This window comes from Dipodomys spectabilis, unplaced genomic scaffold (assembly GCF_019054845.1).
Source record: "Dipodomys spectabilis isolate Male_0828 unplaced genomic scaffold, ASM1905484v1 ptg000115l, whole genome shotgun sequence".
Classification (NCBI taxonomy): domain Eukaryota; kingdom Metazoa; phylum Chordata; class Mammalia; order Rodentia; family Heteromyidae; genus Dipodomys; species Dipodomys spectabilis.
The window spans coordinates 1,319,237-1,834,362 of record NW_024870792.1 but is presented as its reverse complement, the minus strand read 5'-3'; the positions used below and the strand labels follow the sequence as shown (position 1 = coordinate 1,834,362).

The 515,126-nt window shown below is 40.0% G+C and overlaps 4 protein-coding genes and 2 non-coding genes across 10 annotated transcripts; all 6 read right to left on the bottom strand.

The window, feature by feature from the left end:
• Positions 1-11,339: 11,339 nt before the first annotated feature.
• Positions 11,340-49,145, bottom strand: Gtf3c3 (general transcription factor IIIC subunit 3). Of its 4 annotated transcripts, none has more exons than XM_042688340.1 (18): positions 48,965-49,145; positions 46,170-46,279; positions 44,264-44,451; positions 43,221-43,344; positions 40,570-40,761; positions 39,947-40,112; positions 38,097-38,244; positions 36,352-36,424; positions 33,060-33,163; positions 31,295-31,466; positions 28,483-28,685; positions 27,861-27,962; positions 27,109-27,244; positions 25,430-25,667; positions 24,684-24,874; positions 22,153-22,277; positions 21,612-21,764; positions 11,340-12,722 (listed from the first exon to the last, which is right to left on the bottom strand). In XM_042688340.1, the coding sequence occupies exons 1-18, from the start codon at positions 49,069-49,071 to the stop codon at positions 12,600-12,602; spliced, it is 2,655 nt and encodes an 884-aa protein (XP_042544274.1). In that variant the 5' UTR covers positions 49,072-49,145; the 3' UTR covers positions 11,340-12,599. The 4 variants fall into 4 exon arrangements, with proteins under 4 accessions (XP_042544274.1, XP_042544276.1, XP_042544275.1 ...); XM_042688342.1 differs by having other exon boundaries at positions 46,170-46,272; positions 48,970-49,145; XM_042688341.1 differs by having other exon boundaries at positions 46,170-46,282; positions 48,971-49,145.
• A 7,728-nt stretch (positions 49,146-56,873) lies between these two features.
• CUNH2orf66 (chromosome unknown C2orf66 homolog) lies at positions 56,874-58,170 on the bottom strand. Its single transcript, XM_042688251.1, is given in 4 exon segments — positions 56,874-56,936; positions 56,938-56,989; positions 56,991-57,025; positions 58,048-58,170. Coding segments are annotated over 4 exon segments (273 nt in total).
• Positions 58,171-71,031: 12,861 nt separating this feature from the next.
• Pgap1 (post-GPI attachment to proteins inositol deacylase 1) lies at positions 71,032-152,597 on the bottom strand. The gene is made up of 27 exons (XM_042688328.1): positions 152,352-152,597; positions 145,030-145,183; positions 143,117-143,292; positions 131,835-132,006; positions 128,820-128,977; positions 123,239-123,291; positions 122,109-122,175; positions 116,904-117,009; positions 115,976-116,031; positions 112,877-112,960; positions 105,104-105,150; positions 104,653-104,704; positions 103,796-103,873; positions 99,870-99,945; positions 97,688-97,761; positions 97,533-97,584; positions 96,784-96,850; positions 96,053-96,161; positions 94,630-94,668; positions 90,791-90,884; positions 85,441-85,531; positions 84,131-84,328; positions 78,307-78,442; positions 77,658-77,708; positions 76,701-76,888; positions 73,566-73,670; positions 71,032-71,728 (listed from the first exon to the last, which is right to left on the bottom strand). The coding sequence occupies exons 1-27, from the start codon at positions 152,496-152,498 to the stop codon at positions 71,590-71,592; spliced, it is 2,769 nt and encodes a 922-aa protein (XP_042544262.1). The 5' UTR covers positions 152,499-152,597; the 3' UTR covers positions 71,032-71,589.
• On the bottom strand, positions 112,028-112,130 carry LOC122115075. The gene has a single exon (XR_006148690.1). It is a non-coding gene; the product is annotated as a U6 spliceosomal RNA (small nuclear RNA).
• Positions 152,598-206,418: 53,821 nt separating the features above from the next.
• On the bottom strand, positions 206,419-503,603 carry Ankrd44 (ankyrin repeat domain 44). Of its 2 annotated transcripts, none has more exons than XM_042688237.1 (28): positions 503,380-503,603; positions 387,590-387,673; positions 351,730-351,808; positions 342,750-342,820; positions 334,199-334,399; positions 333,704-333,791; positions 331,857-331,999; positions 330,574-330,786; positions 322,617-322,695; positions 315,460-315,574; positions 305,748-305,830; positions 304,300-304,363; positions 302,292-302,360; positions 298,986-299,126; positions 296,274-296,354; positions 293,021-293,132; positions 243,701-243,772; positions 233,340-233,541; positions 229,231-229,318; positions 227,645-227,762; positions 224,075-224,291; positions 221,768-221,855; positions 220,748-220,831; positions 217,876-218,021; positions 217,299-217,381; positions 215,054-215,136; positions 213,522-213,613; positions 206,419-210,640 (listed from the first exon to the last, which is right to left on the bottom strand). In XM_042688237.1, exons 1-28 carry the CDS (start codon positions 503,404-503,406, stop codon positions 210,393-210,395), a joined length of 3,171 nt encoding a protein of 1,056 aa, XP_042544171.1. In that variant the 5' UTR covers positions 503,407-503,603; the 3' UTR covers positions 206,419-210,392. The 2 variants fall into 2 exon arrangements, with proteins under 2 accessions (XP_042544171.1, XP_042544172.1); XM_042688238.1 differs by having other exon boundaries at positions 206,419-209,309; positions 503,380-503,602.
• Positions 393,856-393,962, bottom strand: LOC122115072. The gene has a single exon (XR_006148689.1). It is a non-coding gene; the product is annotated as a U6 spliceosomal RNA (small nuclear RNA).
• Positions 503,604-515,126: the final 11,523 nt, after the last annotated feature.

Sequence of the window (515,126 nt, the reverse complement as noted above, 5' to 3'; positions counted from 1 at the left end):
CACTTCTGGTTTTCTGGTGGTTAATTGGCGATAAGAGTCTCACAGACTTTCCTGCCCAAGCTGGCTTTGAACCATGATCTTCAAATCTCAGCCTCCTGAGTAGCTAGGATTATAGGCATGAGCCACTGGCACCCGGACTCAGCTTCATTTTTTATTTCAGGTATTTTTTTGATGGATTAGGCACTGGCTTAATTAGCATGTCCAAGTAATGATAGTTTCTGATGACACTATTAGGACCAAAAATAAGCAATTATGATTTTTTAAGAAATATCAAATGTAAGACACTCAGTATTTGAAGAGCCAACCATAGTATCTGACATAGAAAGGCAAAACTGAATGTTATTGCCTGCTGTATAGGAAGGGAGAACTCTGATGGTCAGACCTAGGAGTCTATTAGCAGAGAATTCAATAGCAAGAGGACTTCAGAGGCTTATGTGGGTGGCATCTGTAGCAGAATCACATGGCAACACTGCCATTCATTGGTTAGCATTCAGAGGCATGTGTAGTGAAGGGCATAAACTTGTTTGTCTGAGCCCAGAAATAAAGGGCTGCCATAAGTTGGTAGCTTTAAAACATGTCCTATATGGGCTAGGCAGGAGGCTCAGTGGTAGAGCGCTTGCCTTGCATGCAGGATGCCCTGTGTTCAATTCCTCAGTACCACATAAGTGGTACTGTGGCTGAAGTAGTAGAGCGCTAGCCTTGAGCTGAAGAGCTGAGGGACAGCGCCCAGGCCCAGAGTTCAGACCCCATGACCGACAAAAAGAAAAAATAAAAAAAGAGTGCTAGCCTTGAGCATGAAAGCTCAGAGGCACACACATACAAATCCAAACAGAACCCAGACCCCTGCAAATAATAGCTTTTTTTATGGTTCACTGAAGAAAGATGAATCACTTAGAGCTTATTATACACAAATTTACACAATGGTAAGAAAATGACCAGAGGAGTTGGGAGATCACACAAAGTTCTTAACCCAACTCCATGAAGCACCAACATAGTTTACATGGGCGCCTGAGAATTGTCCACCTGCCTGCATGGGGGCACAGAAGAAAGGGGGAAACCTATGGACAGCTCCCCCACGGGCCAAGTCTTCTTTTGGGCAGCTGAGCTAGTAGTTGGGAAAGAGAGCTGGATACAGAGCAAAGCAAAATCAAAAGGAGCCCCTGCACCTCTGCACTGGCTGGTCCTTACTGGTCCTGTAGCCGTGGCTACTCACTCTGCCCCCAGATCTCATGCATATTTGCCAGATCACCTCTCACTCAGCACAGGAGGAAAGCGAGTCTAGGAAACACGACAGCTCTTCAAGCTGTTCAGTCACACACCAAATGCAACTCTGGAGGCTGAGAGTGGTCTCAGAATTCTATGATGAAATGTTCCAGAATTTGAAGAGAAAATCAGAAATCAGAAGCCACAGTTATGGAGAGATTAAAAGCATGTCTTGAAACTATAACTTGTTTAAAAATTGAGACTAGGAAACTTAAAAGTGACCCGCTCAAAGACTAACACTTTGAGAACTTGCTAAACTGAAAATCAGGAGGGGGATTTTACTGGAGAAATGGACTTAAGGCAAGTGCTACTGTGTTTCTTAAAGGAACTGAAGTTCTCAACCACGGATTTCTCAGCTATGGAATTAAAGTATTCAGAATATTCAAACAATGTTCATGGGAAATCTATGTGTATGATATTGTAAGTGAACCGACATTGGTTGCTATGGTGGTCTTGCTTTCTTAAACTTTTACTGTTACTTGAAAACCAATCCATTTGAGGGAAACTCCATGGTGTTAAGCACATTTTTTAAAAGATTTTTTTTGTTGGAGTATATAGCTTATTTTGTTTTTGGCAGGGAATAAAATTGATCAAGTATAACTGGTAGAGTTAGTGATGGTTAGTGTGTGTATGTAATTTTTTCAATTTCTTATCAGTTCCCATTCAACCTTGTTTGTAGGTGACATGGTACCAGTAAATACTCAACACATATAATTTATGAATCCAAAGAAAAGATAAAACAAAATCCATAAACAGTCATCATTAGAAAATGGCCTATGGTAAAGGCAGGATTAATAGTTAATAGATTTATAGAATAGATTAATAGAACCCTTCTTTCTTCTCCTGAGGAAAAGCCCAAGGGTTCGGCTTCTCCAAACATTATTTACCAGACAACCCACTAGGATGCGGTGTCAGCTGTGTTACCAGTAGAAATGCCCCTTAGCGAGTGAACTAATTATTCCCTTAAACCTGTACTGCTACTGGAGGACCAGAAGTCAGCATGCGGACTGCAAAAAAGACCCTTTCTGATGCCACAATACACGCTGCTCTTATGTACTGGAATTCCTGCCCCAAACACAGCAAGGTTGAGGCCAGGTGAGTTGTGCTGGTTGTATGAGTCCTGCTGACCTGAGACCACTGTGTCAATGAACACGGCAGACATTGTGGTAGTGTTGCAAAGCAGTGGCCATTATTCAGCCAAGTTCACTGAGGGAGCGGACTCTCAGTCAGCCTGTAAACAACCACATGAGTTTCTACCTCATCGTATCTTTCAGTATAATATTCTGTATTAATATACATGTATTATATATTATATACATGTATATAAAGAGGAAATCTAGATGTGCACCAAGAAATACCTGAGATGCCTAAAGTTGGTGTTTGCCTCAAACTCTTCATTCTCCTGCTTCAGCCTCTTCAATTGCTGGGAATACAGGCACATACTACATCTGGAAGATTACTAAATTCTTGACTCCTCTTTGCAGACACAGAATGAGATTTCTGGCCTCATTAAGAAATTAGCTTCCTTTTTTCTTTCTTGTGATTGTTTCTAACATATTTATAAGATGATTTCTTTGTTGCTTTGTATGTCCCTCCCCCATGGTATAACCCCTGCTTTCACTGTATTTGGTGTTGGTATAACTTGTGGAGGGGAAGGGAAAAAACAAATCGTTTAAATAGGGATACAGGTGGACCCATTGCAACAATAAGATGTACAAGTCTTTATGTCGAAAAACAAACTTTACAACTTTGGCTGGAGGCAGGGGAGGGGGAGGGGGAAGGAGGAGGATGAAGGGATGGGAAGGGAAAACAAAGCAGGAGGCAACAATGCTTGATAAGAAATGTACTCATTATCTTGCCCATGTAATTGTAACCTCTCTGTACGGTATTTTCACAATAAAAAAAAAGTGAAAGAAAGAAATTAGACTCCTTTTTGTGTAAGGCAAATGTAGAGGCCCATCTAACTATTCTTCTTTCGTGTGTGTGGTCCTGGAGCTTAAACTCAGAGGCTGGGCACTGTCCCTGAGCTCTTTTGCTCAAGGCTAGCACTCTACCACTTTGAGCCACAGCACCACTGCTGGTTTTCTGGTGGTTAATTGAAGGTAAGAGTCTCCCCTGCTTTCCTGCCCAGGCTGGCTTTGCACCACTATCCTCAGATTTCAGCCACCTGAATAGCTAGGATTGCAGGCATGAGCCACCATTGCCTAGCCCATCTAAGTCTTCTTAGAATATCCTTCAAGAAGGGCCTTGTAAATCCTTCAGATGTTGCCTCTAAGTCTCACAAAAGTCTGTCCATATTTCTTTAGAAGCCTCTTCTTCCACCAGCAACTATTTTCAGCTTCTAGAACCTGAGGTTTCCGCTTTCCAATAGTCCCATTTAACCCTTCTTTCTAGATGTAGTTGGTGTTGCTTTGCTTTCTAATGGGATTTTACTAAGAATTGCAGACAATTTTCTAGGATCTTCCTTACTTTTTAAACACAAGTCAAATTTTAAAACATTTTAATTAATATATGCTACTTGTTAAAAAATAATTCACACCAGCACCAGTGGCTCACCCATAATCCTAGCTCCTCAGGAGGCTGAGATCTGAGGATCGCAGTTCAAAACCAGCCCAGGCAAAAAAGTCCATGAGAATCTTATCTCCAAAAAAACTACTCAGAAAAAGCCAAAAGTAGCACTGTGACTCAAGTGGTAGAGTGTTAGCCTTGAGCACAAAGAGGTTCAAGGACAGCGTCCACGCCTTGAGTTCAAGCCCCAAGACAAGCCAAAAAACTTAATAATAATTCAAGCTGGAAGCTGGTGGCTCATGCCTGTAATCCTATCCACTCAGGAGACAGATCTGAGGATCACAGTTTGAAGCCAACCTGGGCAGGAAAGGCCATAAGACTCCAATTAGTTACGCAAAAGTTTGGAAGCAAAGCTATGACTCAAATGGTAGAGTGTTAGGCTTGAGCCAAAAAGCTAGGGACAGCTCCTAGGCCTTGAGTTCAAGCCCCAAGACAGAGTGTACACACGTTTGCATGTGCACATGCACACACGCACACGCGTGCGTGCGCACACACACACACACACACACACACACACACACCTCACAGACTTTCTTGTTCAGGGCTGACTTTCTTTTTTTTTTTTTTTTTTGGGTCCGGTCGTGGGGCCTGAACTCTGGGCCTGGGTGCTGTCCCTCAGCTCTTCAGCTCAAGGTTAGCACTCTACCACTTGAGCCACAGCACCACTTCTGGCTTTTTTCTTTTTTCTTATGTGGTGCTGAGGAATCGAACCCAGGACCTCAAGCATGCAAGGCAAGTGCTCTACCACTGAGCCACCTTCCCAGCCCCCAGGGCTGGCTTTCAAACTGCCATTCTCCAATCTTAGCTTCCTGGGTAGCTAGGATTATAGGCGTGAGCCACTAGGGCTGGCAAGCACCATGCTGTGCAGCTGCCAGATCACCTGTGTTCAGGCTTCTCTTCTGTTCTACAATGGTTTCTGTGCCAATATTCACCACTGTATCTGTACCCCCTTTCCACTCCTGGTGTCCTTCCCCTGGGCTCAGCACTAACATATTCTTTCACGGGTTTTTTTGTTCTGATAGAGTTTCTGGAGATCTCTCAGTCTCTCTCCAATATTAAGCTCAGTGCCTTCCCTCAGCCACCCACTCCGTGGGAAGCCCGCGGCTCCAGTTCTTCTCTACTGAAAAGCAGAAAGGGCTGCTTGCTTTTCATCTGCCATCTTGGCTCACAATTCAACTTTATTTCAAAGTTTTATCCTGGGCATAATGAAAAAATTTAAAACATAGATTTGTACATGTTCCAATAGCAAAATAGATCAAGCGAAAAGACAAATGGCAAGATGTGATACCACATCAAGTAAGGAATGTCCACCTTCAATAAGAAAAGCAGAAGCCAATTAACACACACACACACACACACACACACACACACACACACACACAATAACCTCATAATTTTGGCTACTGACACAGGTATTATTGGTTCTCTTCTTTCTTCTCTAGAAAAGCTAACTATGGCCCTACAAATTCTATATATTCTTAGAAGGAAAGTTTAAGCCTCTTCTTATACAAACCAAGACCCACACATCTGTATATATTAGCAGAGCTCATTAATATTAATGAGCTCTTACAGCAGGACTCCAATGTCTATCTCTTTTCTTTACTTGCCAAAGAGACCCTCTAGGAAGAAATGGAAAAGGGAAGAGTAAAGAAAGTAAAGTGCATGCAACTCAAAACAACATTGAGATTCCACCTCATCCCAGTTAGAATGGCTATAATCAAAAAAAATCTGGGGGGTGGGAAGGTGGCTCAGTGGTAGAGCACTTGCCTTGTATGCATGAGGCCCTGGGTTTGATTCCTCAGCACCACATAAGCAGAAAAAAACTGGGAGTGGTGCTGTGACTCAAGTGGTAGAGTGTTAGCCTTGAGCTGAAGAGCTGAGGGACAGTGCCCAGGTCCAGAGTTCAGGCCCCATGTCTGCTGGTGTGTATGTGGCCAAAAGGGAACCTTACTGCATTGTTGATGGGAGTGTAAACTTGTTCAACCACCTTGGAAAGTAGTATGGAGGTCACTCAAAAGACTCCACATAGAGCTCCTCTATGACCCAGCAATCCCACTTTTGGGCATTTACCCAAATGATCACAAACAAGAGCATACTAAAGCTTCTAGCATAACTATATTTATCACAGCATTATTCACCATGGAACCAACCCAGATGCCCCTCAGTAGATGAATGGATCAAGAAAATGTGATATCTATATCTATATATATGAATTCTCTTCCTCCATCAGAAAGAATGGCACCACTCCATTTTTTAGGAAATGGAAAGACTTGGAAAAAGAATATAAGTCAAGTAGGCCAGGCCCAAAGAAACATAGGTCCTATGATTTCCCTTATTTGCAATAACTAGTATACTCTAGGATAATCTTACCAGACAGGTAGAAAAGGTCAAAAACTATGTACTTATGATCATATAAGATGATTCTAAGAGAAATGAACCCCACAATAGGGAAACAAGAGTATTTTTCTTTGTCACTGTTGTTTTTAATGTACTGTATGATTTTTAAATTTCTTTTGCATGTTCTTCCCCCATGGTATAACCCCTGTTGTTACTGTATTTGATTCTGGTGCCCTGCATCTTGTATATACATTTTTCTAATTTGGGGAGGGGAAGAGAACTAACAAAATGCTGAAACAAGGATACAGATTGACCCATTTTAACGATGAGACATACAGACATGTTGAAAATGAATTTTACAACTTGGTGGGGGGAGGAGTTGGGGAGGGAAGGGTGGTAGGGGAAAAACAAAAGAGGGGGTAACAATGCTCGATAGGAAATGGACTCATTACCTTACTCATGTAACTGTAACCCCTCTGTATAGTACCTTTACAATTAAAAATTTTTTAGAAAGGATTTAAAGTGTGTATGGGCAGGGGGAGTGGAGAACCAATCCTATCATTTAATGATGTGGAACCTAGCGTATTTTTAAACTTTAATAATCTCCTGCAAATACTGTCAATGTGAGTTGTTCTTCTCTCATTCTGAAACTGGCTGTAATCTACAACCTGAAGATAATGGTTTCCAACCTTTTTTGTTGTTTTGTTTTGTTTTGTTTTGTTTCTGTCAGTCGTGGGGCTTGAACTCTGGGCTTGTGCTCTGTCGCTGCGCTCTTCAGCTCAAGGCGAGCGCTCTACCATTTGAGCCACAGCCCCTCTTCCAGTTTTCTGGTGGTTTATTGGAGATAAGAGTCTCACAGACTTTCCTGCCTGTGCTGGCTTTGAACTGCTATCCTCAGATCTCAGCCTCCTGAGTAGCTAGGATTACAGGCATGAGCCACGGGCGCCCAGCTCCAACCTTTTTCATGTTAAGTCACAACTAGCACTATTTTTAGGGCCCATGGGTACAGCACATGCTGCTCTGGGATTTGCTGGCCTCCACAAGGCCTGACAGGTATTGCCAGCTGCTCACAGCACAAAGCCTTTGGCCCTTTGGGACATTCCATGAGCCATGCTCTCTCTAGTGGTCAGCTTCCCCTCCTCCTTTGATCACGAGACAAACCAGCGCCTGAAGTGGAGAAAATGCAGTATCACACCTCACACACAATACAAACTTCTATGTTTCTCTTTACAAACTAGACAGAATTCTGTAAGCCCTGCTATTAGAAGATATTTCAATTGTCTGAGGCGTGTTTAAATAACATGCATTTTGTTGCATTCCAGACCCTCTTCACCAAGAAACAACTATACAGAGTAGCTTTTAAAGAGGAGCGTATCTGACATGTCTGGAACTAAATCAGCTGTTGACTCTCCCGTGCCCTTTTTCAAGGCACTGCAGACCACAGCACCAGAGGTATGTGCCATTTCCTCTCTCCTCTACACTTTGCTGAAATCCCTTTTTTGGCCACAGGCACCTGTCTTTACTATAATGTCTGTGCTCATTCTGACACAAACTTGTTTCCTTTCAGTCTGTAAGCAGAATAAAGATGGTATGTGATCTGTAAAGCCACGATGAGACTTTTCATTTGTGATGTGATCACCTTGACATCTGCCTGGCCTTTCTTCCTCCTTCCCTTTCTTTCTTTCTTTCCTTCCTTCTTCCTTTTTTCTTTCCTTTCCTTTTCTTCTTTTTCTTCCTTTCTTCCTTCTTTCCCTCTTCTTTTTTTTTTTTCTTTTTGGTCAAGGTGTAAAAATGGGCAGCAGGAAATATGACTTAAGGTTCTAGATTTTTTTCCCCATGCTTGTGAGCAGTGCAAATAAACAAAGCTTTTTCGGTATGGTTGCTCACATATAGAAAGGGAAGACTAGCATTTTTTTTCTATCAGAATAAAAAGCTTAAAGTTTTTCATTTGTATCAAGACAATGAAATATTGAAGTACAAGTTGTAAATTTATAGAAATACTGCCATCTGCTGAATGTGAAAAAATCCCTGCTGGAGTATTTTCTTCCTACTAAAACAAGTAATCCAATATCTGAAATTATAAATGAAATAGAAGAGATGGATAGCAACCTGAGATTATTCATCTCTCTACTTTTCCATTCTATCTTTTTAAATTATCTCTGTTTCCTTATTGAATCCATTTTGGCATTCATAAGGCTCTCATTCTTTATTTTTAATTTTTATTTTTTAGCTGTACTGGGGATTGAACTTGGGATCTTGAGCTTGTTAGGTAAGCATTCTATTACTTGGGTCACCTACACCTTTACTGCTTCTGCTTTTAGTTTATTTCCAAATAAGGTCTTGCTCTTTAGCCCAGGCCACTTTCTAACCATGTTCCTCTTCTAGTTCTGGATAGCTGGGATTACAGGCATATACATCCTATGCTTAACTTATTTTGGAGATCAGGTCTTGCTGGCCTTGAATCCTATCTTTGCTTCCAAAAGGCTATAATTACAAATATATATATGTATAATTTTTAAATTCATTCCTTTTTATAACATATACAATCTCATTTCTACTTCCTTATTAGTTCTGTAGCTTTTCAGTTCTTCCCAGCCCCATACATTTGCTTTTATGCAGCTTTCATTCGGAATCTTTCCTCAGGCATACCATCATGAACGACTCATTCTTGCTGATAGCCAAGTGTCAACAAGTTGCTGAGACTCAGGGGCAAGGCGTGCCACCTGGCAGGCTTCCTGAGCCAGGACTGGCAGTTTCAGTCCTCAGAGTGTCCACCGATCCCCTCCTTACAGGATACCAATGTGATGCCAATATTCTGGAGCAGCTGGGGTATGTCACTGTGGTGCGGAGACTTTCCCTTAGTCCTCTGCTCTCAGAATAACACGCTGGGCTTCATTCATGCCTGGTATCTCCGAGTGAAGAAGCCTGGGCCAGTGGCTCAGGAAATGAGGGAGTGGTGTTCCTGGCCCAGAGCATAAATGCTAACTTGTTCTGGGTACACAGGGTGACCTGGAGGGCCCTCCGAGTTCTTAACTGACTGTCCTCTCCTCCATATTGAAGGCTTAAGTGTACAAACTTGCACTCATGCCTCGACCTCTGAGCCGAGGTCATGCTCTCATCAGTGGTGCTCTAGCCCCCGATGCACAAGGCCAGGATGGACTCACCGCGCCCATCCTCATGCATCCATCCTTCCCAAAGCATCTTTCTCTAGCTTCCCCATCCAGCTGGATGGTTGCAGCTCAACTTTCTATTTTCAGGTATTATCTACAATATGCCTCCTGTGCTCCTTCAGAACCCAAATGGCATGTAAGGTTAGGCAAGAATCTGTTAGAGGGAAGGACTGGGTATGGTAGCACATGCCAGTAATGTCAGTCACATAGAAGGCATAGGTAGGAGGGTGGCAGTCTGAGGTTGACACTGGACAAAAATGTTTAGATCCTATCTGAAAAGTAACTAAAGCAGTAAGGCTAAGAACATAGCTCAGGTGGCAGAACACCTCTTTGTTAAGTACAAGACCCAGTTACATCAAACAAACAAAAAACATTGGGTGGTGGGGGGAGGGAGGAGTTTTCTTGGAGAATCAGATCAAGAATTTGTATGAGTAACCAAGGTGTGGCTGAGCAGAATACTTGACTATGTGTCTTAATCCACAGCAACTCACAAAATTCATACATAGGGGCACATATCTGTAATTGCAGTTACTTAGGAGGCAAAAATCGAGGTTTGTGGTTTGAGGCAAGCCTAGACCAGTAAACCAAGTGTGGCACTATACAGGAGAAAGAGGTAGGAAAATCATGGTCCCAAGCTAGCTCCAGGCCATGAGCTACCAGAGATCAACTTTCAATCTGTCCAGTACCCTTCTCAAGCAAAGGAATATGGACATGCAAATTCATTTGTAGTTCTCCCTTAGCCTATCCTCACGGATTTGGTATCCCTTCCCCCTTTCCACTGCTTTTTTATCTCGTTCAGTTTGAATACTGGCAGCATCCCACATCAATTGCCATTTGGATATTGACTGTGAGGCACAACTGTTGCAACCAACCTTGAAGTAGGTGGTCCTGCGTGAAGGGGCATGGACAGAAGACAATGGCTCTCCTCTTCCTGTTTTTGCTTCATGACTATCATGCATGACCAGATTCCTCTGCTAGGCACTGGTGCCATGATGCATGATTACTGGAGTGCACCACCACAGCTGGCTCATACTCAATTTAGCTGGCATAAGCATGCTCCTCTAGAAAAATCGCCAAGCAAGGACTAGCTTGTCTAGCGACCCTAACCATGGCATTTAGCCTAAGTTTAAAGTGGGAATAACAGCCACACCATCTCCCTTGCAAGTGACTGTCAGAAAGCTAGAAATAAGATAGCCCACGTACCAACAATGTACTAAGCCCTGGGTGAAGTAGGGAGCACTCAGCACACGGGAGCTGGCTTCTTTATTGTTATTATAAAGGTGATGTACAGAGGCATTACAGTTACTAAATCAGGTAAAGAGTACATTTCTCCCCTTCTTTTGCTCTCTCCCAACAGGACGTGTGTTCTTAAACGTTAAACTCTCAAAACCAATCTTTTTTCTTAGAAAATCCTTAGACTTGTTTCCTCCAAATCAGTTCAGCAGCTACTGTATATATACCTGGCTCTCAGCTTGTGTAGCTAAAACCAATGCAGGTGAAAAGTAAAAGATGAAATCAATTGTTTCCCCACCACATAGCCATTTGAAATGATCACTAGGCCAGGTGCCGATGGCTCATGGCTGTAATCCTACCTACTTAGGAGGCTTGAGATCTGAGGATCATGGTTCAAAGCCAGCCCGGGCAGGAAAGCCCGTGAGACTCATCTCCAATAAACCACCAGAAAAAACAGAAGTGGTGCTGTGGCTCAAGTGGGAGAGTGCTTGCTAACCTTGAGCTCAAGAGCTGAGGGACAGCGCTCATGCCAGAGTTCAAGCCCCATGACCGACCAAAAAAAAAAGATATGATCACTACGAGTTCAGCTGACGTCAGCGCCCCACTTTCTAGATCTACCAGCTCAGTGTAGGGAGTGTAGTTTGAAGGAAACTCTGAATAGAGACAGCTCAGACCCACAGGATCCCAATATAGAATCTAACCCACTACTCCACTCAGCTTTCTCACCACCTGCTGATGCAAGACATAATTGTATGAACACATGATGTCTCCATTACAAAAATAGAATTTATTCAATTACATGTACACACATACAGAGTACATGATACACTCATTTATTACATATAAGCCCTGTTCTCCATACAAAGTCAGGTACAGAGTATAAGCAGTTGTGAGTCTCACAACCTAAGTCTCAAGCTTGTTTTCTTTTCACAACTGGACTTCACATTACAGTGTTTATTTCCCCCTAAAAAACCCACTAAGCCATGCTAGAATATCAGCATGTATCTTTACCTTAGATTCCAAAACATACACTGAGGTAAGAAAAAGGTCTTTTAACTTAAAAAAAATCATTAATATTTTATTATTTTGTGTATACATCAACTTTACAAACCTTTCCTATATTCTTAGTGATATGAAATGCAAATGTGACATGTTACAGGATGCAGTCTATTCTATTTCTGGCTGGGGAGCTGCACATATAAAGCTTTTACTTGCCATGGACCAGGATGGTTTGAATTAAGCCCAGGGCTAAGTCTCTAGTCAGTCTACATAACAAGACACAAGTAGGTGAAAAGTGAAAGTTCACATCAATCTTTGCCTGCCCACTGTTTAACAATTTTAAATGATTCTTTCAGGTACTGATCTATATTAATATCTTAACATCACAGAGTCCAGTTTTCTCTTTCCTTCAATGAGCAATCTCTTTTTCCATGTATTAGAAAAAGCACCTCATGTAATAGTAACAGGGTCTAAGGAATGGGTCAATGATGCTGCATGCTGGAAGACAGCAAGCGCTCCTTTCAGATGAACATAAAGACTTGGGTTTAGTGGAGATCCTCTCAGTTGTCAGTGATGAACTCCGTCCAGGCCGCAGGACATGACCACCTCTGCCTTACGACCCCACTCCCAGCACCTCCTCAATGTACCTGGTATATAGTTGTTTAATATGAAGTATTAACTAAAGGAAAAATTAGTTAAGTTCAACTCCAAGCTGGATAAGAGACTAATACCATCCATTTCAGTACTAGGGATAGATAGTTACGGAAAACAAGAAATATACAATTTCTTCGGGAACAATAATCTTTCACATGTATCAGAAGTGTTTGGTTTGGTTTGGTTTTCACAGGCTGACAACTGAACCCCACACTAGTCCAGTGCTCTGTCACTGAGCCACATCCCCAGCCCACAGCTGTAGCTTTCAGGGTAAGGGGCAGAGGGCAAAGCTGAAATACACCAGAATACTAGTTTATTCCCACTGGGAGGTTAAGAACAATAAACCCTTAGGTGGATCCGCACACAGCAGCTGCTTCACACAGAACAATAGGTGTAGAGGAGCTTCTGGGCCATGGCAGTGTTCCCGCTGCCCTGATAAATGAGGGACAGGTTGTAGGCGATCTCTCTTCGTAAGTCTATCTGGTCAACTTCTATACCCTGGAAGGAAAAAAAATGTATTTTTATATTTCCAACTGCCAACCAAGACAATTTTATGGCAAACAGTTTTGTTTTGCTTTTAGTGGTCTTAGGGCTTGAACTCAGGGCTTGGGTGCTGTCCCTGAGCTTCTTTGTGCTCAAGGCTAGCGCTCTACCATTGGAGCCACAGCATCACTTCCAGCTTTTTCTGAGTAGTTTATTGGAGATAAAAGTCTCAGACTTTCTTACCCCGGCTGGCTTTTAAATGAAATCCTCAACTCAGCCTCCTGAGTAGTTAGAATTACAGGTGTGAGCTGCCAAGTTTTAAAATTTGTATAAAATATGTAAATTTTCACATATATATAATAATTATGCCTTGGACAAATGCTTTTACAGTTAATCATTATACTAAAGAGTTTAACCAAATACTTTAAATGTCTAACCAGTAAGTCACAGAAAAAAGTTATTGCTAGTAAACTGTGGCATAATAAACTTCAGCTGCTAAGGATTTGAGTTAAAAAATACAGAGGAGTAACATCATCTTGGGAAAGGTCCTCCTATACATAACAGCAGTGTTTCAAACTACATGAGGGCTTGATATGCCCCAAATCCCAACATCAGGGAGGCGGAGGCAGGAAGAATCAAGTTCCAGGGCCAGCCTGGACAACACAGCAAGACCTTTCAAACAAAACACTAAGAATTCTATTTTACAGAATCACCTCTATTTTAGAACAAAAATTAAAGACTGTTAAAGTAAGCAGTTACAGTTCAGAATGAAGGGACCAGAAGATGCTGTCAGGTACTGAGAGGCTAGGACTGCAGGCAAGCATGCTGCTCTTTCCCTATTGGAAGGCCCTAGGGCTTCAGGTTAACTCCCTCTCGGCCAGACTGTTTTTTGTTGTTTGTTTTTGTCAGTCATGGGGCTTGAACTCTGGGCCTGGGAGCTGTCCCTCAGCTCTTCAGTTCAAGGCTAGCGCTCTACCACTTGAGCTATAACGCCACTTCAGTTTTCTGGTGGTTTACTGGAGATAAGAGTTTCACGGACTCTCATGCCTGGGCTGGCTTTGAACCGCGATTCTCAGATCTCAGCCTCCTGAGTAGCTAGGATTACAGGGGTGAGCCACCGGCGCCCCGCTTGGCCAGACAGTTTTTGCACTCAGCTCCACCCCAAGCATTCTGGTTTTGGAGTTCCAGCACTGATTTGCAATGCTGGGGAGCACAAGGATTGGGAGGTGCAAGGTAACTGACATTCTCAGAATGCACGATCTGACCAGCAGAGGTGAGGGTGGGCAGGAGAACACCTGATGTTGCGCAAGGCTGTTGCCCAGGAGCATCTGGCAGGGGCTTGAAGGAATTAGTGGATGAAGGAATTACAGGTGGGTATCATGACTCTTCCTCCTTTCAAATACCGCTGATTCCCTTTTTTGCTTTTTTTTTTGGTCCAGTCGTGGGGCCTGAATTCTGGGCCTGGGCGCTGTCCCTCAGCTCTTCAGCTCAAGGCTAGCGCTCTATCCCTTGAGCCACAGCAACACTTCTGGCTTTTTTCTTTTTTCTTATGTGGTGCTGAGGAATCGAACCCAGGGCCTCAGGCATGCAAGGCAAGCGCTCTACCACTGAGCCACCTTCCCAGCCCCTCCTTTTTGTTTTGTTTTACAAAGGAAACAGTTTTCTCTTTAGCTATCTATTGTTTGCAGAGAATTGCGTAAAATATACTTTATACACAAAAATCTTTATGAAAGGATACAATCGGAAATGTCAGCTTTGGCTGTTACATATATTTAAGGGTTTACATGGAAGTCTGGTTTTAGGGATTCTGTGTTTCATAGGGAGTTACAGGATCAATCTATCACTTCTTAGCAGGTCCTGGAACTTCCAGATATTACATGAACAGATAAAGTCTGCAGCTGGTCTTGGTTTGGCATCCCAGCCAATTGGCTTTTAAAAGCCCAATGGAAATTCCTTGTCAGATCTCAAACACAAAATATTTCAAAGGACCCTACAGGGTTATCCTGGATAGACCTCTGCACATACTAACAAGATCTATACCTAGTTTGCAAACAAACTGACCTTACTGTGACATTGGTAAAGAAGGATGACTGTAGAGAGAAAAGTTATGCTTCAGGAACAAACCATAAGATGCACTCATTATCATTCACTGTGAGTTTTCATGAGATATCGTAGATGGGACTAATTCTGAATTCCAGAATTCTCCAATACCTGGTAAGTTTTAGCTTGGTTCCTAAAGTGTTGTATAAACTTCAAGGAACAACTTTTGCGCCTGATGTATGTACAACGGAGTTCACCAGGGCACCTTTGCCACCACCAGAGGCACTCAGGCTGCAAATCAGGACAGTAAGTGTGGCCTCCACTAGTAAACACTGGAACAAGATGCACAGTTCTAGCAAGACTCGTTTGTCTTTCATTTGGCAGCATGATGTTGTAGTTAGAAGTTAACTGTCAGTTGGTAACACAGTTATATTTTCCGTCATATTCAAACACATCCATAGACCCAGACAAACCTCTCAGTCTACCCAATGGCTAAATTTTAAAAATACCCCTAATGCGATTCTTTGTTCAAACTGCACTAATAATCCCTCTCTCTGACCCATTCCTGGGATGCTTAATGAAGAAATTGCCACCTACAGTCGGAACAGGGAAGAATTTGAACAATATGAACACTTCTAACAGTGCACAGACAAATTTATCAGGACATGGTGGCTGTGTTTTAATGATTACTCAAAGAGTCAACTACAGGTGTGGCTCTTAGATCTATTTGATTTTAGCTTGTCTGGCTGATAGGAGTGGTATTCTTAGCTCCTTTGGCTAAGGAACTATTCCTTGATAATTATTATCATCCCAGATAATCATGGTTGTCTTTGTGGTACAACGTAACCACTCAAGAAATCCTATGCAGCCATCTGTTGATGTCACATGGCTTTCTCTGGATGGAACAGCAAATCTCAAAAGAAATGTATGATTTGGGGCTGGGAAGGCAGCTCAGTGGTAGAGTGCTTGCCTTGCATGCATGCGGCCCTGGGTTCGATTCCTCAGCACCACATAAACAAAAAGAAAAAAAGCCAAAGTGGTGCTGTGGCTCAAGTGGTAGGGTGCTTGCCTTGAGCTGAAGAGCTGAGGGACAGCGCCCAGGCCCAGAGTTCAAGACCACGGCTGACCCAAAAAAAAAAAAAAAAGCAACTATAAAGGAAAACACCAATATGAAGCACTCCATTAAAAGGGGAAGTACCTGAAAAGGCAGGTAAAGGTATGATGAGAAATCATAGTAACTGGTTTCAGCATAGCAAGAAAAGATGTTTTGAAGAAGGCAGACAGTTCCCTGAGCTACCCCTCCACCAACTTCAAACCACATAGCAGGAAGAAGGAACGAAGCTGCGGCGTTAGAACAACCCAGTGTCTGGCAGAGCCCTACACCACAGTCTATGGGTGGGGGTCACACGGCCTCTTGATGTATGTGAGCCTGGTATCAAGGGACTTCCTTTACCTCTCCCTTCCAACCTTGTACTACCCAGTATGAAGAAAGGCTCCATATGCTGAGAGTGAGAAGACAGGGAGCTATGCACAGTACTTTTCCTTCTGTCTCAATAGGAAGCTGGTAAAATTGCCACTTGGAAGATGCCACTTGGTAGCCCCTATCTCCAGGCTAGTGCTCATGACAGAGCCTCTGGTGCTGTGGTGAAATGAAGCTGGATTCTGGCCAGGGTCATCTCTGGCTGGCTGCAGTACTCTCAGGACATGGAACACCCCGGGAGCAGGCAGGCCAAAGCAATATGTAGACGAGTTCTTCCTTTGCACTACACTGGTTTCTGCAAGCTGTGGGCCCTGGGTATGATGCAGGGTTTCAGCACTGGTGAAGGAGGATCTACCCCTTTGCATCTCCAACCCTATATAGCGTATCATGAAATGAGCTACCTGTGCAGCTGAAAGAGGAAGACTGAGGTGGGTGCAAAGTTATAGCTTAGAAGCCTAAAATGGCTCCTCCAAAGTGAAGCTTAGTCCTAGCAGAATTCCAAGGTTCCTGGACAAGAACCCCTGGTAACAGGACAAGATATGGGAACGCACACTAGCCTTGGGCAGAGTCTGTGGGAACAGACAACTGTTTTTGGCACTTCCTGAACAATGTATGGCAAAAATCAAACAACAAAAGATGCAAATAGAAAAGAAAAAAAGAAAAAGCAATGAAGAATGAAGAAACAATAAAAGTTTGGGATAATATTAAAACTAGAAATATCTAGGTTATTGTGGCTCAAGATGGACTTAAGAATGCTAAACATATAGAAAGCTTATTCAAAGAAAAATAATTTTTTAAAAAACCTGCCCAATGGGGCTGGGAAGGTGGCTCAGTGGTAGAGTGCTTGCCTTGCATGCCTGAGGCCCTGGGTTCCATTCCTCAGCACCACATAAGCAAAAAGAAAAAAGCCGGCAGTGGCACTGTGGCTCAAGTGGTAGAGCGCTAGCCTTGAGCTGAAGAGCTAAGGGACAGTGCCCAGGCCCAGAGTTCAGGCCCCACGATCAGACCCCAAAAAAAAAACAAAAAACAAAACCTGCCCAAATCTATGGCAGAATACAAATAATTATCTCAGCACAGAATGATCAAAGCCCACCAGATCCTGCTCAACCAAGTCTACCCCCAGGGAAACAGAAGCTGTCAAAGAGAAATTTCAACGTAGCAAAAGGAAAGAAATGATACCTGAGGGAGTTCAGACATAACTGTCAGCAGACTTCTCATCAGAAATCTCACAGGCCAGCAGGGGAAAAGGTAAGCTACTCAAAAAACTGAAGGGAAAAAAAAAATCTCCCAAACCAGAACACATTACTCAAGAAAGATATCCTGGGGTTCTGGGGTAAGGTGGCAGACTAGATGCTTCTTCTGTGAGACTCTGTAAATGAGAGGAGTCCAGGTAACCTAGGGGAGACTGTATTCCAAGCAGAGAAAGAGGAAGAACAGTGACAGTCAAGAAAAAAGTGACCTTGTTTATGATCATTTGGGTAAATGCCCGAAAGTGGGATTGCTGGGTCATAGGGGAGCTCTATGTGGAGCCTTCTGAGGAATCTCCATACTACTTTCCAAAGTGGTTGAACAAGTTTACACTCCCACCAACAATGCAATAGGGTTCCCTTCTGTCCACATCCCCTCCAGCATCTGTTGTTATTAGAGTTCTTGATTCTAGCCATTCTAACTGGGGTGAGGTGGTATCTCAGTGTTGTTTTGATTTGCATCTTTTATGACTAGGGAGGTTGAGCATTTCTTCATGTGTCTATTGGCCATCCTTTTTCCTCTTCAGAGAAGTTTCTCTTTAAGTCTTTAGCCCACTTATTGAGCAGCTGTTTCTTTGAAGATTTGTTGTTGGGGGATTTAATTTTTTGAGTTCCAAGTATATTTTAAATATGAGACCACACTAAAGCTACCAGCACAGGGGCTGGGAAGGTGGCTCAGTGATAGAGCACTTGCCTTGCAATGCATGAGGCCCTGGGTTCGATTCCTCAGCACCACATAAGCAAAAAGAAAAAAGCCAGAAGTGGCGCTGTGGCTCAAGTGGTAGAGCGCTAGCCTTGAGCTGAAGAGCTGAGGGACAGTGCCCAGTCCCAGAGTTCAGGCCCCAGGACCGGACCCCACCCCCCCAAAAAAAATAATAAGAAGAAATGTACTCATTATCTTGCCCATGTAATTGTAACCTCTCTGTATGGTATTTACACAATAAAACGAACTTATGAATAAAATAAAATAAAATAAAAACACACAGAAACAGGAAAGCAACACAGAGCAAAGTGGGAAGCAGTACACACTCTGACACTGCCTCTCCAGGGGAGGAAAGCTAGAAGCACAAACCAGAAGGTAATGTCAGCAGCTTTGGTGACAACAGGCTGATAGTCCCACTCACACATGAAACCACAGTCCCTGCAAACTCTTACTGTATGGCAGCTATTACTGGAAAATAAATCGCTTACATTAAACCCACAAGCGCGCTACAGCTGGGGGCTACCAGAGGGCCCTGTCTGACTCTGAGCCACTCTGGAGACCTGAAAATGAGCACAATCCCAAGTCACAAAGCCTGAGGATGCGTGCCACAGGGCCAGGGTGGAAGAGTCCCGAGAGGCAGTGTGTGAAGGGGAGGGTTAGTGCAGAGCCACCAAGGGAAGCTCCAGCTGCAGAGGGCACAGTGGTTGTGGTGGGTGACCAGGAGCAAGCCCCAAGGCCGCTAGGTTACTATGAGACTGAGATCTAAGAGCCCATGAGTAGTGGATGGCTTGAATTTGTGTGTCCCTCTGTGAGGCATAAAGGACTGAGAGTTCTAGGGTGGAGGGTTCAAGTCTGTAGCCTCCTTCCTGAACTCATCAAACATCTAAAACTTGAGGATGCATACAGCAAGCTTCATTACTATCACAAAAATTACTACTGTACACATGAGTACTATTCACCAAAAACTAGATCTTTAGGGTAAGAGGAGTGTTGTACTGGGATTTCACTCAAGGGCCTGTGTTTTCTTTTCTTTTTTTTTTTATTGTGAAAATACTGTACAGAGGGGTTACAATTACATGGGCAAGATAATGAGTACATTTCTTATCAAAGGACCTGTGTTTTCCAGGCAGCTGGCTCTACAGCTAAGGCACACCTCAGCCCTTTTTGGCGCTATTTATTTTTGAGACAAGAGTTTTACATGCACTGCCCAGGAATTCAGCTAGACCACAGTGTATCTATTCTAGGCTTCCTGTCATCCTTCAGCCAGGATGACAAACACCCACCATGAAACCTTGCTGTGGGCTGAAAAGGGGGGGAGGGGTGTCTCAAACTTTTCTGGACTAGGAGAAAGGATTCTGAATGCCTTTGCTATACAGAAATAATGAATGTTTAAGGAGACAGATATGTTTACTCTGATCTGAACACTATGCAGTATAATTTCATACCAATACATCACATGGTACTACATCATTTTGTGTTAAAAATTTTTAGATATCACAATCATCAAACTTAACAAAATGAATTATACCAATGTTCCCACCAGGCTCCTAGCTATTCAGGAGACTGAGATCTTGCCAGCTCAGGCAGACAGATCTGAGAAGTTTTTTTTTTAAGTTTTTTAAAAAAATTATTATTGTTGTTGTTAAATAGTTTTATAAAGGGTTTACAATTCTGTCAGTCAGGTTATGAGTACAGTGCTTCTTGTCAATATCACCCTTTCCTTCATTCTCCCTCAATTTCTCCGTCCCCTGAGAAACTCTTATCCCAAAGTAACCAGCAAAAACTAAAAGTGGAGATGTGGATCAAGACGTAGTGTATTAGATTTAAGCTAAAAAGCCAAGAGTGTGAAGCTCTGAGTTCAAGCCACAGTTCTGGTGTGTACACACACATACAAACATACACAAACACATACACACAAAATAGATCATTGTTTCCAATCTTCCCCAACAGAGAATTTTAGAGTCAAAAGAGAGAAAAAAACAAAACACCTAAAACAAATGAAAATGCTACTTATAAAAAAAGTTTGCAGAGCAATACATAAAGCTATTTATAAATTTAAAGCACAGAAGTAAATTTATTAGCATAACTACAGAAGTATATGTCTAATTTGCTTAAAGACCAAAAATATCAACCAAGGATAATAATATGGGGCACTATTATCACAGCTATGGAGGAAGCATAATGGCTGTGTCTGCTGGCTCAGTTATTATCCCAGTAAGGTGAGGAAGAACAAACAGGAGGATCACAGTCCAGGCCAGCCTGGGACTAAAGCAAGATCCTATCTTGAAAATAACCAATGCAAAAAAGGGTTGGGACTGCTGGGCACCGGTGGCTCCTGCCTGTAATCCTAGCTACTCAGGAGGCTTCGATCTGAGGATTGAGGTTCAAAACCATCCCAGGCAGGAAAGCCCATGAAACTCTTATCTCCAATAAACACTCAGAAAACCAGAAGTGGCACTGCGGCTCAAGTGGCAGAGCGCTAGTCTTGTGCTGAAGAACTGAAGGACAGCGCTCAGGCCCAGAGTTCAAGCCCCATAACCGACCAAAAAAAAAAAAAGGGTTGGGATGGATTCAAGTGATAAGAGAACCTGTTGAGCAAGCCCAAGGCCCTGCCTGAATTTACACTCCAGCGCTGCCCCCCCCAATATATGTGTGTGCATATGCGTGTGTATGTATTTACTTAAAGACTAACAATGAAGACAGTCATGTTTTTCTTCAAGAATTAAAGAAAATGGACTTTAAATAAAGATTATCATAGTAGTGGTAATGCTTTATCTTAAAATAAGAACCCACATTAATACTAGTCTTTTGACTTCACAAATAATTATGACAGCTTAAATATACTTAAATTGGAAATGAAGTGTGGCCACAATGCTCAGTACTCAGGCTTTGTGTCTATCAGTACCTATCTGAAAAGCACAGGAACACTTAGGATAACTGAAAGAGGATCATTCTTGTAAATTATACATACTCGCCTAGTTGCTGAAGACCTCATAAGAGATCAGGACATCAAAGATCTCCCTATTGCTGAACATAATCAAAAAACACTTAAGTTTTTCCGAGTTCTCACTAGATAGCACATCCTACTGCCTCAGTCTCCTAAGTGCTAGAATTGTAGGACTATGCCACCACATCTGCACCAAAAAACACACAAATAACTTATTTAACTTACTCCATTAGCTAGCTGCATTTGTTTTTGTTTTTTTTTTGTTGGTCATGGGGCCTGAACTCTGGGCCTGGGTGCTGTCCCTCAGCTCTTCAGCTCAAGGCTAGCACTCTACTATTAGAGTCACAGCACCACTTCTGGCTTTTTCTGCTTATGTGGTGTTGGGGAATCAAACCCAGGGCCTCATGCATGAGAGGCAAGCACTCTACCACTGAGCCACCTTCCCAGCCTGCATTTGTTTAAAGATGAAGTAAAAATTGTACAATACCTCAAGCACAAGTGGAGGGAGCTCCAGGGCCTTTTGGTAATAGTGGATGGCAAGATGTGTCAACCCTAGCTGGTGGAGGGCTCGGCCCAAATTGTAGAAGGATTCCTGGCAAGGCCCACGTATAGTGAGGTATCGATTAAGGAAGGAAAAACCCTACCAAACAGAAAAAGAAATATGTATATTTTATACTACCATATAAATTATAATATATAATATATAACAAATGTATACACATAATTACATCTTCTCAAAACCTAATTTAAATTACATAGATCTTTAGAACATAGGACAGCTAGACTTCAGGACTACAGAGCATTAGGGAGCCTACACGAAAATTCCCACAGAACTTGCCTCCCCTGCTCCCTACTGCCCTGCTGCAGAAAGTCAAGCATGAGCTAAGCTCTATGCTGAATTCCATGAGTGCTGAACATATTCCAGCGCATATTCCAAGCAGGTATTACTTTTGAAACCAATTTTAAAAGCATTAAATATATTCACTTTTAAAGGACAAAAAATACAATGAGAAATCCAAGTGAATTACCTGCACAATAAGAGCATGTCTCTTTAACACATACTTCTGGGATGCCATGTGAATGAAGGTCAGGCCCACACAGAGGTTGTAGAGAGGTTCATTAGGATGGGTGCGGAAGGCTTGCACATACTGACCTGGAAAATGAGCAGACTAGTCAGAGGGTGTGACAAAAGCAGGTCCTTATGCATTTAGGGCCAAGCATTACTAGTTTTAAATATCTTAATTTTAATTTAACAAATTAAAATTAAATTCCATCTTAATTTTAACTTTAAAGCAAATGCTATCAGATGTTCTCATAAATATATTTTGATCATAAAGATTAATATCAGTAACTAAAAGTAACTTTAGCTTTCTTTTACACACAACAAGACCTATCTATGTGATCATAACCTATTTTCTTAAGATAGTTTACAAGCAATGAGAGAATGTGTCTTTTGGCAATTTTTTCTTTTCAAGTGCTGAGGAACAAACCCAGGACATGCTAGGCACGTACTCTACCACTGAGCTATGTTCCCAGTCCTTGGTTTTTAGAAATAGGATCTAAGTAGTTCAAGTTTGCCTTAAACCCATGACTTACTTTCCAGCCTCTACCTCCTGAGTGCTAGGATTTCAAATGTGTGCCACCATGCCTGGATTTGGTGAATACTTTTGCAAAATTAACTGATCTTAAGATTATGACGTGAAAAAAGGAAAAGCAGTTTTTGTGTTTTAGACCAGGGTGGGTAATGTTTTCATAAATACAGCAACTAACTTGCTTTCCCTTAGAAAAATTAAATGTACCTAACAATTTAGGGCTTTATGAATTCTACATGTTCCATGAAAATTACTTCATATTAAAAGCCAATCAAATGAGAGTCATCAATGAATTAAACCAGTAAGTAGGAGAGCTAAAAATAAAATAGCTCATTAATTCCTGAGTACAAGAGCTAAGCCAAGATAAATGAACATACCCCACCAAATAAGGTAGGAGAATATAAGCAAATTTTTCACATAAAAGAATAATTTTTTAAAAATCTATTTCAAAAGCAATGGTATACGAAAGGGTTCCTTTAGAAGCAGAGATGGTAGATTGCCATTTGGATTTTTCCATTTTTACCTTGTGTAAAAGTTTCAATCTAGAAACTTTAAAAAAAAATCTTGCTTTTATATTTTCAAAATATTAAACTAGCAAAAACATCAGCCACATAGACAAAAACAGAAAAGTATTAAAATTCAAAATCACAGGTAATTCGGAAGTGAACTAGCTTTCAGGTAGCCGAAGACACAGGCCTAATTCTCAGTTTAAACATTTAGTTAGGTATTCTTGTTCTGATTATGTCAGAACTCTCTCACTGCAAATGATTAATGTACTTCCTTTAATTAGAATTGTACTTATTATATAAGTAAACTTTGATATCAAAACCTAACTCCTAGGCTGGGAAGGTGGCTCAGTGCCACATGAATGAGGCCCTGGGTTCGATTCCTCAGCACCACATAAGCAAAAAGAAAAAAGCCAGAAGTGGCGCTGTGGCTCAAGTGGTAGAGCGCTAGCCTTGAGCTGAAGAGCTGAGGGACAGCGCCCAGGCCCAGAGTTCAGGCACCACGACTGGACTCCCCAAAAAAACAAAAAACAAAAAAACAAAAAAACCTGACTCTAAAGGAACAATTCTCAGTAAACTGAATCCTTTTGTACTACAACAAAGAACAATCTGGTGGCAAAATGTCCACAATTAATAAAAACATATTTTACAAACAAACAAGGCTGGGGCTGGGAAGGTGGCTCAGTGGTAGAGCGCTTGCCTTGCATGCATGAGGCCCTGGATTCGATTCCTCAGCACCACATAAGCAAAAAGAAAAAAAAAGCCAGAAGTGGTGCTGTGGCTCAAGTGGTAGAGCGCTAGCCTTGAGCTGAAGAGCTGAAGGACAGCGTCCAGGCCCAAAGTTCAGGCCCCACGACCGGACCCAAAAAACAAACAAACAAACAAGGCTAAGCAGGACAACTGTTGACCTTTAAAATGAATTATAAAATCTACTTCCACTTTTAAAATCAAACTTTAATAACAAATATTAACATTACATTATTGCTAGTACTTAGAACCACCTACTATATGAATATCATTGTTTTAAACCCTGTATTAACTTACTTTTCACAATGGCCTATAAGAAGGGCCCAATTATTATCTCATCTTAGAAATAAAAGAACTGAGCAGAAGCCAGGTGCCAGTGGCTCACTCCTATAATCCTAGCTACACAGGAGGCTGAGATCTGAGGATCATGGTTCAAAACCAGCCAGGGCAGGAAAGTCTGTGAGACTCTTATCTGCAATTAACCACCAGAAAACTGGAAGTGGAGCTGTGACTCAAGTGGTAGAGCACTAGCCTTGAGCTGAAGAGCTCAGGGACCAGTGCCCAAAGCCCAGAGTTCAAGACCCATGACCAATTTAAAAAAATTAAAAAAAGAACTGAGCAGAGGGAAATAGAATAATTTGCCATCTAGAGGCAGCCTACTGAGTTAAGACTTATTACAGTATGCTTGGCAAGGATAGGTATCAGGGCACTTACCAAGTGCATGCTTAAAGCTACCAGATACAAATGCATTGTGCCCATTTAAAACACACAGGGCATGATTGTCTGGGTATTTCAGCATTAGACGGAGACAGAAGCGGTGATGTCGTACATCTTGGGAGTGCATGGTAACTTGATTGAAAATATTCCATAGCTGGGCTTTATTGACATTTTCCATCACCATTATCCTACAATTGAAGAAAGTTGGTGGGGAGGAAATAAGATAATAGAACTCCCTGATTTCCAAGAGCATGCCTTCAGTGCTGTCCTTCCACACTGAAACGCACCTCCTCAACAAGGAAAAGCACACTGCTTCAATTTACTTTTGCAAATCCTTTACACAAGATAACATTTCCCAGAAAATGCTGCTTAAGTCAATATTTCTACATTATTCCTCTGATGTTTAACCAAACTCAGAAACCCAAAATGAGAATCGTGTTAGAAATTGTTTTAAAGACTTAACCCTCATTATAATACTATATGTCTCCCTTTCATATATGGGAGACTGAGGCATGAGAAGTTGAATGACCAATCCGTAAGTTTCAGGTTTGGGGTGTGAACCCTGGCGATGTAGCTCTCAAAGCATGCTCTCAAAAACTATCACAAGAATCATAAATGAACTGAACCAGAATAACAGGAGAGCTACAAATGAAAGAGCTTTTAATTCTTGAATATGAGAGGCTAAGCCAAAGTAAATACACATACTCTAGTAAAAGAATCAAATTACATTATTAGAAAGTCACCTGATATAGTTGTATGCCTTTCTGAAATTTCTGTCCAGAATTGCAGCAGACAGACCAAAATATTCTAGTTCTTTGCGTTTTTGTCTGTCATCATAAAATGAATAATACTCCAATGATGAATCTACAAGTAACTCAGCTTCTTCATACCGAGACAGGTCACACAAAGTGTATATGGCCTTCAAAAGAAGGTTCCACCAGTCATCTTTTGGCAAGACACTTGTGAGTACAGCAAATATTGCTAAAATGAGATCAACAGAAACCAGTTAGGACACTATATTTTCAGAAATAGCAGTATTAGAAAGAAAAACTCACATGACCAATTATAACATAAATTTAATAAAATGACCCTAAGGGCTTGAATTCCTGCTCTCTGCTCTCCTGAGGAAAACAAAAGTAGGGCAGTGGTCTGATTGCACTCTTTCAATAGGATCCCCTTCTGCTCTGGCTGCTGGACAATCTTCAAGCCTAGTTAATTCTCTCTGACAAATGTGCCTCCCCCTACTCTGATCAGTTAAAGAGGATTCTGTATAAATAAAATATTCAAATGCTGGCTTCAACAATTACTTCAAATATGTTTTTTAAATTCAGTATTCTTGATCTTTGTCTAATCTCTCTCTATATATAATATATACTTAGGAAACATGACCTAAAATATATGTGACAGAGGTAGAAGCTATTGAGATTAAACCCAGAATGAATGGAGAAATGGCAGTACTCTAGCTAACAGTCAGGTCCTCTGTTCTTCCTAAAACTCCAGCTCCTGTAACGGTGATTTAATAAACATTTGTTGAATTGAATTAATTGACAATGAAGTCATTTTCCACTAGATTAATATGTCCAGTTTATAACCAAATCATTACCAAAGTGCTTTCTCTAAGGAATAACCTCACCCAAACATACTGGACACTTTTTCCAGCTAAAAGTAGACTCTGTTAAAGTCCTACAAGACTGGGTCACAGCAATTTATTTTCAGAGTTTCTATGACTATTACTACCATTTTTCAAAAGTTAACTTGATAGAAAATGGAATACATATAATTGAAGTGATTCAAAATACTCTGTACTGTGTCATCTAATCAAAAACTTCTTAAAATACATTTTCTGCTTCAAGGGTCAAAATTAAGATTTAGTGTACGATTTCAATGAAAGATCCAGACAGATGTTTTCCTTTTAATTTTTGAAACTATTTAGGTTTATCTGGGTGCTGGTGGCACATTTCTGTAATCTTAGGTATTCAAGAAGCTAAGATCTAAAGGTCCCCCATTCGAAGCCAGCAGGAAAGAACAAGAGGCTCTTATCCCCAGTTAACCACCAAAGAAAGCCAGAAGTAGAGCTGTGGCTCAAGTGGTACAGTGATAGCCTTGAGCACGAAAGCTCAGGGACAGCACTAGGCCCCAAGTTCAAGCCTCAGGACTAGCACCAAAAAAAACAAAACAAAATAAAAAATTAGCCTTTTATCATCAAGTAAGTTAATTATACTGATTTAGATTAGAAAGTTATTTTATTTGAAAATTTTCAATTAGATTACTGTCTGATGTTACTTCATAAGTTTTCAGTTTAGCAAAGTTTTATAAAATAAAGCAACTTATTATCCTGCCCATGTAATTGTAACCCCTCTGTACAGTATGTTCTCAATTAAATTAAATTAAAAAAAAAAAGAAAAAAAATAAAGCAACTTACCTTTTGCATCATAATTTGCTGTCTCTTGGTCATTGTTGTCTGATATTTTGTCTCGTGATACTTTAATAAGGTAAAGATGCCTCTCTCCTGATTTGGAGCTGGAAATCAGACAAACCTGGGCTCTATTCATAGCTACCTGAAACAATAGTGATAATTACAGAGATATTTTAATCAATAAATATAAATAATGAACTATAAGTACCACAAAAAAACTCCTTTAATAAGATAAAAGAGGTCAGCTTATACAAAAAAATTAAAAATAGAATAAGCTGCTTTTTTCTTACCAAGAAAATTTTGGGTCACATTATTCAGCTTACAAAGAAAAATGAAGGTAATTCACATAAACTTTATAGTACCTTACAACATATATTACACATATACATTTAAGGTTGAGGGTGTTGCCTCCTTATAAAAAAGCCAAGTTTTTCAAAAGGATATCAGATTTGGAAAACATTTTTACAAAATGAGTAATCTTGGCATACAGAACTGACTTACAGAGCCAATAACGAGTAATATTGTAGTTCTTACATCTGTAAAATATTTTGAAATATTTGATGTCATTTACTTTACAGTTGTTTATATTAGCATATACAACCTTCCAGCTATATATCACTAATTTCTAAGTCTTTCACCTTTACCTGACTTTCCTTTAGCTTAATAGAGTAAAATAATTACAGAGTAGTATAATCCGTTAAAAAAAAAAGCCAAATAATGAAGGGACAAGGCTGACAGAGAGAGAGATCGTTACTCACTTTTAGAAGCATGGCTAGCATGGTCAGCAAGGTATCCATGTAACCGTACATTTTGCCTTGTGAAAACAAGAGAGTAGAACGATGAAGCAGTAACTTCAGTTCCTAAATAAACACAGAACAATGAGTATGACAAGTTCCTTTGCAATACCTGTTTATCTTCATAGGAGAGTTGTGTCTTTCTTTTATGGTTTTTTTTTTTTTTTTTTTTTTACAATAACTAAGATCCAGTATTTTAGAAGTTATTTAAAAGTGACTGACACTTAAGACTGAAAACTATTTTTCAAAAATATTGAGTTTAGGGCTGGGAAGGTGGCTCAGTGGTAGAGCGCTTGCCTTGCATGCATGAGGCCCTGGGTTCAATTCCTCAGTACCACATAAGCAAAAAAGAAAAAAGCCGGAAGTGGCGCTGTGGCTCAAGTGGTAGAGCGTTAACCTTGAGCTGAAGAGCTGAGGGACAGTGCCCAGGCCCAGGGTTCAGGCCCTACAACCAGACCCCCCCGCCCCCCCCAAAAAAAATTGAGTTTAATACACTAAAATAATACCTTAGTTAACACCTGTAACTTCTCTGAGAACATTCTAAAATACAATGAACCAAGAAGAAATATTTATGTTAGAAGCCCACCTGCTGTGCAGCATTGGCATCCTGCGCTAGAGTATCAGGATCATACATTGGTTCCAGAGCTTCCAGAGCTTTCTCAGGACGGCCCAGCTGCTGCTGAAGGGTAGAAAGTGAAATTCTTGCGTCCAAATGGAGTGGGGCCAGATCAACCACTTTGCCGTAGCTTTCAGCAGCTCGTTCCATATAGCCTAAGGCCTTTAAGCACTCTACAGTGATGGGAAAAGTGAGCATTAAATTACAGCTTTGTAAACTGGCCAAAATAATTTTTCTATTTAACTTATTGTTTTGTTTTTGCAACATGGCCTATGCTATAAAGTTAAGGTGACCTTAATATTTTGATCTTCCTGTCTCCTAAGTGCTGAGATTAGACATATGTCATCACAACTGGCTGTATTTTTCCATTTATATATACATATATGCACATATACATGTATATATATACATATAATGGCAATAATATTTCAAAATAATGAATGTATATACTTAATACTTCAAAACAACTTCTTTTCTGATCTCTCTTGATGGATCATCCAATTGGCCTGCAAATTCAAACTGTTTAAAGCATATAATTAGAGTATACAATTTAGTGTTTTGCTTTGTTCACTTAGCACTGTATTTGGCATTTTCAATAAGATAATAATCAAGTTGGTTATTTACCTATACTGACATAAAAGTTGGTTCCAAATTTTTACTCTAGTTATTCTACATTTAAAGCTGAAGTTTGTAACTGGCAGATCAATGTAATCCAGTATTTTTTAGGACACAGTGGTTTAAAAAAAAAAAAAAAAAGATTACTTGGCTACACTTAAAAAAATTTTTTTTTAATTTTTTTTTTGGGCATGTGTGTATGTGTGTGTGGGGGGAGGGGTGGTAATGAAACTTGAACTTAGCCTGTTTTTTCCACTCACGGCTGGCTCTACTACCTGAGCCATGCCTCTTCTTCTAGCTTTTTGCTAGCTAATTGGAGGTAAGAGTTTCTCAAAACTATTAATCCTAGGACCTTAGCCTAATGAGTAAATGGTATTATAGGCATGAGCCAACAAGTGACAGGCTTAAAATTATGGTATCTATAAAATGTTTGATAAACTTGACTTTGACACGTCCCCCTATTTCCATAGTGCACACAGCCCAGGCTGAGCAGCAGACCTTTCAACAGGATTCTCTGGCTGTCACCTCTTCCTCAGTCCACTCGTTTTTCCTACCTGCCAGGCTCCCAAGTTTTGAGACCCCCTTCCTCAATATAATCTACCTCCCTGTACCCTTTTCAATTCCCCTTTTTATTTCATCAAGTTCTTCAAAGTAAGACTACTAGACTCTATTCTTCAAACTATCAATCAATCACTACATCTCATCATGAATCCTTGTAACCTTTTCTTTTTTCGATCCTAATATAACATACTAATCTAGGCCCTCTCTTCATCCCTTTACCACCTCAATGATCTCCTAAAACAGTATTTCCTCCAATTGTTTTTATACCTCTTCTGACCATCTTTATGTAAAAATCTTGAAAATAAATTAGCATACTAATATAAATGGATCTGACAATGAGATTTTTTTTCCATGTTTTAGTTTCACAGGTATTTCATTTTATGTTGTGCTATAAACACCAAATTCCTCTTATGATCTTTCTTGATTTTTAGATGAGTCTGAGGTTTGACTTCACCTCATCTAGTCATCTGGGTTCAAATGTAAATGACAGAATAGTGAACATAACTAAACAAGATCATAAAGCATCTGGTATTAGTAAGTTGGAAGCAGTTTCAGTATCAACCTTACACAGGCAGTAACTCACACTCTGTTCCTGCCTTCAAAATTCTAATTCTACAAAGATAGCTTTTTATGACAGTATTGTATTTCAACTCATGTACACTCATCTAAACAGAAAAGTATTATTTCAATCAAGTGCTCTCTTTCCTTCTTCCTCTGTGAGCTATGGCCCTGAAGTATCAATCAGTTGTCTAGTTATAAAGAATTTTCTCTCATGTGGTATTCAAGGGTTATTAGAACTTTCAAACATCATGTGATATCTTAAACCAAACCTATTGTTTTTCTTTTTTGTTTTCATGTATTTATTTCTCTAGGAGATTTAGTACTCAAAATGAATGCTTTTCAGTTTACTGTGAACTTAGGCACAGTAAAATAAAATGACTAATAATAATCTAATCTTGAGCATGTGTGGCTCAAAGGGCAATGAAAATTACATTAAGTATTTTTTCTCAAAATAACATACTAAAATCTGTAAGTCTATTTGAAAAATCAAATTTAGTCCCAACTCTGATAATATATTACTAGAAACCAACATGTATAGTAAATCCAGGTCTGAAACAGGCATTGCTGGGTGGTAGTGCTTCATACCTGTAATCCTAGCTATTCAGGAGGTTGAGAATTGAAGATCAAAGCCAGGCCAGAAAAGTCTAAGACTCTGATCTCTAAGTAACCAGCAAAAAGCCAGAAGTGGAGCTATGGTTCAAGCAATAGAGTGCTAGCTAGCCTTCAATGAAAAAGCTCAGCATAATGTCCAGGCTCAGAGTTCAAGCACTCAAATCAATACCAAAAAAAAAAAAAAAAAAGACAGGCATTTATAGGAAATGTCCTTCGACTCACTGTTACCATTAAGCACATTATCATTACCAACAGCATGAATGTAATCACTCCATACTCTATCAAGACAATTTAAAACAGTGTCCTTAAAAAAAAACTGCCTGAAATCAGAACGAATCTAATGTTTTATATTGTCATCTTGGAAAGTTCTTTTTTTATGTGATTAAAACTTTTCCCTCAAACACCCTACCCTCCCCCCTAGAAAAAGTATTACCTGCATGCCGAAGCCAGACTACTGCTAGGTTGTATCTTTCAGAGCAAACTAGTGCACTGAGGAGGGGGAGTGCAGAATTATATTCACCAACATCCAGAAATGCTTCAGCAACATCAAGGTAAAGATCCCCCATATCTTCAGGATTCTGTTCCACCAGTGTTGTCAAAAGTGGCTAGACCCCAAATAAAAGACTAAAGTCAAACATTCATTACAAATGTGTATATCTAATTCTTTTTAACTTTCCTCAATAGTGGGAACTGAATCCAGAGCTTTGTTCTGCTATTTAACAAGCTATACTCTTAGTCTAACAGCTCTCACTTGAAATTATGTATCAATCACATCAGGTAAGCTGAAAAGGAGCAAGGCCTAATAAAAATAGCTTAAGAGATAATTTTCTATTTATTTCCAGATCTCAATTTAAAAGAACTCACACTTCCATCATTCACTCATCATCTGTTGAAAAAGCAGGTACTGGGCTGGGAAGGTGGCTCAGTGGTACAGCGCTTGCCTTGCATGCATGAGGCCCTGGGTTCGATTCCTCAGCACCACATAAGCAAAAAGAAAAAAAAGCTGGAAGTGGCGCTGTGGCTCAAGTGGTAGAGCGCTAGCCTTGAGCTGAAGAGCTGAGGGACAGCGCCCAGGCCCAGAGTTCAGGCCCCACAACCGGACCCAAAAAAGAAAAAAAGAAAAAGCAGGTACTGTAGAACCACGACCACTGCACTGCAGTGTCCTTCTCCATCAAGCCAATCATGTCTCCACTTCAGGGAGAGTGGGGGAGCTGGTATTTAGTAAAGCTCTTCCCTCACACAGTGTCATGGTTTACTTACTGCCTTATTTCTTTCAGTTCTTAATCAAATGTCACTTTTTTAGGGTATCTCTTTCCTAACTTCCCTATTAAAAACCAGCTTTCTCCCACCCCTGATAGTCTGTCTTTCTTGTTTTTCTCCAAAATACTCATCATTTAACAATATCCTATGCTGTAGAAATTTTTACTATTTGATGTCATTAAAACAAAGATATATGAAGTAGAGGTTTGTGTATATTACCCTGTACCTAATCCTAAGGTCAACAATGTAAATGCCTAGTACTATTTTTTCTTTCTTTTTTTCCCAGAGGTGGAATCATGCTAAATAGTCAACATTGACCTGAAACTCACTACGTAGCCCAGGCTAGCCTCTAACTTATGATCCTCTTAACTCCAACTTCCACGTGCTGTGATTATAGGCATGCGTATGGGGCCCAATACATTTTTTTTGGGGGGGGGGGGTCTGGTCGTGGTACCTGAACTCTGGGCCTGGGCGCTGTCCCTCAGCTCTTCAGCTCACTTCCGGGTTTTTTCTTTTTGTTTATGTGGTGCTGAGGAATCGAACCCAGGGCCTCAGGCATGCAAGGCAAGCGCTCTACCACTGAGACAACTTCCCAGCCCCCTCAATACATGTTTTATGTTCAGTGAAATATTTGCTTTAAAGGCGGCAAAAGAGAACAGGTGTAACAATTATTATTAGTTGTCTACAGGAACAATCTTAGTTCCTGATAGTTTTCATTTAAAAAAATATAAATTATAAGCCTAATTCTAAAACACTGTTAGCTTTTATTAGGTATTCACACAAAAGAAATTTGATGCTTATTATAACCCTCAGTTATTTAGGAATGTGAAAATTTACTGTCAATTTACATTTTTTTGTCATCTGGAGAAAAGACTGTGGATTTGATCTGAATTATCTTAATATTACTTCCATTACATGTAGAACTTAATGTTACTTACATTAAGTGGTTCAAGGATGTTGAGATGTACAAGGCAGACCATCAACTTGACCGTGATATCTATTGGAACACCATCAGGTATTGTGCAGGTAACACACTCTACAGCTGCAGAATCATCAAGTGGACAGGAAGACCCTATGAGCATGTTTCAACTGTGGGGCCAATATGGCAAGCTATCTTCCTTCTACAAACACATCACTCGAAACACTCAGTTCTAATTATAACTGCCATTCAATTCTACTACTAGATCCTTTGGCCTGAAGTCTGTACTTCATTTGCACTTAGACCTCCTGCTCCTTTCCTAAGGTCTTATGTACTTGCCCAAAAACATAAACTCCCATGCCTCCAATCAAAACTACAGAAAACTAAAAGACAAAAATGTCTACTATGTATGAAATATTTTTCTTCTTGAATTCAAAAGGCTCTTTTTAGTTTTTACAAAGACTAGGAAAAGAGGTAAAGAACACTGTTGTTTTCTAAAACTTCATTGCAGCAAGACAAGTTTTAAAACCCTAGTAGATTGAAAGACTTTGATACACATTTAAAGTATATTTTGTACAGTCAATTCCAATTATGTTCCTATGTTTGCATTTCAGCTAATCCTAAAGCACAGGACTACTGGTGACGTATCAAAAGCAGAATGAAATATTAAAATGCCTTAAAAATTAGTTTTATCTGTTTTACAGAGCTTGTCACCAATTGTAGTACTTCACAAAGTTACCAAGTCAGAGGAGGACATAGCCAATTAAGACTGATTTATTAGTGAACACCAAAATAACTGGTAACCAAAATTCAGCTTACATACATATTCTGCTAAGTGTGAAAGTAGAATTACCTAACATGGAAATTTACTTACCCTAGGCCATGAAATCCACTAGGACAAGGACCAGGTCTGTTTAACTCAAGCGCTATCTAGTATACTTCTGTAGATAGTAGTTATAGTAGTTATAGCTGCCTTTCTGAACAAGGACTACAATGTAGTCATTTAAATGAGCATCTGCTTACATTATATATGGGTTCTATTTCTAAATGCTAGCATGTGTGTCCCCTTGAAATTCTTACATTGAACCCTACCCAAATGGTATAATGTGATGGTATTAGGAGATGGGATCTTTGGGAGGTGACTGGGGCCTGAGGACCTAAAGCAGTATGGCCCTTTCTGCCAGGTAAAGTCATAGCAAGACAGAGCCAAGCAAGAAGAAAGGGGCCCTGGTAGATACCAAAATCTCTGTTGCCTTCATCTTGGACTTCCTAGTCCCCAGAACTGAATATATTTCTGCCATTTTTAGTAACACTAGATCTAAAGTATTTCAAATAGCCAAATGCACTAAAGACGTATAAATGAAAAGCCTTGCTTTTTAGATCAAATCATAAAGGTCAATTTTCAGAAAAGGGAAAGTTCAGCTCTACCCTAATTACACAGAAAGAGCATTTCATAAACTACAGGGCACTGCTACTCAAGTTGGAGTCTAAGAACCATGCCAATCCAAACTCATCACTAGGCAGCTAAGTACATAGCTTCAGAGCTAGTATTTAGATGTTATTACTTTGCCAACGTTAAGGTATATGTATAATCACACAGCTTATATATCATGAACTAACATTTAATCTCACCTTTAGAAAACCTGTCAGGCACCTCTAATTCTAGGACTCAGAGACTGAAGGAAGAGAATCAAGAGTTCAAGGTTAGCCTAGGATACATAAGTTGCTATCTTAATAAACTTGTCTTGGTGTCACTGAGTTTATTCTCCTGAACTCCCACTAGGTGTTTCACATTTAGAAGAATTAAGAAACTTGACCCTCGACAGCAATACTTAATCACCAACGGACATTCTCACTTTCAAAAATGCGTATGGGAAACAACCTTTGTAAATATTTCAATCTCCAATCTTCTACACATCTTCTTCTTTAGTTATTTTAGCCAGATGCCAGTGGCTCACACCTGTAATTCTAGCTACTCAGGAGGCTGAGATCTGAGGATCACAATACAAAGCCAGCCCAGGCAGTAAAGTCTGTGAGACTCTTATCTTCAATTAACCACCAAAAAGAAAGAAGTACTGCTGCAACTCCAGCCTTGAGCGCAAAAGCTAAGAGACAGCATCCAGGCCCTGGATTTGAGTTCTAATACTAGCGCATGCACACATACCACACACACATACACACACATACTTTACTGGAGAATGATCTCAGGTCTCAGACATGCCAGGCAAAGAATCCAGCACGAGCTACACCTCTAGCCCTTTATTTTTTTGAGACAGGATTTTGCTATCTAGCCCAAGTTGTGCTGCAACTCATGATCCTTCTGCCTCTACTTCCTGAATACTGGGATTATCAAAGTGCAGTATTAAGTAGAATTTTTAATAGTAGACCATCTTGGGGAAGGCATGATGGTATGTGCCTTTAACCCTAGCTACTAGGGAGGCAGAATTAGAAGGATTGAGTTCCAAAGCTAACTCACACAAAACCATGAGACTCTATCTGAAAGACTAAAAGCAAACAAGGATGAGCAAATGGCTCAAGTGTTAAAGAGAACTTGCTTAGCAAGCCAAAGCCTTGTCTCCAATCAAGTATCAAACATACACACAATAGTACAGCATTTTAAGTCCCTTTAAGTCTTTTTTGAAAAGACAATTGATATAGGTATAAAATAATTTTTTATTGTTGTTATAATTGTTATTGGTGCCAGAACAGGGACTTAAATTCAGAGTCCATCACTCTGCTTGCTTATTCATGGCTGATGCTCGACCACTTGAGCTACACCTCCAGTTATCTAGAGATAACACTCTCAAAGGCATTTGTATTCTGGCTGGCTTTGAACCACAATTCTCTGATCTCAGTCTCCTAAGTTAGCTAGAAGTGAGACACTGGCACCTAGCAATCTGAAAGTTTTGATAAGCTGATAATAACTTATTATTTTTCCTATACAAATTAATGAAAAAGACTTATTGGTCAGGAGAAACAGCAAGTTCAAACAGATATACTAAGAAATAAAAGAAACACAAAACATTTTTTTTTTTTTTTTTTTTTTTTTTTTTGGGTCCAGTCGTGGGGCCTGAACTCTGGGCCTGGGCGCTGTCCTTTAGCTCTTCAGCTCAAGGCTAGCGCTCTACCACTTGAGCTACAGCGCCATTTCCGGCTTTTTTCTTTTTGCATATGTGGTGCTGAGGAATTGAACCCAGGGCCTCATGCATGCAAGGCAAGCGCTCTACCACTGAGCCACCTTCCCAGCCCCACAAAACATTTTTTAAAACTTAGTAAACCAATACAAGAAAAATACCAAAAGAAACTACAACCTTCATTCTCTTCTGAGGTGCTTTCTTCTGACATTTTTTTTTCTAGTGCTATTCCAGAAAAATCTGTAATAACCTAAAAAAATAGGAAAGAAAGATTTAGGAATTTTTTCATAAAGCAAATATTTGTACAATTAATTCAAGTAATACCTATAATCAAGTAATACTTATAAAAATGGAGTATAGCCGGGTGCCAGTGGCTCACGCCTGTAATCCTAGCTACTCAGGAAGCTAAGATCTGAGGATCGTGGATCAAAGCCAGTCTGGGCAGTTAAGTCCATGAGACTCTTATCTCCAATAAAAGTCTCTACTATCCTTTCATGCAATTGTTCCTAACATATTTATAAGATGACGTCTTTGTTGCTTTGTATGTCCCTCCCCCATGGTATAACCCCTGCTTTCACTGTATTTGATATTGGTATAATTTGTGGAGGGGAAGGGAAAAAAACAAATCGTTTAACTAGGGATACAGGTGGACCCATTGCAACAATGAGATGTACAAGTTGTTATGTCAAAAAACGAACTTTACAACTTTGTTGGGGGGTGAGGGGAGGACCGGGTGGGGGGAGGCGGGAGTATGGGAAGGGATGGGAAGGGGAAATAAAGGGGAAACAAAGAGATGGCAACAATACTTGATAAGAAATGTACTCGTTATCTTGCCCATGTAATTGTAACTCCTCTGTACGGTATTCTCACAATAAAAAATAAATAAATTACAAAAAAAACTACTACTAGAAAACCGGAAGTGGTGCTGTGGCTCAAGCAGTAGAGCGCTAGCCTTGAGCTGAAGAGCGCAGGGACAGTGTCCAGGCCCAGAGTTCAAGCTCCACAACCGACAAAAAAAAAAAAAAAAATGGAGTATAAAAAGAACAGTAGAGCCGGGCACTGTTGGCTCACGCCTGTAATCCTAGCTACTCAGGAGGCTGAGATCTGAGGATTGTGGCTCAAAGCCAGCCCGGACAGGAAAGTCCATGAGACTCTTACCTCCCAATAAACCACTAGAAAACCAGAAGTGGTGCTGTGGCTCAAGTGGTAGAACGCTCTCGCCTTGAACTGAAGAGCGCAGGGACAGCACCCAAGCCCAGAATTCAAGCCCCACAACCAATAAAAAAAAAACAAAAACAGTAGGTCTTTTTAAAATAAGAAATCCTCACTGATAAACATTTTATATCACATTAATATTAAAGATAAAAAATAACCTAATTTCCCCCCAAGGAACCATGAGAATTTAGTCAAGGGCATCACTCCTCTGTTGGGTCTTGCTACCATGAAGCGTAGACACACTGGCACCCATGGTAATGGCAATATTCTCTATCATTTGATAACTCCATTTCATGTTTCATACACAATTACAACAGAATCGAGAAATCTATTATGAATGTGTAATCCTTAAGAATATAATTTAAAGCATAATTAAAACAAGAAATTTGCTGGGTGCTGGTGGCTCATGCCTGTAATCCTAACTACTCAGGAGGCTGAGATCTGAGGATCACCATCCAAAGCCAGCCCGGGCAGAAAACTCCATGAGACTCTGATCTCCAATAAACCACTCAGAAAATCGGAAGTGGTGCTTTGGCTCAAGTGGTAGAGCACTAGCCTTGAGCTGAAGAGCTGAGGGACAGCACCCAGGCCCAGAATTCAAGCCCCATGACCAACAAAAAAAAAGAGAGAAATTGCCAATTTTTAAGCATTTCTGGAACACAAAGTATGTTCAAAAATCTAAGAGAAAAACACATAAACATTCCTACCTCCAAAGCTTTGTCAAACTGCTTATTAGAAATATATAGTTCAGCTGCTATGTTAACATCTTCCATGGAGACTAGGCCCTGGTGCTTTGAGAAAGCTTCTTCAATGATGTTAATAGCTGAAGTACTGTCATTGGCTTCATAGTAACTCCTAAAAGAGTGAGTGGATGAATACTTAATTCCTTAAGCCATCTAACAATTAACTATTTTCATTTTCTGAAAACTGAGAGAAAAAAATTTTTTTTAAAAATCACGATAAGTACTTTGGCTTTCTGGGCAGCACTATGATGGCTGAAAAAGAAAACATTTAGTAAAGGTGGTAAAAGGGGGCCACGAGGACAGTGGTCAACTCATTTGCTAAGAAGGCTTTATATGAAGTGAAAGCACATGCTACATGTACTGTAAGGAATCAGTGCTGAGGGTATGGCCAGTGGTTAAGTGCTTGCCAATGGATTTTGCTCTAATTAATAACCACTAGCCTCAAGGGGGCTCACTGTATCTATCCGACTACTTCTCAGATTTGAACCTGCATGTAAAATCAACTATGTATCTGTAAAAGGACACATTCAGATCCAATAGAGTTGGACTCAGATCTTGCATTTCCGACAACTCCTGAGTAGTGTAAATGCTGCCAGTTTGTGAGCTAGTAAGGTTCTAGACAGTAATCTCACAACTTCTCTCTTCAGACCTCTTTATTCTCATGTCGTTTGTATATTATCAAGAGAATCTGATCAAATGTCCCACACACTCCCAACATGTCTACATGCTGACCAGCATGGCCGTCAGTATACATGTGTACTGGTCTTCTCCATCAGTATATATAAGTCCAACTGCCTCTGGATCCCATTCCTTCTAATCTTCTCAAGGATATTGCTTAAGAAATTGTCCCTTCTCTCATAAAACTTCAGTATGTCTCCCAATTTCTATTATTACCTTCTAAACATAAATAGAACTTTTCCCAGCTTAAAAATCTTACCTCTACACCTCATTCCTCTATTCCACTGGAAATTCCTCCAATGAGTTGCCCATCCCTCACAGTTTCCAGTGCCTCGCCTCCATTCTTTTTAACCTAATCCAATCATCTTTGCCTCTTGCCAAAACAACTCTCATCATCAGTTCTCAATGTTTATGTAGTGACCTCTTTGCTACACTGCACATGGATGATTATCTCACTTCCTGGAGTACCTTCTTCCACAAAATTCTGTAACAGCATGTTCTCTGAGTCTCTTCTTCTTTCACTGGCCACTTTCTTTTAATTTCCCTACTGTTTCTTCCTCTTCTCCCTGACTTCTAAGCACCGCAGTACTACCTCAGGGTTCACACCTTAAAACTCTATGCCTTTACCCATCCACAATCTGACTACTTCTCACTGCCTCCTGCTGTTGGTATTCTAGCCCAATTTACTATTTTCACTATGACATACTATTTCCCACTGGTCTCCTAACACTCTTTAATCTAGAACCAAAACAATAGGCAGAACTGATAACATTTAAGTCAGATTAGGTCATTTTTCTATTCAAAACACTCCAGTTGCTTCCAAACATACTCAAAGTAAAAGACAAAGTCCTCATAATAATCCACAGGGCCAACTTAAAAGAACATGTTCCAATTTTTAGCTTCTGAGCAATAGAAATGTAACGTTTTATGTAAAAATTTCTAAGGAATCACAGTTGACTTAAAAACAGAAAAGTACTAAGGAGAAAAACACCTCATCACCTAGGCAAAATATAAAATATAGAAGGCAAAACACTTCCAACCTCAATAAAACATATACTCTATTTCAAATACATGCTTTGATTTACAAAATACAATGACTGAAAAAAATATATATATATGTATAACCCCAAACTTACTTTGCCATGTCTCTAGCCAATTGCATAAAACGTTCTCCATCAGATGGAGACAAGAGATTTAAAATTCGCCTGTAACCATCCATTGCCATCTTATGATCACCCATCTGCTCATAAAGGCTTGATCGTTCCCACAGAAAACGGACATTAGTAGGTTCATATTTAAGAGCTAGAAAGAAAGAATAAAAATTACATTATCAAAACAAAGGTGCATGGTAACTAGAGGTGACTCATCATCATCTCAGATACAACTTTAATTCTCCGAGGCAAAGAAGGAAATTATTCTGGAATAAATTTATCTTCACAATAACTCTTGACTAGTTTTAAGACCAAACAGACCCTGAGTCTCCAAAGCAATCATCTTGATTTGGTCACTCCAGTCTGATGTTAACTCTCAGGTAACAGCTTTACCTTGCGTGGAAATTTAAAGCATTGTTCATCTACTATCTTTGTGCTGCATTAACTCACATTATAAAGTTGCTGATAAACAGGGACCTCAGATACCCCAAGTACCAAGTTTATTACCCCAAAATACATTTCAGCTAGCATTACAACCCAGAAGAGCAAGTGCAATAACCCATATACTATGAAACATATACTCAAAGTGAGAAAAATATTTCAATTACCTTTTGTATAGCAAAAAATAGCCTGCTTAATATTGTCTTGTTCCAGAGACATTTCTGCCAGTCTAACCCACTCTTCTGTGTCACTGGGATTTAAGTGGGCAGCAATCAACTCAAACTGCAATGATTTCTCCATGTCACCTTGATCCTCATATATCATGGCAAGAGTAGAGAATGGCTCATAAGCCAGAGGAGCTAAAATAAATGAAAGAAAATAAAAATGAATTCCACCACTAAGAGATTTAAAGTGATGTCAATCCCATGATTCAAACTGTGGATCAGTTTTCTAATATTTAAACTCTTTAACTCACTCTATCAGAATTATACAAACTATTTTCATGGAACTTATAATAAATATTAGATTATATGTGTTCTACTTAAGTTTCTTATACTTTTAGGTTGTTATTTAGACAAGGTCTTGCTATAATGCTTGGGCTGGCTTCAAACATGCTATGTAGCTCAAACTTCTAGTCCTCCTGGCTCAGCCTAAGAACTGGGATAACATAGTTGTTATTTTTAGCATTATTTTGTAGCTTTTTTGGGGGGGGGGGGGGGTGTCCAGTCGTGGGGCCTGAACTCTGGGCCTGGGCGCTGTCCCTTAGCTCTTCAGCTCAAGGCTAGTACTCTACAACTTGAGCCACAGTGCCACTTCCAGCTTTTTTCTTTTTTTGCTTATGTGGTGCTGAGGAATCCAACCCAGGGCCTCATGCATGCAAGGCAAGCACTCTACCACTGAGCCACCTTCCCAGCCCCTGTAGCATTTTTTAAAGCATTATGCTTCTTTTAACAACATATAATTTCATGAAACCTCTAAATTCTAATCTTCCTTTTAAAAAAATCTCTTCACTAAGGTTAACCTGGTTTACTAACTTGGCAAGTTTACCCCAATACACATCAGCCACATCAGTGGGATTGAGTTCTGATGATCCAACTCACACAACTGAAAGTATGGGTTAAAGGATGCCTTAGCAACACCTAAACTCAGGATAGCAAACTGAGTACTTAATTTGCATTTCTGAAATACTGACAACAAAATTCAGAGATTACTAAAAATCAAAGTCAAAGATCAGTTCTAAAAAGATTATAAACTGAAATGAGAAACAGGAAGCAAAATACCCTGAAGAAAAAAGTTCAGTTAATCCTATTCTGATAGAATAACTTAAAAAAAAAAAAAAGCAGAACAAGGAGTGGTGGTTCACACCTGAAATCCCAGCACTCAGGGACCAGCGGCTACCCTGGGCCATATAGCAAAACCATGAGAAAAATAATTTTTTTAAAAAAGGAGGAAGAAAGGAGAAAAAACAGTGGTCACAAATTACCCTAATGAATAATCCAAGAATTAAAATAAGACTTCTAAAAGTACTCTAGTCTAATTAAATACCAAAATATAGAAAGGTAAATTTAAAGTTTTCTGTATTATAATTACCCTAGCCACGCTACAGAGTGTCAAACCGACAATGATCAGGAAACAATGTGATTTAATCAAAAAACAATTTTCAGAGATGTTCATCAATATGTCAAAGACGGGTCCTTTAATCAAGAGATAAAATGACAAATTTAACAGTATTTTAACACTGCCAAATCTGGAAAATGAAAGGAATAAAAGAGCACTCCTCAAGTGATTTTAACATAACATGGTCTCCATTTTTTTTTAAACAGATATGGTTTTACTTTTTATTTTTTATTTTTGTTGGTCATGGGGCTTGAACTCTGGGCCTGGGTGCTGTCTCTGAGCTCTTCAGCTCAAGGAGAGCACTCTACCACTTCATGCTCTCCATTTTAACAAACATACCAAGGCTGAGGGTGTAACCCAGACTCAAATCCCTGCACCACAATAAATAAAAAATATATTTAGGGCTGGGAAGGTGGCTCAGTGGTAGAGCGCTTGCCTTACATGAATTTAGGCCCTGGGTTTGATTCCTCAGCACCACATAAGCAAAAAGAAAAAAGCTGGAAGTGGTGCTGTGGCTCAAGTGGTAGAGCACTAGCCTTGAGCTGAAGAGCTGAGGGACAGTGCCCAGGCCCAGAGTTCAGGCCCCACGACCGGACCCAAAAAAAAAAAATATATATATATATATATATATACACACACACACATAAATAAGAAATAAAAAACATTTAACAAGCCAGGTACTGGTGGCTCACTCCTGTAAACATAGCTAATCAGGAAGTTAGAATGTCGGGATGCTGATTCAAAATCAGCACTGACAGAAGAGTCCATGCGACTCTATCACTAATTAATCAGCAAAAAGCCTGAAGTAGAACTGTGGCTCAAATTGTAAAGAGCCAGCCTTGAGTGAAAAAACCAAGTGAGAGCATGAAGCCCTGAGTTTAAGCCCCAGCACCACTGCCAAAAAATAAACTGATTAATTAAATTAACAGTACAAAAATCTAAAATCCCTAAAATGAAAAGAAACAGAAACTAAGAGCAGGTAAAAGTGTAATAAATATTGATGGTATTTCCCTGAGTCATAGCCTGTGGTTCTCACTTGTTTGGTAATAACTCCTATTGAATGTGAAAAGAAGGTAACTGTTACCAGAAGCAATTACCTCCAACTTCTGAATATATTTTGCAAATAATGCAATGAAGAGCTCCCTCAATAGAGTTACTGAGTAATAAATGCTATTATCAATAGAATCCCCACAGAAAACACCTTGTCTTATGATTTCCATGCACATCAATATTGCCTCTTCACGTTCTCCTCGAGCAAAGCGAATATTGGCTTCTCCCATGAGACCTCTCAGAGCTCTGGGAAGTTTACTCCGAGGTCTTTTCTCCTGTGTATAAAAAAGATATGGAGCTATGCTAAAATACAGTAGTACAAGCTTAAACTTCAATTCCAACTATATTCATATCGGAAATAATGTAACTGAAATTTCCCTCTCAACCTTAAATCTTCTAAACCCAGAACTAAGTACTAAAGTGACAATTGTGATTCTTTAACATTAAAGTATAATTGTAAGGCGAATAAAAAGTAAAAGTCCAATGCAGAAAAGAACAGGTGATCATATGATATTCTACAGAGAAAGGAGCATCTAAGAAGGTAAAAACAAAACTCACTCCTTTGGAGAAAGTTCAAAACACAGTAAAATATATAAGCAAAGCAAAATTCCAATGGTAAGCAATTGCTAAATGACTGATTAAGAGAATGAATTGACTTACATGCTAGGAATCTTGTATGAGATGCTCTACTAAAGAAACTTCTTTCAAATTTACGAACTCAGAATGAACTTGGTTAAAAAAATACTTTACTATGGACTTTTCTTTTTTTGGTTGGTCATGGTACTTGAACTCAGAACCTGGGCGCTGTCCCTGAACTTTTTTGCTCAAGGTGAGCTATCTACCACTTTGAGCCACAGCTCCATTCCCAGTCTGCTGGAGGTTAACTGGAGGTAAGAAAGCGTCTCATGGACTTTCATGCCCTGGCTGAGTTTAAACCAGTGATCCTTAGATCTTAGTATCCTGAGTAGGTAGGATTACAGGCATGATTACAGCACCTGGCTAACCTTTCAATAGAAAAACTACAATACATACTGACACATGAATAACTATGGTTCTTGTAAAAACTGAAAAAAACATCAAGGAGTGTGTTCCCTTTCTTTCTTTGTACTATTTTCCCAGTACAACTTAAAGCTTCCTTTTCAATGACGATGTCACCTTACACTGTTCATAAACACCAAAAAAGGAACAATTTACTTTCATCATTTTCTTGGTCTCACGATTGAGAACCATCTCCAGTACAAAGACATCCCCAGCAGTGGGCTGCTCTGGTGTTTCCTCCTCTTCCTCCTCTTCTTCCTCTTCCTCCTCATCATCTTCAGTCTCTCCAAGCATGGAAGCAAAGACCTTATGAACAGACTTACTCACGCCATCTGATGTTTCTCCTAAGGAAGACATGTTGAGGTTGAAAAAAATCTTCAGAATACTCAGTAGTCAAAAGAAAACAGCACTCTAGTTTCCCAAATATCAAACAACATCATCCAGCTTTAAAGTGAAATTCAGTAAATGAACTCTCCCCCAAAAATACAAAGAGAAACTGTCAAAAGCCCCATTTTTTATGACTCTACAAGAATGGCTGGATCATCCTTTAGGCCTCATTCAGACATATAGGCAAAACTATTGAGGTAACAGAAGTACAAAAGCTCAAATACAGTACCCAAGCCCCGAGTTCAAGTTCCAAGACTTACACTCATTCTCTCTCTCGCCCTCCCTCTCTCTCTCTCTCTCACACACACACACACACAAAACCCTATCTGCATAATGTGTACAAAAGGAGCTCAAGAACAAGAATTTGGAAGTGGTATTAAAGCAATGTCCAGGAGAAAAAAGGAAACGTCCTGGAGACCATATATTCCTATTAAGTTTTGTCAAAGCTCCCTCAAAACTGACCCCTTTGTCTGTTCCATATACATACTCACACTCACCAAGAGTCCTGGCAACAATGTGACAATTTTTTTAAGGAAAAAAAATGTGACAATTCTTTCCTAGGATATATGCAGCCTTGTATCTCTTTAAATATGATAGGATTATTCTGGCAGAGGTAGCCGGTTCTTAAGTACTTAACTGCTCATGGTGAGAAGTGGACTCAACTACACAGATAAGGAAGGATGTACTGGCTGTTAGAACAACTTCGGCCCCTTTTCCTACCACACTAGTCTGGAAAACTAAGAAACTGTAGCCTCAATTCTCTTTCCTCTTTTTTCCTTCTTTCCTACATGGTTTAGGCAGGTAGGCATAAAGCTTGTTTTCTTCCAAAGGCTTCTGTAGTCTTGTAATAAAGGCTTACTACTACCAACCAAAACTAGCCTAGTTCAGCTCTCTGATCAGGCCCTACACACAAATCTACATCCTAGCTGACAGTTCAGCATCTTAGGTAAAACTTGGCAAGGGCAAATGGATACCATGAGCTACTATCAGCATTCTCATCATTAGAAAAGTTTATCAATCACTGGAAATGAATAAATTTGCATATAGGTTGATAAAGTAGGCTTTAGTCTGAATGCACTAACCAAACCTAGTATCTGGACATGAAAAATGAAGGAAGGACTGAATCCTAAACCAAGGCAGCATGTCGTATGTCTACACAGTATGTACGTGTATCTGATCAGCCTTCTGGTATGACAAGGGTAGAAGGAAGTTAGTTTGTAAAGAAGTATAATTGGGGAGAGGTTAGTGTGGAAGTATTCTGTAATTGAGAGGGCTAATTTAAAACATCATAACACCAAATTACCCCCAGTTCAAAAAAAAAAAGTTCTGGGTAGAAGGAAGTTAGTTTGTATAGAAATATAATTTGGGAAAGGATAGTCTGGAAGTATTCTGTAACTGAGAGGGCTAATTTAAAACATCATAACACCAAATTACCCCCGTTTAAAAAGTTCCCCAGATGAGTATATCTATTTGAAATACTGTTCTACCAATGAAATTTGCCAAAATAACCATTATTATATATAATGGCTGAAAATATTTGAGCAGCTACTATATATCAAACACTATTCTTCTGATAAACCATAACACAGTATCAGGGCAATGAAAAAGAAAATGTTTTCACTAAATTACTCAGATACTCAACATTTAACTTGCGTAGCAAATGATCTTAACATACCTTCATTGCCATCTTTGTCCTGGGATTTGGTAGAGCTGATCCCTGACGATGATGGAACTTCAGAATCATCTGGATTCTCTTCAGCTGATAATTTTCCTTTTTCCTGAAGATTTGAATTGAAAATTAGTTAACTGATCCCAAAAACTAGTGATTGACTCTTTCCAGTTGAGAATAGAACCTGTGCCTAATTTCTACTAATAAAACAAGTCTCCACACATACATAATATGTCAAATCTAAATTTCACAATGAATATCTGGCAATATTTCTGCAACTGCCATACATTTTCTAGTACTTAGATCTTATCTTTTGGTCTAAATAAGTCATGTGTTTAAAAACAAAAAAGGATCATGATGACTTTTCTAAATCTAACACTTTTAAAAGACATGACAGGGGGGCTGGGAAGGTGGCTCAGTGGTAGAGCACTTGTCTTGCATGCATGAGGCCCTGGGTTCGATTCCTCAGTACCACATAAGCAAAAAGAAAAAAGCTGGAAGTGGTGCTGTGGCTCAAATGGTAGAGCGCTAGCCTTGAGCTGAAGAGCTGAGGGACAGCGTCCAGGCCCAGAGTTCAGGCCCCACAACTGGACCCCCCCCCCCAAAAAAAAAGACATGACAGGCACTTAATAGTCAAAATAAGAAATCATCAGTTAACTTCAAGAAGTTCGATTATGTTGTTCGATTATGTTTATTTTCCCATGGACTTCAGAAAAGTAAGATGTGTGGATAGTCCATTTTTTCCCTTTTCTTGATAAACATGAAAAATAAGGCATAAAGTACAGTCATGATAGTGCATGCTCTTAATCCTAGCTACTCCCAGAGGTTTAGATCCAGAGGACAGCAGCTCAAGGTCAGCTCTGGCAAAAGTTCACAACAGAAAAAGACCCCATCTCAACAGAAAAAGCTACTGTGTAATGGCATGGCCTATGTTCCCTGCTATTGAGGGAAGCATAGCTAGGATCTCAAAAATAACCAAAGCCAGCTGGGAATGTGGCTTAGTGGTGTAGTGCTTGCCAACCATGCATGAAACCTTGGGTTCGATCCCTCAGTACCACATAAACAGTAAAGGCCGGAAGTGGCACTGCAGCTCAACTGGTGAAGTGTTAGCCTTGAGCAAAAGCAGCTCAGGCCAGGCCAGGTCAGCCCTGAGATCAAGCCCCAGGACTGGCAAAATAATAATAACCAAAGCCAAAAGGGGTGAGGGTATGACTCAAACGGTGAGAGTCTGGAAGCCCTGAATGCAAACTCCAGCACTGCCAAAATAATAGTAATAATAGTAATAATGAAAAAAGATATAATTAAAAATACTCTTCTCATCAGACAAGTACATTCACATTTTTTGGAGGAGGAGGGTCCGGTCGTGGGGCTTGAACTCTGGGCCTGGGAGCTGTCCCTCAACTCTTCAGCTCAAGGCTAGCCCTCTACCACTTGAGCCACAGCGCTACTTCCGGCTTTTTTCTTTTTGCTTATGTGGTGCTAAGGAATCGAACCCAGGGCCTCATGAATGCAAGTCAGCGCTCTACCACTGAGCCACCTTCCCAGCCCCTACATTCACATTTTTTTGTGTGAAGATTCCATCACATCAATAGAAGGCTCCGCGGCTATTACAGGAGCTGGGGGTTCAGGTTGCAGCTATGCAGCTCTCAGTGGTAGCTCTGGGATGGGAGTGGGAGGAGCTCAACCCTTCCGTTTAGAAATGGAAAAACTGGAGAAACTACCAGGCTTTGGTGGCTCACGCCTGTAATCCTAGCTACTCAGGAGGCTGAGATCTGAGGATAGTGGTTCAAAGCCAGCCGGGGCAGGAAAGTCGTGAGACTCTTATTAACCACCAGAAAACCGGAAGTGATGCTGTAGCTCAAGTGGGAGAGCACTAGCTGTGAGCAAAAAGTTCAGGGACAGCACTGAGCTCCTGAGTTCCTAGCTGTGAGCAAAAAGTTCAGGGACAGCACTGAGCTCCTGAGTTCAAGCCCCAGAACTGGCAAATAAATAAATCAGTGTAGAGTAAAATGTAATTCAACTGACGTGTTTCTACATAGCGTGGTTCTCACATCGGTGTACTCAGTTAATGAAAATCCAAAATTTGCTTGGGGAATGATGAGCAAAAAAGATCAGAGACAGCGCTCAGGCTCTCAGTTCAAGCCCCAGGACCGGCACAAAAGAAAGAAAAAAAAAAAGGAAGAAAGGAAAAGAAGAGAAACGGAGCCCTGATGAAGAGAGGCGAGTAGCCGGCCCACGGTTACAAAGCGCTTAATGTCGAAGCTAGGATTTGAACTAGTGAGACTCCTGCGCTCCGTTAAAGCCGCAGCCGCCCGGCCTAAGAGCCTGGGGGAGGAGCGGGCGCCAAGACCCGAGACTTCGGCGGGGAAAACGTCTGCGGGGGAGCCACGGCGGGGGGGGGGGTGGGGGGGGGGGGGGGGGGGCGAGAAGTGCCGGGTTTCCGAGCGCGAGGGGGGAAGCTGCGGGCCCCGCCGTCCCGCCCCCCCCCGCCCCGCCTCCCCGCCCGTCCCGTCCCCCCCCCCCCGCCCCCGCCTCCCCCCCCCGTCCCGTCCCCCCCCCCGCCCGCCCCGTCCCCCCCCGCCCCGCCTCCCCCCCGCCCCGCCCCGTCCCCCCCCCCGCCCGTCCCGTCCCCGCCCGTCCCGCCTCCCGCCCGTCCCCCCCCCGCCCCGGCCCCCCCTGCCCGTCCCGTCCCCCCCGCCCCGCCTCCCCCCCCTCCCCCCCCGCCCCTCCCGCCTCCCCCATCCACCCCCCCCCCCCCCGTGGGGCCGCACGCCCAAGGGCGCCCCGGCCGGGCCTAGCGTCTCACTTTCTTCTCCCGGGTCTTCCTCTCTTCCCTCCGCCTCTCGAACTCTTCAAAGGAGATTTTCCCTTCCAGGTAGTCGATGAGTTCTGGACTGAACCCCGACATAGCTGCAGACTCGGCTCAGGCGGCCCCGAGACAGAGAAGCAAAGGGCAGCAGCCACGACTTGAACTGGCGTACCCGGAACGCTAAGAAGACGGACGGAGGGACAGACCTGACGTCCGCCTGGAAACACGCCCGACCGGCTCTGCGGTCGCCGCGCTCGGGTTCCGGGCGCCTTTTGCGCCCGGGCCTTCGGGGGCGGGGCGGGCCCAGACGCTCTCCAGGCCTGCCTCCCTCGGCTCCCCATCCACCTTCATAAAGCAGGTGGGAAGTGTGCGTCAAGACGTATGGGCTGGAGGTGTAGCACACCTCCATTTTTAAAAAGAATCAAGCAGTTGGAGTCAGACATTGTTACCCACCTAGGCCATCTTGGGCGTATTGCATACTTCTCTCAAGACAATCCTTAGAAGTGGACCTTACTTCTAACACTACAATCCTGTGTAGGATAAAAACTAAAATTATTTTGTTTTATTTTCGGTTTAAGCACCAACTCTACCACTGATCTACGACCACACTCCTAACAACCAGGATTTGAAATCTACTCTCTGACTTTAAAGCCATGATAGTATTAATTATGATGATGCAGTTTTCCCTCAGTGGAACTATTTTCAAGTCCTACACACTTCTCTGGGTTGCATGTTTTTGCTTGTCCTATTCTAGAAACACTAACAATAAACATATTGAGAACAGCTTTAGTTGTTCTATGCCAGCTTGGAAATTTGTACTCAAACACATCTGTGGGGTGAACAAATGCAGCAGTAGTACTTAACTTGTGGGTGGAGATGGGAGGGAAAAAACTGGGAGAGAGTGAACAAAGTGGTGACATTGTCCAAAAAGAAATGTATTCTTGATCTGATTTATATAACTGTGACTCCTCTGTACATAACCTTTATAATAACAATTAAAATTAATTAGCTAAAACCACATTTTAAAATCATATTATATAGAAATGTAAGTGCCTTTGGAATCTGGATCTGGGGAATTGAGTTAATACTCAGCAGAAGTTAGAGACAAATTATAGAGAGGTTATCATTTGGCCATCTTTATGATATTCCAGGTGACTTAACCCAAGAATGGCCAAATGAGGAGCTATGACCTTCAAAAGCAGCACTGCCAGATGAAATAAAAATATCCCACAGCTAGGAGTCATTCTTTTCTCAAGAGAAAGGAGCTTCGGAAGCTTACCTGGTATGTGTTATGGCATTCTATAGAAAACACTCATAGGAATTGTCTCCTGAGGTTTCTAGGCAATTAGGGAAACTATATCTAAGAAGTCAAGATTTCTGCAGCCCTAACTCTCACAAAGAAAAGAAAAGAATCAAAATTAGGAAGGATGGTTACCTGGAAAGAAGAAAATATCTCTAAGACCCAAATGGCTTAGTTTGTTTTATTGTTGACTGTCTGGCATATGAGAATAACAAGTCTGGAGATACAGATTCATGTTAAGAAAATGAGAGTAATGAATGAGGGTAGAAGAGGAGTTGATCTGATCAGGAATAGCTTCATGACATGAAAATATTTTTGAGTAGTTAAAAGTGTAGCAGAAGGCGGGCACTGATGGTTCATGGCTGTAATCCTAGCTAACTCAAGAGGCTGAGATCTGAGGATCATGGTTCAAAGCCAGCCTGGGAGGAAAGTCTGTGAAATTCTTATCTCCAATAAACCATGGGGAAAAATGGAAGTGGGACTGTGGTTCAAGTGGTAGAGCGCTCACTTTGAGCTGAAGAGCGCAGGGACAACGCCCAAACCCAGAGTTCAAGCCCCACAACACACAAAAAAAAAAGTGTAACAGAATATCTTAAAAATTTTAATCTTCTTGTTTTCCTTTTTTCTTCACTTCCTGGTAGTGATTTGTCCCTTGATAAGTCAGAGGTATCCACATTACCTTGAGATGAAACCAAATTGTTAAAGCAGTCTTAAAAATAGCAAGAAGAAACATTTTGGTCTTTCAGACTGATTTTTGAGAACAAAAATGGCAAATCTGAAGGAAGCAGAACACGGAACGCAGGTCATAACAACAGTATTAAAGAACATGCACAAAGAAAAGAAATTATTCTATTCTTTCTCCTTGCCTAAAGGAGGGAACCTGGAGAAGTTATGGTACTTTGCTTTCCTGTAGGCTTTTGTCTTTACTGAAAAAGTTAGTGGCAGCTGTCTCCTGGACTTTATCATTATAGACCAAACATCCTTGAAAGTGAAGGTATTGTCTCCTTCCAGGAGCAGATTTGTTTTTTGACCAGTATAATAAAAATAATGTTTCCTTCCAGGGCATGTTTGTTAAGAGTCCTATTATAAGACTGGGGTCTCTGTGTTTGCAGTTCCTCAACTTTGGCACAAACACATTTGTTTCCCCAGCAGAGCCTTGAACCCACACTCACATGCCTCTTCCATACCTAGGGAATAAGGAGAACCCACACAAAATAAAAAACCCATGATGCCTTCTGCACCTGACACAAAAAATCAATCGTCTCTGACTCAGCAGTCTCATTCTTTGCCAGGATCAATAGAATGCAGAAAACTAGTTAATAGCTTGAAGGTAGGCTAGAACCTCACACTCTTAACACTTCTTGAGAACACTGGGTCTAGGGCAGAGAACAAAAGGCTATGATCTGGGAATGGGGTCCTCGTTGGAGAGGAACAGAGTCAGTCTAAAAGGCATCCAAGGTCCTGAACGGAAAGGTTCCACAAGCCCCCTGACAGCCTGCAAGATGTGCTGATTTTTTTCTATTCAAAGAACACTACAATCCTTTTGTTTTCTTAGCTATACTGTTCTCCTCACGGGTTTAGGAATGTGTGCAGAGAGGATTTGAAATGTCAGAATGATGGGGTAGATCAGGACATTACTAACACGGTGTCTAAGAAGTGAGTATCACATAGTCACATATGTTGACCATAAACGCCTTCAACTTCCAATGGCAGCATTGCTATAATGCCATTCACAATGAGCAACCATGACGAATATGCAGGTGCATGGCCCTGTCCTAAGATTCTGCAAGCCTGCAATATCCCATTGCCTCTCTGAACTGATGAGCATTCCATTTGTGAAAATCTTGACACCAGAAAAGGAGTGGTGACTAGACAGGGAAAACCAGTTGTTAGTCCTTGAATGGAAGTCTGCAATGATAAGGCACTCCTTATGACTCTGACATAAATTTGAATAACCTATGCTTTTATGATTGTCAGTAATTACTTTAAAATGGTGTGAGAATATATCAACTAAAAGCAGCTTCTCCTATCATGTGAAGGATGGAAGATTAGCACATATCTACTTCATTTTGCCAAGTGTTTACTGAATACTTGCTGCATGCTACATTTCTCTCAGTGCTGGGGAAGTAAAGGTGAATTACACAAGGTCTTGCTTACAAAGATCTCACAACCTCCAGGAAAAGCAGACACATATACAAAAACTCACTATCACAGAATGTACTAAACCAGACACAAAATTTGTTCTTGCATAAATATTTTATTGTTGAGATTCCATATCAATAATCCACAAAAAAAGACTCAGTAAACTACTTTGAAATGCAGGCTAGTCACATTAGGACACTGGCAGTTGTGTTCAGTGCCATCTTCCCTTTGCTTGAATCACAGAAACGATTTCAATATTTCCATGATGTGGAAAAAGTAGCTATGTCAAATAAACATGCAAATCAGAAAATTTCATCATGAGTAATGGTATGGGGAAGAGAATGGCTGGAAAAAGTAGATAATTCTCCACTTTCTTTTTATTCTTGAGGAGAGTGTGTTGAGGACTGAGGTCTGGGGCGTGGCTGGGATATTTAGCATAGACCATGTCCAACTCTGAGCATCATAGACTGAGAGTATCTCCCAAGAGACCTTGACAGCTCCAAGAATCCTATTCTGTGCTTTGTTTCAATTCCGTTGTGGATATTTACCACCCTCATTTGTATGAAATGAACACAATGAAGTTTCTCAATAGCATATAATAAAAAGTAAGAATACATAGTGGTGTATGGTTATAGAATGAAAAGGCTCTTCAAAATCAGGCCAACCTCTCCAAAATATATGCATACATATGTCTCAAAGTTTTGGCAATTTATATATCAATACAGAAATGTAGAATTAAATCATTACAAATTGGCAAACACAGAATACACACACACACACACACACACACACACACACACACACACACACACACACACACACAAGTTTAGCCTTAACCATGGTGGAGTTTTTCTACTGAGAAGCTTCTGCTACAGTTCAAAATGGCCAGACACCTGGAAGAAAAGAAAGCAACTGTTACAATGAAATAGGAAAGAGAGTCTACCTATGATCAAAGCTAAGACCACCAAGTCTGATTTCAAACTCAGAGATGTTAAGGACGTAACTATGTAATTATGAAAACTAACTCCAAATCAGACTTCTGCTTCTTTCCAAATCAAATACCTCAAATATTATAGTATTGTATACTAGATACCTTCTCAGTGTCCTGCCCTTAACCATTAGCCCAACTCTGCTCACACAAAAGTATTTGTCTGACACCTCCTAGGAAGTAGAAATTAGAAGAGATGATTTATAGGTGGACAAACTGATGCTGACAAGTAACTTATTTGCTTTACACTAAGGGATTGTGAGATTAGTTCTTTATTTAGCATCGGATAACCAAGGGCCTGAAAGTAAAAATAATCATGGGGAACCATTAACACCAAATAATCATGGGGAACCATTAACACCATTATGTCGATTCCATCTATCTTTTCATGTTAAGTCACTATTCAACTTCATACTCCACTTGGTAAGTCACATCTTTATTTTAGAATAGTAATTACTTATAAATCATTCGTAGTTAAGAGAACTACTAATGAAAACTAGCTCACAAGTGTAATAATGTACAGCGCATGCTTTATCACAATTCATCTGTCTAATGGTGGGAGAATAAAAGATTCCAATTGTGATTTATCTCTTTTTGTTACTCAAACAAACAGCAGAAGCACTAGAATCATAACATGTTTGCTTGGAATACCCCCATAAACCTACTTTAAAAAATAGTATATACTAGCTGGGTGCTATTCAGGTGGCTGAGATCTGAGGATCTAAGTTTGAAGCCAACCCAGAGAGAAGGCTATTAACCAGTATTAACCAGAAGAGGTGTGGCTCAAGTGGTAGTGTGCCAGACATATGCTTTTTAGCCAAGTGAGAGTGTGAGGTTCTGAGTTCAAGCCCTATACTGTCATAAGTAAGTAAGTAAACAAATAAATTTGGTAAGAATTATAAAATAATCATAAAGTTCACACTTTAACATATATATGCATTTTTACTTTTTCTCTAAGCAAGGAGAATTCAAGTTTGAATATATTATATATATATATATGTATATATATAATATTATATATATATATAAACATACAGTACTTTCTAAAAGAATCACTCCTTTGTGGATATTGTATTCTTTATAGCCAAAAGGGAGTGAAAAGGAGAGAAAAAACAAATATGAAAGGACTAGGACTATAGAATTCCAACCATGTGACACTTGGAAAATAAGAGTCACTAAAATGATTTATGTGGCCCAGAGGCTCTGTGGAAGTGAGCAGCAACAAGGGGACTTGGGGGCGATGAAATTGTTTCATGCATACTGTACAGATGGGTGCATACATTATGCATTTGACAAATGCACAGAACTGCATTACTTGTGTTAGGCAAGCATGAACTCTACGAGGTAAACTATGAACTTTTAATATTCATGTATCCATACGGACTCATCATTTATAACAACTGTACCAAGATAATAAAGATGGTAATAATAAATTGGAAAACTGAAGGGGTGAAAGGGTGGGATACATGGACTTTCTTCGTACTGTATTCTTCTCAAGTTTTTTCATACTATAACTTCTTTGAAAAATACAATTTATTTATTTTATTTATTTTTGCCAGTCCTGGGGCTTGAAGTCAGGGCTTGGGCACAGTCCCCTGAGCTCCTTTTGCTCAAGGCTAGCATTCTACTACTTGAGCCACAGTACCACTTCTGGCTTTTTCTGTTTATGTGGTACTGAAGAATCAAACCCAGGGCTTCATGGTGCAAGGCAAGCACTCTACCACTAAGCCACATTATCCAGCTCTATTATTTTATTTTGCTTTGTGCCAGTTCTGGGACTTGAACTCAAGGCGCTGGACACTGTCCTAAGTTTTTTGAAGTTCTTGTTCTTTATTTCCACAGTTCCATTTACAGCTTTTTGATGGTTAAGTAGATATAAGCATCTCAAGGACTTTCCAGCCAGGGGCTGGCTTTGAATCTTGATCCTCAGATCTCAGCCTCAGGCATGAGCCACAAGCATCTAGCAATAAAATGTATTTAAAATACACGTGCAATCAGTGAAAAGAAAAAAGATACATTCTTTTAACTTTTATTCCCTATTTAATCCAATTGTTTCAGTTGTTGAAATTCATATTTAATTTTGGATATAGGTGAGAGTATACACTAGTTCATTAATTTAATAATTGTATTGAGAGTGACAATTTTACCATTTTAATATACTTCCTCTAGAAAATATGCTTTAAAAATCATAACTAGCATTTCTTTTTAAAAAGTTATCTATAAGGCCAGGCTCTGATGGCTCATACCTGTAATCAAAGCTACTTAGGAGGCTGAGATCTGAGAATCTTGGTTCAAAGCCAGCCTGTGCAGGAAAGTTCTATGAGACTCTAATCTTTAATTAGCCACCAGAAAGCCAAAATTGGATGTGTGGCTGAAGCAGTAGAGCCCTAGCCTTAAGAAAAAAAATGTAAATAAAAAATAAAAAAGCTCAAGGACAGCACTCAGGCCCTGAGTTTAAGCCCCAGCACAGACCAATGAAAAACCAAAATTATCTTTAAGTAGTTGTACAAAGGGGTTTTCAATTCAACAAATGAGTATATAAGTACAATATAATGTGATAAATGTCAATCCTCCATCAGCCCTGTCTTTCCCAACCCTACCCACACTCATTTTGTTGGTTCCATGTTCACATATGTACATCAAATACAATGACTTTTCTTCCACTTTTCCTTTCCCCATTTGTCTACTTCCCCTTGACTTTTCCTCAACCCCCCAAAATGTGTTTCAGCTTCCTGATATTCATTTTGTTAAGCTGTTAATCTTTTGTTTAGAGGACTTATACCATTGGTATCCTCCCCTGAGGTATACCATACTTTAGTTGATTTGTTTATGTATATATTCTTATGACCCTGCAATATTCACACATGGTTATAATTTAGATCTAACTCCACATATGAGAGAAAAAAATGAACCTTTTGATTCTCTGAAATCATAATTTCTTTAAAAAACAAACAAAACAACAACAATAGACATGTTAGGCACCTGTAATTCTAGCCTCTCAGGATGTTGATCTGAGGATTATGATTCAAAGCCAGTTTGGACAGGAAAGTCTGTGAGACTCTTATCTCCACTAAACTACCAAAAAAGCAAGAGGTGAAGCTGTGGCTACAAGTGGTAGAGCACTAGCCATGAGCACAAAAGCTCAGAGACAGCCCTGAGTTCAAGCAGGGACTGGCACACACCACAGCACACACCACACACACACACACACACACACACACACACACACACACACACACACACGACTATAAAATATCTGACCCAAAGCCATGTATTTAACAATAATGCATATAATGAGAAATAAACATCCATTTCTATAATGAAACAAAACCATTTCCCAAAGAAAAACTTCCAGATCCAGTGTTTATTGGAATATCCAACTACTTAACAGTTGTACATTTGGACAGATCCTGGGGTTAAAGTAGCAGCTTTTACCTGATCTCAGAGGAAACTTTCAGCCTTCAAGGGTGTTTAGGGAAAGAGATTTTTCTGCTCTTCATAATCTGCAAATGCAGCAGCAATACGCTCTGATTGGGAAGGACAGGGGCCTGGGATTCTCACTCATGGAGAAAATATTTGGAAACTTCTCTGCCCTTAAAATATGCCTGAAGGCTTCTGAAAAACTAAAGAGAGAAAGAAAATAGTCAACATCATGTAGAAAATGAAACCTCAAAATATTCAAAGTTGAATGTTTTCCCCTTCTCTTTTCCTTCTAGAATTGAATTTAAGTCTGGTCTAGGTAGCTTATAGTTGAAATTTTTTTTTTAAAAAGGAAAAAAGAGAAAAGTACAAGCTTTTTTTCCTCCCCCACCTCCGTCCTTACCTTCTTCTTTCTGATATTTAAACCCTCAAAAAGACAGATGATCCATCACTCTTGGTGAAAATCAAGAGTGGATATCCATTATTCAACAACACTGTAGGCACAGAATTCAGGGTAAAGCATCTCTGAATACTCAAGCCAGAGAAGTAGCTAAATGCCATAGTGATCAGATCGGGTCTCCTTTGATGAAGGGTTTGTCCCCGTCCCTGCCTGCTGCAGTGGTTTCTTTTCAGAGAAGAGCTTTCCAGATTCATTTTAGGAAATGAACACAAAGAAGCTGTGCACAGAGCATAGCTCAGTTTGTTTTTTAATCTTACAGTTATGTTTGTATTTGTATGCTTATTGTATTTGTTATATGTTCTAAAGATTTGGACTGATTTATTTTCTATTTTTTAAGAAACTGCATGGTGAAAATAAACAGTAATGATGCAGGATCAACTTTCAATTTCTTGCAATTGGGTTTGTAAACAAGGTTATCTCGTTGAACAAATAGAAATTCCTCAGTTTCATTCTGTCTCTGTCTCTCTGTCTCTCTGTGTCTTTCTCCCATCAACTGCCTGTCTCTCATACTAGAGATAAATCTCAAGGCCTCACACACATTTGGCAAGTGTTTACCACTGTGTTATATCCCCTAGTAATTACCATTGATTCTGTAAAGTATTAGAAATACCATAAAGTTCTCTCTCTCTCTCTCTCTCCTCTCTTTCTCTCTTCTCTCTCTTGGGTCCTGTTCTATTGGGAATCCTCTCCACCATGCTCTAGAATACAGAACCTATACTTACAGTTCCCCCTGCACCCACCTATATGCCCCAGCTGTGTTCTTACCAGTTCTCTGTTCCTGGGGTTGCTGAGTGGCTTCCATTTGTCTTCATTTCTCAGTGTGGCTCCATGCACATGGCTAGTAAACACCAGGGCAGCACACAGCAGCAGGAGGTGCACATTGGCCATGATTCAAGGAAGCTGAATAAAAGGAGAGACCAGAGGACTGACAATGGTCATTAAGAGACATCGTCAGAGAAGAGAAAGAGGAAACACGTGTAAAGTCAGACAAGAAAGAGAAATCATGTATCAGGTTACAAATTTTACAACCATCTTCTTTCCAGATTCACTGAGGCTCTCCAAATTCAACTGGTTAGCTTGAGGCATTTCGTTTTTATGATGATGAGAAGATGATAGTGAGGAGCAAAGAAATTCTGAATATGACCTAGAAAATTTGGGGTATGTCTTTTTATCCATGAAAAAATGCACACTTTATTATCTCCAAAGAAAGTGCAAATTTTAAAACAAAACCAGAAAAATCAAAGCCTTCCATTAACAGTCTTTACAGTCTTTTAAAAGAGAAAAATAAAAAGTGGGAGAAAGAAAGACTTCAGATATCCTAAAGTGAGAAATGTACACACACACACACACACACACACACACCCTGAGTCAATCAAACAGACAGACATCCCAACCCAATGCAGATAGGGACAGTCTTCATCCCTAAGCCAAAAGAGAGACAGAAACCCAAAGCGCAGACAGTAAGGCTTACCAGGAGCTGGGTTTTGGCTGGCCCTTGTAGGTCAGCCTGCCTACGGTCTGCAGGAAGATTTGCAGGTACTTATACCAGGGGATGGGCTGCAGGTGGGAGTCACTGACGTGAGCAGAGGGAGTTCAGAAATAATGATTCCATTTCCTTTCATGGCACCAAGACCCTTGTGTTAGGTGCTGAGGCTTCTACAGGGGTAAACTAGGTATCTTGTAAGTGCAGCAGCCACTTCTGAACCACTGGGCATTGTGTGTGTGTGTGCGTGTGCGTGTGTACATGTCTTTAAATAAAACCCACAAGACATTTCCACATAACAAAGTGGCTTTTTCCTTTTTCACATGTAAGAAAAGTTTTGTACAGAGCAGCTGGGACTATGATGATGATTAGCCCACCTAATAGAATGTTCTTCTGGAGATATGAGTTTTCAAAATGACAGCATTATTTTTTGAACAGGTAATTCTATTGCAAGAGATAAAAAATTGCTTTTCAAAAAAACTTCCATGTTATATTTCTTCTGAGAATCTCTAGAAGCTTTCCAAGTTTGAAACAGTGACACAGTTTACCACAATATCCCATTGAGAAGCAGCAATAAGATATCATGGGCTTCATGGAAAAAAAGAATTGCTATGCCTACAGTATCCCTGTGCTGAATAAATGCCATCTGCAGAAAATGGTAGGGTTGAGAAATTGGACTTGATTAGTTGTATAGTTGCTTTGGTTCCAATGATTCAGAACAAAATTCAGGACAAGCTCCTTGAAGAGAGGGTTGGTAATGGGGGCTAGAAATAGAATGTCTGCTTATGGTATCAGACTTGCTGTCTTGAACTTGGACAAGTGATTCCAACCTTCATTACTTCATTTCCTTTGATTATACACACACCATCTCCTCTCCTCTCCTCTCCCCTATCTTTTCTCTTCTCCATGTATATTTACACTGTATTCCAATAATTTTTTCTTTTCTTTTTCAACTGAGGCTTAAGTAGCTGAGGCTGGTTTCAAATTGATGATCTCCTGCCTCAGCCTCCCACATACTGGAATACTGGATTTATAGATGTGTGTGTGTGTGTGTGTGTGTGTGTGTGTGTGTGTGTGTGTTTTACTGAAATGAACTTTTTTTTTTCTTTTGGTTGGTCGTGGGGCTTGAACTCTGGGCCTGGGCGCTGTCCCTCAGCTCTTCAGCTCAAGGCCAGCGCTCTGCCACTTGAGCTACAGCGCCACTTCCGGTTTTCTGGTGGTTTATTGGAGATAGGAGTCTCACGGTCTCTCCTGCCCGGACTGGCTTTGAACCGCGATCCTCAGATCTCAGCCTCCTGAGTAGCTAGGATTACAGGCGTGAGCCACCAGCGCCCGGCTGAAATGAACTTTTTTACAAGAAATCTTTGACTAACTGCTTATTAGGCGCCAGGTGTTGAACTAAGCTTTGAGGACAAATTAGAAAGATGATAAATGAGCCTTTTCCCTCACTGATCAAAGAGTAATGGCGCACAAACTTTAATTGAATCACTTAACATACATTACACAGATACAAATGATCTTTTCTATTAAGAGAAAGTGGAGAATGAGTTACGTGATTCAGAAATGGAGCCTGACACACTAAAGCAACTGCAAATCAGTTTGTGTTCAGGAGATGATGAGACCAAGGAGCCTGAGGAGAGTTGGGTTGCAGAGGTGGTCAGTTGATGATCCTTCTACGCAAGCAATGCTATATGATTAAAATATCTGAAAGGATCTAAATGGGCTGATTGGATTGGCATTTAAAAAAAATCCTCTGGCTGCAGTTCGTGAGATCTCCTAGCAGCGACGGGGAGTGTGCAACTGGATAAGCAGAGCTGAAGCTCCCAGGAGAGGTCTGAGAAGGAAACAGAAATAGGAAAGAGAGTTGTCGATGTAGAAATGGACCAGCATGCTTAGTCAAGTTCAGGAAAACCATGGGGGTGGGGGTGGGGGTGGGGAAAGAGGCACCTAGGACTTGAGCTTTGAGACCATTGAACATGTAACAGCCCTATCAGGGAGTCTACAAAAGAGAATCTAAGGGTGTGTGTGGGGGGGAATCAGGATAAGACGGGAGAGGAGAAGAATGACTCAGGAAGGGACAAAGTTAGATAAAAGTGGAACTGGAAAGGGCTGTGGGACATCAGGGCTGTGTTGGCAGAGGGTCAGACAAGAAAGGAGTGGAGAGAGAGGAAGAATAGGGAATAAGAGCTCTTGAAAAAGAACCAGAGAGGGAAGAGGAGTCAAGGAACAGTATGATTGTTTTTCTCAACTTTTAAAGACAGGGCCTTCATATGTAATAAAGACTGGCCTCTCCCCGCCTCAGCCTCCCAAGTTTAGGATTATCATTGTTTCACACGCAACAGACTAGAGATTAGAGATGGGGGTATGAACTAGAGCCACTGGGTTCAGTGAAGAAAAAATACCGAGTCTCATTACAGCACTCCTGTCCAACCTCAGGACTTGATGTCAAAGTATCTCTTAATATTCACACCCCCCCCCCCCATTTTTGCCAGTTCTGGGGCTTGAACTCAGGACTTAGGTGCTGTCCCAGAGTCTCTTTGTGCTCAAGGCTAGCATTTGGTAGTTACAGTGCTACTTTCAGCTTTTTCTGAGTAGGTTATTGGAGATCAGAGTCTCACAGACTTTCCTGCCTGGGCTGGCTTTGAACCAAGATCCTCAGGTTTCAGCCTCCCGAGTAGCTAGGATTACAGGTGTGAGCCACCAGATTCCAGCTGTATTAAATTTTTAATGAGATTATAGCAAAATATCTGCACTGTACTCTTTAGACAATGTTCCTCTCACCAGTGCTGAGAATGTATTTTTTAAAATAGAAAAACCAGATTTTCATTGGCCTGTAATTTCTAGTTTAAATTTCACTTAATAGTATAAAAGTACACCCTACTTCTTCTTCCTTTTTTAATTTGTGCATGTGATTCGATTAAGGATCCGCAATGGGGAGATTATCTTGATGGTCTGTATGTTCCTCAAAGCAACCAGTGTGATCCCGTCCTTACAAAAGAGATTCCACAGACACACTGAAGGGATTGGGGTATGAAAACAGAGAAGAGACCCGAGGATGCTGGCTTGGAGGACTAGTGATGCAGCCACAAGCCAGGGAGTGCTGGCAGAGGATGGAAGTGGGAAATGGAGAGGCACAAATTCTTCCCTGGAGTCTCCAGAGGTGACAAGGCCCTGCCCTTGCTTTTGGCTCAGTGAGACTGATTTTGGGAACACTTCTTTTGTTGTTTTAACAGATCCACCCAATTTTTGATATTTTTTATTATAACCAAAGGCAAAGAACATGGATGTGAAGATGTCTTGATTTTCATGAGGGAGGCGCATGACTCACCTGCTTTACAACTTCCACTGAATATACATATCACAGGGAGATCCAAATTCTCTATTCTTGAGAAGGTAGACTTTCTGTCATTCAACTTATAGAATCATGGATTTAGACTGAAATGTCTCTCCTGAAACTTAGTATAAGTATAGGCTTATATATGGTTTCACCAATAAATCTTTATTTTTGTGCCAGTCCCAGGGCTTGACCTCAGGTCAGGGTCTGGGTGCTGTCCCTGAGCATTTTTGCGTAACGTCGCACTCCACCACTTGAGACACAGATCTACTTCTGGCTTTTTAGTGGGTAATGGGAGCTGAGTGTCAAGGACTTTCTTCTCTGCATTGGCTTCAAACCATTATCCTCAGATCTCAGCCTGCTTCGTGGCTAGAATTACAGGTGTGAGCCACCAACGACTGGGTTTTTAAAAGAAATTTTTTGTCTCTTTGATATAAAAGGAGTGAGAAAAGGGTCCATTTCAGAGTACTAAATGAGGTAAGACCTTACCCACGAGTCATATAATTTTGTAATAGACCACATATTTTAATTCATTAACAAAGTTATTTAAGTATTTGGGAAAATCATCATTCTTTAAAATTGAATACTGGATTTCCAAGTATATAGTTTATATGATAAAGAGAGTAGTTTCAGAGAAGGAAAAAATGAGGACAATTGAGAGGGGTATTTCTTTGGATATTTTGGGGCAGAATTGAGCAGATGATTCTTAGTGCTACTCATCAATTGTGAGTGCTGAAATAGAACCAGTGAGTTTTATCTTAAGGAAAAAAAATCAACACAATATAAAACCAAAATTCATGTTTCCCGAAAGATAGTGATTAGCTTCTAGCATTCTGGAAGTACATTAAATATGTAAAATTTTAATCCACTTGTTTAAAACAAAACAGACTCAATAGCAAGTGCTTATAATTCCCCTTCAAAAGTGTACTCTGTAAGTCTAACTCTAGAGAACTCCACAAGAAATCTCAGTAACAAATCTTCCATTATTAACATGTACCCACATGTCATTGCAGGTACTAGGTTTTCCGTGAAAAAAAAAATTCAGCTGTTTCCAAGCACTGGTGACTCACACCTGTAATCCTTGCAATTTGGTAGGCTGAGGTTGGCAGAATCGCGGTTCATGGCTACTAACCCAGAGACCCCTTTCCCAACCAGTATTAGGCCCAGTGGCACATGCCTGTCATCTAATATAGGAGGCTGAAATAAAGAGAATCGAGGCTTCAAATTTTAAAGAGTCAGCCCAGGAGTAAGGCTCAAAAGTGGTAGAGTGCTTGCCAGGGCCTTGAGTTCCCAGCACTTCCTCCCTCACCTCAAAAACAAAACCCACTACTCACAAACTCGCTCAATTCTTACTGAATTGGATAAAGAGGAAAAGCAAGTCTTTGAGAATGTGAATTATTCATGAAGCATCCACAGAAATGTGGAAAGTTAGAAAACAGAGTTAGAAAATCCAGATTTCATCTTGCTTCCAATTTTCACCTATGATATATTATGTCTTGTGTTTTATAGTCATCTGTTTTCTGAAATGCTAGTCTAGACCAACCCAGGCAGGAAAATTTGTGAGACTCTTACCTCCAACTAACCACCAGAAAACTGGAAGCTCAAAGTGGTAGAGTGCTAGCCTTGAGCAAAAAGAGCTCAGGGACAGTGCTCAGGCAAGTTCAAGCCCTATGACAAAGAGAAAGATACCTCGAGAGGGTTTGTTTGTTTTGTTTTGGAGACCGTATCACAGAGAATATACAGACTGGGAAGCACTCTGTATCACATGTGCTTATTCACCAAGTTTATTTTTTGAACATTCAGAACACCAAATTATGACAAATTAAAAAACAACAACAAAGCACCAAAAACTGATACATATAAATACCTGAGCGGAGACTGAAGGCAAATATTCATCTATTAAACCTACATCATAATGCTGAAACAGGTAAAAATAGTCACAACACTACTAAGTACAGTAAGTAGCACTTTTTCTGAATTACAACCAGTCAGATGTAACAATGTTAATTATACCATACCAAAAATACACACAAAATGACACATCAGTGTATTAGTCCACCATACATTGTAAAAAGCACTGGAGATCATGCATGCTTTAATGGAAAGATCTGCAAAGTAGTAAGCATCTTACTGTTAGGAATGGTCACTATGCACTGTATTTTCTGGATAAGAATAAATTATTTTGCAAGTAATTATATGCTGAGTTTATGTCAGCACTGACAGTTTATCCAGTGTAACTTAGTTTTAAAATACAGTAAGAAAATTGATACAGTGGATAGCTACATGTTTTATTCTAGTGTATACCCTTGCCCAAGCCCCTTTCTTGTCAATTTGACCAGGCTTTAACATGTTATTTTTGCTGTTGAGGGGAGGTAGTGGAAGTAAAATAAGAGGAAAAAAAGAGTACACTTTGGGTACACAGAATGTGGTCATCTTTTACCATAGAACTTGATTGCCCTGTAGGTGGAATATTTGAATTTTTATAAAAGTTACACAGTTAAAATAAGCACAGTAAAAATGAAACATTTTACATTAAAAAAGCAGAGCCAATTTAAAAATAATAGTTAAGAAAGAAAAAGAAATGGGAATAAACCAGGGGGAAAATGCTAAAAATATATTACATGAGTCTTTTAATTTCTACAAAGGTCATTATTTGATACACACAAATGCAAGACTCGATAAACTGAGGAAAAATGAGCACAGGTCAAAGATGTCATATTTTGAACAGATTACTCATTAGAAAGAAAAAAATATTTTAAAGATTGGTTTTCCAATGTGCAGTACCTTTAGAACAGAAGTGCCATGACCTTCTCTTTTTTTCCCCCTTTTTATGACCCTCTCTTAAAACAACTTTTCTCTCTAGAAACCTGAACAAAACTTATTTGCGTGTATCTATGTCGCCTAAGTGAATCTCAGCTTGAAAGATCTCTGGAAATTCAGGGAGGCCTCCAAAGCAGGAAATCTGCAAATACTAAGGGGAGGGCTGGTTGGCTTGTGTTGTAAATCCTTATTTCACCAACCTCAAAGAGAAGGGTTTCAGATCAATTTGAGAAGGCCACTCATAATCAAATATATAGTTATAAAACTTCAGGGCATCCCTTTCTCATTTTAAGGCACCATCTGTTTTATCCCAAATGAGTTTAAGTTCAAGGTCACAGTGGCAGTATGTATTCAGTTTTGGTCTGGTTTCTCATGAAGATGTTGCTACATCTACTGTTATTCCTAAATTGAAGAATCACTTCAAAGCAACAGATTTTTCAATTCCTATTTTTTAAAATAATGTAAATGCCCAGTACATCTTCCTAACTTATACATTCCCACCCCATGGCTTGAGCCCCTCCCACATCCACCCAATGGGAAGAAAAGGCTTACTTTTACCAGTAGTCCAACAATGGAGAAAGAAAGATTATATTAAATATGGGCATCTCCTACTTAGGCTAAAATTATTCAGCACAGAGAACAAACTCATTCCTAAGGACAGCTCTGGTACATCATCTTAAAAAATTTTTTTTACTATTATTACCTATAATGTCCATCAGATGATTTGATAAACTGTCACTAAATCAATAGTTCAATATTTGGCTTTCTGGGTTAACCCTTAACTTTGAATACTACTCACACAAAAACCTATCAAACATTACTGGGCAGAGAACAGTAAATAAACAATGAGAAAAACCAATAATTAGATTAAGATTTCTTTCTGGAGGAATTTTAAGCAGTTTAAATGGATAAAAAGATTTCTGAATCTATTATATACTACTTTTCTCCCATGAGTGTAATACTAATGTGAGGACTTTAACATCTTGACTACTAGTTAGTATTTTCTTATAAGATACACATTAGTTCTAAAATGTACTATATTAGGTTGTAGTTAACTTCCCCCTGTGAAAAGTGTCTATATAGAGACTGAACAGAAATATATATTTTAAAAAGGCCAAAGTTAAAAAAAGTCCAAAGTATCAATTACATTACTGAGACACCTGTACCAAAAATGGCCTGTTCAACAAAACTAATTTTTCACATCATAAATACAAAGCAACATTATCTGACATGGTAACTTTAATTAACTAACTGACTTAATTACTGACTGAACTAATTTTTATCCAATGACATCTGGAAACATTCAAGAAATCAGACCAAACACAACATACTGTGCTGTAATTCTGAATATTTTCAAAGAAAATACAGAATATAAGTTTTCATGATATACATATTTATTATAAGTTCTAGATGAAAAATACTGAAGATGATTTTTGTTTTAATCCCAATACACTAAGAAAAATTCATTGGCACAAATATCCAGAGGTATTTTACAATTTCATTTAGCTTTGGTGGCAAAGTATGTTTTGCTAACCATATGAATAGTTGTGTGTTTCCAATGCAGAGTCTTATACTGAAAAGAGCACAAATGTTTTTTTTTTCCTAGAAAAGGGATGTAAAAACTCCCATATGAAATGCAACAAATACATCATGAAATACAAAATTTGGCTATCATTTAGGCCTTTGAACAGGTAATAGCTATATGTTTTGTTTATAAACTTTCTTTTACTAGTAATGTACTACTATATAAATACTAAAAATCAAAGTAACATTAAAAGATAGCATACGAATTTTACAAAAACAGTTACTTTGGACTCTAAGATTAGAATTCAAATACATATACAAATTACACTAATCAAGACACACTAACAGTTTTTCATAAATGTTGTCATTTACTGAACAGAATGATTACACAATGATACTGATTCATATGTCAAGTCCTATACAAAGTCATCAGAAATTAACTGGTTTCAACAGCAAAATGTGCCAAACACTTTCAGGAAATACTGTACTTGATTTAAGATTATTAATCATAAATAACCTAATCACATAGCTTAGAATTTCATCTAATTTGTGAGGATTGCCAGTTCTGATGGATTGTTAGGTTGATCCTATTAATGGAATGACAGCTTGTGTGCTCAATTCCCAAATGTATTGTGTTCTCAAAATTTGTATGGTTCAATCTTTACTTACCATATCATTTACTTTAAAAAGTAAAAGTATTTCCAGCATAAATTGGTCTGCCTATCTGACCTTTCTTACCTATTGTTATAAAAAGTCAAGAATGTGAATAGGTTCAGAGCATTCTTATTTCCTTAGGCACTAAAACTTGTTAAAGAATGCATGAATAATGTACATAAGTAAGTTTACTTAAAATGTTTCCTCAAAAAAGACTGGGATAATACTTCAGTTTCCAAATATTTTCCAATTTGTAAAGGCATCTTCTGTACTAATAATTACTTAGTAAGGAAGCATTCCTGGCAATCTAATTTCCCAATATAAAGACACTTTTATTGCTTCCTTTACGATGATGAGTTTCAAGCTGTACAAATTGATTTCCCTCTTAATAAACTTCACAACAAGGTATTTTGCTTCCTATGATACATAACTTCAAAAATCCCACATAGAGAAAGCAAAGAGTGATGAAAAATAATCAACAAATGCCTAGTCACAGAAAGTCCCTATGAATTTCTGGACTTTTTCCTAAGTGATTTAAAAACTTATTCCTAAAATTTCAGGTGCAACTCTCAAAAATTTTGCACTGAATAAACAATAATGCAAGACATTACATGTATGCCTAAGATGAATAGATAAACCAACTGATATTCCTGGAGATTCTGGAATCGACTGCCTTACTTTACCTCGGAGTATTTGTGTTTGCCTTATTGTTCCAAGAGCTTTCAGGAACGAAAAGTCTAATAATCTAATATTCTAATAATAATCTAATAGTCTAATAATCTAATGCCTATAATCTAAGCTACTTGAAAGGCTGAGTCGGAGGATTGCTAGTTCCAGACTAGCTTGGGCAAAGTTAGTAAGAATTTATCTCAAAAACAAAAGGGCTGGTAGGTAAACTCAAGGGGCAGGGCATTTGTCCAGCAAGCATTAGGTCCGGAGTCAATTCCCAAAACATACATACACATACATATACCTACAGACATATACACATACCACCTGCACATACTAATGTATTTTTAATCAAATTATCAGTTCTAAATTATAGCCATAGTAACTATGGAAGGGGCATTAGAAATACTGACAATATTCGCTGTTTTCTGTTTATCCTGTATCTGTGTAGTTATCAACACAGAAGTTACTCTACAAGCACAAAGTTTATTGAAGATTTCAACAATTCCTAAAAACCAGGTCCCAATAGAACTCAGATTTTTTTTTTTTTTTTTGTCGGTCATGGGGCCTGAACTCTGGGCTTTGGGCACTGTCCCTCAGCTCTTCAGCTCAAGGTGAGCACTCTACCACAGCATCACTTCCGGCTTTTTTTCTGCTTATGTGGTGCTGAGGAATCGAACCCAGGGCCTCATGCATGTGAGGCAAACACTACCACTGAGCCACTTTCCCAGCCCCTAGAATTCAGAAATTTGCTGAATTAAAAATTAGGTAATATCTAACTGCCAATTCACTTTTAAAAACATCACTAGGGCTTTGCTGCTTTTCCACCATTAAATAAGTCACATGCATAATAGAAAGTAACTCATTTTCAGGTGAAAGTTCTTTTCTTTTGGAGATAGTGGGAATTGAAGCCAGGGCCTTGTGCTTGCTAGGCAAGTATTCTACTACTTGAAATATGGTCCTACTCCTTCTGCTTTGTTTATTTTTCAAATAGGCTCTCATGATCTTGCCCAGTCTAGCCTTCCTCCACTTCTCAAGTAGTGGGATTTACAGGAGTGCCCATGCTCAGAAAGCATTTCCTTTTCTTAAGTGAAAGAAATGTCAATTTTGTAATCTTCAGTAACAGCTTCTTCCTTACTCTTAGTAGTCATTTATATTTGAAATGCTTGTTGAAGATCCTGTCAGAATGTCAATATAGATGTGTACAAACATATGTATTATAGATATATGTATATATCCATGTATATGTGTGTTGTGCATGTATATATTAAATGGCTAAAAACACAACCCACTATTGTTTATAAAATGTTTAATTAAAATCTGCTTTTTAGTCCTTAGGATGAAATATTATGGTGGTTAAGTTCTCACACACAAAAAAACTTTAGTAAAAATTAGTGTGCTAGTCTGCTGCTTTAGAAGCAAATATACCACCCATGAAAAAAAATCAAGCTTGTTATTTTATTCATGATCAATACAGACTAAATAAGGAGACTTTAGGTCTCACAAATGTAATAATAATGACTGCTGATAGATTAGTGGTTTTCAAGTTCTTTCCGTATATGGACCTAAGGTCAAATTCAGAAAAAATTAACTCAACATTTAATTTATAAGTTGAGACAGCAGTATAATATCAGTGGTAAGATGAAAGATTGCATATATATATGTATATATAACATGTAAATATACACACATATACATACAAAACCAAATATAATCATGTGTGCCTAGTTATGCCATGAGACAAGTGTATAATCTTAATAAATCCTCTTTCCTCTCAGATACTGAACACACAGTATTGTGTGGCTTATTTCTTGTGCTGCTGTTCTAGAATAAAAAAGAGCTTGGAATGTCTGCCAAGTCTAGTATGAAGATATGTGAAAATAGGAACACTGAAGAATAAAGCAAAAAAACTGGAAAATATGACAATGGATTCATACAAACTTTACTGGTGACTTTCCTCAGCTAATGCTGGAACAGCAAGGACCTGAGGAGGAGCTAAGAAGGAAAATTAGGTAATTCTTCAAGTGAGTACAGTAGGACTAACTCTCTATTAGGCAGTACGTAGGTGAGAGGCTGTGGTGGAATCCAGAGACACATGAAATACCCCCCCCTGGGCATAATAAGGACACACAAGCAACTAAGGAATCACCGAAACATAAGAACTTTACTTGAGCATCTAAATGAAGGGTTTTATAAACTAGCTGAATGCAGAGTATTGTACTCTTCTACTGTGCTCCATTACCTTCTTCCTAATCTTCTGTAGCTAAGAATGAACTGAAGTTGAAATAAAATAGAAACTTACTGTTAAACAATAATCTTATAAGTCACCTGGGTAAATTAAGATCTCACTGTTAAACCTAAGACTGAACACTGGGTGCTGAGATGTTAGGATCATGGTTCAGTCCAGGTAGGAAAATCCACACAAAGCTGGAAGCTTTTGAGCTGTGGCTCAAGCTTTGAGCTGTGGCTCAAGGAGTAGAGGACTAGCCTGGTGCAACAAACTCAGGGACATTGGTCAAGCCTTGAGTTCAAGTCCCAGGACCAGCACACACACACAAAACAAAAACAAAAACAACCTAGCATTAAACTAAACAAAAAAAAAAAGACTGAAGTGCCCAATTAATTCAGATGTATTGTTTATATTTATGGGATGATAGTTGTTTCCTGTTGATGTCCTACTATTAGTATAGTTTTATACATTATGTGTGACAGCACACTTGATTATGTTGATTTTTATATAGATAAAAATGGCACAAATGTGTAAGTTTTTCCAACCACTGGAATTCCCATATTTAAACAATCTATCATCACCTGAGGCACTTTTGGCAACCATGGGGCAATATGTTAAATCACATGGCAGGAAGTGAACAAATGAATTGCCCTAATGCCAGTAAGCACTTGTGAGATTGTTTATTCCTTAAAATTAACAATAGATCTCTTTAATAGTCTCCAGATATTTTCTAAGAACACATAATAGAATTCATGTTTGAAATTGGAAAGTATATTTCATTGTTTTCAGTGTCAATCAAGTTTCCACCCATTAACCTTTTTTTTTTTTGGGGGGGGGGGGGTCTGGTCGTGAGGCCTGAACTCTGGGCCTGGGCACTGTCCCTCAGCTCTTCAGCTCAAGGCTAGCGCTCTACCACTTGAGCCACAGCACCACTTCCGGCTTTTTTTCTTTTTGCTTATGTGGTGCTGGGGAATCGAACCCAAGGCCTCATGCATGCAAGGCAAGTGCTCTACCACTGAGCCACCTTCCCAGAAATCTTACTAGTAAGATTTCTCCTTATAATTCAAGGCTCTATTTCCATAGAATAAGATCTACCACTGTTCATCATGGCTGCCAAAACCTGACCAAAAGCTGCCTATGGCTATTTCACTTTTGAGAAACCAAACAGTGTTGAATTCCATCAATCTTTTTAAGACTTGTTTTTCTGGAAAATAGGAAATGTAAAACAATCAATTTTTCAGGAGAAAATTGGATCAAACAAAAATGCTTTGCATGAGATAACAAATAATGCTGTGTCTACCAAGTCTCCAGGAGATCCCTGGCGGATGAATCAGACTACTTGATATGCACAGGAGTCCTCAAGGACAGTGGCCACCATATTTGTTCAACAATTTTTTTCAAAATTGACTAGTATAGAACAAAACAAAACCATGCTCCAGCTACTTTCCTGTAGCATTACAAAACTAATTTCCTATTTTCAGTACTTGTAAAAATAGACTTGTCTTCTCCAAAGGACCTTGCTGTCCATGTTGGTGGATCTGTGATTTACTGGCCTAAAGCATAAATCATCTTTGTCATTCCTTAAGTTCAACCTTACATAAAGTTGCATAATGCATGCAGTAAAAGAGGAATGAAGACAAAGCATGGAACCCTGTATAAGTGTGCTGAGCCAAAAGCAATCACCCCAACAGCCAGAGGAAGTGGGAACTGGGAGGCAGTCTTCAACAATTTACTGTGAAGAGATAGAGAAATATACAATTATTATGGAAACTCGATTGTGAGCTAATATGAGACATGTCAATAAATTATATGATTTTTGTAAAGATTCTAGCCTGATTCTAGTTGATTTGAAAGGAACTGTTATACAGTGAAAAATAAGATGTATTTGTTTAGAAAAGGGAAAAACATTTCTATCTACAAGACAGCTATATAATTTGTTCTTTCAAGTTTACTAATCGAAAAATAATTCTTGGACTTTCAATCTACAATTCAACCTAAAAATTTATCCTAACACAAACGAATGTTTGCTAAGACATAGCTACAGAAATGTTTATTTTAATCTGACTTATTAAACCAACCAAACAAAAAACTTCCTAAATTTAGTAAGTTAAGACACATTTTTATTTAAAGAAGACTACTTTAGGCAGTGTGCTAGTGGCTCAAGCCTATAATCCTAGCTACTCAGGAAGCTGAGATCTGAGGATCATGTTTTAAAATTAGCCTAAAAACAAAACAGAATTAGAGCTGTGGCTCAAGTGGGAGAGTACAAGCCTTGAGCAAAAAACCTCAGGGACAGCATGCAGGCCCTAAGTTCAAGCCTAGGACTGGCACAAACAAACAAAAAAGAAAGAAAGAAGGAAAACTACTTTAAACAAAACCTGGCACTGTTTTACACTGAAAATAGAGACACTGGGGGGTAAGGGACATTAAAAAACTGCCTGATAACAGATAGCTATTAAATGACAAGGCCAAGACTTAAACTCAGGTCTCTTTCATTCTAGAATGGTTACAAGTATTTTCAAGAATCAATCCAAAAAGGCTCTAGATCAAATAATCAGTAAACATATTAGGGAGTTTCTTAAACATTTACAAAAGTAGACTAAAACCCTCAAGTACCAATTATTCAGCTTCAAAAATTACTAAATTAAGACCAGTCTTATTTTACCTATATCTCTTTTTATTCTTTTTTTCCCCCTCTTCTTACTGGGGTTTTAACCCAGGGCCTCTTTCTTGCTAGTCAGGCATTCTACTGCGTAAGCCAAGTCCCTAGCTATTCTGTTATTTTTCCAATCAGGTCTTACATTGTTCCCAGGACTGTACTACACTGCAATCCTATTTATACCTCCTCTGTAGCTGAGATGACATAGATCACCACATCAGCTTATTGGTTAAGATGGGGTCTTGCTAACTTTTTGTCTGGGCAGGTCTCAGACTAGTTGGAATCATTATTTTATACATCCCCCTCGCCAGCCCTGTGCTGGTAGAGTGTTTTAATTTAAGATCCATAAGCAACTGTCACTCAATCTACACCCCCCCTCCCCAAGCTTCTTGGCTAGCATTATGCTGATTAATTGGAGTTGGAGTCTTGCAGATTTTTCTGACGAAGCTGGCCTCCTTCTCAGCCTCCTAAATATCTAGGCTAACAGCTAGAATCTAAAATCACATCATTTAAAAGTCATAACAAGGAAGTGCTGGTGGCTCACACCTGTAATCCTACCTACTCAGGAGGCTGAGCTTTGAGTTCAAAGCCAGCCTGGGCAGGAAAGTCCATGACACTCTTAACCACCAGAAAACCGGAAGTGGTGCTGTGGCTCAAGTGGTAGAGCACTGGGCTTGAGCTGAAAAGGGTTCAACTGACAGAGTGCTTACCTAGCAAGTACAAACCCAGTACTGTCCAAAAAACAAAAACAAACAAAAAACCATCCCAGAAAAAAAGCATAACATATTTGCATGTAAGTCACGTGACATTACTTTTAGAAATGGCCAATTTAAATGCAAATAAAGTATGTTTCAGAAACAAAACAGTGATAGAAGCAAATGTAAGAAAAGGAAAGAGCAAACTATTATACCTTGACTTTATTGAAACTGTGTAAGTATTCCCAAGAATCGCCATAGTTGGAATAAGGATAAATGCCAAAGGTTTACATGGATCAGGGCTAAGTTTAAAATAATATCTGAAATAAAAAGGAAAAACACACATAAATCAACAAGGCAGAACTATGCATTTTAAATGATCACAGTCAATCAAATTCAATAATTTTCCCACATACTCCCATTAACAATATGGATACAAGAGAGCTCTGAACAATTCATTAGATCATCCTGTACTCAAGTTTTATATGAAGGATTATATTTAGAAACCACTAAAGAATATTAGAAAGGATACTTAGTTTGGTAATACTTCCTTCATAGGTATAAACATAAGCTGCAGACATATATTATTCTCAGCTTCCCACAAAACTTTCTCTAAATTATAGGACATAAAGGAAGTATTACCAAAAAAAAAAAGAAAGAGAAAGAATTCTTAGAGAAAGAATTCTTAAGACTTAAAGCCATCTAATCAGATAATGAATAAGATTAGAAATCACACCAAAAGTAACTAGACAAACTATATAAACGTATATAAAAACATACTCTGTGTGTGTGTGTGTGTGTGTGTGTGTGTGTGTGTGTGTGTGTGTGTGTGTGTGTGTGTGTGTGTGTGTGTGTATGTGTGTATCTTGAACTCAGGGCCTGTGGAAGGCTAGCACTCTTACCACTTGTGCCCCAGCTCCACTTCTAGATTTTTTTCCCCTGGTCCTGGGGTTTAAACTTGAGTTGAACATTTCCCTGAGCTCCTTTTGCTCTAGGCAATTTCTGTGATTAATTGGAGATAAGAGTCCCACAGACTTTCCAGCCCAGACTAGCTTTGAACTGTAATCTTCAGTTCTCAGCCTTCTAAGTAGCTAGCATTATAGGCTTGAGCCACCAGCACTCAACCTGAATAATATACTTTTGAATGATTAATTGATCATTGAAGAAATTGTAGAGGTGTATTAAAAAATTCCTAGAATTATGGGCTGGAAATAAGGCTCACACGGTACAGAACCAGCAGCAAACCAAGTGAGTACATGTCCTGAGTTCAAGCCCTGATACTGGGAAAAAATAAAATAAAAATGCTAGAATTTGACACGAAAATACAACAATCTAGAATATACACAACAGAGGCAGTTGTAAAAGGGAAGTCCATAGCTATGATCGACTACAAGAGATCTCAAAACACCCACTGATGAACCTGAAGACTTCAGAAAAACAAGAACAAGCCAAACTCAAATTTTGAGTAGAAAGAAAGTAAAGAGGATGGGACTAAAAGAACAATACAAAATGATCACAAACAAGGCCACACTAAAGCTACCAGCACAACTATGTCCATTGCAGCATTATACCATAGCTAAGACATGGAACCAATCCAGATGCCTCTCAATAGACAATGTATTAAGAAAATGTGGTATATATACAGTGGAATTCTATGCTTCCATCATCCTCTCATTGTAAGGAAATGGAAAGACTTGGAAAAAAATCGTATTAAATGAAGTAAGCCAGACTCAAAGAAACGTATGTTCCATGTTTTTCCTCATTTGTAATGATCAGTATATGTCTAGGATAGTCCTAGCAGAGGATCACAATAGCTCAATAGCTATGTACCTATGACCTTATAAAATGATGCTAATCAAAATGAACACCAAGAAATGGAAACAAGAAGTTTGTTTTTTAATGTATTGTGTGAAGTTATTTCTTTTTTCATTCTTTCCCTGCTTTGGTTTATCCCCTGCTGTCACTGTTTTTGATTTTGGCACCCTGTGTTTTGTATATATGTTTATCTGATTTGGAGAAGGGAAGAGGAGTAACAAAATGGTGAGAAAAAGGACAAAGGGTAAACCAGTGCAATAGTGATACTCACAAGACACTGTTGGAAATGAACTTAACAACTTGGTGGGGAGGGCAAGGGGGAGAAAGCCAAAGGAGGGGGTACCACTGTTCAACAATAAATGTACTCACTACTTTACTTATGTAACTGTAACCACTCTGTACATCACCTTTACAATAAAATTAAATTAAAAAAGAAAAATACATAAAAATGAACAAAACAAAGCATTCTTTGTTTTGACAAGCAAAGTAATCAAGAGTGAGAAGACCCAAATTTGAGCCAAATAAGGGGATATTACAACTGATCCCAATGACATTCAGAGGACTACGGGGAGCATTCTGAAAACTTAAATTCAAATATATTGGAAGACCTAAAAGAAGAGATAAATATCTAGACATACATAACCTAGAAAAAGTGAATCAAGAGAATATAAATAACCTAGACTTAGACTGAAGTAGTACATAGGAATCTGTGGTATATTTACAGAATGGAGAACTTTTCAGTCAAAAAGAATAAAGTGATGGCATTTGAGGGAAAATGGATAGAATGGGACATCATCATATTAAGTCAGATAAACTGGAAGCAGAAAGATAAATATTTCATGTTTTTCTTAAATGTAGAATCTGGATTAAGCAACAAAAACAAAAGAATGGAAAAAGGAGATTATTTGAGAAAAAGAAAGGACCATTGTGTGTGGGGGAGGGAGGGCAGGGCAAGAGAGGGTAATAAGGAATGAATATGGTTGAAGTATGTTTATATCTGAAAATCTCATAATGAAATCCATCGTTTTTTAAATTCAATATATGCTAATAAATTTTTTCTAGCCAGGTGCTGGTGGCTCTGGTGGCTCATGCCTGCAATCATAACTACTTAGGAGGCTGAGATTTGAGGATGGTAGTTTGAAGCCACCTTGGGTAGAAAAGTCTGTAAGACTCTTATCTCCAATTAACCACCCAAAAGCCACAACTGGAGCTGTGGTTCAAGTGATAGAGTGCTAGCCTTGAGCATAAAAGCTCAGGGATAGTACCCAGGCCCTGAGTTCAAGACTCAGGACCAACCGCCAATTCCCCAAACAATCTAAACCAAAAGAGCACAAATCACTTGTTGGTCTATTTTAGTGGGAAGTTTATTCTTTTAGTGAATGAGGAAATGTGAATGTACTGAAAACAAATCACAGGTAACATAAAGCTTCCTGTTCTTGAGTAATTTTCATGGATCATTAGAAACCTAGCAAGTATCTACTTATAATGTTTATTGTCTGAATCATGTAAATAATACTTATAAAAACACAACACACCTAAGGTTCTTTAACCAATAAATTAAAGATGGCATGCTGAGCAGTACGATCCAGGTTAACAAATTAATCACTGTACTGTGCATGCGAAGACTATCTTCAGCATCATTAGCAGATAAACGAAGATGGTGTACTGAAGAGTCTTTATGGTGATTGGATTTTTTTTCACTTCTTCTAGAGTGTTTGGGATTCTATAAAATAAAGCAAATATGTCAAGCTACGAAATGAACAAAGTCTAAGATACATTTTGTTTAGATCATACTCAATTACCTGACAGCTAAATAAGTACATTTTTCATTATCAAAATTAAATACTCAAATTATCCTTTTTACAAGTACTTGAACATGGTTATACTTATAACACTTTTATTCTTTTTTGTTTAGTTTGAGATGGGGTCTTAGTATGCCAGACTTGTCTCAAAACTCCTGGGTCAAAGCAATCCTCCTGTCTTGGCCTCTTGTGTGTTACAATGCATAGCTAGTTCTTTGACTTGTGATTTTAATGTTGAGAATAGATCTTCAAAGTAGTTACTCAAAACAAAATTCAAAATAGATTATTTTGTAATAATAACAAGAATGACATAGGTGTGGGCCAGGAATTGGTGGATCATGCCTATAATCCTACTTACTCAAGAGGCTGAGATTTGAGGATCATGGTTTAAAGCCAGCCTGGGCAGAAAAATCTGAGACTATCTCCAGTTAACCACCAGAAAATCAGAAGTGAAGCTGTGGCTCAAAATGGTAGTGCTAAACGAGTAAAAACTCATGGACAGTGCCCAGGCTGAGTTCAAGCCCCAGAAGTGACAAAAAAGAATGACACAGGCAGAAAACAAATTGAAATATTTAAATTAATAATAACCTTTTTAGCAATATAAAATCCTAATATTCCTAAAAACCAACTCATTTTTTCCTCATGTTCCTTCATACCAAAGCTATGTAGAATTTTGAAAGTAAAACTTACCATAGGCTGGTTATTTCTTAAAGTTGTTAGGCTGGCTTGCAGATGAACAATCTAGAAAAATAAATGAATTTAATTTCATGTGCCCTTTGAAATAAAACATATTAGCCTTTTGTAAAAACACAGTCAAATTTATTTTCTGTAAAAAAGTAAAAATAATTATCAAATGTTCTTTCAACTGTCCATAAAACTAATATGCGGAGTTTGCTATTGTGTAATATCCTGGGTTCCTGAATTTTACTACAAAGCATTAATCTTCTTGAAAATGTTGTTTATTTTTGTGCTATCTCACCATGACTGGTAATATCAACACAACTTTTTTTTTCTCTTTGCCATGTTTCTAAAGATGTGAATAAAACTGCTGTAATAAAATGTTGAAAAGCTGACATTTGCAAGAGCAAGAAGCAAAACTAAGAAATCTCTTTTTTAGCCTCTCCCTTCCCCAAAAAAAACCCCAATTAACAAAAAACAATCTAACTTACATTAATAATTTTGGCTCTATTCTTAAGTGTATAAGATTTAAATGACCAAGACGTTTTACAAAACCTTTACATTTTAATCTATTATATAACAGAAGATGATACTATAGTAGTATTTAAAACTTAACAAGGCACACAGAGCATTCCATTCTGGCTTTAGTGATTTGACATACCTTAAACACATAGTAAAGATAAGAAAGAAGTATGGCAAGTGCTCCACAAGTTGTCCAACTAACTATAATCAAAATAACTGTCAAAAAGGGGAAGTCTGGTGATATCACCTTGATATCTTTAGGAAGTTCAGAGGGTCTGAAATAAGAAGAACAAAGTTTGAAACATTTATTAACAGAGTCACAAATAAGAACACAGTCACATTCAAAATGCAGGTGCATTAAGAATATTGTGTAGCCAGGCACTGGTATCTCACACCTGTAGTTCTCAGTGTAATCACTTCTCTGTAATCAGTATCTCACTTAAATCTGAAGATTGCAGATCAAAGCCAGACCACGTAAGAAAGTCTGTGAGACTCCTCTCCAAGTAAGCACCACAACACCACAAGTGGAGCTGTGGCTCAAGTGGTACAGCACTGGTCTTGAGCACAAAATTCAGAGGCAGCTGCCAGGCCTTGAGTTTAAACTCTGGGGACTGGCACCCGCATACAAAGAATATTGTAAAAAGGTAGGTGCTGGTGACTCACACCTGTAATCTAGCTATTCAGAAGGCTGAGATTTAGAGGATCATCACCTCAAGCCAACCCAGGTAGAAAAAGTTCAAAAGATTCCATCTTAATTTGGCCAGCAAAAAGTTAAGCTGGAGGTATGGTTCAAGTGGTAGAGCACCAGCTGTGAGGAAGAAAAGCAAGAACAAGGCCCTGTGAGCAAGAAAAAAAAGGGGGGTGGTAACATTACCTGCAGGTTTCATATATATAATATATATAGAAAACATATATGACCTTGCGATTGTTTCTAACATATTCATAAGGTAATTTCTTTGTTGCTTTGTATGTCCCTCCCCCACAGTATAACCCCTGCTTAGACCGCATTTGATGTTGGTATAATTTGTGGAGGGGAAGGGCAAAAACATATGGTCTTAATTGCAAAAATGAGAGGTACAATGAGAGGTACAAGCCGTTATGTCAAAAAAAACAAACTTTACAACTTTGGCGGGGGGAGGGGGGATAGGTTGGGGTGGTGGGGGTGGGGTGGGAGATGGTAAGGGATGGGAAGGGGAAACAAAGGAGAGGCAACAATGCTTGATAAGAAATGTACTCGTTACCTTGCCCATGTAATTGTAGCCCCTCTGTATGGTATTTTCACAATAAAAAAAAAAGAAAAAAAAAAAGAAAACATACATGAAATGATGATCTTGATCCTACCTCAATTTGTCAATATAGACATGCAAAATATATCCAAATCCAAAACAACTGTTATCCTAAGCATTTCAGGAATGGGAAATTGAATTTAAAGCATGTCATCAGCTTTTCCTGTCTATTAATGTTAAGTAATGTAGGGTCAACAATAAGGTATTTAAAAATAAAAGACAGGCAATCATATATTTCATTTTAAAATCTGTAACACATTGACACCTCCTCTTCCATTCAGATATTCTATGGCTGATACTTATACTAAGGAAAAAAATGCTGCCACAGATGATCATTAGTTATAGATCCTATACCATATATCTCCAATCTTGATGAGAAGAACAAATTTCCATTGTTTGAAGCCTGTGATCACTCAAATGCCTGAAGTCGTTACTGTTAGAAATCTGTTAGAAAATTGCAGAGGAAGATGGTGGAGGAGAAGCTGGGGGCTAAACAAGCTCTCGCATAGAAACCAGTTTTAGTGCTCTAGTGAAAAGACCAAGGCTAGAGAGTCACACCAAGTGTGCCATCATAGTACAGAGAGTTTGGTCAAAGAGGGATAATTCAGGCAGCTTGGTTAAGGAGACAGATTCGAGCACTCGCCAGTGTCTATGGCAGCAGTGGTGGTTGCTGCCGCAGCCACCATATCAACAGAGAGAGAACGAGCCCAGGACAAAGGCACCAGAGGCATTCTGCTCACTACCAGCAAGAACAGAAAGGAGTGGAAATCTTCATCCTGCTGACCACAGACAGTCACAGACCATGGATGGCCCGGAAACCAAGGGAAAGGTGTAAGTACCACACAAGACATCCTCATTCCTTTTCACGGAGCAGTGGAGGGAAGGTAGCTGAATTCTCCAAGGCCTTCAAAGCAGAACTCACACCAACACTCCTCCAACTCTTCAATGAAATTCAAAGTTCACTACCAAACTCTTCCTATGAAGCCATCATAAACCTCATCCCAAAACCAGGCAGGGACTCATCAAAGAAAGGGAATTATAGACACATTTCTTTGATGAACATTGATGCAAACCTCAACAAAATTTTGGCCAATCAACTTCAATAACTCACCCAAAAAAATCATACACCACGATCAAACAGGATTCATTTCAGGGATACAAAACTGGTTCATATATGGAAATCAATTAATATAATTCATCACAACAACAAGAGCAAAGATAAAAACCACATGATTATCGCAATAGATGCAGAAAAAGCATTTGACAATATCCAACACCTTTTATGATAAAAGCTCTGGAAAAACTAGGAATCCATGGAATATTCCCCAATATAATAAAGACTGTGTATGACAAACCTACGGCCAGCATTATACTTAATGGGGAAAAACTAAAGCCATTTCCTCTCAACTCAGGAATGAGATGAGGATATCCACTCTCTCTACTTCTCTTCAATTTAGTATTAGGATGCCTAGCTACAGCAATAAGACAGCAAACATAAAGAGGATCCAAATAGGGAAAGGTGAAGTAAAACTCTCCCTCTTTGCAGATGACATGATCTTGTATTTAAAGAACGCCATGGACTCCACTTAGCTCTACCGAGCTGATCTGAAAGTTTGGCAAAGTAGCAGGGTATAAAATTAACCCTCAAAAATCAATGGCTTTTCTATATGCCAATAATGAGAAAAGTGTGGCTGAAATCAGGAAAGCAACTCATTTTTGTAATAGCCCCACAAAAAATAAAATACCTAAGAGTTTATGTAAGTAAAGAAGTGAGGAGGGCTGGGAAGGTGGCTCAGTGGTAGAGCACTTGCCTTGAATGCCTGAGGCTCTGGGTTCGATTCCTCAGCACCACATAACCAAAAAGAAAAATGCCGGAAGTGGCACTGTGGTTCAAGTGGTAGAGCGCTAGCCTTGAGCTGAAGAGCTGAGGGACAGCGCCCAGGCCCAGAGTTCAGGCCCCACGACCGGACCCCCCCCACCAAAAAAAAAAAGAAGTGAAGGACCTCTATGATGAAAACTTTAAAAACCTGAAAAAGGAAATTAAAGCAGAACTTAGGAGGTGAAAAGCCTCCTATGCTCCTGGATTGGGAGGATTAACAGCATGAAAATGGCAATACTGCCAAAGGCTATCTACAAATTCAAAACCATACCTATCAATATCCCAACCTCATTCTTCAATGAAATAGAAGAAGCCATTCAAAAATTCATATGGAACAATAAAAGACCCCGAATAGCAAAAACGCTCCTCAACGGAAAGAACACTGCTGGAGGAATATCAATACCAAATTTCAAACTCTACTACAAAGCCATAGTAATCACTGGCACAAGAATAGACCTAAGGACCAATGGAATAGAACTGAAGACCCAGAAATGAACCCACAGACCTATAGACACCTAATCTTCGATAAGGGAGCTAAAAAAATATAGAATGGAAAAAAGACAGCCTCTTCAGTAAATGGTGCTGGAAAAATTGGTTAAACATCTGTAGAAAATTAAAGCTAGATCCTTATATACAACCCGGCACTAGAACCAACTCCAAATGGATCAAAGACTCAAGAGTCAAAGCAGACACCCTGAAAACATTACAGGAAGGAATAGGAGAAACCCTAGGTCTCCTTGGCATAGGCTGAAATTTTCTTTTTTCTTTTTTCTTTTTTTTGGGTCGGTTCATGGGGCCTGAACTCTGGGCCTGGGCACTGTCCCTCAGCTCTTCAGCTCAAGGCTAGTGCTCTACCACTTGAGCCACAGCGCCCCTTCCAGCTTTTTGCTTTTTGCTTATGTGGTGCTGAGGAATTGAACCCAGGGCCTCAGGCATGCAAGGCAAGCGCTCTACCACTGAGCCACCTTCCCAGCGCGGCTGAAATTTTCTTAATAAAGACCCAGAGACACAACAAATCAAAGAAAGGTTGGACAAATGGGATTTCATGAAACTGCAGAGCTTCTGCATGGCAAAGGACATAGCTAGCAAGATCAACAGAAAGTCCACAGATTGGGAGAAGATCTTCACTAGCCATACAATGGACAAGGGTCTCATATCTAAATATACTTAGAACTCAAAGAATTAAATTCCCCAACAACAAATCCTCAAAGAAACAATTGCCCGATTAATAAGTGGGCTAAAGATTTAAAGAGAGACTTCTCTGAAGAGGAAATAAGAAAGGCCAATAGACACATGAAGAAATGCTCAACTTCTCTAGCCATAAAAGAAATGCAGATCAAAACAACATTGAGATTCTACCTCATCCCAGTTAGAATGGCTATAATCAAGAACTCTAATAACAACAGATGCTGGAGGGTATGTGGCCAAAAGGGAACGCTACTGCATTGCTGTTCCCCTATGACCAGCAATCCCACTTTTGGGCATTTACTCAAATGATCACAAACAAGACTATACTAAAGCTACCAGCACAACTATGTTTATTGCAGCATTATTTACCATAGCCAAGACATGGAACCAACCCTCAGTAGACAAATGGATCAAGAAAATGTGGCATATATATATAAAATGGAATTCTATGCTTCCATCAGAAAGAATGACACCACCCCATTTATTAGGAAATGCAAAGACTTGGAAATAATTATATTAAGTGAAGTAAGTCAGGCCCAAAGAAACATAGGTCCCATGGTTTCTCCTATCTGCAATGATTAGTATATGTCTAGGACAAGCAGAAAAGGTCAAAATCTATGTATATGTGACCATATAAGGTGATACTAAGTGAAATGAACCCCAAGATAGTTTTTTATGTTTGTTTGTTGTTTCTTTTTGTTATTTTTTGTTGTGTTCTTAGGATCTGCTATTTTACTTAAATCTTCTATTTTTTTTTCACTATTATTTAGCTCTTTCTTCCACTTTTCAGTTTCCCAGTTTTAATTTTTTTCTTTCTTTTTTTCCTCTCCTTCCTCTTCATTTCTCTCCACTTTGTACTACTACTCCGTCAGAGCTAACCTGTTTAGTTCTATACATAAAGGAAGGCCTTTCTATGTATGTAAACATAATAATTACAGGAATTATCTTTGATTAATCAACTTTCCAATACTCTTTCAATAAAAAATCCTTTTCTAATATCAGCAATTCTCCCAAATATACATACATACATACATACATACATATATATATATATATATATATATATAAAATTTATTTTCTTAGCTATTCCTAAGCTATTTCTAAGCTATTCCTCACATAATCTTTCTTCAAGTTCTTTTCTACTTCTTATAGTCTGAACCAAGGTCTCTATTCTCTTCCTTTCCAATTCTCTCCTGGTCTCTCTTCCTTACTCCCTTCCTCATTCCTTCCAGTGCTGAGGATCAAACCTAAGGCCTTGTACATGCCCTCTTGTCACTAGGCATACACTCTTATCACTAAGCCATATATCCTCAGCCCTATTTTTTTTTAATGTGGTACTATTAGGACTTGAATTCAATGCCTTAAATTCTCACTTGGCTTTTTTGCTCATGGCTTGACTTCTACCACGTGAGCCACATCTCCACTTCCTGCATTTTTCTGGTTATTTGGAGATAAGAATCTTGAGGATTTGTTTGCCCGGCTAGCTCCAAATCTCAATTCTCAGATCTCAGCCTCCAGAGTAGCTAGGATTATAGGTTAAGCCACTAGTACCCAGCTAATTTTTAAAATTAAAAGCTGTAAGAAAGCTTATAGTCATTCCTATTACCTACCTTCTCAAAGCTAGCCATAATGAAGAAAGGAGTCTCACAGATGCAGAAGAGACCAGTCCACTCCAGTAAGCAGTACATGTTCCAAATAGAAAGAGAATCAAAGACACAAGGGGGAAGCACATACTCTGACTGGTTAAAACAATAGCATCAAGTTCTGGTAATAATAATGTGTCCCATAATTCCTTAAACCATTTATACCTGTGGACAAAAGGAAAGAGAATGAAACAAATACACACACACACACACAAATCCAACAACTGACATTTAAGGATTTAATATTCACTGGAATAAATACCTTAGAGAGCTACCATATTCAGTTTATTATTTATACTGCAAAACAAATCTTGATATTTTGAAGGAAACAAGCCATTTTTCTTCCAAGTAAGCCTACTGATCTTGAAGTATGAGTTCTGAGTCTTGACACAACTTTACTCTTAATGGTTCTTGCATAAACTAATACATTCTTTTTTTCAAGTTACAAAAGTCAACAGCTAGTTTCAATGACAGAATAAAAGATCTAAGTAATAGTCTTAACCAAAATATATAAAATGTGAATAAATTTAGGAAAGCATATTAATCAGGCTTGTGGGGGAATGGGAGGAGAGATCGATCTAAAATACTCCTTGTAGGGCTGGGAAGGTGGCTCAGTGGTAGAGCGCTTGCCTTGCATGCATGAGGCCCTGGGTTCGAATCCTCAGCACCACATAAGCAAAAAGAAAAAAAGCCAGAAGTGGCGCTGTGGCTCAAGTGGTAGAGCGCTAGCCTTGAGCTGAAGAGCTGAGGGACAGCGCCCAGGCCCAGAGTTCAGGCCCCACTACTGGACCCCAAAAATAAATAAATAAATAAATAAAAATAAAATACTCCTTGTATAGTATTAAAAGAAAGTGGTCAGAGAAACTATTTTATGAATACTTTATAGTCATCTGTTTGCCAATCTGAGATACTCTAGTGATATGTATGTGTATCCATTCACAAACACTAAAGTCTTTGTACATTTATAGCCTAAGTTAGATAAATTTATATATTTAAGTTTAGTAATAACTTTTGAAATAATAGTATTCTTAAAACAAATATTGATGTACTTACTAAACCTTTTCCTAAAAGAAAAATGTCATTTTATGGAACAAGTCAATTGTCAAACTGATATGAAAATTTATGGTATATGGAATCAAGCATAATGTTTTATTTGCTTTGTTTTATTGACAGTACTAGAGTCTGACAAGACTAGAGTCTTGTACTTGCTACTACTTGCTCAAATATAATGTTTTATGTGCAAGATAAATTAAATTACTATGACATATAAAACTTACCCCAATAAAAATTTAATCATAATTACAAAAGGATCAACTTTGTATGGTTTGGCTTCTTTATCCAATATAGTAGCATATTCTAAGCAATAACCTGGTAATTTAAAAATATGCAAGAGAATTCACAGTTATTAAGTATGAGATATATTTTATCTTGTATTGCAAGAGTCAACATACACATATTAAGAACCACAATATTAAGAACCACATTTTAAGTCAGAAAATACTAAGGCCTTTACTACCATCACCAGATACTATTCTCTAAGAATTAAAGTTACTGTAATTCAGTGTTTTTATAGGGCAGCACATATTTAGTCATTTGTGAAGCAAGTGCAGAGAGTTAAAGCTAAGTTTCATCTGTTTTCACAAATCTCCACAAATGACTCTTAAAAATAGCTTTGTTTAAATACAATTCTCATGCCACATAATTCACCCATTTAAAGTCTATACAATTCATTAGTTTATAGTATATTCACTGTTGTGTGTCCATCACCACAATCAATTACAACATTTTCATCACCTCCAAGCAAACTTTGTTTCCCTTAACAGCCGTACTCTAATCTACCCATTCTTAGAAAACACCAACCTACTTTCTAACACTACAGATATGCCGTCTGAGCATTTCATATAGAAGGGAGTCATAGAATGCATAGCTTTTACTGAGCATGTTCCAAGATTTATCCATGTTGTATTAGTACCTCATCTCTTTCTTTTTTAAAGTATACTGGGGATTAAACCCAGGCCTCAAGCATGGTAGGCAAGGGCTTGCCACTGAGCCATATCCACATTGTCTGCACGTATTACACTTCATTGATCTATTCAGTAACTGATGGACATTTGATTATTTCCACTTTTTGGCTTTTATGAATAACATTCACGAACATTTGTGTAAAGCTTCCACACAACTGCATGTTTTAATTTCTCTTGAGTCTATTCTTAAGAACAGAAATGATAAGTTGTTTTGTAGCTCTTTGAGGAACTTGTCAGACTGTTTTCCAAGGAGTTATACAAATTTACACTCCTACTAGTTACTCTATGAAGGCTTCAATTTCTCTATATCCTTATTAATACTTGTTAATATTTTTTTACATTCTAGTGGATATGATCCATGAGTGATTTTTTTGGCAGTACTGGGGATTGAACTCAGGGCCTCATGCTTGCTATACTGTCACTGTACTATTGAGTCAGCCTTCTGCCATTTTTTGCATTGGTTATTGGTTGAGATAGGGTCTCATTTTTTCCCTAGGCCCACACCTGCGCTGAGGTCTGCTTATTTTCATAGCTAGGATGACAGTTGGCATATCACATGCCAAGATTCTTCAGTTGAGATGAAGTCTTGTGAACTTTTTTGTTTTTTGCTTTTGACTGGTTAAAACTACAATCATCTCAATCCCAGCATCTCACACTGCTGGGATAATAGGCATAGGCCAGCTCGCCTCTCTATTAGTTGAGAAAGGGTACCCTGTATATATTTGGCTGGCCTTGAACTGCAAACTCCTAATCTCAGCTCCCCAAGTAGACTGGTGACCAGCTCACAAATGAGTTCTGACTTGTATTTTGGTGCAGAATTACCTCATAACATAATGAGACATAATGAGACAGAATCCCATATTTCAAATTATTTAAAATATTTAGTATCAAATATTTAAATCTTTATAGATATCCAATAAATTCTGTATGTATATACAATAAATTCTGTATGCATCAAGTGTGTTAAAATAAAAAAGCATGGAGTATCTCTTTTCAGAACATAATAGACATATTTAAGTGGTATATATTAAATTGCCTAAATTGCCAGAATAATTTTTCTTTCTTTCTTTCTCTCCTTCCTTCCTTCCTTCTTTCTTTTTCTTTCTTTCTCTTTTTCTTCCTTTCTTTCTCTTTTGTCAGTCGTGGGGCTTCTGGGCCTGGGCACTGTCCCTCAGCTCTTCAGCTCAAGGCTAGTGCTCTACCACTTGAGCTACAGTGCCACTTCCGGCTTTTTCTATGTATGTAGTGCTGAGGAATCGAACCCAGGGCCTCATGCATGCAAGGCAAGGACTCTACCACTGAGCCACCTTCCCAGCCCCAGAATAATTTCTTAATTAAAAGTTAGGTCTTGGGCAGACTACACTAAATGTTACTTTTCTCTCCCTAGAATAAAGTTTAACATGTAAAAATGAACAGCAAAACTGACTCGAATTTATATAAAATGCTGAAGTATAAAAGTTGAAGGATTTGGCAAGATGGAAATGGCAGAGGGTATATGTGGACTGCTTCTATTTATTTTTGCCTCACTCTTTTTTTTCCATCTCTGGCCTCGTTGCTTATTCCCTTTGCCCAGTAAAATAAAATTTACACTCTTAGGAAACTGTTTTTTTTAAAAAATATACTATAGGAAAGATTTGATCATGGTACTATAAATTTTATAGCTCTCGGCATAAACCTTTTCTACCTTGGACTTTGCTCTGACTCTGGAAGATTCAGTTTTATGAAATGGGTTTCTGCTTAGATGTAATGAATGGATGTTACTAATAGATAAGAAAGTAAGAAGAAATAAAGCTAGAGTATGTATTTCTCCACCTTTCTCCTCCAGAGTGGCAGTAACACCCAAAGCTGTAACTCCAATAATACTGCCCATTACTATAGCTCTCTAGGTTTGCTTTTTTTTTTTTTTTTTTTTTTTACTCTGGCACTCAGAACTGCTATATGGATGCTGTTAATTTAGCAGAAATTTATCATCTCTTGTTGACTGTTTTCTCTGAACCTGGCACATACCTTTTAAATGGCCCCTTCAATTGAAACTTCAATTATTTCCTGAGTATTAGTGACTGGCTCATTTTAGCTACCTGGGATACTGAGATTGGAAAGCTCAGGGTTCAAGGCCAGCTTGGGAAACAAAGGTGTATGAGATCCCTTTTTAGTGGAGTGATGGTTGAGGTGGCATACGCTTGTTATTCTAGCTACAACAGAAAGCTTAACATAGGTGGGTCACCCTCTGGAGGCCCTAACAGGCAGAAGGCCAGAAGACTAATATTACCAAGAAAAAGAATCTCGTTTATTGTATTTATTGTATTTAGACTTAATACTCAGAACTTATACAGTCTATATCACGTGCCTATTATGTGCTTTATACTATGTTAGGCACCAAAAAAGAATGGTGAACCAGGGAACTTCAATAAGGTTATATATGTTAGAAGATTTTTAGAATAGAAAGAATAAACTTCAGACACCAGCATATAAAATGGATAAAATAAATATAGAATTTTCTAGGGGATGTCTTTAAATCTTAAGGATTCCAAACCCCTGAGAACTTCTGTTCTTAGTCATGAATCTTCTGGTTTCTTCAGTCACATATAAGATAAAAAAAAAACCCTTCTGCATTGTTGGTGGGAGTGTAAACTTGTTCAACCACTTTGGAAAGTAGTATGGAGGTTCCTCAAAAGACTCCACATAGAGCTCCCCTATGACTCAGCAATCCCATTTTGGGGCATTTACCTGAATGATCAAAAACAAGACCATGCTAAAGCTACCAGCACAACTATGTTTATTGCAGTACTATTTACCATAGCTAAGATATGGAACCAACCCAGATGTCCCTCAGTAGATGAATGGATCAAGAAAATGTGATATATATATACACAATGGAATTCTATGCCTCCAGCAGAAAGAATGACATTGTCTCATTTGTTAGGAAATGGAAAGACTTGGAAAAAATTATATTAAGTGAAATAAGCCAGGCCCAAAGAAACATAGTTCCCAGGATTTCCCTTATTTGCAATAACTAGTATATGTTTGAGACAAGAGGAAATGGTCAGATAAGTTGATGTTAGGCGAAATGAACCCCAAGATAAGGACTTAAATGGTTTTTCTTGCTTGCTATTGTTTCTAATATATTTATAAGATGATTTCTTTGATGCTTTATATGTCCTTCCCCCACAGTATAACCCCTATTTTCACTGTATTTGATGTTGGTATAATTTGGGAAGGGGAGGGGAAAAAACACATTGTGGACCCATTGCAACAATGAGATGTACAAGACATTATGTGGAAAAACGAACTTTACAACTTGGGCACAGTGTGAGGGGCGGGGGGGCGGGGAGGGGGGGTTAGGAAGATATGGTAAGGGGAAACAAAGGAGGAGGTAACAATGCTTGATAAGAAATGGACTCATTACCTTGCTCATGTAATTGTAATCCCTCTGTACGGTATTTTCACAATAAAAAAATATATAAAGTAATTATAAAGTATTGACCTATAGAAATAAGGATGAAAGACGGAAATGGGAAAGGGTGGAAGTTGTAGGTAGAGGAAAGAGAAGAGAGGGTGGGAAGGAAGGAAACAAAGCAGGATAACAGGGAAGGAGCTTGGAGAGTGGATGCCTACTAGTGGCCATCACTCAAATATTCAATCTTGAACTCTTGGCTGTTGCTGTAGTTATAGTGGTAGCAGGAGTGGAGTGGGGTGAGAGGATGAGAATCTAAATTTAGTTAAGTCTATAGCTCTAATGATCAATTTATAAAGAACAGATCTGATAGAAGAACATGTTTAACTTTACCATGGGATGTAATCAGCAAAAGCCAAAACGAGAAACATGAAAGTACAAAACAATTATTCACAAGAAATATCAAGGGGGGAAAGACTGCGTTTGGAACCAATAGCTCAAAGAACTTAAGACTGTTAATAAAGGTGCCAATAGCTTAAAGAACTTAAGACTGTTAATAAAGGTGCCCAGAGCTCTATTTTTAAGGCTTCATTTCTTTAAACTCAAAATATTTTTCCTATTAAAAATGGCACAAATAAAGCCAGGTGCCGGTTGCTCATGCCTGTAACCCTTGCTACTCAGGAAGCTGAGATCTGAGGATCCCAGTTCAAAGCCAGCTCAGGCAGGAAAGTCCGTGAGTTTCTTATCTCCACTTAAACTGCCAAAAAAGCTGGAAGTAGAGCTATGGCTCAAGTGGTAGAGTGCTATCCTTGACCAAAAAGAAGCTCAGGGATAGGCCCAGGCCCTGAATTAAAGCCCCAGGACTGGCACACATACAAAAAAAATGCACTGGTTAAAAAGAAAAGAGATAGATTAAGAGAATGTTAGTCATTTTTGGGTCTCAGAACCATAGACAGTGGTCTTTGGATTAGCTGTGCCATGCTGGTTTCAGTGAGTGGTAATAATGTAAAGAAAACGAAGATATGAAAAAGACTGGTCCTAAAACCACTATTATTTTGGCATTTCCAAGGACAGCAGTAGTGGCTACTACTAATAATTCCTTTATGGTGTCTCATTAAACATAATTTATTTAAATGTACACATAATGCTTATCATTGTTCTACTTTAAATCTCATAGCAAAAATAATGTAAAAATTATAAACACTTTACCTGTTGAGAAAAGAGAGTATAACTGTCCTCCATAAGCAAGAAGAATACTAGATATAACATAAGCAGGAAGAGCTCCACCATGAAATCTAACTACCTAGAAAACAGGTAAATTAATGGGCAACTTCTGAGTACTAATATTAATGAAATAAATATACTTTGACACAAAATGAAAACATATTCTTCACTTTGCACCTTTCCTGAAGTGGTCACAAAGACATCTCCAGTAATGAGTAATAAAAACTCTAAAAAAATTATTAATATACAGCATTGCCAGAAACATGTAAATTTTCAGAGATATAACTGAGTAGAAAATGCAATATAACTGCTTATTAAAGCTTGTTTAGTAATCATTTACTAAGTTTCAGGAATGATATTAAACATTTTATATGCTTTATCTCATGTAATCCCCCCCCAAAAAATTCTTTGAGGTAGCTCTTATCTCTAAATACAGGTGAAAAAGTTCAGGTATAGAGAGCCCCAGTATCTTGCATAATTACAAATGTTAACAGGTAAGTTATTAACAGGTAAATCACTTACCTTCTCTATTTGTTTGTCAGTAAAATGTGTTCAATAACAGCACTTTTCGTTAGTTAAAAGATTAAATATACTCATTAGGAAAACCATATAATATTAAAGGTGACACGTTAGCTATCTTCAAACCTTAGATGTAATCCTTCCCTAAAGTGGAACCCAGGTGAAACTGGAATTTAAACTGCTTGAATTTATAATCAGTATGCTAGAGTGCCTGAAGTTACTTTACCAGTTCATCCAATCTGCACAAAACAAATAGCAAAATGTTTTATGTACTTTTTTCCTTTTATTGAGGAATATTAGTTGCACAAAATACTAGGTTTCATGGCATTTTCATATATGTATATTCAGCACTTCTTTTACTGTTCAGTTTTAAAAGAAAGTTAATCTTAAAAGACTTTTTTTCTGGCCAGCACTAGTGGCTCAACCTGTAATACTACCTCCTTAGGAGGCTAAGATCTGAAGATTGTGGTTCAAAGCCAGCTGAAGTAGGAAAGTTTTGTGAGACTCTTATCTCCAATTAACTACCTCCTTCACAAAAAAAAAAAAAAAAAAAAAAAAATCCCAAACAAACTAGAAGTAGAACTGTGGCTCAAGTGGAAGACTACCAGCCTTGAACAAAAAAGATCAGGGACAGCACCGGGTTGGGGGGGGGGGGGGTCCTGAGTTCAAGCCCCAGGCACGGCACATACATACAAGACAAACAGACTCTCTTGGTAAGCTGATGAAATCTATACAAGTACAAGCTTTCACAAAATACAGTGTAATTTTTTTAAAGTTTAGTCTCCCCCAAATTCTTCCATGGATTCCCTGCTTAAAAGATATTAGAAAATTTCAAAAAGCATATAGCCCATTCTTGTGACTTATAATTTTCAGCTTTGGATAACAGGAGGGGAAAATTTGAGTGAAAGGGAAAATGTTGTTTTTCTACCTATTGATACAAAGATAATTACCTGCTGATGACATAATAGGCAATGTATAATGCAGTATAGAGTATGGATGGAAAGCTAGGCATGGTGGCCACTTGGGAGGCTGAAACAGAAAGATCATTTGAGTCTAAAAGTGGGGAGACCAAAGACTCTTTCTCTTAGCATGGTCCGGGTTCATACTCCTGGGTTATATTCAAGTTTTGTTTCTCACTAGCTCTAAGCCTTAGGCAAGTTATTTCACCCATCTTTATCTCTATGTCCACCAGTACAATCACCAGTACAGCATTGAGTGTTACTCAGGGTCATAACATGCACACGGGTACTTAAGGTATCACTAAATTAGATTTGAATTAGATGTCAACATCGAAAAGTTAAAAGATTTCACCTAAAAAGATCCAGATTTCAATTTCTCTTAAGAGCTAAAGATCAAGCAACACTGAGCTTTCTACATTTATATAATCTACTACTACTCATAAAATTATTGTTATTATTATTATTATTTTTGTTGGTTGTGGGGCTTGAACTCTGGGCCTGGGCACTGTCCCTCAGCTCTACAGCTCAAGGAGAGTGCTCTACCACTTGAGCCACAGTGCCACTTCCTCATAAAATTCTTTTGAGAAAATAATTTGTGTGTGTGTTGGTCATGGGGTTTAAACTCTGGGCCTGGGTAATGTCCCTGAGCTCTTCAGTTCAAGGCAAGCTCACTACCACTTGAGCCACAGCATCACTTCTTGCTTTCTGGTGGTTAATTGGAGATAGAATTTCATGGACTTTCCTGCTTGGGCTGGCTTTGAACCTCAATCCTCAATCTCAGCCTCCTGAGTAGCTAGTATTACAGGCATGAGGCACCGATGCCCAGCTTGGTATACTTTTTGTCTTCTCTACCGATAAGAGTATCTAAAGAACATGTGAATGTATTTTCACCTTTCTTCTATCAGAAAAAAACACCAATTGTATAAAAATAATCTATTCAAAGGCTAAAGAGTCTTCTAAGTATTTCCTCCTTATTCCTCTTCTCTCTGTAACTATGTGAGCAACACTCAAAATGTGTATTGCTTTTTTAAAAGTGACTAAGCTATATTATACATCTTTACTATAGCACTCATCCAAAAATTTTAGAAGAACTTAGTTACAAGTTCTTTGACATTTTAAAAAGTTTCATTTCTGGTCCTCTTATATTAGTACGTTCTGACTAAAAATACTTTGAATCTAAACAAAAGTATTTTATGTCCTATTTGGTGTGTAAGTTCTGCCTAACTGTAGTATACTAAAGGTACCTGCCTCTTCTTGTAGAATGAATTCTTCCACATTATTATAACAGATAATTTTCTTAGTGATGGTTTCTTTAACATTTTAGAAAATTTTAAGTATGTATGATGTTACTTAACTTAAACTAACATTTAATCTCCCAGCATAATTTAGCACAAAATTTTCAATAACTCAGAATTTTGTTAGGCTCACAAATTTAATAACTGATATCCAGTTTTACCAGGTTGTTCAGAGTCAAATGAGATAATGCATATAAAAATGTTCTAAGTCAAATTTTGCTTTGTATTTTATTGTAATTATAGTGTGGCAAAGTAAAAAAAAAAACTACAATGCTGAGCTCACAAAATATAACACATCAAAAAGGTACAATAAGAATTTTAAAACTATGTTTCCTAATAAATATTATTTATGTCCAAATATTCTGGAAATTCTTATGATGCTGAATAATATTTCAGTTCTACTACTTCACAAATTATTTTTGGAATAATATGTGCAAATTAATTTCAACACATTTCTTATTTATTTTTTGGAGATAAGGGTCTTTTTCAGTCAGGCCTTAAACTTTTGTTTTAAGTGATCATCTTGACTTCAGCCTCTCAAAAGCTGGGTTTACAGATACAAGACATGTGAATCTAGCTCACAATTATCCACAATAAAATTTATTTTTACCTTGTACTAATTGAGCATGTACATTATAAAAAGCTTTTTGAAGATGTTCAATTATATAACAGAACATACACATTTCGCTGTACCAACAATTATAATGTATTATGAGAAATACAAAAGCCTTAGTATGACATTTATTTAGGCAAGCTCTTTAGTTTGAGAATTAGTAGGGGCTTTCATTTTTAGAATCCAAAATGAAAGCTTCATTTTAAAGCAAGAATTGGCTAACTATGACCTGTGGGCCAAGAATGGCTGTTCAGTTTTACTAAAGTGCAAGAATAATAAGGAAAAAAAGAGATCGAAGAAATAAGCAGCCATAGCAGTAACAAAAGCTAAGAAGACTGGTCTGCTAAATTGTAGATTTACAGAAAAAGACTGCAACCTCTTTTCATTATCTACTCACAAGACAATAAATAATCAACCAGCTAGAAATCTCTCTCTTACCTGTCCGAGTATTTGTGAGAAGGAAGTCTTAATTGTCACCTAGTTAAAAACAATTATTAAAAAAAGTTACTTTCCCTAATTCATATTTGATTAAACTAAGTACACATTTGTAAATACATTTTAAAATGATTTTAAAGAATCTTCTAAAGTACCACTTAAGTATCTTGATACCATTGTCTCAAGTATAGTCTTAATCATTCATACTTTCCAGTATTCTAATTCTTATTATTATCTTTAAGCAGTTGTCCAAAAGAATGGTCATTTAACAAAACAGTTTATGAATATAATGCATCTTAATCAATGTCTCCACTTTCAACATTCTCACTTATCCCTCCTCGATCCACCCTTTCCCTCACTCTTAATTGTGTAGGCTATACACTGGATTCTTGACTGCATTCTCCTCCTCTCCTCTTCATTCATCTATCCTTTTCCCTTGACCCCACCTCACCCCTTTCAAGTACCCACTAATACTATGATATGTACTTTACAAAAGTATTTAAGTAACTAGAGTATATAATAAACAGGTCATACTGGCTATAGGAATTTAAGAAAAAATAATATTTTAAAAATAAGTTGATCTAGCTGGGTACCAGTGGCTCATGCCTATAAACCTAGCTACTCAGGAGTCTGAGATCTGAGGATCACAGTGCAAAGCCAGCATGGGCAGGCCATGAGACTCTCACGTAACCACCAACAAACATGAAGTGGCACTGTGGCTCAAGTGGCAGAGTGCTCACCTTAAGCTGAAGAGCTCAGGGACCTCACTCAGAGCCAAAACTGACAAAAAAACAAACAAAAGTTGATCTTTAATTAATTATCTCTACCATTTGGGGTTCCTTGGGGGATATTAGAAAGTATGGGGAAAGGAGATAACGTGACTATTTTCAAGAGAGATTTCTTGAAAATATACACTGTGGTAAAACATGGACATTTTAAAAGCAAGAAGTACTTGGGGCCAAATTGGTAGTCTAATTCTCACCATTACTTTAATATTGAAATATGAAGGTGCAATTTTAAAAATATATAGGCCTACAAAGCCCTTTATAATTAGCAATAGATTACAAGATATTAGAGCATTAATGATATCCATGAGCTATGAATTAATTCATACTGTAAATCCAACTGAAACTTAATTGAAGGAACAGAGTCTATTACTTTGACAATCTCAATCCTAGTTTACCCTTAAAAAATTAGTTCTATTAAAAAATCAACTATTTAAAATTTAACACAGGTAAACAGAAATGAGATATTTCACATAAGCTTAATGTAATATCATTGAATTGAAATCTATTTAAAATATTTTAAATGTTTATTTCTTATATTTATTGGCTTCCATGTCACCATTATCTACTGTTAATATAAAGAAATTTCTACTTTATTTTGTAACTGACTCATACTTAAAGGTTATGAAAATATGAGTTACCTCATACTGACAGTCTGATGATGTGTACATTTTTAATAATGCCACATGGCTGTCATTTTCTGGTTGAGCAATATGAAGTTTCACAGAAATTTCCGTGGTGGATGGAACCCTGAAGAGATCACGTAAATATCAATTCTCCAATACAAAATGCCAGTAGCTATCCAAGACTAAGTCAATGCTCAACACAATACAGTGAAATAGAGTAGAGGAAGGCAGGCGGATAGACATCTTATTATGGATCTCCATGTTTTCAGTCATATCACAATTATTTCAATGTTCCCTCTTAGGACTTAAGACATGGGGGAGAGAGTAGAAAAGGGTTCATGTTTCCTGTAAGTAGGGCTTAAGTTCTATATCATTTCATACCATATGTTATCTTTTTTTTTTTTGGGTCCGGTTGTGGGGCCTGAACTCTGGGCCTGGGCGCTGTCCCTCAGCTCTTCAGCTCAAGGCTAGCACTCTACCACTTGAGCCACAGCGCCACTTCCGGCTTTTTTCTTTTTGCGTATGTGGTGCTGGGAATCGAACCCAGGGCCTCAGGCATGCAAGGCAAGCGCTCTACCACTGAGCTACCTTCCCAGCCCACCATATGTTATCTTAAATTATAGACATGATGATAAAGGAAATATTTTAGTAAAGTTAAAATATTTTAGTAAAAGTTATTTAAATAAATTAAGCAGGCTATCTACTTTTTTCAAAAACACCAAAGTTAAATTCTCTCATGAGCTTACTGTGCAATGGTAAGTGAATCTTCGTAAGACCAGGGAATATGAAGTTTGTAGATACTAGTAATTTCCTCTGTTAAAATACAAAAAATGAAGCATTACTCATCATGTTATATAACTTTTACAGAAGCTACTATAATATCTAACTAATGACACAATTGTCCAATTTTATGAAACATAAACAGCAATGATTATATCACATAAGAAATGATGAAGAATTTATTAAGACCTATAGAAGCTATTTGGGTATATTAAACAGATGAATCTGAATTAATTCTCTATGAAAACAAAGATATATAGTACTTTTAAAAGTAGATGTTTAAATGCAAACAGATTAAGATACATTCTATTAAGGGTGTGTATAGCTAGACACTGGTAGCTAATGCCTGTAATCCTACTCAGGAGGATGAGATCTGAGGACTGTGGTTCAAAGCCAGCCCAGGCAGGAATGTCCTTGAGACTCTTATCTCCAATTAACCACCAGAAAACCAGAAGTGGAGCTATGGCTCAAGTGGCAGAATGCTAGCCTTGAACTCAGGAACAAAGCCCAGGCCCAGAGTTCAAGCCCAATGACAGGTAAAAGCAAAAAGAAAGTGTCTATGTTCTATAGTTCCCTTGGAAATACAAACATTTTTCCTATTATCACATATTTTATATGCTTCATATAAAATATATACAAGAAAAATAAGAAAGGGAAAGTATTACCGAAAATTAGAAACCCACTGACTGATTCTTCAAATGACAATACTACTTACCTTTGACTCCGGAGCACCTGCTTACCACATTGATTTTAAAAGCTTGGTATATCTAATAGGGGTTTGACCACAAAAAACAAAAACAAAAAAATTTTACTTGCTTAGTGAAACAGTAAACAAAATCAAATCCTTCCTGTTACAGTCAGGATAGTTACCTGCCCAAAGTTCAGAAGCTCTACATTGTAGTACAGGCCACTTGTATTTAATATCACTTTCCTTGAAGATAATCCTATTGAAATGAAATAAAAGTACTATATTATTTAGACTATCAAATGATTTTTTTTTTTTTTTTTTTTTTTTTTTGTCGATCATGGGGCTTGAACTCTGGGCTTGAGTGCTGTCCCTGCGCTCTTCAGCTCAAGGTGAGCGCTCTTGAGCTATAACGCCACTTCCGGTTTTCTAGTGGTTTACTGGAGATAGGAGTCTCACAGTCTCTCCTGCCCGGGCTGGCTTTGAACCGCGATCCCCAGATCTCAGCCTCCTGAGTAGCTAGGATTACAGGCTTGAGCCACCGGCGCCTGACTCAAATGATTTTTTAAACATTTGATTCAATAACAAAACAATGCCAATAATTTTGAAATTAAAAAATTTAAGTACTTATGTATAATTTCAGAACGATATGTTTTGTTTGTGTGTGTTTCATTTACAAGCTTTTTGTTAATTCTGTACTATTACATTATTACCTATCAAGGGCTGGGAAGGTGGCTCATGCTTGCCTTGCATGCATGAGGCCCTGGGTTCGATTCCTCAGCACCACATAAACAAAAAGAAAAAAGCCAGAAGTGGTGCTGTGGTTCAAGTGGTAGAGCGCTAGCCTTGAGCTGAAGAGCTGAGGGACAGCACCCAGGCCCAGAATTCAGGCCCCATGACTGGACCCAAAAAAAAAAAAAAATAAACGTTATTACCTATCAAGTAATACAGATTCCCTTCATGGATATGGACACACATACACACACACACGCGCACACACACACACACACACATGCACACACGCACGCACACACGCACACACACTCTATATGTAAAGCATGAAGCATATCGAAAGGGCATAGGAGCCAATCTAAAAAGTGCTCCTAATACCCAAAGCTGTAACAACTTAAGCAAACGATATATAATGACAGTACTAGCTTATAACCCAATGAATAAAAATATATCTATAAGTCTATAGTGACATTAAAATAAGAGGAAGAGAAAAGACAACTTCATATCACAGGAGAATTTCAATAAATGCAAAATGTCACAGTAATATTTGCTGAAGATTAGATGAACTAATGGATGATAAAATTAGTGGGTTATGTTAAACAAAAACAGGATATTTACCTATTTTCAAAGTATCTCTACAAAGTTACTAACTTTATAGTAGAGAATCCAGCAAGCATCATCTTAATTAATCAAGAAGTCAAGATTAAAATCACTAGTAATTAGATATATTCACATCATTTTTGCTGATATATGAAATGTACATCATTTCTGTAGTAGTCTTGGCAAGGAAGTACAACCTCAGTCTAATAGTAAGAAAGTATTAGACAAACCCAAATGGAGGGATGGTCTACAGAATTACTGACCAGCACTCTTCCAAGGTTTTAAAATGATGAAAGACTGAAAAGCCTGAGAAATGGTTACATATTACAGCTGTAATAATATGAAGTACAGCTGTTACAACAAATAAAATGAGGAGAAGGAATCAGTGAAAATCTGATAAAAACAAATAGTCTGGTATTTGTGAGGTTAATTGTACCACACCAATGCTAACTTACTGTTAAAAGCCAAGGATAGTGGTGTATCCCTAACATTCAAATAATTCAAGTACTTGGGATGGTGAGGCAGGAGAGTGGTGAGTTCAACACCTGCCAAAGCTACACAGCAACATCTTGTCTCAAAGGAAAAGAAAGTATTGTGTGTATGGAGGAGACCAGCATCCAAGAAAGATGAGTGAAGGATACAAAGGAACTCTATTCTTTTCTGTAAGTTTAAAATTTCTTCAAAATAAAGCTTATAGGAAGACTTAAATTCAAACATTCATGAGTCAGATCACAATTTAACTTATAATGAAAATTTTATAGTAAGGGCAAGTATTAGTATAAATTTCACAACATAATATACACGTATACACTTGATTACTGAAAATATGATTGTGAAAAAACTCCTTTTAAAATTCACTTTTCAGAGAATGATTGCTGGCTCAGAGTTAAATGAGAATAGAATACTGAATCACATCATAGGGTATTTTAAGAACTATACTTGAAAAAAGACTGCTTCATTGCAAGTAACCGGCAAAATAAATCAGCACTCAGTTAAAAATAAAAGTTATTTTTAAGTCCCAAACCAAGTACTTACCAAAGGAAAAAAGATGAGTTACAGGAAGTTGTATGGATCTTGTCTCTTTTTTAAAGAATTCACAGTCTACAACAAACTGAAATACAAAATATTGATTTATTAAAAAATAGAATAAAACAGTAAAAGATCTTGATGTCTAAGTGGAAAAAATATATATACAGTCTTAGCTTTGGTATTAATTATTGATCATACTGTAATTCTACATTAGTTAGGCAGCAAGAAATCCTCATGGATTTGCTACACTGAGAAAACTTGCTTATAAGTTTAACTTAAATTAATTGAAATTATTAGTGTCATTCCTATAATAATTTCACAACACTTTCTTATAGTTTTATGTGTTTGTAGAAGGACATTTAAAGCACTAAGATTCAAGGATAACTCAAAATTAGGTCTGTAGATAACCAATCTGTAAATATTTTTATAGTCAACAAGAGAATGTAATGCTACTTTTTTTAATCCTACATTTGTTAAGTAACTAGTCTAAAAAGATTTTAAAAGGAATGCAAAGACTTACTGTTACTCATCTACAAATGGCTAATGTTAACTATGTGAGATTATTTCAAGCCAATGTTATTATAGAAAATAGAATAAAAGGTTTATATATGTGAAGAAAAATAAGTGACATTGCACCACTACAATTTCTGTAGTGGTATTTCTTTTTAAATAACATTTCTTAAAATCTTTAAGAAACTTTTTTCACAACTACCTGCAAGAATTGTTTCTGTAAAGCTATAAAGATAAAAAAAACCACAATGTAATCAAACTAATTTGATCAAGAGAAGCTGATATAAAAAAAAAAAAAAGGAAGAAAGAAGAACCTAAGGAATGATTCAAGTGACAGAGTGCCTACCCAGCAAACATGAACTCCTAGGTTCAAATGCAAATGCCCAGAAAACAAAGAATTCTGCTGCCCCCAGAAAGGGGAAAGTTGGTGATGCTATCTTTAGTTTCTGGCAACTAAACCTTGGATGTCTTGATACAGTGTTAGATACTCTTTTGCCTCTTGGGTAGATTTTCAAAAAAGTAAAGAACAGAGAAGGAAAAGTATAATAAACAAAACAGGAAAAGCTTGCTAAGGGCCTTTGTTTACATTCACTTCTTTTACAAGTCAAAGAAAGGGCCGAATGCTGAAGGCTCATATCTGTAGCACTAGCTACTTAGGAGGCTGAGATCTGAGGAGAGTGGCTGGAAACCAGCCAGGCGGGAAAGTCTGTGAGACTCCTCTCCAATTAACTGCCAAAACACTGAAAGTGGAGCCTATGGCTCAAGCAGTAGACTGCCACCCTTGAGCAAAAAAGCTCAGGGATTATTCCAGACCCTGAGGACCAGTTTTTATTTTTTTTAAAGGCATAGAATTAGATATTTTTTCATTAAAGAAAACAGCTATTAAAAGGCCAGAGAAATCATTTATTAAACAGAATTATTCATCAGCTTTTTACAAAGTAATTTTGGGTAAGTTATGAGTCAGGAAGTTTTTTAAAGCAATTTCCATTGTGCAGGTATTTGAAGTAACAAGATTTTTATTATTGCCTTAAAAATTTGGCTGTGCCACTAGCTTTATATAATGGAGTAAGTTTTTATTCAAAAAAGAAAGAATTTCTTGGTTTGGTTCTAAAACATACAAGGTTAAGTAAATTCCTAGTGAGTTTTTTTGTTTTGGTCAGTTGTAGGGCTTGAACTCAGAGCCTGGGCATTGTCTCTGAGCTCTTTTGCTCAGACATTTGAGCCACAACTCAACTTCTGGTTTTTTGGTGGTTAATTGGAGATAAGAGTCTCATGGACTTTCCTTCCCTGGGCTGGCTTTGAACTGTGATTTTCAGATCTCAGCCTCCTCAGTAGCTAGGATTACAGGTGTGAGCCATCAGCGCCAGGCTTTCCTAGGGAGTTTTATTTTTATTTTCTGTCAATCAAAACACTGAAGGTAAATCTATATTTTTAAATTATAGTTTTATACTCCAAGCAGTTATACAAAGGAGTTACCATTCAACCAGTTTGTAAGTACAATGCACCTTAATTGATGTGACCCCTTTCATCATCCTACCCCATAAATCCACATTTTGTATTTCTAAAATGAATATATGCAACTTTCTGGTGATGGACTATAACATAATCATGCAAAAATTATGAAAGATCTAAGTTCATTCTGAGATAGTGTTGTGTAAATGTAAAGACAGCAATGTTGTTTTCCAAAGAACAGTGAGCTATTACACATTTATTAGGCTGCTAAGTCTATTGGTAGAAATACTCAATTTAACTTCTTGGAATAACCAGAGAAGTCCTTTTCAAATTTGGGAAAGATGTTAGATTCATTCAAAACCAACTTACCTGACAGAAAAACCCTTAAAGAGAGCTTTTAGCATTGAAGATGCTGAATTACCTCTCACTTGAGCTAAGCAAAACAAAACAATGAATCCATTATAAGGTACTTAAGAGATTCAGTCTTTGAGATGACTGCAAATTACATCCCCCCTTTCCTTTTTCTAATTTCTTTTAATTTTTTTCTAATTATTTTGGCCCACAAACCTTATCAATTTTCTCATTCAAGTAACTTCCTCAAGCTTTTATGTAATGGTCACTAAAGATGGAGGATACAAAGTAAAACAGAACTTATCTGGTGGTCATTACTCTCAAAGAGTTCACAGTATGGTGATGGTAATAAAAACATGAGCCAATAAAGTATAATAGATGTAACAAATTTCTCAAAAAGTTATAAACCAAGTGACATGGTATTGAGTAAAAGGTTATTGGAGGAGTACGGAAAAGGAACAGAAGGATTATTAGGTCTGATCTTGAAGAATATTACCTGGGTTAAATGGAGAAATATAGCACAGAGGGTTTTTTAAATTCTACCTTGTGTCCTCCCCCCAAAAAATACTCTTAAAATCTTTTCTTTTTCTACACCCATTTCCCAGGACAAGCCCTCATAACCCCTGATGAAGTACCTAGTCTTTTTCTTTCTTTTTGCCTCTTATCTCTTTTTGTTAGTGCATATTAATTATACAAAATTAGCCTTTCTATTTCTATCCACTCTATACCACTAATAGTTTTTTTTCAAAATAAACGATGCAGATCCATTATTGCTTTGGTGAAAAATTTTCTAGCTTCCTTCTGCTTCCTGAATTCTATAAAGTCCTGAATTTTCTAATCAAGGCTTTTCTCCAGCATTGTTCTCTATATGGTGACTATCTTTTCAAAATTACTTACTGTTTTCCAAATACATAACATTCTTTCACACAGTTCTAGTTTTGCTTTCACTGTTCCTTTATCTTGAAATGCTAGTCCCTTTCAACCTCTTGCAATGTTATTACTACTGACTTTCTGGAATGGACCTTGAACAACTAAGAAAGTGAATTTTGAATTCTATTTCGTTTTAACTAAGTTATCTTTAAATAGCCATACATGCTAGTGATTTTGACAGTACTGTTCTGGAATGTTCAACTTACTATAAAAATCTTAACTATTCTTAAAGGCCATGTAAAATATCACCTTACTATAAAGCCAACCTTGATTCCTTCAACCAAAGATATAATTCCCTCTTGTACTGTTCATGCACTTGCTATAGTCTGGCTTTTTAAATACATATTTATGTTTTTGTTTTTTCCATTCTCCCCTTTTTCAACAGGATGACATGTAACACTATCTACTACTATACTTCTCTGCAAAATTATACAAAAAAGTACATAAGTAACAGATTCTAAAAGATTGCTAGAAAACTGGAACCAGTTCTCACTTAGACGTGAGAGACTTGGGTTTATTGTGCTTAGTTCAAGTTGGAGTAAATCATCCCAATGATTTAACAGTCATAGGTGGATCACCTATGACCTTGTTTGAGATTAAGCCCTATACAGAAAAACTAATCAAAAATCATCTTAAAATTTATTGAGTATCCCCAAAACACTATAATAAAAACCTTAACTCATGGTTACCTTACTTCCATGAATAGAAGGCACATAAACAACAAGGTGAGACAGAGATGGATAATCTTGAAGCCTTAGCATCAGAAACTAAAAAAAAGATTAAAAAGCAGCTTTTATTAGTGTAGAGATTAAGTCATGTTAAAAATAAATATTACTAATAAATATCTAGTGTTCAGTTCACCATTCACAAAAAAAACAAACATTTTATCCTGCTCAAGCCTAGTTTGCTAGTTCCATTCTCTGACACCAAAAAAAAACCCCTCAAAACAAAAACCTTATTTCAATTTTATGTCAGCTATATTTCAAAATGCCCAAATGCTTAATAACTATTGTTAAATATGCACTGCCAAAAATATTCTTTAAAATATTTCTTTGTGTAAGTTAAATGACATTTAACATACATTTAATTATGTTATATTATTTCCACATTTGTTGCCTTTCTTTGTTAATCTGGTTATTTGTTAAGATGATATTACAGTATACTGATGTCTTTCTGAGACTCCCATTTCCCTGCAACTCCTTACTTCAAAAATGAATTCTGAGTACTATATGTTATAATTTGAAGTGACTGGTCATGTCAACATACTGTCAAATTTATTTTTAAAAAGTCTACTCAACCCTTCTGGTATAGTGCCACAACAGAGATTCAGAAAGTTATTAATTTATAGTTTTTTTAAATCTCTGCAAGTAAGAATATGTATGTACCAACTGCAAGTCATTCCTTGTCACATGTATTTCTAAAGAAAAGATATGTAAAATGTAGGCTAGCAAATCAAATTTGATAAATTAATATAATGTCACATCTAAAATACCTATGGGCCCAATTAATTCCCATCTAAATATGAAAATTCAAAAGTTTAAGTTACCTTAATTGTTGGCAACAGTTCAGCTTTCCATGATAAGTCAACCCCTTGTCGGCTATGAAATAAGCATGATAACATATTAGGGGACAATTATGTTGAAGTATTGTAAAGTAAGCTTCAGAGGAAAAATAATTTACAGACTTGGAATTTATAGTAAACAGAGTTTAAGAACTCTAATATACTCAGTTCACATAGTGCCTTTGGCAAACAAAAACAAAACCTCTGACAATCAACTAGTTCTATGTTTACAAAAATCACTGGTGTATTCAGTGTTTTCCATTTCAATATTTACAAAAGTCAACAGTATATCATTTCTTTAGTTTTCACTTAAAAATCAATACTGTAATAGGGCAATAATACGCATGGAAGAATATAGGAAGTTACTCTCAAGTGCCACTTCTAAGTACTGTTTAAGAAGACTGAATAACGGAAACCCCTGGTTCAAAAGACTTACCACATGGAAGTGCTGTTTATGCAGCCAAAAATCCAACTATTTGTATCCTGTTGATTAATAAAAAATATTGTAGTAAGCATCCATGTAAAATAAGTGTCCACAGCCCATTCCTGATATCTAGGCTAGGATGAGAAGGAGCAAGGCAAACATAAAGCAGTTTGTGACTGGGTCACAGACAGGCAAAGCAGTCAGTGTAGGGTCAGCATGGGTGTGTGGGTAACTATTAACCCAATGCAGCAGTGACAGCGACAGCATAGTACCTAATAAACTGTTTCCACTGTTCAATCAAAATTTTTGGATACATTCCTTAGTTATTTCATAGTTACCTACATTGTAGTATGAGCACCTGGACACATTTTTTTTTACAATGAGAAATGCAGAGTTAGGCAATGAAAAACAATGTAAAGTGAACAAGCTTATTTTTAAAAAAGGTTAACCTAAGTGCAGTTCTTTTACCTTCCCACTTGTATTGCCACTACCAGCACAGATGCATCTACACTGAAGCACAACTCAAAAGGCTCAAGATTGGAGCAGGCTTAGAATGCGATAGAGATGACTGTGATGGCTCCTTGGGTGCTGCCTGGTAAGCCTTGCCCACAGCCCTTTTTTGTTTTGATTAACTTTTCAGATAGGATCTTTTGCCCTTAGCCTCCTCTATAATCTGGTTACCTTGCCTGTACCAAGTAGCAGGCATTACAGGTGGGAACTACCACACACCCAGCTAGCTTTTTGAGAGAGGATCTTGAGAATATTTGCCTAGGCTAGCTTCAACCTTCCATCCTATCATTGTCTCCCAAGTAGAAAGGATTATAGCCATTATATTTTCACAACACCCTATCTTTAGCTTGGGTTAATTTAAATCAATGTCATCTAAAACTTTTACTTCAAAATTTACAGAAGCAAGAACAATGTCCCAATATCTGAGTGCTAAGTCTAACTATGGACATCCTGTCAGGATAAGAAGTCCTGGAGACAGACATGTAATTGTCCTTAAAACGACACACACACACAACAACGGAGAAATCCATCTTTTTCATTTATCTAATGTTTATAAAGCCCATGTTAGGGCTGAACAACTGTAGTAACCCCTCAGGGAAAATAGTGAGTCAGTAAGAACAGTCTGTAGCCTTACGAGGCTTAAATAAAAATGTAAGACATTTCTCAAGAATAAAAATTAAAGATATTTTCCAAGAAGACAGCTGATAGGAAACAAACAAAAGTGTTATTTCTTTGCTTTTCACTACCGGCAAAAGACTTGTATGATTCTTGTATTGATGTCCTGTGCTTTCCTAAATAATAATATAACATTATAAAGAGAAGCAACAGAACAGATCTATAGCTAGGCATGGTAGCTCATGTCTGTAATCCCTGATTACTCTGGGAGGCTCAGACAGAACTGAGAATCTGAGGCTAGCCTCAGATTGTGGATCCTTTCTTTAGAAGAAACAAAAATATAGATCTACATAGCTTCCTTCCTCCACCAGTTTAACAATCTAAAGATTCAATCCGCTTTTGTAATGTTCCCCCACCATGTTGTTTTTTGTTTTCCTCTAGGGCTGAAGACCAAAGTCAGGGCTTTGTACTTGTCAGACAAGTGCTCTGCCACTGAACTAAATCCCCAGCCTCTTCCTCTTCCTCCTCCTCCTTCCTCTTCCTTTCTCTTTTTCTTCTTCATCTTCCTCTTCCTCCTTCTTTCTCCTCTCCTCCTCCTCCTTCTTCTTCATCGTGTGTGTATTTGTGTGTGTGTGTGTGTGTGTGTGTGTGTGTGTAAGAGAGACAGAGAGTCAGAGAGAAAGACAGAGAGACAGAGAAAGAAAAACAGAGAGAGAGGTGTATGTGTACTAGAGCTTGAACTCAGGGCCTAGGTGCTATCTTTGAATTTTGTTGCTCAAAATTGGAGCCACAGCTCCAATTCCTGCCTTTTTGGTAATTAATTGGAGATAGAGTCTCACAGGCTTTCCTGACTGGCTGGCTTCTAACTACAATCCTCAGATCACAGCCTCTAGAGCAGCTAGCTAAGATCCCAATGTAAGCCACTGGTGCTTGGCTATGATGTTTTTTTCTTCAGCTACTAATGGAATTAATCTCCAAAAGTAGATCTCATAAAAGTTAGAAATATTCCACACAACTGATTTCAGGGAACTCTAACATATATCAATTGATGTATACCAATATATCAATTGATATAACTTCTGTGTCAAAAGAAAAATCTCTAATTCAAAAAACACTCTTAACTAATTCAAGTACTCAAAGTCTTAGAATTTAATGAGAAACATGGTTAATGAGAAGCCAGTTGTGGTGGCTCTTATCTATAATTCTAACACTATGGGAGGCTTTAAGTAGAAGTATTACAAATTTGGGGCCAGCACGTAACATAGGAAGGCCCTGTCTGAAAAAAATAAAATGAGATGTCTCATAATTACTGATTCCCAATGTATATAAGAAAGAAAATGATACCAATCAAATAATGTTAGAGTTCTAAGATTCTGTTTACAGTCCAAGGACCAATGAAACAGAAGACCCAGCAATAAACCCACAGACCTACAGCCATCTAATATTTGATGAGGAAGCCAAAAACATAGGGTAGAGAAAAGACAGTCTCTTCAACATATGGTGTTATTAAAACTGGACAGCCACATACAGAAAACTGAAACTGCCACCATGTAATAATATCAATTCAAAATGAATCAAATACCTCAATGTGAGACCTGAAACTCTGAAACTATTACAGGAAGAAGTAGGAGAAACATTAAAACTCAGCACAAGAAGAAATTTTCCGAATAAAATTCCAAGGGTTCAGCAAATCAAAGATAGAATTGACAAGGGACTGCAAGAAACTAAGATCTTCACCAGCCATACACCAGACAATGTCCCAATATCCCAAATATACAAAGAGCTCAAGAAACAAAACTCTTGAAGAATCAACATCCCAATTAATATATGGGCAAATAAGCTAAATAGGCTTCTCAGAGGTAAAAAATGGCTGGCACATGAAGAAATGCTCAATATCTCTGGGTCATAAAGAAAATGCAAATCAAAAGAGCACTGAGATTCCATCTTACCCTAGTGAGAATGGCCATCATCAAGAATACAGAAAACAAACAAAAAACAACAGATGAATATGAGGGAAAAGGAACCCCTAATACATTTTTGGTGAAAATGTAAACTCGTACAACCATTCTGGAAAGCAAGTTAGAAATTTCTCGAAAAAACTAAACATAGGACTACCCTATTTTCCAGCAATACCACCACTGGACATTTATCTTAAAGATTACAACCAGGACACAGTAAAGCTCTTCAGCTCAAGGCTAGCACTCTACCACTTGAGCCACAGCGCCACTTCCAGCTTTTTTCTTCTTGCTTATGTGGTGCTGAGGAATCAAACCCAGGGCCTCATGCATGCAAGGCAAGCGCTCTACCACTGAGCCACCTTCCCAGCCCTCTCCCTGAGCTTTTTAACTCAAGGCTAGCACTCCACCAACTGAACCAAAGCTCCACTTCTAGCTTTTTGATGGTTAATTGGAGATGAGATGTCTGGGCTGGCTTCAAACTGTTGCTCCTCAGAGTTCAGCCTCCTGAATAGATAGGATTTCAGGTATAAGCCACTAGCATCTGTCTACAAAATGGAATTTTACTCATTCATTAGGAAGAATGATATCACACCATTTGCAAAGACATTAATGGACCTGGAAAAAATTATGTTAAGTGAAGAGAGGGCCAGAGAAACAATAGACACATCTTTCTTTCTTTCTTTCCTTCCTTCCTTCTTTCTGTTGGTCGTGGGGCTTGAACTCTGGGCCTGGGTGCTGTCCCTGTGCTCTTCAGCCTAAGGCGAGTGCTCTACCTCTTGAGCCACAGTGCCACTTCCCATTTTCTAGTGGTTTATTGGAGATCAGAGTCTCACGGACTTTTCTGCCCATGCTGGCTTTGAGCCAAGATCCTCAGATCTCAGCCTCCTGAGTAGGATTACAGGCGTGAGCCACCAGCATCCAGCACATGTTTTCTTTCATATGTAGAAGCTAGATCTAATTTATAAGTATACAAGATAACACATTACCAGTTTGTATGAAAGCAAACACAAATGTATTAATCAAAGTGTGGTATATACAGGGGAGAATTCAAATGATCTAATTCCTTACAAAAAAAACTTTAAAATAATTAAATGAGAGACTGGAAACTTTATAATGAATGAATCATGCTGCTACTGCCTAAACCTTCTGATAATTCTTTATGTCATTAATGTGATTTTATGTACCTATTGACAAGACACAGGAGTACACAGTTCTACTTATAAATATTCCATTTACATGCCAGATGCTAGTGAATGGCACATGCCTATAATCCTAGCTACTCAGGAAGCTGAGATCTGACAACTACAGTTCAAAAACAGCCTGGGGAGGAAAGTCCATAAGACTCTGATCTCCAATCAATCACCAAAAGACTAGAAGTGGGGCTGGGAAGGTGGCTCAGTGGTAGAGCGCTTGCCTTGCATGCCTGAGGCCCTGGGTTCGATTCCTCAGCATCACATAAGCAAAAAGAAAAAAGCCGGAAGTGGCGTTGTGGCTCAAGTGGTAGAGCGCTAGCCTTGAGCTGAAGAGCTGAGGGACAGCGCCCAGCGCCCAGGCCCAGAGCTCAGGCCCCACGACCAGATCCCCCCCCCCCAAAAAAAAAAGACTGGAAGTGGAGCTATGACTCAATGTAGAATGTTAGCCTTGAGCAAAAAAGGTAGGGGCAATGTCCAGGTCCTGAGTTCAATTCCCAGGACTAACATACACACACAGACCCACAGACCCAGAGCCCCCAACACACACACACACATCCCACTAACAAAAAAGTTCATTCAAATCTAATTGAGAATCTAGACTTAACTACCAGCTTACAGAAAACATAGGTGATAAAGATACATATTAAAAGATACAAGCCTGGCACCGGTGGCTCATGCCTGTAATCCTAGCTACTCAGGAGCCTGAGACCAGAGGATTGCAGTTCAAAGCCAGCCTGGGCAAGAAAGTCCGTGAGACTCTTATCTCCAATAAACTACCAGAAAGTGGCACTTTGGCTCAGTGGTAGGGCACTAGTGCTGAGCTGAAGAGCTGAGGGATAGCGTCAAGGCCCAGAGTTCAAACACCATGACCACCACCAACAACAGAAAAGACACCACAAGACTAAGCATGTTCAGAAACTCAAGCTTATAATTCTAGATACTTGGGAGGCAGAGTCAGATGACTGAAGTTTGAAGTCAGCTTGGACATGAAAAATACCTGAAATTCTATCTCAACCAGTGCCTTGGCATGGTGGCACATCCCTGTTACCTTGTTATTGGGGTAAGCACAGTGCCTGGGTGCAGTGGCATACATCTGTCAGCTCCAGCTATGTGGGGGAGCATAAGTAAAGCAGGACCGTACCTCAAAAATAACCAATGCAAAAAGGAGCTAGAGGTCTGGCTCAAGTGGTGGAGAGCCTGTTAGCAAGCACAAGTACTCCCCTGACCCTTCAAAAGAATTAATACTCACACTTGACTAAATTCAGAGTATAATTCTGTGGAATATATAATCCATTTTCTTGAGTGGCTTACAAAAAACTATTACTATAAGAGACCTAAAAATCCATAAAAAAATAAAGATAATGCATACATTTTGTTTAGATCTTGACTCAAATAATTTAACATAAAATTTAGAGGAGCTAAGGAAAATTAGCTTTGGTTAATTAAATCTAATGAACTGGCTATCAATGACATAAAGTAATTACACTTTATCTGTTAGATGAAATAATGTTAACATCATATATAAAATCTGTATCTGATTTAAAAACACTGAATTATTTATGAGTGAAATAATAAAGTGCCTTGAGTTTACTTTAAAAATGTTTTAGACCAAAAATGTGTGAAGAATAAATGAACAATAGTAGACTGTTGATAATTATTAAAATTGGGTATTCATCTCTGTACTTTCACTCTACTTTTACAATTTAAATTTGAAAACTTTTTTTCAATCAGTCCTGGGGCTTGAACTCAGGGCCTGGGCACAGTCTCTGAGCTTCTTTTGCTCAGGGCCAGCACTCTACCACTTGAGCCACAGTGCCACTTCCAGCTTTTTCTGTTTATGTGGGACTGAAGAATCAAACCCAGGGCTTCATGCATGGCAGGCAAGCACTCTGCCACTAAGCCACATTCTCATCCAGAAAACATTTTTTTTTTTTAAATTCACCACATTACTTAATGGTTCACTATTACTCACAGACATCAATACACAAAAGGGAATCTTGCATCAGCCAAATGGATAATTAATACTTTGGCAAATGTTTTTCTCAATATAACCCATAACTTGATTATTAATATTAAGTAAATGTGGATATTTAAAACCACCACTTTCACGGTCAGATTCTCCTTGTAATTTCATTAAAAGATAGTATTCTTTGGCACTATAACTGAAGTGACTGACTACTATCTTATATACTATGTATCAGATGGCAATATCTACCAGCCAAGTGCTATGCTAGATCTGGCTTCTAAAAGATATAAACAAACTGGGCTTGGTGGTGTATATCTATAATTCCAGTTACTCAGGAGGCTGAGGGAAGAGGATCTCAAGTTCATAAAGGCCAACATAGCAAAACCTGATCTCAAAAAAATAAATAGTACGAAAAAATCACAAAAAAACTAATAAAATAGAGAAGGAATTAAGTTATGAAAGATGCAAATAAAGTGAAGAATCCTGAAACATAAACCAAACAATAAGATGCATAACAGAGGAAAAATAACCACAATTGCAGAGGAAAAAATCCTTAAGGTAAGCAATGATAGCAAATTATGAAACTATTAATTAGTCATTTCTAGTACAAACACAAAGTGTGCTATAGCATCTAACATGTTGGGCTGGGAAGGTAGCTCAGTGGTAGAGCGCTTGCCTAGCACCTAACATGTTAAAAAAGATGGAACATTTCACAAATCTATATGTCATTCTTCACAAGAGCAATGCCAATTTCCTCTGAATCATTCCCACTTTAGTATATATGCATCCAATAGTTTTTCAAACAGTATCTATCACAGTGGTTGTTAAAAAGAAACATAAATCATTACTTTGATATTGTATGTCCAGATTGTATTGTACAGTGACTCTCCTGTCTTCAAGAATATTTGGTATCAGCCAAGCTCCAGTGGCTCATGCCTAATCCTAGCTACTTAAGAAGCTGAGATCTGAGGAACTCAGTTCAAAGACAGGCTGGGTAGGAAAGTTTGTGAGATTCTTATTGCGAATTAACTATCAAAAAGCCAAAAGTAGAGCTATGGCTCATGTACTGGAGTGCAAAGCTCAGGGATAGCATTACAGGCCCTCAATGCAGGCTCTAGGACAAGTATAGGGAGAAAAAAAGAATACTGGGTATCAAAAATACCTCAAATTCTAGTATGCAAGCTAGTGAAAATCAGAATTCATTTTACAAAATCCTATGAAAGAACTTCACTTAAGTATGCTTATTCTTTAAAATATAAGGAGCTTCAGAATTAAGGAGATTTTTAAGTTCAATCCCTTTATCCTGAATATAGTGAAACTAAAACAAATGTGAAAATCAAAATTAGAAATAAAGGTATTATACTCTCAGTTACAGAAAAATTTCTGGGATTAATACTTTCCTACCAATACATGGGTATAAACATATTCTATTAGTTTAATTTAATAGTAACAGTTAATAGCTAGGTCAATTAGATACTAGTTGAAAATTCAAAATTTGAATAACAATCTTTCAAACTTACATAAAATATAGCAATTATCTTACCAGCATGGTGCTCTGACAGTAGACATGAGTGTAGATTTTTCTATGATTTGCAAGAGGAAATGTAAAGTATATCTTATCAGATTCCTAAAAGAGAAAGAGAACACTCAATACTGTATTCAATACTTAGCACCATGTAAGGAGTACATAATTTCATCACTCAAAATGTATAGAGAAAGATCTAGAGACATGTTCTGAAATGGTGCCTGCCTTGCACCTGCAAGGCTTTGAGTTCAACCCAAAGAAAAAAATTATATAAATCAAATGATTACTTATCCTATTCTTAGTGTTATTAAAAACCCATGTTTTAAGAATGGAGGGAAAAGGATACATAAGATAAAGAGATGATATCTAAATTCTGCAGTCCTGAAATTATTTTGGAACTATTAATAGTAATACAAAATTGTTTTGTGATATTTGACCTTTCAGTTTCAATAACATATTCTGTCTACTGAAAAACCCTAGAAATGCCAACCCAGTAACCACAAACATCTCTCGTGCCAGATTTGGTTCTGCTATACCACTTCCCAAACAAAAGAAATAGTTCCAGCACCTAATAAGCATGATGGCTCATGCCTATAATCCTAGCTACCTACTATGGAAGTGGTGGCTGGAAAGACTGCAGTTTGAGGTCAGCAGGAACAGTTTGTGAGATAACATTTCAGTCAATAGTTGGATGTAGTGGTTGCGCTAGTCTGGTCTGGGCTAATGCAATACCCTATCTTCAAAATAACTAAAGCAAAAAGGACTGTGAATGTGGCTTAAGTGATGAGTACCTGCCTTGCAACCACAAGACCCTTAGTTCAATCCTCAGTACAATTAAACAAGAGAGAGAGAGAGAGAGAGAGAACTAGGTCTTAAAGAAATAGTTAATCTATCCTCTAAAGCATTAAATGTACAAAATGAGCTGACATACTGTCATTTTGGACAGTAAGAAAATTATTAAGAAAAACAAAGAATCAGAGCCAAACTTGAAGAGGCTGTTGATGGTCAAACAATTTTAGTACCAATGGGATGAAATGCAAATATATTTAAGTACATGAGTTCATAATAACAATGGGAGGAACCCCCTAAGAATCATTCACAGTGGATGTTAATGAACCAACCCACTATTTTGATAACCAATAAATGTAAGGTAAAACTGAAAACCCCAAGCAATCATTCATTTCCTTTATGATTTCTCCAACTTTTGCCAAATTTAGTAGATGACAGGAAATTTTTCCTATGTAGTTTCCCAGTTAATAACTGAAGGAATAATAAGCTAGTATCAGTTTTGCATCCTCCTAAATAAATTAATAGTTCAGATACTCCCCATTAATAGTACTAGCATCACAAAAAGAGACTGTCAAGCAAAAACAAAATCTAAAGAAAACCCTGGTTCTTATTAAGTATCTAGATCCACCTATTAAATCATAGGATAGGTTGAATGGTCACAGGAATGCAGTCAGCAAAATCAAGGTGTATAATAGGAAGGCAATGAAACAGAATGGGGGAGTGGTACAAATGCAGGAAGAAAGGGTGAGCAAATGCAGTCATTATAACTGATCTACATTAAGTAAAAACTGAATCATATGGGAAGGGGAATAATGGAGAACAATCAATGGAAGGAGTGACACTGATCAAGATGCATTGTATTAATACTCTGACTTATGGAACTGAAACTGTACAACTACTAAATAAGTAAATAATGATAATATAAAATTCTATCACACAAGCCGGGTACCAGTGGCTCATGTCTGTAATCCTAGCTACTCAGGAGGCTAAGATCTAAGGATCGAAGTTCAAAGCCAGCCCAGGCAAGCAAAGTCTGTGAGACTTTTATCTTCAATTAACCAACAGAAAACTGGAAGTCATGCTGTGACTCAAGTGGTAGAGTACTAGCCTTGAGCTGAAGAGCTGAGGGACAGTGCCCAGGCCCAAAGTTCAAGCCCCATAACTGACCAAAACAAAAACAAAAACATTAAAAACAATTCTATAACACAAATCAATGTAGTTTTGTCAACAAGTAAGTTTCAAGGAAAAATAAAGGCAGAAAAAGTATTAAAGAGGACAAGAAACTTATCAATCAATCAATAATAATATTTAAGCCTTTCTAACAAGCAAATGAAAAACAAAAAGAAATAAATTATTGATAAAATTAATTTGGGGAGGGGAAAGAAAATAACAAAATGCTGAAATAAGGATACAGGTTGACCCATTATAACAATGAGATGTACAAGATACTGTTGAAAACGAACTTTACAACTGTTGAAAATGAACTTTACAACTTCAGGGTTTGGAGGGGGGGAAGGATTTGGGAAAGTGGAAGGAAAGGGATGGTAGGGGAAAAACAAAGGAGGGAGTAACAATGCTCCATAGGAAATGTACTCATTACCTTACTCATGTAATTGCAACCCATCTGTACAGTATCTTTACAATAAAAAATATATATTAAAAAGGCCAAAAAAACCAAATGAATAGGCATTTACTATTAAGGAATTATTAAATTATGGAAAAATAATGTGAGTATCTTTTTATAGTATTTATCAAAGGATAATTACTATCATAAATACTATAAAATTATAAATTTATTAGAAATAAATTAAAAATTATAATTTTATAATATTTAAATATATAATTTTCTGTTGATAGATACTATAGTATTTATAGCATTTATTGTTCAGTTTTTCTAGTTTATCAATAATTTATTTTTCTTTTTCATTTGCTTGTTGAAATACTATAGTATTTAAATACCATAACCAAGTATTAATGGCTCATACCTGTAATCCTAGCTACTTAGGAAGAAGGGATTATGATAGTCAAAGCACAAGGCCAGCAAAGGTATAAACTTAAAAGCCATGTCATTCAGTCTCTCAATCAGTAGCTAGATGCAGTGGTGTACCTATCATCCAAGCCACTTGGGATATATAAATTGCCTAATCACTGTTCTGGCTGGTTCAGGCCATATTGGTAAAATAACAAAGGCAAAAAGGGGTGAAGTGCCTGCCTATCAAGTGTAAGACTCTTGAGATCAACCCCCAGTACTACCCAAAGAAAAAAACGATAAATACAGTAATAGTATTGAATTTAAAAACCAAAACAAAACATTGATGGAATACTTACATTGTAAGCCACATAGGTCCATCTGGACACTTTTACTGGAACCCACATAGATGTCCCTTAAAGTAAAGAAAATTATTTTATTTACCTGGTTTTGTTTTCATATTAGGTAATTGTTTTAGAATTTGATGAAATCTTTGTTACTAAAAAAGCAGTGGTTTTTTTCAATTGGATGTTATAAATAAAAAATTGCTAGCCAGGCACTGGTGATTTATGCCTGTAATCCTAACTGCTGAGGAGGATCATGGTTTGAAGTCAGTCTAGTTAGAAAACGTACATCAGACTCTTATTTCCAATTAACCAGGGGGAAAAAAGTCCAAAGTGAAGCTGTGATTCAAATGGTAGAGTACCAGCCCTGGACAAAAAAGCTAAGAGGACAGCACCCAGACCCTGAATTCAAGCCCCAGTACTAGCACACATACAAAAGAACATACCCACTAGCATTAGGTATCGAAGTATTATAAATCTACTTTGCTTCTTTAACTCTAAGAAATTACTAGTAGAAATAAACATTATACTTCCCAAGACATTTAATTAACATATAATAAGTATTATATTGAAAAACAAAAGTTATCAGCAAAAGATAAGCTCATAATCCAAAAGAAGATTGAGAAAATAATGGCACTAAGAAACTGAAAAGTATTACCCACAACACAATTCCAATTTTCTGACAGAAAAATGGGGACATTTAACTCTAAAAGCTGTCTAGTTACAGTACAAATTCCTATCAGCATCTTACAACTTGCTTTTTATTAATGATTAATATAGTTCCTTATCAAACCAAGAACCACATCTGCACTATGATAGGTAAATTAGAAAACTACAAGGATAATACTTCAAGTGCCAAAGCTTCAAGACTTTCTGCTAATAACAAGCTTAGCTAAAACAATAATGAATAACTGTTTAAAATTAAAATATTATCGCTACCAACCTGTCAAGTCAGAAATTATTGCTGGATTTTCCTCAAAATGTTTTGCTGGGTGTCTTATAAAGTGATGATTCAAAACAGACAATTTCTTCTTGGAATTCTGAGTTATCTAGAAGAATGATGGCATATTCTGCATCATTTGACATCATGATAGTTCAATTATTCAATAATGTTTCAAGTAATAATGACAAATTCAACATTTATTCTGAGCCAGGCACTTTTTATAAACCCTTAGCATGTCAATGGCTCTAATCATAACAAGAACTCTGCATTTTAACTTTGAAGAAACTAAGGCAGAGAGAAATTAAGGTATATAGCTATTAAAAAGAGTTGGAATTGGCTCTAGATATCCATCCTTTTAATCATTGTGCAATAATATGTCTCAAGTAACAGGAATAAAACATTATAAAGATGTATAAAATTAGTCAGGCATGATAACACATACCTGTCACCCAATCACTTGGGTGGCGTAGGCAGAAAACAATGAGTTCAAGGCCAGCCTACTAAATAAATATATAGAAAAAACCAAGGGCTAGGGATACAGCTAAATAGGAGAGCCCTTGTCTAGCATGTGTAAGGCTCCAGGTTCAGTCCCTCTCAGCATAAAAAAGACAGAGTCAAAGGAAACTTAAGAGATATTATGAACTAGCGACGGGGGAAAAAAAAGGCTTTAGTAAAATTAATCTTAAGTACAAATTTAAAAGGAAAATATCTATCTGAAATACTCCTGTTCTTAACTGATTGGTAAAATTTTTCTCTTTCTTCTTTCTTTTATCCTAACAATAGAAAGCTGACAACTTATCAGCTCTTTCCTTTAATTAAAAAAAAAAACTGTACTAAGATATAAAATTCACTTGTATTCAATCACTATTCAACCCTTTTTTTTCAGCCCATCATTTGCTTGAGCATTTCTAACTTGTCACATTATAAGACAGAACATTGTGATCTGAGCAACTCTTACCAGGAGAATGCTCTACCTTAGTCAGAGTAACTCAAGAACTCCTTGTTAATTTGGTATCTTAGACTAGAGGATGATTCTTCAGAAACTCTGAGACACTATTATGTCCCCTAATGAAACATTTCTCCTGCAGATTAAGCAATTTTAAGCACATCAACTCTTTTATGGAATTTTTTAGAAGTATTTCCTTCACTATCTTGATTTCCTCCTCTGAATAAACTCAAGGTTACTGATGTTCTCCTTAAAATATGGAATATGAAACAGGATATAGTTTTCTATATCTGTGTAACTGGAGTATAGGATGGGTCTTTTCTTGCCTTTGCATCATCTATTAAACTAAATAAGGTTTAAGTTATAGTTGTCCTGTACATATATGTACATGTTCTGCTCTCCTCCAGACTACATGCTTCAGAATAAGGAATTATAGCTTCATTTTAAACTTTTCTGGTATTCAGTCCACTAAACACAGAGTATCCATGGAGGATTGGCTCTACGACTTCCTCATCAGACACCACAATATGCAGATGTTCAAGTCTCTTGGACAAAATGGAGTAGCATCTGTATATAACCCATCCATGTACATCCCTCCATATACTTTAGTCTCTCTATTACTTACACATTACTTATTACATTACTTAGTGTAATGTAAAGATTACATAAATAATTGGTATACTGTTAGGTTTAGAGAACAATGAAAAGTTTTGTGTAGACAAAATTTTCCCCAAAATTTCTTCAATCTGTGTTTGGTTGAATCTGTGCCTGTGGTATCTATCCATGGACGCAAATACTACCTATAGTTAAACAGAACTGTGTAAGCTGTTTGTTTTACTGCTTGGGGCAGAGGTACAACTATATATGGCCCAAGGATGCTGAAATTATGTGGTCTGGCTGGGCCAATGCAAGTTTTGTTTACAGCAAAAAAATTTCAGTACTAGCTAAGGTCAAACACTCTAAATGGCTCTTGTGAGAAAAAGGTTTCCTGCCCTGTATTAACAGACTATCAGAACATGAGTATAACAGCATTCTGAACATTCACACATAGAGAATAAAGGAGGATGTTTTTAGGAGAGGCTCACAATGGCTCAATAGCTATGTGCATATGATCATATAAATGATGCTTATGGAAATAAACTCCAAGAAATGGAAACAAGAGGATTTTTTTTATTGTACTGTGTGCAATTGTGTCTCCCCTCCTCCTTTTTTTTCCTTTGGTTTTAATGTATTCTTTGTCATGTATATAAGTTTACCAGATTTGGGGGAAGGGGTAAGCACAGAAATGGCTGGATAAAGGGTGAACCAATTCAGAAGTGATACTAGACACTATGTTGGAAATGAACTATACAACTTGGGGAGCGAGGTCAGGAGGAGGAAAACTGGGAAAAAATGAGGGAGGGGGCAACACTATTCAAAAAGAAACGTACTCATTAGCTGACTTATGTAACTATAACCCCTCTGTACATCATCTTTACAATAAAATTTAAATTAAAAAGACATTAAACAGCTCTAGTTAAGTTTGCTCAACAGAACTTAGGTTTATAATGTTTCATAAACAGTATTTTATTTTGAGTACTTTCAGTGTAGCTACTAAAAACTCCATATTTGCATTTAAAAATTTCTATAAAGTAGCCAGGTGCCAGTGGCTTACACCTATAATCCTAGCTACTCAGGAGGCAAGATATGATTATTCCAGTTCAAAGCCCAGAAGACAAAACTGAGACTCATTTCCAATTAACTAGCAAAAAGCTGGAAGTGAAGGTGTGGTTTAAATGGTAGAGCACCAGCCTTGAGTAGAAAAAAACTAAGCAAACCTACAGGCCAAGTTCACAGTGCTCTATTGGTACAAAAATAAAATACCTATAAAGTATTAAGACCTGTATGCATTAAGAATCTGTATGCATCAAAATTTGCCAGGCATTAGTGGCTCACACCTATAATCCTAGCTACTCAGAAGGCTAAGATCTGAGGATCATGGTTCAAAGCCAGCCTGGACAGGAAAGTCCATGAGACTCTAATCTCCAAAAAACCACCAGAAAACCAGAAGTGGTGCTATGGCTCAAGTGGTAGAGTGCTAGCGCCTTGAGCTGAAGAGCTGAGGGACAGTTCCCAGGCCCAGAGCTCAAGACTATTTACCTATCTATATTCATTAAGAATAAAAATTTATTATGTACTAGTATTAAAGTTTTCTCATCTGTGGAGTTACTCCAAAAACATGGTTTGGTTTAGTTTTTTGCATAATTTTTAAAAGAATATATATTTCTATCTGAGGTACTCCGGTTTAGTTTTTCCTAATTTACCAAATGTTAACCTCAATACCAACTGTTCTTACACTTTTTAATCAATTTTATTATTATATCTAGTTGTACTCAATCTTAAGAAACAAAAACAAAAAAAATCTGCAACTTTATACTTTATTTTCCAAAAGGAGAAACCAGAGTATAGTTCTCAAAACATATTTCTAATAGTAATATTCTGCAAGATGACCCAAGGCAGACTGTTTAAGAAAAAAAAATGGTAATTGTTTCCTAATTCACAGGGGAAAAAAAAGTAAATAAGAATTCCGCTGCTGAAATAGTTGGTGCCTGTCACTGTCTGCTAGCAGGCAAGAAAGCGAAGAGTAACATGATGTTCTGTAAACAGGATGATTTCTATTTGTACTATTAATTGAGCTCTTCTAGTTTGAAGAATGTATCCTGTGAAATCTCATCAAGAAAAAAATAAACTTGCAAAACTACACAATTTAAGGACTTGATGTATATATTTTGATCATATCAGAAAGCCAAAAACATGTTTTAAAAACATGGTTCAAAAGTATCTAATAAATTAGATTAAGATTTTTGTGATATATTACTAAGAAAAAAATACCATAAAGTAGTTTCTAATAAGTATTTCTCTTAAGTTAAAAGTAAAAGCTAGAAGAATGCTGGATGCTGATAACTAATGCCTATAATCCTAGCTACTCAGGAAGCTGAGATCTGAAGATTGCAGTTCAAAGTCAGCTCAGGCAAGTAAGTTCATGAGACTCTTATCTCCAACAAACTACCTCCCCCCACAAAAAAAGCCAGAATTCAGAGCTCTGACTTAAGTGGTAGAACCCTAGCCTTCAGCAAAAGAAGCTCAGGAATAGCACCCAGCCCCTGAGTTCAAGGCTAGGATCAGCCAGAAAAAAAGTAATAATAATAATAGTTTTTTTTAAAGCTAGAACAACATGTTTCAAACTTTTAAACAGTATGAGAACTGAGGTAAGGGGCTTGGGAAGGTGGCTCAGTGGTACAGTGCTTGCCTTGCATGCATGAGGCCCTGGGTTCGATACCTCAGCACCACATAAGCAGAAAAAGCTGGAAGTGGTGCTATGGCTCAAGTGGTAGAGCGCTAGCCTTGAGCTGAAGAGCTGAGGGACAGTGCCCAGGCCCAGAGTTCAAGCTCCACAACCGCCAAAAAAAAAAAAAAAAAAAAGAACTGAGTTAAGATTCAATGTAATCTTTCACATTTCCATGACAGTCTATGAATTATAACAGTGGTCAAAGTGTTATGAGAAAAAAATAAAGATCTTCATTTCAGAGCTAATTAAAATTGAAATAAGATAGAGGCTTCTATCTATATCAAAGTAACAAAATGTATTCAATCTATCATTGCTTTAAGAAAAACTTTCACTTTGGTGAACATAGGTGGGTCCTCCTAGCTACTTGGGAGGATGAGAACAGGACCATAGTTCAAGGCCAGCTCAGGTAAAAATTTTCCAGAACCCTTATCAAACCATAGCTGGACAAGATGGCATATGTCTGTCATCTCAAGCTGAATGGGAGGCTAAGAGCGAAAGGACTGAGGTTCCAAGCCAGCCAGAGCAAAGAAGTCCACATAGGGAAGTTGGACGTGGTGGTTATGTGCCTGTCATTCCAGTAAGGACAAGAAGCCAAACGAAGGTAGGTATATCTTGGCTCAGACATGTGCCTAGGGAGGAAATGAGACCCTACAGCAAACATTACCTGTGAAAAAAGGGCTGGGGAGAGACTCAAATGACCGAAAAAAGAGAAGTTGGAAGTTATCAAGGGAGAGGGATTCTTGAATGCCCATTATAAACATGAATTGGTGGATACAAGAACTGTGAGTACATATTTAGCTGGAACTGATGGAAGATTCTAGTTTGTTTGAAGACTTTTTTTTTTATAAATTCTCAAAAAGCTAATAAATTTATGGAAGCATGAAAAAAAAGCTTTCAATTGCTAAAACAATTTTAATTAAAAAATACATACTTGTTTAGTATCAGCATCAATAAGGTCAAAGAATGCTCGAACTGTAGTCAATTGCAGTTGTTTACACCTAAAGAATAAAGTATTGCAAAAGAAACTTTATTGAAACACCTGCTTTTGATCCCAGTATGCAAAATTATATTATTTTAGTGAAACATGAGTTTCTTTCAATGTTATGAAATAAATAGTAACTATCATTCTTAGTAACCATATGAAATAAAGCAAATTAAATCTTTCTGGATGATTGACAGTAGAAATGTCCTTCTGTCATCTCTGAGCCTGTCCCATTTGTATATGCTGCACTGTGTAGTTCTTACAAACACGACTGCTTGCACAGCCAGAGAAAGGTCAAAAGAAAATCTTTAGTCTGAAACACATGGAGGTAGACACTAAGTCTATACTTTTTTACCCACATTTAATCTCTTACACTCTACCTATATTAAGAATAAACCTAATTCATAGTTGATTCTCATGCACTGCTGCTCAGGTCAGTCATGGCTGTATTAAGTACATCTGTGTAATAATAATTGGCTAGGTTCCCAAAAAGTCCCACAAGGAGTACAATTGACTCTACCCAACTTTGACACAATAAAATTTTAGTATTTGATGCTAGCTTCATTTGGGATGATACAACTGTTTTTTTGTTTTTTGTTTTTTTGGGGTTTTTTTGGCGGTCATGGGGCTTGAACTCTGGGCCTGAGCACGTCCTTCAGCTCTTCAGCTCAAAGCCAGAGCTCTACCACTTGAGCTACAACGCCATTTCCGGTTTTCTGGTGGTTTAGCAGAGATAAGAGTTTCATGGACTTTCCTGTCCGGGCTGGCTTTGAACCACAATCCTCAGATCTCAGCCTCCTGAGTAGCTAGGATTACAGGCATGAGCCACTGGCGCCCAGCACAAGTAGTTTTTTTAAGAGAGGATGTTATAGATTGTCAAGGGATATAGACTGCCAATGGAATCTTGGCTATCTATAAAAAAAAGAACCAAATATACACTTCTAAGCCCTTATATTAATCTTTTTCCCATAGACATATTCATTAATGAATCAAGTACTAAGAAAGCTAATAAATAAGTAGATGCACTGATAAGAAAAAAAGGACCATGACAAATTGCCAAAAAAGTTACATTAACTTACCACACAATGGAGAGATGATCTGTTGAGACCCAAGTTTTAGGCACTGCTGAACTCTAAAAGGAAAGAGAAAAAATTAAACTCAAGTACATTTATTACTCTTTGAAAGTTCATAAAATTCTTATAAGTGAATATTTAGAAACGCATAGCATTAGTTTGCTATCTTATGATATGTAGGTATTTCAAAATGATATATTAAGTTAAAATGATAGTCTTACAAAAATGTAACCTACACATAAGCTAGAATATGCCAGTAATCCACACAGAAGGCTTTCCAAGAAAGGCATATTACCGTTCAAACTGGTATCTTTTCATACCACCTAATGACTTTTCTGTAAATAGCTTTTTACATAGAATTTAATTTTGTTCTTCATGACATCTTTCTGCACCAGCAAAGATATATGAGCTGTCATTATCAGAACTGTCAATGCAGAATAAAAACACAGAAGACTAACAGCAAGGATGCAAGAAAAATCAGAGGTCTAAAATGCCTTTTTTGTTGTTGTTGTTGTTGGTCATAGGGCTTGAACTCTGGGCCTGAGAGTTGTCCCTCAGCTCTTCAGCTCAAGGCGAGTGCTCTACCACTTGAGCTACAGTGTCACTTCTGGTTTTCTGGTGGTTTATTGGAGATAAGAGTTTCACAGACTTTCCTGCCCGGGCTGGCTTTGAACCACAATCCTCAGATCTCAGCCTCCTGAGTAGCAAGGATTACAGGCGTGAGCCATTGGTGCCCGGCTTAAAATGTCTCTTTAATAGAAGAACAAAAACAGTATGTATAAGTCCAAGGAATCATTGCCATTCTTGTACTCTGTAAAAAAATATCTCTAGGTTCTAGTTTTCTTACTTAAATTTAAAATCACTTGATAGATTGAGAAGTTACTGCTGATGGTTTACTAAAATAATCAGATAGAAACCAGGCACTGGTGGTACACACTTAAAATCCTGGCTATTCAAGAGGCTAAAATCTGAGAATCTCAGTTCAAATCCAACCTGGGCAGACAAGTCTGAGAAACTCTTTTCTCCAAATAACCAGTAAGAAACCAGAATTAGAGTCATGGATCAAGGGGTAGAACGTCAGCCTTCAGCAAAAAAGCCAAGCTAGAATGCAAGGCCCTGAGTTCAAGCCCAATATTGGGGGGAAAAAAATCAGAATTACCATGGTTCTAAGATTATGTTACATTTTTAGTAGAATATCCACTCTTATAAAACTGTATTTACCATTATAAAAACATAGAATTAGTTGATTTTCCTCAAGTTAAGGAAAAGCAACATGCATACACATGTGTACATGCATGCACACACACGTACACATACAAGGTAGTAATTGGTTATGTCAATTGTGATGAAAAATGTGACATGTTTACCAAAATGCATTCTATTTTTTATTTTTGAATACTGAGAGTTGAACTTGTGGCATCAAGCTTGCAAGGAAGGTATCTACCACCAAACTACATCCTAAGCCCTTTGAGCTTTAAGGATATGGGCTTATACAGTTTATGCCCAGATTGGCCTAGACCACAATCCTCACATGCATCCTATTTAGCTTAGGATGGCAGGCATGCATCACCACAGCCAACTACTGGTTGAAACAAGGTCTCACAAACTTTTTGCCTAGACTGGCCTCCAAATGCTATACTTCCAAATCTCTGCCTACCAAGTAGCTAGGATTACAGGCATTAGCTACTACATCTAGCTCATTCTTCTTTTTAACACAAATGTCATGCCTACCACTCTTGACCTCTCTTGTTTAAAGGAGTAACTATTTTCTCTAATGATATGTAAGTAGACATGATGTATACCACTTCTAGGCCCAAGGCCTTTGCCTAAGTTCTTTCTTTCTCCTAATGGGTTGAACTGGTAATGACTAAAGTGACCTTTAAGTAAAGCATTCAACATACCATGCCTGCTATAAGCCTGAGTCCCTGAATAGAGGAAACTATCCACTAACCTGAGTAACCCTTCTCCTAGGAAAATAAACTTCACTTGTATTGAAATGCCATTACCTGTGTCGAAGTATATTACAGAAGTTTAGGTAGATTACTCTAATACAATTATGGTCTCCATCTCTGATTTTTAAATTCATATGGAATACTAAAAGACCCCCAAATAGCAAAAATAGAAAAGCAGAAAGAACAGTACTGGAGGAATATCAATACCAAACTTCAAACTCTTTTCTTTTTCTTAAATGAGTTATATGGGCTCACTTAAGAAAAGATGACAAAGCATGGTGACTCACATCTGTAACTGTACCTTCTTGGGCATTGTACATAAGATGATTACAGTCCAAGGCTAGCCCTGGGCAAAAATTGGAGACCCTACCTAAAGAAAAAAGGACTGGGGACTCAAATAGTATAAGCAAAGGCCCTAAGGACAACCTCCAGAACTGCCAAAATAAATAAAAGTAAGCACATATGTAGACACACAAAAGGTTGTAGCTTATTTGGGGGCTAAACACACACACACACACACACACACACACACACACACACACACACACACACACACACAAGCTAGGATATATAATAGGCTTTGAGAAGGTTGTGTAGAATATTTTCCTGAGAAATGCAGAAATCCAAATTAGATGGATTCGACAATGGATTAGAGAAATGGATTAAAGAATGGATTAGAAAGGCAGGCTCCAGTGGCTCACACCTGATAATCCTAGCTACTCAGGAGGCTGAGATCTGAGGATAGTGGTTCAAAGTCGCCTGGGCAAGGAAAGTTCGTGAGACTCTTAACTTCAATTAACCACCAGAAAACCAGAAGTGGTGCTATGGCTCAAGTGGTAGAGTACTCGCCTTGAACTGAAGAGCTCAGGAACAGCACCCAGGCCCAGAGTTCAAGCCCCCCCAACCAAAAAAAAAAAAAAAGAATGGATTAGAGAAAACATACAACTGAGTGTGTGGAGATTAAAAAATGGCCAAAGTTCTCTAAAAGTTAGTTTCAGGACTAGTATCAAATATGGAAAATATGGCCTATACAATTGTCTATGTTTACTACAGAGTTGACAGTTTTTTGAAGACTTCCAGCAAATATCCAAAATATTCACAACCAAATACAATATTAATAATACTAATAATGAGCTATGAGAAATTTACCAATTTAGTAATGAAGCTATTCTGATTATATCCTAACTTTTCCATATAGAAGAAAAATGGTGGGCAATAGCAGAACGGCACCATCGTTTTGTTCTCTGTATGGTACACACTGAATGAATGCACAGTAGTTTTGAAAAATAGAAAAAGAATGAGCAAAGGATGATCTATGAACAGGAACAGCTACACAACAGTGACTTTCTAACACTGTTTCTTCAAAAGCAAGATCATAATCTAGATTTTTCTCTTCAGAATTAGCTATATAGAAATAAGTGCATTTGTTGGTGGGAGTGTAAACTACTTGTTCAACTACTTTGGAAAGTAGTATTGAGGTTCCTCAAAAGATTCCACATAGAGCTCCCCTATGATCCATCAATCCCTCTTTGGGGCATTTACCCAAACAATCACAAACAAGGACATACTAAGGCTACCAACACAACTATGTTTATCACAGCATTATTTACCATAGCTAAGATATGGAACCAACCCAGATGCCCCTCAGTAGATGAACAGATCAAGAAAATGTGGTATATATACACAATGGAATTCTATGCCTCCATCAGAAAGAATGACATTGCCCCATTTGTTAGGAAATGGAAAAACTTAGAAAAAATTATATTAAGTGAAGTAAGCCAGACCCAAAACATAGGTCCCATGGTTTCCCTTATTTGCAATAACTAGTACATGTCTAGGACAAGCAGAAAAGGTCAAAAGCTGTATGTACATATGACCATATAAGATGATGTTAAGCAAATGAACCCCAAAGAGTGGTACACAAATATCTTTTTTTTTCTTGCTATTGTTTCTGATGTATTTATTTATTTTTGGGTCCGGTTGTGGGGCCTGGGCACTGTCCCTCAGCTCTTCAGCTCAAGGCTAGCACTCTACCACTTGAGCCATAGTGCCACTTCCAGCTTTTTTCTTTTTGCTTATGTGGTGCTGGGGAATTGAACCCAGGGTCTCAGGCATGCAAGGCAAGCGCTCTACCACTGAGCCACCTTCCCAGCCCTCTAACTTATTTATAATGTACCATGTGATTTTTTTTTTGTTGTTTCTTTGTATGTTCCTCCCCCATGGTATAACCTGTTTTCACTGTATTTGATGTTGGTGTCCTGAATCTTGTATATACACTTCTCTAATTCGGGGAGGGGAATGGAAAAAACAAAATGCTTAAATAAGGATACAGACTGACCCATTGTAACAATGAGATGTACAAAACACTATGTTGAAAAAGAACTTTACAACTTCGGTGGGGTGGGAGGGGGGGTAGTTATGGAGGTAGGAGGGAAGGGATGGTAGGGGAAAAACAGAGGAGGAGGCAACAATGCTTGATAGAAAATGTACTCATTACCTTGCTCATGTAACTGTAACCCCTCTGTACAGTATTCTTACAATACAAAAAAAAAAAGAATTAAGTACATATGGAGTAAAAAATTAGGATCTTAGCTGAAGGTTTTCAAGTATACAAGAAAAGTTTGTTTCTGATAGCACTATAGTTTGAACTCAGGGCCTCAAGCTTGTTAGGCAGGTGATTTGCCACTTTAGCCACATCGCCAGCCCTTTGCTGCTTTAGTTATTTTTCAGATAAGGTCTGACATTTTGCCTAAGGCTAGACTCAGGTTTCCATCCTCATACTTATGGCCTCCTGCATAGCTAGGATTTCAGATATAAAGTTAGGTATAAAAGAAAGCTTGAGCTCACTTTACACAGGCTATTAATCCTAGTTAAATATCAAACACTCAAGGCTAACATTCAGGATTATGTATTCTGTTTTGACATTTCCTCTATTATATATAGAATAACAATGAGATATAACTATATCCCCTTGTGCTGTGCCTCAGTTCATATATTAGTGTGTATGTGTGTGTGTGCGTGTGTGTGAGAGAGAGAGAGAGGGAGAGAGGGAGACAGGGAAGGAGGGAGGGAGGGAGGGAGGGAGGGAGGGTCTTGGGGCTTGAACTCAGGGCCTCGATGCTATTCCTAAGCTTTTTTTGTTCCAGGCTAATAGTCTACAACTTGAGCAATAGCTACACTTCTGGCTTTTTGGTGATTAACTGGAGTTAAGAGTCTTACAAACTTTCTACCCTGGCTGGCTTCAAACCAAGATCCTTAAATCTCAGCCTCTCCAGTAGCTAGGATTACAGGCATAAGCCACTGGCACCTGTCCATATTTTCTTATAGTTACAACTCTAATCAACAGACTCTCATTTTAGACAAGAGATAATTACTTCTCATAGCAGTCATTTTCAGTGATTCTAATAGCCTTGTCAAGTATCTAACACCCTTGTTAAGTATCTATAACTCTGCCCTCCCTATAAACTCATATTCATTCACTCATTCATTTTCTCTCACACATGTGATGGATGCAAATGTAGCACCAACCTATACCATAAATTCAGCAGTCACTTCTATGTAGCTACACATTATTTCTCATCATGCACCAGTGTGTTAACTATATTACCATTTCAGTAGAATTTAAAAATAATTACCACAACAGATAAGGCACTGGTTTGATGGCTTAATTTTGGTAGGAAAGTCAGTCCTGAACGAACTTGGTAATCCCGGAATCCTCCAGCTACAGAAAGCGTTGTCAGGTTTATGTGCCGAGCATTTAGAATCCAGTAATTGTTCACAGTCAGATAAAAATCTGGTAGAGAATAAAAAGACAGATACTGAAACTTAATAGCCCTTATCTGCAACCATGCCTATAACACTAATATTTAGCTGAATTTTTGCTTAAACTAGCTGGCCTATGAACAATGTGTTATTCACATTTCCTCATTTTGAGAAAAATCATGAGATTTATACATATCCCTACTTCCCCCACTAAGTTCAGGTACAAATACTGAGTTGCTAAGGCATCAATAAACAAGAAAAGGTATATCCAAATTTTACCAATTTTTATAAGTGAATACACAAACATGTCTCTACATTCCACATGGATGATGCTTTAATAGTTTACCATGGAAAGAAAACCCTAAAATTCTTCTAATGAATTTATTTTGCTAAAGAATTATAGAAATTTGTGGTGTTTGTTTCATAGTTTATGCATATGTTAAACCCATCAAACCATATGTTTTAAATATGTACAATTAAGTGGCTTTTTAAAAAAAAGAGCTGAACACTTCTCCTAATGTCTTTGCATATGAGAGCTTAGTAACTTTACCATGGCCATCACCACACAGTACTTAAGTTCTTACAATGCAATCAATCAGGACAGTATCAGATCTATGTTGCTGTAGAAAATGTCACAGTTAACTTCCTACTCATCAAGTGCAAGTAATTCAAAGGGAAGAATCTACAGACATTTTTTACTTCAACTATGGAAAGTGAGAAATTTTTACTGTTTAAGATTACTAAATTGAGACCAGGATAAAGGAGCTCCCATTATTTCTCTTTCTGATCACCAAACTTTGCGTGTGCATGCGTGTGTGCATATGTATGTATACACACTTGAATCCCCCAGTACTATTGGGACTGAACTCAGGGCCTGGGCATTGTCCCTTAACTTCTTCACTAAGGCTGACAGTTGAGCTCCATTCCCAGCTTTTTTGGTGGTTAATTGAAAATAAGAGTCTCATCAGGGCTGGGAATGTGGCTTAGTGGTAGAGTGCTTGCCTAGCAAGCATGAAGCCCTGGGTTAAATTCCTCAGTACTACATTAACAGAAAAAGCCAGAAGTTGCACTGTGGCTCAAATGGTAGAGTGCTAGCCTTGAGCAAAAGACGCTCAGGAGCAGTTCCTAGGCCCTGAGGTCAAGCCCCAGGACTGGGAAAAAATAAAAGAATCTCATGAACTTTGCTACCCCAGCTTACTTCAAACCATGATCTTCAGATTTCATCTTCCTAAATAACTAGGAGTACAGGTGTGAGCCACCTAGCAAACTTAATGTATTTTTATTGTGGCATTAGATCCCACTCAGGTCCTCAAATATTTGGTATTATAAGATCTGCTCACTAAAGAGCTCAACAAAATTTCCACTTAGTATAATCAGGGAATCCACTTCTATAAATCAAATAATCTGTCTCTCACAAACCTTTGCTCATTTCTTTTAAATTCTTTATCTGACTTTATACAGGAAGAAATAAAAATGAAAGAGAAAAACAAGGAGGCTCACTATATATATTGAGGAAAAGTTTTCTGTCCCTAAGAATCACTTTTAGCCTGAGCCCTTTAGAGTTGGACCATCACTATCCTTCAGAATAGTAAAACCTCAATAATGAAATCACTTTTCAAAGAATCGTTTTAAATGGAGTTTGAGTAATTCTATCTTAACCTACAAGGCTTATCTACATATACCATATAAAATGCATGAGAGGAAGGTGGTCAACAAATATTTTGACTATTAGCCTTTGACTTTTTTCTAATTCTAAAGCCATTTATGAATACTAAAAGTAGTCATTTTAATTTTAATTTTTTAATCCTTTACTTTTGTTAGCAAAAGATTTCTACAGGGTAAGTTTAAATTGTGGTAACAGAAAAAGCTGACTTCATATCAGTACCATAGTACCAAACATGTCCGGAAAATAAATGATTCCTTGGCGACGTTCAGGTAGGCACTTGATAAAACTATTTTGGTAACAGTCATTAGGGGACATTTCTATCAAATAAAATTTTCAATAAAATTAAGATAATACAAATTTTGTGGGTAAAAAGTTGTAGGACAAAGAATCTTTTCTAAATGTGTTTTACTCATATGACTACAAGCAGCAATACAGATAAGACTTCAAAAAGAAGTTGAGAGAGTAGGCATTTAATGCTATCTATCTATCTATTTAGACAGGGTTTTGCTAGGTAACCCAGGCACTGACCTCAAACTCCCAAAGACCTCGCTCAACATTTAACTCTCATTTTGTGACAATATCATTATCTGATTAGATGACACCAATTACAAACTACTACAACCTATTCAAAACTCCCTGAAACAGGACATTATTCAGTTTTATTTTCTATTTTTACATTACTCAGTTTTATTTTCTATTTTTACAGTAATGTACTTCAATTAAAAAGCAGTATAGTATACAAAGGCTAAGAGCACAACCAGCAGCAAGTCTGCCCGGGCCTAATAAATACTGGCTTCTTTACTTTTTGGCCACATGGCTGGGCAAGAACTTTATCTTGGCGGTGTCTCTATCTATAAGCATGAGAGTAATAACGTTCCCTAACTCAAGTGGACTACAGTCCTTTGTATAATACCCAAAATATAGTAAGAACTGAATGAACACCAGTTATTCTACTTCACTCTATCATTCCCAAGGATAACTAAATTTTACTACCTAGTAATTATAAGACACTTGTCAACCATGTTAAGAAGCTATGGAAAGAGAAAACTAACAAGGTTTCCAACTAGGAGTAAGGTGAAAGACATTAAGGATGGTCTAAATTGTGTTGATTTTCAACTGAAGTGTTCCACACACAATGTAAGTGTATTAGGAAAGTGTAAAATTTGTTTGTTTAATCCTGAAAAGCAGAGAGGTCAGTTAGTGTCTATGTTACAGTACTCACCTGTAATAAAACGATCCAATGGCATCACAGGAGCAACATGAGGTGTGGCTTGTGTAATAAGCAGATTTATGAGATCCTGTTTAAAATTTTTCAGTGTAAGCAATGCTCTTGCAACAAGGCCACCCATAGAATGACCAATTATTGCCACACTTTTTGGAGCAAATTCTTGACCCTGTTTTAAAAAAAATCATGGCATGATTAAATTTTATTGTCATAATAAAAATACAAAATACTTCTATTTGTGTTAACAGCTATATAATATAAAAATGATATGAACACCTATCATAAGATACAGAAGTAGATATAGTTCTGATCAGTGTATAAGTAATGTTTTATATACTGACATTTTAAGAGTTATATTCTGGTTTAGAAAATTGTGTTTATTGTTATGGTGTATGTTGCTAAGGGATATATATTTGGCGTACTTCCAAATATTAGATTTTTACAAGATATTACAAAACAGATCATTTGTTTAATACTGATAATATATAAAAATTAAAAACAATAATAGTTGTCATAGAAAGAATATTACCTTACTAGACTGGTATTTCCTAACAAATTATTTCTCTACAATACATTTGGGTTTAAAAATAAGTCTGCATTACATTTTTTACACTGACTATATAATTTTTTCGGTGTTACCTTAAAAAAAATTTGTTTCTATCTCTAACCTGAGTCCCCCAACACTGGTCCTTCACACATGCCTTTTCTTCCGTTACTTATCAGAAGAGTTAAGACAGTAGGCCTAAGACTGCTATCTTTAGAGGGGACTGAATACAAGGTAGGCTCTAACCTTATATTTAATGTTTCCCACTATTTCCTAAAAGACTGGCTCACTCTTTCTAAACAATGGAAATCATATGGTTTATGGTAAATACCTATTATCCTTCAGGTTAGAATTTTCGTATCTGCTAGGCAGAGAATAGACACATAAAAACCTTGGACAACAAGGTTTGTTTCGTTTTGTTAACCAGGGTTTCTTGCATGCAATATGCTAAGTGTCACAATTTGCTGGCATATATTTAAGTGTTTAATGTAACTCCTCCGTGAGAGGACTTTTGGAAGCCTGTACCGGGTTTCCTCTAGATTTCATCCTGTATACCTTCTTGCCTTTTGCTAATTTTGCTTTGTATCCTTGCACTATAATAAACAGTAACCATCAATAGAATTGTATGCTGAATCCAGTGAATCCTCCTAACAAATTGTCACACTTGGTCTTGGGGATCCCAAACAGAGTTAATCTTAGCAAAATCTAAGCTCCATATTTATTCTCTGAAACATATCCCCTTTGGCCTTTTCAAAAGTACAAGACTGGCAGTTCTTATTTCTTTTTGCATCACTGCTTCTCCTCTACTAGATCACTTCTATTAGTGTACAAACACAGTTATTCTTACTTTGAAAAAGCAACACCATTTTCCCCTTAATGATACTTCTAATTTTGTCAGTAATATTCAATATTTACTATCTCTAATTTGCCAACATCTAAAGTCCTTAAATTCAATCAAATCAGGCTTTCACCTCAACACTCCACCAAAATGGCTCTTACTTTATGCTTCCAAAGAATCTAATAGCCAATCTTTTTTCTTTTTTGCCAGTCCTGTAGCATGAACTCAGCCTGAGTGCTGTCCCTGAGCTCCTTCTTAACTAAAGGCTGGTGCCTTTAAGCTACAGCTCTACTTCCAGCTTTTTCTATGATTAACTGGAGATAAGTGTCTCACAGACTTTCTAACTTTGAACTGTGATCCTCAGATCTCAGCCTCCCAAGTAGAACTTAATAGTCAATTCTTAATTCTCATCTTATTGGACCTATCATCAGTATTTCAGACAAATCTCTTTTTTCCTTGTTGAAATACTTTGTGTTTCACTTGATGAAACTATCCTGGTTCTCCTGTTAATGCACTGGCTGCTCCCTTTATGTTTTTTTTGTGTGTGTCAATTATGGGATTCGAACTCAGGGCCAGGGCTCTGTCCCTGAGCTTTCTGTTTGCTTAAGGTAGTGCTCTACCACTTTGAGCCACAGCGCCACTCCTTTTTGTTTTGTTGATTTCTTCTCATATTCCTCTACCTCTCAAAAATGAATGACCTAGACCTCAATCCTTTTAATTTTTTTTTATGCCAATCTTAGGACTTGAACTTAGGGCCTGGGCCCTGTCACTGACCTTTTTTTGCTCAAGATTAGCACTCTACCACTTGAGCCACAGCTCCACTTGTAGCTTTTTTGGTATTGGAGTACAAGTCTCATGGACTTCTTACCCAGGCTGGCTTCAAACTGCAATCCTCAGATTCAACCTCCTGAGTAGCTAAGATTACAGGTGTGAGCCACTGGCACCTGACCTTTAATCTCTTTTCTACGAATATTAATTCTATTGGTGATTTCTTCTACTCATCTAGCTCTAAACACATCTGTTCACTGTCAATCTCCAAGTAATTATCTCCAAACTATATCTCTTCTCTTGAACTCTAGCCTTGAACTACAATTATACAACTGCTGTACTTGGAATAACTTGTGCATCTCAAACCGAACCTGTCTTAAACTGAACTTAGTTTCCTCTAAATCTGTTCTTCTTGGTCTTTCCCATTTCATCAATGACAAATAAATTTCTTCAACTGTTTGGCAAAAAACGACATTATCCTCAATTCTTTTTCTTCTAGAAAAACCTTCTATCTGATATGCCAGCCAATGTTTGCCTCGCCCTTTAACATATATATCTGACATTCTTCACAACTGCTATCAACTTGACTTAAATCATCATTATACCTTGCCTGAATTATTGCAATAGCCTCCTAACTAGTTTCTCTGCCTCTACCCTTATATCCCTTCAGTATATGCTCAAAAGTAAGTAGAATATGTTACAACTTAAGAGCATATCATTCCTCTACACAAAACCTCTTAGGGCTTCATATTCCAGGTGAAAGGCAACATTTTAAGTTGCCTATATATCTGTACAATTTACCTCCTCCCACAATCTGCTCCAGCTCACACAATCTGCTCAAGCTATTCATTTCCTTGTCTTTCCTAAAATACAACATACATATGTGTGCCTGACTGTTTATGCTTCCTCTCTGCAGGTTTTTCCTCTCTAGACATTTAAACAGGTCATTCCCTAAAGTACTTGGTATGTATTAAATTGTCCTGTTTCTCAAGAAGTCTTCCCTGGGCACCCTTATTTTCAGCTGTAATCTTCTGTCCTTGACTGCTTATGTCCTTGTCCTATTAATTTTCTTTCTGGCATATATACTATAGAAGAATGGATATGTCAGTTTTATTATCTGCCCCACCTATTAGAACAGAAGCCACACAAAAGGTTGGACTTTGGTTTTATTCACTGCTATATTTATTTACAGAATCCTGTAATAATGCCATACCTAGATCTTATCGACTCAATGAGATTCTGTTGTACTCTCTTATTGTACTTGCTTGTAACAGAAATTTTGCTTTATAAATATCCCAATTTCTAAAAAAGCATATTAGTCCTATTATAAATTTAATATGTAATCATCAGAAAAATTCTGAAGTAAAACAAAAAAGACAAAACTACCTAACACAGCCGGACGCCGGTGGCTCATGCCTGTAATCCTAGCTACTGAGGAGGCTGAGATCTGAGGATCATGGTTCAAAGCCAGCCCGGGCAAGGAATGTCCATGAGACTTTTATCTCCAATAAACCACTAGAAAACCGGAAGTGGCACTGTGGCTCACGCGGCAGAGCACTTGCCTTGAGCTGAAGAGCACAGGGACAGCGCCCAGGCCCAAAGTTCAAGGCCCACGAACGACCAAAAACAACAACAACAACAAAAAACCTACCTAATACACAATTAAATGCTTTTGATTGCTAACTGTGAAATTATAAAAAAAAGTCTTATTTTTTGATCATTTTATTTATTTCATCTAACACAATATCGGATATTAAAGATCTTGTACCAAAAATGCCTGCTTTCTCAGCATAATACTCATAATCACTCATAACAGAAGGGACCTTCTATTACTAATATACTGTTTGTGTTTGTTTTTATTGTACTGCAACATAAATGTGTCCTAAATGTAGGCAAATGATTTTCTAAGTCTATAGAAATAATCTTACATTGAATTAACTCCTGAATATTAAATCAACGTTTTAGCTTAGGATAAACTCTATGATGCATTGTATTTTCAATATGTTGCTGGATTTACATTCTAATTTCAGTTGAGGATTTTATATTTAAGTTCACATTCCAGTTTCTTTTCAAACAACACATTGTCTGATTTTGATATTCTCATTTGCTGGCACTTATATAAGATGTTATTACATTTTCTTTGTTTCTATTTTTTTCCTTATCTCCTCTTTATGATATGTTACACTAGATTTGAAGACATGAATCTTGTGTTTCCTCTTCCTCTAAAAGGATTTTTTTGTCAGATGGATATTACTCCTTTTTAAATGTCTGCTTAAATTTACTACTGTGAGTCATTTAGTCATGGGTTTTTTCTATGGTAAAATTTTTTATTAGAAATACAAAAACTTTTAGGAAGATATAAAGCTATTCAGATTTTGTTTCTTATGTCAGTTTTGTATTGTTTCAAGGAATTTCTGTATTTCATCTGAGTTGTCAAATTTACTGGTATAAAGTGAATCATAGTATTCCTTTATCATCCTTTCATATATGTAACTCTGTAGTAATGCTCCCTCTTTCCTTCTTGATACTGCTTATGTCAATTTTTTTTTATCAGTTTTGCAAGTATTTTTAAAGAATCAGCTATTGGTGTAAGTTATTTTTTCTATAATTAATTTTCTATTTCAGCAGTTTCCATTCTCATTCTGTTTTCTTCTTTCTTTGTGAAATTTTTCTTTCCTTCTCTAGTTTCTAAAGCTGGGACCTCAAATTATTAATTTCAAATACCGTTTTGTTGTTGTTGTTGTTTTGTTTGGATATACTAGGGTCTGAACTCAGCCACACCTCTTTATTTTGGCTACAGTTGTTTTTCAGGTAGGATATCCTATTCTTTGCCAAGATAGGCCTCCTGCGTAGCTGGAGTGACAGGCACACGATACCATGTCCAGCCCATTATTGCTTTTTTGTTCGTTTTTTTTTTTTTTGGGGGGGTGGGGTGGTGCAAATACGTAAGCTGGTAGTCAGGGATTCATACTTGGCTTTCTTGCTCACAGATGGAGCTCTACAACTTGAGCTACATCTCCAGACTGGCATTTTGCCTGTTAATTGGAAACATAGTCTCATGGGCTAGCTTTAAACTGGTATCTTCTAGTCTGAGCTTTCTGAGAAGCCAGGATTACAGGTGTGAACCATTGGAGCCCAGATTGTTCTTGTTCATATAGGAATCTCACTAAGCTTTTGCCGGAGCTGGCTGCAAACTACAACCCAGTTTCTACCTTTTCAGCAACTAGAGTTACAGGCATAAGTCACTGGGCCAGACCTAAACCCAATCTAAGCATTCAAGACTATGTTTCTTCTAACAACTACTTATTCTTATAAATTCTAACATTGTATTTCCATTTTAATTCAACTGAAAATATTTTCAACTTTCACCTGTGATTTTTTTTTAACCTTTGGGATAATCCATATGGCTGTGGATTTTTCTGATGTCTCCTTATTGATTTCTAAGTTAACTCTGCTATTTTCAGAAAATACTCTTTGTATGGTTTCAATACTTTGAAATTTACTAAGACTTGGTGCACTTACACAATGTTTGTACACTTGTTGGGTATAGTGTTCTATAAATGCCAGTAAAGTTAGCCTGATTAGTGTTGCTTAAATCTTCTATAGCCTTACTGATTTCCTCTATTTCATCAATTATTGATGAAAGAGTACTAAAATCTCTAATACTAATTGTAGATTTACCTATTTTTTCATATAGTTCTATTAGCTTTTGTATTTTGCATTTGGAAGCTCTTATTACATACTCAGAGCTGGTGTCCTCTCTTGATTGAACATGTGTGTGGGGGTATGAGGGTTTAGGGGGAGAAGAAGAGGAGAAAAGGAAAGAAGGAAAGAGGGAGAATGTGTCCTGGGGCTTGAACTCAGGGCCTGGGCAATGTTCCTGAGCTTTTTTGCTCAATGCTAATACTCTACCACTTGAGCCACAGCTCTACTTCCAGCTTTTTAGTGGTTAATTGAAGATTAGAATCTCATAGACTTTCCAGCCTAGGCTAGTTTTGAACGGCCATCCTCAGATGTCAGACTCCTGAGTAGCTAGATTACAGTGAAGCACTGGCATCCAGCTTAAACAGATTCTTAAGTGTACTGTGTAGTTCTGTTTTCTACAAGCACTATCTTATACAGCACATAACTCTGGAAGTTATTCACCTTGCACAACTGACACTTTATAATCATTAAACATTAATTTGCAATTCATTTTCCCCATCCCAGACCCCTTGTAACCATCATTATATTTTCTTTGTATTAGTTTGACTACGTTAGATGTTCCATGGAAGTAAAGGAATGTAACATCTGTCCTGGTTTATGTTACTTAGCATAATATCCTTAATGTTCATCTATGCTGTATATTATACAATTTTCTCTTTTTCCAGAGCCAAATATTTCACTGTATTTATGTAGCATGTTTTTTAGGGGCATTTAGGATACTTCTCAACATGCTGGCTTTTACAAATAATGCTACATTGCTAATGTCTTCAAGATCTCCATTCCAATTCTTTTACATGAATATCCAGAAGTGAAACTGCTAGATCATATGGTAGGTTCTATTTTTAATTTTTTTCAGTCATCTCCACACTGTTTTCCATTGGTACTTACCACTTTGTATTCCAACAGTGTACCAAGTTTCTAATTTCTCTACATCCTTACCAATGTTTGTTTGCTGAACCATCCTAACAGATGTAAGGTGACAAACCTCAATGATTTTGGTTTACACTGCCTTGATTTTTTTTTATTCTGTTTTTCATATACCTATTAGCTGTCTATATATCTTCTCTGGAGAAATACGTATTCAAGAGTTTAGCCTAAAGTCCTGGGAGTATGGTTCAAGTGGTATAGCCCCCAGTTCACTGCTAGTCTACAGAAATACAACTAGTTCTAGATGTTCTAGGATTTTTTTATCTTGCAATTTATTGAATTCATCTACTAGCTCTAACACAGTTAGTTTTGATTGTTTTTGAGGATTATTTTTATTTTATGCTAGGATTACAAGCATGAACCACTGGTATTGGGCTTTCTTGTTATTGTTATTATTTTTGTTTTGTTTTGTCTCCTAAATACAATACTGAGTCATCTGCAAGGACAGACAGCTTTTCCTTCTCTTTTCTGGTTTGGATGTCTCCTATTTCTTATTCTAGTCTAATTGCTCTTGCTAGGACTACTATAGTATGTTGATTAGAAGTTGCAAGAGTAGGGATCTTTGTTTCTAGAGAAAAAGCTTTCAAATTTTTACAACTGAGTATGATGTCATAAGGAGTAATTCTAAAGTTCCATTATGTTTCTTCCATTTGTTATTTAGCAACCTCCTTTTTTGAATCATAATATATAACCTTATTAACATACCGTTAATTAATATTATACCCCTTCACAAAAGTAGGTTTAAGTTAATAACTCTGCTTAATCTTATTCACATCACTTTGTTTTTTACTATTATGTCAAATACTTTTCTTTTTTTGTAATTTTTTTATTGTAAAAATGCTGTACAGAGGGGTTAGTTACATGAGTTAATAAGTACATTTCCTATTGAGCATTGTTGTCTCCTTTGTTTTCTCCCAACCATCCCTTCCTCCCACCTCCACAACTAACACTCCTCCCTTCCCAAGCCGAAAAGTTCATTTTCAACATAGTGTCTTGTACATCTCATTGTTACAATAGGTCAACCTGTATCCTTATTTAAGGATTTTTCTTTTAATTAGGCCATAAACCTTATAATTCACATCAGTGGTAGAATATTTGCCTAGCAGGTACAAGGACCAGGGTTTAAGTTGAGCACCACAACTTAAACCTTTGTTTAAATCTTTGTTATAAAGAATTGCTTCTTAGCTGGGAGCTGGTGGCTCACATCTGTAATCCTAGCTACTTAGGAGGCTGGGATTTGAGAATCATGGTTTGAAACCAGCCAGGGCAGGAAGAGTACACGAGACTCTTATCTTTTTAATTAACTATCAAAAAGGCAGAATTGTAACTGTGGCTCAAGTGGTAGAGCACTAGCCTTGAGCAAAAGGCTCACTACTGCCTAGGCCCTGAGTTCAAGCCCCTTGACCAGCAAAAAAAAGAAGGAAGGAAGGAAGGAAGGAAGGAAGGAAGGAAGGAAGGAAGGAAGGAAGGAAGGAAGGAAGGAAGGAAGTCAGGCAGGCAGGCAGGCAGGCAGGCAGGCAGGAGAAAGAATGACTTTGCTTCTATTTCCAATGAAGAAGAAAACCTAAAAAGAAAAAATAGCCATTTCCACTGGTGTAAAAATGTTAACTACAGGGCAGACCTAATTTAAATTTTACTAGTTTTTACATTCATGAACTTTTTCTCAAATTTATTCTTATTCTATCTTAAGTTTCTTCTGAGTTCTTCAGTCTTTGTTGTTTTTGGATTCTGACTTTTGAAGAGCACAGGCCAGTAGCTTTGTTTTTTGCAGTGTGCCTCTAACTTGGGTTTGTTTTCTCATGATTAAAAGGAAGTTCTATGCTTTTGGCAATGATGCCACAGAATAGCTGGAGCATCCTTCTCAATGTACCATGTCAAGAAGGCTCAGGGTAACAGTGTGTGTTATTAGCAGTAATGCTGACTTTGGTTAGGATTATCATCTGCCAGGTATCTCCACTGTAAAATTGTTCACCTTTGCAGTTGATAAGTATATTTTCAAACTTTCACTCACTAATTTTAACATCCACTGGTGAGTTCTATCTGTACCAATTACTATGCTATTCCCTCTCAGAGTAATTTTGTATTTTCCTATTTCATTATGGTAGTAACAAAATTACCAGTATGTACTTCTCTGACAAAGTCTTTATTTTGTCCCTCTCTGAAGGACATTTTCCTGTATATACAATATTAGATTAAGAGGTAAATCTTACCTCCAGGATCTTTAAGATGTTATTCTATTGATTTTGGCTTCATTATTTCAAGTGATAAATCATTTGTTAATTTTTATCACCCTCTCTGTAAATGAAGATTTAATCTAGGTGCTTTTAAGATTTTTTTTTTTTACCTTAGATTTATTACCTTAGCAAGTAGACTATATTACACCAAGGTTGATTCCTTATGTTTATTCTGCTTGATATTCAGTGACTTCTTGGGTCTATAGTTTAAAACTTGGGGAGGGGAAAGAGGCTTTAATTCGTTGATCACTTTTTCCTTCCAAATTTCTTCTCTCTTCTTATGAGGTTCCAATTATACACGCGAAACTCTTCGAACTGTTCCACAGATTTCTGAGTCTCTGATCTTTTCACCTTTTAATCACCTGTGCTTCAGACTCAAGAAGCACAGGTTGTTTTTGGTTTGTTGTCCTATATTCAAATCCAATTATTTCTCCAATGATGTTTGTTCCTGCTGAAGTCTAGCTTATGAATTTTTTATTTTTGATATGTACTGTCTTAATTCTATATTTTCTTTTTGGTTTGTTGTTTCTATGTCTCTGCTGAGATGCCCCATCTACTTTCATCTTATGTGTAACATAACTTTGTGTGACATGTTTGAAGTCTATATGTAAGCCCTGTTCAGGTGGGTTCTAGAGTAGCTATTACTTTAGAGCTATGGGGCTTCAATTGAATGCCTACTGTTTTTAGATAGGTTCTTCCTCTCTAGCTAATCAGAATGTCTGTTTCCTAGAACCACCTAGACTCTGAGTTCTCAGTTCAGCTTATATATAACTCCCCAACAGCTATTTTCCCTCAGGCTTGTACAAAGGTATTTAAAGGAAAAAGATAGTTCACTCTAGTTGTATTTCATCCCTGATACTGTTAGGAAAGTAATATCACAGAATGATTTTTGTATTCACTAGTTTTATTTGTTGTTTGCTTTTTGAGTTTGGGTCTTGTTATACAGTCTAGGCTAGCTTCATGATGCCTCTGTTTCCACCTTCCAAGTGTATTACTGATATGTACCACTGTGTGTAGCTGTTTGTTCTTTTAGATTTCTCTACAGAAAACATATTCCCATGTTTTTGGTTTTTTGTACTAATTCTAAGGCTTGATCTGGGCACTGTCCCTGAATGTTTTTGCTCAAGGTTAAGGTTCTACCACTTGAGCCACAGCTCCACTTCCATCTTTTTGGTGGGTAATTAGAGATAAGAGTCTCATGGACTGTCCTGCCCAGGCTGGCTTTGAACCAAGATCCTTAGACCCTTAGATCTTAGCCTACTGAATTGAGCCATTGCTACTCGGCTCCCACGTGCTTTTTCTACCTGAGGTGAACATACTCTACCACTCATTCTTGGTATGTCACACTGCCTTTTAGGTTCTCACTCTATGTGTATCCAGTACAACATTCAAAGACTGAAATAATGGAAACTTTTAGAACTCTTTTCTTTGCTTCTTTCCCTTCATTCTCATAACTCTGCTCCCCAAAAAACACTTCAGTAGTCCCAAACTACAGTTCTCTACCTTCTTCAGTTCAGCAATATCAACATGCTCTATCAATCTTCACCTACTTGCCTATGGTATAGAAAACGCTGCCTGAGAAAAGACAAGGGCAAACATGGAGCTCACTCTTTTCAGAGAAGCAGGATCATTCCTGGCTGTTTAGTTTTGATAAACCTGTTTAGTTTTTATAAACCTCAGATGCTGGGGCTGGGAAGGTGGCTCAGTGGTAGAGTGCTTGCCTTGCATGCATGAGGCCTTGGGTTTGATTCCTCAGCACCACATAAGCAGATAAAGCTGGAAGGGGGGCTGAGGCTCAAGTGGTAGAGTGCTAGGCTACAACTGAAGAGCTCAGTGACAGCGCCCAGGCCGAGTTCAGGCCCCACGACCAACAAAAAAAAAAACACTCAGATGCTCTGAGCAACTGTTTTATAATTGTTTATCTATGCAGGTAGCTTCTACTACCACTTAATTAGTCATGGCTAGAAGCAGAAATTTTCACTAATGGTTTTTAGGAACTGCATTATATAATTTATTTTTTTTTTTGCATTATATAATTTATATGTATATATAATTTATATGTAAAGATTTTAAAAAATTATTTCCTGAAATTCACAAGGAAGGTTTCTTGTACACACAATTTAAATTATGACACCATCAGAGTTCAAGACAACAAACTAAGAAACAAAAACTCCAAACTTTCAACTTTCAATATAAAGAAATTTACGATTTTAAATACAGTAAGTTTCTAGATGATGTGGACAGACTGTACCATTGACTTTACCTTGTAGAGTTTGAGAATTGTCTTAATGCATTCATGCACAAACTTAGTCTGCTTCTGAAGACTTCCACCATACAACGCCACCAATTCTTCGTTGAAGTTCACACTAAAGAAGTCAAAGTGGTACTTGAAGTCAATGTCTTCTGCTTTCCTAAGTGCAATAGAACCAATAGAACGAACTGCAGAGGAAAAAAGAGTAAAGACAATAGCAAATATTGTAAAGTTTCATTCATTTTTGCTTCAAAGTCTCTTAATAAATAATTTTGTGGTAGAGTACTTGACTAGAATGTCACAGTCTTGGGTTCAACCCCTAGCACTGTGATCAAGCAATCAATCCATCAATAAATCAATCCATGAATAAAAGCAACTTATTCCAGGGTGACACCTATTAATACAACCAATTTAGAACAAATGAACTTAGCAAATGTCTAACTTATACACAGTATGCATGCCCTATATAAATTAAATAAAAAGTGAACAGGTCATTCTTTACTTGCTTTCCTTCAATAGAGAAATAGTAATAGCTAAAACAGGAAGAATTCCTTGAAGAATAAGAAACAGGAATTTTGCCACACTTACAGAGGATTTTAAGAATGAGAACTTTCTACTTGGTTTAGACACTTATTCATGGTTTGTCTCTTTCCCTTACATATGACATCCAATCCATCTATCTTCTTCCAAATACATTCCCAGGGGAGGCTTCTCACCACTTCCATCACATTCTTTCTAATCTAAGCCCCATTATGTCTTGCCTGAGCTTCTATAACAGTTTTCTAACTGATCTCTCTGCCTCAATTCTTTTTGTTTTGTTGCCTTTAACAAAACTGATTATGAATTGATTACATTTAAGTGGCATAAAAATCAACAGTAAACATTTTAGCAAACAAAACACCTCTGGTTTGCCATCCCATTTTTAGCAACATGCTATTCGTATTATAATTCATACTATACAACTCACCAGGTAACACACGCAACTCAATGGTTTTTAGTACATTAACCCCCTCTATGAGGATTGTACAACTATCTCTGCATTCTAATAGTCATTCTTAGTTACCTCAAAAACAAAACCCTCTGCCCCAGAACAGTCACTTCTAATTCCCCAATTCCTCAAATTCTTTTATATGCTCTAATACACATCTATATGAACTTATCTATTCTCAACATTTCATATAAATGAACCAATTACATAATGTATAAGACCATACTATACAATTATTCGATGTTTCATGGTGTTTCAAAGTTCATGAATGCTGTAGCATACATCAGCAACTCATTCTTACCTTTCAGTTTTTACAATCTAAATAATGCTAGTGTAAACATATGTATGGCAAATTTTTGTGTGAATGTTTATTTTCACCTTTTCTTGGGTGGATACCCAGAAGTAGAATTATTAGATTAGATGATAGTACTATATTTATATACTGAAGAACTACCAAACTGTTTTCCAAATGGCTAAACCATGTACATTCGCACCAGCAATGTATAGAGGCTCCAATTTCTCCACACCTTTCCTAGTACTTGTTGTTAACTATCTGGGTTTTTTGCTTTTTTTTTTTCTTATTATAGCTCTCTTAGCAGGTATAGGATGGTATCTCATTTTGATTTGCATGTGTTCATACTAATAACATTATCTTTCTTGCTTCTAATCTTGCCCTTTAATAGCACAATCTCTTCACAGCAGAGCCAGAATGATCTCTTCTTAAAAGTAAATCATAGCTACAAAGCTGATTAAAACTTTGAATCTGAAATTTATCAGACACACACTTTCTCTTAGAGGAAGTGTCATATATTTGAGTCTCTCAGTACTTAACAGGGAGTATATACTTCACTAGCTTCCTTTGATTCAGTGAGTATGCATAGGATTCTAAGTGTTTAATTGAATTTTATAGCTTTAAATTTTCACTTCTAATACTTACCTTGCTTGTAACTTCCAGCATTACCAGGAAGAAAAAGAACTGGAATTCCTGTCAAAGGGAGAATTTTGTGTTCTTCAGCATAGGATCCTTCTCCATAAAGATATAACTCATATGCTGGATAGCGTTTTGCCAGTTTCTTTGGAAGTTCTATTTTCTATAGCACAAACAGTAAATAAAGTAGGTACATTTTAATCAGTTTTATCAAAACAATTCAGCCTCACTGTATGCAATTCTAAAATAAACAACTTTTAAGTAGTACATTATAAAAAATGATCTAGATACATTAATGTTACAATGAAATCTACCTTATACAATTAATGTATGCTAAAAATAAGAAATTATTGTTAATAATAAAGCCACACTTAAAGCACAAAACAAGTTCTACTTACAGGTTATTCATAAATGAAATTATTCTTGAATTATGTAATTTTTGAACCACATTGTCTTCAGTTAAGCATTAAATGAGTGCACCTCCAATTCTACCACATGTAAATTATTCACGATAGCCCCCAACAAGGATAACTAATATATGTCAGCAAGTTACATATTAATATAATTGGAAATGCACTTAATCTAAAATCAGTATCAATTATACATCATTTAAATAAGGATAAAAGCTTTCCACTATTAAATCAATTTTTTGCCATTTTAAACTGCTACGTAATGTCTTTCTTTTCACTCAGGCCCAACTACATATTCCAACTGTTGCATCTTTAAAGAAAAGGAAGTTTGTTTTCTAATGCAGCTTTCTGAACTCTCAAGTTAATATGCTTCTTATGACATGCTCAATAGAAAAATCTGAACCTCATATCCATGACCTGTTCAAGACTTATACACTATTTTTACACTGAACATTCCAGTGAATTAACATGTTTCAGTTTTCGTGGATGAGCAAGCCTTAGTCTACAACTCAAGTATTGAGCAAAAATTACCTTGTAGTTTACACATATTTTTGTAAATGTAACAAAAATCAGGCCTTAATGTCAAAGACTGAGTCTCACTGTGTAGCTGGGCTGGTCTTGATCTCATGATCTTCCTGCCTCAGCCTCCCAAGTGTTGAGACTACAGATACGTATGACTGCCTTAAAAAAAAAACCCTCCCTTTTTTAAAGGATAGTAAACATTAAAAATAAAATGAATTGAATTGGATAAAAAATTGAAATAGAAGCCGGGCATCGGTGGCTCACACCTGTATTCCTAACTACTCAGGAAGCTGAGATCTGAGGAGCTGAGGATCGTGGTTCAAAGCCAGCCCAGACAGGAAAGTCCACGAAACTCTTTAGCTCCAATAAACCACTAGAAACCCAGAAGTGGTGCTGTAGTTCAAGTGGTAGAGTGCTAGCCTTGAGCTGCAGAGCTGAGGGGACAGGTCCAGGCCCAGAGTTCAAGCCCCATGACCGACCAAAAAAAAACAAAAAAATTGAAATAACAACAAATTAATGATCTGTTTAATGTGCTTGATGAAAAAAAAAGTTATTGTATAAACTTCAAAAACATTAAATGGTATTAAAGCTTGATGAGAAACCTCACTATTTAAAAAACAAAATTCTGATCTGTGCATATTCTTGAACATTCCTTTGAGAACATTACGACAAATAACCTTTGCCAATTTTACCTCAGACATTTCTTTTTTTTTTTTTGGTCCAGTCGTGGAGCCTGAACTCTGGGCCTGGGCACTGTCCCTCAGCTCTTCAGCTCAAGGCTAGCACTCTACCACTTGAGCCACAGCACCACTTCTGGCTTTTTTCTTTTTGCTTATATGGTGCTGAGGAATCGAACCCAGGGCCTCAGGCATGCAAGACAAGCGCTCTACCACTGAGCCACCTTCCCAGCCCCTACCTCAGACATTTCTATCCAGACAGAATAGCATCCTTGGCTATCTTCTCAAAGACTCAAAATACATAAATACTAACTTTACTACTTGCTTTATTAGTTCCTATCTTGATTATGCACACTATACTACTGAAAATGAAAATAGTTCATTTTTTTTTTACTTTTTGGATACAAATAAAACAAAAAGAAAATATAAGAACAATGCAATCATTTTTTAACTACTCTCAGTTAAGTATACAAATTTGAAATAATAGTACATACATACTAGATCATTATTCTTTTTAGTACACTAGCTAAACAAACTTTGAGCGTGGTTGAAAATTAATGCAGAGGCTGAATGTGGCTTAGTGGTAGAGTGCTTGCCTAGCATGCATGAAGCTCTAGATTCGATTCCTCAGTACCACTTACAAAGAAAAAGCTGGAAGTGGCTCTCTGGCTCAAGTGGTAGAGTGTTAGTCTTGAGCAAAAGAAGCTCAGGGACAGTGCCTAGGCCCTGAGCTCAACCCCCAGGAATGACAAAAGAAAAGAAAGAAAAAGAAAATTAACTCAGAAGAAGAGGAAATTATATATACAGAAAGAGAGAAAGATTTAAATTCCTGAGAAAAGGAAGCAAAACAATATGTCTGACATATTTCATGACAGTCTATAATAAAAGTAATTTGTGAGAAAGAACATTTAAAACATATAAATGTATCCTTATTTTTTAAAGAATACAGATGGAAAACTATAGGAATAAAAAGAGTACAAGCAAGAGAGGAGAGAGAAAAGTTAAGTGGTGGAAGTTATAAGCAAATGGCAAAATTGCATTTCTGAGTTCAAATTAGGAATGAGTGGCAGGAAGATACAAAAAAGGTAACTGGACAGATTGATATAAAATATGTGCACATGCACAGAGGGTGAGGAGGAGGAGGAAACAAGTCATGGGATTCAAAAAGGAAACACAGAATCTTAATTCCCAATATAAAATAGTTATTTTTATGTATTATTTAACATAATAACAAGACCTTTAATAAAGATCAATTACCTTTACCTTAAATATCATCTCTATGATAATATCCTGCCCCTGATTTGTGTTCTTCCTTGATTGTCTTTCTTAAATCTAACCTAAATATCTAGCAAAAGACAACTCCCAAGTGCTAGAAAAAATGCTAGTTTAAGGAAGTGTGAATCTTATTTTATGATATACATTTTTTAGTTGTGAACGAAAACTACAATTGATCACCATATTTAACTAGAAAGAAAAAAATTATGAAAATAAGTGCAGATAATTTAAAAGTTTTTACAAAGGGCTCTCAGTCTATTATTCATGCTAGCCCTACGAATAGTTCTAGGAACTCCAGTTTGATTTTAAAAGGAAGGAAAGAAATTTTACTAGTGGCCATGACTGTAATCCTAGCTACTCAGAAGGTTGATATCTAAGGATTGCATTTCAAAGCCAGCCAGGGCAGGAAAATGTGTGATTCTCATATTTCCAATCTACCATCAAAAAACCAGAAGTGGAGCTGTGGCTCAAGTGGTAGAGGTCTAGCCTTGAACAAAAAAGCCAAAGGACAGCACCCTCCCTGCAGGTGCACACACGGGGGGGGGGGGGGGGGGGGGGGGGGGGGGGGGGGAGAACAATTGAAATTTTTCAAGTAATAAAGCCTTGAGAGAGGAGATCAGTAATTATTAATTACTTTTAATTTAATCAGTAATTATTTTACCCACTTTATCATTTACAAATACTATATTTTAAAATGTATTTTGAGAAACCACGAGCATAATACAGGGGTGAGATTGATTGGAATATATCACTGCCTGAAATTACATGTGGAAAGGTTGTAAAATTAGTAAGCTAGCAAAATACGTATCTTTGATATATTCTAAATATTCAGAATAATAAGACACTAACAATCTCTTCTGCATTGGGGCTTTTAGTTATCCAGTTCCAATATTATTATCATCATCAATTTGTGTCTGCTTCTAGAAATATTTTACATCTACACGAGCAAATATGTTTTTAATTATTTTCTCTTGTAAATAGAAATACACTACAAATACTGCTAATGCAATGTGTCTTGGCACATTCCTACCCTCACATATACGATAATGCCTGCAATTTTATTTCTGCAGCTTTCAAATTATACATGCTGGATGGCCAAATTCAACAAATCTTCTGTAAAGGCTTTGAATCCCCAAGACGAATGAATGCTCTCTCTCCCATGAAGAGCTTGTTGATATTGTCTTACACTGAAATCATAACCTTCACATTATATAATGTTACTATACCTCCATTCACAAGGATTCATTTATCACCAATTCCAAGTTTGAACTCCAGATATTCCTGGCACAGGGTAGTAATTCAATAAATGACTTGTGCTAAATAAATATCACATTTAGTAACAAAGCATGATTCAGACATTCAGTATCACTATTTACTTTCAGATAACCATTAGTTCCCACATATGAAAAGAGCTAAATCACTATATGAGCAAAAGTAACATAGATGTTCCTCCTCAGATTCGACAATTTACTTAAAACCATTGACTGCCAAATAAGTTTTGCCTTGCTGTCTGAAGATGGCAAGAAACTTTAAAGATTAGTATTTTTCTCAGTAGACTCAAGACTTATGAAATGACCAGTTAACTTTGAGTAGTGAAGTGACTAATAAAATCATAGGTAGATGATGAATAGAAATAATTTTAAGGGTATTTCTTTTTTTCTTTTTGGATGGTAGTGAGGTTTGAATTCAAGGCTTTTTACACTTGCTAGACAGGGGCTCTACCACTTGAGACATGCCTCCAGTCCTAGACAGTTTTAAATTCAACATTCCTACTTCTAAAGAATTTAAATTCCCTGTACATTTTTATTCAAAGAAAAAGAAGAAGAAATGATATGTGTTTCAACTACCTCTCCATTTCTCCTGCAGGCTGGCTCAAGATGCAAATAGTATTATATTAAGTGAAGTAAGCCAGGCCCAAAGAAACGTAGGTCCCATGGTTTCCCTTATTTGTAATATCTAGTATATGTATGAGTCAAGCGGAAAAGGTCAGATAATGTGATGTCAGGAAAATGAACCCTTAGATGTGTATTTTAATGTTTTTTTTCTTTCATGCATGTGTTTCTAACACATTTATAAGATTATCTCTTTGTTGCTTTGTATGTCCCTCCTCCACAGTATAACCCCTGCTTTCACTATATTTGATGTCAGTATAACTTGTGGAGGAGATGGGGAAAAACCAGTTGTTTAAGGATACAGGTGGACCTGTTGCAACAATGAGAAGTACAAGTTGTCATGTCCAAAACGAGCTTTACAACGTTGGTGGGGGGGGGGGGGGGGGGGGAGAAGGATTGGGATTAGGGGGGGAGGGGGGAGGCTGGGAAGGGATGTGAAGGATAAACAAAGGAGGAGGCTGCAATGCTTGGTAAGAAATGTACGCATTATCCTGCCCATGTAACTGTAACTCCTCTGTACAGTATGTTCACAAATAAAATTAAATTAAATTTAAAAAAAAAAAAATAACTGGTGTGGGGCTGGGAAGGTGGCTCAGTGGTAGAGCGCTTGCCTTGCATGCATGAGGCCCTGGGTTCAATTCCTCAGCATCACATAAGCAAAAAGAAAAAAGCCGGAAGTGGCACTGAGGCTCAAATGGGTAGAGCGCTAGCCTTGAGCTGAAGAGCTGAGGGACAGCACCCAGGCCCAGAGTTCAGGCTCCACAATTGGACCCCCCAAAAAAACAAAAACAAAACGTGTATAAAATACTGTAGTGAATTAACATTACATCATAAAAATAAAACCTGCTAAAAATGAGTACGGAAAAACTTCTGTCACTATAATTACTGTACTAACAAATTAACAGAAGTGTAAAACCCTCCAAAGGCGATTTGAATGAAAATAACTAAATACATACTATGCAAAATACAGCTCTTTTGTACAAGCAACACTAATTCTATCTTTCCAGTCAATTCATGAGGCAGGAAATGCATCTGTGACTTCCATATGCTTTGTTCCCAACACTAAGGAAAGCAATTTCTACTACTGAATATTAAAATAGCTTCAATAATTGTGGGCAACCTAAAAATGAATGAGAGCTAGTACTGAATTGCTCCAAAGAGATTTTATTTTCACCAAATCATGCAATACACCAAACTAAAATGTGTTACTTCCATCTATTGGGAGTTTCCTAATAATGAAAGGGGATTATAATAAGCTCTATTTCTAGTTTTTAAAGACCATGCATTTATCTATTAAATTAACTCTGATAAACATAAACCAGAACAAGGCAATTTGCTTAAAAATGAACAAAAAAAACTGTAATGTTAAAATTTTCTCCATCAACAGCATATGAAATCCAATGTTCCCACGTCCCTATAACCACTGGGGGCGGGTGGGGGGGCGGAAGGTGAGGATTTCAAAAGGAATGAAATCTGCATTTTCTAAAAATGTATCCACAGATAAGGATACTCTTCAGCAATTTAAACCTTACACGGTTTCTAAGTGTAAATAATAGCACAAACAGATTCCCTCCGGAATGACCTGTACCCAGGAAGCAATGCTGATTTCCATCCTTGACTCTAAAGAAACATGTGCGCTGCCGTTTAAACAGTATACAAAAGATACCCTTGGCCAGCAGGTATCATCTGCACGTGCATTTTATAGAAGTTGTTGTAATAGGCAATCCGTCAATGAGCGGTCCATTTAGAAATAAAAGAATCGCCCCAGCGATATTTCCTTGGACAGTTGTGTCATCGGCTACCATCTCTTTTTACAGCTAGACATGAATGAAATTCTAGATTCTACCGCGCCAAACTGATGAAGCAATTAATTGAAAACATTCTAAGTGGATGGGAGAAGGGCGAGGAGGCCCGGTTCGTTTCAAACTGCCAGCACCGGAGTCCACAAAGTAGCCTCCACGAACGGATTGCAAATCCCGGAGGCCACGGGTCCAACCCGACCCAGCACCTACGGAACAGGTGGGTCCACCAAGCCTCTCCAGAGAAGAAAACTCCCAGGTCTTCGGCTTCGTTCCCCCTCGGGTCCGCCCTTCACCCCGACACCCACAGGGGAAGCCCCAAGCCTGTCCAACAGCTCGGGTCCCATCCCCGAAAGACGAAATCCGACGAGCAAATCCCCGGGCGCCAAGGGAAGAATCTGGACGCGGGGAGGGTCCGGGCACCTGTTAGGATGCGAGGGCGGGGAGGACGGGATCCACCACGCGGAGGAGCGTGCGGACGGCCTCCCCGGGGGTGACCGGCGCTCGGGTCCCCGGCCCGTCGGTGTCCGGGATCGGGCGCCCGGGCGCGGCGAGGACCGGGGCGGCCCGGGGCGGGCTGTCACTCGGGGAAGCCGGGACACCAAGCCCGGGAGAAGGGGGGGACACCCTGGGGCTCTGCGGTCTCCGGGCCGGGGGAAGCAGGCGAGGCGGGCCGAGGGGTGCGGAGAGCCCGGCGGGGGCGGGCCCCGCACCGGCGACCCTGGTCTCGGGCGCCCGGCGAGGGAGGAGCCGTACCTGGTACTCGGGGTACTCAAACATGTAGCTCATACTGCACTTGTTCTCCTCGAAGCCGAAGAAGACATCCCACAGCCCCAGGGTGGCCAGAAAGATCATGAAGACATAAAAGGCCAGGTTCCCGAGGTTGACTGAATGAAGAAACATGGTGGTGGTGGTGACGGTGCTGCCGCCGCCGCCGCCGTAGCCGCCGCCGCCGCCGCCAGGAGCGCGGGGCCCCGGAGCCCAGACACCGCGCGAGCAGAAGCCGCCACCCGCCCGCGCCCCAGCTGAGCCGAGCCCAGAGCAGCGCGCGCCTGCGCAGAAGCCGCCAACCCGCGACACCGCTGCTCAGTGCGCCTGCGCACAGCCCGCCCGCCGCGGCTCCCGAGGGAGGAGGGAAGGAGGCCCCGGGAAGATGGGGAGGGCGGGGTCGGCCGCGAGAGAACGAATCTGAAGATAGGGAAAAGCGCGGAGGGTCGGGCTGGAGGATCGAGAGGAAACGGGAGTGGGCGAGGAGAGGGAAAAGGAGGAGGGAAAGGAGGGAGGCCAACTGGAGGGAAAGCAGGCGGGGGGGGGGCGGGGAGGGGAGCCCCGGAGGCCGGAGGGGGAAGGGCGGAAGGGGGCGGGGGAGAGACGGTCTTCGAATTAACCCGGGCGGGCGCGGGAGCCCCGCGTCTGCCGGCGACTGTGAGCGAGCCTGGCACGGTCGGGTCCCGAACGCTGCGCCGGCGCCGCACGAACACCTTTCCCCGCAACAGTTGAAGAAAAGCCCCCGCGCTCAATTTTGGAACACCCCCCCCCCCCCGCAATCTCAGGGCACAGTCGCCGCTCAGGACCAGTTAGCGGGGAGGAATACTTGGCCCCATCCCTGACCCCCGACTTCGGCCCTTGTAGATAACAGCGCTTTAAAGCACCTGATCATTAAAAGAAGAAGCAGGAGCAGCCCCACGCTGCTGAACGCCCGAACCCCAGAGGCCTATTCTTTTAGAAAGCATGAACAGAAAAGCCCACAGCACTGGCCAACAGGTATCTGCGTGATCAGGCCGACGCTGCCCAGGGCTCCCCAAATCCCCCGCCTCCTGGGGGAACTGGCTCCACAGGAACGCCAGAAAGGTAGTTCTGCCCCCGCTCCTACTCCTTAAGGGTATGTCCCAAGTGCATTCATTCATTTTGAAGAATTTGGTTTGCTTTTGCACATAGGGTTTAAAAAAAAAAAAAAAGAGCTCAGAACTGTTCATAAGCTCTGTGTAGCAGCTTTCAAAACACTGGAATGTTACCAGGAGAAACATACACCCCTCTGTGTGTATGTGTGTGTGTGTGTGTGTGTGTGTGTGTGTGTGAGAGAGAGAGAGAGAGAGAGAGAGATTGACTGTAGAATTCTTAGAATGGTTCTTAACACAGATTCGATTTCATTTGGACTGATTTTCTCATATACTTTGTATGCAGAGGAAGTTTGACTATGATACATAAAATCAATTTTAAAACTGAAAGGAAGCGTTATTGTTTATCTTGAACAGCATCCTGACATCCTCAGTAAGAAACTAGGAAGGAGAGGAAAAAGTGTTCCTTCTCCCAATATAGAAACATTGGTAAGTCTAATCCAATACAGCCAGCTACTAGATGTGGAATATTGATGGAGAAAAAAAAAAGAGGGAAATGAAGAATCGGGTTCTTTTTATATGGAGATAAATTTGGTAGGCCCAAGGATAAATTTGAAAGACCAAGATAACAGATGGGAGAGCTGTGGATAACATTAACCAGTGTAACTGTTAAGTAAAATGTATTTGAGACGCACTGTGCCTGTTCTTGATGTGGTGGTGAATTCACTTGGGAATGTTATGTCTTTCTAGTCTGTTGATGGTGATAGATGGTTGTAGAATTACAACATAACTGGATTATCATGAAGAACCTGTTTTGATAGGAGCACAATGTTTAGAGATAAATGTGATAAAGAGGAATGTATAACAGAGTTCTAACATTGTTGAGCCCACAAAAGAGAGAGTTCCTGGAGTGTGGGTAGAATTACCAGTTAGTGCAAAAGATCATGAATCATGTGGGAAAAGACTTAAGTTATACATTAAGTGGGGAGGAGGAATCCACTGAGCCTGTATGAGTAGTAGTAACATTACAAACTGAACATAGCATATCATAGGCAATACAGTGATGAATAACAAAGGATTGATTCCACAGTCCATCAACCTATCCTCATCACAAGGCTTCATTTGTTTATGAAGAAGGGTTTTGCTATATCGCAGGCTGGCCTCAAATTTGTTCTTGAACTGAGAATCTCCCTACCTTAGCCTTCCTGCGGCTGGGATTACACATGGGCACCATGTTTGGCTCTTATCACAGTGCTTCTTAAACTTTGGAAATTCTGTTTACAAGCTTTTGATTCATTAGTTCTGGGATCCAAGAACTATAGAAATGAGGGTCTTAGATTCTACATATGTCAGTGATCCCAATGATGCTGGTCAATGGACTACATTTTGAGTAGCCAGGATCTATTCTACCTGATAACTGCTACTTTGAACACTGAACTTGAACATGGCAGAGCTTTCTCTTCTTGTGGCTTATGAACTGTGGAAGCCTATTGCCAGTACTCAAGCTCCCTGAATTTATTTCCTCTTTTCTTTTAGGTTATTAGTACATAACCTTATCCTCATATTTACAGAGATTGTTTTGATTTTTAGGTAGAGGCAAGCCCACCAGAGGACAGGACAAGAGACCTGGGTCTCAGGGCGTTTCAGTTTCTCATTCTCTACTTCATCATCTCCTCCCTAATTCAGTTAATATCTCTTAACGTGATTGGTAAGTAATCTTAATGGTATTTTGCTGTCCTCTGAGGACATTGTGAAGCAAACTCCTCTAATTGTGTTATTCTATTCCCCCCCCTCTCTTTCTTTGGGAAATTAGTTCTATAAAGTTAAGATTTCTATTCATTTTTTCCACTGTATGCTCTTTCCCCAAAGCATATAAACAGGCCCAGGTCTTAATAATTTTTTAAGAAAGCCTTCCTTCTATTACCTTCTAATACCAGAGTTAAATAATGATATGTGTAAACTCCAATTTCTTACCTCCCACTCCAGATTCAGCAGACTGTAACTTTTTCTCCTCCCCACCCGACTCCAATGAAACTCTTCTTGCAAAAGTAACCACTGATCTAATTAGCAAATCCAGTTCACACTTCCTAGTCTCCAGATCTTCTCAATCTTCCCATTTCTTCTTCAAAATTCTGCCCTCCATTGTTTTTCCTAGCACCTTTCTCAATGGGTTTTGGGATTCTCCAATTCTATCCTATGTAACATTCTTTTTTCCTTTTTTTCCTTAAAGCTATTAACCTATAGGTTTTTTCCTTTTAATTCTCAGCCATTTCTTTTTTCCAACATAAAACTCTTCAGTGGTTCCTCCTGACTCCAGTCAGGGTTCTCTTGGTTGAAAGAAACATAAAATAACTTAAATTTAAAAGGGTTTTTCTTTTTCTAGAGGAAAACATAAGGCCAGACTTAATTTATAATGTTACTCACACATTTTTTTTCATCTTCTAATTTATGCATAATGTTTTTTGACATAAAGAGACCTCAGGATTCTAAAATAAACTGACAAGTCAGGACATATGTGGATTTCAGAAAGTACACAGCTTCCTGATGGTCACTTCCAACTCCAAATACAACTTTTATTTTTTAGCTAATTGTGACATCACATCTCCTCTCTTTATCAGTTTAGTTCAGCAACCTGTATTGGGAAAGTGGTGGTAGGGTCTCTCAAAGATGTACAGGATCCTTTTCAACCAAGATTCACATATGAAATACTATTAACAGGGATATAGTGTACATGGAACTGGAAAAATAAGTTAGAGAGAAAAAAAGGTAGACAATGGAGATTGGTATTTTTCTTTTTGGTCAGGCATGGGCCTTGTTAGGAAAATGGAGAATGGAAAGGCAATAGATGGGACACAAATCTCAGCAGGCTATGACTGTTTATTGCCAATGAGAGGCACAGACCTTCCCGCAGGTGAGGTTGTGCAGGGGCTGGATTTGGGGTCAGGCTTATATAGGTCTTTTTGTTGATGGTGGTGGTGGTCGTGGGGCCTGAACTCTGGGTCTGGGCACTGTCCCTCAGCTCTTCAGCTCAAGGCTAGTGCCCCACCACTTGAGCCACAGTGCCATGTCTCACTTTTTCTGCTTATGTGGTGCTGAGGAATTGAACCCAGGGCCTCATGCATGTGAGGCAAGCATTCTACTGCTGAGCCAACTTCCCAGCCCTTATATGGATCTTAACAACGAAGCGGAAAATAGAAAATAGGTTATGTTCTTTTGGGAGCAAAGGTACCCTTGGCCAGGCCCAGAATAAAATGCTTACCCTGGATGAGAGGACTTTCAGCTAAACCAAGGTTGGAGTGACTTACTTGTCTGTGGACAAGCACATGAGTACGCACCTTGTGTTTTGCTTGGCCTGGGGGTATAGGGCCTGAGTCAATCCTTCAGGCCTAAGCTAGGGCCTAGGAATTGTCCCTGAGTTCTTTTACTCAAAGCCAGCACTCTACCACTTTGAGCTATAGAGCCACTTCCAGTTTCCTGGTGGTTAATTGAGGATAACAGTCTCACAGACTTTCCTGCCTGAGGTTGGTTTGGAATTACTGTCCTGAGATCTCAGCTTCCTGAGTAGCTAGGATTACAGGTATGAGCCATGAGTGCCCAGCCAGAAATTAATTTTTAAGTAATAAATGATTGAAAATTCCAAAATAGGAAATATTCAGAGTTGACTGTCGTGTACTGAACATAATATGGTCTCTGATCAAGGCCATCAGTAAGATGTGGATTTGTGTGTGTGTGTGTGTGTGTGTGTGTGTGCTTTTTGCTGGTTAACTGGAGATAAGAGTTTCATGGACCTTCCTGCCTGGGCTAGCTTCAGCTGGGATCCTCAGGTCTCAGTCTGCCCAATGGAAGATATGGATTTAATCAAGGTGAAAGTATATGAGGAGAGGAGCTTATGTTACTCTGTTATTAAAAAAAAAACAGCATATTTGGGTAACCAATGAAAAATAGTTTGGTCAAGCAATATGGAAAGATTTCCAGATACACTGTTAAGAGGAAACAGGGTACAGACGAATACATATATATCCTGTCTTTTGGGTCTTCCTGTGTAACACAGAGAGAAATACTGAAAAGATATGTTAAATTAAATATTTCAGGATATAGAGAGAGAATGGGGTGAAGGAAGCAGAACAATAGTTCTTATAGATTTTTTTTAAAAGTTGACTTAATAACATAATAACTAGTCAAAAAATAAAATAATTTAAAATCAATTCTGTAATCTAGAAACTGGAACAATGAATAATATAACTATATGAAATTAATAACTGAGCTATACTCCCTAAAAAACCTAGTTCATCTCAAATGATTTTAGAATATAGCACATTGTACATTATTGAGATACATTCCAAAGGAAAAAGAAACTACAAATAACTTTTAAAGTTTATTATAAATGATAAAATTACCTTGTTATGGTGACTCATATCTGAACTATATTTAGAGCTCAAAAAATTACCCCCCCCCAAAAAAACAAACCCTCAAAGAAACAACAACCCAATTAATAAATGGGCCAAAGACTTAAGAGAGACTTCTCAGAAGAAGTAAGAATGGGCAATAGACATATAAAGAAATGTTTGCTATCTCTGGCCATAAAAGAAATGCAAATTAAGTCAGGCACCGGTGGCTCATGCCTGCAATCCTCTCTACTCTTGAGGCTGATCTGAGGATTGCAGTTCAGACCCAGCACGAACAGGAAAGTTGTCAGACTCTTATCGTCAATAAACCACGAGAAAACTGGAAGTGGTGCTGTGGTTCAAGTGGTAGAGCACTCATCTTGAGCTGAAGAGCTGTGGGGCAGTGCCCAGGCCCAGAGTTCAAGCCCCGTGACCCACCAAAAAAAGAAAAAGAAAAAGAAATGCAAATCAAAACAACACTGAGATTCTACCTCACCGCAGTTAGTATGGCCATTATCAAGAAAACTAACAATAACAGATGCTGGCAGAGATGTGACCAAAAGGGAACGCCTCAACAGACAAAACATAGTTTCCCTATGACCTAGCAACTCTACTCCTGGGCATTTATCCAGTTAACCACAAACAAGAACACACTAAAGCTACCAGCACAACAGTGTTTATTGCAGCATTATTCGCCATACTCAAGATATGGAAACAACCCAGATACCCCCAGAGGGTGAATGGATCAAGAAAATGTGGTATAAATACACAATAGAATTCTATGCTTCCATCAGAAAAAAAAATGATAATTTCCCCATTCGTAAGGAAAATGGAAAGACTTGGAAAAAATATATAAGCAAAGTAAACCAGACTCCTAAAAACATAGGTTCACCATTTCCCTCATTTGTAGTCATTAAAATGTGCCTATAAATCTATAAGTGAACACAATGGATGGTAAAAGACAAAAAATACACTTGGACATGACAAATAGGACTCTAAGCATTCACATAGTGAGAAAAGGAGGATATTCTTAGGAGAGGATCACAAAGGCTCAATAGCTATGTGCATAGGATCATATAAAATGATGTTTACTGAAGCAAACTCCAAGAAATGGAAACAAGAGGGTTTTTCTGTTATTTTGCTTTCTGTTTTTGTTTTTGTGGGTTTTTTTCTCCTTCATTGATGTTTTTGATTTCTGAACCTTTTGTCTTTCATGTAAGTTTGTCTGTCTGAGGTAGGGTAAGGGGGAACACAGAAATGGTGGGACAAAGGGTGAAAAAATGCAGCAGTGATACTAGACACTATATTGAAAATGAACTATACAACTTATGGGGGGGGCGTTGAGAGGGGAAAAAACTGGGAGAAAACAAGATAAAAGGTGACACTGTTCAAAAAGAAATGTACTTATTACCTGACTTATGTAATTGTAACCCTTTGTATGTTACAAAACAAATAAAGAAATAAAATAATGACCTTGTTGCTTGGGAGTTGTTCTTTTTATATTATAAGATAAAACAAAAAGTACTTATGAGAAACTGTTGCTGAGATTTAAGATTTTTTTTTGGGGGGGGGGTCTGGTCATGGGCCCTGAACTCTGGGCCTGGGCGCTGTCCCTCAGCTCTTCAGCTCAAGGCTAGCGTTCTACCACGTGAGCTACAGCTCCACTTCCGGCTTTTTTCTTTTTGCTTATGTGGTGTTGAGGAATCGAACCCAGGGCCTCAGGCATGCAAGGCAAATGCTCTACCACTGAGCCACCTTCCCAGCCCTTAAGATTTTTTTAACTTAAGAGAATAAAGATAATCCAAAGAAATAACAAAAGATGATAAACCTACATTTCTTGTAGGTAGCAGTCTAAGAAATACAAAGTACTAACTCAAAAGGATGGTAGGAAGAAAAAATTATAAATATTTAAAGTTAAAACAATAAAAAAGAAAATAAAAAACTGATTTATTTTCAAAAGTTATATCTGTTTTTATATGTTCTGTTTCATGCTTTTATCAGACCCCAAATTGATATAATGTAACAAACTTAAAATATGTTAATGTTGTATTTTCAGTAAGGGTAGAACAGTAATAGCCTCTGCAGAGATAACTCTACAAATAGAAAAATATGGGACAAAGCAAAAGACATCTGTAGGGCTATTGACCAAATAGATCATTGTTAAAACAGAAAAAGCAATATTCAGAAGTGATTTCACATTCCCAGCCCTGCTGACTAGAAGAATTGCAGTGCCAAATAAAGAAATAAGAACAGGAAGATGAGAGAAAAGGCTATTTTGGTGAAAAGGTATTTTCTGTGTAGAGATAATTTTAGTTGGATATTTTCAGGAGGCAATCAAAGAATATAAAGCCTAACCATGAATAGATCTCAGAATCTAAAAACAAGCTTTGTAGAAACATCCTAATGGAAGACTTAAAGCTTAGAATTCATTTAATATCAAGTGAGAATTTAAATGTAGGCCAACATCTTAAACCCTATATATATATCTCCAAACTACATTCATTGTATGCTGCCAGTACTGCTGCTTGCGTGCTATCCCTCAGGCTGGTGTTCTGCCATCTGAGTCACAGCTTCACTCCAGGTTTTTGCTAGTTAATTGGAGATAATAGTCTTGTGGACTTTCCTGCCTGGGCTGACTTTGAACCTCTATCCTCAAATTCATCCTCCTGCCTAGCTAGGGTTACAGGTGTAAGCCACAGGCACTGAGGAAGCTAAGTTTTGCGTATTTGTGTTTAATCATCACAGGCTACAAAGATTTAACACTTGTTCATTTCTGTGTGAAACTTAAAGAAGTTCCTCTTTTTATAAAGTTAAGAAGTGTAATAAAAGAAAAAACTAGGGCTGGGAAGGTGGCTCAGTGGTAGAGCGCTTGCCTTGCATGCCTGAGGCCCTGGGTTCGATTCCTCAGCACCACATAAGCAAAAAGAAAAAAGCCGGAAGTGACACTGTGGCTCAAGTGGTAGAGTGCTAGCCTTGAGCTGAAGAGCTGAGGGACAGTGCCCAGGCCCAGAGTTCAGGCCCCACGATCGGACCCTCCCCCCCCAAAAAAGAAAAGAAAAAACGGACTTTCTAGGTGTTTAAAAGAGGTACATAAAGATGTGGAGAAATAAGTTTCATTCATCTAATTCTTTGAGAGTACTAACTGGTACTCCTTGTCTAAATTTTAAATTCTAAAAGAGAAGCCATTTCAGTAATTTTATTTTAACTGATGTGGTAGCAGATGCCTCTAACCATAGCCCCTGGGAGACTGGGACATGAGGATCTCAAGGGGAAGGCCATGTCTATTTTAATTGAGTAGTGAAGAGAGGAAAGAAGGCAACTTAAGCTGCATACATACAGATATATTCATACATACACATATACAAGAAAATGAAAGCTATAAGGAAAGTCTATCTACCCTCCTCTTTTATTCTCGATCTTTTTCAAACTCATCTGTAAGAAGATAATAATACACTAAAGTACACTGGAGTAGATTCACAGGAGCTAGTGATGGGCAACCTTCAATAAACAGGATAAGGAGAACATATATTTCTTTTAGAAACCCAAGAAAGAAGATAATACTGTACTGGAGAGTTAGGTGAGGATGCTGTTATGGAATGATCTTAATCTTGGTGTTAGGAATAAAGTCCAGGAAGTGGCGCTGTAGCTCAAGTGGTAGAGCGCTCGCCTTGAGCTGAAGAGCTGAGGGACAGCGCCCAGGCCCAGAGTTCAAGCCCCACGACCGACAAAAAAAAAAAAAAAAAAAAAAAGGAATAAAGTCCACAGGAAATAAGAAGGGTGGCAATCAATACTCAAAGAGAGTGTGCAAGCTTGGGAACTACGAGATGATCAACAGTGAGTCCTTGTCAGCAATGTGCATGTGGCATCTCCTAGTTTCCTAGGTCTTCTCAGCTAACGTAGATCTCTTGCTTTGCTGAACCTCTCTCAAGAAATAAAAAATGAAAATAGAGGTTAGGTATGTATGTATACATGCATACAAACATATACAAACCATGTAATTGCCCATTTGTTCCAAACTCTGTAATAGGGACTAGAGAAGAGATGAATAAGACAATATAGTCATCATCAAAGACTGATGGCCTAACAGTAGATACAAAATATAACTACAGTGTGGCAAGTATTTAATAGGCCTCATTCACATCTGATGACGACTACTGAAGTACAAAGAGTAAATATTTAACTGTTTAGAGACAATGAGATTCCAGAAAAGACTAAATCATGTACACAATGTTATAATCAGGACTCAAGAAGTGCCTATTGAATTACTTACTAGGTGAATAAGTTAATAGATGAATAGATAGCTATGGTTGGAAGAAGAGGTGAAGAGGTGAATTTCCCACAGCTCAAGGTACTAAGAGTTTTTTTTTTTTAAATCAGATTGCACATACTGTTTGCCTCTGAAGCTTTATGAAAAGCAACAGATTCATAGTTCCTGCCAAACTTAAATATGGCTATTAAGAAACATGTTCTTAAACTGTTTCTTACAGATGAGTTCTTCAGCTTTGGGTAAAACTGAAATATAAGTAAATCGAAAACTCAATGGAGGTATAAGGAATACAGTTCTGCCATCCAAGTGTGATTTGGGCAAAGTGTCTTTATTTCTCTAGTCCTTGATTTTCTCCTATGTAAAATGAAGGTATTTGACAAATTATTTCTTAAAAAAATTTTGTGTCAAGGTAATGTACAGAGGTGTTACAGTTACATAAGTAAGTTAATGAGTACATTTCTTGTCAAACATTGTTACCCCCCCATCATTTTTTCTCCCATTTTGCCTCTCCCCTAGCTCTTCCCCCCCTCAAAGTTGTAAAGTTCATTTCCAGCATATTGTCTTGTGAGTATCATTGTTGCATTGGTTCCCACTTTGTCCTTTGTCTCACTATTTTGTCATTCCTCTTCCGAACTTCCCCAAATGAGATAAAAATATATGCAAGACACAGGGTACTAAAATCAAAAGAAATGACAACGGGATAAAACGGGAGGGGGGGGGGTGAGGAAGGGAGACTAAAGGAAAAAAAAAAAAAAAACTTCACACAGTACATTAAAAACAACAGTGGGGTGCCGGTGGCTCACGCCTATAATCCTAGCTACTCAGGAGACTGAGATTTGAGGATCATGGTTCAAAGCCAGCCAGGGCAGGAAAGTCCGTGAGACTCTTATCTCAAAATTAACCACTAGAAAACCGGAAGTGGCACTGTGGCTCAGTGGTAGAGTGCTAGCCTTGAGCTGAAGAGCTGAGGGACAGCACCCAAGCCCAGAGTTCAAGCCCCACGACCAACAAAACAAAAACAAAGAAAAACCTCATGTTTCCATATCTTGGAGCTCATTTCACTTAGCATGATCTCGTATGGTAATATGTACATATATATTGAGCTTTTGTGATCCTCTGCCAGGACAATCCTAGACATATATTAATTATTTCAAATGAAGGAAACCATGGAGCCTATGTTTCTTTGGGTCTGGATTACTTAATAGGATTTTTTTCCAAGTCTCCATTTCCTTACAAATGGGGTGATGTCATTCTTTCTGATGGAAGCATAGAATTCCATTTTAGATAGATAGATAGATCGATAGCTATCACATATTCTTGATCCATTCATCTACTGGGGGGTATCTGGACAAATGATTTCTGAAAGTTTTTAACTTACGTCTTAAATGAATTAAAGCTTTTAAAACAATGCAAACTTACACAAGATGAGAATAGACCAGAGTATAATCAGTTAACAATGACCAGTCAACTGAAATACTTAGTAGATTGGTCAAATATCAATTTTTCAGAAAAGCTCTTAGGGTAAGCTTCCTTTGGTTTTTAAAAAATTTTTATTTATGGGAGGCAACAACTATCTTCTCAACACAAGGTAGCCACCATTGTATCAACTAGATTTGATGGACAAGAAAAATAAAAATCTTCATGTTTGGTATGAAAATCTAGTTATCGCTTATAATTAATTTTATTAAATTATACTAGTCTTAATGTTCTATTATAGGTTTTAAAGTCAGTTTTATTTCTTTCTTTTCTTAAAAACATAGACAACAGATTGGTTCTTAAAAACTAATATACATCACACTCAAATTATTTAGCTTTCTCAGATTTGTTAGTTATGTTTCCTAATGCCTTATATTTAATAGGCATTCAACAAATATTTGTCTTCAATTTATTTGAAATTAAGTCAGGTTCTGTAGTTGCAATCATAAAACCTTGCCTTTTCCTTGATGCTTCAAAGCTTTAAAAGAAAACAAGAAAATATAATGCCACCAACTCTGTGGCTGTTTCCTTGGAAACAGAGTAGATCATCAAGAACAAAATAAGGATTTTCAACCTGATTACCCTTTTTCACCAGTTCAGTTTCCAATGCTGCAAAATGAAAGGCAATATAAACTTAGCCTTGCAGTCCAGAATTTAATTCTGTTTGAGCTATTATTCACAATTAAAATTAGGTCCCCCAAAATGTAATTTCTTGGGTTATGTGTTAGTCTGCTTGTAAAGAAAGCTAAACTCTTTCATAAAGATGAAAAAATACCTTGTGAATATAAAGCACTGTGAACATTTACTCAATAACCTAATATATTTTAGTCTCTCAGCTCTGAAATGTATTCATTATTGACTCATATTTTATGCTTCTTGGGAATAATATAAGAAAATAATGGGACTTGTAATGAAACAAATAAAGACTTTTGGCAAGAAGTGTTTTATTTTAAAAGATAAGAAGAACAGATTAAATAGATTATAAAAAAAGAAGGGAGTCAGGGGGAAAAGTATTGGATTCCCAAGCAAATACCACTTTATAGCATTATTCTTTGTTCTATAAATTCGTACCCATTATAAATCAAATTATGATCCTAAAAATAATGGCTATAGTTCACTAAGTAGATAACACAAGCTTGGGTTAGCATGATGTTACTGGGGGTTGTGTATGTTAGCAATGCAGTACTCCTCTAAATTTTTAAGTTAAAGTCAGGTCCCTTTGGGAATGAAGAGCAAATGGAAATTTGTTTTAATGGAGGTTCAATATAAGAGAATTTTTAGAGAATCTTAATTTCAGATAAAGAATAATGAAATTCAGATAATAGCTCTAATGAAAAAGAATGATTAATGCAATCATTCATTGTGGTTTTCCTTATATCTGTTTTCTGCTAATGTATCTGTTTCCTCCAAGGAACTTGATCTTTTCAAAGATTTGGGCTTATGAAGATCTTGGTCATTTGTTTACAAAAATACCTATGCCCAACCAAGGACCTTGTCTCAACTATATTTTTGATCAATCTTTAAAATTATTTATCTAATACTTCAATTAAATGTTTTAGCTATACTTTGGGGCCTCTTGATAATGAAATACAAAATGTGTAGCATCCAAGCACATTTTAAATAGCAATAGACAACCAAGGTAGATTATATGCTACAAGACAACATTCAATACTTAAGGTTTTGGGGAAAATACTTGGAGAAAAAAATATGAATTTGGAAAATGAGCTTAGTTCACATAAAAGACTTTATGGTAAAAGAGAATATCAGTGACATATGGTTGTGTTAAAAGAGGATACCAACAAAATGTGAAGCAAATATGTTCTTGTCTTGAGAATGGTACCGCACATCAGATGGTGGGTTTGGAGTAAACCACATGCTCATATATTTAAACAAAGCATGAGACTTGAGGCCTATAAAATAATAGTGAAATGTCTGAACACATCTATATAGCTATGTATTTGAGGTGCGTATATTAAACCTGGGGGTCAGCAACTTTTCTTTAAAAAACACATAAAGGAATGACATTGTCCAAAAAAAGAGGTGTCATTATCCAAAGAGACATGTACTCTTTACATGACTTATGTAACTTTAACCCCTCTGTATATAACCTTTAAAATAACAAAATAAAAATAAATAGCTAAATAATAAATATTTTTAGTCTTATGGGCCATGAAATTTCTGTTAACTGCTAATCAGTTCTGTCATTGTGGTATTGAAGAAGATACAGACAACAGGTAAATGAATGACTATGGCTTTGCTCTAGGGAAATTTATTTATAGACACAGTGGCTCTCACCTATAATCCTAGCTACTCAGAAGGCAGAGATCTGAGGATCATGGTCCAAAGCCAGCCCGGGCAGGAAAGTCTGTGAGACTCTTATCTCTAATAAACCACTAGAAAACCAGAAGTGGCGCTGTGGCTCAAGCGGTAGAGCACTTCCCTTGAGTTGAAGAGCTGAGGGATAGTACCCAAGCCCAGAGTTCAAGCCCCATGACCGACAAAAGAAAAAAGAAGAAGGAAAAAAAAGAAACATGCAAGGGCAATGGCTTGCTGATTCCTGAAATGAAAAATAACTAATTCAATTCTCCAGATTTAATATTCTTTTTTTTTACTTTGGCTGGTCGTGGGGCCTGGACTCTGGGCCTGGGGTCTGTCCCTCAACTCTTCAGCTCAAGGCTAGGGCTCTACCACTTGAACCACAGTGCCACTTCCCGCTTTTTTTTGCTTATGTGGTGCTGAAGAATGGAACCCAGGGCCTCATGCATGCAAGGCAAGCGCTCTACCACTGAGCCACCTTCCCAGCCCTCCAGATTTAATATTCTTTATTTGTAAATGTTTACATTAGGATTTTCTCATTTTCTAAACTCATTAGATATTAGTTAGGAAATGCGATCAGTGGTGAGATTAGCGAGAAATTTAGACTTTCAAACTTTAGCTCCATATGTTTAAATTTAATCAAAGTACTATTTAATATTATGGTACATCTGTGAAGTATTGTGACACTACTTGATGTATTATGACTAGCTTTATTAATAGATCCACTCTAAATAACCATCTAATATAGTTTATGAAGCATATTTGAACACATATAGAAATTCACTTTAAGGCAATAGAAATGCCTTAAATTTATTAATCTTCATATGTCTTGGAGATCTAGGGCATTTTTAATGGGCGTTTTTAAAACAATGTCAAAAAGTTAAGCCTACACAGAATTCTATGTGTGCATTCCTAACATATTAAGTGTCTCCTCTATAAAATTCTTAATGTAAATTTTTCCTGATCCTGTTGTATTTTTTAAAAAACAGGTTATGCAACATATGTTCTCCCTGGTATGCAGAAGTTAGACCTAAAATGCAACGGGACATGACAAAATACACAAAATTCTAGATGCTCATATACAGAGAGAAAAACACAAAGGTGTGATGCCCAAGCGCCTCTCATTTGTATGTAAAATAATACACATACTGAAACAAATTCCAAAGATATGGAAACAAAGGACTTTTTCTTAAATTATTTTTTTCTCTATCTGATGATTCTGTATTCTTTACCTTGTATATGGTGTATTCACATGCACATCTGTGGGAAGGCAACAGGGAGGGGAGAGCAAAGGTTCAGAGGAAAAAGGGTGAAAACGTGTAGCAGTAGAGTGCACTGGACATTGATGAAAGTGAACTATGCAACTCGGGAGTGGAAATGGGAGGGAGGGAATGGGAGAGAATGAGGGAACAGATGACACTATGCAAAAGGAAATGCTTTTACTACCTGATGTATATAAATGTAACCCCTGCTTAGAGGTAACCATCTCTAAGACAACAATAAAGTAATCAGAAAAAAAAAACAGGGTTATGGCACACAAATGGAGGGACAAAAGTAAACAAATGCAGCAGTGGTACTCACTAGACACTGTTGAAAATGAACTATACAACTTGTGGGGAGGAATGGGAGGGAAAGACTGGGAGAAAACAAAGATTTCTAAAGATTGTTGTAGTTGTCTTGCTTTCACTGATAAATTAGCTTTGTGTGTGTGTGTGTGTGTGTGTGTGTGTGTGTGTGTGTGTGTGTGTGAGAGAGAGAGAGAGAGAGAGAGAGAGAGAGAGAGATTATGCTTGTCCTAACGCTTGAACTTAGGGACTAGGTGTTATCCCTGAGCTTTTTTGCTCAAAGTTAGCACTATACCACCTGAGCTCTACTTCTGATTTTTTTGTTAAAGGTTAATTGGAGATGGGAGTCTCACAAACTTTCCTGCTCAGGTTGGATTCATGCCATAATCCTCAGCCTTTGAGTAGCTAGAATATAAATGTATAAGCCACTGGCCCTTGCTTAATTAGCTTTTAAGGACAAATGACTTATGACCTAGTAAGAAGCAGTGGGAGTTTCTAAGGAATTCAAATTCCAAAACAAATTTTTCTCCACTCGTTGTTGTATAATGTAAGACCTGGTTCTGTTTTTTTGTTTTATTCATCTCAGATTCATTATTTTTATGACTTAGAAAGTATTTAGTTCTTTGACCTTCAATTTCCTATAAAGTGAAAATAATAACTCTATTTTGGGATTATTAGAAAGACTGTCGCTATCTGTGTAAAATACTAGATACTTAATAGACACTCAAAAAACATAATCGTCATTATTATTATTACTATGAACTTCATAGCTCTTGCCTACTTAAAAAAAACTAGTACATGTCCTATTAAAGATTTTTTAAAAAGACGTTTTAGTACCAAAGGGAAAGAAAAAGGAAAGTTTATTTAACACAAAGATCATCATCTTCTGTCAAAAGAAATTAGTTTGGGGGGCTGGGAAGGTGGCTCAGTGGTAGAGCACTTGCCTTGCATGCATGAGGCCCTGGGTTCGATTCCTCAGCACCACATAAGCAGAAAAAGCCAGAATTGGCACTGTGGCTCAAGTGGTAGAGCGCTAACCTTGAGCTGAAGAGCTGAGGGACAGCGCCCAGGCCCAGAATTCAGGTCCCATGACCAAAAAATAATAATAATAATAAATTAAAAAAATAAATTAGTTTGGTGTATTGCACAAAATTGACATTCAGAAATTTTAACTTAATGAAAGAAGATGAGAAGCCTGAAAGGAGAGAGTACAAGGTGAGCAGCTTTCTTTATGGTACAACAGAGAGTTACTGAGATTTTTTTTTCCCCTTAGAGAATAGGAAATTCCTCCAAGTGAAGCCCATTTCAGTGAAGGACTCTTCCCCCATCATACTTATCAGCTGTCCTGCAAGTTTCAGACTGGAAGTTCTTCCTACAACTAGCTGTGTGATGCTCTTCCCCTTGCTATTGCAAGGCCTGTTACAGAAACCACAGCTACTGCTGTGTTTATCAGTTTCCCTGTTCCATCCTTGCCTGCTGCCAAAGTTCCATTTCAAAGCCTCTGAGATATGAACCACGTGGGAGATTCTAGGTTCATATTGCTGGAGGTTGCAGAAGGCAATGGTGTATAGCAGGTCTCGACACAAAGTCCCTGGGGATGCTGTACTTAAAGCCTATCATTTACATTATATAAGTTCCAAGAACTCCCTTCTGGGAGATATTGATCGATTTATCACTATTTGGTTCTTTGCAAAGACACTTAACCAGCAGAAAGTCTGTTTGGGAGAGGTTAGCTTGATTTTCAATCTGTTATTTCTCTTCCTGTATGTGGATGGGTCACCTAGTACAGGCTTTAGGCAAACAGACATATATAGGCATCCAGGTCTGCTTAGTCTAGCCTAACAATCCCATCTCCAGTTCTCTTCCCTGATCCTAATACATACTGGAATGAAAGTGGATCCTTCTCACCCTCACCCCACCCCCCACACCACCCCCAACCATGTGACTGGCATGGAGAAGGATCCCAACAAACAGTGAAAGCAATCCTAAAATCTAAGAGCCGGAGACCATAGTCAAGTGAGTGACAAGTTGCCATAATTCAGTCAACAAAAGCAGAGTAAGGAGCAGTTCAAAGTCAACAACCTGAGACACTAAGTTTGAGCAGAAGGAAGAGAACTGGAGCCTAAGGAACAAAAATAAAGAAGATGGCTGTGGAATGACAAGCTCAAGGGAACTGAAACTGTGCTAACAGTTTAGTTGGCATTGTTCCACAGTAGACCGTTCCACTGTGGACAAGAACCACTTCTCTTGAAGGCCCTTGATAGGTTCCGGTGGGCCCACCTGTTACTCTTTATTTCTCCCTCTCCATCTTGAAGATTGGCAATGCTCATGAGTTGATAAGCTGCCTAATGTATAAAAGTAGTTAATGACCCTCAGATATCTCTATATCAGATATCTTAGTGTCTATAGCAGATATCTCTATATCTAGTGCTACTCACACAACAATCAGGAGGTAAAAGCAAAGTAATATCCACTGACAGGAAAATCGATAAACAAAATGTATGTACATTTTTGAGAGGCTAGCGAATACTTCCAAATAAAGCATTACCCCCCCCCCCCACACACACACACAAACACATACAAAGAGAATATAAGAGAGAGGGGAAAAAACACTTTACACTTCACAAAGGAAGGAATACCTGACACTTCTACAACATGCTCAAACCTTGAACCATGTGAAATAAGGGAAATAAGCCAGAAAGGACAACTAATATCGGACTGCACCTGCAAGAGGTAGCTAGAGTTGTACTTGTAAGTAGAAAGGAGAATGTGGTTGCCAGGGACTGAGAGGAGAGGGGAATGGAGAGTTATTGTTTAATGAGAACAATGTTTCAGTTTTGCAAGATGAGAACAGTCACATGGATTATGGTAACAGCAAATTTATGTAATGCCATTGAGCTGTCTGCTAAAACGCTAATAAATATTTTTAATATTGATATTTTACCACATTTTTTAAAGCTAGGTGATGGCCTTGGGAAATGATCACTTTGTCTAGTAGTGAGTAACTGATTATCCATGCATTGGACACAAATCCTGTTCTCAACGTATTTCCAGTGAGAAATCCAATGATTCTTGTTTTCAAGGAGAAAATGCACATTAAAAAGATATTCTAAGAATTTTTAGCAATTGCTTTTAATGGAAGTGCTTTCTTTTTGACACTGCCAAGAAACAGCCAATTTCTTTTCTGCCAAAATGACACTTTGTGAGGAGTAATTAACAACCAATCTGACTGTGAGAATGTGGAGGAGGGGAAAAGATATGAGTGTGTCACACGTAGGCTTAAGGTGAACTCAAGGCAAAATCCAGCCACAGAGAGTAAAATAGGGGACATGGGTAGAAAGTGGAATGAGGAATAAAAGAACCATGTAAAAGCAAAGGCAGATTAAGAAAATGAAGCAATGGCTCTGTGCAGCAGAAGTCTGTAAGCTCCAACAGTAAGCATAGCAAGCAGAACTGTAAAACTTAACAATAGCCTATCAGCAGAACAGCTCAATGGAAAGGACACTGTTAAGCAAAAACACTAGACAAACCTCTTCACACACACACCTCTAGGCAAAACAAATCTAAAGAGATAAGAAAAGCTGAGGTATGGACTTTAGCCATCTCTAACCTATAGGCTATGCTATCCCTTTGTAGAAGATCAGAGGTCTAACCTTATTTTCTCTTTAGAACAAGTCTTCATCAGAATCTCCCAGAAGCTGTTTGTTTATTTTTTTTTAATGTGAGAATACCTTACAGAGGAGTTACAATACTTGGGCAAGATAACGAGTACATTTCTTATCAAGCATTGTTGCCTCCTCCTTTGTTTCCCCTTCCCATCCCTTCCCAAACTCTTCCCCCTCCCCCCACCCGATCCTCCCCCTAACCCCCACCAAAGTTGAAAAGTTCGTTTTCCCACATAATGACTTGTATATCTCATTGTTGCAATGGGTCCACCTGTATCCCTAGTTAAACGATTTGTTTTTGCCCTTCCCCTCCACAAATTATACCAACATCAAATACAGTGAAAGCAGGGGTTATACTGTGGGGGAGGGACATACAAAGCAACAAAGAAATCATCTTATAAATATGTTAGAGACAATCACATGAAAGAAAAAAAAAACATTTGAATACTTATCTTGGGGTTCATTCCCCTAATATCAACTTATTTGACCTTTTCTGCTTGTCTCAGACATATACTAGTTATTGCAAATAAGGGAAACCATGGGACCTATGTTTCTTTGGGCCTGGCTTACTTCACTTAATATAATCTTTTCCAAGTCTTTCCATTTCCTAACAAATGGGGCAATGTCATTCTTTCTGATGGAGGCATAGAATTCCATTGTGTGTGTGTGTGTGTGTGTGTGTGTGTATATATAAAATTTTTTGATCCATTCATCTACTGAGGGGCATCTGGGTTGGTTCAATATCTTAACTATGGTAAATAATGCTGCAATAAACATAGTCATGCTGGAAGCTTTAGTGTGGTCTTGTTTGTAAACATTTGGGTAAATGCCCAAAAGTGGGATTGCTGGGTCATAGGGAAGCTCTATGTGGAGTCTTTTGAGGAACCTCCATACTGCTTTCATTTCAGGGATGCAAAGCTGGTTCAATATATGCAAATCAATTAACATGATTCATCACATCAACAAGAGCAAGGATAAGAACCACATGGTTGTCTCAATAGATGCAGAAAAAGCATTTGACAAGATCCAACACCTCTTTATGATGAAGGTTCTGGAAAAATTAGGAATCCATGGAAAATTCCTCAATACAATAAAAGCTGTATATGACAAACCTACAGCAGCATTATACTTAATGGTGAAAAACTAAAGCCATTTCCTCTAAACTCAGGAACGAGACAAGGATGCCCACTCTCTCCACTGTTGGTTTATTTTTAAGTTTTTAGAAGTACTAGGCCCTTGTGCTTGCTAGGTAAGCTCTCATCACTTGAGCCACACCTCAAGCCCATCTGGAGGCTTTTTTTTTCTTTTCCCTTTTTGAATTGTTATTATAAAGGTGATAGGGATTACAGAGGGGTTACAGTTACATAAGTCAGATAAAGAGTATGGTTTTTTTTTTTTGGACAATGTCAGCCTTCCCCTTGGTCTCTCTCAGGTTTTCCCTCCCATCCCTCCCCACAAGTTGTATAGTTCAACTTCAACATAGTGTCTAATGAGTACCACTTGGAGGATTTTAAAAATAGAGATAGCAGCTGGGTGCCGGTAGATCACTCTTGTAATCCTAGCTACCCAGGTGGCTGAGATCTGAGGATCAAGGTTCAAAGCCAGCCCGGGCAGGAAAGTCTGTGAGACTCTTATCTTCAATAAAATACTAGAAAACTGGAAGTGGCTTTGTGGCTCAAATGGTAGAGTACTCGCCTTGAGTTGAAGAGCACAGGGACAGCAAACCCCATGACTGACCAAAAAAAAACAACAAAAAAAAAACAAACTGAAGACAGCATGGCCAAATCCACAGGCCACTGTACTAGGTCTTGGGGAAGGCTGAACTTATGTATTTCCAAGTTTCCAAGTGATGCTGAGGCCAATGGTTTGAAGATTACACTATAAAAATCCTGATCTGGAACTAAAGAGGTATAGGGTATTAGTGACTGGCTATATAAATTTAGATTGTTTTACAGGTGCTTAAAACAATACTGAAATTATTTAAATTCAGATATATATAATCTGCGATCTGGTCTGTTAATTACGTGGTTTAGAGACAGGCAGAACTTGGAAAGATCATCTATCAGAATGTCTTCGGTCAAGTTAATTAACCTTTTTAGATCCTATTTTCTTCATTTATGAATTCGGTGTAATAAAGCTCAGACCCAGTGGGGTTGTTGAGAAGATTGAATGATTGATGCATATACAAGGATTTAGCAAAGAGGGGAATACATACCGCAGCACATGGCATGCATGCATGGCAGGCACCTCTTTTTGGACCCAGCATCCATCTCTGCTGTCTTTATGCCAGCCCCAATTCCTTGTCCACTATTATACAGAGCCTTTCAGAATCCGAATCTTAGGAACAAAGCCAAGATATCAGCCTGCTATTTTCATCACCCCAATTTACCATGGAAACCACTTTGTCCTGTGGCAGGTAAATTATGCACAAATGTGTAGAATATATATTGCCTTATGGAAATGGTTAATCCATGAGTATTCCCTGCAGTGGTTACTAGAGAGGGAGAAAGAGCACTGGAAGCTCCCAGAAAGCATTAATTAATGTGCAATTGCAGTATAATGCAGCGTCTTATATTCATAGCACCATGTAAGAAGTGTTACAAGGGAAGCAAAGGGTTTCTGTCCTTTAATTTGATGAAAAGCTGGAACTAGCTGATAGGACAGAAGGCAATTTCTTATTATCTAAAACTCAAGAAAGATAATTTGAGAAGAGACCAATATTTCAATAAAACTGAAATGACCAGTTTCAGTTCTGTTCTCTTGGAGATGTACTTATAGTTGAGAACTGACTGCATTAATGATTTTTTTCCCCTAAACATATCACAAGGGAATACTCTGGGCCATGTCTTTAAGACTAGTGTGCATGCTGAAACCTTGCTAAGGAAGACAAATCTCTCTTTCTCTGTCTCTCTGTCTCTCTCTCTCTGTGTCTCTCTCTCAATTTGGCAGTAATAAGGTTTTGAACTCAAGGCCTAATGCTTGCTAGGTAGGTGCTCCACCACTTTCACTCCACTGACATTTTTTGCTTAGTTATTTTTCAGATAGGATCTCTCCAGTGATAGCCTCAGATTCACATCCTCCTGTCTAATGCCTCTCCTATAGCTTAGACGTACCACCATACCCAGCTTGTTATTTCAGATGTAACCTCATTAACTTTTTGTCTGAGTTGGCCTGGAATGTGATCCTCCTTTTCTCTGACTCCTGAGTAGCTGAAATTACAAGTGTGAGCTACCATGCCTGGCCTAGTTTAATCTCTTAAGACGACAAGATCTGACATGCTTCCATTTTGTAAGTATAATTCCCAAAGACCCAGAGACACCCAAATGAGATATGTACTCTCAAGGATTGAGTTTTTTGGTTTTTGTTCTTTTTCAATGTTTCTTTTTGGTTCAGTCTTTTGAATAGTGGATTCATGTAGCAGATGCCTTTGGTTACAGTCATTCTTGCCTTCTTTGTGAATTTCTTTTCCACACAGTAAAGTTTTTTAGAGGAGACACAGTTCTAGCTCTGTGAAGAGCAGAGCAGGGGCCATATTTCCTAGCAGTTGATGGCTTGGGACAAGGGCTTATGACACAATTCTGGATGATTGAAATGAGGGGAAACCTGATGGAGTATATATGGAAAACATTTCAGCACTCTCAAAAGAACCACATAAGAAGGAAGCAGCTTCTTTTCTTTTTCTTTCTTTTCTTTCTGTCCTTTACTTTGATGGTGGTACTGAGATTCAAACTCTGGGTCTCGAATTGGCTAGGCAGGTGTTCAACCACTTATTTTTTCAACATTTATTCAATGTCTTTGTAATCTTATTATCTAAAGACATACACAGTGGTTACTTGGCAAGGACAGGTTTCCTTCAAAGCCTTAGACTGTTGTGCTTTAGCTCAGGATCACATGGTATTACACTGGGTGGATTCGAGAGCACCTACCACCTGTGATAGGGGCTCCTGCATGGTAATGCACTTGGCCTCATCAAGACTTAATCAAACTCTAATTCAGTGGTGGGGTGTGGCAGGGTGGCAGCAGGTCTGTAGGTTACCTGTGGCCTGGCCATGTGGGAGTGGGGCACTGGACTCCCAGGGCTCATCAGTCTGTATTCTGAATGATGATGACAATGCCTTGGCCACCTCCAATGCAAGCTGATCCAACTATGTACTACCTACCACAGTGTCTTTTTTTTTTTTTAATTTAATTTAATTTTATTTGTGAACATACTGTACAGAGGAGTTACAGTTACATGGGCAGGATAATGCGTACATTTCTTACCAAGCATTGCAGCCTCCTCCTTTGTTTACCCTTCACATCCCTTTCCAGCCTCCCCCTTCCCCCCCAATCCCAATCCTTCTCCTTCCCCCCCCTTCCCCCCCCTCCCCCCCCCCCTCCCCGCACCAACGTTGTAAAGCTCATTTTGGACATGACAACTTGTACTTCTCATTGTTGCAACAGGTCCACCTGTATCCTTAAACAACTGGTTTTTCCCCATCTCCTCCACAAGTTATACTGACATCAAATATAGTGAAAGCAGGGGTTATACTGTGGGGGAGGAACATACAAAGCAACAAAGAGATAATCTTATAAATGTGTTAGAAACACATGCATGAAAGAAAAAAACATTAAAATACACATCTAAGGGTTCATTTTCCTGACATCACATTATCTGACCTTTTCCGCTTGACTCATACATATACTAGATATTACAAATAAGGGAAACCATGGGACCTACGTTTCTTTGGGCCTGGCTTACTTCACTTAATATAATTTTTTCCAAGTTTTTCCATTTCCTAACAAATGGGGCAATGTCATTCTTTCTGATGGAGGCATAGAATTCCATTGTGTATATATACCACATTTTCTTGATCCATTCATCTACTGAGGGGCATCTGGGTTGGTTCCATATCTTAGCTATGGTAAATAATGCTGCAATAAACATAGTTGTGCTGGTAGATTTAGTGTGGTCTTGTTTGTAAACATTTGGGTAAATGCCCAAAAGTGGGATTGCTGGGTCATAGGGGAGCTCTATGTGAAGTCTTTTGAGGAACCTCCATACTGCTTTCCAAAGTGGTTGAACAAGTTTACATTCCCACCAACAATGAAGTAAGGTTCCTTTCTGTCCACATCCCCTCCAGCATCTGTTGTTGTTAGAGTTCTTGATTTTTGCTGTTCTAACTGGAGTGAGGTGATATCTCAATGTTGTTTTGATTTGCATTTCTTTTATGGCTAGGGATGTTGAACATTTCTTCATGTGTCTATTGGCCGTCCTTCTTTCTTCTTCAGAGAAGTTTCTCTTTAAGTCTTTCGCCCACTTATTTATTGGGCAGTTGTTTCTTTGAGGATTTGTTGTTGGGGGATTTAATTTTTGAGTTCCAAGTATATTTTAGATATGAGACCCTTGTCTGTTGTATGGCTAGTGAAGATCTTCTCCCAATCCGTGGGCTTTCTATTGATCTTGCTAGCTATGTCATTTGCCCTGCAGAAGCTCTGCAACTTTATGCAATCCCATTTGTCCAACCTTTCTTTGATTTGTTGTGTTTCCGGGTCTCTATTCAGAAAATTTCGGCCTGAGCCAAGGAGACCTAGGGTTTCTCCTATTCCATCCTGTAATGTTTTCAGAGTGTCTGCTTTGACTTCAAGGTCTTTGATCCATTTGGAGTTGATTCTGGTGCAGGGTGATATATAAGGATCTAGCTTTAGTTTTCTACATGTAGTTAACCAGTTTTGCCAGCACCATTTACTGAAGAGGTTGTCTTTCTTCCATTCTATTGTTTTAGCTCCCTTATCGAAGATTAGATGGCTATAGGTCTGTAGGTTCATTTCTGGGTTTTCAATTCTATTCCATTGGTCCTGAGGTCTGTTCTTATGCCAATACCAAGCTGTTTTGATTACTATGGCTTTATAGTAGAGTTTGAAGTTTGGTATTGATATTCCTCTACCACAGTGTCTTAAAATTCCTAAACCAAGTGTGCAGTAATGCTTCATTCCAATCCTCCCAGCGGGTGACCAAAGTCAACAGCTCTACCATTCACATTGTCAACTACTTATTTTTCTGTGGACTTTGTATTTATGTCTGCCTGTGAACTGGGTGAAGGGCAGCCACCTTACAACAAAGAGGAAATACCCTAAAAGACGGACAGAAGGACATAAAAATCCTAAAACCTTAAGAGTGCCTTTGAGAGGCCAAATTCAGTGATCCTAAGGGCATTTTCATTCAGGACTCTTAAAATTAAAAAAATTCTGTAATCTAACCTATTTCCAATTTGATTTTCTATCACAGACAACTTTATCCTAAGAGTCTTCTATATGAAACTAATCCTTGCAGAGGATGAAGCACTGATTTCTTAATAATTAAGATCATAAAGACATGGTAAATCTTTAGAGGCTGATGACAGTGACAGCATCAGGAGTGTTTGCATATGCTACAGCCTCAGATTGTGTACTTTCAAAATGTGTGGCTTATTATCTGCATGTAATATCTCAGAGATGAGATATGTGCAATCAAAGTTGGAAATTAACAAAAAAAAGAAAACCAGGAAAACTCCATTTGGAAATCTGAAACAATTTAATCCACAGATTGAAGAAGAAAACACAACAAAGTTAAATAATTTCTTTAGACTTGAATAATGGAAATAACCTTATAAATGTAGCTGAAGTGTTAACTGGGAGGTAAACTCGTTGTATTAAGACTCGTTGTATTAACTTGTTACATAAGAAAACTAGGGCTTGATATAATTAACCTAAGTTAGGGGGAAAAAGGAATAATAAAGTATACAAATAGTGGAAAGAAATTAAAGAAATTAAAAATATACATACAACGGGAGAAGTCAACAAATAAAAGTTGGTTCCTTGAATTGACTAATTGTACAAACCTCAAACAACTTAAATATATATTTCTATGTATTTATATCATATGATATATATATATATATATATATATATATCAGTAACTTTCCAGACATCAGGAGAGAAGGAAAGTGAATCCTAAGTGATTAGATGAGTAGAGTTCAACCTAGTACCCTGAGGGTTTCCAGATGAAAGTGCAGGATGGAAGATCAAGGCAGGTTCCACAGGGAGGAAAATCCAGATGGAGCCCAACAGATTCTTCAGCTTGGTGAATTGCTTCTCTCTGGAAATGCAGAGCTGGGAATACAGTGAAACCAAGGAAGCCAGAGTCTGCAGGATACAGCACAGGGCAAGGAGCTGTGCAGAGAACCTGGATGTCTGCACATCCAGGTGTGAAGAAACTACTGGAGGGCAGAAAAAAGAGCATCTGAAAGCATTAAAGGTATCAATGCCTCAAGTTCACAAGGGGGAGGAATCGTGCCTATGCCCACCAGCCTGTCTAGAAAACTCATCATCATCTAGAAAGAGTACTCTGAAGGGAATAGAGAAAACTTTTGGAGACAACAGATACAGATATATTCATTCACTGTGTTCATTGTGGCAATGGCTACATGTAAATATGTATGTTAAAACTTCTAAAGGTGTACAATTTAAGTATGTGCAGTTTATCATCTGACAAAAATACATAGTTTAATAAAGCTGTTAAAAACTTTAAAAAGTAGTAAATCCCAAAAAACTTTAGGAGAAGAAAATTTGGATCTAGAACATAAATGTAAAATCACAATATACCCTCCAAAATTTCTTTTTTTCAATTGTGAAAATACCATACAGAGGGGATACAATTACATGAGCAAGGTAATGAGTGCATTTCTTATCAAGCATTGTTGCCTCCTCCTTTGTTTCCCCTTCCCATCCCTTCTCATCTCCCCACCCCCAATATTTCTCCAATATTTCTTATGACCAATATTATACCTTAATTTTGAGAATATATGAAATAGATGAATTATTAGCAAATTTTCACTTAAAAAATTCTCAAAAGCTAGGCATGAATGTCTCATGGCCTATAATTCTAGCTATTCAGAAAGCTGAGATCTAAGGACTGTGGTTCCAGGCTAGTCCAGGCAAAAAGTCTGAGACTTTTATTTCCAATTAAACAGCAAAAAGCTGGAAGTGGAGCTGTGGCTCAAGTGGCAGAGTGCTAACCTTGAGCACAAAAGCTCAAGGACCAAGCCCAGCTCTGAGTTCAAGCCCCAGGACTGGCATTACGTGCGTGCATGCGTCTCCCACACACACACAATTAAGATGAAAGGAGTTAGCCCATCTCTGCTGAAAATTAAAGTCGAATTTAAAAGCTATTCCAAATTAATTTAACCAAAGAAGTGAAGGAGCTCTATGATGAAAACTTTAAAAACCTGAAAAAAGAAATCAAAACAGAACTTGGAAAGTGGCAAAAACTCCCATGCTCCTGGATTAGAAAGATCAACATTGTGAAAATGGCAATACTTCCCAAAGTTATCTACAAATTCAATGCAATACCTATCAATATTCCAACCTCATTCTTCAATGAAATAGAAGAAGCCATCCAAAAATTCATATGGAACAATAAAAGACCCTGAATAGCAAAAACGATCTTCAACAGAAAAACAGTGCTGGAGGAATACCAATACCAAACTTCAAACTCTACTACAAAGCTATAGTAATCAAAACAGCTTGGTACTGGCACAAGAACAGACCTCAGGACCAATGGAATAGAATTGAAAACCCAGAAATGAACCTACAGACCTATAGCCATCTAATCTTCGATAAGGGAACTTAAAAAATAGAATGGAAGAAAGACAGCCTCTTCAGTAAATGGTGCTGGCAATATTGGTTAACTACTTGTAGAAAACTAAAGCTAGATCCTTATATATCACCCTTACCAGAATCAACTCCAAATGGATCAAAGACTAGGAGTCAAAGCAGACACTGAAAACATTACAGGATGGAATAGGAGAAATCCTAGGTCTCCTTGGCTCAGGCCGAAAATTTCTTAATAGAGACCCAGAAACACAACAAATCAAAGAAAGGTTGGACAAATGGGATTGCATGAAATTGCAGAGCTTCTGCATGGCAAAGGACATAGCTAGCAAGATCAATAGAAAGCCCACGGATTGGGAGAAGATCTTCACTGGCCATACAACACACAAGGGTCTCATATCTAAAATATACCTGGAACTCAAAAAATTAAATCCTCCAACAACAAATCTTCAAAGAAACAACTGCCCAATAAATAAGTGGGCTAAAGACTTAAAGAGAAACTTCTCTGAAGAGGAAAGAAGGATGGCCAATAGACATATGAAGAAATGCTCAACCTCCCTAGCCATAAAAGAAATGCAAATCAAAACAACATTGAGATACCACCTCACCCCAGTTAGAATGGCTAGAATCAAGAACTCTAATAACAAAGATGCTGGAGGGGATGTGGACAGAAGGAAACCTTACTGCATTGTTGGTGGGAGTGTAAACTTGTTCAACCACTTTGGAAAGCAGTATGGAAGTTCCTCAAAAGACTCCACATAGAGCTCTCCTATGACCCAGTAATCCCACTTTTGGGCATTTACCCAAATGTTCACAAACAAGACCACAGTGAAGCTACCAGCACAACTATGTTTATTGCAGCATTATTTACCATAGCTAAGATATGGAACCAACCCAAATGCCCCTCAGTAGCTGAATGGATAAAGAAAATGTGGTATATATCCACAATGGAATTCTATGCCTCCATCAGAAAGAATGACATTGCCCCATTTGTTAGGAAATGGAAAGACTTGGAAAAGATTATATTAAGCGAAGTAAGCCAGCCCCAAAGAAACATAGGTCCCATGGTTTCCCTTATTTGCAATAACTAGTATATGTCTGAGTCAAGCAGAAAAAGTCAGATAAGTTGATGTTAGGGAAATGAACCCTAAAATATGTATTCAAATGTTTTTTTTCTTTCATGCGATTGTTTCTAACACATTTATAAGATGATTTCTTCGTTGCTTTGTATGTCCCTCCCTCACAGTATAACCCCTGCTTTCACTGTATTTGATGTTGGTATAATTTGTGGAGGGGAAGGACAAAAACAAATCGTATAACTAGGGATACAGGTGGACCCATTGCAACAATGAGATTTACAAGTCATTATGTTGAAAACGAACTTTACAACTTTGGTGGGGGGGAGGGGAGAGGAGGACTGGGTGGGAGTGCAGGAGGAGGATGGGAAGGGATAGGAAGGGGAAACAAAGGAGGAGGCTGCAATGCTTGGTAAGAAATGTACTCATTATCTTGCTCATGTAATTGTAACCCCTCTGTACAGTATTTTCACAATAAAAAATAAAAGCTATTCCAAAAGAATAACACTATTCTCAGACAAACTTCTCAGACATATTTTAGCAAATATTCAAGTGCAATAAATAGAAGACACAGCATAACAAGGTTAGAGTAAATCATCCTGTTTAGTACCAGTAGCATTGTAAATTCAACAATTAAGAGAAAAAGACACAAATTTATCAGAATAGTACACATCTGTAATACAAGCACTCAGGAGCCTAAAGCAGGAGGATCATAATTTTGTTCAAGACCAGCATGGGTTACAAAGAAAGTTCAAGTCCAGCCTCAGCTATATTATGAGACTCCCAACTCTGAAAGAGAAAAAGAGAAAGCACAAACTAACCATAATGGAAGAGCTGTCACGATGCATAGATTAAATAGATTAGATAGTAATAAAGATAAAGAATATTTAAGGAGCCAAATTTCAATCCTTATGCAAATATTTGTTCAGAACAGTCACACTGTTCAGACTCCATAGCTCTTTTTATGAGATTAAAATATCTTAAGAAATCCAATACCAAAAGGAAAAAACTCAATCTCATCCGCAAACATATAAGCAAAAATGTTCAACATTTAGTCTGCCAATGTATTAAAGCATATTATTACCAGTTAGGGTATTTTGCTCCCAGACATGTAAGCATGATTTAACAATAATCATATATTAAATTGCTACCTTAATAGATTACAGGTAATTGTATAGCTAGATATAGAACATTTTAAAAATAAAATGCAGTATCCTAGCCCAAAATTTTTCAGCAGACGATGACTATAAAGAACTTGCTCAATCTGACATAAAGCCTTTACAAAATTTATAGTGTATCATATACCTAATGGTAAAATGCTGAAAGCATTTCCTTTAAGGTCAAGAGTAAAACTGATATTCATTTTCATGACTTTATTATAGTCTTCATTGTATGACAAGGATACTTTCTATTGGAACTACTCAATACTGAACCAGAATCCTAGCAGATATGATAAGATTAAGAAAGAAAAAACAAAAAGAAATGAGGGAAGAAAAAAAAACAAATCTTGCACCTGGAATTTGCAGACAATGCATTTTCCTGTGCAGAACCCAAAAGAACCCCAGATAAACTGCTCAATTTAATAATACCATAAAGTTGCTTGGTTCAAGTTTCAACATATAAAAAGTAAATTACATTTACAAATAACAATAGAAAAATAATTTTAAAATTACTCTTTACCATAGCACTAGACAATCAACATTGGCAACTGATATGTATGTATATGTACTGATATGTATGCCCCTTATTGGAAATTTTTACTGAAAAATCTAAATAAAATGGAATGATAACATATAGTGCTTATGAACAAAAAGTCTTAATTTCACAGAAGAGAAAATACAAGTGGAATATGTTTCTTTTTCTCTCCTAATTTGTGAGAGGACTAGGGTTTGAAATCACACTCTATCACTTGAGCCACACTTCCATTCCCTTTTGATTGGTTCATTTTTGGGATAGGATCTCATTTTCTGTCCAGGCTGATCCTGATTACATTTCTTGTGTTTATGTTTCTTATGTAATTGCAATGTGTGTATTACCCACTTAGTTTTTTCTGTTGAGATGGAGGGAGGGGTGCCTCACCCCCCCCCATACCCTCCCCTCAGATGGCCTGGAATTAGAATCCTCAGAATCAGAATCTCAACCTCCCAAATAGCTGAGCTGACAGGAGTGGGCCATCCAGCTCTTGATTGAGACCAAGGTCTCCCAAACTTTTTGACTGTGTCAGCCTTGAACCATAATCCTCTTAATCTAGTAGCTAGGATTATAAGTATGAACCACTGGTGCCCAGTTCTTTTTTTTTTTTCTTCCCTTCCCTTCTCCTTTCCCCTTCTTCTTCCTTCCCTTTTGTTCTTTTCCATTTCTTCCCTTCCCTTCTCCTCCTGTGTGTGTGTGTGTGTGTGCGCGCGAGTGCGTGCCAATACCACAGTTTGAATGCAGGGTCTTGAACTCTCAGCTCACCATTGGCACTCTAGCGTTTGAGTTGTACCTCCAGTTGTTTTTTGTTTGTGTGTTTTGTTTGTTTGTTTTCTGTCTAACTGGAGATAGACTCTTGAGGCTTTGTCTTCCATGGTTAGCTTTGAATTGCAATCCTCAGATCTCAGCCTCCTGAATAGTTAGGATTATAGGGTGAGCCACCAGTGGCTGGTCCTTTCTTTTTTGAAACAGCCTCAATAAGTTGCCAAGATGGCCCTCAAACTTATGATGTCCTGCTTCAGCCTCCTATGTGCTGAGATTATAAGCATGCAATCCCAGTTCAAATGTTTAAAACACTGGAACTTTTGAGGAACCCAGGAAATAGACTAGAGTAGTGATTAAGTACTGTGAAACCACTGCCATATCTACAACAATTAAGAACTCAGGCAATGCCAAACATTGGCAATTATGTGGAACAATGGGAACTATCATATGGCTTCAGTGGGAATAGAAATTGATAGAATGGCCTTGTGGCACCCGTAAGTGTTAAACACATACACAGACCATAACCCAGTATTTCCACTCCTGTGGATGCAAGCTCTGCACATGTACAACCAGGAGACCTATCCAACTACATTCAGTAGCATTGTTAATAATCCCTCCCAACAGAAACATATAGAAAAACAAAACCAAACCCACAAACCCATCGTAGTCCATCAGGGCTACGATGATTAAAGGGTAATACATTTATGCATTATACTGAAGGGAAAAGAGAATGAACTAGTATTAAATGTCTCACCTTAGAGATACAGACATATACTAATATTTCAATGAGAAGTAATAGAACAAGCAACACCAAATTCTGGATGGGGTTACACCGCGAAGGTAGAAAAGTATTGACACACAAGGGGTGTCCCACATTGATTATGTGGGCTGGGAAGGTGGCTCAGTGGTAGAGTGCTTGCCTTGCATGCATGAGGCCCTGGGTTTGATTCCTCAGCACCACATAAGTAGAAAAAGCTGGAAGTGGTACTATGGCTCAAGTGGTAGAGTGCTAGCCTTGAACTGAAGAGTTCAGGGACAGCGCTCAGGCCCAGAGTTCAGGCCCCATGACTGACCAAAAAAACCCCACAAAACATTGATTATGCTTATATTCTTAAGCTAGGTAATAGGTACATAATTGCTCATTTTATTATTCTTTTTATTTTATTGTCTTTAAGTTGCTGTATAGAGGGGTTTCAATTAATCATATGTCTATGAGTACAAAGCATCTTAATGAATGTCACCCTTTTTATAATTCTTCTCCATCTCTCCCAACCCTGCCCATTACTATTCATTTTAAATCAGACATTTATATTAAAGGTACTTTTCTGTAGAAATGATGCATTTCTCAAAAAAATATCTTTTTTTTTTTTGGTTGGTCATGGGGCTTGAACTTTGGGCCTGGGCGCTGTCCCTCAGCATTTCAGCTCAAGGCTAGCACTCTATCACTTGAGCACAGTGCCACTTCTGGTTTTCTGGTAGTTTATTGGAAATAAATGTCTCACGGACTTTCCTGCCTGGGCTGGCTTTGAACTGTGATCCTCAAATCTCAGCCTTCTGAGTAGCTAGGATTACAGGAATGAGCCACAGGCACCCGGCTCTCAAAAAATATCTTTTTAAAGAAAAAAAACCCAAACCAGATAAGTTATTGAGCTACATCAGCAGAAACGATTGGTATAAGAGCATCATTCTGTAAAAGAACTCACATCTATGAACTGGGAAACTGTCACTTTTATCTATGAATGGCTAAAGCTTTAGTTTGGGTTCTCTTGAACATAAGTGCATGATGATGCAGGAGGAGGAAGTATATTTTCTCACTGACCACAGGAAGCAGGGTTTCAAGTCAGGGAAGCAGAAAGACTGATCTGGAGGAGGAAACCCCCACCCCAACAAATTGTGTGTTCTTGAGGGCTTTGCTAAAGGGAGTATGAGCTCACCTCTGTCAGGACCTCTGAGTGAGCAGTATAAACGCCTCTCAAATAGTGAGGAAGAGCAGAATACCCTGTACTCATTGACATGGCCCACAATGGTTGAGCTGCTAAGGGGTATTAACTTACCTACCCCTGCGGGTCACATGAGCACTTGGGAGAGACTCAAGGGTTCCAAAGAAACCCAGAAACACAAAAGATATTATGCATACAGTGGCGCAAGAAGCAGATCCTGCCAGCACACATGGGACCATCTACCACATGAACCTCTCAGTGAGACCAAAGGTAGTTAAAGGCATACCCATGTATTGGCAATAATCAATATATCAGAGCCAATTATCACATTTGTAAAGAGTATTTGCAACACAGAGGCTGGCAGTTTTAAAATTCACTTGTGGAATGGTGGGTATGTAGTGCAATAGGTTGGGTTCTTGCCTAAAGCCCTAGGTTCTGTTCCTAGTACCTTCAGAATAATTTGTATAAATTCTCTTTCTTGGAGATGCAAGTAGCAATGTTCCATTATCTAACAGAAGTTATTGTTTCTGCTCATGCTTTACCTTCTCAGGCTGTATATCTTGCAGGAACCTTCTCTGACAGCCCCTGGACAGATGAGATGTCATACTTTCATATCTCCAGGATTCCCTGTACACTTCTCTGCCACCATACCTATTATCTGTGCAATACTCATTAACAGTGTATTGTCTATTATCCTACCAGACTCTATTTTAGTCATCTTGAGCATAGGATGTAGCCTGTTTGGCACATGGGAATTAAGTAAAATTTGTTAAATGGCTGACTGAAGGAGTAGTGAAGGAACAAATGAATATGAAAATAAGATTGTATCTAAAGCCAGGAAATAATAGGAAGAGACAAAACTAGGGAGAGATGAAAGAATAAGGCACAGGAAACTCAGTCTGCTATTAGATTTACCTTAATATTTTCTCATATCATCAATATGCCTTCAATATATCTTTTCCTTTACTATTGTGTGTATATGTGTGTGTGTGTGTGTGTGTGTGTGTGTGTGTGCTGTCTGTCTATCTGTCTGTCTGTCTATCCTGGCGCTTGAACTCCAGGCCTAGGGTCTATCTCTCAATTTTTTTGCTTTACCACTTGGAGCCACAGAGCTATTTCTGGCTTTTTGGTAGTTAATTGGAGATAAAAATTCTCACAGACTTTCTTGCTCAGGTTGGCTTTTTGGTAGTTAATTGTAGATAAAAATTCTCACAGACTTTCTTTTTCAGTTTGATCTCAACCTCCTGAGTAGCTAGGATTGTAAGCATGAGCCATCAATTCCCAGTATTCCTTTGCTAATTTTTTAAGGCATCACTGAAGAAAGGCATAGCGGGCATTGCCTACTAGAGAAAATACATACTATCCCTATTCTTCTTGATTGGTATGCTTGGGCTGTATCAATATAGTATAGAGTGATATGTCATTTTGATTATGGATAAAGTAGCTATGGAAAATGAAGCTATATCTGTAACATTGAACCCCCAAATCAGTCTACGCCCCAGCCCATTGCATACTTCTGAGGCTCAGTCTTGATAGCTTTTGTCTCTAAAATGGCTATGATTATCAGCTTGAGCCATAGAATCTCATCTTAGTTTTATTTTTAAAGATTACTGTAGTATGAATATCTCACATAGAGGAATATATAGATGGTGATACCAGTTACTAGTAATGAGAGTAAAGGAAGAGCAGTTAAGTTTGGAAGGAAAGCTATTTAATTCAGCTTTAGACACAGAATAAATAGTAATTGGAAATATAGAAAAGGATGAAGTCATATAAAATGAACATAACATATAAAATTATAGAATCATGGGCACATTCACTCTGCAGCATATTATCTTGAATTTTACATTAAAATAAGTTGAGCTTCTATGTTTCTTTTGCTTTCCATTTGCTTGTCATAAAGATTCCTGATTAGTTTATCGTGACCATAATTCAATGGAATGTTAATTTTAATTTGTCATTATCAGATACTAAAAGAATTTCAGAATTAAGCCATTTTAAAAACTCTACTGGGCTGGGAATGTGGCTTAGTGGTAGAGTGCTTGCCTAGCATGCATGAAACCCTGGGTATCATATAAACAGAATAAGCTTAAAGTGGCACTGTGGTTCAAGTGGTAGAGTGCTAGCCTTGAGCAAAAGAAGCTCAGGCACAGTGCCAGCCCCTGAATTCAAACTCTAGAACCAGCAAAACAAAAACAAAAACAAAAACTGTATCTGGAAACAGGGATGGAGGCAGGGCTCAGTGGTAGAGCCACAGGCCAGCAAAGCCTGAGACCTTGAGTTCAAATTCCCATACTGCCCAAACCAAATAAAAAAATACTTTGTCTGGAAATGGATACTAAGAAGAATTACCTTCTAGGATGGTTCATTATGATGGTAAAGCACACTTCTGGGTGTGCCTGTGAGGATGTTTCCAGAGATAGCTCAATATTTCAATAGACAAAGTGCTGAAACAGTGGAAGGTAGGGACTCGTTGGAGGAAATGGGCTACTGGGGGTGTAACTTAGAAGAGTATTTCTTGGCCGTGGGCCCATTCCATTACTAGGCCCGTTACTCCTCTCTGCTTCCTGGATGTCACGGAGTGAGCAGCTTTCCTTTGCTGAGCTCCATCTGCCATGACATTTGTACTCTGCCATAGGCTTAACAGCAGTGGAACCAGGTATCCAGGGACAGAAGCCTCTGAAACCAAGCCCAAATTTAAAAACGTATTAGCATACCTTTGATGTTTGTGAGAGAGAAAAAATTCCTCTATGACTGGTTTTTTCGGAAGATTTATGGTGATTGAATAGGTTGTATGTTTATTAAGGTAAAGGAGTTCCAAATTAAGTCAGGTTAAGATCTCGGCACCACAACAAGTCAAGCAATGAGGGAATAACTTGATATAAGGAGCTGAAGTTTTTGTTATTTTTGTTAGTTAAGGCTTCAAATTGACTGCTTGTGTGGAGGTTACAAGCAGCTTCTCTAGCAAATTAGCATCCTAGGGAGAGCCAGGTACTTTAAAATTTTCAAATTAGGAGACGTTAAAGGTTATATACGCTTAGCTGCCAAATTCACTGTCTGACCTTAAAAAACAAGCAGAATGTACTTTCTTTCTTCTCTTTAGCCAAGAGCTCATCTGGAAATAAAATGTAAATGCAAACATGAAGTTGTGGGATAAATTGGGTCTGAGAACTGGAAGGAAGCTTATTAGTTGTAGTTGGGCAACCCTGAGGATATTGCATTGTCTTTATCTCTAAGCACTTAAAGCCCTAAGTACTCCCACATTTGCCTTCAGCATTAACCAATCCACAGAGAGGACAAAAACTTCCAGGAAATCATATTGTATCTATAGAACCTTTGTCTTTCAACAATACTATATTTAACAAACAGGAGTTATAAATTCCTATTGCCTGTAGAAAAAGCTAACAAAGGCCACAATGGATCTAGTTCAATTTATAAAAGGCGTTATTCCTAAACTCATTGATAAGTTGATAGATAGATGACAGATGCTAGAGAGATAGATGACAGACAGATAGATGACAGACAGATAGATGAAATAGACAGAGAGATAGATAGATAGATAGATAGATAGATAGATAGATAGATAGATAGATAGACAGACAGCTTGAAGCCCACCAAGTTATGAAGGTATTCTACTAATTATGATTCAGAAAACATTCTAAACCAATTATTACCTACTTTTTTTCTTTTTCTTTTTCTTTTTTGTTGGTCATAGGGCTTGAACTCTGGGCCTGGGCCCTGACCCTCAGTGCTTCAGCTCAAGGTGAGTGCTCTACCACTTGAGCCACAGAGCCACTTCTGGTTTTCTGGTGGTTTATTGGAGATAAGAGTGTCACGGACTTTCCTGCCTGGGCTGGCTTTGAATGGAGATCCTCAGATCTCAGCTTCCTGAGTAGCTAGGATTACAGGCATGAGCCACCAGAACCAGGCTTATCACCTACTTTTTGCCTGTAGGAACAAACCTTGAGCTATGCATAAATTACAATAGATTCATTGTCTTTGAATAAGGAACATTTTTTTCCTCCAAAATATGATCCAGGTTCTTTATGGAAGAATTTGTGCTTCCCAGATCCACAAAGCAATCTCTCAACTTCCATCACTACACAGTCATTCACCCATCCAATTAACATGTGCTGAGCACCTATTACCTATTACAAAAAGGGATACAGTAAAGTCCTACAGACACTTCTGTCCTGGCCCTTCAAGGACATCCACAGACAGAAATTTCCCATGTCTGCTGTAGTTCTCATTTGTCAGAACTCATTGCTGGCAAGTGGTTGGAAGAAAAAAAAATTTTTTTTTTACCAGTACTCTGCTGAAAATTCCCACTAATGAAACACTTAACTAAGAAAATGCTAAATATTTTGTGACCTCCTGAGCCAGAACAGTGCTGGATACCATACTGACTTGGGGAAAATAGCCTACCTCAATTCTATGCTATACTTTGACATATGGGACCCCAAAATATTATATACATATAAAATCTGTAACTCTAGGGAGCACATCATCCTCATACCCCCTATATTCTTCCCCAATCCCATTACCAAAATAAATCATGCAGAGAAAAGATATATTGGTATTGGTGATAGTATTTGTATGACCATAAACAAATGAAAAGGCTGGATTCTAGATAAAATGATCTATGACATTTTAAGTAGCATTCTTCAGAAACTTGGTCTGCATGTAACATGAAAGCACTGAAAGACTGCTCAGAGCTGTATGGGATAAGAAGATAGCAGTAGTTTAGTGAACTCTGTCCTTCAGCAGGATGATGTATCAGGATGTTGATGTAGATTGCTTTAATTATTGGAGGTAAATATAAACAACAGAGAACCTGAAGGCTTTCAGAGGTGGGTGTGGTGCTGAATCAAAAGTGGCAACTGAATCCTATGGAAATTAAGAATTTGGTATGGTGACCTCCAGAAGACCCCAGCCCAAGCATAAAATGTGTTCAGGAAAATAATTGAATCCTATAAGATGGAGAAATCATGTTTTCAGGGAGAACATGGAAGAACATCCAAAGACAAACAAATCAAAACAGAAACAAACAACCAAAATAGACAACAGACCAACTGAAAGTTGTTACTGAGGGGATTGCTCTGGTAAATTAACTGATAAATTAACATAAAACAACTAAACACAAGTAGGTAAGAATCCATTTTTGCAGACTTTACAATCTGATGCAAAAAGTTGCTTCTCTGCTTTGCAGAACAATCCAACACAAGGTTATGTTATGATGTGTGTGATGTGATGCTGTGTTGTCTGTGTCTATTTATGACTAGAATGTAAATGAAGTGGCTTAAATTTGGAAATTTCTGATATTTTTCATAATTTTGTTCCTTCCATCATTTAAATTACCTCAAAGGAAATATATCTATTACCATGAAGGTTTTCTAAAACATAAGAATAGTAATACTTTCAGGCAGTGACTTGAAATAGTAGCAATTGATTATTGTTTTTCCTTTAAAATGTTTATTGAAAAAGTAATATGCAACAGGGGACAGTGGCTCATGCCTAGCTAGGATGCTAGCTACTCAGGAGGGTGAAATCTGAGGACTGTGGTTTGAAGCCAGTCCAGGGAGACAAATAAATCTGAAGAGTCTTATCTCCAAATAACCAGCAAAAAAGCTGGAATTGGAAGTGTGCTCAAGTGGTAGAGGGAAAAATGTCATGGGACCTGGTACACACCGAAAAGTAATATGTATTTGTTACAAACAACTCTTAAATACAGTAGTGAATACTTAAAAGAATATTTTTTCACTCTCACCTCAACCTCCCCTCAGATTAGCTCTGTTGAATTTGTTATAATTCTTTCTTGTCTTCCCCTTGTCTTCTCCTTTCTAGAATATGGATTCATATGAGATAAGCTGTCCTACAAATTTGCTTTATCACTAAATAATTTAAATTGCACGTCTTTTCATGTCAGTAAACAAAGTACTAAATCATTTTTTAAAATCCTGTATCATAGCCTCCTATATTGATGTAACATTATTTATTTATCCAATCCCTTATTGATGGACATTTGGGTTATTTCCAATATTTGATTATTAGACACAGAATTACAATTAACATCTTATGCATTTATATGTATGAATTATGATGTATTTTAGGAGATAAACCCATGAACATTTAATTGCCTAGCCAGATGTTATATGCTTTTATAATTTTATAATTTCAGTAAGTATTCCCTAATAACTTCCAAAACGTTTGCAACAATTACATCACACCAATAATGACGAAGAGTTCCTGTGTCCCTCTATGTTCCTCAGGCTTTGTATCATGCAGTGATTAAGTTAGCAGACGTGTCGTGTCTCTTGTTTCAAAAAGACATGGAGATCAAAGTTTTAGGCTCTATCTTGAGACAACTTTCCATGTTTGCAGACGTCTGAGCCAGCCCTACACTCACGATCAGTTTACAGGAAGGGCACGAACTGACAGGAAGGGCACCAAGTATTTACAAACAGTGTCACTACCTACCACATGTATAGATCTATAGATTAAGAAAAGAGAGCTAGAGATAGGAAACAATTCACTAAAAGAAATGATAATCACTCGGTAATGAGAATATTTATAATTTCCCATATGCTGCTCAATAATTTTCCAATTTTATTTAAAAACTTGTATCACACTTACTTTCTGCTTCTCTTATTTACCTATGTAATACATTAATATATTCTGTAAATAACTGAAACACAGTAGAAGTGAAATATCCCTTGATATTGATTACCACATTCTAATCCCAATCCTTGCCCCTATCCACAGAAGTAATCACTCATTACAATCTGGTGCATATCCTTAATATGCATTTATAAACACGAATATGAATATACATGAATGTCTCTTATGAGAGAAAAAGTAAGCAGCAGCACAAAAATTCATCAATATGCTTATATTTAAATAAACCACTTTTTTTTTATAGAGGATGCATAATTCATACATGCCAGTTCAGCGTCCTTAACAGCTACCTTCCAGTCACAACTATCTCTCCAGCATCCATGCTGCCTACTTCTCTGCATTTTCTTCTGGGAGTGTTTGTAGCTTTCTGACTATCTCATTTGTCCTCAATTGTTTTTAGTGCTTTGAAGTTTCACATCACATCATCATTAATCTGGCTCTCTGAGTCTGTCTAGGGAAAGGGCCTCAATACCTCCACTTTATTTAAGCACTAGCTCTTAGTCAGCACTACCTACTCATGATCCATGTTAGTATCCTAGTGGCTGACTCATGGGAAAAGGTATGTGTTAATGTGTGTTCCACTTGAGTGAAATGACCATGAGTTAATGATTTTGAGCCTTAGCCTGCTTTACTTGAGGAAACCTCAGGATAATGGCTCTCCTCAGAGGGTATAGGAGTGTGTGTAGTTTTTTGGTTTTTTTTTGAGTGTGTGTAGTTTTAAAAAGATGTAGTCAATAGTAACATTTTAATTTAGAAAACAGTAAATAAACTCTATTGAAGAGAAATTGTAGTAAAAAACAGATGACATTGGAGGTGGGGTATGCAGGAAATTTCTGTGATTAGCAATTTTTCTATATCTGAAACTATTCTAACATTAAAGATTTATTTTTAGAAGTTAGGACTTGCTACATTTTATTGAGCAGTGAGCATTTTTAGAAGTCACAGAGATTCCAATACAGTCTCTGTCTCTGAGATTCTGTATAGGAAAACTAAATAGCCTATTTGCTGATACTGCATAGACTAAAAATTTTAAAACCATCAGACAAGTAAGCTGAACTAAAATACATGGCAAATCTCACCACTGTGAGCTAGCAAAGGAAAGGAACTCAGATTCAGATGATGGATTTCTACAATTTATATCCACTGACTTTTAAATGAGGCACAAAATTTTGCTTGTATTAAAACCTAATACCGAATAGCTAAAATAAAAAAGATTGGGCCAGGCACTGGTGGTTCATGCCTGTAATCTTAGGTACTCAGGAGACTGAGATCTGAGGATTGTAATTTGAAGCCAGTCTGGGCAAGGCAGTTTTTGATACTCTTTTTGTTGTTGTTGTTGCTGTTGGTGGGACTTGAATTGGGGCCTGGGAGTTGTCCCTTAGCTCTTCAGCTCAAGGCTAGCACTCAACCACTTGAGCCACAGTGCCACTTCCAGTTTTCTGAGTGGTTTATTGGAGATAAGAGTCTCATAGACTTTCCTGCCTGGGCTGGCTTTGAACCGTGATCTTCAGATCTCAGTCTCCTGAGTAGCTATGATTACAGGTGTGAGCCACCAGCGCCCCGCTTTTTAAATTTTTTTAAATTTCTTTTGTCTGTTGTGGCACCTAAACTCTGGGCCTGGGCTTTGTCCCTCAGATCTTCAGCTCAAGGCTAGTGCTCTACCACTTGAGCCCCAGCACCACTTCCAGCTTTTTCTGCTTATGTGGTGATGAGGAATCAAACCCAGGGCCTCATGCACGCAAGGCAAGCACTCTACCACTGACCACCTTCCCAGCCCTCTTTGAGACTCATCTCCAATTAGCCACTAAAAATCCAAAAGTGGAGCTGTGGCTCAAGTGGTGGAGCACTTTATGCTCAGGTGGCCTTGAGCATAAAAGCTCAGGAACAGAGCCCAAGCCCTAAATTCAAGCCCTAAAACTGGCACAAAATTTTTTAAAAGAAATAAATATGTTTGGAAAAGGGAGAAAACAGCATTTTCCAAAATTCATTTTACAGAATAGGTGTCATGTGGAAAACAGTTTTATGTTCAAACAAAATGGTGTTTCTTACTTTCAGGATTTGGCAGAAGCTTTGGCTACTAAATGATTATGGTGAATTAACAAAGGGAGACCTTTTTCTGCAGCTATGAAAAATGTTTGTAATCTGTGAGACAAATTTGGCTATGGAGTCCTTAAAATATGATTAGTGCAACTTCAAGAAATTTTCGTAAATTTAAATAACTGCATGTGGCTACTGGCTACCCTATCTGATAAAGCAGAATTTGAGAATTCCAAAGGCCAGATAGTGACAGAACACAGTTTGAGACGCTATAAGATATAAAAGAGCAGCTGCTTGCAAACTTTTTGGTCTAATAAAAGATACTTACAGGGCTGGGAATGTGGCTCTGTGGTACAGTGCTTGCCTTGCGTGCATGAAGCCCTGGGTTCGATTCCTCAGCACCACATAAGCAGAAAAAGCCGAAAGTGGCGCTGTGGCTCAAGTGGTAGAGTGCTAGCCTTGAGCTGAAGAGCTGAGGGACAGTGCCCAGGCCCAGAGTTCAGGCCCCATGACCCACCAAAAAAAAAAAAAGATACTTACAAAAACCCAATAAGGGCCACATTCTGGTGGATCATGTGCGTAATTCTAGCTACTATGGAGGCTGAGACTGGAGAATCATGGTTTGAAATTCACTGGGGCAGAAAAGCTCACAAGACTCATCTTCAACTAATTAACAAAAAGCCATGACTCAAAAGGCATGACTCAAGTGGTAGAGCACCGGCTGTGAGCAACACAGCTAAGCAAGAGTGTGAAACCTTGAGTTCAAGGCCTGGTGCTGACAAAAAAAAAAAAAAGTAAAGAAAAAAAAAAACAATCGAGAGAGAAAAGAATGAAGAAAAATTCATTGAGGACTACAGAGTTCTTGTTTACAGCTGAACATGGTAGCAACCTAAGAAAGAGGTAGAGATCAACAAGATTGTGGCGTGAGCCATCTCTGACAAAAAGTACACAAAACAACATCTCAACCGGTGGTAGTGGGGCCTCATTCCATTTACCAAGGCAAGCACAAATAGGATATCATAGTCCAGATCAGTCTGAGGTGAAACTTTATTCAGAAAACAATAAAAATGAAAAGAAAAAGAGCATTGATCCAAGTGTAAAGTCCTGAGTTAAATCCCCAGTACCACCAAAAATAAAAGTTTCCATGTTGGTGGGATATACTCACTGATATTTGTGACATTAGAAATTAACACTGATTTTTTAAAATACTTCTTATTAAAAACACTGTCAGTTGTTTCCTTTCAGGATCTCATTTTTTTTCTATAAAATGTCTGACAAATACTTCTGTCTAGATAACTACAACTTCAGATGTAATTTCAAGTAAAAATGGCGCTCTATAAAAGCAGAGAATTCAACTAGCAGCTCCTATGACCACATGGATGCCCACACCACTGTTCTTCGAGGGCTGAAGTTTCACAAGATCAATGATTCTTACTGAGTCTTTTTTCCTCTGTGTGACAGTATAGATTACAGTGACAGCCAGCACAGTTCCAAGTTCCAGCAAGTGCACTGACTTTTAGCTTAGTTTTCCTCACTATAAAACTTCTTTGCCACCATGTGTGAGAAAGGCAGTTTTCGAATTGTTATGAAAATAATTTTCAGCCTTGTGATACTTTAGAAAGAGTCCCTGGGACCTTGAGAGTACATAGCCCACATTTTAATATAGAAAAAAAATATGAGGGTAAGAGGGAAGGAACTGAGGGGAGAAAAATCTAAGAATCTGGATCTTAACTGAACTGGATTAGAACACAGGTGAGAATTAAAACTTTTTGTCACAGAATCAGAGGGCAAGAATTCTAAACAGAATCCATCTTTATAAGTAACTGCAACAAATAAAATGGAGTTCCAATTATTCTTTCCTCTGAAATCTGTCATTAATTATTCATTTAAGAGCAACTTAATAGTACAAATACTAGCTAATATGGAGTATTCAGAGCTATTTTCTTTCATTTTTTATTTTCTCCACTTTAAAAAATTATTTTTATGATAAAGGTGATATACAGATGAAGCGAGGATGCTGAGTCTAACTGGCACCATCTTGGCCACATGGTGGATAGGGAATTGGGTTAACTGGTGCCATCTTGTCTTCATGATGGAAGAAGATGAAGTTCTACCTCCCAGGTAATGGGGCATGTTTTAATTCCAAGAGGCAGGGATTGGGACTAGTATGGTAGGTTACTCGACCTGTCAGTCCTGTGCCTTGAACTTGGGAGGCTCTTGAGTTTCCTGTGACCCTGCTCCCTGTCTCTGACACTATTTAGGCACAGACCAGAATGGGTGCCATTACACAATGCCACCTGTCTCCTTCCTGTCTTGTGTTCCCTGGTTCATGGTGTCCCATTTCAGCTCTCCATTGGAGTTTATTTTGTTTGTTGTTTTTCTGATCTTTCTTTTCTCTCCTGTTCCCATGGCTCAGTTTTCTAACAGTGTTAAGTGTACTTGAGGGGCAATAGTTCTTTGTGACAGGAGTCCAACTGCATTCACCAGCTTTCCAAGAAAGACTCCTGATTCAACCTCTCAAAATATGGCTTCTCTGTTTCTCATGATCTAGTTACCATACCACACAGAGGGGTTACAGTTACACAAACCAGGTAATGTGTATTTTCTTTAGAGATGAAGTAGACTGAAAAAGAGAAATAGAAAATGCCCTTTCTTACAGTATTCATCTGAAAAATGTGTCTACTTCAGGACACAGTCTAATTCCTTTCTACACTCATTGTTTGCGATCCCTGACTTCTTTCTGTCTTATAATTTGGGACAAGGTTTACTTTTCCTTCCTCCATCATTGGACCTCATTTTATCAGGCATGTTCCTTTGTCTCCACCATTCCTGGTTTCGCCTCTCTCTTTCAGTATAAACTTTGGGATTCACATTTTGAGAGATTCCCCACCCCTCCCCCCCAGGCTTACTATACATTTTTTAAGGTAGTTTTTGCCATCCTAAATTTAGTGTGCTGCAGTTTAAAGTCCATTTATTTCCTCACTTAGAGGAAGGACCATTCCCCTTAATAAGGAAGAAATTCTTGATATAGTGGAGGACCATCAGTGATGCCATCATCCTTTCACCAAAATTATTCTCTGCATCTGCCTATGCCTGATCTACTGCTGATGCTATGGAGCTCGACAGTTGCTCTACTGATGAACAGATCTAATCTAAGAAGTAAAAACACATCAGTTCTAGAATGATATGAGAATTACAGAGTCAAAGCTCTGTATTTTATACTGGAAGAAAGCTTTAAACTGTTTAAGTTCATGACCTTTTAATATTCCTAACAAGATGTGTTCTGTCACTTTAAATGTACCTGTGTGTGGGGTGTTGGTTTTTCATTTTTTTACTGTTCCTCTTTAGTGATGGAGCTCTGAGTTGGTTCAGCTGCATAGCATTAAACTAGCAATAGGTAGAATGACTAATTTACCCCCCAATTCTTATTTGCTTTATTGTAAAAGCAATGAACAATAAACATTCAGAATAAAAATTGCCCACAGTTCTGTTACTTGATTAAATAAGCACTTTAGGTCTGCTACATTCTACTTCTTATCTATAGATATAATTGATTTATCCTGTTTTGTCATATTAGTCAATTTTACTCCACATTTTATGTATTTTATGTAATATTATGTCATGTGCATTTTACCATTTAACTACCAACTTAATAATCCTTATGCCTTCCTCCTGAACTTCTTAGAAAGTAAGTCTTGCCAGATCTATCCATGATCATACAACATATAGATATATAGAAATACATGGATTTTAATTGATGTTTTAAATATTGTAATAATAGACATTTCACTGAAACTTGCTTTTTAATCCATACATAATATTTCATAACCACATTATTTTTATTAGTGGCACACTTTTCCATAGCAGGAATATTCTACAATGTTATTTAAATTATCTCTAGTTTTTTCTACTGCCAAAAAATACAATGAACATTTTGGCACACATGTCTACTTTTCTGAAGGACTAAATATTTAACTTATATACTGATACTTAACTTTGTTGGAAAGTGTACTGGCTAGCAATAATACCCTTAAGCCCAGGCCTAAGAAAAGAAAATTGCTCTGGCCTGTACAACTGTATCATTTCTCAGGCAAAGATGCTATGAGCCAAACAAGTGTACTAAATTACAATCTGTGATTCTCTTTCTAAATTATTGTGACACCCAAGTTGTAAAATTCTCAAATTAATGTCCTGAGCACACCTGTAAGTCCTACATGAGTTAATTCTCCAGGTTCATCCCCTTGAGAGCAGCCTGTGCCAGTACTGCAAACATCCCTAGGCCTTGGAGAAGCCAGAGGGTGCATGGGATGTAGACAGAGCTTGGTCATTCAAACTCTTCCCTCTGAAGGATAAAGCTAGGGGAGGAAGAAAATGGGAGTGAGTCTTGAACCAGAGTTACAGTGAGAGACTATATTTCTAGGTTAGCATGCATACTCCTAAACTTATTCCAGGAGGACAATGCTATACTCATACCAAAGATACAAACCTCAAAAAAGAATAATACGGGGAGGGGGCATAGTTGTGGAGGTGGGAGGGAAGGGATGGTAGGGGGAAAACAAAGGAGGAGGCAACAACGCTCAATAGGAAATGTACTCATTACCTTGCTCATGTAACTGTAACCCCTCTGTACAGCATTTTACAATAAAAAACGTACAAAAAGGAATAATACCTCTTATGCATAGACTAACAAAAATTCACACAGGAAAATCAAAATACATGTCCACACAAAAATCTGTAGGCAAAAGTTCGCAGCAGCATTACTGATAACAGTTCAAAAAAGCCTAACCAATGCAGATGTCCACAACTCACATGGTTAAACTCGTCTATATGAGTTAAACTCACAGGGACATAGCTATACAAATAAAAATGAAGTACTGATACAGGCTCAAACATGTACGGACTCGAAAACATAATGCAAAGGAAACAGGTCACCAAAAAACATGCTTTCTATTACTTTACTCAAATTCATACAGACTGAGTAAGAAGTGTTTAATCACCACTAAATAATTAATGGTTAGAGAGGATGAGAAGAGAGAGAGTAGGGAATGACTGCTAATAGGTACAAGATCTAAGGTGATAAGAATTTTCTAAAGTCAGTGGTGGTGATGGCTATATATATTTGGCTGTGTGGTGGCCTGGGGTTGGAATTCTGGGCCTGGGCGCTGCCTCTCAGCTCTTCAGCTCAAGGCGAGCGCTCTACCACTTGAGCTACAGCGCCACTTCCTGTTTTCTAGTGGTTTATTGGAGATAAAAGTCTAACAGACTTTCCTGCCTGGGCTGGCTTTGAACTGCTGTCCTCAGATCTCAGCCTTCTGAGTAGCTAGGATTACAGGCGTGTGCCACCAGCGCCCAGCTTGATTACATGATTTTTTTTTTTGTCTTTTCTTTTTTGGTACTGGGGATCGAACCCAGGACGTTGCACTTGCTAGGCAAGCGCTTTGCCACTGAGCTACATCCCAGCCCTGATTACATAATTTTTAAAAACCACTAAGAACCATTGAATTGTACATTTAAAAAAGGTCAATTTTTTTTAAAATACTGTGTCAATGATACCTCAATAAAGCCAGTACCTTTTCAAAGAAGGGACTACTTGTTTTGGCCATGGGGTATAGTTGAGCAACTATCTGTTGTAGACCATTTATTTTAGCCAGCTAATACTGAATCATTGTTTCAGAGCCTCAGCTTGCAAAGAGAAAAGGTTTGTTTTGACTCATAGTTTTGGAAGTTCCCAGCTGTGATGGAGTGCTTTGGATTGAGGTAGAGCTTGCTGTGGAGCAAACTTCAGGGCTTGGACCGAAGAAAGAGGAAGGACCTGGCCTCTCAAGATCCCTTCAAGGACACGCCCCCAACGTCAGAAAGAATTCCCGCTAGGCCCTGCCTCTTAAAGATTTTTCCACCTATGGGTAGTGTCATCGAATGAGGTCCAAGCTTGGACTATAATTTTGACATCCATTATTTCCTGACACAGAAGAAAAGCCATGCGATATTGTTAATTTAAAGACAACAAAAACAACAACAAAAAAAGGAAGATGAAAAAGGCAACAGAAGTGTAGAAAAGAGCACCAATCAGTTCACTATCCTCGATTTTCATAGCACAGTCAAGATCACGTATTTGACTAGGTTTGGCTGTGTAGTCTTGGCAGTAATGGTAATCTTGGTACTTCAAGCGCTCTTTCAGGGTACCAAGTACTCCAACTGGAACACAGCTAGAGTCATTTACTAGAGTGATTTTTATTTGGGGTGCAGAAGTTCTGGCTACAGGGAACATCTTCACAAGATTGTTCCCCGCTCAGCATCATCCAGCTCACTCTCAAATTGCAAAGCTGGCAGCAAGGAAAATGAGATGATTAATATAGCCTCGAAAAGACGGCCTTATCTCGAGGAGGTCCAGCTAGCACCCTCAAAAGCTTTCCGTAGCTAAAATACATGGTGGGAAATTAATTGGTTTTCTCCTCAGTTTCTCAGGTCAGCAGTGACATCACAAAGCAAACTTCCAGAGAGTGCCAACTTGTGCTTTATCAGCAATTTTGACACCCAGGCAAAAGCAAAATGGGTCCAGCAGTCTCATCAATATTGACAGGCTAATGGGTAGCCCCCTTGTCAATAGCTTAATAGGTAACAATTCCGCTAATAAATTGTTTTATAGATTTTAATAAAATAGCCTGAAGAAGAATATAAAATAAAAATAAGGCATTAGAAATAACGGCAGTCTAGGGATAAAGGTGGACCCATTGCAACAATGAGATGTACAAGTCGTTATGTCGAAAAACGAACTTTACAACTTTGGTGGGGGGGGGCGGATCCGGTGGGGGAAGGTGGAGGTAGTATGGGAAGGGATGGGAAGGGGAAGCAAAGAGGAGGCAACAGTGCTTGATAAGAATGTACTGGTTATCTTGCTCGGGTAATTGTAACTCCTCTGTATGGTATTCTCACAATAAAAAAAGAAAGACAGAAAGAATGGCAGTAGTTCTGGTAAAAAAAAAAAAAAAAGAATTCATAAAGGAATTATAAACTCCAGTTAGCTTTCTATTTTTTTAGGTATCAACAAGGCTTTTCAAGAAAAGTTAATATTTTAAAGAAAATCTAGTTTTCACTTAAAGAGCAATACAGAATCTTAGTGATCATAGTTTTTTATTCTCCATGGAAGGCCCACTGGGAAGTATTCAATTTTTCATTATGATCTCTAAGAAATTTGTCTGTTCTTCACAAGCCTTTTGTTCATTCCACAGCTCTTAGCCATCTGTTTTTTTTTTTTTTTTTTTCCTGGAGAGCCTGATAAACACCTTTAGATTAAGCCATATGGTCATAAAACATGCTATTGTGTCAAAGTCAAGGTTGTCTCTATTTTTTTTTCTTTTGAATAGAACTGCACTTTATCATTAGAATTTTTTAGAAGTCCTGGAACTTAAACTCAGGGCATGACCCTTAGTAGGTAGCTGCTCTACCACTTGAGCCACTTTGCTAGTCTTCTCAGTGGGTTGATTAATTAATTAATTTCAGATAGGGTTGAGTTTTATGTCTGAGCTGGCTTGGACCACAATCCTGCTATCTGTGCTTCCCTTTGTCTCTGGGATGACAGGTGCACACCACTGTGCCCAGCCACTCTAATTCCTTGATTGGGATGAAAACAACATGCCACTGCATCGAGCCATTGATGAAGTCTTGTGAACCCTTGTCTGTGGACTGGTAGGGATCTTGCCAACAGGTAGGATTACAGGTTTGAACCATTGTGTACCACCAGTCTTATTTTTTCTAAGAGCTTTATCCTGAAACCAAACTTAAGTTTGACAGTAAGCCAGGCCTGAGTATTTTTGAAAGGTTAAAGTTTGAGGCAGTGACCACCACGTGTGTGGTAATTAAAACACCTGGTTGATTGTGTGCCTATATAAGACCTGCAAATCCTTAGCTCGGGGCTTTCCTCCTGGGCTCTGCTGTGTCAGAGTGTAGGACGAGGCCCGAGCTGCAGCCCGTTTAAATAAAACAGCTGTAGAGTCTGACTCTCAGTGGTCTTCTTGCGGGGGGGGGGGGGGGGGGGGGTCCTGCGACCTTGGCATTACATTTTTACTGGTAGTAAAATGTCTGAATAATTCAACCTCTAAAGAGGTCACATTTTCTCATTCATTTTCCTTGGATTCTATGACAAATGGCTTTTGAGCCATTTATTATATTGACCGCCCCAGGTTTTTATTTCATTTCTATTTCTTCTTCCTCCAGTTGTCCTCAGCCACCCACTCCATGGTTATATCTTGGTGGTGCTAGGCTCAGACCTGTGCCACTTCTGAAACCTTCGTGTATCACATCCAGCTCACCAACATTGCTGCCACACTCAACAGTTCTTTTAAAAGAAATTGTTATTGTAAAGGTACAGAGGGGTTACAGTTACATAAGTCAGGTAATGAATACATTTCATTTTGGACAATGTCAGCCCTCCCCTCATTCTCTCCCAGGTTTTTCCTCCTGACTCCCCTGCACGAGTTGTAAAGTTCATTTTCAGCACAGTGTCTAGTGAGTATCACTGCTGCACCTGTTCACCCTCTGTCCCACCATTTCTGTGCCCCCTTACTATCCCCCAAACACATAAACTTACATACTAGACAAAAGGTACAGAAAACAAAAATAGGAGCCACCAAACCTAGACTTCCTTTTTCCTTTTTTTTTTTTTTTGGTCAATTGTTGGCTTGAACTTGGCCTGGGCACTGTCCCTGAGCTCTTTTGCTCAAGGCTAGTGCTCTACCACTTGAGCTACAGTGCCACTTCTGGTTTTCTAGTGGTTAATTGGAGATAAGACTTCCCTGTCCAGGCTAGCTTTTAACTGTGATCTTCAGATCTCAGCCTCCTGAGTAGCTAGGCCTACAGGCCTAAGCTACCAGCACCCAGGTCAGTTTTCCTTTTGCCGTCTCCCCTCCCCTTCCCTTCTCAATCTACTATCTTTTTGGCTTGTTGTCCATACTCCTCTGATATGTTATGCTCTTACAAAAGTCAGTAATAAATTCTATATTGCAAATTCACTGGTCAGGTTCTGTCCTATTTTATTTGATATGCCATAATTAATTGAAACAAAAAGATACAATAGACACTCTTACCGTGACACCCTTTCCTTCCCTATTCTTTATAGAGGTGGCAACTTTTGGCAGTTAAGATCTGAGCTTTAGTGATTATAGTTCTTAGGAAACTCATCTGTAAGAAATATAAGCCAGGCACAGTGGCTCACATCTATAATCTTAGCAACCATTGAGGAAAATACTGGGTGGATCACGGGCTAACCTGGGGGGAACTTAGCAAGACCCCTGTCTCATCCAATAGCTGGGCATGATGGCACATACCTGTTATCCAGCTATGTGGGAAGTATAAACCGGAAGATGGTGGCTCAGCTCTGTCTGGGCAAAAACACAAGACACCATTCCCAAAATAGCTAAGGCAAAAAGGCCTAGAGTCAAGACTCAGGTGGTAGAGCCCCTGCCTAACAAGTGTATGGTTTTGAGTTCAACCTTCAGTACCATCAAGACAAACAAATAAAAGAATACGAATGATTTCTCAAATTTTCTAGGTACTTTAGTGAATATAAACATATGCAAGCTTTTTGAGCTCTAAGTGTGCTCAAACATCTTTACTTTTGAAAATGGAAAAAAAAAACTTCCAGAATTTCATTACATTGTCACTTAAAGGTAGACACTAGTATCCTAAAGATTGTGTCAACTTGTGCCTAGAGAAGCATGCGAGGTGGCGCAGTGTAGCTAGACCTTGCTATGTGACTGTGGGCCAAATGCCCCCATTTTTGTGAGCCAGGACTTCCCCACCTGAAAAGTAGAGGTAATCCTACTTGCCCAAGCAAGGAATATACATGTGTGCATCCGAATTTGTGTGCTTAATAATACAGGGATTCAATATTTGCATTGAATCCCTGCAGCTTTCCCCCGTTTACTCACCTGCAGGTGATCGATCCAATCGATCCTGGGAAAAGAGTGGGCCACCCGGGCTTCACATTGCCTTCCCGATGCATAGTATAGTGTGTTCATGCACTTCCTTGTGGAAATAAAGAAACATGACCTTGTTTACAGGTAATAAGCTGATGAAGTGCTTCAGAAACAAAAGGACAGTGAGCAGATGAGCAGAGGGGCGGGGAGAACATTGTGAGGGGCATGTGGGACGGCTCGTTACTGGACTGGCACATTTGTTGTTGCTGGGTCTCAGAACAGAAAGTGCAGGTCCCTAGTTACTGTGCCAACCACAAATGCCTATATCTCCTATCACCACCTGGAGTTCTTAAGAACTAGTGAATGGCACAGGTACGGTCATCTGCTGTTTTCTGTTTTACAGCAAATGTACCTTCAGCCTAAACTTTGCTAGATAATTCATGCAGCACTTTTACCCACGATGCTTATGTTAATAGCTTTGTAGCTTCATGTTTTTGTGCCTTGCAAGCTAATTCTGGAACACATTAAGTGTGTTAAATGAGGGATGAGCATATGGGATCTAAACCTACTGAATGGAATGACAGAGAGGGATCTTTTTGGTTGGGTTTGGAAACAAAGGGCCACATCATTGCACAGCAACATAATTACTAAAGTAGAGGCCATTATTCCATTTTCACTTGTTCATGAGGGCACAAGTAAAATTAAAAGGATTTCTGTCTTCCTTAGCTATTACCAGGAAGAAGGTATTCTAGCATGATGCTACCCACTACTAGGATGGTGATAGATCAGTGTGGTAAGCAGTTCCCCAAATGACTCTCAGTTATTCTCACCTCCTGGTATTCATGGCCTTAGGAATAAACTGCGTCTCCTAACTTGCTTCTAATGAATAGAATATGGAGAAAATGGTGGAATGGCACTTCAATGACTCCTCCAAAACTTACTTTTGTCTAGCTCTTTTTCTAGCTTTCCCCCACCCTTGTTGTTTTCTTGCGCTGCTACTGGGGCTTGAACTTGGGGCTTGGGTACTGTTCCTGGGCTTTTTTGATCAAGGCTAGCACTTTACTACTTGAGCCCACAAGTCCAGTTCTAGCTTCTTGCTAGAGGTAAGTGTCTTACAGACTTTCCTCTCTGGACCGGCTTTGAACTGAGATCCTCAGCCTCCTAAGTAGTCACTGGCTTGTGGCTTTTTTATTTTCATTTTTGGGGTCAAGGAGGAATACTGGGATTGAACTTAAAATCTTATGCATATTAGACAAGTATTCTCCTTAAGCCACAGTGCCCAGACTTCTCTCTGGCTTTTCTTAGAATGCTTGCTATCTCAACATAAGTTGTCTCAAGAGAGAAATGCCCATTTGGAAAGGACAGCCAACATTCATTAAAGAAATGACGCACTTATTCCAACAACCCATGAAGAATCCTTTCAGTCTAGCCTTGTGGGCAGACCTAGCAACGCATCAACCCCTGATTACAGCCTGTAATAGACCATGTAGCAGATCCAGATAGACCTTGATGAACTCACAGCACTAGGATGTAGTTAACTATTTGTTGTTTTAAGTCACGAAGGTTAGGAGTCATTTGTTATTCAGCAACAGACAAAACAAAAACACTCTGCCTGCTCTAAGTTGGTAAATACTTGTGATATGATTCATGATGTATAGGTTTTTTGTTTGTTTGTTTTGTTGGTCATGGGACCTGAACTCTGGGCCTGTGCGCTGTCCCTCAGCTCTTCAGCTCAAGGTGAACACTCTACCACTTGAGCCACAGCACCACTTCCAGCTTTTTCTGCTTATGTGGTTCTGAGGAATCGAACGCAGGGCCTCGTGCATGCAAGGCAAGCACTCTACCACTGAGCCACCTTCCCAGCCCCTATGACGTATAGTTTTTAAGACCAAATAGTATTTGGATTTAAATAAAAAACTGAGGCAGAGCTGAGCACCAAACATTCCTGAACATCTCTAACAGAATAGACAAAACATGTGGCAGAGAACACAGAAGAGAAATTGTAGATAGTAACAAAGATGGAGATCAGAATTGCATGGATATCTTTAAGATACATGCAGAGAGGTAGGCTCTGTCATTGCTATGGAGCAGCTAAAGAGTAGCAGTGATGGCGATGGAGACAAACTACTGGTTTCACAATTTTGAAGACCCACTTTGCTTCCTCTTTCCTTACATTTACAAACCATAACCTGTAGCATTTCCCTTTTCCCTTACCTTCAAAGAGACTTAGTGAAAACTCAAATTTAGCTATAGCTACTGTGACAAATTTCATAGTTCTTATATTTGTTAGTACTCTTTTCCCCATCCTAACTTTCCTGCTTGGTTTTTATTATATGTCTTGTTGCCAGCCAGCTGAAATTCTTCATGGAAAATGTCAGAGGCATAAGTAAGTAGACACAACATAGATACTTGAAATTTTCTCTCATATTATGATAGTACAAAGAGAAATAACAATAAAATGGAGTTAGATGCACCTCTATCTTGATTATTTTCAAGATGTAATTTGGTTAAGGGGAGGACAAATATTTAAATTAGCATAATTTGGAAACCACATACATTGGATAAAGAAAACACCAATTGCGACAATATTTGTACCATTTTTATTTGTAAAAATAACCATCTGAATGCATTTCCAAAGTATATTACAGTTAAGTACTTCATTACATTATTAGAGCATTCAGTAGTTGCAAAAGTATTAAACTGTGCTTGAGACGATTCAGACTGGTTCAAAGTCATTCACTGAACTAAAAGCCGTTTTCCTCATTTTTACAGTCATGACATTTCCTGGAGTCATTTAACTCCAATTTACATAAGAAAACATTTCAGACAAAAATCCCATTGAAATAGCAAACAATATTTTATGCTGGTACAAAGATGTTATACAAAATAAAACACTGGCACCAAATTCGTATCATCGTGCTTTGCAAAGATATATTGCACATGCTAAAGCAGAAAGTCTGTAGACGAAACTACCAAACAAAAGATACTTGCATGGAACCCTTAAATCACTGTGTAAGAAACACATAGGATTACATTTTATACACACACTCAGATTGTCACTATCTTAAAACGCTTTTCCCCTATAATACTGACCTATGGTTTACAGTTTTGTAAGAAGAAAGCATTTTAGCACTGCAAAATCAAACATCATTCCTATAGAAAACTTCAGCATTTTCATTTTCAAAGCAGAAAAAAATGGGGAAATAGGAAACAAACACTTTGTACAAAGGAAGGTTGAAATGAAAACTTACTGGTATTATATTGCTCTGATAACACTCAAATGAGAACAATTTCACAGAACAGTTTCAGAATATACAAATATAAAAGGCACTCTAACTTCATGTTACAAGACCAAAATTGTTTTAAAAAGATGAGTTCTTCAAGAAACCAAAGAAAGAGAAAAGCAAATTAAGTTGCTCAACAATACGAAGAATAACTAGTGCAGCAAGCCCACTAGATGTTCTTCTCCTAACTCAATACTAAAATAAGACAAAATACTAAAATAAGCAGCTGTTCACTGCCTAAAGTACCAAAACATACTCTGGTGCCCTTTTAGTAATGATAAATAGAAATCCCCTGAGCTATTTACTGTAGAATCAATCATAGCAGATTTTAGGCAATTTCGAGATAGGAATGTATTTAGCAAAGGTAGGCAGACACTGGCAAATAGATAATAAAACATGATCATCATGGCTATGGATAAAACAAGAGTCTAAACATAACACATTAAGGTAAAGCACTCATCAACTAGGACTTGATTCAAAATGCATTTTCTGATTTTTCCCTTCTCAGAAAGTTAGGTTGCAAACATAATTTTATTTCTAAGTGATTTAATTGAAATACACAGAAATTTTGTTTTAAAGTTATTTCTTTAAAGAAAAAAAAGGTCTTGTTGGAAGAGAGAAACCAAATGAGGGGAGAGATTGACTGAATGACCAGTTCATTGTAAGCATTGTGTTCCTTTGTCCTTCTATTAAAATGAGTGAGGAAGAGTCCAAGTGCAGCTCTGTGGATAAAATGTCTCATGATAGTTCACTGCTTTGCTGAACCATCCTTCTATTCTCAGTCATTCTATAGGAAAAAATGTTAATGCTGCCTTACCATTAATGCAAGCATTTCCTTTCTTGCTTTAAATGCCAACTGAGCAAGATTTCCATTCACTTCTAGAAAATGACAGCTCAGTGTAGCATGTTTCCTCAACACTGAAGTGCCTATATTCAGTGTTTTGATGACAAAGGCATTATTGCTTATTAACAATTTATCTACTTAAAAAATCCATCTTCTCTGAACAAAAAGAATGGAAGATGGAAGAAAACATAACACCAAGAGTTTAAAAAATAATGGTGGTGGTGGTGGAGGAAATTTTTATAAAATTATAATTCTATTTTCCTTATAAGACCTTTGAATATGTTCTCATGTTGAAGTTGAACATACACGATGAGTTTTAATTGCACCTAGGCCATTAAAAGAATATGATTAAAGTCTTTTGCAGCTGATGGAAAAAATAATACATTATCCATATGTATACAGATGTGATGGACAGTTTTAAAAAAAATGATCTCACACAGACACTATAAAATAGAAATGTGCAGGGTGAAGATGTAAGCTATTATAAAATGTTGAAAAGGCCTGCCTTTGTGCAACATCTTTCTTCCCTGTCTCTTCCTCAATTGGAAAATATCATTTGGGCTGGTGATTTTTAACCCTCTCTTGGCACAGTGTCCTAGCTGACATCATTTCCCATTTCTTTTTAAGATTTTCAGTGTATTTAGGGTAATTTGTTTTTTATTTTCCTTTGGGCCACCTTGATGTACATGATACACCTCACATTTCAGTTTTCATCTTGCATAAGAAGGGCAATATCTTATAAGCTGGGGCTGAGCAATGAATGAACCTGAGGGCTGGCCGGAAACATTAGTAGTGGAAATGCTGGATTAGTCCCCAGTGCTGTTGTCTAACCAAGGGTCAAGGGTAATTTTCCACTTTTTTTTTATATTCCAAATAAGTACACAGCAATTAAAACAGAGAAGTAACAGTAAATGTTTCCTTGGCATTTGTTTCATTTCAAATAAATATAAACACATTCACCTCAGAAGTATACAGACATTTTCTCTAGTTTGGCAAGAAAATAAACTGTGGTCAACACATCATCAATTACAAATGTTAAACCATCAACTAGAAATCTGTGTCATAAGAAATATAAAATACAATAAAGACTGGTACACAAAAAGATTACATTTTTTTTTTAAAACTCCATAGAAAAGCTACTACAGTTCTCACTCGCATTTTGAAAGAAAAAAATTTAAATCTTCCATTTGAGTCTGAAGTATTGGTCCTCATGGATAGCTGGTTGAGGGACTACGTACATATTTATATACACACCAACGTGTGTCTGTGCATAATTTTTAAAGTCTCATTCTTCTTTTTGTACAGCTGTTCCAAGTGTAGAACGGGGTCCATTCAACCTAGAAGCTTTGGCAGAGGGAGTAGACACAGTAGTCACTATGTTGATTTCATCATCAAGCAACTGGCAATTGGATTTCATTTCCATATCTCCCATTTCTACTTCCTGCATCCACTTCCTTGGTTCCCGTTGATAATCACCCTTTCACTCACTTGACAAGGACTTGACTCCTTGACTGAGAAGCTCACTTAATATTTTACTAATTCATTGACAATGCTGACGATTCTGATGTCTTCAAAAAAGTTTTTTGATTTAAAGAACAAATTATCTGAGGGCTGTTTCACATGAAATTGGCATGTTGTCTCAATGCTTTGGTGCAAAATAATTTCATGCCTGGAATGTTAGTGGCTAGATTTGGGTTCAATCACCTGGGTGAAAAATTTGTCCCAGGCTTATTAATGGGAAGCACTGGTGCCATATTTGTTTTAACTAAAATAAAGCACATTCAGTTTTTCCATTCATTAGGCCATCTGAACAAACATCCTCAGAAGGAAATTGAGGACATTTAAGTTCTTACTACAGAGAGGACAGAAATAGTTTGGATTCCCTTTTTTTAAAAAAGAAAACAAAAGAAAAGAAATATTATTATAGGCATTTTTAGCTCTGAAGATGAACACCTTTACCTCTGGCTTCTAGTAAGGGAGTAAACATTAAAGGAGAAGCGGTTTCCTGTCCATCCCAGCCCTCCCCTCCCAGGGGACATGAATGTCACATTGATGGCCTTCTAAGAACTAAACTGCTAAGTATGTAGGGGGATGGGGAGGGGTCTCTATAGTGAACAGTTGCCGGTCTGTTGTATTACCCCCAGAGAAAAATAACATAATACTTTGAAATTCTTTGCTTAGAATGAGAGGTAGTCTTTCAGAGAAGTACCTTAGATTTAAGGAAAACGAGAAACAAAACAAAATCAGGACACATTCGTGTGAGCATTTCACACTACAGCCAGCCTAGCTCGCCTCCCTTCGGTTGATGCTTTCTCTATTGGCTGTGGTCTCCAAATACTGGGGACACAGCATAAACTTGGAGTTCAAGCTTCTTTCTTTCCCTTCCTCCAGCATAGATGATCAAGAAAAAGCTTCTACAGTCCAAAGTCAGAATGTTTCAGAATCAGAATCATTTTCATTGTACCCGTCCTCGGAGCCTACGTTGTTACTGCACAGGCTAACCATGCTACCTAGGTTGGAGAGGGTCGTCCTGCTCAAATTGTCTTTTTTAAAACAAACGAAGTTGACAGCCGTCATTGTACTGGGAGGAGAAAAAGGCATCATGGTAGCCAAAATGAGAGCCAGGCAGTCAGCCACGTCTTTGCTAGGAGCACAAGCGAGGGCCGGGGTATGACCTGGGCATAAATGCAGACAAAGCAGTGGTTAGTCCTAGGGGTCCAGAGCGCCACGAGCATTCCACAGTACATCTCCTACAACCTCGGAGTGGAGATGTATGTTGAGTTAGAATTCATGCCAGGTGCAAGGAGTTACTTCTCACAAGTCATGCTAGGGGGTGAGGCTGGAAGGGTTCCTCTAATGGATAGAAACATGAGGTGGTAGGGGTGGGACACAATTCCACAAAAACTAGTGACACGACAACCAGGAAGACATTTCCAGCAGAGAGCACGCACACACCATGAGCTCCAGGCCTGGCCTGAGGAGGACTCTCATTCTGAGAACAATGACTTAACACGGCAGGTAACTGCGTGTCAGGTTAGTGAAAATACTGGAAATTAGAGGACTGTCAAGACGACTGATGTGGTCTTGCCACTTCAGTGGAACTGTAGATCAATTAACTGGTTTTAGAAAACTGGAATGATTTGAAGAGATTAGACATTGGAGAGTGTTCGTTTGTGATTAGCCCTACTGTGGGATAAGGTAAAATGGACTGGAGTACAGAGTAATCATGTATGGAGATGTAACAACAATCATTGATAGAAGCCATCAAAGACTTATTACCACTTAAAAAACTTTAACAGAATTTACAAAAAAAAAAAAAAAATTCACTACCTCACTAACCAAAGGCCCAAATTTGAGCTGTAACAGCGGCAGCAAATGACTGTGCTGGCCATAATAAGAACGGTGTCATTCTCTATCAGCTAAACTTTGAGTCTACTCCAGATGAGAAAGCTGCCTGACCATATCACATGGGTGCTTTGGAGAGGTTAATTCTATGATTGCATTGCTACCCTTGTCCAACCTCTGTCCTGTTGGCCCACTCTGTAGGCTAAATTTCCCCCTACACTAGTATAGTCTCTCAGCCAGCCATTCAGAGGAACTGGCTTCATACAACTTCCTCACTCAACCTTTAAGAAATCATGCCTCTCTCTAAGGTGGGAACACAAACAAGAATGGACACATACGTTAACATCTCATTCCAGGAAGGATCATGGTGTAGAAGGGAATTATTATTTTAATGCTGCACAAAATTGCTCCCAAATGTCCTACGTCCTGAGGAAGCAAGGAAGCAGCTAAGCTCCTAGAAAGGCAGCACTCCTAGAGAGGCAGTCTATCGACCCAAGGCTCTTGATCCTAAAGGCTAACTAAACCTCAGGGGCAGCAGATTTATTTACATTAGAAAAAGGCAAAACTCATTTATTCTGGTCTTCTTGGTCATTTTGGAGGAAAATTGTGGGCTGAAGCATATATAAGTGATCAGAGGGTAAGGAAAAGGGGAGGGAGAACCAAGGGATGGAGTCACAAAACTTTGGTGCTTCCTAGATGAGTAGGGTTGGGAATAGAGCAGGGTACATGCTAGGATAAATAGGATGGCAAACCCAAAACTAATATGTCAGCTAATATGTCAGCATGGCTGCTTACTTCTGAGAAATAGGCATGGGCTGCTAAATCCAATACCTGTAATAAGCAGTTAATTGAGTTACATTAATACATTAGAATACTTTAATTAGACCATGATAATGCCACATTTAAAAATTACATAATTTATAAGTATCCAAAAGTTCCTCTTTGGCTCTCAAGGGTAAGAGGCATGGAGCTTAGAATGGGTGTTCAGTTTTATTCTAGTACTCGTTAGTTTCCAAAATTTTATAGGACAGAGTAGAAAGCTTCTGACAAGAATTATCTAATTTAGAGGGGCTGGGAAGGTGGCTCATTGGTAGAGCGCTTGCCTTGCATGCATGAGTCCCTGGGTTCAATTCCTCAGCACCACATAAGCAAAAAGAAAAAATAATTATCTAATTTAGAAAAGAAATGTTATATAGATCAGAAGAAGCTTACAAGTCTAGACCTAATTAAAATTTATTACTTCCTGGGCTCTGATGGCTCATGCCTGTAATCCTAGCAATTCAGGAGGCTGAGATCTAAGGATCATAGTTCAAAGTCACTCTAGGCAGGAAAGAATATGAGACTCTTTTCTCCAATTAACCAGCAAAAAGCCAGAAGTGAAGCTGTGGCTCAAATGATAACAAGGATGCTTGAGGGAAAATGACGTGGTTTGAGTTCAAGCCCCAGCTCTGGCATGAAATTGTTTTGTTTTTTTTTTACTTTTGTTCTCCTAATTTCCAGATTAGGAAAATGAGTTCTGATGTTCACTTTAAAAATATAAAAGGTGCTAGGTACTGGGGGCTCATGCCTGTATTCCTGGCTACTCAGGAGGCTATAATTTGAGGATGGCTGTTCAAAGCCAGCCTGTGTAGGAAAGTCTTTGAGATTCTAATTATCCAGCAAAAAGATGAAAGTGGAGCTGTGGTTCAAGTGGTAGAGTACTAGCTTTGAGCAAAAAGGCTCAGGGACAATGCTCATACCCTGAGTTCAAGTGCCAGAAATGGCACACACATAAACAAACAAACAAATAAATAGAGTTTGATCTCAGAATGAATTGAAATAGTCAAAGAACTAGAGTTTTTTTTAGCCTGTTAGCATGCACTAATGACATATGTAATCTCTAACTCTTTAGCATTTGCAGTTAGAACCCTAAATGCCAAGTTGAAAGGTTTTGACTTTGCCTTAAACATGTTAACTACAGAGCTGAGGAGTTAGAGGTCAGTTGCTGATGTTACATGCAAAATGGATAGCACTGGTGGGCTACAGGTAGACAATGTGTTTTACAGAAATCAGACAGGACATGTTTTCCTTTGTTGAATTCTTATACACATGATACCTCCAAGGGGGAGAATTTTTCCTTCCTTTTTAAGCGCCTACCCTTCTCTCATTCCCCTGGCTTCAACTAGCATATGAGAAGTAGCTGCAGCAATTTTTAATTTCTTTTCCACTTACCATTTTCATCTATAGCAAGAACACAGGCTCCTTTGGCCAACAGCTCCTCAACTACGACCTTCAAGCCATTGCGCGCAGCAACATGAAGGGGTCTAGGAAAGAAAAAGGACACCAAACATCAGTTATGCCATATATTTATGTAAGTGTTGTGTTTGGACCTGGAATGTTCCCAAAGGTCCACATGTTAAAGGATTGGTCCCAAACTTGGAGCTAATGAAAGATAGCAGCATCTTTATAAGGGGCGATTTTAGGTTATTAATAGTGTGACCTTGATGGAATTGTGGGCCTCCATCTTTTTCTTTTCTCTGTCCTGGTCATGGAGAACAGCTGTGCACTGGCATATGCTCTCCACCTTGACTGGCCAACCATTATGAACTGAAACCTCTAACTGTAAGCAAAGCAAATCTTTTCTCTTCCTAAGTTGATTATGCCAGGCATTCAATATAGTAATAGAAAGCTATATAAGTATAACATTTTGGTCAGATGATATCACCAAAAGAAAAAAGTTCTTAACAGTCTGCAAATTATGCATATCTTTTACTTTTTAATAGGCTATATGTTAAATGGGTGATACTGATCAAGATGCATTAGAAGTTAATTTGTTGAATTGAAACCTCTTTGTACAACAATTTAAAGATGGTGGTGATAATAATAATAGTATAAAGATATGGGTACAGCTGATCTTTTCCAGGTATTAACAACCCAACTACTCTTACATATTCAGCCCAGATTTCTGGGTCAGTGTTGCAAACAATCTAAAATAAGCTCAAAGAAACCCATATGAATCTAAGCTTTGGTGTGTTTTGTGGTTCTTTACTGCCTAATTTCCACTTCAACATTCAAGTCACTGTTTCATGCAGTTCATCAAGATGACTGGTAAATAATGTACAGTCCCCCAAATATCCTTATTATTAATCACATACAGAGGTTTTATTGGATTTTTATAGGCTAATGTATAACTCATTACAGTGTGTTAAATAAATTGTTTAGGAATGTTAAATGAAAGAATATTCTAATATTCCTTTGCCTTTAAAACAAGTGTCTATGTAATTTCCCAAAATGGAAAGTGAAGCAGCTTTTAGATTTTTCACACTGAGGGTTACAGTGAATGATATTAATGTATAATTAAAATAAATAGGTTAGAGACTCTTCGGAAACCTGATTTACAAAACTGTTGTTTCCCTGTCCGAATATATAATGCTGATACATACTACAAATAGTTTCCCCAAATATGTCAGTTCACAATGCCATAAGATTTTTCACACAGCTCACTAGATTGATAATGCTGCCACAGAAATATCAGCAGAGGAAAACAAAGACCTTACAAAATCTGTGAAGGCATATCACAACAAGGATCCCTACTGAAACTGCCTTGCTAGTCAACACTTGCAGGTGTGTGATGTGGAGAAGCCAGGTCTGCATCTGTAGCCACAAGTTCCCAGGAACAAGGCTGGCACATGGCAGGTTCTTCACATTTGCTGAATAAATGACAGGGACTTGTATACAAGTCAAACGGTAGCCGTTATACTTACGTCTGCAGTGCATTGTTTTTTGCATTAATAAGGCTCTCATCTTGTATCTTGTCAAGTATTAACAAGGCACATTTTTCATGACCCTAATAAAGAAAAACAATAAGGAATATGAAGCAGAGACAAAGACAAGTTCGTGAAATTTTTTTTCGGTAGGCCTTAAATGGAAAATACATTTCTTCTGCCTAAAAAATATTCTACAGGGCTATTTTCTGAGCAACTTTTTTTTTCCCTAAAAAGTAAATGGGCCCCAGATACTCTAAGATTCTAAATAAGGTCTATTAGGACTTAGTTAACATTTGTCTGTTCTAAAATATTCATAGTTAATATTAATATTCCAAGATAATTTTTGGAATTAATGTCCAGAGAGCTAAAGCAGATGCTAGTTTAGCTAGGTCAGCTGGTAGATAGCAGAATTAGATGCTCCTTTAAAGCCTTCAACATTACTTAGTAAATATGCATCAAATTTCTCCTCCTTCAATTACCACTTCAGAGATCCGTTTAGCCTCACAAATCTCACCACACTGTGGGTCATCATTTATGACCATATGTTTCTGGAGAGCTTCTTCCGTTACTCAGCTAGGGAAAGGTATTTTTGGATCTTATCATAATAGATGGTTCATAATTTTTAATAAATCAATTGTCAAGTCAGAAATCCTTTAAAAACTTCAAGCTTAGTGCCTCTTTAGACAACCATGGATTCCAAAGCCTTTGCTAATATGATCCATAGACCTGCATAGTCAGCAGCACCACTTGGGACTTAGAAATGTTGACTCTTCTGGGCTGCATAGTGAGACTTTGTTTCCAAAAACAGAAAGAAGAAGCTTAAAAAGCAAAATTCAGGAGGCTGAGATCTGAGGATCAAGATTTGAAACTAGCCTGGGGAAGGAAAGTCCGTGAGACTCTCATTTCCAATAAACTACTCAAAGAAGGCCAGAAGTGGCACTGTGGTTCACGTGGTAGAGTGCGAGCCTTGAGCAGAGGCAGCTCAGGGACAGTGCCCAGGCTCTGAGTTCAAGTGTCAGGACTGGCAAAAAAAATTTCTTTTTAAAAAGTTGAATCTTACGTTCCACCCAATCCTACTATTATAGAACTATTATTTTTAACTAATTAATTAATTAATGTTAATTAAAATTCTGAAATACTGTTATTAGGTAGCCCAGGCTAGTCTTAAATTCACAACCCTCCTGCCTCTGCCACCTAAGTGTTAGGATTTCAGATTATCTGCCGTCATACTTAGCCAGATTCTATAGTTTAACAAAGTAAGACATTCACTAACATACTAAATAAACTCCATGAGACTGGGCATGTTTTGTGGTTTCCATGGGCTTCCCAGAGTATGAAGTGAGAAAATACAACCAATAAAGGAAAAGTCTGAGACTTAAACACTACTTTAGCCATGCTAAAATAAACGTCCATCACTGCTGTCAACTCGCATTGTGCTGTAATGCCTTTTGTAGTAAAATTACGCATATATACATACATGTACGTGTGAGTGTGTGAACAAAACACTAACAATAACAAAAAAGGAAAATCTCATATTCTTTGCACTTAACTACGCATAAGGAGCTGAGAATATGGCTCAGTGCTTCTTGTCTGTACAACACTTGGGATTTTAGCTCCATCAATGGGGGAAAAGAAGAGTCAAAGATTATGATGTAAACCTGAATCCTAGCATTCAGGAACTCAAGGCAGGACTATCTCAAGTTCAAAGTCAGACAATCTATATAGTTAGATCCTGTATCAAAACAATGTCCTATGGAGGGCCCAGGTAAAGTGGTAGCAAGGCCCTGGTTTCAGTCCCAGGAGGAAAGGATGCATAAGGATACATTTATTTGCTTCACAGAGTATTTGGGGCCATGTTATTACAATGTCTTTAGGTGGAACAAAGGAAAGCAAGCAGAACTGCTTAGAAGGCATGTAACTGAGGTCCTAACCTGTTATATGGTACCAAATGTAATGCCACAACCAGGGAGACAGATGCAGTGGCACCAATAGAATAGGTGGAATGTGGCAAAACTGCAAGTGGCAAAGACCATGAAAATCATGTTCTTCTCACTCCCTGTGCTGGACCTGGGGTTCTGCCCTTTCTAACCCCTCCCCCCGTATTCCACTCACACTGACAACATCCCTGCAGATGTACACCTTATTCAAGAGCCATGCTAAATGCTTCCCAGATAGATAGAACTTCAGTGGGATTATTGTTATTACAATACTAACTAATGATGCTTAAATTTCATTTACATACTTTGCTACTAGCCAAATGTAATGGTGTATTCAAGTCTTTATCCTTTATAGTCAGATCAGCCTGGGCACTATTCACCAAGATATCTGTAGAAAAAAAGAATAAATAAATTAACCAATTTAGACTAAATGCTAATGATATGTGTGGTAAAGTTGCAACAGAAAAACAAAAAGAATATTTAAATTACACAGCTTATCTTTATTTTTCAGATCTGAGGACTGAATTCAGATTACATATTATTTAATGCTGTTGAAAGAGGAAGAGAGCCAGGTAGTGCCCTATGCGTTCTACTCAAATTGGAAGCTGATAGTTTTAATTATCTTTAGTGTTTTATTATTTTCAGTTATAATGTCTCTGCTGTATTTGGTTTCTAACATTGAGGCACTTCACTGTGTGCCTACACTGACAAGGTCGAAGCACCTTACAGGAAGCAGAAACCTCTGAGCAAATGGAGTCAGGTGGCTTCAGCGAAACTGACAATGGCTCTTTGTCAAGTGTGTTTAGTAGAAGATCATCTATTTCTCAGTTTTCCTTTGGTTTGGATAGGCGGAAATGCAAAGTCCACAGGGCAAGTACTTACCCACAGCACCTGCCTGTCCGTTCTCAGCGGCCATCATCAGCGCCGTCTTTCCTGAATTATCCACTGCGTTCACTTGGGCATTGTGTCTCAAAAGAAGCTGCAAGCATTCTACATGATCCCCAAAAGCTGCCGCATGAAGGGGTGTCCTAAAGATGTCAAACAAATGTTTTTCATTTAGCTTCCTTTAAACTTATTCTCTGTTTAGTAACTGCCAGGACACAGAAACATGGAGTTACCTAAGGCTTTACAGTAGACAGAGATAATGATCAAGATCCCACTTATGTGAGTGGCCCCCTCAGATTTGGGGGGTGTATGTCCAGACATTAGCATCTTTAATGACCCTTTAATCGTGAAATCTAGTGACGTCATTCATCTTTCAGATAGATTCTTCCAAAAGTGAGCCTTAAATTGTGGAGGTAGTTGATTAAATAAAAAAAATTAAGGCCTATGTTATCTAACATGGATGGTTAATGACTTTGGGAGGATAATTTGATATTATTAAAGTTAAAGCTTCTAATCAAGTAATATCAGCACTAGGACTTTAAGTTTCTCTCTCTCTCTTTCCCTTTCTTTCTTACTTTCTTGTCAGTATTGAGGTCTAAACTTGGGGCCTTGTATTTGTTCAGTAAGCACTCTACCCTCAACCACATGCTCAGTCCTCCATTCTTAGGATTTATTTTCCACAGAAAATAAATGTGTGGCCATGTGTGCATATTCATTCATATGTAAGAATGCTCATTGTGCTGCTTCTTTGAGATAGTAAAATATTGAAAAAATGTTCTTCAATAGAAGACAGGCTAAGGAAAATCTAGTAAATTCAGTCAATGAAATAACATACAACTTTAAAAAGAATATGGTAAAATGTGTATCTTGGCACAGGAACACCTCCAATATGTACTAAAAGCAGTGCTCTGATTTATATAAAAAGAATATATGCACACAAAGGATATGTATAGAAAATATTTAGGAGTCTATAAAAATATTTAGGAGAATAAAAAAAACCTTTTAAGGAAGAGGTTTGGGATTCTAGGTTAAGAGGGAAAACTTTTTAATTGCATATTTTTTGTAATATGTAACTTTATTTGAACTCAGGGCCTGGGCACAGTCTCTAAGCCTCTTTGTGCTCAAATCTAGAGCTCTACCACTTGAGCCACAAAGCCACTTCTGGTTTCTAAGTGGCTTATTGGAGATATCAGAGACTTTCCTGCTCAGGCTGCCTTTGAATCATGATCTTCAGATTTCAGCCTCCTGAGTAATTAGGATTATAGCCATAAGCCATCGGTGCCCAGCTTTGTAATATGTAATTTTAAAAACTCAATTAAGAAACACATGTTTAGAAATCCCACGGATTGGGAGAAGATCTTCACTAGCCATACAACAGACAAGGGTCTCATATCTAAAATATACCTGGAACTCAAAATATTAAATCCCCCAACAACAAATCTTCAAAGAAACAACTGCCCAATAAATAAGTGAGCTAAAGACTTAAAGAGAAACTTCTCTAAAGAGGAAAGAAGAATGGCCAATAGACACACAAAGAAATGCTCAACCTCTCTAGCCATAAAAGAAATGCAAATCAAAACAACATTGAGATACCACTTCACCCCAGTTAGAATGGCTATAATCAAGAATTTTAATAACAACAGATGCTGGAGGGGATGTAGCCAGAAGGGGACCTTAGTGCATTGTTGGTGGGAGTGTAAACTTGTTCAACCACTTTGGAAAGCAGTATGGAGGTTCCTCAAAAGACTCCACATAGAGCTCTCCTATGACCCAGCAATCCCACTTTTGGGCATTTACCCAAATGATCACAAACAAGACCACACTAAAGCTACCAGCATGACCATGTTTATTGCAGCATTATTTACCATAGCTAAGATATGGAACTAACCCAGATGCTCCTCAGTAGATGAATGGATCAAGAAAATGTGGTGTATATATATACAATGGAATTTTATGCCTCCATCAGGAAGAATGACATTTCCCCATTTGTTAGGAAATAGAAAGACTTGGAAAAAATTATATTAAGTGAAGTAAGCCAGGCCCAAAGAAACATAGGTCCCATGGTTTCCCTTACTTGCAATAACTAGTATATGTCTGAGTCAAGCAGAAACGGTCAGATAAGGTAATGTTAGTGGAATGAAACCCAAGATAAGTATTCAAAAATTTTTTTTCTTTTCATGCAATTATTTCTATCGTATTTATATGAGGATTTCTTCGTTGCTTTGTATGTCCCTCCCCCACAGTATAACCCATACTTTCACTGTATTTGATGTTGGTATAATTTGTGGAGGGGAAGGGAAAAAAACAAATCGTTTAAATAGGGATACAAGTGCACCCATTGCAAACTGAGATGTACAAGTCGTTATGTCGAAAAAACGAACTTAACAACTTTGGTGGGGGAGTGAGGGGAGGATGGGTTGGGGGGAGGGGAGAAGTATGGGAAGGAATGGGAAGGGGAAACAAGGAGGAGGCAACAATGCTTGATAAGAGATGTACTTGTTGTCTTGCCCATGTAATTGTAACCCCTCTGTACAGTTTTCTCACAATAAATAAATAAATAGAAACAGATGTCTGTCTAGGTGTGGTGATTTATGCCTTTAATTCCAACATTCAGGAGGTAGAGGCAGGAAGATGGCGACTTCAAGGCTAGCTTAGGCTACAAAGTAAGTCTTGTCTCAAGAAGACAAAGACTGAGGATGTGGCCCGGTGATTCAGGACTTGCCCCACACCTATGAAGCCTTGGGTTTAATCCTTAGAACCATTAAAATATCAAACACAAACAATTTTTTTAAAAAGTTTGCTGCTCTGTGACTGCAAAGCAAGGATTAGGACTCATCGAGACAAATCGTGCCATTTTAGGATCACTTACCTGCCTTTGTCATCTCGACAACTGACAATATTGGAATCTATGGCCCCCAGCAGCAATGATGCACAATTCTCATGGTCATTTATTCTGAAATGAAAATGGATTTTAATGGAAATAAATTATATAGTCCTTCGTATCCCATCTTCCTATGCACTGTATGTATAACAATATATATGTGCCAAACATACTGTCTAACATTACACATATTGTTACACTGTATGCGAAATGATCTGATGCCAGTATTTGTGGAAGTGTTTGAACCTTATAACCCTTAGCTTCTCTTTTCAACCTCTTTACTCAGGTAGAAGCTCATTGCAGATTAGTTAATGAGACTGTGTCAGGCATTTAAAATAACCCAGATCCTTTGTCACCTACACTTCATTGCTTGAGTTATTATATTCCTTCAATATGTTTATAATCAATGAAACAAGTGTCATGTGACAATGTGAACAACCAAGCATCTTTAGATCTTGGTTCCCAGGCTGACCACAGAAGTCTCACTTAAAGTCACTGTACCCTCTGAATAATAACTCAAACTATGAGAAGGAAAATAAATTATATTTGCAAAAGATAAAAATGTTTAGCACATACAAACAGTGGAGAATTACATGCAAAGTCTTTCTGGTAGAAAAATGCTTAACCATGCATAGGCCTCTAGTTGTTAAGCTTGACTTAATTTTAGGATTTGGAAGACAGATGTAAGCAACCACTGAGGCATAGTTCTGACCATGAGGAATGTGCCCTGAGGCCTAGCCCTTCATGCAACTTCTTAAGGTGGTTCTGAGTCACCTTGGGATGGCAGCACCCTACCACAAGCTCCTGGAGATTCATTAACATTGGGGTCCACACCTTACAACCACCCTATTTGTCCTTAGCAGCAAAATGGAATATTTTAATCTTATCTACAATCACTTTTTCCTTCCCTAAAAGGCAATCTTTCTACATGTAGCTTAACACCTGTCCCCTTGACCCCCCCCCCCGCCCCCCCCCCCCCGCCCCCGCCCCTGACTTATTTCTACTTACATTGCACAGTGCAGTGGAGTGAAGGGATTACCCATAAATTTTCGAAAACATTTCTGCTCCAAAAGTACCTCTAGACAGTTTTCATTACCTGTAAGGAATCAAATGAACTTAGGGCATTTCCAAGAAAGAATCTTTGTTCAGCACAGTTGGGGACTTTTGTATTTTTTTTCCCACTTAAGTATTAAATTCTAGTTTAGGAACTGTCCCCGATTGCCTTGAGTGTTCATTTTCCATGGAAGAAAATTAACAACCCGGCTCACAGGTGTTCTACGGCAAAATGAAGAAATGAAATAGTGAAGGCCATATGATCCGGTGCAGATAAGGAAGACAGCTCTGCAAGCTCACTGAATTCGGTGTTACCCTCCACCCTTGACAGATGCCTAACATGCACATGCCTCCATTTGACCATATTTATAAATAGGAGTTTGACCTTTCACCCTCATGAATATGTTAATATGTTCCACCCTCTAGCCCAGGGGAGAGGATGTGATTAGTAGAATGCACTCTTTGATGAGGAGGGCCCGTTAAAAGGCTCTGAGCAGATTACTATGGAAATGTTGTTAGGGGAAGATGGTACACAGCATCTAATGAGTATTTTTTAATAAGTAGATGAATAAATGTGATAAGCTTTTTATTTTTAGCACTTATTTAGCTATTTGATTTAGTTATTTTTCAGACAGAGTATGTCACATTTGCCAAGGGCCACTGATCACTATTCTCCTCATACAACTACCCTCCTACCTTCACCTTCTATGTAGCTAGGATTATAGGTGAGAACCACCATGCTCAGCTTGTTGTTTGAAATCAGGTCTCTAACATTCTTGTGCCAAATGGCCTCTAACCACAAGCCTCCTCTGTCCACTTCCCCCATAGCTAGAATTACAGGCACGGGCCCATCATATTTTCTTTGTCCATTCATCAGCTGATAAACACCTAGGCTGGTTCCATAGTTTACTGTTGTGATTGTGCTAACTTGTGAGAACATTCTGCAAAAAAGGAGAATATTTTGAAATAGAATTTTAAGTAAGCATGAAAACATTGAAAATTCTAGAATGATATTTGTTATATTAGTTAAACATTCTAGGGCTAGTGTGGTGGTGCATCCTAATTGCTTGTAAGATAGAGAGAGGACTGTGGTTTGTGGACAGCCAGGGAATAAAGTTAATCAATAGTTGAGTGTGGTGGTGATGCCTGTCACCTAGCTATAATGAAGGTTAAAACCAGGAGGATCATGGTTCTAGGCCAGCCTGAGCAAAGTTTATGAGACACATCTGTGGGAGAAGGATTATGGTTCCGTCTGACCTGGGCAAAAAGTAAAACTCCGTCTCAACTATTAACCCAAACAAAAAGAGCTAAAGGCATGGCTCAAGTGGTAGAATACTTGCCTAGAAAGGGAAAATCTCTAAATTCAAACCCAGTGCCACCATGGAAAATATCAACAATAAAACAAGCTAAGAACAGTGGTGCTTGTAGTTCCAGATACTTAAGAGACTGAGGTTGGAGGATCTCAATTTGAGGCCAGCCCTGGGCAAAGGCACAGGCCCTATGTGAAAACAAATGAAAGCAAAAAGGGGATGGAGGTACGGCTCAAGTGGTAAGAGAGCTTGCCTGCCTAGCAGGCTCACAGTTCTGAGTCCAAGCCTTAATACCAGCAACAACAAGAAGCAGATACACATTCATGCGTAGTTATTGATAGTATCAGAGGAAAAATTGCGAAAGATACCACAGTACATCAGGAAATGGTTTTGGCAATGAAACTTAATTTTACTGTAGACACTTCTGAATTTTCCATTTGGTACAATTAGCATGTGTTTCTTTTTTTATTCATGTCAGGGAAATTAAAATTTTAAATTTCCAAAATAACAAGTGCAATAAGTGTGGAATATAAAACAAAGAAAAATACCATGTTTCTCTTAGTATTCATTGTGACAGGTTATTCCATATCACATTTCATTATTACATTTCATTTCATTTTTTGCTTTGAGCTATATTATTTTAATTCTTTGTGAAGCTCCTAGTTTTCTTACATAGTCCAGAAACTAATGAAAAGTTGAATCCGTCAGTTCTAATTAGGAGTTATATCTTCCTGAGCAACAAAAGGAGGCAAGTGAACTTCTGCCCAACTAAGACATATGGCAGCTACAGGATAGGGACAGAGGGGGAAATCGTTCCAACCAACCAATCAAACAAAAACGACCAAGCCTCTAGGGTGCAGAAAGAGGAAGCCACAGTTCATAACACTGAGCTATTTCACACTGGTCCTGGGGCTGGATGTCTATGGAATCAGTGGAATTGCAAGCAACTCACCATTGTAACAAGCCCAGTGCAGCGGTGTGTAGCCTTGGTTGTCTTTGAAACAACAGTCCTCCTCAGAAAGAGCCATCTGAAGCAGCTCACTCAGCCATGTGGCGTGGCCCCTTGCAGCTGCGTAGTGCAAGGGCGTTCTCCCTCGGGAATCTTTGCAGAGAATGGACACTTCTTGTTCCAGCAGCATTTGCACACACTCTTCATGTCCTGTCATAATCTGATGAATTGCAATGAAAATATAACACAAACATCAGAAGGGCAGAGGAAGATTCAGGGAGCCAAACAGTCAGGTGACACTGGGCTCAGAGCAAGAGGGCCTACATCTGGCCTTAAGGAAAGCAGATTGTCTTAGTACAGAGGTAGGAGGCAGGAAAACCCATCAAACTTCATGCCAGAAAAGTCTATGGACAGCAGAACATTTTACAAACACCTCTTGAGTTTCCAAACCTAATCACAAAAGATACCATGACTAAAGTACAGACTTTAGAATAAGAAAGATGCACTAAATCCTGGCTCCCACCCTCTGGAAGAGGTGATTACATTGCTTCTCTCTGCCTCACTTAATCTGCTTATAAATAGGAATAAGAATAGTGTTCACACAGGCTTCGGTTAGGGCTAAGAAGATAATACAGCTGGGTGACATGGTGGGGATTCATTCTGAGAACTGCTCTGTCAGGCTATTTTGCTGCTTTGTAATCAACACAGAACATATGCACACAAGCCAGAAAGAAAAGCCTACTGTACACCTATGCTATCTACCTGCCTGGCATGTCGTTGAGCTGAATACTATAACATTATAACATAGAGGGTATTTTTACATTGACAGAAGGGTCCAGTAAAAACATTAAATGATAGGAATTACCTAGCTCAACTATTGTCTTAGGAGACTACCATTGTGTGTGTGTGTGTGTGTGTGTGTGTACTCTGTCATGGAGGCAGGGAGGCTTTGTGCTGCATGACTTTAAAGGAAAAGGCTCCTGGTGTGTTGTATAACCCACAAGAAATAAGAACTGTGATGATGACACTAACCAAGAAAGTTCTTTCCATTTAAGGTATTCCCACTGTCCACAAATATGATTTCTGATTTTGTTCATTTGGCTGCTATGGAATCCTTTGAAAAGCAATTTATCAGCTGTATACAAAGAATTGTTCACTTTGGTATCAGATGTAACAAAGAATGATTAGATCTATGAAATTCTTAGCAGGGGATCACAATAGCCCAATAGCTAAGTGCATAAGACAATATATAATGAAGCATATCAAAATGAACCCCAAAAATTGGAAACAAGAGGTTCTTAATATGTCCTGTATACAGGTATTTGTATTTTTTCTTTCTGTTTTAGTTTTTTGTACCCTTTGTCTTGTGTAGAAGCTTATCTGGTTCGTGGAAGGGATAAGGAATCACAAAAACAGCAGGACAAAGGATGAACTAATACAACAATGATATTCACTAGGCACAAGGTTGGAAATGAACTTTACAACTTGGAGGGAAGGGGAAAGGGGAGAGATAAACAGGAGGAAATGAGGAAGGGGGTAACAGTGTTTAAAAAGAAATGTATTCATTTCCTTACTTATGTAACTGTAGCCCCTCCCCCATTCATCACCTTTACAATAAGGTTTAAAAAATAAATAAAACAGTGGAAAGAAAAGAACAATTAGAAATACATTGACTGCTGAAAAGCAGGTTATCAAGGGAAGAACACAAGCACACAATGGAATATAAAAAATAACGATGTATTTGAAGGAAACAAGCACCAAAACCAAGAGGTACCCCACAGAAAAGAAGAAAATTTTCACTAGCTATTCAACAGACAGAAGATTAATAGCAGAATATCCAAAGAACTCAAAAACATTAAACAGCAAGAGAACAAATAATTCAATTAACCAATGGTCAAACAAACACAGTGTTCTGAAGTCCAAATGGCTAGCAGATACCTGAAGAAATGTTCCACATCATTAGACATCAAGGAAATGCAAATCAAAACTTCAGTATGATTCCATTTCACCTCAGTCAGAATAGAATCACTGAGAAATCATTAGAATCATTGAGAAAACAAACGACGTTGGTGAGGATTTAGGGAAAAAGGCCTCTCATCCACTGCTAGAGGGAATGTAACAAGTGCAGCATGATGGAAATCAGCATGGAGATTCTTCAAAAACCTAAATGTAGATTACCCTTATGATCTATCTTATCACCGTTAGGCATATATTTGAAAAATTGTAAATCAATACACAAGAGAGACCTGCCCATCCATGTTTATTGCAGTGCTGTTCACAAGGGCCAGTGTGGAAGCAGCCTAGTTGCCCAACAACAGTTAGATGGATAGAGAAAATACGGCATATATACAGCACCACTTGGAGCAATATTTAATCATATTTAATCATGAAAAAGAATGAAATTATGTCATTGGCAGGAAAATGAATGAAACAGAAGAACATTATGTTAAGTGAGATACCTCAAGCTCAAAAAGGCAAACACTTCCTGTTTCCATTCATATGTGAGATCCATATCTAAATGACAATGCTGGGGCTGGGAAGGTGGCTCAGTGGTAGAGCGCCTGCCTTGCACGCATGAGGCCCTGGGTTCGATTCCTCAGCATCACATAAAGAAAAAAGCCGGAAGTGGTGCTGTGCCTCAAGTGGTAGAGCGCTAGCCTTGAGCTGAAGAGCTGAGGGACAGCGCCCAGGCCCAGAGTTCAGGCCCCATGACCGGACCCAAAAATAAATAAATAAATAAATAAATGACGACGATGATGACGATGATGATGACGATGATGATGATGATGATAATGATGATTGATGATGATGGATGATGGAATATGAGATACTCCAGTGGGAGATCAATGAAAGGGGAAAGGGAAAAGGAGAAGGTACTGAGGAGTGAAGAGAATCAAAGTTCATTTTACACACACACACACACACAAACACACACATACATCTGAATACAGCACAATGAAGACAGTGTAAGACAGCATATCTTCATTATGAAGGTAGCATAATAAATACCACCAAAAACTAGCAAAGGGGGGAAACTTGTTCAAAGTCCATTGTATGTATCTATAGAGTTATCACAACAAACCCTCCCCTTGTGCTGTCAGTGTATCCTGAGACAAATATGACAGATTCCAAATAGCTTTTTCTGTATTCTCTCTTATCAAAGAATAAGACAAATCTACATAAGAGAAGAAAAAGAATTGGAAATAGGTATACTCCCCCAAATGGTTATCTCCAGGATATAGGATTAGTAGTGATTGTGATTTTCTTCCTCTGTGATATAAAAAAACAACACTTTGCAAATTACCTATGATGTACATGTATTTTGTAATCAGAAAGAAGAAGCAAGCCCACCGATAGGTGTTCATGCATTTATTATCACAGTCTGTCATGAAGTCGTAAGAACAGGGACTAACAGTGCTTTCATTACTGTACCTTTGTACAAGATTTTGTCATTTCTTTTTGGCTGGCTGAGGTTAATTGGTTATATTATGCAGTGAGTTTTTTTCTTAAAATTTTGTATAGGGAATAAAAAGAGGAAACAAGCTTGATGAAAGCTATGAAAGGCATACGTACCCCTCTGTGTAAAGCTGTACATCCCATAATGTCAACAGCATCTACGTTTGCTTCCTTTTCAAGTAACAAGGAGACAGCATCAATGTGTCCATATGCTACTGCAAGCATTAGCGGGGTTCTAGGGAGAGAAAAACAGGCTTTCAAATGAGGTAGAAATACTTACAGTGGGAGAATACCTCTCTGTTGTTCTTGACAATAGCTAGTGCTTTCTTTGTCCTCAGTTTTCTATCTGCTCTGTACAATGATCAATCTCTTGCTGCTCTAACACCACAAGGAATGGAGGAAGAGGAATGATCCATAGGGTGGGGCTGGTGGAAATCCCATCTCCAACTATTCCTAACCCCTCATTATTGGAACCATGTGGCATCCAGTAAGTATCAGCTGGGTAGACTGTATGGGTATGAGGAAAACCCTCTTCTTTTTTGGTGTATTTTCCTTATTTACAAATTTGGGGTTTCAGTTACATAGTCAGATAAAGAGTACATTTGTTTTTGAACCACGTCACCTTCCCCTTCCCTCACTCTCTCCCAGTTTTTCCCTCCCAGCCCCACCCACAAGCTGTATAGTTCATTTTCAACATAGGGTCTAGTAAGTACCAATGCTACATTTGTTTACTATTTATCCCTCCATTTCTGTGCCCTCTCCTCACAAAAACAGATAAATGAACAAAGAAGACAAAAGGAAAAGAAAGCAAAAACAGCAACAAAGAGAAAAACCTCTTGCTTCCATTTCTTGGCGTTCATCTCAATTAGTATTATTTTATATGATCAGATGCAAAGAAACAGCAATCCAAGCTGGGCATTGGTGGCACACGCCTGTAATCCTAGCTACTCAGGAGGCTGAGATCTGAGGATCACGGTTCAAAGCCAGGGCAGGAAAGTCTGTGAAACTCTTATCTCCAATAAGCCACCAGAAAACTGGAAGTGTAGCTCAAGGGGTAGAGAGCTAGCCTTGAGCTGAAGAGCTGAGGGACAACGCCAGGCCTAGAGTTCAAGCCCCACAACTGACAAAAAAAGAAAAAAAAGAAAAAAGAAAAACACAATTTTTCATTCTTCATTCCTCATTCTTCATTGTCTTAAAGAAAAGCCTGATAGGTCTAGAGGAAAGAACAGAGTGCTGAATCCTAGAAGTGAGGTTCTAGCCCACATACCTGGGACTAGGTAAAACCAGAGTTTTAGCTATCTGAATTTCCTATTTGGAAAAGAGAACAGGGCGGGAAATAAACCGCGAGAAAATTCTTGGAAGAACAGAATGAGGAAGGATAAAAATGTCAATAGGATAATGTCTAGAGGTCTGTCTTTTTGTCATTATTAATTTAATGAAATGGGATGTAGCAGCCTCAAGAGATTAAAGATGGGAAGAAAGAGGAGAAAGACGGGAAACACAGCCACGACCATCATGCACACTCTCCTGGTGTTTTTTTCTGGATATAGGCTCTGGCACAGAGCACTGTTTTTCTAGAACCTTCACCTATAAATTTCACCCAACCTAGAATTCCGCCATCAGCCCTCCTAGCTGTTCAATAAACCAACCAATTCCCTCTTGTGACTAAAATATCAACTCAAGGCCAAGTGTAGGCCACTTACTGTCCTTTGGCATCTTTGACATCAACTACTTCCGGGTTGTCTGCGATTTCCAGTAATAGCCGCAAACACAAGGTGTGACCATTAATAACTAGAAAAGGAAAAAAAATGATAGACATCCTTTTAACAGACAAATACTACAGAAATCCCTCTAGAGTGAAATTTATTTGGACTTCAAGTCAGTGGTCTGCCACCAATGCTAACAGATGACCCCTGTATTTCCAATTCCTGATGGCCTGAGGAATATCCTGGCCCAGTGTTCATCTCTCAGCTCCTTTATTCCTACCAGGAATTTGTGAGCTTCATCTCCCTTTTCTGCTTCCCCTGCAGAGGAAGTTTCCCTTAAATTTGGTGTCCTTTCTTATCTCCTTATGTAGGACTGACAGGCCTCCTCCCTTGTCAGTTCTCCTATTGTTCCTCCAAGCGTTGCTTCTCTATAAGCATCCTCTGACAAGCCTGACTCCAGACCTTTTTAAAAATAAGAAAAAAAAAGCAGGAGGAGGAGAAAGGAGAAGGGAGAGGAGATGGGAACAGTAGCAGGACAGGAGGAAGGTGGAGGGGAAGAGAGGAGATGAGGAAGGAGCGGAAAAGGAGGAAGAACAGAATAGATGCCTTCTCTTCCTGGAGTCACCTTACATTCTACAGTAGACAGTCCAGCAGCCGTTCTCATTGATTAGTGGTGGCTTAAAGCAAAACACTAAGCTGGAAAGGCGTACATGTGCTCCTGCTCAGGGGTGATTGATTGGTACTCTCAGGAGACTCAACAATGGGTCCCTGTGGGGTCCGAGTGTCCCTTAAACCACAGCCCACAGTGTCACAAGCACACTGCAGGCTTCAGGAGACATTCCTTCTGCTTTCCTCCTTGCCTCACTCCTTCCTCTCTATATCATCCCCTCCTCTAACTCAAGTGCCTTCTAAGCCCCTTCCTAGGGCTGCTGGCCCTCATCCAATCCATCCTCCCCAACCCCACCCCGCTGCAGCAGACCAAAGAGTGGGCAGGAAATGCAATGCAACCTCAATGTCAGGCTGGCCTTACATTCTGGGAGAGAATGTGCACCTGGCAAGATGCTCCTTTCCTAGGTGGCAGTGGAGCATGGCCTGCTGGGAAGGAGCCCCTCTGGGATGGAACCCCCCCTGGAGTAAGGCTCTTTCTTCCAGTTACTGAGCAAAAGAAAAGAGAAAGAGGAGGAGGAGGAAGAGAAGGAAGAGTTGAAGGAGAAAGAGGAAGAGGAGGGGGAAGAAGAAGAAGAGGAGAAAGAGAGAAGGAAGAAGCCACCTAAATGTGGCTTTCTACTCAGAGAGTAAACTGAGAAGAAATACGTTTAAAATTCCGAACATGACCTACTCTCCTGTCTAAACAATAAGAACACAATAAAATACATCGAATTTCCCTGGTGATGAATGTGGAGGGAAAAAGGAAAGATGTAGCTGTGTTAGGCTGACAAAGGCTCTCTTCAAAGCTGTGTTTTACAGTCCTTTTTATAGCTTGCCAGTCATGAAAGAATGCTAATTTAACATCAACAGTTTTCAGGGACAATGCCTATTAGAATTAGCTCATATTTATCGATACCACCCAATGAACAACAGGAATAATGCCCACACTACGTAAACTATTCCATTCACCATCCATTTATGTATGTTGAGAAGAAATTTGGCAGACTGGAGTTACAGGTAATATATTATGGTTGCTGTGTTTCTGTCATATTTTTAAATTTATGCAAACATCTGTTACCATCGTTGCAATGTCTAAAAGGAAATGATCACGGAAGGACTGACCACTAAATATCACAGCCATGGGTTCATGGAGGGAAGGGAAACACATTTTTTTGACTAGCTCTTCTTTCTGTAGCAATGTAATATTTTTTAAGTGCTCATACTTAATGGTTCCATTTTTAATCGAATGTAAGAAAATAGCACCTAATTTCCTATTATTACTCTGTATGTCAGATGGAAAACAATATCTATAGTTATGATTTTATACCTGTGTTTTCACACAAGCTTACTGAACTCAACCCATAGCTCTGAGGAAAATTTAAATCTTCTTGCTCACCTTCTCACACACTAGATTTTTCCCCTCAACTGCCTGCTAGCAGAAAGATGACAATATCCTTAGCTGTGTTCTGTCAGACCCAGCTTTCTTTATCTCAGCTTCTCCTTGGCTATGAGTGACAGTCATTTTTTTCCATGTTGCTCAAAACCCATTGTAACTGTCACCGCATTTATCTGTGCCAAATCTCCAGTATCCATCCTGGCTGCTTTTCACAATATTTCAAGGAACTGAAATAAAGAAATTGGCCTCTCAAGGGAGCTGCAAAAGATTCTGAGTATACAGATCCTAAGTCACCTCTGCATCCCAGACATTTTCTAAGAGTCAAATGACAGCCTGTGTCATTAAGGGAAACCCTAACAGAGTGAATCCTCTTGACCACTAGGGGGTGGCCTTGGACCATACCTACTTCACAGTGGCAAATGTGTGATTGTTCGCCATTGCTTACTGTTTCCAAGGATGGGCTTCTTCAACCAATACAGGCTTTGTAATCATCAGGAATTACATGGTAGCATAAAAGGGTTGCTTGCCTTAATAATTGGCAATTAATTTAGACTGGATAATACCACCAGCCAAAGAAGCAAAAAAGACTGCGATGGAAAATAATTTATAATTTGACCACATGAACTATTGCTGCTAAAGCTTTTCTTTCCAGCTACTATCATTTCAGGTAATTATGCAAGAGCCAGGCCTTTTCAATCTCTATAATTGGCTTAGACAGTAAGGGACATAAATGGAGTATAGAAAAATTTCCCAAATAATGAGTCATAAGGTCTTTTAGAAAACATCTTCACTCCTATAGTTCCTCAGTACAACCATATTTCACTGGGTAAGATCGTTATTTCTCCTTATAAGGTTCTATCTATTACCCTCATCAATGGCTGATATTACTGGATTTCCTGAGCTCAAAGGTATTTATAGCTTAGCCAAGCCAAAAACTCTTTTACATGACCTTTATTTCTACGTATACGCCTGGATGTGTTTTGTTGGTTACAAGTTTTCATGTATATTGGAAAGGGAAATCCCAGAAAACTACTTACTTTTTGGTTTATACATGTAATCCTTTTTGGGGGGGGGTGCAGGAGGGGAGCTAGTCATAGGGCTTGAACTCAGGGCTTGTGCAGTCCCTGAGCTCTTTGGCTCAAGGCTAGCACTCTACTACTTTGAGCCAGAGCTCCAGTTCCGGTTTTCTGGTAGGTAATTGGAGATCAAAAGTCTCATGGGCTTTTCTGCCCAGTCAGGTTTTGAACAGTAATCCTCAGATCTCAGCCTCCTGATTAGCTACGATTACAGGTGTGAGCCACTAGTGGTCTCTATTTATACCTCTGAGGTATCAAGAACCAAAACAAAAGCTAAGAATCAAACTTAGGCTGGTGTACTGATGGGCTTCTGTATATGAAATGTCCCTAAGATACAGTATTAGCAGGTGCTAAATGCTGTGATTTGTGTGTGTGTGTGTGTGTGTGTGTGTGTGTGTGTGTGTGTGTCTGTCTGTCTGTCTGTCTGTCTGTCTCTGTCTCTCTCTTTATGGCTCTTGTCATCTGAGTGTTTCATGGGCAGTGACTTCCTTCAGCTTTTTTCTTTTTTCTTTTTTTTGGCTTGTCTTAAAATGCCAGAAGCAAAGAAAATAACTTTCTTTTAAGACTCTTGTGTAACTACAGAGTCTCTGGTTTTTTGTGGGGGTGGGGAGGGGAGGCTGGGGTTAAAGGAAAGCTGGTCTGGGAGGGAGGGGGATGATGGAAATACTAACATTAGAGAAAATGCTCTGTGCTTTTGACGTGATTCATTCTATGTGACATATTCTGGACATTATACTTTCTCTGTTGTTTGGGAAGCTTATAGTAGGGAGCCTTTGGCCAAAGCTTCCAATTAGGAAGAAGACCAGAAGCTGACTAGCCAGAAACCATCAACCATATCAAAACATGTTAGAAGTGTGCAGCTACGTCTGATGTAGAAAGAAAACTGGTATTTTAAAGACTAGGGTTAGGGAGATGCTGCTATTCTTTTATTTGTACTCAGGAGTGAGCTATAGAACTTGGGTGATAAAAGCTGGAGTTAGGCCTACCTGAGGCATGAAGCGGCGTTCTTTTGGTGACGTTGTCTTTCACAAAGATGGATGCACCCTGGTTTATCAGGGCTTCTACACACTCCGTGTGTCCCTTGAAGGCAGCCAGATCCAGAGCGGTGCGGCCTTTCTCATCCCTGATGTCCAGGTCGACCAGAGACTGCAGAAGGACCTCCAAGGCCTGATGGTGCCCATTGTAGGCCTGCAGAGAATAAAACAATGGCCCAAATGCTCGCTACCACCCCAAACAGTACAGTGAGAACTATGGGTAGAGACCATGGCACGTAGTACGCTGGAAAGAGTGCATTGATGTATTTTTATATGAATATCTATCAACCTAATAATCCAATAGAGGGAAAATAGCTGCATGTATTAGTATATTCTTTTTTATAATATTTTTTATTGTAAAAATAGTATGGTCTTATATCTTTTATTTCAGTCCTAAGCCTATCGATGGACAAAATAAGAATATTTTTTCTTAGTCTTTTTTTTTGGGGAGGGCGGGGGCGGGTCCAGTCATGGGGCCTGAACTCTGGGCCTGGGCGCTGTCCCTCAGCTCTTCAGCTCAAGACTAGCACTCTACCACTTGAGCCACAGTGCCACTTCCGGCTTTTTTCTTACGTGGTGCTGAGGAATCAAACCCAGGGCCTCGAGCATGCAAGGCAAGTGCTCTACCACTGAGCCACCTTCCCAGCCCTTTCTTGCTCTTTTCTGTGTGTTTGTGTCTGCCAGTCCTGGGGCTTGACTCAGGGCCTGGGCACTGTCCCTGAGCTTCTTTTGTGCAAAACTAGCACTCTACCACTTAAGAGCCACAATGCTATTTCTAGCTCTTTCTGTTTATGTGGTATTGAACCCAGGGTTTAACACATGCTAAGTAAGCATTTTACCACCAAGCCACATTCCCAGACCCTTTCTTAGTCTTTTCTATTAGTAAAGTTGAAGAAGAGCATGACTGCGAGAATCACGGTCTATGGGATGCAGCAAGGCAAGGTGACCTTCCCTTACCGCACAAGGCTCGACACCTTTCTAACCGCGTCATCTTAGGGTTTGTTCCCCCACCCCTGCTTTTGCTTTCTTGTTTTTGTGCTGATACTTGGGGCCTGGTGCCCTTGCTTGGCTTTTTCACTCAAGGCTGGCACTCTACCACTTGAGCCCAAATTCATGTTTGGCGCACTTTATTTTTCCTAAGTAATTGGAGATTGCGCTTTTCTGCCAGAGCTGGCTTCAAACCTAGATGCTTGGATCTCAGCCTCCTGAGTGGCTGAGATTACAGGCATGAAGACCAGTGCCTGGCTCTTTATTGGTATTATAAAGGTGATATACAGAGAGGTGACGGTTACATACATCAGATAATAAGTACATTTCTTTTTGGACAATGTCACCAATCCCTCCCCCGCTCTCTCCTAGTTTTCCCCTTCCATCCCCACCCACAAGTTACATAGTTCATGTTCAACATAATGTCCTGACTATTTACCCTTTGTCCTTCCATTTCTGTACTTCCCCTTCCACTCTAGGAGAGCTTCTTAATTGTGCTACGTGTTTGTTTCTCCATACATAAAGCAAGAGCAACAAAAACTGTCTCCCTAAGTTGCTGTGACCATAAAGGGATAAATTTCACAGGCTTTGCATAGTATCTTGTATGCAGCAGGTGCTTTTTCTTCCTACTTTATTCCATAGATGTTAATGAAAACACAGAAATAATTATTTATACTCACACATATAATGTACTAGTATCAAGTTCAGATCTATTAGGAAGGCCTAGCTTCTGTCAAGGTTGAGGTTTCCTACTATTAAAAAGCAAGATAAATAGCCTGAAAGGTAATTTTTGTTCTAACTATAAGTAAAAAAATGTATGCATTTGGTCTTTCCTTCTAGTCAGGTAAAGAGCACTGAAAATGGGGAGAAAGGGGGTAAGGTTCTCTGGGGCGGGGGGGGAATGGTTTGGGGAAGGAGGAAAGAAAGAGGAAAATCTGGTCCCTCCCCAGTGTCCCCAGCAGTCAAATACCCCTTTTGGTCACCTGCACTTTTTAATTTTTTTTTTAACTGCAGCCATTACTTAACACACAATTTATTTGGAGGAAAAAAATAGACTTAGCCCAAAGGATTAATTTCCTTAATATAATCGAGCTCTTAGAAACCATTTTAAAAGCTAAGAAAACATGCAAAAAGCACAAAAAGGCAGCTCACATAAAAAGAAATGTAAAAGGCCAGTAGACATGAAAAAAAAAGTCTATGTAAAATTTAACAGGACTGTTTTTTCCATCTACCTTGGCCATGATTGAAGAGTTTGGTCATATGCTGTGTTAGTGAAGACTGTGAAAACAGCAATCTTTTACTCTGTTGGTAGGAATATAGATTGGTATGACTTTTATGGAGGTTGATCTGACAGAATCCATAAGATTTCTTTATAAAAGAGAAATGAAGTCGCAGGCTATATTTACCATGGCCTCATTCATATAAAAAGAGAATGCATGCATATCTATATATGTATATATATATTCACACATGGCTCTAGATCCATAGAAACATTTTACAAGGATATAAAAGAAACTAGTAGTAATGATTAAATTTAGATCTAGGAGGTAGGTAATATGCAAACAGACTTATTTCACTTTATCTTTAAAAACGCTTTTAATGATTTTTGTTATAAAAATAATAAAAACTCGATTTTAAAAGTCATATGGTAGAATTTTTAAAGTCTTAATATCATGATTGTTGTCACTATCATAGTTACTTTTACATAATAAACAGGTACTACTACATGAAGGAAAATATAATAATGAAGAATAATATAATATAACTCATATGGTAACAAATCTCAGATTTCTATTCCAGTCTCAAGTTCTCTTTTTATTCTAAATTTGTACATCCAATGGTCTCGTCGTGTTTCCACTTGAATGTCTAGTAGCAGGGGAAACTGAATTCTTCATTTCCTTCCTTGAACTTGCTCTAACTATAGCCTACATTTCAGTAAAATACAACTTTATTCTAATTGCTCAGGCCCCAAACTTTGAAGTTGGCTTCATCTTCCCAACTCCTCATCCTCTCAGCTCTTAATCCCGAAGTTGGGAACAAGGGTTGGAAGTGCAGGCCCCAGCCTGGGATGCCTGCTGAGAGGAAGTCTCATCTTTGCTAACTCACACAAAGGTGCCCTCGGTTCTCAGGCATTGCAAGAAAACCACGACCCAGATTCCCGTTCTAACTGCCAGCGAGGTAGCCCGTGTGGCACTCCCAAGGCATCGCCATCTTTACTTCCCTGACAATCTGTAGCAAAGCAACCCACTTCTCATTCCACACCACCCTGTCTCGCCAGGATGACAGCAGAAGCTGCCCTTTCTGCTCTTGTCCCCTGTAATGCACTATTCATCCAACTTCCCAATGAAATCTTTCTTTTGGATTCCACCTCGCTCCTTGCTTAAGACTTCGCCTATAACTTCTAGCTTTGTTGGTGACTATACCCCACCAAGTTCCCATGACCCAGCAGGTTCTCAGGATCAGGCGGCCCTCTGAGCTCATCCTCAGAGCACCCTCGCCACAGTGCTGGCCACACTGGCCCTCCCTCTAGGCTTAACATGAACTTCTTCTGGGAAGGTGCACCTGGGCTTTCTGCTTCCTCTGCCTGGGAATCCCTGCCTCAGTCACATGGCTCTCCTGGTTCTTCTCAAATTCCACTTCTCAGAAAGGCTTCCCAGAGCAGCCTATGTAAATGAGCCCTCCAGACCGCACTCCACTTAGCCAGCTTTATTTTGTCATTATAGTTATCCCCCTCCCTCCCCCCCCCCCATCATCTATCTCTCTGGAAATTTGTTTATCATCTGTGACTGAAGGGACTGGATGGGGGCTGTTCACTGCTGTATCCTTTCATTGTACTTGAATAAATATGACTATTACCATCTATGAATAATAGTGGTAGAGATGTGTCATAAATAGCAACTATTTGTTGAGGGCTTTATACGCTGTATACCGTAGCTCTCATTTGTACCAACTGATTGTTTCCATTTGTACTTCACCTGCCACATATTTGGTATTGAGTTAGCTCTTTAAGTCTGTTCCCATTCTATAACATTATCAATATGTAAGGAATTTAGAAAGACTAGGTACCAAATATCAACCACAATACTTGTGTAGCTTTAGTATCATATAGATAAAAATTCTAAGAACCAGCCAGGCATGGGTGGCTCACGCCTGTAATCCTAGATACTCAGGAGGCTGAGATCTGAGGATTGTGGCTCAAAACCAGTCTGGGCAGGAAAGTCTATGGGACTCTTATCTCCAATTAACTACCAGAAAACCGGAAGTGGCGCTGTGGCTCAAGTGGTATAGTGCTCACCTTGAGCTGAAGAGCTCAAGGACAGCACTTAGGCCCAGAGTTCAAGCCCCCCAACCAACAAAAAAAGAAAAAGAAAAGAAAAGAAAAGAGAAGAAAAAAAATTCTAAGAATGGACATTCTAGATCTTACGTGGCTTATTCCTTCAGTCATTTCAGACATTTGTGTGCCATTTTATATTCAGTTTCCTACATTCCTATACATCAGGTTTCCTTAATCGTTAAATTTAAAGTTTTTATTTACAAAATCTTATGGTGATTATTTATTGTCTATCTATTTGGCTTACTTTATACTGTCAGGAGAGACCTCCATTTTGAAAACCTACATTGTTACAGAAGCATATCTTTAATAATGTCTTTGGGCAAAAGAGCCTTACAGTTAATTTATATTTGCACACCAAGGTGCAATCCACAGAGAGGGCCTCAAAAAAAAAATGAGAGGAGTGCTATTAAAAACTTCTAGTATGTGGAAGGTGGGGGAGGGAAGGGATAGTGGGACCACCACAAGGGAAGGGGTAACAATGCTCAACAAGAAATGTCCTCATTGCCATACTCATGTAACTGTAACCCCTCTATACAACAAGAAATGTCCTCATTGCCTTACCCATGTAACTGTAACCCCTCTATACAACAAGAAATGTCCTCATTGCCTTATTCATGTAACTGTAACCCTGCTGTACAGCATCTTAACAATAAAATTTTAAAAAATGAAAGCAAAAACAAATCCTACTTCTAGTAAGACAGTGCCTTTGCCTGTGCACAGTGTATAGGGTATGCTCTTTAATTTACTCCATTTTTTAAAGGCAGAGATGCATTGTTATTGCAGCTAAAACAATTCTTATAAAATTTCTGAAATTACTGTAATGTTTTCTACATGGTACATAAATTGTTTACCAATTATTTTGTTTGAATTATGATTTTCCCCTCTCTTCCTAACCTCTCTTGAAAAAACAAGTGGGTTTCTGCTAATGAATTGAGCAGACATCTAATATTTTATATGCCTTTTACACTGTGTAATTTAATATTTGGTACTTGGCCATTTGTTTTATTATGTAATTGATAAAAATAGGGATGTATTTTAATGTTAGTTCAACTATGTTTTTTATACTCTCTGGGACTGTGTGGTTAGAGTTCTGTAGGAGGAATAATTTGTCTCTGTTTGCCAGCTTGTAAAAACCTAGTGCAAGAGCATAAACATCTAAACAAGCGATGAAATGCATATACTATCTAGAAAGAGAGATTAGAGAGACGCAGAGAGAGACAGAAAAAAGAGTCAGAGTCAGAGACAGAAAAACAGAGTGACAGAGACACAGAGAGAGAAGATAACATAATAAATTCCCATCCATTCTTCACCCAGTTTCAGTCATTATCAACTCTGGCCACCACCAGATCTCATGTAAAAGGGTGTAGAAATACAAGCATCCATGTCCGGGTGCAAATAAATCTATTGTACTTGACCATCAGCTTAAACCTGCTGCTTATTTTGAAAACTGACTTTGCATAACACTTCTCACTTTACTGATTCAACTAATATAGAATGCATAACTTGGTAGAAGTGTGGCTCAAGTGGTAGAGCACCAGCCTTGAGAGCAAAATCCAAGTGAGTGTGAGGTCCTGAGTTCAAGGCCCAGTACTGGTATAAAAAGAAAAGAGGAAGGAAGAAGGGAGGGAAGCAGGGACAGAAGGACGGGAGGGAGGGAGGGGGGGATGGAGGAAGGGAAGAAGGAAGGAAGGAAGGAAGGAAGGAAGGAAGGAAGGAAGGAAGGAAGGAAGGAAGGAAGGAAGGAAGGAAGGAAGGAAAGGAGACACAGAGGCAGGGAGGGAGGGAATAAGAGAACTCATGTCTTCACACCAAAGGTTTATGGGCCCGTATAGATAGATAGTAGGTTCTAGATGCTATTTGCAAATGCTAAAATGACGAGGAAACAAACATTTGAGTTTCTGCTAATTTGATGGAATTGGCAGTTTATAATGCATGCACATATACAAAGCTCAAATGGCTACCCCATTTAGGTTTAATAAAGAGAAGACACAGGAGAAAAAGGAGAAATAAGCAAAAAGAAAAGCAACAGGAAGGAGGCAGCATTGTCCTGGCCAGCCTAACAAAGCCACTTAAGACCTTACCCCATGAATTAGACCCTTATGTGTTTCCCTTACTCCTTACAACAAAAATGAAATCCACTACCCCATGTTAAAGAGACTTAATAGAATAAAGAGGACTAATTAAAATAAAATGAAGCCAGCCCTACTACTTAGGATAGCTTTAAAATTCTAGCCTCTACTTTCTCTAGAATAAGCACCCCCAAATACTATTAAAGATAGATTGGTTGAGGCCAATCACCAGTGATTCATGTCTATAATTCTAGCTACTCAGGAGGCTGAGATCTGAGGATTGCTGTTGGAAGCCATTCTGGGCAGGAAAGTCTTTAAGACTCTTATTTCCAATTAACCAGCACACACACACACACACACACACACACACACACACACACACACACACACACACACACACATCCAAATATCAAATGTACCTGTACTTTGTTTCTTTACTCTTGTTTGTGGCTGTTAAATTTCACCTTGAATAAAGGCTTCAATGAAAACATCGAACTTATAAATCATTTTTAAGGACTACTTCATTAAAAAAAAATCTCACTAGGTAACTGAATCTTTTAAGATAGGAACTAAGGGCAATGAGAGGAAAAAACTGGGACCTTAACAGAATTCACTGAAACTAAGGGTTCATTTAGAACTTTCAACAGCTGGACCCTTTCGTTTGCATAACCTTGTTTCATCATTTTAATTTTTTCAAGTGGACGAAATGTTTGTGAAATCCAGTGGGCTGACAACTACGGAGACTTGACTCATTCAGCCAGTAAACGGTGACGCAAGGCAGGCCAGGTTGAGGGAGTCAAGGGTTAGGGGCATCTTGTTCTGTTCTCCTGTTTCCACCCAAGCGATTATGGGTTTTTATCAACGTAATTGCTACATAGACCTCCGGAGAGGGCGATGGGCAGACTTGTAGGGCTCTTAACATATACAGGTGTTAGTGCTTAGAGGGAAAGAACAAGATAATTTTAGATCAACATTGCCATCATCTTCTCCAGCCTTTGTTTTGGCTCTGGTGCTTTGGTGATTTAGCACAGAAGTTGAAGGGATCCCACTAAATAACAAGTTGAAGGGATCCCACTAAATAACAAAAGCCCTAGCAGGTTATTTTTCTCCTCAAATCTGTCCAAGTGATGTCCTGTTGTGCTCAGAGTAAAAGTAAAGTCCTTACAATTGGACCGACCACGAGGCCTTATGAGATCTGTGGCAGTGGTCCCCTGACTCTAGACTCCTCCTACACTATGTTAGCCCTCTCTCACCAGCCTGATGGCCCTCACCCGCCTGCCACAACCAGTGGCCTCTTTGCTTTTCTGTGGACATGTCAAGCACAGTCTTACTCACTACTGCCCGGAACTTTCTTTCACATAACAACATGAGACACTCAAGATCTCTGTTCAAAAGTGAGATTCTACACCACATACGATTGCCCCTGTGTGCCATCTGACTCTCCTGCTTGTGGATCCTTTTCTCTCGCAGCACTGATTACCAGCTATTTCTTGTGCTGTGCACTTGCCTAATAGCTCTCCTAGATGGAAAATTCTACAATTCTACAAAGGCTGAGTTTTCATTACTGTAACATTTCTGATCCCCAAAGAGGGCTTGGCACTATTCATAGACAATGTATTAGAATGAAACAGTGCTATTCATGTTAATAAGGTGAGGAGAAGCTGGCCAATGGCACATAGCTGCCTGCAGGTGCAGTTCTAATTGCTTCACATGCATTAGAATCCTTAACTAATTCACTTCCTCTTAATTTAATCATGTCCAGGTAAGTTACTAAGGAGAACATGAGAGCAGCGGAACTACCAAAGCCCACTCTTTTCCAGTGATATCATCACTCTCTCTTAATGTAACTGGAGACCTGTAGTGTTTAGGAGAGCGCATGGTGAACATTCAACATTTTTTTTTTTTTGGTCAATTGTGGGCTTGAATTTAGGGGCCTAGGCGCTGTCTCTGAGTTTTCTGGCTCAAGGCTAGGGCTCTACCACTTTGAGCCACAGTGTCATTTCTGGTTTTCTGCTGGTTAATTGAAAATAAGAGTCTCACGTATTTTCCTGCTTGCGCTGGCCTTGAACCACAATCCTTAGATCTCAGCCTTCTGAGTAGCTAGGATTACAGGTGGGAGCCACTGGCACCCAGCCACATAATTTTTTTTTTATTAATGAGTGAGAGCTGGGTGCTGGTGGTTCATGAGGATCTTGAGGATCACAATTCAGAGCCAGCTTGGGCAAGAAAGTCTATGAGACTCTTATCTCCCATTAATCACCAAAAAGGTAGACGTAGAGCTGTGGCTCAAGTGGTAGAGCACCAGTTTTGAGCAGAAAAAAAGCTAAGAGAGAGTATCCTGGCCCCAAGTTCAAGCCCCAGCATGCACACACACACACACACACACACACACACACACACGCACGCACGCACACACACACGCACGCACACGCATGCACGCACGCACACAAAGAATAAGAGATGGCAGACATTTTGGAAGCCAAGAAGCCCTGTTCTTAGATCAGTAGCTGTGCAATAATTCTATTTTCAAAGAGCTTGGGAATTCTGTCTGAGCTAACCCTCTACATAGGTCTCTGAAGGGGTAGCCAGGGCCATGTTTGGGAGTGCTCAGCCTTGGGGAAACTTCTCCAATCACAGCAGGAGGCTGGGCAAGGATTCTGAAGAGAAATCTTCAGGGAAACTTCTATTGCAAGCCAAAGGTACAAAGGTTTTTTTATACACAGATAATCCATTATCTACCTACTTTTTCCACTCCAACAGCATCCATCCTGACTGATTTCACTGTACTCAAAATGTATGTGTGTATACATACATGTGCATGTGCATGGAGTGTTGGCCGGGGGATGTGTGAGTGGGTGTCAGCGTTGTGGAGGTGAGGATGAGTGGGCACAGGCAGTGGAGGGAGGGCTCTATGCAGCAGCAGCACTTCCGGTTATTCCCAATAGTTCTGCAGTGGCCTTGTCTGTCTTGATCTTGCCTGAATGCCCGTACATGCCAGTAATAATAGACTCTTCGGTCTAAACACTCAACCTCAACTTTTCATCAGAGCAATTGCTTGAAGCTGTGCTTTTGTGTAAGTGAACCACCTTACCAATGGCTCATGTAGATCCAGACCCTTTCCATTCTTCCCCAAATCCTATTCCTGGGTTTCACTAAGCAAAGAATTCAAACCTCCCACAATTCAGCAGTGGGGGCAGGTGAGCTGGCTTTGGATGGGTAAAGCTGCCAGGCACAAGGGCCTTCAAAACAGCTGCTGATCTGTGCCCACCAGTCAGTGGGAAAACCTTGTTAGGAATGTCCCAGCCTGGTCCTCCATAAAGAGTCTGGAGATAAGCCCTTCCTTTACTGGGATGTGCAGATGGAAATTCTTCCTCTCCCTCCCACATGTCACCCACGGTGGAGTCCTGACCTCCTCTCAGACCCTGATGTCAATTCCAGGAGTCTACACATACTCATTTTACTCTCATGAGCTTGTCCTTAAATCCCTTGACAGGTTTTCAGAGTGGTATCTGAAAACACGACACTTGATTAGCCATAGGTTTAAATTTCACCTCATTGTTGTCTGGAATCTAATCTCTTAAATAAATGTTTTCTTTACATGTTAAAGATGATCAAATTTATAATGGTAACTTACTAAGTGCACTGTGATAAAGAGTTTATGTTCGTTATACCTTTCCCTTTGCTTTCATTTTGCAGATGGGGAATGAAGGCGCAGGACAGGGTAGATAGATGTATCTAAGCTCACAGCTGGCAAAGCTGGGACTGGAGAAAGGGATCACCTCTCTCTCAGGCTACAGAGACCTTGTGCAACATCAGTGTCTCCAGTCACGACATAACTTGGCTTACAGCTCAGCGTAGTCTAGGTTTAGGAGTGTTTAGGTTCTTTCTCTAACAGCCACAGCTGTCTGCAAAATCTCACTTACAGCTAAATGGAGTGGACTTTTGGTAGCGCCGGAATCAGATTCTTCAAAACCAGTGTTGGTTCTTTCCAAAAGCTGTGGAGATAGAAAAAGAAAGTACAGTTGTAAATCCAATTTTGCAAAAGGAATTAAACTTTCTGGACACTAAATGAGAAAGGAGGCTTCAGAAACTTAAGAATTAGATAGCTCATCAGTAATATAAGAAATCACAGGGCTGGGAAGGTGGCTCAGTGGTAGAGTGCTTGCCTCACATGCATGAGGCTCTGGGTTCAATTTCTCAGCACCACATAAGCAGAAAAAGCCGGAAGTGGTGCTGTGGCTTAAGTGGCAGAGCACTAGCCTTGAGCTGAAGAGCTGAGGCCCAGAGTTCAGGCCCCATGACTGGCAAAAAAAAAAGAAAAGAAAAGAAAAAAAGAGAAATCACATACAGCTTATCTCAACCAAACATGCTTATTGAATATTTAAACTTCTAGATCATCTTGATACTTGCTCCTTTTTATGGTCAGTCATGGGGCCTGAACTCTGGGCCTGAGCATTGTCCTTCAGCTCTTCAGCTCAAGGCTAGCTCTCTATAACTTGAGCCACAACACCACTTCTGGCTTTTTCTGTTTATGTGGTGCTGAGGAATCGAACCCAGGGCCTCATACATTCAAGGCAAGCACTCTGCCACTGAGCCACCTTCCCAGCCCTGACACTTGCTATTTTTAAAATAGGGTGAGCTGGTAGCTCATGCCTGTAATCCTAGCTACTCAGGATGCTAAAATCTGAGGATCACAGTTCAAAACCAGTCCAATGAGAGTATTATATGCAGTTAACTACCAAAAAGCCAGAAGTGGAGCTATGGCTTAAGTGGTAGAGTGCCAACCTTGAGCAAAAAAAGGTCAGAAGGGAGCACCTTGGCCCTGAGCTCTAAGTATAAAGCCCATTTTTTAAAAGCTATATCTGTTTCTGTTTAAAATAGATAGCATAGTATCTGTTTCCTACAGATGAAGCCAGGATGATTCAAAGAGTGGTGTAGATTTTATAGAAGCTGTCCTAATAAGAATGATGAATGGGAATGGAAAATTACTCAAAACCCTGAAAAACAAAACTTCCTAAAATAGAATTCAGCCATTTTCTTCTTAAAAGTCTCTCCAAACTTATCAAGTGAACAATACTTTTTAAAGTCATATGTGCCAAGTGTCAGTGGCTCCCACCTTTTATTCTAGTTATTCAGAAGCCTGAGATCTGAGGATCAAGGTTCAAAGCTAACCTGAGCAGACAAAATCCAAGAGACTCTTATCTACAAATAATCAGCAAAAACCTGGAATTGGAGATGTGGTTCAAGTGGCAAAGAGCTAGCTATGAGTGGAAAGTAAAAACCAAAACCAAATGAAAGCATAAGGTCCTGAGTTTAAGCCCCAGTACCAGTACAGTCTCTCTCTCCCTCCCTCTCCCTCTCCCTCTCCCTCTCTCTCTCTCTCTCTCTCACACACACACACACACAGTCATGTATGGAATAACCCTATTTCAACACAAAAGCCTGTATTGACACAATGATACATGAACAGAAAGGCATAGAAATACTGTAACTCCTTTGTACATCACCTTTATAATCACAATAAAAAAGTAACTTAAAAAAGAAATACATACCCTAAAATATTTACCACAATAACCTAAAAGTTGAATTATAGGTTATTGTATTTCTAATTTAGAAAAAAGCTTTTAATCTTCTCTTTTTTTGAGAACAATACATTTTCTAAATGATATTTCATTTTACTGTAAAGGTGATGTACAGAGGGATTGCCATTAAGATAATGAGTACATTTCTTATCAAACAGTGATACCTCCTCCCCTCATTTTCTCCCACTTTTACTCCTCCCTGAGTTGTAAAGTTTATTTCCAATACAGTGTCTTGTGAGTATTACTGTAGCATTGGCTCACCTTTTGTCTTTTGTCTCACAATTTTGTTATTTTCCTTTCCTTCCCCAAATCAGAAAATTTACATACAAGGTAGAGGGTACCAAAATCATAAGAAATAACAACAAGGGATAAACCAAAGGAAAAAATATTATAGAAAAAAGAAATAACTTCACACAGTACATTTAAAAAAACCCTTGTTGGGGCTGGGAAGGTGGCTCAGTGGTAGAGCACTTGCCTTGCACGCTCGAGGCCCTGGGTTTGATTCCTCAGCACCACATAAGCAAAAAGAAAAAAGCCGGAAGTGGCGCTGTGGCTCAAGTGGTAGAGTGCTAGCCTTGAGCTGAAGATCTGAGGGACAGCGCCCAGACCCAGAGTTCAGGCCCCACGACTGGACCCAAAAAAAGAACAACAAAAAACCCTTGTTTCCATATCTTGTAGTTCATTTCGATTAGTATCATTTTATATGGTCATATGTATATAGCTATTGAGCGATTGTGATCCTCTGCTAGGACTATCCTAGACAGTACCACATAAACAGAAAAGGCCAGAAATGGTGCTGTCGCTCAAGTGGTAGAGTGCTAGCTTTGAGCAAAAGAAGATCAAGTGTTCTGGCCCTGAGTTCAAGCCCTATGACTGCCCCCCTAAATATATATATATATATATATATATATATATATATATATATATATATATATATATATATATATATATATATATATATATATATATATATATATATACACACACATACACACACATACACACACATACACACACATACACACACATATATATAGAGAGAGAGAGAGAGAGAGAGAAAGATCAAAAGATTAAACCTCCCAATTACAAATCTTCAAAGAAACAGCCACCCCATTAATAAGTGGGCAAGTGGGTTAAAGAATTAAAAAGAGAAGAAATAAGAATGGCCAATAGACACATAAAGAAGTGTGCAACATCTCTGGCCATAAAAGAAATGCAAATCAAAACTACATTGAGATTCTACCTCACTCCAGTTAGAATGGTCATTATCAAGAAAACAAATAATCTCTTTAATCTATTAAATGACATCTATTGGTCCTCACAGGTACAGAATTCATCTCCAGCCCATTCATGTGGAACCAAATGCTATGGTGTTAGGAGACTCTGGTAAATCAATTGACAGTACAAAAATTAATAGCCACAACTTGTAAATAATGGCACTGTAAGTATGAAATGTCTTATGCTTGATCATTATTAGTAGTCGAATTTGGAACTTAAGCCATCTAGGAAATGTTATAATAATGAAAGCAAATTCAATTTTAACTTCAAAGTCACTAACTTTAAAATCCATGGCTTACCTAGTTGATGTACAATGCTTGCTAAGGCTAGTGAACATCTGTGCTTTGCTTTGTTTTGCAGCATTGTCACCACGAGACTTCCTGGAATTGAGCGTGTACCAATTCCAAATCCTGTCCTGGAATGAACTTTTAATCAGGGGAACACAGAATCATGTTCCCACTATCACAAACACAATGAGCAGGGCAAGAGGGCAATGTACTGTGAATTGACACAAGTTAGGCACGTTCCTATAATGTTTGTTATGGAATAAAATTTTTTCTACACACACAGTTCAGTTATTCTATCAGCATGGAATGTTGATTTCGCAAAATCTTCTGTCACCTAAGAGCAGGACCCTGAGTTGGGCACCAGAACTCAGTTGTGTCACTGACACGATAGTGCTCAGAGGCTAGCAGGGAGCCCGTACAAGTTAATAGATCATTAGAGCAATGAGGCAGGACCTGGGATAGGAAGGGCAAGATGCCATAGAAGCATGCCACGGGGGCCTGGCACTGACACCAGGTAGCAAACAAGGGTCAGAGAAATCTCCTTTCCTCTGTCAAGTACTATCTAACCTGAAACCTGGATGGCAGGCATCATCAGGCAAAGAGAAAGTAATAATACTTCAGGCAAGAGGAAGAGCACATGAGCATAACAAATCTGAAAAACATTAGTAAGTTTAATAAGACTAGAGTAAGGTATGAGGAGCAATGAAGCTAGAAATGTAAGCGGAATGTACACTAGGCATAGAATGACCATGAATCTATGATGTTTTTGAGGGCTATCTTAGATAAGAGCTGTTCACCTGGGTATCAAAGCAGGGCAGCTAGTCAGTCATTGTTGTGACTGAAGCAAGGAAGAGGCATAATGATGATCCTTGGACTTTATAAATACATCATTCTATACAGTCACTGAATGCAATATACATATGTGAAAATGGAACTGTGTAATGAGGATATGGGTGGGGTTGGGAAAGATAAGGGAGGATAGAAGGAGTGACATCGATCAAGATGCATTGTACTTATAAGTTGAGTTGAAACTCCTTTGAACAACTACTTAAAGACAATTTTTAAAAAGCTAAAGAAATAAATATACCATTCTGGTTGCAATGTGAATTGGGCGTGGGGACTGTGACTCTAGAAGAAGGGAAAACAGGGTATTTCAACCATGGGATTTCTTTTTCTTCTTTTTCTTTTTTTTGGGCTGGTTCATGGGGCCTGAACTCTGGGCCTGGGCGCTGTCCCTCAGTTCTTCAGCTCAAGGCTAGTGCTCTACCACTTGAGCCACAGCGCCACTTCTGGCTTTTTTCTTTTCGCTTATGTGGTGCTGAGGAATCAAACCCAGGGCCTCAGGCATGCAAGGCAAGCGCTCTACCACTGAGCCACCTCCCCAGCCCAACCATGGGATTTCTAAATCATGAATTCATAAGTCAGTGAAAAACTGATGGTGGCTAGAACTGCAGAAGATGCAAAGGAAAGGAAGAAAGTGGGTATATTCAAGAATTCCATTCAATCTTTTACTAATTCATTCAATCATTATTTTTTAAGCATTGTACTAGTCCCTGAGATTACAGCAGTAATATGGTTGCAATCTATAAAGTGAACTGTACATAAACCATTGGTTAACCATTGGAGAATGGTGGGGGAAGATTACAGTCAGGGACGACATGAGGTTTTCTAGCTTTGGTAATAACACAGCAGATGGTCACACTTTCCTAAGGAAATGCAACAAGAAGAACAAAGGCCAGGGGAAGGAAAGTGCATTGAATTTTGGTCTGGGACCCTCAAGGAGAGATGTCTGGTGCACAGGTGCTAACTGAAAGGGAGATTCAGGTTAAATTAAGGATTTGGAGATAATCAGAAATAGCTAATACATGAAGTCCCCACTTACATGAAATTATCAGGAACATACATAATAAAAGAAGTGCAGGTGACTTAGGATTTAACCCCTAGGAGCCCCAGCATTTAAGGTTTGGAGGAGGGTAAGAATCTGCAAAGGGAATTGAGTGGAAAGAGAAGCAGGAGAAAACCAAGTGGACAAGATAATGATGATGGTGGTGGTGATGGTTTTCACTGATAGCAGGCAAGAACTCCACTAAGCCAAGAACTCTACTAAGAACTTTACATGGATAGGTTCAATCATGCTTCAAGTAATCTATTAAATAACTTTTTCAGGTTCACCCAGCCAGTAAATGACAGATCACATAATAGAACCCATTTTTTAAATGTTATGTACTTATTTATTTTTTTGTTTTTGTTTTTTGTTTAGGTTTTTTTAGTTTTTATTGTGAAAATACCATACAGAGGGGTTAATATTACATGGAAAAATTTTACATTTATCAAGCATTGTTGCCTCCTCCCTTTGTTTCCCCTTCCCTTCCCTTCCCATCTTCCCTCCCTTCCTCCACCTCCCCCCGCCAAAGTTTTAAAGTTAATTTTTCGTCATAACAACTTGTATATCTCATTGTTGCAATGAGTCCACCTGTATCCCTATTTAAACGATTTGTTTTTCCCCTTCTCCTCCAGACATTATAACACCATCAAACACAATGAAAGCAGGGGTTATACCATGGGGGAGGGACATACAAAACGACAAAGAAACCATCTTATAAATATGTTAGAAACAATCACAAGAAAGAAAAAGCATTTGAATCCTTATCTTGGGGTTCATTTTACCTAACGTCAACTTATCTGACCATTTCTGCTTGTCTCAGACATATACTAGTTATTGCAAATAAGGGAAAACATGGGACCTATGTTTCTTTGGGCCTGGCTTACTTCACTTAATATAATTTTTTCCAAGTCTTTCCATTTCTTAACAAATGGGGTTATGTCATTCTTTCTGATGGAGGCATAGGATTCCATTGGGTATATATACCACATTTTCTTGATCCATTCATCTACTGAAGGGCATCTGGGTTAGTTCCATATCTTAGCTATGGTAAATAATGCTGCAATAAACATAGTTGTCCTGGTAGCTTTAGTATGGTCTTGTTTGTGATCGTTTGGGTAAATGCCCCAAAAAAGTGGGATTGCTGGGTCATAGGTGGGCTCTATGTGAAGTCTTTTGAGGAACCTCCATACTGCTTTTCAAAGTGGTTGAACAAGTTTACACTCTCACCAACAATGCAGTAAGGTTCCCTTCTGTCCACATGCCCTCCAGCATCTGTTGTTATTAGAGTTCTTGATTATAGCCATTCTAACTAGGGTGAGGTGGTATCTCAATGTTGTTTTGATTTGCATTTCTTTTATGGCTAGAGAGATTGAGCATTTCTTCATGTGTCTATGATCCTTATATATCACTCTGCACCAGAATCAACTCCAAATGGATCAAAGACTAGGAGTCAAAGCAGACACTCTGAAAACATTACAGGATGGAATAGGAGAAACCCTAGGTCTCCTTGACACAGGCTGAAATTCTCTTAATAGAGACCCAGAAACACAACAAATCAAAGAAAGCTTGGACAAATGGGATTGCATGAAATTGCAGAGCTTCTGCATGGCAAAGGACATAGCTAGCAAGATCAATAGAAAGCCCACAGATTGGGAGAAGATCTTCACTAGCCACACAACAGACAAGGGTCTCATATCTAAAATATACCTGGAACTCAAAAAATTAAATCCCCCAACAACAAATCCTCAAAGAAACAACTGCCCAATAAATAAGTGGGGAGAAACTTCTCTGAAGAGGGAAGAAGAATGGCCATTGTACTTATTTATTTTGAGATAGGGTCTCTCTATATAACCTACGTTAGCCTGGAGCTTGAATGTAGCCAAGTCTGGGCTCAAATCATAATTCTGTCCCAAGTTATTGAGTGTTGGGATTATAGGTGTGGACTACCATGCTCAGCAAAACCTACATTCTTCCAAGCAGCTGAGAAGCTTACAATGACAATGCAAGCTGGGTACTAGTGGCTCACACCTGTAATCCTAGCTACTCAGGAGGCTGAGATCTGAAGATTGTAGTTTAAAGCTAACCTGTGGAAGAAAAGTCTGTGAGACTCGTATTTCCAACTAATCACCAAAAAACCCAGTGGAGCTAAGGTCCAAGTGGTAGAATGCTAGCCATGAGCAAAAAGGCTCAGAGATGGGCATGTGTGCTCACAGAAGTGCACACGCATGCGCGCGCGCGTGCACACACACACACACACACACACACACACACAGACGATGCTGAATAAAGGAGAGAAAAAATATTTTGCAAGTCATTCAAAACTGGCATTTACAATTTGAATAAATTTCTCTCATTGAAGATTTGGTCCTAAATATATTCAAAGCACAAGGTAAAAATCTCAGCTCTGCAGAAACTCCTCCCTAGAGGCAGATGGGGGCCAGAGAGAGTGGAGAACTCATGCCAGGACTCACAGTACAAACTTATCATTCAGCCTGTGGCTCACAGTATGCATGCAGAACGACATCCTCTACAGAGGTCAGCCTCTGCCTCCCTGGCAAAAGCAGAAATCGAATGGTTCCTTTAAAACATAGTTACAGCTAAGAACATGTGCCAAAGAAGCAGTGCTGCAAAATGCAATGAGTGCTTCAAGAGAGCGTAGAGCTATAAATCAGAGGCTATGATCTTACACATCGAATATAAAATAAATTCGTTTAACTTTCCCTTAAGTACGTATGCTTCATTAATATACCTTCAGGCTCATCATCAACATTTATGCAGTTCAGTCCCCTCTGAACCATGCTCATAAATTCAATGTGTAATATATCCAATATGTACATATCTAATAGGTCGCCACAGAGGTTTTTTTTTTGTTTTTTGTTTTTTTTTTTTTGGTCCGGTCATGGGGCCTGAACTCTGGGCCTGGGCGCTGTCCCTCAGCTCTTCAGCTCAAGGCTAGCGCTCTACCACTTGAGCCACAGCACCACTTCCGGCTTTTTTTTTTCATTTTGCTTATGTGGTGCTGAGGAATCGAACCCAGGGCCTCAGGCATGCAAGGCAAGCGCTCTACCACTGAGCCATCTTCCCAGCCCCGACCACAGAGTTTTATTGAAATGATGAAGTCTACACTCAATCTAAGTCTTGACTCAGTCTTCTGTCAAAAATATCCATTACAATGGCTATCTTAACAAAACCTTTTCCTTGCCCATTTAGTCTTACTCTTCATTGTTGGGCCCTAAAATTGCTTCTTTCCTCAAGTGATCAACCAATTATGAAGTTTCTTCACAGACAGAAATACTGTGTGGGGCTGGGAAGGTGGCTCAGTGGTAAAGCGCTTGCCTTGCATGCCTGAGGCCCTGGGTTCGATTCCTCAGCACCACATAAAGAAAAAAGAAAAAAGCCGGAAGTGGTGCTGTGGCTCAAGTGGTAGAGCGCTAGCCTTGAGCTGAAGAGCTGAGGGACAGCACCCAGGCCCAGAGTTCAGGCCCCACGACTGGACCCCCCCCCAAAAAAAAAGAAAAAAAAAGAAATACTGTGTGGTCCCACTTATTCCTTCCTAGCTTCCTCGTACCAGCTTGAATTTGGGTGTCTTGGAGTGGAAAAAAATTAGAAGATTCGGGATTAAAGTAATTTTCCACTCCCACTGACAAGAGAAGATGAATGTCACATGGTGGGTAGGGGTAAAGAAGAAGGACAAAGTCCAAGCAAACTGAATTTTCAACCACTTGATTTGTAAGTCGGTTCACAGGGGTGGTGGTAGGTGGCCATGATGTTTAAAATAGATGTCCCCCCCCACCCACATCCTGTAGAGATGGGGTTTTGCTGTGTTATCCAGGCTGGTTAGGAGTTTGGGCTCAGGCAATCCTACCTCAGCCTCCCAAAGCGCTGGGACTCCCACACTCAGACTTCAATTAATTTTTTTTTTTTAACCTGAGATAATTGTTTGTGAGATTATAAAAATTTCAAGGACATTTTCCAAATTTGAAGGCATTTCTGCAGGATTGGAGGGCTCGCCCAGAGAACAGATCAAGGTCTTGGGTGCAAAGGCAGTAAATGGGACAGGCTGAAATTTTTTACGAAGTCAATCTGTGCTAGAAGAATCAAGACCCAATATGAACTCAGCTGGCTTCCTGCTGGGTTAACAAGATACCAATCCTATTACCAAAATTTGTGAGAGCACACATAAATGTTATCCTTGAACTAGCAACACAAGTTCTATAAATACCATAAATTATGACTGGTTATATGAAAACAAGGCAGGGAAATATTTAGGGGTCCCAAGAGACCTCAAAGCTCAAAGCAGTTTTAAAATGTGAACTATGCTATTTCAGAAAACAGAGTGTAAATGTGGCTCAGACCGTGAAAACAGAAAGTGTCGCTGGTAGGTCTGTAAGGTAAGCTCTCTCTGGTTGTTTCTGATTAGACTCTATGGCAAGTGTTCACAGGAGAAATGGGAAGAGCTAGAAAACCAGCAGAAATCATGCCCTGGGACCATGATAAGGATGCTCTGAGGAGAAGTCTGGGAGTAGATTTTGTGATCTTTTAGCATTGAGAACTGAGAGGACATTCATGAGCCTTCAAGTCTGTGAAGGTCTGGAACCGGGCCAAGGCCACCACTAAAAAGTTGCACCTATATCAAAAATTTTATTTCACATTCCACTTGTCTGTGCTTACAAATAAAATGCTAGCCAGGCACTAATGGCTCATACCTGTAATCCTAGCTACTCAGGAAGCTGAGATCTGAGAACCCCGGTTTGAAGCCAGCCCTGGCAGACAAATCTGTGAGACTCTTACCTCTAGTTAGCCAGCAAAATGCTGGAAGCAGAGGTATGGCTCAAGTGGTACCAACCTTGAGTACAAAGCTAAGCAAGAGTCTGGGGCCCTGAGTTGAAGCACATACACACAAAGAAAGAATGAAAAAAGAATGAAAGGGTATTCAGGCAACTTCAGGCTTACTCAGTCTTGGCTGGGTCCTGGTCCTGAATCCATCCACAGTAGAGGCTGGGTCTGCAGAACTTTTAAACCACCCTGGCTGTATCCATACCCTTTTGTCCAAAGATTTCAGGAGACCAGGTGCCTGTGGCTTATACCTGTAATCCTAGCTACTCTGGAGTGGAATCTGAAGACCACAGGTCAAAGCCACTTGGACAGGAAAGTCCATGAGACTTTCGTCTTCAATTAACCACCAGAAAACTGGAAGTGGTGCTGTGGCTCAAAGTAGTAGAGTGCTAGCTTTGAGCGAAGAATTTTGGGGACAGCACCCAGGCCCTTGTTCAATCCCTACCAGTAACTTAAATAAAAAAGATTTCAGAGCTTTGTTGGAGCTCTGGATGCCCCACAGACCTTTGAGTATCAGAACTGATAGGATGTGCCAGGCCCTGAGACACAAATGGACCTGGGCCTTTCTGCATAAGCACAGACACTCTAACATGAGTCCCAAGGACACCAGCCTCTGCATGATGGCACACAGGTAACACAAATGACCATCTTCCCTCAGGACTGTGCTCATGCCCCTTCACAGCTAGTAGAAGAAACTATGTTGCCAGAAATTGTTACTAACAATTACTAATAGTCAGTGATTCTAGAACCCTATGAATCTATCCCACTTCATTATCTCATTTCATAAGAGCCATTCACCTTCTCCATTTGTGTATGTCAAGGTCTGTACAACGTGATGAGGTGATCATATAAATTAAAAAGCATGCTACTAGAAGCCTACTTAAATGAACTTTCCATTTCGTCTTGGGAGCTGATTTTGATGACTCTGCTTATCTCCTCCCTCTAGTGTGTATACAAGGGTTAATTTGGGATCTCTTGTATCTTCCTCTTAATTTTGCCCTTAATATATTGTCTTATAAGGCCACAACAATCAACCAATCATCCAAACAAATGCATCTTATCTTGTATAGGAAATGACTTTAAAGCCAAAAAAAATGCTCTAGTGACTTACAAAATGACTTTGTAAGTCACTGTGTCATTTTACTGATACCAGATGATGGTGTCCTAACTTATTAGGAAGTGACTCTCTGATCTTCTAAATGTCAGTGATCATAAAGAAGTAATGAAGATTAATACCAAATTAAATTTTAATGTGATTGATGAATTGATATTTTGAAGATGAGATACCACTAAAATAATTTCAAACAAGTTTTCTGGATTTTTTTAAAAATCCAAGCAAGGTCATATACTATGTTTCTGAAAAAACAAGATAATGTGATTCTCTCCATTTTGCTCTAGGTACTCCAGGTGAGAAAGAGTATTAAGAATAACTCTTAAGAGCCAGGCACCAGTCCCTCACACCTGTAATCCTACCTACTCAAAAGGCTGAGATCTAAGAATCATGGTTCAAGGCCAGCTAGAGCAGGAAAGTCCATGAGATGCTTTCATATAATTAGCCAATATAACTAATGACAAATAGGTCACTATCATCCAGGAGACATAATGTGGTTATTAAAAACAAAAGGACTGACCCAAGAATGGAAGAATCCAAAATATAGAGTATTAAGGTTTTAATCAACCTGAAGGAGCTGCAAAGAATCAATGCAGAAGCCACTTCAGATGTGAAAAAATAACAATAAAATCTTCCTTTACTATTTTGGAGGCACTACAGAAGCTAAATGGTTTAACTGGTATAAAAGTTTTCAAATTCAATTTTCCTAAGCAAAAGTAAAACATAACATTTTGAAAACTGTGCTAAACAGAGTCAGAAGGCCTAATTTGTCATAATGAAGAAATATTCTCTTCGGTGCCATATTTTCCTATAACTAGTTGCATTCTTTTGCATGTGAGCCAAAAGCCAAAGGAATGTCTTGGAGACAGGACAGAAAAGAGAGAGTGCAGGAAGGGAGCCAGAGTCTCTGAAGCAGCACCAAAGGGCCTACAGCTACCAGCACCTCCCCCAAACACCAATGTTAGAAAGAAAATGAGTGCCCTGGTTGGTAATAATAACCCAACATTCTCAGTGCACCTTCCATACATCTATTTAGAATATGATAACAGGCACTGAAAGTCCATTTGGGTCTGACAAGAGTTGTTGCAAACAAAACACACTGGCTAGTCCCTTGACACTCACAGTAAGGAAACTAAGCTAAACCATGTGTACTTGCTCCTGAATTCTGTAGTGTTTCAAAGTTAAGTCACCCTTCCATATGAGCAGGTAAGGTGCTGTTGCATTCCATCTATGGAAGAGGTTCCTAGTTTCCTTGTGCTCTCTTCTTTCCTTTGGATTTCTATGTTGCACATGTGTATGAAGAGGCAGGAGAGAGAGGAAAAAAAGCAAATGTTGGTACTAATCAGTCATTATCATACATAATTTGAGTTTAGGATGCAAAACAGTGAGAGGGGTAAAATCTCAAGAGGTACTTGATAAATTCACCATTATCTGTGTGTGTGTGTGTGTGTGTGTGTGTGTGTGTGTGTGCGGGGCTTGAACTCAAGGCCTGGGCACTGTCTCTGAGCTTTTTCCTCAAGACTAGCCCTCTATCATTTGATCCACAGCTCTACTTTTGTTTTTTTGTTGGTTAATTGGAGATAAGAATCTCAAGGATGTTCCTGCCCAGGCTGGCTTTAAATCACAATCCTCAGATCTCCTGAGTAGCTAGGATTACAAGCATGAGCCACTGGGGCCTGGCTAAATTCACCATTCTTGCTGGGTTTTAAAATTGTTATAAAGGTAATGTACAGAGGAGTTACATAAGTCAGGTAACAAGTACATTTCTTTTTGGATAATGCCACCCCTCCCTTCCCTTGTTCTCTCCCAGTTTTTCCCTCCCCTCCCCACCCACAAGTTGTATACATTTTCAACACAGTGCCCTAGTGAGCACTACCACTGCATCTGTTCACCCTTTGTCACTCCATTTCTGTGCCCCTCTTACCCCCCAAAGACAGATAAATGAACAAACAAGAAAAAATAAAACAACAACAACAACAAAGAAAAACCTCTTGTTTCCATTTCCTGGAGTTCATTTCAATAAATAGTATTTTATATGACCAGAAGAACCTATGTGCATTGCACCTTTGTGTTCCTCCTCTACAAGTATCCTCCTTTGGTCTTACGGTGTGTGTGAATGTCTAGCATCCATAATTTATACTGTTCTGGTGTATTTTAAATCTACCTTCTGCATATGAGAGAAAATATGTAGTATTTGTCTCTCTGTGCTTGGCTTACCTCACTGAACATGGTTTGTTCTAGATGCATCCATATTTCTGAAATGACATAATATTATTCTTTCCAATGGCTGTGTAAAATTCCATTGTATATAGGTACCACATTGTATAGATACCACTCATCTATTGTAGGGCATCTGGGCTGTTTCTACAACTTGGCTCTTGAGAATAGTGCAGCAATGAACACGGATGTGCAAGTGTCTTTATAAATTCACTATTCTTAAGGAAAAAATTGTTTTATGTTTGGTGGTCTTGGGGATTGAACCCAGGGCCTTCTATAAGCATACACATATCACTGATCCATACTTCCAGGCTCTGAAACTTGTGTATAGGCAATGAGGATAGTTCCAGGTTCTTTCAAAAGCATTAATTTACAGGTATACCCAAGAATTAATTTTTATAGTATAAAGTTAAAGGACTCATTCTCTATGAAATTCCAAGTTAATTAGTAAGTTTGTTTCCACCAGAGATACAAATTATTTCTGTCTGATAGAAAATTCCAGAGGTTAAAGCTTATTCTCTTTTAGGACATTAATGAGTTCTGTATCTAACCTAGCAATCTTATTCTATTACTGTGTTAAAGTGCCTATAAAGGCTCTGTTCCTCAAATGGTCCTTGAAAAAGCTTTATCATCTTATTAGTACCTTCATTATTTAATGAGATTTTTAAAAATCTTTAATATCGTGTTCCCTCATTCTTTGTATGTGAGTCATGGTTTCAATTTTTCAAAAAGTATAATATGACTCCTCTAATCATCCTGAATTTTCATATAAGCCCTCAAAGAATTACATCCTTCAGAAATGCCTGTAACAATCTCCTCTCAATGTCCTACAATAAGCTCTTTCTTTCTTCCTTTCTTTCTTTCTTTCTTTCTTTCTTTTCTTGTTCTTTTTTTTTTTTGGTGGTCATGAGGCATGAACTCAGGATCTGGATGCTGTCTCTGAGCTCTCTGCTCAAGGCTAATGATCTACCACTTTGAGCCACAATTCCATTTTCTGGTGGTTAATTGGATATGAGTCTATGGACTTTCCTGCCTGGGCTGGCTTTGAACTAGGATCCTTAGATCTCAGCCTCCTGAGTAGCTAGGATTACAGGTTGAGCCAACAGCACCTGGCTTCACCTTTGTTTTTAATAGTTTAGAAGTAATTAGGTTCTAGCTGGGTGTTGGTAGTTCATGCCTGTAATCCTAGCTACTCAAGAGGCTACTCTGAGGATCGTGGTTCAAAGCCAGCCCAGGTAGGAAAGTCTGTGAGACTCTTACCTCCAATAAGCCACCAGAAAAACCAGAAGTGGCACTGTGGCTCAAGTGGTAGAGTGCTAGCCTTGAGATGAAGAGCTGAGGGACAGTGCCCAGGTCCAGAGTTCAAGCCCATGACTGACAAAAAAAAAAAAAAGTAGGTTCTTAGCTCCATGTACTTGATCTTTGTTTTATTAGGTAATATATAATATGGACTTTCTGTGCTTGAATTCTGGATTTAGGCCTATCCTTGAGTTTTATTTTCTCAAGGCTAAAATTCTACCACTTGAGCCACAGTGCCACTTCTGGCATTTTCTGAGTAGTTTATTGGAGATAAAAGTCTCATGAACTTTACTGCCTAGGCTGACTTTGAACCATAATCTTCAGATTTCAGTCTCCTAAGTAGCTAGGATTATAGGCGTCAGCCACCAGTGCCCAGCACCTACAACAAACTCTTCACATGGGAATGTGAAGAGCACTGAAAAAGGTGTCTCTTTCTCCTTCTGGAAGGTGTCTCTCTCCCCTTCTGGAAGGAGCTTCTGGACCACAGACAGAGCAGATGTGGCTATGCTGTTCCAAGATTAGAAAATCAATCAATCTCAGTAGGTTTCCCATAAACTATTCTTAGACTCTGACACTGAGAATCATGGTTCCACTCCCATCTGAGAAGAACCACTTTATCCCAAGGACCATGGTTATGCCCAGGAACCTTTCATGTGGACTACCCTCTCTTGTTTCCTTTGGTAAAAGGGCTTTGGCTACAGCATCTACACTGTGCATCTTCAACCCATCTGAAGGTGAGTAGTCAAGTACTTATTGTGTACCCACATTGCCTCTCTTCCCATTCTACCTATTTATCTGGTAGGAGCTCCAGTAGGAGCTCACCAGGTGCCATCTTGTCCCTTGCTGGCCTCCTTCCTACTTAGAAATCTTGGCAGGAATGCCAGGACTTCGCCTCTGCCAGTCATATTTAGGTCTTAAATCATGCAGCCCAACCAGCAGACTTCTCTTTCCAAATCCATCTTACCCCTCCTCAAAACTAAATTTCACTGTCAAAGAAAATGAAACATATAATAAAGATAAGATTACCAACAACAGAAAACAAGAGTACACTAATTGAACTTAAGCCATACAAGATAATTTAAAGAATTGTGTCTTCAAAGCTTATAAAATTTCATTTCAAGCCAGGTGCCCGTGGCTCACACCTGTAATCCTAGCTGAGATCTGAGGATCACTGTTCAAAGACAGCCCAGGGAAGGAAAGTCCGTGAGACTCTTATCTCCTAGTGGCACTGCGGCTCAACTGGTAGAGCACTTGCCTTGAGCTGAAGAGATGAGGGACAGTGCCCAGGCCTAGAGTTTAAGCTCCATGACCAAAAAAAAAAAAATCATTTCATCAAATCAGGTTGTATTCTATAAGGTAACTATTCCGCCTACCTATTTTATGAACACAGTAATAAGGAAAAAAAAATATATATATATATATATATATATGGAGAGAGAGAGAGAGAGAGAGAGAGAGAGAGAGATTTCTTTTAGATTTTGAAAAGGTAAATACACAAATCATCTGGCACCGGTGGCTCACATTGTAATCCTAGCTACTGAGGAGACTGAGATCTGAGGATTGTGGTTTGAAGCTAACCCAGGTAAGAAAGTCCAGGAGACTCTCATCTCCAATTAACCATCAAAAAAGCTGTGACTCAAGTGGTAGAGCACTAGCCTTGAGCAAAAAATCTTAGGAACAGAGCCCAAGCCCTGAGTTCAAGCCCCAGGACAGACAGACAGACAGACAGCCCGACAGACACACACACACATACACACACGCACACACACACATACACATACAAAGATAAATACACAAGTCATAACACAAGTCCATCTTTTTTTAAAGTAAAGAAACGATGCTCCAAAGATACTTGTGTGTGTGTCTGTGTGTGCATGCCTACACATGGATGCATATGAGTGGATTTAAACACGGGTTTATTCTATAGGTCTTCTTACTATGGGCCTGTCTAGTGCTAGAGCCTCCGCTTAATTGAAGGAGGCACTGGGAGCCAGTTTGCAGGCTTCCAATTTGGCAAATCTACTGGATTCTAAGAGGTGTTAGACCGTATCATAGCCTAGAGACCCATGCTGTCTAGTCCTTTGGCTATTGTTAAAAGAGAAATGTCTTTCCCTCTTTTCCAGTGTAGCCAGTTTTCTTGGGAAAAGAGAAGAACACTATTTCAAAGGCTCCTCACATTTTATCCTGTGCAGTGCCATCGTCCTAATCTACACCCCACAAGTCCTATCAAAAGCAAGCTCAGCTGAAAGCTGCCCCCAATCCTGTCTAGCCCCCTCTCCAACCCACCAGACTCCTGGGGATGAAAGTGCACCCTGCTTCCTATACTCCCCACCCCTTAATACAATATAGAATTTGCCATTGCAAATGCAGAAAATCCTTGGAAAACATACGAATTTTAAGGATTTTTATAATCAGGTCTCAGCTAGGAACTTCTCAGTAACTTTCAGCAATTCCCAAAGTAGATTGTGTTCAGCTGATGGCAGAATGAAGCATCTTAAGTAAGCAGAGTCCATGACATAAAATGCATCATAGTTTATGAATTTCAGCACAAGGATACACAGGGAACCATTCTACTCCTGATATTCAGAGGCTCACGCACCAATTGGGGGTTGTCTCTACCTCCTCTTCCATCTGTTGTTTGTCTTTTGTTTCTGGCTGTTAATTAGCTCTTTGAACAGAAGGTGTGAAGGGAGGTGTACATTTAATTTAGCATAGTGTATGCGCCTGCAGACAGTGCCAGTAAATGGTTTGCAAGATGAAACTATACACTAAAATGAAGGTTTAGATTGACCTAGGGCTCTATTCTACCTCATGCCAATTCATGAAAAGAAAACCTAAAGCCAGTGTGGCACCATCATTCCGCAGTTATCCACGCGTATAGTTGCTGTAGCCCAACTACCTGTCAAAACAACTTTAACACAATTTTGATAAGGTTTTATTAAAAAGGTCTTGCTTGCCTGGCAGTATGAGGCCTTGGGTTTGATTCCCTAGTACCACATAAACAAAAGCTTACTAAAATTAATTTTGTTTTTATTTTTGTAAATGTGGGACATCATTCCAAATTCCAAACTTTAATAACAGGGATGTTTAGGATGTGAGGGAGACAATGCTCCCCTTGGTTTGCTTTGCCATAGCACTCAGTCTAATCAAAACTGCACCCTGTTCTTCACTCAAAGGCCACACACAGCCCTTGTCATAGATTCTTAAGCTAGGGTAAGGGTTAGGGAGGACACATCTGGAACTAACTGCTACTTCCGATCACCAAATCCCTAAAGGTGATCACTGAAAGTTACATAAGCATGATTGAGGTACAAAAATCCAGTGCCAAAGATTAAAGTACTTGTGATTCGTATGTGATTTCGTGTTTTCAATCAAGAAAGCAATCTAAAAAGTTGAGGCCTCCTTCTGTCATCACGATAGAAATAGGTTTTCAGTTTCACTTTAATACCAAATTATTGTGACTTTTTTTAATACCAAATTATTATTGACTGAGTATTTGATTAACATGGTACATGCTAAACTGCATACCTACTCACATAGCTTCTAAATTGCATATTCCAGTTTTAAAACCTGGTGCATATTAAATGTTTTCCTCAGGATGGTGCCTTGCATAGATCAAGTTTCAAGAAAGTAACATTGAAGTGGACTCTGAGATGGGGCCCAAGCTGGTATGATTCCATTTCGAGCTTTGCCTTTGTTTTAGGGATTTTAGACTTGATGGGCCTAGTTCCCAGAATGAAAAGAAATGCATCTTGTCCCCCTTCCCTTAACAATGTAACCCACCCTTAATTGTTGAGTTAAAGAATGACCCATAAAACAGATAGGTTGTAATCTGGCTCTAACTGGTGACACCATTTGCTTACAGTAAACGCTGCCTTTTGCACATGCTTATGGTAAACTCCACCTTTTACCCACTAAAAGATAGACCTTGCCTTACCCACTAAATTTGCATGCCATTTTAAACCAAGGTGATAGGCTGGTTTAAACAGCCATTACAGACGAACTGTAACCTCATTGGCCACCTGTGTGTGGTCTAGTATGACTATACAGTCCTTTGTGTGTGTTATGATCCCACTGGTCACCTGAGTGTGACAGGGCTCCACCTAATGGATTTGAAACCAAAGAATGGGGGCCGCTCCGGGTCCCAGTATCGTCGGTCAGTGTAGGAACCTTCTCAATAAAGTTGCTTCTTTGTTAACAGCTTTGTTGCAGTGGGTTCTGTCACTCTGGACGACCAGGTGGGCTTGCCTGCCTGAGTAAGGGTCTTCCTATTACAGTTCTACTAACACCAAAGGAAAGAAAGAGACTTTACCCAAACTTTACCTAGTACAGGAAAGCCCACCATTGATATAGAAATACTTTATACACACAAATTCTGAAGTAGGCTATGAAAAAAGCCATATTTTTTTTAAAAAAAGAAGTTTCATGCCTAAGCAAAAAAAAAAAATTAAATCTAGTTTAATTTCAGTAGTTATTCATTATAAGAGCTTTGAACGAAGTTTCCAAGTCTGTGCTTAGGGAGGGTGCTGAAAACTATTAAAATTAAATATTAATCACAGCGCTTATTAAAATGCCAAAATAATTATCAAAGGTTCCGAAGATTTCATAGTTGCACAGCTGACTCATTCTTTCCCTTCCTTCCTTTCTCTTCCTTTCTTTTTCTCTTTTTCATTTGCTTTAACTTTTCTTCCTCTTTTCACTTAGGCAAGGGGAGTGAGAGTGTACAGGCGTGTCTTCTCACAGCCATTTCTCTACTCTGGGGACCTCATCCTTTTGTCATTTTCCCAGGGGTTGTTAATTCTGTCTTCACCTTTTTTTTTCCTCCCTGGATTGCAGCAAGGCCCTTGAACTATTGTGCAATGTTCTCCCTGACAATTATGAAGTCGGTTTATCACGATCTAAACTGCTTCAAGACAGTTTATTTTTAAAGAGCCAACAGTTAACAATGTAGATTTTAAATCCTCCTCCTTAAATCTCACCTGCAGTCTCACCTGTTGTGCTGTGTTTATTCCCACACCTGGATTCAAACTCCCTCCCCTCCCCCCAAACACAGGCAGCCTAAAAGCACCCTTAGTAGCAGGAAGGGAAAAAGCAAGAATCTGGCAGCTCAGAGTCCATAAATCTTCCTTTGTCTAAAGACAGGTTTAGAAGTTTATTCTTCTAAGTACCTTGCGCTGCTCCGATGTGTTTCATTCTCCTTTAAAATGAACTTGTGAAAAAAAATTTTTTAAAGGGTCTCATATCTAAAATATACTTAGAACTCAAAAAATTAAATCCCTCAACAACAGATCCTCAAAAAAAAAAAAAACCTGCCCAATTAATAAGTGGACCAAAGACTTAAAGAGAAACTTCTCTGAAGAGGAAATAAGAATGGCCAATAGACACATGAAGAAATGCTCAACTTCTCTGGCCATAAAAGAAATGCAAATCAAAACAACATTGAGATTCCACCTCACCTCACCCCAGTTAGAATGGCTATAATCAAGAAATCTAATAATAACAGATGCTGGAGGGGATGTGACCAAAAGGGAGTTGGTGGGAGTGTAAACTTGTTCAACCACTTTAGAAAGCAGTATGGAGGTTCCTCAAAAGACTACACATAGAGCTCCCCTATGACCTAGCAATCCTACTTCTGGGCATTTACCCAAAGGATCACAAACAAGGTCATACTAAAGCTAACAGCATAACTATGTTTATTGCAGCATTATTCACCATAGCTAAGATATGGAACCAACCCAGATGTCCCTCAATAGACAAATGGATCAAGAAAATGTGGTATTATATATACAATGGAATTTTATGCCTCCATCAAAAAGAATGATACCACCCCATTTGTTAGGAAATGGAAAGACTTGGAAAAATTATATTAAGTGAAGTAAGCCAGGCCCAAAGAAACATAGGTCCCATGGTTTAGATACTAGATATTTGCAATATCTAGTATATGTCTAGGACAAGTGGAAAAGGTCAAAAGCTATGTATATGACCATATAAGATGATGCTAAGCCTAATGAACCCCAAGATAGGGACACAAGTGGTTTTATCTTTCTTGCTTCTGTTTTTAATGTATTTATAATGTACCATGAGTTTTTTTTTGTTTCTTTTGTATGTTCTTCCCCCATGGTATAACCCGTTTTCACTATATTTGATTCCAGTGGCCTGAATCTTGTATATACATTTTTCTAATTTGGGGAGGGGAAGGGAAATAACAAAATGCTGAGATAAGGATACAGGTAGTAACAATGAGATATACAAGACACTATGTTAAAAATGAACCTTACAACTTGGGCGGGGGGGGGGGGGGTCTAAAGCAGGAGTTGTGGAGGTGGGGAAGAAAGGGATGGTAGGGGAAAACAAAGGAGGGGGTAACAATGCTCGATAGGAAATGTACTCATTATCTTACTTATGTAACTATAACCCTTCTGTACAGCATTTTTACAATAAAAATATATACAAAGAAAGAACAAAATTTTAAAAATGAACTTGTGCATTTTGACAAACTTTTTCTTTCTTATTGGCTGTGTGTGTGTGTGTGTGTGTGTGTGTGTGTGTGTATGTGTGTGTGTGTGTGTACGCATGCACTAAGACTTGAACTCCAGGCCTCACACTCATTTGGATTTCTTGCTCACAGCTGGCACTCTACCACTTGAGCCATGCCTCCAGCCCAGCTTTCTACTGGCTAATTGAGGATAAGAGTCTCATCTGCCTTTGAACCTCAATTCTCAGATCCAGCCTCCTAAGTAGCTAGTACAGTATTACAGGCATGAGCTCTCAAGTCCTGGCTCTCATTGGCTTTTTAAGCATAACATTTCAATAAAATATACTCAGTAAGGGATGTGTTATTTAAGAAAAAGACTTGTTTATCAACAAGTCTATAAAATATAATAAGAAAAAAATCTTATGATTTATAATCTGTAATGGCAGCCGCTGAAATAACCAGCTAGTATTTTAGTGTAAGCCTATTGGTCAAACAGCCCAGAAACACACATAAATTACAATATGTGCATAATAATTTTCTTTTGTGCTTAGTATGGAGAGATTATTTCTTCCTGGTCTGAATTATTCTTTTGCAGTGTCACTTTCTTGATGACATATGATATCCAATAAATCAGCACAGTAATATGTCTGTAATTTTCACTTTCTCCCTTGGAGTAGAACTTCTATATGGTCTCTGCCTTGTTGTTGTTCTCCTTGGTATTAACAGCTACAAATATTTGTGCAACTGAATCTTTATGAATATTCATGATGATTTTCCTGACGATAAATTGCAAGAAGTAGAATACCAAGGCTTTTGATTTCTAATTGGCAAATCCTTTCTAGTAACTTACATAAAATTTTTAGGATACCTTGGAGTATGGTGCCTGTAAATATGCTTTGCTGAATCTTTCGTTCATCATTTTTCAACATTATTCAGCCCGATCTCTAAGTTAATATTTTGGCGATTCATCAAAGCAGTCATTCTCCAAGGAGCTGGTTACCAAACTCTCAAAGAGAAAGGCAACTGTTTCTCCTTCATTAAAAACAGCTTGGTGGTTATTTCCCACTGTTCTTTTATGCTGAGCCAGAGTCTGTATCTGTGTCTCAATTCTTTGCCTAGTAGACAGCCTGTTTTCTGAAATGCATCTTATCATCTTACTACGTTTCAAATATTCACTGTGCTCATCCTTAATATATAAAGGGAAATATAAATTGACTCATGTGTGGACTATAATAAAGCTTCATCTTTCTCACTAATTGAATGAAAGTGAATTTCCACTTTGAAAAAGAAATGAACAAGAAGCTGGCCTTAGAAAAGCATTCAAATCGAACTAGGAACAACTGTTTCATAAAATTGCTCTAACCCCAAGATATGGCCAGAAGAGGTTTTTTGGGTTTTTTTGTTTGTTTGTTTTTTGGGGCCTGAACTCTGGGCCTGGATGCTGTCCCTCAGCTCTTTAGCTCAAGGCTAGCACTTTACCACTTGAGCCACAGCATCACTTCCAGCTTTTTTTTTTTTTGCTTATGTGGTGCTGAGGAATTGAACCCAGGGCCTCATGCATGCAAGGCAAGCGCTCTACCACTGAGCCACCTTCCCAGCCCCTTTTTTTTGTTTCTTTTGTATGTTCTTCCCCCTATGATATATCCCCTGTTGTCACTTTATTTGATTTTGGTACCCTGCATCTTGTATATACATTTATCTAATTTGAGGAGGGAAAGGTGAATAACAAAATGCTGAAACAAGGACACAGGATGACCCATTGCAACAATGATACTCACAAGACACTATGTTGGAAACGAACTTAACAACTTCTGGTAGAAAAGGTGGAGGAGGGAAGGGATAGAAGAAGAAAAACAAAGGAGGGAGTAACAATGTTTGACAGCAAATGTGTTTATTACCTTATAGCATCAGTACAATAAAATAATTTTTAATTGCTCTAACCACATATCTCTCCATTTGGTAAATAAAGTTCTTTGAGTTGCTACTTTAAGGCAGCATCCCATAAATGTTAGTGGACAGAAGATGCCATACATCTGACTGCTTGAATTTTAGAATTGAACCTTAACTATTCTTGGAATATGCTCAGATTGGGCTCAGAATGATGACTTACATGATTAAATAGCCTGTTCATTTTACGAAGAACAAGAATAAATTCAGGAAGAAAGATTTTCTCATATGATAGGACCAGTGCTACCATGTTTCTGCTAATTACAGAGGTATTTAACATGCTTCATAGGAATGTAGAGAAGGACTTGAAGCCTTTTCTGAAAGCATCCCTAAGGATGGGGAAAGAGAGGGCGATTTCAGTGAATTAACAAATGTCAGTGACTATAACAACTGTCAGTGAATATAACAAATGTCTTCTGGAACTCAAAGTATCTGACACTAAAAGAAACAGTAACAACCACCAAAATCCACCAGAGATCTACAATTCCTTTACTGAAGTGTTTTTATACTATTCCTCTAAGATCTTAAATATAAAACCTGGTGTGGTAGATTGCATCTATAATCCCAGCACTTGGGAGGTTCACGTAGGAGGATTAAAAGTTTGAGGTCAGCCTGGGTTACATAGTGAGAATCTGCATCAGGCTGAAAGACAAAGAGCAAAGAGACAGAGATGGAGAGATAGAGAGAATGGAGAGAGACATAGAGACAAAAGAAAAAAAGAATTTAAATCTTAATCCTTACCTTTAGCTGTATGAATGGTTTATACAGGTTCAAAATTTTATTTCACATTGTTTTGCTAAATAAATCTATTCTATTTGATTGTTAAAATGTTTTCCTCTTCTAATGATTGTGTATGACAATAATTTATGTGCAGAGTGCTTTTCTATAACTTTTCCAATTACAGGGCACCATTGTTGAGAATAACTGCAGACTTCTAAATACATGCATGGTAATTAGAAACCGTTGTTTTACCTTCCAATCATGTCACATAACTAGACACTAATAGTTTTGAGTTATGCTGTTGAATATGTTGTTTATTTAACTTTCACATTTTCACATAAAATGAGCCACCTATTTTCAGGCTTTATGCATTCCTTAGAATAACTTGTTGGTGGTTTGAATCTCTACCTTAAGAATTTGACACTGAAGTTGACCTGTAATCCTAGCTGACATCTGAAGATTAAAGTTCGAAGCCAAGCCCAGACAGGAAAGAAAAAAATACACCCAGAATTTAATTAAACATAGACTTAGCCTATGATCCAGAATTAGCCTATGATGCCATTCCTGGACATTTATCCAAACCAGGATACAGTAAAGCAACCAGCACAACCGTAGACAAAGTATGGAATCAGCTTAGGTGCCCCTCAATGGACAAATGGATCAAGAAAATGTGATATATATATATATATATATATATATATATATATATATATACACACACACACATATATATATACACACATATAGATATAGGTATCTGTATATACATATATAGATATATATACATACATGGATATATGTATAAATATACATGTATACACAGTGGAATGTTACTCATCCATTAGAATGATGTTGTACCATTTGTAAAGAAAGACCTGGAAAGAATTATGTTAAGTGAAGGAAGTCAGGCCCAGAGAGACAAGGGATGTATGTTCTCTCTCATATGTAAAGCTGGATTTAGCTTATCAACTTTAAGTAAATATGTTGGGTGGTATGCAAGTGCATACAGATGTATTAACTGAAATGTAGGAGACTCTAGGGAGACCTCAAATAGTGCAATACCTTAGAAAGACAAAATCAAATTCAGCAAACTAGAACACCAGGAAGCAGGTAATCAAAAGGGGTGGGTTGGGGTCAAGGGGAAAGGGGTAGATGATGAAGAGGGTGAGAATGCAGTCGAGAATCCAATGCATATCCTACACAATTAAGAAGAGCATAACAGAAAACATTTTTTAAGTTGGATGATCAACATGCATATCAAGCTGGGCACTGGTGGCTCACACCTATAATCCTAGCTACTCAGGAGGCTGAGATCTGAGGATCACTGTTCAAAGCCAGACGGGGCAGGAAAGTCCGTGAGACTCTTTTTTAGGGGGGGAGGGGGGGCAGTTTTGGTCCAGTTATGGGCCTGAACTCTGGGCCTGGGCTCTGTCCCTCAGCCCTTCAGCTAAAGGCTAGCGCTCTACAACTTGAGCCACAGAGCCACTTCCAGCTTTTTTTTTTCCTGTTTATGTGGTGCTGAGGAATCGAACCCAGGGCCTCATGCATGCAAGGCAAGCACTCTACCACTGAGCCACCTTCCCAGCCCCCCGCCCCGCCACCCGTGAGACTCTTATCTCCAATAAATCACTAGAAAACCAGAAGTGGTGCTGTGGCTCCAGTGGTAAGAGTGCTCACTTGCCTTGAGCTGAAAAGCTGAGGGACTGGTCTCAGGCCCAGAATGCAAGCCCCAGGACTGACAAACAAACAAACATGCATATCAACAGCCATCTGAACATGTTTAGACTATGTTCTCTTTTCATTGTTCCCTACACAATACAGTACAGCAACTATTTATGTAGCCTTTGTGTGGTAGGTTTTTTTTTTTTTTTTTTTTTTAAATTTTATTTTATTTTATTTGAGAACATACTGTACAGAGGGGTTACAATTACATGGGCAGGATAATGCATACATTTCTTACCAAGCATTGCAGCCTCCTCCTTTGTTTACCCTTCACCTCCCTTCCCGGCCTCCCCCCTCCCTCCCAACCAATCGTACCCCCCCTCCCCCCCCCCACCGACATTGTAAAGCTGGTTTTGACATGACATTTTGTACTTCTCATTGTTGCAACAGGTCCACCTGAATCCTTAAACGACTTGTTTGTCCCCATCTCCTCCACATGTTATACTGACATCAAATATAGTGAAAGCGGGGGTTACACTGTGGGGGAGGGACATACAAAGCAACAAGGAAATAATCTTATAAATGCGTTAGAAACACATGCATGAAAGAAACAAAAACATTAAAATACATATTTGAGGTTTTGTTTTCCTAACATCACATTATCTGACTTTTTCCGCTTGACTCATACCTATACTAGATATTGCAAATAAGGGAAACCATGGGACCTATGTTTCTTTGGGCCTGGCTTACTTCACTTAATATAATTTTTTCCAAGCCTTTCCATTTCCTAACAAATGGGGAAATGTCATTCTTTCGTGTGGTAGGTTTTATAAGTGATCTAGAGATGATTTAAGGTACAGAGGAGGATTGTGGAGGTTATAAGCCAATTCTATGCCATTTTATATAAGGGACTTGCATGTGTAAAATTCTAGTACGGAAGGTTCAAGAATCACACATACACTGTAAGATTGTACTAAACCAGTGGTCTAGGACTCTAACCACCCACCCCAAACCATTCTGCTTGTCCACATTCGAAACATCCTATGTTGCAATTGAATACTCTCGCCCCAATCATAACATTTGTTTTGGATCAATTAAATTGTACCAGAAATTCCTTCTGTTGGTGAGATGCCAAGTTGGTTTTTGCAAAGTTCTTACCTACAGAGAAATTAAGTAAAGCTTGGTTATTCTCGGCTATGCTTGAGGCCCAGGAAAGCACAAAACTTCTAGAAGCAGAGCAGAGCCCCTGGGATGAACTTGTCCACATATGGCATTGTTCAAATGCTTCCTTTTCTGTCTTTAAAGTGCTAATGATTCCCAGTCAGACCCGAGTCTTAAAGGGGAACCTGTACCACATCCAGCTAGGAAACCAGCTTGCTTACACCAGAATATATAGGCCAACAGTGATTCTCCACATGTGCCCTCTGAATTATTAATACTAACTCATTTGAAGAGGTGAATGAGTCCTAGCCCATCTCATCAGTAAATATACTCTTCTTTATTTTACTGCTACCACTAAGGTAGGAACAATATTCTTTAGCTTCTCAATCAAGACAAGTGACTCTCAGGAAATACCTGGTATTGTCTGGATACGTGTGTGTGTGTGTGTGTGTGTGTGTGTGTGTGTGTGTGTGTGTGTTTGTGTGTGTTTGTGAGTGTATGAGAGGGAGGGGGGAGAGAAAGAGAAAGAGAGAGAGGGAGAGTGAAAGAGAGAGAGGGAGAGAGAGAGAGAGGGAGAGAGAGAGAGAGAGAGAGAGAGAGAGAGAGAGAGGGAGGGAGAGGGAGAGAGAGTGTGTGTGTCCTGGGCTTAAACTCAGGGCTCAGACTCTGTCCTTGAGCTTTTTCCTCAAGGTTAGTGCTCCACACTTGAACACTTGAGCCACAGCTCCACTTTTGGCTTTAAAAAAAAAATAATTAACTGGAAAGAAGAGTTTCATGGACTCTCTTTGGGCTGCCTTGGAACTATGATCCTCAGATCTCAGCCTCCTAAGTAGCTAGACTACAGCTTGAGCCACCAGCATCCAACTGGTGACATTTTTGATAGTCCATATTTGTGGGAGAAGGAGTTGGGTTGCTACTAGAATCAAGTGAGTCAAGAATCAAGGATATTACTGGGCATCCTACAATGCCCACACAACAGGGAATTATCCTCTCCAAGATGTTAATAGTGTCAATTTTGGGAAAGCCTTCTTTAAGAAAGTAAGATAAGAGTTAATTTAATTTCTCTTTGAATCTTTAGTAAGGATTACCACCCAGGCAATAAGGAGCTCTGAGTCAGAGCTTCTTAACAAGACAAATTACTAAGCAGAATCCTATGATGAGGTGCTCCAATGTACTCTTCATGAAAAAATAAGCACAAATCCATCAGTACATAGCCCAGGTTCTATCAGAAAAGCATAGTCATCAGCTTGATAGTGTTTAACTCTGGTGACAAATACATCCTTTGCATTTAATTGAACTGCTCGAAAATGTGTGAGTTGAATAAAGAATAAGGCAAACATTAGGGTTAACCAACCTCCCTAAATGGCATCAAGTATAACCCTTTTGATCCATTTCTCATTTTAGGAAGTGATGGGCATGGGCACTGGGGTACAATGAATAGTATCGACACTGTGACACACGAGAGAAAAAAAAAAAACTCCAGCCATTTTCAGATTTTCATCACCTTACCCATATTTACAGATGCAGGCTGCACTTTTAGCAGATGCTCAGAGAAAAGAGCTTTATCAGTTCTCAGCATCTAATTACTTATTTTAGAGAAAATTAGGCAAGATTCCAAGCCCACAGAAGACTCATGTTCTGTTGGGAATTATTAATTACAAGCAGACTTAAGAAGCATTAAGTTGTTTTGGTGAACATGCCAGGGTGAATCTAGGCCTGCCAAACAGTATGAGAAGTAGAGATTTGGGAGAAGGTGAGTTTCCCGGCTCAGCTGGTAAAAAGGGGATTAAAACCAGATGGCCCCAATTTGTCTCTTTTAGCCAAGATCCAAGCAAAATATTTCTTGTCCTGAAGTTTAAATTAAATTGATGCCTGACTGCCTTACTCCTAATGATCTCAACAAATTCCTCTTTGAAAATGACTTCCTGCTTCATGGCTGTGTGTGTGTTTTTTTTAAGGCACTTGAGATAATTAAAGCAAACTCTGGCACACAAACATCCACCCACACATGTGCATACACATGAGGGAAAAGACTAGAAGAAAATAAATCAAGATGTAAAAGGTAGTTCTCTCTGGGTGGTAAGTTCTGAGGGGATTTCAAGTTTATATTTTTCTTTTTATATTTTTATGATGATTCCAAAATCTCTGCAATTAAGGCCATCTTATTTTAGAATCAAAAGTAACATAGAATAGGACAATTATTTTATATCTTTTTTTCTATCTTATTCTCCAACTGCAATGCAGTTCCATGTGTACTGTTTATCTATGAAATATTGGCATGGCCATGTGTGCTGAATAAGGATAAATAACTAGTTAGAGACTAGTCAGCTCCAAATCTCACCCAGTAGTATATGGCCAGCTGTGTAACATGTTATGCATGCATAAGATGTCAATGTGTTGTGTGATATATTTGGATACAAAAAGACCTGAACCACAAAAAGGATTAGAAACAGTGTAATTTCCATGTTTGAAATTATATGCAATAGATCCATCCAAACTGATGTTAGCTTATCTAAAGTACAATATATTCCCATAATGTGTGAAATAACAAAGTCTTATCTAAAGCTCATGATCAACAGGATTGAAACAGTTTTCCTTTATGATATTAAAAAACTCAAACAACTGAACTTTGGCACATCAAAGGAAACTCTTGACAGCTCCACCTCCACAGAAAACCTCATTCACCATTCATGCTCCAAAGAATAACCATACCAAACATTCTCAGCCATCACCACTGGAAAAAAACAAGTTCTCTTAAAATGAAATGTTATGCAGTTATGCAAAACATAACAAAATGACTATGTAAGTACAAAATACAGACCATTCCTGTGTCCCTCCCCTCAGGAGGCCATCTGGGATATAAGCCAGGAAACGTGAAATTTATTGTGCTCACAGTAGTCCCAAAGGTCAGAAAGCTGCTTCCAGTTTCAAAATGTTAGTGTGGAATTACTATTTGATTTACAACACTTCCTGATGGCATGTTTGTTTGTTTTTTCCTTTTTTCTTCTTTTTTTCACCAGCACTGGGATTTGAATTTAGAGCACTGTGCTTGCTAGGTAGGTACTCTACTCTTTGAGCAACACTGCCAGTCCTTTTTGCTTTGTTCGTTGAATAGGATCTTTCTAGGCCAGCCTGGACTATTCTTCTTATATATGCATCCTGTGTAGTGTGGGCCACCATGTCCAGTTTTTTTATTGATTGGGAATGGGTTTTGCTGTTAGTTCAGGCTGGCGTCAAACCACAATCCTTTCAAGTTCAGTACAACCACTGTGATGAGCTCCCAAAACTCTTTTAAAATATTACTGCTAGGGCCTCTGGTTAAAACATGTCTTACATGGCCTTTAGATGGATACCACGATGGTGAGAGATTAGAAAATATGGGAGAGATACCAGCCCAAAGTAAACTGAGGAAAGAGGCAAATCTCCATGCTCTTACACTGGCCATTAACTGCTTAGGTCTCCTACATGACATAAACTCATGTCTCCAATTGCTTGTTCTTTCAAGCAGATGAGCCATCTCTGAGCTGAGACTTCTATTGGATTTGGAGCTATTGTCTGTTTTGTTTTAATTCAATAAATTGTGGCAATTTACTATGGTAACAATAGAAAACTAGATAACTATTAAAGTTGAGCACCTTTTCCTATGGGTATGAATACTTGGAAATCCTCTTTTGTGGAGTTCCTCTACAAGTCTTTTGTCCATTTTTTTCTATTGGGTTATCTATCTTTTCCCTGTAATTTTCTAAGATTTCATCATCTATTCAATAAGACCTTCTTTATATATTTTGGGACATGGATATGTCCTGTGTGTGTGTGTGTGTGTGTGTGTGTGTGTGTGTGTGTGTGTGTGTGTGTGTGTGTGTGTGTGTGTGTGTGTGTGTGTGCGCGTGTGTGTGTGTGTGTGTGTTGTACTCTAAAGTTTGCCTTAGTGTTTGCTGAATGATTTTTAATAAAGAAAAGAACTGACATTAACGTGATTCAATATATATCTTTTATTTCCTTTTAAAGTTCATTATTTGGCATCTTATTTAAGAAATCCATTTCCATTGAGACATGAACGTGATCTCCAATGGTTCTCCTGAAAATTTATTGTATCTTTCACAGATAGATCTGCAATCCATCTTGAGTTGAGTTTTGTATATGGTAAAAGAATACTCATACTTTTTTCTGTATGACTAGCTAACTAAGCTGGCACCATTTACTGAAAAGTAACTCTCCCAATCAACCCCTATGCCACATTTATCATTAGTCAGGATACCAGAAATGGGTAGATTTATTCTTCAACTCCCTGTTCTATTCTCTTAGTCCATCTACTACTACTTCAACACCATATTTTTGTCATTACTATAAACTTTATATTGGATCTTCACTATCTGGAAGTCCCCAGGCTTTCCAAAATTGCCTTGTATGTTCTTCGACTTTTTTGCTTCCATGTAAAATTAGAAGTCAGATTTTAATCTGCATACATATGAAGAAGCCTTACTGGACTTGTGATGAATCTATTAATCAGTTTGGGGGAGAATTATTATGTTTACAGTATTAAGTTTTTAACTCATTTTAAATAAAATGTTTTTCCATTTAGTGAAGCAGAGTTTAATTTTTCTCCATGATGTATTATTTTATGTCAAAGGCAAATAGCACTTTTTAGGCTCCTGAAAATTTTATTTTTTTTGTAACTGTTACCTTTTCAAAATGTTATTTTTATTTCATATTGTAGAGATTCAGAGAAGTAACTTCCTTTTAAAGTATTACTCTTGTGTGTGGTTAGCGTGAAGGCATTTTCTCAATGATTCTTGGTAGTTTTAATGAAAGGAACATTTATTATGTTTTAGATGATAATACAAATGATAATTTTTTTGGGGGGTCCGGTTGTGGGGCTTGAACTCTGGGCCTGGGCGCTGTCCCTCAGCTCTTCAGCTCAAGGCTAGTGCTCTACCACTTGAGCCACAGCGCCACTTCCAGCTTTTTTCTTTTTGCTTATGTGGTACTGAGGAGTCAAACTCAGGGCCTCAGGCATGCAAGGCAAGTGCTCTACCACTGAGCCACCTTCCCAGCCCCAATGATAATATTTTTATACACGGATGGTTTAGGGCAATACTTGTACTTTGTGTATATTGACCTTACACTCTTAGGAACTCGTTGTGAATTGAGTTTTGTGTGCTACATGACTGACATTGAAGAAAAAGTTCATTTTTCACTACCTGCATTATTCAATTAGCCTACCATCTACTTGAATGTCTGTAGTTCATTATATCCTCAGTTTCTTCCCAGATAGAATAGCACTTGCATGGGATGCAGGGCATGGGCATTACTGGAGAGCCTTTCTGTCTACCACATTCTTATTTCTTTTTCTTCCCTTATTGCACCAGCTAGGATCTCTAGTCCAACACTGAATAGAAGGCGGCATAGTACATCTATCTGTCTCATTCCCACTGTAAGGAAGAAAATCTTGCAATATTTCACTGGTAAGTATTATGCTTGCCATGGGTAGTTTGCTGATAATCTTTATCTGATTAGTGAAGTTTCTTTTTTTAATTGTGAAAATACATACAGAGGGGTTACAATCTCATGAGCAAGGTAATGAGTCCATTTCTTATCAAGCATTGTTGCCTTCTCCTTCATTTCTCCTACCATCCCTGCCCTCCCATCTCCCCCTGTCCCCGCCAAAGTTTCTTTCTACTCTTGTTTTGCTAAGTTTTTTTGGTATCACAAACAGATGTTGAGCTTGACATTAATTAAAATTCTTACCTGTTTTTTCTTTTTTTTTTCTTCCTATGTGACAAATTACCTTCATTAATTTATGTAAATGCTAAATTACCCTTGCATTCCCACAATATCTTTCCTTGGCTGTTATCTATTTTTCCCATACATTGTACTTCCCAATATTTTAATGGAATCTTTCAATCTTGCGCAATATAAAAAAGATAGAGAATATGTTTTTTTAAAAATAGTCTTCTAGAATTTGTCCACACTGATGCTATCACATCCTTTTTCTTTTTTTTTTGGGTCCGGTCATGGGGTCTGAACTCTGGGCCTGGGCGCTGTCCCTCAGCTCTTCAGCTCAAGGCTAGCGCTCTACCACTTGAGCCACAGCACCACTTCCAGCTTTTTTCTTTTTGCTTATGTGGTGCTGAGGAATCGAACCCAGGGCCTCACGCATGCAAGGCAAGCGCTCTACCACTGAGCCACCTTCCCAGCCCACATCCTTTTTCTTCTATCTAAGTTTTTGATGTGAGTTTTTTCATTTTCATTTTTTTTAAACAGGAACACTTCTAGAGCTTGGATGAAGGCAAAGAGTTACAGAAATTGAATAAAGGATTCAGAGAAGTATTCTGTCTAGAAGACTGAATATTTTTAGCTTTTTTTTTTTTTTATTGACTTGTTGTTCTATGTTCTGTGACTTAAAGCTTTTTAAACAGAGAAAGAATATCATACAAGTTACAGGGCCAGGCACTGGTGGCTCATGCATGTAATCCTAGCTGAGATCAGAGGATCATGGTCAGGGCTAGCCCAGGCAGGAAAGTCTGAGAGACTCTTATCTCTAATTAGCCACCAGAAAAACGGAAGTGGTGTTGTGGTTCAAAGTGGTAGAGCACCAGCCTTAAGCAAAAGAGCCCAGGGATAGCAACTCAGGCTCCAAGTTCAAGCCAACAACTGACAGCAAAAGAAAGAAAAGAAATGAAAAGAAAAGAAATGAAAAGAAAGAAAGAAAGAGAGGAGGGGGGGAGGAAGGAAGGAAGGAAGGAAGGAAGGAAGGAAGGAAGGAAGGAAGGAAGAAAGAAAGGAAGTGAGGGTAATTTTAACAGAAACTCAGAAACTTAGATGTAGTATTATCTAGCTTAAAGTCCATATAAGTTTGAGGCTTACTCACCAAAGTTAGTATCTAAGATAAAAGGCAGCAGTTCAGCTGGATTGAACACTATTTAGAATGGCCATTATCCACACATTTATTAATAAACACACTGATTTAAGCACCTGGAAACAGCAAAGTTCTTGCTTATACGAAGTGACAGATGCACTGGAATGGTGAAATGTAGTTAGCCCTGTAAAATATTCAGGGTTATGGGTGCTACATTTGATTAGGTCCACTTGCTGAGGACATACACTTCTCTTTGTGTATTACCAGGGAACAGCACTACTGCTTCATGTTTTCATGGTGAGTTTTGAAAGCAAGCTTCAAGTTAAAAGTGACCAGTAATTAGGGACCTGTGACTTGTGCTTGTAATTGTAGACATTCAGGAGGCTGAGATCTTTGAATCGCAGTTATTAGCCAACTCAGGCAGGAAAATTCGTGAGATTCCTATCTCCAATTAAACACAAAAGAAAAAGATGCAAGTGGAGCTGTGGCTCAAGTGGTAGATCGATTGACTTGAGCAAAAAAGCTCAGGGACAGTACCCAGGCCCTGAGTTCAAACATCAGTACTACCACAATATGTGTGTGTCTGTATATATGTATATGTACATGTATATCAAGTTACCGCTTTCAATCAACAATAATTATCATCTATGATGTCCTAACATATTATTATTGTGTTAACTTACTTGCTGTCTGAGCTCATGGTGAAATTTATTTTATCATGTAAGTGAAATGAGGCAAGTAACATTTTATTTGAGGCTTAGGGATGGTTGGAAAGGGATACAGAAGCTGAGGGACATTATGATTTTTAAAACCGTGAAAGGGATAATAGATTTAAATATAAAATTATCCACTTGAAAAAATTTTGAAATGTGCAGCAGAAAAAAGACTCCTGCTTCAGAAAGATATTTTGGTTTGCCTTCTCTTAGTCTCTATAAAAATCTATGCACATCAAGATAAATGTCCTTTTGGACACCGTTTTCTAATGTTAGATTATAGCACAAATTTTCTATAGTAAGCACCAATTAGCATTTGGTTAATTCTAGCTAGCCTGAGTCAATAAATAAAAAGAACATTTCTATGAATCAAATGAAGGCTAATCTTGTTGGACATCTGACACACTACTAAAGACCACAAAAACTCCCTCTGGTTAAAGAACATTGAAAGAATCAGTACTGCTTCAAGCAAGTAAGGAAAGCTGTTATTATTTTGAGTAAAATTAAAGCAGATGGGGGAGACTTGACACACATGTCTTCAGATCTCTGCCTACCTCAGACGTAATCTTTTATGAATGGCTGATCCCAGATGGTGACTGATTCAGCAGTACAATGTTAGATTCAACATCCATTTTTTTTCTACTCCAACACACTGTCAGTTACAACTTTTCTATTTAGTAGTGATGCCAATATCAAGACGAGAGAAACTATCAGAAATACAGGTTCTTTGATATCCTGAAAATGAGAAACTGATTAATTTAGCCAACAGAGTTCATTTCCACTTTCATGGTAGAGTTTACAACCTCACACATGACAACACCAGAAATCTGAGAAGAGCATAGCAAATACTGTAGGCTGAGTGAATGTCTTGTTAACCACTAAACCCAGAGTGGGGTGTGCCTTTCCTGGGCTTGCACGGCATGTCAACTGTACTGCTCCTTTCATAGCATGTTTAATTTGGGGTAGTGATCAGAGTAATAGGTACATGCAGAATACTGATTGGGCAGCAACAATACTTTATCATCGTTATGTAAGTAACCATGATTTTTGGTGATTCCCATTATTTCATTGTACACTTCCAAATAGACCAGTTTCTTCACCCTTTTAGATGTTTTCAGATACAGTGGAAAGTCCAGGTGATGAGGGAATCAATTAAGATACATTTGGTGTCTCTTACTTGGGAGGCAGAGATTGGGTGAATTGCAGTTCAAAGCCAACTAGCTGGTAAAAAGTTAGTGTGAACTCCATCTGAACAAAATAAGCTACATGTGGTGATATATACCTGTAATCTTAGCTATAAGGAGGCATAGGTGCAAAATTACTGCCAGAGGCCAGTTCCAGGCAAAAATGCAAGGTCCTATCAAAGAAATAACTAAAGCAAAAAGGGCTTGTGGTATGACTCAAGTGGTAGAGCTCTTACCTAAAAAGTATAAGGCTCTGAGTTCAAAATCCCTAATAAGTAAAAAATAAAAAAGAATATATTCCATGACTATCTACAAGCATCTACTCCACATATGGGGCACAGCCTTGGCACTGGGGCACTGCCATGAATGAGCAGTGATGGAACAGAATCTTTACTGGACATCTACTACTAAAAAAGGCAAACAGGATAAACAAGAAGAGAAGAAGGAAACAGCAAGTGCCCTGGCCCGAAGAAGTGCGTAGAATACATGAAGATGTCCAAAGTTTTCAGAGGGAACTGGAACAGAATCCCAGAAGAATAGCAGGGGGAAGAGCCAAACAAATAATGTAGAGTTGGCATTGAAGTTCCATATTACCCTATGGTTAACTAGCAAATGTGGGAGATATTGAACATATATATATATACACCTCATGCATGTTTACTTCCTAAACTCTTATTTTAATCTTGAAAGTCATGTCCTTGCCTGATTGTGTCAGCCATGGGTTCTAGCACATTCCCCTATATTCTATTCTATATCTCTGAAAGTAGTGACCATAAAGGCAGAGAAACAATAGAAGCCACTGACTTGACGCTGTCCTAATGGCCTGGAAGGTCAATTTCCAAGGAGTCTAGGAAATTAGCAGCAGTGAGAAGAGAGTCTCTGCCCTGTGGACAGGACAGGCTGCCTGGAGGCAGAGGGTATTCCAAATAGTTTGACGTGGGTTCTTACATAGGAGAGGGTATGTTAGGTTACCAGAGCTAGGTCTCATTGGTCTCTTTGGTTTCTCACTTCCTTTTATTTTAAGTCCACATCAAGAAGAACATTTCTGATCAAGGAAAGCACTACTTGAACATTTTAATTTAATAATTATTTGTTACATTGTTTTATTCAGCCTATAAGTACTTTGGAGAACCTAAAAAGGGAGTAAATTTTAAGCTTCCACTGTTATGTAGTAACTATTGTTAAACTTGAAAGTGAGATTGTAAAAGTTTCATGTATATATGTTTGCTTTACAATACAAATCTATAATTTCCAGAATATTTCTAACTGTGACTCTCTTCCTTACTTATATTTTCATCCCAGAAATGCAAAAATATGCAACTTGTTATCACAGAGTGGTGATCATGGTCTGTGTAGCAAGCATCATGGGTGGTGTGTACAAGAGATGACTACTTTTACTGTTATTCTAATTGCTACAATCTATGGAGTGCTTCTACTCTAGCAGGGATTGAATATAAAACTTGCAATTAATACAGCAACCCAAGTACTGTCGTTCTAACATGTTTCATATGTTTACTATTGTTTGTAGTACCAATATCCCAGAAAGACTACTACAAATATGATAAGCTCATAGTTCACATTTGAGTTTGTTAACTAGGCAGGCATCTGTCCTATTATATGTCTATAATTTCTTCTGAAAATGTCTCAATGGGCTACAACTCAGTGGTAAAGTATTGAGAATGTGCAAGGACCTGAGTTTCATTCTAGTACCACAAATCAGAAACGTTTCAAATACGATTTCTTATGGAACAATATATATGTTTAATATATATTATGCTATTAAAATATTACACAGTTATTAATAAAAGTGACTACAGACGCAAAAGAAAGAAGAACATTTCTGAGCATAATTTAGCTGATAAAATTGGGTCTTTTATTGGAGAATGACTATAGCTGTCATAGATAAACAGGGACCTCCTGGTGTCCACATTTCATGGTAAGTTCATAAAGAATGTTCTTGCCTGCCAGACTCTTAGGCCTGATAAGTAAGACTAACAAAGTTCATAAATTTGAAAATCTGAAGGGTCGACTCTGATCCCCATCTCACTAACGGCTGGTAAGCATGTGGGAGAGCCTCAAGTTGGCCAGTACATGGGAAATCTGGGCTAATCAAATGCAATCATGACAATAATATTCCTCCACTAAGAAACAAAAATATTTCAAGACAGAATGACACCAAGAACACACGGTTTGTCTAAAATGATTTTTGGAATTATTTCTTACTATAGTTTGTTTGTACCACTATGAGGAATTTGGGGACAAAAGAATATTGTTAATCCATCCAGTAGACAGACTTATTTATCCATATGTACCACAGCACTGATCACAATAGGCCAGTTATGGAACTGCCTTAGATGCTAATCCAGAGACAGTAGATAAATCTACTGTATCCATGTAACACGAATATAGTCAGTCATAAAGAAGAATGAAAATTTGCCATTTGCAGGAATGGATAGAATCAAAGATTATGTGTGTCATTCACCCACCTTTCCCCATGTCTGTGGTGGTACTGAGGAGGGAAATTATGGTCTCCTACTCTCTCTCACTTGGCTTTAAGGATGAAGAAACAACTCCATTTCTCATTTTTTTGTGGTTTAATTGGAGATTAAGAGTTTGACAGACTTCTCTGCTTAGGCTGGCTTCCAACTGTGATCCTCAGATCTCAGCCTCCTGGGTAACTAGGATTAAGGCATGAGACACTAGTGTCTAGCTAGAGACCATTATATTAAATAACTAAAGCCAGACCCAGAAAGACAACAATGTATATTTTGCTCTCATATGCAGAATCTACATCTAAAGGAAAAGGAAGGAGTATGAACATGAACCGAACACTGTTTTAGTTGGAAGCTGTGGGGGGTGAGAAGGGGATGTGGTGAGAATGTGACTGATATGATTAAAGGTAACATCATGAAAAGGTTATAGTAAAACTAGCTTCAAATTACAAGAAAGATTGTTTTAAAGGTAGAGGTAGGGGAGATAAGAAAGGGTCATAGAGGGGTGAATATGATCTAAGTATATTATATGCATGAAAATGCTCAGATTGTATAAAAACATTAGTAATAATACAAAAATAAAGATTGTTATAAGCTAAAAACATCTTTCTGGAATTTAAACAATGCATCTTTACAAAAAATACCATATGCTTTGAAAACTATATATTTTATCTAGGAAAAAAGCGTTATGACATTGTAACCCTAAAAAGCACCCTAAATTGCCTTCATATTTATTATTATGTTATTCTTTTATATCTATCACATGAGCAAATAAATCTGAATTGTTGCTGAGGGATTTGGTTTTCCCCAATATTTCTCCAGCAGTCACAGAGGGCCGGACCTCGACTTTGCTTTGGAATCTTAGGCTCTCTGTTCTTTACATTCCCAAACCCAGAAGCACAGGTATGTATGTGAGCTTGCATTCTAATGAAGAAATGGTTTGGATCTCTACATTTTCTCTAGTTGAGTGAAGGTCAGGAAAGGATCCTGGTGGAGACTGGTCTGCACTTTCCAAGCGAGATTTCAGCAAGATTCTGCTAAGGATGAGACCTGTGGAGACCTTTTGCTGCAAAGCCACCCCTCTCCCTGGATAGAGTCAGTGTGGGCAGCTGTTACCACAGGACAGTATGACAAGTGGACAGCCACTGTGACAGAGATGCTGAACAGAGATTCCAGGAGGAGAATTAGTCTAGAGAAAGGCACTTTTGCAAAAGTATGTGTAGAAGTCCAGTAGTTTAGCATTGCAGAGTTCCAAGAGAGTGGTATATTTGAGATCAATAGCTGGGCTGTTTTTCCCCTAGAAAGTGAGTTCAACTCTTTGTAATTTAGCTACTACTTTACAGTAATAATTAAGTGAGATGATGGCTCAGCCCAGCATACTTGACAATAAATGTGTAGCACTGTGGCTTTATTAAAAATAAGCCAGCCTGGGCAGGAATACCCATGAGACTTATCTCCAATTAACCACCAGAAAACCAGAAATGGCACTATGGCTCAGGTGGTAGAGCTCTAGCCTTGAGCTAGAAGAGCTGAAGAACTGAGGGACAGCACCCAGGCCCAGAGTTCAAGCCCATGACAGACCAAAAAAAAGTGTGTGCCAGGGAAGTGCCCAACCAAACCCCACAGGGCCACTGGTACCCCTCTGTACACACAGTACAGCCAGAGAGAGACCTGACGGAGTTCTACTGGCCTGCCAGTGCCCTTCTGTGCACAGTGCCATCAGCGAAGGTACCCACCTGGCAACTCACACTGAGGCATACACAGGCCAAGGCAGCTCCCACTGCCTACAAAAGCAGTGATAAGGATGGATAAAATTGTGTGCCAGGCCCATAACCCTGCCCTGGGCACAGCTGGTGGCAAGAGATCTAGTCTAGACCAGCAAAGAGGATCTGGCCTCTACTTTGCTATGGACTAACCTGTTTGCAGCCCCAAACAAGCAGAAGGGCTGAGCATTTCTGCACCAGCTCCTGTAACTAACATTCCCCCCCCCATGCCCCCCCCCAACCCTGTCCTCCCAGCCTTGAGCTGCCAGGAGAAGGGCTACAGAACACAAAAGACAGCAAAGATAGAAAGACTCCAATTCAACTAAACCAATCTATGAACAGCCCTCCAGATGGGAAGTCCTGGACATATGGAACATATGTTTCATTTTTTGTTTATGTATTTGTTCCTTTTATTGTTGGTTGTTTTGCTTTTCTCTATCACCTCTCTTCAACAGTGTAGGGGTAGTTAAGTGTATGAATATCAGCACTTGGCTTAGGTCATTTAGAGTTGGCCATACTAGGTTTTAGGGATCAAAACGCACTGCTTCTCAATTTCATTTACTTCACTGGAGTTGATCTCATGGTTTCCCTTCTTTTTCTCATCTATACACTTATTCCTTGTCCTTTTTTTCTTTCTCCTCTTTCCACTATAAAATAGTATTTCCTTTCCCCACTTTTGTCTCTCCATCCTTCTCTTGCCCTAGGACCCAAACCCTTTCAACTTTCATCACACCCCATCACAACTGAACTCAGAGGCAAAAGATTGCAACAGTTATGAACAATCAAGACAACATGCCACTCTCGAACACTAACAAGAACACAAGGGAGGATTTTAGTGAGAGTAAAGAAGAGAAGATAAATAGAAGAATCATTAAAACAATGGTGAAAGAATTGGCCAACAAAACAAAAGAACAGGTCTTCAAACAGCTAGAAGAGTATCAACAGAAAATGGAGAAACGGCAAGATGAAATGATGAACAAAATGCAGGACCAGTAATAGAAAATATGAAAACATCAGTGAAGGAAATGAGAAATGATATTAATAAGGAGATATACATCATGAAAATTTAAATAAAGGACATAAGAAATGACTTTAACAAAGAGCTTGGAACCATGAAGAATTCTCTCTCCTTATTATAAACCACACCAGAAAGCATAGACAAAAGAATAAAAGTGGAAAACAGGGTATCAGGAGTTGAAGATAAAGGAAAAGAATTATTTTTAAAAAATCAGCTGGGCATCAGTGGCTCACACCTGTAATCCTAGCTACTCAGGAGATCTGAGGATCGCGGTTCACAGAAAAGTTCATGATACTCTTAGCTCCAATTAACCACCAGAAAACCCGAAGTGGCACTGTGGCTCAAGCAGTAGAGTGCTAGCCTTGAGCAGAAGAGCTCAAAAAGGACAGCACCCAGGCCCAGAGTTCAAGTCCCACAACCAACATTTAAAAAAAAAAAAAAGGCATGAAAAAACTTATCAGAACATACCGAAGGGACATTCAAGAATTAGTGGATTTGGCTGAAAGATCAAATTTATGTATAATGACAAAGGCATACAGAATTCTTAACAGGCAGGAAAATCGAAGAAGAAACTTCATTAAAATGATTATTTATTTATTTATTGTCGGTCATGGGGCTTGAACTCTGGGCCCAGGTGCTGTTCCTCAGCTTTTTAGCTCAAGGCGAGTGCTCTGCCACTTGAGCCACAGCGCCACTATAAAATGTAAAGAAAATTAGAATAACTGCAGAATTCTCAGCACAAACTCTGGATGCAAGGAAAACCTGAAATGGTATATAATTCAAGCTCTGAATGACAATTGCCATTCTAAACTAGTACATCCAGCGAAGCTATCATTCACAATTGATGGAGAAATGAAAACTCTCCACGATAAACAAAATCTAATGGAATTCAATAACATTGAAGCAGCACTACAAAGGATATTAAAGGGCAGCATGCTATCTGAAGAAGACAATCTAAATCAAAGAAACAGCATGAATAAAAATCACTAGAGGATTAGTTTAGTTAAACAAGAAGAGGAAAGAAGCAAACAACAAAATGGCACCGTAATGCTCCACAGTAATGCTCAACATCAACAGACTCAATTCTCCAATTAAAAGACAAAGAGAAGACAAAAAACACGTCTCACTGTCAAAGACAAACACAAATTCTGAATGAAGCAATGGAAAAAGATCTTTCAAGCAAACGCATTCTGCAAGAGGACAGGAGTAGTCATAGTGTTATTTGATAAAATAGACTTCACATTAAAATCTGTAAGAAGAGACAGAGAAGAGCACTACATATTAATGAAGGGAATGATCCATGAAAAAGAAATTACGGTGTTCAATATATATGCAGCAAATAGTGGAGCCCTGTATACATTAAACAGAAACTAATAAACTAACAATAACAAGAAACTTAATATCCCACTCTCACCAAAGGACAGGTCACCCTAACAAATGATCAGCAAAGAAGCCTCTGAATTAAATGACACATACACACAGAGTATTTCACCCAACAACCACATAACACGTACTCTTCTCAGCAGCCCATGGAACCTTCTCCAAAACAGATCATGTCCTAGGACATTCAACAATATAAAAAAATTGATGTAACTCCCCATATCCTACCTCATCACAATGGAATTAAGTGAGAACTCAACAGCAAAAGATACTACATGGACACTTAAAAAATATATTCTTGTGTGTAGGGTGTAGGTTTTATAAAACTAGATTCAATTCTCTTGGTTACAGATATTATGGAATTTTTTTAAAATTATATCTTGTTTAGGTGTTCTATCCTTTGTTGAGAGAAAGGTATAGTCAGCAACTCTAATAGTGGATTTTTCTATTTCTCCTTTCAGTTTTTGCCTCACACATAACAGCTCTGTTGTTTGAGGATTTCCCATTGAGAAAAGTTCTAATCTTTCCTGGAATCCCTTCCTAAGCTGGGCTGCCTTCTTACCTTGCTCGGGAGAAAAAGAAAGCAAGAAAGCAAGAAGGAAGGAAGGAAGGAAGGAAGGAAGGAAGGAAGGAAGGAAGGAAGGAAGGAAGGAAGGAAGGGAGGGAGGAAGGGAGGGAGGGAAGAAGGGAGGGATGGGAGGGAGGGAGGGAGGGTAGGAGAGAGATATATAGATAGATAGAGAGAAAGAGAAAGAGGAAGGGAGAGAGGGAGGGAGAAAGAAGGGGAGGGAGGGAGAGAAAGAAGGAAGGAAAGAAGGAAGGAAGGAAGGAAGGAAGGAAGGAAGGAAGGAAGGAAGGAAGGAAGGAAGGAAGGAAGGAAAGAAGGAAGGAGAAAGAAGGAGGGAGAGAGAGAAAGGAAGGAAAGAAAAAAAAAGGAAAGGAGGGAGGATGAAGGGAAAGAAAAAGAAGGCAATTTAGCCCTTAGGCTGACACTTACACCTTCTCTTTAAGAAACCTTCCTTTTCTTCTATGTCATGGAATCTTTAGAAGCTGCCCTATCAGAATCAGTAATTCAGTCCTGTCATGTTCACTTCCATTTGGAGGATATCGCAGGAGGGAATACACATGTGTGTAACTTTTAATTTGGTGAGTATATTTATACCAGTTTGCGATATCAGTACAGGCTTCTAGATCTTCAGGAAGAAAAAGAGTGAAGAGGAGATTGCAACAAAATGAACTGAGGCTGGGAAGTAGCCAAATCTCAAGAAATGCAGAATATATATATATATATATATATATATATATATATATGTATGTATGTATGTATGTATATGTATATGAATTCTATGCCTCCATCAGAAAGAATGACATCACCCCATTTGTTAGAAAGTGAAAAGACTTGGAAAAAATTATTTTAAGTAAGCCAGGCCAAAGAAACATAGGTCCCATGGTTTCCCTTATCTGCAATAACTAGTGTATGTCTAGGACAAGCAGAAAAGGTCAAAAGCTATGTACATATGACCAGATAACCTGATTCTAAGTGAAATGAACCCCAAGATAGAGACACAAGGGGTTTTATCTTTGTTGCTGTTCTTCTTAATGTACTTGTAATGTACTATGTGATTTTTTTTTTGTTCCTTTGTGTGTTCTTCCCCCATGGTATAACCCCTGTTGTCACTGTATTTGATTCTGGTGTCCTGCATCTTGTATACACATTTTTCTAATTTGGGGAGGGGAAGGGAAATAACAAAATGCTGAAATAAGGATACAGGATGACCCATTGTAACAATGAGATGTATAAGACAGTATGTTGAAGATGAACTTTGCAACTTTGGGGAGGAGGGAGGAGTTGAGGAGGTGGGGAGGAAAGGGATGGTAGAGGGAAAACAAAGGAGAGGGTAACAATGCTCCATAGGAAATGGACTCATTACCTTGCTCATGTAACTGTAACCTCTCTGTACAGTATCTTTTTTTGGGGGGGGGGGTCCGGTCGTGGGGCCTGAACTCTGGGCCTGGGCTCTGTCCCTCAGCTCTTCAGCTCAAGGCTAGCGCTCTACCACTTGAGCCACAGTACCACTTCCTGCTTTTTTCCTTTTTGCTTATGTGGTGCTGGGGAATTGAACCCAGGGCCTCATGCATGCAAGGCAAGTGCTCTACCACTGAGCCACCTTCCCAGCCCATCCCTACAATATTTTTACAATAAAAATATATTTAAAAAAGAAATTCAGTCCATAGAAATGTAAATTTTTATCTTTTATGAGACACCTTTCAAACAAACTGGACAGTGACCACAATGGTTATGAAATTAGCACTTACATTTTATCAGCAAGTCAAACTTAATTAGTCACCAATGTGTGTCATTTGTTCAATATTTTGGGATACCTAATATATGCTTATGAAGTAGACACTAACATTCACTTATATTTAAAGGATAATAGCTTGTTTTTCACTACAGTTGGATGTTAATCTTCCTCACACAAAGACTATCAGTGTGTCACTTTGTACTGAGCCAGTGAGTCATGAATATTATCAAATAATAGCTGTATTCTCTTTTCCCCTACACAAGGCCCAATTTCTTTATGAGGCTCTTTCTTTCCTGCTACTTCAGATAAAATCTTCTATAAAGAATGATAAAAAGCTTTCAGGGCATTTTAGTAGCAAACAAAACTTCATGTCAGTAATTAGTATGTCTACTCCAGGACACTAACCACAAACCCTGAGCACTGTTAGGCAGTGCCTCTCCCCACTTTCCTCTATGGCTGCAGTGAAGAAGGGGAAGAGGATGGCTAGAATTCTCTTCTCCTGTTCCCCTCAGTGGCTGGCTCTGCCTTCCTCAGAATCACAGGGGACAGAGAAGAGGAGGATGAACAGACAGGGGGAGCAAAGATCTTACTGATTGGCAACCTCAACAATGATAACCCAAGTGGGCCAGACGTTTAGATTCAATCTCCCCCTCTGTCTCTCTGTCTCTGTCTTTCTCTCTTTCTCCATCGCTGCCCCCATGCTGAGGACAGTTCTCCACCAACCCCTATCACTGAAGTCTCTCCTTGCACTTGCCTCTACTTGAACAAGTACTCCCCTCTTACATCCCCTCTCTGTCTTAGGAACTCTGGAGTTCTCACACTGATAGGCAGCCCTTTTGAGTAGGAGAACCCTGTACCAGCTCTAGCTCTTGGCTCACAATTGGATGTTGGAAAACATTTACTTTGATCCCTCATTACTGTGTATTTTAACTACATCCTGTTGGAGTGTGCTTTGATCAATTGCCAGATTCATCTATGGTAAAGCTGCTGTTATTTTTCTATCATAATGCAAAAATAAGTGGAACATTTATCATATTATGCATACCACTGTTGTGAATAAAGATTGACATTCAACTTCTGAGTCAAGCTTATTTTTAAAGAAGTGAGAAGGTTGTCAATAGCATCAAAATATCTATGTGTACCTCCTTCCTCTCCTCCTAATTAACATTCCTCATGAGATTTTTGTCTTTCCTTCCACTCACCACACATTAGAAGTTGGCCTGCTAGACCAACTTCTAAGCCACATGCATTGCCCCCTCCCCCCCCAGTTCATCTCCACACCCCCACCCCAAGACCATCTCTTAGCAGTACCTCTGAGTGCTACTAACAAGACTTGTTTGAAATGTGGGTTCAAGTTTGCTGAATGTTTATCTATTTATCCTCTGATGATCACTTACTAGCTTAAAAACAACAACACACACAAAAAAATTTTTTCTTATATCCAGCTTCCTTAGTATTCACAAGCTTAATTAAACATCAGCAGTATAAGTAGTTACATCCTAACATCCAGACACATGACAGGAATTAATAACTTCCTACAGCCTGTGACAGACACAATAAACAACTCAAAACATGGAGCAGTTTGTTTGAAAGCAGCATAATTTGAGTAGTTTTACAAGTATAGTTGCTTCCAGAGAGAGAATCCCAGAAACTCCTAGAACAACTAAGCAGAGATATTTGTCACTCCCACTTACTTTCACAGTTGAAGTTCAAGTTCACAGGAGAAGGTCCAGATTCCAAGGGAGTTAGCCTGGCAAAATCTTGGACTGAATTTAATCTGATGCCTCCAATTTTCAAACAACCTCTCTACATTTCTGTCGGCAATTCATGTAATTGTATTGGCACACACATTTTTCCACTTCAAAAACAACAAAGCCACAGACAAATATTTAATACTGTCAAAGGAAAATAGTACGCTGATCGCCATGCAAAAATTCCAAATAGGGGCATGAGTCCCTGATTTTTTTTTTGGAGTCAGTTCGAATGAATTCCAGATACAGGCTTGGAGCTCTCCTGTGCCAATCCCCTTCCTCCACTCAACCATACATATTATTCAGACACAGGGTACTTTATTAGCCAAGACTCTTTTTAATGTGCTTTAATATATTGAGCTCAATTGAATATGACTGATCATAGCTCTCTGCACATATTGCTAGGCAGATTTCTGGAGTGTACACAGGACTCACTCTGATCAAAAGCAGCTGAGAACACTGGCCTATATTGGTCTGCTTGGAAGCATTCTCAGCCTTGCTTAATCTATCAAGGCTAAAGGGTTCATACCACTTTCTAGGAGTTTTTGAGTTTTGTTTTGTTTTTTTGTTTTTTTTGCCCATGGAGCTAATTCAATGTTAGCCTGAATAAGGCGAGTTAACTGAAACAATTTCTGTTTGTTTTTTTTTGATTACCACAAAATAGACTGAACATAATAGAGTATGGTTTATAAATTCTAAGCTTATGATAACAATCAGAAGCCACAAAGCATGAATTCTAAGCAAATACAGACTAAGTTAAATGTCACAGTCAAATTTACATCAAATTTAATGATACGTATTTAATGATATGCATAATCACAATAATGGCTCAACTACATGGGAAAAAATAATGAAAACAAATATTATCAACTTCACAAATTGACTGGCTCTAAGAACCAGGGAATCCTCTTCAATCTTACAGCAGCTCCCTAAAGACAAAGCCCTACGTACTAATTGTTATTCTATTTCTTCTAAAGCTAGAAGCATAGGCTGGGAATGTACACTGAAGAAGGTCTCAATGGGGCTGGGAAGGTGGCTCAGGGGTAGAGCGCTTGCCTCGCATGCATATGGCCTTGGGCTCGATTCCTCAGTACCACATAAGCAGAAAAAAGCCAGAAGTGGCGCTGTGGCTCGAGTGGTAGGGCGCTAGCCTTGAGCTGAAGAGCTGAGGGATGGTGCCCAGGCCCAAACTTCATTCTCCATGACCAAAACAAAAAAAAGTCTCACTGCACAACACATTCTCAGAAGCTCAAGCAGGATGACCAGAGCTACCAAGAAAGCCAATGGGCTAAGGCAGTGTGAAAGAATCTGAGAAACCTACCACTGGTGCTTAGTAGTCCATTGGGTTGTTTCCGTAACACCTAATGCCCAAAGACTTGGGAATTTTAAGGATTATGAAAGCATTGGCTTCCTATAGAAGAATGGAATATGAATTAGAAAAATGCCCCTCACTCTCCCAAACCTCACACCTTCATTTAATATTTGTTTCACTGACAGGTCTTATCCTCTCTCTCCTCCTTCTTGAATCTCCACTTGGAGATTCCAAAAGCCATTTGGAATTGGGTGAGCCAGCAGTGGGGATGAGATACCCACAAGCATCTGACTCTGTGGCTCCAGACCCGGGAGAGGGAGAGCTCTGTGTTTTGTTTTATTGGAAGGATGTGAGTGTAAGGACGTTTACAGCCTGCTATTGCAAACCGAACCCACAAGGAATTCCAAAATAGGAATGCATAGACTTTTTAATCCAACTACAATCGTTCAGGAAAATGAGAGAAGGATTGTTATCCCATCTGGGTTATAAATGGCTCATGGAAGTTCTTTCCTAAAAGCAAATAAGGGGCATTCTATATTTTATATGAATAATCTGGTCTCTTCAGCTGAGAGTACAAGTAAAGACCATTTAATACTTCTCTCACCTACATTTGAATATTTTCTAATTTCCATGATTAAGTGTCTCTGTAAATTACATAGGAGAGAGGAAAAGAAAGGGAGGGAAGGAAAGCTAAGAAAAGCAAAGGAAAAGAACAATCCACAAAGTATTATACACAGTTCCCATTTCAAATAAGGAAATCTTCACCATTCAAAAGAACTCCAGGAAAGAAAGACTTCTTCAAGAAAGATGAAACAGGTACAATTCACCAACAAATCAAAACCTACTAGAATAATCATCTTTTTATTTCCAAACTGGGAACACATGTTCTGAAGATTTTCTCACATGTACAGTTAAAAGGACATAGTAAGCAGAGCCAACTAAGCCAGCAGCAGAAATCAGGTGAAGCACAAGGTGAGAGTGTTTCTACCCAGGTACGAACACCAGCACTTCACTTTCTTTCTAACTCATCCTTTCTCAACACACTGGGCAGTTGATACAGTACTAGCCATGCCCCCCAATACAGCTCTGAATAACATGGAAAAGTCAGACTCCTTTGAAAGGGAACACACGGAAGGTGAGCCAGGAGAGGTGTCACCTGTCACTGAACCACACACAGTAGGCAGGGACACCCAGGTAGCCTGATAAGGCTGAACAAAGGGTGGTGCTTAGGAGTCAGCAAATGGAGGCTTGCAGGCAGCATGTACCCATAAACCGGTACTCTTTCCCCAGCTGCCCTAGTGTTTCCAAAACAGAAGATCACTCATATCCAGTCAAATGGCTTCTCCTGACACTGTAGAGGTCCATGCCTGGACATGCAATCCCAACTGGTCTTCAGTAATAGGGTCACCTAGCTGTGTCTCACTTTCTATTTGCCAGTCTCCATCTCCCCCTAATGCTTTATATCTGAACTAACTTCATCCTTAACTTCACATTGCAGGTCCCTGGAGGTAACCACAACTTGATCTCATCAGTGACACCAACAGAAGAACTTCAGATTCCAAACCCCATTACAGGAATTTTTGGTGGTTTGGAAATTCCAGTAAATTCTGCTGTTGTATTCTGGTCAACTTTTTTTTCTCCTCTATCATATAGGACTAACCATGACAAATTCATCTGCCTAGTATTTATATGTCATTTTACAATGCTATAATTGAATATTAGGATAGTAAGTTTTCAAATACACAGTGAACTTAGTTGCTACATCCCAATTATCTTTAAAATACAAACTATGTCTCTATACAGATCTGATATTCCTGCCCCAGTGAATGTGGAAAAGAGTCTCCATTGTCAGTCAGGTGTGAGACATGAATGAAAAAGTGATACCTTATAAAATATGAATACCCTGGTATGTGATACCAAGAATTCAATGGATGACCAAATTAGGCAGTGAGGGCATATTTAAGACTAGCACTGTGTTAGAAAACCAAAACAAGACAAACCAACTCACCAGTTCCAGACATTGCCTGTGGCCGTAGGCAGCAGCATAGTGGATACTATTGTAGCCTTCTTTGTCCTGGATGGATGGATTGGCATCATTCTGAAGCAGGAACTCTAAACATCTGTAAGCATAAAGATGGTGTGTTGTTTTAGAAAGCATCTCTGGACCCAAAGGGATAATTAGTATAAATCTCCCTATCATGAAAATTCTACACAGCAAGTTGTAATCTTAAGTGTTTCTTTAGTCTAGTGCAATGAAGCTTTATGTACTAGAAGATATTTATATGCATGTATGTACATATATGTACACACATATGCACACATGCACACCAACACAAACACACATACTCAGTTTCTGTAGCTATCCTAGTATTAAGAAAATGCTTTAAGAGCAAGGGGGTAGGGCTGGGAAGGTGGCTCAGTGGTAGAGCACTTGCCTTGCATGCATGAGGCCCTGGGTTCGATTCCTCAGCACCACATAAGCAAAAAGAAAAAAGCCGGAAGTGGCGCTGTGGCTCAAGTGGTAGAGTGCTAGCCTTGAGCTGAAGAGCTGAGGGACAGAGCCCAGGCCCAGAGTTCAGGCCCCATGACTGGACCCTCCCCCCCCCCAAAAAAAAAGAGCAAGAGGGTAATTAAGTGGTTATTCCTTTTCTTCCCAAAATACAGAATGTATCTATCATCAAGATTACTGAATAATTAGATTTTGATCTCCTAGTTCAATAGATGAAATCTGAAATATTATGAAGTGGTCAGGCATTGAAACTTAGCACACCCAGAAGAATAGGGATTATTTTGGAAATTTTTATTGGGGTTAAATAAAATCTTCAAATAGAGTAAGAATAAAAGAACCTGATAATAGTCTGAATAACAAAAAGATTAAAGGAATAAGTGAACACTATAAAATATAAAGAAGGGGGGTTGGGGGGAGGGAAATGGGAGAAAAATGAGGGGGTAACAAGTTCAACAAGAAATGTGCTCACTACCTTACATATGTAACTAACCCCTCTGTACATCACCTCGACAATAAAATTAAATTAAAAAATATATAAAGAAGTAATTCAGTAACTACATATGAAGAAAGAAGCTTATCATGAGGAATACACACTAGAACAAAATAACTTGAATAGTCTTCACTGACATAGACTAGAAGGAGCCTAGCTCCACTTTGCTGAGGAGTCGTAGGTCTAGGGCCCCAAACTTCTGGACACAGGTCCCCAGGGATGCAAGGCCTATTGCAAAAAGTCCAACTATGCTGGGAGAGGCAGGAACAACTCAAAAGGGGCAACATTCCATAGTTTTAGTATTATTTCTGTGACAGAGGAACACACATGCCCTTTACAAGGCCACAGATTCAATTTCACTCTCAAATCAATACTTCAAGATTTTGAATATAAGTCAGTATTTAGAGATTTTAAATACATTAAGTCCTTCCAATGGAAACTTTCAAAGGTCACTCAGAAACTTCTAAATGACCTTTGCCCTCCTTTTGGCATAAGGTAAATAAATCACACATACTTTAATTTCTAGAAAACTGATTAAAAAAAAAAAAGACCAAAAAAATTAAACCAGTACCTAAGTGTCTTATTTATTCATAAAATGCTCCATAATAAATCAAATTTTTATTAGAGTCTTGCTACCATGCTATTTTTGGTTATTTGAACCTTATAAGGAAGTACTCTGTCATTCTGGTAATTAAAAGTCCATGGACAGGATCCAAGGTATGACTCATTGTAAACCAACTTGCTCTTTAAATAAAGTCATTCAATAGGAACAGCATTTTAGTGCCCACATAAGCCTCAGCTTTTGAATGGATTGTATTCTAAGAATCAGTTGATACAGAAATTGTAATTTGGGAAACATTTGGAATTGCTCCTAAAAACTTATTTAACCCAGATTATTAACTCAATTATATAAACAATAATTTGGATAGTCTCCATATGGTTTTTCCAAAGAAAATATGAATTCCAGGTTTTAATTGGAAATGCTGCTTATCTTTTCTCCTCCCAGGGCCCCACTAGCAATTTTGGCACCTAACATGCAAAATCAACAGAAGCATATTAGGTCAGGATGTATTTGGATGAGATGGAAGGCCTGGCCTTCCTTCATATGGAGGAGCTCTTAGGCTGCTGGTTCACAGCCCGTCTCTTCCATCCCTGCCCCATCTACTCCATCACTGTAAGTGAGGGCAGGGCTGGCCCAGGACAAGCATGCGATCCATGCACTTGGGAAAAATGGGTACTTTCTGTGGTGGAGTGAAATTCTATGATTTTTATTATTTTTAAATTGGGAGCATTAGGGTAACACCACGGTCATTCTGCTGAATTCACAGGTGGTGTCTCCTGCCTCTGCTCACCAAATGGTTATGCTCTGTAACCTGTACCAGGACACATTCTCTAATTCCCTGGACACAGTGGGGTAAGCAAGCATATCCGGTTGGGGCGTTGAGAAGACCCCACAGAAGACACCAGCATTCAGGTCACAGACAATAGTTCCTCTGGCATCCAGAGAAGAGAATAAACAAATTAGAGCACATGATCCTGAAAACTTGTACAGGATTAGATATCCCTTGGGTCCCAAAGGGTACAACACAAAGTGTGAGCACCAGTTCATTTGTTTATTCAACAGTTACTGCAGACTGGCTCCACACCAGTCACTGCACCAAAACTGTGACTGAACTGTCAGAGAAGGAAGCCCTAAAGCTCATGTGTGTCCAAGCCCTCGGGTGACAGTTGGCATGCAGCTCCCACCACAGCAGTGGTGTGGGATGAAGTGGTCAGGGCAGATGTGTACAGGGGGCTGTTTGTAAGTTGATGGTGCTGGAGAGGGAGGTTATGGGACAAGTTACAACTGGGAAAAGATGACACTGTCACCACAACCTCAAGACTTTCATTTACAGCCTCTGTAAATAGTTGTCCTCGGGTCACAAAGCCTAAGTAAGGCCTGAGAGGAGACTCAATATGTCCCCAGAGGCCTATTATGCATAGCAGAGTGAGAAATGATATTTAAGACCTGAAACTGCTGACCAGTCACAGCAATAGTCAAAACAAGCTTAGTTTAGAAAAAACACCCTTTGTAAAAGCAGCATAGCTGAAGGGTATACTAAAAGAACAGTTTCTTCTCCATTAAAGGCAAGCCCATAACACTCCTTCAAGATCCCAATGAAGCCCCAAAATAGACAGGCAGGCCTGGCAATCCAGAGACAAAGTATCAGAAATGGCACCTTGTTTTGTGTTTTGTTTTGTTTTTAAAGCTCAGAAACTTACAAAGCGGCTTCCTTTTCCTTCATCTCCCTGGCTCTTTCAAGTTCTTCAGAATTTTCATGGCCATTTCCTAAGATAGTCTTACTTCTCGGCATAAAAGATAGAAAGAAAATCACAATTAGCTTTTAAAATGGCACAGTTGTTAATAGTTTTCATACAATTGTATCTCGGTGGCTTTTGACCCCAATCTCAAAGGAATAAGCACCCCTGATTTTCAAGTGGATTCTCTCCAAAAAATCTAATTTCTCCTAAAGGATCCAACTGAGAACATGACTTTCCTAAAACTTCTGCCTAGGTGTCAGTGATGAAGACAACCACTGAGTTACCTACCCTTCCAGAAACAGCCTACAACTCTACCGGTAAACAGGAGGCATGTATCTCAAATGTTTCTAACTCCTACCAAATTCTTTGCTGTCTCCTTGCCAGTTCAGCATTTCATTTACACAGGAAGAGCGGGATCCTGATCTCCTCTCATCAGACAGAACAAACTGTCTTGTAGGATTATAGCTCTTAACAGATGAAGTATACTTCTTTTTCATCTCCTCGCCAGCAACTCTAACTCTTCTCCAAGTGAGTAGCATAGCATCTGGTATACACCAGGTGCCCCATAAATGTTAGCTGAATTAATAACCTGCATATGGATAGGAATCTGAGTGCCTGGATTTCTTATTACTATACAGTAAATATAACATTTATATAAAAATACAAGGATGAAGGACATTTTTATACTCATATGTTTTCCAAACTATGGACCATAACCCATTACTGTATTATGAAAGTTTCATAGGGTGCAGCCAGCTGATTTTGAAGTCAACTGAAATAGAAAAGATCGGATTCATCACATACAATAAATGCAAATATGTTTTTTGAATCTTTTATTTCTGCCTTACATACATAGAAGTGTGAATGTGTGCACTGAGTCAGGACGTAAGCTGTGTTTCTACTGTGAATATAAGATTCACTTGCTTGGGTGGGGGGTGGAGGGGGAGGCTGGGAAGGGATGTGAAGAGTAAACAAAGGAGGAGGCTGCAATGCTTGATAAGAAATGTACGCATTAACCTGCCCATGTAATTGTAACCCTTCTGTACAGTGTGTTCACAAAAAATAAAAATAAATAAAAAATAAAAATAAAAAAAAGAAGAAAAAGAAAAAAAAAAGATTCACTTGCTGTGGATCAGCATTTAAATGTTTGAAGGAGGTCAGATAAGTTGATGTTAGGTGAAATGAACCCCCAAGATAAGGACGCAAATGGTTTTTCTTTCTTGCTATTGTTTCTAATATATTTATAAGATGATTTCTTTATTGCTTTGTATGTCCCTCCCTCATGGTATAACTCTGTTTTTGCTGTATTTGATGTTGGTATAATTTGGGGAGGGGAAGGGACAAAACAAATTGTTTAAATAAGGATACAGGTGGACCCATTGAAACAATGAGATGTACAAGACGTTATGTTGAAAACCGAACTTTACAACTTTGGTGCAGGGAGGGAGGCAGGGGGAGTGGAGAGTTGGAGAGGGGGGAGCTGGGAAGGGATGGGAAGGGGAAACAAAGGAGGAGGCAACAATGCTTGATAAGAAATGTACTCAAGGGCTGGGAAGGTGGCTCAGAGGTAGAGCGCTTGCCTTGCATGCATGAGGCCCGGGTTTGATTCCTCAGCACCACATAAGCAAAAAAAAAAAAAAAAAAGCAAGAAGTGGTGCTGTGGCTCAAGTGGTAGAGCGCTAGCCATGAGCTGAAGAGCTGAGGGACAGTACCCAGGCCCAGAGTTCAGGCCCCATGACCGGACCCAAAAACAAAACAAAACAAAGAAATGTACTCATTACCTTGCTCATGTAATTGTAACTCCTCTGTATGGTATTTTCACAATAAAAAAAATGTTTGAAGGAACTCGGGGTATAGCTCAGTGGTATAGCCCATGCTTGGCTTAATTATATTTGTAAATAAAATAAGATGTATGCTAACCATTGTTCTATAAAAGAACCCATTAGCATTGACCTAGAATCAATTGAAAAGCATAGGACAGCAAATAATTCAATTCTTCAAATAGGATCATCAAAAAGGAATCCTATGAGGAGCATCTGCCTTTAGTCTTTGAAAAAACTTACACAAATCATGGAGTGGATCCTCCCCGCCCCCCTTTTCTTCTTGAACTGGTCTACTAATTTCTGCTTTCCATTCCTACCCATCTAGAATTCAAATATGTCTAAGTAACCAATATTCTCTCTTCCTGCTGCCCAAAGAGCATTTATACCCAGATTTCTATCATCCTGAGTCTGCATTGCAGGTTGCTGGGGTCATGCTCAGTGGATGATTTTGATGCATAAAATAAACCAGTGTAAGCCTTCTAGACAATGGAGCATTTAGGTGCTGCTGACGAAAACTATGGTATATGTCAAATAAATTACATCAGATTTTAAATGTCCTGAAAAAACCCAGGCTTGACAGCTCCACTTGGCATTTAACCCAAGCAAAGAAGAGAAGGAATTGTGCAGTGACATGTAATAATCAAACATTAAGAGCAGAGTTGGGGGGTGGGCAGGAGAGGAAAAAGAGCAGAATGGGAAAACACAAGTTACAGACAAAGCAAATCTAAGTCCTCTGGGTCTGAATGAAACAGATTCTTCATTGTCAGTTTCCAGGAGGCAGAATGAGACACAGCAGACCCTCTCTGTTCCCAGTCCTAACCCAAATAAGCATGAGCAAAGTGGATGTTACCTTCTGTCTATGTCTGATGCAGCAGCATAGTGTAGTGCTGTCCGCCCCCAGTCATCTGTTTCATTAACGTTGGCTCCTGTGGTCACTAATGTCTCAATACAATGGAAATGACAATTTGCAGCTGCATAATGCAAAGGAGTCCTGAAAAACAAGCAGCCATTTATTACTTCCGTCTGGAAAATACCATCATCAACCCAAACCCTGGTGGTGAGATGCCTGGGGCTGTGGAAAGCTCTTTTGTTTTGGCAGTGTGAAGCCAAGGAACCACTTTCTCTTGACTATAGAAAGTCAAAATGGTGGCTTCAGGTAAACCCAGCCAGGGTGGATCTAGCCTTTCTATCCTAAGTGCTTATTCAAGTTCAGTGTCTATATTATTGTTTTTTGATACCATATTAAGATCACCCCTATTTAAGAACCATCAAGACAAGCCCCATGAGCTGAGGGTATGACCCAAATGGTAGAATACCTGTCTAGCAAGTACAAAGTCCTGAGCTCAAGCCTTAGGAACACACACACACACACACACACACACACACACACACACACACACACACACACACGTACAAAGTCCTGAGCTCAAGCCTTAGGAACACACACACACACACACACACACACACACACACACACACACACACACACACACACACACACACACCCCATACCCATTAAGCCCACATCTAGGGGCTGTTAGGATAGAGGAAGGGAGTCAAAAGGAGAAAAAGAGTGGGGATTAGGGGAGACTATGCCCACGTGGATGAAATGTTACAATGAAACCCACCATTCTGTGTAATTATTATTCACTAATAAAAATGTTTTTTAAAAAGCAACAAATTTTTCCTAGGCTATAGTGAAGCTTCTATTTAATTTCTAGTTGGTATGAATGAAGAACTGAATTTTCTTTTTTTCTTTTTTTTGGGGGGTGGGTGTCTGGTCGTGAGGCCTGAACTCTGGGCCTGGGCACTGTCCCTCAGCTCTTCAGCTCAAGGCTAGCGCTCTACCACTTGAGCCACAGCGCCACTTCCGGCTTTTTTTCTTTTTGCTTATGTGGTGCTGAGGAATCAAACCCAGGGCCTCAGGCATGCAAGGCAAGCGCTCTACCACTGAGCCACTTCCCAGCCCAAGAACTGAATTTTCTTTTTTTTTTTTGGGGGGGGGGTCTGGTCATGGGGCCTGAACTCTGGGCCTGGGCGCTGTCCCTCAGCTCTTCAGCTCAAGGCTAGCACTCTACCACTTGAGCCACAGCGCCACTTCCGGCTTTTTTCTTTTTGCTTATGTGGTGCTGAGGAATCGAACCCAGGGCCTCAGGGATGCAAGGCAAGCGCTCTACCACTGAGCCACTTCCCAGCCCAAGAACTGAATTTTCTAAAGTACAATTTCCACATAGGACAGTCTTGTTTTAAAGCCTTCAGTCTTCTCCACTGACAAAGGCTTGCTGTCTTAGCCTGGAATTGAAAACCTTCCCTTCATTTTGTTTATAGAGTGTCTCTCTCCCCTGTGTACATTATGTGCCAACTAGTGTATCCACACGGAATAACGTAAGAGTTCATGTTCCTACTTCCATCCATCTCTGCTCATGTGGGTTTTTTGAACAACCTGTCCCCATAACAACTCCGTTCATCATTCATGTCCCAGAAGATAGTTGTCATTTCAGGAATGCTTAGCTACTGAGCTTCCCTGGTACTTACATTACATATTGCCTCAATTTTAGCTCTCAGCACATTCTCCACAGAACTAGAAGCTCCTCGTGGGCAGGGGTGTAGGTTCAGGGGAAGAATTATTCATAGAATCAGGTTCTAGTTTGCAAACTAGACCAAACTGTGTCCTCTATCTGGCCTTGGCTTCCTCATTCTTATTTTAACAGAAATCTGAAGGTCTGAAATTCTAAATCACTTCCTAAGTGATTTAGTTCTTCTGGGCTCAGATTTCTTATCTATTGAAACAGATAATAGGCTCAGTGCTGGTAGCTCACACCTGTAATCCAAGCTACTTGGGAAGCTGAGATCTGAGGATAGCAGTTTGAAACCAGACTGGGCAGGAAAGTCTGTGAGACTCTTAATCTCCATTTAACTACTAAAAAAAGCCAGAAGTGAAGCACAAAATCTCAACAAGAGTACCCAGGCTGAGTTCAACCCCCAGGATAGGCTCAAAAAACAAAAACAAACAAACAAAAAAGACCAGATAATAGGCAGTTTTGTATATCTCATAGAGTTACTATGAGAAAACTAGGAAATAATATCCAGTGAACATAAGCATCTTGTAGAATGCTTGTCTAGTATGGGCAAGGTCCTGGGTTCTATTCCTAGTAAGGCAAAAGGGGAGGGGAAGGTATGGAGAGGAGAGAAGAGGAGAAGAAAGAAGAAGAGAGGAGAGGAGAGGAGAGGAGGAAGGAAATGCTCAGGATACTCACAGCTAGGTGAAGAGAAAGACAAGAAAACAGAGTCCACAAAGACATAGTGACATGAGCTGGTGCTAGGGAAGCAGACAGGGTACTCCCATCAGAATGGCAAGAATGTACGAAGGTGTCATGTGACATGATCTGGAAGGATAGGAGGATCTGTCTTAGGTAGATTGGCAAGAAATGAGATCTGAGGCAACTCCAAAGAGCAGAGCTAGGGTTCCAGTGGACAGGAGGTATAGAGAGATGCTACAGGAGGAGAAGGAAAACATATATAATATATTCATATATGCTGCTTATTGACTAACATGTTTTCTAAGAAAGAGATGATTTCTTCCTTGTGCAAACACAAACCTAGATTTATATTATATATAATATATATTTTATATGATGTAATATATAATACTATATAATAATATATTATAGTTATATGTTATTGTATTTAAATTACAAACAGACACATAATGTACCTGGCTAGCATATTATGGCACAGTTCAGCAATACACAGATCTATTTGTTTCTGGTGCTTTGGTTTTTTGCATTTAATATTTCCAATATGTCTAAGGTCTTTTCCCAAGATGAAAGGGCTAATACAGAAAACAAAATCTCTGGATTTTATGACTAAATTCTGGGTTTGGATGGCTCAATTGTTCTATCTGCTATAAACATAATTTTCTAAATGATATTCATGAAAAAGGAGAGAGACAATCAGCCTCTCCAAGCAGACACTGGGAAAAAGGGGCTTCCCTTCTGGCATGTGTTGGCCCTGGCAGCATTCCTTCCAAGAAGAGATTTCCTCTGGAGGATGGAATCTCCCACCATCCCCCTGCTGACCATCTCAAAAGCACAATTTCTCAATCGACTACTCCTCACTCCTCCATTTGTGCACTCAAGGTGCCCTGATTACTTACCGCCCGCATTTGTCCTTTTTACGGAAATCTGCTCCACTGCTCTGCAAGAGTTTTATACATTCCACATTACTAGAAAGACAGGGAAAATATCATTAAGATGTTAACACTTAATCGTTGTTCTATCTTCAGAAAGAGCTGTATTCCACAGGGATTATAATAAGATGAAAGGGTAGCCCCAGGTTTAAAATTCTACTAGCAAGAAGTAACACGAACAAATCTCAGTAATGCCATTTTGTATGGATCTAAAGTTCCTTTTCCAAAGCTAATAAATCAACAAGTTAAAGTGCTTTGTGGAACCTTTTCAATTCCATGATCATGTAATGATCATTACATGATAATACCTTCCAGTGATAGCCTCATCAGTTATCCTAAAATTCTTTTCAACACCATCAAGAGCTTATGAAACAACCACTTCAACCTATAATAACGTTATGTCACCTTTAAACAATGCGCCAGAGTGGATGAGCTCTGCCTTTTATCACAGCAGAATAAATTTCCCATGATAACCATTTTCGCCTAAATATTCCTTAATGGAAAATAAAACATCTGCATTTCCCTTGCCTTGTGATCAAGGCAAATAAATGAGCAGTGGCAACCCTGGAAATAATGTAATGGTGTACAGTGATCTACCAAAGCTCCTTTGTCATTTAGAGGAGCTATAAATCACACTTAGTAGAGTAAAAAGGTCCTATTGAAATGAATTATCCTGTTGAAGTGCATTGTTGCTAAATATTAATTCTAGTAAGAATTTCCAATTGGAATCCAAAATGGGTTGCCACTTTTCTGGATATTTCTGATTTTTTTTAATACAGGAATAAAAAGAGATAATCATCCATGGCTACATTCATGGTTTTCTAAACTTGGGATGTTAAGAAGTGACCTGGAATATATTGTTTTATTATAATTTAAGTAAGTAAAGTGATCTCATCAATGATAAGCCTGAGCAGAGCTCTCCATACCCCACATCTATCCTTTACAGCCATCTTTCTCAGAAAACCAGCTACTTCAGTTGTAAAATATAAGAACTTTTAAAAGGAAGTGAGTGTTGGTATAGCATACCAATTAATTCAGCCCATACAGCTCTTCCTGAATGATGGCAAAGGATTAAAGGCAGAGGCAGACCAAGGTATGTGGCTCATAACTCACTCCATTTAGGGGCTAAGATGGAAGCAAGGGCCTCTTCCTTCCATAAAATACAATTATGAGCTTAAAACTAGGTATAAAACTAAATTAAATTCAATGTATATAAGGACCCAGAAGCTTGTCTCTGATAAACAGCTAGTATGTTTGATAAGATAGAGATGACAGATGGAGAAACACTACTATACAGACTAGGAAATGAAAAAAACAGCACCTTAGCAATATATGGTCATCTAAAAGACGCTATGTTTGGTCAATGTACGGTCATATATTAATATATTGATCAGAGGCTTAATTAACCACTGATATGAAAAATAGCTAATATTCTTTTTATAACACCCAAATAAATGTGAAGAAATCACTTCTTGCCTTTCCCCCTCCTTTTTACTTTTTTTTAACCTTTGTTCATATTCAATCCTTACAAGGATTTAAAAATCAGCTTCAAAATAAGGACAAAATGAGGACATAAAAGAGATAAACTTAGAAACAAATTTCAAAAAAAATTGTTTTGATAGAGGCGATACCAAACAGATATATAGCCTTCAGTCTGGAAATCTGAAGAAAGTAGCACAGAGGTGGAGGAGGGGGGAGAACGAGGAGAAGGAGGAGGAGCAGGAGGAGGAGGGAAGAAAGAAGAAAATAATAATAAAAAAATCTTTGTTTGCTATATGAAATGAGCTAATAACTCCTATTTAGTATAACAAAATGCAAGTCATCTGGAAATGCAACTTGTGATAACTGATATTTGGTAGAAATTATTTTTACCCAATTTACTAAGAAAATTGCCTTTGGTTCACAGACAACTTAAGTCAATGAAGATATATTAAGTAATTAAGCCATGAAATAACTAAAATTGCTAAATACTCACCCTCCTGCAGCAGCAGCATGAAGGCACGTTCTTCCAAATTTATCTGGGGTGTCTATTTCAAAGCCTGCAGACAGCACGTGCTCATTACTAAACAAGGATACTATGCTATACTTTTGTCCTAGTCAAACCACAAGAAACATCGCAGAGACAGAAAAAATCAGTTAGTAGGAAAACCAGAAAGCAAGCAATTGTAGTCAGAAAGAGGTTGTCATGGAAACGAATGGTAACTGCTCAAGCTTGGCGATTTTCTAGGAAGCACCGTGAAGTCAAGAGGATTTATTTTCACATTCAGCCCTGGGTGAACCATAGCCCCATTTTTCAATCCCAGGATAGAAATTTATGAAGCCAATTTGAGATAAGTAGGGCAATAGATAGGCAGACAGAACACATGAAGAAAATACAGAAGGCCAAGGACTGATCCTAGCAAGCAGGAATAGGTTTTGTTTTTTTTTTAAATGTATTCCAATCTTTCAGATTTGGGAAAACAGGCTTTCATGCAGGGATTATTTTTAAACATGCCAAAAGCAGTGACAGTGGAATCAACCACAGGGAAAGTACTTAAAAGGGGAAAGGTGCCTCTGGGTTATCTGATGAATTAATTCATCAACAATCTTTGCCTGGCAGACCTCTACCACTTTTGGAAGCCAGGAAACTCCTTAAAGTATGAAGATTGGCAGAGGTAGTGATAAGAAAGATTAGCAAATCTCTAAGTCAGAAATAATGTCTTGGTTCCAAATAGCTTCGCATTACAAATATAAAAATTGAGTTAGAGGAGAGTTAGCCTGAGTGAATTTTCAGTGCCCAGCAACTTGGAAGGTAACATAATAATTTCTACCACTACAACATAGGCAATTTGGCCTCTTGTTGAAAAAATGTTAAGAATCATTTTGAACATCAAAGAGGTTTGTTTGTTTGTTTTGCCAATCATGGGGCTTTAACCCAGGGCCTGAGCACTGTCCCTGAGCTCATCTTGCTGAAAGCTAGTGCTCTACCACTTTAAGCCACAGACATTTCCTGTTTTCTGGTGGTTAACTGGAGATAAAGGTCTTACAGATTTCTTGCCTGGGCTAGCTTGAACCTCAATCCTCAGATCTCAGCCTCTTGAGTGGCTAGGATTATAGACATGAGCTACCAGTGCCCTGGCTCAAAGATATTTTTTGTTTTTAATAATGTAAACTTCCTATCTGCTCTGCCCATGTAGGCTTCTCTTTTATCCTGGATTATCATCGAAATTTAACAAAAATTCAGACAGGACTCTCACTTCAGACAGGAATACTGACATCCCAACAGCTTCAATTCTAGGGAGTTGTCACATGCACTTTGAAAACACTTCCCTTCACCAAGGCAGGTAATGACATGAATGAAGCACAGGCAGCCACTCACTGGGACCAGACACCTGACTCATGGACAGCACACACTAAGACTAGTCTGGGCATTGATGTACTTACCTGATGAGAGCAACTTTCTGCAGCAGTCAGAGTGAGCGTTTAGGGCAGCTAAATGTAAGGGGAACATGCTATGGATTCCACACCTGAGGAGGAAAAAAAAAAGAGCAGCTCACAGCAACAGATCCCAAGATACATGTGCAGAAGGACAATTGTCTTTCAAGAAGTTCTCAGATGAAAATGTTCATTAAGGACCCATGGCCGGGCTAGGAATATGGCTTAGTAGTAGAGTGCTCGCCTAGAATGCATGAAGCCCTGGGTTTGAATCCTCAGTACCACATACACAGACAAAGCTGGAAATGGTGCTGTGGCTCAAGTGGTAGAGTGCTTGCCTTGAGCACAGAGAGGCTCAAGGACAGTGCTCAGGACACATGGCAGAGATAACCTTATAAAGCTCCAATTCAATAAATATTTATGTGCCAGGCACCAGTGTCTCACACCTATAATCCTACCCTATTTAAGAGGCTGAGAGCTGAGGACTGGGGTTGGAAGCGAGCCTGGGTAGAAAAGTCTATGAGACTCTTTTTTTTTATTTTTTTATTGTGAAAATACCATACAGAGGGATTACAATTACACCGGCAAGATAGTGAGTGCATTTCTTATCAAGTATTGTTGCTTCCTCCTTTGCTTCCCCTCCCCTCCCTTTCCCTTTACACCCTCCCCCCCACTCTGTGAGACTCTTATCTCCAATTAATCACCAAGAAGTTGGGGAGCTGTGGCTCAAGTGCTAAGAATACTAGCCTTGTGCACAAAAGCTCAAGGACAACACTCTAGCCCTGAGTTCAAGCCCCAGGACTGGAGAAAAAAAATCAATATGCAATCAATATGCAGTTACTTTCTACCTTAAAATAGGATCTAAAATTCTGGATCAAACCACAACAAAAGCTAGGCACTGATGACTCATGCCTGTAATCTTAGCTATCCAAGAGGCTGAGATCTGAGTTTCACAGTTAGAAGCCATCCCAGTTAGGAAAGTCCCTGAGACTTTTATGTCCAATTAACCAGCAGAAAGCTGGAAGTAGAATTATGGCTCAAGTGGTAGAGTGCCAATCTTGAGTAAAAATGCTAAGTGAGAATATGAGGCCCTATCGTTCAAGCCTCAGGGCAAGCAAAAGAAGAGGAGGAGGAGGAGGAGGAGGAGGAGGAGGAGGAGGAGGAGGAGGAGGAGGAGGAGGAGGAGGAGGAGGAGGAGGAGGAAGAGGAGGAGGAGGAAAGGAAGGGAGGGAGAGAGGGCAGAAGGAAGGAAGGGAGGGAGGGAGCGAGGGAGGGAGGGAGGGAGGGAGGAAGGTAGGTTCGATCTATGTCAATAGGAATGTATATTTTTAAGAAAATATGTTTCATGGGGAATGGTATCATTGCCTTACTTGTATAACTGTAACCCTTCTGTTAATCACCTTTACAATACATTTTTTTAAAAAGAAAGAAAATGCATTTCATACAAAGGGTTTAAAAAGTTGATTTCCTTCATTTCTCTCAGCTTAGTGACTGTATGTGACATTCGTTTGTTCACTCACTCCTCTGTTCAACACTTCCACATCAGATGGTATGCTACGTGACATAGATAACAAAGCTGAGCATGACCAACTCTCTCAGAAAAGCGGCCTGTTTTATTCCTTGATTTGAACAAACAAATACTTACTGACCTATTATGTGCCACACTGTATCATTCAAAATAAACTTTTCCCTTAATTTATGACAGGAGGAATTTAAGAAAGGACTGGTTAGACTGACCTCTGTTCTAACACAGGCTTCAGGGTAATCCCTCCAGGGAGAGACAAGCATCTCACAAGGGCATTTCCTGCCTTTAATATTAATTCAATCCTCCTCCTCTCCCATAGCTATGTGCAGAATTTTAGCTCCTAACAAACATCATCATTAGGTAGTTCCTATGTTTTCGCAGGTTATTTATGTTTGGAACCATTTCTCAAAAAGATCTCATTTTAATCAAATAATGCACTTCAGATTTTCAACCTTCCTTATACAACACAAGCAAGTAAGGGACTCCATCTATTTCCATCCTGCGGCATTAATTACCAAAGTTTCTTCTCTAACGCGCAGTGACCTGTTTTTAGAGATTTTATGCTTCATGAAGAAACACAAATCATTTGTATTTGCTAAGCTTTAGTTACATGAATTTGATTTCCCATCTCTAAAGTTATCATTTACTATTCATATGAATGTGTGAAGGTATATTCATGTTCGCAAATATCTCATGGGATTTGGTGTTTAGTCCAATCTGAGTCTCTCAGTAATTAACCCTACTATCTCTCTCCATGCTAACATCTCTCTATTTGCTGGTGTTTTTGTTCTATCTCCCCTCTGCAGGTCTGGCTTTCCCTATATGGAGATCTCCCGCCCATGGTATGTAATAGCTGGCATCCATCAAGAGATGCAATTTGCCAGTCTTCCAGGCAGTGTCATGTGGAGGAGAACTGCTTGTAATTGCCTCTCTCATCACTTACCAAAAAAAAATTCCGAAAAGAAATTGCATCACTGTGACCTTAGTGTTCATAAAGAGGAGGGAATTGGGGGGTGGGAGTGAGGATTCTCTATGCTATTATTTGTCTCGTTCCCTCTTGAGTATAATGGAAGCATACTAATTTTTTTTTAATGTATAATATGTGGTAAAAAGCTCCTTACTAACTGAACTAATGGGATTTTACCTAGTCATTTTGTTTGTTTGAGGGAGTTAAAGCAAACATTCATGATTATAGGCCTCTGTGCTTTTGGCAAGAAAGAAATGGATAGAGTATTTTCTTAGGATAGTTTTAAGTATCTGAAAGGACAAACCTGAAATCAGGAACTACATTTCTTTGAACTTGCTTCATTCTTTAAATATATATGTACACGTATATACGTATGTATATACATATGAATAATACATCTTATGAGGATATATGAAATATATTTATATAATGCAATATAAACAACATCAAAGCCTAGAAGAAACCAACTGGTAAAACAAAAAGTACAAATGATAGAATAACAATGAATTACATTCATTCACATGAATAATACATTCATTCCATAAACTTCATTACCAATACTTCTAATTGACCTTGCTACTTAACTCTCTTGTCCTGAGGCAATTCATCACACTCTACATTAACTAATTGTTTCATTTTTTACTGCTACTAATAAAAGAGAAGATACACAAAATTAATTTGCAATGCATAGAAAAAAATCTGCTTGATGCATATTTTTTGCATATTTAATAGAAAGTTGCAACCTCAATAAAGATTGTGAAAAAGTATTAATGTAGACTCCAGTACTACTGAGATTTGACTAGGATCCTATGGTTTAAACAGTCAAGATGCACATAAGATTGGAAAGAAAAGATGTACAGAATTCAGACTCTCTGAATCATGTCAAAAAGGATTTACTCATGTAGTTATAAGATTGCTTATAAAAGAAGGCTTTTAGGTTAGAAAACTCTAGGATTAGAACTGGACTGCCAGGTAAGAAGCATCACTCTGACTTCATCAGGTTATATCAAGGAACATCAAGAATCAAGACATGAAATAAGCCTAAAGTTAACAATGCATAAGTTACAGGAAAGGGGAGGCCAATTCCTGTTAAATAGCTGCATCTATTTGACAAGTCATAAAATTAATGGAACCCATTTGTATTTAGCTTTTTCTAATTTAGTTGTGAGCTGGCATGATATACCTAGCTATTTCAGAATAAATGAGGTCTAAAGACTGTCCTTGTGGAGAGCTACCAGAGGTGAAGAAAGGGCTTTTGCATCATTAGAATATGGGCTCTTTTTCAGCTTTCCTCTTGGCATCATAGGACATGGCTGCCCCTTCTTACATCCTGTCTTTTCTAGAACACTCCCCTCAGGTCATGAGGTAAAGAACACATTGACCAAGATAATAGGGTCAATACTAGTTGTTCTGCTTGCTAACTATTTGATCCTTGGACATGCATAATGATTCACTCAACAGGAAAATAAAGGTAACTAGAGTGTCTGTATTATAGAGAGATAGTAAAGACTTGGGATAGTGCATAAAAAAGTGCTTTAAAAGAGCATCTAGCACATGATAAGCCCCACCACTGACATCATTAACTTATTTGATAACTGGTGGTCTGAGTTGTGAAGCTATAGGGAAATTTGGCTTCCATTCAACTAGGTATGTGATTGCTTAAAAGCTGCAAATTAATTGTGATCTTGTGATCAGCTATCATTTCTGCCTTAAACATTCTCCATCTTTCTAATCCTTTACAATACTTAGTTTTCAATTCTCCCAAGGAAGTAGGACTTGTTTTCTTTTTCCTACAGAGTAGAGAAGACAGCACATTTTCTAAATTTGGGGTGGAATAGCTTTATAATTCTTACCTGAACTCTGCCTAGACTTTTTAAAAAATCATATTTTTCAGACTCAAAGAAACGCAGGTTGCATGGTTTCCCTCATTTATGGCAAGTAGAATGTGCCTATAAACCTACAAGTAAACACACTGGACGGTTAAATAACAAATACACTAAGAGGACAAATTACACAGGTCTCCAGGCATTCACACAGAGTGAGGCCAAAGGAGAATATTATTAGGAGCAGGTCACATAGTTACAATAGCTATGTGTACCTGATCATATAAAATAATATTTATCAAAATGAACCCCAAGAAATGGAAACAAGAGGGATTTTTTTCTTTTCCTTTTGTCTTATTTGTTCATTTATCTGTCTTGGGGAGAGTAAGGGAAAGGCACAGAAATGGTGGAACAAAGGGTGAACAAATGTAGCAGTGATACTCACTGTTGAAAATGAACTATACAACTTGTGGGTGGGGATGGGAAGGAAAATCTATGAGAGAGTGAGGGAAGGGATGACATTGTTCAAAAAGAAATGTATTCTTTAGCTGACTTGTATAACTGTAACCCCTCTGTACATCACCTTTTCAACAACAATAAAAATCATATTTGTTATGAATTTTGCATTGTCATTCTACATACCTATTTGCCCTTCAGATACAAGCCTTTGAGTTTATCTGACAGCCATCAGACCTGGCTCTTGCTAAGTACAGCCTGCAGGTGTATTCAGTGGTTCCTTTTGAATAAATCCAAACCCTAACATGCCTAGAAAAGCCCCTTCTGGATGCAGCCATGGCCCAGCCTATGGGTATCCTAGAACCTCAGTGAACTTCTTCCCTTTTTTCCCAAGAGTCAAGCTCTGACCTGCCTTCCGGCTTTTGCATATGCTGGTCATAACCTGAAGAACAGAAAACCCAAGGGCTTTGGCACATGAATACTGTGTGAAGGAAGCTTCTGACTTACAGTTTAGAGAAGCAAAGGGAATAACAAGAAATATTTTAACCAAGGGCTGACAAAATATTCAAATAAATTTATAAGAAAATAATGATAACACTTTCTTTACAGAAAGCTTTTGAACAGCCATATTGAGTTTCTGCTATCATTTAGATACGAATGTCCTCAAAATGTCTGTGTGTTAAAGGCTTGGTCATGGGCATTTTTGGGAGATAGTGGAACCTTTAGCAAGTAGAACCTACTAGAAGGAAGTTAGAGTATGGAGGGGATGCCCTTAGAGGGACGCTAGCCCATCCTTCCTCTCTCTCTCTCTCTCTTTCTGGGCCACCATGAGATACTCAGTCCCCTTTACTACATATCCCCACCATATTGTATTATGACACCACACACCCCACATAACAAAGTCAAGTGACCACTAGATCTGTGAGCCAAATAAATATTCCAGACTAATGAGCTGATTTATCTCTTGCATTTGTCACAGTACAAACAGCTGAAAATAGTTGTTTTCCTAATTTCTTGGCTATACTGAAAATTGAATTCGGAGCCTTAGCCATACCCCCAGCCCTATTTTCATAAATTCTATTCATTTCCTCGTTTAGGAAATGAATAATGAAATGAATAATAAGTTGTCCTACATAAACCTATAAGAAACCCAGAGATTTTGAGAGATATTCAGAAAATTTAACCTTCTCTAATTCTTTTCGCCTTCATTTGGATATTTTTCCCTAAGGTGCTTTCTGTTTGCCCATATATACAGAATCAAAGACAGGCACTGACAAGCACTGCCTTCATGGACCGCTGTTGCCGAGTAGCATTGCTAAGCTCGTCACCAGATACATGACAGAAGAAAGCAGAGATGGCTTCGTAAGACCGGGACAATGCTTCTTTCCCTGAAGAGAAAGCATAGCTACTTGAAAAACATGTCACTCCCAAGTGCTTCTGCTACATGGGGCACTGGCTGAAACTGCAAGCAAAGTAACTACAAAGAAATAAACCTGCCAGGCGCCGGTGGCTCTTGCCTGTCATCCTAGCTACTCAGGAGGCTGAGATCTGAGGATCACAGTTCAAAGCTAGCCCAGGCAGGAAAGACCATGAGACTCTTATCTCCAATAAACTACTAGAAAACCAGAAGTGGCGCTGTGGCTCAATCAGTAGAGCACTCGCCTTGAGCTGAAGAACACAGGGATAGCGCCCAAGCCCAGAGTTCAAGTCCCACGACCAACAAAAAAAAAAGGAAAGAAAAAAGAAAAGAAAAAGAAATAAACCTGCCATGTGCTGTGGCTCACACCTATAATCCTAGCTACTCAGGAGGCTGAGATCTAAGAATCACAATTCTAAACTAGCCCAAGCAGGGAAGGCTGTGAAACTCTTTCTTATCTATAATTAGCCACCTAAAAATTGGAAGTGGATGGGCTGGGAAGTTGGCTCAGTGGTAGAGTATTTGCCTCGCATGCATGAGGCCCTGGGTTCAATTCCTCAGCACCACATAAGCAGAAAAAGCCAGAAGTGGTGCTGTGGCTCAAGTGGTAGAGTGTTTGCCTTGAGCTGAAGAGCTGAGGGACAGCGCCCAGGCCCAGAGTTCAGCCCCCACGGCTGACAAAAAGAAAAAAATTAGAAGTGGAACTGTGGTAGAGTGGTAGAGTGCTAGCCTTGAGTAAAAAACAAAACAAAACAGGGCTGGGAAGGTGGCTCAGTGGTAGAGAGCTTGCCTTGCATGCCTGAGGCCCTGGGTTTGATTCCTCAGCACCACATAAGCAAAAAGAAAAAGCCAGAAGTGGCACTGTGGCTCAAGTGGTAGAGCGCTAGCCTTGAGCTGAAGAGCTCAGGGACAGTGCCCAGGCCCAGAGTTCAGGCTCTATGACCGGACCCAAAAACAAAACAAAACAGAACAAAAACTCAGGGACAGCTCCTAGAGGCCCTTAGTTCAAGCCCCATGACTTAAAAGAAATCAATAAACCTATACCTAAAATAAATAAACTTGCACTTATTGAATCAAGTGTCTTTTAAGGGAAATTAAGGTAAGTATTTCATCCAGTTCATTTTATACCTAAAATGGATTCAAGTCTGGAAGAATATTAGAAAGTAATGGTTTTTCTTAAACTCCTCAATTAGCAAGAGTCAAAAGAACAATACTATTAAGTATTAAACTAAACTAAATAGTATTAAGCAATACTATTTAGTATTGAAATTGGTTTGTAGATATTTTTCTTCTAATGAACACTGGTCTGGCTGAGAATATCAGAACCTGGGAGGCCAAATGGAGCACTCTTATCACAAAGTGAGCTGTCTCTTTTAATTCCTGACAATCTAACACCCCCCCCCCCAAAAAAAAAAGCCTTGGTTCTCAGTGGATTCCTTTTTTTCTCACCTCATCAGCATTTCCCTCTTCTGTGGGCCTTTAGCCCAAAATCTCATCTTTCCTTCTTGGTACATTTGCAGGTTAACTGCCAATTGTGTGCAGCCTGGATGGCCTCCAGTATTTTGGGATGGCTACCAGAGCCCTTTTCTCTTACACACAAATGGGAGATTTAATCACAACTTACCCTATACCCACTTATAATTCTTTTATGCTTCCGAATGCCTCAGAATGGACTCGAATTCCTTGGCAGGGTATTTGAGGTCCTTTGAGATGCATCTCTTCCTGTCTTTCCACCTCATTTCTCCCGCCTCACACACACCAGATCACCAGCTTTAGAAATTTGCTTTCAACACTTTCACATTTGTGTCTTTATAAAGGTTGTTCTTTCTTCACAGAAGGACCTTCTGTTCTTCCCTCACTCTTTCAACCTCACAGTTCTGCCTGCTAGATAAACTCATATATCTTTCATTTTGCTGGAATGCCATCTCTTTTGGGGAATTCAGAGAATTAGTGTCTCCCCAATTCTGTTCACATAGTCTGCTCTAAAGCCCCACTGTAACAAACCTGATAATACTTCCATCATTTGCTCTTGCTTGATTTCTAGGTGGGGAGTCCAGGAGGTGATTAGAACCCAGTTTAGCTTCAAGTTGGGCTAGTGAAGGTAAACATTATCACAAAGTTGCTACTGTTCCATATAATTGCCTTCAGACCAGGACACCAGCCCCTTCCGTGATTCTCATTTAAAATGCAAACCTACTATTGCTGCCCCGGGCCATTTAAGTCTTGATTTATTCTCAAGCAAGATTTTCAAATGCTGTTTTATAACATTTGAGAAATAAACAGAATTCCTAATATACCTTGCCCTCATATTTTCCTTCTAAAAACTCAGTTATGGTTACAGTCTCTGTGATCAAAATTGAACTTCACTCAATCATTTAAAGCTCTCTTTAATTTGGGTTCCACTAAATATTATTAAGTAATAAATTACTACTTAACATTTATTGAAAGCTTACTGTGTGCCAGGCACTGTTCAAAGAGCTTTTAACAGGGATTATCTTCTTAATAACCTTAGCTGATGTGCTTATGTAACTCATATGCCAGAAAGCTACGTTACTAATGAAGTTATTTAAGCTTTATAACAAACCTATAGACTGGTACGCCCATTTTTCAAATAAGGAAAACAAAGCAGAGGGTTGAGTAACAGGGTCAAAGTTCCATGGATTAGAAATAAGGTAGGCTGGACTAGATCCTAGAGAGAATCTGGAACACCACATAGCAGCTTGAGCATAGCAAAGCATCAGCATGTACTGTCTGCTCCATAGAGCTGCCTTCCTCTCCCAGGGAGTGGATGCTACCCTCTGCTCTGTTAGAGGGTTTCTCATCCTCCCCAGCCAACCTAAAACATCTCCTTGAAGACTTTCTAGAAAACGTTTACTACTTTAGAGCTTTCTCCTTCAGATCTACCCTCTATGGTATATATACCAAACATCATTGCCATCCAAATTCGGTTTCATTTTGGACTTTGTAATACAGTACTTTTAGTGGCTCTTGACTTTGGTAGACTTGGGCTCCAAACAAAATTATAAGCTCCCTGAAGAGACCAATCTGGTCCTTTCTACTGGAGTCCCCCAACGACCCAAGTCGTTGCTTTATATATTTTTACTATATAAGGTCACTTATGAAATCGAGTTCCCCCTTCCTTACGTTACAGATCGACTCAATTGTGCCCTGTAATTGCATCTTGAAAACTGAACCAGAACTCTGAACTAATTCTCAATGTGTCAAACTGTCTATGCTGTTTATCTAACGTAGTCCATTGAGAACAGAACACTAGAAATGAGATTCAATTCTCCTTAATTAAAACCACTGGAATAGACCTCATTCTACTACAGGTGAAAAATACAATTGGTTCTTCCATGTATCTGTCCTTAGTGGTCACCTAATTGAGTTCAAATTTAATGTGTGCTTATTATTAATGATGCAGATCTACTGCAACTTGAACAAATGGGAACCCTCTTACGGCATGGCTGAGTGCCTTTGGCAACGTTCCCATGCGTGGAAGTCCCATCACCGGACTTTTTGCAGTCACCTACTTGGCTGTGTCAGCTCCACTGGTTATTAAGGTGTTAATCAAAAGTTCATGGCCGTATCTTGCAGCCACATGGAGAGGTGTGTTGCCATCCTTATCCACACAGTCGATTTCACCACCTGAAAGAGATATTTGAATACAGGATAACGCAAGGGCCCAAGGCGATTCAGGTACGATGCTCTATGCCCATTGCTGATGTTGACGAAATGATGATTTCTTTTCTACTCCAATGTGCATTTCTGCTCTGAAGTGTAAGAATGTTTTTTGTTTTGTTTTTTTTTTGGGGGGGGGGGTCCGGTCGTGGGGCCTGAACTCTGGGCCTGGGCGCTGTCCCTCAGCTCTTCAGCTCAAGGCTAGGACTCTACCACTTGAGCCACAGCGCCACTTCTGGCTTTTTTCTTATGTGGTGCTGAGGAATCGAACCCAGGGCCTCGAGCATGTAAGAATGTTTTTAAGGGGGCATGTCACCTTCTGAAGCAGAAGTAGCATTACAGGGGCTGGGAAGGTGGCTCAGTGGTAGAGTGCTTGCTTTGCATCCATGAGGCCCTGGGTTCGATTCCTCAGCACCACATAAGCAAAAAGAAAAAAGCCAGAAGTGGCGCTGTGGCTCAAGTGGTAGAGCGCTAGCCTTGAGCTGAAGAACTGAGGGACAGCGCCCAGGCCCAGAGTTCAGGCCCCATGACTGGACCCCCCCCCAAAAAAAAGAGGTAGCATTATAGTTTATTATCTGCAGAGAGAGAAATGCTTTTGAAAAATCGTTCTATATCATCTTATTTGAGGATCTAAAATCACACAACATACATCCTGTTCTAAACGAACAATATAACCAAATTCCATAAATGTAACACTTACAACATTTAATTTTAATTTTAAAAAATAAATAGGGCTGAGAAGACGGCTCCGTGGTAGAGTGCTTGCCTTGCATGCATGAGGCCCTTGGTTTGATTCCTCAGCACCACATAAACAGAAAAAGCTGGAAGTGGTGCTGTGGCTCAAGTAGTAGAGCTCTAGCCTTGAACTGAAGAGCTGAGGGACAGCACCCAGTCCCCGAGTTCAGGTCCCAAGACCGACAAAAAAAAATAATAATTTTGTAAATCTCATGCTAAACTTTAACAATCAAAGGGGCTACAAGTTTAAGAAAATATTCCATGTAGCTTATCCAGCTTAAATATAGATGGGTCAACGAAAGCAAGATGTTGGTGGCTGATACTTGTAATCCTTGCTACTCAGGAGACAGATCTGACAATTGACATTGGAAGCCAGCCCGGGCAGATAAATCTGAGAGAATCTTATTTCCAAATAACTAGCAAAAAGCCAGAAGCGGAGCTATGGCTCAAATAATAGAGCACTAGTATTGAGCATAACAGCTCCAGGATAGTTTCTAGGCCCCAAGTTCAAACCCCAGGATCAGCACCAAAACAAAACAACAAAGCAAAAAAGAACATAGAGTTAGTGAGCATGAATCTGCTACAAAGTGAAATAATTACCAAAAGTTGTGTGGGCCTGTGGAGGGAGTAAGAGTGCAAAAAAAATCACAATCAGTGCACAGATTTAAGAAGCTTCACTCTGCTGCCAACCCTTCTACGTGTAGAGCTTATTGTGAAAATCAATCTGCTGCCAATAAGTTTACACATGTGGAGCTATTTACAAAATGGTAATCCCTTCTTGTCTTTGACCATGACAGAGAAACAGAAGCAGCAACTTGGATCCAAATACTGATTTCCCCTCAGATCATTGTTCCTATATTTATTTTTTAAATGAGTTGTTCAAAAAGAACAATAATAAAAAGTAATACTTGCATACCTATCCAGATATATACAAAATTAATAATTATATATCTAGACAGAAAGACACACAGAGAAATAGAGAGAATAGAAAAATTCAGAACTTTATGGGCTTGGAATATGGCTTAGTGGTAGAGTGCTTGCCTAGTATACAAGAAGCCCTGGTTTGATTCCTGAGTACCATATAAACAGAAAAAGCCAGAAGTGGCACTGTGGCTCAAGTGGTAGAGTGCTAGCCTTGAGCAAAAGAAGTTCAGGGACAGTGCCTACGCTCTGAGTTCAAACCCCAGGACTGGCAAAATTAATAATAATAATAATTTAAAAAAAGAAAAATCCAGAACTTTTATCAGACTGTCAATGAGAAATTCTGGGGCTAGGATTATGGTGACACATTACAGGACCATGGAAGGTCCATAATGATTTTATTTCCAGTAAGCATGTCCAAGTTTTACAATCAGAAAAATAATAAAGTTAGCTACTGTCATCTGCTAGAAACTAGGGAGACATTCACTGCACTCTAGTTTTAGATACATGCAATTTAGATCAACTTATTTTTGTGATTTTACAGTATTTTGGAGGACAGGTGGCTACGTATTCTCACAGATGTCTCAGAGAGATCCAGGATGGACATGTCTGTCTAAGGATTGCCACACTTTTCTGTCTGCAAGGGTTAGCCACAGAACTGATCTGGGGAGATGGGAAGGAGGATCCCTAGACTTCAGAGAAGGCTTTGCCCTGAACAGGATCCCAGCCAAGACTACCAAACCTTCCTGAAGAAATACAAGGGCTTTCAGGTTTACCTGCCTCAAAAGGCCAAAAAAGCGAGTAGAGGAAAAGAAGAGTAAAAATATCAGGAAAAAAATATGAGTAGATATTTTCTTATTTTTGTTGCTGCATTTCATAAGTCAACTCCAACCCATAGATAGATAGAGAAAATTATCATCTACCTATGCATTTATTGTCCTTTACAATATTTTTCAGGAAACTATCATTTAATGGAAAATAAAAGAAAGACAGTGTATGTGTTCTGAAAATGTTTTCTAGTAAACTAAGATTTCTACATGACTGAATTTCTATTTTATCGGCAATATAGAAACCTTTCACTTTCACCTGAAAATCTTCAAGACTTGCCTGAAATGTAAATTAAATGTCTGTATTATTCATCTGGAGGTTGCAAGTTAATGTCAGTAATTGGTCATTAATAATTAGTGAGCTACACAGCATTTGTAAGTTGAAAAGTATTCAAAGCATGTCCAAAGGGACAGTTAATCAACTTTACGCATTCATCCGACATTAGTTTTTTATTGCACAAAAGATAACGGTCATCTATCTTACTCAGTTGCTTCAGGATTGTGAGACCAAAAACATCCAAAGGTTCACATTTAGACTAACCTAGCATTGGACTTCTTTGGTACAAGATCTATTTATTTATAAAGCTTCCATAGCGTCATTTTTGAACTTTTCTAACTTGCTGAATAGCATCTAAGGCACCTGTCTCCTACCAAGGACGGGGTCAAATGTCTCCAGACAATGGACCAAATCTTCTTCCAGTTCCCTTTTCTCTCTTGCTGTGACAAGGCAGCTTCGGATAAACAAAATGATTTGAGCACAAGTACATTTTGATTACTAACTATAGAAAAAAACACATTTTTTACATTTTTTTAATTTTGTGTGCCAGTCCTGGGGTTGAACTCAGGGCTCTGTCCCTGACCTTTTGCTCATGGCTAGTGCTCAACCACTTGAGCCACAGCTTCACTTCTGGCTTTTTTGGTAGTTTAGTAGAGATAAGAGCCTCACAGACTTGTGAGGATTACAGATGTGAGCTATCCGTGCCTGGCAGTAATGTTTTTTAAATGACCTAAAGTTGGACGATTCTGGAAAAAACAGTTATTATGGAGAACAAATCACTCTAACTGAAGAGTTGTCTGGGATCAGAGATATGCTGTAAAAAGCAATTTAATGAGAGAACAAATAAACATAACAAGCATTCCTCAGCACCATGGTCAGTGGTTAGGGGAGCAGAGAGGTATTCCTTCATGGGGGTGCCCTCCAACTTGGGGAGGTCACAATGGCTCCTATGTGTGTGTTGTGACTCACAAGGAAAATGACACCAGGCCCTGGGGTATGAGCCTCTGGGAAGAAGGGTTTCGCCCCTCCCTCCCCCAGACTAACAGGTGGGGGAAGAAAAAATATGAATTTCCTCGTCTGTTCATGTGTATTTAAAAAATGTCCAATAATATCGAAGAACTCACAGTTCTCACATGTATAGTGAATGCAAACAATTATCATCAGGAAGAAGAAAATACCCAGAAGAGGGGAGAATACAGTCAAGAATCTCATGTATGTCCTACAAAATTAAGAAGAGTGAGAGAAGGGGTGAGTAGGAGAGGGAGGATAGAGAATATTGAAAGAGGAGACACTGATCAAGATATATTGTATTCATAAGCTGCTTTGATAAACGGCAACTCCTTTGTGAAACTAAGATAACACAAATAGAATAAAATTAAATAAAAACGAAGAAAATACCCAATTGTTCTTGTATAGGGATAATTCAATTTCAAATAGAAGTGTCTTTTCGAGAAGAGTTCAACTTAAAAACCAGTTGCCTGGCTGGAAAGGTGGCTTAGTGGTAGAGTACCTGCCTTGCATGCATGAAGCCCTGAGTTTGATTCCTCAGGACCACATAAGCAGAAAAAGCCAGAAGTGGTGCTGTGGCTCAAGTGGTAGAGTGCTAGTCTTGAGCAAGAAAGAAGCTCAGGGACAGTGCGTAGGCCCTGAGTTCAAGCCCCAAGACTGGCAATAAAATAATAATGATTAAAAAAAATCAGTTGTGGTGGGCGCTGGTGGCTCACACCTGTAATCCTACCTACTCAGGAGGCTGAGATCTGAGGATCACAGTTCAAAGCCAGCCCAGGCAGGAAAGGCTGTGAGACTCTTTTCTCCAATAAACCACTAAAAAACCAGAAGTGGTACTGTGGCTCAAGCGGTAGAGTGCTCGCCTTGAGCTGAAGAGGGCCCAAGGACAGCACCCAAGCCCAGAGTTCAAGCCCCACAACCAACCAAAACAACAACAAAAACAGTTGCCATCCTTGTTCTTCCAGAAAACATGTATATAAGTGTAGGAGTTCAATCCCTGATGTTAGACTATCTGTATTCCAGTCCGTTTCTCAACCTACTAGTCATGCATTCTGACACCAATGATGAACTTGCTGTCTTACTTTTCCCATTTTTGAAATGGAAATGATAATAATAATAACAATATAATACTCCTCTCTCACAGGGAAGTTGAGCCTGGCACAGAGGGAACACTCAGGCAATGCTAGCTTTTTGTTTTGTTTGGGGGGTCTGGTTGTGGGGCTTGAACTCTGGGCCTGGGCACTGTCCCTCAGCTCATCAGCTCAAGGCTAGCACTCTACCACTTGAGCCACAGTACCACTTCCAGCTTTTCTCTTTTTGCTTATGTGGTGCTGAGGAATCGAACCCAGGGCCTCATACATGCAAGGCAAGTGCTCTACCACTGAGCCACCTTCCCAGCCCCAATGCTAGCTTTAACATTACCCATACTAGTCTATGTATTGTAGCCGCTATATCCCCATCTGTGTAGGCCTGGGATTCTACCCAGCATACAAGCAAGATGCCAAACCAGACAAAAATGAGATAATCTCAGAACCAAAGATCCTTTGAACCCAGAGAATATGAGAAGGGACCTATTCTGGGTTTAGCCCCAACCCTCAAGTCCAGCAAGACTGTCCAAGTCTTACAGCCCAATAATGATTCATAGGGAAGTCAAAACACCCAGAAACTTCCCAGGTCTACCGTAAGCCTACACACATGGCAGAGCAGAGCTGGGACATGGTCTTGACCCAAGGGCAAGGCTTTGATCATATGGGGATTGGCCAGTAGAAAGTAATATTTATAAGGTGAGAAATTATTTTTCTCTCCCACTTTGCCCCTCCTGCTTGAGATTTTTTAATAAGGAATAATAGTTTTATATCCATTTATTATTTAACTAAGGCTACTGATTACATTCACATGAAATTTCTTTAAATTTTTATTTTGCTTTTGAAGAGACAGATATTGTTTCTGAAAAACAGTTGAGAAATGCAATGGAAAAAGAAAAGTAAGAGGGAAATCAAAAGAGAAAGTCTGCAGTTGCATTTCCCCTTGGCAAAATAAACCAAAAGTGATCCTCTCAGTAAAATGAACGTCAAAGACATGACCCAGATTCCAAATTAGAAATAATAGGTATTGGGCAGTTCATTTCCATTTTACTTTCCTTAGCTTGCTGGAGCCTTTTTTTCTCCTACAAATTCACTGAAATGCTTATATATTTCCTCTACTTTTCCATAGATATTTTGCTTTCTAAGCATAATTTCAGTGGCAGATTTCCCATCCAGATGCCAAATGACTTTTCAGTTTTATGTCTTGAGCTCTTAAGACATAACTCAGCATTGATAACAACCCCAAGTATATGTCACCCAAAATTCTTATAAAGAAGGAAAAAAATACAGCTCCAAGAATAGTGACTAGTATCAGAAATGAGGGTTAACTAAAACCAGCTTGGGAACAGCCAGAATGACCTGGAATATGAGCTGAAGATCCGAACTAGACATGGTATTTGTTGTTGTTGCTATTGTTGCTGTTAAAATATCTGTTATTTTCTATTCAAGATACATTAGACCCATACATTTATATGTTGAATCAATAATTAAAAAGTCAAATTAAAAATTGAGAAATATTTACAAAGATATTCAATTGTGTTCTCAAAGTCAACCCAGCACAGATGCTGGCTAAAATCCTCCATCAGAGACAGCCCATGAAAGTCCAAGCAACCCTCTGTTGTAAGCCTGGAAAATTACTGTGCTATGTGACTCTTGGGTCTCTGGTGAGCCTGTGATTTTATTATTCTTTCTATCATATCCTTACCTGCCTTTCCTCTGAGTAATCTCCTTTTCCTACCTTTGGTCTTTTCCTGCCATTACTGGTCTTAGGGAACTATGGTGAATTCTAGAATCTAAGAATAATCTCAATTTGCTATTAGGAAATATATGCTGCTTATCTTTATTAGGTTTTGGAGCTAAAAGGTAAGATAGAAAGATGGTATATCATTTCAGTTTCAAAACAGCTCCCGTGTTCTCTGCCTGGCTGGGAACTGGCTGTGAACCAGTGCCTTTCTGCTCTCCCTTCACTACTGAGAAGAATGCTGGAATATGTCTGATAATGAGCTTCCAGCCAAAGGTGTCAAAGGACTGTGTCGACCCATGCTTATCAAAAAAAACTAAACCAGAGAGCATCAAGGTTCATATTCAGGTGACTGGAGATGACCCCAGTCAGACCAAAAAACTGCAAATAACCACACTACAGAAGCATCTCTTACCATTCTGAATGAGGGTTTGTGACCGTGTGAACCTTCCATGGACAGCTGTCATGTGCAGTGGACTTTTGCCATCTTTACTCTGAAAATAAGGATAGAGTTGCTCATGAGATGGTAATATCAATCTGTAATATCACATATGTATGGATATAATCAACAGTTACAAAGATAATTTGGAGATAAAGGTAAAATGTGTAACTTCTCAAGTTATTTTATATAACACTATTTTCAAGAAGCTTAGAGAGCAAACTCCCCCCACCAAAAAAAAAGTTATTTCCTGTCTTAAAATGTACTGGCAACTTTTAAAAAGACAAGTGATATGTAATTTATATAGTCCTGTCTGCCTGGCCATTGTCCACTAACCTGCTATTACTCCTGGCAGCTCTTGAAACTGACCTGAAACGTTACACTATTCCCTAGGTCCCAGCTCCATAGAGAATACCCTAAAAGAGAATCTCTTCCTTCACCTAATTTTCTAGAAATCATAGGATTAAGGTGTGAAACTGCTCAGAAAATTGCCATTTTTGATAATCAGCTAGAAATGTGTATTCAATTTATACATCTTTTATTATTCATGATACAAATTAAGGAACTTCTCAACAGGGATTAAGCCAAAACATGGAAAATGTACAAAACCTATCATTAGAAGACCAAATGAGAATTTTAGCTGGGTGTCATTAGCTTACACATGTAAACCTAGCCCAGGAGGTTGAGATCTGAAGGTCACAATTCAAAAGCCAGCCCAGGCAGGAAGGCCATGAAACTCTTATTATCTCCAATTAACTAGCATAAAGTCAGAAGTGGAGCTGTGGTTCAAGCGACAGAGCACTAGCCTTGTGGGGAAAAGCTAAGGGTCAGCACCCAGGCCCTGGAGTTCAAGCCCAGCACTGGAATAAAAGAAGAAATAGGTGGAGAAGAGGAAAGGAAGAAGGGAGGGAGGGAGAAAGGAGGATAGGAAGGAAGGTGAGAGAAAGCAGAGAAAGAGAGAAAGAGGGGGGGGAAGGAGGGAGGGAGGAAGGGAGGGAAGGAGGGAGGAAGGGAGAGAATTGAAGTTTGATCTTTCCCTGGGGTAGCAATAAGCAATATGTGATGTGAAACACTCCAGAGGTATGGAAGAGCAGCAGCAGCTGGCTTGCACCATGGATGAACAGCTGATGCTCTACCTGAGGCATGCTGTTTGGTAGGTTAGGTGCGGTAAATGTATTTCAGTCCCATCAGGATGGATGTACTGAGATGGAGGACCGAATCTCACCATAAGTCAAGAAGCATCCTTTTTAAACTCTTTACACATAATTCTAACAAAGGAGTTTCCATTTTAAAAAGTAGCTTATGAATACAATGTCTTTCCTCATTCTTACTCATCCTCCCCTACGGACCTGTCTCTCACTCCTCTTTAATGTTGTAGGATATACATTGGATTCATGACTGTGTTCTCCTACTCTTGTTCGTTCATCTATCCCTTTCCTCTGGAGCCCACCCCACCCCTTTCAAGTACCCACTTTCTTTGGCTGAACTTTGATGTTGCCTTTCTAAGGAATTATACTATTTGAACTCTCCCTTGAATCTACCCTATTCAGCTAATACATTTATATACACTTGCATTCCACCGAACGTATTCACTTAGGAATTTGTACACTAAATCTAGCTGCCATATATAAAGGAAAACATGAATCCTTATTTTCATTCAAGTGCTTTTATTTATTTATTTACTTTTTTGGTGCTTGTCCTGGGGTACGAACTCAAGGCCTGGGTGCTGTTCCTGAGCTGCTGTGCTTTGAGGCACAGCTCCTCCATTTCCTAATAATTGGAGATAATAGTCTTACTTTCCTGCCCAGGCTGGCTTCAAACCCAATCCTCAGATTTCAGCCTCCTGAGTACCTATGATTATAGGTATAAGCTATCAACACCCAGTTATCAAGTATACTTTTTAAATGCAATCCACCTTTATTTTTTCTAAACTGGAAATGTTTAGACTTAAAGAAATGTTCCTCTGATATTAAAATATGAAGTTTCAAAAGTCTATGTTAAATTTTTGTGATTTAATCTACATATCTAAGTTTTAAAATGACTACTGTAAGCCTGGCACTGGTGGCTAACCCCAGTAATCCTAAGTACTCAGGAGGCTGAGATCTAAGGATCATGGTTCAATGTCAGCCCTGGCAGGAAAGTCTGTGTGACTCTTATCTCTAATTAACTACCAAAAAGCCAAAAGTGGAGCTGTGGCTCAAGTGGTAGAATACTAGCATTGAGCAACAAAAGCTCAGGAATAGCACCCAGACCCTGAGTTCAAGCCCCAGAACTGGCACACAAAAGAAAATGACTATTGTAAAAAAAATAATCCACACTGGAAAACAATCACTGAAGTAAATATCTTTTAGTAGACCAAAGTCTATCCATTCCAAGAGTTCTTGTTCAAAAAATGGAGACTGAAGAAGTGGTGCTGTAGCTCAAGTGTAGAGTGCTCGCCTTGAGCTGAAGAGCTGAGGGACAGCGCTCAGGCCCAGAGTTCAAGACCCCCATGACCGACCCCCCCCCCCCAAAATGGAGACTGAATTGGAAGTTGGACAAAAAAAAATTTCCTTTCTAACTTGCACACTACATTCAAGTTTAAAAGCCACTATTTTAGACTGTAGACTAAATAGCTTATAGTAAAACCACACATTATATCCTGTAAATCTGTCTCTTCCTTAGGAAAGAGGAAAGTAGTTACACTAAGTCTGTGCCAATAGAAGGTAATCAGAAAGTACTACATCTCGACCAAAAAAAAATGTAACATTATAGTTTAAGTATATAAGGGGCATAATAGGAGCTATTTAATATGGTTAAGGACTTGAATCTGAAATTATTGAGAAAGGAGAATGACAGTAACCTTGATGCTTTATTGAAGATATCGTTTTTTAGAAGAAAAGGAGAAGTAATTAAGAGGTCCCTTAAAGCTATCGAACTCCAGAGTCTGGTCCTGGATGTTAGGACTAGACACAGTTCAAATGACTGAAAAGCCAGTTTTAAATAAAAATAGATTTCTTTAAAAAAAATATTTTTTTTTAATTAAAACAAATAATGACAAACCAAAATTGTAAGGGAAGAAAAGGCAAAAATTTCAGAGTTGATATTAACTGTCTCTAGGTGGTGCTATTTCTTTAAATTTTGTTCCAGTATTTTCTCTTCAATTTAATATGAAAGTACAAGTAATTATCATTTGATTAAATATATATAAGGTGTTTAGAAATATATTCATATTTAATTAAGCACTTTCCTGCGCCTGGAAAAGGTTATAAAAGTTTTTCCTAAGGATTATCAACTATCTAAATTGCAAAAGGAGAGCCAAGGCAGAACTAACTGACTTCCACAGAGCACAGCTTGCAAAGCCAGTCCCATTTCAGGACAGCAAACACCACACCTCGCTTCTCCCTGGGAGTGTTTGGGCCTCTGGGTAAAGGGAAAGAAATGACCACAGTTAGTAAGATGTAAAAGTCAGCTATAGTGTCAATGTGATACTTCAGATCTATCCTTCCAAATCTTTCCTGGATTCATCTACTAAATGAGTCGAGGCTGTAAATTGTTGTTGTCTCTGTCTTACCCAGCACAACTACGAGCAGTGTGCTTTCTTGAACTTCAAATGCTTGCAAAAAATAGGGTTGATAAGCATATCTGAATCTGCAGTGTTGTCTGTCATGGGGAAGATAAAGGATATGTTCTTCCTATTTTCAAAGTATAAATGAATTCCAATGAATTGTGAGGTTTTGTGGGTTTTGCGGGGGCGGGGAGGGGGGTTGTTTTGTTTTGTCAGTACTGGAGCTTAAACTCAGGGTAGGCACTGTCCCTTAGCCTTTTCACTCAAGTCTGGTACTCTAACCACTCCAGCCACAGCTCCACTTCTGGCTTTTTGGTACTTATTTGCAGATAAGAGTCTCAAGGTCATTTCTGCCTGGGTTAGCTTCAAACCATCATCCTTAGATCTCAGACTTCTGAGGAGCTAGGATTATAGGCATGAGCTATTGGTGCCAACTTCAATGGATTGTTTCATAAAGTATCTTTGTTATTGTATCCGAAATTAACAATACCAAGTCAAAATATAGCCATGGTCAATCTAAGTTGAAAGAAAGAAAGAAAGAAAGAAAGAAAGAAAGGAAGAAAGAAAGAAAGAAAGAAAGAAAGAAAGAAGGAAAGAAAGAAGGAAAGAAAGACTGTAAAATGCACTCAGAACACTTCTCCCTCCTCCTCTTTCCATCTATCTTGTAATTGCTCCTGAAGACATCCTTCCAGCTTATTATGGGAAGAGAGGCAATGTGGGTGGGTACTGGCTGCATTTCAAGATGCTATTTCCTTAAAACTTTGGAAAAATCTAAACAAATACAAATTGTCTTGCCTCTGCAAACATTTTCAAAACCCAGTGAGCAATGTGGTACAGAGAGATAACAAGTTTAATTAGAAAGCTACCTCCTGAGTCACACAGGACGGCTCCACAGGAATGAAGGAAATCAGAGCATGTAGAGAAGATGGAGATAGAGGATGAAAGTGAGTTTTGATTCAGAACACAAGTCTCTGGTTTTAAAAGGGCATCTCTTAGATGCTATTTATAATTAATGGTCTATAGTAATATTAAATAATATTAAATACTAAAAATAAGTAAATATGCTTTCAGGTCTATTTATACAGTTGAAGTTTCTTATCCAATCTAATTGGCCACTGGTCAGTGAAAGGGGCAGAGGTAAGTAGGTATGGCCTTCTAGATTCAGACAACACTATCAGTTACCGAAAAAGAGGCTGACAAAGACAGCCCCTTTAGCCTCAGGAATTTGCCTTCCTTTGACAGTGTCAGAGGATGTCCTATGCATGCAGACAGATGTCCACAATCCTGGAGATGGCCACCTGGGTGCTTCCTGACCTCCTGCCACCATGCTCTTCTTTTTGGGACCTTGGCTGGGATTCCTTTAGAAGATGAGGAAATCCCTGAAACTCATCCACTCTACACTTGTGTTTCTGGCTGCCTTGTCCCTTATGAAGATACCACACTCTCTTCAGTTCCTTCTTCTCATTTTTCCTACCCCTTTCTCTCACTCTTCTTCCTCTTCTTGATCCTGAAAGCATAGGGTCCCCCTCCCCTTTCCTCCCACCTATTATGCCCTCTCTTCTTGGGTGACAGCATAACTTCCAATTTCAACTGATACCCTTACGGGAATGCAACAACCTCAAATTTTTACTTCTATTCTCAAATGCTCTTCTATACTAGAAGATATTTTCGTTACTAGGTCCTCAGACTGACTAATGGCTCAAAACTTGTTCCTCAAACTCTACATTCATTGGTTTCGCCTCCTAAGCCTATCCTCTCTTGACACCGCTCTTAGAGATGATTACCAATTGTACTCATTTGCCAAGTGCTTACTCTGTGGCAGACACTGCTGTGTAACTGTTTAATCCTCCCAACACTGTTTTCTAATTTTATAGATGAAAAAATGAGACATATCCCCAAAATATGAGACACACAAAGATGTTCTTATCATTAAGATTTTGAATTAGGTATTCAAAATCTAAGCGAGGATTGGAATACAAGCAGCCAAAACCCCAGAAGTGATCACTTAACCTTTAGTTAACTTCAGTATATCACTTCTCTATTCACCTATAACTCCCCTATCCTGCAGCTAGTTGTGCCAAGGCCTACTTGTTGTCTGCAAAGCCTCTCCCACCCATGGGCTCTTCTCCATTCCTCCAGCCTCATGACCTCTGAGTTAGACCAGTTTTATTGATGTTCCCTCATCCCGAAGTCATCCCCTCTGTATACCCACTACACTTGGATTTTTCTCATCTCTAAAATCAAAGTAGCTTGTTACGTTCTTCTAACTGGAAATAGTACATGCTCATCATGTTGCAAACAGAAGATAAAAATAGAGACTAAAATCAGAAATCATGACATCCTCTCTCCACAGTGGTAAGTGATATTTATACATTGATATGTTGTCCAGGTATTTGCCCCTCTGTGCACATACTCAGACATATAATTTTTTTAATATTAAAAAATGGAATCATATTTATTGATTATATTTTCTGTAATCATACTGGGTTTTACTCTTTTTATACTTTCCAGAACTAAAAATAAAAATATATTTTGGTATTAGTGTATATTTTTCAAATTATTAGTGATGCTGGATATTTTTATGGATTTCTAGTCTCTCTGTTATGATACGCTTTTTTCTAAATTTTGTAGTAAATTACCAGACTTTTTCTTGATTTGTATGAGCTCCTTATATTTTAAGTGTGTTTAATTTTTTCCTATATATTGCAGAGAAATTTCCCTGGGATTGTCCTCTCAATTTTGTTTAAGTTCAGAGCTCTATGGACATTTTTTCTATCTTGTTTTCTTTACCATAAAAAGTTTTAAAATTTTATGTAATAACATATGCCTTTTTTTCTTTGTGTTTCCTGCCTTTGGCATTCTATTATCTGATTACTGTTTATGATGCTCTGGTTTGACAATATGACTCTCCAATGATGAGTGACCCCACTGACTATGAAAGCCCAAACTCTTCCACTAAAGTAAGTCATCTTCCTTGTTTGTGCCACATTTCAGCTTATTTCTGGCTTATTTCCTTTTATCCATTTTGTACTCTACTTAATCACTATAAATTGTTATTCTAGAAAGTATGATTTAACATGTAAAAAGGGGGGTCTGGGAATGTGTTTTAGTGGTAGAGTGCTTACCCAGCACGCATGAAACCTTGAGTTCCATTCAATACCACATAAACAGAAAAAGCCGGAAATGGCACTGTGGCTCAAGTGGTAGAGTGCTAGCCTTGAGTAAAAGAAGCTCAGAAACAGTGCCCAGACCCTGAGTTCAAGCCCCAGGACTGGCAAAAAAAAAAAAAGTAAAAAAAAAATAAAAGAACATTAGATACAGAAGGTCGTTTTAAAAGATTGGTGTGATAGTCTTAAAATTCAACCTTATAAATCATCCAAATCAGAAACAGATTGCTCAAGACTTTTGCTGTAGCGTCTCTGTGTAGTTAGGGAAATGGAAGCTAACGCAGAAGCTGAGTTCAAGGTCTCCTGGTGCAAGCTGCAATGGATATTCAACCATGCGACATTCAAAAGGAACCCAGATGATAATGATGTTGCATGTGTGGATCTCCTTAGTCAAGGAAAGCGAACTACTTACCTACTCACCTAAGGTAATGTTCACCCACAGCTTATCCTATCCACAGCTCCTACCTCCTTTGCTTATGCCATTCTCTATCTGAACACCTTCTCTCAAATTATCTCTATGCCTCCTCTTCGCAACTGATAATCTTTTCAGCTCAAACCCAACCTTCCTTTTCTGATTTCCAGACAAGAAGCCAGCCAACACTTGCTTCTACTTTGCAACACATCATTACTTTTGGGGGGGGGGGGGATACTCATCACGTTCTCTGCTGCCCCATGATTATCTGAGCATACATTATCCCCTTACCACACTGCACCTTCCCTGAGGACCAAGACATACCTCATCTTGGTGTATTTCTCCATATCAAGAGAGGGCTCTGTGCAGTCCTTAGTAAATGTGGTGGAGAAAAGAATGATCTTCAGGATGAAATCAATATACATCATTGAAGCTGCTATCTGCAGCTCACTTCAGGAAAGTATTTGGGGGCAATGCCAGAGTGGGGAACAGGTCTGTACTCATCAGACCTCCCTTCAAATTCTCTGCAGTTCTTCCCAGGCAGCTCAACACAGACTATTTGAATCTGGGCTGAGCCTATATCCTTGAGACACAGTGTTTGTCTTGGAGCGTTCACTAAGCTACCAAGGATACATGGCTGGAAACTCAGTGCTTTCCAGATGGTACCATCACAGCTGGAGAAGCATCCTGATCCAGGACAAGATGCGTTTAACAACTCATTAAAACATGACATAATTTATAGTGATTAGTTTGTTCAAACTGAGGCTGGTTTGAAGCTATCTGACACAGGGAGAGTAAGTGTCATACCTGAATGTTAACATCTGCCCCGTTGTTTACTAACAATTCCAGACACAGAGCACCGTGAGTAGAGGCAGCAGCAAAATGCAAAGGGGTGAAGCCGTTGTTGTTGGGCTGGTTCACATTAGCACCGTAGTCGATTAGCTCATTAACCACAGCATCCTGTCCATTGTAGCAGGCAATGTGAAGTGCTGTATTTCCATAGACATTGATTTCATCAATCTGCAAATGAGTCCAATGTAAGGCAATTAAATTCACTGGCACTACTTTATTCCACTTTCCACACACACACACACACACACACAAAAGAAAAACAACTAAAAAAACCCTAATGGCTTTGGTGAGAGCACAGACATATCCATCCATCAGCACAATTACTCCAAGCTTAAGCTCACCCCAGCAGGATACGCTGAAAGCTCTTGTCTCCCTGAGGTAAAGAGTGGCCAAACTGAATGCAACAAAAAGTGATCTAAGAAGAGCCATAATCCTTTTGTGAGAGCTATTCTCTTCTCTGGCTAGAAAAAAAGGATAAAGGGTAAAAGGCTAGCTCTGGTTTTCAGAAGAGATGAGGATAAGGGAAGCAGGAAGAGAGTTCCAAACTCAAGAACTGGGCACTGCAAACATAAAAAGAAAAGGGTAGGGGTAGCGGGACTGATGGCTGTGGATCCTGTACATAGTCAGCCTCACAACCCGCTCTGCATTTGCTGTGGAGTTGGATACCGCACCAGGCCATATTCTAGTGGCTTTGCCTGATTTGGGTTTAGTCCATGGTGCCCAATTATTGTCCATGATCGGTGCCAGGTATCACTATCCTAGTCTCAGTATGGTCACTTGGTTTTTCCTCCCTCCAGAGAAAGAACATTCCAGAGCTCACCATTGCCCCTGCCATGCTAGATGAAGAAGCACAGAACAGGTCAATTCCTCGAGCTCAACATCAGAGGTGTCAGCTGTGTGTCTCTGGCTAGCCATTCATTCATTCATTCATTCATTCATCCTGCCTGTAAGCCACCATTTGCAAAACTAGATTCTGAAGGTGGGATGAGGAATCCTAGCTAGTCTTAAAAAAAAAATGACAGATTAGTATATATGATGTAGACTATGTGTTGATGTATTTATCTACGTAGACACAGAAGGTCTGTTTTTGATTTCCTTACTCTATGGCCCTTTATGACCACATAAACTCCAAAGGAGTTTATTCTCCAAGGGAATAACATTGCAGAAGAATGAAGTTTCAGAAAAACAGAGACCTACAAACCTAAAGGCTACCCAGGGATATGTTAACAGTGGCTCACCTCTACCCCCAGATTCAGGAGATGTTTAACAATATTGAGCTGTCCATTAGAGGCCGCAGCATGCAGGGGGGTATAACCCTTCTTATCCTTACAGGTAACTTCTGCACCATGGTTAATGAGCAATGCTACAACATCCAGGTGGCCTTGACAAACAAAGCAGCAGAAAATACCATTAACCTTCACAGAACATTTGGCAATTCATTGCACCCAAAATATCATTATTAGCTTTTATCACTTTCTCCCTCTCTCTCTTTTTCCCTCCCCCTCTCCCCCGCCTCTCTCAACATCCACTGGCTCCCATCCTCAGGACACCATGAGGTATCTCATGCACTTAGGCCAATTTGACTGTCTATATTATTTTTTTTGATACTGGTATTTGCAAAGTTTAAGCTTCTTAAAGGGGGTAGGGGTGTGTACTAGGGTTTGAACTTTGGACCTAAATGTTTTTGTCTCTATAATTTGTTTTTTTTTTTGCTCAAGCTTAGCACTCTACCACTTGAGCCACAACTCCACTCCTAACTTTTTTTTTGGGGGGGGGGCGGTTAACTGGAGATAAGAGTCTTACAGACTTTTCTGCCTGAGTTGGCCTTGAACCATGATCCTCAGATTGCAGCCTCCTAAGTAGCAGGATTACAGGCACAAACCACCAGCATGCAGATTCTCAAGCTTTTTTAAGTCCACTGACTCATTCAATCCTATCCATGATCACATAATTTACTTCAACTTTGCCCCCCCCACACACACGCTTTCAACCCTCCCACTGGTACATGTAATGATAATGTTCAAAATGATGGTAAAAGGCATGCAGGCTCATTGAAGTCATGAAGGCAAAAATTTGTTAAATGGACACCAAAAATCACCCATAATCACCATCCCTACAGATAAGCAATTAATGTTGAAGTATACAATATTTTTTCATACTTGTTTCTATTGCACAAATTTTTAATAAAAATTAATATCGTATTATTTATACAGTTCTATAGTCCATTTTTCTTTGGCATATCCTAGAGGTTTTCTATGCTAATAAACACCCATGGACCCTAGAATCCACCAAAATATTGTCCCATGGATGGGCATTCACGCTGTTTACAATTTGGTACTTTAGCATTTATCTTCCTTTCTACTTGCAGGATGTCCCTCAGTTAGAAACACAATGGAAGGATCTTAGTCCTCATTTCCCATAAGTCTACACTGAGAATAAACTTTGTGAGGTCTACCATTTGTCAGAGGTCTTTTACCAACAAACGTGAAAAGGAAAAAACAGCTATGTAATGTCTTCCTTCTCCTCCCCTGGCGGAGTAGCACAGAGCAGTGCAGAATGGAGTGGAGCCCTCAGAAGTGACACTGCCTGGCCCCTCGCTGAAGATCTCTACTGACTCCAATCACAGCCACCTAGGAAACAGCCAGGGGGAGGGAGAGGCTCCTCTTTTCCTTCCTTTCTGTTTCTTTCAAAAACACTTATACATAAGAAGACAAATGGCCCTGGTGTCCTGGCTTTGCTAGCCTGTCTTCTTGCTTTTCTAAGCACCTTATTTTGCTGCCATAACAAGTTAAAATAAGCACAGTGCGTGCAACTTTCCAATCTAGACTGAAGCACACTCAGAGAGATCCCGGCTGTGACTCATCCTCCTCGTCCTCCTCCTCTTTATGGGATAAATAAGTCTCTGGACAAATCTCTACCCAACTACAGCCTCCTATGTGTGCCAGTAAAATAGGCTGAATCCTCACTCAACTGGAACCCAAGCCTGAAGTCAGACTTGGCCTGAAAGAAAACTTAAGAGAATTTCAGTCTTTTTTATTTAATTATCCTCTTGTGTGAGGGAGAATGATCTACATGGAATCCTTACCCATATATGCTGCCCAATGGAGGGCGCGGCGGTCCTTCTTGTCGAATGCATTGATGTTTGCTCCTTTGGCCAAGAGTAAATTAACCATCTGAAAGATAATCAACAATGAAATCAAGCATTCGACTCTGTGATGGTGACGGCTCCTCACTGCCTCCAAGTGATCTGAGCCAAATTCACGTCAAGCTTAAAAGTGGATCCGAGGTCTGGAGTTTTAAACAACAGTAAGAAGGTGCTGTCGCCACAGATCCCATGGCATCTGTCACACAAAAACATTGAAATGGCAACCTACTTTTTCAACTCATTTATCCATTCATTCAATGCACATAATCATCCAAGTGACAATTAGGATTATGCCCACATTATATCATATGTGACAATCTGTGTCTAAATATTATCTGTACATTTTCTAAAAGTCTCGGCAATAAGATCAGAGCCCACTTGTGGCTATGAGGGTCTGCCTGAAGCACCCCAGTTTCCACTAATGGGAACACTCACCTCGATATGGCCATTGAGAGCGGCGTGGTGCAAGGCTGTGCGCCCCCCTCGGTCGGAGACATTGACGCTGCTGAGCAGTGGGATGATCACTTCTGCACATTTGACAGCCTTATTGGCAGCTGCCACGTGGAGGGGCGTCTGCCAGTTCTTGTCTCTCGCGTTGACATCTGCTGAGTGCTTAATCAATACTTGTACTGCCTCCTACAACAAAAGCAGAGTTTGTAGGGGCGTCACGGACACATGATCAGAAAATACTGATGCTTCCCTAGAACAAGTCCTGTTCTCCCCGACTTGATGGAGACAAGCAAGTTAAGACATGACAGACCTCAAAAGAATGGCTCGGAGTAAGTCATACTTATTTCACCTTGCTTTGTCAAGCCGAGAACCCTGGCAAATAAACCTTCCTAAGGATAACAGATTCTTCGGCCAAATGAGAGCACTCATGTGCACATATCCAGGTAAAAGATCTCTGGGAATTAAAAAAAAAAAAGCCCACCATAGATCATTTAAATTTATAAACATGCCTGCCAGACATTTTTCTTGGATCAATGTGCTGATCTTTGATTCTCTCTGACAGCATGCAACAGTCTTCTGTGATCAGTAAGCAGTCAAGGGATATCATGTATCTGTCTCACACTGAAACTATGAAATGGCCATCTTTTCCCAACATTTTCCATTAGAATGAGTAACCGACCACTGTTGAGTTCCTTTCCCTGTATTGAACCTCTTGTTTTTTATTTTCTCTGTACTGACCCTGCTCACCAGCCTCACTACTTATAGCTGTCAACCCTAGCTGTTTAAGGAATCGCCTGGGGGCCTCTTCACAATCCAAAGGCCTGGACCCTCTGAGAGATTTTTGGATTTGGGCATTTCTGTAAACCTCCTTTTCATACAGCCAAGTGGATATATGGCTCCTTTCAGCTATGGGTTGCCTGTCTCTACTTCTAGAGACTTCCTGGGACTAATTAGTGGGGTCCTTTAGAAGCATCTTTCCAATGTGGGATCAATAAATCAGTACTTCATGGACTAAGGAGTTGACCTGGCCACATCACAGCACTGACTGTCCAATCACCTTTATCATACAAATATGTCCTAGATAGTAGACGATTAGAACCCAGAAAAATTATTATTTCTATCAGAGACACAAATGATGAAATAAAAGGAATATCTCATGAATCAGAATCATAGAATAATTACTTTGAGCACAAGGAAATCATACAGTTTAAATGAACAGTGTGATAATTGAAGGTTACTACATTTATATGAGGTAAATGAAAGATATTAAACTGGTAGAAACCAAGGAAGTACTCAAGTCACCAGCAGAAAAATATATTCCTTGAGCCCATTTTAGACAGAAATGTATCCAGGCACTACTAATGCTCACCTGTGTGTACAACACACTGCTAAAACTATGGAAAATTGAGAGAAACACTAGCTGAGCTCCTAGCCTAAAAACTATTGGATTGAACAAAAACAAGCAAAAGAAGAGCTGAGTCATAATATGAGCTATAAGTCATGATAGGAAAAAGTCATGGTTACAAAAAGAAAAAAATATCAACTCTGATGTTATACATTATGAATATGCATTATGAAGTTTGTTTAGATAATTGTAATGTAGGAAAAGAATACTGGCACCTCAATGTGTATTTCTTTTCTTTAAAAAGGAAAGCATTTCAGCTAGCATTTCCCTTCCAGGTCAACACTGTACCTGCATTTACACAGAGCATTCTCCCTTGCCTACAGTCTGACAAAAGATGCCTTCAGTTAAGAGCAAAATCTCCATGATACTGAGAGAGTCAGACTTGGCCTCTCCATTCATTAACTTTGAGGGTACCAAAAATCTACTTACAGGTTCTAATGTGTACCTTTTATACTCAGGTACCAGTGTCTCATGCCTATAATCCTAGCCATTCAGAAGGCTGAGATTTGAAGATCACAATTCAAAGCCAGCCTGGGCAGGAAAGTCTATGAGACGCTTATTGCCAAAATGCCAGAAGTGGAGCTGTGACTCAAGTGGTAGAGCAGTAGCCTTGAGCAAAGATCAGGGACAGTGCCCAGACTCTGAGTTCAAGTCCCAAGTTAGCACAAAAAGGAAAAAAAAAAGTGTACCTATAAGTGAAAAGAATGCTAGAATAGACAAAAGCCATGCAAGAATTTGCCCAAAGATTAGCAATAACACTAATAGAATGTAAGCGTCGCAATGGAAAAATCACAGAGGTGGGGCTTCTTACTAATCTTACTGTGTGCTTCTATTACTGATGTAACAAAGTAAAAGTAATGACACACGGTAAGTCTTCAATAAACATGGTGACATAAATACGTTGCTGTTGTGGTCAGCAAAGTCTGTAACAATCCACAAGTATGAACAGATTACTGGGGCATGCGCTGACTCCCGAGGCTATACTCAGTCATCATTTGGGGCCTTTCTCTCATAGTGACTATAACAATTTCATGTGCTATAAGAATTATATAAATTGGTGCTCAATTTGTTCAGTTAAAGGGATTATTCCTTCAACAGTCCCCAAGATCAAACTAAACTCACCCTGTATCATCATTATGTATGTTAAATATAATATTAATATAATATATATTATGTGTAACTATTATTAAAGTACAATTGCTCTAACAACTAGTGGTAGAAAGGTAGCTCACTAGAAACTTGAGGATATAAGAAAATTCTAAAGGAATTGTACATGAAGAGCTGACTTTAAATATCAGGAAAGGCAGACACAAGAAGGTATTTCCAATTTTCAGTCTCAGGTCTCATAATATAGTTTATCAACCACATGAATCAAAATCACTCCTTCTTTTCTTCCTGCCATTCTTCCTTCCTCCCTTCCTTCTCTTTTTTCTTCTTTCTTTCACAGGAGGGCAGTACTTGGGTTTGAACTCAGGGTCTCAATCTTATTAGGCAGAGACTCTACCACTGAGCCACACCTCAACCCTTTTTTGCACTGTTTTTTTTGTTTGTTTGTTTGTTTTTTTTGAGACCGGGTCTCACTTCCTGTCTAGGCACATGCTTGGACTGAGATCACCTGTGTTTCACTTCATATCATAGTTTGGATAATAGGCATGCACTACCACACCGAGCTTCTTCTGTTGAGATGGAGTCTAATGAAAGTTTTTGCCCATGCTTTTTGCCCATGTAGAACTCTGATCCTCCCAATTCCCGCACACCCCTCTCCCCCACACCAGCTAGGATGATAGGTGTGTGCTACTGTACCCAGCTACTGGTTGAGAAGAGCTTTTATGAGTGTACACAAACTGGCCTTCAACTGCAATCTTCCTACTCTCAGGCTCCTAAGTAGCTAGGATTACAGATGTGAGCCACTAGTGTCTGATAAAAATCTTTTTAAGATACAGATTTCTGGGCCCAAGCACATGCTCCATTAGAATCATTAGGAAGAGTTCTAGAACAGGTTTCTTTGTTTGTTTGGTTGGTAGGGGGTGGGTAGGGTGGTTGTGCTGGTCCTGGGACTTAAACTTGGAGCCTGGATGCTGTTCTTGAGCTTTTTGCTCAAGGTTAGTGTTCTACCACTTGAGCTACAGTTCCACTTCAGCTTTTTGGTGGTTAATTGGAGACAAGAGTCTCATGAACTTCCCTACATAGTCTGGCCATGATCCTCAGATTTCAACCTGCTGAGTAGCTAGGATTATTAGGTGTAAGCCACTTATCCTGGCTTGGAACAAGGTCCCTTAACAAGCATCCCAGATGACTTAAATGTACACTAAGTCTGAGTATCACCCATCTGTGTAAGAACTAATAGACCCCCATACTCAATGTAAATATCATTCAATAATTATGAAGATGTCAAGAAAGCAGTATCTTTCTTGTCTTCTAAATCATTTTTCTAATCCTCCTGCCTAGTTGCATTTAGCCCACAGTAATGGCAACATTTTTTAGAAAACAGAAGAAAATTGAAGACATAAAATACTTATCCTCTTTGCCTGGGACTCTCCTCTGCAGAAGGTAAAATGAGATACATTTTATTGATTTTACCAGCATCCAGAAAGCACTTACAAGATCCAAGGTAACCAGGCAGCCTGGTGGTGCAGCAAATGGGCCCTGGTCCCCCTTTTGCCCCTTACTGGCTGTGACACCTTTGGTTCCATCCTTAACATCTGTGAGATCATGTTCCCCACTATCAGTAATACTAGTCCCAAATGGTGGCATGGAGGGAAAAATGGAAATGCTCCTTAACTCTCTATCTAGTACACAGTAAATGCTTCATAAATGCTTAGAAAAACAGTACTTTCATAAAGACAATATCACAGTCCTACTCCCCCAAAGGTGGGATATCGTTTTAACTATTGAGGGGGGAGGGGAGTGTGTCTGAACTCAAGCCTGTTTTCCCCAGGTTATTTTTAGAATAAAGTTGTCCTTCCCACTTAGGCACGTGGCTGAGCCACAATCTTCCTACTGTAAGCTTCCTAATCATTGTTGGAATCGCAGGTCCATGTTACCATGTCCGGCTTCCTTTTGTGGAGATAGGAGCTCACAGGCTTTTCTACCTAGGCCAGCCTGACACCAAAATCCTCCTAATTTCAGCCTGCCATATACCTTGGAATGACAAGCGTGCCGCATTGCATCCAGCTATTGGTTGTGAAGGGGTCTTAAACCACAATCCTATTGTTCCTAGCCTCCAAAGTCGCTAGGATTACAGTAGATCCCCCAGTACCCAGCTCATTTTTAACTTGTGAAATCAAGATAGCCTCTAGGTTGAGGAAATGAAATGTTTAGTAATTCAGACTTTGGAGCTACTTTCAATCTGTCATGGCAGAGTATGTGTGAAAGGCCAGCCATGTTTCTTTTCCTATCTGTGTGACAGTACTCAGAGTGTCCCACTCTTCTTAGCTCTAATGCCCAAGTCTCATGTTCTACCACTTGAGCCACCATTCCACTTCTGGCTTTTTGCTGGTTATTTGGAGGTAGGAGTCTCTCAGATTTATCTGCCTAGGCTGGCTTTGAACCTCAATGATCAGACCTCAGCGCCCTGAGTTACTAAGATCACAGGCATAAGCCACTGGTGCCCAGCTGCTAGCAGCTTTTGCCCATGCGCCACAATGGGCCTGCATGTCTGCCCCTAACTCCATGTCCTCAGAGGCCATCCTTTGGAACCCTGAGGGTTCCACAGCACAGCTAACAAAGACTTTTGTCTGGTAAGCTTCAACTGTATGTGTTAAGCTCCAGGAAGAATGTGTTCAGTTTCTCTCAGTTCACCCCTTACCCTATAGTTGCCTTTTTTCCAAGAATGAGAAGCAAAAAAAGGAAGAAGAGTAAGTTGAACAGGGAAGCAGTATGAAGCAGTTCACCACAACACTGTAGAGAATTCTCCCTGGCAGCCCCAATCTCATTTGCCTATGTCAACTAGCATTGCAAAATACATTTCCCTAGTAGTTCAGTAAAAGTTTCATTTCTTCACAGCCTTGTGAACAGTCCAGAGACAAAGAGGATGAGGCCAGTAGAGTCTTTAAAAGAAGATAAGGAGACAATGCTGTTTGGTCCCAAATTATTTGCAATCTAAAAAGAAAAAACAAAACCCAAAAACTCCAGATATGCCAGGCTTGGGAGACAAGGAGGCTTTGGTGGGAAGACAGGTCTGTCAATCTAAGCAGACAGACGTGGCAGCTCCCATGCTGAAACCAGATGACCCCTTTAGCAAATGCTAATAGCCAAATACCAATCCAAACCTTCTCTGTCCTTCCCCCTCAAGCTGACTTCCCTCTCTTCCATCAGTCAGGGAATCATAAGACCAGGCAACAGGACCAAATTCAAATGAAGCAGGAATCTGAATACAGGGCTTCTGAAGGCCGGTGGATGAGCCTGAGTCCAGATGTCTCCTTCATGGTCAACTCTTAACAACAAACACAGACTATGTTTTCCATAAGAAACTGTCCAACTTGCTGTGCTAGCTATTCATATGAAATCATTCCCCCTCATGGTTTCATATCTGCTCATGAGTATTTGCAACTCGGGGTTTGTTTGCGTTTAATTGCTTCCTGGCAAAAGGAATCTGAGATTTTTTTCTTCTCCCAGAAAACCTGCAAAGAGAGCTGGCTATTTGGAGAAAGAAGAGATTATATTTCTCAGACATGAACATCAACTCATCCTTGAGCTGACTGGGTTCAAATGCACTAATGTTATGTTAAAAAGGGTGAACAGAAACATGGATGTTTTGAGGAGTGAAGCTTTTGGAGCTAGCTGATCAGCAGCGATGGAAACTGCTTGGCAAAATCACCTAGTACTGAAGTGATCTGCTGCTACCGTCTTTCCCCTTGGGACAGAGATCACAATTTTTATTTATTTATTTATTTAGGTTGAGGGGCCTGAACTCTGGGCCTGGACACTGTCCCTCAGCCCTTCAGCTCAAGGCTAGCACTCTACCACTTGAGCCACAGCGCCATTTCCAGCTTTTTCTGCTTATGTGGTGCTGAGGAATCGAACCCAGGGCTTCATGCATGCAAGGCAAGCCTGAGCCACCTTCCCAGCCCGAGATCACAAATTTTACTTTCTAATTTTATCAGAAAGCATGGTGTCTGGTATATAGAAGATGTATAGTATATTGTTTTTAACTGAGAAAACACCTGTGTTCCTCAGTATCTGAGCAAGGCAGTTTGGGATTGTTTACATCCTTCATTAAATGTGGCTATTTGGAAAGTGAATACAATCAACCACTTTTTTTTTTTCTTTTTTTTTTAATTTTATTTTATTTTATTTGAGAACATACTGTACAGAGGGGTTACAATTACATGGGCAGGATAATGCATACATTTCTTACCAAGCATTGCAGCCTCCTCCTTTGTTTACCCTTCACCTCCCTTCCCACCCTCCCCCCTCCCCCCCCACCCAATCATACCCCCCTCCCCCCCCCCACCGACATTGTAAAGCTGGTTTTGACATGACATTTTGTACTTCTCATTGTTGCAACAGGTCCACCTGAATCCTTAAACGACTTGTTTGTCCCCGTCTCCTCCACATGTTATACTGACATCAAATATAGTGAAAGCGGGGGTTCAACCACTTTTTAAAAACCATTCAAGTCACACAGACAGCAAGGAAGACAATGAGCACTATACTGTGACCTACGAAGGCTATACATATTTTTTAATTTCCAGATAGCTAGTTACCAAAGAGGAAAAGCTGGCACTGATGCCAACCATGGGCACTTGCAACACCAGTGCATTCATCCCTCTGTCCCCCAGGTGTAGCTGCAGAGTACCACCTTCTCCAGAAGCACAGAGACAACTTGAATTGGCAAACCTCCCATGAAGGGTCCTCAGCCAATGCCCAGTAGCTACAAAATGAGAACCGTCTATGCCTGGTAGGTGGTGAGTATCTCCTCTGACCAGGCTACCAGGCTGATGTCACCAGAGTTTCCTCACATCCCTACTCCTATCCCCACAGTGCTCTTCTCTTCCCATCTTTTATTCTCCAGCTGAACCAGTTGATCCATTTCCTATAGTTCCCATGATTCTCTTCCCTGTCCCCAAGCTCTAGACATAAACAGGTTGTGATCATATATTTGTCATCTTCACTCAAGTTTCCAGCATTCAGTAAAAAGCAATTTCTTGAAGATCAGATTCACTTTAGTTCTAGAACATACTAGGCTTGAGATAAATCAAGAAACACAGACCCCTGCCCTCGTGGAATTTACATTTCAGTGACATGTTTGCCAGACTTGGTGTGCTGAGAGCCAACTAGCTCCCAGGCCTCCTGCTCCCCTGCTCTCCTTCTCAGTCAACAATATCACCCTTCACCCACTAGCTTTGCTAACTCAACCTCCAAGATGCCAAATGTGTCAGATATATCTCTAGCTTTCAAATCATTGGCTCCTCTCTGTGCTTCATTCCAGCCTTCTTCATCTCTTCTGATCTCTAATGGACACCCATACAACCCACTTTCTCCAGTCACCACATGAGTCTTTTAGAAATAAGGATCTGAGGCTATCACTCCATGTCATGATCTTTGCCCTCTGCACACTGCTTACAGAATACAAGGCCCTCTGCCACCTGTCCATGCCATAGTCTCTGACTTGCCTTCTGCTACTCTTCACTAATCCACTCAATCTACCTGAGTCATCATCATTCACTTCCACACCTCTTGTCCTCAGTTAGGTTATCTCCCTTCCTTCCCCTGGCCTGCTGAATCCCAGTGCATCCTTTAAGGACCAGCTCCACTGACACCTCTTCTGGGGAGAAGTCCCCTGCAAGAATTCCTCCAGCAAGCAGGAACCTATTTCCTCCTCCAATTTATTCAATTCTGACATTATACTGATCTGCTTCCTCTTCTACCTCCTGCCTTGGAACAAGAACTCACTGAAGCTCAAGCTGCCAGCTGTCCAGCTCCAACTCCCTCAGACATCTCAAACCCCTCTCCGCTGCCTCAGACCCTTGTCCCTGACACATCTGACATGCAGAAGATGAGCAAATACACAGCTGTCCTCACCCTCCTGCATTCAAAGCCTTTTGCTCACCAGTGAGGATCCCAAATGCAATGGAAAGAATTCCTTTTTTCTAGGGATAGTAGACACTAAAGAAAGAAGTCACTCACCTCACTTCTGGAAGCAACAGCCCGGTGGAGTGGTGTCAGCCACATGTTGTCCTTGGCATTTACACGAGCTCCTGGAACCAAATCACACAAGTTAGAGGTGCAAAGCAGTCAAGAGACTTTCTGCTACTGTTTGGGCAAAGGCTGTATCTTGTTCCCATTTGCCAGATATAACCAGTAGTTTTGTTTTCATTTTAGTTTCTTTTCTTATCAGTCATGTCCTAACAAGATTTTATCTGGGCTAAGGAGACCAGAATAAAGCCGTTTTATTTTAAAGTCCCAATTATTTCCCTAGAGCTAATCCAATGTTTTGATAGAAATAAATCATTTTAACAAGGCATTGATGGCTCACACCTATAATCCTAGTTACTCAAAAGGCTGAGATCTAAGGATGGAAGTTCAAATCCAGCCCCAGGAAGGAAAGTTTATGAGACTCTTATCTCCAATTAATCACAAAAAAAAAAAAAAAAAAAAAACCGGAAACAGAGCTGTGACCCAAAGTGTTAGAGCACTGGCCTTGGGCAAAAGAAGCTCAGGGACAGTGCCCAAGCCCTGAGTTCAAGCCCCAGGACCAGCACATGGATAGGAGGAAGGGAGGAAAAAGAAAGAGAAAGAAAGGAAGAGAGGGGGGAGGGAGGCAGGGAGAAAAGCCAGGAAGGAAGGAAGGAAGGAAGGAAGGAAGGAAGGAAGGAAGGAAGGGAGGGAGGGAGAGAGGGAGGGAGGGAGGGAGGAAGCTGTCTTCTATGAAGCTGTTGGACATGAAGCTTGTGTGGCTTACTTGCAGTCCTCTTGCTCTGGAGTGGGCAGACAGGCCCAAGTGTGAACCAAAGCCAGTTTACTCAGGAACTGAACAACCAGTTCACACTGAGATGAGCCTCATGCTCAATTCTCTGAAGTCACACCACCATCACTTAACAGAAGCTGCCTGTGAATGGATTCAGGGGAAACACATAGGACATGCTCATAAATAGCCATGAGAATGAGCCTACCAAGTCTATCTGAATACAGAAAGCCCTCAGTAAGAGCTTCCTCTCTTGTGGTTCCAAGTTCAGTCTACTGGACAGAGATGGAATGTTTTATACAGTTTATATAAAAGAAGAGGAGGAAATCACTGAATAATGATATCTTTGTGGAGGCTTTAAGATGAATTCATTTTAGACTTAAGACAGTGAAACAAGAAGCGCATAAGGATGAAGAGTGAAGACATGGATTAAAGAAATGAGAAAGTAGGGCCAGGGAGAGGAAGGACAGGGGAAGTGCCTTGAGGCCAAGAGCTAAGAAAGTAAGTCAAGTGGAGGCAGAGGCTGACTAATCGATCTCCAGGAGGCCATGGCTGACAGTGGAAAAATAGAAAGCTTTAAAAAGGTAGCAAGAGATTTCCATGGGTAAAAGTGGCCTAGAAGTTTAGTGCAAGGTACTAACAAAATGAAATAAACCATAAGTTTGTTTATTTTTACTGAAGAGCAAATACTATTAGAAGCATTAAGTGTAGAAAACAAGAAGATAATACCTAAAACAGAAAAAAAAAACAAAAAAACAGCCCCTTTTTGTCTGATTTCGTTGGCTGGACACAGCACCAGGCACACTTTTTTTTTTTTTTTAATACTCCTTAGAGCTCAACATTATTGTAACGCGCTCAGCAGTTTGAAAGCTACCAATGAATTGTTGCTTAGCTTATCAAGACTAAAATAATCTGAGTGCTAATTCCACTAACTCCAGCTTGCTTAACAGGGTTCCAACAAGCCTGGTGCTGATAGCTCAGCACTATAATCCTAGTTACTTAGGAGACTGACATCTCAGGATTGTGGTTTGAAGCCAGCCTGGGCAGTGTGATTCCTATCTCCAATTAGCCACCAAAAATGCAGAAGAGAAGTAGTGGCTAGAGTGGTAGAGTGCCAGCCTTGAGCAAACAAGCTAAGGAACAGAGCCCAGGCCCTAAATTCAAATGTCAGTATTGGCACAATAAATACATATGTATATGTATACATATGTATTTACATACCAGCCCCTTTCTATTTGTGTCTCAATTTACAGGGAGCAAAACGCATGGTACTTGCTCCACTGAGCAAGGGAACATGAGTACAGAGGTTCTAGAAAACAAAATTCCCACTCCCTAAAACTAATTTTAGATTTCTTCTCTTATGTCTCATATCCAATAGAAGGGGCAGTTGCTACAAAGCCAGCTTTTCTGGTTTAGAAAATTAGATAATTCTCGGGGCTGGGAAGTTGGCTCAGTGGTAGAGTGCTTGCCTTGCATGCCTAAGGCCCTGGGTTCGATTTCTCAGCTCCACATAAGCAAAAAGAATAAAAGCCGGAAGTGGCGCTGTGGCTCAAGTGGTAGAGCGCTAGCCTTGAGCTGAAGAGCTGAGGGACAGCGCCCAGGCCCAGAGTTCAGGCCCCACGACCGGACCCCCCAAAAAAAAAAAAAAAAAAAAAAAAGAAAATTAGGTAATTCTCAAAAGTAGAAGTACAAATGATCAATCAATATATGAAGAATTTGACCTCTTTAACTATAAAAGAAATCCAAATTAAAACCATACTGATCCCAGTATGTTACTAGTTTTATACATTTAAAACATTGCATAAAGCTGGGTGCCAATGGATCTTCAGGCTGAGATCTGAGGATCACAGTTTGGAGCCAGCCTGGGCAGAAAAGTCCATAAGACTTCTCCAATAAACCACTCAGAAAAAAATAGAAGTGGTGCTGTAACTGAAGTGGTAGAGTGCTAGCCTTAAGCACAAAGAGGCTCAGAGACAGTGCCCAGGCCCTGAGGTCAAGTCCAGGACCAGAAAAAAAAAAAAAACTAGATAATATTTTGTTATATATTGCCATGTACATGTTTTCACACAAATTACTTTATATTGTCCTCACACTGAATTTTCTTGTTCTACCTAACAATACTGTATACTTTCTACCCAGTTAGCACTTGCAGAATGTGTTATTCCTTTTCATTGCTTACCTGTGTTACAATACAAACACACCACATCTTTAGACATTTCCTCTGTTGATGAACATTTTAATTATTTCTGATAAACCCTTATCCAAACAAGGTTCAAATCATGGCATTATAAATCATGGGTAATATATACCTTTGATTTTAATAATTATTTTCAATTCTCCAAAGTGTGCCAATTTATATATTCATAATGTGCAAGATTGCTTAATTTCCCCACATATTCATCAACACTTGATATTACCAGTCACTTAAAATATGACAAATCTGAATTGATAATATTGTATTATACACTTTAAAAATCTATTAAAAGAATAGGTAGATTTTTTTAAAAGAATAGGTAGATTTCATGCTGTTTTCCCTCATTTAGGAAACAAGCAAACAAACAAAACCTACACAGGTACCCAAAGAATTCTGGGGAGTATAGATATATCTATTACTTCAATTGTAGTATTTCATGAGTGTGTGTGTGTGTGTGTGTGTGTGTGTGTGTGTGTGTGTGTGTGTGTGTATGCATAGATATATGTCCAAATTTATCATACTATATTATATAATATATATATATATATATATATTCTTTGAAATTCATTGTCTATCAACAAGACCTTAATGAAGATGTTTTAAAATAATTACTGCACATCTGATTAGGGAAAAAATGATGTCTAACTTTTTGTGTTTTTCTGTCTAATAATAATAAAGTTGGGCATCCTCTAATATCTTGTTATTGTCTGCTTTAAATTCATGTTCTGAGAATGACTTCTTTCATATTCTTCGCCTATGTCTCCCATTTTTCTATTATTTTAAAATTTGTACTCACAAACTTGTAGTGTTATTACTATCATCATCTATATAGTTTGAAAATGTTGACTTTTATGTCAATCCAAATGTGGCTTTTAATATTAAAATGTTTTAAGTTCTAGAACTAGGAGCCCATGCGTGCTGGGCCTTTCGAGTAACATGCTAGGAGGTGAAGTGGCAGCCTTGTTCAGGTGCAGCCTCAAGTCCCTGGAGAAACTGAAAGATATGTGATTAGAAATCCAGCAAATGGCTCCTTCCAAGCCCAACTATGCCCTCCACGCTGCCACCCTCCTCCTCTAGAAGGATGAATAGGCAGCTGCCAGCAAAGCCTCCTCTCCCTACCCCAGAAATCATGATGACAAAAGCAGAGTCATTTGAGCAATTTCATGACTGGCATCCACTGTTGCCTGCCCTCCCCATCCTCTTCCTCTGAACACTTCAGAGAAGTCTTATTTATCTCTCACAGGGAGACATCAGATGGCTTGGGCTCTGAATTGAATATTTATAACTGATTTTTCCAAAAGAAGCTCCATGTTATTTACCTGACTGTCAGGCACCATTGTGCACAGAAGGACACAGACTGCACGTCTAATGATTTAAAGGAAAATGCTTTTTACCCAAGAACATTTTAAAGCTTATTTGTGAAAATCATCACTAGGCCAATACTGCTTCCTCGGAAACAAAGGCCCAGCTAAAAGTGATCAGGCGCAAACCCTAATGACAAATGAAGTAAGTCCTCTCTTCATCTTATCCCTACTACATCTTAATTTCATTCCCAAGAGATCAGGAGTGAAAGGAACTCTGGCATCTTCTCCAAAGGTAAAATTCCTAGTTTCTTAGTTTTGTCATCAAAGAAAAAAAATACAGTGAAAATAAAAGAAGTGTAAAAAACAATAATGTTTAAAAAGTACTGTAATCAAAGTGGTAGAATGACAGGACAGCCCTATAGGGCAGAGAAAATAGTCAATTCTGAAGGCTGCTTTATCCAAAGTTTGCTGTTTAATTGTTGGAATAAATAAAATGAAGACAGATCATGTGAAATACAACTATAATAGAATAAAATCAATCAAACTATTGATTTTTCTCAAGGGTATTGGAGCAGCACCCTCTCCTTCCAAGCAATGTACTTGTACATGACATCACGTATATAGCAATTGTTCCACACAGTTTGGAGTTGCTCTTAAAGCCAGTTCACACATCTGCCAGAAATGCTTATTACTTTATAATAGCACCACATTGGCGGATCCAAACCACCCTTGCCTTCTTTAATCACCCCTCTTGCATCACATTGAAAAATATCAAAGCCATCCATAAAGAATGAATATGAATCTTGTTATGCATAAGGGGATCAAAGGAAGACTGTACCACAAGCTCTTCAGGCAACAGGCATTTTAAGTGAAAAGCATTATTTTGAAGAAAAATTACACTGATGCTTGTTTGTTGGCATAAATCCTAATAATTCCTTTTATTCAGTGGTTACACCTCACAAACACCCACAGGAGAACATTTTTCTCCTTCAATGCAGGACTCAATGAACCTTGCTTATCCCTGAACTTCTGTGGGCTCTGCTTCTAGTATCTCAATCCTTGCCTCAACTCTCAGCTACTGATAGATTCTCATTGACCCCATTGGCCTCAGCCCTAACTCAGCCAGTTTCCAAAGAAGAGCTAGAATCAGGGGAGAAGTCAAGTCAGAGTTTGGATGCACAGAGATAACCTGTAAGGTTAAAATTTACCCTTAAGACCTTGTGTCCTTTTATCTGCTAAGAGGTATTTAGTGGTCCCTCCATCTGACTAATAGGAGAACATATCAGTAAGGAATTTCACCACGCCTTGAGGTAACACAATAGAAAATACAGCTGCAGTGCCTTGTTCTGGCAAGGCTAAATTATTTTCCAGCAGGGAAAGCATTAGCGATTCATTTATCATTCATCCAGAAAACAGTGTTGTTGGATTCCTTAAAGGGTGTTCAAATTCGAAAGCACTATGTTCTTGCAATGGTATTTCTTTAGGGCTATAAAATATTTTTTAAAAACTTCACAGAAAATAAAAGCTATACGAATTCCAAAAGCTGGCCTTGGGTTCCACAGCTGGATAATATTGCTAGAACATTCCCAACACTCTTCTATGCTCTAAGGCATTCCCTATTTGTTGGGGCCAGGTGACAAGGAGGAAAAGAAAATTCCATAGTGAGTTGAACCAAAATTATACTAAGAGATTAACAGCTCTGTAACTCTAAGACCAAACAGGTGTACAAGATCAAGATCTATGCAATAGCATCATAGAAGGGAAACAGGCTCTGTTGGGGTGGGGATTGGGAGCAATGGGAGATACTAGTAGAGGGGGTTGGGCTAGCAAGGGGAATTAATGAGGATGGATATGGTCCAAGTAGTTGTTTGAATGTATGAAAACAGAAAAATGAAACCTGTTGAAATTGTTTTAGGAAGAGGAAAAAGAGATAGGGAGAATAATGGAGCAAGTGAGAGTATATTGAATATATTGTATAAATGGTATGGAAATGTCACAATTTTTTAAACCCCACATAAATTATCTATACTAATATTTTAATATGAATATTATGCATTGGTAGTATTTGGTGTCATCAAAGTAAACAATGGGCAAAATACAGAAACAGGACAAGCAGAAGGAGACATCCATTCACACTTTTTAAAAGTACATAAATCTCCCTTAAAGCAAAGATTAAGAATCAGGTAATGCACTGTTTCCTCTTTCTTGCATAAAGGCTCTTCCTTGTTTTCCTGATTGGTTTGTTTGTTTGTTTGTTTGTTTAAAAAGATGTATGCAATAGTTTTTCTTGGTTTTCCTGAATCAGCCACAGTTAGAAGAGCCTGGTAGACACTACACTCATGTGGAGGTGATGTGAAATCAAGTTCCTCATGCCATCATAGATCTCACGTAAAGTCAACTTCATGATACAGAGTTACAGCCCTCCCTTTCAGAAACAGAAACAACCACACAAAATTTGGCTCTAGGACACAATTTTAACCATGCATATTCATGACACAAGCATTGCTCAGAGCTCTTCTAATACAAGTCAAACATCCCTTATTCAAAATGCTGAAGCCAGAAGTATTTCAGAGTTTGGATTTTTCCTTTCTTTCTTCTTTTGTTTTTGAAATTTTGAATAGCTAGGTACATTTAATAAGATATTGTAGATATAATCAAGCCTACTCAAGAAATTCATTTATGTTTCATACATACATTGCACACTTAGCTTGAAGATAATTTTACACAAATTTTTTTTGTTTGGTTAGTCATGGGGCTTGAACTCTAGGCCTGGGTGCTGTCTCTCAGCTCTTCAGCTCAAGGCAAGCACTCTACCACTTCTGGTTTTCTGGTGGTTTATTGGAGATCAGAGTTTCATGGACTTTCCTGCCTGGGCTGTCTTTGAACTGAGATCCTCAGATCTCAGCCTCCTGAGTAGCAAGGATTATAGGTGTGAGCCACCACACAATATTTTTATTGCACCTTTTTATTTTGACTGTGAGCCAGCATATGAGGTCAAGTGCGTAATTTTCTACATGCAACATCATGTGGGCACTCAAACTGTTTTGGATTTGGGAGCATTTCAGATCCTTTTCAGATAAGGGATGCTCAGCCTGAACAATATTTACGTGACAGTATGGTCAGTTGGGACCATAAGGTGTCTAATCACAAAATTCTTTATTTTACACCTCCATTGACTCTGCCTACCATTTTCTGTGGGTCAAATTTCAGTGGCCGGGGCAACTGGCCAGATGTGCACCAACACCAAATAATAGATGTTTGTTTGTAACTCAGTCCTGGAACCTCTTTAGATGTGTCACAAAGCTTATTCTCAAGCGCACAAGGAATGCCAAAAAAAAAAAATTCTAACCTTAGCTTTCCATGCAATGTTTAAGAGCATGGAACATACATTTCCTGGAGAAACTCACCTTAACGACTGGACAACGACCAAACTAAGATATACCACTCTGCTCATGTATGACAGTGCAATCCCTTTTCCACACTGTCCTCAACTGCACAAATACACATATCAGCTCTTACCTAGCACTGCTTACTTTGGAATTCTTCAGTTTCCCTTTACTACCACAAACAAAGCCCAGATTTTACTATAGGCCTTTAGCCCACAGAGGAATTTCTTCCAGATTTTAATCTTCCCCCAAACAAAAACCAGGAGAAAGACAGACAGTTTGTCTATATTTATTACCCTCAAAATAACACTTGTTCACATGCTCCGGGTCATTGCAGGGATTTGTCTACAAACACTGAAGGGAAAAACCTGTTTGGTGAGAGGTACTACACATTAGCATTTTAAAATCCATTGTACGGGCTGGGAATATAGCTTAGTGGTAGAGTCTTGTCTAGCATGCATGAAGCCCTGGGTTCAATTCCACAGTACCACATAAACAGGAAAAGCCACAAGTGACACTGTGACTCAAGTGTTACCCTTGAGCAAAAGTAGTTCAGGGACAGTGACCAAGCCCTGAGTTCAAGCCCCAGGACTGGCCCAAAAATATCCATTGTTATGTTTCAAACATATAGGATAGAAACAAGAATATCACAAAGACTAGTATGTGCAGACCAGATTGAACAGGTGCATCAATATTTACTCAACTTACAGAGTTGTAGTCATCCTTTTTATGCCCTCCTTTGAAGACATTTCTCACTCAACTTGCTCACTCAGAGGGAAGCTCTATTTGGAAACTGATATGGTCCCTTCCCTTCCCTGTCTTCCTACTTTCATGACACAGAGTGGGTCAGTCTTGTACCCACAAGCAAACATGGTGCTGTTTTATAACATACATTGAGTATACACACTCAATGAACAAACTCTTACAACACAACTATAGTGTGATATACACAGTATCTACTTACAGTGTACACAAATTACATGGAGTACATATACAATGTGTCTGAGTAGACAATAAACCAGTTTTCTTTTGTTGCCTTTGTAGTACATATATTTTTTTTAAATCAAAACATATCCAAATGTACTGACTTTGTCTAAAATATTGGGCCTGATTAGATATACAGGAATCAGACTTCCAACCAGACTTTACTGGAATAGTTATAACAATTACTGCCTTTCACTTATAAATAAAATTGCCCAATGAATAAACTTCCATAAGCACAATACAAAAATGTTTCTGGGGCTTAATGTAGTCAATCTAATAAAGTGGTCGTTTAAACTTTTACCTGCAGTTGTGTTTTCAGCACAGTGGTTATTACCTGACAGAATGAGGAGTTCAATGATCTCTGCGTCTCCCAGAAATGCAGCCACATGAAGGGGAGTTCGTTTCTCTGAATCCTGAAACAAACAATGTCAAAGATTACCCAGCAGGCCAGTTGGCAGATAGAGGTGTCCTTTGTAGGCATAATTAGTGCATGTTACACACTCCAAGGTTAATGCTTGTGGAATGAGCTTGAAGACCAAAACACCTATTCAGAGGACTCTTGGTTATACTTTTCTCTAAGCACACCTGTCACCTGTACAAAGTTTTCCATTTTCTGAGGCTGTGTTTGGTTTTGCCTGCCTACTCTTTTCACTGAAGCCCAGGTCAGGTACTAGATAGACCATCCTGCACGGGATGATGAATTTCAATTTATTTCTAAACCTTTAGTTTGTTTTAAAAAAAGAAAAGTTTCTTGGGTGCTGGTGACTCATGCCTATAATCCCAGCTTGTCTGGAGACAGATCTGAGAAGTCAGATTAAAAGCCAGCCTGAACAGGAAAACAGGAAAGTCCATGAGACTCTTATCACCAATGAGCTGCCAAAAAACAAAGCCTGAAGTGGAGCTGTGGCTCAAGTGATAGAGCAGTAGCCTTTGGTAAAAAAAAACTAAGGGACAGTACCCAGGCCCTGAACTCAAGCCCCAATACTGGCATATACACAAAAGTTTCTCATACTTCTCTAACTTATCTTGATTTATTTTCTTTCTAAGGCAACAGAGTAGAATTAATTGCTTACAAGAACATTAGACAGGAGTACAGCTCTTTTTCCCTTCCTATCTTCATCAACTATTACCTAGACCTCTGCTCATTCACATAGTGCATACTGAATGCCTGCTCCGCGCCAGGAGTCTAGTTCTGGTGACAAAGGGAGTACCAGTGGGAATAAATGACATGTGAGATCACTTCAGATGGTGACAAAATTTAAGACAAAATGGGATGAAGTGATTGTGAGGAGAATAGGCTATTCACTTGAGATAGGAGTGACCCATGGACTTTCTTTATTGGGAGTCGGTCCTTTCTCAGGATGTTGATATTTACCCTGAGATCTAAGGCAGATCTGTGATCTGCTTTATAGATGAGAAGACTGTGGCTCAGATAGATTAAGGAATTTCCTCAAGACACCACAGGGATCTAGTACAGCTATGGGAGACCTTGACTGTCACACTCCAGCCTAAGTCCTTGGCCAAGCACTTAACATATGCTGAGAGGCAGCATGACAACACACAGGGGAAAGTATCACTTCCCCACGTATAAAGTATCGGTGATCTTATCTATCTTAGAGAACCAATAATAGAGTATTTAGGGTATGCAGTATTCATGCCTAGCAAGCCCTCCATGACTGTCATCAGCAAGACAGGTGATGCTGTCTTCCCCCTTCCTGACTGAAACTTTCTCTAGATAAAGATCAGTTTAATCCATTATCCTCATGGAAGCAGCATAGCAGTGGTTCTGCATATATTGGCTGAGCAGGCTAGTCCACACAAATGGCATCCTCCATAACCTAACTATCCACCATCCCATGACAATGGTAAACAAATGTTGTATGCTCTGTGGTTTCTCCTACACCCAGCATGCATTTTAGTTTCAAGATGCTTGGGTTCACTGTTGATTTGAATCAGCATTCCTATTCTCACTTTGTGTGTATGTGTGCTGGTCCTGGAGCTTGAATTCAGATTCTGGGCACTGTCCCTAAACTTTTTTTGCTCAAGGCTAGTGCTGTACCACTTGAGCCACAGCTCTATTTCTGGCTTTTTAGTACTTAATTGAAGATAAGATTCTCATGGAGTTTCCTGCCAGGGCTGGCTTCCAACTGAGATCCTCAGATATCAGCCTAAGTAGCTAGGATTATAAGTGTGAGCCACCTGCTGGCCAGCCGGTTTGGCCCTATTTTCACTTAATTAGCCTGAGGCTAGTACTCTTACTTCTCACAGCGCATGTCCTCTTCTTTTCCTCTGTCTCTTTCACACTATTGCTTGTAGGCATTTTGTGACTCACTATTACTAAAGCAGATGGCAGGCAGGGAATACAACAAGAATTGGTCTTCAAGCCAGCCATTTGTTAGAAGACTTGGTAAATGGTTTTATGAAGGGATGAACTAACTAACAGTAAGTAGATAAAAAGAGGAGTTTGAATTAGCTAGAAACTTATATTGTCTATGTATATTATAAGTAATTACTCTGGATAAATGGAAACAGAACAGTCATGCACTATAAAATAATGGATTGCCTGGAGAATTCAGTCAGATATATAACCAAGATGAATTCTAATAGCTCCATCATTCTTTGATTCAATGTTTGAAAATATATTTGCTAACTTGAGAAGCAGGTATATTAACTTACATAATAATCTACACAAATTATTGAGACCAGACTTAAACACGAATATTTTTTCTACTTAATCTACTGGTATCTCCTACAGTTTTCATTTTAACTTCATATTTTCTTTGAGTTTTTACTGTAGTTAATTTTTTTTTTTTTTACTCTTGGGTTTGAGGATAAGAGTTATGTAATTACATGCTCTTCTTTGAATTGAATTAGATCCAGAGTTTGGTTCAGCAAATTCAACCTTGTCCAAGCGATTTAAACAAGGTCTCCTCCAGCCCAAACTATGACTTCATTTGACCTGAAGCAAAGGCAATGATGTTTGAAAACCTGCCCTCAAATTAAAAGCCAAAAAATTTTCAACATCTCTCCCTGCCTTGCAAATTTGATTGGGCTGTCATTATATGACTAGTTTTGCTGATTCTATATCCTTTCTATGACACAGCTTGTTCAAACAAAAGTTCCTATAATATTAAAAGGGTGTGTTCTGTGAGATCACATAGTAAAAATTCTTGATATGAATGAATCCGGGCTTTGCTGCTAACATGCATTTGAAACTTTCTGGTTGCCTCTTGGACAATGATGCCAATTGACACTCCCCTTAAGAGACATGGCAAAATAGACAACCTCCCTAGCCATAAAAGAAATGCAAATCAAAACAACATTGAGATACCACCTCACCCCAGTTAGAATGGCAAAAATCAAGAACTCTAATAACAGATGCTGGAGAGGATGTGGACAGAAGGGAACCTTACTTCATTGTTGATGGGAGTGTAAACTTGTTCAACCACTTTGGAAAGCAGTATGGAGGTTCCTCAAAAGACTTCACATAGAGCTCCCCTATGACCCAGCAATCCCACTTTTGGGCATTTACCCAAATGTTTACAAACAAGACCACACTAAAACTACCAGCACAACTATGTTTATTGCAGCATTATTTACCATAGCTAAGATATGGAACCAACCCAGATGCCCCTCAGTAGATGAATGGATCAAGAAAATGTGGTATATATACACAATGGAATTCTATGCCTCCATCAGAAAGAATGACATTGCCCCATTTGTTAGGAAATGGAAAGGCTTAGAAAAAATTATATTAAGTGAAGTAAGCCAGGCCCAAAGAAACATAGGTCCCATGGTTTCCCTTATTTGCAATATCTAGTATATGTGTGAGTCAAGCGGACAAGGTCAGATAATGTGATGTTAGGAAAATGAACCCTTAGATATGCATTTAAATGTTTTTTTTCTTTCATGCATTTGTTTCTAACGCATTTATAAGATTATTTCTTTGTTGCTCTGTATGTCCTTCCCCCACAGTATAACCCCTGCTTTCACTATATTTGATATCGGTATAAGTTGTGGAGGGGAAGGGGAAAAACAAGTTGTTTAAGGATACAAGTGGACCCGTTCCAACAACGAGAAGTACAAGTTGTCATATCGAAAACGAACTTTACAACTTTGGTGGTGGGGGAGGAGAGGCTGGGAAGGGATGTGAAGGGTAAACAAAGGAGGAAGCTGCAATGCTTGATAAGAAATGTACTCATTATCTTGCCCATGTAATTGTAACCCCTCTGTACAGTATGTTCACAATAAAAATAAATAAATAAAAAGAGACATGGCAAATGAGTAATGGCAGAGGTGATCTGTATTACAGTAGAAACTATTCAGTTCACTGAAGCAGTGGGTTATGAAAAATCAATCATAAGTACCCTTCAGACCTTAACCCAAACTAACGATGTATTTCTACTATTGACGGAGAGTTGCTCATACCTACTTGCTAGTTAAGAACCCCAAAGATGGATAAGGATCAGGAGCTGAAGAATAAATGACAGAGTAACAATAATACCCTGTTTAATAAGTTCAAATTAGCCAGAAGGTTGTGATACATCTGCTGCCCAAGTAGAAGGCCACTCTATTTACCATAAGCAATGGGGGTAGGACATGCAATGACAAAAGGAGGAGTAAGGAGATGGTTCTGAAGAAAAGAGAATGATGGTAATAAAGCAAAGAATAATGAGTTCTAGGGCAATGTGAACCCTAGAGTGTCTAGAAAAAGAAACAAACCTAACATAATTATAAGGTACTTTTATTTTAGTTTATTTTTTCCAAAATGCCTTTTCATCCATTCTACTACTTAATCATAAAACAGCCCCACCAGGGATACACACATTATACAACAGTATTCTTAGGTCTCATTATCTTCATTTAGAAAAGGAGTTTCATCCCAGCAAAGCATTGAGCATCTAATTCTTAAGCATCAATTTGCTTACCCTAGACATCAAATTGATGATTAAGAATATATTTCCCAAGATAGTAATAGACTCAGATAGAGATTAGGCAAAGTCATTAAAACTACTTAAGACATGAAAGGCAAAGCCTAAGTGAAGGAAACATACTTTTATTAAAAAACAAACAAACAAAATTGCCAAGTATGGTGGACACACCTGTAGTTCCAGAATACAAGAGGATGGAGGACTGAGTCCAAGAGTTCAAGGCCAGCCTAGGAAATGTAGTGAGACCCCATGCAACATAAAAAAGAGGTAGGAGAATATATACAAAGGAAGGGATGCTGGGGGTAGTGCTAGCACAACTAGCAAATTATATTATAAATCACCTAACTGTGGCCTAAAAAGGATAAAAACTAGAAGAAGTCAAAAGAAAGAAGGAACAAATAAGTATGGTAACTTAGTGGTATGTTTTATAACTACTCGTTCAGCCATGTTTTCTAGCTATAGACATTTACCTAGAAGCTATACTATGCCAGATACACCATGTAGATATTAGAGATGTATAGCTGTAATCATCCAGTTTTGATACCAATTGCCAAATTTAAGATACTGCAGCAAAAATAATAACAGGGAAGTAGAAAATAGTTACATTTATGATGTCAAGTGACTTGTGAAAATTATCAAGTATAATAAATGTCTTAGTAAATTCTTTGCCAGATTCATCTAATTATGGACTTCCAGGACAGAAAGTCTCAACAGACTTAATTAATTAATTAGTTAATTAATTAATCTCTCTTGAACTGGGAAATAAATGTATTTTGCTCATGACTCCATACAGTTCCTATTGGCTCCAGCTCACCTGAGAACCTTGGCAAACCTGGATCAGACTTCCAAGTCAGTCACAGAACATGGCCTACGTCTTACAGGATGACTTGGGGTAGTTCCTGGATGGAAATTAGAATCTCAGGCTAGAATTCACAGATTGAAGTGAAACAGATTCAACATGAGAAGGATGTTAGGTTTTCTAATTGGGACCAGGCCAGGCCCAGCATAACATTCAGACAAAATGGCTGGGCTTAAACATTCAAGCCATTTGCATCTATTCCCACCTTTTATCCAGGTGGTTTCTTGTGATTGACCATTATGTGGATTTTAGAACACCCACAGATACAAGAAGAAAATAACACAAATGCAATCACAGTAAGACTAACGCACCAGAACTGATCCATGAGCATAATTTCAAATGATTGTTCTGTATTACAAAAAAAGTCCTTTTTCCATTACCTCCTACCTCCAATTCCAGAAAGCCCTTTTCACACAGGTTCAAACACATGAGAAGAGAGATGATCCAGGTTCCTACAGGAAATAGAAAGCTAAGCCCTCTCTTTCTATGAATAGCCAAAGATACACATAGCCAGCTGGGGAGAGCAACATTTGCAGTACACTGTAGGGAGATCAGGCAGAGGAAGTTTCTGAGTCAACTGTTTACCAAAGAAGAAGCAGATGAAAGCAAATAGGGAACTTTAAGTATTCCTACAGAAAGTGAGTTTGACATGGACTGAAAGGCTGTTCTGGCGCTAAAAATACTGTGTAGACAGACAGGCACACCCAAGTGTCTGTTCTGAAAATTAAGAATTGCTTTATCACATACTTTGGAAATTCTCAGCTAGAAGTGCATGTTCTACTTTGTCTTCTAAATATCCATCATACAACAACCACTCTCCTCTATATGAATAGCTTACATACCAAGGCAGACTGATGTAGCAATATTAGGAGAATAAGCTCATGAACTACAGAAGTTAATTTCCCATCTTCCATCCACAGTCCCCTTCAACTCAAAGCACCTAAAGAACAACTGACAAGTCAGGCTTCTGGAGCTTCGTGCACAATTAAACAGAGATCACCAGACAAGTAGATGTCTGAAGAAACTGAACACAAACTGGAATCCTGGGAACTGTCTCAAATTACATGAGAAGAAGAGCCAAAGCCACTGACCGAAGTGACACAGACTCAACATGAGAAGAATGTTGGGTCTTAAGGTGAGGAATTGGAAAGGAAAGGGAAAGGAAAGAAAATAAATGTTATGCTTCTTTGCAAAAATCTCTGTATTTGCCTTCCATTTTTAACACCTCATAAAATACTTAGAAGTAATTCTGTGTCAAACTTACATGTGTCCACCAGCAAAACTCAACATGTTCACATTTTTCTATGTCTGCTTTTAAAACTGCCTTCAGGGTTAAAGGGCTATGGTCCAACAATGCAAACAGTTCAGAAAATAAAGATGAAAGAGAAAGTGTGTGTGTGTGTGTGTGTGTGTGTGTGTGTGTGTGTGTGTGAATGTGTGTGTGTGTGTGTGTGAGAGAGAGAGAGAGAGAGAGGCAAAGAGAGAGAGATACTGACAGACAAACACACATGGACAGACAGAGATAAAAACAGTCAAGATGAATTGATTTCAGATCTTCACAGTTACACACAGTGTCCCAGTTCCTATCTCTGTATGGTTTCTGAGCATAAGTAGAGGGAGTTTCTCTAGAGCAGATACAAAGAAAAGGCAATACTTGATGCTACAGTTTATATATGTATTCTATTTTATTAGGTATTGCCAAGTAGCTTTTAGAAAGTTTTACTAATTTCTATTCCCACCAGTCAACTATTAGCTCCTTTTCTCAATGCCCTTGCCAATATTTGATGTGCTATGCTTCATTCCTTTGTCAATATGATGTGTTCAACATGGTACATTCTGGTTTCTTCGGCTGCAAGCTGTGTGGGCATAGCTTCAACCCATTACTGAATTCGGTTATTCTTTCTTTTCTTGTGATACGTGGAGTTCTTTGTATTGCTTAATTCAGCTTTCAATGCAAACTCAAGCAGTGTTTGCCTAGACATACCAAGATGGATCAATGCCTTCCTCAAGACACTGTCTGAGAAAACTTCAGATTTATAATCTTGTTCATCCTTTGTGTATACAGGAGTTCAAGGCTAGCTTGGGCAATATAGTGAGACCTCATCTCAACTACACAGAAAGAAAAAAGAAAGAGCTGGCATTTCCTTGGCTGCGGTCTTCACTCTACATGGGTAACAACAAACCTGCCCCCTCAAGTTTCACCATGCTATTTCTACCCATTACCTAGTTAGCATTTCAACCCATCCATCTGCATGAGAAACAATAGCACAATTTTCTCTATCTAAAAAAATCTCATAATAAGTTTAACCTTCAAAATTAAATCTAGCTCTTTATTTTTTGATATTCATAAAAAATGTGGGGTTTTTTTACTGCATTTTGTCTTTTTTATTTTATTTTACTGTTAAGATGCTGTACAGAGGGGTTACAATTACATGAGTAAGGCAATGAGGACATTTCTTGTTGTACAGAGGGGTTACAGTTACATGAGTAAGGCAATGAGGACATTTCTTGTTGTACAGAGGGGTTACAGTTACATGAGTAAGGCAATGAGGACATTTCTTGTCCAGCATTGTTAGCCCCTCCTTTGTTGTTCTCCCATATCCCTTCCCTCCCCCCCTCCCTCCCCCCCTCTGCCCGTGAAGTTGTAAAGTTCATTTCCAATATACTGTCATTGTTGCAATGGGTCAGCATTTTGTGTCCTTGTTTCAGCATTTTGTTATTCCCCTTCCCCTCCCCAAATTAGACAAATGTATCTAAAAGATGAAGGACACCAAAGTCAAGTACAGTGACCACTAGGGGTATACCATAGGGGGAAGAACATACAAAGGAAACAAAAAAATCACATAGTACATTTGAAACAACAACAACAAAGAAAGACCTCTTGTGTCAATATCTTGGGGTTCATTTCACTTATCAATCTAGCTCTTTTTTTTTAATTTAATTTTTTTTTGTGAACATACTGTACAGAGGGGTTACAATTACATGGGCAGGATAATGCGTACATTTCTTATCAAGCATTGCAGCCTCCTCCTTTGTTTACCCTTCACATCCCTTCCCTACCTCCCCCCCCCCCCACCAACGTTGTAAAGCTCATTTTCGACATGACAGCTTGTACTTCTCATTGTTGCAACAGGTCCACCTGTATCCTTAAACGACTTGTTTTTCCCCATCTCCTCCACAAGTTATACTGACATCAAATATAGTGAAAGCAGGGGTTATACTGTGGGGGAGGGACATACAAAGCAACAAAGAGATAATCTTATAAATGCATTATAAACAAATGCATGAAAGAAAAAAGCATTAAAATACATATCTAAGGGTTTATTTTCCTAACATCACATTATCTGACCTTGTCCGCTTGACTCACACATATACTAGATATTGCAAATAAGGGAAACCATGGGACCTATGTTTCTTTGGGCCTGGCTTACTTCACTTAATATAATTTTTTCCAATTTTTTCCATTTCCTAACAAATGGGGCAGTGTCATTCTTTCTGATAGAGGCATAGAATTCCATTGTGTATATATACCACATTTTCTTGATCCATTCATCTACTGAGGGGCATCTGGGTTGGTTCCATATCTTAGCTATGGTAAATAATGCTGCAATAAACATAGTTGTGCTGGTAGCTCAATCTAGCTCTTTAAACTAAACACAAACCCTTTATCTCCTGTTTCTCTGAGGACTGCCCAAAATATTACACATCAGTGGCTCTACATCCCTATTTCTCTTCTTTCTCCTTCTACCTCAGTAACTCAGCACAGAGAGATCTGGTTGAAAACTGAGCAGCTGGGAGCTTCCCTGGGAGTTTGAATGTTGTCCCCCTTTTCTCCTCCCCTAATCTGAGACCTGTGAAGCAGGTTTCCTCAAGCTATATCATCTTCAGTATTTCTGACAATAAGAGAATTTTATACCCCAAAACACATAATCAACAAAGGCCCCTCCTTAGTCACTTAGAGGTAAATCTAAGACAGACTTGTAAAAGTCTTTGGATAGATAACCCAGGGGCTAATTTCTCTAACACCAAACATGAAAGCACATAAGTATGCCCTTTCTAAACTGAGAGAAGAGGACAGAAAGCCAAATGAACACACATTGGTTCCTATATAGAGCTTTCTGCTTAGTGAGGTTGACTGCAAAACGGCTGATTATGGGTGGTCCTAGAACTGGGATTGTCTCACAACCCAGTTCTTGGAAATAAAGGAGAGACATCTCTTCACCTCAAGGGCAATCTCAATAAACTATGCCTCCTTGAGAACAAGCATCAGGAAAACGATCACTAGAAATGCATGTGACCTTCATGAAATTGGACTTCTGAGGTCATTTCCCTAACCCAACCTCAATAGGCTAAGAGCTCCTTAGATTCTTCTCATGACAATTTGGCTTCTAAGAAGACTTCTAGAAGAATAGAGAAGGCAAGCAGAAGTCCTTCCCTTATAAAATCTCAACCCCAAAGATGACACAGAGAAGTAACAATCCATGAGAGTACTAAGCATTATATATATTTTTTCTGACTGGCTTTGCTTGCAAGTATTATCTTTTTTCTATTGAACTTACACATTCGTGGAAATGGTTTAAATGTATTTTGTTCTATATACCAAATGAATTGTGAAAGTGATCTGCATATTATAGTATGTAAAATCGAATAGATTTTTCCATTGGATTATAAAATAATGACTAGAAAACAGGTTCCTAGAGATGAGGTTCCTGGGCCATTAGCTCTTGATGGCTCTAGAATTGAGGTCTCCAAGGTCCCTTTCTAGGCACCCTGACCTCAAGCTGTTCAGATGCAGGCCCATCTCTCTGGCACATTAATGTCCACTTCCTCTAGATAGGGACATTGGTCAGCTCACACTCTGCAGGAGTCTGATGGCTTGAATAGCTATTCCTCCATCAGCCATCAGCTACATACTAGCCTCACAGTCATTGCTGTGCTTCATTCATGCTCAGTCACCATTAGTAAGCCAGCTAGGTAAATGCCTTAGACCACAGAATGTACTCTTATGTGGCATTTACCTCTCCACAATCTTCAACTTAATATTCATCTTAGATCACACTCCCAAGAGGATATACTTATATTTTAAGCACAACTATTCTGATATTATTTCCCTTCCCACCTTAGAAATGACAAGAGGTTGGACTTCATTTTCTGGATGTCAGAAGACCACACCTACAAAGCCCTATGACCTTTGAACTACTTCCTAGGTAAAGCCTTCTGCTGTAAAACCTTCTGTGCATCTTTACTCTGCCAAGATGACTGGCAGTGGTGCCTGTTGTCTAAAAGGCAAGTTTCAGATGGATGGTATGATGTTTTCAGACATGGCACAAAATGGCTCCCTGGAGAAGCAGGGACATTTGTCATAAAGACAGTGTTTATCTTAAAACAGAGTTCTTGGCTTGGAGTCTTGGAGTCTCTTAGAAGAGTCTATTTGCACTAAGTCTGAGTATCATTTTGTCTGAAACTTTTCTGGCCTCCACCATACTATTCCTACTCTATACTATAGGCTTCTGTGAAGAGACCATCACAACAGCCTGCTTGCCCTGGCTTCTTCTGCCTCCCCCCACTTGAGTTGGGATGCAGACAGGTGGGGTCTAATTATTCATGTCTGAATCAAAGTAGTACCACATCTGGTATACAGCCCACACTCAATAGATGTCTTGGAGCAATTTCAAAGTTGTATGACTTGACTTGTTCTCTCTTAAAGTTTGTACCCCAAAAAGAAGACGATCTGCCTATATGAGGGTGCCTTCAGGTTCTGTGTTGAGACAGAGAATTGTCATGGACAGGATCTGGATCCAGTGAGCACTATGTTTGCTCATGGCTACTAGCCTCCCCTAAACTTAACTGAAGGGAGGCAGCCCCTTCAGCCCCTCATAAATGGTGGGGGTAGGGAGGGGAAGAAGCTGGCCTTGCTTCCAATCTCAACCCTTCAGCCTTTCTATCAATCATAGGCATGATTTACACCTTACTTTACCCAGGGAGGAAAACAGGATTGCTCAGAAGATGTTAACAGGAAGTCACAAGGATCGCTGCTCATCAGTGATGCTCACCAGCACTATACTATGAGGACATCCAGCTGTGCACTTCCAGTTTCTATCACAGCTCACCTACAGTAGTGAGACCTAGAAGGTGCCATGAATGTGACATAAAGGGTGTCTAAAAAATGCCAGTTCCTAGGAAGCCAGTGGCTAGTCAAACCAGGACACTGAGATCTTTAGAAATGTGGACCATGTATGTCATCCTTGTCTGGCCCCCAACATGTGCATGAAATGATTCAAGGCTCCCTCTGAAATGAAGCTACTTGTGTGAAATATGCCCAGTCATGAGAAACATGGATACTGGAACAGAGTCATTGAAATTAGAAAGAGCCATTGGAGATGGGAAGGGGAAACAAAGAAGGAGGCTACAATGCTTGATAAGAAATGTACTCATTATCTTGCCCATGTAATTGTAACCCCTCTGTACAGTATTTTCACAATAAAAAAAAGAAAGAAAGAGCCATTGGTAACATTTATTATTAGGCCAGAGAAGGCCCGGAATAAGGATAAGGAGAACTCTGCTTCTTACAGGACAGGGATGAAGAGAGTGGCATCAGGGAGCAGTTCCACTCATGTTGAAGGAAGAATAATAAGAAAGGAAGCAGGATCACAGGCAATCCTTCAAGAATTTCCCAGGATGAATTTCCCAAAGTGGCTGAGGTGTGCTGGGAGAACCCCAGATCTGCCATGTTGTCATTATAGGCAAGACCCTGAATTCATAGGAAATTGAGTTCAGAGGATGAGAAGCTACTGCACTTCCTACCAGGCTGAGCAGGACTTTCCATATTCCTTGGGTCACAGGAAACCTGGTCTTAGACACGGCCTGCTGTCTGGATAGCATGCTATGTCTGGATCACAGGTTCCTGTGGTGATTGACTACTACTCTTGGCCTCTCTCCTATAGGTAGCACAGGTCAATGGTGTGGACTGAAGAGGAAAGGGGGGGACAGCTGTTGTGTTCCTGGAGTTCCCAGGAACTGATGTTGGGCCCTTTGAGGGATGTTCTCTGAGGGATGGTCCATAGTTCTGTCTGGCAGGTTAGGCACTTCCCCCAGCTGGAGTGAAGTGCTGAGAAAAGCCCTTCCCTCCATAGCCCTGATTCCTTAGTGAGGAAAAAAGAAGCAAGGGAGGGCTCTGTGTCCACACTGAGAGAGAAGCATGCTGGGTGAGGGAGCCCTCCACGCCCTGCTGAGGGACCACAGGATCATAGCACCTGCAACTGCTTCTCTGCCAGCCCCACGACCCTGGCTTTCCCATCATCATGCCTGTCTTAGTAACTATTTTAATGACCCCTAAGTTGTCTTACTTATTTGTGTGTGTGTGTGTGTGTGTGTGCGCATGTGTGTATGAATACAGGGCATCACACTGTCATTTGGCTTTTTCACTCTCTATGCTGGAGCGCTATCACATGAGCCATAGTTCCACTTCCAGCTTTTTTCTGGTTAACCAGAGATGGTCTCTCAGATTTGTCTACTGAGTAGCTAGAATTATAGGCATGAGCCACCAGAACCCAGATGTCTTACTTACTTTGAAGCCCAGTCCTAAACTTCCTCCCAGCCTTCCTCTGAGTTCCCTGCACTTGATTTGCACTTCATTTATTCTGCCTTGTTTTTTAGCCACCTTCTGGGAATGGCCGTACACCCTAATAGGCTCTGGAAGTTTCAAAGGTTCAAATTCAAACTCCAACCCTGATGTACAGTCATAGGACCCTGGACCTTACCGAGCACTGTTCTCATTGGTAAAATGAAAATAACAATATGATCTCGCTCTTAGGAAGTTGTGAGATGAAATAACACTCATAAAGATTTTGCATGGTTCCTCCCATGTGGTTAAGAATCCACCAATGTGGCCCATTAGGACTAAGCCATGTTCCTACTCTCTCCAGAACATGCCCCATCTGGGAGGCTGATGGAAACAGGGAGAAGAAACAGGGTTCAGCCAGAGAAGGGGAAGGATGAGGAGGACATCTCATCCTAGTCTCAACTAATTTCCAGCCTAATCAAGATGGGAGGAGGGAAAACACATGCAGATGCCAGCCAAACATTCTCCGTGATAGGGCCCGTGACTGGAGATGCACATGATCAGAGAACAAACTGGAAAGAAGCCAGTCACTGTGGGAGGGGGTGTCACCTGACAAGGGAGCTGACTGGACAAGTCTCTCATCTTATTGAACAAAAAGCTAATCGCTGCCAGAGCCACTTGTAATTACTGGGGTGACAGAAAGGTAATGAGTACCAACCACAGTGAAAAGAGTCACATGAGGCTGCTCTGGTTTCCTGCAGTGAGCCTGTGTAAGCTGCTAGGCCTGGAGACTGGTACACAAGAGGTCCAAGCAAGAGGCCTTCTGAACACTAGATGCTCAGAAAATGCTGTTCTGTGTCTACAAGATGATAAAGAAACTCATCAGATGTCGGCATTTTCCAGGGAACAAACACCATAAAATATAATTTGTGGGGAGAATTATTGGTAAAATGCATTCTTGGCACATATAGTGTGAGGAACCATTCACCCTAAAACATAAGCAATAAAAGAAATTTATTTATGTGTCAGCTTTTAAATCTGGGCTTCTTTATAGAAACTACACTTAAAAACAACAGTGACAGCCAGGTGCTGGTGGCTCACGCCTGTAATCCTAGCTACTCAGGAGGCTGACATCTGAGGATCATGGTTCGAAGACAGTCTGTGCAGGAAAGTCTTCGTGAGACTCTTATCTCCAATTAACTACCACTTTGGGGCTCTGGCTCAAAGTGGTAGAGTACTAGCCTTGAGAAAAAGAGCCCAGGCCCTGAGTTCAAGCCCCATGACCAAAATAATCATAATAATAATAGCGATGATACAGATGATTTATTCATTTGCTTAATTACCTGTTTATTTTGTAGTACTAAGGTTTGAATTCAGGGCCTTGAACTTGTTAGGCTGGTGCTCTATCACTTGAGCCATACCACCAGCCCAGGTTTCACCTGGCTGATTAGAGATGGAGTCTAGCAAACGTTTCTTCCTAGGCGAGCTCTGAATGCTGTTCTTCAGATCTCAGCTATTAGAGTAGCTAGGATTATAGGTATGATGACTTGATGTACAAAATGAACCCAAGGATTTTCCAATCCATTTTATCAAGAGGGGATAAGGGAGACACGTATATAAGTAAGAGCAACAAACATACATTTGTAAGTTCAAAAATCCTCCTTTACTCTTCAGCTTTTGTTCGCCATCATGGTTACTGTCCCTTCCAGAGCTTCCCATCGTGTCTTCTCACAAGACTTTCAGAATCAAGCAGTTTCTGGCCAAGAAACAAAAGCAAAATTGCCCCATTCCCCAGTGGATTCGGATGAAAACTGGTAACAAAATCAGGTACAACTCCAAGAGAAGACACTGGAGGAGAACCAAGCTGGTCTGTAAGGAATTGCTTCAGATGCCCACCTATTTATGCTCTACCATGAACCAGTCAAGTGAAACGTCAATACTGCCTGGACTGACAGTTGGGCATTTTTTAAATTGATTTTTCTTTGGTTGTTTTAATAATGGGCACAGTAATAAACATGTAATAAACATTACATTTGAAAAAAAAATCCTCCTTTAATCAAAACCAGGACTCAAAAATTGAACATCAAATCTGCCCACAGATCCTCTATTTGGCTGACATAGAGGTTTTCTAAGCCTAAATTGAATGCTGTTAATTCTATTACTGGGGTCCTCAAAAGCACCCCACACACACCCTGCATACACATCTTTCCTAGCACCTTTCTACACTGGCACTGCTTCCTGGACTTTTGAAATTTTATAGTTGGCAAGCTGGAAAGGTACTTTTCCTCTTAATAAAAATAACCTTGCACTGTATTTGATGTTGGTATAATTTGTGGAGAGGAAGGCAAACAACAAATTGTTTAAATAGGGATACAGGTGGACCCATTGCAACAATGAGATATACAAGTCGTTATGTTGAAAAACGAACTTTACAATTTTGGCGGGGAGAGGGGGGTAGGGGGGGTGGGGAGGGGTGGGGGAGGAGATGGGAAAGGATGGGAAGAGGAATCAAAAGAGGAGGCTACAATGCTTGATAAGAAATGTACTCATTATCTTGCCCATGTAATTGTAACCCCTCTGTATGGTATTTTCAAAAAACAAAACAGCTTGCTATACTTTAGTGCAAAAGCAGAGCAATCTGAACCCCATGCACTGAAATCCAAAGAGGTTCTGAGGCAGAGTGCCATGCCTTAAGTATCATGGGCAGCTTTTGATGTAAAGCATTGGGATGGGTTCCAGGGATACGAGATGAATGAGTAGGAATCCCTGTTCTAAGGGCTTAAGATACTTTGTTAGACTGGGCAAGAGTTATTTGGCTCATGACTCTGTGGCTGGAATAAAAAAAGAAAAGCCTCATGCCACTATCTGGCTCCCTCACAAATGATAGAGAAGTAGAAAGAGGATCAGATACTATAGAAGTAGCCAAACACGTAGGATGTGCTCTCTTCGTATCTGTTCCCTCTTGTGAGAACGAATTGAGTCATAGGACACCTAAGCATTAATCCACTCATGAGGGCAGAACTCCCATGACCTAACCATCTTTCAGCAGGCCCCACCTCTTAAAGGTCCTACCACCTCATCACCAGCCATCTGGGAATCAAACTTACAACATGCAAACTGTTGGGAGACAAACCACACCTAAACCAGGGCAGACACTGAAATGCCAGAGGCATCAAATGGCAAGTGAGGGGCATTAAAAAGAGGCTGCTGCAAATGAGAATCTGTCCAGAAAGTTAAAGTTTGCTGATTGTAGACAACAAATCAGTTCTTTAGAAAGAACCATCCTTAGAATAGAGAAGAATTATTAGCACTGATTGGGCTTTCTATATGTACTGCAGTCTGCTCCTAAGCATTTTGTTTGGATTATGCTCAGACCGGTTAGGAACTATGACATATATACATCTTATACAGAAAACAAAGAAAACAGAGGCACAGAAAGGTTAATGACCAAGTTTACACTCTGCCTGCTGGAAGCCAGGCAGGCTGACCCCCAAGTTCACAGTCTTAGCCACTGTTCTACGCTGCATCCCATAATAACTCACTATGTGGTGATCTAGACCTCTTGAATCCTTTATGAACCTAAATTTTTTTTCTTTTTAGTTCAAGGCTTAGCAAGCCAATTCTTGCATAATATTTTCTTTTTATCCTAAAGGAGATTACTTTCATCTGAGAACTAGAGTATAACATGGTTAAATGACACTCCCAGTTTTCAAGCTGGTGAAATTAATAATGTGGCCTTTTCCATTTATAAGTCAGTCCCTGGTGAGCTTAAATAGTGTGAACTAATAGCCCAAACTATGATGAGAAAACGTTTCCCTTGGCAATATGTGTGCACAATAATGTTTTAAAAGCAGTAGCTACAAGGTGCAAATGTAAGAGCATGACATGTACCTTTGGACAGTGTCAACTACATAGCAAAAAACAAAAGGCACACAAAAATAAACTTTTTATCATACATAAATTCAGTCATTCATAAAATTCATAGGCTATTGTATTATATTTCATACTCAATAAAGATGCATGCAAATATGATTTTAAAATATTTTAAGAGATTAGCGTGCACATTCTATTCTACCAATTTACCATCTTGTAATCTTCCTATTGTGTCTACTCTCTCCATTCTGGAATCTACCACCTGAACTCACAGAGCGTATCTAACTCAGACGAGGATCTTCTAATCATTGAAGACCTCCCAAGCCTGCAGGAAGAATAATTTCTTAGATTGTTTGCAACTCTGAAAATAGAACAATGAAATCTGTGGAAATTGTTTGGGGAAAGGGCAAAGAGGGAGTGAGATTGATTGGAATATACTGTATACATGTATGAAAATGTAACAATGAAATCCCCCACCCCCTCCTAAAAAGAATAATTTCTACACTGAAAGGAAATGCTGCGTTGTTACTTTGTGAGTAAAGTCCTCCAGAATGCATTTGAGAGCAGAAGTCTCTCTTTAGAAAACCTGTGACCAGGTAATGTTGTTGCAGGTCCTAGCTTACACACACATCCTCCAATTATCTGATAAGCATGGACTATGCTTGGTTGCTCCACCTGTCAGGGCTGGGCAAGTGAAAGAGATTGGAAAAATACTAGTTAACCATGCAACTGGCTCACAGGCAAAGTGAGAGGATAATCTCCATCATCTTGTTTAATGCAAAATGGCAAGCTCTTCCCCTGTAACTAGGTCTTTTCCCCTAAGATCCCATCTTCGCAGAGGCAACATGCTGAGCACAGTAATCCCTTCTCCTCCAGCCCTCAATTAAGCTAACTATGAATTTGGCTACTTGTCCTACATAATTCCCAGAGAGCTAAGATCTTTACAATGATGGCTTATTTTTAGATCCCTGAGCTGTCAAGTCAGAAGTTCAACTACAAAGGTGCTCATATCTATAACACTAGCTACTCAGTAGGTGGAGACGGGCAGACTAAAGTCCAAGGCTGGCCTGGGAAAAGGACAAGGCTGTATCTGAAAATTAATTCAGAAGAAGGAGGAGAAAGAAGAGTAAGTTATTCAAGTATACAATGGCTGCCCTGCAGAGAGGAAAAACCAGACACAGAAGAGGCCACGTGTAGGTGTTTCGGCTGAAACACCTCCAGATGTTTCCAGCTGCCATCTGCTGAGTCACACAAACAAGCCAGTCCAGTTGAAACAGCAGATCCTACTATACCCTGTCTGAACTCTTACCCTGCCCAAGCTGTAATCATAATGGAATAGCTGTTCTATGCCTCTACATTTTGAGGTGGTTTGTTACACAGCAATAGTAACATTTTCTGAGAATCTAAAGTGCCCTCTGACTTATCACAAAAACATGTTATGCTTAGCATTCAATGGCCTTATTTATACTCTAATGCAAGGCAGTCACTGACTAATGCACAATATCTAAGGAACTCTACCAACAAGAGTATTTATTAAATTCCATCACCATTTCTATCAAACAGCCAAGTACTATAATTACAGAATAGTGATGACAATGGTCACTTCACTCTTAAAAGCAAGGTTGGCTCTGTCTCTTCTCTCAGAAATGAGTTGGCTCACAGGATCATTGAATTATTTCTCCTCCTGCTGCCTTTCCATTTCCTCTCTATTGCTCAGCCAGAAGCCGTGCTTAGCATGCCTCTCTTCCTCGCCTTTCACATTTAATCCATCATCAAATCCCCCGTGATCTTCCTTCATGAGTTCCCGCCTAGCAATCTGTGTCTTCCTGTCCCCTAGCAGATATTCAAAAACCCACTGTGGGTGATACCTCTTCCCCAGGGCTCATGAGTACATACTAGCCTAACCACTTCTACTCTCTCCCAGCCTCCTTCCTTCTGATGATCTCCCCAAAGGACTCATAGCTTCTCTTCTTCCCATCACGATCCTTCCTTCACAGGGCACCCAGGGACTTGCTAAAATATTCAGTAGAATATCTGCATTGACATGAAACTTGATTCTTCACTCAGCTCAGTTGGCCCAGCCCTTCCTCATCTCCAACTTTCTTCCCACCCTACTTCCCCTCCCCTGACCTTTACTTTTCTCCTGCCACAGTGACCTTCCTCCAGTCCTCCAAATTACCAACCCTCCTCCTCTCATTCTCCAGGAACTTTGCTCATGTCTTTATCTACCCTGAAACATTTCCCCAATTGTTCATGGCTCCCAGAAGTGCATAGCCAGTCTCAGCTTGAACATCCCTGCCACCTCAGAGAGATCTTTCCTGAGTACCTTCAGTTAGTGTCATAGCAGTCTTCTCAACTTATTAGTCCCAACTGATCTACTTCCTTTGCCTGTTTACTGCCTGTTTCTCCACTACTCTATAGGCTCCTGAAGCCAGAACTCAGATCTATATTCAACACCACTGCATGTCAGCCTCTCTCCTGGAGCCTGGCATGTAGCAGGCTCCATCATATGTGTTGGATGAGTACATGGTATCTTCTACCCAACTACAGAGTATTTGTTTTATTTCTGGTTAACGATGTGCCACAAGGTCTCAAAGTGGGATTCCCATCAACAGAACATGTTTGAAATGCAGATTCCCAAGACTTCCCTGTGCCTACCCTATTAGAAACTCAGTGAGGGGCAGGGGGCTTATGAAGGTCAGAAATCCATGTTTTAAGAAGCTTCCCAAGATTCCGATGCACACTCAAGTTCAAGAAGCAACTGCCAGAGACAGTTTATACCACTATGTCCCAACGTTTAGTTCACTGGTTTTGAGAGATGGTCCAAGGTGTTGAGCCAAAATTTTTGAAAACGTAAGAAAAATGGTATTAAAGATCAAGTGCTGTGGAGAAACACCGTGTCCAAGAGAGTTAAATTGATTTCTTTATGGGCAGGAGTCTCTCAGGGCCTCTCATATGGCCATGTGGCTTATAAATTATTAAAACATGAATAAAATTTGTGAAAGAGCTTTCCAAAATTTGTTTGGCCACAAAATCCCTATTTTCCCCCTTCTAAACCCTTGTCAGACTTGTTCTGAATTCAGAAACACACCGTGGAAAGTGCTGTCAAAACGTGTTCTTGTGTACAGGAAACCTTCCCTCCACCACTCCAATTCATCATTCCTGCAGCAGTGGTAACAATGCAAGCCACTGGCTGCATCTGCCTTTAGCTTGTGTCCCTTTGTCTCTTTTAACTCCTTAGAAATGAAAATAAGTGCAAATATTCAGCATATACATATATAGAGAGAGAGATAGCTTTTTACTGACTCTTAAATCACTCACACATACAAAAGAAATCTGATATTTGTCAAAGCCTAAAATGTGTACAGAGGCAAATACAGAGAGACAAGCAACTGGGGGCAGTCTCAAGTTGAACTGGAAGAGAAGCAGCATTTGTCCTGTAATGGTGTGGGCAGCTGTGTGATTCCCTACTCAATTCCTCTAATGAGCATCAAGAACCAGCTTCCCTGGGCTCTGGGAGAGCCTTGGTTGGCTTCCCCAGTTTAATGGGGTGGGTGGAGATTCCCTGAATGATGGAGAGACACACTGTGTAAGTGACTGAAAAATTACCGGCCCCAGCAGACAATCAGCAACCTTGAGAAGGCTGAGCCAGCTTGGAAAGAGGAAGCTAAAATATTCATGTCCAACATCCAGTGTTTACTTAATCAAGGCTAATGATTAGCTTTTTAATGAAATTTTACAAGCTTGGTTGAATACAAAAAAACATTTGCTTCTCCAAAAACAAATAGGTCTGTTTACATTGTAACCAGCCATCTGGCACCTAGAGGACCCAACCCTCCGGAGGGCAGAGGCGGATCTGAACAGCACCTTCTCACCTTTCTGTGGAGATGAAGGTGATTTAAGAGTAGCCAGACGTGGATTCCAGCAAGTTTGGAATAATAATGCCACAGCCTCTGACATAAATTTCGGGCAGCTGTGCTAAGCAATAGAGACCCCCATGACAAGGTTGCTCACGGAGTTCATGAGATTCCATGTCTTCTTGGGAGGGCTTTCAGGTGGCAGCTAACTGGAGCTACTTTTGCATTTCAGCAGGCTGTTCACTTAGGTCAAATCCAACAGAATAAAACAAAAGGTGCTAGTAGCTCACACCTATAATCCTAGTTACTCAAGAGGCTAAGTTCTGAGGATTGTGGTTTGACCTGGGAGCCCAGGCAGGAAAGTCTGTAAGATTCTTATTTCCAATGAACCATCAAAAAGCCAAGCTGGGTGCTGGTGGCTCATGCCTGTCATCCTAGCTACTACTCGGAAGGTTGAGATCTGAGGATCTCAGTTCAAAGCCAGCCCAGGTAGAAAAGCCCGTGAGATTCTTATCTCCAATAAACCACTTAGAAAACCGGAAGTGGCACTGTGGCTCAAGTGGTAGAGCACTCGCCTTGAGATGAAGAGCTGAGGGACAGTGCCCAGGCCCAGAGTTCAAGCCCCATGACCGACCCACACACACACAAAAAAAGCCAAAAATACAGCTGTGGTTGAATGTCAGCCTTGAACAGAAAAAAAAAGGGAAGGGACAGATGTGCGCACGCACGCATGTGAACACACACACACACACACAAGATTCAATATGACAGTGAAGGATGATTAGGTAGGACATAGATAGACCTTTAGGAAAATGCAGCTATAATTACATGTAGTGGCAAATACATGTAATTATACATCTGTCAAGATCTGTAGATTGTTCACCATCCAAGAAAGAACCCTAAGTTCAACCATGCATTTGGGGTGATATTGGAAGTTCACTGATTACAACCAATATACCACAGTGAATGGGGGAGAAAATGTTGAAATTGTACATGTGGTACATTCAGTACATGGTCTTTTTTTTCTACTTTTTGTTCAACTTTTGCTGTGTGAATCAAAAATGCTCTCAAGTTGAATGGATAAAGAAAATGTGGTATACACACACACACAATGGAATTCTACTCATGCATTAGAAAGAATGACATTGTACTTACCACTTGTAAGGAAATGGAAAGACTTAGAAAAAAATTATATTAAGCAAAATAAGCCAGACCCAGAGAAACATAGGTTGCATGGTTTCCTTCATTTGTGGTAGCTAGAATGTGGCTACAAGTAAACACACTGCATGGTAAGCAAGTAGTTACAAATGAGTTAATTGGAGTGTAACAGAATCTATAAAGAGCTCAAAACCTATAATTCCTTAAAAAAAAAAGAGACTAAATCAATATCCAACAAAATAAGTATCCAGAAATGGGTACTTGCGAGAGAGGAGGGTGGGTCAAGAGGAGAGGAGTAGAAGAACGAAGGGGAAGAAGGAATGCAGGCAAGAATTCATTGTCTAGACCCCAGAATTGAGAATATAAAGGAAGGGCAGGGTCAAAGAGGGGGGATTAACATGTTGAAGGGAAAACACAGATAGAGGTGCATTGTACACATAAACTGCTTTGTTAAATGGCAAAAAAATTCCATGCATACCTAACATTAAGATAATGAAGGCAAGGGGTAGGTTGGAGGGGTGGGTGAGAAGGCTGAAAGGGACATTGATCAAGATGCACTGTATTCATAAACTCTTTGGTGAATAGCAACTCCTTTGTACAACTACTTAAACATAATAAAAATATTCAAAAAATAAAACGCTCTCAAAATCAAGTCTGTTTTAAGAAAAAAAATCAATCAAATGTATTAGTTGTATTTAATAGGAGGTTGAGAAAACATCAATTGCTCAGAATAGAAATCGTTATCCAACCAGGCACCAGCGGCCTCACGCTTGTAATCCTAACTACTCAAGAGGCTGAAATCTGAGCATCATGGTTTGAAGCCAGAAGTTTTAAGAAGAACATGAACTGTGGCTCAAGCACAGAGCAGTAGCCTTGAGCAAAATAAAGCTCAGGGACAGTGCCCAGGTCCTGAGTCCAAGTCCCAGAACAAAACAAGACCAAAAACCACTATCGCTATCTATCATTACCATTACTGTTACTAACATTCTCACATTTTCACATTGTATTCTCTGCAGCTTGAAGAAAGTACTGATAAAGATGCTGCGTGTGCTTATGCATCTGCAGACACTTGCCCCCTGACCTCCCCGAGCACTGCCTGAATGTATTCCCTGAGGGCTGCAAAAATGCTGGCCTCACAGAGAATGCGTTGATGGGTCATTCCAACTTCCATCACAGCACCGATTTCCTTTGTCATCTTGCTTTATATGTCTGTTGTACCCAACTATGATCCAAAGGGCAGGAGCCCTGTCCAGCTCATCACAGAGTAATGTTCAACAGGAACATGACAGTGCTCAATTAATGTTGCTGACAATTAAGCAGATCATGTAACAATCACACGTATTTTAAACACAGTTTCTAAGTATGCTAATAGATCCAAGGAAAAATACTAATCAAAATCAAACTTATTAACTTGTCTGAGAATAACCTGCTTTTAAATTGTTGCGTGGCTATCGTCTGACTTAACTTTTTTTTTTTTTTTTTTTTTGAGATCCGGTCGTGGGGCCTGAACTTTGGGCCTGGGCGCTGTCCCTCAGCTCTTTAGCTCAAGGCTAGCGCTCTACCACTTGAGCCACAGCGCCACTTCTGGCTTTTTTCTTTTTGCTTATGTGGTGCTAAGGAATCGAACTCAGGGCCTCCGACATACAAGGCAAGCGCTCTACCACTGAGCCACCTTCCCAGCCCTGACTTAACTTTAAGAGCAAAATATTCAGCCCCAAGATGGATTTCTATAAGTAAAACATAAAATAGAGTTATTGATGTTATCTCTCCAGGGAAGTTTCACATTTAGCTAAAGACTACTGAGTCATTTAAAACTATGGGTGATAAAATCTTCCTTAACATTTTCAGTTATACCTATAATTATCTACAAAACACTTTCTAAATAATACATTTTCCTCTAGTAATAATTTTTTAAGTAGAAAGCTCAAGAAGAGGATATTTGGGTGTGTTCTGAAGATAAACCAGTAAAATCAGATGTCTCCACCATTGCGAATCTTATTGGAAGTCAGTTTTGAATACTACACTGGGAAAACTTAATATATTTGTTCTCTCGTTTCATTTGCTTGGGGAAAAAAATATCTATCATGTCTTTCTAATATAGGAGAACAATACAATAAAACACGTCAGTTATTTCTGAGGAAATTCTACTTTTTAAAGTACCAAGAATAAAATCACAATTCCTTGAAAAAGGACTGAACGCATTCAATGAAAAAGAAATTTTATAACTAAATGTATTTAATGGTTCTGAGTAAGAACTCACTCTCTAAAACTACCATTTACAATGACTTTTAAGACAAAATGATTTTTATTTTATGAACATCGCTATATGGTTCCAACTCATTTTAAGTGCACAATTCGATAAATTTTCAAATGTATTATTTGTGGTAAAATGCATATAACATAAAACTTTCCATCTTAATCACTTTTCTAACCCATTTTTTTTTTTTTAGAACTGGTACCATTCTTACCATAGGTCAGGCTTGAAGCCCCAGAAACAAACATGATAGAGCTGTGATTAAAATGTTTTATCAAGGAGCTGGGAAGGTGGCTCAGTAGTAGAGTGCTTGCCTTGCATGCCTGAGGCCCTGGGTTCGATTCCTCAGCACCACATAAGCAAAAAGAAAAAAGCTAGAAGTGGCGCTGTGGCTCAAGTGGTAGAGCACTAGCCTTGAGCTGAAGAGCTGAAGGACAGCACCCAGGCCCAGAGTTCAAGCCCCACAACCAGACCCCCCAAAAAAATGTTTTATCAAGAATGAATCATAAAGCCAAGCACAGGTGGCTCATGCCTATAATCTTAGCTACTCATGAAGCTGAGATCTGAGTATCTCAGTTCAAAGCCAACTCTGGCAGAAGAATCTTTCAGACTCCATTTTCAATTAACCAGCAAAATGCTAGCATACGTAGCCAAGTTGTAGAGTGCCAGCCATGGAAAGCAAGATGAACAAGAATGCAAGGCCCTTAGTTCAAGTCCTGGCACCAATTCCCCAAATAAATAAAAAGAAAATAAGGAAAGAAAAAGATAAAAGGAAAATAAGAACCATTGGGCACCGGTGACTTGACTGCAATCCTACTACTCAAGAGGCTGAGATCTGAACAATGCAATTCAAAGGCAACCCCAGGCAGGAAGTCTATGTGACTCTTATCACCAATTAACCACTCAAAAAACTAGAAGTTGCCGGGCACTGGTGGCTCATGCCTGTAATCCTAGCTACTCAGGAGGCTGAGATCTGAGGATCACAGTTCAAAGCCAGCTGGGGCAGGAAAGTCCTTGAGACTCTGATTTCCAATTAATCACCAGAAAACCAGAAGTGGTGCTGTGGCTCAAGTAGTAGAGTGCTAGTCTTGAACTGAAGAGCTGAGGGACAGCACCCAGGCCCAGAGTTCAAGCCCCACGACTGACACAAAATAAAAAGAAGAAATTACTTTTGAAAAAGAAATGATTATAATCAAAGAAATTATCAAAAATTATAAAAAGGAAAAAAGATAAATTGATAACTAGATACATAGATATAGATTTTGAGGAGGGGTGTTAATTCTGGGACAAAAGAAGCTCAAGGATAGAGTCCAAGCTCTGAGTTCAGGCCCTAGGACCCTCAACACACACACACACACACACACACACACACACACACACACACACACACACACACACACACACACACACACACACACACACACACACACACACACACACACACAGATTAGGAGACAGGATATAAAATGCTTTTCAAGTGGAATATCCAGAGCAGGTTACTGCATAGCCCATTTTGTTAGGGGTCCTGGAGATATTAGAGCCAAGAATGCCCAACCATTACATCTATGCTTGCTAAAGGACTAGCTTGCCTACCCACCTGCTTTATCTGTCTGTCTATCTGTCTGTCTATCTATCCATCACCTATCTACCTATCTACCTACCTACCTACTTACCTATTTTTGCTTCCCTCTCCCCCCCCCCCAAAAAAACTGCCTGTTCAAACACTGACAGTCCTCTGGTTGAAAGGCACAAGGTAAGGAGATGAAGAGTCAATCCAGCAAGTGTATTTTAAACAGGAGAGAAGGCAGGAAAACAAAGCAGGTGAGGACACAAGATCTAAGTCAGTCTGAAGCTCTGAGGACTAGACAGAGTGAGCTGAATGGAGCGACAGTCACATGACATCTGTACCACAGCGCACCATTTATCATAGACTGCAGTGTCACCCTCCCCTCCCCTCTCCCTCCCCCTCCAAAGGGAGATGGCATCTTAGTGATGCTTTGTGCAAAGTGGGAAAAGGTCACAACTATGTTATTCCCGCAAAATCTTTTTTAAAATCTTTTAGATAACATAAATCAACTAAGAAAATATATAAGACAGAACAGGACTGTTAACTCTAGTGCTATGTCTGCAACAAGTACTTAATAAATACTTGGTGCAGGGAGGAATGTCCATGAGGTTGCATTGTGACCCCATTACAAAATGCTGCTGCTGCTGTTTTTTAATTCAGAGCAACTCCTAAGCACAAAAGGCTATCACATACCCTACTGACGGCAGACTACTGATTTGCCCCAACATTTTTTTTTCTCTCATCATAAAAGCCCTAATTTTTAACTGAGCACATGATATGGCTCTGGAGATAATATCTAAAAGATATCTGGAGAATTTTACTTGATTTTTTACTCTAATCTAAATGAGTAATTCTTTTCTTATTATTTCAGATATGAAATGTGGCTCAGATCATAACATTAAAAAGACATTCGATTTTGTGATCCATACACATTTACAGTAAAGGGACACCTACTCTCCCACCTCCCCGCAAAGGGGAAGGCATGATAGTAGGAGAAAAGCACTGTCCTGTCATGGCAGCAGCTCCTACACCACTACGTAGGCCCCAGCTCGTGTGAGGAGGTTTCTCTATGATAAAATACAGGGACACCCATGCCTGGCGCTACGAGCGTCAAGCCCTGAGCCCTTGAAATAGGGTCTTACTCAAATAGTGAGCACTCTATAAGTCAGATCCTGATGCCAAATGTGAACTGCCATAGCTGGTTTGTTGACTTGTATGTGTGTTTACATACAAGTTTGTTTTCCTCATTTATAAGCATAATACATAGTCAATGTGAAGCATTTTATTTTTTTTCAGGGTGCAGTTTTTTTGTTTTGGGGGAGGTTTTGTATGTATTTTTATTATAAAAATGCTGTACAGAGAGGTTATAGTTACATGAGCGAGGTAATGAGTACATTTCCTATTATGCATTGTTACCACCTCCTTTGTTTTCCCCCTACCATCCCTTCCCTCCCACCTCCACAACTACCCCCTCCAACCGAAGCTGTAAAGTCGGTTTTCAACATAATGTTTTGTACATCTCATTGTTACAATGAATCAACCTGTATCCTTATGTAAGCATTTTATTTTTTCCCTTCCTCTCCCTGAATCAGAGAAGTGTATATACAAGATGCAGGGCACCGACATCAGATATAGTGAAAATACTATGGGGGAGGAACATACAAAGAAACAAAAAAAAATCACATGGTACATTATAAATACATTAGAAACAATAGCAAGAAAGAAAAAAGATATTTGTGAAGCAGTTTAATAACACAAAGAAATAATGAAAAAGAAAAATCTCACTACCCAGTCAACTATAATTATTCTTTTGGAAAATATTTTTTTATTTAAACTTCTTCACATACACACACACACACACACACACACACACACACACACACACACGTATATAGATGCTAAGGCTGTTTCACTTAAAATGAGTGGCCGGGTGCTGGTGGCTCATGCCTGTAATCCTAGCTAATCAGGAGGCTGAGATCTGAGGATCGTAGTTCAAAGACAGCTCGGGCAGGAAAAGTCCATGAGACTCTTATCTCTGATAAATCACTCAGAAAACTGAAGTGGCGCTATGGCTCAAGTCGTAGAGTGCAAGCCTTGAGCTGAAGAGCTGAGGGACAGTGCCCAGGCCCAGAGTTCAAGCCCCGAGACCAACCAAAAAAAGAAAAAAATACTCTGAGTGAAGATCTTGCCTTTCAGAAAACATATGTAATAAGGACAAATTAACACAAAAGACTACTTTTAAAAAGCAGCATGAAATAACCAAAATAAATTATTGCAATATATTTAAGAAATTACTTACTGGCTACTTCTAATTCCTTAACATGATAAACCACTCATCATCTTCTATTCAGATTGGTCAGTGACCTCCCTCAGGTAAACCCAACCTAGAGAACAAAGACTCATAATGAGTGAGATCAGATTTTTGTCTTTGTCCATCAAGTGGGTTAAGAACGACCATGAGGGTCTGGGAAGGTGGCTCAGTGGTAGAGCGCTTGCCTTGCATGCATGAGGCCCTGGGTTCGATTCCCCAGCACCACATAAGCAAAAAGAAAAAAGCCAGAAGTGGCGCTGTGGCTCAAGTGGTAGAGCGCTAGCCTTGAGCTGAAGAGCTGAGGGACAGTGCCCAGGCCCAGAGTTCAGGCCCCATGACCAGACCCAAAAATAAATAAATAAATAAAATATTAAGCTATTTACAAAGTAAACTATTTCATTATTATATGTTTTCTTTTGTTATAATAATGTCTATGAGTTGCACAATACTGTGATGTAGTAATGGTGTTGTATTTGCAATGCTTCTGAAATTCCCAGACACCATCTGGCCGTGAAGAGGATGCAAATCCTATCCCACTAGATTTCCCATCTTGAAGGCTGGCTCTCGTGCTGGGGAAACAAAGCTTCACACTGCTGAGCACCCTCCACAGGATCATGATGCTAACTACACCTCCTTCATGCATTTTAAAGGACCATGAAGGAATACCTTCTTGAAGTCTGGAGTTCCTGAATTGTTCTACAGGACACACGCCACAGCTTTTTAACCACAGCTCCACATCTCTGGAAGTCCATTCAGGAAAGGGATATGGGACAATACTGCCAGGCACAGGCTAAGAGACCTGCACCTATCCTGAGGGTCAAGGCTCCATTCTCAGAACAGTGGTGAGACCACTAGCTTCCCCCTATCCCTTCCCACCCTGAGCCGGCCAAGAACATGGTCCAGCACTTGAAGAACACCTGCTCCTCAGCTTCAGGACTTCATCATTCACATTCCAGTGTAAGTAAACAGAGAGGCCTTCACTGAAGAATGCATGCTGCTCTCATCCTGAGTCAGCAAAAGGCAAACTACAGGCTGGAATTGGCCCACGGATATGTTTCCTTTGGCCTGAACATGGTTGGACTTTTTTTTTGGAACCAACATTTAACGATTTTAAGATTTCCTGTATTTTTGGGCCACATCACACATGTATTCCTACAAGGCACGGACAGAGCTGTGACTAATGAGTCCCATCATTGAAGGAACCAAGTTTGCTGCCCCTGCCTGCAGCTCCCTCAAGCTCTGCAGTTTCTGAGTTAGTCTGACTTTAGAAGGATCCCAAAATTCTAAGCTGATAAAATATCTTAGCCTTTCATTTCTGTATCATATTCTTTATGAGAAAAGAAAAAAAAAAGTCCTGGTGCCCATGGCTCACACCTATAATTCTAGATACTCAGGAAGCTAAGGTCTGAGGACTGAGGTTCAAAGCTAGCTCAGGCAGACAAATCCAATAGATTCTTCTCTCAAAGTAATCTGTAAAAAATGACAGAAGTGGTACAGCATCACCCAGTGAGTGAAAAAAAAGCTAAGCAAGAGCATGAGGCTTTGAGTTCAAGTTGAAGAACAATAAGAAATAAGAGGAGGAGGAGAAGGAGGAAGAAGAGGAGGAAGAGGAGAAGGAGGATGGCGGCGACGACAATGACAAAGAATATATAGGTGAGAAAATATATCATTTCTTTAAGTTGAATCAGTTCTCATGGGTGGATTTTAAAAATACATTCTATTTTTTTTTTTTTTTTTTTTTTGGTCGGTCATGGGCCTTGAACTCTACGCCTGAGCGCTGTCCCTCAGCTCTTCAGCTCAAGGTTAGCGCTCTACCACTTGAGCTACAGCACCACTTCTGGTTTTCTGGTGGTTTATTGGAGATAGGAGTCTCACGGTCTCTCCTGCCCGGGCTGGCTTTGAACCGCGATCCTCAGATCTCAGCCTCCTCAGTAGCTAGGATTACAGGCATGAGCCACTGGCGCCGGCTATTCTATTTTTTTAAGAAACAATACAAAACTCTAACAACACACACTCAAATTACAATCTTACTATTGTTAATTTATCTTGTTTCTATGAAAATTTACCTCTTTGTACAAAATCAGTTTCTTGTTTTTTTTCAGTTGGATCTGAAGACTAACAGGCTAATTACTGAGGTCAAGCAGCCCAGCTTTAATGGCATTCTCCCTGTTTTAGTTTTAGTTCTTTGCTGACATAAGCTTAGCTTTCACCTCAAGATTTATCTCCCTGTGTTCACACATTGTCCTCCCATCTCCAGACCTTGGAATTGGAAATAGTAAGCATAATATATCAATATACGTAGGTCAAGCTCATTTAGAGTAAAGAGTAAACATTAACTGCTTGACAAAAATTATTTTGTTGTATAAAGGAGATGGATTAAAATAGTGTGGGAACAATTTAACTATAAAAAAAGACATCTTTGAAGGTATTCAAACAGAGTAAAATTGAGCCTATACTAGGTATTAGGTGATAATAAAGATGATTGTTACTTTTATTATAATAATGAGTAAATAGGCTGGGGATGAGACTTAGTGGTAGAGTGCTTACCTACCATTCATGAAGCCCTGGGTTCAAATCCTCAGTACCACATAAACAGAATAAGCCAGAAGTGGAGCTGTGGCTCAAGTGGTAGAGTGCTAGCCTTAAGCAAAAGAAGCTCAGGGACAGTGCCCAGGTCCTGAGTTCAAACCCCTGGACTGACCCAAAAAAATGAGTAAATGTATGTATGTGTGTTTCTATCAGTGATACTTTTTAAAAGAAATCAACGCCATGGGTTTACTGTCATGTGGAACTCACAAATCTTAGAACTGTAGTCACAGTTGGAAGACCCTTTATAGATCACCTAGTCCATGTACTAGTTCATGTATGGGAAGAAAGGTTCAATTTACTTCTCAACTTCAATTTACTAGTCTTACATTGAGGAGAAATTGTGATGACAAACATTCAAAAGAAGGTAAAAGATGTGAAAAGTTAGTAATGTTGGTCAAGGGCACAACATCTGTGCTCCTATAGATCATCTTTATCAGTCTAGTGGTTGTGTAGAGAGCTTCCTAGCTGTAAATTTACTAACCAAAGAGTGATATAGCACCAAAACCAAAAACGCTAGACATGAAAAGACACACAGAAGTATGAGAGAAGGAAGGAAAAAAATTAGGTCCTGAGTTAGAAAAGAATAGTTGAGGAGTCACAAGTGTAGATTAGTGGTACAGCTCTGCATGCGTAATGCCTTTATTCCAATCCCCACTACCTCCCTCTCCTCAAAAAAAAGAAAATCTAAGTGAATGTACTGAGGTAAAGAAAGAAAAGTAAAGGCTGAGAAGGAAGAAGATAAATATTGTCTTCTAAGTTACAGGTGTCTCCTTCACCATATCTTTCCCTTCCTTGTCATTTAAATGGACTTGTTAAGGGGCTGGGAAGGTGGCTCAGTGGTAGAGCGCTTGCCTTGCATGCCTGAGGCCCTGGGTTCGATTCCCCAGCACCACATAAGCAAAAAGAAAAAAGCTGGAAGTGGCACTGTGGCTCAAGTGGTAGAGCACTAGCCTTGAGCTGAAGAGCTGAGGGACAGTGCCCAGGCCCAGAGTTCAGGCCCCACGACCAGACCCAAAAACAAAACAAAACAAAACAAAAAAAACAAATAAATGGACTTGTTAACTATTTTGCCTTCCTCCAGAAACTCACCTGGAGGCTTAGAGTTCCAATCTTTAAGTGTCATCACCCATCAATCTATGCCATTTCTCCTAAATGACCTAGTCCATCTACAACCAGTTAACCTTCGGAATGTTGGAGATGTTCCAAACAGAACTAAACCCCTGTCTTATCCATCCATCAGAGCTGGACAACGGGAGACAGTTCAACACAGTCAACATGCCCAGTAAACATGGATCAGATGATCTCCTTTATAAACATCTGACTGAGAGGATAGGTCTGCCATAAGGGAAAGCACTATCTTCTCTCTATGATATTCCTGGCCCTTAGCACAGAATCGACGCTCAGTACTCAACTGTAAGTGAACAAGACACCCCACAGACAGATATGTGAAATTATTTGTATTCCTTAAAATAATGTAAGACCAGGAATCAGTGTGGTCAAAATTACTGATTACTCGACAAAGTCCATATTTTCTGATTCTTCAGTGGCACATAGCTATACCCCCTTGTGGCTGGGTATAGCCACATGACAGATCGCTGACCAATAGAATGTGAGCCCATGTGATACACCACTTCCAAGCCAACCCATAAAAATGTTTCCACACTTTTTCTCTGAGCTCTTTGTTTCCTTCCTGGCCAACTGGACTGTAGATGGCCCCTCCAGTGACCTTAGATGCCACATTGTCTTACCTGGGACCCTATAAGGCATAAGACCATTTGTATAAACGGTTTCTAAGAGAACTAACTCCTTGTCTCATACATCCATTAGACACAGAGGTATGTTACAATGTTAACCTAGCCTAGTTGACCATGTTATAATGGCGAACCTAGACAAGTAGTTCAGTGATGCACCGGGGTCACAATTAAGTTAAGCAATTCTAATCTTTACCTGCCAGCAACTGCTTGATGCTTTTGAAGAAGTGACTAGTACAATCTCTTGGTGAACAAAAGTTCTTAACTCTTGGTTGTTGTTTTTGTTGTTGTTGTTGTCGTCCAGGGCCTTGAGCTGGCTAGACAAGTGCTACAGAGCTTTTCAGCCGTGCTCCAGCCCTGAGCAGAAGTTCTAGGGTTGTGGTCTGGGCCCACAACCACCAAATAGTCTGAGTGAATTCTCATAATGTCAGAACACTGAACAGTGTGCTGGCTTACCTGGGCTCCTCTCAAAATACAGGTCACACCCCACAGACCCTGGACAAATGCCCAATTGCCTTCTCAAGTTATCTGTTCCTGGCTTTATCAGTGCTTTCTTTGCAAAAATGTCACAAAACCTTGTCCTTTTGTGTGCAGTGCCAGCCAGGGAGAAGCTGCCAGAAACCTTTTCAAAAAGTCACACCAACCTACACCACCACAGAACAATAGCTCCACCACCGGACCTGCCTTCGAATAGAGCATCCCTCACTAGCCAGAAATACAACCTTAGACAGGCTTTATCTCTCAAGGCAAAGCCCCATTTCCACTGAAGATGTGCCTGACCCTTTCTGTTGTTTCTGCTGACACCGAAGACTAAAGAGGACTCTTGTCACTAATGGACTTGAGTATTTTGATAACCAAATATTAGAAGAATCAGTAGCCTCATTTGTAATAATTAGAATATGCCTATCAATCTACAGGGAAACACAATGGATAGTAAAAGACAAATAATTTACTCTTGGACATGATTAATTAAACAGCACTCTAAACATTCACACAGTGTGACCAAAGGAGGATATTCTTAGGAGAGGATCACAAAGGCTCAAAAGTTATGCACATATGATCATATAAAATCATGCTTATCAAAATGCCCTCCAAGAAATGGAAACAAGAGGTCTTTATTGTACTGTTTGCAGTTCTTTTTCTTTCCTCTTTTTTTTTTTTTTTTGGTTTATTCTCTTTTGTCACTGTATTTGATTTCTGTACCCTTTGTTTTATATATAGGTCTATCTGATTTGGGGAGGGGCAGGGAAAGCACAGAAACAGGGAGACAAAGGGTGAACCAATTCAACAGTGATACTCACTAGTGTTGGAAATGAACTATACAACTTGGGGGAAGGAGAGAAGGGAGAGGAAAAACTAGGAGAGAGTAGGGAAGGGTTGGCACTGTTCAAAAGGAAATGTACTCTTTACCTGACTGATGTAACTGTAATTCCTCTCTATATCACCGTTACAATAAAATTAAATTTTATAAAAAGAATCAATAGTATGTACTCCACATAATTATTTGTTCAACCTAGATCGTGGAAATGATTAAAAGGGTAAATTATTCACTAACACTTTTTGCCTTTGTTTAGTGCAGGTTTGTTTGTTTGGAAAGCTTCCAGATTCTATGGTTCTTTCATCTTTTGGTGGGACAAACCCTTTAAAGAATCTGATGAAATACCTTGAGCCTTTTCATAGAAAAACATATAAGGTGAACACGTGCATGCATCTATTACACACAGTTCAAGGGCCTGTAGTTGCCTTGTTCAACCACTCATCCAGGTTGATGGACCACCCCCCCACAGCAGGAAGTAGAACACTGCTTCGATAAAAGCCAGAAAGTAAACATTTGGGACTTCATAGGCCACAACAGAGGCTCTTTTCTCCACTATTTCAGTTCAACTGCTACAGTGCAAAATCATGTAACATGTAAATGACAGGCATGGCTGTGTCCCACAAAACTTAGAGTCACGGGTATCTAAATTTCATATTCACATCACATCACAAACTATTATTTTTCTCTTATATTTTTGGAGTTTTTTTATTGTTATTATAAAGGTGATGTGCAACTGGGTGACAGTTATGTAAGTCAGGTAATGAGTACATTTCTTTTTGGAAAATGTCACCCCTTCCCTCACTCTCCCAGTTTTTCCCCCTTGTCCCCACGCACAAGTTGTATAATTCATTTTTAACATAGAGTCTAGTGAGTGCCACTATTGCATTTGTCCATGCTTTGTCCCTCCATTTCTGTCCCCCTCTTAACCCTCCCAAAGACAGATAAATGAATAAACAAGACAAAAAGGAAAGAAAAAACAAAAACTGCAACAAAGAAGAAAACCTCTTGTGTCCATTTCCTGGAGTTTATTTCAATAAATATTATTTTATATGATCAAACGCACATAGCTATTTCACCTTTGTGTTCCTCTCCTAAGAGTAGCCTCTTTGGTTTCACTGTGTGTGAGTGCCCAGAGTCCTGTGTAATTTCTCACATCCCAGTGTATTTTAGCTTCCACATATCTCTTGTCTTTTCTTTCATATTAAAAAAAAAAAAAAAAAGCTGGGCACCGTGTTATACACCTGCAATCCCAGCATTTCGATGACTGAAGCAAGAGGATTATGAGTTCAAGACCAGCCTAAGCTCCATAGCAAAACCCTGTCTTAAAAAGCTGAAAACATAAAATCTATAAGTAAATAGATAAAACCCAACATAGCTGGCAGCCCATAAGCAAGCAGGTGATAGAACATAAATTTCTAATCCATGTTGTAGAACCTAGGTTCCTTACCCTGGAAAAGAAAGGCAATGCAGTTTTACTTTCACTGGGACTGTTCACTGAGGTTTAGCACTCTTTCCTCTAGTTATGAATGCATACTCCAAACCACAGCAGGAATCACATAAAGAAGTATGGCAGATATCCCCAAGTACTGATGCTGCTCTTTTTCTATCATGGTCATTAACATATCTTCTGCTATAACCTTTTCAAACGTGTTGATAAAATAAGAAATATATATTGCCAGGCGCTGATGGCTCACACCTGTAATCCTAGCTATCAGGAGGCTGAGATCTGAGGATCACGGTTCAAAGCCAGCCCAGGCAGGAAAATCTGTGAGACTCTTATCTCCAATTAACCACTAGAAAACCAGAAGCGGCGCTGTGGCTCAAGCGGTAGAGCGCTCGCCTTGGGCTGAAGAGCTGAGGGACAGCGCCCAAGCCTAGAGTTTAAGCCCCACGACTGATTAAAAAAAAAGAAATAGATATATAGATATATATAGATATATATTACTATATCTCAGATTTGATTTTTAACATTTGGCAATGTCGTTCAGTATAACTGGTTGCCTTTCTAACCCTCTGTATTTTATTGCATGGATTTACAAGCAGTATTTTAAGAGGTAGTCCAAAGCTTTCACTGTCTTCTGAAGGGTTCTACAGTATTGAAAAAGTTAAGCATCTGGTTTGCCCATGTGAAAAGGCCTGGGCAGCAAAGCCTCAGCACTGCTTACCAAGGCATTCACATCTTCGGTTTTATGGATGAGCATCCTTATCTCCTCTGGATCACCACTGAAGATTGCCTGAACCAGCGGTGGCTGCAACACAAAATGGGAATGAAAACCACATTAATACATTTGATCACATTCAGACCTGCAAACCAGGTACCAGTGGCTCACGCCTGTAATCCTGGCTACTAAGGAGACTGAGATTTGAGGATCACAGTTCAAAGCCAGCCCAGGGAGGAAAGTCTGTAAGAGTCTTATTTCTAATTAACCACCAAAAAGCCAGAAGTGGAGCTGTGGCTCAACTAGCTAGCCTTTAAAAAAAAATTTTTTTTTAAAAACTTCAGGGACAGCTCCCAGGCCCTGAGTTCAAGGCCTAAGACTGGTATGTTTGTGCATACACATACACACACACACACACACACACTCCAGATCTACAGTAAGGAGTTTAACAATTATCAATGGACAAATAAAATAAGTCATATAACCTAGTTATATCTGGTGAGGGGTTATTAACATGTAACAGATTACATCCATTGCTGACTTAAGTGGGGTGACAGCAGGTTAAGGAGCAAGGAGCAAGAGGCCACTTCTGACTTGTTACTGAACCCATTTATATTACAGAGACCTCATAGCAGAAGGATCTATAAAGGAAAACACAGCTGGAAGAGCAACACACTGTTCTGGGGCAGGAGGAGAGGGTCACAGCGCAGGTGTGCAATGTCTGTAAAAGGGTATTCCAGGCAGAGGGAGTGGAGGATGCAAAGGTGTGGCTATGCCAAGAAGCTGCTGTGTTAGACCCAATCATCAAATCTGGTGACTGGAGTGTGGGGTGAAAAGGGGCAGGTAGTGGGCATGAAGACTGAAGTGGGACTCCCCGCACCTGGTAAAGGAGCCTGTTCACAGTCAGCTCCACTATATCCTGCCACAGTGAGCCCATTTCCCCATGTATAGTCTGGGGTGAGCAGCCCCCTACAGGACTGCTAGGATCAAGTAAGATAGTTCAGAAAACTTCTGTGAGCATACAACCTTACACAAATGTTCAACATGTTGAAGTTTCCCAAACTTCAAAATCCTTACACACACATACACACACACACACACACACACACACACACCTACTTACAACTTTTGGGCACATGTAAGTCCTAGTGAGCCACTTAGGTAATGGCAGCTGCCCAAATTTGTTTCACCACAAAAATCACCAAGATGTTTATCAAACTAATTTTACCAGAGTATTGGTGGCTCACATCTATAATCCTAGCTACTCAGGAAGCTGAGATCTGAGGATCGAAGTACAAAACCAACTGGGCAGAAATATCTATGAAACTCTTTTCTCCATTTAACCAGCAAAAGCTGGAGTGGAGCTAAGGCTCGAGTGGGAGAGTGCCAGTCTTCAGCAAAAAAGCCAAGTGAGAGTATAAAGCCCTGAGTTCAAGCTCCAGTGCGGACATGCTCAAACATACACACACATAAACACAAACAGAACAGATAAGTAGGTAGGTAGGTAGCTAAGTAGATAGATAGATAGATAGATAGATAGATAGATAGATAGATAGATAGATAGATAGATGATAGATAGATAATTCCCAGATAACTTTCCTAAGAATATTGATTTATAGCACATCTGAATTGGGGATTTCCAATAAATTACCACTTAATTCTTAGGAAAACATGGCAAACATCAGCCTAAGATGTTATCATCATCTATTTGATTTCTCCCTGTGCTATGTACTTGGGAATCTTAAGTATTCATTTTTCCCTGAAAAATCTTACTTTTCCTTCTTACTTTCTTGATGTGTTAATTATGGGTTTGGATAATGTGTATTGTTAGTTTGGGGGACCAATATCAATATTCTCAGTAAGGTGTAACCACAATTTCTTGAGGAAACACTATGTAAAACATGTTAAATTGCAGATGAATATTACAACATGCTCAAAATTTGTCCATTGCGCCCTATCATACAAGGTTTCAGCAAATGGACAAACATACATATTTTTCCCTTATGCTCTAAGTTGCACTCTGTGCCAAGGTCTAGTGCCAACAGCTAAGTAGCAAGAAAGGTGTCTTGAATAAAACAAAAAGAAAAGTTTCTCATGGTTCAGTCTTAACTGGTTGCTCTTCTATTGGTTCAGTCTGAGCTGGTTTTACTGTCTTCTATTGGTTCTGTCTGAGCTGGTTACTCTGTTTTCTGTTAGCTCAGTCTTAGCTGGTTATTCTGTCTCAATACAGGACCATCTTTTCACATTCTTGTTAACTGCCTCCTAACCCAGTCTCCAGGTCAACTGTGTTTATCTTTCCATAATCCTGCCTTTGTGCCCATGGCCAAGCACCCGTGTATGCATTTCTGCCTTGTTAAAGAGAAAAAAAAAATTTAATGCCAATAGCCATAGGATGACATGTAGAGGCAGAGTCTGGCAGGCTTTTAGTATTAAATCAACAGAGATCAATCAACGAAAAGTTGAGAAGTAAAGGTTCCAAGGCACAAGCCCAGCCCTGGCGTGCATGCACCACCAGTTAGTCACTTGGAGGGAACACAGCAAGATGTACAAAGCCTCTCCCTCCTGAGCGAAAGGAATGTGGAGAGATCCTCTGTAACATTCATCAGGTCCTCCTGCTTCTCAAGGAAGGCAAGCCTCCAATCTGGCTGGAATGTTCCCAAGGAGAGCTACCCTGCTGCAGCTGCCAGGGAAGGATGCCAGCGCAGTCCCTGAGCAAGAAGAGAGGTGCACGGAGCTTCTCATCCCCTTGAGACCATCTCTGCTCAAAGCAGTTTTGTTAGCTCGCTGTCAACATGCGAACCGACAGTGAGCTGCTGTTCTTTCTGCAGTGCGGTGGCCGCAGCACGCGCTCACATACCCACCAGGGCATGTGAACGCATTGCACAAATACATGTCTACGTGTGTGCACACGAGGAGATGTGTGGGGACTCAGCTACACCCCTCCCCGTGAAAGCATAGAAAGGCATGAGTCCAGTGTGCCATTTGTGGACAACACACCACCACCATCCTCACACTTGGGAAGCAAGCAGCATGAAACTCTGAACCAGACCTTCACAGATAACACTTTGCTGAACCAAAAGTTGTGTGCTTGCACGGACACAATTCTTGGACTACATTACCAAGACTCTGGAGAACGTTGTGATTTGATTGATTGGTTGGTTGGTTGGTTGATTGGCTGAGTGACTGATTGCACTAGAGTTTGAACTCAGGCCATTGTACTTGTAAAGCAAGTGCTCTATCACTTGAGCCATACAACAGTTCAGTTTTGTTTTCTTTTATTTTGTTAATATTATGAATTGTTCGTTTCTCCCTCCACTTCACAAGTAAGATATGACCAGAGAGCACTTTGGCATTCCCTTTGTCAGGATTTTCATCCAGTCTTGCTGCTTTCTTTTGTTCCCCAGGTAACCTGAGATAAATACTTGGAAAAACGATATAGCTATCTGTCTCCATTACATTATCTTTAAAAAGGGAGCTAGTCTATATCTCTAAAAAGGGAAGATAGCTAAAAAAAAAAAAAAAAAAGGGAGATAGTCTAATTATATTTGTTCACAAGTGTCAAGAACTTGTATTCTATTATCCATGAATCTGGCAACCATTAGAACTTTTGCCACTTTCTCTTTAACCTTGATAAATCTTTTTTTTTTTTATTGTGAGAATACTGTGCAGAGGAGTTACAATTACATGGGCAAGATAACAAGTACATTTCTTATCAAGCATTGTTGCCTCCTCTTTGTTTCCTTTTCCCATCCCTTCCCATACTCCTCCCCTCCCCCAACCCGATCCTCCCTCCATCCTCCACCAAAGTTGTAAAATTCGTTTTTCGACATAACGACTTGTACATCTCATTGTTGCAATGGGTCCACCTGTATCCCTAGTTAGGGACATATAAAGCAACATAGAAATCATCTTATAAGTATGTTAGAAACAATTGCATGAAAGAAAAAAAAAACATTTGAATACTTGTCTTGGGGTTCATTCCCCTAACATCAACTTATCTGACCTTTTCTGCTTGACTCAGACATATACTAGTTATTGCAAATAAGGGAAACCATGGGACCTATGTTTCTTTGGGCCTGGCTTACTTCACTTAATATAATTTTTTTCCAAGTCTTTCCATTTCGTAACAAATGGGGCAATGTCATTCTTTCTGATGGAGGCATAGAATTCCATTGGGGATATATACCACATTTTCTTGATCCATTCATCTACTGAGGGGCATCTGGGTTGGTTCCATATCTTAGCTACGTTAAATAATGCTGCAATAAACATAGTTGTGCTGGTAGCTTTAGTGTGGTCTTGTTTGTGATCATTTGGGTAAATGCCCAAAAGTGGGATTGCTGGGTCATAGGGGAGCTCTATGTGGAGTCTTTTGAGGAACCTCCATACTGCTTTCCAAAGTGGTTGAACAAGTTTACATTCCCACCAACAATGCATAAGGTTCCCTTCTGTCCATATCCCCTCCAGCATCTGTTGTTATTAGAGTTCTTGATTATAGCCATTCTAATTGATAAATCTTTTTTTTTTTTTTTTTTATTTGTACATGGGTTTTTTTTTTGTTTTGTTTTGTTTTTTTTTTTTGTCGGTCATGGGGCTTGAACTCTGGTCTAATTGATAAATCTTAAAAGCAAAGCCTGACTTGGTATTCATGGGTAGAGTACTACCCCTTATCTATGGTTTGCTGTTCATGGATTTTGGTCAATTGCAATGGACTATAGCCCAGAAATATTAAACAGCAAAATTCCAGAATAAATAATTCAGGAGGTTTAAATTATGCACTGGTATACCTGGGATGTCATCCTCCTACTGTCCAATATATACTTAATGTACATGTGACCTGTTTGTTAGTCGCTCAGCAGACGTCTCTGTAACCAGATGCACTGGCATTGCAGCGCCCACATTCAACTGTCCTTCACTTATAATGGCCCCAAGTCACAAAAGTAGTGTAGTGTAGCTGGAGGGTTTTTTTGTATTTTTTTTTTGTTTTTGTTTGTTTTGCCAGTCCGGGGGCTTGAACTCTGGGCCTGGTCTCTGTCCCTGAGCTTCTTTTGCTCAAGGCTAGTGCTCAACCACTTGGGCCACAGTGCTACTTCCAGCTTTTTCTGAGTAGTTTATTGGTAGTAAGAGTCTCATGGACTTTCCTACCCTGGCTGGCTTCAAACCATGATCCTCAGATCTCAGCCTCCTGAGTAGCTAGGATTATAGGCATGAGCTACAAGCTCCTGGCTATGCTGGAAACTTTACTATATCATTATAATAATGTATTTTACTATCTGTTGCTATAGTTAATCTCTTACTGTGCCTAATTTTTATTAAATTTTATTATAAATGACTACCTATGCTTATGATTTTAAAAAGTGTAATGGATACAGAGTTTGATACTGGGCTGGGAAAGTGGCTCAGTGGTAGAGCGTTTGCCTTGCATGCCTGAGGCCCTGGGTTCGATTCCTCAGCACCACATAAGCAAAAAGAAAAAAGCCGGAAGTGGCGCCGTGGCTCAAGTGGTAGAGCGCTAGCCTTGAGCTGAAGCGCCCAGGCCCAGAGTTCAGGCCCCACGACCGGACCCAACAACAACAACAAAAAAAAAAAAAAACAACAGAGTTTGATACTATGCATGGTTTACTATGCACCATTGTGGGCTTTAGATTCTATTCCCTGTAGACAATCAGGTACTGCTGTATTTCTTTTTGAAGTTTACACATTTCAGCACTAGTATATATGATATGGGGGAGTGTTGTATGTAATTGTAGTAGAATGAAAATTCAGTAAATGAGGGGGTCTAAATTGTAAAAAATGAAGTAGCAGGAAAAAGAAGGGAGAAGCTTAAGAGAGGCACTATACTTTTTAAGTATATTAATTGGTTTTAGTTACAGCATGCTTAGCAGCTGTAGACCAGTACTGACTGTCATGTGCTGTGAATGTTGGCACTGATTTTTGAGTAGACTCAGAAGGCAGAAGAGTATTTCCTGGGACTAATTTACCCGTGGCACAAGTGGGATGTATTTGAACGAACTTGTCTTCCAGTATCACCAACCACTAGCCTTTCCATCTTTCCCAGGCATGTGGACAGCAACACTGAGAAATTGTTATCTGCCAACCTGATGACACTTGACCTTTCAAAGAAGTGCAGAGCAGAAAGGCTCCTTGTATTTGATAGCCATTAGAAATTTTGTAGCAACTCCACCAAGACTGGGAAACAAAATCTTATCAGCAGAAATTCATTTCTCTACCATCTTCCTTGCTAGCCCATGCAATGTATTTTTTTTTCTGTTTTAAATAGGGAATGTGTCACTAATTTACATGTCATCCCTGCACAAGGTCCATGCCAATCTTCTCTGCATCGTTCCAATTTTAGTGTATGTGCTGCCAAAAAGATAACATCTTTTTCATTTTTATTCTCACTCATTGAGGGAAAAATGGAAATAGTCTTGATTTCAAAAAACAAGACACTAAATTGAATACTAGTGATGCATTGTTCTCAAACTCAGAAGTCGAGTTCCATTTCCACTAGGGGGAGCAAGATGGTAATTTGTTACCTGAGATATGTACCAGTAAAGGTAGTGGGAGGATGCATTTGATTCAAAATGTAAGAGGCCAAGCTTCCAAACATTTCTTAGTAGTAAGTAAACACACCATCTGTGAGGAAGGAAGGAGGAGAGGGAGGAAGGGAGAAGGGAAGGAGGAAGGGAGGGAGGGAGGGAGGGAGGGAGGGAAGGAGGGAGGGAGGGAGGGAAAAGAAAGAAAGAAAGAAAAAGAAAGAAGGAAGGAAGGAAGGAAGGAAGGAAGGATACCCAACCTTCCTATTGATTCCTGAGGGTCTAGGGTTTTAAGAAATAAGATCAAACCTATCTGAACCCATATCACAGGTCCTAAAGTATCATCTTCATAATTTGAAAAATACAATTCAATTATTCCTTCCAGCCCACTACAAAGTATGGTAGTGGTATCAGACACACTATCCATTTGGAAATAAATCCCACTACATGTTCTATATGTAGTGGGATTTATCGCATCTAGTTTGGATTACCTACTCCATCCTGCTATGGCTATCTTCCCAACCCTCATCCCTAGAAAACTCCCCTAACGAAACCATTCATTTGATTTGGGCTAAAACCACTGACTATGCACTCTACCTTCCCTTTGTCAGAGCTGCAGGTTCTTTACTGGGAAGGAGATTTTGAAAGCTAAGCAGAATAACAAGGGTTGTCAGTGAGCTCAAGAACTACAGTCAATGGCAACCCAGAGGCCTCCGGAAGATGCTCCAGTATTGCATTATACACTCTGCAATGTTGCTTGTCTTTTTCTAGTTCAATTGGGTCAAAATTGAAAATGAAAGCATCTTGTATTATAATTTTAAAAAAATGGATATTGGGAATCATTCAGTAGCCAAAAGGGAATCATGATTTTTCCCAAACAGCTGTCCATACTTGAGCAACTCTGAATACAGTGTCATTAAAGCCTGTTATTAGCAGCTCATCGCTGATGCGGCAATATCCTGACCATATGAAACCATCAGCCCAGATGAACAAGCCGAAACACTTCATTAGGAAACAACTGGTTTTTGTGGGCGGCAGCACTTGCATCTTTGCAAAAGGATAATAAAAAATGTATCCGAGTTACTAGGTTTAATGACCGATACTTTGTTAGCTCTGTTCATGTGGGTCCTGCTGTGTGATCCATTACAAGGATGTCATTAACTGCTTCCTGAATATAGATCACTCACGTGGGGAGAAGTGCATTCCATTGTAGGAAGATAATGACGATCATAAAACCAAAACCTTGTTCCCTTAAGTATCACTGTACAGAATACTGAGCCCTCAGTGTGACTAGGAAACTTGAGGGAATGCGTGGCATTGGGATAGATGAAAGTGCAGAAGAGCGACGGAAGAGGTAACAGCACTGGTCAAGAGGCATTGTGCACATAAATGTAACAGCACTGGTCAAGAGGCATTGTGCACATAAATGTAACAGCACTGGTCAAGAGGCATTGTGCACATAAATGTAACAGCACTGGTCAAGAGGCATTGTGCACATAAATGAATGTGTTGAACTGAAATCCCTTTGTAAAATTATTTAAAGAAAATTTTTAACAAACAATAGATCTTTGTAAACATTCTTTTAAATTAGAGAATGAGGCAGGGCTGCATATCTGAAAGTGTTTCTTACTCTGGTGTGGTGGTGTCTGCCTATAATCCAAGCACTGAATGAGGAGTTTGAGAATAGCCTGGAGTACTTTGCAAGGCTCTCTACCTATAAATAAGTAAGTAAATAAATAAGGAAGGAAAAAATGTTTCCTACAAGATATGCTGCATAATCAAAATTTTAAATAATTCCAATTATTTTCCTAATGCAGAAAAAGCATAAAATTCCAAGTAACAGTAACACACACTCTCTCCAAGTAGCTACTTGTTAACTGCAGGCTTAAACATGATGAAAATAAAACACATTTAATCAGAAAATGGGGGAAATTAATTTATTACCTAACCTCTTCCAAAATGAGAACAGCACCTATCATCAACCATACAATGGGCATAGGGGCCAACTGCCCGGTTTGAAGAACATCCACCCCCATTGTTGCTCCTTCCTTTTCTGAGGTTCTCCATAGCCCTTCTTTGCTCTTTTTTTTTTGTTTTGGTCGGTCATGGGGCTTGAACTCTGGGCCTGGGCGCTGTCCCTCAGCTCTTCAGCTCAAGGCGAGCGCTCTACCACTTGAGCTACAGTGCCACTTCCGGTTTTTCTGGTGGTTTATTGGAGATAGGAGTCTCACGGTCTCTCCTGCCTGGGCTGGCTTTGAACCGTGATCCTCAGATCTCAGCCTCCTGAGTAGCTAGGATTACAGGCATGAGCCACCAGCGCCCGGCTCCTTCTTTGCTCTTTAATGTTACCCATTGGATCTAGTTTCATTGGAGGATAGCTAATCCAAGGGAAAATGAAGTCCAGGAAAGTCAACTTTACTACCAGTTACTCACAGGAGATAAGGCAAAAAGGAAATGATGAACTGATAGTATCAGTTCAGTTGAAATCTGGAGGCAATGGCCTATGTTCTCTGTATTTACCATAGTAAGGAGATCAATGCCATCATCTCTGGCTCATCTAGGATTAAATCCCCGTTACCGATTCCTCATTGATAAAATAGGGCTATCATAACCTTTTTTACAAGATATGCTAATTCGACTGCATAATATACACAATTTTGATAACATATACAATGGACCTTCAGAAGCCCAGTGAGTACTAAAGTAGAAATATTTTACTGACTTTGAGCTCAAACACCTTCAAAGACAAATATATTTATATCCATCCTACAAAGGGGATAAATAAAGATCTGGGAGGTTTTCCTTTTGAATTATAGAGCAAATCAGCCAGATTAGAATGATAATCCACTCAAACCATCTCTCAATTAGACAGTCCTTCTTATTGAGAGAGATGTCACCAAGAGGAGAAAGAGAAATCAAACTGAGCCTGACTTGGTCTTGCTACAATTGAGCAACCTTAAAAATGTCATACAGTTTTTCTGTAAGTCAGAAGTCTACTCTATGCAGACAGAAAATAGTCCACTTCCTGAACTGATACACCTCTGAGACTAATAAAAATGCACCATACGTCCACCACAGTTGCTTGGTGGGATTTGAGGCTTACTATGAAGATTATCATAAACATCTATAGTGACACCTTGATGATATCTTGGTAGTTATGGAAAAATGAATCCTGTTGGGAGCTGTGAGGGAGGCAAATGACTTACCTATCAATAACAGAGTTAACTCTACAATCTGACTCTCTAGACTGGTACTTTTTCTTAGTGCCATGTTTAATATAATATTACACAGTATAATGTCAAGCTTTCAATCTCAGTTTGAATATAGCCCCTAAGAAGAAATACTATATACCATATGACCTACTAAGGATAAAACTACCATATCTAGCATATAATGTCTACAATGTGTGTATATTTATAGTACATAGTAGTTATATATACATATATACTCTATAAAGGCTATACATAATGTTAATTAACATGAAATCACTTCTTGTGAACTGAATAATTTATAATTTTACAAAAATAACCAAAATAACAACAGGAAATAAAACCTTTAACAATTTCTCAAGGCCAGGCACTGGTGGTTCACACCTATAATCCTAGCTACTCAGGAGGCTGAGATCTGAGGATCGCGGTTCAAAGCCAGCCCAGGCAGGAGAGACTGTGAGACTCCTATCTCCAATAAACCACCAGAAAACCAGAAGTAGCGCTGTAGCTCAAGTGGTAGAGCGCTCGCCTTGAGCTAAAGAGCTGAGGGACAGCACCCAGGCCCAGAGTTCAAGCCCCACGACCGACCAAAAAAAAAAAGAAATTCTCAAAAGAGGAAGCTTGAAGAAATATTTATTATTGCTCTTTTTTGTTTCTCTTAATGATGCTGATAAATATCAATACAAACACAACCCAGTCTACATAAACTAACCTCTAGGGTTCATTTTGCTCCTGCTCAAATTAACAGAGAGAGAGAGAGAGAGAGAAATAGACAGATACTATATATACTACATAATATATATGCATATAGTTGTTATGTACATGTGTATGTTATTGATAATAGTTGTTTTCAGTGAAGTAACAACAAAACATCCTTAGCAAAAGTTAGAAAAAAGGGCTAAAGTCTTCAAAAGGGTGGGGGGGGGGGGGGCCCTCAGTGTGGGTTTGTGTTATCAGAACATAGAGAAGGTAGGTAGGAATTATGCTAAATCTTGAAGAATGAGACCATGGAGTGAGTCTGCGCTGTTGGAGAATAACAGAAGATGAGGTTGGAAGAGTAAATAGCTAGCCTGGAGAAGGCCATGCGGGCACACAGAGATTTAACCTGATCTTGTGGAGAAACAGGAACTGGGGTCTTGAGCAAGAGAAAGGAATGGAGCTTTCACGAGTATGTAATCAGCCACAAGTGCACACTGAGCACTGGACATGGACAGACTGGAGGTAGAGGCCCAGCTAAAACACAGATGCTGCAATCCAACTTCCTGGTCTTTCTTCTCACAGGCTCCTCAGTACAACTTAGAGGGGCACATTGGAAGCCCCAGATACTGTTTTCAGCTCTTTGATGCTGGCTATATTCCTGGAGGCATGTTTGCCTCTGTGTCTTGGCTACTTTCCTTTCCTTTTTTTCTGTACAGCCCCAATTGCCTGCCCTTGGGACACTAATGTTTCCAGGTGAAATGGAGGTTACTTCCTTTCGTTCTGGAGTGCTTCCATTTTCTCCCCCACAGAAACTCTGCAGATGTAAGTTCTGTTTGTCAGACTTGTCACTCGATCACTGAGCTAAAGTCATAACATTTCAAAAATAGGCCACATTCAGAAAGAGAAAAGCAAAGTACAACAAGGCAGACACACTTTGCCAAGTGCCATATTTTACAGGGAACTGTTGCCAACAACGCACATCCTTCTTTTACTCCGTTGAATTTCAAACGGCTTGAGATAAAATCTAAACTTTAGATTAGTTAGCAAGACTGTTGAGGAGTTGCCCTTAAAGAAAGCTAGTTTAAACAGTTGCAAAATGAATATTCGACTTAGTTTGTGTAGACTGTGTTGTGTTTGTATTGATATTAACCAACATCATCAAGAGAAACAAAGAGCAATGATAAATATTTCTTCAAGCTTCCTTTCTCGAGAAATTGTTAAGGGCTTTATTTCCTGTTGTTATTTTGATTATGTTTTTGTACAACTAAAAATTATTCGGTTCATGAGCAGTGATTTCATGTTAATCAGCATGAGCCATTCTATTGGGGCTAAAAAAAAAATCCATACAGCCAGATTTGTAGTCGCATTCAGTATAATTTCTTTGTTCAGATACAAAAAGTTTTCAGTTGAAGGATGCAAAACATATACTTGTATTTTTTACTAATATATATTTGTATGTATATTTTATTAATACCTAATACATGCATCTCTTATCATAAAAAGGTCAATTTAGAAAAAAACATCTTTTTGAATAGCAAAAAATGACCTAATTTTCTTATGATCTCCGTAAATATAATTTTGACAACCTTAGAATTTGGAAGTTTATAAATAAGGCAATCCATGTCCTTTATGAATAATACCAACATGAAGAATTAAAGGATATTTGTTATAAAGGAGGAAATCTCTCTATATTTGAGGGAACACCATTAATAATGAGATGGATTGATTAACATAAGTCATTCATGATTTGAGCAAACTCTAAACTGAGTTTGTCCGAAGTTTGGTATATCTTAGACTCTTTAAGAACACTAGAATTTTCCAGATGCCAGTAGCTATGGCTGTACCCCAGCTATATAGACATCTGAGCACTACGGTTTAAAACCAGCCTAGGCAGGAAAGTCCATGAGACTCTTATTTCCAATTTACCAGCAAAAACCTAGAAGTAGAGCTGTGGCACAAGTCATAGAGCACTAGTCTTGAACTGAAAAAGCTAAGAGCCAGCACTCAAACCCTAAGATCAAGGCCTAGTTCCAGAAGAAAAAAAAGTAGGCCATTTTTACATAACTAATCTTTCCAAAGTTTATGACAATTTTCCTTCAAGTCCTTTCCTCCCTTTCTGTAGATTTTTTTCTTTGGCTTCCAAAGAAATTCTTTGGAAAAGGCATGAGCAGCTAGACTCTTGCTGTGTCACCACAATGGGGAATGAGGGGCATGGACAAAATCGAGTCTTTTTCTTCGCTGTTCCAACCACTCTCCACTGTGGCAGTATCCAGGACCTGGATGAAGGAAGGTCCCTGCTGCCCATACCTACCAGGAAGAGTCACACAGAATAACACAGTGTACTATTCTGAAAAGCATCCTCAACTTCTCCACCCAAAATCATAGCCAGGTCATCTGGTGACAGAGGCCAAAAAAGAAATGATAAGGCACAGGAAGAAAGGAGCCTATGAGACTGAAAAACATTTGATAATACTGAATGGAAAAATCTTATCAAAAAGAGCAGTTATATCATATTTCCTTGCAGAGACACTGACCCAGTTCACATTTCCTTTTCCCCCTGTATACTACCAACCTGACAAAAGATGAAAGACACATTCTCTAAAAACTCATCTAATATAGTTTAGATAATCATATTCAATTCAATAAAGCACACTGATTTTCTTAAGCAGAGGAAATTTACCAAGTTGAGCCAGGCAGTGGTGGCTCACACCTAGCTACTCAGGAGACTGAGATCTGAGGATCAAGGTTCAAAGCCAGCCCAGACAACTAAGTCCATGAGACTCTCATCCCAAATGAACTACTCAGAAAAGGCCAAAAGTGGCGCTGTGGCTCAAGTGGTAGAGCACTAGCCTTGAGCACTAGCCTTGAGAAGAAGCTCAGGGACAGAACCTTGGCCCTGAGTTCAAACCCCAGGACCAGAAAAAAGAAAGGGAGGGAGGGAGAGAGGGGAAAGGAAGGAAGGAGGTAGGGAGGGAGGGAAGGGAAGAAGGGAGGAAGGAATTTATCAAGGTGAACAGGAAGTGTACACGTACATATAGCTTGGGTTTAAGGCAATGACTGCATAAGAAGAAAGGAGGGAAAATACATGTGGCCCCCTGAAAGATGGGACCTTTGAAACAAATGCCAAAGGTTGAAGAGGACTGAAACAGAAATGGGCGGGTAGGAGGGGAGGGACTGCCCCTGCAGATTATGAAGATGCTGAAAGACTAGTAATGTACAAGGACAGTTTTGCCCAAGTTGGGACACGAGACATACAAGGGAAGCTAAGAAGTAGACACAGATCAAATCACAGAAGGCCTTGAGTGTTAGGCCAATCAATTTACTCTCTCTTCTGTAGAACTAGGGAGCCATGCGTGATTTTTGAGCGGGGGAGTGGCTTCAGGGTTGTGATCTCAGGGGATCATTCTGGAAATGGCCTGTGTGATGAACTAGAAGACTGGAATGGCCTAACAAGTTAGAAGACTGTGGATAAGCGGTCCTGGGAACAGTATATCCTCCAACTGTTCAAGGAAGCAGCTCTCTGAAGGTCAACACAAGGATGCCAAGGTTAAATACTCCATCCCCACCACCAAAGGACCAGGGCTCATCCCGCCAGGTGCACCAGCCTTTGCTGAGTCCTGCTAGATGATGCTCTCTGAGCAGATCAGCAGGGGAGCACTAGAACTTCTGTAAAGTGATTCTTGTCACTTCTTCACTTGTGCAAACCCCTCCACGGGCTTCTCATGTTCTGCCAGGCTCTGAGATGAGAAGCTCCTGGGATACAGAAATAAGGCCAGCTCTAATCTGCATGACCTGCCACTTCCCTACCACAGAAACCAGGCTGCGGGGCTGTGTGTCTGAATGGAAGCTTCCCAGTCCAGATGTGGGTAAGAAGAAAATGTAACTTCTTGTCTTGAGACACAGAAACCAAGCCAAACACATATGCCTAACCCAAGTACAAAGCTATCTGTGTTTCTGTATCTGTATTCTCTAACTCGAAATTTCAATCAGAGGATAAAACTCTCTTTTTTCAGTTATGTAAAGTTGAAAAGCAGGAAGAGTGATGGGAAAGGGACTTTCAAATGCATCCAAACCCCTGTGCAGTTCTCTTTGTCCTGTCTCAGCAGTTTTCTGTGAAAACAAAGCAAAGTCGGGAGGCTAAGGCAGGAAGGTTGTGAGCTCAAGGCCAGCCTTGAGGAGGGAGAAGGAGGAGAAGGAGAGAGGGAGAAGAGGAGGCGAGAGAGAAGAAGATGATGAAGGGAGGGAGAGAGGGAGAAGAGGAAGGGGAAGAAGAGGAAGAGAGAGAGAACTAGACAGGAAAAGCGTAATAACCCTTTCCATCAACAATGTGAAAGGCTATCATGTGTCTGTCCTTCAACATCTTTCCACATGTTCCTATAGTACATAAAAAGATACAGAAGTCAGGCGCCAGTAGCTCTTGCCTATAGTCCTAACTACTCAGGAGCCTGAGATCTTAAGATCACAGCTTGAAGCCAGCCTGGGTCAGGAAATTCTGTGAGATCCTCATTTCTAATTAATCACCAAAAAAGCTGGAAGTGGAGCTATGGCTCAAGTGACAGAGCACTAGCCTAGAGCACAAAAGTACAGGGACAGTGCCTGGTCCTGAGTTCAAGCCCCAGGATTGGCAGGCACATACACACACAGACAGACACACACACAGACACGCACACACAGATACAGAAATATGATATTACCATTGTAATATTGCAATTTTACTATGTCCTTCTCTTGTCATTTGCATGAATAACAATGAGGAAGCTACCCCCAGTTAGCTAGTTCTTTACAGTTAGCTCATTTCTTTACAGCTATATAATAGTGTATAATATGAATAGATCCTAATAGTCAATGATTCATTTCCCTATGATTGGGCATTTGGATGGTTTATAGTTTGTACCACAATTTAAAAGGTTTCTTTTACTCTTTTAACCATACCTATCCTGACCATATGTTGTACCAAGAAATGTTATCCAAGCTGAAAGCATTATCTGAGTACCTATGATACACTATTTTTATAAATCCACAAAGAAGTGTGTGACATAGGCCCTTCCTCTCAGAGTGCCAAATATAGCTGGAGAAACAATCCTGAGCCACGCAGAACAATGTGACTGAGAAGGACAGCCCTGAGTTCTACCAATGTGATGCAGTAGAGGCCAAGTTTTCTCTCTGCATAATGACAGTTTGAAGAAGAAATTCCATGCTGTTTAACCTTAGTATTCTAGAAGCTTTCTCTGATACAGAAAAGGGGAGAGAAGCAGGACGAGGAAGCCAAAGTGAACTGGAGGAAGTGAGACTTAAACAAGGCCTAGGAATGGCTTGAACCAATGAAGAAAAAAATTGCATCTGGGATTAACAAATTGGCCAAGGCACAGCACTGGCAATGGCATGTACGTGTTCAGGACAATGACCAGAAGCAGTCCCTCCTCCAAGCCACTGCAGTCTTTCACATCCTCTCATCCCTAGCCAGACTCTTCAACAGTTGCTTATTTCTTTTATCCAGTGGTAGGGATTGAACCCAGGGCCTCATGCATGCTAGACAAACACCCTTCCACTGAGCCACATCCCCAACACTCTACCTAGTCTCTTGAAAACATAAAAAGACATAAAGAAACCCCAAGCTTAGCTAGCACAAAGCATTATAGCAAGAGCAGTTTAATACATACCACTTCTACCCAGTTTGAAAATGTCCTCACATCTCTTCTTCCCTGTCCTTCCCCTGCCCTGATTTACCCTCCATATCACACACCCACACCCACACCCACACACACACACACCCACACACACACACACAGCAGTCATTTAAGCTGTTCCTGTCCATCTGGAAAATCACATGAATAAAAACCAGAGAAAGCACAATTGAAACGTGAGTGATGGTTAAGTTAACCAAATAAACCTGAGTTCTTTCACTAAACAAAAATTTTGTTAAAATGTTGGCATTCATAGTCACTATATTCTTGGTCTTTGTAAATGGTAGATGTGTCCCTTACACCAGTGCTGAACACGTGTCTAAGAGAAAGCCTGTTAATGAACTCAGAAGCAGAAGTAAATTTGGGTGCTTTTTATCTCAAAGACAGAGGGGCGCCACAGGGAAGTCTGTGATTCTTTTTTTTTTTTAAACCACCCCTCTCAGTCTAAAATTAGCTTTCAACATATTTTTCAAACCTTAGGAAAACAAGATTCACTCCCAAGATGTTTGAATGCCAAGTTTGAAGACATAATTTTGACAGTCATAGTGCGAAAAATAAGGGCTTTTCAAAATTATTATCTTTACTTGGTTGTACAAAGGAGTTGCCATTCAACAAAGCAGTTTATGAATATAATGCATCTTGATCAGTGTCACCTCTTTCATCATCATCCTCGATCACTCCCAGCCAACCCTATCCCTTTCCTCACTTTAAAGAGCTTTCAATAAGGACTATGAGTTGAGCTTAAATAAAACCTAATTGCTCCCTCATCTGTAGTAGACAAAATGTATCTATAAATCTATAAGTAAACACATTGGTGGTATGCAAGTGGTTACAAATGAATTAATGTATAATAAACTCTATGGAGATCCCAAATAGTACAATTTTTTTTAGAAAAACTAGGTCAAGGCCCAACAAAATCAACACCAAGAAATGGGTACTTGCAGGAGGAGGGTGGGGCCAAGGGGAAAAGGGTAGATGAATGAAGAAGAGGAAGGGAAGGTGAATCGGTCAAGAATTCAATGTGTATACCACAAAATTAAGAAAAGTAAGAGAAGGGGTAGGTTGAAGTGAGAATGTTAAAGGGTGACACTGATCATAAACTGTTTTGCTCAATGGCAACTCCTTTGTACAACTACTTTAATAATAATAATAAACCTAATTGCTGTGTTTCTACTTAACAGTAGAATTTATAAAATAAAAATTTTAAGCAGCAATGCTTGATCATTGTGGCATTAGGCCAGTAACACAGATGACTAAAGTCGGAGACACAGTCTCAGAACTAGCTGGTCCTGAGGCTACCTGTGGCTCCACTGGCTGTAACTTCCCTGATTACCCTCACCCTTCTCTTCACCAACACCCCCCCAACACTGGCTCTACATGACATGAAGCCCCATTCAGATCTTGGCACATTAAATCTAGATTTGGGGGTGTGTACTACCCACCAAACATCAAACGCAGAAAACTGCTGCCCAGTCAATGTACAGTGTGGCCATGGTTAAGATGCACCGTAGGAAAATGATTATCGAGATCTCAGCTCCTTTATTCTGACAAAGAGGCACTCTGGGCTGCTCTTCCTGTCCCAGGGACTGAATTAGGCTTGGCCAAAACATGCAAGCAAGATCTGTTGCGATGGAAAGGGCCTGCCTGGACATGTGGAGGCCTGCTCTCTCTTTTAGAGCTCTCTGCCAACATTTGGCATTGTGCGGCTACATTTTTGCCTCTGGAATGATGACCCATCAAGGATGTCCAAACAAGGCTACTGTAAACTATTGCTTCCTCACGAGAAAAGATGTGCTCAAAAATGATCAACTCTCCAACAAGGAGGAGATTTCATAAAGAAAAAAAACTCACCAAGGAGTCTAGGCAACAGTACCGTCCCTCTGCCGAGTAGCAAGCCCGCAGAGCCTATCTTCCCAGCAGGGAAAGGACTGGACCAACCTGCACAGAGCCAGACAAAGCAGGTCACGTTTTTTAAGACCTAAAAGTAGAGATGAAAGCTGGCTAGTGGTTCCTGACTGAAATGCATATCTGAATCCCCTAGGAAATGGAGTAGCACCCCCATGAGCCTGATCAACCAACACATGAGAAGACTGGATGACTCTGGTGCACTCTACCCATATCCAGGATCCATACCTTAGACATGATACACCTCTGACCCTGAAGACTCACTTCCAGTAAGCTGTCCTAGGGAAACAATGAGATTTTGTTTTGTTTTGTTTTTTGGTTTTGGCACTGAAAGATGGTCAGATAATTTTTTAAGATTATTCATAAGAATGCCAATCATAACAGCATGAAATTTAAAAGGAAACAATATCAAAGCTGGGAAATTATTAAATAATTTAAACATACACACTCCAGGAACGTATACTAATGGCCAACAAGCACATGAAAACATCATTAGTTGTTAGAAAATGCAACCATGATGAAATACCACTTCACAAAAGAAATGAAAAAAAAAATACAAGTGTAGGTGAGAATATGAAGAAATTAGAAGGTTACTGAGATAAAAATAATGCAATTACTGTAAAAAAAAAAAAAAAGAGTAGTGGCTCCTCTGATCTGGTAATTTCCCATATTTTTTATAATACCTTATTGTTTGTTTTCACTTTTTTTTTTTTTTTTGGCTGGTTCTGGGGCCTTGAATTCAAGACCTGTCCCTGACCTTTTATGCGCAAGGCTAGTGCTCTACCACTTAAGACACAGCTCTACTTCCAGCTTTTTGGTGACTAATTGGTGATGAGAGTCTCATGGACCTTCCTTCCTGGGCTGGCTTCAACCCATAATCCTCAGGTCTCAGCCTTTTGAGTAGCTAGGATTACAGGTGTGAGCCTTTGGTGCCCAGCTCAGATATTTTTTATAATCTAAAGTGAAACCATTTCCAAAAGATGAGAGCACTTTACTTTCTGAAGCAGAGATAGGAGAGATAATAATAATAATAAGAGGGGGCATGTCTAAAAGCCATGTGACAGGATGAAGTAGTCAAGTTAACAAGAGAAATGGCAACTCCAGGCAGAAGACACAACATCTACCCAGTGTCATAGGAATGCTGACCACAGAAGGAAATGTAAGCCTATCAGGGAGGCTGGAGCACAGAGGTCAGGAGAAAAGTGGCAAGGCCCAGGGCAGGTGCAGAGCCCAGGCTCTCTTGCTGAGACTGTCATTTTTCCTCAAAGAAATGAGAAGTGTGTAAGGCTTCACCACAGTTAGTGACATATTCAGACTCATGTTCGTGGAAGAACAGATGCAAAAGTGTGGAGATGGTTTGGCAGGGCAGGCCTGGCAGCAGGGAGACTACATGGGGCTGTGGTATTATTTAACCACGAGGTGATGACAGTCCAAAAATGGTGGCAGGGCAGATGCTGTGTCATGGACTTGACATGCATTTGTTTATTTGTTCATTCCTTCGGTTCATAGAAGCACTGAACCTTTATTGTATGTGGGCAACTCTGCTCACTCCAGACACAGAGGATGAACCAAAGCAAACACAATCCTCCTGACATGGAATTTTACCCTATGAACCTTCTTTAGGCATGAGATGCTGGCAGAAGTCCTTCCGAAGTATTAATATACAAAAAGCACATTGAAGACTCTAATAATATCTTATATAAAATCATATCATAAAGCATTCAAGACTCTTCAGAATTCTGTTCCTAACTTAGGAAAATGTAAACCAGACTGTCCACTCACAGTGTATTTCATTTTTAGAAAATAAGAAACTATCTGTGTTTTAATTCATTATGCTCAAATAGAAATGATTCCTTTTTTTTTAATGGGTGGAAAAGTCAGGCTCACACTTGTAATCCTGGCTCCTCAAGAGGCTAAGATCTGAGGATTGCAGTTCAAAGCCTGGAAAGTGTCATCTACAATTAACCACGAAAAAGCCCGAAGTGGAGGTGAAGTTCAAGTGGTAGAGAGGAATTCTTAAGCACTAAATCTCAGGGACATTACCTGGCCCTAAATTCAAACTGCAAGACCAGCACCAAAAAAAAAAAAGTTTCCTATAACTTTCTAGGTATCATTTTTACTCTGGATGTTCAGAAATGTTGGAGATTTGTTAAGCATTGCAACTTTCTTCTGTCTGAGTAGCCCCACAGAAGCTTCTCTAAACCAAAGTGGGACCTCAGTCTGCCCACAAGCGTCCTGTGGGTAGATGCTTGGCACAGGTAAAAGCCTACACATTCCAAGGTGCTTGGACCAACTGGAGGCCAAAGAGAAGGCTGGCTGGTTTTTCCCTGGTTCTGGAAAAGACTGAACTGATTATTCACCCCAGTTCTTCCATCACCCCAGGAGAGAGATGGGGATTAAACAAAACTTCTGGTAAGAGCTGTTAGCCCTTTAATTTCAAATATCCAAAGAATAATTTGGCTTCCCAGTGGGAGAGGTGAGTGGGCAAAGCTAAGCCACACCACGCACCAGGTACCTTATTTTTCAAGAGTAGTTTCCATGTAATGCTTTCAAATAGGTTCTAATGGTAACCTTAGAGAATAATAATTTCAAGCCCCATGGAAGTGACCTATTTTCTCCAGTCTGTTTGTCTGCCTTCCTCTGAACATAGTGAGATTTATCCATTAAGCTTTCTGAAAAATAAGCATTTAGGATACAGGCAAAGAGGATGTAATAGCCAATACCATTAGAGGCAGCCCTTTCTGCCACTCAAGTGATTCATGACAGCAAGTTATTTCCTTACCTCTGGCTCCACTTCTCAGAGACCAGAGTAGGTAAGGTGGCCTGAGCCAGTTCTTTGAATGGGCCAAATCCTGATGTTCTTTATGGATTTCAAAACTCAAAACCATGACTGCATGAAAAACTCTTAAACATTTGTGTGAATACACTAATAACAGAACAAATATGGTATTTATAGATAACCACAGAAAACAAGTGTTAATTGGCATCATGCTTCAGCCCTACTAAATTATTCTCTGGAGTAAACTCAACTTGAAAACATCTTCTTGGATTCCCTAACTGCTTTCAAGTGGGAGAACAAAGAGACAGAGGAGTGGCAGAAGGACTCAGTGACCAGAAAGCTGGAGAAACGCATGACAAGCATGTAGGTGGAGCTACCCCTTCCCTCCTATGTCTCTAGCAGACATCACTAATCAAGCACAACACTCTTCATTTCCAAGTAGACACAACCTCAGAATCCCTCTCATTACTCAATTACACTAACCGACCTTACTAATCAATAATTGTTGGCCTATTGCCGTTCTAGTTTAGAAGCAATCTGGATGGACCATTATTATGCCCAAAAATAAAGCATTGTTTGACTTGTTTTATTTAATTGCTCTTGCTGTTCCTAGGAACAACAGAATTCCTTGTAGACGTTGCCATAAAAAAGGTGGAAAAAGTTTAATGCTGAGCATGCTACTTCCAATATAGATAAGCATACGGACCTGGCACATAGTACACAATCTCCTTATGAACTAGAGGAAGAATTAAGGCAGTGGTTTAATTTAAAGGGGGCTAAAGGAAAGACTTGCTAGAAGATGAGGTGGGAGAGGACACTTTGCAGATTCACTTAGGGGAGCATGAGCATAGCAAGATTGCTCAGAGACCAGGGAATCTACTTGTACTGAGTGACCTCTCTAATTAACAGAAATTCTTGCTTGAGATGACAAGTAAACCACCCCTTTCCAAAAAAAGAAAAAAAGAACAAAACCATTCATCTAGAGCAACTCCGAGGCCCATTGAAATTTAGCCACTTGTTTAAGATTAGGAAGTGCAATAGAACAGCAGTTTAACATTTCTCCTATTGAAATTACCTCTGAGCAAGTTAGATTATCATTCAGTCCTACCTTAGGGAGGATTTATTCATTTAGAGTGTTGGGTTTTTTCCTGGACTCCTGAAAGAAGGCCAGTAGGAAGGGGAGAGTAAGTGTTTCTGATGGAGACGAGGAAAGAAGATAAATGTGGCTGGACCTCCTAAAAAGGACCTACTCCAGCATCCAACATTGGGCTTGGAGATCTAGATCAGCTGTGGGGAATGTTTATCAAGTGGCTACTACATGGTAAGCACTTCCCACACATCATACTGCTTCCTCCAGACTATTAACTGCAAGTTGTTTCTAGTATCTTCTTTTCATAGGCAAGGAACTAGGTACTTGGAAATGCAAGAAACATACCAATATCACAAAATGTGCTTCTGTTCCCATCTGCTGAGCTGGCCTCTTAGGAAAGCAGGCAGGAGGGCACCAAATATACCTGGGCACACTCAAAAATTCTGCCTGTGTCACTCCATCACTTTAGGAAGGAAGCAAATTGTCTTCTTGGGAGACAGGCCTTGAAAAAGATCACTCCACCTGTTGGAACATTTTGCCTTGGAGAGATTAGGAGGCTGGGGAGTAGGGACAGGAATGGCAGGTGGCAGGCTCAGATATCACTCCTCCCTTGGAGAAAAGAAACCACAGCTGAGCCCAGAGAGTGAAAGACCTAAGGGCAAACATCCTCCTGCAGCCTTTAAGGGAGCAAGTGTGCAGGCAGGACTAGCTCTGGGCCACGTTGTTGGAGAGGGTAATCCTGTGAGCTAGCCCTGCCCTGCCCTACCCTGCCCTACCCTTCCCTGCCCTGCCCTGCCCTGCCCTGCCCTGCCCTGAAGTGTTTAGACACTCCTCTCATTGCTGTGCTCTGGGTGCTGACAGAAGGTCATGGCTGGATAGACCCTGTGCCCATTCTCTGAGCATGTGCTCCTCATACTACCATTGCCTACCATGAGGCCAGCTACAGCTGTTCCCCAGGTACCTCAGGCCTGTCCCATAATATCCAGAAGGACTGTGTCTGTATTTTCCCAGGCCTTCCTGATACTAAGATGCCTCCTGCTTACTGTTTCTCACATTCCTCTTACCTAATTAGGGTTTATAAGGTTGGAGAGGTTAAGACCAAGACAGCCAAAGAATACATGCAACTAGGGACCCAATCACTTTTCTTCCTCTTCTTGACTGATCACAAGTAAACTTTGCTGCACAGCAAGTTTACTTCACTGACCTTGTCTCCTTCCCTTTCACCCCACCACATTAGGGAAAAGAGCATGGGATAGTTCCTTAGAAAAAGACCTGGACTCTGACCACAATTTTATTAAAAATTCCTGTCCTTTGAAAATAATTGGATGAAATTATAGTTCACAAGTATAAATGTTTTTAAATAAGAATTAAATATTTAGAATTTTATTGTAAGAAAAAAAAAAAAAGAAAAAGACGTGGAACAAGGATCTTCCAATAGCTTCAGAATAAACCTATCCATGAGTAGTTCAGAGCCAAGAGATCAAAACCAGACACATGGTGCCCCAGCGAGAGCATGCTGGCACCAGACCAGCTGTGGCTGGCTCTGATGCTGGCTTTTAGAAGGCAGTGTGTGTGTTTGAATAACAGATCATTCTCAAAGAAACTATTTTTTATCATACAGTCCCTATTCAGGAATTGAAAGTAAGCATTTTTCTCCACCAAATACTCAAATCCCTGTAGATTTAATGACTGTCTAGTTAGTATATTGCTTTCCAGACAAAGGTAAATTCTCAAGAAACTACCAAAACTATGAGTTCCAAAAGGGTGAGGACTGGGCTGGGAAGGTGGCTCAGTGGTAGAGCACTTGCCTTGCATGCCTGAAGCCCTGGGTTCGATTCCTCAGCACCACATAAGCAACAAACAAAAAGCCGGAAGTGGCACTGTGGCTCAAGTGGTAGAGTGCTCGCCTTGAGCTGAAGAGCTGAGGGACAGCGCCCAGGCCCAGAGTTCAGGGACCCACAACCGGACCCCAAAAAAACAAAAACAAAAGGGTGAAGACTGGCTCCACTGTGGCCACTTTTTAGCATAGGGTAAGACTTCAATAAATCTCTGCTCGAGATTCATTTAAACTTATTCACATTCATTCAAAGTAACATGTTCATTTGCCCTGCCTTTCCTACTCTTTCATAGTAGTGTTTATGAACGTTAGTCATGGTAGAATTTCACGAGAAAATGTCTACATGGTTAGAAAGAAATTCCATAGCCCAGCAACTGTAGTCACATCATGTCATGTAATGTTGGATCAAAAGAATTCCGTAACACCTACTAGGACAGGGAAAGAAGCAGTAGCATACCATCACTTCACGACCACATGCCCCAGAGTGAGGAAAGAGAAGGAAATCTGATTCCACCGCTCTTTGCAGAGCTGTGGAGAACCTGAGCGTTTAAAGGCACATATTTTTCCAAGCATATTGCATGTTAACTACTTATCTGGTACTCCAAGAAATAGCAACTCTTCAGGAAAAACTAGATGGGTTGGCCTCCAGGAGCAAAGCACAGTGTTCAGGCCTCCAATGGGAACCCTTCTAAATGATTTTCAAGAGAAACTTTGAATCTACAAGACTTCTGCCTCATATAGGGGTTGAGAAATTTGCTACCCCGTAAGCTGTAAGTCTCTAACACAACTTAGTGTAGTGCTTTCCACAAAACAAGCTGAGAGGGAGAAGGAAAGCTCCCTAAAGAACAGTCATACACAGAACACACACGTTCTGTAAGAGAAGTCTCCAGCAATAAAAAGTGTGATTTGGGGTACAGATCAGGTTTCAGTGCATCTTCTAATCAGCTTTCTGGTTTTTCTCAATAATCAAAGTAATATCTGGAAGTGATGATGCCAGAGAACCTACTTGGTATTTTTCTGCTATTTTCTCAATTAATACCAACATGTGTTATTTCAAGAGCTCTATTAAATACATTAAACACATTTAACCTTAGCTAAAATAAATCCAGCTAATTAGATGATATAAAGAGCAGCTCATTAGCAGAGCACTGGTAACTTTTTTCTCTACTGCACTAAGCATTGTTTATGAGACACTTGCACATTTCACTGTCTTCTCATGCCACAGTTCTTCGCCTACTGCAATAAGCCTAAGCAAATAATGGAACTGGGTCTGTACACTGCTAAGCTTTTGGAGACTGGTTCATACAATCTGGCCAATTTAAGTGGCCAATTTAAACCAACTGCATGTTTTCATAAACAAGATGATTCTTACACTTTTAATGATCTGGATTGTTAGCCTTCATAAGTAAACAAAGTCTCTTTTTTAGAATAGTACATATATCTGAACTACAGCAACTTGAAGAGGCTGTGTGTTTGGACCGTTGGGGGTATAGAACGTTGTCTTTTACTTTAGGTTTCTTTGGTGCTCTGAAAATGTTAGCATTACTTTGAGGCAACCAAGTCACTTTGGAGACACAGTCAAAGAATAAGAGGAAGCCACTAAAAAGTAACCTCAAGCTAGGTACTAGTGGCTCATACCTATAATTCTAGCTACTTAGGAGGCTGAGATTTGAGGTTGATATTTCAAAGCTATCCTGTACAAGAAAGTCTATGAGACTCTTGACTCCAATAAACTACTCCCCGCCCCCTGAAAAAAACAGAAGTAGAGCTGTGACTCAAGTGGTAGGGTGCTAGCCTTGAGCCAAAAAAGCACAGAGACAGTGCCCAGGCCCTAAGTTAAAGCCTCTGGACTGACAAAAAAAAAAAGTTGTCCTCAAATGAGTGGCTCAAGTTAGTAATCTTAGCTACTTAGAAGGCTGAGACTGGAAGATGGGTGGTTCAAGGCGAACCTAAGCAGAGAAGTTTACAAGACCTCCTTCTCAGTACAAATCTGGACACAGTGGCATGTACTTGTTACCTTAAGTTCTGTGGGAAGTCTAACATAGGCAAACAGCATCCATGCAGGAAGTGAGACCTTATCTCAAAAATAACCAGCAAAAATCAAGACTGAAGGAGTGGCTGTGTGGTTAAGAGGGCCTGCCTAGCACGTTTAAGGACTGGAGTTCAAAACCCCAGGACAGCCCACCACCAAAAAAGTATCACCAAACAAATTATGGCTATCTACACACATTCCCATAATTCTTGTAGAAAATTGCCAGAAAGGAATGATACGATATAAGCACAAACTTTATGTCCAAGATGTTTATAGGGATGTTAGTTATTATGCTCAAAAATGAGAAGCTTCTTAGCTGTCCAATCTCAAGGATATAAAGAATTATGTATACCACATGTAAAGAGTAGAATTTTGTTATTAGAGTTCTTGATTCTAGCCATTCTAACTGGGGTGAGGTGGTATCTCAATGTTGTTTTGATTTGCATTTCTTTTATGGCTAGGGAGGTTGAACATGTCTTCATGTCTCTATTGGCCATCCTTCTTTCCTCTTCAGAGAAGTTTCTCCGTAAGTCTTTAGCCCACTTATTTATTGGGCAGTTGTTTCTTTGAAGATTTGTTGTTGGGGGATTTAATTTTTTTTGAGTTCCAGGTATATTTTAGATATGAGACCCTTGTCCGTTGTATGGCTAGTGAAGATCTTCTCCCAATCCATGGGCTTTCTATTGATCTTGCTAGCTATGTCCTTTGCCATGCAGAAGCTCTGCAACTTCATGCAATCCCATTCGTCCAACCTTTCTTTGATTTGTTGTGTTTCTGGGTCTCTATTAAGAAAATTTCAGCCTGTGCCAAGGAGATCTAGGGTTTCTCCTATTCCATCCTGTAATGTTTTCAGAGTGTCTGCTTTGACTCCGAGGTCTTTGATCCATTTGGAGTTGATTCTGGTGCAAAGTGATATATAAGGATCTAGCTTTAGTTTTCTACAAGTAGTTAACCAATTTTGCCAGCACCATTTACTGAAGAGGCTGTCTTTCTTCCATTCTATTTTTTTAGCACCCTTATCGAAGATTAGATGGCTATAGGTCTTTAGGTTCATTTCTGGGTTTTCAAGTCTATTCCATTGGTCCTGGGGTATACTTGAAGAAATTCTATAATATAATACTGAATGGCAAAAAAAAAAGATTTTTACAAAAACTGAAAACTGTATTCAAGGCCTCACATAGTAACTAGCACATTGGGACATTAAAAAAAGCTTTGTTAGATCAAGTAACATACACAATGTGGTAGTAAGTCAAAAGTAAACACACATATATTTGAATGAATACAAAATTATGTATAAGAAGAAAAATGCCAAATCAACAGTTCTTATCTCTTAGTGGCTGGATTATAGATGAATTATTTCATGCTCTTTTCTTTTCTTATCTATGTGTTTCAAATATTGCAGTTAATATCCATCAATGATCTAGTTGAAAGATATTTTAAAAATGTATCTGAGTATTTGTGAGGCTAAAGCAAGAAAATGCCAAGTTCAAGGCCAGCCTGAACTACATAGAGAAGCTATCCCAAAAAAATGATGGCAGACAAACCAAATATAAAAGCAGATGTTTAAATGAAATTGTACTTTAACTAGGATTTTTAAAGTTTAGAACACAATGCATGATTATATCAACAGCTAGAGCAAAAACAAAGCCTTAGACTAGAAAGTTGAATTCACCCATTCTTTGATAGATTCTCCAATCAGATCAAACCAAAACCAGTTTAGGCCCTATATTTAACATTGCACCAAAATTTTTCCATGTTGGAATTGAAGTAAGATAGATCAGGAGAAATGAGTAATGGATACACCAGGCAGGAACTGAGAGGTAAACTTATATTAGTGAGCAGATTGATTAAAAGCACATAGATATTATTCTCTTTGCCTTATGCCTTTTAGTTAAAAAAATAAAAATGAAAAAGATTGGTGGGAGGGAAAGAGCTCTCTCTCCCTAATTTTGCCCAAAAGATTTACATGCTCTGGGACTAAGCAAGAACATCTTAGAGAAAAGGCAGAAAAGTAACGGGAACATGGGGAAAAATGACTCTTCAGGGTACCAAAAGTATTTACAAAGTGAGATATTTGTCAAAATGGACACTTGTCTAAGGCAAAACCCATTCTTTATTTTAAGGGTTGATAATCATATCCGTATATCCCAAAATTAAGTAAACAGTTCAATCTTAGACCAGGTTGATAAGGCAGTGGGACCGCAAGAAGGATAAAATATCTCAAGTACCTAGAATAAATGGGACCACTCTTCCTACAGTAAATTGGGTCAAAACTCCAACTCACTTATTCACCATAAATACCTCCAACATTAGAGCACCTGTGATCAGGTGATTCTGCACCCATGTCTGAATTGTGCACTATCTTTCCATCTTTCCTTTGATTTGCTTTCTCTAATAAACTTTTTTTTGGTCTCTACCTTGATGAATCCTAAAATTTCTGTAATAACATCACAAATTCCATGCCCAAGGGCTAGGAAGAGGAGGAAGAGGAGGCCTTCTCCCTTTTGGAGATCTCTTCCTTGGGGCGTCACTAGTTCTAATAACTGGATGGTGTATTAAATCTCAACAAAATAGAGTTGGTAAAGCACTAATCAATGAGCGAAAGTCAGGTACTGAGTTCAAGTTCCAGTCTAAGATCTAAAACTAACTAACTAAATAAGTAGTGTTAGTTTTATTATCCTCTGCTACTGAACAGCAGTAAGAAGTGAATGGAAGTTTTCAATGGAAGTTTTTTTCTTGCTTTTGACAGAGAAAAGTCTACATTGAGTGGCACTCAGGTTTCACAAACTGAAGTTTGGGGCAGTCTTCTTAGTACAGTGGTTAGGTAGTACCCACACCTCAGTTTAACAGTGAAAATAGAAGCTTATGAAGTTCATACATCTCCACATATTCAAGGAAATCTCAAGCAGTTTTTTGATGATTTTGGATGTGATGAACTGACACATCATTTCTAGCCAAATGCTATATATTATTAATGATAAAGAAATGAATTCCTCACTGACTCAATATCCGAAAAAAATCTGGTACTTTAAAAGATATATATTTAAACCCTGTCACTAAGTAGCCATTTAATGAAAGCAAATGTCTCAGCATACATCTCCCTGGCACAGGAACAGGTAGTTTTAGAAATCAACCTGCAATTAAGACATTGGGACTAATTATGCAGCAAAAGACAGAATGCCTAAGAGCTGTGATGTATCAGAGATCTTTTAAAGCTTTAAACTTTTGTTACAGAATTTATGGTGCTGTTTCCTTCTCAGTCCCTTCTCCTTAATACTCAACTTCACGACCTTGATTTCCCACAGCAAATGCAGTGCTTACCCAAGAAGTTGTGGTGCATAGGAAAGTTCAAGTCGAGTGTGGCTCATGCCTGTAATCCTAGCTACTCAGGAGGCTGAGATCTGAGGATTGCAGTAAAACCTGGCCCAGGCAGGAAAGTCTGTGAGATTCTTCTCTCCAATTAAGAAAAGGAAAGAAAAATACACCAAAAAGCCAAAAGAAGAGCTGTGGCTCAAGTTGTAGAGCACTAGCCTTGAGCAGAAAAGCTCAGGGACAGCACCCAAGCCCTGAGTTTAAGCTCCAGTTGTGGTGCACACACTTAGATCTGTTCCTTGTTAGTACCTGACTTGGTCAAGCCAAGGAAAGGAAACAATTTACCCCTTTTGGAGGCCATGAAGACCAAGAGAATTACTCTGGTGAAGACCCTGGGTACAAAATTAGCATGTAAGATATTGTGCATCTGGTATAGTTTCCAAAAACTATAGGACTAATCTGAAAGTAATACACAAGTTTCATTCAACAAAGGGAATGAATTGCCATTTCACTTTAAATGTCTTTCACTTGGGAAAAAAGCAGCAATATTTTCTCCATGGTTCATTCAACCCAGTTATCTAACAGATTTCTCTGGAATCCTTATGTGAATTAATTAATGCATACCAAAGGACCAACAGCACTGCAGGGAACATCTGTGACTTTTTTAAAATCTGTCCTCCCTTCCTCCCTCCATTTGAGAAGCTTTCTATCCTATTTTTCATGTGTGTGTGCATACGCATGTATCAGTTCTGGGACTTAGCTCAGTGCTCTGTGCTCTTGGCTTTTTCCCCCCTGTTTTGGGTTTTTATTTCTTTTCTGTTGTTTTTTTTTTCTTTTCTGTTGTTGTTTTGGTTTTTTATTATTTAATTTTTTATTATTATAAAGGTGATGGACAAAGGGTTTACAGTTACATAAGCCACGTAAAGACTACATTTCTGTTTAGACAATGCCACCCCTTCCCTTGCTTTTGCTCTCTCCCAGTTTTTCCCTCCCATCCCCACCCACAAGTCGTATAATTCACATAGTGTCCAGAGAGTACCACTGCTGTATTTGTTCACCCTTTGTCCCTCCATTTCTATGTCCCCACTTAATCCCCCCCCCCCAAAGATGGATAAATGAACAAGCAAGACAAAAAGAAAAGAAAAAAAAAACAGCAACAAAGAAAAATCCTAGTTTCCATTTCCTGGAGTTCATTTAGATAAATTTTATATTATATGATGGGAAAGGCATTATGCCTTTGTATTCCTCTCCTAAGAGTATCCTTTTTGGTCTCAATGTGTGAAAATGCCGAGAGTACTGTATAATTTATCATGTCTCCATACATTTTAGGTCTAGCTTCTGCATATGAAAGAAGACATGTGCCATTTCTCTCTGGGCTTGCCTTACCTCACTTAACATGATTTGCTCTTGGTCCATCCATTTCCTTGCAAATGACATAATATTATTATTTCTAATGGCTGTGTAAAATTCCATTGTATATAGGTACCACATGTCTCTATTGTAGGAAATCTGGGCTGTTTCCACAACTTGACTATTGTGAATAGTGCAGCAACAAACATGAATACGCAAGTGTCTTTACAGTATCCTGGTTGCTTGTTTTCTTGGGGGTTTTTTCACACAAAGCTGGAATTCTACCACTTGAACCATGCTTCTACTTCTGGCTCTTTGCTGGTTAATCATTATAGATGCCTGCCCAGGCTAGCTTTGAACCCAATCCTCATATCTCAGCCTCCTGAGCAACTAAAATTACAAGCAGTGTTCTGACTACCACAACAGGTTAGGTTTAGGGCTAGCCTAGCTGTACCAGATTCTTCTTTAGGAACTGATTGGATCTAAAGAGGAGAGCAAGGGTGGCTCCTCTCCACTTTACTGAGTAGAAGTACACACCAGTATCTTCTTCTTCTTCTTCTGGAACTGGAAGACAGGAGAGTTTCTACTTGGCCTAACAGAATCCCACACATAACTGCATTTTTCTGGCTTTTTTCCAGAAGAAAAACATTTCCACTCTTGCAATCATCAGCTTCTAGAAAACACTTCCTACTGTCCTGAAATGACATGAAATCTAAGGCAGCCAATCGCTAGTTTTATAAGCAAGCACATTGATAGAAAAACAAACATCCAAAATCACTCCTTCAGCAATAAAAAATAAAAATAAAAGGTCTCAACTGCTAGCAAAACTATGAAGTCAGAGCTGCTAGAATGCAAAAGATCCCAACAGAATTACCATTATGTCAAGAAGAATGTGAAGGTAGAGAAATTTTGATGAAATTCTTTCATCAGTATTTGCCTTTTAAAACCTGGTTTTGCTGAAGAAATACATATAATTGCATTTACTTTCCACTTTTCCTCATTAATTAATGATCTTCCACACTACTAGATTATTATTTTTTTTGGGGGGGGGGGTCTGGTCGGGGGGCCTGAACTCTGGGCCTGGGCGCTGTCCCTCAGCTCTTCAGCTCAAGGCTAGTGCTCTACCACTTGAGCCACAGTGCCACTTCCGGCTTTTTTCTTTTTGTTTTTGTGGTGCTGAGGAATCGAATCCAGGGCCTCATGCATGCAAGGCAAGCACTCTATCACTGAGCCACCTTCCCAGCCCCACTACTAGATTATTTAAACAGTCATAATTACCCCCATCTGCTGGCTAACTCCCATGCACTTTGATCAGTCAAAACTGCCAAAGAAGTTGGGTGTCAGTGGCTCATACTCATATCTATAATCCTATCTACACAAGAAGCTGAGATCTGAGGACTGAGGTTTGAAACTAACTCAGGCAGGAAAGTCCATGAGACTCTTACTGTCAAAGGTGGAAGTGTGGTTCAAATGGTAGAGTGTAGCCATGAGCAAAAAAAGCCTAGCAATTGTGCCTAAGCCCTGAGTTCAAGTGACAGGATCAGCATGAGAGAAAGAGAGAAAAGAGAAAGAAGGAAGGAAGGAAGGAAGAAGGGAGGAAAGGAGGGAGGGAGGGAAGGAAGGAAGGAAGGGAAGGAGGGAGGGAGGGAAAAAGAGAGAAAAGAAAGGAAGGAAGGAAGGAAGGAAGGGGGAGGGAGGGAGGGAGGAAGGGAAAGGAAGAAAAGGGGAGGAGAGGGAAGAGAGGGAGAGAGGGAGAGAGGGAGAGAGAGAGAGAGAGAGAGAGAGAGAGAGAGAGAGAGATGGTGTCATCACAGCTGACAAAAATTCCAGAAGCTGAACCAGAGAAAAAGTAGTATTTGCTTACAAAGCATAACTCTCAGAGAAGAAGTCAAAATAAAGTACTAGACTCTGTATCTGGAAGACACTTGAAATTGTCCAGTAAAACAACTGAGAAATGACACAACAGGAAAATGGCTCTGGGCAACAAGTTCAGAAGAGATTATTTTCCACTTTTGTACACAGCAATACTGATTCCAAATCACTCATTGCTCTCTCTCCCTCAAGGTGTACCCTGGAGATCTTCGTACTCTTCTGGGGCTATTTAACAGCAGTGGGATCCTGTCTTCTCATCTGTTAAAAATGAATGAACTCTGGACAGCAATTCTTTTAGGTTCTTTCCAGATGCAAAAAGTCTACAATTCAGCTCAGAATATACAACTCCCACAGAGTTTCCAAAAACATATGTGCAATTGACCCCAAGGGAAAGGATATTCAGCAACAAAGGCTGAACTCCTGGAATAAACCATTCATTTCCTCTTTTCTGACTGTGGATAGAATTAAACAGATTCACATTATAAGTAAGAGATTGTTCTCAGGGAAACTCTAGTTAAAATTCTAGAACAAGGAAGTAGATCTGTGGTTCAAGTGGTAGAGCACTGGTCATGAGCAAAAAAGCTCAAGAACAGTGCGCAGGCCATGAGTTCAAACCCCAGGTTTGGCACACACACAAAGAAAAGAATCTGGAACAGTGCTTGAAATTTTACGCCAGACACCAGTGGTTCATAACTGTAATGCTAGCTACTCAGGAGGTTGAGATCTGAGCATCATGGTTCAAAGCCAGCCCAGACAGGAAAGTCTGTGAGACTCTTATCTTCATTTAACCACCATAAGAAAGCTAGAAGTGAATCTGTGGCTCAAATAGTAGAGGGCTAGCCTTGAGCACAAAAGTTCAGGGACAGGACCCAGACCCTGAGTTCAAGCCCTAGCACCAACACAAAACAAACAAATTCTAGAATAAGAAGAAAAGAAATATTTTCAAGAGCAGGCACCAAAACATAATGGATTCTCATGTGCCTGGAGGCTGTAGGGAAATTTTGTAAAATGACAGCTATGGGAAGACCACTCTGTTAACTGACAAGACATGGGTGACACTTACATAGAAAGGACAATGGTTATAAAACAATCCTTCCACACTTCTTACCCTCTAACCTGTCCAGAGCAGGAATCTCTCTGGCTTCATTACAACATGTAATTACTCTGATGCACACACACACACACACACACACACACACACACACACACACACACACACACACACACACACACACACACCTCCATTGTCCAGAAATGTCAGAATTGCTACTGTTCTCAGCTAACTTTTTCAAGTTTAGCTATATGGTTGACCCTTCCAGTGTGCCAGTTCTACAGCTATGGATCCAAGTGATTAAAAAAAAAAAGTGTGTCTTTTCTTATTATGGACAGATAGGTAACCTAGAGATCATTTCACGAATATAGGAAGATTGTAAGGATGATATGTAAATGCAACAGCATTCAATATAAAGGACTGGAGCCACTGAGTTTTCCCACTGTCATACCTGGCTCAAGCCTTTGGCTTCATTTCCTTGGAGAACTCTTTATTGTTCCCAAGGCAACACCCACAGTTGAAGGGCCAGCTTTCCGTGCATGTGACGCATCCCACCATCCACTCCCCACCTCCTACACAGCTCTGCTTGGACTGAAGGAACTTTGTACCTCTGGAGCTTAAGAAACAGATGGCGAGAGGGTCAATAGTAAAATTTCAGGAATAGAGAAGACCCAGGATTGCCAGAAGCCCCTTTAGCTTGTCAGAATAGGAGTTAAAATTCTTTCCTAAAGACAATTTTAAGTGGACAGTTTTGTGACATTAGATACACTCAAATGTTGTGCAACTATCTCCAGTATCTACTTTTCCTTAAACTAATTTGTGTCAGATTTCTGTCACTTTTACATCCAAAACAAAAAAAATCTGACAAATAAAATTAGAGTATATATGGTATATAAATATAAGAAATTCATAAAGGATGTGGGGACTGCTTCAAAAACAATCAGTGAAGCAAAACATTTTGGCACTATGAAAGCAGAGGCAAGCCTGATTTAAGGCTCTTGAGAATAATCAGGGTCTGGGAAGAGCCAGAAAAGATAATGAACCAAATGGATCATGTGTGTAAACCACCAAAAAAGATTCTTTTATGTTTGTGAGAGGAGAAAGACGCAATACATGAAGGAAGCTGGAATCCTATCTCCCACGGGAAGAAGACATTCATCCGAGGAAATTAGAAGTACACGAAGCAGACAAGTCTCCTAAGGCAGAGAGAACCCTTGGAGACTGTGGAGGAAGGAACAAGAGAATGAACGCCAGAGCAGAAAGCCTTCCCCTTATTTTCACATGCTTTAAAATGAGCCCCCTGCCTCATCCTTACATAGAAAAACAATGCGGTAAGAGTTTCAAAAGGGAAGTATCCTAGGATCATGGTTTGCACGTCACCAGAAACGTAAGTGCAACAGAAATTACTCTGAAATCAATTTACAAAATGTGCACAAGAAAGAAAGCATATACTGTTATAAAATGTAGAAACAAAGGTCAGGATCGTGGGATCATTGTTTGGTAGCAGGTCGTAATTTCCTGGCAAAAAGCTTTTGTTTCTTCTTCTTTACATATGTTTTATATTGAAGGCTCATGACACGGTCATTAATAGGCCTTAATATTTTGTATAAACCTTACAGTGTGATGGTTCAATAAGGCGTTAGATTGGCCATTATTATGCTTGCTAGACTAGAAAATGAATTCTCATTATATAGCAGAAACGTTTTCCTCGTATCTGTCTTTCCCGGCACTTATCAAACTACTGCAGTAAGTATTTTGAGATAAGAAATCTGCATCTTGTGACCAGTTGTCTCAGGTCTCCGTCAGTACTTCCCTGGATGGCCACCCAGTCACAGATACTCCCCCTGGGTAGGGAGGCTCCACAGCTGAAATACCCACATGTCAATTAATTGCAGTGTGGAGCTCATTATAGTTCTGGGGGGGAGGGGGAGAGCACACACACAGTTCTGCACTAAAGCTTTTTGGTCGGCCCACAGCAATCAGTACTTTGGACCTTGCCTTAGAAACATACCTGCTACTAGAAACCAGCATTAAACCTCATACACATTTAGAAGCCTTTATTAAATAGACATCCAAGTGATCATTTCCTGTCTTCTTTGGACTTATCAGCAGGCTGAAACTGACAATTTGCCATCTCTGTGAGTGTTTGAGATGTCTGTGTGATGTGAAAGTCATTTTTACACCATCAGGAGAACTATTCTTTTTAAGTTGCCATAATTTGGATTACTGTACCTGTAATTACCAAATAAGGGACCTTCTTTAACATACTATCTAACATGCTATTTGAGTCATCCTTTAGCTGGCAGGCTGGACTCTAACTCCTGCCTTCACCTCCACTCGGAGTGGAAATCTTTTGTGCATGTATATATAGCAGTATTGAACTTGAATTTGGATGTAATTGAATTCAAGGCTGTCCCTTAGTTTTTTTTCACTCAGAGCTGGTACCCTACCACTTGAGCCACAGCTCTACTTCTGGCTTTTGAGAATAATCAGGGTCTGGGAAGAGCCAGAAAAGATAATAAACCAAATAGATCATGTGTGTAAATCACCGAAAGAGATTCTTTTATGTTTGTGAGAGGAGAAAGAAGTAATACAGGAAGAGCTGGGAAAAAGACATTCTTCTGGCTTTTTGGTGGTTAAGTGGAGATAAGAATCTCATAGACTTTCCTGCCTGGGCTCGCTTAGAACCAGGTTCCTCAAATCTCAGCCTTCTAAGTAGCTAGGGAGGGTTGCACGCATAAGCCACCTAGTACCCAGATGGTATAACCTCAATTGTCCCAGCTTTTCTATCTTCCAGAGAAAAACCCCCAAGAATATGAGCACAGAATCTTTCTCACACTCAAAGTCACCTTCTTCTCTCTTAGAAAAATATTGCCAACATATGTTGTAAGTTTCCATTTAGAAAAAAATAACCAGCCAGGTGGTGGCTTACACCTATAATTCTAGCTACTCAGGAGGCTGAGATCTGAGGATCATGGCTCAAAGCCAGCCCAGCCAGAAAGTCTGTAAAACTCTTACCAATTAACCATCAAAAAAAGGCTAGAAGTGAAACTGTGGCTCAAGTGGTAGAATGCTAGCCGTGAGCACAGAGAAGCTCAGGGGCAAAGCCCAGGCCCTGAGTTCAAGCCCCAGGACTGGCACAAACAAAAAAAAAAGAAAGAAAACTTTCAAAAAGTCTGAGAGTATATAGTGGAACACAGGGAAATTCTATTAGATCAGCTGAAGATGGGGACCAGAGAGCAAGGGGGACAGAGATAGAAAGCACCTGCCATGGAGTGTGAGTAGACTAGTGTCTGGTCTGCTTTCCCACCTTCTGCCTGTGTCAGGTGAATTCATACACCAGAACCTCACTTGTTCTGTTTATAAAATAAGAACCTTATACAACATAGAAAAGTCCTTCTACACGAAAATCTTCATCTGAGATGCCTGGGTGACTAAAACCCTCATTTCAAGAATCTGTTATGATTAACAATAGAGGAAGACAGAATAATTGAACGTGTCTAGGCCCAAGAAGCTGATCTCCTAAGGTGGACCATGTAGTTATCAGTCTACCTTGTGTCCTGTGCTTGCCACCAGATCTGCATCCTCTGAAGGCAGCTAGCCCTACTGAAGGTGCCTAGTGGGGCCGTAAGAGCTGACAGAGAGGAGGAGGACTGTAGGGAAGAAGATGCTACACTCCCGGATCCGTAGCTAAAAGCACAAAAAACAAATAACACATGTAACAGGAACAGTGAGTAATGGAAACAAAATACTTCCTTTAAGGATCATAAACTTTCAAGACCATGAAAGTTTTCTTTAATGCTTAGGTGCTCTTCATTTGTGAGTCATGTAGCTTTAAAAATACTTCTCATCGGGTACTGGGGGCTCCTGCCTATAATCTTAGTTACTCAGGAGGCTAAGATCTGAGGATCCTTCAAAGCCAGCCCAAACAGAAAAGCCTAGAAGACACTTACCTCTAATCTCTAACAAATTACATGGAAAAGGTCCAAAGTGACTCTGTGGCTCAAGTGGTAGAACACTAACCTTGAGAACAAAGAGGCTTAAGGACAGCAACCAAGCCCTGAGTTCAAGCGCCAGGACTGGCAAAACAAAAACAAAACAAAACAAACAACACAAACAACTCCTCTGTCTCCTCTGTCCCTTGGCTTTCTCTTTCCATCTCTCAACACCACACTCAGGAATAGGGGATCAGGGGAGGTACAGAAGCAAAGGCCTCCTCCTGATGGACATTGTTTTCAAGGCTTTTTATTTTGTTTTTATTGCTGCTATTTGATAAAAACTATTAACAGGGTTTCAAGTCTATGTGTGTGTATGTGCTGGGGTCTTCTCTGTGTGTGTGTGTGTGTGTGTGTGTGTGTGTGTGTGTGTGTGTGTGTGTGTGTGTGTGTGTGTGTGTGTGTGCGTGCGCGCGCGCGCGCCCGCACTGCTATTAGGGCTTGAAGTCAGAACTTCATGCCCTTTCCTTGTTTTTTTTGTTCAAGGCTGGAGCTTTGCCACTTAAGTCACCTTTCATAGATCTCAGCCTCCTATGATTATGGGTGCAAGCCACAAGTGTCCAGCCCTATTACAAAACTGTGAAATACTTGAAGCATACAAAACAATTTAGATAATATTATAGACACCCATGTACCAACTGCCCAGCTGAAGAAACAAAACATTACAGGCAGGAGTTAAGCAACAGCCCCATTACCCAACCTTCCACTCCACAGAAAAGCATGACCCTTTTAACGCTGCTCACCAATCCCATACATCCTTTAGATTCTTTTTCCTATTTTAATTTTGGCACAGTGATGAACAGAGGGGTTATAGTTACATAAGTAAGGTAGTGAGTACGTTTCTTCTTGAACTTGTTAACCCTCTCCCTCATTTACCCCCTTTCCCTTTCCTATCTGCCCCACAAGTTGTATAGATCATTTCCAACAGAGTGTCTTGCGAGTATTGCTGTTGCATTGGTGCCCCTTTCCATGCGTCCTTTAAGCATGTACTGGGTGTAACCATGAACAATTAACTGCTTTGTCGATTTATATTAAATGGAATCATCAGGCCCATACCCTTTTGGATTGTGCCTTTTCCATTATGTTTGCAGGATTTATTGATGCTAACACTTGCAACTATAGTTCTCATTTTCACTCCTGCATAGCATTCCACTGAATGGAGAGTGCCACGGTTTATTATGCTATTTCAGTTATGCTTGTTTCCAGTTTGTTTGTTACTACAAATGCTGCTACAATGGAAGCCCGGCACTGGGTGACTCACTTCTCTAATGCTAGCTACTCAGGAAGCTAAGATCTGAGGATCAGGCTTGAAGCTAGCTTGGGCAGGAAAGTCTGTGAAACTTTTATCTCTCATTAAACATAAAAAAGCCTTGAGCAAAAAAGCTAAAGTACAGACCCAGACCTGAGTTCAAACCCCAGTACTGGAACACACAAAAAATAATATTGACCATATCCAAATTACTTTCCAAATAGTTTGAACAATTTACACTGCCAAGAGCAGCATATGAGAATTCTTGTTTACCCACATCTCCAACATTTATTTCCACAACAATTTTTTTAAACATGATAGGTTGTTGTCGTTGTTGTTGTTTTTCATGCATACTTACATACATTACTTATTGCAACTGTTTGGATCTCTAACGTCCCCCAATAGTCTAGGTCCTCAAGGTGGCACTATTGAGAGCTGGTGAGACCTACTAGGCGAGGTCCTTAGGTGAATGCTCTTCTAGGAGACTGTGGGACTCCAGCCCTTCCTCCCTCTCTTTTGCTTCCTGGGCACGAGGTCAGCAGTTCTGCCCCAGCACCTGCTCCTGCTGTGATGTGCTGCTTCTCCACAAGCCCAAAGGAACAGGGCCAAGGGATTGTGCACTGGGACTTCCAAAATTAAGTATCATCTATGAAGTGAGAATAATAATAACACCTACATTATAAAAAATTTAAATAAGAGCTGAAGAGAAAGCTCACTTAGCTGAGAATCAGCCAAAAAAAATTTAAAATAGTATCTACCAAGTAGTTGTTGGAGAATTACATATAATGAGTGTCAAAATGTTGGTTAGGACATTCTAGACTCATTGTAAAAACAAATAAATTTTCCATTATAAGCAAATATCTATGTTATTACCTTTTGTGCCCTTTTTGAACATAGGAATTTCTCATGATTGCAGGATTATCCAGTTGACCAATTTGGCCACTTTTGTTTTCTTCATTATATTTTCCAGTATTTAAAAATACATATTATCTTTTAAAGCCTCACAAAGTTTCCAAATACCAAATTGAAGTTTTTCTTTCCCAAGTAAAAAAGGTCAAGCACTAGTCATGATTATAAACATTGATTGTTTTTAAAGGACCTCTTATCTGAGAAATATCTGCTTATCTTTGACAACAGAATGAATTCTTTTACGATCTACTTTTCTATAGAATTGTTATAAATCAAAGGCAGGAAAATGCAAAACACAGGTGAAGCCCATCACTGATACAGAAGTTGAACTTCCCATTTGGAAACACAAAACAGTTCAGAATCTTGTCTAACTTCTTCTGACTGGAAAGAGGATTAGAGAGCTGAAGCTTTTACCGGAGGGGGGGGGGGGGCGGTAGGGGGGAAGGGAAGAAGACAGAAAAGGGAGGTGACCTTGGCTTTGTATTTACTACCTCTCACCTCTAGGCTGGATTACAAGCATTTGTAGATCCGAGGGGCCAAAGATGGGAGCAGCGAATATTTGTGAGGAAACCTTTGGTGTCAGACTCTATGACGTGCATATTAATTTTTCTTTTTAAGTACAAACTATAAAATAATCTATCCTAGACCCTGATACAATTATGATTTGAACAGAGTAAATAAAAAGAACATTTAATGAAGCTCATGTTTTTCCAGTGATTTCCATTAGAAAATAAAACTGTTTGAGGGAGATTCGATTCCAAGGAAGAACAATTCACCTTTGTAAGGTTCCAAGAATCAGAGCTAATAATTTGAGCTAATATTTATCAAAATATGATTTTCTTTAAGGAAAAAAAGGGCTTCAAAGATAATACGGACTAGAAATCACTGTGCTTACCTTAAAAATAATTTACAGCCCTAACATTCTCCTCTAGGCCTCTGAGCAAATCCCTCTTGTATAAACTTTTGAGGAAAAACACTTTCAATTATCTACAACAATTTCTCCTTCATGGCTGTATTAAACTCTCTACTCATCTTTCTCTCATCTCCAATGGCTCAGAAAAGAGACCTTCTATGGCTTTCCCTGCAGAATTATCCTACAAATCAATGACAAACTTCAATAATTCTAGTAACTTTTTCTATGTTTTCCAAGACAAAAATGATCCATGTCTTTCTTTATAGTAACCTCATTTGGGAGCTAACGTATCATTTATAAATCCCTTGGTAAGACACCAACTGTATCTATTTTAAAAATAGAAAGTACAAGCTAGAGGGTTGATCTGAGGTAGCCCCTGCATTTGAATCCCCAGGAGAGCTTTAAGCCAGGGTGCAATCCCATACCAATTAAACCTGGACCAATGAATCACCAGATTCAATCAAATGGGACCCTACCAATATTTCCCAGGTGATTTGGGTACACAGTGAAAGGCCAGGTACCATTGATCTGGTCCAGCCACCTGGTTCTCCAAGTAAGAAGTTGAGGCCCAGGGCTGTTATATGACATTCCTAAAGTCACAAAAGTAATCAGCCACATCACTTGGACTGGGACCAAACCTTCAGACTTTTTCTTCTCTGTTATATTGCTTTCTTTCATAACTATTTCTCCTGACAAAATTAGATATCAGAACTTGACTCAAAAACAGTGGACCACGGGCTGGGAAAGTGGCTCACTTCACATGCATGAGGCCCTGGGTTCGATTCCTCAGCACCACATAAGCAGAAAAAAGCTGGAAGTGGTACTTACTGTGGCTCAAGTGGTAGAGTACTAGCCTTGAGCTCAAGAGCTGAGGGACAGCATCCAGGCCCAGAGTTCAGGCCCCACAACCAACCAAAAAAAAAAAAAGGACCATAATTTGGATCTGATTCTAAAGGCCAACTCTTTCAACAGTCATGACAGCTACCATGAAGCCAGCGGTAAGCTGTAGTATGACAACTCGATCTCCCTGGAAGACAGAGCACCCCCTCCCCACCATCCTACCCAAAACCAGTATCCTAATTTTCAATCTATATTAATGGGTTTCTTTATTGCTTCTACCAACCCCTGTCTGCTGATACTTTTCTTTAGGAGAAATAATAACAACCTCTTGGGAGGAGAGCAGCGAGGAAAGGGAAAAAAAACACCCCAGCACTTCATTCAGTGGCAAATTGAATTTCTAGTGTAGGGATGAACTAAAAGCCTTCAAATAAAGAAATAGCTTCAGGGTGACTTCTTAAGAAAGGGCAATTTGCTGATGGGGGTCTGAAGCTGTGCTCTCAGAGCTCAAGAGGGACCGCAAAGTAAGTGCAGCAATCTGGCAGCAGGCCAAGCCCCTGAGTCCTGGCTGTCATCCGCCATGCTGGCCCCTTTCCAGGCTCTAGAAGAGAATAAGAACAATTAACCCACCTGGGTTTCAACAGTACCTCTCCACAACCACAAGTTTGGAATGGGAAAACCATTTCCTCCGGCTGTTGGGCCCTGATCCCCATGTTCATGGCCTCCTTCTACCAAACTATTACACAGAACCAAGAAAACAGTTGTTTTACACTTTAAAAAAAAAAAAAAAGGGCTGGGAAGTTGGCTCAGTGGTAGAGTGCTTGGCTTGCATGCCTGAGGCCCTGGGTTCGATTCCTCAGCACCACACAAGCAAAAAAAACGGAAGTGGCGCTGTGGCTCAAGTGGTAGAGCACTAGCCTTGAGCTGAAGAGCTGAGGGACAGTGCCCAAGCCCAGAGTTCAGGCCCCACGACCGGACCCAAAAAAAAAAAAAAAAAAAAAAGGCAATGCATTGAAGGCAGGAAGAAAAGAGATGGCTGACCTAGAGAGGCAGGCTTCGAAGCATTTAGAGGTACAAAAAACGGAGTGGACAGTCAGAGCAGCCATCCTTGACCAAGGCCATCTCTCCAAGCTATATCTTCCTCCTTGGCAAAGCTGGTAACCCCTAGCCTGATTACCCCATGTGTGGGTTATGAAGACCAAATGTAGAGATAAATACCAAGATAATTCACAAGAAAACATGCTTGTAAAACTGCCTGTAAAGAAAGAACAAAGGAGAGGAAAAGGAACTTACATCACTGCATGAAAAGTCAAAACATGCAGTCCAAAATTCCTAACCAAATCGGAGACGACAGAGCACCACAGAAATACGCTGTTATGATTAACATCTCCAGCCATGGAGTCACGGAGATCCGAAGTCACGTGGTTGCTGTGTATCTCTTTGAGTCCCCGTGTATATGAAACAAGAGCTATGTTCTAGAAATTTCTGGGCATGGCAATCTGTGTCATTGACCCTGCTGATAGATTTGTTTCAATGAAGAAAACATACAGAGAGAAAATATGCAAAAATAAAGTACAAAACATCACGTAGTGTGACCTTTTATACAAATCCCTGAGGTGCATAATACAAACAACATTCTTCAGAAACACCAGGAAACCCAATCCCTTATTTCAAAATCCCACAGGTAACATAGACTCATGGTTAGGGCTCGGAAAATGCAAATGGGAAAAATAAAAGTGAATTAAGATGAACCACAGGCACGTTTTCCAGAGATGAGGCCATTAACCTTTTAGTAGATACTCATTCATACTTCTTCCTGTCTATGAACATATAAAAATAGACCTTTTTTTGCCCAAAAGGAATTATAAGTCTGGCTAATTAAGCCCTTTAAAAGCACAGAGGGAGTTTAAAGACCTAATGAATTAAATAATAAGGGCCAGTTTCTCCTTTTGATTACCATACTATTAAAACTTAGCACTTGTTATTTATTAACACCAATATAATATTTACAAAGCACTTATAATGTACAGACACTACCCTAAGGTCCAGACACAAATGATCCCCTTTGCTTCTCAGGATTTCTCTATGAAATGGATACCATAGCTAGGGTCAGACCCAAAACTAAGGCACAGCCAGGTCAAATACTCCCAAGACACACAGGAGGTAATATGCTAGAGACTCGCAGCCAGGCAATGGGGCTCCATTTCCAACTTCGTAACCATCTTGCTACAATGCCTTGTGGCAGAGGCCGAACAAGGAGAACCTCTTTCGATGCTCATCCGGCGTTTGGCAAGGAATGATGTATAGCATGGTGACTGCTCAGCTCATCACAAAACCATCTACCCTGCTGAGAATCCCAGCTCACCCAAACAGTCCACAAAACAAGTCCTGATTTAAAGAAGCTAAAAGAAACATGTGTTTCATAAACAAAAATGGAATGCTGGTTTTGAAAGGTAGGATATCACCAGCTATTGGAGCCAACACGGGCTGTCTTCAAGGATATGCTGTCTGTGTTTAGGTTTATGACTTAAAAATTAGACTGCCAAGAATGTTTTAAAAGGTTGATACATCTGTGGCTGCATTTCCCCAGAGCACCATAAACCACAGTGTTGCCAAAATTAAATCAAAGGATCGACTGTTCTTCTTCCTCTGCCCTAAGAATGTCACCATCTGAACCGTGTGGAGAATAAAACAACGATGAACACGATGTTCAGGAATAACTTTCTGTCTGGATGGTAACCAAAACTCCTCATACCATGACTGTGATCCTTCTAGTCCAAGGGGCCAGCTGGGGTCAGATCCAAATGCTTATTCCATCCAAGGAAGATTCTGAAAGAGAAATCTGTGTGGTGCTAAGAAACTATTTATTTATATCATAGGTACTGCCCATGATAAGAATATATCCAAGGAGGGGCTGGGAAAGTGGCTCAGTGGTAGAGCGCTTGCCTTGCATACATGAAGCCCTGGGTTCAATTCCTCAGCACCACATAAGCAGAAAAAGCCAGAAGTGGCACTGTGGCTCAAGTGGTCGAGCGCTAGCCTTGAGCTGAAGAGCTGAGGGACAGCGCCCAGGCCCAGAGTTCAGGCCCATGACTGACAAAAAAAAAAAAAAAGAATATATCCAAGGAATGCCATGAGTAGATCACCAGACTGACCAGAGAGAAGAAATCTTAAGTATTTTTATCACATGTGATCAGTACCCAGTGGAGGGAAGGAAGGGGAGAAGAGTTGATGAGTAAGTTAAAATGTATTTGGTATACATGTGGTATAGCCCATGAAGAGTTTATTTCTGGCTTGGCATCAGTGGCATGCCTGTAATCCTAGCTACTTGGGAGGCTGAGATCTGAGGACCATGATGAGTTTGAAACTGGACTGGGCAGTAAAGTCCATGAGGCTCTTATCTCCAGCTAATCACCAAAAAGTCAGAAATGAGCTGTGAGTGAAAAAGTCCAGGGACAGTGCCAAAGCTCTAAGTTCAAACTCCAGGACTGGCACTAAAAGAAAAGAGCTTATTTCTGGACCAGTGTGGTGACACCTACCCTACAATCCCTGCTCCCAGGATGAAGTAGAGATGGAAGGATTGCAGTTTAAGGCCAGTCAAGGCAAAAACAAACAAGCAAACTGGGTATATTGACATATGCCTGTAATCCCAGCAAGTCAGGAAGCTCAGATAAGAGGATCACCGTTCAAAGCCAGCCCAGGCAGAAAAGTCCCTAATTCAATTAACCTCAGAAAACTAGAAGTGACTCTTTGGCTCAAAGTAGTGGAGCACTAGCCTTGAGCAGAAAAAGCTCAGAGACAGGGAAGCCCAGGCTCCTCAGTTCAAGCCACACGACCGAAAAAAATTCCAATTGTTTTAAAAAATGGACATAATTCCAGCCGGGCGCTGGTGGCTCACACCTGTAATCCTAGTTACTCAGGAGGCTGAGATCTGAGGATTGTGGTTCAAAACCAGCCTGGGCAGGAGAGACCGTGAGACTCCTATCTCCAATAAAAACCACCCGAAAACCAGAAGTGACGCTGTAGCTCAAGTGGTAGAGCGCTCGCCTTGAGCTGAAGAACTGAGGGACAGCGCCCAGGCCCAGAGTTCAAGCCCTACGACCGACCAAAAAAAAAAAAAAATGGACATAATTCCAAAAACATGTGTCACTCCAAACCTACCTACACAAGAGTAGAGAAGCCCCATAAGAGTTTGGAAGACTATTTGGAAATTTCTATTTCAGCTCAGCAATGCTAAGTAGAAAAGGGGTGAGTACGCACCAGGTATTTGCAAGGCTGTTCAGGAAAGATAATCTCCAAGAAAGACTATGTATCAGGGATCCACGATCATAATGAATGTCCTTCCCAACCACCTGTGCTGTAATGGATGTCTGTCCACCTAATCGTAAAGGATGCTTGGCTTCTGAGGTTTCTTCCCTGACGCTGCTCCCTCCAAGCTGTGTTTTTCCATGTGAACAAAAGAGAGTGTCTCCCCAAACTTCCCACAAGTATGCCACGGAAACGTGGAGCGCCATGCCTGACTCTACGCTAACCAAAACGCTATCTCCCACTTCTAACGTGTTCCTCCGGAAAATTCATTCAGACGGGTTATTTTATTTGATCTCCTTTCAAAGGTCCGAGGCTCTGCTGGCGCGAAACAGATAGATGCACAACTACAATCCCCATCCTTCCGCTCCAGGTCAGCTCCCCCGTGGTACACCCACTCACACTAGGTAGTAAATGAACTAAATCTGTCATCAGAGAACCTCGCTCCATCCAATTCTGACCCCATTACTATCTCTATCTCAATTACTCGATTGCTATTACCATCTCTGACTCCATTTAAGTCACCATTTTTCTCTAGGACCATCTGTCTCTAAGTGATGGTAATGCTGCCCTCCTTACTTCACCATTGCTCTCTAAAGGATAGGATGGGTAAAGCAGGCACCAAAAAAAAATTTTTTTGGCAATATGGTAACATGTCTTCACAGAAATTATCAAACGCTCCTGTGTCTCCAAGCCAGGGCAAAACTGCTAGAAAATACAAAATGGGTCTGTTCTATAAATGTTTGTTAAACTCATGAAAGCCTACACAGTTTTCTTCCACCAGTATCTGATGGCTGCTTCTTAGCTTCACAAAGGAGAAGCAGCAGAAATTGCTGTCTTCTACCGCAGACCACAGCTTCTTCTTGGTCAGCACTCACTCAAGCTCATCGCCTTGTACTACATTGAAGCCATGCAAGTGAGCACTTCAGCACCACATGCTGTTCACCTGGCCTGGCGGGTTTCTCTCCCCAGGTGACACAGAAAGGTCTATAAACCATCTTAGTTCTGTTTTCTTTCATAGCTATATAATACGTAAACATACGTGGAATTTGAAGAGTCTAAGGTTCCAGTTGTGCAAGATGAATTTGCTGTAGAGATTTGCTGCCTACAGTTTACTACAACTACTATATGTATATGTCATTTAAACCATGTAAAAGTGTTTTTCACAGTGTTATCATAAAAGTAAAATAAATGCATAAGTTTCAAATGTAATAATGTACAGAATAATCCCAAGGACCTATATAACCTTATCTACCTTCCCTTCCCAGAGCAAATCCCAGGTTATGTCCTGTCTCACCCCTCTCTGCAAAGTGACCATGTATGTGCACCCACACAGATGTATAATGTGTAATTGAGATTATATGTTACAAATTGTTCTACAGCTTGGTTTCCTGCCTCTTCTAGATTTTTCTGCCTTTTCTAGATTTTTTTTGAGCAGGCCCATCACCTCATTCTCTGAAGGAAGACAAGTTTTTCTCTAAGGTGATCTATTTCACTTTCTCCTAAGGATAGAGATTAGGGGCTTCTAGAACTCCCCAGTCACAAAGCTTTGCTACACACTTCAAAAACTGCATTGCTCATGAACTTCACTGACCTGCCTCTCTCCAAGGTCCACCTAAAATCAACTTCCAGGAAAGTTCCTTCTAAGATCCCCTTCCTCCAGAAAAAACAAGTGTCAAGCAGTGCTCATTCATTGTCAATCACCTACAGAAAGAACAGTCCTTTGTCTATTGAATTCTTATCTGCTAACTTCAAACTACAAAGTTCAGCTTCAACAGAGAGAGAGAGAGAAAGAATAGAATAAAAATGACTGGATGCTGGTTGCTCACACCTGTAATCCTAGCTACTCAGGAGGCTAAGATCTGAGGATCATGGTTCAATGTCAGCCCAGGCAGAGGAGGGGAAAGAGGAGGAGGAGGAGGAAGATGAGGAGGAGGAGGAGGAGGACGAGGAGGAGGACGAGGAGGAGGACGAGGAGGAGGCAGCGGCAGCGGCAGCAGAAGATATTTATTATATTTAACAATAAGTTGTCCTATAATGTTCCAATTTAATTTAGTATATATAGTAGTTTCCCTCAACTGGCTGGAAGAGTTGCTTATAAAGCCTTATAGTGAAACTTCTAAATAAATTTCTAGCTTGCCTAAACCCCAAATTACTCATCTCTCCCTGCAACAAATTACTGGGGAAGGAGGGGGAAGAATTAGAAGAAAGCAAGTAGAGAAGGATGGAGGAGAATGAAATGTGACTGTAGCTTTGACAGTAGCTACCCACCCTGGCTCTGCCCTCGGTGTAAGTCTACCCAGCCGGCATCAGCGGGGAGGGGCCAGTGTCCTACCAAAGCAGCAGCAAAAGCACATCTGCCTGCAGCAATCTTCAAGGCAAAATTCAGGGCCCAAGATGCTACTGCTTGCCTCCTCTAGAAGAGGGAAAAAATAGAAGAAAACAAAGTACCCTTTGAAGTCCTGGCGGGGTAGCCATGGTGGGGCATGCCCTCACTCTGAGCCAATGCTCCCTAAAACTGCCAGCTATGAACAAGGAGGCTTGTACAATGGCTGACTGTATTATTCTTTTCCCTAAGAATGGCTCTTTGTTCTCACACTGCACAGCACTCCTTGAATATTTCAGTACTAGTCACTATGCTCACCAGAAAGCATAAAATACTGTAACTGTTCAAAACCAAGAAGAATCAATTATTAAAATCATCTTTTCTAAGAACTCATCCATCTATAAGAAGATGTTTGGAAAAGAACTTTTTTTTCCCTTGCATTTGCAGGTTCTACTTTTGTTGACATTCATTAACTGAAAAAGGTAACATTTCAAATAAGTCTTTTCTCCAGTAGTGGAAGTCACTAACTCATGTGCACACTAAACTCCTTTCTGAAGGAATGAAACCTACTGGATGAACACATGCATGATTAGAAATATCTCGTGGCATTGTCTTGTGACAGCTTTGGTTTGTGTGACAACTGTCATATCAGCTGTACTTGTACCCCATCACTGAATACCTAAGTGACATTCAATATGCTAATTATCTCAAAGGAGGTTCATACAGCAAAATCTGGAGTTGCATGTCCCAGTGCATCGCTCCCCAAAACACAAAAGGTCTAATGGTTTTATCTTTTTTTTTTTTTTTGCCAGTCATGGTGCCTGAACTCTGGGCCTGGGCACTGTCCCTCAGCTCTTCAGCTCAAGGCTAGTGCTCTACCACTTGAGCCACAGCACCACTTCCAGCTTTTTCTGCTTATGTGGTGCTGAAGAATTGAACCCAGGGCCTCATGAATGCAAGGCAAGCACTCTACCACTGAGCCAACTTCCCAGCCCCCAGTTTTATCTATTTTTTGAGAAGTTGAGAATTTAAGTCACCAGCTCTTCTGAAAAAAAAAAAAACACTCTTTTTTCTCTCTTTTTTTTTTATTGTGAAAATACTGTACAGAGGAGTTACAATTACATGGGCAAAATAATGAGTACATTTCTTATCAAGCATTGTAGCCTCCTCCTTTGTTTCCCCTTCCCATCCCATCTTCCCCCCGCCCCCACCCAAAAAAAACACTCATAATGAACAAGAAGGGTTCTTTCCTCACAAAAGTGACACCCTTGCAAATAAGCTTTGCTTATTTCTGTGGCTTCCCTCTGCTTGCCATTCGTGGCTACTCTTCACTCCTGGAAGCTGACAGCTCCCTTCCATCTCAAAGCACCTGCATGGACCATTCCAGAACATCCTACAAATGCCTCCTATTCACTTTCAGGCATTGATTCACCAGCATGTGTCCAGGACAGTCTTCCTGACATGCCTCCTCCCCTGAGGCTACCTGAGATACCCCTGTCCCATGCATTCTGGCAGCTTCCTGTGTCCATGCCCATTTGGTTCTTTTTCTACACCAGACTGGTGGCCCTGTCAGCCCAGAGACTGGGCCTGTTTTGCTCACACAATGCCTGGTGTGTAGTTTGCACTCAGTATATGTGGTGAGTAAATATACGTATCATAACCTGACATGCAACTATAATAAATGCTTGAGCCAAATACAGGCACAGTGAGGAAGAATTTGAACATCTGTTCTGGAAGCTATCTGGCCCACTAGCTTCAACACAGTGTCAGCACTGGTAAGTTGGCTCTTCTCAGTGAGTTTGGTTTAATCTTCATCTCTACTATGATGATGGTCCTCAGAACAGCAGAGTACAGTAGAAGGATTAGGTACATGCGTGCATTATAGAACACTGAACAGTAGCTTAAACAAGTGGCACACATAGTCCTTCCTCATTTTAAACAAAGGCTATGGGAAGTTACCCAGGAAGCTCTTCGGGAATTGGAATTAAGGCTTCATGTGTCACATGGCTCCAGTCTCCTCAGTTTACTCATGAGTCACAATAGCTGCTCAAGTCCAGCTATCGCAACCCATGCCAGACATCAGGAAAAAAACCAAGAGGATAATGAAGATGCCAGGTGCTGGTGGTTGATGCCTATAATTCTAAGTATGCAAGAGGCTGAGATAGGAAGATCGAAGTTCAAAGCTAGTCTGAACAGAAAAGTGTGTGAGACTCTTATCTCTAGCTAACCACTAAAAAGTCAGAAGTAGAGGTGTGGCTCAAAGTGGTAGAGCAGCAGCATTGAGGGAAAATGCCAAGAGAAAGTGCGAGGCCGTGAGTTCAAGCCCCAGTACCAGCAATAAAAAAAGGAGGAGGAGAAGGAGGAGGCGGAGGAGGAGGAAGAGGAGGAGGAATGCTCTTGCCATTCTGAAAATTTTACACATGTATCCTTTGGCCAGAATATTGTCACATGGCCACAGCAGTGACAAGGGGTGCTATAAAGAGTCATTTCTAGGGCTGGGAAGGTGGCTCAGTGGTAGAGCGCTTGCCTTGCATGCTCGAGGCCCTGGCTTCGATTCTTCAGCACCACATAAGCAAAAAGAAAAAAGCCAGAAGTGGCGCTGTGGCTCAAGTGGTAGAGCGCTAGTCTTGAGCTGAAGAGCTGAGAGACAGTGGCACAAGCCCAGAGTTCAGGCCCCATGACCAGACCAAAAAAAAAGAGTCACTTTTGTTTCCTGGCTTGATAAAATGTTGGCAGCATTGACACCATCCCAGAAGCTGCCACATTTTCTGGACCTGTCCTTTCCCTTGTATATAGCACTTGCTTTAGTCACCAGTGCCTGAGAGCTGCACACTCTCCATGGATTTCAGACTGAAGAAGAGATAAAAATGTAACTCACCATAAAGATTTAAACAACCACACTAATTCTTCCCAAATGGCTTCAGTCTAGATTTTCAGACTACAAATCATCCAGACCCTCCCCTTATACGTATTTGAGGCCATGAAATTTCTATAATCCCTAAGACAGTAATGGCTGAAATTTTGGATATAGAAAAGAACTCACATAGAATACATTCAAGAAGTGGATTGAATCAGATCCATCCCTTTCTTTGAAAGATTCTGATTTCTAGCACTCATCACCTATAGTCTGGTGATTCAGACATGAAGAAGGAGGACTCCAAGAAAGCAATGGTGATCGATTCCTGCAGCTGATCTGAAGAAGTCAGGCTGGTGCATGACAGAGCTAGAAGCTCTCAGGAGCCTCAGTGGAGCTGCAGAGGAGAATCTTGGGTAATCCATACCCTGAGGGTCACTTGAGTTCTACCCATCCAACTATGCATCCACAAATTGTGGAAATGAATTCTTCGTTGTTGTTGTTTAACCACAACAGCATGTGGGAATATTTTACCTGAATAAAATTCATCTCAGCAAGCAAGATCCCAGCATATGCTATGCTAGTAAGCAAGTCTCACAATTCTATAGCTAATTCTTCCCACTCTTATCTTCTCTGAAAAATTAAGAGTCTGGGGACTGAGAATGTGGCTTAGTGGTAGAGTGCTTGCCTTGCATGCATGAAGCCCTGGGTTCGATTCCTCAGTATCACATAAACAAAAAGGCAGGAAGTGGTGCTGTGGTTCAAGTGGTAGAGTGTTAGCCTTGAGCAAAAGAAGCTCAAGGACAGTGCCCTGAGTTCAATCCCCAGGACTATCATCATCATCATCATCATCATCATCATCATCATCATCATGACAGTTTGCTCTTTGCAGCCAGGAGATGGTATAAACTGCCAGCCTGGGATCAAAGGCTTCTCCTCCAGCTTTCTCCACAGCTGGCAAAGACTTGTAGTGTCTTATTGACCAGGAATAAATTTGATTTTTGGATCAGAGGTATGCAAAAATCATGCAATGAGGTTTATTCCTCTTTTCAGGACAAACTTTCTCTGTTTCTGAATCTTGATCCTCATTCTAAGGGCTACCAAGAGATTGGGGATGAAGAATTAAAAGGAAATTTTCTACAACCAGAGCAGACTCTAGGAAAAACTAATGTCTTCAAAAGAAGAAAAGCCTGCCAGGAGCTGGTAGCTCATTCCTGTCATTGTAGCTATTCGAGGAGCTGAGATCTGAGGACTGAGGTTGGAAGCCAGCTGGGGAAGTAAAGTCTATGAGACTCTTATCTCCAATTGACCACCTAAAACTGCAAGTGGAGCTGGAGCTCAAAATAGTAAAGCACTAGCCTTGAGCAAAGACACTCAGGGACAACAACCAGGGCCTGAGTTCAAGCTCCAAGACAGAATAAAAGAAAGAAGGAAGTTCAAGCTCCAGAACTGAAAAAAGGAAGAAAGAGGAGGAAACATAAATTTGTGAAAATTTGTCACAGTTGACATGGTAATCAAACAAGCTTGTTAAATCCTAAAGAGTGAAAATGTGTCTTTCTTGCAGTCCTTCTCAGAGCCTTTAATACTGCCTTTAAATCTCCAAGAGGTGCACAGTAATCAGGTGTTCTTGACCTCATGCTCACCATAGTAGCTTCTAGAACATGAAAAATTGATGAGCTAGAAAGAAATATCTCAAAATTAAATAGCAGTTATATTTGGGCTTATGGCAATTCTAACAGTCTCCATTTCTGAATCCATTTTAATGAAACTATACTGCTTTTATACTCTGAAAGAATGATAAAAGATCAGGAAAACAGAAGTGGCTCAAGTGGTAGAGCGCTAGCCTTGAGCTGAAGAGCTGAGGGACAGCGCCCAGGCCCAGAGTTCAAGCTCCATGACTGCCAAAAAACAAACAAACAACAACAACAAAAAAAAAAAGACCAGGAAAAAGACCTAGGTGATTTGTGGGCAGGGACTCGAGGAGGAAACTGAGGCAAAGTGAAGGAAAAGGTGACATTATCCAAAAAAAAAGAAATGTATTCATTGTCCAACTTAGGAAGTGGTGGCCCCTCCATACAACATTCTAATAATAACAATAAAATTATTAAGAATGATAAAAGAAAAAAATTCTTAAATCTATATTTACATTTTTAGAAGTCAGAGTATCTTTTTTCTCTCGTCTATATATAGGTGTTTATTATTCTTTAAAATTTATTACATTCCTCCATTGTGCCCAGTTCTGACATTAATGTAAGTAAAATGAAGAATCTGTTTAGATGATTTACAATATAATGCTAATAGCCTGAAAGGGGAATAGGAACTTTTTTTTGTCATTTAACAACGCAGTTGAGGAAAAGGAACTCTTTAAATATTCTTTCCACTGCTGATAAACTAAAAGACCACAACGTAATTTTTAAAATACTTGTACAAGCCAGGTGCCAGTAACTCAAACCTGTAATCCTAGCTAATCAAGAGACTGAGATCTGAGGATTGCAATACAAAGCCAGCCCAGGCAAGGAAGTCCTTGAGACTCTTATCTCCAATTAACCACCAGAAAACAGGAAGTGTCTTTGTGGCTTAAGGGCTAGAGCGCTAGCCTTGAGCTGAAGACCTGAGGGACAATGCCCAGGCCCAGAGTTCAAGCCCCACGATTGGCAACATTAAAAAAAAAAAAATACAGCCCGGTGACGGAGGCTCATACCTATAATCCTAGCTACTCAGGAGGCTGAGATCTGAGGATTATGGTTCAAAGCCAGCTCAGGCAGGAAAGTCTGAGACTCTTATCTCCAATAAACTACCAGAAAACGGGAAGTAGCACCGTGGCTCAAAGTTGTAGACTGCTAGTCTTTTTTTTTTTTTTTAATTGTGAAAATACTGTACAGAGGGGTTACAATTACTTGGGCAAGATAATGAGTACACTTCTTATCAAGCATTTTTGCCTCCTCCTTTGTTTCCCCTTCCCATCCCTTCCCATCTTCCACCCACCCCCACCCCTTAGACTGCTAGTCTTGAGCAAAAAAAAGTCCAGGGACAGCACCCAGACCCTGAGTTCAAGCCCCAGGATCAACCCCAAAAAATGTAAATTCATACACACACACAATTCTCTATTGTGCTTTTCTTCCCTAGTCATTGAAAAGATTGCTATTTACATGTGACGTCTTAGTTTATCTTTCTTTAGGTCTCTGAGTACTCTGAGGATAAATACCTTCTGGGGTACACTGTAGACAAAACTTTAATTGATAAGCCCTGATTTCAACTTTAATATTTATTTTTTAACTAATTCATTGGATATCCATAATGTTCCAGGAAATGTGCTGACTATTATTGGAGTATTCCATGAGAAAGAACAGATCTTTCTTCATGCAAGTCCTTTCAGTAGAAAAAATAAATAAATTTAATATTGCTTATGAAATGATAAAGAAAACACTTAGTATAGAAAAGATAGCAGCTGTAATCCTAGGTATTCAGGAGGCAAAGATCCATAGGATCACAGTTCAAAGCCATACTGGGCAGAAAAGTCCAAGAGATTCCATGTCCAATTAACCAGCAAAATGCCAGACTGGAGGTGTGGCTCATGTGGGAGAGCACCAGCCAAGAGCAAGAAAGCCAAATAAATGAGAGCCCAAAGACCTGAGGTCAAGCCTCAAATCTGGCACAAGAAAAGAAAGAAAGGGAGGGAGGAAGGTGGTGAGGGAGAAGGGGAGAGAAAGAAAAGGTAAATAAAGTCACAACAGGTCTACGTAGCAAATAGTTTACAAGGTAATAGTATTGCTTGTCTCACTTAATTTCACTTGAGTAATCTACTAACTTGGATCATCTAGAAAAGTAAAATCAAACACTACTCCGAGGCAAAGGAAAATTCTCTCCTGAATACTAGATCCTCAACTTCCTACATTTCCAGTTTTACCAGGTTTCTCAAAAGACACAGGAGGGGCCAGACATCAAAGTCCAACCCAGCAAATCACTTCTCGCTGAGGTAGTTCCATACCCAGCTACAATCGTGGGGACTAAACCAGCAAGCCCAGTTCCCAGATTGTCCTGAACAAGTCCTCCCCAGAGAAACTGCCCCGGTGCAGGGAGTGGTCCCTACCTTTAGGCTGAGAGGAAGGAAGGTCAAGGTCAAGAACACTCATACCTTCTGGTCTAGACATAACTCCAGCTCTTTCATCTAGAGAGGGAAGGGGTCAAGTACTGATGACTCACACCTGCAATCCTGGCTACTCAAGAGCCTGAGATCTGAGGGTGGAAGTTTAAAGCTGCCTGTGAAGCTGCCTTTGTGAACCTATTACCACTGACTAACCAGTAAAAAGCCAAAAGTGGATATGTGGCTCAAGTGGTAGAGTGCCAGCCTTGAGAGAAAAAGCAAAGTGAGAGAGATCCTAAGTTCAAGCCCCAATATTGGCAGAAAAAAGAGAGAAAGAAGGAAGGGAGGGAGGGAGGGAAGGAGGAAGGAAGGAAGGAAGGAAGGAAGGAAGGAAGGAAGGAAGGAAGGAAGGAAGGAAGGAAGGAAGGAAGGAAGGAAGGAAGGAAAGGGTAGGAGAAGTTTCAACTTGTATAGCTCACATCAGCAACAACATACTCACCACACACACAAAATAAATTTTCAAATGCTTGAAAAGCTGTCCATGCTTATTGGGAACACTGAAATACACATGTGCATCATGGAGTGGCATGAGAAGAAACCCACTTCCTATCCTCTTGAGGCTTTGTAAATGACAATGAAGTGCCATCAGCCTGCAGAGCAGTCAGTGGGCAGTGACTGGAGCTATTTCCCTGTCTTCCGGAAGGGTCACCTATCTACAAGCGTTCCTACTAATGCTCAGAAGCATTTCCACTCATTGCCAGCATCTGGGACAGAGTTGCAACAGAAGCACCTATCACAGCTCAGAATTCTAGGTCAGTTAAAACAGTTGCTAGAGAGATAGGGGAAGCAGAGGCTGGGGAAATTGCAACATTTACAGAGGCAATTTACAATTCATCTAGTCCAAAACTGTAATGCCAAGCTCTGGTTTAACTTTTTTTCTTTTTTTGGTGGTGGTGGTGGTGGTGGTGGTGGTATTGGGGTTTGAATTCAGAGCCTCAAGTTTACAAGGGAAGTACTCTACACTTAAGTCATGCCTTCAGCCCTTTTTTGCTTTAGTTGCTTTGCTAGTAAGGTCTTACTTTTTACCTGGAGTCAGGCTCAAACTATAATCCTCCATCCTACCTATGTGTCCTGCATAGCTGGGATTACAGTCATGCTTCACCATGCCCAAACCGTTACTGTGCTGAGATTAGGAGTGGAAGATCTCACCACTTTTTGCACTGATTGGCAATCCTCCCTCCCATTGCCTCCTGCACAGCTAAGATTACAGCCTGCACCACCGCACCTGGCTTACTTGTTGAGCTGAGGTCTTACTACCTTTTTTGCCCAGCTGACCACAAACTATGGTATTCCCCATCTCTACCTCCTGAGTAGCCAGGATTACAGATCTGCACCAACCAACCTGTCTGACCTGTTTGATAACTTTTTAAGAAAGGTCAACTGTACATCCCAAGCTGTGAATACTATCTCTTCAGCTACTCTATCTCCCAATTCTACCTGGGTAACTGGTAGGTGATAATACCTCATTCATAGTAACAGCACACATGGGAAGGGGTGTGGGGGGGGAGGGGCGTGGCTACTGTGGGTAACCACATGAAGGTATATGTGTGGGGCCAGTTTTCAGAAAAATATACAAAGATTCTATTTAAAAGCAGAAATTTGCTATTTAAATCTCAGGCATCCATTTATCTATAAAATAAATTGAAGCTGTAGTTCCACAGTAAGAGTACCTACTTAACAAATGTGAGGCCATGATTTCAAACCCAAGTACCACAGAAGTGAGGGAAAACAATTAAACTTAAATCTGGGTGCCTGTGGTTCATACCTGCAATCCTAGCTACTTGAAAGGCTGAGATCTGAGGATCACAGTTCAAGGCCAGCTTAGTCAGAAAAGGCCACTACACTCCATCTCCAATTAACCAATAAGCAAAGATGGACTAGAGGTGTGGTTCCCAAGTAACAGTTCCAGCCATGAGCAAGAAAGCCAAGTGATTAGAAGTTCTTGAGTTCAAGCCCCAATACTAGCACAAAAGAAAAGAAGAAAGAAAAGAAAACCAAAAGAGAAAAGACACAAAGTTACTTTCTATGACTTCACAGGAAAGGGGGAATTAGAATCAGAGGTGCAGAGCTGTATGAGTGGTCTTTTTCCTAACAGTGGTGAAATGTTTGAATTGCTTCTGGGCCATACTCTTTTTGCTCTTAGTCAGCCAGAGCCTGGGACTCTCAGTATTCAAGACATTCCGCAGGACACTAATCTATCCGGAGAAAGTTAGAAAGGTCAGGAAAATGAACGGAAGCCAATCAAATCAAAGTTGTACCTAAATTCTTCCATAAACATCCTAACAACCAAAACGGCAAGAGAAATAAAATATGCTCCTTTAATCAAGCTCTTGGACACAGGATTGAAATGATGGTAGAAAGCAGAAAGAAAAGTGGGGAAGGGCTGGCCAGGTGGCTCACGCCTGTATTCCCAGCTACTCAGGAGGCTGAGAACTGAGGGTGGCAGTTCAAAGCCAGCCCAGGCAGGAAAGCCCAGGAGACCCTTATCTCCAATAAGCTACTCATAAAAAGCCAGAAATGGCGCTGTGGCTCAAGTGGAGAGCACTAGCCTTTAGCCAAAGAGACTCAGGGACAGGGATGGTGTCCAGGCCCCTGAGTTCAAGCCCCAGGACTTGCAAAAAAGAAAGGGGGAGTGGTGCTGTGGCTCAAGCGGTAGAACGCTCGCCTTGAGCTGAAGAGCTAAGGGACAGCACCCAAGCCCAGAGTTCAAGCCTCATGATCAACCAAAAAAAAAAAAGAAAAGAAAGGAGGGAGGGAGGGAGGGAGGGAGGGAGGGAGGAAGGGATGGTGGGACAGAGGGCAGGAGGAAGGAAGAAAGGAAAAATGGAAAAAAGGAAAAGGAAAGTGGGAAAGGAAAGGTGAGAAAGCATTTTGGATCTTCCCCCACAGAGTTCCCTTCTTAATGTTCCATCTGTCCCCAAGCTAGAAAGGATGACTAGGGACATGAGCATAGTTCTGTCACATGAGCCCTACTGAGGCCTAGCCTTTGAAGAAGGAAGCAGAGGAAGAGATGAGTGAAAGGGAAAGTCCAGCTCTGATCCCACAAGAAACTGTGCTCACCATATACTCGCTCAACTTCTGAAATCCTTCTGTTCGGCTATACCTCCAGTGAGGCTTAAATTCACAGGTCCCTGGCATTGACTACTGAATAGATAAGGAAGCATGGGGGAGCTTAGTAACTTACCACAGCTCGGAGCAGAGCCAGAAATGGCATGCAGGTGATCCAACTCAAAGCCCCAAACTCATAATCCAGTATTGTAACAGCAGCAGAATAACAGCCAGACACGTCATCTTAGCCATCACGTAGGTCTATGGCCTTTCCATCATATTGCTCTCTTTTGCCTTTAGTTCCTTCCTTGCTACCTGCTTCTTCCCTCCTCTCAATGCAATCCTTGCCACAAATAGGAGTTGATTAAATGAATGTCCAAGCTAGTGAATGAACTTATTTTCCATGCCATACAGGGAAAAAATTCAGCTTCTTCCCAGGACCTCTTATCTCAGAATATGATACCAAGCAGAAAAGGAATCACACAAGAACTTGTAAGGCTAATTTCATCTCCTCTCTCAGAGCAAAGGCTGCCAGTGACACTGGTAGGGGCAGGCATACATTGGTGAAACATGGTTTCCCCAATACAGGAACCAGATTCCTTATAATATATACTTTTGTTCCTTGAGAGAAAAGTCAGTAAATCTACCAAGGAAATCCATTGGCAGTTCTGAGAATCTGGAGCTAAATCAATTGCTTTATTACATTAGACCTTATATAAAAAAAAAAAAACCAACTAAGCTTAATTCATATTCTGCAATACAGGATGCAAATCACTAAAACCATATTCTCTTTGGATTTTTTGTTTGTCTTTTGTTTTGGGTGCTGGTGGTGGGGTTGAACTCGGGGTCTCATGCTCTTTCTTAGCTCTTTTTGCTCAGGCTGATGCTCTACCACTTGAACCAACCTCTACTTTTAGCTTTTTGGTGGTTAATTGGAGGTAAGAGTCTCTGGGACTTTCAGTCGTGGCTGGTTTTGAACCAGTCTCCTGAGTAGCTAGGAGTACAAGCATGTATCATTGGTGCCTCCACTGCTGTAGCCCCTAAGTCAAACCCAAGAGTCTCTGCCTGGAGGAGAGGCAGTAAGTCTTCACCACACACACAGCCTCTCTCATGGTAGAAAAACTTCTGCCTGTCTCAGACCAAGAGTCCAAGCTCAGCTGGTTGATGAGCAATGGAGCAGCTCAGAAATGTAACATGAGGGCTGGGAAGGTGCTCAGTGGTAGAGTGCTTGCCTTGTATGCATGAGGCCCTGGGTTTGATTCCTCAGCAACACCACATAAACAGAAAAGGCTGGAAGTGGCACTGTAGCTCAAATGGTAGAGCCTAGCCTTGAGCTGAAGAGCTGAGGGACAACACCCAGGCTCAGAGTTCAGCTCCCATGACTGACAAAGAAAGAAAGAAATGTAACATGACAGAATCCTTAGCTGAAGCATCTGGGAGCCTAAGACTCTCACTCCTTAATAGTGTCTGAGTAGTGGCTCTCGACAGTGATTCTCCCTCACTGCCTTCTCTGTCCCCTGAAAAAATGAGTAACCCAAAGGAGAGAAGAAAGTCACACAAGTACATGTGTCCCTCTCCGACTTCCTGCCCCATGATACTGCATACCCAGAAATCGGAACCTGCCTATCTTCCACCAATGCTAGGAATCCACAGTGTCATTGAAGAGAGCTTTTGGAGATTATACTTAAGGGGATAAAACTCTGGGCAAAGCAGATTGTCCTCCATAATGAGCGTGAGGCTCATGCCTCAGTTAAAGGTCTCTTGAATAGAACAAGAAGGCCGGCGTCCTTAGGCAAGAGGGTGCCCTAGCAGACTGACCTTACAGGCTCTTAACACAGCGATGGCTTGCTCGGGAGGACCACGGGGGAGCAAACCCTTGCTGAGGTTAAGAGGGATCTCTGGGGAGATGACACAGAGGGACCAAGCAAGGGTGACATGTGTTGTCCATGTGCGTGCTTCTGGAGGAGGATGCTGAAGTGCTGGAATGTTGGAGAAGTCTGCTTTCGGGAGAACTAGCATTTTTAGTATGCATGGAGAGTTCACTATTCTGGAAAATTCTATAATAGAACAGAAGTGTGGTATACTGCTCATTTTGGTTGTGAAAAGTTTAGTGGCAAATGCAGGTGACAAGTCACTTTTATTGTCACTTAACCTTTTTTGTTAAAAAAAAAGAAAAGCCTTTAACCTTAGAATAAGGCCGGATTCACGTGGAAGAGGAAGAACTTGCTGGCCCTGTGCTATGAGCAGAGAATCCGAGGCCACTAGCAGGCCTTCATACAGGACACTCACCAGCAATCCAAAGCTTTTATGACAGGGCAAAGAGGGCAAAGAAACACAACTTCCTATTTGTTTGAGATATGTAATTTCAGCAGATACATGCATTAAATCCCTTCACCAGCTGCACTGAAGTTTATTTTTAAACAAATATTCAAAACATCGACGCCATAATCCTGCCACAGCTGCAGTTGTTCTTCATGCACAGAGTTACAGGTCTACGTCCATTCTTATCAAAGTGTTCCGCACATACAGTCATTCTTTGGAAAATACTTTTCACATTGATAATTGGCAAGGCAAACAAGCCTGTCTTTGCTTCTCTTTTATCAAAGTAGTTTTCAAACAGGGTCTAGATTTGAAATGTATCAGGTAAGTATGCATTAAAGCTAACTTTTAAAAGTATTGTTTCTATAATTAGACTCTTGCATTGAAGGTGAGGGTGAGTCCCCCTCCCCCCCCCCCTCTCTCACACACACACACACACACACACACACACACACACACACACACATTAAATCTAATTAGCAGAGTGCTGATGTAATCCAGAAATCTGAATCCATTCATGAAAATGTAATGGGAGTATAATTTTTGTTTTTGTTGGTCATGGGGCTTGAACTCTGGGCGCTGTCCCTCAGCTCTTCAGCTCGAGGCTAGCGTGCTACCATTGAGCCACAGGCTACTTCCGCCTTTTTGTGCGGAGCCTCATGCATGCAAGGCAAGCACTCTCCCACTGAGCCAAATGAAACCTGTTGAAATTGTTTTAGGAGAGAAGGAGGTAAGAAACAGTGAGGTTGGATGAGTGGTTCTTTGAGATACATTGTGTACATGTGTGGAAATATTACCATGTTACCCCCCCTTGTGCAACTAATGTATGCTAATTACATTTTTAAAACAAAGGCTTATTTGTAGCTCAGTGGCAGAGCCCCACCCAAAAGGGAAAGAAACAAAATATAAAGTTAAAAAGCAGAATAGTGGGCTGGGAAGGTGGCTCAGTGGTAGAGTGCTCACCTTGCATGCTCAAAGCCCTGGGTTCGATTCCTCAGCACCACATAAGCAAAAAGAAAAAAGCTGGAAGTGGCGCTGTGGCTCAAGTGGTAGAGCACTAGCCTTGAGCTGAAGAGCTGAGGGACAGCGCCCAGGCCCAGAGTTCAGGCCCCATGACCAGACCCAAAAAAATAAAAAAAGCAGAATAATATAGACATATGTATTTTATATATGATTGGTAAATATTTTAGACATTTTCAGGTACAATAAAGATACATGAGTTTTTTTTTTTTTTTTTTTTTTTATAGGATGGGTACTACACTCAACAATGAAAAGCCTGAGAGTCTTTTCAGCACAATAATGGAAGAACCAACTCAATCGTCCAATTGGGACATTCCCTCAGTTCTCTTTACAAAAGCTTAGAGGACAGGGGTCCTGGGCTCAGCAGCTCAATGATCAGGTGGGCAGTGGTCAGATGTTTATAATGGATCCAGGCTCTGACTATCTTTTGATCCTGTGTGCCCTGGAGAGGGACAACCATCCTCTCGTGACTGGAAGATGGCTACCTATCATACAAGAATATCCACAGCAGGACTGTTGGGCTTGGAGGAGGCAAGAGGTACAAATCTGCCTGCACCTCTCTCCTTATTAGCAGGGAGAGAAATCTTTCCCAGAAGACCCCAGATGACTTTCCATTAAATCTTACGGACCAGAACAGAATCACACGCCCCCTTCAAACCCATGTGTGACAAATGAGAACTGAATCATCATGATTAGTTGAGAAGCCTTCATTCTTCCCTTTGGGACCAAATGCCTGGGGAGAGGAAAAAGCGCAGTGGGCCATCAAAAGGGCTCCCCAAATATTAAGTAAAAATTAGCCCCATGACCAACAGAAAAAAAGTGATATGCAGAAATATGATGGAAACAAAAAAAAAGGTTTGGCAGAAAGCATAGTAAAATATGTTTTATATATATATATATATCTTACAATAAAATATAGTTTGAAGGGTATAGCTCAGTGGTACAGCATGTGCTTAGCATGTGTGAAGGTGCATGTATACCACTACTACTGAAGCGTGAACTCAGGTTTGGATGCTGAGTTCTTGTGCTCAAGGCTAATGCTCTATCACTTGAGGCACAGCTCTACTTCTGGCTTTTAATGGTTAACTGGTCACAAGAGCCTCATGACCATTCCTGCCTAGGCTAGATTCAAACCACAATCCTCAGATCTCAGCCTCCTGAGTGGTTAAGATTACAGGCATAGGTACCAGCACTTGGCTTCCCATAATCTTTTTTATGCCTTAAAATTTTCTCACTAGAATGAATTCCAAGAACTGAGATTACTGGGTCAGAAGATCTCAACATGTCTATGACTTTATATATCCACAGCCAATGTGCTTCCAAAAGAACTGACTTAATTAACCCTCCTTCCAGAAATATAAGAATATATTCACTTTCTGAAGTCACATCAGCTTTGATATGTATGTGTCTTAACAGTCATAAATTGATTTGATTTTTACTTTAACTCATTTAGTTTGCACTACAGCATTTTTCCACAGACATATGTGCAAATATTCCCTCCTGTGAAAATCTGCCCATTCATCTTTCTGAACTTTGGTGCTGTTGGGATGCACATATTTCAAAACAAAGTTTGTTAAAATGTCATTTCTACAAATTGTATCCAGGCTGGATGACTAGCTCATCCAGACTGATACTTGGGCAGACTCAGATTCCAGCTGCGTTTCCCAACCCCTAAATTTCAACAACTGAGGCATAAATGACAAATTCAGTTATAAAAAATTAAACATGTGTACTAAATTTTCCCCCAAAGACATTTGGGATTGCTATACACAAAAGCACTAAGAGGAATATTTACAGTTACATATCAGTCCCTGATTTCCTGTTCAACCACAGATCACATATAAAAGATTATTCTTTTACTATGGAAATCTGCCTAGCTGGGTACCAGTGGCTCACATCTGTAATCCTAGCTACACAAGAAGCAACCTGAGGATTGAAGTTCAAAGCCAGCCTGGGCAGGAAAGTCCATGGTACTCTAATCATGAATTAACCAACAAAAAGGCAGAAGTGGAGCTGTGGTCAAAGGGTAGAGCACTAACCTTGAACAAAAAAGCTCAGGGACAGTGCCTAGGTCCCAAATTCAACCCCCAGGACCAGCACAAATATGTGCTGATCCAGATCCCAGAAGTTATCATTTGTTAATCCATAATTTGCTGCAAAATCTCACTGTAAACAAGTAAATCTTCACATGCCTGCCACATGGCTTTTTCACTGATGGCAGGTGCTCTGTCACTTGAGCCACAGCTCCACTTCCGGCTTTTTATTGCTTAACTGAAGAGTCTTGTAGATTTGGCTGCCTAGCTGGCTTCAAACCATAATTCTCAGATCTCAGCATCCTGAGTAGCTAAGATTACAGATGTGAGCCACTGGCACTAGGTTTAAAATGTCTTTAATAGTGTTCATTTCTACTCAGGAGGCTGAGATCTGAGAATTGCAGTTCAAAGCCAGCCTGGGTAGGAAAATCCGTGAGACTCTTACCTCCAATTAACCACCAGAAAACTGGAAGTGGAGCTGTGGCTCAAGTGGTAGAGCGCTCACTTTGAGTTGAAGAGCTGAGGGACAGCGCCCAGGTCCAGAGTTCAAGCCCCACAACCAACAAAAAATAAAAAGTTAATTCCTGCATTGTCATGTTAATAAAAATATATATGTAATATATAATGAATATATAATTATGTGCTATGTATACATTAACATGTTATATAACATATATAATTATATGATATATGATAATGCATTAGTTATTACTATAACAATACTAGTATTGATATATCATCAATATACACAATTACAAATATATTTAAACATATGCATAGACTATGTGTATATGTGTAATATATATAAAGGAAGCTAGAAATATTTGAAAACTAAAAGTATTAATGAAGAAGATTATATACGTCTATTATTCACCAACTCTCCATGACATTTGCATGTAGGTGCTTAGGCCACAGGAAAGCATTTCTGGTACGGAGAAGACTCTGTGGTCAGAATTGTATCTTCTGTCTATGGATTAGAAGGAGAAAGTCAGCCTCCGTGAAGTGGCTGGACAGATACAAGCCGCTTGACAGCGTCTCCCAGGTCAACAAATCAAAGAGTTAATTGCTCATAAATACACAGTTGCTCCACAATTAGTTATTCTGTGCCATTCAACCAATGACATTTATAATCTGTCCAGGGTTCTTGAGTGATTACATTTCTTAGCTAAGAATACTCCCTCTGGGAAGTACCAATTCTGCGATGCACAGCCAGCAAATCTTCTGACCTCACTGAACTAAAACAAGAAGAAACGTTCAATTGGTTTCATGTGAAACTTCCAACTGCAACCTGTAAAGGCCCAGAATCTCAGCACTTTCCTGTGCTTTCCTACCAATGTGTTAGCCACAGAGAGACCTATCCAAAGGGCAAAATAATTATCTCCCTGCATGATTATCGTAAAATTCTTAGAGATGTTTAGCCTTAGTCCCTTTGTGTGGTTAGAAGACAAACATTACATATATGTATTTGTTATGTAGTATCAAAATTATACTGAGTATCAAAATTCTACTTCTACAAAACTCTATAGGACACCAGTGCTCCAGGGGGTCATATGTGGCAACACTTCCTGGACTGGGCCAAAATGCCCCACATCTCATCTGTGAAACACATCTGCAGAGCAATTTCTGAGAGGCATTTGTCCCATACACTATCCCAAGGCCCTGGGCCATTGTCTCAGCCATTTTCAAGTGCCCAGCTCAGAGAAGCCACGAAGACTCCCTGTTCTGAGACTATGAGAAGAGGAACAGGGAGGGAGAGTCAGCTTCTGATTGGGTGTATGGCCCTGTGGCCCACCGTGGGTGAATCTGTAGCCCTGTGCTCTCCTACTGGGCAGAAGTTAGGAAAGACAGTCTTCAGGAGGGAAGAAAGGAAGAAGGTACACAGAGAGCAGAGGCGAGAGGCAGCCAGCCCCCTACAGACTGACATCTGCCTGACAAATTTATATGTAATTTTAATGGGGCTACCTGTTGTATATAGAGTTTATTAAATAGACATATATAATGTATAGATGAGTTATGGCTTGAACCCATTTACAAAGCAAGATATAATACTGAAGAATTCATATCATTTTCCTTTAATGTTATAACAAAAACGTTATTTCCTTTCATGCTATTCAATGACAGAAAACTGAGACCAGCAGGAAAGAAATTAAAAAAGACAAAGTGTCAGATGACGAATGAGTTTCTGGCAACTGATTTCTAAATCTCTAGGAATCTTAACTGAACAGATAGGACTAGTCCCTCCCCCACAATGGTCCGGCACATAAGGAGAAAAGATTTTCTGTCTTATCTTAGTGTATGCCTTTGATTATGAATCTTCAAAAGATCTTTCAACTTTAAGGCTCCAAAATTGAGATATTGTCCATACTCTAACAGCTTCATAGAAAGTACATGTTAAAAAAAAGAAAGTACATGTTAACACAGCAGAGCCAAATTCTATAAAATACCTATCACAATAATTGCATTGTGGTCATTACAACAGTATTGAAATCAATCCAATAGGGGAAAAAAAATATGTCATGAGCCTGAAGTAAACATTAACTCTCTGACTCATTTTTAAAATGCATGCTTTTACGATTCATTTTCATGAGGAAAGCATCATGTATATGCAAATACATCCACCTGATCTCCTATAGAATAGATTGAAAACAAAGGCCAGCTGTTTCCGAAAATGGCACAGGAAGAAAAGGGGATGTAAGATACAATAAGTATAAGCAGAAATCAAGAGGCTCATTTTCTGTGCCAGTCATTTCCTTTACCTTGAGCCGCTCACATAACCCGAGATTCCCAATAAACAGCACACTGTCCTGTGAGGGGCTTCAGTCTTCTTATGGAACAAAGATTAAGGACAAAGTCTACAGAAAAAGGAAAGAGAGTCTTAGGTATCTCGGAAGAAAAGAAAGAAGTCAGAAATATTTCCAAGCCAGGAGCCGGTGGCTCACGCCTGTAATCCTAGCTGATACTCAGGAGGCTGAGATGTGAGAATCACAGTTCAAGCGGTAGAACACAGCCTTGAGCTGAAGCACAAGGACAGTGCCCAAGCCCAGAGTTCAAACTCCACGACCAACAAAGCAAGCAAGCAAGCAAGCAAAGAGAGAAAGAAAGAAAGGAAGGCAGGCAGGCAGGCAGGAAGGCAGGCAGGAAGGAAGGAAGGAAGGCAGGAAGGGAGGCAGGAAGGGAGGCAGGAAGGAAGGCAGGAAGGAAGGAAGGAAGGAAGGAGAAAGAAAGAAAAAAGAAAGAAAGAAAGAAAGGAAGGAAGAAAGGAAGGAAGGAGAAAGAAAGAAAGAGAGAGAAGGAAGGGAAAGAGAAGGAAGGAAGGGAAAGAGAAGGAAGGAAGGAAGGAAGGAAGGAAGGAAGGAAGGAAGGAAGGAAGGAAGGAAGGAAGGAAGGAAGGAAGGAAGGAAGGAAGGAAGGAAGGAAGAAGGAAGGAAGGAAGAAGGAAGGAATATTTGTCCTTTTGTGTCTAGCTTATTTTGTTACTGAGCATATTATACTGTGTATCTGAATTTTTTTCACTTTTTTTTCCAACAAGGTCTCACTATATTGCCCAGGCTCTACCTTCCTTCCTTTCTTTATTTTCTTTCATTCTTTTGGATTTGCAGCCTGAAGTAGAATTGCTGGATGCATTGATGGTCCTACATTTGGCACTGAAGGAAGGACTGCACTGTTTTCCACATTTCTATCAGCAGTGCTGATATATGCTTGGTTTCTCTTTTGTTTGTCCTTTGTAACAGCCCTCCTAATGGGTGTGAAGTGGCGTCTCATTTTGTGACTTGGATTGGCATTTGATCTCTAATGATTTAGTGATTGCTCCATTTCCCTTCACATGACACTTCATAATAGGTGTCCTTGTTTTGTTTCAGTGTCCCTCCCTGAAAGATAGTAATGTATGGCATGGTCTAGAAGCTCTGAGGAAGAACTTCCAGCACCCTGAAACAAAACCAACGTTTCTATTACTGAGGTCAGAACCCAGGACCAAACCTTGGAAGCCTGCACCTGAAGATATTCCCAAAAGCCTCCTTCCAGCCCCTTAAAGATGAAGTAAAGCAACTTTAAATATGTCTGCAGTACTGGAGGTTGTACTGGGGTCTCTCACTCACTAGGCAGGGACTCTTCTACTGAAACACATATCTCTTCTTTTGTATGGATTCTTTTTTAGAGAAGGTTTGACCTCCTGCTCTGGTTCACGCCCAGGCCATGATCCTACTGTTTTTGTTTTGCTTTTTGCTTCCTACATACTACCACAACCTAGCTTCGTCCATTAAGATCGGGTTTAGTGGACTTTTTGGTCCAGGCCAGCCTACAGACACAATTTCAGACTCCCAAGTAGCTTGGGAAGACAGCATGTTCCGTCAATTTCCAGCTATCCTGTCACTTTCTGTTAGTCAAGATTAACGAGATGGATGAGTGAGAAGCAGGAGGGACCTTAGGACTCTAGGGACCAGTGCTCTTCACAGAGGCTCCTACTAGAAGCTTGGATGGGCAGCTCCTGCTCAAACACGCACACATGCATGCTTCTGCATTCGCACACAGCTACAAGGAGAGCACAGTGCAGCAGCAGAGGTAGCCTGCTCCTTGTTAAAACCTTCCAAGCAAAATCACAAGCACCTCAAAAATGAGAGAATTTAAAATCCAGTTTTGAAATAACTCCTTGTCAAACTCCCTGGACTTAGGTTCTGCTTGTCTAGCCGACCACCATTTTCTAAACTGTTGCAAAGAATCTCTCCCTTCTTCCATCTGGGCTCATCCAACTCTCCTGAGACACATCTGGCTTTCTTGTGAAACCATCTTCCAATCTGTAGTCATTAATCCAACAGGCAACAAACCTGTACTACAGACTCTATGGACAAGTGCTGAGGGTGACAGCAGAGGTATCATGATGAAAAAGCAGAGTCCCAGCAAGAAGGACCTGCAACCCACCACCCAGAGAGGATACCTTCTCTGGGTTCTTCTTGTACCTGAAGATCCTGAAGTATCTCCTAGGGCAGATAGCCACCTTTGCTCAGCTATAACAAAGCAGTCACTTGTGATAAGCCACTGGAAATACTGTGGCCCCATCTAACCTTGAGTGAAGTCAGTCATCTCAAGGGCTTGGAAAAGGATGACAATACCTTTCCTGGAAACAGAGTCCACAACCAAACTTTCAAAGGGAAAGCCAACAAAAGCTTTCTTGCCAATCCTGCCCCCCCCCAAAAAAAAAAGGGGGGAAAAAAGATAAACAATTTCTTCTAAAAACTTTCACCCTAAGTCTCTGTACCAAAGAGGAAGTCCTGATGATACTGACATCCGGTAGTAGCTGTGGTTACTGCCAAGTCTTCTGTTTAAGATACAGTGACAAGGGACCCTAAAGAATCTGGGACATTTTGTTGCTAAACAAAAAAATAAGAAAGCTGTTTGAGCCATAATGTATACTATGAAGTAAGAGACTGGACTTGCTAACTTATTTAGAAATAGCAGCTGAGAATCTATACGTCTAGCTCACCCCTAAGAAGACACTAGGCCCTGAAAAACTCAAAACAAACAAAAAAAAATGTTTTCTGATGGAATAAGAAAAAAATGGAGGGCAAAATGTAAACATGCAAAATGCAAACAGAGCTAGTAGTTTCCATTAAAATCCATAATGGATGGTGTGTTGGTATGTGCTGGTCTTTACAAGACGAATCTAAGTATTGTGGACAGATGATTTTTTATCAACCAGAACAAAACATTGACACAGTTTATGCAAAAAAAAAAAAACCTTCCTGGTCCTACAGTAGTTCCCTCTGGTAGAGTATTCTGAGCAGAAAGCAATAAACAAAATCTAGACAGGAAGTAGCCAGGAAAAAAAAAAGGCAGAACTTTCTGGCATGATGTCCTTATAGAAAATTAAAAAACATTACTGGATTTTAATAAAATTATTTTAGAACCCAGATGCTAAAATTACTTATTACTATGGTTATTTGCAGGGGGGAAAGAGGAGTTAGAAGTGAGTCTGTCATGTTTTGGCTCCATTCCTAGGAACCAGCATCATACAGTCAACCATAATTACCAACCACGGACAATTCCAGAATCAAATTCCCATCTGGAATGAAATATTTTTGACCTACTCTTTGGAGGTTGCCCTTTGGGAAGGCTTTTCTCATTTTGAAATTCTGTGTGAAAATTTCAACTTGCTTTTTAAAAAATGTTTAAAGAAACAGGATCTGTTTTCATTTAAAAACCACAACACATTCCACTTTTACTCTCCTAACATAGGTGTCTGAGCAAAAAATATATTAACCAAGATATAAACACCACATGATATGTCCTGGTATTGTATGTGAGTAATAATTCTGTCTCTTAAAGGTAAGATGTCAAGTTAGACTCTGCCTAGAGGCCACAGCAATACAACAACATTGAAAACCTCAGCAGGGCACAGGCTGCTAGTTGTCTCTTCAAAATCCATTCTCCCTTTCCTTTATAGTATGAGATGTCTTAGCTGGGCACATGGCTGTCTACATAAAGACAATACTTCCCAGCCTCCCTTGCAGATAGGTAAACATGTGACTTATTCAGGCCAATGGAATATACACCACCTGAGGCTCACAACTTCTAGGTTACATTCTTAGACGCATACCTTCTCCTCTCCTACTCCTTTCTCTGATGATGATAGAAACTAGAACAAACATCTTCACTCAAAGATGGAAGGAAGCTGTGTGAGGAGGAAGAATAGCAATAAGAAGGAAGAAACCTTCTACCCTCTCTGTATGGTATTTTCACAATTAAAAATAAATAGAAAAAAAAGAAAAGAAAAGCAAGAAGAAACCTTTATCCCCGATACCATGGAATCATCCTCTCAGTGTTGATCTGTTGGTGCTGAGACCATCACAGACATCTGTGCTGTTGGGTGGTCCAAATCTGTATCCTAACTAATACAGCTCTGGAAATACTATGAATCCAACCATTTTTTGTTTTGAAAGCCATTTCTCACATTGTGGATTTCTTCAAGAGAATTTCTCCTCCGGGTTTTAGCATCCATTGTTAGGGTCTGAGATGGTTTGCTTTTAGCATCAACCTTCTCGAGATCTTAGCATCACCTTTCCTGATCCCTGCAATCAGATCTTCTGTAGGTAATCCATAACAAGGGAGAAGCATCCTGCGCTTCACTCAGGGCAGCCTGCCAGAAGGAGACGGTCTTTTGCCTCTCCCCACCTCCTCCTGCTTTCCACCACCATCTTGTCTTCCACACGCCTGTCTGCAACCAGGGATGGCAGAACAGACCTAGTCGTTGGGGCTGACCACATCACTTATACAGTGGGAATCTGATCTTAAGCCTCTCCCAAACCCCTGCAGATAACAAGGAAGTATCTTCCCACTTCAAAGAACTCAACACCCAGGACTCCAGATAACTGGACAATATACTCAGGTCAAAGTTACCAAGTCAGATTGCATAGGTTCTTTAAGAGTTTCACAATTTAGTTTGAAAGGCACTAACCCTACTTGGTTTGGTAGCAGTCATCATCACTCACCAGACTAACAATGACAGCCTGCTCCTCCACAGGAATAGTGAGAATCAGCAGCCAAACCACTCAGCACGCTGAGCAAGCCTGGGGAGTCGCCCTCAAAAGTCAGTGCTCTGAAATACTCCATCCAACATCAGCCAGCACACTCCAGCCACAAAAACCCAAACAAGGGCCGGACTCATCATTATTAACCCATTCCACCAGCCAGGTAGCTGTTGGTCTTGTTTTAGTCACAGAAATGCTGACATACTTCCTTAAGTAAAAGCTTTCGAAACATGAAAGTCAGGCCAGGCTCTTTTTGTTTTTATTGCCTCTGCCTTGTCTAATAAAAATGACTGAATGTTTGTTTTGTGATTCTTGAACTCCTGAAGTGTAGGATTTCTCATATGCAGAGGGTGATAATAACTGAGACCATTTATGAACAGTGCATATTAAATGCTGCCGCAAAAACACTGCAGGCCAATGGATGCACTTTCCTTTAACACTTGAAAGAGCACAGTGCTCCATGATATGAAAACAGGCTAGAAAAGAAAAGGTTTGCTAATACTTCAACACTTTGGCTTTATTAGCAGTGTAAGAGTTCTGAATTACCTCTGCCTTCGCAAATTGAAATCCAGTCATCAACATATTTTATCACATCCTCCAAGGGCTAAAATCCAAAGCAAATGACATATCCCTATATAAAAATGAGCGTCCATAAGAAATAAGCAAATCAAATGCTTTCTCTCCAAGCAAGCCTCACAGACTGAACACCAGGTAGGGGAACGCTGTTCATGAAGACTTGGACAGACTTGAGTGATCCCACTGCTTGAACATTCAAACAAGCCACCTGGCCAGGCTGAACCTACAGTCTCTCAGGGGACCCATCAGAGGAGGTGAGTAAAGAATTTTCTACCACACACCATCATTTCAGATTAAGAATCAAAACAAAAGCTACAGCAGCTATTTATGTTTTGTTCTTTATTTTCATTTGTGTGTTTGTGTGTGTGTGTGTACGCACACACGCACATGCATACCAGTATCGGTGCTTGAACTCAGAGCCTGGGTACTGTCTCTGAGCTTTTTCATTAAAAGCTGGTGCTCTACCACTTGAGCCACAGCTCTAATTCCAGCTTTTTGGTGGAAACAAGAGTTTCATGAACTTTCCTACCTAGGCTGGCATCCAATGAAAATCCTCAGCCTCCTGAGGAGCTAGGATTACAGGCATGAGCCTCCAGTGCCTGGTGAGCTATTTCACTTTGAAAATTTTTAGTAAGCCTCAAGAAACAGCTGAAATCATTCTACAAGCATGCCACAGGGAAAGGAGGAAAACATGGAAAATTGCAGTTGAAATTACATCCTTAAGAGAACCAGTTAAGCCACTAATATGCAAGCAGGGCTCAAGTCTGCTAGCTGACTCAGAAAGCAGTGGTCGAGGAATTCATCTTAGGGCAAATTAAACATTCTATCCTTGCAGTTTAACATGTTTAAATTTGGGTCTTTTTCCTCCCTTTTTCTTTACTCAAACTGAATGACAGTCTTAAGTCAAGGAGCTTGAACTTAGCAAGAAGAAATCTTCTAGTATGAGTACTCAGGAAAAAGGGCTTGAGGCTGGGGACACAGCTGGGGGGAAGGGGGGGAACAAAGTGTGCGCAAGGCTCTGGGTTTGAACTCTTACATCAGAAAGAAAAAAAAAAAGCATATCACTAACCTCTCTATAACCAAGAGCTAGACATCAACCTTTCCATTCAGCCATTTCCCCACATGCAAAAAACAAACCACTCTTCCTACTTCCTGTTGTGAAGAAATACAAAATAGCAAGTCAAGTCAGACTCCTGAGACTTTCAAAGTAAGACATAAAAGTCTCACAGGCTTTCCTGTCCAGGATAGCTTCAACTCTGGATCCTCAGATCTCAGCCTACAGGCATGAGCCACTATGCCCAGCTATTTCTTACCATTTTTTAAGTGGAAATTGCAAAATAATAGCACTCTTCCAACTTTATTGAGCTTAGTAATCACACATATTGCAGATGGCTACAGGTCACCATTTGAATATCCTACTCTTTTTTTTTTTTTTTTTTTTGTCGGCCGTGGGGCTTGAACTCTGGGCCTGGGCGCTGTCCCTCAGCTCTTCAGCTCAAGGCGAGCGCTCTACCACTTGAGCTACAGCGCCACTTCCGGTTTTCTGGTGGTTTATTGGAGATCGGAGTCTCACGGTCTCTCCTGCCCGGGCTGGCTTTGAACCGCGATCCTCAGATCTCAGCCTCCTGAGTAGCTAGGATTACAGGCGTGAGCCACCAGCGCCCGGCTTTGAATATCCTACTCTTGAAAGATGCTCTCAGGGTCCTTTAAAATATTAAATTTATCCAGAATTTACATAGTTTTTCAGCTCCTTTGTGTATCTGTCATTTTTCCCATCTTCTCTAACTGGTAAGTTGTATTTCTCTTATAAATATGCTGCCTCTTATAAATATGCTGCCTATAGAATTGTCTGTTTCTAATTTATTTTACTTAAAAGCCAGGTAGGTTTGGGTGGTTATCTCATAAGCAGCTGGTCCTGGGTAAAAGAGTGGCCTAAACAAAACACTAGGGGTATAGAGAAGTTTCTCTCTACCAAATGGGAACATCATTCTCAGCAGAGGTCCAAGGGAGAAGTTGACTTCAGAGGAGCTGGAGCAGAGTAAGGCACTAAGGCAGGAACTGAAAACCATCAGAATTAGGAGAGAATAGAAATCATACAAGTTGAAGACAAAGCCAAAGCTCATAGAATACAAGGCAAAGAAGCCCAGTTCTGGTAGCTTAGGCCTGTAATCCCAGCTACTCAAGAGGCTGAGATATGAGGTTCATAGTTCAAAGCCAGCTGGGGCAGGAAAAGTCCAGGAGATTCTTTATCTCCAAGTAACCACCAGAAAACCAGAAGTGGTACTGTGGCTCAAAGTGATAGAATGCTAGTCTTAAGCAAAAACAGCTCAGGGACAGTACGCAGACCCAGAGTTCAAGCCCCACAACTAACAAAGACACACACAAACACACACACACACACACACACACACACACACACACACACACACACACACACACACGGCAGTGCAAACTTGACCTAGCAGAATCCCAGAGTCAGCACTGAATGCCTAAGTCCTCTGAGCTAAAATGGGATCCTTAGAGAAGGGTCAAATGTCTCAGATCGTGAGAAGGCTGGGGAACGTGGCAGAAAAAGTGGCAGAAGGGGGCTGGGAAGGTGGCTCAGTGGTAGAGTGCTTTGCTTGCATGCATGAAGCCCTGGGTTCGATTCCTCAGCACCACATAAGCAGAAAAAGCCAGGCTCAAGCAGAAGAGCAGTAGTCTTGAGCTGAAGAGTGGAAAGACAGTGTCTAGACCCAGAGTTCAGACCCCATGACTGACCAAAAACAAAAGTGGCAGAAGGTGGGCTAACTACCTCCTTCATCGTGGCCCAAAAGCATCGCCAATGGGCCTCTGTGTTTGACATGTCAGAATGGGTGACCAACGAGGGGCACTGCACTAGGTAAGTGTAGTGGCAGGAAAAGGTCAGGTGCACTAGCAAGACAACTGGAGGAGGCAACTTGCTGATGGCCAGCCAAAGCTCAGAAGCACATAAGGAAGTTCTATGCCAGGCTTTACTGTTCATAGCCTAGAAGCCCACTGATGTCAGGTTAGAGGAAGTGGCCCAGGACCATAAATCTAGAGCAACAAGCATTTATGATGAATTGGAGCAGAGAAAGAAATGGAGGCAATGAATCATAGAGCCATCATGACAAAAGCTACCCAGGAATGCTGTGATGAAGAGCTGGCAGCCTTCAATGAGGGATGTGGCATTTGTTGTTACTTCTTGTGAACCAAGCACAATGCTAGAATTTTCCATATCCTCATTTATACCTCTTCCTCACTTGGATTTTATATGAGGGTTTATGATTCCTATTTTATAAAGGAGGAAATTGAGAACCAAAGAGGTCATCTAGGGTAGGTGAAAGATGACATTCATTCCAACTGCTTCCAAAATCCTCACTTGTACCAAGAGAGGAACAGTGATTTTTTTTTTTTTTTTTGGTCAGTCATGGGTCTTGAACTCTGGGCCCAGGGACTGTCCCCCAGCTCTTCAGCTCAAATCTAGCGTTCTACCACTTGAGCCACAACACCACTTTTGGTTTCTTGGTCTTTTATTGAAGATAAGAGTCTCATGGACTTTCCTGCCTGGGCTGGCTTTGAACTGCGATCCTCATATCTCAGCCTCCTGAGTAGCTAGGATTACAGCTAGTAGCTAGGATTACTTGGGCTAGCAAGGCACCAGGCCCAAGCAATGATTTCTTTTTAAATGGGGGCAAAGGGGTGAAGGGAGAGATGTGTCTGTACATGTATTTGTTTCACACAGGCTTGAGAATCTGCACAGGCTGAGGGCTTCCTAACACCCCCTGCTTCCAAACAGAACGGGAAGTCCATCAGGCTGGGGATTTAATACTACCCTAATGCTGGGAAATTAGGGCTTTTAAATGGTATTTTAAATAATAATGATAATAATAATTTAAGGGTAGCCATCTAATCTGTTTTCATTGACTCATGGTGTTAAATCAGGACCTATCACACAGAAAAGAATGTGATTCTTGGATAAAATAATAAATGGAGAAGCTAGGCACCAGTGGCTCACAGCTATAATCCTCAGGAGACTAAGATCTAGGATCTTGGTTCAAAGCCAGCCTAGGCAAGAATGACTGTGAGACTCCTACCTCCAATTAACCACCAAAAAAGCCAGAAGTGGAGCTATGGCTAAATGGTACAGGATTAAACTTGAGCAAACAAAGCAGGGACAGTGCCCAAGCCCTAAGCTCAAGCCCTAGCACCAGCACATGCATGCACACGTACACACATACACACACACACACACACACAGAGTAAGAAATAAAGGAAAGAACATAGAGAAAAGGAATGGAGACTGGGAAAAAAGAAAGAAATAGAGATTGAGAAAAACCAATGGAGGATGATCATATGCTATTCTTGGTCTGAGTGCTACTTACATGGTGGGTATGTTCATGGGCATATGTACTTATTATAGGTACTCTCCTCTACATGTTTAATAGGCTCAATAAAGTTCTTAAACTACCAGATCAGAAATATTTTATCCCTGTCCTATTCCAGTGTAAACTGGCCTTTTATAAGCAATAAAGCAGGGAAAGTTTGAACATAGAATGTAAGCCAGGAGACTTCTCTCTCCTAATGGAAACCCACTAAAAAAAAACTGTGCTACTCAACCAGAAGGTTGTTGCCTTGGAAACAGGAGCTGTAACTACTGCAATCATACCTCACAGCAAAGATGGCCAAGATCTATTTCAATTCTTGAATGCCTCAAGGAATCACAGATGACTATAGCTGTGGAAGAGAGCCAACCTGTAGTAATGAAGAAGTATATGCCAGAATTAGAGGTGGAGAGGAAAAGAGTAAAGAGGAGATGAAGAGAGGGAGCGCAGAGAAGGGAAACAATTTGAAGATAACAAGTAGAACCTAATCACAGAACCACATAGCTCTTGTGCAGGGAAGACATACTCAGTGTCCACTGGAGACACAAGTACCCTGGGAACAAAGTGGGAGACCTAACTTACCTTACATCAAAGAGGACACAAGAAGCCTCAGAGATAAGGCATGATTTTTAAGCTGGAACTCCCAAGAATAAAGAGGAGTGGCTGAAGCAGAGAAGGTCAAGAAGAGGCATCTCAGGCAAAAGAAATGGCAAGTACAAAGGACAGAGGCCTGACAGAGCTTGATTCTGTCTCTCAGTAGGGCAGCTCCCTGCAATTCGGAGCGGGGGGCACTTCCATATCCAGAAGCCTCCCACACTTCTGACCCTGAACTTTAATTGCTGACAACAACTGTCAATCATTAGGATAACCAGAATAATGCTTCCCTCATTGCTAAGCATCTCAGGAGCGTGAGGTGATGGAGAAGAAGGGAACAGGTATGTAGACGGAGAGAAATAATGCAGGAAAGGCTGGGCACTAGTGGCTCATACCTATAATCCTAGGTACTCAAGAAGCTGAGATTTGAGGATCATGGTTTGAAGCTAGCCTGGGCAGGAAAAGTCCATAAGACTCTTACCTCCAATTAATAACTGCAAAAAAAAATTAAAGAGGTATTAAGTGGTTCAAGTGGTAGAATGCTAGCCTTGAGCAAAACAAATGCTCAGGGATAGTTCTCAGGTCTTCAGTTCAAGTTGTAAAACCAGCAAAAAGAAAGAAAGGGAGGAAAGGAGGAAGGGAGGGAGGGAGACAATACAGGAATGAGCTGGGCTCTCAGTTGTAATTCTAGCTACACAGAAAGCTGAGATCTAAAGTTCAAATCCAGCCCAAACAAGAAACTCCAAAAATTAGCCACCAAAAAGCCATAAGTAGAGCTATGGCTCCCCTCCCCTCCACTAGTGGTAGAGCTCCAGCCTTGAGCTTTTGAAAAAGCTAAGGAAATGAGTTCAAGCCCCAGTACTGGCACCAAAAACAAACAACCAAACAAACAAAGGAATGCGGGCAAGGACCAGGGAGAAAGTCCTTGATGCAAACCCCATCAAGGTTCAAACTCTAGACATGGAGAAGAAAGAGCAGATTCTAAAGCCATTATGTGGGAGGCCAAACTGAGAAGACTTGGCAAGTAAGGTTCTGAGGAGGTGGAGAAGAAGAAAGAATGGAAGAATAAAGAATAACCCCCACAGTTCTAAGCTTGAACAACTGAGTAAACAGTAGCACTGGCCAGTGATGAATGGCACAAACCAGAGCTGGTTTCAAGGAGACAGGAGGTAAGGTGAGAAAGGCTGAAGCTCGTTCACACAGACTTCCAGGACAATTTACAGAGAAGTAAAAAACAGCAGGCTGAAAGCTGAGCAGAGACAGCTGGATTGAAGGAGGTCACAAACAGCATTAAGATTTAGACACTAAATCAGCCAAGCTATTCTGCTGGGGTTCCCCAAAAGAGGTGTTCCCAAGCCAGCTTGAGAGGAGCCTGGGAGGTGAGGAGGCTGCAAACGAAAGCCCACCATAATCTACCAGGAGTCAACAAGGTGAACGCTGGCACAGGCAGACAGGAAGGGAAAAAGTGGGGCTGGCTGGCAAGGTGCAAGAGAGCAGGCCACAAAGTCTCCAAAACTATGGGGAAGAAACACCTGCTCTTAAGATGTGACACTGGCTGGCAACTGTAATCCCTCTGAATATTGCCTTTATAACAACAATAAGGGGCTGAGAGGTGGCTCAGTGGTACAGCGCTTGCCTTGCATGCATGAGGCCCTGGGTTCGATTCCTCAGCACCACATAAGCAGAAAGCCGTGAGCTGAAGAGCTGAGGGACAGCGCCCAGGCCCAGAGTTTAGACCCCATGACTGACCAAAAAAAAAAAAAGTGACACATCAGGCACCAGTAGACTGTAATTCTAGCTACTCTGGGGGACTGAGATATGAGGATTGGAGTTCAAAGCCAGCCTAGGTAAAAGATTCTGTGAGATCCTTATCTCCACTAAAAACTACAAAAAAAAAACAAAAAAACAGAAGTAGCACTGTGACTCAAGTAGTAAGAGTGCTACCCTTGAGCAAAAGAAGCTCAGAAACAATGCCCAGGCCCTGAGTTTAAGCCCCAGGACTGGGAGGGGGGAGGTAGGGAGGGAAAGGGGGGGGGTAAACACAGTCTGTGATAGTGTGCTATCACAACTCAGAAGGGCGCTTGTGGCTCACGCCTGTAATCCTAGCTACTGAGGAGGCTGAGATCTGAGAGTTGCAGTTCAAAGCCAGCCCAGGCATGAAAGTCCATGAGACTTTTATCTCCAATAAACCATTCAGAAAAAGCCAGCAGTAGAACTGTGGCTTAGGTGGTAGAGCACTAGCCTTGAAGAAAAGAAGCCCAGGATCAGCACTCAAGCCCTGAGTTCAGGTACCAGGCCCAGCAAAGGGGGGGGGGGGGGGGGGGGGGGGAGGAGGAGGAGGAGGAGGAAGAAGAAGAAAGAAGAGGCATCTAACCTCATTAGCATTGGGAAATAATCAATTTTTCACATATAAAACTGGCAAATTTTCTAGAGACTGATACCACAAACTACAGAAGGTGGAAGAAATAAAGCAAGACCCTCATCTCCACCCCCACCCTCACCCCCACCCCCCGCCTGAAATGCTATTTTTAAAGAATTCTGGCCTCAAAAATACTAGCCTGTAAGCCTCCTACTCAGGAGGCTGACATTTGAAGTTTGTGGTTCAAAACACACCTGAGCAAGAAAACTCCATGAGATTCTTATCTCCAATTAACCACCCAAAAGCTGGAAATGAAGGTGTGGTTCAAGTGGTAGAACATCAGCCTTGAGGGAAAAACCTAAAGGACAGCAGGCCCTGAGTTCAAGCCCCAGTACCAGCCTGTGCACATGCATGCACACATACACACAACACACATAAACACACACACACACGCACACACACACACACACACACACACACACACACACCCGGTGAGTAAGAACTATGCTCATGTTGTGTTATTTCATCTGTTAATAAGACTCACAATGCCAAGAGTTCCACTGGAGTACCTATGGCAATCTCAGAGCCTAACAGTCATTTCCCACTAGGTTTGTGGAAAAGCCAAACATTTTCTAACACAGAGTAACAGGACTGCCTTGGCTTCAACCAAAAACAGTATTTCCCTCTGGGGGACTTGGAAATGGTTTGAAGATCTTTTCAATGAGCCACTGAGAGCCCAAACTGAAACCACCCTCTGGAGAGGCCCAGGGCCTGGCCTCTATGCCAAGCAGCCCAGGCCTCTGGGACTCAAGTTCCTGAAGCAGAGTCCAGTAGCTCACCCACAAGCACCAGCTGGCTGGTGCCTAGGAAGTGGTATCTTTTATTTTACTTTATTATTTGCCAGTCCTGGGGCTTGAACTCTGGGCCTAGGAGCTGCCCCTGAGCAGCTTTTGCTCAAAGCTAGCACTCTACCACTAGAGTCTTAGGGCCACTTCCAGCTTTTTCTGTGATTAATTAGAGATAAGAGTCATACCACTTTTCTGCCTGGGCCAGCTTCAAACAGTGATTTTTTTTTCAGTTGTGGGGTTTGAACTCTGGGCCTGGGTGCTGTCCCTCAGCTCTTCAGCTCAAGGCTAGCGCTCTACCACTTGAACCACAGCACCACTTCTGGCTTTCTGAATGGTTTATTGGAAATAAGTCTCATGGACTTTCCTGCCCGGGCTGGCTTTGAACTGTGATCCTCAGATCTCAGCCTCCTGAGTAGCTAGGATTACAGGCATGAGCCACCCCATCTAGAATGTCCAAGATGCCCTTTTTAAGGAACCCTGAATCAAATGTCCTTGTCTGTGTCAGAAAAAAACCTATATCTAATCACAAAACAAACAGCTTTCAGGCATGTCAAGGACTTTTTAAAATTCATTCCTTAGGTTGATCAAATGATAAAAGCTATGACTAAAAGGACTGGGCTATTTCTACCTCACTGTATTAATCTACCTATAAGGTATACAACCAACCCGGAAGCCACAAAATGAACGTGACAGATTTAACCCATCCATCCCACTTAGCAGGGATCTGGGTATGTCACACCAAACTGAATGGGAAGAATGAATAAATGAGTACATGAATGAATGAATGAATGAAGACCTAGCATTTGAAAGGCTTGTGTTCCATTGCTCACTGAGATAACAGTTCACCCAGCCACCTAAAACAGGGAAGTTGGTGAAATTTCTCTAAGCCTCAGTTTTCTCATCTAAAAATCTGGGAATGGAGATTTTACTTATGTCCTGAAGGTAGCATTTGGCACAGGTAAGGATAAATACAACTAAGAGGAGAATAATGGAAGAAGTAATGCTGACCAAGAAGCATTGTACTTACAGAAGGATTTGTTGAATTAAAACCCCTTTGTACAGCTACATAAAGATTAGAGAAAAAAGAAAAGAGTCAGGTACCAGTAGTTCATAGCTATTCAAGAGGCTGAGATCTGAAGATGGAGGTTCAAAACCAGCCCAGGCAGGAAAGTCTGTGAGACTCTTATCTCCAATAAACCACCAAAAAGCTGGAAGTGGAGCTGTGGTCTCAACTGAAAAACTAAGGGAGGGACAGCACCCAAGCCCTGAATTCATACCCTAGGTACAGCACAAAAATTAAATAAATAAAGTAAAATGGACACATGCAAACACATATGTAAAACACAACCTGTGACAGACCCAGGTGAATCACCCAGAACCACTTACTGCCTGGCTGGGTGTGTAGTCAAGCAACACATGGCCTCCAGCCACCAGCTCCCTCAGAGGCTGCCCCCACTGCAGAGAGCCATTTCAACTGAGATCACCTCCTTCCCGCCATGTGGATAACAACAACTTACATCGGGTGACAGACCTGCAGAGATGCAAAGGTCAAGCAACCCGAGCCCAAAGCTGGATACCATGGTGACCAATACTCCCCTCTATGGCTTCATATCATGGATCCAGGCCTTTTGTACTCCTTCCCCTGCCCAATCCTGCTTCCATCCCATCCTTACAGACCAACCATCTGACTCTAAAGACCCCAACCTGCAACATAACTCCGCCTCAGTTTCCAGTACCCATGTTTCTATGGAGTGACAAATAACAGAGATGGAGAGGGGAAAAAAATCATGCAGATCTTTGTAGGAAAAACAAGGGGACATCTGTGCCACTTATTTCACGCATTCAAATCTGGCAGTCTGTCCATTCATGAGCCAGGGCAAGCACTGCAGGGACAATTATGAATGTTGATTACAACACTGCAGGCTCCTTCTCTATCCAGGGTGAGGATGTGCCATGGGATGGCACTGACCAGAGGCTTCAGATACAGGGGTAGGGAGAGAGATTGATAGAATGATCAACTGATCAATTGATCGATAGGTAGACTGCAGGAATCTGACTCTCATGTAAATTGAGAAAAGGATGTACATCATTTTACTCGGAACTTTATGATTCTTAAAACATCTCTAAAACTCATGATTCTGATAGAAAAGTTGTTCATATTTAGTATTGATCTAAAGTTAGAGTCTTTTTTTGAGGGGGGATACACAAAAAAATGCTTATTTAGCCCTCTACTTTAACCAGAACCTATCATATGCATTCTAAAGATGTACTCTATCACTGTTACTATTCCTCAGACCCTAGCCCTTGTTTCTAAAGTTGAGAGTATTGATATTATCAAGATGAATATTTCTTTAAGTAGTTTTACAAAGGAACTGCCATTTAACAAAGCAGTTTAAGAATACAGTGCATCTTGATCAGTGCCACCCCTTTCAACATTCTCACCACCCTTCAATCTACCCCTCCCTTACTTTTCTTCATTTTGTGGTATGCACAATTCATTCTCCCCTTCTTTCCCCTTCATTCATCTACCCCTCTCCCTTTGGCCATACCCCATTTCTTGCATGTTTCCATTTCCTGGTATTGATTTTTGGGGCCATTGACTTTGTTTTTCTAAAAGATTATTCTATTTGAACTCTTCATACAGTCCATTATACTTCCATTAATTCATTTGTAACCACTTGCATATGTTTTGCTTCACTAAGAATAAACTCTTTTAGCATCTACCAAGGCAGAGGCTACCTTGCTCTTCACAAAACGAATCTCATACTCATCAGGGCAGCCCCTCAGTCAGATCCCCAGCACCACATGTGAAAAAAGAATCTCTCTTCTAATGCTGTAGAACACTCCAGAACCTATAAAACCCTCCTTGGACACCAACACTGGTGGTTCACACATCTCATCCTAATGAGGCTGAGATCTGAGGATCACAGTTCAAAGCCAGCCCAGGTAGGTAAGTCCTTGAGAATCTTATCTCCAATTAACCACCAGAAAACTGGAAGTAGAACTGTAGCTCAAAGCACTATCTTTGAGCAAAAGAGCTCAGGGACAGCACCCAGGCCCTGAGTTCAAGCTCCACAAGAAGAAAGAAGAAAGTAGGGAGAAGGAAGAAGGAAGAGAAGGAGAAGATGAAAAGGAGGAGGAGGAGGAGGAGGAAGAAGATGACCTCCTTGACCTTCTTAGAAATAACTAAGCCATTTTGGAATGATTTGTCTGGCTAATTCTGATACCAAACAAGACTCAGATATACTAATTAGTTATACCCAGAGTTGTTTGTCAGGAGAGATGGGGGGGGGGGGGGGTTGGGGGGTGTAGCTTGAGAGGGTTAGAAACACTACAGAATTCTAAAACTAAGGTCTGAGGCCCATCTACAGCAGACAGGGCATCCATGGAAAGCCAGGAGCCCTAGTTTCCAAACCAGACCCTAGTTTCCAAACCAGACCCACAGGCTATGCTGTGGGACTAGAAGCCAGAAGTATTTTTTTTTTTTTCACAGCTCTCCAGAAGTTTCAGTGTTCATCTAGCCTGGTGTCCACAGGAATGGCACAAATGGGGAACAGCAAGCCATCCCTCAGTCCAGAGTTGCTCAGGCACAAAGGTGTTGGTCAGCCAGATACCATGGCTCACACTGTAATCCCAACTACTTAGAAAGGGATCTGGAAAACCAGGAGAGGAAGAGCCTTGTCCCTAGGGCACATTGCTTCAGAAGCCCTTATCAAGGCCTAGACTACCCTCTATTCTGGTCCAGCACTTTCAGAAAAAGACAATGGAGCTTACAGAAGTCCAATCACTTAACTGTAGTATTCACACTTGTAAGTCCCAGTCCTAGAAGCTAAGACGTAACCATCCAGCTAATACTCAAAACTTGATAAGAAGGAAAGGGGTAAGGGAGATCAGGGCAGTCCCAGGGAGTTTCAAGAAGAAAATTTCCAACCAAAAGGTTTTACTTCCATCTTGTGCCTAGTCTTGTCACCAGCATTTAGCATGACAACCACAAATCACCAGTTAGAAGGGATTCTGAGCATAAACGGCTCACATCTGGCTGGGAACACTCAAGGAAGGGAACAGACATTTGAGGCTCATGATGCTAATGAGCCCCCTGATCACAGAAAAGTAACTTAATTGAGACAGCAGAAAAATGGGAAAAGCCTGGAAACTGTAGCCCTCTCTTTGTTTCCACTGATCTTGTAACAACATAAAGCAGCCTCCACTTAATCAATTCCTACCTAATCAAAGAACCATCTCAACACAGGGTCTCCTGGGGCAGCAAATTAGCCTAAAAGTGAGTGACTGAAGCAATCAGAACAGGATCCGTGAGGAGAATGGGGGTGGGGGGTTTGGGAGGAGGCAAAAGAAGGGTTGGAGGAAAAGCAGTTGGGTAGTGTGAAGGGGTTAAATGGTGTTTAACTAGCTGTTAAATTGCCAAGTGCTAAGCTTCTGTGGTCTAACCCAGAACTAGTGCACAATGAATAGAAATGAAAGGCAGATGAAAAATGGAAAAGCAGCAGATTCTGGGTTCTAGTCCGTAGCTTGAATATCACCCAGGTAGATGCAAAACTTGTTTTCATCTTTAAAGGGGACTGGGGTTCTTCATATCTAGGTCAATGGCCATGAGGCCCTAACTTTCAGTAGCCAGAAAGACTCCTCAACTCATCCTCTGTTCCCTCAGTTCAATGCAGTCACCAGAAAGCAAGTGCTACAAATCTCCCAGGCATTGACCTTTGGCCTTGGAAACATTTGGAGCAGAAACAGGTGGTGTGGTCTGGAAGAAACATGAAGAGAAGAAAATGCCACAATCTCTGAGGGGAAAATCCCTCCACATGGAGTTCTCATTTGCATTTTGTACAGTCAGCAGTTCTCAGGTTTTTCTACATCCCTTCAAAGGTTTGCTTCTCCTATGCAGTGTTAGGAACCCAGAGGTGGGGGTGTACTTACGGTTTCAGGCTGGATAATATTTCATAGCCACATGATTGCAGGGCTGGGCTTAGGAGAGCTATACTGAAGTGGATTCCATATTCCTCATTCCACTCACATTTCAAAGACTGACAACTGGACGTGGAGGTGTGGTTCTGTGGTAGAGTGACAGCCTTGAGCAAAAGAACTAAGCAAGAACATGTGGCCCTGGAGTTCAAGCTCAAGTACTGGCTCAAAATCTGACAAAATATTACTCCTGGGATTTTAGAGAATCTGGTGATCACACACACACACACACACACACACACACACACACACTTACTTCTGACAAACACACCTCTGTATGGCAAAAAGACATTTCTAATGAGAAAAGGGCCTGAGAAGGAATATCACACAGTCCACAGAGTAAGTAAGCTCTTTGTTCTCTACATCTGGTTAGATTATTCATCCCAAAACACTGCCCAGCAGCACAAAGTGCTTGTGGCTTCCATGCTCACAAGATGAACCCCAAATTCCTTAATGGTTTCAGGGGCCTTCCTTAACTGGCCTCCTAGTAGGAGACTGTTAGGTCAGGGGGAAAAAAATCACCTTGGGTCTCTTGGATCCCTTGAGTCCATTTGCAGTCTATAGACAGGAAACAGAGAGAGAGAGAGACACAGAGATTCACACAGAGAAGAAGGGGCTGTGGTTCCTCTCTTCCTATCCTAGCAGAAACGATCCCTCCAGAAAGTGTCTGTGTAGAACAAAGGTAAATACTGCTGAGAGGGAAATGGCACATAGAACAAAAGCACAAAGGGTTTGCAAAAGGCAGCTTCCACTCCCCACCTCCCCCACCCCAAATTATAGAAAGCTCAGCAAGAAAACCAGCAGTTTTCGCTCAGCACATCTGGTTTCAGTTACCTGTGCCTGAACCACAAGCTTACAGAGAACCATAGCGATCTTGGGCTGACGGCATGGTTTAAGATCTGTCAGCACAAATTACAGGGAGATGGAGGGGCAGAACGTGGAAGCCCTGGGCGATTGCTGTACAGAATTCGAGGTCTTGATAAGCCTCGCCAAGGATACTGGGTGATGACTTCTGAACCTGATTGCCACTACAGTAAAAGCCATCAAGGGGCAAGTACTGGTGGCTCACACTTACACTCCTAGCTACTCAGGGGGCTGAGATCTGAGGATCAAAGTTCAAAGCCAGACAGCCAGGAAAGTCTGTGAGACTCTTTATCTCCAATTAACCTACAAAAAACTGGAAGCAGAGGTGTGGCTCAACTGGTAGAGTGCTAACCCCAGTGAAAAAGCCAAGAGAGAGCTGGTGGCTTGAGTTCAAGCTCCATCACTGGCACAAAAGAGTCTCTGTGTGTGTGTGTGTGTGTGTGTGTGTGTGTGTGTGTGTGTGTGTGTGTGTGTAATATTTTTCTGTCACTGGAATAGACATGCTGTAGAAAGAAAAGGGAGATTAAGTGGCAGTGTCCTTTCCTAGCTGGTACACTTAAGTAACAGCCTTTCCATAGCTCATGTCTACTTCAGTAACAACATTAGTATCACCAAATTACTCTTTGCATTGGTTATTTTGAGATAAGGTCTTACTGTTTGCCCACGCATGCCATCCTCCTAGATTCTATTTCAGGATATAGCAGGAATGACAGGTACACACACCACCATACCCAACTTCTTCCATCGAGATAGAGTCTTGTGAACCCCTCTGCCCAAGCTGCTTGATGCAGCAATCTTCCTGATTTCAGTCTCCTCTGGAGCTGGGATGACAGGCAAGTGTCCAGACTCAGAATCAGTCTCAAGAAACCTTTGTCTGAGCTAATTTTAAACTTTGAACTCCCAATCTCAGTCTCCCAAGTAATTGAGATTACAGACATGAGCCACGGGTGCCCATCTTAACCTTTAAGATACAAGACCTTTAAGAAGATGGAGGAGGAGGAAGAAAGAAGCATATTCAATTACCTGACTTATTAAATGGTAACTACTCTGCATGACACCTTACCAATAATATTTTTTTTTTTTTTTTTTGCCGGTTGTAGGGCCTGAACTCTGGGCCTGGACGCTGTCCCTCAGCTCTTCAGCTCAAGGCTAGCGCTCTACCACTTCTGTCTTTTTCTGCTTATGTGGTGCTAAGGAATCAAACCCAGGGCCTCAGGCATGCAAGGCAAGCGCTCTACCACTAAGCCACCTTTCCCAGCCCCCAATAAAATTATTTTTAAAGTATTTTTTAAATGTTACACAGAGGAGTCTCAAATTTGTTTAATAAAAGCTACCCATGGGGGGAAACATTAAGACATTCACTATTATAATAAAAATCTATTTTTAGCTAGTTAAGCAGGGCCTTTTTGTTATTTTACATATGACAGAAATAGTAATCTTACAACTTTGTGGCCTGGTAAACAATATATACTTTGAAAGCTACCACGAACTTTACCATCTAAGCAAGCTTACTTTCATTCACTAGTTTCTAGTCCAACACATCACATCACATTCTTTTTTTTTTTTGGGGGGGGGGGGGCAGGGGGGTTAGTCATGTGGCCTGAACTCTGGGCCTGGGCACTGTCCCTCAGCAATTCAGCTCAAGGCTAGCGCTCTACCACTTGAGCCACAGTGCCACTTCTGGCTTTTTCTGCTTATGTGGTGCTAAGGATCGAACCCAGGGCCTCATGCATGAAGAAAGCAACTCTACCACTGAGCCACCTTCCCAGCCTCACATCCTATTCTACAGGAAGTGATCAAACATCAGGGAACTTAGATTACACAAGTTTATGGCCCCTCACACTGTAAAATGACGAGCAGCAGTCTCTTATATTCCTGTTGTTCAGTTAACTGAGGCAGGAAGATCATTTGAGCTCAGGAATTTGAGTCCAGTCTGAGCAACCAAGGAAGAATTTCCCTCAAAACAAACTCTCTGCAGGAATGGGGCCGAGGCCACAGCAGAGTTAGTCAACTGAATGTCATAAAATGCTACCTGTGGCAACTCACTCCCACCTGCTTCTCTTCTGAGCTCTGATTCACACAGTGCAGCCCAACTATGATGGAGGAACTGAAGGGAGTAGATTCAAAGTGAGGAAGCCAGAAGTTAGAACAACTTGACAAACTATAGGAAAGATAAAGGTAGAAGTAGTTTTTCATGCTTGATTTAATTAGGGCAGTGATTCTCGTTTCTTCTAAACATACTAAGTAGATGTTTAATTTTTCAAGAAATGAAATCTGCTCTCTTTTTCCCAGCAATTTCTCAGGCCTTTCCCAGCTGCGTGGAGAGCCAAGATGGCCTGGTGCCAGCTGGAACGATGAATAAACCTACCCCTTACCTGAATACCACGTGCGTGGTGCTGTTCTTACTCACTTACCTCTTTTTAAAAACCTAACATAAATGGTGGGCTTAAAGTCAGCATAGGTGGGATTCCTCTCTGTTTTTTTTCTCTCTTTTTTTTTTGTTGTTGTTTTTTGTTTGTTTTTTCCCCTTTTTTGCTCTGAGGAATACCCACAGTTCTGACGGCCTTTGCAAACCCTCTATCTGCTGCAGACACAGCGCATCGATACCATTGCTGGCCTTCACACCCACGTCCACACCACTTCTCTACTCTGGTGAGTGAAACTACTTTCTATGGTTCTCTGTTGCTCAGTCTCTGTCCAGATGTGGCGCCACGCCAGAGAGCTCCTACGGCCTTTCAGCTAAAGGCCAGTCACCTCTGAAGCCGAGGACATTTGGTTTTGGGGGCTTGGCCATTTCTCTCTAGAGGCCTCTGGGGGAAGTCGGGACACCGCTTCTGGCTTGTCAGTTCTCCTTCACTCACCGGACTGACTCTCCTACACATTTAATGGGGTGCTGCAAGTCACGCCCAAGCCATGAAACTCCTTTGAGCCTCCTGCGCTCCCTGGAAAGCCAGAGCACCTCATTTTTATGCCATTCTCAGATGTAGACAGTTTTTGCCACTGCAATGGTAAATGGTGAGAAGTCTGTTTACTTTCAGGCTCTCTTTGCTCTCTCTGCCAATCATGTCCAACTTTCCCTATCTCTCCCTTTCTCTTTTCTACATTTTGGCTTGTGCCCTGAAGAGTGCGACGCAGGCTGGGTCCCAGGGACTCCCCACCCCCCAGGTTCCCTCTCAAAGGCTAGCCAATGTAGGCTTGATCTATTTGTTCAGGGTTTCTTTGCATTCTTTTCAGAAATTCGCCATCTTGAGTTCGCCATCTTGGCCACATGGTGGGTTAAGGGTTTGGCCCCATCTGACCCTTAACCTTCCACCAAGCTTACTACTCCATCCATCTATTCTAAGGTGCCTTGCTAACAAGTTCCTCTTCACAGGCCCTGGTAAGTGAGGCCCAACCATCTGATGTGCTTTGTTAGCAAAGATGTTTACACGCTGTTGTCAAAAATTTTAGGTTTTGAATTTTGCCTTTTCTGTTTTGTGTTGTGTACTCTACTACTGACTACGTGGTTCTAAAATATTGAGCATATCTGTGCTAAAATTCTCACATCTAATGAGTTTTGTCATTGCAGAATATTTCTTGGTCAATTCTTGATAAGGACCAGATAAGCTCTATTCTATTTGATCTCCTTGTTGCTTTAATTGGAAATAATATAAAGGGTTTTTTGTGGCAAAGATTGCAGTTCAAAGCCAGTCCGAGCTGAAAAATTCCTAAGACTCCATCTCCCAACTAACCTGCAAAGATCCAGGCTGGAAGCATGGCTCAAGACTCTAACCAGCAAACATTGCAAGTGGTACTATAACTCAAAGTAGTTCAGTACTAGCTTTGAGCAGAAGTGCTCAGGGACAGTGCCCAGGCCTTGAGTTCAAACCTCCTTGAATACCAACTGGGACAAGCCATCCCAGCAACGAGCACCTAGACTCAGCCAGTCTGGGGAAGAAGGGAACATGGACAGAAGTAAGAGGAGATGATGTCACATCAGCCACTTTGTGCCTGCCCTTTCAAAATTAACCAGAGCTGGGAGGTTAGTAGAAGTAAGAAGCCTGCCCATCTAATGTCCATACCAGTCTACCTATTAACTGGACAAAATTTATATTCTTGCCTCTGTTACCTGACTTCTCCTCTACCTAGTCACCAGATGTCAGAAGTAGGTAGGGACATTTCTACCAACATTTTTCAGCCCCAAATCCTTCCTCTTGCCATTTATTTGCTCTCTAGTATTTTTTTTTCCAGCACCTCAATGCTTCATGAGACTTCTTCAGACTTCATCTAAGGACTCACACCACCAAGGGACAGCTGCTGCTCACTGCCTTCTCTGGGAGGAGACCAAATTCCAGCCTTTTACCCCTAATGTCAATGCCCCTTGTCAGCAGGAAGTAGCCAGAGAGAATCTGAGCCCTATTTCATGATTATTAAAAGGCTGGAATGTAAGGTCCGCTCCTGGATGGTGAGCAGCCTCCATCTAGTATCTGTGTTACCTAGGCAGCTGGCACATACCCTAGATAAGGCCTAGCCCAGGTCCAGACGCCCTCATTTTCCCAGCTCTTTCCCAGCTTATTCCCAGCTCTTTCCCAGGCCTTTCCCAGCCGCGTGGAGGGCCAAGGTGGCCTGGTGCCAGCCAGAATGATGAATAAACCTACCCCTTACCTGAAAAAAAAAGAAAAAGAAATGAAATCCTTCAGCACCTGGATGACCAAGAACTCCTTAAACTAGCAACAGCCAAGTGTCATAGCCCTAAGGTCAGCCACTCTGTTTTGTTTATCCCAATCACATTCCTGGTCAGCAGTTGGATAGACTACAGAAAAACCTCAAGGAACAAATACACAAAACCTTATTGTGGCTGATACAGAACCTATAGAAAGCCTATTGGGATGGATAGAATGATACAGTGTTAAGTTTCTAAAGAAGAACAGAGCAGGTGTCTACATAATCACCTCTCAGAAGCTTCACACAAAATCTAGCCTTCGGCTTTATCACTGTAGAAGTAGAAGTCGTTCAACCATCTGTCACCTACACCAAAAGCCTGAACCCAGAGCCAGCTCTGGGTGAGTCTGATCCTGGGTGCCTCTGATGGTGCTACCAACCTTATTTGTAAGGGAAAGAGACAAGCTGGCCAGCTTAGCACAAGCAAGAGAGCACTTCAGCCTCACCATGATGCTGGTTGGCCATCTGCCACTCTCTGTTCTCCAAGGCTTCTCCATGATACTAGCAAAGCATGCCATCCATTCCAGTTTGTCCCTCTGTGGGTTCCACATATATGGTGGGTTCCACCATACAAAAAATAGTAATAATAAAAAGGGCCGGGAATGTGGCTTAGTGGCAGAGTGTTTGCCCAGCAGGCATGATGCCTCCATACAACATAAGCATAAAATTAATAAAATAAAAGGAAAATAACCATTAAAAATTATAACAGCTGGAACTGGGTGCCGGTGGCTCACACCTGTAATCCTAGCTACTCAGGAGGCTGAGATCTGAGGATCGCAGTTCCAAGCCATCCAGGCAGGAAAGTCTATGAGACTCTTATCTCCAATTCACTACCGGAAAACTGGAAATGGCGCTGTGGTTCAAGTGGTAGAGCACTTGTGTTGAGCTGAATTGCTGAGGGACAGTATCCAGGCCCAGAGTTCAAGCCCCACAACCGACCAAAAAAAAAAAATTATAACAGTTGGAGCTGGGTGCCGGTGGTTCACACCTGTAATCCTAGCTACTCAGGAGTCTGAGATCTGAGGACCATGGTTTAAAGCCAGCCCCAGCAGGAAAATCCATAAGACTCTTATCTCCAATAAACTACTCAAAAAAACTACAAGTGATACTGCGGCTCAAGTGGTGGAGCATTAGCCTTAAACACAGAGAGGCTCAGGGACAGAACCCAGCCCCTGAGTTCAAGCCTCAGGACTGACAAAAAAAAAATTTAAGTGTGTGTGTGTATACATATATATGTATATATATATAGAGAGAGAGAGAGCCTATTTCCAGTTAATATCAGTGGTGTCTATTTAAAAGTAGTCTTGTGTTACTTATTCCAAAGAGCTTCCTAAATGTCATCAAAAATAGCAATCATTCTCTTGTGGCCTTGTTGATGGTGGTGGTGGTAAGTGTATTTCTGCTTTGAGTTTTTATTCTTCTGAGGGGATAAGGGGACACAAGAAGGGAGGGAGGAAGGTTGAACAAATGCAATCACAGTATTCAATATACACCATGTGGGAAATGACCTATGTAACTTGTGGGCAGGGATGAGAGGGAGAAACTGGGGGAAAGTCAAAAAAAGTCACTACTTGACTTAGGAAATGATAGCCCCTCTGCACAACAAAATAAGTTTAAAAAAAATAGCAATCAGTGGGACACCAGTGTGGCTCATGTGTATAATTCTAGCTACTCAAGAAGCCAAGATATACAAGTCACAGTTTGAAGCCAGCTCAAGTAAGAAAGTCTATGAAACTCTTATCTCCAATTAACTTCCAAAAGCCAGACGTAGAGCTGTAGTTCAAGTGGTAGAGTACTAGCCTTGAGGGGAAAAAAAAAAAAGCTCAGAGACAGTGCCCAGACCCTGAGTTCAAGCCCCAGGACCAGCACACATACACACATGTACACACACATACACACACACACATGAGCAGTCAAAATTCCTTAAAATGTCTTTAAGGAATTTCTAAGAATGGACCATTTCTTCCTACTTTTTTTACCTTGATTTTTTAATGCTTCTCTTTTCTTCTTCCAGAAATATCTAACTTGATTTTAACAAGAAAAATACTTTTCTGGCATATGAAACTGAATAAATTGGTTTCTGTTCAAACTCTTAAAAATATATAACTTTGCTAAGCATGAAAAAGTCACTGAAGGCCGGGCGCTGGTGGCTCACGCCTGTAATCCTAGCTACTCAGGAGGCTGAGATCTGAGGATCACAGTTCAAAGCCAGCCCAGGCAGGAGAGACCGTGAGATTCCTATCTCCAATAAACCACCAGAAAACCGGAAGTGGAGCTGTAGCTCAAGTGGTAGAGCGCTGGCCTTGAGCTGCAGAGCTGAGGGACAGCGCCCGGGCCCCGAGTTCAAGCCCCACGACTGACCAAAAAAAAAGAAAAGAAAAGAAAAAGTCACTGAATGGAAAATCTTTAAGATCTAGGGGGGAGCTGCGTGCCGGTGGCTCACACCCACTTATAATCCTAGCTACTCAGGAAGCTGAGATCTCAAGATCATGGTTCAAAGAGAGCCGGGGGAGGAAGGTCTGTGAGACCCTTATCTCCAATAAACCACCAGAAAACAGGAAGTGGTGCTGAGGCTCAAGTGGTACAGCGTTCACCTTGAGCTGAATTGCTGAAGGACAGTACCCAGGCCCAGAGTTCAAGCCCCAGGACTGACCAAAAAAAAAAAAATCTAGGGGTAAAAAAACAAAATAAAACAGAATATCCTATCTGATTCCCTTCCAACAGAAAGTATCTATGTGATACTTAGAAAACCACAAAATGACATAGACAGTAAAAAGGGTTGGGGTTATCAGGGTTTGGGGGATAAAGAGTAGAAGGATGAGCAGGTAGCACATAGAGGATTTGGGGAACAGTGATGCTATTCTATATAACTATAATGGTGAGCAAGTATCCAACACACATACACACACACACACACGAAAAAAACAACATGCACACTACAAGAGTGAGCCTTTATGTAAACTGTGGACTATGGAGATAACACTGTGTCCGTGTGGGTTTGTTAACTGTAATAAATGTACTGCTAAATGGTACTAATGGGGAAGGCTGGGGGTGGGACAGAGATGGTATGGAAATTCTCAGTACCTTCTGCACAATTACAATGGGAACCTAATTGCTGTGGAAAGAAGCTCTATATTTTTTCTCTGTGTGCCTGTACTGGGGTCTGAACTGAGATCCACTGCAGCACTTTGGGCTTTTGGGTGCTTAATTGGAGATTAGAGTCTCACAAACTTTCCTACCCAGGCTGGCTTTGAACTGCTATTCGGATCTCATCCTCCTGAATAATTAGGATTATATAGGCATGAGCCACCAGCACCTGGTTAGAAGCTTTATTTAAAAACAAAAAACTGTCAGGCATTAGTGGCTCATACCTGTCATCCTAGCTACTTAGGAGGCTGAGATCTGAGAATCAAGGTTCAAAGCCAGACTAGGCAAGAAAGTCCATGAGACTCTTATTTCTAATTAAACACCTAAAAACCAGAAGTGGAAAATGAGGGAGGGGTTAACAAGTTCTTTAAGCAATGTACTCATTACCTTATGTATATAACTGTAACCCCTCTGTACATCACCTTGACAATAAAATTAAATTTTTTTAAAAAGTGGAGCTGTGGCTCAAAGTGGTAGAGTGCTACCCTTGAGCACAAAACACTCAGGGAAAGTGCCTAGACCCTGAGCTCAAGCCCCCAACCAAAAAAAATTAAATTTAAAAAGAAGAAAAAGAGTTAATGCTTTCTTTTAACATAACGCCTTTTGGTCTAAGTAACAATTTATATCCTCCAACTAAAAAAAAAAAACAAAAAACAACAGATAGATAGCTAGGTGCCAGTGGGTCACACCTATAATCCTAACTTCTCAGGAGGCTGAAATCCAGGTTCAAAACGAGCTCAAGGGAGGGTGGGAGATGGGAAGGGGAAACAAAAGAGGAAGCAACAATGCTTGATAAGGACCTGTTGCAACAATGAGAAGTACAAAATGTCATGTCAAAACCAGCTTTACAATGTCGGTGGGGGGGGGGGGGGGTATGATTGGGTGGGGGGGAGGGGGGAGGCTGGGAAGGGAGGTCAAGGGTAAACAAAGGAGGAGGCTGCAATGCTTGGTAAGAAATGTATGCATTATCCTGCCCATGTAATTGTAACCCCTCTGTACAGTATGTTCTCAAATAAAATAAAATTAAATTAAAAAAAAAAAAAAAAGAAATGTACTCATTAGGAAGTGGCGCTGTAGCTCAAGTGGTAGAGCGCTCGCCTTGAGCTGAAGAGCTGAGGGACTCAGGCCCAGAGTTCAAGCCCCAAGACCGACCAAAAAAAAAAAATGTGCTCATTATCTTGCCCATGTAATTGTAACCCCTCTGTATGGTATTTTCACAATAAAAATAAATAAATAAATAAACAAACCAGCTCAAAAAGTCAAGTCCTCTAGACTCTTTTCTCCAAATAATCAGCCAATATATTGGAAATGGTGGCCAATCAGAGTAAGAGTTCCTGAATTCAAGCCCCAGGACTTGCTGATGTGCATGGGCACAGATAATAAAATAGTTGAAAAGTAGGTTTCCAGCCTGGCACTGTAGGCTTGCACCTATAATCCTAGCTACTCAGGAGGCTGAGACCTGAGGATCTCGATTCAAAGCCAGCCAGAGCAGAACAGTCCCTGTGAGACTCTTATCTCCAATTAACCACTCAAAAACTGGAAGTGAGGCTGCGGTTCAAGTGGCAGAACACTAGCCTTGAGCACAAAGAGGCTGAGGGACAGCACCCAGGCCCAGAGTTCAAGCCCCACAACCAAAAAAAAAAGAAGTTGATTCCCATGCAACCAGAGAAAGAAAAGTATAAGAAAAAGCCACTATGTTGCAGGGCCTCCCTTTGACATTTTAAACAACAGAAAAAGAAGGTATATGTTTATATTCGGTCTAGAAATGAGCAAGAGAGGATCCGGGTCTGATGACTGTTGCAGACTTCAGCCTTATCTTCCAACAACCATTATGTGTGTGTGTCTGTGTGTGTGTGTCTGTGTATGTCTGTGTGTGTACATGCACACACACGTATGCACACATACATGAGCACATGTCAGTAGCAGGCTTAAATTCAAGGGCTGAGCACTATCCCTTAGCTTTTTACACAAGGCTGGTGTGCTACCACTTGGGCCATACCTCCACTTGTAGCTTTTTTTGGAGGTTAATTGGAGATAAGAGCCTCACCGACTTTCCTGCCCAGGCTGGCTTCAAACCAAAGTCCTCAGATCTCAGCCTCCTGAGTAACCAAGATAACAGGAGTGAGCTATCAGTGCCAGACTCCAACAAGCACTTTCAATGCTGTTGAATACAAGACAGAAAAGTTAGATGAATCCATTCAATATTCACATATAACCATACAGCATTTTGAATTTTATATCTATATACTCTACCCCATTTATTGATTACTTTTCTGGTTGGGAGGTGGTGGCATATACCAATTATAAAGGCAGGATCTGAGTATTTAAATTGAGACAATTGCTTTCATATACTTCAAGCTCTACTTGGTATTTAAAGTCTAAGACAGAACACCATTACTTCCATCCTACTATTATTCAATCACTTGACAGGATGGGAGCTAAGGAAGAGCTCTCAGAGAGACCTCATTCAGCACCTCTGAGAGGAAATCCTCATAGAGAACCAGGTCAACTTCCAATACTGTCCACACCCCCACCTACAAAACCAACTTTCCCTCCTGTATCTGATCACTGGACGTATCCTACAGAAACACAAAGATGGTGAAGGAAATGGTATGATGGGTGAATTCATTTGAAGCACTTTTCACTGAGATGAATTGAAAGCTATTATAGCTTATCTCTAACTGGTCTTCCATAGGTAAAACTTTTACCACCAAGTCGGCTGGCTTTTCACACTTGCAAGCTTGGACTGTCAAAGGTGAACAGTTCTGTCCACTGTGTCTGTCATTCACATCAGGTGACCAGTAATAGTACACAGGCAGCTGATGACAATCCAGGGGACATGGGATCCAGATCACTCCCAAGATGACAAGGCACTTCCATGGTTCCTAGGCTGGGGCCTGCAGCACTAGAGTAAAGACGGCTTTGCAGGGCATTGGCAGGCTCCTCTGCATCTGTATGGACCCTGTCCTGAAACACAGATGCCTGTGCAGGGCTCACTGCAGCTTCCGTCTACCTCCCTCTTCACTTCTTTCCTTCTAGTGGACCTGAGGCAGAGGGACCTGTCACCATTTCTGATCTGGACTGAGGGAAAGCCTTGGTGCCAAGGAAAGGACCCCTTCAAAATCAGACAGCTCAACTCAGGAGAACATCCTCTCAATAAACGATCTACTACCAAAAAAGCCAGAAGTAAGCTGTGGCTCAAGCCTTAAGCAAAAAAATCTCAGAGACAGTGCTCAGGCCCTGAGGACAAGCCCCAGGACTGACACACACACAGACACACAGACACACAGCCACACAGACACACACACACACTAAAAGAAAAAAGAAAAAAAGGAAAAGCAAGATGGAAAGAAGGAAAGAAATACTCTTTCCTCATCATACCAATAAGTATATTCTTCTCTAATACATGAAACTATACTTCAATGCCCTAACAAGAGAGCAGAAAATGCATTTCAGCTAGGTGTGGTGGTTCATGCCTATAATCCCAGTATTTGGGAGGTAGAAGCAGGAGAATTGTGAGTTCAAGGCCAGCCTGTGCTATAGAGCAAATGCAAGGACATCCTGGGATGAATGAAAAGGAAGGAAAAAAAAAAGATAAAAGGGAAAAAAGGAGGGGGGGAAGGATATGCATTTCAAATAAGAATGTCTTTACAGGGGCTGGGAAGGTGGCTCAGTGGTAGAGCGCTTGCCTTGCATGCTCAAGGCCCTGGGTTCGATTCCTCAGCACCACATAAGCAAAAAGAAAAAAGCCAGAAGTGGTGCTGTGGCTCAAGTGGTAGAGCACTAGCCTTGAGCTGAAGAGCTGAGGGACAGTGCCCAGGCCCAGAGTTCAGGCCCCACGACCGGACCCAAAAAAAAAAAAAAGAATGTCTTTACATACTTTATAAATAATTTATTAAAATTTGTAATATATTCATGCTTCCACAAATTATTAATAATTGTAAAGATAAAAACTCAATCCAGAACATCACTTTATCCTTATAGGATTATATTTTTGTTGCAAAATGTCATAAAATAACCAGGTCTATGAATTTATACTTCTTATACAATGATGTATAAGTTCATGGAGAAACAGCAGCAATATAAAGTTTCAACTACCAAAGAAGTGCTTGTTCTGGTGCTTTTTAGGTGCTGACACATCAAATCACAATGGTGTTTAAATTCCATTCACTAGATTTTAAACAATGATATAATGTTTTCACTTTAACAATCAATGTTTATATTGTAGCAGGAATTGCATCTTTTGTATCTTTCTTTTTTTCTTTTTTTTTTTTGTGTGTCCGTCCTGAGGCTGGAACTTTGGGCCTGGGCGCTTTCCCTACGCTCTTTAGCTCAAGAAGAGCCCAGCACTCTACCACTTGAGCCACAGCACCACTTCCAGTTTTCTAGTGGTTGGAGGTAAGAGTCTCACGGACTTTCCTGCCCGGGCTGGCTTTGAACCACCATCCTCAGATCTCAGCCTCCTGAGTAGTTAGGATCAGGCATGAACCACTGGCGCCCGGCTCTTTTGTATCTTTCTAACTTCACATGTCAACTAAAAGATGTACAAGGGGATAGCTATTTACAAATCTCTTTTGTAGATAGCAGTCTGGGTTAAAATGTTGCTTAGAACCACACTCTATAGCTCCTTTGTCCAATGAGACCAGAAGCTTGAGACTAAGAGGTCACATCAACAGTGACTTCCTGTGCAAGACCTTAGACAGTCAAAGCCTGTCTAAAATCTTCAGAATGCAAACATGGTTGAGCAAAAATTTCCTCCTGTTCTATTTCTTGACTAGTGAGCGCTGAGAGGAAAGTTGTTTGCCATCTGCCCAGGACCTGAGGCACTAAGTGACCAGCCAGGAGTTCTTAGCTATACAAAGTTAACAAGGCATCCCAATAAAATGCTACCCCAAAACTCAACCATTTTTCTCACCACCAATCCTTTCACTAGGGCTATTTACATGACAAAAAATTAATCACTTCCTGTCTTTCCTCCCTTCATTAGTAAGATCCCAGGAGGAAGGCAAAAAGGTAAATTTAAAAAGTGAAGCTGGCATCTGTGGCTCACACTTTAATCCTAGCTACTCAGAAGACTGAGACCTAGAGAATGGAGGCTGGAAGACTGCCTGGGTAGAAAAGTCCTCAAGACTCCATGCCCGGTTAACCAGCAAAAAGCCATGGTGGAGACATTGCACAAGTGCAAGAGCACCAACCATGAGTAAGAATGCCAAGCAAGAGCGCAAGGCCCTGAGTTCAACTTCAGGACACACAGGGGGAAAAAAATAGTGGCATAGATGGTAGAGAAGAAAACACAAAAACAGAGACTGCCAATAGGTTATTTATTCAACAATTACTATTAATCTACTACTGGGTTAATGGAACCCAGCATATTTTAAACAATAGGAGGGGACATTTTCTCCTATAAGTGAAGAGCAAATGAATGTTCACAAACTAATCAAGGAACTAAAACAGAGTGAGACAGAGCAAAGAAACCTGCCCCTGCCCCTTTATGGAAAAGGAAAATGAAAGTGTGCATAGGTGCAGCTGAGCAATCTCTGACAAGCCAACTTCATATGCATCTCATTAAATTCCAAAGCAGGGGCTGGGAAGGTGGCTCAGTGGTAGAGCGCTTGGCTTGCATGCCTGAGGCCCTGGGTTTGATTCCTCAGCACCACATAAGCAAAAAGAAAAAAAGCCGGAAGTGGCGCTGTGGCTCAATTGGTAGAGCGCTAGCCTTGAGCTGAAGAGCTGAAGGACGGCGCCCAGGCCCAGAGTTCAGATCCCATGACCGGTCTTCAAAAAAAAAAAAAAAAAAAAAATCCAAAACAGAAAAAAAAACACCTTGTGGAAGTATTTGGGAAAGAAGTGGGGAACCCTAGTTCTGCGGGACTATTACCAATTACTAGTGTTTTCAAACAGGAATGAAGTTCCACCATTTTCTGAATATCACAAAGATCTCCCCCCAAATTGGAGACAATAAGGCCCTCTCCTTCAGCCCCAGACACATGCACATGCCTTCCAGACTCACTTCAGAGTGACACATTGTAATCTGGGTAATGCAGTTGATATGATATGATACTAAAACCATGTCATAATTACCCAGGCGTCTACCTTGAGTATTTTATCACAGGGTGTTTAGAGTGTTTTAGCCATATCCTAAATAAAACTGTAGAAGTGACACGTAATTTGTGCAGTTTAAGAACAGAACAGGCAAATGGAAATGTACTTCAGACTAAGTCAGAAAAAACAAACAAACAAGCGTTCTACCTCTGCTAAGAATCTGTGAGCTAAGTCGCAAGCAATGGCTTTAGTTCTCCCTCTACAAATAGAAATGCAAGTGTCCACCTGCCATCTCCTCCAGATAATGTATGGTGTTATTATCTCAGTTTCTATGTCATTGTCAATATTCTCTACAGTTAAATACTATATAAATTTATTTATAAAATAAGCATCTTTGGTCTTAATTATTTCTAATGTAGTTAGTGTATTTTGTTGTTGTTGTTTGCAGTACAGTTTTGCAGGTTTGAACTCAAGACTTTGTGCTTGCTACACAGGTACTCTACAGCTTGATTCACACTCGCAGCTCTTTTTGTGTTTTAATTCTTTTCAGATAGGATCTTATGCTTCTTGCCAGAGATTGGCTTGGGAGGACTCCATCCTCCTACCAGTGCTTTCTGAGTAGCTAGGATTCTACGTTCATGTTTCCCAACACATAGCTGTTGGTTGACATGGTTCTTGTTAAATTTTGTGCTCAGGCTGACTTAGAACCATGATCTTCTGAATTTCTGCTTCCCTGGTAACTAGGATTATAGCATGTATTACCATGTCTGGCTAAAGCTAACTTTTAGATGAATGGTAACAAGAAATATCAATTGACTCATCTTCTGCTCCTCACTAACTCTTCAAAATGTCCACCTACAATCCTAGCTAGTTGGAGAAGCTGAAGACAAGAGGACCTCAGTGCCCATCTTCTAAAATGGAGCATAACTCCAGGCACAAGTCACAAGGAGTACAGGAATCACAGACAGATACTTCGACTTTGATGAAGCTCATAGTAAAAAACCACATGCATTAGGGGAAAAACAAAGGAGTGGGTAAGAATGCTTGAGAGAAAATGTACTCATTACCTTACTCATGTAACTGTAACCCCTCTGTACAGTATCTTTACAATAAAAAATGTATTTTAAAAAACCACACACACACACACATGCACATATGCACATACATATGTACATACACAGATTTTTACAGAAACCACCACACTTCTCTTCTGAATGAATCTTGTAGAACAATGAGATGTTGTACAAATAGCATATTTTCTTTTTAATCTCACAATTTCTACTTATAATAGTTAATTCCACCTTCAAAAGATATTTGTTTAAAGTTAGCCTTCCCTAAAATTAAAGCCACTTCCCGCTCTATACTAATTTAGAGTATCTAAAAACTAAGAATAGTATTTCTAGCACACAATGGGAAGTAGAAAATATTAAGACTTCTGCTTCACTCTCAGTTCTAAGAGGTAAGAGCCCTTCCCCCCATCTCGGGCTCTTTGAGCATACAAGTTTTGTTTTGTTTTTTTAACTGTTTCTGGGTCCACATCTGGAGTCTAAAAAAATCCAGTTTAAATGGTGAGTGATTTAAAATATCAACATATGGTTCCTTTTCCACAGTGATTCCTAGAGGGAGAAAAAGTCTGGGTACAAACAAACTATTGTTTAAGGAGGAATTTTTTTTTTTAATTAAAAGCATACCAAGAAAGCTAACTCAGCTTCTACTCTCTCCTGGAGTAAAAGACAACAAGGGTTCCCATCTTTAGCTAGTTTAGTCTAGATCAAAGTACAGCCCAGGTGGTCACAAGGGCAAGCTCAGAACCAACCACTGCACTACAGAAACGTGCGCTCACTTGTCCAGCCTTGGGTAGAAGGGGCTTGGCAGGCTTGTTCTGTGTCAGACCTGATAGGACATATTTTCAGCTTTGCCCCAAACACTCTATTCCACCCACTTTTTGTCCCCTGTGGCACAAATGACACATCAACAAACAAGGGAAGGTGCTTCTAGCATACCTTCACTATGGACACAGAAATGGGAATTTCAGTAAATTTTTAAGCACTGCATTATTCTTGTAATCTTCAGCCACTTAATAATGTAAACATCATTCTTAGCTTATGGGCGACTTAAAATCAGATGGTAGGCTGGTCTGTGGATAATAGTCTGGCAGTCTGGTGAGGGCTATAGAAGACTGTAACAAGATCACCCCAAGCTAATACCCTCTATTCTTAGGGAAAATAAGACCCAAGAGGCAGAAGGATCAGCCAGCATCTGCCAGCATCTTGCAGCTTAATCACAGCAAGAGTGGAGGTTAAAATAAAAAGTACTCTTCAGTCTCCAGATGGGTGACTGAAAAAGTAAAGTTCCCAGGCATAGACACTCCCTCCACCCTGCTGCCCTCGGTGTAAAGCAGGTGCTAGGTACTAAGTCAAACTTTGGGGCCTCTCATGGACCACTGCAGCCAGAGATTCTTCTCAGCCTTCCGAGCCTCTCAGCTCTGCTCATTTTCTTCTGCAGCTTAAGTAAATAACTTCCACTTGCCAACCCTAGAACTCCAAGAATGAAGAGCCGAAGTCAATGTTTCTTACTTCAAGGAAAAGTTCACGAGCATCTGTACCCCTCAGAAACAAACACAGGCCTCCTCCTACCAGACCTTCAACTTCCTTCCAATATCCTTCCCCCACAACTCCACCCTCCTCTTTTTTTTTTTTTTTTTTTGGTTGTGGGGCCTGAACTCTGGGCCTGGGCGCTGTCCCTCAGCTCTTCAGCTCAAGGCTAGCACTCTACCACTTGAGCTACAGCGCCACTTCCGGTTTTTTTCTTTTTTCTTATGTGGTGCTGAGGAATGGAACCCAGGGCCTTAGGCCTGCAAGGCAAGCGCTCTACCACTGAGCCACCTTCCCAGCCCATCCACCCTCCTTTTTATTGGTCATACTGAGGTTTAAACTAAGGGTCTTGATGCTAGGCTGGTGCTCTAACACTTAAGCCATACTTCCAGTCCCAGTTTTCATTTGTTATTTCCAAGACAGAACTTTTTTTGCCTTGTGAACCTCAATCCTTTCCATCCTCAACTTCCCAATTAGTGAGGATTATAGGCATGAGCTACCAGTGCTGGACCACCCCTTCTATTAAAAAATGGATTTTTTTCTTCTATGTTTCTTTACTCTCCTTTATTGTACCAACTGTCATTTTCATTTTCCTATGACTATTTATATTTTGCCCTATATCTCTACTAAACTAAAACAGATTTTTAGAATAAAAATAAGTATGCATAGTCAATGATATTTAACATATATCTTCTTTAGATAATGTTCTATAGCTCTAAAAGAGGAGAAGAAAGACTCCAATTTAAAATACCTTTATTAGCTAAGGTGCTGGTGGCTCATGCCTGTAATCCCAGCTACTCAGGAGACTGAGATCTGAAAATCACAGTTCAAAGCCAGCCTGCGCAGGAAAATCCACAATACTCTTATCTCCAATCAGCAGCCAAAAAAAAAAAAAAAGGGTGAAAGTGGAGCTGTGGTTCAAGTGGTAGCTCACTAGCCTTAAGCAAAAATGCTAAGGGATAGAACCCAAGCCTCAGAACTAGAACCAAAAAAAAAACAAAAGACCCTTTTTACAGGGGAGCAGTATATATTAATGCATGTCCAAAAGTGTCATAATGAAGCCCCTCTGTATAACATTCAACATAAGCCAATACAATATAAGTAAAATAAAATCCCTTGTACAATGTAAGGCTTGTCTTTGTCTTTAGATAGTTGTACAAAGGGGTTTCAATGCAGCATGTCACTTTATGAGTAAAATGCACCTTGAGTGATGTCACCCTTCCATCGTTTGCCCCACCCCTCCCAACCTCATACATCCCTTCAAGTAACCAACATCCATCTTCACATTGAGCATTACGGCTCATCCACCATTCCTTTCTCCATCTTTGTTCACCCTAGACAATCTAAGTTGTTGATCACTTTTTGTTTTCAGCAAAGCTGATGATTTCCTATATCATTTACATACTCATGCTCAAGACTTAAATTTTTACACCAGGCTTTCAGAACTTCTGTCATGGTAACTTCTTTCACTCTATCAAATTTTTTGGGGGGGCGGTTCGGTTGTGGGGCCTGAACTCTGGGCCTGGGTGCTGTCCCTCAGCTCTTCAGCTCAAGGCTAGCACTCTACCACTTGAGCCACAGCACCACTTCCAGCTTTTTTTTTTCTGCTTATGTGGTGCTGAGGAATCGAACCCAGGGCCTCAGGCATGCAAGGCAAACGCTCTACCACTGAGCCACCTTCCCAGCCCTCAAATTATTTTGTATTTACACACTTCCTCAAAAAGTCAGTTCTGTACTTGTGCGAGGAGGAAGTGGCAGTCATTTTCAGAGTTCTTTTCAACAATGTAAATCAAGAGTGACTGGGGAAAAAAACCCTCAGGATCTTTTCAAAATCTACGCAGCCTTCTAAATCTATTAAAACAGAAGATTTTTCAGCTAAATTAATGAATTTGAAAGGATAAAACCAAAAGGAAAGAAGACCATTAGGACTCAAACTGCCACAATTCAGCTAAGTGTGTCCATAGCTACTCAGGAGACTGAGATCTGAATATCATAGTTCAAAGCTAGCTCAAGCAGGAAATTCCTGTCTACTTAACCATAAAAAAAAAAACCAGGAAGTGGAGCTGTAGCTCAAGTGGGAGAGCACTAGCTTTGAAGGAAATAGAAAAACTACAACTCAAATCTAAGTATGGGGGAATTTCATACAAAAATGAAACAGTCTTTGTACCAATGTTGTTTAAGTGAAAGAGAAAGAATGCCAGACTGAAGTTACAAACCTAAAATATATATATATAAAACTAAAATCATGTTCTCAGAGACTTAAATCAACCATAAAATACTGTTCTCATTAGCCGCTGGTGACTCATGCCTATACTCTTAGCTACTCAGGAGGTTGAAATCTGAGGACTGCAGTTCTAAGCCAGACCTGGCAGGAAAGTCCATGAGACTCTGGTCTCCAAGTAACTACTAGAAAACCAAAGTACAACTGTGGTTCAAAGTAATAAAGCGTTAGCCTTGAGCAAAAGGGCTCAGGAAGAGCCGGGTGCCAGTGGCTCACCCTTGTAATCCTAGCTACTCAGGAAGTCAAGATATGAGATTCACGATTCAGGGCCAGGCAGGGCAGGGAAGTCCATGAGACTCTTATCTCCAATAAACCACCAGAAAACCAGAAGTGGTGCTGTGGCTCAAGTGGTAAAGTACTAGCCTTGAGCTAAAGAACTGAGAGACAGCACCCAGGCCCAGAGTTCAAGCCCCACAACCAAAAAAAAAAAAAAAAAAAGAGCTCAGGGGCAGCTCCTAGGCCCAGAGTTCAAGCCCCATGACCAGCAAATATATATGTCTCCTTAATTTGGACAAAGGAGTTAGGATGCATTTACTGTTTATCAAGTGTCAACAAATGACCACTGGTTGTACAAAACATTTCCTATTTGGTTGACTGTCACAACTTCCCCCAGAAAGCAAATATTATTAATGCCCATTTTACAATCAAGTTGTACCACAGGAAGACTGAAAGAACTAGTTAGGAGCAGAACTGTGCCTATAACCCAGATTTCCAAATGTCAATTTCAGTATTCTCTTACATATATCATTCCCACATTATAGTTTCAAAAATTGTTCAAATGAGGATTCTCTAATATTCCCTGTGTCCCAAAGTACAGTCTCCTGGACTCTTGATACAAGAGAGTTTGCAAACAAGCAGGGCTCCTTAGAAGAAGATTGTTTCTTCTTAGCTGCTAAGAGAGGGAACCTTAGCAACTAAACATTACTCTTACCTCAGGGCCCAAGATGCCTAAGTATGCGGAGATGCCCAGGGTCTAAGACCTTAGCCACTTGGCTTCTAACTTACTGGGAACAATAATATACTCAAGTCATAGGGGCTACTTGTTAAGCTTATGCTAAGAATGTTAAAGAACAATTTACATTAAGAATGCTACAGAAGACCTTACATGAATGCAGAAATACAAGAAGATACATGAACATGCCTAAAGCCACACTGAAACCATGAAAACTGCCACCAACAGCCACTTCCTATGCAACTAAGAGTGACATTATTTTGAGTCCTTGTAACTTCGTGTCCTCTTTTACAACTCCACAGTTTAAATAAAAGCATAAGCCAGAACCAGTGGCTCACGCCTGTAATCCTAGATACTCAGGAGGCTGAGACCTAAGGATCATGGTTCAAAGCCAGTCTGGGTAGGAAAATCTGTGAGATTCTTATCTCCACTTAACTACCAGAAAACCAGAAGTGGTGCTGAGGCTTAGTGGTAGAGCGCGAGCCTTGAACAGAAAAGTTCAGGGACAAGCAGGGCGCTGGTGGCTCACGCCTGTAATCCTAGCTACTCAGGAGGCTGAGATCTGAGGATCGCGGTTCAAAGCCAGCCCGGGCAGGAAAGACCGTGAGACTCCTATCTCCAATAAACCACCAGAAAACCGGAAGTGGCGCTGAACCTCAAGTGGTAGAGCGCTCGCCTTGAGCTGAAGAGCTGAGGGACAGCGCCCAGGCCCAGAGTTCAAGCCCCACGACTGACAAAAAAAAAAAAAAATAAAGAAAAGTTCAGGGACAGCATCCAGGCCTGAGCTGAAGCCCCACAACCACCAACAACAAAAAAAAGCCAGAAGTAGGACTGTAATTCAAGTGAGAGAGAGAGAAAGAGAAAGAGACAGAGACAGAGAGACTGAGACAGAGAGCAAAAAAGTTAAGGGAAAGTGCCCAGGCTTTGAGTTTAAGGCCAAATACCAGTGCATGTGTGCATACACACACACACCACACACACACACACACACACACAGAAATATGAATTGTAATACTTTTCTTTCCCAAATTGAAGCTCACTAAGCCATATTACTCATCCCTGGGGTTCAGACAGTAGCCACTTTTGGCCATTACGCACCAGCTATTGCTTGGCTCACTGGCCCACTTGGCTCACTCACAAGCTCACTTGGCTCACTTGGCTAGTTTGTCTCAGGTGATTTGAACTCTTCTGCCTACTTTTCTGTCTTTGCAAGTGTCCTCTGCCGATTTCAGAAGTAGAAGAGAGACCCACACAGAGCTATGTTGGAAACTTTCTTACAATGCTAGAGCCTAAAAGAACTTAAAGGATTCTCCATCCTCCACCCCTACTTATACAGTATTAAAGGAACCCAAGGCCAAGGGCTTGGTGTTGAAAGCCCTACAACTGTTAGAACCATGGGTAGAATCCAAGTCTTTCAAGTCTTAAACTGCTATTTTTTAAATAAACCAAAGGAAAACAAAAGTTCAGTACTGAAACTTTTCAAGACAGCTTAACTGTCATTAAATTTCCATGCCAAGAACACACAGATGTTCCTACACATCTCTTAATTTTACGAAGAACTCTGGAAGCTTCCTTGGGGCAGAAAGGGTTTTTTTTTTTTTTTTTTTTTGGAATTAAAGATATCTTAGAAAGTTAAACTGGGATAGTGAAGGCTCTGGCAAAAACTAAGAAATGAACATATTGGTTTAGTAAAATTGGACATACCCCAAAAGTGGCCATCTAGTTTTTACTGTCCAGGGAACTGAGCCAAAGTATTCTATACTTGAGCTGTGCCCCAGTCCTTTGGTTGGTATTTTGTTTTTTGAGATAAGGTTATTTGCCCAGGTTGGCCTTGAACTCTTTATCTTTCTGCCTTTGCCTCAATAATAGCTGGACTATAAATATACAATACTACACCAGCCCTACACCATATACGTCTTATTGCTTTAGGTCAATTAGAGTCCTAGAAAAACTTTCCATTTTCTAAAAAAAAAAAAAAAAAGCAAGTAAAAATATTCTTGAAAAATACGAAAATGTACTGAGCACTATAATAATCATGCCTATAAATCTAGCTACTTGGGAAGCTAAGATTGGACGAAACATGGTTCAAAGCTAGCCTGGGCATAAATAGAAAAGAAACTTACACTAAGCTCTTAACTGAGAGTTGGATGTAGTGATATACACCGGTCAACCTAGCTATAATAGAAGACAGGAAGTGACACCCTACCCCAAATAGCCAGCACAAAAAAAGGCCTAGAGGTTTGACTAAATGGTAAAAGTTCCTGCCTAATAAGCAAAAAAAGAAACAAATATGTGTCATCATTTGAAGCTGGAATCATTCATTTCAACCTCTGAAAGCAGCCAGAGGCAAATATGATATTGACAAAGGAATGACAAAAGAATAATAAAGGAAGGATCTATAAGACAGACAATTCTGGATTCTCTTTAAGTAGAGCAAAGAATGAGAATCCATTTGCAAGCCATGACACTGGATTCTTCTTCAGGAACATGAACTTGACTGACCTTGTTACCTGGACACCCAGGTAACTAAAGCTTATGTGCAAATACATGCTTCAAAACTACATGTAAGGAAAATACTCAAACTATTGTAGGGTCTGAGTCACAGAAGGGACAGGGCAGGGCAGAGCTAAGGCACCAGCAAAGCATCCAGTCCAATGGAACCCACAGAGTTGACTTTTACTTACTTGCTAAGTAAGCATGGACTTGCCCTCTTCAACTGAAAAGCAGAAAGACTCACTAACCTGCTCCCGCAACTGGCCACCTACTGATCAGAGCTGATGTGGGAGCTGGAGGCCATGTTTAAAAAACAGGCTTCACAATACCTGCTCTAGAGCAGACCTGACTCAAAACACAGGGACTAGTCTGTTTGTCAGACTTGTTTGCTGCCACTGGCAAGCTTGAGCTAAATTCAAATGAATGACTCTGCAGGTGACCATATATGCTAGGTTTAGCTGCACTGTCCTGGTTCACATTTGTTCTCCAGTAATATTGATTCTTGGGGGGTGGGCTGGGCTAACTGAGATTGGACTCAAGGCCATGCCCCTGCTAGGGGAACTGAGCCACTTGAGCCACTCCCCCTCCAGGTGAATATTTAATTGTATTCCCTAGCATTGCTAAAGCATCATAATTCTGTATCACTTCTAGCCATCTACAAACATTTTTAAATGTTTGCGTTTGGAGTTTTGTTATTTGAGCATACGATGTCAAGCCAGTCACGTGTAGTTTTTGCACTTAAGAGACTTTCAAATAGTGCTAAATCCCCAAAATCTCCAAAGAGGACTATTCTGGCTCATCTTTATGGATATTGGGTTTCATTGTGGAGTTTTCAGGTCTATTTAATTGTGGATTTTTTTTTCCTCACTTGGAATTTTCTTAGAGAAACAAAGTACCGTAGCTACCACACAAAAATGAAAGACACAAGATTATAAGCTATTTGCACCTCTTGTCTATTTAAAAATATTTCTTGTTATATCTTAGCCTATAACCATTCAGATATTGTTGTACACATATATGGATATACCAGTTAATCCTATTAAGTTATACAATGAGTTAATAACAATAGTTTTAAAATAATTACATATGTTATTGAAACAAATCTTTTTTTTTCAGGCACATAACTTTTTTTTCTGTTTTGTTTTTAAATCAGTAAAGAAACTGGACCCTAAAAGTTACAGTGATCTAAGCAGCAGCAAGTTAGTGCATTTGTCCTTTTGGGGGTTTTTGCTTATATATGTTTGTATTATCACACTGCTGGCACTCCTTATTTGCATGAAATTCTGCACCATATATACTAATTGTAAAGTTATTTAACCCCAATTTTGGGGTGGAAGGGACCTATTCTGGAAGATAATTTTCACTGAAATCTAATCAAACTTTAAAACAAATCTTTTTAAAGAATGTTTCAGTCCTACTTCTGGTACAAGAATGATGCCTTTCTGATTATTCTCTATTTAGAGGAATAAAAGAAGTAGAACTTGAAATACTCTTTTTAAAAAGTGAGTTTAATCAATCCAGGGCTACATCTTGGGTACTAGTGTTAGACTTTCACTAGAGCAGCCAATTGGTTATCTAAGAGAAGCATAAGTTATTTAGAAAAATCATCAGTCTAGGGGGAAGATGGGGGGAGTATGGGAAGGGATGGGAAGGGGAAACAAAGAGGAGGCAACAATGCTTGATAAGAAATGTACTCGCTATCTTGCCCATGTAATTGTAACTCCTCTGTACAACAATTTTACAATTTAAAAAAAAAGGAAAAGAAAAATCATCAGTCTAGCCAGACATGGTGGCTCCTAACTATTTGGGAGGCAGAGATGGGAGGAATTGCAATTGGAGGCTAGCTTGAGAAAAAATTTTAATGAGATGATTTCTCAACCAACAGCAGGGTGTGGATGCAGGCACATTATCCCAGCCTTGTTATCACAGTTCAGACTGGCCAGAACATAAAGTAAGACTTTCTCTTGAAAATAATCAGTGCAAAAAGGGCTGGTGGAATGGATAAAATAGCAGACTGGCTGTTTAGCAAGTATAAGTTTCTAAGTTCAAGCCCCAGTAGCATCCAAAGAGAGAGAGAGAGAGAGAGAGAGAACAATGAGAAGAACTGACAGTACCACTTGGAAAGTTTGAAAATTGTATTGAATTAGAAACCAGTAAGAAATGTAACAAAACATCAAGAGTAATTATCTCTGAGAATAGATGCTTTGAATAGTAACTTATAGTAACTTTTTTCTTTTTTGTTTGCCAAGTTGGTTTCCTATTGTGATTATATTTTATGTTATATATATTTTTAATCACCAAGCAAGGTGACTCATGTTGTAATCCTAATTACTCAAGAGGGGCTGGGAAGGTGGCTCAGTGGTAGAGCGCTTGCCTTGCATGCCTGAGGCCCTGAGTTCGATTCCCCAGCACCACATAAGCAAAAAGAAAAAAGCCGGAAGTGGCGCTGTGGCTCAAGTGGTAGAGTGCTAGCCTTGAGCTAAAGAGCTGAGGGACAGCGCCCAGGCCCAGCATTCAGGCCCCACAACCAGACCCAAAAAGAAAAAAGAAGTCTTCCCTAATTACTCAGGAGGCTGAAATCAAGAGGATTGAGGTTTGAGGTTATCTTGGGCAAAAAGTTAACAAAGCCCATCTTAATCAATTAATAGCTAGATATGATGGTATATATCTGTGATCCCAGCTACTCAAAAAGAATAAATACTAAGATTGAAGAACAGCCTATTCCCAGTAAAAAGCAAGACCCTACTCAAAAAATATTAATAAAAGTAGAGGGTGTGGTTCAAGTGGTGAAGTATAAGACCAGAGACCTCAGAGAAGCTCCTTCCTAAGACAGAGTGGGCTGATCCCAAGAAGTAGGAGGCATGTAGGTGAGGCTGTTTGCCCAGTGGCTCCTCCATAAACAAGAGCAGGCGGCTATTAGTCTTGTATTTGTGCTGCCCTTTCAACTATGAAAAGTACAGCCTTGTGGCCAGAACCCCACCTGTGCAATCAGACTGTCAGGGCAAGACACTGCTCAATCACTCACAGGGTGTGTGCCCTTGACCGAGTCAATTAGCTACCTACCCTCTGCCTGTTTTCTATCTATGAAACAGGAACCACACCACCACCTACCTCCTGTGTGACCCTGGGTGATTCACAGCAGGGCCCAGCATACAATCAGAGCACAATAAAAGTAAGCTCTTATTAGGCACCGGCCATGAAATACCAGCCCTCAAGGATATTTCCAAAACCATGTCACCAAGTTCCCCAAAAGACCAGAAAAGGGTCCAAAAAGAACAGACTCCTTCTTGCCCCTTCCCTCCTGATGGCATGACTGTTCACTTGCAGACCATGCTCTACAGACCCATGTGAGTCCCAAGGGCAGCCCAGCAAAATATGCAACGTGAGGGGGCTAGAAAATCCTGCTTTCAGAGTTACAGAAAATTTAGTCTCTGGCCACTGCCATGACTGCCAGCCACTGTCTTTGGCAAGAAGGTGGGTGAGTCAAATGTAAGCTAGGACTTGGCAAGAGGACACTGGACCAGAAGGCCCCGAGGCAGGAAGCTCCAAAGGGGCCACCTGCTGAAGCAGTTTGTCTGCCACAGCCAGCCTTTATCTTCACAGAGGTACCTGGTATTCTACTGCCATTAGCAAACTCACAGAGCAGTGGACGGTTACAGAGCTCACCATCTGGGCTTAGTAACTGTGGAAACAAAATTGAGGAAAGGAGCTAGGCTGGAGACAAAATCACACACCTAATGCAGGGCCTTAACTGTATGGCAGATGGACCACAAAAAGATTGATATCAAATCACACTGCAACTGGACATCAGTGTCTCCCAGCTGAAGAGGCTAAGATTTGAGGACTGCAGTCCAAAGCCAGCCCAGGCAGGAAAAAGCTAAAAGTGAAGTTTTGGCTCAAATGGTAGTATTAAGTGAAAAGGCTCAAGGACAGTACTCAGACTCTGAGTTCAAGACCCAGTATGTGCGTGTATATATGTGTGTGTGTGTGCATGTATGTGTGAGCATGTGTAGTAGTATATTGTGTTGCAAAAGTTTTCATGGCTACCTTAAGCAAAATGGATCATATTTGTATGTAATCAAGTCTTTTTCCTATTTACAGTTATCTTGGTTTCCAAAGATATAACGAAACTCTTCATAACCAGGCATCAGTGGCTCATGCCTGTAATCCTGCCAACTCAGGAGGCTGAGATCTGTGGATGATGATTCAAAGCCAGCCTGGGCAGGAGAGTCTGTGAGACATTTCCAATTAGCCACCAGAACACTGGAAGTAGTGCTGGGGCTCAAAATGGTTGAGCCCTGGCCCTAAGGGAAAAAGGTCAGGAACAGGGCCCAGGCTCTGAGTTCAAAACCAACAACAAGAAAGAAAGAAAGAAAGGAAGAAAGAAAGAAAGAAAGAAAGAAAGAAAGAAAGAAAGAAAGAAAGAAAGAAAGAAAGAAAGAAAGAAAGAAAGAAAGAAAGAAAGAAAGAAAGAAAGGAAAGAAAGAAAGGAAGGAGGGAGGAAGGGAGGGAGCAAGGGAGGGAGGAAGGGAGGGAGCTAGGGAGGGAGGAAGGAGAGAGGGGGGAGAGAGGGAAGGAAGGAAGGAAGGAAGGAAGGAAGGAAGGCAGGCAGGCAAGCAAAGCAAGCAAAGAAAACTCTTCATGTCCATCTATGAGGAAGTAATTATTTATGCTAATTACATAGTTAGTTGAGCAACTATGTTGCATAGTAACTATGCTGCATTCCTCCCAGATGCCTGCAACTTTCCAAGTTTTAAACCACATGCCAGGGGAAACCCATCAGTTCCGGACAATTAGGATGGTTGCCCCCTTTACACTGACACTGTAATAAAAATGATGTGTATCCTGCAAACAGGAAAACAGAAGAGACACAGTTACAAATGCAGAAGTGATATATGCCAACTGTGTTTGTAGCAAGAGCTCCCAGTTCCTTTTAATAGTAGAAAAAGGTTCAAAACCACAGTGGCCTCTCCCTTCCCCCTACTTTTTACTTTCCCAAACAGTTAGAAAAAGACATACTCTTCTTTCTCTTGCGTGGCTTAGAGGTCACTGCTGGATTGACTGCTGAAGTGGCCAACCACCACCCAGCAGGACAGAAAATGTCATGGCCTGTTGTCACCTCTTACTTCAACCAAGACAACTTGTGATCCCTGTTACCAAAAGCAAGAACATGTCCTCAGACTGATCATCCAAAAGCTACTGCAAAAAAACCCAGATACACTCACAAAGAGGGTGTTTCAGGCAAGGAGAGAATGAAGTGACTGAGCAAGGGTTTCCCCTACAAACTACAGCAAGAAGTTTCCAAGAGATGAAGTGAAATGCTTAAAGAAAAGGTTGTTAAAATATAGGTAAGACTAAGAACCAACTTCTAAGAACTGAGTTTCAAATGAAAAGTAAGACTATATAAGGCAAGAAAGACCCATTTCCTGAAGCTTCAGAAGCCATCCCCGCCCACCACCTCACACACCACTTCCCCACCCAGCCTTCTCGAGTTTTAGCCCAAAACGGACTGGTGGTTTTAGGTGTTTTTGAATCTTAGAACTCCTTAGGATGGTTTTATGTATCAGGAGATAGGAGCAAATAAAAGTTCTACATCTCCTTCTTACTCTCCATAGCAATACTAGTTTACTAGGGGAAGGTAGGGGATGTACTCTTTAAAAGCCCTTCTCTGGTAAGTCCTGATGAATAACTTCCTTTCTTTCTAAGACCAATGATTCATTTTTCACTACGGCTTATCTTGATTTACAAACGGGTGCTTCTTTAACCCTTTCAACATATTCAGTGTAAGATGGTTATCTTACAACCTCTAACAGAAAGCATAGGAAGGCCAGAGACAGGAGTTAGTCCCAGCCCAACAGTTGTGATTTCTTTTGTTTTATTTTGGTTTTGTTGTTTTGTTTTTTCCAAGACCAGTACTCTAACTCATTATCTGACACTTTCACTCACTGCACCTAAACCATGCCTCCAACTCCAATAGATGTGATTTTTGAGGAAGATTTGCCCCCTTTCTCCAGATCTGCTTCTTCGCTTAGAAGACAAGTGATTCAGCTAGATCATCACATTTTTTTAACTAGGATTTTTTTTAACTAGGCCTTTACTTATGCTAGGCAGGCACTCTGACACTGAGCTAAACCTCTAGCACTATTTTGTGCTGCTAATTTATGCCCCCAGTGTTCGATCTAGTATAGGCTTTCATGGTAGCAGGATGACAGGTGCACATCATTGCATTCAATTATGGAATAAGAAAGGGTCTTGGGGGGTAAGGGGGGGGGGTCAGGGGGTGAGTTACTGCCCAGGCTGGTCTTGAACTGTGATCCTCCCATACTTGATCTTCAAGTAACTGGAACAACAGATGTGAGCTATCAGCATCCTGCGCAGGCTAGATCATCTTTAGCATCTTTGCAACTCTAAAGTTCTATGTGAAATTCACATCTGTCATAATAATGCCTTTCAGCACCCTTTTTTATTTGAAGATTTAGGAATTTGTAGACTAGGAGGGTAAGGTGTACCAGCGAACAGGACAGGACAAAGACACATTAAAACTGTCACATATCAAACAAGCAAATGTCTAACAGTCATTGAAATTTGTGAACAAAGGTAGAGGAAATCCTAGTATCAATTTACTCCAGTCATGAATGCTTTGGAATCTGTGCTAAACAGATTCATCACAATTATCAATTGCTCTTCCTGAACAACTTAACAATAACATGAATTTAAACTCAGTGATTTCTGTACCCTTCCAGAAAAAAAAAAGGATGAATACTTAGGTAATACAAACCTAAGATTACTTTTAATTCCATTTTTATTGTGGTTATAAAGGTGATGTACAAAGGGGTTACAGTTACATAAGTCAGGTACACTACTTTTTGGACAATGTCACCCCTTCCCTTGCTGTCTCCCAATTTTTCCTTCCCATCCTCACCCACAAATAAACCTGAGTTTTCACCTAAATGGCAGATCGAATCCTTGCAAATCATTGGGGGTATTCAGTAACACTAAAACGTCAGGATGTTCTGGCTGGATACTAATTAGCAAGGCTTTTAAAGGCAACCCAGTTGAGAAATTTGAGGTGTTGAGAAACAAGGGTTTGACCCTATGTGGGTTTGACCCTATGTGTTAAAGTCAAGGCTGCCTCTCAGCTAGAGCCCAAAAGAGTGTTCATGTCTTTATTCATGAATAAAGAGGGGCAGGGAGGACCAAACTGTTTCCTCTTCTTTCTCCGCACCCCCACCCCTCCCACACACACACACACAAGAGCTGCGAAGAGTTTGTCCTGCAGCTCGGTTAGGCGCCTGTTAGTGTCCGCGTCCTTTAAAAGCAGCAGAAATCCTGCCCAGGGTTTGGACAGAGCGAGGCTCCATCCCACAGTCCATTCGGACTCAGGTGCTCAGCGCACTCTCCACCCGAGGGCTCCAGCGCTGCCCGGTGTGCCGGCTGACCCAGCTGATGGAGCCCGGCACGGGGTGGCCGGGCATCCGGCGCCCGGCGGAGCGCAGCCTCCGACCTCACTGCACCCGGTACTCAACCCCGGCGAGCGGCGCCGCTCCCCGGGTCCCCGGGCAACTAAAGAGGAAGTCGGGCTGTCCGGATCCAACGGGTCAAGACTGCCGACCCACACGGTGTGGCCGGGTCTCGGGCTGGGTTTGGGAGGGGTCCCGGCTTGTGACCCTTCCTCCCCCCTCCCCTCCCTGCGCCCACCTTCCCTAACCCTCCTGCTGGCGCGGGACACGCAGCGGCGGGGTGCGGAGGGAGCCACAGGCTGGCGGCGCCCGAGCTTGCGCAGCTTGTGGGGTGGAAGCCGGAGGGAGCACCGGAGGGAGCACGAGGAGGGGGGAGACGCCTCCCCTCCCCCCTGCCAGGCCACCGCCACCCGCGTCCACCGCACCCGGCGCGCACACACCCCCTCCCCAACCCTGAGAGCACGCGGGCGCGCGCGCAGGGGCGAAGGCCCAGGGCGGGGACGGCGCAGCAGGAGCGGCGCAACCACCCCCGGCCCGGCCCCGGGCGCCCGGCGGCTGCACTCGCTCCTCCCCGCCGTCCAGAGTAAACAGCTCCGGGCGCGCTCCGCGCCGCGCCGCGCCCCCATCCCCCCGCGGGCGCCGCGCCGCCCCGCCCGCCCGCCCGCCCGCCCGCCGGCACCGCCGCCCCCTACCTGGTCGGTGAGTTTGAGCACTGCCATTCTTCCGCTCCTTCGCGCGCACCCACATCCAAGGTCCCGGGGCCGCAGATGTCACGCACCAGAAGCCGGGCCCGCGGAAGGGATCGCCGGGGGAAAGGGGGAAGGGGGGGAGAATCTGGCACCCGAATTTGACAGCCCTCCCCTGCTGCTGCTGCTGCCGCTGCTGCTGCTCCTCCTCCTCCCACCGCGTCCCTCCTCCTCCTCCTCCCTCCTCCAGAGGCTGACACTGGCTAGTGGGGTTTGCAGCCCAGCCCGCCCGCCTTTATACAGGAAGTGCCGGCTGCTGCCAGCCCGGCCGCCACTGACATCACCGCGCGCTGCCTCGCTCGCTCGCCGCCGCCTGGGCCGACGCTGCCTCCTGCCGCCCGCAGCCGCGCCTCGCAGCCCGCAGCCCCCGGCGCCCCTCCGCGCCCCTCCGCGCCCTGCGCCCGCTCCCCCGCGCGCCGCCCTCCTCTCCCGCACCTGTACCCGCAGCACCCTGCGCCCCGCCGGGGATGACTCCGAGCGCCCCGCCACCGCTAGTCCCGCTCCGGACCCCACCCCCGATGGCTGTCACACACAATGACAGCACTGATGGCCAAGCCCGAGAGGACACGCAGCCCCCCCCCCCCGGGAGCAAGAAAGGTAGGCCACTCAGGCCACCAAGTTGCCCGTGGGAGACTGCGTCACACCCCCTTCCCTGAGCCTTCCTCCCCGCCCCCACACCCGGAGTTAGAGGTGTTCCAGCCCTGCAAATCAGCCCACCTGGCGCAGGAAAGGCGATTTTGATCCTCTTTGTTTAAGGCATCCAGGCCCTGGGCACATTGGGGTTCTTTAGCGAGTGTTTCTCAAGGCCTGGGTCGGGGAGGACCCTTCCACCATTCACCTTCCCGGCTAAATCCCCTACAAAGCACCTGGGGTTGGGGTTGGGGGGTGGGGGGGGCGGTCTACACAGAGTTACTGAAGAAGCCAAGCCGTCCTGAGTTACCACGTTGACAGGGCTTTGAGCCTTTTTCTCCAGTCCTGACTGACTAATATGGAATCCAAAGTTAACCATGCTCTCCCACAGGAAAAAAAAAAAAAAAGACACCTGTCAAACAGTGTGGAATGCACACATTATAGTAACAGAATCACAGCAAGCGCTGGCACTGCTGGATCTTAGAGCACACCACTTATTCATTGAACAACGATGCACTGAGTGCCTGCTTTGTTTCACACACTGGCTAGTCATGGAAAGAAACAGGGAATATAGACAGATCAGATCCCTGCCCCAAGAGGGTGCTGACAGAAGTCACAAAGTCACTGCTACTGAATGTGTGTGAGAGAGATAGGGACGCTTATAAGAAACACTTGTGGGGGGGGCGGTAAGAGGACACTGGTAGGTGAAAGCAGGCTTCCATAGAAAGGGAGTTGAGGTGTGTCGTGTGAGAAGCAGTGATTCCAGCAAAAATCAGGCCTGCACTGATAGCTCCTGCCTCTAGTCCTAGCTGCTCAGGAGGCTGAGATAAGAGGATCCAAAGTTGAAACCAGCACAAGCAGGAAAGTCTGTAAGATGTTTATCTCCCCTTCCCACCAAAAAATCAGGAAATGAGATGTAGCTCAAGAGATAGAACACCAATCTTGAGCCAAAAAGCCAAAGCCAAGTAAGAGAGTGAAGCCCTAGTTCAAGCCCCAGTACTGGTACAAAAATTAAAAAAAAAAAAAAAGCAAATCTTCAGGCCTTCAGAGCAGAACTGCTGCCCAGCAAACTGAAGTTATAGAGTTCCTGGTCAAGACTAAACACCTCCCTCTACAGGTCATTCACAAACCCACTGTGGACTCTTCCTACATTTCCCATGCCTCCCCAGAGATTTTAAATGAAAAGGAGGTGAAGAGAGTGACAGCATTTACTTTGAATCCTTGCATTTATCATCCAACCACTTCTGGAGAGGGAGACTCAAGTCCTAGAGATCCTCTTACTCTTCCTATAACTTGTGATACCAAGTCTGCAGACAAAGAAAACCAAAGAAGCATGTACCTGCCTCCTGCTTCCTGCCTCCTGGCCTCCTGGCTTCCCTTCTATATCACCAGTGATGAACAGTATCTCCAAGACCCCTCTCAAATACAACACTGATTGCATTCATTTAGTCATTCATTCATTTATTTAGGTGCTAGTCCTGGGGTTTGAACTTAGGGTCTGGGTGCTGTCCCAGGCTCTAGAGATTCTTTTGTTTTGTTTTTGGTCAGTTGTGGGGCTTGAACTCTGGGCTTGGGCATTGTCCCTCAGCTCTTCAGCTCAAGACAAGCACTCTACCACTTGAGCTGCAGCACCACTTCCGGTTTTCTAGTGGTTTATTGGAGATAAGAGTCTCACAGAGTTCCTTGCCTGGTCTGGCTTTGAACTGTGATCCTCAGATCTCAGCCTCCTGAGTAGCTAGGATTACAGGCATGATCAACCAGCGCTCAGCTGCCCGTGAGATTCTTTTGCTCAAGGCTAGGGCTCTACTACTTGAGCCACAGTTCCACTTCCAGCTTTTTGGTAGTTATAGATAAGAGTCTTGTGGACTTTCCTGCTGGAGCTGTCTTTGAACCAAGATCCTCAGATCTCAGCCTCCTGAGTAGCTAGGATTACAGGCATAAGCCACTAGAATTGTACAGTACATTGGAAGAGTAATAGCATGAATATTCTGGTAGGTAGACATGGTGGCGGGAGATGCTCTGATTTCTGTAGTGGTGGGGTCCTGGAATGGCAAATAACAACACTTAACTTGGTAGCTGAAAAAGTAGTGTTCAAAGGTGTTGCCTACTCCGGGGACATTTGACAATGACAAGGACATTTGACAGAGGCCCTAGAATTTAAATATGTGGGCAGATTTCTGAGATAGCCCTTGAGTGATTGATTGATTAACTGATTGATTTTGTACTGATCCTGGGACTTGAACCAGAGCCTGAGTAGTAAGTGCTTTCCCTTAGCCTTTCCACTCAAAGCTGGTACTCTACCACTTGAGCCACAGATCCACATTTGGCTTTTTGGTGGTTTATTGAAAAGTCTCACAGACTCTCCTGCCTAGGCTGTCTTTGAACTGTGATCCTCAGATCTCAGCCTCCTCAGTAGCTAGTATTACAGGTGTGAGCCACTGGCACCTAGCCCAAGCACTTGATTTTCCTAACAGGCAAAGCTCCAGGCCTGCCACCTAAAGCCTGAATTGAGCCAGCAAAATAAAATCATCTACTGGAGATAAGGCTTCAGTGGTAGAGTGACTGCCTAGCCGGTATGAGGCCCTGAATTCAAGCTCAAGAACCCTTAAAACCAAAACTAGAAGTCATCCCTCTCATGCATTCTCCATATCTAACCCAGGAAATAGACACGGAGCCCTCAGTTGAGAAGTTGGCACCTTCCAGGAGGACTCTGCAGCATGATCATAAATACAAACGATAAATCCTCAGCCAGGCCTTTCCACAGAGAACCCCACTGTCATTTCCTAAAGTGACCTACTACTAGGTAAAAGGGAATACCAGACATTTCAGGGACTACTAGACTCTCTAAATTCATGCTAATTCTGAGGTACCAAAATACCAGTGGGAAAAACCATCAATGTGGAGATTTATGATAGGTGATAAGTGGAACTTTCATCAAGGCATAAATCACTGCGTATGTAGTACTCTGTAGGTCCAAATTACAGTAGTGTATTTGCTCAATTCCTGAATGAATAAAAGAATAGGCTTACTCAGTAACTGGCAGAATTATCACATTACTTCTGTGACCCAAAGTGAAGACTATTTGGTAGAACAGGCCAAAGGAAAACCTTTGGAATATCTTCTTGCTACAAGAATATGAAACCAAAAGCAGGGCCTGGGAAGGTGGCTCAGTGGTAGAGTGCTTGGCTTGCATGCATAAGGCCCTGGGTTCGATTCTTCAGCACCACATAAGCTGAAAAAGGTGGAAGTGGCGCTATGGTCCAAGTGATAGAGTGCTAGCCTTGAGCTGAAGAGCTGAGGGACAGCATCCAGGCCCAGAGTTCAGGCCCCACGACTGACAAACACACACACACACACACACACACACACACACACACACACACGCATGGACGCATGCATGCAATCCTGGAGAATGTAGAAATCAGTACAACCATAAGATGCAGGGTGGTGACACAGTCACACCCCCATTTAACTCGCCTGTTTGACCTATGCATAAGGCAAATGGATCTTAGATAACAACTATGAATTCTTGTTGGCTTCATCAGAGAGAAATACCAGGTGCAACTGCTGTTCTATCTGTGCCATCTTTACTGCCACAAATCACACAAAGTTTGCATCTGTTACTGTGAAGAAAACTTTTTTTTTTTTTTTTTTGCCAGTTGTGGGGCCTGAACTCTGGGCCTGGGCACTGTCCCTCAGCTCTTCAGCTCAAGGCTAGTGCTCTACCACTTGAGCCATAGTGCCACTTCCAGCTTTTTCTGCTATATGGTGCTGAGGAATCGAACCCAGGGCCTCATGCATGCAAGGCAAGCACTTTACCACTGAGCCACCTTCCCAGCCCCCTGTGAAGAAAACTTTTAAGAAGTTTATTCCAAGCCAGGCACTGGTGGCTCATGCCTGTCATCCTAGCTACTCAGGAGGCTGAGAGCTGAGGATCACAAAGCCAGCCCAGACAGAAAAATCCATGAGACTCTTATCTCCAGTTAACCACAGAAAACCAGTAGTGGTGTTGTGGTGCAAAGTGGTAGAGCACTGGGCTGGGAAGGTAGCTCAGTGGTAGAATGCTTGCCTTGCATGCATGAGGCCCTGGGTTCGATTCCTCAGCACCACATAAGCAAAAAGAAAAAAAGCAGGAAGTGGCGCTGTGGCTCAAGTGGTAGAACACTAGCCTTGAGCTGAAGAGCTGAGGGACAGTGCCCAGGCCCAGACTTCAGGCCCCATGACCGGACCCAAAAAAATAAATAAATAAAAAATAAAAGAAAGAATTCATCTTTACAGTCTTGTTTATGGAACTTAAACTCTCCCAATTTCTGCCCTAATTGTACAGACCTTGTTTGCTATGCTAAAGGCATTGAACTAATTGAGCCTGATGAACAGGAAATCCATACATTAGATACCAAAGACACAAATAACCAGAGGGTGGAGTGTAAGCCTAAAAGGAAATTCACCTTAGTGAAGTTTTGGAAGTCTGGAGATCTGGAAGCTGTAAAGTAAAACACAAATTGCTGTGGTCTGGATATAATCTTGAGTGTCTCCAAAGCTCCGAGTGTTAAAACTTGATTCCCATACTAAAACAGTAAAAATATAATCCAACTATGATACATAGAGTTAGTTAGGATTAGAAGAGGTCATTAGGGGAGAGTCCCCATGATTGAATTATTGGTAAGTAGAGAGAATCCAAGAGAAACAAGCATACCTACACATGTGCCTCATCTCCTATGAAATTCTCTGCAGTACTTCAGGTCTCTGCCACCAATAAGGCATCACCAGACACAGCTCCTAACCCTTGCGCCTCCAAAACCATGAGCAAAAGTAAACCTCTTTTCTCTGTAACTTACCCAGTCTGTAGTATTGGGTTATTAACAACAGAAAATGGAGTCAAACATACCACCAACCCCAGAAGAAAAACATGTAAGTTGGGTGCCAGTGGCTCCCCTCTAGAATCCTACCTACTTGGGGGGCTGAGAGATGAATATCTTGGTTCAGAGACGGTCCTGGGAAGAAAAATCCATTAGACTCTTATCTCCAATAACCACCAAAACTCCTAAAAGTAGGTATAGCTCAAATGGTGAGTGAAAAAGCTAAGCTAATGCCTGAAGGCCTGAGTTCAAGCCCTATTTCTGGCACAAAGACCAAAAAAGACACAGGATAGTTGCTGAGTTTCTTTGGATTTATGAGTGCAGTGTCGCAGCCTATTTACCAAATAATCCGTAAACTAGCATTTTTCATTAGGAGTGAGAGAAAAAACCTCTGTAGCAAGATCTTATCACTCAGTCATGGACTATTTGAAGTATCTCTGGCAAATAGTAATGCTATGTTGAGCCTCTGGTGAACTTGATTAGAAAAGCTTCTGTTGAGACTCTTTTAGATTTAAAGCAAATCATCTCTTTTGCAGTAACAGTGCCATTTGAGAAGGAAGACTGAGCCTGCTAACTGAATTTGAGTGACAGACCATGAGACACTAAGGATTGATGTGGTCTAGATGAAGTGCCAGCTCGTTTGGATTGTGAGATGGCCAGAGGTAGGCCTGCATGCATTCACGGCAGTTGCTAATAGTTTTACAACTTATCCATATATTTATGTGTGTGTGTGTGTATACATAATGTATACACATTGTATATATGTCTATATACATGTATATATATATACATGTATTTATACAAGTATATAATACAAAGTGTGTGTACACACACACACACACACACACACACACACACACACTTAAATGTAAAAAGGATGTTTCCCATGGTGGAGCATTTTAATATTCAGGACCAATGTCACTTTTCTGATTTTCCGGGACTCCCCTGCCCCGTCTAGGCCAGTCTCAGGGTTGACCTGCTGTGTTGCTATTACCTCCAAGCTGGTCTCCTTGGATCTATTATCCACCCATGGACAGAACAATCCTGCTAAACTATGAGCCAGTCACATTACACCAGTTCAGTGGCTGTCCTTTGCCTTTAGGCTATTGACAGACACCTGAGCGTGCGTGGTATTCAAAGTTTCGCACCCCCCTTCCCACCCCCCCCCATCAATTCTCTTGCTTAGCTCGCGTTTTAGTCTATATGAGTTATGATGGCTAGAGTAATGCAGGTTACAACCTGAGGAACTAAACCCAGTGGCCTTGTCCCCTGTCACACTTGAGACACTGTGCTAAAAGCAGCTTCCCAGCCGGCGGCTCATACCTGTACCCAGCCGGCGGCTCATACCTGTAATCCTAGCTATCCAAGAGGCTGAGATCTGAAGATCATGGTTCAAAGCCAGCTCAGGCAGGAATGTCCATGAGATTCTTATCTCCAATTAGCTACCAGAAAACCGGAAGTGGCGCTGTGGCTCAAGTGGTAGAGTGCTAGCCTTGAGCTGAAGAGCTGAGGGACAGCTCCCAGGCTGCCCCATTTGTTAGGAAATGGAAAGATTTGGAAAAAAGTATACTAAGTGAAGTAAGCCAAGCCCAAAGAAACATAGATCCCATGGTTTCCCTTATTTGCAATAACTAGTATATGTCTAGGACAAGCAGAAAAGGTCAAAAGCTATGTACTTATGACCATATAAGATGATGCTAAGTGAAATGAACCCCAATATAGAAACATAAGTGGTTTTATCTTTGTTGCCCTTGTTTTTAATGTACTTATAATGTACAATGTGATTTTTATTGTTTCTTTTTTTTTTTTTTTTTTTTTTTTGGTCCGGTTGTGGGGCCTGAACTCTGGGCCTGGGCGCTGTCCCTCAGCTCTTCAGCTCAAGGCTAGCGCTCTACCACTTGAGCCACAGCACCACTTCCGGCTTTTTTCTTTTTGCTTATGTGGTGCTGAGGAATCGAACCCAGGGCCTCGGGCATGCAAGGCAAGCACTCTACCACTGAGCCACCTTCCCAGCTTATTGTTTCTTTTGTATGTTCTTCCCCCATGGTATAAGCCCTGTTTTCACTGTATTTGATTCTAGTGCTCCAAATCTTGTATATACATTTTTCTAATTTGGGAAGGGGAAGGGAAATAACAAAATGCTGAAATAAGGATACAGAATGACCCATTGTAACAACAAGATGTCCAAGACACTATGTTGAAAATGAACTTTACAACTTCTGGGGGTGGGGAGGGAGTGGTTGGGGAGGTGGGGATGGAAGGGATGGTAGGAGAAAAACAAAGGAAGAGGTAACAACACTTGATAGGAAATGTACTCATTACCTTACTTGTGTAACAGTAACCCCTCTGTACAGTATTTTTACAATAAAAAATATATGCAAAAAAAAAAAAGCTGCTAGCCAAGACCAGTGGCTCACACCTGTAATCCTAGCTACTCAGGAGGCTGAGATCTGAGGATCATGGTTCAATGCCAACCCTGACAGAAAAGTCCATGAGATTCTTTTTTTTTTTTTTTTCTGTTGGTCATGGGGCTTGAACTCTGGGCCTAGGCATTGTCCCTCAGCTCTTCAGCTCAAGGCGAGTGCTCTACCACTTGAGCTACAGCGCCACTTCCGGTTTTCTAGTGGTTTATTGGAGATAGGAGTCTCACAGTCTCTCCTGCCTGGGCTGGCTTTGAACCGCGATCCTCAGATCTCAGCCTCCCGAGTAGCTAGGATTGCAGGTGTAATCATGAGATTCTTATCTCCAATAAACCACTCAGAAAATCCGAATGTGGTGCTGTAGCTCAAGCAGTAGAGCACTAGCCTTGAGCTAAAGAGCGCAGGACAGTACCCAAGCCCAGAGTTCAAGCCCCACAACTGACAAAAAAAAAAAAGCAGCTTCCATGCTGTGCCATACTTCTCCTCACCCTCGGCCTTGCCATATTGATGCTTCCAGTTTGTGATCTCATCCCCCCCACCCAGTCTTCATTGGGTCAATCCTACTTGCCCTTCTGGTATACGAGACCCAGGTGCTTTATCTCATTCACTCCAAGTCCTAAATTGGGATTAAGAGCCTCCCTAAGAGGAATGAGAAGGAAAGAGGAAACAGCTTATACTAAGCAAAAGGAAAGAAATGTTATCATCACCTGATGGTGGAAGAAATAGTTTATATTGTCAAAGCTCATAGAATTCACCAACTTTATAGACCATGACAATGACAATTTGCCTTGTGAAGGTTAAAATGTGTTTGTGACTTTAACTAAGTATCACTATTCCACAATACTGTGAAATATGTGAAATTTATGTAATCACCTAATCTCAATTGTTTTTAAAAAAGTGAGAGAAAGGATGGGTTAGGAACGATGGATGACAATGTTGTCAGACACCTTGTACTCATATACGGATATATAGAATGGGAACTTCTTTGTACAACTAGTGAACGATATAATAATAAACTGATAATGAAACTGAAAAAAGAGCCTCCCTAAGGTTTAGTGTCCAATGTCTAACATCTAATATTGTTTTTATCCTTGATCCTATCATTGCCAGTTGATTTTCCTCTTTTAGAACAGGAACTGTGTTTAATTCACTCTTGTTTCTCTAGCTCACTATATGGTATCTGTCACTTAGTAGATGCAGAATAAAGTTTTTTGGTGGGGGCTAATGAATGCAGTGGAGAAAATCACTTTAACATTGGTCAAATGAAACTTGTCATCAATAGTATACAAAATCATGTAATGGAATGCATATGGAAACACACAATGGCAGAAAGAAATGAAAGAAGGAAACATCGATATGGCTTAACTGTAATGAGAAAGTGGCAGGAATGGGATGATGTTAAGGAAAGAAAGATATGAGAGACTTCTTTCCAGCCTATGATACAGAGCACTTGTGCTGCCAAAGTGAGCAAGAACTCTGATTCTCATCCTGAACTAAATGTCCAGACTGGTGCTTCAAAGGATAATTAAAGTGGAAATGAACTTAGTAATGAAATCTCTCTCTCTCTCTCTCTCTCTCTCTCTCTCTCTCTCTCTCTCTCTCACACACACACACACACACACACACACACACACACACACACCTTCTCATTCATGTCAATATATTTATATCTGGGCGGGGTGGGGGGGATGCCTGTCCCAGGGCTTGAACTCAGGCCTTGGGTACTATCCCTGAGCTTTTTTGCTCAAGATTAGTGCTCTACTACTTCAGCCACATCTCCACTTCTGGCTTTGGGGGGTAGTTAATTGGAAATAGGAGTCTCGCAGACATTCTTGACTGGACTGGCTTCAAACCACAGTGCTCAGGTCTCAACCTCCTGAGTAGCTAGGATTACAAGCATGAGCCACCCATGCCCAGGACAATTATATCTTATTACTTCCTTTATGACCAGTAGTTCTTTAAGTTTTAATTTTTTTCATAGTACCAGAGCTTGAATGCAAGGCCTCGTTCACTCACTGGGGGTTTCTTGTTCATGGTGGTGTTCTGCTACCTGAGTCATGTCTCCAGATTGGCTTTTTGCTGGTTATTTTGGAGAGGGAGTCTCATGGATTTTTCTTCCCACGTTAGCTTCAACTACACTCTTTTGGATGTCAATCTTCTGAGTGGCTAGGATTACAGATGTGAGTCTCTGGCACCCAGTTTAGGATATTTTTTAATAGTACTGGGGTTTGAACTCAAAGCCTTGCACTTGCTAAACAGTGCTCTGACACTTGAGCTACATCCTGGCTTTTATTTATCTATTTATTTATTTTTTTGCTGGTCCTGGGGCTTGAACTCAAGGCCTGGGCACTGTCCCAGAACCTCTCTGTGTTCAAGGCTAGCACTCTACCACTCAAGCCACAGCCCACTTCTGACTTTTTTTTTTTTTGGGGGGGGGGGGTCCGGTCGTGGGGCCTGAACTCTGGGCCTGGGCGCTGTCCCTCAGCTCTTCAGCTCAAGGCTAGCACTCTACCACTTGAGCCACAGCGCCACTTCTGGCTTTTTTTCTTTTTGCTTATATGGTGCTGAGGAATAGAACACAGGGCCTCAGGCATGCAAGGCAAGCACTCTACTACTGAGCCACCTTCCTAGCCCACTTCTGGCTTTTTCTGTTTATGTGGTACTGAGGAATCAAACCCAGGGCTCCATGTATGCTAGGCAAGCACTCTACCAAGCTACATTCCCAGCCCTATATACTGGCTTTTATTATTTATTAATATTAGAGAAAAAAAAAAGAACAGATTGCTGACTGTGGATATAGCATGGCTTGAGAAGTCCCAGGATAAAATAGCTCTTCTATCTAGGTCATTTTAAGTCACTTGAGTTGGTAAATAACTTAAAGCCATATTTTCTGTTATATAAGCAAATGAATTTAGCATGCCACAGACTATAAAACCTGAGACTTCACAACATTGTGTGGTTGCATTGACAACGGTACTGTCTCCCTCTGCTCCACACCCAGCAAACCTGCATCCTCTAAGGCTCTCTGTGTAAGTCTTTCCTCCTTATCATCTGGGAGGTTTAGGAAAAGTTCAATCGGAATTGAGTTCATTAAGTTAGGATTTGATAGGCTTTCATATTGCTGCATGAAACAAAGACAGGTATATAATCCCAAGAACCTTCTGCAAATATGGTTGGTGCAATCACATCAGAGGCAAAATTTGTAGCTGTGGGTCTGTTCTTTGCTCACCTGACAGTTTTATAAATATTGATCCCAAGAAGGATCAGACATGTTTCCGTGTGAAGGACTCAGTTACTGGCTTAATCCCAAGAAGGATCAAACAGGTTTCAGTGTGAAGGACTCAGTTACTAGCTTCTCCCTCCACAAGGAAAGGATGTCAACTGCTGCTCCCCTTGATAGCCCACCAGTGGCATCAGGGTCTTTGTACAGAAAGCTGCACATATTGCATGTGAAGAAGAGGTGAAAGGATGCTTTTATGTGCCATGTACAGTGCCATGTTCTGTAAGTATCCTCCTCTCCCACCCTCTTTCGGTACAAAGTATGAACCTCCTAAAGCCCTTACTATTAGACGTCTGACTTTACATAGTGACGAGCTGTTTGTCCCTGTGCCATTTCTAATTCATCTTCTTAATCCCAAGCACAAGATCAAATAAGATACCCTCAGTTAAATTTTGTTAACTGAACCTCTCTCCTCTAGTACACAGGGCACTGTTTAAAGGGTCATGTCACTGGAAGCCAGTGGCTCACGCCTGTAATCCTAGCTACTCAGGAAGCTAAGATCTG

What these genes read in the sequence shown, in the direction of transcription:
- Ankrd44 (XM_042688237.1), bottom strand. Translation starts at nt 503,406, where the DNA reads ATGGCAGTGCTCAAACTCACCGACCAG. An exon ending in CTGTTGCTTCCAGAAGTGAG is followed by an intron (nt 334,400 to 342,749) that starts GTGAGTGACTTC and finishes CTTTTGTTGTAG; the next exon opens with GAGGCAGTACAAGTATTGAT. An exon ending in AAGGAAAAGGAAGCCGCTTT is followed by an intron (nt 293,133 to 296,273) that starts GTAAGTTTCTGA and finishes TTATGCTTACAG; the next exon opens with ATGTTTAGAGTTCCTGCTTC.
- Pgap1 (XM_042688328.1), bottom strand. Translation starts at nt 152,498, where the DNA reads ATGTTTCTTCATTCAGTCAACCTCGGGAACCTGGCCTTTTATGTCTTC. An exon ending in CTTCTATTCATGGAAGTAAG is followed by an intron (nt 99,946 to 103,795) that starts GTAACCATGAGT and finishes TTTGTATTTCAG; the next exon opens with TTTGTTGTAGACTGTGAATT. An exon ending in TATTGGTTAAAGAACCTTAG is followed by an intron (nt 73,671 to 76,700) that starts GTGTGTTGTGTT and finishes TTTTTATTTCAG; the next exon opens with ATATTATTTTAAACTTAGCC.
- Gtf3c3 (XM_042688340.1), bottom strand. Translation starts at nt 49,071, where the DNA reads ATGTCGGGGTTCAGTCCAGAACTCATCGACTACCTGGAAGGGAAAATC. An exon ending in ACCCGGGAGAAGAAAGTGAG is followed by an intron (nt 46,280 to 48,964) that starts ACGCTAGGCCCG and finishes TTTCAATTCAAA; the next exon opens with TCTTCAGGAAAAAGGAAAAT. An exon ending in TGCTAGCCATGCTTCTAAAA is followed by an intron (nt 27,245 to 27,860) that starts GTGAGTAACGAT and finishes CTATTGTTTCAG; the next exon opens with GTAGCTATGAATAGAGCCCA.